General features: G+C 41.8%; 5 protein-coding genes and 1 long non-coding RNA gene across 15 annotated transcripts; 3 read left to right on the top strand and 3 right to left on the bottom strand.

Moving 5' to 3' along the window:
* Positions 1-49,776: 49,776 nt before the first annotated feature.
* Positions 49,777-146,353, bottom strand: RERG (RAS like estrogen regulated growth inhibitor). 4 transcript variants are annotated; one of them, XM_032106369.1, is made up of 5 exons: positions 146,272-146,353; positions 144,587-144,761; positions 67,245-67,301; positions 53,920-53,993; positions 49,777-52,842 (listed from the first exon to the last, which is right to left on the bottom strand). In XM_032106369.1, the coding sequence occupies exons 2-5, from the start codon at positions 144,645-144,647 to the stop codon at positions 52,435-52,437; spliced, it is 600 nt and encodes a 199-aa protein (XP_031962260.1). In that variant the 5' UTR covers positions 144,648-144,761; positions 146,272-146,353; the 3' UTR covers positions 49,777-52,434. The 4 variants fall into 4 exon arrangements, with proteins under 4 accessions (XP_031962260.1, XP_031962259.1, XP_031962258.1 ...); XM_032106368.1 differs by lacking the exon at positions 146,272-146,353 and adding an exon at positions 145,793-146,081; XM_032106367.1 differs by lacking the exon at positions 146,272-146,353 and adding an exon at positions 145,798-146,081.
* A 38,837-nt stretch (positions 146,354-185,190) lies between these two features.
* LOC116443606 lies at positions 185,191-191,168 on the bottom strand. Its single transcript, XR_004239999.1, has 2 exons — positions 191,061-191,168; positions 185,191-187,341 (listed from the first exon to the last, which is right to left on the bottom strand). It is a non-coding gene; the product is annotated as an uncharacterized LOC116443606 (long non-coding RNA).
* PTPRO (protein tyrosine phosphatase receptor type O) lies at positions 190,309-335,505 on the top strand. 3 transcript variants are annotated; one of them, XM_032107825.1, is made up of 27 exons: positions 190,309-190,784; positions 273,405-273,678; positions 282,396-282,554; positions 284,344-284,496; positions 286,120-286,566; positions 286,960-287,121; positions 289,778-289,977; positions 292,282-292,402; positions 294,305-294,498; positions 296,912-297,023; positions 302,134-302,285; positions 304,814-304,934; positions 308,354-308,493; positions 311,104-311,236; positions 312,205-312,325; positions 313,887-313,955; positions 317,415-317,498; positions 320,663-320,698; positions 321,965-322,046; positions 323,060-323,150; positions 323,705-323,781; positions 326,076-326,210; positions 327,637-327,759; positions 328,944-329,098; positions 330,562-330,697; positions 332,950-333,070; positions 334,090-335,505. In XM_032107825.1, the coding sequence occupies exons 1-26, from the start codon at positions 190,569-190,571 to the stop codon at positions 333,052-333,054; spliced, it is 3,798 nt and encodes a 1,265-aa protein (XP_031963716.1). In that variant the 5' UTR covers positions 190,309-190,568; the 3' UTR covers positions 333,055-333,070; positions 334,090-335,505. The 3 variants fall into 3 exon arrangements, with proteins under 3 accessions (XP_031963716.1, XP_031963717.1, XP_031963718.1); XM_032107827.1 differs by having other exon boundaries at positions 190,771-190,784; positions 273,405-273,476; XM_032107826.1 differs by lacking the exon at positions 317,415-317,498.
* Positions 335,506-340,075: 4,570 nt separating this feature from the next.
* On the bottom strand, positions 340,076-467,706 carry EPS8 (epidermal growth factor receptor pathway substrate 8). 4 transcript variants are annotated; one of them, XM_032107829.1, is made up of 22 exons: positions 467,470-467,706; positions 434,722-434,861; positions 391,737-391,827; positions 390,594-390,667; positions 381,164-381,231; positions 379,060-379,221; positions 378,709-378,858; positions 376,343-376,425; positions 374,176-374,312; positions 372,373-372,446; positions 371,187-371,313; positions 370,730-370,818; positions 368,407-368,481; positions 367,650-367,798; positions 365,457-365,640; positions 361,525-361,658; positions 358,106-358,217; positions 357,089-357,232; positions 348,993-349,230; positions 345,314-345,494; positions 344,754-344,883; positions 340,076-341,490 (listed from the first exon to the last, which is right to left on the bottom strand). In XM_032107829.1, exons 3-22 carry the CDS (start codon positions 391,796-391,798, stop codon positions 341,377-341,379), a joined length of 2,487 nt encoding a protein of 828 aa, XP_031963720.1. In that variant the 5' UTR covers positions 391,799-391,827; positions 434,722-434,861; positions 467,470-467,706; the 3' UTR covers positions 340,076-341,376. The 4 variants fall into 4 exon arrangements, with proteins under 4 accessions (XP_031963720.1, XP_031963719.1, XP_031963723.1 ...); XM_032107828.1 differs by lacking the exon at positions 467,470-467,706 and adding an exon at positions 466,966-467,043; XM_032107832.1 differs by lacking the exon at positions 467,470-467,706 and adding an exon at positions 466,966-467,043 and having other exon boundaries at positions 361,624-361,658.
* A 28,530-nt stretch (positions 467,707-496,236) lies between these two features.
* STRAP (serine/threonine kinase receptor associated protein) lies at positions 496,237-503,785 on the top strand. The gene is made up of 10 exons (XM_032107052.1): positions 496,237-496,437; positions 497,478-497,613; positions 498,359-498,440; positions 498,701-498,773; positions 499,425-499,521; positions 500,470-500,607; positions 500,974-501,110; positions 501,750-501,899; positions 502,438-502,503; positions 502,836-503,785. The coding sequence occupies exons 1-10, from the start codon at positions 496,326-496,328 to the stop codon at positions 502,901-502,903; spliced, it is 1,059 nt and encodes a 352-aa protein (XP_031962943.1). The 5' UTR covers positions 496,237-496,325; the 3' UTR covers positions 502,904-503,785.
* Positions 503,786-506,257: 2,472 nt separating this feature from the next.
* Positions 506,258-554,170, top strand: DERA (deoxyribose-phosphate aldolase). 2 transcript variants are annotated; one of them, XM_032107069.1, is made up of 9 exons: positions 506,258-506,344; positions 514,649-514,746; positions 517,285-517,432; positions 518,108-518,203; positions 520,183-520,317; positions 526,473-526,601; positions 546,177-546,289; positions 550,195-550,344; positions 551,760-554,170. In XM_032107069.1, exons 1-9 carry the CDS (start codon positions 506,314-506,316, stop codon positions 551,814-551,816), a joined length of 957 nt encoding a protein of 318 aa, XP_031962960.1. In that variant the 5' UTR covers positions 506,258-506,313; the 3' UTR covers positions 551,817-554,170. The 2 variants fall into 2 exon arrangements, with proteins under 2 accessions (XP_031962960.1, XP_031962961.1); XM_032107070.1 differs by lacking the exon at positions 550,195-550,344.
* Positions 554,171-576,716: the final 22,546 nt, after the last annotated feature.

Here is a 576,716-nt window from a genome sequence, read left to right as displayed (position 1 = left end):
GCTGACCTTGATTATACCTCCAGATCTTGCTGCTTATGTAGAGGAAAAAAAGAAAAAATTGCTTCTAAAAGGTATTTGGTCAGAGGCCAATTTCCAATAATCGAAGCAAACAGATCTAAATTCCAAATATTGAGGGTAAGAACGGCTTTTATAAAATGATGATGACCTGATTTATTGAACTCTATCTGGTAATACCCAGTTCCTCAGTCCAGTGTTCCCTTCTGCTCTCCTACTGAATTTGAGTTCACCTATATAAAACCCTCTTCATAGGTAACAAAGTTTAAAAGCACTGACAAGAAAAAGAATCTGCAAAACAGATGTTAAAAGAAAGCAGTCAAAAATCACTGCTCTTATCCTTTTATTTATTCCCTTGTTTTTCCACACTGCTTTGGATTAGCCTGCATCAGTGTCTGTAGCCATGCATGGTTATGCTTTAGGGGACAGAATGCTGGGAAGGAATAGCTAAGCTTTGCTCTTAGCAAGAAAACAAGATTTGTTGCCATACATTGTCTGTAAATTCCCTGGAGTGTCTCCCAGAGAATTGCTGGGGTTTATTGGGATCTGTTTTCCACGCTCAAGTTCACTTGTGTCTCAGCACTCATGGGGCAGTGGGGTGACCCAGCTCTGCCTCTGAGCACACCAGGTGGGGGGCTGGCCTGGCTGGGCCCCCTTTGCACACCCTTGGGAGCATCCTGTAGGAAATGGCTGTGGAAGCAGCTCACTGGCAGCCCCTGGCAGGGGTGCAAATCGTTCCTCAGCCCTGGTGGGAGGAAAAAAGTGGGGAAGTTTCTTGCCCTCACCCAAGGCCGTTGTGTGTGGTTGTGCGAGGAAATGCCCCTTCAGCGTAGGGGCAGGTGGGAAGGGGAGAGTGTTGAAAGTGCAGTGGAAGAAGGTGAAGTGAGTGAAAAGGGGAGGAACCTCTGGGGAGCTGTGATGATACAAATATCATCCGAGTGAGGCTGCCTCTGCAGGGAGGCACTGAAATGTGCTCGAGGGTATAATGCTCAGGCAGTCAGCTGGAGAGAGGGAGCCAGTTCTAGGCATTCAGTCTTTCTGTATAATCTCTGAGGGAGATAGAATTACTGAAGATGTCTCCATCCTTTGGCCATTTAATATTTCTTTCTTCCTCACTCCCCAGCACTGATGTATTGCAGACTTTTTTTAGCCAGGAAATGCTACCTGAATATCCCTCTCTATCTTCTCCTCTGTTCAGCATGTGGGTGTTTTGACAAATTACCACCTGATCATCAGCTGGAAAGATCAGTTCCTTCCACACAACTTTTCACTACAAATATTAGCAGCTGGTAAGCCAGGGATAAAATTGCTGAGGTAGATGGGAAGCAAAAATCCTTAATCTCGATAACATCTCCACCAAATGTGAGTAAACAAATTTCACTGTACATCCCGCATTTCTTTGAAACGACTTAAGTGTGATGGAAGTTCTAATGAGCAAGGACTAGGTAATGATTTGCTGTTCCAGTTGACCAGAGTGAGGGAGGAGTTCTTAGGAGGAAGAGGAGGTGAGAAGTGTTAGGAAGTTCTTCTCCAGAAAAAGCAGGCCAAATTAAATTACCTCTGCTTTCATTGGAGGAAAAGAAAGCCAAGCCAAAGAACTAGGAAAAGGTCATTCTTTTTCTTTATTGGTCTAGAAGTTCTTTAGTTCTCTGTCCTAGAACTTTCAGGATAGTGAGGAAGTGGTGGTAACTGGGATTATTAAGTCACTACCCAACCTAATTATTTTTGTCATCAAATCTTGAGGCTATTTCTGTGAGATAAATAATTCCTTTTGTCATCAGGTAAAAGTGAACTGTATGTGATCTCTCAGATCTGTGATCTGAGTTTCTCCAGATCTGAGAATTACTTCATTTAATTCTTGGCTGTATAGGAAGCATTTCCAAATATACAGATAACCAAAGGAATATATTTTGTATGCCCTAAAAGGCTATTTTTTTTTAATCTAGTGAAGTTTTTAATTAGAATAAAAGCTTTACTAGTTTTTCAGATATGTTTTTAGTCATACTGGTAGGATTCTCAGTGCATACACTGAGTGTTCTGCTTTCAAGCACTCTTTATTGTTGTTGTTATTATTCGTAGGGGTTTTTTGGGGATTTTTTGGTTTGGTTTGGTTTTTTTTGTAGGGATGGAAAGAAATAGAACAGGAGCAAAATCAGGAGAAGAAGTGAGGTCTGCATATGTTTGTGAGGCCTTAAGCAGATGACATTGTCAGGGGCTGAGCAGTTTGCTGCATTCCCTGTGGGAGGCAAAGGCTGAATGGCGCTTCCCAGACTAATCCATTAAGGGCCTCGTGTCCAAGAAAACAAAGGTTTAGAACATAATTATCCTTTGAACTGCACGTACAGGGTGGTTCAGAGATGTGGTTCAGAGCCCACTCTAGAGCTGCTCTGAAGGAAAGCTCCTGAGATGCACTAAGGGCACACGGATAGGTTTTGACAGTGGCTGCTTTGATCTCCTAATCCACTTCCAAAGCATTAACGTAAATGTAACCTAGGATCACTCCATGTAATTCAGCTCTACTCAACCTGAAACTCAGAGTTTTTTCTAAAGTTTGCTCTGGGGAAAAGGCACATTAGTATGTTTGGTTTAGCATTGAGGAGACAGATCCTGTTGACAAAGAGCATTGAAAGTAAATCTCTCTGTGGCACCCTCCTACACGAGAACCTCTCATCATCTGATCCGCTACGTTGTGGGAAAGGATGAATGACAAAGGAAACCCATTTAAAAGCATTTCATAGACACTATGATTTCTTTATCTAGTAATCTTTTGTTTTATTTGGAAGGTCACTTTGTCACTGTAAGTGACAATGCAAAGTGTAGATGTCGTTGATCAACTGAATTCTGTGGGTCTTAGAACTTCACCAAATCTCATCAAACCATTTTTAAAAGCTGACATGAGAATCATGATTTTTTCTAAAAATCATGATTTTTAGATTTATGGGCCATTTTTGTCCTTTGGCAATGGAGCACAACCATACTGGAAGCCACTGGATATTATATTTGCACAAGTGTAACTTCATCTCAGAATGTGAGCTGAGCAAAGCCCATCAGTGCTGGTACCTGTCGCTTAACTCCTCTCTCTTTCTTTCCAAACCTGTGAATGCAGTTTCCTATTTGAGGTAAAGCTGCTTCAGCAATATAATTATTATATTTCCTGACAGCATTTTTTTGGAAAATACAAAAGTGGCTCCACCTCCATGGATGTATAATCAGGTTTCTTCATCCTTCATCTGAGGACTCTTTGCAATTTGAAATCCATATTGCTTCATTAGAGATGCTTAAGCCTTCATTTATGCAAATGATTTCATCCAAAATTGTCCCGGAGTACTTGTCAAGCTGTTGGCTGAATCCAAAGCCTGTGGATGTAAACGGGAAGACTCCCTCTGACTTCACTGACCTTTGGATAAGCTCGTTAAATTGTAACAATGACAAAAAAATATTAAATGTAGATTGAAAGCATTATAAAAAAGTTATTGTTATGCTGACCTCTTTAAAATATTCTGACCTTAGCTAGCTGGACTCCCCGCATGTATGACTTTTACCTGACTTCTGTTGAATTGTTCTTTTCTTTTTAACTTGTTCCATAAAATATTTTAATTATACAAGAGTCAGAGATAAAATCAGCTGAGTAATCAGGACATTTCAAGTACACCAGTGACCAGCCCTGGAATCTGGGAAGGAGCACAGACATCGGTGAAGGTGCCCACCTGCAGTGTATCAGCTGTGATGGCCAGGCTGTGACATTCTCAGCTGGTGACAGAATTCAAACTGCAAATACCAGATAAATGCATGGTTGTCTGCAATTCCAGGCAGGGTACCAAGTATCCAAGTACCTGGGTCTTGAGATGGTATCTGCATAATGTTAACGGGTTTGTAGTCTGGAGATGGCTGATTAATTCTCCAGTGCAGGCCTGCTTTGAAAACATGCTTGGCTTTAAGCAGAATTTCAAGTAGCAAGACTTGTGCATTGAAATCCTAATGCAGGTCAAGCTAGAGTTTATGATTCAAGTACATGTTTGAAACAAAATTTACCCCTGGCTTGATTCTGGCTTGTCCTGGACTGGAATTATTCTGAACCTGGTTCTATTTCGTTGTTCTTTTTTTTTTTTTCTTTTACCAGTTGAAATAAAGCTGTCACTAATCTACAGACCAGGATTTTTTAATATCACACTGAAATAATGAAAACTGCTCTGTAGAAATATGCAGGACTGTTTTATGTGTCTAGTAAACATCTATCTAAACATTTGTAAGCATTCACAGCCCCTGCCACACCTATAGTTTTGAGTCCTTCTGGAAAGGCAACATATCTTGCATAAATGTCTCAATGTAGTAATTGATAAAACAAAATATGTGTATTTGTAAACCTGGCAACACTTACAGCTAGATTCTCTGACTTCCAGTCCCCTACCCTAATTATTGAGTCACAATATTGGTGAAGAAAGACCAACTTGAATTTGATCTTGCTTCATGTGGAACAAAACTATTACATTGCAAGGTCAATCAGCTACAAGCATTTTGTGACTGGAAAAAAAAGCAGATTTATATTTGAAGCTTTATCAAAATGTTGTTACCTGCAGCTATCATTTCAATTTCTGTTTTCCCTTTATAAAAGAGGGAGCCTTCCCATTTACTTTTATAAATTCATGCTGAACAACCAGCAATTTGGATTTCTTCTCCAAAGAACAACCTCATTAGTGTCACAAGCAGCTATAGCCTGAGAAATCTCCCTGAACAGGTGTCACTTAAAACTTCTGCCAGCCTTAGGCTGCCAAGCGGAATTATAGTTAGAAAATATCCCTGTGGAAATGGCTGTAGGAGGCTCTATTTGTTCTCCTTTACTTGTGTAAATCAGTCTCTTAACTTATTACCTCAGTCCTATGCCCTAGGGTATATCACCGTGTCCCACAGCCACAGGGAGGAGGAGAAGATCCAGCAGGCAGGAATGGTGCAGCAAGATTGATTTATTTAATTATTTTACAAACTCTTTTATAGACTTTTCTTCATAGTCTAATTGGACAAAGATCAGCCACCCCTTGGGGTGACTGGTTAAAATCCTAAAACATCCATTGTCAAAATATTTTCCTGCTGTACTACAAACAAGACTTTTCAAGGCTGCAGGTGTTTGGTTGTTTACATACTCTGCTACCTCTTCTGTGAGAGAGAAAATTCTCTCATGGGCTTAGAAAATAGCAAGAAAATCCTTGGTAGCAGTATTTTTGCATCTACATTAACTTGCAAGCAGGAATATGTAGCACACCACCTAGCAGCCCAAAACATCCGGTGTTTGAAATGCCAGAGGTGTTCCTTCTGCCTCTTGTGTCACTCTGCAATAGGAGTTATTCAGCCTGACTTTTGCTAACAGCCTTAATAATGATTCCCAGGGTCAGATACCTCTCCTGTTCTGGCCAAGGCCCAGCAGTGAATCAGAAATAAGTACTTGATTCACCCTGTGCAACTCAGAATTGACGCTTCCCCCCAGACCAGAAATTTCCACAGTGTCAGTCTTCTGACCATAACTGAACTTCTTAAAGTGGATATTCCCCTACTTGCTACTGGAAACATATTTCCAACAGGAAAAACCCCGAACAGTATAATAATTGCAAATCAATAACTGCATGTAAAGACCCAGTTCAAAAGGAAGCGTGGATTTTGGAGCCAATTTTCTTTAAGACACAAGAAGAACGGTTGTCTACCAAAGTCAAAGCCATAAACTGAAATGTAACAAATAGACTATTTCCATTGACTTCAGTGGGTTATCCAGTGATGACTTGATATAGGAGGGAGTTTAGGATAGTGTGGATTGATAACGGGGTCATTTCTAACCCAGAATACCCTCAGATGCTAAGATGAAAAATGAGTAAGGTGTCTCACGAGGCATTGCTTGTATCCTTACTGCATTTAACCCTGTGAGGGCTCTGCAGCCCTGGGTATACACACATGCATTGGAACATTTTAAAAGAAAAGTACCAATCATGCATTAAGACCAGCTGCAGATATCCTGAACTTCCAACTTCTTTTTTCTTGAGTTGCAGGGAAATTAAATTAATTTCACAAAATTCTGCACAGCAGACAAGAGCTTCTCTTGGCTGCCCAAAAGGATCATCGTAATTTTGTATTTAAAGTGCATATTGGATCCTGCTACTGGCAATGCTGATTGTTTTTACTCAGTGCTGTAGTGGCTGAAGTAAATTTCATACCCCAAACCACAAGCTTTGTACTTGATTTACTTCAGTTTGTGTGCACTTGGAAAATTTACTTTTTTTAAAAGGATGTAGCGGTTTGGTGGGTTGGATTAATTTCTTTTTTTGATTTCACTGTGGCTGTGCATTGGATTCTTTCTGTTTTCTATGACCTCTTCTCCTTTCTCTTTTCCAACTCCTGTAAAACTTCCCGACGTTCTCATTTCCTTTCCAGATCTCAAGGCGTGTTGCAAACAGGTTAAAGGATGAAACAACGTCTTTGCCCCAGCTGAGGCAGCAATGGGAGGACTGAGCTTCCTGGGAATCTGAAATCCAAGCAGAGCAGTGAGGGATGGCTTTTCTGCTGCTTGGTCCTGATGGGACACTAATGTTAAGCCTGCAGGAAATCTATCAGTAGAAAAATTACGCTCTTGAGCTGAAAATAAATTTGGGGAAAAGAAGGTTTGGAGGGTCTGGAGGGTTTTGGACAGGCTGCTGCTGAGGTCTGTAAGCTGTGCCCTGTGTGCAAGGGCTGGTGCAAGCCTCCTTGCCTTCATCTGCTGGTGTTTACTCTTCTGGGGAAAGTCCACACGTTGCTGTGGAACGGGAAGGATCAGGGTTCACGATGGCCATATGGGAGACTAGTGATGCCATATCCCTTTATTCTTGGTTGTGGCAGCCAGGAATTTTTTTGGATGTTTATTCGTTTGGGTTGGTTAGGGCATTTTTGTTGGTTTGGTTTTTTGGTTGTTTGGTTTTGTTTTGGCTTTGGTTTGTTTTCGTCTTTTTTAATACAGTGATTGTATTTTAACTTTTCTAGGTGGATGTGGCTGCTTGAAGTCACAAAGTGGTATGGAGGGCTTCTGCCCATCAAAGTAAATTGCATTTCCAACAGTAAATAAGAAAATAAGTACCAAACCTTAGTAGAGTAAATTTCCAGAAGCCCAAATAAGCTAAACAAGCCAAACAAAGTGAAAAGATGCTACTCTCTTTATCACCCCTGTCTTGTGTTATTCCTTGAACAGAAACAGGCTCTGTCTTTGGGTACAGTTTCTAAATTTCAGGTCTCTGAAGTTTCACCGCGGTTATCTTTGGGTTTAGGGGTTACACCCTCTTCCTTGGCTTGGAAGAAGATCCAAATGTAAGCAAATGAACATTTTTATTTATTTAATGCCTTATTTCCTTTTCATTCAAATTCCTGTAAAATTTGCCCCATCCCATTGTTTTTTAACACCGTGTTTATCCTATTGGAGATATATATGGAGTGGTAAGGTGACATTTTTTTCCTTACAGTCATAATTATTTATCAAGGATTATTTCTCAGGAAAGAATTGTTATGGTTAAATTTGGAATGATGTCTGCAACAGGGGGAACAAGACAGCTACTTGTCTGGACCATCCTGCTACTGTCTTTCCTTCAGTAAGAATGTCTTTGTTTTCTGGGAGAGCCTTACAAAATGCATATCATTTTTATATCCAGTGATAAATCCCAGAAGTTTGTGTTTAGAAATTTTTTTGGAATTGATTTTTTGGTATTCTAAGACTGAGGATAATGCCAGCTTTTCTGAGCTGAACTGTAAAAGGAAATAATTTTGAGAGAGGGTTTCTTCTCTTCCCAGAAGCTCTCGTGATCTGAAGAGCTGTGTGGTAAATCTCATGGCACACATTTCATATGCTGTTTAATGCCACAGTTAATAAGCTTAGCATTTGGAGCCAAAGTGATTCCTCGCTTGGCACTGTTTTCTGTAATTTGGAGAAGTGAGTTTTGGAATAGATTTGAAAGTTTCTGGCTCCTCATAGGAAACACATTATATGCTTGGCTGCTGTGTGCCTCTGAAGCCCCACCAGTATCAAGGCAAGGTGTGAATTTCATACAGTTTTCCTGACAAGGCAAATAACCCCCAGTCAGCTGTGTTGCTATTCTTTTAGAAGTCAGCATCTTCAGGACTTTGAGCATTTTGTTTATGTTATGTTTATGCACTTCCAGATCTTTTCCTAAAAGCTCTTAAAGCCCTGATGCAGGGAGCAGGGCAAACACTCCGAGCTCTTTCCTAATTGAGATCAGGAGAGAGAACTACAATGACTGTTTTGGGGCTTTTTGGCCAAATACATATTAAAGGAAACAAGACTGAGTTTCAATATCAGTTAGTTCATAGGGAAGGAGAGGGGAAACTGGGATTATTCTTTATCTTACGTTGAGTTCTGGCTTATTCCACTGTGAGGAGGTGGTAGTGTCCTACCTAGTGACTCATTCAGTTCTCTTTCAGTGGGCCTCTGATTACACCTGGACATAGGCTTAGTAGTTAGTAGATCTGAAATTCCTCCATGGATGATGATGGCATTTTTGTGTCTAAAAGGGACAGGGAACAAGGGAATTACCGTGGTACTCTGCTGAACTGGTGCTAGTCTGTCCTCCCTGATTTCACCAGTTAATGCAGAGATTTGGGGCACCAGGGAAAAATAGCTGAGAGCAGAGATGCAGGGGGGTTGAGGCTTTAAGAGCACAAGGACTTGGTACCCTGGAAAAAAGAGACTCAGCTTGAAGCTAGAGTAATACAGAATTACCATTTTCTCTGGAACTCACAGCTCCTGCATTTTACTTTCTTCTAACTCAGAGCAAGCTTGTATACTTTTAATTTCTCTGCAGAGGAGTTTCTACGTCTTATCCTTAACAGTTTTCATTTCAATAAACAAAATTTTTCCCAAGGTGTTTCTTAGATCTCCTACAGCTTGTTTTTCCACGGCAATTTTCAATTCCTTGGATTGTAGCAGGGTCTCAGTTTGCAGAGTCATTCCTATAGCTAATCCTCCCTCTCTTCCTTTTCTCCTCAGCTGATTGTTCATATCTTCACACTTCACAATCTCACCACCAAAACCTAGACATTCTTTGGAGCTTAACTTGAGAAAGAACACAGACCTCAAAAATGTCACTGAGCTCAGAAGTCTCAAAACAAAATCCTTTCTCTGCTTAAACAGGATGCTGTCAAGGGGTCTGGGCTAAAATTAAAAAGGAAACATACTAATTGTATAGGGCATTTAATGCTGTATTTTAAGTGATTATTTGGACCACTGGAAAAAAAGAAAGAGTAAATATAAGTCCTGCCTTTCTTGAAATCCATGAAACAAACCAACAACCACCTCCAAAGAATCGCCCTTTCTCCCACTTTTACCTCCTCCATTTCCATGGCTTCCCAGGTGTGTGCTGATGCCAGCACCCAGTGCGGTGTAGCAAGGCACTGTGTTTTCTGAAATGTCAAATTTGACTTGTAATCCATGGGCTAATGAAATTGTTCTCACTTTCTGTTCACTACCACCAACCAGTTTGCAGCTGTCTGTACCCCTCGTCTGGTGTTAACTTTGGCACTGCTTTACAGGGAGTGAGGGTCTGCACTCAGAAATGTCAACTGTGCTTCAAACAGACCTTCCTAAGGAAAAGTGTGCATTTTGAGTTGGGCCAGAAGCTTCTCTGGAAGCACCAAACTTTTGAAAAGGTGTTAGAGCAACATAAGGCTGCTCTTCAGTGAGAGGCCTTTAAATGAAAACCCATAGGGATTTGTTGGTATGGGGCTATTCCCTCTGGGAAAAGCAAGAGCAGTACTAGAGCTGTTCCCAGCATAGGCAGAAGGATAAATGAACAGGGAAAACACTGAGGTCTCACTTCGGGGAAAATGAGAGAAACAAAACATTATCCAATCCTGTGCCAGCAGGAACAAGCATGGCAGGGCTGGAGGCAGAGCCCAGCGGATTTTACACTTGTGGGAACAGGGAAAGCTGGGACACTGACATGGAAACCTGTGCCACCAGTAATGCTGTGTGCTTCCTCCGTGCTGTTATTGTGATCTTGGTCATTGGCAAAAGAGCATCTCCTGCCAGAGACAGCTGATCTCTTACAGCCCAGGCAGGAGAGCGCTGCTGGAAGTCTCCACCCCACAGAATTCTGACTGAAAATAAAAGTGATTGCACAGGAAGTACCTCTGCTGTTTCCCAGTCCGAGGTGAACCTTCCAGGTTTGCTGATCAGCCAGGGTTATTTTAGATGGAAATTATGATACTTTGCACATGGCTGTGCTTGGGAAGTCTTTTTTGTCATCATTATTATTTTGAAGAAAGGAAAGAATTAATGGATTTGTAAGAGTGGGAGATGGGAAAATACAAGATGAGTTTTAATGCCAGCTTTTGTGCAAAGGAATTGTACCTCTCCTGAGGCTGGTGTCATTCAACCAGCCAGGATCTGAATATCCTTGAATCCCTGCGGTTCCCTATTTTCAATCTTTAGGTAATATAGGCTTGCTACTATTCCCATTGTTTAGGTTTTCCTAATGGCCATAAAGTTCTTTCCTTCCTTTCTGTCTTCCCCAGTGTTTTTCCTCTTATTGTTGGTGGCTTTCAGATTTCTTGTGGCATAAGTAAATAGTTTGTGCAAATGTGCTTTCTGACCTTGCAAATGAAGTGGAAAACCTTATATGCAAAAGCCTAATGTTTAATAAAACATTAAAAATAATGTGTATCAAAACTGAGTCCAAGTGCATTGAAAGAATGCAAAACCTACAGAAGTAAGGCCTCCAAACAGACCTGCTACATTTACTTGGCTTCTGGTTTTGAAATGCACTGAAACCAGATATTGCAGAAAGAGAATGTGTTTTTAGAAAGATCTTTTCTGAAATCAGGGCATCAGGGCTTCTCTCTGGTAAGTGTGGGGGAAAACCTTTCTCTGCCATTTTCCTTGAAGGTATCTAGCAGAATGGGCCTACTTGAAGGTGCTAATAAATATATCTTGCTGTACTTCTGTTGCTCCCTACTAAATTTTTTTCAGAAGGCTTGGGGTTCAGCAACTTCATTGAGTTTGGCAATTTTAATCTTGGGCTGGAAGTCCCTTAGGTGCTTCCTGTGAGAGATTCCTAATTGTAAATCTTTGGATTTAGGTGTGGCTAAAACAATTATTGAAATTTAAACTTGGTGATATCTAATGAAAACATTTCTCATTTTTCCAATTCTCCTTTCTTTGTTAAAAAACAAAGATAGGAAAAGACTGCAAAGAGAATTCACATCTCTTTTGTTTGCTAAAATTATGACAAGATGACAATTTTCCACAGTATTTCATGGTTTTCTGGAAGTCTGGATTGTCAGTATGGGTGAGCAAGACTATTATCTCCTGAAAAGAAGGTAATTTTTTTTCCCAATTGCCTTTCATTTTTTCCTGTGAAATCTTCTCAGAAATAGTCTGAAATAAAAGTATTAAAAGAATCATTAATAGGATTGATGTAGACTGCCACTTCTTTTATATAGGATTAACTCTAAAATTTTCAGTAATAGCAAAGTGATAAGTTAACAGAATGCCTAGATGGTTATCTTTTCTTATCTTTGACCTTTTGTATTTTAATCCCTTTCACACTGGTTCTACAAAAAAACCCCTTGTGCAGGCACATTTAAATTCTCTGCTCCTTTCCACACATTTTGTGGAGCCTGTTATTTGATCCATCACTTCTTGCTGCCGTGCATGGGGAGGCACATTTATTCTGTTTAACTTCCTTATCAAGAACTCTCACTTAGCGTCAGGTCAGCAGGGCCCTCACCTTTGGCTGAGGATCTTTGTGCCAGGAAGGAGTTTCTCAGGACCAGTTCCTGTGAGAATTACTTTGCATGTTGAGTGTCAGCAGCTGGAGCTGTGTGATCAGCAGCCTGCACCTGTGCTGCCCCTCACCTAGGGAAACTGCTTTCGAGGGCTGTTTTGAAAGTGGGAGGAGAGAAAATTGGCTCAGTCTGAAGGTAAAAGGCACCGGAGGAACTTGATGCATACCTGAAAAGGTAAGATGCTCCTTTCTGTAGCCAAATGCTCCAAGTCAAGATAAAAATCAGGAATGAGGATCCTAAACTCAATGTTTATGATGTGGGTGAAGGTGCCCTCTACTCCTACTAGCTGGGATATGAGCTCTGTGAGCTCCCTCGTCAGCTAAGTCGGATCTCTGTGGTCTTGCTCTTGCTCCTAAGGAAGGAGCCTCTGGGATTTCGAGGTTCTTATTCCTCTAAAGACTTAGACCTTCATCATCCAGGTGTCTGGACTCTTTTGAAGGGGTTTTATGCTGTCCTCTGGGCAACATCCTCATGGCATTTGCTGACCCTCCAAGTACAGCACAGCACTCTTTCACAAGGTAATAAAGACCATTGCATGTTACCAGAAAGCCTGACCAAAGACCACAGACACTTTTTTTTTTTAAATCAACCCACTCAGCTAGTCCCTTCTAAAAATACTGCACTTTTGTGCCATCCAAAATTGTGTGTGATTTGCAAGCACTGTGCACCTGGCAGTGTATCTCTTTCAGTATCTCATTTCTTTGAAAAACCCATACACACTTTGATACACCAAGGAGAAAAATCTTCTGCACAGGGAATAATTATTGAGGCTAAATATTAGGTAACAAAAATAAAAACTAGGCACATAATGGGAAATTTCTCAAATGGAAAACACTAGGGAACACAGACAAAAGAACTGTTTCTAAAAGGGATTAGTTAACCAAGGAACATGGAAGTATGGTGCACATTGTAATAATTTCTTGTCTGAAATGAAAGGGTGGAAAAAGTCCTTTCACTTGGCCAAAACCAATAGGCAGATTATTTTTCTTCCTAAGAGTTTTGGAAGAGGATTTGACTGACTCTGAGTCTGATGGACATTGGCTTGGAAGGTTTTACCCAGTGAGTAAAATGTGCCTTAGCTGCAAGAAGGTCAGGTCCACATCCCACATTCTCTGGAGCTTAATGTTTGACACGAGCCCATCTGCGCCAGAGTTTTCTCCAAGGCATACTGATGTGAATGTCATAGCTGCAATTTTTTTAAAGAGCTGGAACTCAAGAATATCCAGAAGGCCTAAAAAATGACAGCAGTATTTGATTAAAAAGGAAAAAAAATACTAGTGCATCATAAATTACCTGCTTACTATTCAGACTTAAGTTGGGAGTTTTTTTTATTCCTGCATTATGTCATACATTAAGATTCCTCAGAAAAATATAAAAGTAGAAAGACCTGCTTTGAATTTCTAGAATAATTCCAGAATCATTGGAGAATACATTTTTCCCACAGATGATGGCACCATGATATGGCCTGACTTGTTTCTGCATTGCATTTTTAAAGTTTTGAAGGCAGTCTTCTGATGATGACAAACACCAGCAGAAAGAGAGGATGAATTAGGTCTTTCTGGTGTAATCTCATCAAGTGCTGAGAATAAATCTGAGTTGAAAACGCAACGTTGACTGTTGGAAAAGGAAACATCTGATCATAAAATTAACATCGAAGACAGAAGCTGAGCAAAAAGCCAAACTTAAAAGCCTTCTGTGGTGAAAACCATGCTTCCAAACCAAGCTGAGACAGTGAGGATGTCAAGGACAAGGGAAAGCCTTTAGAGAACTGCAACTATCCTTAAATTTTCCTGACTTTTCCTGGTTTTTTTAGACTGTCAAGAGATAGAAGCTTCTTTTTAAACCTCTGCAAAAGGTTGTTCGCAAAACCTTCCAGAAATGCATGCCATTTTCTAATTCAAATATTTTGTGTTTTATGGCAGAAGGAAGCGTTGGGAAACTTGCTAGGAGCCAACATGGACTCCTGAAGTGCATATTAAAAAAAAAAAAAAAAAAAAGGTAGTTTGTTGGCATTAGTTACAGCAGTTGGCAGAAGTTCTGTCAGAGATCTCTACAAATCTGTTTGAGATCTTTTGTCCATAATGGGGGACCCTGGTGAGCCTCCACAGGCTCAGATGAAGGATGGAATAGCTCTGTATTCCGGGGTAGGCACGTGGTCCCCTTTGGGGTTCAGCTGTAGGAATCTGGAATTTCTTCCAAGTCCACAGGTGAAGGGAATTTCCACAGAACTGAGCTGAAGCAGTGGAGGAGGGCTACAAGGTGCTGGAATCAGTTTTCTGGGCTGTTTGAGTCGAACTGAAGCTGGTTAATGGCTCTGTTTGTTTATACGTGCCTATAAAGTTCTGAGATCATCAACTTTGTCCAGAGTGTGAGCTGAGTTTTCTTTCACTATAAACCAATAAAAAGGCAGATAAATTTTGCAGAGCTTTGCCCACTTATTGTAAGCAAAGAATATTTAAAGGTTGTCTGTGTTGTACTGCTCAGCAAGCTGGTTTTGGCTGCCCTCAGTAGTTCTGACATACGTACAGTGAGCTCCACAAATCGTGGCTGCTTTATCCAGCTCCACTCTACTGTGAGGTTTTGCTTGCTTAAGACTATCACACTTACATGATGAGCTGAACTTAAGATGCCAGAAATGTCAGGACCTCCACAGGTGGACATAAATCTAGGGACTGAGTCATGGTTTATGTTCGAGGTAACTAAACATAAAACCTGCAAGGCAGGCCTCACAGCTTTCACATTTTCGCCTGCTAAAGATGAAATGTTTCTGCTAAGAGGAACTGTTCTAATTTAAATGAATTGCTGAATGGTATTCTCTTTTACATCCAAAATATCAAATGCTGAAATTTTTTTTTTTTTTTTGGTAATTCCCCTTGATGTTTTGTAGGTATAAAGGAAGGAGTGGTCTGGGTTTGTTTTTTTCCTGTCCAAAACCAGGTAGATGGCTACTTGGTTGTCAGGCTGGGCCAGAAATAATTTGCATTGATGAGTTGCAGTAAACAGCTTTGATGTGGTATAAGTTTTTCAGTAGAATTGGTGGTGGTGTCAGGCCTGCAGTTCTTCTTCTACTTATTTCAAGAGTGTTTTAATCACACTCATGAATCTCCCTCTCTCCTGAGTACAGATGGCTAACATTTATTCAAAGAATTATGACAAAGAAAGAAATAGATTAATTTTGTTCTTGCAAAGAGAAGCTATTAAACTATTTCAGTCTATTTACTCAATAATAGCTTTATTTCCTGGAACTACTGAAATCCTAATGAGGACATGAATATTTGTACTAAAATTTATTTAATATTCAATCTCATTGTGCAGCATGATTCTACCAAGAAAGGTCTTCCAAAGGCAAAACCTTAATTATTTTGCTGCTGTTTTATTCTAGATAAGTACTAAAGCATTTCTCTCATATACTTTTTTTCCCACCAAAGATCATTCCTAATAAAATCTGATTTACATTTTGTACATTGCAGAGTGACTTGCTTTTAAACAGTATCTTTCAATGAAGTCTGTTTGTTGCTAGAGAAAGAATGTGAGTTTCATTATACTCCTCTGTGGTTAGAAAATATTACTAGGTCGTCTCTATAGCTGGGGAACAAATATCACAAAAATGGTGAGGCGTTGTGATGGTCACTGCTTAATCATCTGGGCTGTCTAGCAGACTTTGGAGTCCAGAATTAGGTGTGCAGCTTCCCACAAATCAGAAGTAGACATTTTAGCTTCCTACAAAAATAGGAGTAAGTTTTAACAGTGGAACACCAGTTATTTAGCACAAGAAATTTGGTTGGGGTTGTTGTGTTAATGGATATTTGGGAAGATTAGGTGCTCTTTTCTTCCCCGGTTGAGAATTGGTTTGTTCTTTAGTTTTAGGCACTTTGATGGATTTGAATAGCTTCATTTAAAAGAATGAAGACAAATTGCTTCTACATGAGGGCTAGAGAAGTGAATTTCTCTTTTTTATCTTGAATTAGATCTGAGGAAAATGATTGAAATCCTGCCTTGTGTGGGTGGTTCCCTTAGACTTCTGCTGTCACTATTTTTGGGTTAATTATTTAGTGAAACTACATCACAACCCTCCTAAGCACCAAGTGAGTTCTCTAAACACTGGGTAAAAGTCAAGCTCATTCTCTCCTTTAGACCAGCAAATGACTAAGTTGAGCAGAGGAACAGAGTTTAACGAGAAGATCGGGAGAATTCACTGCTGGCATGGGGAAAGAGGGATAATATCTTCTGACTCAAAACTCTCCTGGAGCAAAGCTCACTGTGTTTTGTGTGCTCTGCAAAGACCAGCAGGGGACATGGGAAGAAGAAAACCTGTTTTCTACGTATTGATGTGTCTTGGACTCATGATGGATACAGAACTGGCAGCTGAAGTGCTTTTGGAAGAGCTCTGAGGCTGGAGGGCTTGGTTTCTACAGGACCAGGCAACAGCTGAGGAAAGCTTCTGAAGAGCTGTATACTGGAGTAGCTGCCTTTTGGGGAGACAGGCACAGTCAAATGTGACTTCCCCGAGGTGCATTTTTGCTAATCAATAATACCCGATAACCATGTGCAAACAGGAGCCAGGATAACTCTGAATGCCCTGAGATGATACTGCAATGAGAAATGGAACCTTTCCTTGCAGCGCTTTAAGGCCCATCTCTTCAAAATATGCAAAAAAAAAAAAAAAAAAAAAAAAAAAAGTTTTATCCTGAGTGTTCCCAGTGAATATCCCTCCACGGCTTTACACAGCCGCAGTTGTGCCTGACGTGAGCCCGAGAAGCCAGACTTGCCCGAGCAGCCCTTGTCTGTCACGAGGTGGCACTGCAGAGTGGGTTTGCAAGCCCAGCCCTTGGGAATCCTTCAAGGGCAAATATCTCCTAGAGAGGTCTGTGATTCCTGCATGACTTCGGTTTCTGGGTTTTCCTCTGAATCAGTCTGGAGAAGTAGACAGCTTGAAAACTGCCTGTAGTCACAGCGTGAAGTTACAATTTCTTGAAATTATTCTTATGCAGGTCTATTTGATTAAAATGACAATGGGTAGTATTTTACAGGTATGCTGAAGAAAGAAAAAAACCCCAAACTGGCAGAAACTCAGCAGTAATGGCAGTGAAAAATCTGTCCAATATCACAACAGGGTAAGCAATAAGTCACTGTATCAATTTACTTGATTAGGGCTGTCAACAGAATGCATCTTTATTGATTCATTTCTGTGGGGCTGATACATCATCTTGAACTGGCATTAACATGCTGGGATTTAACATCTGGGGGTTCAAGGGGCTTAAAACCAAGAGTTACAAAGAGCCAAGCTGGAGAAAAGATGTAGCTGAATTGCCCCAAGGGGACACAGATCAGATCATCTTTATAAGATGAGGAACTAGGATTGCTTCAATGAAGTGTGCAACAGAAAGAGCAGGTTTTACTTGCACAGTCTCTGATGGATTCCCATCTACAAGGCGTCAGAATCCTGTTAGCAAAGTCCTTTCTCTTTCTCAGGGGAGGGAAGAACTGACAGACAAAGTTTTTTTTCTTTGTTAGCAAACTTGCTCTGTCAAAACAACTCAGAACATTACCAAAGGATTCGTTCAAACCCACCAGAATTAAGATTGGTGGTCAGAGTTAGGGACCACTTTAGTGCTGGGCCATCTTACTGGCTGATTATGCTGAGCTAGAGGTGGCATCCTCTAACAACATACTCCTGTTCAAGTTCTGGCTCCCCTCACTGCGTGCTGTAGTTGGCAAGGCAACTTTCCAGCAGGGAATAATGAAGAAGAAATGAGTGTATGTGGAGTGCTGCAGGAATGGGGCCCCAGAGCGGCTGCTGTTCCTCTGGTGGGTCACACAACACCTGCTGCCTCTCCCCTCTCTTCCCCCAGTTTTGCCATGGGAGATGCACAGCAGAACTTGCTTGGTACCTGGAGAAATAGAGTTGTAGATCATTCTGCCTGTTTGCTAATTTGTGACATTTACAATGTTGAAGAGCTGTACTCTTGGGCACATATTGACATTTAATTAGGAAAATTACTCTGTGTTGGCTAGATTTAAATGTCAATTTATTAAGGCAATATATAGGTAATTTATCATGTAATGTATGTTCTGTACTAGATTAAAAAAGGATTGAAAATAATAGTAATTAAAAAATCCCGTTCCAAAAATGTGTGAGCTACCATATGGCTGGCTACTGTAGCATAACAGAATAACAAGAACAGATAATTAAGTCAAGCAAGAATGTGTTAGAGAATCCATTTAAATAATCATGGATCACATGGTACCCATCAGTATCTGTTCAGAGATATTTTGTATGGATTTCCTCTTTTCAGAGTTGATTTTGCACAGGATCCCAACGCCAAAGGCTTTAGACTGGCTCAGCTTTAACAAACTAAGCCTAAGGGTGTTAAATAAAGCCTGGCAAATGCCTGTGGCTATTTGCTATACACCCAGTTGAGCTCATCAGTTCATCATGTGTCCAAGATCTTTTCACTAAATAAGGGCAAAATTCTCCAGTGCATTTGGCACTGGGTTTACTGGGAGCCCTCTGTACGATGCAGCCACGGACTATGCAATCCACACTGAGCTCTCCGAACTGGACACATCCACCAAGGGGAAGTGTCTGGAGACAGCCTGTCATGCACACTCCAGCCAAGCTGCTCCAGCTGGCAGCAGGAAAAGGGACAGGAAAGTGGGAAGCTGTGGCAAAGCACAAGCTGGATGGCACAGGCTAAAATGCCTGCTGATGAGAAGCCTTTTTGTGATTGTTAATTAAAGAGCAGTCTCTCTCAATGGTGGGGCTACTTAAGCAAAACAAACTTACTTGAGTGCACCTCTCCAGGGGTCAGATCATTTAGAAAATAAGTGATGCTGGTGAGTTTTGAGGACATCGGTATGTTGAGTACTAACACCTCGTAAAACTGAGCTGAAAATACAGATTCCATTAATCCACAGCAACAACCTTATTCCATGCATGCTTTAAGTAGTGTTGCAGAGCGACCAAATATTTCCCACCAAGCAAGCACCCAGAAGTCTTGCTGATTATCTAAACTACAGCTGCATCTGCCAAACTGGGCTGGAAATCTCCAGAGGACATGCTTTTCATTAGATTTCTAATATTTCCCTTTTCTAGTCAGGCTGGAAAGATGAGAGCATCCTGCCCTTGCTCCTGGTCCCAGCCAGAGCCAAGAAACAGAGAAGCATGTGAAAATGAAAAGGCTGTGGGGAAGAACAACAAAGTCCCTCTTGCCAAGTCTTGGATTTCATGAAAGAGATGAGGAAAAGGATCGATCAGTCCTGAATTATCTGCTTAGCTTCAGGCATTCCTGGGACTTTGCTAACAACAACAGGTTCAGCACCAGAGAGATGTGCTTTTTTCTCATCAGTGACCTTGGGAAAAGTTAAACTTTTTAGACTCCCTGGCAGCAGATGGCTTCTCTCTCTAGTTGCTGTGTTGGCAACTGCATCAGTAAACAGAGATTATATACAGAGCCTTGGGGTTAGGCTGGTCTGAGTATATTAACACTATTTGGAAGGGGCAAGTAAACAAATTATCAACATATTCCATAGGGGCCATCCAGCCACCAGAGATCTGTAACCAACCAGAGGATCTGCAAGCAGAGACTTAATCTAATGTATGTACTTCAAATTAACTAGGAAACTTGAGATGAAACAGAGCTTAACCATTTCATGTTCTGGCACAGAACTAATCCTGTGTGTCCGAGCTGAGCAAACAAGCTCTGCTTGATGTAAAGGGGCAAAATTTGATCTGCTACTGCTAATCTGTAGACACCTTGAGGGTCTTCATATCCAAGCTATAATTTTTTCTTTCTTTTCATGTGACTAGCTAACACAAGGAATGGTTAGCAGTTCCCTTTTTAAATTTTATTTTCTCTCCTGCTGCCCACTTAATTTTTTCATTGGTCTTGGATACTCTATTGGGCATCGCTCTTTTTCTCCAAGAGAAAGAAAAGTTCCTTGGTCTCTCTCACTGTGATTCAAAGAAAAATGTCTTCACTGCCCTCCCTGAGACTGTGGGTTGATCATCTTCGGTTTGATCTGGCCCAGAGTTCAACAGCACCTTTGCGTGTAAAAGGCAATGTATACTCCATCAGTTTCCAATCAATTTTGTATGACTTGGGAAAGCCTGTTAACCTAGCATAGGAAACTGGGGGAAGAATGGCAAGAAGAGCTTTTTCTTTACAAAGAGCTGTAAGGGAAATCTATTCTCCCGACTGCATAAACCTTACAGCTTCTTTTTTTCCTCAGTGCCAAGGACCAAAGTGAGCTAAGAATTGTTTGTGTTTGTCAATCAAATGGTTGTGTTGGATCCAAAGGTGCTATGAAAAGTAACATTTCAACTCCTAGCCTTCCCTGCAATTCCTTCAGTCAGCACCCAGTTTAAGGAAGGAAATTCATCCTGTGGCATAAATGTTAGTAATAAATGTGCTCTTGTGGGGTGGTTTTGCTCATAAGATTTAGCAAAGGAAAAGTTAGCTGCAAAAATATAAAACATTTACTTTTGCCAAGAAGTGTTTTATTATGCACGTGGCAAGACAAATTAGAATAAATGGCCACCTCTGTCTTTATCCTCCGCTGTTATTAATCTTATGTCTCTGCAGCCACTGTGTGCTCACCAGAGATTTGTAACGAGAGTCTGCAGGAACTGAAATCATGAAGATTAACTGGGATATTAGTGTGAAATCAAACTGGCATTCATTAGTAACTGCAGCGTCTGGACTAAGTGAGGAGCTGGACTCAGAGAGAACTGGAGGTTTGTTTAGTCTTATTCCAGCACTGCAATTGCTTGCTGCATTTTTCAGTCTTATCAAGAGACAAATGCCTCAGTGAGATTTTGTCTTTAGGGAGCATTGGGCCAGAAAGTGGATTTTAATTGATTTCTGCCCAGTCCCAATCTGGGTATTGGAATCAAGAAATCAGGTTGCATTACACGAGGGCTAGATTTTGGCTTGGTCTGTAAAGCTTGGCCTGCTGCTTATGGCTGAGCTGCAACGTGCACACAGAGTGCATGAAGGCACAATATTCCATTTTAGTCCATAGGTAGCACAGCTTCTGCCAGAATGATGCTGCTGATGATAAATAATGCCAGGCAGAGCAAGTTTCTGAGTCTATGAGCAGACTTAATGAAACTAAACCAAGAAAATATGGTGAGGAGAGCAGCTGAAGGTAGCAGCCTTTTATGCATCATTTCTGGAGGGCTGTCAGGGAAGAGCTGCCCTTTCTCCCAACAAGTGTTCCCTTCCAAAGTTTAGCCTCCGTATTCTTGCACTCCTCCCAGAATACCTGGCTGTGTCACGACTGAGCTTAGCCTTGAAAGCAGCAGGCTTTCAAAGCAGACAAAGCCTCGTGGCTCCCTGGAGAAGGCAAGGTGGAGGTACAGCAGAAAATCCAGTCTGCAGCATCAAGTCCCTCACACTCTGAGCACCACATGCTGCACAGAGCTTCATGGAATAGTGAGAGCGACATTTGTGGGTCCAGATTTGTAAGCCAAAACCTTCGCTTCCCAGAAATACTCTGCAATCACTAGGGGATGAAACAAGTAAGATCACTTGACTGGCATGTGTTGCTGTAACCACAGCATATACTGCTAGGTTTTGTTCTGTAGAAAAGAATTTAGTCCTGAGGTCTTTGGAAGGGGAAAAGGTGAATTAAATGTTGTACATTGCGTTGTTTTGTATTATTTTTGTTTTAGGGCCAAAAGTGGCGATTATAATAATTTAATTAGATATTCTGCATAATCCAAGGCAAAGAATTCAGCCACTAATCGCTGCATCCAGCTTGTAGCTTCTGGTTGGGTTATGTTTTAGAAAGACATCCCAGAAAGAGTGGTATGTTTTTGGAAAAGGCTTACCATCTGAAAGCTGAGGGGACAGCACAGACAGCATATGTTAGGGGAGGACAGATTAAACTACTTGATTTTCAGCGAAATCTGAAATATACCAACATACAGATAGGAAATGTTGTTTTATTATAAACCGAGTACTGCATTTACAAATCAAGCAAGATTTCTGAGAGCCTGGATCTGGGTCAGTCTGTTTCCCAGAGAAGCCTTTCAGGGGGAGTGTGCCTGTGTGATGCTCTGATGTCTGATGGGAAATGAACACATCCTGTAAGGCCCAGCAGAAACTCTGCTTCTCTGCCTAGATTCCTAGCTATCTATCTGTCTACCTATTTATTTTAATACTTAAAGATATAAAACCTACGTACCTCCCACCTTGTTTTGCTCTCTCCCAAAAATTACTATATACCCTAAATATTTTGAGGGGAAGAAATGCTAAAGAAAAAGGTATTTTCATGCAACTGCTCTTGAATGCTGTCTCACACAAAATAGTGTGATAAACAGGAGCTGGTGCTGTAATAAACACTACAGACTTGCTAGGTTTAGCTGCAAGTATTCAGTGATCACCAGAATCTAGGTTAAAACTCAGGAATTTTTTTTAGTTTAGGAGAAGAATAAATTTTTCTGGATAATTATCAAGCTTACGTAGGCGACATGTTTTCTTATCTGTCCTAGAACAAGAGATGCTAAGTTAGTCTTACTTGGCTAAAAATGAAGAAAAATCAAAAGGTAAGATCTTAGCAGTTTTTAAGGAAATCATGAAAATAATGCATGAGGCAGCAACAGTCCAGTTTAGGACAAAAATTGAGAAAGAACTTGGGGCCCAACAAGTTTTACAGATAATTGCCTCCACAGCATCTATTTTCACCTTCAGGGAAAGACTAGATCTTTCATGTACTCAGAGAACAGAGGCATCAAAGAGCATTAGTGCCGCAGTTCAGGTAAATCAGCATCATTGTTACCTCTCGTTCAGAGGTTCTTCTTGCAAACAGAGCTCTCTACACCTGCCCAGCAGCTGAATCCCTTCCTTGTTTAATGGATTCTTGGTTGATTGCAGTTGGACATTTCCAAAGGTGCTTTAATTTATGATGGCATCGAAGGAACTGCATGTAGCCGGAATTTAGGATTTCTGTCACCTGTAATAAGTATCTTTCCAAGGGTTCAGTCATTCCCTGGAGAGTCAGTGGCATTCTTGCCACTGACTGTGTTGGAAGCTTGAGTGAGCCTTAATGTTTTGGGCTGTTGAGTTAAAGAAATCACTGAGGGAGAACTGGAAAACATCTCCTGCATCTGCAGATGGACAGAAGAATGCCATTATCACTCTGACGGTGCAAAGCTAACAGCTTTTAGGTGACTGCTTTGCAGAAAACATCCTTCCTTTCTTCCTCACCTCATGTAAGAGTACAAATAAGTGCATGGGCCATAAAATGGAATTATGCAAGGAGTTAGTAGTTTGCCTTGATTCAGTTATTGGAGAGAAAAAACTGGAATGAGCTTGCCTTTTTGTTGTTCTTTTGTTGTTCTTGTTGGGGTTTGGTTTTAAGTCTCTCATTAGAGGTTTTAAAATTTTCTTGTAAATGACTCAAATGCTGTCTTATGACATATAACTCACAGTATGAACGATGTTTAATCCAGCAGGATGGCTGCTGTGGCTGCTCTCTCCCTCCTTGCTATGGCAGAGGGCTTAAAGTCCTAGTGCCAATTCCTTTATTTGTAACAGTGGTCAAATTGCAGCTTGTCCCTTGAAGGCACTGTGCAAAAATTATCATTCTGTTAATACTTCAGCCTACATGATGTAAATGCCCTGGACAATGTAATATATTGATTCAGCATTCTGCTGAGAAGCAAATTTCTGTCTCCTAGAAATTTGTGGTAGTGTAACCTGGGCATATATTGAAAGAAATTGTTATTGCTGTTCACACTATTGCCAGCACAGGAATTGTCAGTGTGATGCCTTGAGAGGCCACCTAAAAACAGAGACTAGACAAGAATATGGGAATAAGGTAGGTATTTATTTGAAAGGCCTTCAAAGGTACACCCTGGGGAGCCAGAGGCCGCTGCTGAGATGGACCCCAAGGTGGACCCCAAGTCATGAGTTCTTCACTCTTTTATAGGTTTGGTTCATTTGCATAGCAGGGTTAATTCTCCAGTTAAAGCTTCAGTTAATGATGTAATTTCCTCAAGCTTGCCCCCCTTTCTGAAGCTTTTGGTTTACACATTTTGGGCCTAGGACAGTCTGGGTGTCCTTGGAGAGCAGGCCTGGAGAGGCTTTGTTGTGTCTGCCCAGCACAGAGAGCAGAAGTGAACAGGCTCCGAGGAACTCCAGAGTTACACACCAGGCAGTGCAGGATGTGAAAAATATGAAAGTTAAAACCTAAGGCATCAAGTGAAACAGAGACAAACAACCTCCTCACAGTGTTCTCTGCCTAAGCATCAGCATGAGAGTCCCAGGACATGGGGATGTGTACGCTGTTAAAGAAGAGAGAGAGAGTTCTTGCTGCAAACCTTTGATTTCCAACACTCCTTGTTTACTCCCTCTCTTTCTGACTCTGTTCTGGACCATTCCAGCTCTCTTGCAGACAACTCTGTGATGCAATGAGTTCATCCTGCACAGGGTGGGAGGAAATCAGAATCTTTGTCTTGACTTAATCCATGACTGTGCTCTATTTAGCAGTTTATTTATAGCTGATGTCCCAAGAATTGACTCTGGTTCTCCAAAATTGGCTCTAGGTAAGAATTTGGATGGATTTAAATTCCCTGCTGACTGTTACACCTTCCCTAGAGAAACAAGCATACAAAACAAGAGGAGATTTTTGTTTCCATTAAAGTAAAACTGCCTGCAAGCAGGTCAATTGGTGATGCCTCCTATAAAACTATGAACTTACTGATCTTGTGGCATCCACATCAAAAACACGTTCTGAATTATTAAGAAATTCAGACCATATTTCATTTTTCCTTTTTGACTGAGGACTTAAATAACTAGTTATGATACCTAAGGTCAGTTTATAAGCAGCCAGAGCTGTAGAACAGTGCTAAATTTAAAATCTAACCTTATTTCTCCAGAATGTTTTAAAAATAGCTTTTCACTGAAGAAAACCATAATGGATCTATAAAACTGTGTTTTGCCAGCTTAGTATGTTGCCTGTAATCCTAAGGCCCCACTAAATCATAATCTTTTAATATTCAAATGCTATTTTCTTTAAATAGGTGACCTTGCATTCATGAAGAAATATGCTTTGAAGTGAGTTTTGTACTGACCTGCTTCCCAGCAAGGTGCACCCTTCCTCATTATTCAACATTATTGTTCACTTAAGCAAAGAGAATATAGCGCATACGCGGGAGCTAAGCTTGTTTAGAATGTCAGATAATGTAATGCGCTTATATTTTGGGGATAAAGCTTTTATTTGTGTTGAAAAGCAAGCCTAGGGAGGCTCAGATGGAGGCCAAGTTGTGGCTCATGAGCCCCGAGTGCTGGCCAAACTGTGGAGTGCAAGCTGTGGCCAAGGGCTAACCAACAGTAGATGGGCACTGTGAACGGATGTTGAGATGCTGAGATTGGGAAGGGGGCAGTGATACTTTAATTCAGCAAACAGGATCTTCTCACTCATTGCCTAATGGAGTCCTTCAAGGTGTGAGCGATTTGGGAAGCTCCTTCCCTGGGAAATGGGGGATTCCACAAGCTCTTTGTGCTCCGTGCAGCCTGGCTTGTGCGTCCTAACCAGTAAACTGAGGCCCAGTCCTGCAGCCCTTCTCCTTGCAGGGTTTTCATGGAAGTCAGAAGGTTTTTCTCTTTGTAAGTTTGGTGTCTTGCAACATTACAGGACAAAAAGCAGTTTATGGATACCGTGTGAATTGTGTCATACCAGAGTGACCAGTAACCAGATGACTCACTGCAGATGCATTGGTAGTTTTGGTGTTTGTCTATTATCTTTTTTCCAGCTGAGCTGACAGAGGGCTTATTGTAGGAGTCTGAGAATTGCTCCCATCTGAGAGATTTTGGATCATGTCCACTCTTTCCAAGTATATGGCTTAGCACTGGAGCTGGAGATCAGGCATTCCAGCCCTGAGAGCTGTCCCCATTTCTGTTACTGTCCTCTCGGAGCTGTGACACACGCATCTGACATGTCACCTTTCCTCAGGATTATACTGACAATGGCCATTACAGGCTGCAGATTCACTGGGGAATGGGAGGGAAGGATAAAAAGGGGAGGCATTTTCTGTTTCAAGTTTCTCAGCCACACTGTTAGCAAAATAGACAATTCCACCCGGAGATCTGCTGTTTCCTGCTCCTCATCCCAGAGAAGAGGAGGTTATGCATACGATTTTGGTTTCTTACTCCATTGACGCTTCCCTTTGTAGGTTCACCTCTCCCCTCCTCATTTGCTGTCCTGGAAATCTCTAGGGGAGGGAGCAGTGATGTCAGCTCACCTCATAGCTGTGGTTTCATGCCCTGGTCAGTGCCACCTTCCTCTGGTTAGTGCCACTTCAGGAGGTGGCATGTCATGTGATCAGTTGAAATGGGAGGAAAGTTTTTTGAATACTGAGACTCCTGAAGAAAGACAAAGCAGCCTCAGGGAGGAAAAATTAGATTAAGTTCTCTCTAGCGCTGGGGGTGCTGATGATATCATGTCCAGCAGCCCTGTGGTATCACCTGTATGTCCGGTATGAGACAGACTTTTAAACAAGCCTTTACCCTCCTTGATTATCTCACTCATTCACATGCTCCCTGCATGAGAGTTACATTCACTGGATTTCAATTTCCCTTCCCCATGGGGGGGTTTTTGTAGATCAGGGAAGGCTGACAGAAACTCGTGGTGCTTCATGGTGTGGTGCAGCTTCCAGCTACCTGTACTTGGTGCTACTGGGCAACTTCCCTGGGCCTCCCCAGACACTCATCTCCACACAGCTCCTTGATCTCCTGGATCTGCCACCGCTTCTGGGATCTTCCTCCAGATGGCATCTTCACCTTCCTATTTCTGGGCCCTCTTCTCTCCAAGACCATGGTTTCTCTGCGGGAACTCTTCCTTTTGGACTCCTTTCTGAAACCATAAATGCCTGACTGTTCCAATCCAAAATACTGTGTGTGAAGAAGTACAGTGTGTTGTCAGCATCCTAATTGATGGCTCTGTCTCACATCCCTTTCTTTAAAAGGATTTGGGATGTGTCACTTTTGTTGAGTCTGGATAATCTACAACAGCCTGCACTTGTTGCAGCCAGGCTGAAGTATCAGGCTTCTGTCAGAGAGTTCAGAACTTCAGTTTTGGACATTCACCCACCCACACAAACTCAGCTATCTGCTGCTTGTTAGCATTTATAATTTAAGCTATTTTTTAACCAGTGGCAGTTATTCACTTAGTCTTGTATCCAACCTCACTGCCTTGCAGCCAAAGTAATTGTGGGTGAAAAAGTTAGTGAGATGAGTGTGGAGAAGGATGGACAGAGGAGATTCTTCATTCATGTCATCCAGTTTGACATATGGGGACTACAGCAAAAGGTGTAATGCCAGTAAAGAGCCTCAGAGACCTTCCTGCCCTTGCTCCAGACCAGGACTGATGTGTCCTAGCTTGCATCAGTACATTTTAAAGAGATACTAGTAAATGGGAGCAGCCACATAGATGGTGTTTTCATTAGTATCTACTAACCAGAGCCAGTTTTCTTTTTTTTCTTGGCTTTCCACCCTTTGGATTTCTCCAGTTTTCCCCTTGATTGCAGAAGCCTCATATACTAAAAACTGCTTTTCTCTGCCTCTCCCATCTGGCATCTGGGCCAGCCTGGCAGTACGTATTGTCAGACTGCTCAGGTGTTTTATTTCAGCCATGGAATAATGCATGGCTTGAGTTAGACTCTGAGCTGGACAATTAATTTATTTATTTCTTCTGTGTTCTCAGTGAGGTGGTGGTTGTTTGTTTGGGGTTTCTTTATTCTGTTGGTTACGGAAGTGGTGTTGCTGGCTGCAGGGTTTAGGCTGGGTCCTGGCAGCAGCTGCAGTGGAGGAAGCAATGTTTCTGAAGGAAAAGGAGGAACCCACAGAGTGAACCATATATAAAACCTTAGTTGCTACCGTTGTAAGCCACTGACGTATTTAGTTGCTGGATCTGAAATTAAATGTGAGTGGCATATCACATGAGGAGCAAAATACAGCATTATCTCTTAACCATAACAGAAATACAAACTATGGGCTTTCACGTGGTGGTGTGGTAAAGCACAGCTTCATTTTTGGATTAGTCTGGGGACAGCTGATGCTGACTTACATGTCACTGAGGTGGCTCTGCAAAGATTACGTTTTCTAAATGCCTATTAAATTTGTTAGGCCAGAGACTGTTTATTTTTCATGAAGGCCTATTTGACAGTTTTCCCACCTTTGATTATGTAATTGGTCAGTATGACAAACTCTGGCAGTGATCTTTCCATCTCTCATTAAAACCACTCCTCCTATTTCCTCCTTCCTCCACAACATTATTTCTTCCATTGCTCTCTGACCTTTTGCATTGCTTCGGTTAAACAAGCTATGAAAATATACACCTGAATTCTAAAACTTCTGCATCAAATTTATTAAAAATTCTTTCTGTGACTTCAGTGTCAGTGGTAGTAGTAAAGCTCCTACAGGGAAATTAATAGAAATGCTCCACTGTGCCCTGGGCAGATGGTGTGGGTGTATACAGGAAAAACAAATTCCTGTCCCTTCTTAGCAGCTGTTGTACCCAGAGGATAATAATTTCTTTGCAAGCAATTGGAAAGAATAACTTTCTCTCCTTATCGAAAAGCTTTTAAAGTTGTGTTTATCTCCTCAGAAACTCCCTTCAGAAAGTTGAAGAATAAATTAGAGTTGTGGTTTTGCAATATACTCCTTGAAGATGTTAGAATTAAGATGACACATGATGATTTGTGGTGATTAATGTATAGGTGAAGTCATAGGTATTCCACTGACCTTTAAAATGTGGTTCAAAGCAAACTTTGACATTTTTCAGTTCCATCAAAATCAGGACCAGCTACTGGAATTTCAGGATGTACTATTGTTAATGCAGATTAAGCAGTGGCTTGATCCTTAATGGCACCTTTTTTCTGAGAGTTCACCTTTCTAAAGCATTTTGAATACACGTGATCTGGAGCTGCTTAAGAAGTTAAGAAGAGCTGAAATTCGGAGCATGAGATTCCTCTGCCTTGAAAATCACCAGAGTGAATGCCCATGTTTGTCTGCTTTGGTTTCAGGGACCTTTTCCAGATTGCTCAGATTTCAGATATTAAGTCTACTTGGCAGCTTCACAAATCTTAGTCTGCCTAGGGGAGGCTCCTTCTGTGACAAACTTTAGGTAGAGATAGAAAATAATCAGAGATCCCCTGGTGCTAGCTCAGTATGTCAGAGCGCTCTTAACCTGAGGCTACAGAGGTGGTCAAACTGCAAATTTCTTGACTAGTTTTGAAGTCAAAGAACTTTTGTTTTGGGAGTTTTATTCCTGAGGTGCACTTAGTGCTAAATGTTTTGATCCTCACCTCTTCTTATCTAGAGGAGCTGGGGGAGGGCTGCCCTGAAGGCTGCAGTGACTGTACAATAGATATTATCTCTCTTTTATTTCTGATGGTACAGGCTGTTTTGGATAGACTGAAACAGTAGTCTTGGTTATGTTGTACATTTAATTTAATTAAAGGAACCAAGCCAAACATCTGGTTTGAAATTCTAAGGAAGAATGGTAGATCTCAGCCTTGTTTTCAAAAGGGTAGCAACATCTCTCATGCAAAGAAAAGCTGCCTGATCGTTATGCTGATAGTATTGAAAATTGTGGCAACTCTCTCAAACTCCTGGAAGTCCCTAGCCATAAGCATGCTTAGTTTTCTGCACAAGATCAAATATTTTAGCTCTTCAGCCTGGCATCACTAACAAATACTTTCGAGTGTGAGAAGCTTTGAGTTATGTTTTAGGCAGAAAATGAATAAAAAGTTAAATGATGTGGCAGTTCTGGCTGTAGTGGGTCTAGAAATGTGGAAATCAGAATTAAATGATAACAAGTGGATGGGGGTTTTGGTTTAGTATTCCACATTTATTGAAAAGTTTGGATAAGTGATCAGCCCTCAGCCAGGCACTGAACCTCTGCTGCCACAGCAGCCGTTGTGGTTGAATGGATTCCCAGTATCCACAGAGGGCAGCCTGGTTTTTGTCCAGTTTATGTGGGTTATCTCCTGATACAAGCCGATTTTATGGCTTTCAAACAGCATTTCCCAGCATGTCTTAGGCTGAAGAGCTGCTTATCTTCTGGGGAAAACTGGTGACACAGCTATGACACTGTGAAGCTGCTTTGGGCCTTTCTTACTCTCAGGTCAGAGCTCTTGGTGCAAAGTGACAGCAAAAGGCAGCAAAGAGGGCTTGAGAGGGTTTTGACTCTTTGAATACTTTGCTGATTCTGCAGCAGCAGAAGCTACCAAACACCACATTCTCTCGTGGCTTTTCAATTCACCCTTGGTTTTTGCACAAATCTTTGCATTAGAGGGCATCCTTCTTTCACTCCACTGCTCTGCTGTGGTCTCTTGAATCTGGAGTTTTAGTTCAAACTTGATATGAAACACGATCTAAACTCCCATCCATAATCTTTTCCCAAAAGGAGTGTTGCTGTGAGCCAGGAATAAAGATAATAATAAGCTCTCAAGCCTGTCATTGATAACACCGTCTGTGATAATTTGAAACAGTGCAGGATGAAGCATGATCCTGCTAAAACCAGTGCAAAGGACCCCATGTGCAGTCAGATCTCCTGAGTGGAGAGGTCCATCTTCACGTGAGCAATGAAAGCCTGGCACCAGTAATGAGATATGAAGCATTTACTCCACCAATGCTTGGCAACCAGGTTGGCATTTGGTTATTTCTTTGTGAAAATGCTGCTTGACCAGACAGCAATGAATTATGACCCATAATATGCATCTATTATTCTTATCATCTTTTCCAGGGCTGAGTTACATGTTCCTGCTGTCAAATCCTCAGATGTCTTCCTGACAGCTGAATGTCCCCAGTAACTCTTCAGATCCCCAGCCATTTTGTAGAAGAAATGTGATTTATTTTAATTTTGCACTGCTGTTGTTTTAAGTGAGGATGTAACTTAAACACACAAACACAGTGATTTTCTAGCCATGCCAGTTGTAAACACCAGACTGGTGGTAGGTTGATTTTGTGTTCTTGGTACTGGTGGCCAGCTCCAGTTTTTGAAACAGAGTTATATTAAGAACTGAAAAATTATTTCAGAACACATGGGAGGATGTAACATTTCAGAACTAATTATAAATTTAAAATATACTGTGAAAGCTGAAGAAGTGGGAGATGGGAAAGTTTCTAAACTAAAGAGAATATATGAAACATAGGAGTTCTCATAACTCAAGCAATAAGTATTTTTCCTCAATTATCAATTTGCTTTTATCTATCTCTTGTTATATCTTTAATCTTTGGACTTACTTTTGAGACCCTATTTCCAGTTTGAACTGCTTGAAATCTGTGCTCAAATCAAAGAGCAGCACAAAATGTGCTTTGCTTTGTGTACGAGCATTCTTCTCTTTGGTTAATCATTTCAGTGTGAGGGGAGAGGGGAGCGGATGGTTTGTTTTATTTTTATGAATGCAGTACCTGTGAAAACACAAGATTTAACTATTCAGGACTCTGGTTCCAGCGCAGTGGTAGAAGCACTTGGGCTTATGGCTCATTAAGGAATTAACATTCAGCTTCATGGATTGATCTTGCTCCTTCTGTGCCTCAGCTGCTCGCTTCCAGAAGAGAGCTGTCAGTAGGTTTCTGTCCCACAGGAAAACACCAAAGTGATGCACATAGTTTGGGGTAGCCAGGCAGCTGAAGCATGGGAGTGGTGAAAGCACCACGGACTCCAGGCTAGAGTTAGGGCTGAGGGTAGTCAGAGGCTGCTATTTCAGGGCTTTTTGGGCTCTGCCCCTTCTCTATCTTAGAATATATGACACTGCATACTGCCTAATCCTTTGCTGGGGCAAAAATAACTGTGAAGATGCTACAGGCCATGTCTGAACCATATGTAATTACACGCTGACTCAGAAAGAAAATATTGCATTTTTCCTTCCAGGGAGTCCTCAGTTGTAGGAGAAGAAAATGAAATCTGCTCATATTCAGGCTAAAATTATAGAGGACTTTTGTTAGGAAAGGAAACCTGCCTTCTCCACAGTGGTTGGGAAAGGGAGAGGGAGCTCTGTGTGATCAGGACTGTTCTCAGCCATCTGGCAGAAGTGGTGACTAAGACAAAAATATCTGAGAACAACAGTGAAGAGGAGACTGATGTGGTCTGAACACTGGGCCTTTGCAGGATGGGATGAAGAAGAGAAGGAAAATAGCGACTGAATGTCAAGAAAGAGATTCCAAATGAAAATTGTGGAAATGTTTCTTGCTTGATTTGATGACAGTGTTCTGCTGCCTTTATGTGGAGGCAGGAAGTTGGTGTGTGTCTATGCAGGCGAGTCAGGGATGGTTGATTTGCTCAACAATTCATTAGGGTGTACTTAAAAAGAAATAATTGTAGGTTTTATATAGCTTCAATCTCTTCCTTCTAAGGATGTTATTTCAGAAAAGCTCAGAGCCTAAGATGCATGGGGAATAAACATGACTTTAAATGTCTATGTCACGTTAAATTTTGTGTAAGTGTTTTGAAGGTCACAGAAGCCATACGGTACCAAAGGCAGTGTCCATCTCCCTACCCCCATATCCCTTGTCCTGCCTTCCATGAACAGTGGAGCGGATTGGAGGGGAGGAGTGGAGGATTCTGCTCTTTCAGGCCTAGGATGACTGCTGCCTGTGTGCAGAGTCCTCCTCCTCCTGCACAATGAGTTCTCTCTCACCCCTGCTCAGATGGACCCTTCAGCACTACCCTGGGGATGCTGCGAGGTGCACTTACCACACAGGCATAAAACAGCACAGGAATTTCCTCCTTTAGCTTGACTTGAGCTGTTGATGCAGGGGAGAATTGCTGGGGAACATTTGGCTCTCTGTTTTTCTCCTCGTGTTTCTTTAACAACGTGAGAACGACCCAGTGTCAGGACACAGAGGGACAGAAGTTATTCTATATCCTCCGGGCTGCAAGGGTAGTGCTGAATTAACAAAGTTTTGCTTTGTGGGTAGCTACACGTAGCAATAATGTGCTTCTAGCTCTGCATGGTTACTCCATCTATTTTAACAGCCACGGGTTAGAAATAAATAAATAAATAAATAAATAGGGTTTAAATTGAATCTTCTTTGATGCAGTTATAGACACAGCACTGGAGAGCTTGTAAAAACTGTTAGTTTTTTCCAAGGTTAGAAAATACCTGACTCCCCAGCAATCCTTTTTCTTCCAAAGCTATTCAAACATACTGCAAGCACAGTGGTACTTTAATCTTCATGAGTAGGACTCTCGTGAAAAATTTGCTGGAATTAGATTCACCTTTCTCTGGAGGCAGCAGGGGGGATGAGTAGGAGATTTTCCCAATATTCTTTTTCTAACCATTTAAATGTGTGTGTGTGTGCACATAAGTTCCTAATATGAATATTATATATTCATATATATTTATGTCTGAAAATTATATGTATTGCTAAATGCTGTGTAAAGCACTTGAACGTCACTATTGCTCAGCAACACTGTCTTATCTCTCTGTATTTCAGTTATTTAGCTCTTTACCTTTTTATCCCCACTCTCTTCCTTCGGAATGGGAATGCACTGTAATCCCCTAAATTGACTTGCCTGTAGTTATTCCTCCAGTGTTTAGTCCCCAAACAGTGTAGGAGTGCAATTGAATCGTAGAACTGCTGGTCATTCCTGTCCAGAAGCCAGGCTGCATTTCAGGGGAGTTCATCACAGCTGAAGGATAAAGGTGTGCTGGTTTGATCCTCAGCTGGATGCTAAAACCTCCAAGGAGCACCCAGGTGCTGAGGAAAGCGGTGCTGATGGTTTAACGTGTCTCTCTCTGCAGGGAGAGTTGTTGCAGCTGAATGTGCTAGAGATGCTGCTTCTTAGTAAATGTTAAACCTTAGCAAATGTTAAACTGAGGGGTTTTTTCTGACATCAACAGTTGACTATGTCCTTCCAGTCAAAACAAGTTTTGGTCAGCTGAAGGCAAGCCCCAGCCAAAGCAAAACAAGTGGGTGAAAACTTAATTGTGGCCTTCCAGTACATCAAGGGAGCCTACAAGAAAAATGGAGAGGAACTTTTTACACCAGCACGTAGTGGCAGGACAAGGAGGAATGGCTGACGAAGAGTAGGTTTAGATAAGATATTAGGACAAAAAATCTTTACTGTGAGGGTGGTGAGGCCCTGGAACAGGTCACCCAGAGAAGCTGTGGATGCTCCATCCCTGGAAGTGTTCAAGGTCAAGCTGGATGGTCTAGTGACAGGTGTCCCTACCCATGGCAAGGAGGTTGGAAAGGAAGATCTTTAGGTGTCTTCCAATCCAGGCCATTCTAAGATTTTATGATTCTATGAAATAGAAATATGTATTTTGTAAGGGGGTGTATCTATACTGACTACAGCACAGTAAGGTGTTCCTTGATATTAGGGAGGCAAAATGAGAAAAACAAAGCTACAGCAAAGTTACAGTTCTGTAACTTCTACTACGCCCGTGATATCGATCTCTCAGGGTAGTTACTGGCAGCTGTACTCCAGCCAAATGCCTATCAGATAGTTCCACGGGGTTTCTGTGAGCTATATATGTTTTGAAGAATCTGAATTCACCAGCTAGTCCCTGCTGTTATCCTTAAATTCTCTCTAGCATTTATCATACTTCACTGAAACAGCTTCAAAAAAGTATGCAAAGAGATTTGTATGTCTGAGAGAGTGTTTTGATAGTGAAAGATTGATGAGCCTGACTTCCTTTGTAGACGTGTGGCAACCCCTCATTTCCCTGCGTTTGTCACCATTTCCCAGCTCTCCAGAGAACTTTGCAGGCTGTCTCATTAGATCAGAAGAGTTCTCTGGGCGCTTTGTACCCTAGAAACCGCAGAGTAAAATGTCTTGGAAGAGTGAGATTGCAGATATGTGGCATGAATTGTGAATATGAAGAAGACGACCCTGTTAAGGCAGCTGCCCTTTTTGAAGCTGCCAGGAGAAAAAGGCAGGCTGCAGTTTGACCAGTCACCTACACCCCTAATGTCAATTAGCAGCTCTCTGCTTTTGGGATTGGACAAGGAAACAGCCTCTGCCACTCCCCTCACTGAGGTGAGTATTGCCTCAAATAGTAGAGCATCAGTGACACCGGTTTCTGTTATTCACACACATGACCCTTGGAAACTGGTGAGATGACAACCAGCAGCCTTTTGCTGCCATTCAATCCTTCCCATTCCTCCTTCAAAGTAAACGTGATGCAAAGCAAGTCTGTAGTGGGTACTTTTCTCCTTTTCTGCCTCTGTGTCCAGAGCAAGTGTTTCTTCTTTTGATGCCCAGCTCAGTTTTCAATGCAGAATTAAACCAGCTCAGTTGTGCAGAGATGTATTTTTTACCTTAATTTACTTTGTTTTATCTTCTGTTTGCACACTCCTCTTTTAAAAAGCAAGAGGTCATGACAAGCTTAGGTTATGGCCTACTGCTCTGTTGGAATTATCTCAGCTTATTTTTAATGCTGCCCTTACTTAACCTGATTTGTGGAGTTTGTTACAACTTGAGATAACTGGCTCTTTTTCCCAGCTGTGGAGCAAATTATCTTTGTGACCCTCATATCCTCTTGAATGCTCTCTGAAATGTGCGTAGGGGCTCTTATCTGTCTCATCATACAGAGACAGGCTCTGTGACATTTGCTGTATTCCTGGAAAAATGGGTGCCTTGCTCTAATTATTAACACGCATTGTGGTGCAGATTGCCAGCCTTCTATGAGCTGATTAAATCCAACCGAATAACTGTGTTAAACGAGTCCATGGTGCCTTTGAAAACAGCTCCTCTGGCCTGCCACGAGGCTCAGACTGATTATGTCATCTCACTGAAGATCTCTAGCTTGTGGAAATTCTCCACTGCTGGGGTACTGGGAAGCTGTGTGACAAACAAGAAAACCTATCCAAAGGAAGGGGCTTGCAGTCCTGAAGCTGGATCTTAGGAAAGGTAGTGGGAATGGCAACAAAAGGCTAATGGCATTAAATACTAGTCTGGGTTGTTCTACTCCACAAGTAAGCAGTCCTGGCAGTACATTATCCATTTCCTTTTTCAGCCACTGGTAGCACTCCTCAAGGTTTGTTTCCTTGCTCGTGCATCCAGGGTTAATTATGGTGTGGATCAGCAGGGTGCCCTTTATCTCTCATTTGTTTGCAGGTTGGGCTCCTTCCCTGCAGATCCATTTGTGGGACTTGGCCTGTGGATTGCCCCATCTAAATCCTTCCTGCTGAGGCCAAGTGCCTGTTTAGAAAGGAGTGCAGTTTTCAAGGAAAGTAACGGGGCTCTGAGCCTGTAATTCTCTTGGCAGGGTGATTCAGGGATCAATATCTGTTAAGGAACCCTTGGAGGCAGCTTTGTGTGCTTGTGCTTTGAAGAGCTGGTGGATCTCAGACAGGTACCTGTATTCAGCGTTTTCTCTGGGCTACCACACAACGATTTCCTCACTTGGCTAGAGGGCTTTTTGTTTTGAGTTGCAAAAAGCCTTGTTTCTGGCTCAGATTTTGTTCTCAAGCTTCTACCCCCCCAGCTTTAACAGAGTAGCGTTTTGGTGTTTAATGCATCCTTACAGGACCTTACCTGGTTTCCTTTTAAATCAATTGTTTCTTTTGCGTCTTGCCAATTTTATTTATTTGTTTATTTATTTATTGCCTGGGGTGGGGTGCAATTCCTTCATCCCACTTCCTCCCCTGCTTTATTTTCACACAGTCTGTGCTCTCCAACACTGAATACTTTGTGTGTAGAGGGCTGTGGTTCCCTACACAGGACGTAGAAAGGTTTCCTGCCCTGTTAGGGGACCACCTGCTGTATAGGTGCCATATATTACCATTTTGGACACTAACAAAAATATCACCTTCACTTCCTTCTGGGAAGATAACCACCTACCTTATTCCTGGAATGTGCTGGAAGGGGTAGCACTCTGGGCTTTGTCCACATGCAGACTGACAAATGGATGTCACTGGGCTCTGGACCAGCTCATAAGAGAGGGAACAGCTGCTGGACACCTCAGAGGGGCATCGGTGCTGTGTGCTCCGTAGGGTTTGGATGGTTGTGGTGCCACTAGATGGTAGTGCTGGTCAGACCCACCCGCTGATGGGGACAGTTGATGGCAAGAGCATCCCAGAACAGAAGTGGGAATTGAAAGTTCATGAACATTTCTCCACTGTGGTCTGGTCTGACAAAGTCAAGTAATGGAACTCGTCTTCTTGTTGGACTGTGGAAATGAGCCCAGGTAAAATCAGCTGTGACTGGGGGCCCTTAAACTTTGCAACACAGTGTTGTGTCACACCTTTTTCAAACTGAGTGTATTTTTTTTTAATATACCACCTATATGTTGTGCCTCAGGAAGATGTAGATATATTTTTTCACTTTACATTTTGAAAACCCTATTAAATTTGGAAGTGATATTCTGAATCTTCAAAATGCATTGACTAGTCAAATGTCAGTGAATATATCTGTAAGTTTGCTTTCTCAAGTAACATAATTTAAAAAAGCCAAATTACACAGAATATTATTTTGTCCCCTCAATTTTATTTTATGACTTGTTCTAAGTTAGTATACCCAGAAGTTAAACTGGCAAATATTCAAATATTTGTTCAGGGAATCTAAATGGACTATCTAAAGTGAAGGGTGATCTTTCCTCTCTTTTCATTTTCTCCAATAGGTTATTTCACATATTTCAGATTACATCAAATGGGAAAAGTCTCCTCTTTTGGGCTGCTTTATTAACTTCATTGAGAGCATACCAGAGATAGATTGTTCCAATGTATTCTTTGCTAAGAACTGGCTCTGAAAGCACTCAGCAAAAGGGCATGTGGGAATGTGAATGGGGTTTTCTGCATTTTTAAAAATTATTCTTGCAGGGGAAAAGACCACTCTACTTCATTTAACATTTCTTGGCAAAAAAACAAAGGCATCTTCAGTTCTGAGACTGTTTATCAAGAAGTGTCAGTTTCCTTTCCCCTTCTCTAGGCACTGCTATGAGCATTTGACTGTTCTCTTCTCCATCCCCTTTTCATCCAGTCCACCCATGTAGTGCTCCATTCTCTCTTTTTACTGATAATACATACAGTAAAACTTGTTTTCTTAATCTACTCTGATGTCCTGTTCTCTGAAAATACCAAGACTTGAATTCATGTGGTCTGCTGATCTCCACTGCGTTGTCTTCCTCTGCAAAGTTTGCAAGCAGGATGTTTAGGACCTTCTTCCTCCCTGTGGTTCATCCTCCCCTCTGGTTCCAGCTGTTGTTTTCCAGAAGGCAGCTCCGTGACCCAAACACACTGAGTCCTCTGGAGCAGTCAGCAATGTCACTGCAGCTGAGATCCCAAAGGGAAAGCCATTTTAGGTTGTTCCCACAATCCAGCTTCTTTCTTGACTGATTACTTTCTTCAGGGCTTGCCATTTCTGCTCTCCTTCTAAAGCCTTTTTCTTAAGATTGGGAACTGACCTGTTGACCCAAGTCCCAGCATCAAGTCCATTTCATCTCTGAGCTGTTTTGTGCTACTTCAGTGATGCAAAATAATCTTCAGGGCTGCTCAAACAGGGAAGGCTTGGTTAAGTGGGGAGTGTGGAAATTTTCTGACCTGGGCTTGGAACTCTGTTTAGCTTACATGTTTGCTGGTTTGTGAATCCAGATATCGGAATTGCTCAACCTGGAGCTCGATACAGAATTTAGATCTGGAAAGGATCCAGATTTGAGGGATATTCAGAGATACAGTGTTTCAGATCAGCTCATGGGAGGCACACATTCCAGCGGTAGAGTTTGAAACCTTGTTTATACTCCAATCACTTTCCACAGCTTTGAACCCCTCTCTGACAATAATAAAGTTCCAGCAAAGGGACGCTGGAAAAGAAACATCATGAGCTGTTTCTTTAGCCATCTTGGTGCCAGATAGGCATGAGTAGGCTTGGCATATAAACCTTGCATTGATAGACAGCTGAAACTCACACCAACCCACCAAAACATGCGTTGACCAATAACACATTTCTGGCCAAATTCTGTGTGTTCAGCACTCTGGGCCTCGCTGGAGTTATACCAAGGAGAATTCTGGCCCCAGGGTGTCTGTTCATTGTTGTTTTGAAATTCAAAAGAGAGAGAAAGCTGATTATGTCAGCATCTTCTTGAAGTCATAATTCTTCCTGCTGTTTCCTTTAGAAAATATTCAAGATAACAGGAATTCTTGTAAATTCTATTTCACCACACATCAAAGAATTGGCCATGATATTCTACTCTTTTAAAAAATGCAACCATAGTTGCATAGTTTTCTCTATGAGAAAAGTTTGGGGGAAAAAAGCTTCCAAGTTCATAAAGATCCTCGGGAGTGAGTATCTCAAGTTCAAAATTTTCTACTTTTTTTGTTGTTGTTATTGTGATGGTATTCTAAAACTAAAATTGTTATTGTCTGGAAATATATCTGGCAAACAAGACTTCTCACAGACAGTAGAAAAGCTTGAAATTCTAGATATTTGTCACTCTTCCAGTTATAATCCACCATTCCTCTTTGAAGTTCTTATCTTTGCTGAGTGGCTCTGATCAATACCTCTAACCTGTCATCAAGCACATTTCCCATATGTATTTTGAATAAGGGCATATGTCCTTTGCCCCATTTATAAATGAAAAACAGGCTCAGAGGGCTGAAGCAATTTTACCAAAATCACATAGAAAAATGAGGCCAGGGCTCCTGTGCTGTACACCACAATGTGTTGGGTCTTATTTTTTTTCCCAAAGGTTAGACACCCTTTATTAGCAATATAAACATCACTCTGTTTTCACACTTAGAGCAGATGAAATACATGGGAATGCTGGAAAAAACACCGTTTTCTGTGGGATTCAAGGGGTTATGAAACCAACAGCCGGCCTTGAAGAGGGAGAGGAGGGGACTGTTTAACATTCTTTCATTGCCTAGTAAAATGCTCAAGGCCTTGTGTACTGAAAGGAGCTGCCAGGGTAGCTACAACACAGACACATTTCCCATTTACCTTCACCTCTGGTGACCCGGCTCCATGGTTGGGAGCATGGCAGCAGACCATAAAGTCTCCTATTATGGTCTCCTCATCCCGATAGCCTGGCCCTATGCAAGCAGTCCCTGTTCAGCCCGTGATAACCGCGCAGCCTCAGCCTTCTAGGGTGAGGTTCCCTGGATTTTGCCGCAATGCAGCAAGTACATTTCCAATAAATAGTAGAAGATGTCAGAGGATGTGGCTGAGGTGTACTTGAACTGAGCAAGTCGGCCCCACTAATAAATGAAGGCTCAGGAATCCTGATGGGGTGGGTAAGGGTGGCTGTCTTTCCAAATGAGCAGTCAGAGCTTGGTGCCAACGTAGACAGAAGTTTTGTAGCGGAGCCCAAACCAGACTGCTGATCTCTCATTTCCTAGATACTTTTCTTAATGTTTCTCAGTGGGACTTGAAAAGAGAACAACTCCCTGCAGCTGAGGAACTGTCCCTGTAAACCATCAGTGCAGTACTTAATGTACTAGACTGTATCAGGTATGTAAATTAGAAAAAAAAATAAAAATCAGTCATTCCTTAGGGCAGAGGGAAGCAACCACTGTTCTCACTATTATGATGAACCTGTGCCTCTAATTTTGTATCATTTCCAGCACTGCCAACTAGGACAGAGAAATGACAGCAGCTCTTGGGGGTATTTTTTATTCTCTATTTGCAGCATTGTATCTGGGAGAAGATTTGTCTTGGGACAAACATCCACTGAGGACAGGAAAAGAATATGGGAGCAACTGTGATTGCAGTGAAAAAGCTACGAAGCTTAGATTCAATATCCTGTATTTGAAAATTTATTTGCCTTGCCCTCCTTGAGTATGTGATGCCTTTTCCTGGTCTTAAAATTAAGAGTCAAACACGGTTAGAAGGGGAAAAGGGATTTTACCTTGGTATTTATTTTAAGGATCCTTAGGTGCACACGGCCAGGTCATGTGCACCGAGATGTACCCCCCCGAGTCTATCCCCAAAGATCGGGTGTATCATTATAGGTGTTACTAATTAGCAGATCTCTCAAAGATTCCCCAATGAGAGGTTCAAGTGAGCCCCTCTCCCCAAGGAGCCTTCCCCTGGATGGTTCTATCTGAGTTTACAGAATGTGTTCTGGAGAGGACCTTGGGCTCTGGGGCACACTGATCCCTAGCTATGAAGCTTCTAAAATGTTTAATCTCTCAGCTTGACAAACAAGTCCAAGAACGTAGGCAAAAAGCACTGAGAATACAGGAGTTGTAAAAAAGTATAACAAGGGTATAAAAGAAAAGGCAAAAAGTCATCATGGCATCATTTGAAATCGTGCTAGGCCTTCGACAAGGTGATCTTTTCAGGATGGTGAACTGACTTCCTGTGGACAAGGAGCAACTGTTAGAGGAGAAGAAACAAAGCTAGGGATTGGAGATGAAAGGGTTTATGTGCTTTTGGCTTCCCTATTTACCAGAAGTAGCTGGCATTAGAAGTACGAATATAATTTGTTTTCTCTGTCTCGCCAATGCCTCTCTCGAAATGCTAATTATGCAGTTATCCTTTTCTGCAGCCCTTTCTAATACACCTTCTCATTATTGTGAGTGGGAATGAGGGACACCCTTTCTAATGCAGTGGTGTAAATGTGTGCACGCTGCCATCACAGGAAAATCATCAAATAAAAAGAGAAAGTAACAAACAACATTTCTTTTTTCTTTTAGACTTTTTCTTTTCTTTTAGACTCTCAGAGATATTCTTTTAGTCTTTTTTTCTGCGTCAAGGTCAACATTTGAGGTGTGCAAAGTGCTACTGCTGTGGTGATAGTTATTTGCTCAAAACTGGGTGGAATATATGGGGGAAAAAGTATATCTTTCATTGCAAAGAACCTGATTTAGGAACTCTTTTGGTAAGTTCTTGAAAAGTATGGTTTTTTACTTGGCAAGCAGGTGATTTTTTGACTGGAGGGAAATATATCTACACATAAGGGTAGAGAAAGAAAACACACAGACCTTGAAAGATGTTATTGGTTTATTTACAAGAGTGCGAGACAGGTTAATGGACCCAAGGTGGTGTGAGACTTTGGGGAAAAGCAGCTCAGTAAGAGTTGCCAAAGCCTTTGAAGCCAGCACTGGCAATTTTTGTTGTTATTTCTTTTGGAAAGATTATAAATCTCTAATATTTGTAAGGGATGTCATTGATCTGAAGGAATGACTGAGTGTGTAATTTTTGACTTCATGTTTAACTGAGTATGGAAGTAGGCAGAAAGAGAACAGCACTAGAGGGTTTATAGAGTGAAAAATGGAGATGACTGAAGGGGAGATCTGTCTTTAGATATTTGGATGAGGAGGAACAACTAGAAGATTTATAACAAAGAACTCTTTATGATAAAACCCCTCCCCAATATCTAACTGTAGTATTTTTAATGTTCATTACAATTTTTAATCATGAAAATTAGAGAAAAAACAGTAGTTGGTTTGAATAAAGATCTTGATGCAGTTTAATCATTCTGGTAGGAACACGATCCTCATTTCTCTCAATTTATTCCAGAGGAAGGGAACACCGGCTTTGGAGAGGAGCTTTTTCTTGACTTTTAATTACTTTTTTTAATTGCAGGTGTTATCAGAGGGTCATCCCTCTTTTCCATGGGAGAATCACTTGGTGAGCCCCTCAGAGGAGGGTGAGCTAACATCATGTCCCTCTCTTGTGCTGCAACAAGCCATGCTGTCTTTAAAGAATACCATATCCATAAAAGAAAGGGATTGGTTGAAAATGCTACCATGGAACTGATAGGAAGATGGTCTTACAATAGCTGTAGTTACAGCTTTTACAAATTACTCCCTATCCACTAATAGAACAGAATCAGTAATCCTTTTAAGGCAGTTGGACAATTAGCTAGGCTTGGTCATGTCCACTTTGCTGTGGTTTCACTGAGGCATTTTAAAGGGGCTGAGGGTCAATAAACTATTGTCCCTTGTATCTTGTTAAAGGAACAGAACTTAGAAGCGTAAGGGTAAAGGTTCAGATCCCAGAGTTCCTGAAAACATACTGGGAATTAATTTTATGAACTTCAGTAAACTAAGAAACAGGTCTAACTAATTCAGGACCAAAAGCGGGAAGTCTGAAACAGGCTGAAAATTGAATTTAGTCTTGATGCAGGCATTTAAGTAGTGAATTATTTTATATTCTAGTCCTGTCCTGCTATATATTTTTGCGCTGGAAAAAAGAAATATCAATTCAGCAACGTGCCTCTCAGCAGCCTTACTGAAACATTCACCAGTCTTTGGGAATTTCTGCAAACTTTCCCTGACTTCTACTGGAGTTTGCCATTGGTACACACTCACTTCATGTAATTAGAAGAAGTTTATTCCCTTCCTGGAACTTGACAGGCACAATAATTGCATGTTGGAAACACCATGCTTTCTGTGCTTTTCTGTGTTCGGAGTTCAGACTGTGTCACAGAAGCCACTGGATCAAATCCATGAAGAACCATGTGGGAAAAGTGCGAGGCCTTTCTGACTGAGTTGAAATGCATGCTGTGGTTGTAAATCAAACACAGCTGACACATTAAGGGACATCATCTGGAGCTGGACCTGCTGGCCAGCCAGGTGGTGTGGCCAAGGACATCGATGTGGTAATTACTGTCCCCTTTGCTCATCACTGAATAAAGGAAATTGATTAGACCCGTGGTTAGCAACCTCTCACCTACTGACATGAGCTGAGATCATGACATGGTCTGTGCAACTATCTTAATAAATGAACTTGTTTTGATAAAGGTTTATGGGAGTCCACAAGAATGTTTGAGAATAAGAGCCCTACTGACCAGAAGGTAACACTAGAAAACTACAGAGTACACTGAATTGCATGTGAGCTCACAAAAATGGGGGATTAGTTCCCCCAGAGAAAGTTTCTTTTTAAAATAGTTGTGAGAAATAACTGTCTTAAGCAGTTACTAAGCACTGAGCTCATCACAGTAATCTAAATTAAAGAGTGCTGGGATTTTTTTTTTTTTTTGGAAATGTTAATGACTTCAGATCCCTAACTCCTTGCATCAACAATTCTTAAGTTTTTCCTCAAGGAGGACAAAGGCATTAAACCAGACCAGAATCTGGTGGAGAAAACATAGGGCCAACACATGGTAGAGACATGGCAGATGCCATGTCTGTCATTTTATGGGTGCTTTCAGTAGCCTATGAATTTCTGTCTGCAGCCATTTCGAAAACCCCAGGAAATGTTCATGGGCTACACAGGTAAATTAAACACTGTGATCTTTCAGTCTCCACCTTTTTTTTTTTTTTTCTACTGACATCTGTTTGTGAAAATTGGAGTGGTGGTAGGTTTTGTTGGAGAAAACCGTCTGAAACCAGGATAGTAACTAACTCTGTGCTTCAGAATAACAACCCTAGCCTAAAGATCTGATGGCATGCTACCAAAGCATACCATGTCATCCATCTCTTCTCTGCTCCCTGCAGTAATAATAATTTTTTTTTTTTTTAAATCTGAGTTTAAACTCCAGGTAACAGCTCATCACTATATGTAAGTGTCAGGGTCCTTCACTGAGCTTTAATTGGGTTTTTGTCTAGGAAGTCTGAAGATATCACTCTTCCCTACTGTTATGGGTTAGCAAGCACAGTCCCAGAAGTGATGTTCTTGCAAAGGGGTGCTTACAGCTTCCTCTGGGACCTGACAGAACCTATCAGCTGGCCAGTTTGAATATGGACAGTTCTTTAAGCCACTTAAAATTGTGACCGCCTCTGTGATGCACACTTAAGAACAGACAAAGCCTGCCCACAGCTCTCTCTCATTTCTGTGCTGGGACAGGTGGCTGCGGGCCCCGTGTGGGGGTCAGTGGGCTCAGCCCAGGCCCTGCTCGGGCCAGGCCAGGCCGGGCCATGGCCACCCTGGAGCCGATGAGCCCTGTTCCACCTGCGGAACCCCCCCCACAGCCCTGCTGTGTGCAGACAGAGCGGCTCGGCTCCCCCTCTCCAGTGTGGCCAAGATTCAGCTGAAGCTGCCCAGCTGTCCGGCAAAGATCATGTGGCCAACAGCGATAAGTGAAATTCCAGCTGCAAGGTCTGGGTGAGATTAACCCTTTTAGTGCTGTGAAGAGCTGAAAACCTGAGGGAAGAGAAAGAGGAGATGCTTAAAGCTGAAATTCTGTTGTAAAGCTATGATGTATCAGAGTACCCACTGTAATTTCATGAAGGCATGGGCGATGGAGTGTTCAACTTGTACTTGTGAGCAAAAGCACCTGCGCTGAGATGGGCAGATGCTGAAGCAGCTGTAATTTCATGAGAAGTTTGGACAGGGAGAGATGGAAGTGATGAGGACTTTTGCTCCAAATGGAAAAGCAGAAAACCTCAGTTTCTAGAGATTCTCCCAGAGACAGTCCTAGAGATGAAGATGAGGAGGACCCTTTGCTCCCAGGGAAGGAGAAGGGCTTCTGTTCTTAGAGATGAAATGCTCCCAGAGATGGGTGAAGAAAACTTTTGTTTCTGAACGGCTCAACCTTAAAATTTTACCCCAGTAATTTCAAGAGTGGACCCTCAAAAGCAGTTGTGGGAAAAGCTGCAAGTCAGGGGAAGGGACTCACATGCGAGCAGAGAACCAACCTGGGCAGCTGTCTCGTTGTGATAATGTTTTCACAGCATGGGCAAGAGAGACTCCTCTTCCTAAATGGACTGAACACGGTTATTATGGAAGTGATAAACAGACTGAACATCTCAAGGGTTGTCTTTTTACATTGTCACTGGGAGAAGGGAGAAAGGTGGGGGGAGGAGAAGTGTTCTGAAGGTGTGGTATGATTTTTTTTCCCCCTCTTTTAGGTCAGTTAATAAACTTCTTTATATTCTTTCAAGTTTGGTGCCTGCTTTGCGTTACTCCTAATTCTTATCTCACAGAAGGTAAACGGTAATGAGTATTTTGGACCAAACCACTACACCTACCTTCCTGCCTCTCTAAAATAACTCTTTGTCATTCCTGCTGTATTTTCTATTGAGTTATAAACTTGAATGTTTTAACTCTATTGCAATGAAACACTCCTTCACAGAAAATTCTCTAAAGAAAGGCTCTAAAAAGGCTTTTTGCATTTATTATGGTTCTTTCAAATATTGAAAAAACAGAGAAAAAAAGCAACAGGCAACTTAGTGGTCTATTACTAGAGGTTTAATATTTACAGAACTATGTAATGTTCTTTTGTTTTTCTCAGTTCACGCAAACAAATCATATAAACAAAATTTTTGTTTATGGATTTCTGTTAGATACATAGTAAAACCACGCGCATTTTATATATTGTTAATAACACTCACTGCTTTAGAATTGAATTCTATTCTAAGGAGTGGAAATACACCCTGAATGCGAAAGGGAAATAATTTGGATTGAAGTAGATGTAAAATTCTATCCCAGTTTTGTACTGAATTGAGCGGAATGTTTACGTGAATGTGGTTGAGATTGTATCTGTCCTTAGGAGATACAAGATTTTTGGACACCAAGTGTCAGTACTCAGTGTTCCAGCATAGGCTTTGGTGAGAAACTGCAGAACTACAGAAAGCTCTGCACAGAGAAACCCTAAGAACAAAGAGAAAATTATTTGGACTTTTTTAAACTAGGTTTTTCTCCCTTTCTTCTATCTCTCTTTTTTTTTTCTTCTTCTTCTCTTCTTCCCCCTTTTTTTGTTTTCTTTTTCTTTCTCCTCTCCTTTTCTCTCCTCTGGCTATTTTGAAAGCTGGATATCAAAAACCTGGCATCATTTACAAATTCCAGACCTAATGTCTATTGCACAATAATAATTCAATTTCATTTCAGTTAGATTTGCAAAAAGAAATCCAAGTTAAAACCTCAAAATATTCCACTGTTTCTGATTACTTAGTTCGGTCAGATCACCTGTGCACCAGCACTGCTGCATGAAATCTTACAATTGCTTTTCAGGAAAATGGGAATTCGACTTTTATTTGGGTTATGTCCCTTTGGGGTTCTTTATTGGTTTTTTTTATTTGAATTTTTTTCATGTCAGAAGTTTTATCTGGGTCTCCTTGATATTCCTTGTAGTAATGACAGCTTTGACTAGGCTAGTGGAAATAGAGTGGAGAGTTAAATCATGTGTACTGACAGAGGAGTTTGATAAAAACTCTTATTTTTTACATTACTGATACATTCTCAGTCTCCAGAACTTGCTGGGTTTTGAAATGAGGTTCTGTAAATTCCTGATACTACATAAAATTTAAAAGGAAAGAATGTGTAGGTTTTTTCTGTGAGGTATAATTGGAAGTCTGCCTGTAAATTGTTTTCAATTATTTTTTTTATTATTCTGCGTGTTAATATTTCATGACAGGCCACGGCTGCTCCTCATGATGCAGAATATTTCAGTCTGGTTGAGGACTGGTACTTGACACAGATGTCTGTACTACAATGGCAAGACGTTCCCTTATTGAAAAAAATATATTTCCAACTCTTCAGAGCAGCTGTGTTCAGTGTTAATAATTTATACCCAGAGGCATTTGCAAATACTCCATCCTTGTGAGAGTGACCTCTGAGAAGTGATACAGCCTCTTTGCCCATAAAACACCCCTGGGTATCAGAGTCAGGTGACAAGTACCATTTTAAAAAAACCCCAACCAACCAACCAAAACTCAAAACAACTTAATATGATAGAAGCAGGAAAAGACAAATGCTGCTTTGGGGAGTCAAGCTGGAGATGGAAGAGATCATTCCAAAGAGGCAGAAGGCCAAACTCCCCTCAAATTTTTGGGTTTATGAAACAGCCAGTAGTGTGGACTTACCTCACAGTTTCCTGCCAGTCTACCTCATACTAAAAATGGAGAAGAATCCTTCAAGTGGATGAGAGAAATTGGCTATTGGAGTGTTTTCTCCACACGCTGGCTGCCAGGGCTGTGGAGCAGGGGCTTGACCCATCCCGTGCCAAACCCCGCCGGGGTCAGCGGAGTCGGGGCCCAGGTTCTTGGCACTCTCCTCCTGCTGCAAGCTGCATTAACAGCCTTCCTCGTGGGCAACTGTGCTCACAGAAACCAGGCTGGGCTGGCCTCATGCAAGCCATCATTATCACCTCCTAGAAACCTTGCACAGCACCGGACAAGCTGCTGCTTTATATTTTCATAGCCTGAGGTAATTAGTGCCTGGCATCTGTAGCGGAAATAAAATGCCTAACTCTGGACTTTCTAAAATGACACTGTTTTCATTACAGGTTTAGTTTTGCAAAGAACATAAAGGCAGATACATCAAAATGCCAAGAAGCCTCCTTTAATTAAAGCCTCTTTCTCCTTTTCTTCTTAAGAGATGCATATGTATTGAGCCATTAAAGAGAAAGATAAAAGGAACCCCGAACACTGTTTATACACAGCCTTTATGACTGCAGCTACTTACTTTGCAGGAGACATTATTTTGACTGGAGCAAGCTACGGTGTAGCTTGACAGAACTCCAGGCTGCTTTGTAGTGCTCCAGAGGCAGGCAGTGACTGGTGTTGTGGGGTTTCACTTCCCAGCATAGATTCTGCACCCAGATTTCGTGCAGTGCTCTGCCAGATGTGACATTCTTATACCCCCACTACTGCTCACCATGCTTTGGTTACTTGGTTGGCCTGGGTTTGGGGGAAAAAGAACAGATTCCAGCTCCCCTCTTCAGTGCTGAAGCTTCCTCTTAATACCCATGCTCTGTATGATTGTTTACCACTCATATAATTTTCCTTTCATAAAGTACATATTATGAACCTTCTCTTCAGATTAACAGTGCATTACCCTTGGAACATGTGCATAGTTGGCAGCAGGTGAAAAGTTGCCTCTGTCCAAAGCACCAGCATAAATCTCCCAGACTGCTTAGCCCAGGATTTCACCTCAGAAGCCTGGGATCAAGATCCATGTTATTTAGTTGGCAGGACAGCATTTGGTGGGTTTCACTGAGGTTAGTTAATAACCCTGTAACTTTTTCAGCAGCCCTGAAATAGTTAGCAAGGACATTTGGAGCTGTGCCTCACTGTAGATGCTGTCTGACTTCTCTATTCCACGACTAACAGCCAAATAAGTTCAAATTAAATGATCCAAATTTTACAGTGCTTATTCCGGTAAAATTCACTGTTTGTGTTCCTTAGATAAAGATCAGATAAAAACCAAATCAGTGCTTTTGGAACTGGCCCCTTAATAGCTGGAAGGAATGCTGAAGACATCTAATGGAAGATCAATACGTGACAGTTCAGTACAGAAAACACTATTTTTTCTTTTTCTTTTTTATTTTCTTTTCTTATATATTATCTACAAGCACAAGCTTTCATATTTTTAATGTAAAAATGCATACAGATCATTATATATATAAAAATCAACTAGCCTTGTAGCAAACTGCCAGATCCAACCACCCCCAGGTTGGGGACAACCTGTCTGGATCCATGTGCAAACCCAGTGGCTGATCCTCACTTCCATCTGTAGTTGCACCAAACCCCCAGATACAAAGATTCTCAAAGTTCTAGGGAAGTTTTGGGTCCTGATCCAGGTCTTGCAGCACGGGCATGACTAACTCTTCATCAATTGAAGATAAATATTTAAAAACTTCATAAATGACACTCAACTTGTTGCAGGTAACAAGTATCCCTTTCACCTTTCCTCCCCATTTTTGTTTATTGTCCTTCCCATCCTCTCTCTGCAGAAATGGTAGTGGGCAGAGGAGAGAAGTTTAATGTTAGTGTCACATACATACACTTAACCAGCAGCAGGAGAAACAGAACTTAACCTGTTGATGTCTGCTGCAGAAAGGCTGCTGAATGTGGGCTCATGCTGCACTTGGCCTTTTCAATGCTTGGGCAATTTTGGGCTCGATTTGCACATTGTGGAAATATGACAGATTTATAACATAGCCAGTAATACGTTGCAAAATTGTGAGCAACAGTAAATGAAGTTGCATTTAACACTATGTATGAACAGATTATAATATACCATAGTAGAACTGGCTTAGGGGAAAAAAAAATCAATGAGCAATTAAGTGAAGAACTTTGTGTTTGTTTTGGAGGAAAGGTCACAAAATAGCGGCCTCCTTTTTGCCCAAGTGTTTATCTTGTTTGGCAGTTTCCAAATTCAGTGTTTGCAAAGGAATGTTACTATTTTTATTGTAAGTTCTTTATGTAACAAGGGATGTTTGCACAGTGGAACATTTTATTTTCACCAGGATTTTATAATTTGTCTATACAGATGTTATAGAAGAAGATACAATTTGCTGGAAATCTTTTGGAAAGTATGAGGGTCATAACTTAGCCTCCCCTTCCTTTCAACTCTTCTAGCATGAATATGATTAATTATTTTCTCTTGTCATTCATTTATAACCTTTTTATATTTTAAATGCAGCTCCAACATGAACCCCAAGAAAGGTTTTTCAGATAAAGAACTGTTGAAGTTTTCTGAGAGGGATGAATCAATTGCTTAGCATACCAAAGTAAAGACTCAGCTGTGTTGCCATGGGGTTCCAGGTAAGGATTTTGTTTACTTCAGATATAGTGCACCAGCACTGATTTGAAAGATAACAGAACCTTAGTGCTTCAGCTTGCAAATGCTCACTCTGGCTCCTAATGTAACTACATTGCTTGCAAGTTCAGCCCCTCAGCTAAACAATTCTGGTTTGTGAACAGGCACTAGCTCGCTCTTTTACACTTGTATTGATTCTACATTACTAACAGGACTAAAAATGGCAAAAACTCCATTTTTTTCTGTTTTTTTTTTTTTTTTAAAAGTCAACAATATGATGAATAGTATGGGAACAAGTGTGTCACAGAGGCCTGTTGCAAGAACCCCCTGCTGAGAAGCACACGGTGAAGTTTCCATTGCAGTGTGTCCAGCTGATGTACAGCAACACACGTGAACATGAGGACCAAAATATAGACATTGATGCCAGGAGAGTGACATGAGTTTTTTACCATCTAGAATACAGAAGCAGAGAAAACAAACAACAGCACAAATAAAATATACATCTGAATGTGATGTTCTTTGCTGGTTGGCTAAAAGTGAAAGTTTAAAAAAATGTACTTTGGTAAAATATCTTTAAGTGAATACTTACACTAGAAGTCCTAATTTGAAAATTTTCTCTGTTCACAGGGATACACATACCTGCCTCTTCAGCCTGTTCCACCACCTATATGGCTACCTCTAACTGTACAAAGTGCTATCCAACTAGATTTACTCCCTTTCCTACATCCGTGGCAATTTGCATTTGATAGTCTTTTGGAGTTACTTCCTTGCAGAGGCAAATAACCACACGAAATACAAAGCAGTGGAGAATAAAGCTGTAAGTAGTTGCTACAAGGAGGCTGTTCCTCAAAGAAGAACACTGCTAATTTGTCATCCCGACCCTGTGGCTGGCTGTGGTTCTACATGTTGACAGTCTGAGCTGCCTAAAGGGACTCAACGCCACTGGAGGGAGACCAGCACAATCTGAATGAAAAACTTCCGATCTCGGTTCATGCATCTTTTAGCAGTTAACAAACCAACAAGACAGGAGGCAAAACTTGGCAACTGGCTTAAATGAGATGATCAGGGAGAAGGAAAAAACTGGACACCTTTTATCCCAGGCACCAAAATCTGATAAAATGCACTTTCATGTCAATGTGCGGGGTAACAGTCACAAAAAACCTGTGCTGCTTTAAGCCCCAGAGTGCTCCAAGCAGCATCTGGAAGTTTAAACAGCTGAAAATTATGGTCTTTTGATATGGTAGAGGCCATTCAGATCTGATTTACATTTGGGCTTAGACTTTAAATACTTGCCTTCCCAAGGATTCAGTTCTTCTTCACTATAAGATAGACTAAGAGGAACTACGTGAATTGAAAAAAAGACCAAAACAAAAAATTAACAAAAGCTAAAAACTACCCACAGCTAAATCAATAGTAATATGTTTTTTTGGGCTTTTTTTTTCAGTTTGATTTCCCAACGCGTATACTCCCATTTCCCCAAGCACAGTACTGCACTTTGAGGGGGAAACGCTGAAATGCCACTGGACTAGCTGATTATTTCTTGAGAATTCTGCCATTTCAGAGGAGCTGGAAGAGCAGCTGAACTTCAGCTCTCTTGAAATGTGTGTCTAGCTGGCTAAACACTCCAGGAAATAGACCTTTCCTATATTTTTTGCATACCTTGCTAAGAACATCAACACCCATGGACTTGACAAAAATAACAAGGAAGGACAGTTTGGAGCGAAAGCACACAATGAGCCAACTTAGAGCTGGTGAAGGTGTCAGGTGAACTTTCTGATACAACGCAGCAGCCTCTCCATGTATTCAGTCCCGGACAACACCGCTTGTGATGGTTGTTGGTGGACTGTTGATGATGGCTGTTGATTCAGAGGGCTGAATCTTACTCTCCAATGGCTACCGAGCAGCAATCTGGCTGGAAATGATGTTTAGGCACTACTGACTTGCAGGGGATTGGAGCTAGCCACACAGAAGCAGAAGATTCTCTCTTGGTTGCCAATCCCCACAATTGTCTAGTCCTTTGGAGTTCATTTGGTGTTTGGTTTTTTTTTCTTGGTGTTTTGGGGTTTTTTTATCCCACATTAGTCAGAAACAGTGTGGCTAAATGCATTTCAAAACAGGAAAATAGTACAACTCCGTGTTACTCAAAAAAGTGAAGGTGTTTGTCTTTTTTTGTTTTCATTGCAAAGCTTTGACCATTTTTCATTAAACGTGCTCTGCTTGCCCCATCCCTACTCTGAGCTAATCTGCTCTAAAATGCTTCTCTGGCTTAGGACAGCTCTTTTAGCTGCTGATTTTGGTAAGCATCTTATTAATGGCCTGCTTGACATGGGTGGTGGAGCTTCGTCTCCGAGTCTTGCCCTGGACCATCTTCCGGCGCCGCACCTCCCGACAGAGCTCATAGAAGGCCTCCATGATGTTGCCCTCTCCTGTGCAAGCAGAGCACTCGTAAAAAGCACAGGCAAGTTCTGTGGCCAGCTTTTCACCTTCCTCTGTGCTGACTTGCCTGGAGTGATCCAAGTCTGCTTTGTTGCCCACCAGGATCAGGGTGACATTTTTGGGCTTTTTAACTTCATCCAACAAGTTCTTAAGTGGCAGCATTTCCTCGAAGCTGCCTCTGTCCGTGATGTCGTAAACCAGCACGAAGCCCTCACCCCATCGCACGTGTCCTTCTTTCTGAATGGCATCCTCCTGTTGGAAAAGACAGACACCAGCCTTAGGAATTTGATTTACAAAGAAGATGGCAGGCCTTCAGGGAGGTGCTGGTCCTCCAAAGCCTCCAAAGCTGTGTACATCTGCTTTACTTTATACTTTGCACACATCACCTTTCTCATCACGTGGCACAGGAGATCTACTGCACCCACTGCCATGAGCTGCACAGGCCTGTGCAGGGCGAGCACCTGCCCTGTTTTAAAAGGAAGGGAGACCTGACTATGACAAATCTGCTCTTCACTTTAGTCAGAATCGTTGACTGAAGTTGTAAAGCCTCATCACTTGACTGTGTAGAAGTGGATTGTGACTTTGTGCCTAGTAATGCCGTGCTGCTGGGCCGGCCCTGAATCAAAGGCATGACAACAAAATAATTTTACCCCCAGTGATGCCTGAAGTGGCCGCCTAAAAAAACAGACTAGACAGGAATAAGGGAATAAAGGTAGGTATTTATTTGAAGGGCCTTCAAAAGTACCCCTGGGGAGCCAGAGGCTGCTGCCAAGATGGACCCCAAGATGGACCCTGAGTCACAAGTTCTTCACCCTTTGATAAGTTTGGTTCATTTGTATATCAGGGTTAACTCTCCAATTAAAGCTTCAGTTAATGATGTCATTTCCCCAAGCTTGCCCCCCTTTCTGAAGCTGTTGGTTTACACACTTTGGGCCTAGGACGGTCTGGGTGTCCTTGGAGAGCAGGCCTGGAGAGGCTTTGTTGTGTCTACCTGGCATGAGAGAGCAGAAGTGAACTCCAAAGAACTCCAGAGTTACACACCAGGCAGTGCATGATTTGAAAAATATGAAAGTTAAAACCTAAGGCATCACCAGAGTAAGCCCCTTGACTTGTTTGTTCTCCCAGTATTTGAAAACTCTAAGCAGCATCCCTTGCAGAAGGGCGTGGATCCAGCATGGGGGAACGATGGGGGGGTTCTGCCCAGAAGCAAATCTGTGTCCCCAGAGCAGAGCACACCTGGCCCCGGCGCACTGCTGCCACCACCACGCTCCCCTCCCCTGCTGCGTACCCGAGCCAAGGAACTGGGTAGCAGCACATGCACCCACACACCTGACCAGCTGTGTCTAGTATCTCCATGGAAACCACTTCATCATCAATGGTAGCTTGGTGACGGTATGTCGACTCTAAAATAAGAACACATATTGTGAAACGTACTAAAAGAACGCAATTTTCTCTCTCTTTTTTTCTTTTAATCTTCCTCACAGATCTCCCAGCACAAGAGCTGAGATGTGACACACAGTTTGACTAAATTTTCTTTGCTGGAGCTCTTCCAGCCATTCTGGAGCACACTCAAGTCCTCTTTTTTACAACAGCAACGCTTTTACCTCTCTCCACAGGGCACAACTTTTTCTTCCCCATGAGTTAGACCAGCAAAAGGCTGGTGGATGCTGCAATCTGCACCCAACAAAGGACAGTTTGCTGTGGCAGAGAGCTCTGCAGAGCTGTATCCCATTTTTCATGTTTCCTCCTAGGAAAGGCTGCTACCTATGGAAGACAATACCACAGCTCTCAAAGCATCCAGCTCAACAGGCTGTCACTGCATAGCTTGGTGATCAAAACCAGTATGGTTGCAGATCAAGGAACCTAACCACTAAGCTCAGGCCTTGTACTGTGAAAAAATTACAGACCAGTTAGGTATTTTAGGAATGTGTGTTTTAAACATGCTGAAATCATCACATTCCCCTCTTCTAGCAAGGGATCAAGCAGTGATTTCCCTGTTTATGATTTATAAGGATAACCAGTGGGCATTAAGCATTTACACTATGCCATAGGAAAAAATAAACCTATTTACAGTCCCAGGTTCTGGAACCAGGCAACTAATCAGAAAACTAATGACAAAGGAGCTTGTTTTATCTTAATAAGCTGATAAGCTAAATTTGATAGCATTTGACCTAAAACATGGACAACTATCTGTGCTAACATTCAGATTTATTACTGCTGCTAGCTCACAGATGTCCTATATCAAAAGGCAAATATGTGTGCTGTAAAAGTCTGGCCAGTGACTATGAATGCTTTGCATTGTCAGAGACACAAGCCTTTCATTTGGTACAAATCTCTTCAATAGGAAAGAAGGCTATCTTTTAGGAAACGCATTTCTTTGACTTGAACTTCTGGAAGGGCTCGTGTTTGGTGAATGCCTGTTTTCATGATGTACCTCTTCATCATCAGGAAGGTTTCAATGCTGTCAGCGCTGCAAACAGTCTCTTCCCAAACCAAAAATGTCCCACTCCCTCCCTGTGCCACCTTAATTGCTGTAATTGCCCAGCTGTCTCTAATAAGGACAAATGGTCAATTTACTTGGGCAGATGGCAAGCAATCTTGCTGTAGGGTTTCAGGCCATGAAGACTGGGTTTTCTGAAAGGCTGTAAATACCTCTTCTGGTTAGTATTTCCAGGCTGTGGAAGGAGTTGAAGTCTCCCTTTGTGATCTTGAGGCTACACCTACACAGCAAAGTAAGGTATAGCAAAGTCTCTTGGTGGTGAGTCTCATCTGTCCCTTCCACACACCCTCCTATGTGCAGCAATTCCCTCAGGGAATGCAGAAAAAGCAGGAAACACTCCTTCAGTGTGAGAGCTGCAGTGATGCACCTTCAGTGAGTTATTTCAGCGTTCAGTGCTAGGTTGGGATTCCCTGTGTAGTACTCCAAGCTCGAGGTTATTTAGGAACTTCTGCTTTGCTTCTTTGGGGGAGGGTGCTGTGGAGAAGAGACAGCTCTCTGAGTAAGCAATGTGATTTTAGCTCCTTACTTGCTAAGGCTTTGCAGTGCTTATATGCCTTCAACCATCTGGCCCTGCATGACAAGTGGCTGCTGAGAATTTTTCCACAGAAGCTGAGAAACGTGGCTCACCCAGCCACGACTGCAGGGTATGTGTGAAATGTCCTCCTTAGGAGGCAGGATGGGGTAGGCCATACAGATCTTCCCTATGAAATGGGAGAATAAATATTGAGGAATAGGCTTTTTCTCACTGTGCAAAAGCAGCATGAATCTTAACTGATACTTGACTTCTCAAAATAGGACTCTGGCGGCGCTTTATGTTGCAAGTTTAACTTGCTTTGGCTGCTCATGTTGGAAAGGAATCTGATCTTGGATGAGTAGCACCGATTTAGGTCGGATTTGTGTAAATAAATCTTAGTAAATGTGTGTCTGTTCCTGTGCTTTGGAATGTGTGGTAGCTGGGTGAATTTTAATGAGGAGTGTAAAACAGCTGGACGTTGAAAGCATTTTTGGTGTAATCACAGACATGGCTTCTCCTTCAAGGGAATGGAAACATCTGAAGAATCTGGTTGTCTTGTAAATTATGAGCCCTGAAGATGCGAGTTCCAGTCTGCTCACACTGATCCCATGGTACTTCACAAAAACACGGCCTTGCTTTGGGATTTATTGGTATCATTTTCCTTGTGGTACTGCCTTTTTTTTCTTTCTTTTTTTTTCCTTTTTCCTTTCTTCTTTTTTTAGACATGCAGCCAGAGAGTAATTACAGGGCTTGAGATAACTGCTGGACCCCTGACTGAAACCACTGACAACACAGGTGTCTGTGTCTCAGCTAAGTGCCCCTGACTCCTATTAGAGCTGAAGAAATAAAATAGGTGCTGGTGCAATATAGCTTACCTGAGCTCTCTCCTGGAACAAACTGCACCTTAAAAGTGCTTGGAAGTCTAAAATTGGTCACATGAATCCAGGCTGTGAAAGTCTTAAGCCTGTGTCATCACAGTTAAGTAGAAAAAGCAAGGTGTAACACTCTACCAGTGGCTCTCAGGATGATTTTGGGCAACTTCCTGCACTTCAGATCGTGATTTGCACCAGGTGCTGCCTATATATTCTCTCTATAGCTATGTGGCTAAACCCTCACAGGTGGAACAAACACCATGGAGCTGTGTTTTGCTCACCACAAACTTGGTGTCAAACCTGCCAGCTTCAAAGCAGAGTCAGGGAGCTGCTGTGCAGACTGAGCCGTGGCTTGTCTGAAGCTGGCAGTGCTGTGGAAATAGATTTATTTGCTCTGCTTCGATATAAATAAGTAAATCTGACCTGTTCTTGCTGGTCTGGGGGCGTGCTGTGCTTCCAGTCATATTCCCAGTAAGAGGCTCAAAGGTGCTGATGATGAGCGTGGCTGATGCCAGATTCCAGAGTGGCTCCTGGTCATAAAGCTGAAGTCCCCCAGCACTCCTGCTGTGCAAAGCACTCTTGGTCCTCATAGTTCCATTGTTTGAAAAATTAAAGTTTATGTCAAATATATTTAGAGTTGTCAAAAGGCCTGAGGATCGTGTTGGAGATGGTAGCAGCTGGTTTGGTTTTGAGCCACAATAATTCACTAATAGCAACTGAGTAAATCTTTCAAATGACCACAGCTGCTGAGAAATTATGGAAAAAATTATTTTGCAGGGGAAAAAAAAATAAACCAGCTTCCCTGGGGGCTCTTGGTGTTGATAAGCATATTATAGATATCCCTATTCTTCTGGAAGTATGATTAAAAAAAAAATACAGGAACAAAACCTACTTATGTAGGGAAAACTTTGAAGCCCGTGATCCAGAGGCTGTCCATGGATGAAATAATCAGTCACAGCTTGACCACATCACATCACATCACATCCTTGTACTATGCTTATTGTGGCATTTTTAACAGAGCTTTGGCCTGTAAGACTTGGCTGGTCATCTCTCAAACCTTTGTTTTGTCCAGGACTATCCTGTTTTTCTGAATATATTTGTTCCAGAACACTGTATTTTGTAGAGAAAAACTATTATCTGGCAATTAATTTCTAGCTTTTGGGTTATAGTTGCAGTGATGTAAAAAGCTGTTTTCAATACCTGTTTATTTTGAACTGGCAATATCTATTGGGATATGTCACAGCTCTAGCATGAAGTGTTTGCATGGAGGTGTTTCTTGAATTTAGGAGTAGGTAAATCAGCTGAGATGGAGCAACGACATTTTACAGCCAAATTTAAGGAACAGCCTGGTCTCTTGTTTGCTTTTAGGTACAGAGGGACACAAACTCTCTTTCTATACAGAATTTCAGTTGATTTTTTTTCATCAAGAAAGGTTAATAAAACAAGGACACATAAAAACACTCTAAGAAACTTTGGTCTCATGGTGGTTTTCAGCCAGATGGATCCAAGAAATGCAAGAGATCTGGAGAAAGACCTTTTGTGGAATGACTGCAGCAGAGTTTTCAGACCAAAAACTTCAGCTAATAGCCATGAACTTTTAAGTCATGGTTAAAGTCCTCTTGGATGGCAGTGGAGCAGTACATCTAAAGGACAAAAACTCCCCATAATTAGTTCTGTTAACAGAATAAAGGTTCCTGTTTTCTGTTTGGGGTGTTTTTGTTGTTACCTCACTACTCATTTAGACTCCTGCAATCTTTGGCACCCATCTGAGTGTACCTGGCTATCACATTTGAGAACAGTGACTTTGACAACCCACTGGAGGAAAAAAGACCCCTATTTCTATTACTAACCCTGGTGCTGTTCTCCTTCTGTGAAGTCTGTCCCCCTCTGCATTTCTTTGCTGCTTCAGGAACTTTTCACATTTTACAAAGCCTCTGTAAGCTGAATGGATCCTCCTGACTCAGAAAGTCTCTCCTGCCTTCTTCCTTCCTCAACCCCAGCTCTCCTCAAAGCACAGCGGAATTTATTTTTCTTGCTTGCATCTGGCTGTTACGTGTTCCCTCTGTTATTTACCTTGCAGGAGGGTTTTTATTTTGCCACCACCTGTGGTTTTATGGTAAGCACAGTACCACCTTTGTGTATTTAGAACATGTTTCTACTGCTAATGCAGCATAACCTCACGTGTCTCTCTTTTCATTAACACCACAGACCCCCAAATGAGCAAAGTTGGGTTATGTGTTGATAATACCATCAAACAACATGCCATGAATGGTCATTGCATCATGATTATCATGTGTAAAAGAAGAAAAAATAGTAAAAATGAAGTTTCTGAAAGGCAACTTTGTGACTCTGATAATTTGACTTGGACTCTTCAATGTTGTGTTGTACATGTGCAGCCCCAAGAGTCAGGAAATAGGGAAGGGAAAGTTCCAGGAGGTTGTACACTCATCACAGGTGTCATGTGCTCTTAATGGGCAAAGGCCATGCTACACAAACACTCAACATCAAGCTGCAGATTTCAACCCAAACATGTATGAAAGAAGAGTTGTTTGCAGAGATATTGAACCCAAGTCTAGAGTCTCCAGCCTGCTTCACATGCTGTGAATGCTGCTTTTGGAATTCACAAGGTGATGTGCAAACAGGTTTCTTTCCTAACTTCATTTTTGGCTGCCCTCTCCAAGGCTACGTTTGCTGCAATCAGAGTTGCTGCAGGTGTTCCCAAACCAGTCGGGTTAAAGCTGAGCACAAAAGGAGCCACATGGGAGGCACTGCAGGCAGTGAGTGTGCCTTGGCTTGCTGAGCTGCTTTTAGTTGTTTTTCAGTACAAGGTGAAGCTCTCAGAGGTCTCTGTTCTACATAAATTGAGGCTGGGTGAGGCATAGCAGCCCTATTCACACCCCTAAGAAGGCACAGGGTGGAGCAGCCCTTGGGCCATCAGCAGGCATGAACCTCTGCACAAGCCTGGGTGCACGGTTGTCCATGGAGATGGGCAGAGACCATTCGTAGGTGACCTTAGAAGCAGCTTCAGGTGCTGTGGGGACTCATGGGGGAAAAAAGGATGCTCTGTGGAGCACAAGGACACATGCAAAAAACCCAGCTAACTGCAGTGTGAAGTATGGAGAACAAATCCAGGAGAAAGGAGGCTTGATTAGGTTGTGGCTTAGTGAGCAGTTTGGTTTTTATCGTGTTTTCCTATTTCTAATAAAGTGGGAAGGTAACAGATGGCTAGTATTTGCATAGCCCCACGAGACTATAAAGTTCTCATCTTGGCATGAGAGGATCTGTTGCATCCTTAGAATTTCCTCTTATTAGGAAGAACACAAGAGTGATTAAAAACTAGTCTACAGAAAAACATTTTTTCTTCATGTGTTGATATTTTCAATAAACAACATTTTGGCCTCCAAACAGAAATTGTAGAATAGTTTTCTTGAAGAGGACTCTAAAAATAACACAAAATGTCTTTATTTGTTGCCTTCTGCTGCACGCAAACATGATTTTTCTGCTGCATGTGAAGAATGGGTTTCTTTTGAGAAGTGAAGTGGTGTGTTGCTTTTCCTTTCCTATAGGTTCTGTCTTCATTCAACTTTTACTGGGATAGGCAAAGAAAACGTGGGCAGGTACCTGGGAACTGAATTCACCAAAGCATGCTAAAACCAAACCAATAAAGCCAGAGCAGTGCTAACAAGTAGGGAGTAAGCTCAAAGGTTTAAACAGTTGTTGGTTATTTTGGTTTGCTGGTTTTTTTGGGGTTTTTTTGATTGTTTTTTTTTATTTAATTTTCTCCCCAACACTTGGAAGGGATGTTGGTTCTTGGTAGGAATTACGTCCCTGATAAATTTAAGTCTAAATAAATCGTATTTTGCTATGCCTTTTTGTCTGATTGCAGCAAGAAGTCTTTGTTGGTGAAGCTGAGTTTCACCTTATTTCTGACAATATAAATGAGAACTAACCAGTGAGACTTTTCTCACCCTAAAACAAGTAAAACAAAAGCCTTTTCTCCTGAAGGTGCAGAGGCAAGCACTGGAAAACTCTGCTCATCTGGAAAACATTTCAGAATATGATGAGCAACAAAAGTAGGGGCAAAATATTTTGCAGCTGTAGCTATAGCAAGAACAGCCACTGCCATTCCTGGGTTTTGCTGTCTGTTGAGCTACTGTAAAAAAAGCAGTGTTTTTATTACTGGGATCAGGAATATCTTCATCCCAAGACTCATATGAAAGAAAACAAACCACGTTTTCAGATAACTGCTTCCCATGTTATTGAAAGCATCTTCTGTTGCTGCTCTCAATTACAATTTCATCATTTCAAGCCTTTGTTGAGAATTTTAGAAGCCAGAGTTGGTGTTTTAAGGTGCTTAAGGCCATATGAGTCCATTTCCTTAGAAACACCTCAGAGAACTTGGGAATACTTTCATGGCTCATTGCTGTAATAGATTCAGTATAAATTCCTCCCACTGAAGAGCATGGTAAAAATGATGCAACATATTAAATGTATATCAAGTTAAATAATGTTTCTACTGTTTTGATGTAGGAGAAATATAAACATGGGATGAAGCATAGGAAGGCACAACCTAGACTGCTGAGGACTGAATCCCTTAAGCACCGAGGCAAAGGAATGAGTAATTTTGTCAATAAAAATTGAGGATATGAATAGCTGGAGTCTGGCTGGAGAATAAGGCTGCTTCCCAGTGATTTATGAAGTGTCTACACATTTGTCACGGTAGTCTCTGAAGCACAGGCTGGCAGCCATTCCTCCCAGCCCCAAAAGGTTGCTTACCATCACACCTCACTGTGGCTGAGGGCCCACTCAGGACCACATGTGTTATTCCCAGCCTGTGCTTGGATAAGCTGCAGTTGTCAACACGGCTGTTCAGACGAAATATGCAGGAGGCAAAGTTCTGCAAGATGATGGTAGAACCCTCTCCTCTTTTTCTGCTTATAGAAAATGGTTCTTTTTCATCATGAGCACTGTGCAGACTGCACTATCCTGTTGTGCAGCAGGAAGAGGAGAGGGCTGGGAGGGGAGGCTGCCTAGCTTCTAGTGCTGTCAACCTTTACACCCAAGGGCTGAAGAGGCCATCAGTTAATGATTTATAGACACTTATTTTACTATGGGCTGCTCTGTTAAAAGCTCTGTTTGCTGTCTGGGCAGTTTCTCTCTCAGCTGTGCTGCTGTAGGATTTTCGTGCTAGAGACAGGCAGTTAAACCTTCAGGAGTGTTAAGATAAACTTGCTGAGTAAGCCACAAGAAAACTGGAAATCCAACACACAAAGATGTGTTTCTTTAACTTGGGATCCGCAGCAGGGAAGGCAATCCCAGGGATCAGGAGTTTGTATTCAGATGGTATTCCAGCTGTCCAGACAATGTGTTAGCTGAATAAATCAGACAGCAAAGACAATCCTACAGAACTGTATTTGGACTGGAGCTCTTTATCATGGCTTCAATGGCACAAAGCTATCTCAAAAAGATGGTTCTTGCATCTTCTCTTGCTAGGATGAATTATATATAATAAATAATACTAAATGCTCCAAGTGAGGTCTTGATTCCCACAGCTAAGCTGTTTCTGGGTCTCAACCATTTTGATGAAAGCTGGTTTGGATATACTTCTGCTTTGCTCTGTTGTTAATGTTGTTCATACAGACCTGTATTTATCCAGTGCAGAAAACAAACTCAGGCCAGCATTACTTGCTAGTCCTGCCATATTATTTACATCATGTATGGGATCTGCAAACTCTCCTTGTGATTCCTGAATGATACTATTTTGCTAACAGAACCCCCCAGCTACAGATGTAAGCAAAACTACCCTTCTAAGGTAAAAATAATCATCCTTGCAAGACGTTTTCCAGTGGGAAAAGCCTTCTTGCCAGTGTAAATACCTTCACAAATTTGTTTCTGCTGTTCTTGCCACAGTGGTGAAATTTGCAAGTCTTGAGCTTGTCTGTAGGAGATTCAGTTTTCTTCTGTGGGAGAATTCAGGGCTCTAAGAGAGGTTTCTGTCTCCTTCCTTCAAGCAACTTGTATAATTTTATCTCATATCTTTCTTGCTTTCCTGACACCTACACATTTTACCCATGTTTGAGGGTCTCTTATGGCCTGCCTGTGTGTTGCATTGGATAGGACTTTATAGACACTGTTCAAGTTTTTAATTCTCCCAGGAGAAAAAAGAGTGAACAAAAACCTGTAAAGAAATTGGGATATAGTCGGAAGAAACACTCTTCAAAAATGTCACTACTAATCTAGTAGGCCTGGCAAAATTCTAATTTTTCTGAAGACCCCTATTTCTTACGGTTACCTCTACTCCTTTAAAGTAGTGAAAAGTCTTCTCTCTATCCTGTTTGAATTAAATAAACCCCTTGGCTCTCTGTCTCTCTCTGCCTTCACACACAGGCCAGCCTGTCATGCCCTGTTCTACTGATTACATGTTCAGAGAGAGTTTTCTTTTCAGAGGATCAGCAAAGTTGTATGAAGTGTGTGAACAGCCAGAGAAAGAATCTAGGGGCACTGTGAGAAATTATCTCCTTGTCTGCTGATAAGTTATAAGTAGATTTTTGTTTCAAATCCAGTCTTTGCTTGCTGTTTCTGTGTGCCTTTGATACATGTCTTAAATCTGACTATCAGATACTCAAAGGATTTACAGTCCTTCTGTAAGATGAAGGATTTTGTAGGTGAGACACAGAGGCAGAGAGATTGCAGGTAACAAACCAGGTACAGGAACAAGAAAAGAACAGAGGAGCCTATCTCCTGCATTCACCAGGAGTTTTAGTTGTTTGGGGCTTTTTCCGACATAGCAAAAACTGATGGTTTAGTCCTTGAGCCTCAAGAACCCCCTGATTCTCCCAACTATATATAAAAATGTTAATCCAGAACAAATGACAAAACAGAGTTCATAATACCCCCATTTTTTCTTGCAAATTGTTCCCGTTTTGGTGGAACAACAAATGTGTTCTCAGAGAAATGCTGTGAAATTACTTTTAAAAGCACTCAACCGTAGCAATGATGAATTTTCTTCTTTCATCATTTGATCCAGGAGATTCTCCCTGCATCTCATGGCTTATGGAGGTAGGAAATTTGCTGCTATGCTTGAAGTACTCTGCAGGCCCTCTGTCTGCCTACTGCTGTGATGGCTCTTCAAGCTTCCTCCTCTTTTTTTTTTGCCTTTTAGCAGTTCCCTTGATTACTCTGATTCAGCATCTCCAATTTTAAAATCAATTAAATATCACAGTGAACCACAACATCTCTCCAACTCTGAGCTGAGGTGAAGGCACCCTAAATTCTGGGCACTGCCAGTAGCTCCTAGTTGGAATTGCTGAGATGCAGACTCTTACTGCAGTTTGCTGGGACTGGGGAGAGCAGCTATTCCCAGCAGCCTTGAAAATTATAGTGTCAAGCCCTGGGGCCACTGAGGTCTGCAGGAGTCCCACATTCATGATAAGAGTGTGGCTTAAGTGGTGCCCTAACCAGGACAAACATTTTGAGGCCTTCTAACATCACATGGAGCTTGCTTAGATGTTTTTAAAGTTGTGTTCTATTTAAGAACATGTAAACATTAATGAATTTTGGTGGAATACATGTGGGAACCCAATCCCCTTTCTCAGTACATATTTAATGAGCTAAAGAAGACTAGTTTAATGCTGAATTCTTCATGTATTTGATATTTTAGAATACAACTGCTTGTATTTTTAAAAATGTGCAGTTCCAGCCCATTTCTACATAGAACTCTTCTGTCTAATTCTGTTGAAAATGTGAGATAGCTACAATTTACTGTAAATGAAGATGGATGTGGAAACCCATTCACCTTGATAATGCCAGGTAGGAATCTACCTTGAGGAATTCATCACCTTTTGGAAAAGCAATCAAAAACCCCATGCCAAGATGGTGACAATGACTTGCCAGTCAAACAGAAATACTGGACAAGTCAAGGCTGATGATTAACACTCCCCAGAAAATGACCTTTGCTGAGGTTGTTGCCCTTTGGCTGAGAACAGTTAAATAAAAAGCAGAGTGAGATGCATTTTTGTGAAGATGCAGCTGTCCTAGCAGTATTTGCACAGATCCAACATCGCTGCACTGAAGTGGCCGAGCTGCAAAGCCCTGACTTCAGCAGCAGCTCTGTTTTCCAAAGCTTGCAGGGTTCAGTGACGTTCCTCCTGCCAGAAAATGTTACTTTGTGGTTGGTAATTTGGCTCCTGGAGGTACAGCATTCTATCCAGGTGCTGCTAAAAATGTGGCCCTTCATTTTCTGCTGGCAGGTTAGAATAGTAAAGAATATTTATAAGGTGTGTTTTTTTCCCTTCCAGTTAAAATGTGCCACCCTTGAATAAAAAGAGGAATAGGGTTTGGGGTTTTTTTTTAATATGATGCTTAGTTTAGGTTAATGTTGAATTTCCATCAGGCCTTGAACAGCTTGGTGAAAGCTTTCCTAAAAATAGGAATTATCTGGGGATTGCTTGCATCAGAGGGCTAATGGGTGGTTGAAAACTTGACATAAGAAATAAACTATAAATTTGATGTTTTTGTCACAGCCCCAGTGATTTTTGGCAAAACCTCCCGTTGCTTAGTAGCTGGATGGTTTGCATCTGTTTTACTCCTGTCCTTTTAGAACAACTTGACAAAGCAGCTTATTTCTCCCTGTAGAGGAAATGATTCTCACTGACACAGCTTTAATTTTTTATATTGATTGAGCATGTAGATATCCCTCTTTCCACATAACTGCCAGTCCATGACTGCTAAGAAGAAATGAATCTATTCTGCTAAAACTTTCAGTGAATTCAGATGTTTACACATAATTGGACCCCAAATCACTGCAGGATGACCATGCTAAAGAGAGAAAACGCAGTTTTTCAGGCACTGTTTTCAAAGCTTTTCAAGGTACAGTTCCTTTCTGATTGATCTCTGAAGGCTTGGATAGTGGTTACGATTCCAAAATAATTTTTCACCTCTAACACTTCAGAACCTTCTTTGTGATCTGTAGTTTGACAAAATAATACCTTACAAAACAAACTCTGGTGAGCAGCTTCCACCAGAGATTGCTGTGATTAAGAAAGAATTTATTGCCAAGAGTTTATTAGTTTTTGAATTTCTCAAACCTTTTCCTCAGAGCAACCTGGAGTGCTGAGCATCACAGTGACTGCAATACACAATTTAAGCTATTATTCCCTAAACTGAATGGGGATGTAGAACTCAGTAAGTCAGAAGAGATTCAATTTTCAGTTTATTGAGATAAGACTGTTGCCTGCACGAGAGCTGCAAAGAGAAGACAATTAGATTCCTGTGGGGCACGGTAATTTGCAATTGCATTCATTTGTAAAACAGAAACAAATGTCAAGTCTTGTATAGCAAAAAGGGCATGGGGCCTTCATAATGGGGCAAAAAATAATAAACCTTGTAGCTTGTAACAACTTCATTTGTGTGCTTAAACAAGGCAAAAAGGATGCTTTTGCATGCAGTGTCCCTGGAAGAAATTGATGAACTTGGACTACACTGATAGAGAAGACTGTACACACTTCTTGTCACGTTCTTAAAATGATGTACTAGTGATAGAAACGTGAAGTACTAACACTAATAATACTAATACAACATTCTACTGAACATTCCACTCTGCAGCACAAGGCAGGTGACATATAATTCACTGAGGAATATACTGATAGTAGCAGATTAAAGAATGCAGTTGAGTTCAGGTTGTGCTGAGATTTATTTTCCCAAGGTGGGAGTTTTAAGCATCTGTCACTGCTGTACTTTGCGAAACAAAAATACCTAGTATGATCCTGGATACTCTGCTTTTTTCAAGGGGCTGTCTGGGGTCTGTAACAGAATACATCAAACTTCATTTCTGCTACGCAAGTTTATGGCATTTTCTATTTCCTTAACGAGATTTTTTTAAGGAAAGAACATTAATAAAGAAATTGATATTTAACTGTATGGTCTGGGTTGGAGCCTGCAAAGAAATATTAGGAAGGAGAGAGGAACACATTGTTGGAGAAGAGGGAACTTTCCAGCCCTTTGTGTGTGAATCACTTAGTCCTGAGGTTCTAAGAAGTGAATGCCCTGTCTTGGACTTCTTGGCCTGGATTTGCTCTGGTGCAGAGCATTTAAATAGATGCTATTTTAAGAAATACTAAGAAATGTGACCTTGGCAGAAATTTTAAGTGAAGCCTCTAATTCAGGGCAACTCTTTGACAGGTTTTTTGAGATATCTGAGCCAGCTCCTTGAAAGTGCCAGACCCAACAGAACTTAGTGGGAGCAGTGGAAGGGACATGTGGATGCCCTTTACATGATTGGTGCCCCTATCCGGTCACCCAAAAAATGAGGGACAATGTATGTTTGAAAGTGAGGACAAAAAAATTACCTAAATCTAGGTAGACTGACTGTAAAAACCTACCTTTTTTTGGCCATGAATTTTTAAGATCTGTACCCCAGTCACCTTACTCTCTAGCAGAAGATGTTTGGGTTATTCAAAAGCAGAAAACTGATCTCACACTAAACAATTTGAAGAGCGAAATATTAAAGCAATTGATTTCAATGGCAAAATTCCCATGGATTTCTGAGTGGGCAGAAATGTGCCTCATCCAATATCTCAGCTTTTGTCTGAGTGTTACTGCTTCTCTGTTCTGCCATCTTAGGTAACAACTTGTTCCAGCTTTAAATGACCATAGAGAAGCTTTTCACAGCAAATTTCAAGGCTGACTGAGGCTTGGAATTTTAACTCTGTGATTTCCATTGCTTCAGCTGTGCCATTCCACAACGAGCTTCCAGGACACAATAACCTACCTAGCGTCGGGTCGTACTCCCAGATGAACCTCTTGGTCAGGAAGCGCACGACAAGAGCTGGAGGGACAAAGAGATTTCGGGTGAGAAGGACAAGACATCAACTCAGCAGGTTTTTCAAAGCTTTCCCAGCAAAGTTTTCTATGTGAGTGGACATGTAGCAGCTCCCCTGAACTGCGAGCAGAAGTCAGTGTGTGTGGCCCACTTCACACTTTTGGAGGGGGGCAACAAAACAAAACAAAAACCAAACCAAAGCAGAACTTTTTGCAACATTAAAGCCGCTACTTTGGATGCTTCAGGTTTCCCATAACCAGTGGAAAAAGAGTTGGCAGTTTTGGAACCAGCTTTGACACTTCAAAATGAGGGTTGTTCAAAACAATTTTACACTTAAGGACTTGCTTTCGGATTGTAAACCTTGTAAGGCAGAAATAATTGGCTAAATAGATGCCTTCTCTATTTTGGCATGCCTTCCTCATAACAGTTTAACTTCCATGTTTTGCCTACTTGAAGCAAACAGATAAAATATTTTAAAGCAATGGTCCACACATGCTATTAATCAATCTGCAGAAATAGAAAAAAAAAGGTTAGATTTTGGAGCACTGGACAGGTAGTTCTTAGTTTCAGCTTATAGGTGAAGATCTTGCTATTCATGTTCTTGTATTTAATTTTTTTCTATCCCTCTAAACCCTTTAAAAACAACTTACACAGGCTTTGATTATTCTTGAATTTAAAACTGAGCAGCACTTTGAATTTCCAGTGATGTAAATGAATCATTTACCACTGCAAACCATCCAAAACCCTTTCTGCAAATGAAGCCAGAGATATCACTGCACTAGCTATGAGTGCAGCAACTACAGCTACAGGAAAAGTTTCCCTTGCCATCAGACCTATACAATTGTTCCATTCTTCTTTTGGTTGCAGGTAGACAGAAAAGGTGTTCTGATCCAAAACTGAAGCCAGGAGAATGTCCTACATCCCAGAATTCTATGCCCAACAGGAGGATTAGGCAACAGCCTGCAGAATAAATCCAACAAATTAAGATTTGCTTAATCAGACAATCAGAATATTAGTTTTAAGAAGATTAACTAGGCCTTATACTTGCAGGGGTAATAAGAAGCTGATCCTAAGGAAATGAGATCATCACACAAGAAGCAATTTGAAGTTGCTATTATTTTAAGTTTCTATTTTCCTTAGGAAATTCTACTTTCGATGTCTTTGCTTAGGATTTGCTGAAATGCTGTCCTTGTTCCTCCGAGTAGATGTGGCAGTTCTTAGTCAAAGTAACTCTTCAAGTCATGGCCCTTAACCTGAATGTCACACCAAAAGAAGATGACCTCTTTATAGCTTATTTTCCATCCACGGTGATGTTGCACCAGGACGTTTTTTTGCACCTTTTATCTTAGCTGGAATAGTTCAAGCATCTCATTGTTTTGAAAGTTTGGTCATGATTCTTCTCTAATTGCTCTTACCATCTTCTTAGTCAAGGACAGCTTTAAAAAATGCTTTCCTCTTTGACAGCCATACTGTGAAGGGGAAGCGGTGGTGGGCCACCTGTGTGGAAGTGCCTGAGCCTGTGCCTGGACCTGGAGAAGCTAATGAAGAGAGAGAAAAGGCAGAAGAACCTGTCCAACTATATATATACTTAAACATGGTCCACTTAGTTATGATAACCTTGTAGCTGTAGATGGAAATTGCTGGAGAGGAGAGTAGAAATAATGGAGGGGACTAGAAGTCTGTCAAGCATGTCTAAGACAGGTAATGGAGAGCAGCAGCTTTGAAGGAAAAGAGGGAGAAGAGCTGATTTTGGAGGTGCCCAAAGGTGACAAGCCACAAGAAGTAAAAGTAGAACTGGACTGGAGCTACTGAGATGAGCCTGGGAGGAGAAACCCACGGTTATGTACACAGGATAAAATGGTTCAGGTGTGCAGTGCTGCAGAGGGGAGGAATTAAGAGATCACAGGTGTAAGCTCTGGTGAGAAGGGGAAAGCTAGGCTGTATTTACCTCCAGCACATGCAGATCCATAAATAATTACATGTTTAGGAGGGAGCTGAGCTAAAGAAAGGAAGGGTGGGAGGTGGCTGCCATGCACAGAGTCAGATGGCAATTAGTCTCTCTGCTGGCAGATCTCAGTGGGGAGCACAGAAAGCACAGTGAGCCACTTGCTAGGCACTGCTGCCAATAAAGCATTTTTGTAAGTATTTTACTTTTCTTTGGACCCAGTGAAGGGAAGAAAATACCCCCTTAGCACAACCCCAGTGAGTGGGGAACTATCAGCTTCAGAGCCACGTGCTCTTAGGGCTGGGCAGAACTGCTGCTCCTCCAAGGCTGGCTCTGCTCAGCCACCCTGCTTCTGACCCAGCCAATTCCTCCAAAATACTTCTGCTCTCTTTCATGGCAGTGGTCACAGCCCATCCTAAAAGCTTTTCACTTCCACACATTTTTATGAGGCTCAAGATTAGCAGCTAGCTGCATTGCACAGATGGGGAATGTGAGATGCTCTTGATCCAGAGTCTGTTCTGTTTGTAAGTACTGCAGACTATGCTGGACGGGAAATGTCTTCACTTTTGCCTCATTAGGGGTGCTTAGCAGATGGGCCTCTGACATCCAGCTGAATATTAAAACAATGTATGTGACTTTGCTGCCTGATCTGACTGAAAATAGACGATGAGGGAAGAGCTGGGAAGGGCATCCAAGTGCTTGGGCTGTCAGTCTGGAGACCAACTTGCTGGCTTGTGCCTCCTGCCCCAGCAATGATCCCCCAGAGCAGGGGTATTACTGTGGAGCCACACTGTTTATGTTGAGCTCACTCACTGCCAGATGACATCACTTTTCTGTAAAATAACTCTGCCAGCAGAAGAATCAGGAGCGAGGACATCAGCAATTCACCACACTTAGAGCTGTAGCAGTCAGATTTCTGCTGCTGGCTTAAATGATGCTTTGGGCAAAGCAATTGAATTCCCCCACGGCCTTAGTAATGTTGCATAAAAGATGAGTTGAGATGGGCATTAATTCCCTCTCACCTGAGCAAAGCTGTGTGTACTGTTTGACCAGTCAGTTTTACTTAGACATGCTTAACTTAATGCTAATAATGAGCCAAAAATAGGCCAAGAGACTGAAAAAAAACCAATCCAAATGCTGGGTTTTGATTCAAAATGACATTGAGGCTGAGACTGTCTGAAACACATTATTTTCTGATTACAGTAAGTGACTAATTCCAATATTCATATTAAAATGGCCATTTCCAGTGCTCATCCTCAAATTCATTTTGAAGCAGCCAAGAGTCTGATACAGTAGTTAATAGGAGTGAATTTCATGGCCCTCCACTGAGACTAGTCCAGGCTCTTCCCTGGACACTTACTGCTTGTGAAATAATAGAAGAGCTTGCAGGCTTGGAAGGAAAGAATCTCCACCAAACTGCTCTGTGGATTCCCGCTGTGCTTTTCAGAGACATGACCATCCCTGAAGGGAACTGATGTAACGTCCCAGAGAAGCAAGAACAGACTCCTGTCTCCTTCTGCCTTTCCTGACACCCTCGCTTCCAAGTCAGCTGTTTTGTACAGGGTATAAATTAGGGTAGAACTTGGCACAAGACTTTCATTCACTCATGTTTAAAACTTCTGCCTTAGAAGTTATTCTTGGAGAAGAATCATGACTATCTGTCAACTACATTTGCAGTGCAACTCCACTGAAGACAATGAAGTTATATCAGGATTTAACTTGGCATATAAACCAAGATTATCAACCACATAATTAATCAATTTCTTTCGAACTTGTGTGGCTGAGTCCCTTGCTCAGCTTTAAAAATCCCAGTCCATATCTTTTGGAGATTTTTTTTTTATGTGTGTGATATTTTGCATCTTGCTTTAGATCTTTGTTTGGATTTAGTAACATATAAATGCTCTAGCTAAATTTACAATCTGTCTGAATACACATCTTTGTGGATTTGGTATCATTCCAGCTAATACAAGCTGAGTTTTTTGGGGAAGAAAGGAAGCCGGGTTTTATTTGAAAAACAACCCCCTTCCCAAAAAGTTACAGAGTTCAAAGTTATTCTAAGAAAAATAACAGTTTTCCACAGTGAAATAACTGTATGATGACTCTTTTATGCCATGAGAATTTTCAGCTATAAAAATGGTCTGAAAGTAGTCCCATTATTTAACTTATCAACAAGTCCATTCCTGGTGCCATGATGATGTGTCATCAGTAAACCACACTTGGCAGGAGACACTAGAGTGGTTAAAACCAAAGGTTATAATGATCAAAAGGCAGTTTCAGAAATGAAATATTTCACTTTTTCTTAAAAGCTATATTTTTGTTAGAGAGTTCATCCCCCATTCACCTTCTCAGAGGCCCTTTGTGTATTGGAATTTCAGTCCCCCAGGAAGATGTGGTGAGTTCCAGTCTGCAGGAGGGCAGTGCTGCTGCATTCTGGCAGGTGATGTTCTGCCTCCTCAAACAGCTCTATGTCCATCTTTGGGAAATAATGGTTTGTTTTAAAGGCAAAACCATGAGAATTTAATTTGCTTGTGAAAGTCTTGTGGGGGGGTCTATGTGTGGAGAAGGTGTGAACTTATAATGCAGAGTCCTTTTCTGATCCTGATCCATCAGGGATGTAAACGGGCACTCATTGCCCCTTGCTCTGCATCCATGAGCCCGGGTTTGACTCAGCTCTGACAGGATCTCTGGCAATTCAGTGGTGTGGGGATGTGAGGGCTGAGTGAGACATCCACAGGAGCAGCTCTCTGCCTTTGCCTCCTCTCTTGGTTTGCTCACTGTGGTCACTTCTGATGCTGGGACCTGATGCAGTAGACTAGATGTTTCCTACGGTAAATCTGATGGAGCACAGCAAGATCAGAGAGAAAAATAAGGGGGAACTCAATGAAGTATAAAAATGTTTTGTTTTACACTGCCTTGCTGTTTCAAACTATGCATGTTTTAGGCATATTTAAGTCACTGTCTTAAGCAGTGAGCTGTTCAGAAAAATTACTGTTTATGATTTTATAGTTTTTCTTTAACAGCACAGGGAGGTCCTCCACTGACTGCCAATATAAGTTTAAAAAGTATATGTACTTTTATATATGAAGATCAATTAAATATAAATACCAAATGTATATATTCTTATATACACCACAGAGCAATTTAAATATAACAGTGTGTGTATATATATAGGTGTATATATACTCTGCTACAGTAAATACAGACCAGGATTGAACAGCTGTGGGATGGAACGTGTTGCTTTTGCCTTTCAGGAAGTTTCACTGTGTAATGTAAGCCTTTTTCTTCAGTGGTAATGGTAAGGGCTTCGGTTCTGTGCATTCAAATGTGAGCACCAAAAATGTCTTTTTGTTCTGGTGGAACATAAAGGGACTGTAATACCTGTCTCAAATATCTGTCTCAATTCCCACAGCAGGATTATGGTGGAAACCAACATTCCACGTTCAAGTATTTCAAAACCACTAATCTATTTTCAGATGTACAATATTAAGTGCTGTATACTGGATTTATCTTTACAGTAAATAGTATTTTACATGCAGAATGTGAGTGCAGTAGGACTCCAAAGGCTATTTCAGGTAATAATTCAGTAGGTTGTTCAATTAGATATCAACAACTGACCTTCTTTCCACAAGTTGTTTGGAAAGATCAAGATCCTACTGTGGAAGAGACAGAGACCATAGTCCTGCTCAGCTGTGGTTTTTAGCAGCCTCCATCAGGTTATTCATACTCTGGCCTGACTAAATGTCAGGGTATTTCATGTCACTGTCACTTCTCAATTTCTACTACAAGGTTTTGGGGAGTATTTCTTTTGTTAGCAGCAATTTCAGTCCATCCCAGAGGTAATTGCATTTTGCTACTGTGGGAAATAGGTGATTTTAGGAACTTCTGAGTGGGAAGAGCCTGGGGAAAAGTAACCTGTTTCAAGGAGCTCATCTGAAATTCTGGCACGCTCCATGGCACGGTGTATTTACATATTTATCTTGACTGTCTTAACAGCAGGCTGGACTTCTTTGTATGCTCACCTGGATAGTTCACTCTCATTTTTTTATTGATTAGCAGTCATTCATCCCATCCCCACTGAGCTGGAGGATTTTTGTAGTAATGTTCTGCCCATTGCTTTCAGTGCTCAAGGCATGTTTTTACAATGGTTGCTGCACATGGAGCTTAAGCAGGAGGCTTAATTTACATTACGTTACCCCGTTCCATAACATGTAATTTCAGTATAAAGTTCTTTATTGCACAGGTCTCCTCTCATGTGAAAGATAAATTATCACACTGGTGTGTCTAATGGTTTTGATCATTTTAGGAACACACTTGCATCATTTCTCTCTCCTGACTTCATTGTATAACTTGTTCTGTCGCCCCTTTTGTGAAGCCTGAACTTTCTGGTGTGCTATTACTAACACATCTGGTTTTCCAAAACACAGTTAATGGTAACACCTCCAGATGTTTGTGTGTCTGAGACAGAGTATATTTGTGATGGCGTTGTAGGGGAAACCTCAGGGATGAAATCTCACGGGAACAACTGTGGCTTTTCCAGAAAACTGCCACAGGTAAGGTTTGGATTTCCATGCTCTTTTGAAAGACACTGGGCAGAGGAAAGTAGAAGAGGATTCTCAGTACAAAACTTGGACACAAACCCAACCCTCCATCTCAAGATGAAAGATAAAAAAGTTAGATTTATCTGAGAGGGGGGAAAAAAAAAGAAAGAAGGGGTGGAAAGCTTTTTTCTTTAAAAATCCAGCACTTCAATAAGACAGTGGCAAGATGTCAAAATTTTCAGTGGCTGTAACTTTTTTGTGTTCTCTTTTCCTTACATTTCTTCCAGTGTTGAATTTAGAAAACATCCCACTCTCTTTTTATGGTCAAATTAGTTTGTCATCTTTAAAAAGGAAAAAGAAAGAAAGGAGATACAGGAGGGAATTCTAGAATGGTTTCAATGGCAGGATGATCTGGTTATTGTGAAAGCATTTTTGCATGAATGAATTTTTGTTGGTAAATGTACTTTGAACAGAAAGGCCGTTTTTTGCAAGGAAGTTAGGGTTTTTGATTTTCAAAGGAAATGACTCAACACCTCACTGTTTGCCTTCAAAGAACTTGCAATTTAGGAATTGCATATTTAAAACAAACCAACCCAGCTTTACTAGCCTCTGCTCATTCTTTCATTCAGTGCTGTTTTGTATTACACTGGAGAAATCTGGGGGATTCATTGGATCCTTTTATCCAGGCGTCACGGCTACAGGGAGAAGGCAAAGGCACACTTTCTTTGCTGTAGCCTGCACCAACTCCTCATCTTCAGCTCATTCCTGTGGGCCAAAAGGGTTCAAACTTGATTTTACCCTGTCAGAGCTGAGCCTGAAACAAGGTGTAGGCAACACGAGACACTTGAGTGACACTCCTGAAGGAAAGGATCATCTGGGTATTTTGGAGATGCCTTGAATTGCTCCTTGGATGGTGTGGAGCTGCTGCCTCATCCCCTGCCAGTGCAAAGGGAGGACCATACGTGAGCACCAGAAGGAGTGGCCATACACACGTGGCCAGTGCTGAAGTTGGGATTTTTGTTTTATTGTTGATTTTTTGTTATTGGTGGTGATATTGCTGCTGGTTGTAATTTTTTTTTTTTTTTTTTTGTGAGAGAGTGGGGTTTTTGGGGGTTTTTTAAGGCTCTCCTCCAGCCTTTGGTCCGATCCCTGCTCTCTTCCCGCTCCCATGCTCAGAAGCCAAGAGATGAATAGAAAAAACTGGAAGAAAGGGGAGAGAAGTGAAGTTGCCTTATTAGAGAAGGTCCACATGTCCTGGGAGGCTTGGAGACCACTTTCCCAGGGAGTAGGAGATGGGGCACGGTCTCATGCTCGAAGGAAATGAAGAAGTTTTTCCAACATAGTTTAAAGAGAGTTCTGTGTGAGACCGTGGTCAGGGCAGGGACCGGTCTGCAGGGCCCAGCTGTTCTGTGAGAACATCCTGGCTGCCAGCAGCAACCTGGCCATAAACCCTGGCCCTGCCTGAGGGGGAGGCTGTTCCTAAGGAACTCAAGGAACCTGCCTGCTGTTGGGGTTAGTATTTGATAGTTCTGAGGGCTGGCTGGTGTTTCAACTTCCTCCTGACTTCTGTTCTGGCCAGGAGCAAAAGACATTTTGCTTCACATGGTACGTTCCAGTATGACAAAGGCACTCTGCAAAGGCACAACTTACTCTTTGCTACTAGGCTGAAGGCTTAGAGTAACTCTAAATGCTTAAAAATACAGTTTTATCAGGCTCTAGCGAGTCAGCCTGAATGAGAGGGCAGCCAGCACGCTGAGCATCAATGCTGAATCACTGCCTGTACTTGTAATCTTCACAACAGAAAAAGCACCTCTGTCAAAGTGCCTTGCTCTGCTACTGATTCACTAAGTCAAATGGCAACAAGAAATGGCATAAAGGGACACAGAGCTCCATGTTTCATGCTGGTAGACAGCACTGAGTGTTTCTGTGTGGTCAGAGTCTGAACAGACTAGCTGTCACTCTCTTCTCAACCTGACTATAAAAATTTTCTTATTGTAAGTTATGTATACTGTATCAAATGAGACTCCAGCTTGCATCAAATTAAAAACAAACCATTCCCTGGCCTTTTCTGTGATAAACTTCATTTCTTCTGCATGCACACCTTGGCTTTCTGGATTTGGCTCCATGGAAATCTCAGACAACCTGGAAAAGCTTTGCAGTGCGATTACAATCCAGCCAGAGTAGGATATTCAGGAAGATCTTGAAAGATCACATGTCCTCCTTTCTTTGGCAAAAGAGCTTAGGTGAACACTAGAAGTCTGTACCAGCCCTATTGATTGATGTGCCACAAATCAGTCAATAGATGCATGCCTGGAAGGTGCCTGTGTCACAGGAAGATGAGGAGTTAAGGCAACAGAATACACTGAAAACTGACTCATGGAATTTCAATGATCCTCTTTTCTTTATGAGCCTGGGGACATAAGCCTTGATAAATGTTACATCTTTTTAACACAGTGCACAACACAATATTTATGGGGACCCATCTTTTTCAAAATCAGCTACCTGGAATTTCAGGAAGAAGGTAAGGAATTGTTTTTTTTTTCTGAGGGGCCCATTGCCGAGTACCTGAACCAGACACCTGGAGACATTCCCAGAGGAATGAATGGAGAAATGCACGTGACAACAGAGGTATCAAACAGTGACATAAGCCATGACAGTCCTCAGGCTTGTGTGACTATTTACTAGCAGTACAATGTGTGATCTTCCAGCTGCCTCCAGCATCTCATGGACAGTGCTGGCAAGTGTCCTGATGGCTGTTCTCATCTTTTAGCTATGCTCTTTTTTTTTTAACCCTCCCTCCTTTTCTCTGTGCTGTAAAGACACCTGCTCCTGTTATTTGCTTGCCACCTGGAATCTCGAACTTTTGTTTGTACCAGCAATTTAATCTTCTTTTTTTAGAGCAAACAGCTTTGCCATTGCACTTGGAGGATTAAGAGACAGCAGGAGGAGCAGAGAAGCTCTTTAAGAGGTATTTCCACAGTAGAGTTTGCAATGCTGAAGGATGATAAAAGTGAATGATAGAAAACCTATGATCGACAACTGAAGTAAAATGGAAGGTAAACACTACGGACCACATCTTTTTCACAATAAAAAGAAATACGTTGCAAAGTGTAGAAATGATGAGCTGAAGACAAAAGCTCAGTCTGAATAAAGGTTTCCTAACAGGCTGTAGAGATGATCATTCCTAGAGGCAGAACAGTGACCTTAAGGGAGATGGAATTGGTAGCTACCTAATGGTATCTAAGAGTATCACCCCCAGCATCACTTCTTTTCTTCTGTGGAGCAGGATGGAAGAACAGGCGTGGGTGGAGAGCAACTCTTCATAAATCACCAGTGACCAAGGCCTGTTTACATCTGAAGCCTAACTGGTGATCTGCCTGGTCTCACATCACTGCTCATCCCATACAACCTCTGTCAGGAGGAAGATTAATTAATCCCAGACCCTGGAAGCAGTGATTTCCTATAAGACCATGTTATAATGGGCAAAGATAAATATGGTTAAGTGGTCCAGTCAGTACACTACAGAGTGCTGTGCTTGGTTCCCAGTGCTAGTGACAGCACTAAACGAATTTAAATTAATTCATTGTTTTGATAAACAACTATCTTCTCCTATCTCTGGCTGCAGCTGGAGTTTTATGAGCACCCATTTAGTGCCTATAATAATGCAGGGGTTATTATTAGCCTTCTGCTTGGAATCTGGACACACAATCCTGGGAACTGTTCAGAGTAAACTTTAAAATTATGTGTGTGTGTGTGGCAGGGGGGAAGCATGATCTAAATTTAAATGGTAAATTTCTGCTTTCATTTTCAATGCTTAAGGGCATTCAGCTAATAAACACTGCATGTCTTCAAACAAAGTAAAAGACACAGTAGTAGATAATGGATGTCGTAAAACTTCGGACTTATCTCAAGTCTGAAACTTGGAGCATTAACATAACTTAGTTTATGATGTTCATCACAGCTGCCAGGAGACCTGGCCCTGCCTCCCCAGAGTGCAAGAGCTACAGGGACTGCTCCTCTGGTCTCAGCTGAGTAATCAGCTGCACTTAGTTAAAAGTCTGCATTAAGAGGGAGCTTTCCTACATTTATCCATGCTGAATAATGAGTTATACCCCAAAAGTCTGAGGAGCTATCTGTGTGAGATTCTCTTGTCCATAGAAACTACACAGATAAGAAACATAACAAGTCATATATTCAGGGCTCTTTCAGTCATTATCTCATTCAGTGGTTTATCCAGTCTGAAGAGACCTTAGTGATGGGATTTTCTTCATTCCTTTTACATGAGGCTGAAAACACCAAGTTCCTGTTTGTTCTAGGGGGACTTTAAAGATCCCACAGCAGTTTTGCAAGGGGATTGTGTCATCTTTCCCTTCAAGAATCCTCCCCTCTGTCCTGAAGCTTGGTAGGTACATGCCACCACAGCGGGTAACAGTGTCAGGGGCTCAAAGATCCTTCAGCTCTTTGCAACTATGATGATATTTGCTTCTATTATTTTCTCAGGCCAGTGTGATAAACCTCTGATGGCAAAGTTTTATTTCTAATGCTTTAAGAACACTTCCTCAGCTTCACCCCATGCTCTTGTCAGAGTGAGCAGAGAGCATATAAACAATTCCACTTTCCTCTGGCAGCATTTGAACAGAACAGAATGCATTTATTTCTCCTGTTACTGCCCTGCAGAGTGCCATAGACTGAGTGCAGTGATCGGTGTTTGCTTGGCTGCTCACGATGACATCGTACAAGACATGAGGAAACAGAGCCCTGGGACCCTGCAATTTGACAAGGAAGAGAACCTCCAACTGCTCATAATGAAAGCTGATGCAGTGACTAGGGAACCAGTCCAAGAGGAAGTTTACATTCCTTGCTTCACCATGCTTTAGGTTTGGCTTTGCCCAGAATAATGGGTGATTACCTTTTCAGCACTATTGGTGTGCCTGGCAGAACAGAGAGGTAGCCAGCATGATGTCTAATAGTATTTAAACGGTGTTGGGCTGAAAGGATACCCTTTCCCAGTGTAATCCTGTTCATTCCTGCCCACCAAGTCTCTTGTCACTCCCCAGTCTGTGGCTCTCCAAGTACACCCACCCAGCTTCACTTGTGTGTGGGGATGGACTCTGCGTGGAATCGATGAAATCCTCCTGATTCAAAAGATGCTCTTTCCCCACAAATGGTTTGTTGTGGGTTTTTGTTTGATTGGTTCTTGTTTGTTTGTTTGTTTTTCATTGGTTTTGTTGTTATTTGGTTTGTTGTTGCTGCACCTGGTGGTTTCTCTCACACTAGAGCATTTCTAGAAATTTTTTTTGCAGCCTGTCATCCTCTTTCAGTCCCCAAGCAGCTGTTGAAAATTTTGGCCTTTAGTTTCCCTGCCCATTTTTTTAGTTTCATCTGGAACTTGTGTGTAATGCTATTGCTGCTGGGATAAATGGATTATCACTGCAGATAGACTGATGCTGACAAAGCAGAAGTGATTTAGAAATATAAATAGCACTTGGATGCCGAAACAATGCTTTCACAAATGTGCCTCCAGAAGCTGTTTACAGACTGCAAGCACAGTCTATAACTCCTGGTTCCTTACTGCTTTTAAAAGAGGAAGCAAATTTAGATGGCATTTTTAACTTTCTTGATGGATCCCAGCACAGCCTCCCCAGAAGATAAAGATGAGCCTTGTGGTCACAAATGACTCTGCTGTGGGGGGTGAACTCTTCAGCTCCAGCTGAGCTGAAAGCTTGGCTTACCTTTTTTACGGGAGCAAGGGTCATTTTTTAAAGTAGTCTTAAACCCCCTCTTTACTGTTTTGGTTTCATACAGAAGAAGAGATATGGTCTTTAAGCTCTACTTACAGGTAGGGTCCTGCCCTGGAGGCTTTTTGTTTAGATGGAAGAGCACCTGGGAGGGCTGAGGCACCTCCTGCTCATCCACCTAGGGCAGATATGATGAAGCCTCAGTACCTGGAGCCCTAGGGGGAACAATAAAACCCAGCAATCCTGTTCCTGTGCCCCTCAGCAGCATTGCTCTGTCGTGCTCCCCTCTATCTGCTCCACCTGTTGTCCTGGAGGATGAGCAGTCAAGGCAGCAACTCCTGCTCTCACCACTGTTATCGAGACCGAGATCGGAGCTCAAGAAGGAATTTTGTTATTCCACCCCATTCTCTGAACTCCCTTCCCTCCCATTCTTCAGGGTTTAGCCCAAGAGAAGCGGCAAGAAGAGCTGAATAATTCACTGCTCTAAAGGAATGAGCATGGTCTGGCCAGGAAAGCGATAAACAATGTACTCTCATTTTAATTAGATAAAGTACAACATATAAAGAGATGTCACTCATTGCTAGAGCAGATAAGACGGCCAGGACTGTGTGTTTAGGAAGGTAGAGAAGCAGCAGGCCCATTGCAAGCTATTATCAGATAAGCCACTGAGACAGAGAGCTGTTGGCTGGAAAAAAAGAAAAACATTCCTGGAAATCAAGCTGACAATGCAAGGGAAGAGAACTCACATGCCGCTGAAATTATTCCTAGAGAAACATGCATCAGGAGGCTATTTTGGATTGGGCTGTTAAATTGTTCAACAGCTGGGAAGTGCCCTGCCATTGCTCAATGCAGCTGGGTATATTTCTGGGATGACTTTCCCTCTGAATTCCTCTTTCCTTTAACGCAGCCTAAGGCACAACCAACTGGAGTCATCAAAGCTTGTCCTTTCTTTGTGTAGGTTGAAGCTCCTGCCCCAGGGAGTTGTTGAGGTACAATGAGAGAAGTGATGCTCTCAAACTGATACGGGCAGCAGAGCCAACCCTAAAAGAAAGAAGTTAAGACTGAAATCCCCGTGCCTGCAATAGCTAAAAACAAGGAGGCTTAGCTTAAGCTCCTGAAAACCGTAGAGTGGTCTCCCTAAAGAGAGAGCTTCTCATCTCTCCAATGTCTTCTTGCAAATATTTCACTAATTTTTCAAGTGCTTCCTATGCCATTCATGGCTTAGAAAAGCTTGCCTGTGCCTGGAAAATCATGTATGTAAATTAAAGTGCATGTAAATTAAAGTACAACTGCTATGTGTCCACAGCTCTTGTGTGCATAGGCTGCCTCCTGGTCTTTGAAACCTGGCTAAACTACAGCACTCCAAAAATCATTGGGAAAAGGACTTCTAGGCCAAATTTTGACTTTTTGCATAGAGAACTCCTCAAAAAGTGTCTGGCTACTTTTTCTCCCTAATCTTTAATTGCTCTCCTGCTTTGTCTGGGCCTTCCACAACTGTCTGGATGCTGGTGGGGAATATCCCAGCCACTCACCAGTAACTGCTGGAGGGCTCAGGCACTTGCTGCAGATTGTACTGGCAGATCCCTTGGAAGCAGATCCTTTACAAGTGTCCAGTTTTGGTCAGAGGCATCACTCCAGGTGCTTACCTGCCTCTCCATGCCTTCCTCACTAAGCCAAAGCCCCCATCTATTCATTCCAGCAGATCTTCAGGCTAATCACTAAAGCAAGCACATAGCTTACAGAGGAGTAAAACATCCCACAGACATCCATGGACACACAGCTAAGGAAACATGGACAATAGCTGCTGGCTAGGAGTAGATTCAGCTGGTTTTTGCCCTGCCAGACTGAAGCTCACTTGCCACAGGCTGTGGCCAGAGTGTCTGATGAATGGCAGATGGACGTGCTGTAAACCACAGCCGGCAATTAATGAATCCACAGTGGCGCCCAGGGCCCTGTGCCAAAGGGGTCACGGTAAAAACACTGGCATAGTGAAATCACAGCCTGGGGAGAAGGGGACAAGACAGGCTGCTCAAAGTTCTATGAGGGAAGCAGAAGAAGTATGTAAAGAAAAGTGACTTTTGTTACGGATTCTACTGCCCTTGCCAGTAGGGATTTGATTGGAACTTTTTCCATGAAAATGTTGCCATTTCAGGCTATTTCCCTCTCAGTGACCCCTCCCATTTTGTGAAAGAAAACCTGAAATACTTCAAATTTAGGTTAATTTTCATGGCAAGCTTCCCCTTTACTGTGCTTCATCTATATTTCTTCTGCCCTTTTAGGAAGGACCTTCTTTTTCCACCGTAAGGATCTTTAGACAAAAAAATATGGAAACTTTTCTGCTAAGGTTTGAGCCAATTCTTAGTAATGATGTTCTCATATCCTTTCTCTCCCCTTACTCATCCAAATAGTGTTGGCCATATTTCCCAGTGGTCTTTGGATTTCCGTATGTGAGTCTTGATTCTCCAATACAGGCAAGTCAGCTGTGATCTACCCACACAGAGAACAAGGCTATGACTGTAGATTAGTCAAATTAAATTTACTTTCATTCCATTTGAAAAGATTATGTAGCAGATAAACTTTCTTATGTTTCTCTCCAAGAGGACTTGAATTGATGCCTTTATGAGGGTTTTTTTCCCTCCTTTGGTCAGTAATCATAAAAAGAGGGTTGATATTGGTGCAGAGCTGCACAGACCATGGGCCTTTTCTACCTATTCCTGGCAAAATGATCTTTCCACTGCTCTGTACGATCATAAAGTATATTTGTCTCCAAAAGCCCAATCTGAGCAAACTCCTACAACACCTTTCGGTCTATAGTTGTCAAAATTTTGGATGACACCAAGTTAAAAGATTAGGAAATTATTAAAAGGCATTTGAAAGATTTCTCTATTGCTTCAGTGAGATCAGGTTTTTTTCAAAGACCCAATTCCAACATTAGCTTCAGTTGAAGATTCTCATAATAAACGTAAACATACTGAAGATTTTCAGATGCAGCTAGGGACTTAATCAGATTTTCCAGAAGCACCAATTTTCCTGGCACTTTTTTGCAGCTCTAGAGACATACATATAGTAAAAATGTTGGCCCTCAATCTCTGTTTACACCTTGAAGTTTCTGTCATTTTTATTATTTCCAAGAAGAGGTACACTCCCTACTAGCTTTGCAAGGTCGACTGCATCTATGCCAGTCTAGACTTTCATTGTAGATTTTATTGCAATACATGTAATCATGCCTGTAGCTTCCACTTAAAATAATTAGAAGTTTTGTGCACAAATATGGAACTGGATGAACAAGAGTATGTTATATAGGACAGAAAAGCAGATGTGAAAACCACAAATAAATCAGGAGCAAGTAGAAAAGTGTCTAGAGGTTTTTATTTCCTCAGAGGTAATCCTGCTAACAATGTTTTTCTGCAAGTGAAAAAGTATATTTTTCAGCTGCAAATTCTACTGGCAGTATCCAAATAAAGACAAGTAACAGACGCACTCTTAGGTGAGAAATCATTATGAAGTTTCAAAAGATTTTGAACAAGATTCTTCAACCTAAATAAATTTGTGCCCAAGCTTTGCAACCATCTTATTGAACAGACATGAAACATGTATTTGGCCACCTGCACAGTCAGCTAAATGCAAGAAAACTGGGAAGAAAACTTAGGCTAATATCTAAGATGGGTTAGGGATCTATTTGCTACAGGTGGTTTTAGCCTCACAAGGATAATTTCTCCATAATTTTTTTTGCCTTGTTGATAGATTAGGTTCCTGCAATGGATCATAACTTGGAGGACCCCATCTCTGTCCCTGGGGTAAAGAATTGCAAGGGGTTCATGCCCACATTTAAGAATATATTCAGCTTTCAATAATGTTAAGGATATTTGGGTTCCTTGAGAATGCATCCTGTAGGAAGGTTAAGGTGGTTCTTTCAAAGGCAACTGTTGAGAAAACTTCTCTGCTTCTCTGCGTAAGAGATGAGAGCAGTGAGGGGCCAAAACAATCAGCAACCACCAGCTTTGACTTGTGTTTGTGCTGCAGAGTGAATAGTTTACCAGCCTAAACAGAGGCCAAATTTAGGCCTGCCCTATTTGATGCAAGTAAGAAATAGTTAATTTTAAGTCTGAGCTTTCTCATTTGTTAACAGCAAAGGCCTGCATGGAACAAGAGGCAATTGACTGTGAGCAGGAGAAAGAAGCAAGAAATGTCAGTAGAACCCCAGTGGAAAGGACAGCAAACACTGACAAATGCAGTCCAAAATTCCAGCCATCTGACACGCCAGGAAAAGCAAAAAAAGTCCAAGAGAGTCACAAGGTTCACCTTTCTGCAGGATTCCTATTTTGCTGTTTAAGCCCATATCTAAAGTAGATGGGACAGGGAGAGAGAGAAGTGACCATTTAGCACTGGCCAGAGGCTCTTGACCTACAACAAGGAAACACTGAGTCAGACTTGAGTAAATGACTCCTCTGATCTTCAGGGGCTCTAACTGCACACAGGGCTATTTCTGACATGCAAAGGAAGGCAGAGCAGGGAGTCTCACACACATGGTGAAGGCAATCCCCTCGCCCACACCACCTTTTCTTCCATTCTGGGAGGGCTTTTATGCATTAGTTTTGATAAGGTGAGTTAGGACAGAGGCCTCCAGACCAGAGCATTGGCAGTGATGGACCCCCATTTCTTTGGATACCTTCCTTCCCTTTCTTTTGCCAGTTGTATGAGAGATTACTGCCAACAAATGCCACAGAAATGGCTGTGGCACAGAACTACACGAAGCCCAGGGATTCTGTCATGTCTTGCATGGCCTCTCTGCTTTGCACTCAATCATAACAGCCTGCTGAGCAGATCTGCTGCCGTTTAATTAGAGTGTCTGGGTCCACCTCCTGTCCTTCTGTAATGACATTAGTCAGAAGTGAACTGTCTGGTTCCTGCCTCTCCTAGGCCAGCTGAGCTGCTGGTGTAGAGCTGGCCAGATTGGTTAATTGCACCACTGACTTTTAAAGGTCAGCTCTTACAGAATCTAATAACCTTCGGAAGGTTTCCAGAATAAGGTAGATCGGAAAGAAGAGCCTGGATTCCTCCATGAGATGCTGCCTGCTGAGCCGTGGGACAAAGCAAGCACCCTGCAGCATCCCTCAGCTGGCCAGCCCAGCCACCAGGGCCACGGCCAGATGGTAAAGGGCATCTTCAGGGGCAGCAGCTTCCCCTTGGGATCGGAGCAGCTGGCATGGCACCAGCTTCTGGGGGTGTGCACCTCAGGAGAGAGGACAGAGTAAGGGGGACGTATCTGAAAGGAAGTGCTCAAAACAAATGACTCAGCTGCTTTGTCCAGATGTAAGGTACTGCATCATATCCTAGAAATTCTCCATCCTTGGAGTATCCTAGTGGGAAAGCTGAATGGTTGCTCAAGCAGTATCTGTTAGGTAGAAAAACTCAGATGCCTGAGGAGTGGCTCGGGAACAATACAAGTGTTTCAGTAAAGGATGGATGTCCTCGGTTTCACGCGTGCTCTAACTGCTGGGGATACCTGACTAAAATCCACAGCTAACATGGTTTATTCACCAAAGCTAATAACCTCTGTATTTGAGAAGCAGATCCTCCTCTGTTTTACCCTCCTTCACAGGAGTGAGCCCAGCAATGGGCACTGTAAGGACCTCTCTTGCTACAGGAGATGAGATAGCCGAGAGCAGTTGTTGCCCTTCTTGCCTCCCTGAGTTCCCTGGCAGGCAGGAAAGGAGACCCTCAGCTGGGATGCCCCTTCTTTCCTCAAACAGATCCTTTTCCCCCTCATGCAAACACCTGAATGAAACAGCTGCCAGCTCTAAAAATCTCCAGTCCACTCACTGTTCCAAATTCAGCCAGGTGGTCTTCACTGGAAGAGCAACAGAAACGGAGAAGTTTTGAGAGACATCAAAGAGGAGCTTTGGCTCTGCTGCTTCCAGAGGAAGAGCAGTCAATATATTTAATTACAGCTGGGACTTCCACTTCTCTTCTTGGCAGACAGCCTTGTTTAAAATCTTTCATTATCAATTCACAACTGAGTTTATACAAGATGAGTAGATTTTTTTTGTGTCTGTCTTTCTCTGGCTGACAGTTTTCTAACATTGTTTAGCAAGAAAAAGTTTGAACAATTGCTTTTATCTTTTCCTTGATTTTCTTCATCATTTTCCATCCCTTCTTATTGATTTTTTGAGGGCTTTTTCCTTTGAATTTTGGCCTGTTTTTGCATGTGTTTATTTTAAACTGATTTGCATGCCGATGATCAACTGGAGATGCAGTTTGGGTAAGATGTTTACAAACTGATATTAAATGACTCTGCTTGTTTGCACAAAACAGTAATTGAATAAACACTGGTTATTAGTTCACTTGCATATTTGCTTTGCATTCTTTCACTTGGTTTCCACAAACAACACAGGGATGTTTGTTCTATAGTTAATAGCATTTAGAACAGTCTAAAGTAAGTAAATAAATAAATAAAATTCTTGGTGTGTTCCCTTTATAAAAAGAGGTTTTTATGAGAGTAAGACTTAGAGAGTAGCTTTAATTTTTCTTAGTATTGCTGTTTTTCTGATTATTCATATCCTTTAATTTTTTTGGTTACATATTCACTCACTGAGCCCCTGTCTTTTTTTTGTTGTTTATTGTCCTGTTTCTCCCACTACATCCATTTTGCCTACAACAAGCCATGACATTAATAAAAGAAAGCCTGGCATAAATGCATTTATGCTTTAAGTACTGAAACAACATTTATGCTTCATATTTTTGTTACATTCTTTCTACATCAATGTAAACTTTCATTCACAAAAAAACCCAAATGCATGCTGCTGTGTTTTACAATCATATAATGTTACTGCTTTTGATTGGTTGATACTTCAGTGCAACTCCCAAATCCCTTTTGGCATTACTCTTTTCTTAGTTTCTTACCTAGGGTCTGTATTGCCCTCCTTCTGTTGTTACCTTGATTTTATATAAGCTAAATTTTGGGTTCCTAAATCCTGCAAGAGCTCTCAAAATATTATGCCAGTCCTGCCAGTTTATTGCTGATAAGCAGTTGATGTTTCCTGCTTTCCAGTTAATGTGTCACAATTAGAGACTTGCATGTAGCTCTTCTCCATGTGATGTTTTCAGCTCTATAAGCAAGTTGACATAAATACTTGGTATGAGCTGTTAGTTTTGTTTTCACTCACAGTTCTGCAAGATGACTTGTTCACTAGAAGAATAGATTTTACCATTTTATGATAAACACGAGGTATATGGACATGGCATAACCTGCTGAAAGCCACCCTGCAGAGTTGACATAAAAAGAAATCCCCAGTTCTGGACTCCATCAGGAAATGCTACTTTGTGACATTTTACTGCATAGGCTAAATATTTTAGTAATGTTATGATTTTTTTTCCTGCATTTTTTTTTCATAAAATATGAAGTATATTGCATTCACTAATTACAGTTCTATGAGGGAAAAGAGCATTCAGAGTTACTTTGAATGCCATCCTGATTTCATTCAAACTAATCTGTCTATTTGTCTCTGTTACTTCAAGCTTCTCTGTAAACTGAAATTGCTCAGCACTTCTTTTGAAGTTTGAAATAGTTCTGCTCGCTTACTTTGTCCTTTCACATGCTTCTGTTCTGGCTGGCTTTGAGGGAGATCAGGAGAAAAATACTGAACTTCCCTCACAGCAGGTTCTCTTAGGATTCTGGAATTAGTTATGCAAGCAGAGATAAGTTGCAAAAAAGCACCCAGATGTTTCTGCACACGCACCCACAGCCCTGAGCTCTCCTGGCACCTCCAAGCAGCCCTAAGTAAAGTACAATGTGCAGGCTCAGGAGTAGCAGCTGCACTGTGTAAACACTGTAATCTGACAAACCCTCCTAACAGTGCAGGAGTTCAAAGCAAGCATTGATTAGATTAAACGTTCCTTCAATTTGCCATCAAATCACTCCCTGTTATCAACAGCATTCACTTAAAGCAACGAGCAATGCAAGGTGCATGACAGCAAGGGCATGCCAAAAATCCAGAGGGCACGTGGGGTACAAATAGTAGGCTCATAATAGTGTGCCTGCAATGATCTGTCTAGATGTGGCAAGAATCTTTTTCTATAGCTGTACCTTACCTGAAAAATTACTTAGGTATTTCTGATACATGTTTGGCTATATATATCTATATCTATAGCAAAATTGGAGTCACGTGCATGGTTCATATCTGTGCATATGGATAACACAGAAAAAGGGACCACACACAATTAAGTGGTCACCAAGTCCCAAACTGACTCCTGGTTCTTTAAGCTACGAGTTGCAAAGGACACTGCTCTGGGATGCCAGAGAAAATACACATTTAATGGGATTGGTCTCAGTGATGAGTCCCAGAAGAGCAGTGCCAGAACTTGAGAGTGCTCTGGGTGCCGTTCTGTGCTCTCCAGTTGTCTCCACAGAGGTTACAAGGAGGGAGTGGCCATTCTGGCTGCTTCATGCCTGGGTTTTGAAAGCCCTGGGAAGAGCAGGTCAGAGATGTCACTGGCTCTAAGTAGAGGGGAAAATGGTCAGTGAACCCTGGCTGGCATGAACCATGTACTACCACCCATTATTAATCTTTCCAGCAAGTGATGTTCTCAGAGTGCAACTTCAGAGAAACATGTAGAAGCGACTAGATTTCACCCTTCCCTTCATAATCACATGTTCTCTTATTTCCCATCCATACTGAATATTTATCCCACGCTCTGGAGTCTGGTGTGAACTCTAATTTTCTGTAGTGCCCCACTCTGAATTTTTTAAAGCTCAATTTTGAGTTCAGTAGAAATTATGATGAGAATGAGTTATTGTGCAGTACAATTTTGTTATAGTAGTTTTTATGTTAGACCCTAAACCTGTTCAATGTACCCATTGAACAACATTTGCCCTGGAACAAAACCACTGTGGAATAAGTAGCTATTTCTCTCCCAGTGCAGGAAGGTTTGAGGAGGACGAACTCTTTGCCCATCGTGCTTGATGTTGCTTCTCCTGCTTTGGGCTCCAGGTCTCATTAAATTATATACTCTAGTTAGAAACTGAAGCTTGGAAAGTTGCTGCACTGCAGGAAATTTGTTACAGGGAGAAGCTGCTGTGCTGCTACTCAGGGGAGTGGAAGACTGGCAGCTCCCATAACAGAGAACCGTCCTGTCTTGAGCAGCAGAGCTTGAGGGCTTGCTGGAGAGCTACATCTACTGCACCCTCTGGATGTCACCAGGGATTGCACTAATAAAGTCTTTCAGGCTGAGAGCTTTTGCTTCTGAATACTGAGCCTAGGATCTGAACAGGGCGAGGAAAGAGCAAGGACTGGAGGGAGACATTCCTGTCAAAGCCGTAGCTGAGTGTGAGGCTGTTCTAGAAAACCAGTGCAACCGATGAAGCTTGGCATTTTAATTGTCTTGTTTGCAGCACTAAATTTGGTAAAGAAAAACACTGTTCAGTGGCTGTGATTAAAAGTTTGAAATGTGCCATGTATCCCCAGACACGTACTTGAGTGAGAGCACTCTCAAAGTGCTACGTTTGAAGTAGATGCTAGCAAAAAAGGGGCTGAGGAAACAAGTGAGCTTGTCAAAGCCAAATTAAAATGCTTTTCCTCCTCCAGACTGTCCCCTGAAGAGCTATTGTGTTAGAATTTGGTTTCCAAAGTTACCATTAATTTGCGAACTAGCAGGATTTTTATGCTGCAGTTGTCAATGTACCTGTAATGCTGGAGTCTCTAGTGGTACTTCTGTAGAGGTATCTCTAGGCTGTATTTGACTTGCATATTCACAGCAGTGCATCGTTTAGGTGGAAATTAAATGAGTGCAAAGAAGCATGTATGTGTTCTTGAGCTCTTTCTGCTCTGCTAGGGCTGAGATCACTGAATTTGATTTGCTAAGAAAAAAACTCCAGGATGATGCAGCCCTCCACCTGACAGATTCTTGGTATTTTCCTATTTAAATTCATTCTTCTCTGCCAGGAAAGAACATGTAACACCCAGGTAACCTTGAGCACAGATAAACAGACAAATGTTGCTGCAGCGCAAAAATCCCCCTTTGGTTTTACTGCCCCCATGGAACACAATTGCTGTAGAAGTGTATGTGGGAAACTGTGCTAAAACTGCCCCTTTGAATGAACTAATTAGAATCTGTCAAGGGTATTTTGACTGGAAACAGTTCAGGACACAATGAACATATTTTTGGCCTCAAAAGTATACTAAGACATGAACAACAACAAAGCTTATTTAACACCGGTTATGTATTTTTGTTATGGAAGTCAGGCAGCATAATTCTCATTGGGGACTACTCTTGAGCTACTGACCACACAGTCCACCTTGGAACATGAAATTCCACAGAACAGCAAAGCTTCTAATTCCTGGTTGCAGGCTGGGGTTGTTTCAGGCCTGAGTGTTTACTGTCCAGAGACTTGTGTTTGTCAGCTACCCATGAACATGGCCTTCTGCTGAGTGAATAAATGCCTGATATTTATGGTCCCACACTGCTGTAGGATGAATGAGTCACGTATTTACTTGGAAGATTAGACACCAGGGACCTGTTGCACAGCAAACAACCACTCCTGTAGGTTCTGAAGCACTTGGGGGCTGTAAAGCACTAGAATAATGATGCTGTTCCTCCTGAGTAATGTCAAAAATGTCTTTGCTATTCAAATACAGCTTCCAATGATATCTAAGAGAATATCTGAGGAAGATAAAGAGAACCAAGGGCAGGAATTGACAGGCAAGCAGGCTGGCTAGTTGTCACGGTTCAACATTTCAGGGTATCAAATTGTTTTCTAGACCTTGAGCTGGACTCACTCTCCCCACAAAGAACTTGAATATTTTCCTGGTTTTCCTGTGTCAGAGAAGGTTTAAGAGTTTAAGAAGACAGGAAAAGAGAAGGGCACAGAGATGCCCTGTTCCCACTCTAGGTCAAGTGCAGGGAGGAAATTATTTTCTGCCGGAGAAATTTCTGCCTTGGAAAACGCTTTGATTAAGAGAACCTGTGCTGTTGGCTCAGCTCTTTGGTATCCAGTGCCACTTGCTTCCTGGGCTGTGCTTGCTGCTTGTCTGACTGCACAAGGAGCAGTGGAGAGACTTGGTTCAGGTGGCTGAGTGCAGGTTTGAAGCGGTGCTAGAAATTCCCCATAGTGCCTTACGTGCCTCTGGCAGCCACTTAGAAAAGCATGGGTCTGTCTTTGACAGGTCCTATCTCACACCAGCCAGCCTCCTGTGGCTGTCTCAGGTGGCAGCAGGTGACCCTCTTTAAGCAACTTCACAGACCCCTGGCTGGACACGGAGACTGCAGACCCTTCATTCCCACGTGAACGTGAGCATGCGGGCGTGTTGGGCTTTGGTATTTGAAACAGAACCCTAGTCTTAAGTCTCCCTCAACATCTCCTCCACAGGAGACTTCTTATGGGACTTGACATCTCAATTTGCATTCACAGGGTGTCCCACAGCCTTGGAGTAACGATGGCCCCAAAATAAGGCTCAACTGATCCTGTGAGGGGGATGATGTAATCTCAAAACACTGGGATTTCTACTTTTCTCCTGCTTCTTGCAGATGAATATGAGTTGCTTCCTACTAATACCTTTGATTTGCATCTCTAAGGATTTTCCTCCTTACAGGAATGCAAATGGCAGATGAGTCAGAGCCCACTTAGGAGAATACCCACCTGTGGCAGTGGTGCAGATGCATGATCCTACTGGATGATGCAAATCTAAACCATTTCTGTGGATACTGCTACGGGAAAGTTCATAAACCACCAGAACATGGTTATCACGTCAGCTTGGGATGACCTTTGAGAGGCCAATACCCACAGTTTATCTCATCTTAAATTGCTCCCACAGGCAAAACATTAGTTTTGCTTTTTAAGCAACCAGTGGGAAAGCAACTCTGTTGTGAAAAATGAAGATGTGCTGTTTTGTCAAAGGCATTTGTTTTCTCAGACTGGGAGAGGAACGACATTTACACTCAGAACGAGATTACTCTGTCACAGAATTATTTGAGAATTAAGAAGGGAGAAGGTAAAAGTTTACTTAATAAATATTTTACAAGCACTGGATGGGAAAATTAGATGCCATTGCCCTCTGCTTTGGCAAGATACCTTTATTCCCCCAAAGGAAGCATAAAAAGCCAAACTCAAAATAGCCTCTGTCTTGCAGGAAATATAGGAATTGCTAAATCTTACTCTGCACACACAACTACCCCCTTCTCACTGCCCAGCTACAATCCTGCTTTGTGCAAACCAAATGAATCAAGTGACTGGAAAGGCCCTGATGAAAATAACACACATGTTCTTATACTGGCGAGATCAAACAGAAACCTTCACTGCAAGAGATCACTATCAGCATTTGTGACACTACATAAACCACGGCACAGAAAGACAAATCCCACCCCTTAAAGTAGACACTGACATAAAGCAGAGCAGGTCAGACAGGGAACAGGAAAAACTGTACAAATACTTTGGGGTTATCCCTACCATTAGTTGACTGTAGTACTACCCATTCATACTTGCTCACTAACATTAGTTGGGTGGAAGAGGGGGAAAAGTTACATGGTATAAGATCTTCAGTGTTTTGCAATTGATTTACAATTTAATTGCATTCTGGATTATGGACTGTGCAAGAAGGGGAGACCTTCACCTCTACTGCTGTCCAAATCAGGGAGTTAGACAGTTTTTGTGACCCCTAAAGTAGGACTTTGGAGTGTTCTTACTTATGCTACAGCTCTTTATCTTGGAAAAACAGACTTAAAAGTTCGCACTAATTCAGGACACGTTCTTTGTTTGTGTTTGGAATAAGAACAAAAAAAATTTTCTGGATTCTGGTAAATTCCTGCACACCATGGACAAATAAAACACTGTGATTTATTTCCATAATTCTCATAAATTTTCCTTCTCACCCTGTAGTGTAAGCTTGCTTTCATTGCCTAAGGTAGGAGTGATTGAGGAAGTCAAGTATTCAGTCATTTCATGCTTGATGCTATGAGATCGCATCTCTTTTGCCTTAATTTTCTTTGGAGTTCTTTTTTCTAAGGATGCTACTGTGCTCTGGATTGGGTAACACTTCATGCTTTTAGTCTCTACACAACTCACACTGCTAAGTGTGTGCTGCTTCGAAATGCAGTCTGTAATTACCTGAGCAGGTAATTACCTACTTTTTAGAACACCAGTGCTGCTGCTGTACTCAGACCTGCGTTTTACACACGCTGGTCTTTGGTCTGAGGCACCTTCCAACGCCCAGGTTCCCTCTTCTCTTGCAACTTTAGTCCTCACCTTCCCAGTGTGTACTCAGGCTTAGAGGCTGAAAGGGGAGGCTCTTTTTAACCTGGGCTCCCAAACACAGACCTTAAATTGCAGGAAGAGAGACCTTTGAAAAGGTTAGGAAAATGTTTGGTAAGTACAATTAACAGGACTGCAAAACGACGCTCCAAAGAAGTGAAATACTTTGTTTGTCTCCCTTGCAGTCACTCGTGACCTTTTTATTAATGAATGACGTTTTTGCAACCAGTCTATCAGTGACACTTGCCCCCCTTCCAGAAATATGTTGTGATCCTTATCATGTAGCTGCTGTTTGTGGTAGCAAAACGGCCTAGAGCAAATATCCAGCTCGTGTAATTTGGCATAACTCCATGGAAATCACTGAGGCTATGAATGCTTCTCCAGGGATAGGATCAAACTCAGAGTATTTGTATATCTGCTTTTTCAGGAGCAAAGTTTCATTTTTGAATACTTCAAACACACATTTGTGATTCAAAAATTATTTTGACTTCTCTTGTCTCCCCAAGAGCTTGAGGAGCACTTGCCATTTGGTTGGAAAAGAACTCCTGACCAATTTCAGGCTCAAAGATTATTTTATTTATTAGCCATGAAGAACCAAAAATAGCTGTGCAGGTAGAGGAGAATGGCCCTTTTATCCAGGCCCTGCATTGGATAGTTGTGATTTCATGAGCTGTGGCCAAAAGCAGGAAACGGGCAGATCAAATTTCTCATGCTGTTAGTGCAGTTATATTACCTTAGGGAAGTAATTACTGCCTCAGAGTTTGTTATAACACAGTGAACACAAACAATTTAAAATCACTGTGTACTGCATCTTCTTCTGACTCTCACAAACCAGCATGGGACCTTTCCCTGCTTGAAGGTGCTGGTAGATCTGTGTTCCCACGAACCTGGGATGCCAGTGCCACACACAACCCAACTTGCAGAGCCAGGGCCACAGTCTTATGTTCACAACAGACTTAAGCACCATCAGAGTGGTGGCCTGATCACCATCCACAGAAGCTTTTCAAGAACTCAAGTGAGGCTTCAGGCTGGAAAAAAATGGCTTGCTGCTGGGCTGATGATGGACCTAGGGGTGGAGCCAGGACACAGAGACAGCTCTGCTGGGCATGGTCTCAGTGATAATCCCATTGCTCTGTGTGGCTGCTCCTACTGGAGATACATTTGCTTAAACACCGCGCTGCATCAAGCAAACTGGAGAGAACATGTCACCGTATGCTCAAATCAGCAGCACAAATCCCAGTTAGATCCAGTTAGGAGGTGATGCAGGCAGCTACAAGCTGTAATGAGTCTCCAGTATCCTGGCTTATCTCCAGATGCATTTGGATAGGAAAAGGCTTTTGACCAACAGCCATGTAGGATAGATCTGAACCAGGGATGAAAAGTAGCAGAATCTTGTTGCTGCTTTCCCACATACATTTGTTAGCTCCCAGCATGAAATTTTCTGTGCACTTTTAGCTAAAAGCTAGTCATTGCCACTAGAAAATGCTGAGCCCAGGGGGTTAGAAATGCATTTAGTAGCTTCTCTTTACAAGCATTTTCTTGATTTCCCAACTAGTAGCAAAACACCCCAAAGATGAATTTCACTCTGTTCTGTGCAGACAATATACATAAGCACCTCCTAAGGGCATAATGAGATAGACAGTGGAGATGCATTTTTATGAAAAAGTATTTTCTATATTTTCAGGTTTCATGAAGCTGCTTTATCTTTAGCTTCCTTCAGTCCTACAATAGTGTATCCCAACTCTGAACTTTGTTTTATCCCTCATCCTGGTTCTCCCCTTAAAGTAATTTTATTCCTTTTTTTTTTTTTTTTACTCTAGTGCACTCTTTCTTACCTGCAATCCTACAAGCATGAAGATACATTTCACTTTTATTCTGCTTTGTTACCAAACCTTTATTATACAGAATGAGGAATTTGGCTTACGGTGTTCGCTAGTGTTCAGCAAACTTCCACCACAATTTTTAAAATTCATTTCAGCCAAGTCAATTCATTGTTCTGCTCGATTTTGTGTCAGATTATATCATTCGTGTCCGAGGAATGTTTTCCACACAGAGGAATTCCTCACAGTGTGGAAGTGAGCACTCAGGCAGCATGTACAAGTTAAAACTCACTCTAGCCTCAGCATGATACATGTCTTAGGTGGTTTCTCCATGCCAGGGTGATCATTACTCTTGAAGATGCCTCTGAAGTGCAAAAAAGTTTTGCCATTGCTAGTGTGTAGTGAAATACAAATGAAAAACATTTGTATTCGTGTTACTACAGCCTTCACTATCACCCACATTTGGAATGTGAAACGGATAAATATTTGCAAATAACAACAGCACAATCTAAAGACGGAACGAGTGGCCTCTGACGCGAAGCACATTTTATCTTTGCCTCTGAAGCAGTGTGGGAGGGGACCACAGTGTCTGTGCCTCCATTTCCTCACTTGCAAAATGCAAGTTGTTACAAGATCTTTATTATACTGTGGTAAAGCATTTGCAAAACTTCAGGCCTTGTGAGCTGCGTGCAGGGCTCCATATGGTCTTCGAACAGCTGCTGGAAATGTGTCAAGGACCAGAATTTGGCTTAATGAGGTTTCCCAGATGATGGAGTGGGAGTAGGTACTTCTGCCCCAGCTAAATGTCGTGGCAGGGGTGATATATCTAGAAACTTCTAAGATGTTCAGGGAAAAGCTGGCTCTCTGTCTTCTGCGATATTTATTATTAAATAATTACTCTTCCTTTCAGTCAGTGCCTCATCTGTCTTCCATGGTTTCATTTTTTTAGGACAACCTTCCAAACTCAGGGAAGATGGGCTTTGAGCCTTTTTTTTAAGCCATTACAGACTCTGGTCCATGGAATTGTTTTTTGCCCTATCTTTTAATGCCATATATTATTACAAGCCTTTCAATTAAGAAAAATAATGGACTTGGAAGTTGTGCAGAACCTTTACAAAAATGAAAGCTAGTCCAGAAAGAAATGAGAAATTCTGCTTTTACTACCAATATAGTGGAATAAGGGTGAGTTTCTGAGCCAGTCCAATGCTCTGTTTAAGCTGAGAAATGGTTTGTGTGTCAGGATGTGCCCAAGGAATGGTGACAGAGCACCAATCTTACAAGGAGCAGCTGAGGGAGCCGGAGTTGTTTAACCTGGAGAAAAGGAGGCTCAGGAATGACCTTTTCACTCTCTCCAACTCCCTGAAAGGAGGGCGTAGCCAGGTGGGGCTCAGTCTCTTCTCCTGAGTAACAAGTGACAGGAAAAGAGGAAATGGCTTCAAGTTGCACCACGGACCTTTAGATTGGATATAAGAAAAAATGTTTTCACAGAAAGGGTTGCTGATCCCTGGCAGCCCAGGGAAGTGGCTGAGTCACCATCCCTGGAGGTATTTAAAAGATACGTGGGTGTGGCACTTGGGGACCCGGTTTAGTGGTGGGCTTGGCTGTGTTGGGTTAATGGTTGAATTTAATGATCTTAAAGGTCTTTCCCAACTTCAATGACTGATGATTTTTGTCTGTTTCTGTACCAGCACAGAGGAAACATGCCGGCCTGTTGGTTTTCTGTTGCTCTTCTTTCACTGACAATTTTAACTGGCTTGCAGAATAGTCGAAACTTTTTCCTAACAGGAGCATATTCATTTTCCATTATAAAGTGAAATATTTTCACTTTCCATTACTAACCACCAAAAAATAATTCAAAAGCCAGCAAAAAGATAAAAAATACGAACAGTCATGTATTTTCTGAGATTTTTCCCAAGACCAAACTATTCTTTTCTTAAACACTCTCTATTAATAATACCCTCTAAGATCTCTTGAAATCTTCCCAGTTTCAACAGGATAAGCTACTGCTCTTGGCAATATTATTTACTATTTCTTTCACACAAGCACTCACATAAAGCATATCAGCCTGTCCTAAAATCTCACTGATTTATCCTTTCACGCTCAGCCAAATTAAGATAAAACTGCAGTTCGGAGTCTTGTCTTCCCCTGATGTGTAATCATTGTGCATTTTATTGCTGTTAATCAACAGTGACACTGCACATTAATTGTCATTACAGACTGTTTTGGTTTTGAGAGCCTTTTTTCTGTGCTGAGCCACAAGGTGCAGCTTTTCTCTTCAACATCTGTGCCACTGCTGGAGACAGAAGGCTTCTGAAATGACACCGAGTGACCTGTAAGCACTGAACCAATGCTTTATTGCTGTATGTGATAAGTGTGTATGTTCACACTTGGTCTCCCGAAATGTTATTGTATTACATTTGGCACAGTGACATGAAGAGAGACCAAAATGAACAGGCAGCAAAATGTAGTTAAGCCTGTTTAAAGAAAAACTGCACAAATTCATAGTACAGCCCCAGTTTAATTACTGATCAGGCTATATTTATGCATGATGAGAATTAGCTTATTAAAATAGCTAAATGTAATTATCTCACCTCTGCTCTAGACAGGTCTGACTGTCCTTGTACAAAAGCCAGTATGTCAGCTCGTCTTTGGTATCTGTAATCATAAGCTTTTTCCCGTCTGCCCAGCAAGCCTTTTAGCGTGTAGAAACCGAGCTTGCCTACTTCTTTCAGTTTATCAGCAGAAATAACTGATTTCATAAAATTCTGTTCCAACTTCCTTGCTTGAGCACTCAGACTGATACTTCCTGCCCTCCCCAGCCCACGGTATCAATCAGTCCCGTATAAAGAGTTGTTTGTTTTTCACACGAGTTTTACACAGCCCAGTTTGGGTGCCTCTCTCTGCAAAGCCGGGTACCACGTGCCCTACTCATGGCATTCCCTCGGGAACTGCCCAGACCAGTGTTTTAGGGTGGGTCACACTCCCACCATCCAGCCTTAACCCCTCTTAGAATCAACAAGCTGCCTTCAGAGCCCCCAGCCCTTGGTCCTGATCCCCTACAGACCCCATGGCTGCTTTGTTTCTCGCAGTTTTTCACACAGAGGTGCCTGTGATCTCGTGTAGACCGTGACAGCATGAAAGAGTGGTGTTTCTATAGCCCAGGAGCGTGGGTGGTCATTGCATGCCATGGGAGAGGAACAGGAGAGTGCTGAGGGGTCTTTGAGAGTGCAGGGCTGATGGGGAGGTGCTTTGCCTTCATCCCTCTGCTGTAGGAACAGTCCAGAGGAAACTACTCCCTGAATCCCACTCGGAGGGGAGGGGAAGAATACAGTTGTTTTATTCCATCCCATGCAGACAAGCAAAGGACCAGAGCTGGGAGCAAAGCGTGCAGAAAAGTTATTTGACAGGGTGGATATACTCTGAATACTTGGGGCTTTTTTGGACCTTATGTATACAAATATGATGTGAATTCTCATCTGGCTGACTCAGTCTCTTTTTCCATTTGTGCTAGGTAAATGCTTAATTTTATTTGTCCACAATTCAACAGTTTTGTAGCTTCAGAACCAAACACATTAAGAGAGATTTTTATTGACTTTTCCCTTACTTATCCCAACACTGGCTATTTATTTTACAGCTCCTAGGGTGCCCCTAATATCCAAATATTCAGTGTTGTCTTCACCACCTCTACCTCCTTAGTTGAAAGGTGACTCAGATATTATAGTGCAAGTTGTTACACGTTCCTTTCAGAGATACTTGGAGAGATGCTTCAGCTATAAAGATTGTAACCAGATCTCAGTCTGTCTGAAGGGCTGCTTATGTTTGGATCCAATTGTTCTGGTTTATATCCATCCCTCGGAATGTTTAGTTATCCTTTAATTGTAAATGAAGTTATTCATATGTGTATTTGCTGTAATTTCTTCTGCTGTAAGTGACATTTCAAGTTTTGCTCTCAGGGAATTAGGGTAGAAATCCCCAAAGCACTTAAATCACTTGAGTGTACTGGAACATTTCAGCTATTGCACGCAGTGAATGTTAGCCTTTGCCATCATGCTGACAATGTTACCTCGAAAAGCCTCGTGGCAAATACCTAAACCCACCACAACTTTAATAAAAACTCAAACCAGCATCACCTCCCCACTTCCAAAATTTCAGCAAACTACAAACTCTGACCACAGGGGCAGGAAATGTGAGTCCACCGGTTGTAACTTCCTCGGAAGAGGCTACTCTTAATTGTAGTATCTCCTCTTAAGAGTATTTCTGATCTGAATTCTGTTGTTCTCATTAAATGACAGCATGCCATCATCATTAAATGCTGTGAAGTACCCTGAACAGGAACCCTGGGAACGCAGTGGGAACCCTAAAGCAGGCACCCTGGCTGCACTGTGCCATCCCTGCCTGTGCTTTCTTCCTCCCTTCTTCTCCCTCCTACCCTCCAGCTGCTGTTTTAAGCTGGGGTAGGTGCAGTGCTACAGCTGCAGCTGCTCTGGGCAGTCCAACCCCTCTCAGGGCCAGGGTTCTGGTGATGCTCTCCAGCTCTGCTCCTTACACAAGCGGGTGCCTTCAAATGGCTTCAGGCATGTTGAAGGAAACTGTAAATGCAGAGATCCTGCCATATAAATGTGCTGCTCACCTGCTGTTCTAAGCTATTGTATCTATTTTGTCACGGTGCTGCTTCCATTCAAAGGGAGCCTAGAGCAGCTCCAGCAAAGGAACTGCTTCCCAAGGGAGAATCCAACACGACTTACAAAGGATCTGTTAGGCAGAACAGAAAAACTAAAAAATCAAGTGGAAAATATTTACACTTAACTATAACTGCTCTCTAAACTTACATTTATACCTTATCAGCTTCAGGTGGAATTATTGCTTAGGTTTGCTGATAACAGCATACATTAAAAAAATCTCTTGACAACAGCTTCAGGTGCATTGAAAATAATACTTCATTAAAACCACGTAAGTAAATGTCAGCAGTAGCCTCCAAAGCTTTGATATTACAAAAAAGACGCAGTTTAAAAAAAATCTCTACAGCTGCCTCTTCAGTGGAGAATGGTGAATTAATCTACTACTTTCTGAAAGGTTTAATGTAATAGTTTTACTATTCAGGAAAATGGGCAGGTTAAACCACTCCACATATTTGGGAAGAGATCAAATGTAGATGAAAGCTCCCACTTCAACCCTTATCGACGTTTAATGAGATAATTTTACAGAGCTGCTGCACCTTCTCTTATCAGCAGCCTCCTAAATCTCCTGGATTGTTAATGGCTTCTGTGAAGCAAATCAGATCAGCATCTGGTGTCTTGTAAAAACCAGTGCAGCAACATGTGCCGATGCCTGAGCAAAATCTGATTTTGAGGTCTGAATGACACAGAAATTCCCTATTCGAACAGCTGCAAATATTTTATTTCCCTTTTTATCTTTACTCCCCCCATCAGTTCAGTTGGAACCCAGAGATTCAGAAAACTGAGCTTTCTGATATGTTGCCCTCACTTTTTGCCTGAAGGAGCAGCCTAGAGTGAGGGATGTCCTGGGGTGTGGCTGCTGCCCTGGAGTTGCAGGGCTTTACCTTCAGCGTTCCCTCTGCCCAGCTCTCCTCATTCTGAGACATAAGCAGCCACGATGAGACCATGATGGATGTGTCCTCAGCACAGCCAGAAGTGTCTGGAGATGCACCCTAGCATTCCTCTCGAGTCATCTGACGAGCTGGCCCAGAGGAAGATGAGAAGTCAGTGTGCATCCTCAAGCTCTGTGTAGGCCTGCAGTCAAAAACCACTGTGTCCAGGCTATGTCTCCATTGGTCAGGACACAGAAAGCAGCTGTGTGTGTGTCCCCTGAGCATTGCAGATGTGAAGACAAGCTGGTGAGCTGCTGCCTGTGGTGCTGCACACCAGCCACATCTGCAATGTACTGGGAAGATCGTGTGTTGAGCCTCTTGCAGCCCTGCTGAAGGGAAGCAGTATCTAGCTGAGAGACAGTAGTGAGGGATATATTGCTGTGGCCATCCTGGGAACCCACCAGGGATCAGAAAAACCTCTCTTAATCAACAGGGAAATAAATACTCCTGCTTAGGATTTACAATACAAGTTGGAGGGGAAAGGACAGGAAGCCTCTTCTCACCTATGCTAGCAACTCAGCTGGGTTTTGCTCTGAGTGGACTGTGGGGACAAAGTGGAGCTGAGCAACTTCCCACAGCTGGATGGGGATGGACTGGATGAAGCAATTTGCTGCAGTTTCAGTCCAGGAACAGGAGAGAAGGTAGGAAATGAAGGAGGTTTGTAAATAAAATAATAATGAAAGGAAAATGCAGCTTTAGGGAGGCTGAAACCATTTGTCCAATCAGCAAGCAGTCTGCTCCGAAAGAAAGGAGAAATTTCTTTCAGAAAAACTATTTTTCAGAGAGAATTCCAGAGATTCTGGCAATTGTGAATCTCAGTTTTGCATAGAGAGTGTTTTGCAGCCATAACTAAATTGTGCCACCCAATTCTGGGCTGTGGGGCTGTGTAGGAACTGTGCAGAGCTGACAGCACGCACATGGAGCAGAGACCTAGGTGCATGGAGGACTGTGTGCATAATTCCGTGTCTGAGTAATTACCATGGTGCAGAATTAACCTCCAAAAGCGTGCTACAGAGCTATTTACTCTGCAGCTGCAAAAGCTACGGGACTATGGCAGCCCATGAGCAGAACTGTCTGCTTCCTCTGACAGCCTTAATTGTAGTTCATGTCATCCAGCACCCCCGTGAAATGGCAGGTTCATGACTTTGCCTCACAGGTCATCAGAAGAGCAGTTTAGGCAATCCAAAAATCAGGTGCATTGGTATCACTCTCCTGGTTTTCAGCTGACATTTCTGAAAAGAGAGCCATTTTCTTGAATTATAAATAGGAGAACTAATCAATTAGAGTAAATTGGGGTTAGAATGGGCATTTCAGTCATTCAGTTATGGATGAATGTCACAGCACACTTAGATTATCTGCTTGTGAGACTTGTGAGGATGAATGTGCTATGTCAACTCCCCTTTGTGAGTCCTTGACATGTGCATGATGGCCATATCCTCACATGCTTTCATCCATTCTTTTCCAGGCAAAGAAGCCCTTAAAATCCACAAGTACATTGCTGTCTACCCAGCAAGACTGAGACAAAGAGAGAATATTTGTCTGCAAAGTCAGCTTGATTCAGTGTTCATCAGACAACACACAGGTGTCCAAGGCATGACAATACTCCTAAAATACCTTATGCTTTATTTAATATACACTATTATACCTTAAAAATGCTATGACAAACACATGGGAAGAGTTGAGGCAATCTTCTTCTTCCTTTTTAACTTAAACCAGGGAATAATTCTGGATGGAAGAAGCAGCTTTGGCACTTCCTGATGTTTTTCATGTTCCTAATCTCTTTTATTTTCACTCTATCCAAGCAATCTGCTATTGATTTCTACAGTGCAATGTCTTCTTCAAAGACTGCACATATCTGTTAATCTAAAATAGAAAACAACTCATGGATGAGGCAATTTTTATTTTAATACACTATTCACAAAGAAGGCAAATACCTTATGGGGCAGTAATGACTTGAAGGATTAGGCTCAGTGACCAACCACAGCCTCTTCTAACTCTATGTGCCTGTATCTCCACTCAACCTTTTCCATACAAAAACTTGAAATATAAATTTTTACACGAAATATAAATTATGTTTAGGTGCATAAAATCAATGGGACAATCATTTTTTAACAATTTCGCCACAGGCACTCAATTTATTTTCTTTGTTACAAATATACTTACTAAATTTGTAAGAAAACAAGCTTTAAGTATTTAGCATTCAGGTTATCCATTAGACCTTAATTTAATTATTTTGAGTCTATTACACAATCTTTAGGGACATGATCATGTATTATTTCCCCAAGACCCCAGTACCTTTCTGTACTCTATGGAGGGTGGAGAGCAGATTCTTGATAATGAGTTAAGTTTATCAGAGATCAGTTTCATTGGTTGCAGAAGGTGGACACCATGCAATTTAGTTTTGGATCTGATTCTGTGAAGCTCCACCTGAGAAAAATGGCCTTAATACCTCTGTTGCTAGTGAATATGTTTAGGCAAAGAAAGGTTTTTACCTCCCACCCGAGAATTCCTTACTGTTACGGACTAGAGTTGGTTATAAATTTGTCATCAAAAGCAGTCTTTACCTGTAAATTGACTTTTGATTAGCCATATTTTGTATTAAATATTCCTCTGTACAACCAAGTTCATACAATGAGAGAAAATGATCTAGCAAAGCAGTCTTTCAGCAATGCTGTGCTTCACCGAAGAGAATGAGCTCTCAACTCTCACTGCAGTCATGACCAGGATATGAACTCAGGTATGAACATACTGCTTTTTAATTGTACTCTATTCCACTTAATCTAATGAGCTTCCAAATGAAGCACTTCAATGTTCAGATCCCACGTTTCTTTAAGAGAAACAAAATGAAACACAGCCCTCCAAAAAGAGAGTATAAAACTCATCCAAGTATCCTGCTACGTGCATATTTCTTGTTTATTAATACTATTATTAAGAAGGCCTTTGGCGACTTAATAACATAGCAACTCTATTGACCTGATTAATATTGGGATCTTTGCCTTCAAGCTGTACTGGATAAATTGTGCTAATAGATGCTTTACTCTGGGCATTTTTTTAAATGCAGGACCAAAGAATTATAATTCCCAGCATTACTGGAATAGCAAAATGTCTTTCAGTTTATCCCTTCAAAGTGGAAAACAAGACATTTTCAGAAGTCTTAGCAAGTCAGATAAAAACGCCCAACTAAGATTCTACTGAGTGCCTTTTTCAGCTTAAATAAATAATCCCTTTCCCAAAATGTTGTGATTTCTCTTCAAAAGATACTAAAGGCTAAATTTAGTTTCCAGAAAAGGGATGAACCCAAAGATGTTAGTATTTTCCTCCTAAGCTTTTGAAGGATGGGACTATGATTTCTTTCATATTTGTATACAATTCTGAGCCCTTTAGAGCATAAACAAAATAATGGTGACAATGCATAATGATTAGAAAGGGAGAAAGAATCATTCCAGATTTCATAGAATAAGACACACGAAATGCCCAAAGCAAACACAAAAAAGAATTTACATTAAAACCTTAAAAAAATTATTCCTGATGAACATAAGAAAACATTCCGTGGTTCTGTATAGGTGTCTTGGTTTGAAAGACAGGTGTCTGCTAAGGAAGGCAGAAGCCTCCCTTGGAATGGCAGATGCAACCCCCTTCACTCCGAGTTATTATAATTTTGAAATCGAAAAAACAGCTTCCCTCTCCGGCGTTCAGGACCAAACTGCCCACACACCCAGGTGAAACAAAAGAGTAGCCAGGTGCACCCCACCTTCAGTGGGTAGCTCTTTGTTTTCCTTAAGTACCCAGCGATTTCTCCTCCTAGCAACAGTATGGGGGGAAAATTCCTTTAACAGAAAAAAAACCTAGGAGAACTCCTAAAACCCCAACAATGGGAAAGGCAATAATAAATAATAAATAGTAGAAGAGATGCTGTTCTCCTCACTGACTGTGAAATTCCTTTCCACGCCTGTTTGTTTCTCTGCTGTGCTGGGAAGGCTCCAAGAGGTAAAATCTAATTTGAACTGATGATACATGTGCTTGGAGCTTGATATTTCCTGTTTTAAGTGTGCTCATTTAATAGTTAATGGATGAAATTCTGCTTTTGGTTACATAGAAAACTGCACATGAATTTTATTGATTTCTTTGAAACCACCTGGACCTTGTTTCAACTAGAGGCTGGCCTAATGTCATTGCTCTAACTAGATGAAAATGCGAAGAGATGATAAGAATGTACCATTTTTCTTTTAATTGGGCTGGTTTGTGGTGTGTTTCAGTTTTGATATCTGTGTATCCAGGATGGAATATACTCACAAGCTACAAACTAAAATGATTTCTTTTGTTAAAAAAATAGCAAATTATTGATATTTTTAAAGCAGATTGGGGGTTGTTTTGGGTTTTGTTGTTGTTTGTTTCTCTTGACATAGGCAGCACTGTATCTCTGATTTTTCTGCACAAAAACAGTTGTGTTCCTTCAGGCTACATAACCACTCTGAGTTTGATTTCGTCCCGGTGGAGTATTCCAGGATGAGGGAAAGGTACCATTTTTGTTGTGCAACACATTGTGCAATTAATGCCTAGGATGTAAATTAAAACCTGCCCAGCAGATAAATGTCTGTTATGACAAGGCTTCCCCAACCCAAAAGTGGAGGTCATGCTCAGACCCACCCCCTGACATTCATTTTTCAAAGGATGATTTAAATAACCCTATGTACATCAAAAGGATCTAGATTCTTAGCAAAAGGAATTCAGAGCAGGCAATGGTAATTTATTTTGAGCAATTAGTCACTGCCCCATCAATGCCAGCAGAGTTCAGCAGGAGTTTCATGGGTACAAAAACGGGCTTCGTCTGATTTAAGCACTCAGCATTGCTACGAGTAGTAAGAACTACAGCTCCACTGCAATACTTTAATTTCAAGTGTGCCCAGATTTTCTAAACCTAGACTTAGTCTCTGCTCCACTGCATCAGATTCACAGTGAGATAAGCTAGTAAAACCTAAGTTGGCACAAAAGTGCTGTGGCAGAGTAGAGGACTTGGTCAGAGACCACCTCTTTTCATCTCACTGTCATTTGCTACTTCACAGTAACATGAACAGCCAGCCTCCACGCACTAAAAGTGATGAAATTTCATGCAGGGAGGCCTGCAGGATGGTTTACCACTTTCAAGTTCTCCCAGCCACATATTTCACCAGGGTACGTCACAAACTCGGGGCTGACTCAAACCCAACTATTCCCAAAGTTGTCCCATACCATTCCAGATTTTTAAACTTTCTGCTGCAGTTGAGATATAAATCTCTGTATGCATTTCCTAGCATTCATTTTCCATGGAAGTCATTGAGACTGGAAAATAGGAAGGAGCAGACTTTCTCACGAGATTTCACATTCTCCTTGGTTCCTGCCAACTCCAAACTGACATGGGAGCAGTCTCTCCCGAGGAATTCTGCTGCCTCTGGTTCTGGTCGACATCAAGAAGTGTTGAGCTATGTGTAAAAAGTTAACATTTCCCCCCTCTGAATCTCAAATAGCACACAAAGTTCAAATGCAGTCACAACCAGACGTCAGTTTTAAGTTCTCCATGTCCTTGCTGCAGATATTTCATTTCTAAAAGCAGCCTGTTAATGTCAAACATTTCCATTCTAGCATTCAGAGATTATAAGTTTATTGCAGCAGCTGTAATCTTCCTGTATTTCAAGGGAAATATATTAGGAGACATTTTAAATGCATTTTCCTCTATTAACATAAATCTTGGCATCTTGTGTAATAAAGTCAAATAACAGGGCATAAATTACACCAAAAGTCCTGAAACAATAAAGAAGTCCTAAAGGAAAAATACAATTAAATTGAGATTTCAGGGAATGCAATTCCTCACACCAGGTAGTCCTTCTGTCATCAGCACACAAAAGCTGAGGTGCTACTAATGGGACACAAAACTTTTCACCAGAAAGCTTTAATCCCTGCAGCTCCACAGTGTGTGGAAAACATGAGTCTCCACTCTCTGGCTGCTTCTTGGTGGCTTCTGCAGGGCAAGTTCCATGGAGACATTAGAAACAGGCTGGAATCTCCATTTCAGGTTCATTCCCTTATGGATAGCTACAGTCTAGGTTGCTCAGGGCAAACTCAACTTAAACAGCATGTGTTCAAGTACCCTCAATATTGTTTCAACTCTGCAAGGATGTGCAGCACGAGACAACAGAGATGGTAATTGATTCTTCCATTAATTCAACTAAATATTTTGGGTGATCCCTTCAATTAAAGTCCCTGGATTTATACTCTGTATTTAGTTAGATTGTTGTCGTGCCCTAATAACAATTCAGGCTTGTTAGGGACTTATTTATGGAAACTTCCTTTCATTGCTGTGAGACTACAAATGATCTATTGTATGCTTGATTGTTTCAGATGCTCTCGTTTACACGACCTTTCTTCTAATAGCTAAACTGAACATAGAGAGAGAGAGCTGTGATTTAGGGGCTCTGCACTGGAAATGGGATTATTGCACATGGGGGACAAACCTGAGCACCCACAGTCTGAATACATAGAAAAAAAATCCCACAGGAAGGCAATGAAAACACAAGAGGCAGTACAGGCAACCAACCAATCTCTCTGCCCTGGGTTTTATAGTTCAAAGCAGAGAAAATGCTATGAAGATTATTTAAAACAGAAGAAATTTCTATGCAGCCTTAATCCTAGTCTTCCCTTTTTTTTAACCACTGCTTTGTTCACCACTTCTCTTCTTTGATTTGATGCCTATTTCTGTTTAGGAGCCTATCTAATGTTTTACTTATTGACCACCTAGTTTCCAAATGAAAATAAGAAAGGAGGGAATTCAGAAGAAAGACATTACTTTAGGAAACACTGCGTATGTGCCCAGGTCAGTGTAGTAAAGCTCTTGATACAGTCGCAAATCCAGTAACATTTTTTCTGCCAGGGAACAGGGCTTTGTGTGCATGTCAAAGCACTCACTCTCCCACTCTCCCAGAACTTTCTCACACTCTTAGAACGCTGAAAACCAAAATGAAGGTAGAGTTTCTGGGGTTGTACACACCTTGTGCCTGAAAATGCTCTATTTCTGACTCTCATTATCTCTTTCTTTCAGCTTGTTCAAGTGTATTTTTAGTGTTCCACGCGTAACATTAGATAAGGAGCCAAGTCAGAGCAAGGCCTGCAGTCTGTAAGGACTGAAGCTGTAGGAAACCATGTTGGCTTCTCTAATGGGACCCAGCAGGAAGTGAGGCAGGTGGGACATTGGACTTCTCTCACAGATGTTAAATAAGAATCCTGCTAGAAGGCCAAACACGAGCAAGGATTCCTGCAGCAGCCCTTTATACCATTCAGGGATAAATAAAGGGGAAGCATGCGGGAGCTTTTCTCTGGGCCAGGGAGATGCATCTTCGTGTGTGCTGTAAAACCCAAAGAAGTTGAGCTCTGAATACTTTTGTTCACAGGGACTTACATGGCCCAAGCTGCACCACCACCCGTGCTAGAAGCAAGTGGTGGGCAGTGATGCCACCCCTGCCTCTTTCCTGAGCATCCTGTGACGGCAAGAGGCTCTGAAGCCACAACTCATCACACAGGCTGAGTCAACAGCCTCGTCACACTTCTCCACTAAGCCCTTGTACTCTTTCTGTTGCAAGCTGCCATCTGCACTGAACAGCTGACATCGCCCTCAGAATCACGAAGCACCACAAGGGAGGCTCTTTGCCCAGAATGTTAAAGAAATGGTGACAGTATTGTATGGAGCTCTTCCTCTTTTATATAGGCTTTGCCAACAAATCATTGGAAATAAGGGCTTGGAGGCCACCCAATCTGCCCTGTGACAGCTCGGCGACACCTGTTCTTGACACATGTTCATCCTGTGGGTGTGAGCCTTCTGTGATACTTCCACCTTCCCACAGCAGTCTGTTCCAGGGGTCTGTCATCCTTGCTGCTGGATGTTTGACCTTAAGGTCCAACTGAATCCTCCGCACTGCAACTTTAAGATCATTGCTTTTTGTCGTAAGCACAACTACATTTTAAGTGTTGGAGAATGCTGCTTGTTGCTTTCTCAGTCTTAAGGAGCTCCAGGTAGAGTGGAGTGATTACTACAGATGATATCTGGTTTTAAAGACACTGGTATAATATTTTTCCTATTTGCCACAGGCTGAGTTGACTCTTGGTCACAGCTTCTGATTCATTATAACCCTCACGTTATAACCCTCAACCCTTCTCAGCCACACAATACCCAGGCTGTGTTCATGTCAGTAATGTCTTCTGCCTCATTGCCACAATTTCCACTTGTCCATGTTGTATCACAACATTTTTTCTAAATGGAAGTGGTCTTTTGCTTGAAAGAATAGTCATCTTACACCACTTATCACCAGGATCATTTTGAATTCTTACTCTGTTCTCTGAACACTTCTTGTCCATCCCAGCATAACGACATAAGTGTATTTTCCAATCCATTATGAAAATTATCAGTTAATTACCTGCCCCATGTCTGTCAGAGCTCAGGGGCTAACAAAGGGTATTTGTATATTGACCCATTGTCTCTCTGCCCCTGTCTCTCTGTTCAGTTCTTCTCCTGAATCATTCTCCAGGTAGATCCTCTTTGAGACTTTCCTGTGCATGCAGTTTGCTCATAAATAGCTCCTGACTGAACTGGGAAGACTCTTTACTATTCACTCAAGGCTGAGTGTTTCAATTCTCGAAAAACAATCCTCAATCTCTCTGCAAAGCACCAAAATACTAAAACTCACTTGCTTCAGAATAAACAGCAAAATTGTTGCAAATTTCCTTGGTACTTCAGTCTAAAATACTTCTGTGATTTGAGGTTTAAAGTTTAGGTAACTTCTGCTTTTTCATTCTTCTGAGCATTTTGGTGCACGATGCACTCAGTCGTGTCCAGCACCCAGTGTTAGCTCTATCTTATTTTTATTTGTCTGCTTCTTCTGACCACAAAAACAAGCCTGTCCGACAGAAAGGAAGCCTAGCAAAGGCTGGGTCAAGATGACTGTAATGAGCAAACCTAACAAAGTTAATGCAAATAAGATTTGCAGAGTCTCTTACACCAAGTACCTTAGTGAGTGATTCAAGGTGAGATGGAACTTTCTCGGAATGTGCACTGGGCTGAACCAGAACGGGTTACCCTTGGAATCCTCTTGAGCCTGAAAAGTTAATTTCTAACCCCTGCCATTTCTTCTATTCTAGTGAAAGCTTTTGCTTTGAAACTTGGAGTCACACTGCGGTCTCTGTTTTTATTACTAAGCAAGAAATTTATGACTCTTGGATATAAAGATGAGACGAAAATGTAACCAAATGCATTACAAAGACTCAAAAATATAAATATGAAATACAAGCAACGCTTTCTATTTTTTTTTTTTTTAAAGTTATAAGCCCAGTTCCATCAGCTTGTGAAGAAATCCCTTCATTTGAGGTGAAATATAGGCCATGATTTTTGAGTCCAAAAGTATCAAGCCCATGCTTGGCTTGCCAGCATGATTTTTGGCCTGTAGCTCAAAATGGAGCTGGCCATCTGCACTTTGGGAATCCATTACCTTTGTCAGAACCACACAGGGTATTATAGCAACTGCCCAAAGCAAAACAAAACCAAACCAAAATACTTCAAGATACTACAGTCTTTATATCCATCTGTCTGGCTATTTATAAACAGGTTTGCTGAGGTACTCCACACATTCTGGAGGCAATAATTTGCCATTCCTGTTTATTTTTGCAGGTGTCCTTGAACCACGCACAAAAAAGCAAAACAGCACAGGGTTGAGAATGGGAGAACTTGTTTGCTGCACTGAGTGAAACAGTAGGTCCTTTTCTCAGAGCCTGAAAAATGATACATCAACTGCAGTGAAGAATTTCTGGAGTTGGTTCAATTCATTTGATACTTTGGGGAATACTAATTGAGCATTCAATAGTTCAACACTGTGGGAGTGGGGTAAGCCAATCCAGGAAAACCATCAGCCGTGGGGAAACCAATTTCCTCTCTCAAACTTATTGTTCCTGCATGTCAAAGGTGATCCCAAGAGATTCTACTTGTTGCTGACGCATTCCAGAAATCATTTAATTTTCCCACCTTTTTTTTTTTAATTGGCAGAAGCAGGCAAGAGAGATGGCCAGATGTATCCCAAGGGCAAAAGAGAAAGCTTATAAAAGAAACGTTGAGAAGAGAGGCAAGATAGCTAACAAAGAGCAAAAATGCCAAACCTGCTTGTTTCCACTGCCCTTGGAATACTGTCCACGTAGATATCTGTGAACAAGTATCTAGTGCATCTGTAAAAAGATTATTTACTTGACTGCTCTCTGCTGATTTGAAATAGAGTAGCTCTGTTGAACTCATCAGAATTCTGCCTTTGTTAGACTGTGGCTGCTGAGCTCACTACAAAACTGAGATAGAAGGTCCTCGGAACATGAAGCTATGCAATAAATGTGGCTAACCTGCTGAATGAAGGTGTGGCTGCCCCACACAGTGGGGATGTGCCAGATGGAGCCTTGTTCTTCAGCTGTGTTTCAGAAGCTATCAGGAAATGAAAGAACTACAGTAGAAGTAAGACCCTTTCTCTTTCTCCTCCAAACCAGAGTTATCTGGCTGTCCCTGAGAGGAGCAGTGAAGTCCCTTGATAGTCACAAGCACTTGTGAGCAGGTATTACACCAGGGAACATGCAGAACAAACAGGCATCTCCTAGATGCATTTCTCTTCCTTTCATACAGTTAAAAAGGAAAATGCACAATTACCACATTTGCATAATTCCTTTACAAAACTAGTCTCTCAGCAGTTTCAAAGACATTGCTTCATCTCCTTCTCATTTCCTGCAGGGATATTACTGTCATCTGGAAAATTTAAGTCCACCTGACAACAAATTTTCTGGTTGAAACTAATAGCAACACAGCAACAGCTTCAAACATTCTTTGCACTGCTTGGTTAGGAAGTCAGGATTAAAGACATACTGTGTTTCTCTACTTCACTAAAATGAAGTTTTAATGTTTTAAAGCTTCTAAAGTTGTGTGCCAATAGTATCATATCTGTCACTGGCAACAGTATTTATTCTCACAGTGGCAGAATTTATCTATGGGGGAACTTACTGTGGTTTTCCTTATGTTGTGGCAGATCCACAGTAGGTCATAATTTCTCACCTACTAGGTATTTTCCCTGAAATTTCAACACATGCAACTCTTCCTCACTTCTTCACAAAGTTTAGCAGGCCTGTCAACACTGTTACCCCAGGATCTCACATTAATTAATTTGTCCTCACAGCGCTCCTTTGTTAGATGCCAGATTTTTCAGAGAGCTCAGACTCGAATATTTGAGTGCTCAACACCTAAATTGGAGCCAGATTTTCAGAACAACTGAGTTCTCTTTCAGTTTCTTAAAGAAGGTGCAAATTTTTCAAAGTTTCCAACAACCCTAGCAGCAGCGTCTGCTGCCCAGATTGTGTGAGAAGTTGAGGACTCAGTGTGCTGAGCTTCTTTTCTACCTATGAACATTACATTTTGGTGCCTAAAGCGGAGGTGACTCCCTTGTAAAGTCTGGCTGTCAGAGTGGGAGGCTGAGCTCTTTTGAAAATCTGGATTGCTATTGTAAGGTTATCACTGCTTTGCAGGAGACAAACTGACAGCTAGAGCGAGGGCCCAGAGCAGTGGAACATTTGTGTAACAGGTGGAAATGAGATCAGGATTCAGGCTGTCAAGCCACCCGTTTCTGTCCACGTCGTACTTGGAATGGGGCTGCAGTGTGGCTGGCTGGTATCAGTGTGTGTTCAGCTCTAGGGAGAGCTGCATGGCACAGGCTGTGACGTGGGCACAGGCTAAAACACGAGCTCAACAGCATCCTCATGATGACAGAGCTGCTGTATGAGGCACAGGGGATGAGGCAGAATGAAGCAAGTTCCTGGAAAGCTGCAATATAACACTCTGCCCTCCTCCTACTCAGTGGAACTGAGGAATGCAGATGTACTATCTGTGCTTACACCTCTGAATTAAAGCAATCCCACAAAGGAAAAAGGTGGTTTGTTGGGGTTTTTTCCTGCACTAATTACTATCTTTTACTGACTCTGGCTTACAGCTTGAATACAATGCCCCGTGATGTAGATTCATCCATTGCAACTCTGTGAGCCCATGAAGTGATTGCAAGGCACCAAGGGCTCCTGCTCAGGACAGCTCCAGAAAGAAAGAAGCCCACGGGTCAGGCTGAACTGGTAAGCACAAATACACAGCGCTGAATGACACAGGGGAAGAAAGCAAGAGTGGGAAATAGCCTCAGTCATTCACACTGTTCACTCACCAGGTTGCCCTGTCTTTGTTTTGGACTGTGCTAAGCAGCTACCTCTGAGACAAACTGGGCTCAAGTGGAGTTAGCTCTGAGGAGAACTCAGGGCTGAGAACCAGTCTCTGAAGTCTATTTTGTGCTGCAGCAGAGGCATAGCCCCGAAGCCTTGCCAACAGAAAACGTTAATTACTCTGAGCATGCACACATCTCAGCTGTTCCACTTCTCTTTCCTGAGTGACCATTTTCAGTGCTTGCTTGGTGAGACCTGAGCTTCCGGTTCCACATCTAAGGTTGAAAACCCACCACAGCCATGCCCAAAGCAGTGGTTTTGGTGGCACAGGAGTTTGGTTCAAAGGAGAGACTGTACAAAAAACTTACTGTTAAGATACACAATCCTCCCCCCTTTTGAAAACGTAGGCAGAGCTAATTTTCAAGTATCCCTATTTAAGCTCTGGCAATTGTTAGGCACCGTATTTTTTACTTCAAACAAAAGTGTCTCCGTTTTTAAGGGTCCGGAGCAAGATGGCAAGGGCCACAGTCACAGATGTGCTAATCACCAACAGTGCAGGTAGAGAATGGTGGTTGCTCATCCTCTATAAAAGCAGCTGAAGCAAGTTTCAAGGTGGGCCTAAATTCTCAAACCCAAGGTAGCAGTACTTCACAGTTTCCCATTATCTCTCCTTCTCCCAGTCACGTAGGCAGTTCCTTGTCCATTCCCTCCCTCCATCCAATATCTTAAATTTTAAAAGTATTTCCAGCCAGGCTGTGTTAATGTGACAGATGGGAATTCTCTGTCAGCTCCCTTCTATGAAACATTTGAATGTGAAACATTTATAAGGTGGTGTATGGCTTCAGAAGGCAACATATTAGAAAATTGGGATGTGGAGGGTGTAGAAGGAGAAGCTTTCCTATTTTAATTTTAAGCAGTAGGAGCCTGAGTAGAGTGAGTCATAGCTCTTCAAACATGAATCCCAAAGCAAATAACGAAATGGAAAGAGGAGAAATATAGATTAGGCAGACAGAGCAAACAATGCCGTTAATCCCTGCACGCCTAGATGATAATTTCTTTGCAAAATGCCCAGAGAATGGGTTGAGGTGCCACACATGGCTGTTTTAGGCACAGAGGAAGGTGAATCATTGCTTAACTTCATTAACGGGGCCTACTTCAGCAGGTGACTTGGGACATGAGTGGAGCTGTACTGATGGGCTGCAGAACAGCTAAGGGGCCACAGCTCGTGTTCCCCATCCTGCAGGGAGGCAGGGATGGAGGGCGTGCAGCCCCCGGGGAGAGCTGCCTTCTCCACAGCCGCCTGGGATGCTCACCTAGCCTGGAAAGAGGGAACAGCAATTACCACCTCACTGAATATGAAGGGTGGGTGGGGAAGATATTTCTGGTTTTGCCCACACCTCCTCCTGGCAGTATCAGCGCCGTGAGTACTCCCATAATGTACTGGTATCCCAGCAACGGGGCTGGAATAACACCGCACGGATAGCGCGGTACCTGCGCAGCACTCAAAGCCCTTCACAAAGGCGACAGCCATATTCATCCTAGGGGCTAATTTTGTAAATTAGGGAGGTGCTGCATTACCAGTGATGTTTCTGCCAATCAAAAGGAGGGAACTGAAGTCATTATTTATTTGTTTTGGCCAACAGCGGGTTCCAGTATGCTCTCCTGGATGGCTTCACCACAACATCAGCCTTGGTTACCTGCACAGCAAAACAGGGTTTAGCTCATAAAGAGGCTCTATCTTTATATGTTTTCTTACATGGTGTTATTTAGAGATCCAGAACTCTCTTGGTTGCTGTGGTCCAACACACCTTTAATCTAGTCTTTATTTTGTCACTGCCAGATTGCACAGTTAGACAGCAGGGCACGCTCTCCTGTTTGCTTAGCTGGAGCCATTGCACTTCAGTGTTTACTAGCATGGCTGAGAAAAATTCCAGGAGGATTGGGTTTGGTTTGGGGTTTTTTTTTACTCTTTTTTTTTTTTTTTTTCCATTAGCATTTGCTTATTTGTCAAAGTTGAGATGTTTTGAAGAGATGGTTTGGTTTTGACAGTTTTTCTTCACAACCCAGGAAGCTTTGGGATCAGTCAGCACAAAGGCTGGGTTTCTTAGGGCTCTTGGCATTGCGCTGCCTGTGGGGAAGAATGCCAAGATGTCTGCTTCAGAGCCCTAGTCCCATGGCTTTTTCGTTTTATAGAGTATTTTAAAATATGTCTCTTGTCAGAATACTACCAAAATTCAAACCATCTAAATTTTCTCTTAAGCAGAATCACCTTTCAATGCAGAACTGCAATATTTATGCACTTAACACCACTGCCAGAGGCACAAAAGTACAAAGCAGTCCTATTTGGAATATTATCCAGCACTTACTTGTATTACAAACAATAATGCAGTGTCTTGCTAGAGCTCATGTGAAATAGAAGTTCTCCTCTTGTTGATTCATTGCCACCCAGCTGACAAAGTCTAACTGGAAATGAATGCACCTTGTTGGATCTGGGATAGATTCCAGATGCTTCTCACTGGCTTTCCTGATCCAAATACTCTCCAAACTTTAGCAGCCATGATATTTTTAGACCTCTCTAGCATCTTCTGTCTTAGAGCTTTGTAGCAGGCCTTGGAGGTGGAGGGAACACTGCAAGCCCCCATTTCATAAATGAGAAGGCTGGAAGCAGAAGGTTGCCAAAGATCACAGTGCAGCTCCAAGGCAGAGTCGGGAGAGCAGGACAGATGGCCACCCTTGCAGGAGAGAGGAGCTGTGTTATTCCTGGCACCCTCAGGCACTTCCATTCTGCCAGCCTCCCCTCTAGAAGCTGGGATGGCAATAGGACTCCATCATTTTCTGTCCAGACAAGTCACAGCTACTTTGTGCTATGAAAAAGAATCCACGCTTTCCCCCTAAGTCGGATACATTTCAGGAGAAAGTGAAATAACTTGCTCCGAGTGGCAAATGTGCCAAATGCTAGGAGCCAGTGCAGAACCACACTGAGAGCAGAGCTCCACATCCCTTTGTGCTCCTGCTGTGCCCCACAGGGATTTAGGGACTAAATGTTTCATTTCTCCTGCAGAAAGGACTCTAGTCAGCAGCTTGATATTGTGCAATGGCGTTCACCTTACAGGGTACAGAACTTCAGCATTCTAGGCTGTTACCATTTACAGCATTTTGAGAATCCATGAAACACACTATCTGGACAGCATCTGTTACCATGGCCTGCAAGCACGCATTTCCAGAAAGAACAACAGCTGTAGGAGAGTAAAAGTTGTAGTAAATACACAGCAGATAGCTGCACACTACATGAGAACTGCTATGGAAAGCAAATCAACCACATCCATTTCTTCACACCCTCCTGCCACCTGTACCCTAAACTGTGGCCTAGTTTTGCTGGTGGCCTGGCAGAACTTATTTCTCTCAAATTGCTGAGGCTGCACCTGCTTTACTCAGTGCTGGTGAATTTTACTTACAAGCGTAAAATTACTCTTGCATCTCCAGGTCTGTTTTCATTGCAGTTCATGGGCTATGAATAATTAACTACAGTCATCTGCAACAGAGGCATCTGCCTTGGCATAGGAATTCAGGGTTTGAGCTGCAGCTGAATTCAGTACTTGAAAATAATTTAAAATCTAATTCTCTCTTCGGTTCACTTTGGGAATATGACAAGTGATGAAGAACTGCACCTAGATTCCTCCTTTAAGTGAAGTTCTTTGTCACTTCTTGCATTGCAAATATGAATCCACGTGGGAAGGGCAAGCAACACCAGTTTGTATGTCTGGATCTATTTTACTCTAGAGCTATTTTCTAGGCACTGCTCTGCCCTGTGAGACCTCTCATGATAATCTTTGCTCTTGGTCTGTGTTTGCATAGCACCTACACATCCTGGCCAGGTGTGCTGAGAACTGAACTGCTGCAACTATGGAAGAAACTCAGTCTGGGAGGAGCAACACTGATGGAGTCCAGGTTTTTTTTCAGATGTTGCTCCCAAGATTAGGCTCAGATGTCTAAAGAAGAGAGCTTACAATGAACAATTTCTTCAACTGGGGCTTTACATGCACTGTAAGGACACAATATGCCTCAGGTAACTACATTTATTTGTCAAATTTGGATGCAGTTTGGTCAGCAAATAATTAAAATAAGAGACAGATGGCTAAATAGAGCAAGACAGAACGATGGGATGGAAAATGAAGTTTCCCTAGGAAACCAGGATCACAAAGACAACAGTGAAACAGAACGTTTGGATTCACATATTTTCTCGTTCCACATTCTTTTGTGACATTTCACACTTTCCCAGAAGCACCTCTCCTTATTGCTTTTCCCTTACCAATTAGACTTGTGCTTCTTGTGTAATTAAGTCTGCGCCTCCTGATTTCTTAGAGACAGAATTACAGTGTAAAAAATAATGGACTACAGTAACTTAATGTGAGATTAGAAGAGTAAACACAAAGCACATTTGAGATACTTTCTCACTAATATATAACGTGACAATACAGATGAAACAAAACTATATTCCCATGTCAAATCAGACCTATTTCAATCTTAGCAAACTCTGCTTAAGCTTTGTTGTGAGTTTTTTTCCCTCCACACTCCAGTTTAAGCAGAAGCAAAGAGTCCCACAAATCTCATTATAAAATGTATTCTTGCAAGACTTCCAAACTATTTTAGAATGTTCTGAAACTTTTGAGAAATACAATCAAAATAGATTTTTTGTGTTCCTTCCTAACCAAGTTATGTGAAAGTATGAGATACCATTCTGACAGCAAAATCTCTTGCACAAGGGAACAGTTTTATAATAAGATTGTTGCAAAAGAGTTCCCTTTTATTTCTTTAGTTTTGCAGAAACAAGCTGAGATTTATAAGCCATCTCCTTCCTCAGCATTTCAAAAGGTGAAGTATGCTTGCATAGAGTGGAGCAGTACCGTGGCCTCAGTTCACCACAACTCTTGGTGTGATGATACAGGACAAAACCATTGCAGAGGACATTTGCTGACCCTTTGTACAAGGTTGTACACCGAGATACCAAATCTAATAAAACAGAAACAGCCAAAGTAGTGACGGGAAGACTACTTCATCTCCATCTGGGAAATGTTCCACCACTCCTGTCTGCACAAAGGAAAACCAGGAATGAAACCATGAAGATTTATGAAAACCTGAAGTTGAGTACTGGCAAGTTTTCAATACATCTGAAATCTGCAGCCCCTTGGGAATACTGCATAATAGGCTGATAGTGCCCGTGTCCTGATACAACTCCTGTAGTGTTATAAGGAAAGGATTCCTCTTAACTCTGATGAAATGCACCATTTGATAAACTCTCCCAATAAACTCTACCTCAGCTATTAAGAGCTGAAATATTGTGCTTTTGCTGCATAATTCATAAGTTACACAGGCACAAATGTCACATCATTAGCAAGGCCAGCATCAAATGTAGCTGTAAATCATGAAAATACAGCTTTTATTTATAGATTGTGGCTTGTAATTTTGAAAATTTATGTTTAGATACATAATTTTCCTCATTAGGAGTGGATAATTAAATCACAGCTTTAAAAACTGTATTTCAGTACCATAGTAACTTCAGGGCTTGCTGATTTTCTCGGGATAGAGGAATGTACCCTGGGCTCTGGCTGACCACTCAGGTATATTATTCTCAATTTCAGTAGCTGGCAACTACTGTTGCACATGTCAAAATTATTTGTACTGCTAACAGTCTCTCCCAAATTGTTCCATACTCAGTTTTGCTGGCGTTTTCTTCTTTACTCTTTTAATGGGCTTGGATTGTACAGCTTGATGCATGTTCATAGCATGGTGTCCTCTCTCTCCACCAGCTTCATTCCAGAGGAACCTGCCACGTAAAGAGAGCAGCCAAGGAGCTTGCAGAGCCCCTACTGAGAGCTCTGTCACCATCCCTGCCCTGTCACTTGCATCAGGTGGCCCCAGGGCAGCTGTTTCTCCATCACCCTCTCCACCAGCATGGTTGGGAGCAGCACAGGACAAAGCCCTGATGGGAAAAGCAGCCTGTGGCTGTGGGGGAATCGGGGGCCAGGTGATGGAGATCAGCTGATTGCAGCACTCCCTTTAAACTGCAAGCCCAAGGGATGATTAGGGCAGCCTAAGCTTGGGAAGGATGTCCTTTGGGGAGTGGGATGCAAGGCCAGAAAGCTGGGAAGGAGCCACATGACCAAGGTAAGAGTCCTGCACAGAAACCAGTAACTGTCTGGGGATGTTCCTGGAGCAAACGCTGGTTTTGTGCCTGGATACCAAGCAGGGATTTTCATGTCTACCCCTCGCTTACATCAGTTCCATTAATGCAACACATGTGTGGATTTATGATCGTGTAAAGCAACCCAAGAAGCAGTGAGAACCATTACACATTATACAGTCTTGGAGGGGGGGGTTCAGGGAAGGCTCTATCTTCTGGCCAGAGTTAAAGGAGCAAAGCAGAAGCCCTTGGGGAGCTCAAACTGGACTGGCTGGGGCATTTTTTCTGCTTTACATTGCTTGTGTAGAGAGCTATTTGAAAAATTTCCACTATTTTCTTTTATTTTTTTTTTTTCCTTCTGGAAAATGCCAATTCATGAAAATCAACAAGTCTCATGGGAATAAGCTGTTTTTTGAAATATTTTCACTGTGCAGAAAGAGCAAAAAGCGAATGGTGATGACAAGGTCAAGGAATGGTCTGATATTTCATTTCAAGCTTGTCAGCTTTAACATTTCATCTTGCATAAAATTTTAAACAGGCAAAAATGAACCATGACTTATATAAGTAAGAAAATCAGTTTATGGTTCACTTTTGTAGCTGTGTGGAGCTGGAAACAGGGTGTGCTGAAAATAACAGGCCTTTTGTGAAGCTCCAAAATCTACTGCTGTTGATCTCTGCTGGGGAGTTTAATCCTGGGTCAAGGAGCTTGAAAGGGGAGAGGGTAGAGCTGTGAATGCCCACTGGTTGATGCCCACTTGAGGAATCAAGATACTGCTGCTATTAATGAGTCTGAAAGAGGACATTGGATCATTGTGCATCCCTAGGCATGGAAGTGCAGCTTGTTGCTAATGCTTTTCATACAGCTGTGTCATACAAGCCCTGGGATTAGATGCTTTGTGTGGAAAATCTGCTCTAAAGCTTTAATTCACACCTGTCCCTTTCAAATACTAACACTGGCTTACTTGTGTGTCCCCTTTTATCTTGTGGGGGTGTGACTGTAATAAATCCTTCACCGTGGCCAGTGAGGCTCCCAGCCCACTTCTGTGAACAGAATGTATTCATCCATCCTTCTGATGGGATAAGATATAAAGTATCACCAATTTTGTCTCTAATTAGTGGTCTCTGCTCAAGAGCACCACTAAGCAAGCTCAGGTTGTTCTCTAACTGCTCCAGTGTTTCTCCTTTCATTAGGACAACAACTTTGTTTCTTGGAGGGCTTTGGGGTTTTTTTTTTCGGGACTGAGTGGTGTTACAGGGGTTGAGGGTTTGATTTTCAAACTCGCAGTAAGTGTTACAAGATATGCTTGTCCTGGAGAACAAAAATCCATGTGAACATTTAAAAACTGTAGAGAACAAAGTGCTTTTCTAAAATTCAGAGATTCATGGTCACCTTCTGGACTAAAAGTATTTCTTTTTCTGTATTTAGTCTAAACGAAGCGAAGGAGCCCATTTGAACTCAATTTAATGAAAACCTGCTCTTGAAATAAGGTTTTTATGCAGAGAGTGTCAATTTTTCAACACAGTTATACATTGACTGCTTCCTACATGCAAACTGTACCTATGTTGAGGCCAGAAGTGCTAAATTCAGCACATGCTTCTTGTCTGGAGATGGAAGAGCAGCTCTGAGCACCCTGTGAGGGCCATGTGTTGAGGCTGGCAGCCAGACCCCCTACTCATACCCCTTCTTTTACATGACAGCAGACAAGCCTGATGTCAATGCCTGTCTGAGCAGCATGGGAGCAGATCTTTGGAGGTTTTTTCCCCACTTCAAAGGCTCCTCTCACCATGTGAGTCAGGCCTTTTCTATAATTTATCTAGGTCTGCTCCTAACTTATTTTATTCATACTCAAGGCTCCAAAGAGTCTTTTATGATTTGTTTCACAATGCCTTTCCTACATGCTTTGGAGAATGAGCTGAGAATCCAATTTATGACAAGGTTCACTCTCACCACTCAATCACAGAATGTGCTCAGTTGGAAGGGACCAAGGATCATTGGTCCAACTCTGGGCACTGCAGAGGATGGGAAATACCTGATGTGGTCTAATTTATAGTCAGCTTCAGCCACATAACCTGGGTTATAGCAAATAGAAGCTGATCTCTGTATATTGTAGCCAAATAACCCTTGGGATGATCTAAATTCTCCTAATGCATTATGGAGTGTGTTTACGACCACATGGGCCTTCAGTGGCTTTTCTTTTTTTTTTTTTAAATTGCCTTGATTATTTTTTTTTTAACCTTAGTTTGGCTCAGCTGACGGAAAAGAAGCCATTTTATTTCCTACACTGGAGATCAGGTGTGCCTCCATGTGCTATGGATCCACTGCAGACTCCAAGTGCTTTGTGAGAATGTTTCCCCTACAGGGCTCCTTGCTTTGAGAAAGGACTTGTCCAGAAATCAAGAGCTGTGTTGTAAAACACACTTAAATATTCAGCTTCATCCTAGAAGCCACAATGCAGAGAATGAGATTTTTGGCCTACACTTCACCAGGCATCAGAGGTGCAGCACTGCTATACCAAGGCAACACTTTTTTTGTCCTCCTCTCTGGGGCTAACGAGGCTGTGCCATCTGTTCCTGCGTGCTGGACAGGGCCCAGGGAAGTGTCAAGCAGAGCAATGCAGCCTTAGAAAGTGAGAGGCGAGGGTGGATGACAAGGAGGTTCCAAGCAGAGGAAAGCGAGACCAGGAAATGATGAGCAGAAAGGGAAGTAAGCAGGAGTGGGAGAACAGCCGTGTCCTTGTGTAGTCTGTGCCTGGCTCGCTGCGACTTTCACCGCAGTGTCAGCGGTAACTGCACTAACAGGGGAGCTGGGGCAGAGCTGAGCTCAGGAACTGAAGAGCAGCAAGTGAAGGAATGCAAGAAGACTCCCAGGTGAAGAGATGCAGCCCTTACCAGAGATTGGCCTTGGCTTGTCCGACCTTAAAAACATGCACATCCTAGGAAATACTGTGTTTTAAAGGGATGTGAGTGACTTGATGTCAGGAAAACAAAGGTGGCGCCTGGCTGCAGTCAATGGAAAGCACTCAGAAACCTTCCTAGGTAGAAAATGTTCTGTACTGAAGGTTTAGCATTTGGGCCTGAAGTAGTCAGTGATTTTTTTTTTTTTTTGCTGTTTTCCTAGACTTTTGGCTTGACTCATTTGTGAGTGGCCCTTCTCCAAGAAAAATGTTACGCTGTTTCTATGGGATACACAACAAGTCAAAGTTTTTTCAGGATGTGATAATCCGACTTCCCTTGTATGCCAGTGTGTTGTACTATGTGATTTAGTAACTATCTGCTGGTACTATATTCTGATCCAGCAGTCACCAAATACCCTTGCACATAAACACCACATGCTGTCTAGAAAATATGGACAACCTTCAGAGTTTAGCAGCAAACGAATTCCCTAAAGACACAAAGCCTGTCCCAATGAGACACTTGGTGTGCTATATACAGCTTCAATACACATGGTAGAGAATGAAGACCTGAGGGACAGTACAAGATGCAAGCTGGTGTGAGAGGTCTGAAGGATCAATGTTCCTTTGCTTTGTTCCTGACACAGGACCATCTCCCACCAGGTTCAGGGAAGAAACTGCCTCTTTTGCTGAGTTCAGTCTCTACACATTTCAGTGTTGCTCATGAAAATCTTGGTGACGTTACCTGAAGCAATAATGAAGTGTGTAATTCTACAGTCCTGAGCTCTAGCTAGCAAAAGCTTTGTCTCTTTATCTTGACCCTGCAAATCTTGTTGCAGAACCTGAAAGAAAAACTGTTTAAGGCACTGAAGCCCCTTCAGATAGTGAATGGGATCGTGGTGGCTTATAAACCAGGATGTGAAATTTCAGTTTGACAGTTCCACAAGTCATTTGATACCACACAGGCAATATTGTAAGCTTGTGTTTTATTTCTGAATCCCTGATGTGGAAAATGAAAGATAGACAGTTTGAGCTCTTGGAGCTGCATTTTGAGCAAGGATAAATACCTGAAAAGGAATTCAACTAAATCATAAAACACTGGGCTTGAAATCAGGACAGCTATACAGAAAAGTATTCTAGAATAGTCACTATGCTTCAAATTAACCCTATCTCTTCTTATTTCAGAGCAACTTCCTTGTCTTCTGGGAATGTTCTTTGCAGGATGTCTTTGCAGGACAGTCCCTTGTAGGATGTGCTCACCTCAGAGCTGCCTGTCATTGCAAGGTGCTGAAGACTAATTAGGTTCAATGTACTTCTAAGGCTGTGCTTGCTCATCTTTGCCCATTAGCAGAACAAATTCTGCACCTCTTCTCTGACACACCTAGAGCTGCAAAGGCCCTTTGTATGCAGGCAGAAATGCTGCGGGAAGGCCCTTGGGCACAGGCAGAATATTTATATTTCTCATCTGGCTTAAGCTGTCCTAACTAAACTGTGTGGAGCAGGGTGTCTGTATTTGTTAACAGCAAATCTTCACACTTAAAGGAGAGGTAGGATGCTTTTTACTTAACTCCTTGCTTTGGAGTGACTTCTGATTAGGTGTCTGTCTTCAGTCCTGGTTTTTGGGAGGAAGCATCCTTAATTCTTACTGCACCCTGATGCTTGCAGGCAGGTTTAGTGTCTCAGCCCTCCTGGTTTCCATAGGAAAAGGGCAGCAGGTATACATTTTAGGGCTAATAAGTACCACTGGGATATTGCATGAAGATGTTCTCTCAACTATGTCGTTCTCTGGGACAGAAGTTTCTACAGGAGAGAGCTATTTCAGATGAGTGCTTCAGTGCCAATGGGAAAAACATAGGGATAGAGTTTAAAATGGACTGAGAGGAAAAACATTTTCTTTGAACCAACTTGCTGAGTCTCCTACATTCCATTAAGAAACATTTTATAACCTCTGGTCTTTTTAAAGCAAGAGTATGAGCCTGCCCCTCACCACATAAAGACCAGAACTTTCTTCTACTCCTATTGTAAGACAGTGTGCTTTGTGCTTTTTAGAAGGGTCCCGGTGTATTCCTGGGTCAGGAACCAAAAGTCTGGGGGGCTGGGGGTGGTGTTTAAACGCCTCAGCAGTGAGATGGGAGGAATGCAGGAGCACGGGGATATGCTCTGTAGGACAGAGTGAAGGCATCTAAGTAGCAAACTCTGGTTGATCCAAGTGAGAGCACCCAGAGTAGAAGGCCCCTTGAATGCTCATGACCTTGAGATTCCACATAGAGAACACGTTCTGTTGGATGCCTGGTGAATGGACAGGGCACTGGGCTTTGAAGATACTGCCAGAGATGTTTGGACAAGATGGGGGAGACACAGGTGAAGATACAACCTCCTCAGCTAAAAGTATTCTGACTGATGGCTTTCTCTCCCCTGGGAAACAGAGGCATTTCACATATTCACACCCCCAAATGTTTTTCTCAGACATGATCTTTATGGTCCCTTCCTTTTACAAGAAACTTATTTTGACATTAAAATAGACTGAAAGAAAACTAATCTGGAGGCCAAGCAGGTCGCAAAAGAAATCTCATCTACTCCCAACCACTTCTACACAATTACAACACAAGCTGACATGTTTATGTGTGGAGCCTCCCACTGATGTGGTATTCAACTATTTAAAGGTCTAAAAGCATTTATTGTCCCCAGGCTTTTTTGAAGTAAATTTCTAGTCTAATATTTACATTAGAATTGAAGTGACTGAACTAAGGTAATACAAGAAATCTCTGAAAGATACAAATTTGAATTCAAGTCGTTGGTTTTCAAAGACATCTACTCCTTAATGACAACTACATCGTAAGCCATAGGTACCCCAAGCTAATTCAGGTAGGCACTACACCATTTATTTTGTCCTAGCTGCTGTTTGACTAGTCTTTCCCAAATAAAGAAAGCAGTTTGCCTCCCCATTAGGGCTACTTTGCATCTTCAACAGTGTTTCTTGCAGATTAAAAAAGTGGGAGAACAAAACTGTTCTGGCTGAGCTGATACTAAAGCTTTTATTTGAAGCCAGCCCTGATGATCAGCAAACCTGTCCCCAAAATCATAACACTGGGACAAGCAAATGGATTCCTACTACAGCTAAAACACAGTCTGTAGAAGCACAGAAACTCTGCAAGTGGTTTCTAAGAAACATGGTAAAGAAAGCTCCTCACAGAAAGGGCATTCCAGGAAAGCTCTTTACATTTAAGGACAAACATTTCCCTGAGTCATAACTACATTTAACTTCCATATGTTAGAGAAGGAGGAGGTTGTGGAGTAAAGGAAATGGGAGGTTCCTCTAGTAAAAAACTTCAGATGAGCAGTTGCTTCTTCAGGCATCTGCCTGTAGGATTATGCCAGACGAGAACTTTGCATCCATATGGTGCGCTGCAAACAAGGCCCTCGCTGCTGTACAAACATCAGCTGATTTTTGCACATCTTTTGTTTGCCTTCTAGCAAGCAGTAGAGAGAACCCTCTAATCTCTGCTGGGGCTTGCTGGGTTCTGCCATAATTACAGAGGAAGCAGGAAATTAAAAGGTACTGTATTCTTCAGCGACAGGGAGAAGTTGAGGTAGCAAACAATTGTGACTGGCCAAGACCACACAAGAAGTGAGAGAACCCTCAGACTTCTGTCTCCTCATTTGCAGCCCCCATTGGGAGACACAGGACTTCTTGCATTAAAACCAGGATCGCTCTACATAAAGCATCATGAAACTTGGAAAGTGGATCACTGCACCCAGTGGATGTCTGGATAATCTCCTGGCTACCTGTGCCTCTTTGGCACACAGGGACACAGGCAAAGGATGTCTTACAGCTCAGCTCCTCAGAGTAAATCACCCTGGCCTTGAGCACAAGTGGCTGCACACCTTCTTCTTTAGTGACTTCATGACTCAACTGAGGGACTTAAAATTATCAACTCTGAGTCCTCACATTGGTAGAGCTCTTTTGAAGAACACTACCCCACAGGGGGTTTGGTAAGGATGTTTTAAAGCACAGTGGTGTAGCTGAAGTTTTTGTCTACAGTGAGACACATCTTTCTGCTGCTTGGTTACAGACATATAAGGTTTGTTTACGTAGGAATCTGGGTGACTGTTTAAAAAAAAAAAAGAGAAATAAACCACAAAAAAACGCAAAAAACCCCCCACAATGAACAAAAGACCCATCCCAAAACTAAAAACAAGAACACAAACCTGCAACACTTTGAATGGCTCTAGCTTGAAATGTTATTAGACTTCTGAAAAAGCATGTTTGTGTGTTATCTTCTTTTGTAAGAGCTGAATATCCTTAGTTCCAAGGGAAAAGAATGCCTTATGGATGGCCCAGCCAGCACAGAGCTGTGCCTTCCACATAAAGTGCCCTTGCAAAAGAAAGGAGATTTTGCTCTCCATTCCACTGGCGTTGGTTTGTGTAGTCAAGCTGTTGTAGAAGTTTCTAGATGACAGACTTTAAGACGCCATTCATCTGTTCAGCCTTAAGAAAAACTACCCCATAGTGCTATAACTGTGGTGAAAGGGGTCCTCTGTCAGGAAAACAGTATTTTTGTGCCAATTTTGTTCGCTTGTTTTTAATACCTGTGCTGAGACTTCAAGTGCCACTCAGTTGTTTCTCTTTGATGGAGACCTTTGAAATAGATTAACTCAAGAAGCTTTTTGATTTGTGGAGCTGAGCACATATAAAATCATCTAGATGGCTGAGAGCCAGATGCAGTCTCCTTCAGTCACAAAAGGATTGCCATCTCTCAAGACTTAACTGCAATGTTTTTTGACATTTGCTGCCTTTTCTGCAGCCCTGACTGATGGCAGCAGACGTGGTGAGAACCTCAGCTTTGTTTGAAAGCCCATGGAGATGTGTGTTCAGCCACCCTGATTACGCCGAGAAGTCTGAAAATGTTATTGCAGGTGTGTTCTGAAACCTCACACACAAACAGAAGACTCTTAATAGCTGAAATAGGAGTGCAGGAATTCCTTTCCACCTTCCCCTTCTTTTACTCTATTCCCAGGGGATTTTCTCTGTCATCCACACTTTGCACTTGTATAGCTGCCCCAAGACAATGACTTTAAGCATCTCTCTGAGCTTAACAAAACCTTCTCCTTGTATCTCAGCATAAGATGTGAAGTAACTCCAAACTGATGGGAGCTTTTCAAAGCAGGAGAATTAGGAGGAGATGCTGGAAAACTAGGACCAAAGTCCCTTGCTGTCAGCAACCAGAACATTGTAATGTTACCTCAGACCTTCACACCAGCCTGACTTCAAGGTTAAATATTGAAACGTATGTATTTTTTCTGGCTGCTAATTAACTGTTGGTGTAGACACACTTGGACTTCAGAACTGTCATTCATTTGCTCTGTGCACGTAAACACGATCCCTGCACTTGTATTCATATTAAAACTGTTCTCTTTAGCAGTTAAAATTCACTGGGAGTAGCTTGGAACATTCATGAGAATTGGTATGAATGACACCACAAGTCAGATTACAATCCCCCAGGAGATGCAAAGAGGCAGGGAGGTGCTGTCTTCCTGTATCATAGGAGGAAAATTACAAAACACTCTGTATTAAACTAGTAAAGCAATTAACTTTTTTCCTTTCTAAACAGATTTTAAGACCACTGCTCAAAAAGGCTCAAGCTCTTCTCAAATTCACCTGTATTTTTCTCATATACAGAAATATGGAAACATGTTGAGGGAAAGCTTCCAGAAAGAAATAGAAAAATAACGTGGCATTCTAGATCTGTGGACATCTCCTGTGTCTTTGCTAAAGATCAGGCTTTATCACTTGCTATAGGTGTAAAATTAATACGCCTCAGATTAATATAAGTCCTAATTTCATGCCTCTGCAAGCCACAGGGGAAATGATGAATCAATACAGCTTTTGCAAAGCTGTGAGCAAAGCAAAGGTTTGAGCAGGAAAAGTCTGACACAAAGGCATCCAGTGTGGAAGGACGTGTCCCCAGGAAAGGCAGCAGACCCCTTCCCACTATTCTTCAGCAAAGGGATATCTCGAAGGGAACAGGGGAGGCAGTAGCAATCCATCAAAAACCTCCTTTGTAACAGTGCACAGAAAGCCTTGGACAGACCCAGGGAATTTCAGACCCTTAAGCTCCTGTGCACAGGGACAAATGCTGAAGGGGGCTTTTGTTTCACCCAGCAGATGCACCAGGCAACAGTCAGAATGATTAACTTAACACTTGCACAGGCTGCTGATGCTGCCCCATAAATAGATCTTAGCTGAGTTCTCAGGTCCACAGACTAAGCAAGGAAGGTACAGTTCAATGGAGATATCACGACATACAGGATGAAGAACTACACACCAACCCATGCCTCTTCTTTTTCCTGGTTTTCACTTAGTAATGCACAAACCAAAGCCCAAATGTGGACATACTCCCAGGGTTTTAGGGTTCTGCAAAACTGAACTTGGCCTTATTCTCGCTGGGATAACAGATTTTTCCTCATGGCAATTTTGGACAAGGTGGAAAATGCCATTCAGACAGTTTGCTTCAGTATTGCAGCACTGAAGCAGAAAGCGGAGGGAACCGGAGGGAAGGACAGAGGAAGTTACTTTACAGAGAAAAATTGCATTAAACTCACTTTCCGAGTGAAGATGAAATTGAAGTTGCCCCTAAATGAATTATTTCCCCCACAGCTTGTTTCAGCAGCAGACAAACTCCAGAGCACTCATTTATTCACTTGTTGCATTGTGGGGAAAACACAGCGGAAAAGACGATTATCGAGTTGTGTATAAGGCTCTGACTTTGGCTAATACCAAATAAAAACTCACTTCAGTGTTGTGTTGTTCCCTGCATGCACATAATGCTCATCTATGCTGTGTCCCCACAGAGTAAATGCATTTTTTAACAGAAATTTCCGAGTTACAACTGCACTAATGGTGCTAAATGAGGCCTGGGGTGGTGGTAAATGCGCTGAGCTTCGACAGTGAGATACTTTTCACCCCTAATCTAAGGAAGGCGCCAGCAAATCCATCAGAGGAGATTTATTCAGAAGACTCATCACACTGCTGCCCTTGCTGCAATAAAACAGGCTATAAAGTTCCACCAAAGCTGAGCAGCAGTGTCCTGCTGAGCTGATGTAAACGCCAGTGCACGGAGTGCCCCACGCTCAGCGCTCGGGGCAGCCTGAACTGGAGTCTGGGGATAAACAAAGCCTTCCTCACTGCTCTGCAAGTGCTAAACCTTGGGAAGGCATTTGGGTCACTAATTCTTTTAAGGGTCTTACAGGCATTTAGCCAAGATAAACATCTAGAAGTAAGGTGGACACCCAGAATTAATTTAATGCACTGACAATGGTTTCTGGGGCTGCTGCTGCATGGTATATACTCAGGATATTAGAATTTCTTCCCAAGCTGCTCACTGTCCTCACTTGAACACGGTATTCCAGCCTGGCACTAAAAAGCCTAAAAAAAAAAGTAATCAAGAAGCTGCAAGCAACTGATCTTCAACTGAAGTGGGCGAAAAAATAACTCTTCTGGAATGGCTTCTGTGTAGGACAGTAGATAAAACAGAAAAATAAATGATACCCTGATGGAGGCAGGCTTTTTTTTCTTCAGCACTTTAGTTTCTTAAATTCATAAGTAGCCCATATATACCCCTTGTTCCACTTGAAAACTGGAGGTTTTTTTTGCAGGACTGCAGGCTCTGCTGAGGCTGCTCAAAAGACCGTGGATATATGAGGCCACAAACCCTAACTGCCACCAGGTAATTGGGGAGATTTGTATCTCTCCTACATATCTATATATATATATCTATATATGTATCTGTGTGTGTGCATGTATATCCATCTCCCTATGCGTTTGTACTTCCTGTATTAAAGTTAAATCTTCTCCTGGACCAGTGAGGTATAACCCAAAGCCCAGAGCTGAGGTCATTCTGTGCTGGTCTGACAGCCCTTGAGATAGGAGATCTCCACTTCTCCACAGTGTAACCACCCCACAGGCAGCTGCAGGAGGGAGAAATCCCTTTGCCAATGTCTTGTGATGCTGCTCAGCAGGGAAGTGCCTCTGACTGGGTGAGCTGGATTCATTCCTTATCTTTAGCTGGAGAAAAGATGCAGGGTGTAAAAAGCTCCATCAAAGCCCAAGCACGCAGGAGAGAAAGTTTCACAACAATGTGCAGAGATGAAGTAAAGCAACTGAGATTTTGCCACTCATCTCTGAGGCTGGGAGCTGCATATTTTAGCTTCCAGAACTGCTTCCCGAGACAAATCTGTTTCAGATAAGCTAATGGAAAGACAAACTTAATCCTAATTTGCTGTTTGCTCTTCATTTCTTGGGACTTTTGTCTCCCATGCACTTCATTACTTCTTCAGAGCGTCTGTGCCCAATTTTTTCTTCCCTACTTTCTTCCCCTTTCTTTCTTTTCTTCTTGAAAAGAAAGTGGCCTATATCTAGGGTGGAATGTCTTCCATAAGGATAAGCTTGTGAGGAAAATTTAACTTCTACCTCCAGCATGTGAAACACAGCTTGGAACTTCCAGAGGCATTGGTTTGCTGGCAAACACAGGTACACTTTCAGAGGCAAAGAAAAAGAATACCCTTGCTGACATGCTGACCCCACTCTTGTCATATTCTGTGTTCCTGCTTTGGGGACAGATAATACTCAAACTCTCGTAGCAGAGATGCTACAAGAATATTTTGTAATGCAGACACACAGCTATTTTTTGTTTTCCTAACCTTGTTCTCAGAAATGTCTGTACTGCTTCTGCAGACATCTTCCAGTAAAAAAAGCAGCCTGGAGCAGACACCCAGCATGGAAATGTCAAGTTTGAATAGTTAAACCTAAGAAATGTCCTAAGAAACTTAGAAGGGCCCTCGTAAAGAAGTTTTGCTTCCAGCTCCACCTGTCAGACTGAGGCTTATCCTGACAGATGACACTCATCCCTGTCAGAAAAAGAAATGCAGGAGCCCCACTGGCTTCACTCACACAGGTCAGCATTTAGAGGCAGCACAGCTGAATAGCTCCTGTTACTGAACCTATGATCCTGACATGTTGTGTGCTAGTCATTAGCACTGTCTCCTCATTATTTTAATTGCCAAAGCTCTTAGCAGACCACTTCTTTTCTCTTTTTGCTCCCCTGAGTAGTCCAAGCCAGGCTCATGTAGAAGAACCACACTGCTGTTGAACAGAAAATCTCTGTAACTGTGGGCATATTCTTGCTGTCCTGTGATAAGAAGCCTTCTACTAAGTGCTTGTATCTAGCAGATGAAGAGAGAAGGTTGTGGTAAATCTGTATTTATGTGACTGAAAAATATAACATGCTGATAGGGGCAGTTTGAATCATGCAGCTAGCAGGAAGAGTCCTTGGTACAAGGAGTCAGGGTCTAGATTGAGGTGGAATGGTCTGGGTTAGACTCCTGGCTGAGATCACCTTGGAATCAGTTCCTTGGTGGTTTCATCCAGTGTGTCCTCAGTGTGTGAAATCCATGCTATTGCAAGGGTATGTTAGTGCTGAGCTATATAAAGTCAGGTGTTGGAAGGCAGGGGTGGAAAAAATGTGTGAACTCTAACTTTTTCAGATGACACGTTTTTAGAGAATTTGTAGGAAGGGCTCCACATTCTGAGTGAAGAACAATGCAGCACCTCTGACTGAGGAAACAGCACACCATGCTTTTCCTGGATCTGTGGTTTTGCCCATACAGTGCTTGCTTTTGAACTGTGTTTTGTCTTTCAATTCCTTCTATTACTTTCTGAGAGTCTGCTGGCATTGGCTGTGGGGCCACCCCAGACATCCTCTTTCCTCCCCGGGAGGAGGCAGAGCAGGCACAGTCCATGGCACGACTGATCCTGCTCCTGATGGTCCTGTTCTGAAGCCCACAGAAATAAACACAGGCTTTTTCATTTATTTTCATGTATCAGCCTCCTTCTATCTGTGAGGGCCACAGCATTTGTTCAGGACACTGCACAAGGTTATTTTAGTCTAGCACTTTGTGGAGTCTTGAATTAATCTTTAATTTTCCATAACTAATGTTCTTTATAAGCTTTGCAAATAATCCTCTGAAATTTTCATCTAGTTTTGAAGAGTTGTAACTAAAGCTCACCTTCTGTGACTTTGCTTTTTCATCTTCCCAGAGTATTAACTTAAGGTTTGTCTTTCTAAAACTGACTGCTTCTAGATTTCCTCTTTGATCTGTACAGATCTCCTCTGTGCAAGCTCTTTATTTGCCAGTGTGCTTTCAAATCTTACACCTTGCTCAGAGGTAAAAATATTCATGTTAGCATGGGTCACTGGAAAGCTCTGTATTTTTGTTCTGATCTCCATATGAAAAAACTGGATCTGTATTCTGCTCTTCTTTGTGCTCCTGTTAATCCCTGTTCATGCAAATAAGCCACTTGCTGCACAAATTGTGCTGTTCATTTTAATGAGTTCAAATGCATAAAGTTTGGATGTTCTCATTAACAGCCCTGCAGTGCAGTCCAAACATTGACTCAGCGAATGCTTTCAACCTAGTGCCATAAAGTTATATGTTAAATAAAACAAATACAGAAAGTTATATAATTTTTTTCTTAGGTACTTAATGTTAAATCTTAAAAAAAGATTTCATAACAGTGCCTGAAACAAAGAGGGGGCTCTATGTGGTTAGTGTGTAGGAATAAGTAGATATATGGAATACAAACACTACTAAGAAAAAGGGAAATGGCCCAGAGGAGAGGAGAGGATCATGACTATAGCAGGGTTTTAGCTTAAGAGGAAGAAAACAAAATCCACCAAACACCACGGAAAGATTCTTAATTTAGTACATTCATGGTCAACAAGATCATATTTTTCAAGTCAGGAAGGGTTATTGCAGCCATCATCCCCTTGCAATGAAGGACATAAAATGTTTGTCACTGGGGCAATTATTCAACGAGGAATAAAATCCTCGAGTGCTCGTGAGGTACCTAGAATTGGCCAGGTTCTGCACTGCTGAGAGTAGCAGGGTAGGAAACCCTGCAGAGGCTGCAGAGTACAGCAGTACAGACAGTCCAGACCCCAGGCTGGTCTCATACTGAAGTGTGGTGCTAAGGGCACCACCTGTGTGACAATATTTAGGCGACAGGGTTTTCTTTCAAGTGCCCAGGCTAAGGCAGCTGCTGTGATTTAGCTTCTGGAGACACAGGTGGCCTAAGTCCTCCTACAGCAGCCAGGTGGTGGATAGCAAGTGTTTTAATGGTACGATTTTCCTTTTTTTAGAAGCAGTGGCTGTGATGATGTGCTGAGGGGTACAGGGATACACTGCAGGTGGAATCAGGCATTATACAAGAGACAGTCCCCACTCCCATATGATCTGGCACCTCCATGCGTCCATGCACTTCTCTAGGCTATTTTGTGGGTTTCACTGGGACACTTCTTGCTCCTCACTGCAATCCAGCTGGGAACTAGAGAATGCCACTCTGTGCTCCAAGCTTTGGGAAGATAAGTTTTTCTACAGGTCAATACTCATACTGGAAAAAACCCAAACAAAACCCACCACATTTATTTCGTTCTCCAAATTCACTTTGTGCTCCAACAGGAGCAATACCATTAAAAGCATCCTTTAGCCTCTTCAGAAACTGCAGAGATGCAACTGGATTAGCCCTTACAAAGTGACCCAGGTGCAGAACTACTCTCGCTGGTTTAGTACTCTGGGAGTCACCCTGAGCATCCTCTGTTCGTGACTGGCGTGCAAACTTTTTTCTGATCTCAGTCTGAGATCTGAGAGCACTTTGGCAATCAGCAGGTTCAAAGTGTATTGAATACACCTTTAGAATGTCACAGGACTGTAGAGCCCTGACTTCGTAAGAGTCACCTGCTGAAACAAACAGAGAGGTCCTGGAATTGCACAATGACTTAGTACTTTTAACATATGATGTCAGACCGCTCATGCTTGAAACCAAAGCCTTTTTTCAATCCTCTGTTGTGTTATCCATAACAAAAGCACTTTAACCTTCACCAAGAGCAACAGTATTAATGGGAATGAACAGAAAATAACAGTGCACAACCAAGCTTCGAGGTACTTTCATCACGAGCATGTTTCCCTATGCCCTGTTCCAACTCCTGCTGTTGGTCATTGTATTTTCCCTGCCTTTTTGAACAACGTGCCTGTCAGCCATCTCCTCTGCAGAAACTAGAGGTAGGATCTAAGGTGGTAATGCACTGTTTTAACTGAGCTGTGAAGGTCATTCTCTTATGTTGAGTCCCCTACTTCTATTTGCAGCCAGTCCCTGTCTGTGCTGTGGCACTGGGAACAGAAAGTAATACTTCCAGCACTCTGATGCGCACAAAAAGCTCCTCAGACTGGATGATATTAATATTTTCACAGCTTACTAGAAAGCACCATTTAGTAAATGTTTAGCAACTGAAGAAATGCTATAAAATGAGCCACACAAAATTACTTCAGGTAAATAAGAAGTCTTTTAGATACAGACCTAATGTGAGGTGAGATTTATGATACTGAACATGGAATTAGTCTTAGTAATATTGAAACTTTGTCCAGCTGGGTGTGAAGACCTGCAGGCAAATCATGATACTTTTCACACCTATAAAATGCTAGAATTTAAGAAACTGCTCAAAGGTTCTTCTGCATTTTCCATGGTCTGTCTCTTGCCTCATCTTTACAGGGATGCCAAACCATCCCGCTCCAGAGCTGATACTGATTTTATCTTTAACATCAGTGGCTGCATGTGATTTTACAGATAAATATACAGTGTAGCTGCTAGAGCTGCTTGGGAAAAAGGCAACTTTACTGAGGCTTCTTCATGAAAATAAAATAAAGGAAATCCTATATATTTTGGCGGTTTATTCTGTAGAGGGAGACTAGGAAAACAACAGGCAAAGCTCCTCTCTTAGTTGAGAATCCAATATATCTGCCTTTTCAAGCAGGAAAGAGTAGAAATAGAGTATGATCTCTTCTACGGAGTCCTAGAAGTTTGCAGAACTATACATATGACCTGTCCAAACTACAGAAGTATTTGTTACAGTACAGGCTCCCAAACTCCTGCCAATCTGCACTGAACACTATGTGAATTTCCACCACAGTGGTACTGAGTTAAATCTCAGGGGCCTCTTTCATGCTGGATTCTAAATAGCAAATTAATGAAGAAAACAGTCATACTGAGTATGTTTAAAATAGAGGTTGTTTGTTTTCATGAGAGAGGCTTGGTTATTTCACATGCCAGGTCAAAAACTGCAGACAAAATTTGCCAAGAAATTACCAAAGTGATACCGAGGATACATGGTGGTGGGTGGTGAGAACTAGACTGGTTTAATTACACTGAATACTGACAAGAGAGTATTCTTGCATGATGTGTAATTATTTGAGATCACCATGGGAGACTGAAGATTAGGATATCAATGTTTGATTATCCAGGACACAGCTTACTGTATTATCTTGAGACCTACCATGCTTCCCGTAGATAAAGGTCAAATTTTCTTAACTGGAGATAAATTTTTTTGAAACTTTGCCTGGAAGTAGATCTAACAGACCAAGTCATATTGTGGATCACTATTAAATTATTTCATGTTGGAAATCAGCCTGGAGGAGAACCAACTCCAGTGCACATAACCACAAGAATCCAGTTGGGTTAAGCAGCAGTGCTTGGCATCACAGACTCTGCCACTGAGGTTGGTTAACAAGGTGTTTGTTTTGGCACTCATATTCCCATGTCCAACAGAATGTGGGGTTTGGTGGGGATTTTTTGTTTGTGTGTTTTTTCTGCCACCCATGGGTCTAATACTGCATTCTTCTGTGGTGACTCCTCAATAATTTTCAATTTATTCTGCAGTGAAAAAATAAATAGCTCACTCTGATCTTTTCGCTTCTAATTCGTTCTTACACTTTCCTGCTTTGAATGACACTTTTGAAGTTCTCACTTGTAAAGCTCCTCTGGGTCAGTTGCTGGGTAGGTCAGAAAAAGATCATGGTTGACAACTCTGTCTAACTGGCTTCCACTGTTGTGGGGAGTGGGATTTTTGTTTCCCAGGGCAGGAGCAGAGATGAGCTGCTGACAAAAGCAGCTCTCTAGAGCAGGGTTGTGCAAATCTCTGACAGATTATATTATAGTTAGACTGAGAGCTGGATGGAAAGTATAGCCACATGAAGGGGAGAAAGGAAGTAAAGACAAGCTCCTTTTGTGCTTGTGGTCCTGTGGGTCAAAATGAAATTAAGCCCTACTAGTAGTGAAAGACGGGATTGCCAAATATGTTTTTAATGAAAATAAATGTTGCTCCTGTGCTTTATTTTGCTGTCAATAATTAATGTCAGTGCAAGAGCCGTAAAGGATCCCGCAGGGCTGACAGGGGTTGGGTCGCAGATGCTGCCAGCCTGGGAGCCGTCCATCAGGCTGGATCTCAGCAGCCCTGGCCCTGAAGAGAAGTCATGGAAAGGAGCTTTGGCAATGCCCAAGTCATAGTTCCCTCGGTGACTTGGGACGATCAGGCTTCCCCTTCCTTCACCTCAGTTCCCATACTGGCCACTTGAGGCCAGTCCCAGTGGCCTGCTTTGCAGGAGGGCCGTGGTGCTGGCCATTGTTCCCACAGCCCTTGGGAAAGCTACAGCGCTGTTCAAGCACCACAGAAATTCCCTCCCTGGGAGAGTGTATCCTGTGCACTGCCCAGTTGCATCCTTCCACCCTGAAAACTTTTCAAGCCACTTATCCAAACAGTTCCCCTGTGGTAACACCACTGCCCCAGGCCTGTGCTCTTGCTTGTCTGCAGCTTCTTTGCTGCTGGCCCCAGCGCAGCAGCAGCAGAACAACCCGGGAATGTCAGCAGCTCCGTGTGCTTTCAAACCCAGGCTGGATGTTTTCAACATATTCCCTCATTTTCCTGAGCGCAGACTACTGTCTAACATTTCTGGAAAGGCAGCTGGAGGCTCCAGCCAACTTCTAGGACATTTTAAAGCTGCACATATGTTTAATATATCTACTACTTCCTTCCCCAGGGCTTCATGCTTCTCTTGCCATTCATCTTTTCATGCTGCATGCACAGAATATGAGTTATCTACAGCATCACTGCCATAATAAATGGCACTTCCCAACACCTACATGGCAAATCCATTAGAAACTGTAACAGCTGCAGACTAACTCCAGCAGTGTGAATGCTCTACCTGGTGGGAAACAGCCATAAAAAGAACTTTTCCCATTCAGAATTATGAAAAGGCGATAGAAACAGATGCACCTCCCTCAGTTATTTTCCTGTCTCCAGGAAGAGGAGGTAGGAGTCAGGGAAAACAGAAGGGGCTGGTTTGATCTGAGGCAAATGGAAAGAAATGTGAGTTCAAACAGCAGGCCAGGTTGAGAGCTGGTGAGGTGGGAGTTCTGTAACTTTGGAGTGGCAATGGGGAGCACTCCATCAGCACCCCTCAAACTGCCTGTGGAGAGGGAAGGGAAGCTGAGGGGTGTCCTTGCCAAAGCTTTAATTGCCTCTGCAGCACGGGGTGTATAAAAGACTACCAATAATACTGAGCAAATGCAGGCTTGGAATAAAAGCAGGAAATGGATGAGGATGCCATGGTTCCCTCTCTCTCTTACAGCCATTCTTTGTCTCTCCTGCTCACCAGAGCGCTGGGAGTGCCCACCAGGCATGTGGTGAGAGGGTACAAACACCCTCAGTCACCAGCAGATAATCACAGCCCTGTAACCAGGGCTCAGCTAGAGCCTCATTGATCCTCCTTCTTTAAGGCAGTGTTAGTTTTTCATACGCCTAACGTATTTATTTGTGGGTGCTGTAAATGTACAAGGTTCAAGGATGGCACAAAAACAAATGCAGAAAGAGAGTTTGCTTGAGAAATACAGACATAACTTGTTTCTCCTGCTCTGCCACAAAGCCAAAATAGGTAAATTTACCCACTTCTACGACCAACACTAGCTATGTACAGATACACTCTGCTTCCCTTTTTAACCTGTGCAAAGCTGGCTCCATGCAACGACTGCCTGGAGCAGTCAAATCTTGGAACATCCTCAAAGTCCACACCAAGGAATGGATTCCAGGACAGAAGGAACCACTTCCTCTGAAGTGACTGTTCTTTGCTGCATCACACCACTGCTGCCAGGATTAGCTCATCTGGATCTCACGTCCTGAGCATTTGATGATGCACAATGCACTGACAGTGTGGGCAAAGAAGGAGCTGGGGATGAGAAACAGAGATGGGAGGAAGCCCAAAGTGAGGAGGGTGAGAAAGGAACTGTAAATACAAAGTTTTGTCCTGTGAAGTATGAAGCCATTTCACCATATGCAGTCCCTGGGGAACATGTACAGTTCTAGGGAACCGGCAGGGGGAGAGGGGAGGGTGACAGCTGAGAAGAAACATGGCAAGAAAAGTAGATGCAAGGCAAAGGGACCTCCGATATCAGGGAGGTAAACAACAAGTTTGTGGAAGAATAAAAATCTTGCTGTTTCTGAAAGGATCTCCCAGTGCCCTGGTGGGGAACAGCAGGCTGACCCAAACACTGCAGGCCTTTATCACACCCTGACAAACCCTTCCTGGGACTCCACCAGGGAGCTTTGCAGCTGCCTTTGGCAAAACTGCAGGAGACAAGTGGGCAGGGCAGCTATCTTATCAAAGCAAGAGCTGCAGGGGGTGGCTAGGCACAGGCCTAGGGAAGAATTTGTGCTGCACACATAAATCTTGAATCCTGGCATTCCTTCCCCAGTAATCATACAGCAGGCTATATTTAGCCCAACCTAAACAAAAAAGGAAAAAAAAAAAAAAGAACAGCAGGACTAGTTTTAGCTCTAACAGCTGCCACTAGCTGCTCAGAGGGGATACAGGTAGAGCTGATGTCAGATGTAGTTAAATGAGATGGAACAGGGGAGGCAGCCACGCTTGAATGAACAACGTTGGCATTTGGTTAGAGAAATCCCGCATTTTATTATTCCATGGTTAGCCAGAAGGAAGATCAAATGTCGTGCAGAGCATGAATGGTTTCTGCTACACCAAGGACAAGGCTATAGTGAACCATGGATAGGCAAACAAGCAGAGGAAAGGGAGGAGGTTACACACACAAGCAGAGCAAATGTTTGTATGTCTAGCCCAGGTTCCTGGTGTTCCTTCTCTTTAGTTCCAGCACGACAAGAATCAACAAAGGCAGTTTATGGAAAGACTGTTGACTAAAGAGCTTGTATCTGTGTGGTAAGGCCACAATGCAACTTCCTTCATCCATGGATGAACCTGGGGCTCACCCTCTAACTAGGCATCAACATCATCCACTGGACAGGAGCTTGGGAAGGTCATTGCAACACAACTGTTTCCTTGCAGTATCACTTGCTCCAAGGGGACACATTTGTATTCTTGCTGGGGAAGAAATAATCTTAAAATTAGTGACCTAGTTACTGCTACGACTTAGACACCTACATGCACAGTACCTTCAGAGAACCTGGAGCTGGTTGAAAAGTGTAAAACCAGAGAATGTAAAAAGTAGGAGTGTTTTATGAGTACTTTACCAGCAAAACAATACAAGATGATTAATAAACCTGTATTAAACCTGATCACTGAATAATCACTTAAGCATCTGGTTGTCGTTGCCATTCCTAAGAACAAAGGAAAAAAAGCCAACTGATCTGCTATGCTAGTGTAAGTAAAAAAACCAGGAAACAAAAACAAAACCCACGGCAGAAAATCCAGTGTCTTTCCATCCACATTTCTGGATTTCAGAGGCACCTTATCACAGTAATCCTCCCTCCAGACATCAGGTGGTGTAGCATGGACTTTGAAGATCTTGTGGCAGCTTTCCCTGCCTTACTAGAAGAGCTGTGAGCTTGATAACTAATCACTCCTTTATAACTCATGTTTCCTCTGCAAAAGTCCCTGAAATGCAACTAGTGGGGGAAAATATATGAGCAGGGATTTGTGAAGTAGAAAAATCACTTTGGGCTTCTTTCCCAGTAACCCACAGGGTTTTTTGAATGGGGGTGGGGTGACAATGAATGCAGTTTTATTTCCCATATGCCCAGACCTTGCAACTGGGAAGTGATCCCTGGTAGCGCGTTTCAGACATATCCTCAAATAATGAAAACAAACCACAGATTTGTTGAAGGACACTCTGGCTTGGCTGCTGCTTGAGTTTGTTCTGCAGGAACTTTCAAAACCAGGTATCTTTCTCCCAGGTATGTTCCCCCATCCTGGCTTAGACATGGGAAAAGAGCATAAGCCAACAGATACAAATACATGTCTGCTCAGGACTTTCCCAGCTGTGACTCTAAAATAACTGGAGTTGCTGAGATCTTCATTTCTGTGACGGCACAGGCTCTTTGCGAGGTGACACCTACCAAAACCACATTTCTGGTCACCCTTTTGCCCAAATGGAAGCATCCGAGCTGTTGCTGGATCGAAAAGTGACAACAGCCCCGTGCCTCACGTACCTGACAAGCAATGATTTGCTTAGAATCCGACACATTTATTGGGGGAAGCCTGTGGGAGCTTCAGGATCTTCCCTGTTGCTGAACCCTGACACCAAACCATGCCATAAATCAAGTCCCTCCTGATGGGAGAGAATTTCCTGAAAGTCCTTGCAAGGAGTTTCAAAGATAAACCGAGACTTTTCCTGGAGTTTCAATGCTGCTGGATAGTTGTTTATTAAGTCTTATCAGAGGAACAGAGCCACCAGCCTGACCCAGGTACAGCATAGAGCACAGAAAAGCAGGAGTGAGAGCTCTCTATCAAGATTTACACAGCCTTTTAAAGATCATTTAACCAATGCTTACTAAAAATGTGTATTATTTTCACTTTCTTACCAATTATTCAGTGACACAGCCAGGAACTGTGGAATTTTCTATCCAATCATTCCAAACTACTTTTACTGCAGAACATGGAGTAGTAGAAGAAGGAGAAGAAGGTTTAGAGAACAACAACAATCCTCCATTTTGATATTTTTTACTCTTATCTATTTACTACAAAGAGAAACCCAAAACCTCTGAATTTTTTACCCTGTGACAATCTTACATAGTAGTCTATCACCTAATTCCCACCACTGTATTTTCTAGTTGTTGTCTGACTGTTGGTAATTTTTTCCAAGGTTGGAGGCTAAACCAGTGTTGTTCAGGGGGGTAAGAACCCTTAAAAACAGGCAGAGAAATATTCTCAGCACTCCGGGTTCCTACAGAACCCATAGCAAAACCCACAAATTCCTTGTCCCATTCCTCGGCTGCAGCTGCATGGCCCATCCAGGCACATGAGAACTGCCTCTGCCAGGGGCTGGCCAAAGCACCCGTGCTAACACACAAACTTGGAGTGCTCAGCCTGGCATACACACAGCAAAAAGGCACGCTGGATAGCACACGCTGCAGCTGGACATTGTCTCTTTCTTGGCCAAAACAGAAAGGCTCCTAAGCAGAGGTATTTTGAGCATTCATAGTCAACTGAGTTATGAGTTGGAAAAGCATCAGCCATGCACTGTTAATCCAGCCCTGTTTTTCTCCTCTGGTTCATACATTTTCGCTCCTCTTTAGATTTCTGGGCACATACTGTGTCTTATGATGACATGGAAGAACATGGCCTTTAAGCCTTTATTAATTGCTACTACTGTAGTTTTAAAAGGAGCTATTTAGGAAATCCTCAGTTTTGTTACCATAGGAATGAAGCTGTAGGATTCAGTGAAAGAACAATTTAAACAGCAGTGTTTAAGTAATTCACTTCAACTTTCATTCTCTGCTCCATCCAAGCTCCTCTTGGCCGTAAAGAAAAAGGCTTTAAAAGCTCTCTCCCCTCCTCAGTGCTGCTTGACTCCAGCCCAAATTAGGAGGTACAGCCCTGTTATCTATAGCAGGTCTCAGCAATGTCCCTTCCCACCCACAGAGCACTTCCTCCTCTTCCCGAGTGAGGCAGCTGCAAAGTGCTCCTTGGCTCAGGCAGAGCTCCTCATCTGTTTTTTTTCAGCTGTTTTAAAACAGTGTTTATGCAGCTTTTATACAGTAAGAATGGGGTGAATGGAGGAGCATCTAGTCCACTGGACGAGAGCAGGCTGGGATGCTCGCACCTGATGAGTTTGCCCACTACTCAGTGTAACTCTGAGCTGGGAGAACTTCTGCGTGCCTCTTTCTGAGCTGGTTTGCTCTTCTTCTTCCATTTGAAAGGTTTAGGTTGCATTAAAAGGGCAAAACAGGACAGGTGAGTTGATTAGCCACTCTGCTGGTCTTCTCCAGCAGGCAGAGGGAGACAAGGCAAGGAAGAACACTGAAATGCTGACACATTAGCTATTACCTCTTGTTTGTTTTTTAAACCTTTGAACCGTGGAAACGTGATAAGCAGCAAGAAAAGTGGAGTAAAGTTTTGTTTTCCTTGGATTTAACTCTTTTGAGATGCTGTCACTATTCACACTTGTGAGCAGTGTTCTGGTTTCCCCACCTCACGTTTGGGAGAGTCTTGGAAGGGATTGCTTTGTAGAGCAGGGAGTCTTTCACCCTTTGAACGGATGTCTGGCATTAACGATGAGATGGGGATGTTCCTTAGCTCTCAGTAATGCTAACAGGTCTAATGACTGCCTGAGGGACAGCTTTAGCTCCCCACCCATCCTGAAGCACAGCACTCCTTTCTCCGTTGCTGCTTTGACTCACTGATCCTAAGTCTGGGTCAGGAAGTGGAAGAGGAGCCTGTCCAGGACATTACAAAGTGTGTCTGTAACTTCAGAGATGCTGTCAGGTGCTTCAGCCACTTACAGATTAAGAACCTAATGCCTGGCTCTTCCTCAGCAAACAAAGATGAGCCAGGAAAGCAAGCCAGTGGCCATATTTTGGCATGACTTTCTGGCAATTACAGTGACCCTATTTATCACCCAATGTCTCCTTTTCGTTGCATGTATGCTCCAGCATTCTGCCTTGTGCTCTTGCTTCTAGAGCCTGGCTTATCTTTCAGCTGTCTGGCCAAGTCTGCTCCAGTAAGCGATGACCCCAGGATCCTGTCTCCACAACACATGACAAACGGGTCACAGGGACAGGGAGTGACATGGTTACACTAAAAAAGACACCATCAGCACTGTTCTAGCAGGGTATTGCCCACCAGAGCCAGCTATCTGGAGACTGCTTTGTGTCCAGCCCTGTTTTTAGTAAAGGTGGAATGGCACTTTCACAGCTCCCACTGTTGTTACTGTTGGCTACAGGCAAATAGGTATTTTCAGACACCACCCCCCTCACACACACACACTTATTTCTCTGGAGTTGGCCAAGCTGTTGAAACTGGATCCTTTTATGGGAATGTACAAGAGGGGTTTTCACAAGCAAGCTGGAGATTCTGGGAGGCACAGTTGCTGCTCTGTTGAGGTAGCTGATAGCGCTCTGTGGTCCTTCCACTCCATTAAATTCACCTTGTTGTGCTGCCCACTTATTTGTGCTTTCATTTCCACACATATTCACATATGTATGGTCACAGTCAAAAGAGGGGACCTTATTCATATTTTATGTAATATTTCCTTGCATCTCAAAAGGGAATAAAAAGAGAGAGGAGGAAGACTTCGAAGGACTAGGATGTTTTTATTGGCTTTCCCTTTGTCTCCCACCCGGTTCCAGAACTACAGGAAAACATTTTTACTGTTTATGCTATCCTAGTATATATTGAAGTCTTCAAAAAGGATACAACAGGTAAAAAAGGCTCTTGTTGATCCTATGCTGGTGTAGCATTTTAACTGAGCACTTAAAAGGTAGTTTTGTATTTTTTAGATATAAGCTTTCAAACTACTAAGAAAGCCAGGGTGAGGGGACTCTTTCAGTGTTTCAGTTTTCCTGCAAATATTTCAATGTTCTCTTGCATTATTTTGAATCCAGCCAAAAGACTGGACAACCACAGAAACCATCAACTGAATATAAGATAAACCCAAAGGGGAACCACTGAAGTTGCAAAACTTGGGTCGGACAGTGAAACATGAATACAAAAGAGGGGATGGGGTGAGCACAGCAGGGAAGAAGGAAGAGTTTAAACTTATCCCAGTATATTATCAGCATTCCCTCAGGCATTCTATTCAAAAAGGTGGAATTTAATCTGCATTGCCTTTGAATAAGCAGTATAATCTCTAAGAAATTCTGCCTCACATATGCCTTTCTTCCTGATAGCTGACAGAGCTGCTTCGCTGACAGTGTTCTGGTGAAATACCCTCTGGGTAAATGTGCTTTTATAAACAACCCATTCCCAAGTTACTGAAACTGTAATACATTTATGGGACAGCACCTTGGCATGTGTAATATAAAAGTCACTTTGGGGAACTGGAGCTGGTTGATGGCAGCTGAGTCTAGCTTAATGCTCTTACCAGGACATCCTATCTCCTGCCTACTCTTGTGCAGATTTTTTCTAAAATAAACAGGATCTTGCAGTTCCCAAACTGCCACAGGAGCATGATTAGGCTCAGTCTCCTCATCTCCCCATCCCTGTGGTGCAAGGACTTGTTAGAGTGGTCATGGAGCTGTCATGTTAATGCAACACCCCTGAACTACCCAACTGCAACCCTCACACTCTGCTCCTCGTCTCACCGGAGGAAAGGCTGTCTGTAGAAATGGATTTTTAACATTTGTGCCTCCCCCTTGTGTCTCTACCACACCAACTCGCCAGACTATGTTTATTTCTCAAAAGATCTCTACAAATGCACACTTTACACATGGTGTTGCCATAATTTCCTGGTAAATATGTAAACCCAGGAGAGCACAGAGAACAAAACTTCTTTGAGTTGCTGAGTCTAAAATTTCCTGTGGAATTCAGCCAGAATTACAACTGTTACAGAAGTCACCTAATACTTAACAGAGGCTAGGGAGCATAATATTCCATGCCTTCATTGAGCACAAGCTATGAAGAGACAAATTGAACATTACTAACTCTGTTTCCCCAGGAAAAAATAATGTTGCCACTCACTTCATGAAAAATGGGTTTGATTTGGGCTGGGAAATTTGTTTTGCTGTTGTTTGCTGTTGGGCTTTTTTTTAAAAAGTGATAAAAGTACTTTCATTTGATAGAACCTAGAGAAAATAACATGAAAAGCCAAGGAAGAGAAAATTCCTGGCCTGATTCCAACCTCCCCGACAAGAAGGGGGTCAGAGATGCCCTTTTTTACCAGGAGTTTGTCTGCACAGAGGGAGCAAAAAGTTACCTGATGACAAGCAGAAGAAAAAATCAGAAGTCAAACATACCTGACTTGCCCACGCCAGCTCGACCAAAGATCGCCAACTTCACTTCTGCACTCTTGGCCATGCTGGAAGGAACACAGGGCTGGCAAACTCACTCAGTCACCAGAAGTGAAGCAGAAGAACAGTTCCCAGCTCCTGCCTTCAGCTTCACCGTGTCATTGTGACGTCAATGCAGAGCCTGGGGAAGAACACCACAAGGATGGAACTGCAAGGAGCCAGGCTCTCCCTTTCCCCTGCCCGCCCCCTCCTTTCTTCTTCTTTTTAAATAATCGTGATAACTGATGCTATGTTCCTGCTTTGAACACTGCAGTAACACCACTGACACATTTGGCACTGTTTGTGCAGAACCCACCTTCAGCTTTCTGGCTATTCCTCTTTGCTTCACACTGGCACTGTAAGATTGCAAAAGGTACTTAACAACCCCAAGCACCTGCCTTGCAAGGCTCCTAAGGATTTATTTCTTCCTTTCTCTTTCAGCTGAAATTGCATATATTTACTGTATTTGAATCACATGCAAGGAATTGTTTTTTGTAGAATATATTTAATAGCTGTGAGCACTCACTAGTAGTGCCTGCAGATAGCTAATCTTTCCTTGAGCCCTCCAGCTCCAAAAAGGTTTCAATTACTCAGCTGCAGTTGCCTAAAACCCTCCAAGCACTTGTACCTTGCTCACTGCCCTAAACAAGTCCATACCTAGAAAGTTCTCTAGCGCTCCTTTTTAAGCTGCCTGAGCTCATACACAAACATTCAGCAAAGCATGGGGTTAGCAAAAGGATGCCAGAGTTTCTGGTACGGCACTTCGAGCATGGGAATTATCTATATTCACAGTTTTGCTGCATGACCTTGATTTTGCTAACCTGGACAGTAAAATCTATAACCATACCTGTCATTGTAGAATGCTTTAAAATCTTCCGTGAAAACACGGCAATCGTGATGATGATGATCCTCAGCCCTGAATAAAACGTCAAACACTCGGTCTCCCCTTAAAGCGGGGTAGAACTTCACGTGTGAATGCAACCAGTTACGGGTTTGCTGTTGAGCTGAAGTACCCACTTTAGCCGTAAATTCTAACAGTGGCGTAGGATGCTTCCCATGTCAGCACTCCTCGCTCTACAGCAAAATGCATTTCTAACATATTTCTTGAAAAAAAAAAAACCCTAAGGCTTTTTCCTATAGGAAAACGCTTGTAAAAAGAAAAAGTAAAGACACCTTACATCGAGAACGGTCCCGATTCATCTCTGACGGCTAAATGCTCCCGATTCCTTTTGCCTAAGAGTAAGTATCAGACCACTCTCACTCTGGACGCACAGATAGAGGCACGAACTGTTTCGGGACGTGGCGGGATGGGACACTCAGGGACTGGGACACCGGCGTTTGCCTCCCGCGAAAGCTCCCGGCCGCCCGCAGCAGAACTGCCGCCCCGCTCCGGCCCCGCTCCGCAGCCCCGTTTCACATTTCCGTGCAGGTACTCATTCCTGGCCGCCGGCTCCGTCCCTGCGGGCGGGCTTTGCTCCCCACCGCTCCGGGCAGGTGCCGCTCTCCCTCCCGCCCGGCGCAGGGCGGCTCCCGCGGCTGCGGCCCCCGGCGCTGCCCGGCCCCGCACGCTGCGGGCACCGCGCCCCCCGCGCCGCATCCTCCCTTGTGCCCGCACCCGCCGGGAAGCCCCGCGCCGCCCGCCCGGCGCTCACCTCGGTGCGCGCTGCTCGGCGCGGCCCGGCCCGGCCCCGGGCGCTCCCGCCGGCGCAGCGGCGCGGCCGCACAATGCGGAGCGTCCGCACAATGCGGAGCGTCCGCACAATGCGGAGCGTCCGCCCGCCCCTCCGCCCCTCAGCCCGGCCGCGGCTCCGCAGCGCCCGCCGCGCCCGCGCGGACCTGCCGCGCCCCCTGCGGGCCGCCGGGAGCAGCGCGCACCGGGCGGGCGCGGAGCCGAGCGGGAGGGACGCGGAGCGGGAGGGATGCGGAGCCGAGCGGGAGGGACGAGGAGCGGGAGGGATGCGGAGCCGAGCGGGAGGGACGAGGAGCGGGAGGGATGCGGAGCCGAGCGGGAGGGACGCGGAGCGGGAAGGACGCGGAGCGGGAGGGACGCGGAGCCGAGCGGGAGGGACGCGGAGCGGGCGCCGGGCGGGACACAGAGGGCGGCCGAGGCTGCTCCGTCCCTCGCGGTAGCGTCCCGAGAGCGTAACCCGTGCCCAGCGCGGTGCCCGAGAGGAACGGACGCAGCCCTGTAATCGGCGCGTTCGGCGGTACCGCAGCCTTTAATTATGTGGGACAGCGGCTGCTGTTCACTTGCATGGATTCTGAGTAAGCGCTTGCCGGGCCAAGGATGCTCCGCAGCTTATTTTAACATCTCAAGTGCTCTCCTTCCCTCTCTCTCTCCTTCGGTGCTGCTCACCAGTACCAGGCTGTGCCACGCTGTGCAGAGCCAGTCTCTCCTGTCCCGACACATGTGACAGCAAAGTGACAGCAAAGTGACAGCAGGGCTGCTGCCCCATCAGACTGCTTTCCAGTAGCACCAACTTCTTACTCTGAGCGTTTCCTCCCGACTTCCCCGCTTGGCTTATGGCAAAAGAAAGTGTTGTTATTTCGATTTGCAAACGGGCAGAAGTAATCATGTAAATACCTCAGCCTCTGCAAGAGGTTCGTGTCAGAGCCGGGGATCAAGTTCTGAAATGGATAGGACCGAATTCACCGGACAGCTCTTACTTCCTTGTTTATTAAACTATCCAGTAATGTAAAGATACATTAGTAACAGATGTGAACCAGAGCTGGAAAGCACTTAGAGTTCAGTGGATGTTCCTGCTCTGTTTCTGTTCCAACTCAGATCTGAATGAGATATCAGATGAGTGAAAGAAAAAGCTCCCCCCTCACTGTCTTCCTTCATACAAAATTAAATAGAAGTTGGATTGGAAAAGATTTCCATAGTCCAAGTCTCTCTCTACAGGAGCAGGATAAGCGTTTAGGGAGCAGGGTGGCAGTCCTGAGAAGAAATGAGAACCTAATTCCCTCTCAGAAGTGCCAGTTGCAGGCACTCAGGAGCAGATCTTAAAATAGCTGCATTGCATATCACGGAAAAGAAAGAAAGAAAAAAAAAAATTAGAAGGCAGATGTGAAAGCAGTAGTGTGGTTTATGCTTTATTTCTTAAAAGTAAAGGCTTCTCTCACTGCTTGGTTTGCATAATTTAGAGGGATTAGCTTTTTCCATCCTCCTAAGAGAGCAACTAATGTGTATTTTGCATCTGGGGAAATGTGTGTTAGTCTCGAGGCCTGACATTTGTTTTATGTCTATGGAATTCACCCTGCATGGGGCTGTCAAATTAAATACGATAACTGGCTTTTCCAAAACAGCAGATAATTTATTGGTCATTAAAATCCCAGTGGCTGTGCAGTCAGCTTGTGCTGAAGTCTCTTATTGGTGCCAAGGCATAAGAATTCAGCCAACACTAATTGTGGGCACAGGCAAAGGTTTCAGAGGGTTGAGACCCAAGACTGGTCCAGGAGTGCTCCAGTTGCTATTTGTTTTCTGTGTACTCTCTGTGTTTCACAATGTTGGTGAGTTTTTGGGTGGTTTTTTCCTACCCAAAATGGATTTTGAAAGCCTTAGACTTTGGTCCTGTAGATCAAGGGCCACCTTGCTTTGTCATAAGCAGCAGTTTTTTGGTTGTTGTGGCTGACGTGGTATATTTTCTCAATTGTTCTGCCATTTGTGCTGATCAAAAAATGTGCTTGTGGGTGTTACCCTGGCATGGGTAGTGAGATCAATGAGTGAAGTCCATCACGTGGCTGACTGCCTGAAGGATGGGAGGTTCCTTTTCTGCCCTTCCATTTTATGAAAATTTGGGAGAGGGGAAGCAATGCTGGGGTCTGATCCCTGATGATCTGTGTGCTGTCAGTCTGAATTCAGCCTGACCCAGCTGAAAATCAGGAGAGCCCTCTTCCCCATCCATCAGAGCCAAGCATCTTAGATTTCCCCCTTTTGCCTCTTAATGAGTCATAGTGTTTCACAGCTTAATTAATTTTTGAAAATAGCACTTTGGTGTATTTAAAAATATTATTCTCATTTCACCAGGAGGAAGAGCAATCCCAGCACAAGAAGGTGGATATCTTATGGGAATTACTGGCTGAAATGAAGTTGAGGGAAACTCAGTGCTCTTGGCAGGATCCTTTTCTACAGCTGTCAAAGCACTGAAGTGTTTCTAGCCACAGTCATCAGTGAGTTTGTCCATGGCTTTGTGACTCCTGTGGGCAACACTGAGCCTTGTTACAGGGCAGAGCAGGAGACCTCCTCTCCCTTGGGGAGCCCAGGCACAGCAGATACGTCACTGCTGAAGAGCTGGTCCCATGCATGCTGTGAACATGGAAACTGTGGCCGCAGCTGCATGGTGTGGGATATATCTGGCTTAGCTCCCCTGATAACCTGGCTGCACCCCTTTTTAATTAGGAAGATGCCACCAGTGGTCCAAAACAAGGATTTTGGTTCATTTGTGGTCTAGTAAATGCCTGCAGTCTGAGCTTTAGACAACCCTTCTTCACCAGAAACCTCGATGGCTGAGGAGCGGATAACGAAATAGGAGTGTGAACAGCTTGAAATGCCAATGGAGCCAGATATTCTTAAGCCAAGGCAGAATTCTGTTTCAGGATTGATTAACAGAGGTCTATCCAAGCAGTTACAGTTGACAGAAGTATTTTAGAAACACTCACAATTTCAAGTACCACTAAATAATACTTTACAGGCTTAATAAGATGTATCCAGGTGCTGGCAAAGTCCAGAGGGTTCTTTCTGCCTGGTCTGAAGGTGCTACTTGTTTAACATCAAGTACTTCCACTGGCTTATTTTTTCATCCTGGACGCTTCTGGTGTGTTTTCTGAAGGTGGTTTTTTTTGTGTGAAAGCCAATGACATTCGATTCTTGAAAGGTGAGAGAGAGGACTGGTGTGACACTGCAGGCCTGACAGCTAATATGTGAAGAAGACATATGAGCAGGAAAGGAGCTGAAGGTGTGGGTTGTTTGGGTTTTTTTTTTTCATTTTGGAAATCCCATTGTAGACGGCAATTTTGTAGGTTTAAGCAACTTCCAAAATGAGATTTGGGCATGGGGTTTGTTGAGGCTCATGAGAGACGAAAAACAAGATGCAGATTTCAGGAGGTTATTTAGGAGTCTCTGAATCCTGTGGAACTGAGTGGCATTTCATCTTCTGAGCACCTTTGTGCAACTGAGTCCAAGTATGTACAAACTGTAGAGCAGATCATGCCACTGGTGGGATGGATGAGGGAACAGACTCCTCTGGTACCATTCCTGCAGTAAGGAAGGGGCTGTTGAACTCAGGACTATTGTCTTTGCTGCTGTTGTGGAGAACAGCCCAGACCTGCCACGAGGATTGGTCTAGAACAGGATATCCTGTCCTGTCCTGTCCTGAATATCTGGTCAGAGCTGGATCCTTGCATTAAAAGGCAGATCAGTGACTTGGTCTATTTTTCACCCTTCCTTCCAGCCCTTCTGCTGGGAGCTGAGATGATAGTTTGTAACTAGTAGAAAAACTACCCAATAATAGCATGTTAACACAATATTTGCAGCTGTTACTAAAGGTTCACAGGGAAAGATTCAGATTGTTTTCTTAATTTTCAGAGAATATCTTCCAAATGTTTTTGTGTTGGCTCTCAGCAATGTACATAAATCTGCTCAGTTACACTAATCTAGCACAGTGGAAAATGTTGCAACTTTGTCATTAAATTATGGATAAACTTTGCTGTTAGCTTGGCTTGTAGTCAGTATGAAATATTGCTGTTTTAAATTAATATGGCATTTTCTCCTACTTTCCCTGGTAGCTTATGAAATGCTGAGTTTGTAGTGATGGGTTTTCTTGTGTGTAAGCTAAGCATTTATAACTGCTTTTCCTCTCCACTTTTTCCTCAATGTATAGAAGAAAAATCAAATACCCAATGCAGGCTTTATTCCTTTGAAGTGTTTATTTCTAGTAGAACAAATAAGACCCCAATCCTGTGAGTATTTGTTTGTGTTTAGCCTTACACAGGCAGGCTTAATGGAGTGGCCAAAGGAGGTACAACTTCCCCATCAGTACCACGTGAAGGTGCTCTGTGCAGAACCCAGGCTTCAACATTTTGTCCCATTTGGCTCCATGAGGTGCCAAAACAGGGCACAGGAGGTGAACATGGGATGCTCTTCACAGCACGGTGTGGATCTCACACATGCAAATGCCTCTGCGCTATGTCCTAATGCAGACCTTCTGTCTCAGTAGGCATTTGGCACGTTTGTGCAGAGATGTAAATACACAGCTTGGGTTTCTTGCAGTAGCAAGATTTTTATCAGGTGTATTTAACAGTGATACATGAGCAAAGCTGAGAGGCACAGCTCAGCAGGAGCTATTGCCAAGCAGAGGAGCAAGGTACTAGCTCATGTTTTGTAACACATGGCCAACACATTCCCTTCATATTGCCCAAGTTAAAATTCTGCTAATCTTTGTTTTTTCAGCCATTCAATAGGTTGTGTCCTGAGAGTCTGTCCCTAAAAATGGGCAAGCTGAGAGTCCACACTCAGCTGTGACAGCTCTGACTCCATCACGACTTGGTATGTTATTATTTGGTTTGCTCTTTGCTGAGGTTTCGCTCTTCTGGTATTGTGTATCTCCCTCCACGCTTACTCAGATCACAGAGAAATTGTTTAATAGGTTTTTGTTAATGTAAATAGAATTGCTGTATCATCAAAAAGAAAGCAGGGTGACTGTCACTCTCTTGCACATATTTTTTAATGATTAAATATCTACTTACTGAAAACCCGAGCAAGTTCAGTTTCTGCACCAAAATAAGTTTAAACTAAAAATTAAATCACCTACAGAGTAGTCTGCACACAGGCTAGAACTCTTCTGCTAGAGAGATTTGTGTTATGGTTTTAATAAAGTACACTTACAGAATTAAAACCCACTGGTAACAAACGCAACAAATTTAGCAACAAATGTGCAATCCCAGACTTTATTAATGAATAAGTTACACTGGTGTGTCATCTTAATTTCTTACAGATGTATTCATGTTCTTTGAAAGGACCAGTGGAAATTGTCATAAATTCATTTGCCATTCACATTAATGAATGCTAGCCCTTTTTCTTCCTCTGTGGTATTATGGATGCAATCTGGATTGCTGTAGGGACCCCACTGTAATTCGTCATTGCCCCAGTGTTCAAATCCTCTGGTGGAACCCGATATTGGTGTCGACAACATCTGGAGTTTTATGTCTCTCATCTTTTTTCTGCCTCCTTCCTTCTGTTTAATCAAGAGAATGGGAAGGGGAAATTGCTGCCATTGTTAATATCTTCAAGACACTGAGTGATTGCCGGGTTTGGAGCATAGTCACACCTAGGAGGGAGGAGACACAGGTCTGTTCAAGAGGTGAGACTGAGGAGCAGCTGCTTTCAGCACACTGCAGTGCCAGTCATCACGGCACGCCTGGAGAGGCAGGAGGACACTCTTCCATCTTCTATTCTGAATCCAAGCAGTGGCTTTCCCCTTTCACAGAAGAGTGTCTTGGCAAGCATGTTCCCTGTTTCTTTCACTGGGGCCATTCCATGCTCTATAAAACAGTTCTGTACTTGTATCAAGGAGAGACATAGGCTGATGTAGATTTTAAGCAGGAATCTTTATCTGTGACTGATCAGACCCTGACTTCTTTCCTAACAAATCCTTCAGATGCAAGTCCATTCTCAGGGCCTGGATATAAATGAGCTCAGGAATGCACTGCAAGGTAAATCTTGAGTGTGGATTGTTCCTTAGCTTAGAGTGTGTCTGCCTGTCCTTACAGTGTGTGACAATACACTGCTTTGTGGGAATGCGACCTTGGCCCAAGAGACACATTAATGTTTATAAATTGTCCAGAAATGTGCTTTCCCCTGTCCTGTCTGCTGCACTTGGGAGGGGCTCACACAGAGATAATTCATCATCCTCCTTCAAGTCTAGCCTTTAAAAGTCCTCCTTGCTGTAATACCTAACATCAGTTTGATAAATGTTTGTCTGCAAATATGTTATGACCACTGCCTATCGTGCTAAGGAATATTTTCGGTCTTGGTCCTTCATCTATCCAAATCCACCAGTTGTCTTCCAGGGACAGTGAGTGCATCCAAGCACTCTGCAGCTGGAATGGCCTCTGTGCAATTCACATCCATGGGATGGTGACACATCTTGTAAACATCCTGAAGGAAAAGTAGTAAGTACACTTTTCAGTCAGGGACTGGATGATCTGCTGTCCACGAGTCTTGCAAACTCAAATCTGATTCACCTGCCCAGGGCTGTTGGGGGCTGAATGATTTCTTCTCTCCTCCCATGTGTGCTTGGACTATGTAATTTTGCCTTAAAGTGTATTCCTTCTCTTTGGTGCTGTTTTAGAGAATGATTCACTGGGATTTGTATTGCCACTTTTCTCCGCAATACTTGGGTGCAAGTTCTACAAGAAAAACCCCAACCAACTATTGAAATACTTGACATGTTAGGGTCATCTAAATACTTTTTTAGAACTGTCCCTGAATTCATTATGTATAAGGTGATCAAGGAATTTAGGAGCCTCAGGCTCCTCTCTGTTCAGGGCACAGCTGGTGAAGGTAATCAGCTCTTCCAGCAGTATAGGAGATATTTGTAGCTGGTAACAGATGCTGGGCATTTCTGTGCTGCTCTGTGACTGCAAGACACGAGGTGATGGCGCTGGTGGGGAATCCATCCTCATCTGGAAATCATTATTGCTAATCAGTCTGGCTTTTGTGTACTAATTACTGTTATCATATTACCTGTCAGAGTTTCTGGGACTGGTTTCTGAGACTTTGCGTGTGCACTGAAAGTTTCAGGCATCAACAAAGTCCTTTAGGCACCGTTTGTAAGTGAGTGATTAATAAACCGACATAAAAGTTTGCTAGAACAGAATGAGAGAAGCAGAGATACCCTCCAAGGAAACAACAGAAAATGTTAAAAAAAATTGGTGTTACAAGCCCAAATTTCCCAGCATGTTATCCTGTGAAGTGGAGAAACTCTGAAAAGACCTATTTTAAAAAGCAACAAGTAATGCCAAAATTTCAGGAATCTTTAAAGCACTTGTTAAATTCCTGTGGACTCCCTGCTCAACTGGTGGCACAGCTTGAAGGATTCAATAAAAAGCAGTAATTATAACAGCAGAAAAACCCCTCCTAAGATTAAGTCTCTAGTTCTTTACCCAGGGTTCCCATCTTCATATAAACACAAATCCCATGGAAAACAGTGTAACAGTGTAATTTTTATGGAGATTAACTAACTAAGCAGTCACTAGTTTATTTAAGCTGTTCATTATTTCAGTATCCACTGATGGTAAGATTGCAGGAACACAATGAAGTGTGCTCCTTAAGAAACACTATTCTCTAATGCCTGTACTATACCTTTAATGAGTATGGTATCATCCATAATAATGTATTTTAAAAATTCATTAGATGTTCTGGGATGTAATCAGAAAAAAGATTAAAAGAATAGATGTTTCATTTTGAAATACTTAGAGGTAATACTTTAAATCAGTTTAACTTATTTTTTGTTTCGGCTTCAGCTAGAAAAAAAAATTCTACAGGAAACTTATAATTTAGAACAATGAATAGAGCTGCAATATTCTTGCACGGTTAAAGAACATGCTGTCCAATGGTACATTGTTTTTTTTCATTTGTTACTTGAATGTTCTGTCTCAGGAATGAAATAGCACTTTTTCTCCAGTCACACAAGATTGCTGTTTAGCCTCTTAATGCATGCAGGTGCAGAGCAAATGGGCACTGAGAAAGAATGTATCAAATGAAATAGCTTAGTTATAAGAATTTTATAGTATTTTGGCTGGTGTGGATTAAATTTACTCTAAACTGTGAAATCTTAAACAAAAACCACCAGTACCTTTTCCACAGTCAAGATGATTTCTGTTTATATATTCTATTTCCATCTGGCAAAGGACAGAGTTAATCTGAACTCCTTGTAGCAAAGAATGAAGGACTAAGACTTTTCTGTCATGTTCCAGACTGAAACACCAAAACAACAGCTCACTGCTGTCCTTGAGACAAAACAAGGAGATGCCAACATGTTTGAAAGTGAATAGAAATGGTTTTAAGTATTACTAGTAACATAGAAGTTCATCACTTACTAAAACAAAAGCAAAACAAACTAAAAAATAAACTATGTATAAACTAAAAAATTTAAGTAACTAATATTGATTAATATTAATTATTAATTAATAGTTAATTAATAAATAAGAATTAATAAATAAAAATTAATAAATAATAATTAATATTTAAATAATAATTAACTAATAAAAATAAACTAAAAAATAAACTAAAACAAAAGCAAGATCAGTAACAGAAGAAAGCAGTAGTATCACCATCTTTTATCCATTAAACGAACTCCTGTCATTGCAATTCCAAGAGTTTGTGAAAGAGAAATCTTAGCCTAACAGGCTATTCCAGTTTACAGTGAAATTCTTAATGTCCCCTAATTATAGACCTTCTTCATGCAGTTATTATTCTGGAGCACAACTATGCTAAATGTTAAAAGGCATTGGCATTCCAAATTTTTTGATGTGTGTTTAGGAAGGCTTTAAGAGGCCATGATATTAATGAAGAATTCTTAAGCACGTTTTCTGAGTTCTCGGTTGCTTTTGAGAACGCCAACTCTTGCCTAAAATTACTGCTAATTGGATCAGTATTCATCTTTTGAGTGGTTTAATTAACGGCTGTGGAATCTGACATCTCTCAGACCGGGCTGATGCTCAGAGAGCGGCGATTCAGTATTTGGTAAATACTCGCTCCGTGTCAGATGGTTCCGAGCAGGCCGCCGAACTGAGGGGCCTCCTACCATCCATCCCGCCTTTGGGGTGCATGTGTGTCTGTGCACAGGCTGCTTTGTGGTGTTCCCTCTTGTGATTCAGCCAGAAAACAGGCTGAGAGAGCAGCCTGAGTACATGATCATATGTGGAGAGTGTTTGTAAGTGGTGTCCCTGATGCCATGAAGATTTTTTGCCTTTTCTTTTATACTCCTGTTATATCTTTTTGCAACTCCTGTATTCTCAGTGCTTTTTCCCTACATTCTTGGACTTGTTTGTCAAGCTGAGAGATTAAACATTTTAGAAGCTTCATAGCTAGGGATCAGTGTGCCCCAGAGCCCAAGGTCCTCTCCAGAACACATTCTGTAAACCAAGATAGAACCATCCAGGGGAAGGCTCCTTGGGGAGGGGGAATCACTTGAGCCTCTCATTGGGGAATCTTTGAGAGATCTGCTAATTAGTAACACCTATAATGATACACCCGATCTTTGGGGATAGACTCGGGGGGGTACATCTCGGTGCACATGACCTGGCCGTGTGCACCTAAGGATCCTTAAAATAAATACCAAGGTAAAATCCCTTTTCCCCTTCTAACCGTGTTTGACTCTTAATTTTAAGACCAGGAAAAGGCATCATCCCCATGCTGGGTGTGACTGCTCACGGTGTCCTGCTCAAAACAGCCAGGGGTGGCTGGGTTATTTCATTTACCTTTAGCCATTTAATACACACCTAGTCCAAGATACTGAGCTCATTTTCTGCAGTCCATGGAGTTACCTCTGACTTCATCTTCTCTGTCTCTGAAGGCATCATGGAGGCTCCAGTGCTTCAGTTAAACCTAACAATTTACTGCTGGTATTATCTACTTCCAACAACCCTTCTCACCTATCTGGAGACTGGTCACATGCATCCTACCTCTGCTTAGAGTCAGAGGCACCTATTTTGGTGAGATCCATTGAGTTTAGCACACTCCTTTTTTTTTGTTTGTTTGTTTTTGTTTTCCCATTGGCCGTGAAGTGATTTTAGTTAAGTAGCTTAGATGGAGCCATTTACTATTGGTCAAACAAATCCAATTTCCAACTGAAATGTAGAAGGTTTAGTTCTCAAGGTCCATCCCTATTTCCCAAGAAGTGACTGTCCTGCAGCTGGAGGTGCGGGACTCCTCTCCACGAGTTCAAAATTTGGCATTCCTATTCTCTGTAATGTAACCTACCAGGAAAGTTTGTGGCTTTTATTCTTGTTTTTACAGAAGATGAGAAATCTATTAGAATTATATATATTTATGTTACAATCTTGTATGCAGTTTTGCTCTATGGATAATTTTTTGCTTCCTAGACCACAACATAAGCATTCTGAAAAGCTTCATATGTGTCACTCCTAAGAGATTTTCACTGAAGAAACTTTGTCTCAACTCCTGCTTTTGTCTTCCTCCCACTTTTACAATCAAGACCTTTTACAGCCACTTTAATTGCGAACTACAGTCTGTCGGGCTTTATTATAAGATCTGAGGCAATCACCATCATCACCTGCAGCTAAATAAAGGGCTTGATTGCACTTTCTCTTGAGCCTGAATGGAGTAGACAGCTTGGCTTTAAGGAGGTCCACTGTTGTCCTCAGTGCTAAACTCCACTGTTATCCCCCTGACAACCACAACCCTTTCAGTAAAATGACCATCCCCAGGCTATTTAACATGGGGCTCAGGGTGGCACCTCTTAAAAGTCTGTGTTTAGAAATTTGAATTACCAGGCTGGCTTTCAAATGAAACAAAGATAAAAACCCTTTTAGGTTTTCTGGGGATGCCACGGTGAGAGGAATGTATTTTTTTGTCTGTTTTAAGGCAGGCAGCATGTGCATTCCATGGCCCTGTGCCATCTGCATCATTAAGCCACCTTCTTCCATGATTTATATAAATATTACAAGCACCAAAACTCTGCTAACTATCCAGCCAAACTAAAAATAACCTCTGAAAATGATCCAATGTAAAAATGTTTGCCTTCAAGAGAGAAAGCAATCTATTCTTTACAACACTTCTACTGTGTTAAAACACTGATTAAGTTACTGGTTACCAAGAAATTTAAAGCTACTAATTGCTTGCAAGCTGCTTCTGAATGATAATAAGAGAAACCTGGTGTAGGTGCTGCTTTGAGCTATTAAAATGCTGTTAGATTAATGCTATGGAAAGAAACATACTGAGCTCTCAATATTACACTGTTTATGCATCGAAATTTCCCTAATGGGGTGCAAGTTTCTCTTTCATTTGTACCAAGTGTTGAACACACATCCTGTATATTTTGAAGTATTTTCCTGATTTTGTTCATTTTTCACGTGATTGATTGGAAGGCTGTGTTAAGTGGTCAAAAATCTGCAGAGCTAAACTACCTCTAGCAGTGGGGCTGTTCATAAATCCTGATTTCCATGTATTGAAAAGAGACTTATAATTTTAACTACCCTATAAACAACCAAAAAAACTGGGGATGTGGTTTCATAATTTTTTGGAGGGCCTTTATTTTAGGCAGGGAGACTCATCTATTTGAGTGCTGCTCTGTTGTTAGTGGAGAAAAGGAAGGACTCCTCCAGGTAACTCAGGACACCTGCAGGGTCTGATTTCTGGTTTAGCAGCAGCAAATGCTGATCTCTGCTTCCAAAGGGAGCAAAGGTGTTTAGCCTCCCTATGTAACTTCTTGGAGTTAATACCTTTGCTTGTCAAGACTTGTAACTCCCTTAGGTGTCTTCCCACTCCTGTGCCAGGTAAGGAGCTGCTATGTAGGGATGCTGACTTGCAGAAACATTTATTAATAGCTACATCAACCACAAATTGTTGTTACATACGAGCTCTGAATTTATTAGGGAAGGTTCATTGCATGCTCTATGTGGTGTAAGGCTTTGAAACGTGATAGCCAGCCAGTTCCTGGCACAGGGAGGAAACTTCTAGAAAGGGACCTTACCAAAGCTCTTGGAATATTTTTATTTAATACATAGGAGAAGCAGAACAACCAAAAAAAACCCACCCAAAGATAGACCATTAGTGGCTTCTTTGCAATGCGCTGGGTTTCAAACTGCTGAAGCAGTAGAACATCTCTGTAGCCAAATTGTAATAAGAGATGTTTTATCTCTGTTGTTTAGGACAGTAACACTGTCTGAGTGAGCATTTCCAAAAAGAAGTGGGTGGAGAAGCTTCAGATCCTATGTCTGCCTGGTTTAATACTTTAATTCTGAAAAGCTCTGTCGATGAATTGGGAACATCTGAAAAAAGTGTTGGAAACGTTTGTTTACAATAGGCTTTCAGTGACTGGGTTTGAATTACACTTACTAAAGGCTTCTCTCTGATGCTCTTGTTCTCAGACAGCAACATTTACATTCAAGCACCACCTTTAAAACCAAGGTCCTACATCTCCTAACTTTTTTTTTTTCCCCCAATGACTGTATCAATCACTGAAATGCAGAAAAGAAGTTTTTATTTCTAGGCTCCCTAGACTGTTGTATTAGTGTATTAGCCTACACTCTCAATGTAGTAGAATAATGGTAATTTTCATCCACTGTATTTGTCAGGGACTAAATAAGGCACAGTATCTGTTAGCCCATGGTTGGGGGGGGCAGAGCAGAGATGGTGACTGTGTTGGTTGCAGCTCATTTTAGTTTACATATTCTGAATTTGGAAGAGTTGAGAGATTAGCACAGCCCAGTGCAAGGATGGCAACCTGATTTATGAGTTATTCCACATCATGTCATGTGTTCTCATGCCCCTGAGCACGCTGGAACTTGTCTCACCCTGAAGCTCAGCAGGGTTGGACCCCTAAAGTCAGTGCTTGGGTGCTGCAGGCTTCTGGCTTGACATAAAGGGGAAAAATACCACCCTGAGGACAATCAGACCTTGGAAAGGGCTACCCAGAGAGGCTGTGGGCTCTGCTCTTGCAAACTCTTAAAACCCAGCTGAGGAAGCTGTGGGCAGGCAGGTCTGCATTCAGTGCTGAGCCTGCTTCTAGCAGGAGGCTGAGCTAGAGGACCAGCTGAGGTGGCATCCAACCTGAATTATTCTAGGATTTGGTGCTCTGAGCTTGAATTTTATGTATTTCAATGTCTGTATGTAATTCTTTTTTATAAAGTTGCTTGCTTGCATGAGTTGACTGTAATGATAATGTCCAATAGTTATGATAATTGTATCATTAAAAAGAGGTCATGCTTTCTGGCAGTAATAGACAAAAATATTTTTTTATAGATTTCTAAAGATAGCACTTATTGCCATAAGGCCTACTTTGTTTATGCATAGGAAAATTTTCCACCAATTGCTAATGACAGGCTAAGATAATCGCCTATAAATGGGGTAAAAAATTAAATCATTAAAATAATTGCAGCATAGTTTCTTAGAATAAAAGCCTTTCTTTTTATTTTCCTCTTTAAGAAGTATCATTGTCCAAAACCAGGAGTATATTTGTGATAGAAGGAGAGTAGGCTGGAGTAGAAACTACACAAATCAGATATCACATGAAAGTTTTGCTTTCCAAGATTCACCTACTTGTTCAGTCATGTTCAGCTTAAAACTTCTTGTTTCTGTAACAATATTCTCATATTTCTTCAGATGGAAGAACAATTACTGGTATTTTGAAAGGACATGTTATTGGTTTTGGCCACTGATCCTTCAAAATAGGTAATTACTCAAATGTGTCCAAGTTGTCCATTTCTCTATTGTTGAAAAATAACTAATTCATTCTTCCTTTGGCTGTTCTGAAGACCTGCATGGCAGAGTTAAATGCTTTGAGAATGTGGAGAGTCCAATGTTTTTCAAATATTAGAAGAATATACTTTTTACATTGCAGAAAGGATTGACTGTTGCAGTTTTGAAATTCTTCGATAACGGCAATGATGGGGAGGCTCATTCAGTGACTGAATATAAAGTGAATATTTTTGAAGTTTTTGTAATACAATTGCAAAAATAGATTTTATGCACGTTGAAGGTTGAGATAATACATTTATTGAGATGACAGGTTGATCATGGCAAAGTGGGAAAAAATGGAAGGCGGTTTTATTCAGTGATAGAATTTCTCTCCCCAGTATTTATTGGTCTGGCTTTTACTATGTAGAATCTACATCAGTTACAAAAATTAACAAACTGGTTTTTCCTCTGTGAAATATCTCAACTTTTTAAGGAAATTTTTTAAGTCCTGAAAGGTTAAGGCTTGACTAAGGAAGAGCTGTCTGAGGAGTTCTGTGTTTCAAAGGGCCAACAGTGTGTGAGTGCTTCTTCCAGCAGGTTTGTAGCATGCCATGGGTGATGTCCCTTCTTCGTTGTTATCTCATGGTCACGTCTACCTAAATGAAACAGCAGAAAACTCTTTTCCTTGTGTAACCAGGCTCAGACAGACTGCAGAAATGTGCTGAAAATGGGTTCTCTGAAGACAAGTGTCAAAAGCCTGTGGTATTTTTAGTTGTATGACTTCATAACCCATGGGATTTATGGCTTTTCTTTACTTCATCTTGGTTAGCACAAGCACATGGCGTTTCCTCTCTATGGGATTCTTGCGTGGGCCTGGGAGTTCTTGTTGCAAGGAGATTTTTCCCTGCACAAGCTGCAAGTCTCGTGCAAACCAACGTGCTGGGGAAAGAGATTGTCTGTGCCCCTCACGATCTCTTGTGCAGCTCAGAAAAGAGGCAGAAATAAGGGAGAGGCTCCCACTGCGCCATCCCAGAGTATGTGGGAAAAGGGAGGGTGTGTGAGCACACACACACAGGCTGGGCTTGAAGTCAGAGGGGATGAATGTTGACCTGGATTCAGGAAAGGAAGAGGGTGTGAGCACACACACACAGGCTGGGCTTGAAGACAGACTGAATTTTGACCTGGATTCAGGTGTTTTACTGCTGTGCTGCTCCTTAGTGGAGCTTGTCAGCTAGAGCTCGCTTTGGCAAGGAATATGAAATGTAGTCCTGGAGCTGTGGTCTTTGCCAACAGGCAGGTTTTGGTGGTTGCTTAGAGCCTTAATTAGTCCTAATGGCTGTGGGAGCAAGTTGTTGGGAGGAACGTGCTCCCTGGGTGGATTATCAGCAACAATGTCCTTCAGGGTGAGGCTTGGTGGAAAAGGCTGAGTTCCAGGGGGAAAATAATCATTTGCATCATATAATTAAGAAATGTCTCACTGAGTATGCACCTAGTGAAGGTGAATTATGGAGGCTTTTGGCTAGATTAAGTCTGGAATTTCATATTGTGTGTGTTCTTCTTGCGGTTTTTTTTAAATGTAAGCTATTAAAACAGCTCACAAGATGGGTATTTGATCTGAAACTGTACAGAAAAGACTAATAATGCAATACCTTATAAACAGACAGACAATTCAAATCATTTTGGGAAGTGCAGCTGCTATGAAAGGCAGCAGCTTTCCTCGTAGGTGTTGCACGCAGCAAAGGTGCCACAACAATGTTCTGTGACATTCACCTATAGGAAGGGACATGAAGACAAATAGATTTTAATTACAGCTCTTAACAAGACATGAACAAAATTTCAGATTTCTAAATATTTTTTTGAAGCCATTCTTTACTTTCTGCCTTAATTAGGCTACACCCTGACTCCAGAACCTGGGAACAGTCTTTAGGTCCAGATGGATTTTGACACAAGTCAAGGCGAGACCCCAGCATGCAGCAGCAGTCAAAGTCTGCCTTGCTTTCCACCAAAAGGCATCTGGGAGCCATCTGGCAGCAACACCAAAGGTATCTTCTCATATCTCCAGGGAGCAGCATAAATGTAGGCAGCTTATCAGGGCCCTGGCTCTAAGCAGGGACTTGTGCTGCCAGTGGAACTGATCAAATTATTCGGGGTACCCCCGATCTGCAATGAGATGCTCTCAAGATGCACCTATTCTGTGACCAGCCCAGCTTGCTTTTCTTGCTCAAGGCTGCCTCGCTGCATGTCTTGGTTAAAACATACCCTGAAGGAACAGCTCACACAAGATTGTATTCATATTGACAGTAAAGAATTAACATGCATCCCATCATTGCCTTCTACCAAAGCAGATTTTGTTTGAGGGATCATGTGTAACAGTCCTTAATTGTATGAGCTTTAGTCAGAAGCATTCTTTCCTCACAGAAATATATCCCTAGATATACTTGCTCAATAGCCACCTGGGCTTTTGCTAGGATAGTCAAGTAATAATTCTTTGAAAAAGAGCAACTAAGAGCTCAAAATATTGAAGAAAATCAGGATTCATTAATTATTTACTACATTAGAAGCAGTTTGTATCTTTAATAAAAATAACAAATATTGAAAATTCTAGCACTTTTTTTGAGACGAAAGTAGGAACAATCTGCTTAGAATGATTTGCCTTAAAGTGAGCTTGAGTATTGTTGTTTACTAGATTAGACAGGATGCATTTCAGTCGATAAATAAAGAATGGAGCTTTTGCCAGATGACTCATTTCCCCTAAATCATGATTGACTTTGAAAGGATTTGCTTTGCTTCTTATGTAGTTTTTCTGTTACACAGCTTGCCTGAGATGAGCTTTGACCAACTCTGCAATGAGATGTGATTACTCTCTACTGCTCTATTTAACTGCAAAAATTGCTGTGAGCTGAAAATCCACTCACATGTTGAAGTTTAGACTGAGCTGTCATCAGAGCTATGGAGAGAAACTCCATGCAAGAGATTGCATCACTCATTCTGCATCCTTTTGAGAAGGCAGGGACAGAGCAGATTTTGCCCATCAATGTGCAATAAATGGTGTCAATTGCAGCACCCTGTGGAAATGATATTACTCAGAAAATTTTGGCAAATAATTTTAAACTGAAAAAACCACGGTGAAATTGCCTGGGAGGTGAAGTCAGGAGCAATGTGAAGGGCTGACTTTGATATGCTCTGAATTCAATTAGAACAAAGGAAACCCAAATTTTCCAACTCCTCACACGTAAATGAGGATTTATTCCCTAGCAGGCTGTGGAATTTCTGACTCAGAGATTTTTGCCAGAAATATTGTTAATTTGTTGTTTAAAGACCTGCTACATCTAAAAATTAAACATGCAGGCCTCTAAACCTTATTGGAATAATGGATTTTAATTCCCTTGCTCTCTTCCTTGTTTAAGCTCTCTTGGTTTATGCTTGTTATCAGGAAGAGCTTGTGATTATCTCGTTGGCAAAGCCCCTGTGCTTTTATCATTCTTATCATAAAGAGGAGAAAAAATATACTTTGGTACAGTTTTATGCAACTGTAGAGTAGGAAAGAGGTTTTTTCCTAGTGAGCAGTTTCCTGAAACCAGCAGTGCATAAACACATCCATTCACCCAGATAATCATTTTCCCAGATTTGATTTAAGACATTTCATTGAAGTTACTATGCTCATGTAAAAGAGCAACCATATATGAGTGAGCCAGGCCTTAGGCCTTGATTTTCCTCTGAAAGATGAAAGCAAATGAAGAAATTCAGAGAACAAAACAATGGGTAAAAAACTGGAACTGAACCATTTCTGGAGGGAGATTTAGGACTTAATCCTTCGAAGAAAAACCTGCTCTGGCCCTGATCCAAAACAGTACTCAAGCCTTAACTCCAACTCCATCAGCAGTTTCACTGAAGCCTAATGTATCTCCAAGTGCTTTGTAGACTGGGGCCAGAATATCAGTAATTTGCAAGACTAAGCCCTCAAAGAAATGATCTTGGTCAAGTGATAAGGACTGGTAATGAGCTGAATTTGTAAGAGATAGAAGGAGCTGGCTGTGGGCATATCAGTGGGTTGTAAAATGAGGGTTAGTAGGGAAGTTGGAGCAAAACCCACTAAAAGAAATAGCCCTACTACTATTTAAACTTGTACAACTTTATCTTTATTTTTTTTTCTCAATAAAATAATTTCTAAATAGGTTTTCAAACAATACAATGTTTCTGAGAACTGATAATTTTTGTTGTGGCAAAACTCTTTTGTTTTTGTCCTCCAACCTTCTATCCAAATTTATTAGGTCAGAATTTAGAATCAGAATTTAGGCATGTGTGAATGCCTCTGCCTTTGTTCTCTAGAGGTAGAACAAAGCTTGGCTTTCTTCTCCAATAAATACCTCTGCTGCTCATCTAGTTATTTGATGTCACTCTTCTTTTTGCACAGTTCAGTGGTACACGTGTATAAATGGTGTATGTAATATATTCCTATTATTTGCTATCAGCATACTAATGCAGCCTATACCATTACCCATCCCTTGCAGATTGCTGCTCCTTAAACCAAAATCTTTACTGAACCATTTAAAATAATGTTTGTTCCATGGTTCCCACTCCTTTCAGGTAGACAAGAGAGCAGTGTTTGGCTGTGGGCGAAAAAGGCAGCGCCTGAATGGTGAATTTCTTTTTGTAAGGCAACTATGCCTGTGGCAACATCAGTGGAGATGGAAATAGATTGTAGATAACTGCTTGGCACTGAATGTAGGTGAGGTGAGAGCACTGAATGCTAAGTGAGGTGGGAGAGCAGCCCAGAGCTGGCCAGCCTGCCTCCAGAGGTGACACCAAGGACTCTGCTTTGGGGGGTTTGCAGGTGGGTGGCCGAATCTGCCTGTGGTGTCGCCTCTCCAAGGCCAGGCTGTGTTCCAGCGAAGGCAGCAGGCTCAGTGTCCCCCCCAGCCCTGGACAGACGTGGTGGCAGAGGCTCCTGGGCTGGGAGAGTGACCCTGCTGCCTTCTGCCAGAGCTGGGCTCTCAGTGGGTTCAAGTCCTGCAGGGCCAGTTATGTCTGGAACTCACTGCAGGGCTGCTGTGGTTTGGGTTCTGCGTGTTCCTTTTCAAACTAAATGTGATAAAAAATTACTTTATGAGGAGTGATTTGTGCAAATAACCCAGGAATCCATAGCTCATATGTGGGTCAGAGTTCAGCTTCAATTTTGAGCTCACACTTGCTGGCTTACAGTGAGCTGGTTTAGAACTCCTCACGCTTCCCAAGATTTGCATTAGCATCCAGTGTTTGTTTGTTGTTTCTTTTATTCTTGGGTGTCTGGATGTGGGACTGTGGTTTGTGCCATTTGAGAGAGGACATTCAGATCCAGACATCGAGTTTAAATGTAGATTTAATCTGAGATGTCTGTAGTTATGAACACATGTAGAGGAAGAGAAATGGGGAATAAAGAAAGTGACTAAATTTCTTGGTCCTCCAAAAGTGTTTCACTTATATTTGGACAGAGGTTTGAAATCATTTTCAAATTATTTAAACAGACCGTCTCCTTATGTCTTAATCTAAACTGGACCTCTTTCTAAACAGATCTTTTCAGAAGTGCTGCTCTAAACCAATTATAAATTACTGACGTGATGCAGGAATTCCTAATTCAGAATCTATGGCTTATGGTATTTTGCCATTTCCACTGGGTGATATACTGGCTAATCATTAAGGTGGTTAAGAGGAAGACATGAACAAAAGTAACTGCAGATGGTCCCCAAGCAGCTGGAGTGCTACATCCAGATTTCAGAGAGACCTCCAGCTGTTGAGGTTCTCATTATGCAAAGCAAGGGTTGCCCCAGAATTAACTTTCACTGCAAGCCCCCCACCAAGGCTTGGACCACCCAAATGCCTACAAAGAAAATTTCTACAGCATACCACCTCATTTTCCTTTATGCCACGCTTCATTATATGTGCTAAATAAGGATCAGATAACAACCAGCCAACAAGTGTCCTTTTGCCTACCACCCCACATGGGAATCATCTAACCTTAGTATGGAAGATGTGCTTTTGGAGTTCAACCAAGCTGGTAGTAGTCCTTCTACATTAGCTTGTCCTTAAGAAAATGCAGTTCATGCCCTTTCCCACTGAGTAAATGGTTCTAATTATCTGGAACATTAATCACTGGCTTCCAAAAGGCCTGGACTTGGAACAGAGTCTTGAAACTCTGAATGACCACAACAGTTTAGCTCTTATCTGACTTAATCTTGCCCACCTCAGGGACAATTTACAGCTATTTGATCTGTTGAATAAGATACACCCAAGGTTATTGACCTCCAGTGCCACTTGCTCACACAAGATATTCCAGGGTTGCTTTAGCTCAATTGAGCAAGAATATTTTCTAAAAGTAGCCCCAGTGAAACTTGTAGGGCTGGCGACTTGTTTAGGAAAGTCATGTTTATGGTGTGAGAGTACCAAAGTTGAACTTGGGATAATGCTGCTTCCTTGATAAAGACACTTGCCGGGGAAATTCTACAGCTGGTAGAAAAATAAAATAAAACAATAAAAAACCCCACTAGAGCCCGTATCATTAACAGCATTCCTAAAAGAGGAAATCTACACTTACCTGAAAATCGATGGGTTTTTACAGGGCCTCAGAAGACTGAAGGATTCGTGTAGATCATCCTACAGCTTTTGCCTGTTGTTTAGGATGGGAGAGGATCCTCCAGCAAACACTTGGGCACAGCGTTTGCTGTGCTCCAGAAGTGGCTGTCTCCCAGTACTCTGATGGCTTCAGGCAAACTGGGGGTTAATCATACACTCTGCAGTAAGTGGAAAAGGGGTGGCCTCTTGGGTGTCTAGGTTTGACATGACTACTCACTCTGCACAAGACACAAAAAAGAAAGGTGTTATCTCAGGGAGCAATCTGTTTTTTTGGTTGGGCAGGGGGTTTTTTTGTTTCTCTCTGCTGTTAACTGAATGACTTAATATTTTGAGAAAGTTAATTCGGATGGACTTATGAAGATGAAAGTGTAATTAAGGGTTTAATCCATCTCCACATCTGAGAAACTGTGTAAAACCAGTGAGAAGGAGCTGTACAGCCACAGTCACATGTGCTCCTTAAGCCTGATGCTGATAGTGGCTCCTTGGCTGGGACCGTGTGTGACCTTTTAAAGGCTTGTAATGGAAAGAGGAAGAAATGTCTCCTGACTGTAAAAGTCTAGTTTACCCTTTCAGCCTGTGATAAATTAACTGCTTTGTTAAAGTGACAGTTTATCCTGTTTGCATGCCAACAAAGGCAAAAAATGCAAGCATGCCTGCCTGGCATGAAGCATGGAAGTAAACCACATGCCTCCATTCACCCCTGGCTCTCTAAATCCACAGAAACGAAGGATTTGGAATGTATGTAGGAATGCCTTGGATGCAGCATCAAAGCATTGTCCTGATCACCATCATCCATTCACAATCTTGCAGAGTGTAGTAATGCATATTTTCTTGCTTATTCTTAGATTTGTAGTTTGACCCATGAGAATTATTTTAACTCTTGCTGGGATCGGGGGAGCAGACAGGCTACAACTCCAGCTTTGATATATTAGCTGATTAGAGCTTCTGGCAGCCTCCAGGATGGAGTTTCTCAGCAGCAAGTTCTCCAGAGGATTTCTCAGGGTGGGATTTAAGTTTTTTTCCTTCATCACAGTCCTGCTGCTAGTGGAGTGTGTGAAACAAAAGTTCAAATGTTGGCATATTCTCCTGTGGGATAGCCATACTCACAGTAGATAATTTCCATATCTGAAATAAGCTACACAATGATATGTTTTTCAGCTGCTGCACCCAGCTGAAGCATAATCAGTGATTACTAGTCTAGTTATTAATGCTTCTGTACTACTTTTCCCATGCTCATGCAAATTAATGTGAAAAGAAAAAAAAATATCATAGAAGCTATGTGATGTTTTTTCTATAAAAACAGAGCATCAAGAATTGAGAAATCAGGAATTCCTGCTCCCTCAGATGCCTGAGTTAGAAGCAGAGTAATTTTTCAGCTCTGATGCAGTCTTTGTAGAAAGTTTGACAGCTGAATTTCCTCCAAAAATGCTGATTCTCTCCAACGACAAGAGAAGAATCTTCCTGTACCTAGGTTCTTAAATTCAACACTTAAATTTGGATGGGTTTAGTTATTCCCCTCACAACAGCTGGCACCTTTTGAGACTTGCTTCTGTTCCTCAAGAGCTTTGAAAACTGTGATAGAAATCTAACTGTAGTTTCTTTTTCTTTCTCACCCAGTTTGGAACTGGGCATGGACCTTACTGCAGTACACTGGTAAACTGGGAGACTATCAAGAAACAGTATGTTTCAGACAGTTTAAAATAGATTCGAAACAACCAAAATACAGGAGTTGCAGCCTTTTACCAGCCCCACAACACGTGCAGGATAACTGAGCAATATAAACTGATGATCTTCACTACACATGTAATATTACGTTTAGGGGAATTTTAAAAGGGTCTAAGAGATTTTAAAATAATCTTAAAATTTGCTCCCTGCAGTAGTTAATCACCAGCTGTGAGCACTGGTTTTTCTCCAGTGCTTCTACTGAAGAAGGTGGGAGTTTCTTTCTCTCATCTAGCTGAGTAAGAGAGCTGGGATCTGAGATGTGTATGATCCTTGTGGCTTCCAGAGGAGATGCTACAGCTGAGCAAAAGCTCCTTTCCACCTCCTGGCTGTATATTCCTCATTACAATACATTGCCAAAATCTATTCTGGAATTCCCACTGTTACCATCTTCCCTTGCTGCTGTTCCCAGAGTCCCACTGAGACTTTTAGAGGAAGAAGAGTTTCCTTTGCATGTTCTCCCATGCCCCTTCAGTGATCAGGTCCCAGCCATGGGCATGGCTGAGGTGCCTCTGGGTGCCCTCCCCCTGCACCAACCCACGCAGCTGTCACTGCATCACCCATCCCTGCCACACCAGAGCATCACACCACAGGAGGGGCTGCTGCCTCGCACTTCCAGCTACTCTTGAAACTGTGGGTTTTTGTGTGCTTTTGAAGGAGAAGCAGGAGTACCCCAGATAAGATGACCTCGGTGCTCCCTCTGCCTCAGTGTGTGGGGCCAAAAGGAGTCCCTGATCTCTGTGGGATCAGCAGATAAGGTGTGATGAAGTGTGCACACAGCCACGTTGCTGCATTTGTCATTTCATTTCTGCACCTCTGATTGGCATGGTGATACAGAAGGCTAAGCCCACGTGCAGCTCACACTACCTTATGGCTTGATAATGAGGTCTAGGGGGACTTAGCATCTGCTAGCTTCATGTCTGTGGAGAAAAAAGGAAAGGAAGAGAAATTATGGATACTCTCTCTCCCTTGTAGCAGTACTGAAAGTGTTGAGGCTCCTGGAATAAATCCTTGGCCCAAAGGAGTCTTAAATATATTGAGTGTGGAGTGGTAATTCACACCTGCTTTGAGCCTGTCAAGGTCGGCCAAGTAGAGGCTACAGAAAGCATCAAGTAGAGAATTTAATGAAATCTAATTCTTCCATACTCCCAGAACTTTATTGCTCCACAAAACCCGGCTAGGAAACCTGCAAATGATGGAAGATTAAGCACAAGTATCAACAAATTAGAAGTGAATTCAGCACTGGAACATATCTTACGGTGAGTGCCCAGTGTAGGATGAGAATAAACAAGAAGCGATCCATGAAATGGAAAATAGGAGCAATGAGAAGACAACTGCAATGCATCTTCAGGCCACTCTGTGCATCGCAATCCTGAAAAGCCGATCCAACATTGCCACCTGCGGGTGGCTTTGGCGAGGAGTGCAGGGGCCACGGCAGCGCTTCCCGGCGAGGGGGCACGGGCACGAACCCGAAGGAGGATGGGAATGTGGGAATGCAGCGGCAAACCTTTGGGAAGGGCAATGGCCAGCACATTCTGTTCTCCAAACGCAAAATGTGGTGCTGCCGTGAGACGCTGCTAAATGAAACACTCTTCCTGTTGTAAAACACCACTGTCGCTGACTGAAGAGAGGGAATCATTAATCACAGAGGCGTGGAATCATTGAATCAGTCAGGCTGGAAAAGGCCTTTAAGATCATTGAGTCCAACCATTAGCCCAGCACTGTCGGGCCCACCAGTACACCATGTCCCCAAGTGCCATATCTACGTGGCTTTTAAATCCCTCCAGGGATGGTGACTCCATCCCTTCCCTGGGCAGCCTGTTCCAGGGCTTGACAACCTTCTCCATGAAGGAATTTTTCCTAATACCCAACCTAAATCTCCCCTGGCACAACTTGAGGCTGTTTCCTCTTGTCTCCTGGACAAGAGGCTTGCTACCTGGGAGAAGAGACTGGCCCCCACCGGGCTACAACATCCTTTAGGGTGGTTTTGGAGAGCAGTAAGGTCTTCCCTGAGCCTCCTTTTCTCTTCAGTTCCCCCCTTAGGTCAGATAACAGCATTGGTGATCCAGCTAAGTTTCTCTTTGTGGTTTTAACTGAGGATTTGGAGCCACATCTCATTCTCTTTTGCAATGGAGGTTTCTCAGTAGCTCCCTTCACTTCCCTGGGTGGTACTTGCAGGGAATTTTGGCTTCAGGTGAGTTTTGAGAGAATTTGTCAGTTACTGGCAGGTCTCTGGTTGAGCGCAGTCACTGATCATTGTTAAAAATTATATTCAAGAAGAACCTTTATTTCAGCAAAGGGTGAATTTAGCAGATATACATTCCTGCAATAGTATTGTATTTAACTGCAGGTTTTAAATAAATATTGCAGTTTTTTCATAGTTTCATTCACTAATCATACATTCTGATTGCAGTACCTACATTAGTTTTTCTTAAAAATGAAATACAACAACAAACAGAATGCAATTGTTATAAACCAAAAGAACGTGCTTCACTTGTATTGACTATAAATATATATATATGTAAAAGATTTGCTATGTTCATGCCTACAAAGAAGCCAAAGTAAGAGGATAATGATGCACCTAACTTCTCCAAGGAATGGGCATCATTGAACTAGCTTGTGCAGTGGTCTGTTCATGCAGGTGCTGGGTTCATTTAGAGAAGCACTAGAAGATACCATGGGCAGTATCCCACTGCTTTCCAGAAGGTTCCCTTCCCTCCACAGGGAGTGCAGAGAAATGAATAAAGTGCTGATTTCCCTGGATTTGTGCCTTCTATGGAGACGGGCTGAGAGAGTTGGAGTTGTTCAGCCCTGAGAAGAGAAGGCTCTGGGGAGATCTTACAGGACCTTCCAATATACAAAAGACCTACAGGAAAGCTGGAGAGGGCATGCAGTGACAGGGCAAGAGGGAATGGCTTTGGACTGTGAGAGGGTAGCGTTAGATTACACACAAGGAAGAAATTCTTTGCTGTGAGGGGGGGTGAGGCACTGGAATAAGTTGCCCAGAGAAGTCTCCCCATCCCTGGAGCTGTTCAAGGCCAGGTCAGATGGGGCCCTGAGCAGCGTGGAAAGTGTAGAAAGTATCCCTGCCTATGGCAGGGGGTTTGGAACCAGGGGACCTTTGAGGTTCCTTCCAACCCAAACCATTCTACGAGTGCATGACTTTCAGGTGAAGGTCTGGAATCTGGCAGAAAAATCCATATTGCTTGGCAAGTATTGCTTGGCAAGTGTTTTACTGACCAGGTTTCTCTTCTGGAAGGACCGAATGAAGCAGGTGGCAATCTCACAGAGCGTGTTGCCTGGATGCAGGATGACAAGTGGTCAGCTGCAGCAGGAGAGCTGCTGGCGTGAGGAGAGCTGAGGTGGAAAGGTGATCTATGCCATCTCTGCCAGGGAGAACTATAAAAACAACCCCCAGGAGACCTTGGAGCATTACACACACACGGCTCTTCTGGGGAAAAATGAAAGCAGAACTTCTCATGTTCCGCCCTGTGGGTGGTACCATACTTGCTGTGTATTCCAAGGAGGGGTGGAACTCCTTCTGCTACACTTGTAGTTAAACCAGCCACATCTCACTTCTTTCTGAATTATCTGTCACTCCTGTAAAGGTTCTGCACAACTTGCAATCCATTATTTTTTCTTAGATGAAAGTATTATAATAATATATGGCATATACCTTATGTATTCAGGTGGACTCTTTTTTTTGCTATTATTTCAGATGCAGCTAGGAATGGGAAAGGAGGGTCTGCTGTGCAAGAAGAGAGTTATATTTCCAACACTATATTTTAATCCAAGTGTAATACTGGATTTCTCCACCTTCAGAAGCTTGAATGTTAGGGTTTTTTAACACATCATTGCTCACAGAACATAGAGTTTGTAGGTTATGCTAAATGAAATTACTCTTGTTTAAACTATCATTCCGTGTTGTGAAAAACACGTACTTCAAGTAATTGTTCTGGAATATAACTGTGTGGGACAAAAGGAGACTGAACTGAAAAACCTCCTTCTAAAATAATTGAGACCCTCAGAATTATTTAATGCTCCTCCTTCTATATTCTCTGGCTTGTTTCACAGTCATGACATTTGTAGTCTCTCTGGGACTTGATATATTTCTTGTCTAATTGCAGAGCAAAGACATCAGATTGACTTAGGCTGTATCATTTGAAGGTGTATGTTCGTATGTTCCTATCAGACTTTAGGTTTTTTTTAGAATTGGACTGAAACTTCTTGTCCCTCTTGACTTTTGTCTCTGTCTTCCCCCTTGGAAGGCCCTGGTTGTGTTCATAGCCTCGTTACCCCACCACAGGCCAGGGAGAAGCAAATGAGGCCAGGCTGTTGCTTCAGCCTCTGCTTTAGGGTTTTGCTTCTTCTGCGTCCTGTGCATTGTGATATGCAAACCTCTGTTGGCCAGAAATCCCCAGTCTGGTCAGAATGAATGCAGATCATAAAAGAGAAGGGAAGGGTAGCATGCATTTTAATGTTTTTAAGCTTTTCTGAGGACATCTGGCCTGTGGTGATTTGCTTAGAAGAGGATTAATTGTAATGCAAACTCAGGAAGAATGGGGATCCTTTAATGACAAGTGTCACGTATACAGGAAATATATTGTGCATAAGAGCCAGTGGAATCAAAACAGAATTATAAAACCTTTCTAGGCTCTCCCTGATGTTCCAAAATGCTTTAGAGAAATCCATTATATGTGGAGAATTTCCCCAGCAGGAATTCTTCGTGGCCTCAGTGTCTTCCATTTCAGTAAAGAACTTGTTTGAAATCCAAAGTTACAGCAAATGAGGTGAAGGCTACACTGTGTTTTCCTCATGCACAGAAGTGCTTTGCACAAATGCAAAATGCAGCAAATGGACTGGTTTGTGTCAAATCACAGTGTTTGTGCCATGTAATTAAATTCTGACTATGTGGATGCAGATAGACATCAATATGGACCCACAACCTGATTCCTGTGGGTGAGTATTTGCAGCCCTACAGCCTTACAACCTGAGGAAGGAGTCAGAAAGCCCAGGCATCTCCTGGGGAGCTGAAGGCTGGTACAGAGATATCCAAAGCACCAGAGCTTCCAGCCACTGGGAATTTCCAACGCAGGAACCAGGTTTTCCAACACGGCTCTGAATGCAGCCCGGCCTCTTTTTGTGAGCTATGGTGCTCAGGCTAACAAACCTGGCCCAGGAGAGTCTTTGGCTGTGGTCCTACAGATGCCCGTGGGGACAGATTAATAAATAAACCAGAGGTGTAATATGTTTCCTGAAGGGTGACACTGGACCAACTGGATTTTCTAATAGCAACAGCACTCGCTGGTTTTGAAAATGAGATACTGAGAATGGGAAATTGCTACTTTCAGAATAACATGGAGGCCAACTACTACAATGTCTGTAGGAAAGAAATATTGGATACCCATAAATAAGTCATGTTAGAAATGTTAGAAGGCTTTGGCTTTTTGTTCTGAGAACAAAAATGTAGAGCATCAGAGAGGAAGGCTGTGGTGTATGTTTTAAATGAAGGCTTTATTTTTTCCCATTCCCTCTAGAAGTTTTTTGAGAATCTGAGCTTAAATGCCAAGGCTGTCAGGAAAGTAGCTCTGTGGTCAGGAGTGCCAGGGAGAGAGAGCCCTGTCTGGCAACTGGAACTTAATTTTCTAAAAGTCTGTGTATGAAGGAGATTCAGAACAGCTGAGTTCCCTTTTTTTTTTTTTTTTCTTTTTTTCACTTGTGTAACTAACTGCTTGTGAGACCCAGAGCCACAAGCAAATAAAATTGTCATTTTCCTAAGACAAAATCCCCAAAAGGCAGGAGAGGGATAAAAATGTTTTTTTACTTGGTAGTGGTACTTGTTAGATTGCTTACTGCTTCAGATTGAGGCTTGCTTCCAAACAAAACATAAATTTAACATGACAAATGAAAACAAGATTGAAATAGTAAAACATTTTCAACAACTTGAGATTTTTTTCAGGTAATTTCATGAATTTACTACAAATTTGTGAATCAGCTGATAAAAATGTTCACCTTTGCCAAAATGTTTTACCTGACTCTACTGTGACCTTTCCCAGTCGCTTCTCCTTTTGTGTGTTCACAGAAGCAGCACAACCAGATCCAGGTAAAAAGAGGGACACCTACGGAATTAGTGTGTGGTAAAAGTATTTCATGCTTTGCTTGTTCTTCTGAACACTCAACTCAGCTTTTGTGAAAGTTTCTCTGCAGAAGGATGCTGTTCCCATCAAATAATCATTCAAAACAAGCTCATCCCACTCACCCTCCATTATGACTGTACTTTAGACTTGGTTCAGTGAAAAGACCTAAATCTCTCCTTTAAGGCACATTTTTCATCTTGCCTCTTTTAAAACTTCCCTTCGACTTCCCCAATCAGCTAATTACAGTTAAAAGTAATGGAGAGGGTCACTCTCAGCACTGGCTATATGCAGCTAATCCATTTTACAGCAGGGGAGGTAAAGAAGTATCTCATCCAACAGGAAAGAGCTTTGGAAGAGTTAGATCATATTGTCCAGACAAGAACTTGGCTATGATGGTGCATTTAGCACCTGTAATCCTAATGGATGAGCTGTAGAATCCTTAGGAATCACAGGAGTAGTTAGGAAATTGGTTTTATGCCTCATCCAAAAGAAGTTAAAAAGATAGAGGAAGGAAGCCGTGAGTACCTGCCAGTGTATGACTAAATCAGTGGTGTCCACTGCAAATTTTTTCACTTTCTTAGGAGCACCTGCTCAGGATCCTTTGCATGGTCACAATTTTTCTGCTGACCAGGCAACAGAATTGTTATCAGCATGCTTGCACGTGCCTCCTTGAAAGTGGAGCAGGTTCCAAGCAGGGCTCTAACTGGACACTTGGTACAGCACACCCTTTCTGTACATCACCTGTATTTGTTGCCTTGATTACAGCTGTGTTGAGACACCACTTCCAAACAAGAATTTTTCGCCGGATGCAGTGGGGATTTCTGGGTGCTGCTAGATTTCTGGGTGGCAGGGAAGCAAAAGGAAGCAATAAGCACCTGTCCTGCTGGGGGCAGCCCCTGCATAAACCATGGTGCACCTTAAGCTTCCACAGTTTGATTTCCAAAAACAACCTGCCTCTGGCTTCCTGCATTTGCTGCTGATTACAGGCACCAGGAGTTTTTCACTTTCCCCTAAGCTGCTTAATGTTAAACTGCATTTAGGGGTTTTTCTGAAGCATGGAAAAGCATAGCTGTTTTCTGGGAAGGGCTGAGGGAGGATCTCATCATCCTCACTGCTTGAAATCTCATGAGGTCCCTTTCATAGCTGTGGTTTCTGTTTTCTACCCTATAGAAAGCACTGCATTATGATAATATCAAGGCTGAGTGCTGATGCAGGCTGAAATCAGGAATCACTGAAGTTAAAGCTGTGTACACTGACATAGTGCTGCTTCTCACTGTTTTTTGAGACTTTTTTTTCCTATATCATAACTGGAGCTATTTCTTTTCCAGAAATCTTTCCCTTTTCAACATTATCTGCCATAAAGGTTAAAAACAGATTTTACAGCAATAGAAAACTGCTTAACTGTTCAGTGGAGAATTGAAAATCTTATACTTTGAATTGCCACAGCGTGGCAATGTTTCAGAGAATTTTGGTCGAGTCTGCTGACAATATTGGTGAACCCCAGCATTGGGCTGATGGTGGAGCATTTCCCTGTAACCCTCTCTGTACTCTGCATAATTCAGCGTGGCAGCGACAAGCTCCTGGGTAAAAGAGGGAGGAAGAATGCACTGAGATGCTGTGGTAGAGAATGAATTGCAGTGATTGGGGTGAGGATAGGGTACAGGGATTTAATTATATATTTTTAAAATTCTCATCATGTTTTTAATTTGGGTGGGAGACACTAGCATTGCTGTTCTCTGAGCTCTCCATGTTCTCTTCCTGGTATTTCCCCCCTGCTAGGTCCTACTCAATTAATTTATTTTTCTGTAGGAAAAATCAAAACTGTGATTTTTTTGAAACTAAGCAATGGGCAGAATGTCATACCTGCCTGTTTCTTACATGTTTGTATCCAAATATTCTGTAATGTGAAAATAGCATATTAAGATTCTGAATTGAAGTAAGGTTGTTTACAATCTTCCACATTATTGTTTTGTTTCATAAAGTAAAGTAACTATGGCAGTATCACACAGATGCTGTTTTAACCTCCCAATGCATTGACACTTGTGCCTCTTGGAAGCTTTACTCCAATAAAGGCCTGTGAAAGAGCAAATGTCAATATAATTTCTGAAATTAGCTGTATTTGACAAGGATCAGAGAGAGGACACAGCCCAAATCCTGGATCCAGCTAGCTTCAAGCTTAGCCAGAGTCTTGTAGCTGAGGCAGCTATCTCTATATTGCCCCTGTGTCCATATTTCCTTACAGAATTATTCACATTTAAATATTTGAATGGGGAAAAAATCAATTTGTTGGATTTTGGTTAATCCCTGGAATTATGTCTTGACATTATGCCCCGTAATCGTGTAAAATCAAAGATAGCTTTTCCTTTTCCCTGGATGTGATACCTTTTCCTTCCCCTTTTGCCTAATCTTGAGGTGGAGCCCCAGGGCTCTGCAAACACACCTGCTCTGTCCAGACTCCATCAGCTAAAAGCATCCAAACTTGTTTTCTGTGCTTTGGAAGGTTATGCTCAATGTTTAGCTTTATTTTCACCCACAAACAAGGTCCAGGGGGACATTATGGCTGCTGCTGGTGCGAGAAGAATTTCACTGTCAGTGTCAATTTGTACAGCACGTGGTGAATGGGTTGCACATCAATACCCTGGTGTGCCTGTGTTCCTTCTCTGTCAAGAATCTCTAATGCATCTCCTTGCCCCATCCCTCTCCTTTCAGAGGTGCATCTCTGAATGTCCCTCCGAGCACAGGGAGCACCCTGAGCACTAGGAATTAATAGCTCTGTCCCACCAATTCACGGATGCTCTTTTTGAATCTTACCAAGTTTGGCACAGGCCTACTTTAACACCTATTATTTCCCAATGACATTCATGTTCCTGAGGGGATCTTAAATTCATTGAAGGGTTTTCCTTGCTCACTGTAAGATATTAAGCAATAGAGTTATCGTTGATACCAATTTAATTAATTCTGCTGCAAGACACTAATGTATTCAGAAGGCTACCACGGATATTACACGCACACTGTATTGCTCATAGCTACTCTAATTTACTGTGCTGCACTGGTATTGATTTTTGCTGTGGCAAAATCGAGTCAGACAATAATGCATGGATTTGGAAAAGCTTTATGGTTCATAAACATTGGCACATTCATATTTGACTTTGTCAGCAAAGGAAAATTAGTTCAAACAAGGTGCAATGATGCATTCACTGCTCTGGGAGCCTCTAGTTCAGAGCTTGACACTGATAAACTATTATAATTAATTCTTTCCATTTAATGAGATGGCTTATACTATCAGCAAATGCGAGCTTTGATGTCAACATATTATATTGACCATCTTCCTATATTAATTAGAACACAACTTGATGAAGTCTTTTCTGATGGAAGACCAAAAGACAAATACAGTGAAATTTGTTTATGTGCCTAACTAACTACACATATTGAGGCAGCTCATGTGTGCTTACTCAGAGCCAGAGAATGGTTTTCAGCGATAAAGCAGAAGAAATTGGGAAAGTGAACTTCTTGGCTCTATTCCTGCATTTGTCAATGAGTCAGGCAAGTCATTAGACACAGTCTGAGTCCAGCTTACCTATCTGTTTAATGGAGATAATAAGACTTTCCTGTTAGGGAGAGGGATTTTAAGGCTTAATTAATTAATATTGTGGAGCTCTTTGCCACGTTAAAATGAAAGTCAAAATATTGCTTGCTGTAGGTTAAATTGTGTGAAAACAAAGTGTAATCTGATAGTGCTTTAATTTTACGCATTTTTACTGAAAATTACACTAACTTGATTACAGTGATGCTAACATTCAAATACTTCAGAGATATTGGAGAGCTTGTAGGAAAAATGAGTGCAATAATAGTTTACAGATCTGCATGCAAAGGGCTAAGAATAGCTGGTTACTGATCCTGTTCTCATTTGATGATTTTATTTCGCTTTATAAGTGCAGAGAACGTGCCAGAAAAATAAAAAGTTGCAGTATGTTTTGACATTAACAGACACGAATAAGTGGTACTCAGTGGAGCTGAAAAATAAAGTGATTAAGTAGGTCAGCTTACTTAAAGAATAGGGAATAAAAACAAGGCTAAAACAGAGGTGAAAATGGGTAGAAAGCATGAAATCCATAGAAGACAGCAAGATTTGTACAGGTGTGCCCAGGTAATGCATTGGTAGTGACAAAAGAGGCATTTTTAACGCAAAACATTCTGGCAAAACAGGGTATTTGAGATCCATGTGCTGGATTCCTACAGCACTGTGCATGGGAAGGAGGGGCAGAAGCAAGTGCTTGAGCAGCTGATGGTGACTGATGTCAGCCTCAAACTGCTCTGTGCCATGTCAGGCTACGGCAGCACCTGTGTCCTTTGAATTCTGGGGGTTTGAGTGCCTGGCCACAAGACAAGGGCTCTGCTTACTCCTCAGGCTCTCTGCCAGACCCCTGCTTGATCATGTTTTTTGGATGAGGGCTTGCTCAGAGTAAGCATCACCTTAAATATCCACCTCTATGTGTTCTTCATGGATGGTGATCTCAGCAGGAAGTTTTCAATTGACTCCCACCTTCGTTACTATCTCCTTTCTTACAAATATTTTCCAATGTTACTAGTTCCATCCCAGTGATAAGAACACTGCTATCTTGTGTCTCTTTGATGTCTACTCTGCTTGTGAGACTTTTGGAAGAAAACAGGTATTTTCAGGCTCAGTCAGGCCTTTGTCCAGCAATGTTTATTCCTGTCATTGCAACAATGAACTTGTTCCCAGCATAGTAACCAGCTTCACCTTTCTGATTACAGTCATGTTGACTGCTTGAATCAATATTGCACCTTAAAATGATAAAATACCTTGATTCAGGTTGGATGGATCAGCGCCTTGAGGATGATTGACAGAAATCTTGCAGATAAGACTCCGACACTTAGAATGCACTGAAAATTATCCTGAAAATCTGTGTTTTCATTGGGGTGTTGTCCGTCATTTTAGTTTCATCCTCTTTTCCACACTAATTTCAGCTGACCTCAATATGTTGTGTTGGTTTTTTTTTTCCTAGCACAGACTGATTTTTGTAATGAAGTGTGTTGTTATATATAACAGGATCCCATTTCTCATCTCTGTCAAATGTAATTACTTTGATGCCAATGCATTCAAATCCACCTTGATATTACAATCGTAGCTGGTTCACTCTGTGATGGGACAGAAACTGAAGACCGGTTTCTTTCCTTAACAAGGGCTTTTATGGTCAAACATTCACAACTTTAATTTGTGTTTTGGCAATCTGAACCCCAGCGTGTATCTGTGCCTTTCTGCTATTTAGGTGTGCTACTGGAGTAATGGAGCCCTCTTAATTTCAAGCTGTCCAAGGTCAGACATCTCCTTGAGTTAGAAGCAGACCTGAGTGAAATTCCTAGGAGAAAGTACCTAACAAGACTTGGACAGTGGCGGGGTGTTGTGCTGGCCACATCAGGATGGGTTGAAAATGGGTGTGAATCCTAAAGTTGAAGTATTCTTGAGATGTATGTGAATTATTTTCAGTCTCACCCCGTGAATTTCATGAACTGAGTTCTGAATTAAATTATGCTGAATAAAAGGTATTTTCTCCTATGAACTGATCCACTGACTTGAGTAGACATTTGTTACAGGAATGTGATGCTCTAACAGAGTAAGCCATTGTCAGGAAGCAGTCACAGCACTTCCCACATCTCTAATGGTGAATTCCACATTGTCACTTCCTTTGCCGAATAGAAATGCAAGGTGTATCAAATCTCACGGACATCACCCTTCGTTAGCTGCTTCTGCTCACACTCAAAGTTTGGGAGTTCATGTACCCGGGTGCCTTTGGTTTTGGTGTTTTCAGCCCTCTGCACCTATTTGGGTCACGTCAGCCAGCAGCCTACTTCAGAGGGGCTGTTGCCATGCACAGCCTGAGCACAGCTCCACGTTTAATTATTGCAGCTTGTCATAGGTTAGCAAGCATAGTCCCGGAAGGGACGTCCTTGCTAAGGGGTGCTTACAGTTTCCTCTGGGAACTGATTGAACCTATCAGCCGGCCAGTTTGAATATGGACAAGTCTCTAAGCCACTTAAAGTTGTGATCACCTCTGTGATCCACATTTAAGAATAGGCAAACTCCCCCTCCAAGCTCTCTCTCGTTTCCGGTGCTGGCACAGGTGGCTGCGGGCCCCGTGTGGGGGCCAGCGGGCCCGGCCAGGCCCTGCTTGGGCCAGGCCGGGCCAGGCCACGGCCATCCTGAAGCCATGGACCTGTTCCAGCCATGGAACCCCCCCCCACTGCCTTGCCGTGGGCAGCCGGAGCGGCTCGGCTCTCCCCCCTCTCCACTGCGATAAGAAAAATTCAACATTCCAGCTGCAAAGCTGCAAGGCCGAGGTGAGAGTAACCCTTTTATTGCTGTGAAGAGCTGAAAACCTGAGGGAAGAGAGAGAGGAGATGCTTAAAGCTGAAATTCTCTTGTGAAGCTATGATATATCAGAGTATCCTGTTGTAATTTCATGAAGATATGGGGGGTGGAGTGTTCAACTCGTAAGCAAAAGCACCTGCGCTGAGATAGGCAGATGCTGACTCAGCTGTAATTTCATGAGAAGTTTGAACAGGGAGAGATGGACCAGATGAGGACTTTTGCTCCAAATGGGAAAGGAGAAAACCTCAGTCCGTAGAGATGAACCAGATGAGGACTTTTGCTCCAAATGGGAAAGGAGAAAACCTCAGTTCCTAGAGATGCTCCCAGAGATAGTCCTAAAGATGAAGATGATGAAGACCCTTTGCTCCCAGGGAAGGAGAAGGGCCTCTGTTTTTGTTTCTGAACGGCTCGACCTTAAAATTGTACCCCAAAAAACTTCAAGAGTGGACCCTCGAAAGCAGTTGCGGGAAAAGCTGCAAGTCGGGGGAAAGGACTCACACGCAGGCAGAGAGACTCCTCTTCCTAAATGGACTGAACAATATTTGGAAGTGGGCGGCTGTCTCGTTGTGATAATGTTTTCATAGCATGAGCAAGAAGAGACTTCTCTTTCTAAATGGACTGAACAAGGTTGTTATGGAAGTGGTAAACAGACTGAACATCTTAAGGGTTGTCTTTGAACATTGTCAGTGGGAGAAGGGAGGAAGGTGGGGGGAGGAGGAGAGTTCTGAAGGTGGTATAATTTTTTTTTCCTCTTTTAGGTCTGTTAATAAACTTCTTTATATTCTTTCAAGTTTGGTGCCTGTTTTGCATTTCTCCTAATTCTTATCTCACAGCAGATAAACAGTAATGAGTAGTTTGGATCAAACCACTACACTAAATTGGTGTTTCCGCCCGGTTACAAACTGAACCCGCGACACAGCTGAAGCTATTAGGCTTGCAAACACATTACCTCTCTCGAAGTCCCCATAATGTCATTTTGATGTTTTCTACGCTATTGATCTACCTCCTGCTTTGTGCAGCTTTCCTAAGCTGACAGAGAATGTCAGAGCTGTCTTGTCCAAAAGCACTGGGCCACTCCAGCCATGCCGTAGCCGCCCCCGGTTTTACGAGGCGCTGGGCACGCGTTTGAACAGCTCTGTAGATGCCTGTTTGATGTGTGATGTGCAGCCTCCCAGGGCTCCAGAGTTTCACCCCAAGCTAATGCCAAGGTTCTACTCTGTGATATGGAAATGCCAAGGTAATTTCATGCTTTGTAAAGCTCTATGAATATTTTTAATTATGACAAAAATGCCATGGAAATGAAGATTGTTCTGGGTTTTATTGTTGCATGTAGTTTTGTATGACTCTAATTTCATAGCAATTTAGTTCATTTGGTACTTTGAGATTTGTGGGTTGTCTGGAAGCATAAGAAAGTGCACCCCATATTTGTCATGGGTTTGATAACCTTGGCTAAGCTAATGTAGGCACTCTTTTGCACACTGCTAGCAGTGATGGGTTTTTACTTTTTTGCCACTGATAGTCTCGAGGCTCTGACATGCCTCTGAAGTACAGTATTTCCCCACACTCCTTCAGCAGAATTCAATGCCACCCTGTAAGAACCATGTGGGTCAGGGCAGAAGACAATATGTTACTTAGTCTTTGTCAGCTCAAACTTTGGGTTCTCTTCAGAATCAGTGGGAGTTCTTCCTTGTAAAACCCTTTCTGCCTTGTCATGAACTCGGAGCATCAGATGGTTTCCTTTAGGACCCAGGAACTCCATGACTAAATAAAACCCCCTAGTTTACTAGGTTGATACCTGCACTCAGTTTGGGCCACGTGTGTCTTTTTATCTGTTATCCTACCTTGAGCTTGAGGTGGGCATAGCTTTTGCTGTGCTCCCGTTGGGACTGTGTAAGGACACTGGCAGGAGTGTCCTTCATGGGGAGAGGACAAGCACTTGGCTTCTCCCTCAGCTTGTCCCCATCTTACCCAGGTCAATGTCACTGCCAGGAGGTCTTGTCCTCTGTCCTCCTCCAGAATTAGGAAAACAGGCTGATTGCAAACACGTTTTGGTCACGGAGAAGTAACTGAGAGCCCAGGCAGAGTGAGCTGTCACCTGCTGGTGACCCTTGGTGACGCTCAATGGCTGGTGGTGGACACAAAGCTGCCTGGCATCCTCCTGGTGGGGCTGGGTGCAGAGTGGACACCTGTACCGGCAGGCATTGCTGGTCCAAGGGGCCAGAAGCTTGCAGATGTGCTCAGGGGACTCGTGCTCACCCCATCTGACATTTCAGCTTCTCCACTGGAAAAGGAGGCGCTGGTGTGTCTGCCCAGGGAGGTGGTGGAGTCACCGTCCCTGGACGTGGCACTCAATGCCATGGTTTAGTTGAAGAGGAGATGTTAGATTAGGCCATAGGTTGGACCTGATGATCTCAAAGGTCTTTTCCAACCTAGTTCATTCTGTGAGTCTGTGCTGGTTTCAGCTGAGGGCTCAGCTTTTGCTAACTCACCCTGACAGCACAGCCACCTGGCTGCCTTGCTCAGGTCTGCTGGCTTTCTTCTCATTTAAGGGCTCGTTCAAGATATCAGGGTAGGCACAGCAAACCACGGTCTTGGCATATTTTCACACCCAGCTCTTTCTCTATGGACTGTGAAGGATCATTCCTGGAGGTGAAAGCTGTGTTGGAAGACACAGTTGGCTGATGGATCCTATCAATCGCTGTTAGATTACTTTTCAAAAAAGAAGGCATCCTATGTCTGCTGGAGTACAAAAATGCAAATCCTATTAGTGTGAGAGTGTGTTAGCTCATAATTGATGTATTTGACATACTAGTGTGCTAATTTATGTAAACTGGGTAGACTGTGAAAGACGATCATGAAAAAGGAAAGCAGGCCATTTTTAATTAACATCTTCCAAATAGGTATGTAGCGGGTCTAAAAATGGAGGGGGAATTCTATTGAGATGTTCTAACACTTATGTTTCAAAAAGATTTTTTTTCCCTTCCTACTCTTGGAATGAGCCCACATATAATGTACAGGAAGGCAGAAATGAAAAAAAAATATCATGCATCATTCTGTTCTTTGTGTTTAACAGTCTTTTTGACCCTTGAGATTTTGAAAAGGTAAAGATTGAAATTAAATAACAAACATTTCTGCCTTAGCTGGTAAATCTACAGATTTTCGTGCTATTTCCATATAATAGGTAAAATTCTCTTAAATCCTTCCAACCCGCTTTCCTCGGTGATTAGAATACCTGACTGTGCCAATAATATATTTGCTGAATCTTCTCTTTTCTTGCTCTCCTTTGAATGAAATTCACCCCCTAGGAAGTAAATTGTTAGTGAATGAAATGGGATTTTTAGGAATACATTTATGATTTCAAGCGCTTTCCCCCATCCTCACGTAGCCGCAGGCCCACTTTCCACACGGGGTTGCTTTTGAAATTGTTTACTCTGAGTGCCCAGTAATTGGCACAATTAATCAAACGGTGTGACCGATTGCTTTAGTCAGGTGTTGTTGCCTGATTGATCAGCTGGGGTTTTCTGACACTACACAGCACGAGCTACACACTTCCCTCACCTGCACAGTCAGGGGGGCAGATACTCCTTTGAAAAATGCTTCAGTACCTGTGTTTGGGAAGTAACACGTCGAAGCAAATAATACCTTTGCATAGAAAAAGACTATTTCTAAAGTAAAAAAGGCTGCTCAGTGATGCCATTTGGGAAATGGGAGTGAAAAGGCACTGGTTTAAGGCATGCATATTTGTATCAGGATATGGTACCCCCATACCATGGGGAGAGAGGAAAAAAATTCAGCATCGATGCCAGGGAACAAAAGGATGTTATCTGTGCAAAATTTCAGCTCCTACTGTTAATTTCTGGGGAGAGAAATGTTTCCTGTAACTATGACTCAGATTTCTGTGAATCAATAGAGCCTCTGAGGGTCAGAGGAAGTCAGTATATTTCAGAGGTGAAAGGTGCTAAAGTCTGTGGCTGACTGGAGCCCAATTTTTCTTCTGGATATTTTTCCTTTTTTTTTTTTTCCTTCTTTTTTTGATAAAAAGCCCAGATGGTTCTGCAATGTAAAGTACAGTTGAATCACTGAGGATTACCTCCCAGAAAGATATACCCCTTTTTTCCCCCCTTTTTTTCAACTTATATGGCTGTAGAAGTTGCTAAAGACAGTCAGAAACTCCCACCCTCCCTCTTTCCCCAGTGCAAGTGTGCCTTCGGCCTGCTTAGATCATAGACAAAAATGAAGAAGCAAGTTGCATCTGGAAGGAAACACTGAGGGTGCAATACAAAATATGAACAGTTAGAAACTGCAGTGATTTATTTTCATTTTTATCAACCATGTCTGCTGAGACTTGAGGGAGAACTATGAGAGTAAAAGAGACAGTTCTTGATAACAGTCAGGCTGGCCAAATACCTAATAGCTCACTAGAAAGGTAAATATATGAATTTTTTTTAATATAGAACTCTGTTCACAGAACTTGAGCTGTTTCTCAGGCATCCTGTAGCATCCAGATACCATAGGACAGATAAATGAAAGTGGCATACACTGGTTAAATGTTAAATAATCTCACCAGCCTTATGGGTACGTTTACTGCTTCCCTTCTGGAAAAAAAACCCACACAAACCAACTCAGTGCCTCTCCATACCCGATTTCAGTGAACACTGCACAGTGCTGAAGGAACAAAATATCAGACAAAAATCTTTCCTATGCTTATTTATGAGGAAAAGATTCAATGTCAAAGGCAGGTTTCTGACTACTTTAAAAAGGGAAATGACCTTTTGCAGAATAGTTCACTGCTTCTCCTGCACTGAGAGACTAATAAGTGTCTGGAAGCTGATCAGGTTGCACATCTGAAGTGTGTCAATCATTCTTGTTATGAAAAGACAGATTTTGAAAAAACCTGACAACTTGTTTGTTAGGGGGGCTGTGGGACACACTTTTAAAAGTCACAGGGCCCGTACTTATCAAACTGAAATCGAAGATAAATTTGCACTTGAACACCTAAGTGCCAACCCTTGTACATTATTCTAGCCACCCTTTGCACTTGTTTTTGTTATTGTTTTATCCATTGCTGTCATTGAAATGAAAGGGCTTTAGGTGAGAATACATTTAAGAAGGAACCACACTTTATTTTCATCAGAGCATTTGTCACTGAAAAATAGCTTTGCTTCAAAAACTTCATGGACCAGGATGACTTCTTCTTAGGCTGGGCTTTTTTTATAAAACTCCTTTCATGCCATGTTTATCCAGACTTGCTGAGGCCTGTAAAGCTTCATATAAATCTGGGTTTATACTGCAAGTAGAAATAAATGCTAATTTATAGCTTTTTTCCCTCAGACAGGCAAAGTTGGTAGATCTGACAGAATGTTGCTTAGGGGTCTTCAGGGGTAAGGGAAGAATTTACCACAAACCTTAAATCAAGTCCACGTAAGCTACCAGCAGGAACACTTATAGTAACATTTGAAACCACAAAACATCTTGATTTCTATTTTTCTCTGATAATCAAGGGTGGTATATGGTAATTAATACTCATTTAGTTATGATGATACATTCATTAAATCGCTGATTAAAGCAACCACCAGTGTTTTAATTCATCAGGTCATTAAATAAAGGTAAAGCTCTAGCACTGTAACTAACACAAGCTTCAAGGGGTTGATGAGATACCTGAGAAGCTCTTGAAACTGTGTGTTTGATGTGGAGTCTTCCTTGTAGGTGGTGCTCTTAAAATGCAAGAGGATTTTCTTTAAACCATTTTTGTCTTCTAGGGCTGTGTCCTATAATGCCTTGAAATACTTTATCATGTTCCTGCATATTGTGCATCAGAAAATAATTCCTGCCCAGCTTTTACAGTAAATCTAGTGAGTAGAGACAGGACCCTGCATCATAAGACCATGTTATGCACCTCACTGTCAGGCCCCTCTGCTCTAAATTCTCTGCTTCACTGTGATTCTGCCAGGCTCATTCAGAAAAAACCAAAGTCCCTTAAGCCTGCTCTGACAGGTACTCACTGCAGCCCAGAGTTTGTCATAGATCAAGAAAAAATTAGGATGCCTTCCAAGTAGATGCTTAGGACAGATCCCAAAGGAAAAATGAGAGATATTTGTAATGCAATGTGGTCTTGTCATGTATTCATGCTGTAATGGAGGAGCTGGGCTTTGATGATCCTTGTGGGTCCTTTCCAACTCAGGATATTCTGTAATGCCATAAATGACCTTTGATGAATTCTGGGAAAAGGTGGCAGAGATCCACACGTGTCAGTTTGATGTGTGTGAAGGGAACTTGCTGGGGGAGTGAAGGACTCCCTGGTCAGACAGCTGCTCTGTGTCGCAGGAGCTCCACAAATGCAAAGGTCAGGGCTTTCACTTACTCCTTGCTATAGGGCTGTCCTGGTAACTGGGAAGATGTTTCCGCTTCTGCTGTGCCAAGAGGGTTTTTTTCCGGGTTTCTGGAATGCAGACAAGAGAGGGGAAAAAAAATTTAGTTCAAACCACCAAAATCACAGTATCTGATTCAGAAAAAGCTGTGTTTGACTCCAGAATGTGTTGCCCATTTGAGCACTTTTTTGCCAATTTTTACTTTTAAAATTTTTCACAAGTGCTTGTGTGTTTTTCATCCAAATAAATGAAACTCCAATTTGTGAGATATTCTGCTGAATACTTCCTTCCTTTCCCCCTGGGCTCATGGAGAGGGTTACAGAGCTCTGAGGAAGCCTTTTCACTGAGGGTGAACCTTTGAGCAGAGGATTGGGGCTTGAAGGATGTCTGGAGCTTCTGAAACACCCTTGCATCAGTATCTTTCTCTAACTGACCTCTTGCAAACACAAATTACCCTGTTTCTTTCTCCATGAGTACATAAAAGTTATCTCATTGTCTCTCCTTTCACAGCTTTGCTGGTTTATTAATAGACACGCTGCTTTTATTGTTTAGATTCTAGAAACAAATAAGGTTGCCTTTGTTTTCATAGATCCTCTTCTTTTTTTCCTCTGCTCTGTATTTTTTTTTCACTCCTATTCAGTAAAGAAAAAAATTTCTTTTGCTCGTCCTTCGTGTCCTACCTTCTTGTGTTCTTAAGAAATGCTTTTTATGATTGTCCAGGTTTCATCCATTGAAAAAGCCTGGAGCCAATCTTTGCTTGTTAGCTTTACTCAGGGCGTGCATTCTTTCCCTGTGTGGGTGTGGGCTTTCCTTGCAAGGTGCTATTCTACTGCCTGTCTCTAACACACTTCTCAACAGCTGCTAGAAAGCACCTTTTTAAAAATTTTTTTAAACAATAATAAGACCTAATTATCACTTTCTGGAGGATTAGTTTCTACTTAAAAACTGGAATCTTCCAAAGCATTGGTCCTTTGTTAAAAATGTTCAGTAATACTAGAGCCCCATAACTTAAAGAGGATGCAACCCTTGAATTCTCTTGGCTTGTATTTTCCTCTACTTCAACAGCCAGACCAGAATGCTTTAATATCTTGATGCTTTATTGAAGGTTTAATTCCAGAAATGTTTCTCGCTTCTTCCAGCTATTGTTCACTCTAACTCTTTGATTCTGATAGTGTTGTCCTGAGGCTAAAATGCTACCAGAATTTTATACCTTTTTTCCTTCATTTTAAATATCTTTAATCTTTAGCTTTGCTGATGCCATTCTCCTTTTAATGTCTAAATATTTGTAAATTAGTGGAATACTGGAGAAGAAAGATGCATAAAATACAGTCCTAAGGACAAAAATCATGGACTGTTTCAGTTCAATTTACCTGATAAACAAGAGGTTCCCAGCCTAAAGTTTGATCTACAGCGCTCAAATACCGGTGAAATTTTAATTTCCTGAAAAAATTCACATCTTTGTCTTTCAGATAACCTCTCTTCATCCTAAACCTGAGTACTGAAGGAAATTTAGCTATGCTTAACCCCTTGCATACCAATTTCAGACAATGCTCCAAACATTATCAGAGTGGGGAGTACCCAAGAGAGGTCTGTGTCCTTCACTGGTAGCATTGAGCAGGTCTCCAATGTCCCTAGCTTCTTATAAATGAACATATGAATAGCATTTGCCTTTTGGATTTCTAAATTTAGGCTTTTTGCCAGTATCTACACGGGACCTGAATTTCTCCTTCACTTTCTGAATTAATCCCCATCAAGTGTGGCAAATCTTTGCTCAAGGGCCCATTTCAGTACAAAATAAGCACATCCCTCTCTGGCTTTGGCCACTTTGAAATCAAGCTTTTGTTGACTGAATGTCCAAATTATAAGAAAATCAAAAATATGCCATGTATAAGCTGGGCAGGGCTTTGAAACACAGATTCATTATTGTCCAATTTAGCAGCGCTCTTAGAAAAGAGCTTTGTAATTGTTCGGTTTAAAGGACATTCCCACAAGACTGTGATAGAGTTCATCTTGCCTAAATGACTTAGAAAATCTGAAAACTATCCCAAGAATCTACTTTTAGCCTCTACTTTATCTCTTTAAGGAAGAGTGAGATGGTGGCCCATTACTCTAAGAAATGGCACGACACCTAGATCCAAAGTTGCTCTAAAGTTTAATGCCCCAGACTTATTTTTATTACACTTACAACCCTATTTTGTTTGAATTGATCTTTGTTACAGCTCTGGTTGTGGTACCAAGGATGCACCCTAATTTACACCGGTGTGAGTGAGAGTGTGGTGTGTGACAAACCAGATTCTGAGGCAGTCTCCTAATTTTGGAAAGACTGTTTTCATCGTGGTGGTCGAACGGAGAAGGCGTTTAAGTACTTTGGGGTTTTGTTTTGGTTCCTCAAAGTGTTTGGGGTTTGTTTTTTTTTTTTTTTTTCTGGGGACATCATCTTAAGCTAAGGTGAATAGCTTGTGTTTGCAGATGGCCCGGATTAACTTGCAGGGCTGCAGGGTGGGATGTGGGGGGAAGACACAACAGGGGAGGTGACCTCGGTTTTCTCAGTGTACCCCTCGCATCCCTGGGCCTGAGTATCTTGTGGGACAGGATGAGTTCTCCATCCCTTGCAGGTTCAGCCCTGCACCTTGAACATTTGAAGAGCTGACCACCCGCTTAACCTGTCTCCTGAGAACAGCCATAGGGACGTCTGCCTTGTGTCTGCTGCCAGTACCTGGCACGGGCTCCTGCTCCTGCAGCTGTAGCCCCAGCAGCGCCGCAGCCCCGCAGCCGCCTCCCAGGGCAGGGTCTGGCCGGTCCTTTCCCTGCCCCACCAGCCGGGCCCCGCGGATGCTGGCGGCATTTCTGTCCCCTGTTCGCGGCGGGGCAGGAAAAAAGACATCGGGGAGGGGTTGGTGCGCTCGATGGGGAGCGGCAGTGAGGATGCCTTTTTGCCCGCCGCCTTGTGTTCCTGCCCGCGGGGAGGAGATGCTGTGGGGAGGGGGGCCGGGGGTAGGGCGGTGCGGGGGCCGAGGGCGGCGGCTCCCATCTCCCGGCTCCCATCTCCCGGCTCCCATCCCTCGCCTTCCGCCGGGGGCTGCTGCCGCCCCCGCCCAGGAGCCGGCGCTCCCGGAGCCGGCGAGCGGCGCGATCGCCCAAACTCCTGGGAGGGGAGACACCACCCGCCGTCGCCTCCTCTTCCTTCTCCACCTCCTCCTCCTCCTCCTCCCCCCCTCCCCAAACCCCAAATAAAAGGGGCGGGGGGCGGCAGGATGCGCCGCTCGGAAGGGAGGTCGGCGCTGCCGCCGGCCGCCTGATGCTGCCGCAATTCGCCATTGCCGGGCACGGCTCGGAGCCGAGCGGAGGGAGGCGGGGGGCAGAGCCGGGGGTCCCGGGGGCAGAGGAGCAGCAGCCCCCCGTGCCCGGCCGCCCCCGCGGGCCGCGGCCGCCGTCCTCCCCAATGCCCGACCGCCGCCGGCGGGGGGCCCCGGGGGCCCGCTCCTGTCTCCTCTGGCTCTTTGTGTTGCTGAAGGTAAGTGCCGGGGAAGGGGAGGGGTGCGGGCCCCGAGCCCCCTCCGCGCCGCCTTTGTGTGCCTGCCCGGCGGGACCGCCGCGCCCGCGCACGGCCCGCTGCCCGCTCCGCCTCCCCGCGGCTGGCCCCGCTTTGTGCTGCGGGGGACGTGCGGGGGGCTCCGGGGCAGCGGCGGGCGGGGAGCAGCCCTGTGCGCCGTGCCCCGGGGCGAGGTGCGCTCCTTCTCTCTGCCACGTCCCCCCGAAAGTGCCGGCAGCCCGAGGGAGCGGCGCTTACCCCCATCCCCGGCCCCCTGCAAAGTTGCCCGGCTCGGGGTGCCGAGAGAGGGGCGAGCTGGCGTTTTGGGGAGCGCTGCCCGCGGGCCGGGGGCAGCGGGAGCGCCGCGCTGTCCTTCAGCACCGCCCGGCTGCGGGGCTGCCCCGCCCGCTCCCCTCAAACACCTCGTACCTTTCCCCTGCCAGACGGCCGCTAATGAAGATGCCGCTAACAAAGGGGCGGCTGGTGGATCGTGTTTGGTTTATTGTGGCGCAACTGAACAGTTCTTTTCTGATCGGCGCCGTGCTGTGTTCAACCTCAGCCTATCTTCTCGGCAGATTAATTTTTTCAAAGTTCTGCCTAATACCGCAAGCTTGGTTTCACATGACGTTTTTTGTCTTGACACTTTAGCTCATTTGATGGTTTCTTAAGTGTATTTAATATGCTTCGTGTAACTTCTAAAAGAAAATGTATGTCCTGCCCAGGTGAATACTGCTGGCTGCAAATGTCATTGCCCTAAAGAGCAGAGCTCGGCACTACTAAAAACTTTTCTTGTATATTTGTCAGTCACTGTTAAGGAGAGCTCCGCGACTAAGGACCTGACCTTTCAGAGCCTTATAAATGTAAATGTTCTGTGGAAATCATCCGGACTCCCTGTGTGAATAAGAGTTTGCAGGATCATGTCCTAGAACAGCAGTGGTGTCGCTTCTAAAATTGACACTGCATTGACAGAACTATTTCAAGGGAAGCTTTCACAGCATCTGTTCACATATAGTAGTCAACTGTCAGCTGTCTCATTTTCATAACTGCTGAAACATACATTTATGCAAGATAAAATGTTAATATACAGACAAAATTTTGTTCCGTGGAATGTGGTAGTTTAAAAAACAAAAAAAAATTTAAGACAGTAAGTCTGTGGATGTTATGGCCCAGTAGAAAGATGAAGTTTCTAGTTTGTTCACAAACACAGAGGTGCACACAGTTTTAAGTACCTGTTTTATCCCACAATCAGAGAATGTGCATTAGTTTATGTCTTGGTTTTTTTTTTTTTTTTAATGAAGATGTTTATGTGGTGTGTTCTTTTCTTTTACTAGCACTGCTGTGGTAAAGTAAGACAGAAGGTGGGTAGTTTAAATTTGTATTAAATGAATAATAATCTCAAGTAATTGGATAAGGTAAAAAAAACCCAAGGCCCAGGTTTTCATTCTGTTGGAAAATAACCATCACTTCTCAGCTGAATAAACCCAGGGCTGGAAGGACAAAGAAAGCTGATGAGTATTAGCAGAATTTTGTAGCGTAGGAGAAGGTAAAGCTGCAGCTTCAGATAGAGGTGCATCAGTATCACCCTGCGTGACTGGATTATGACTGGCTGGATAGCAAACCCACTGTAATTAGTTATCTTTGCGTTATTAGTGGACACTACAATAAAAGAACTGAGACTTCAGAAGATAGTCAAAGTACATGTGGTTACAGGAGAGAAGTTGGAGAAGCAAGAACAGTGCTTGTTTCACATCACCACAACAGGACCATTTTCCTGAGCCTCAAATTCACTGAGTATTCTTCAAGATCTGTGTAATTTTTTCAGTGACAGATAATTGAAAAGAACTCACTTCAAAACAAGGCATTTCTCCAGTTTTGTGCTGTTTTCTTCTGCCAGCTTGTTGAAGCAATACTAAGCTTAACCAACCTCAATTTATTAAATGGGTGCTTCACCTGGAAGTTAATCTCGTTGAGAAAGCAGTGGCATTGAACTGATGAATCTGAAGACAGGCAAAACTGATGTCTGTGTGCTTGCTGTTTCAGTGTTAGCAGCCCAAATGTCACTTGCTAAGCTGAATCTGCTTGATGTGGCCTTGATGCCCATCTGGCGATTTGTAAAATCATCAGCAGGTTTTGCAAAGTGATAAAGCTGCTCAAAGTACATTTTCTCTTCTCTTGTCTTCCAATTGTCATTATTTCATGGTGCAAATAGTGCCAACTTACTCCAACTCCTGGTGCTCTCTGAGGCTGCTGGTAGGGTCAGCGACAAGAGGAGGTCAAACAGGGGTATTGCCCACTGCGTTTCATGTGCCTGATATGGTTGCCCACGGGCTAGTAAGATTTACTTGCCCCTTTCAGAGTGTGATGTGAATGCTTTCTGTGCTCCAGGGTAGGAGCGTAGTACTATTTTTGGACATACAGCAATGTGATCTTGAACCTTTACCATTCTCCTTCTTTAGCAGTTTTCTTATGTGATGGCTGACTTAGAAATTAGCAGAAGGAAGGCATTGTGTGTGAGCTCAGACACCAGGATGGATTTGCAGTAGTTGTGAGAGGAGCAGGGCTGTGTATTTTGCTTCAGAGAACACTCCAACCAAGCTGCTGTAGGAATCTCTTAAAATATTGCCATTTTGTAGTGGGTCTGCGTTCTCTGTCAGTTTGTTTCAGTCAGGATGGCTGGAAGGCAGAGTCTTTAGCAGCTTGCTCTGTAATAATCTCATTTTGGTGTGGCAAAGGCAGGGCTGAACACAGCCCAAAGGAAAAGCTGTAGTTCAGCTAAATAAATAAGAATAAAAAGTGGACACATTCCCTCATTCCAGTGACTGATGTTATGTTTCCCATCTTTTCTATTTGCAACCCAACAACCTTCCCTTAGTCATGACTACACTGAGCTTGGCCAGCTGAAGCTCTGCTCTGGATGATGTCCCTGATCTGTCAGATGTCCCATGCTGTTGGTAGCTTGCACCTGGGATATTTAAGGTTGCTTTATTGTATTATTTCCGGGAGAGAAGGTAGAGCGTAATTAGAAGACAAAAGCATCTTGAACAAGCCAAAGCTGATGCTGAGACATTGTTAACCACGTGTGACACCTCCAAGGTGTTCTGAGCAAGGCTCTCAGTAGGAAAATAATGAGAAAACTGGTTGTCACAGTGGTCCCATGTCTGGGCTAAATAGGAGCAATGACACTCTTCAGAAAAATTTTCTGTAAGTGGAATAATGCATCTCTTATTTCCAGGAGACTGAGGTCTTTGTATATCAATCCTATATAAGCTCTTCGTTTAAATCAGCAGCACCCTCTTTCTTTCTCTTAGCAAGGACAACTTTTTGTGTCTCGCAAGGTAGAATTTTGTCCAATACTACAGCATTTTTTGTAGTTTGGCATCGTAGTGAAGTCTCAATTCAGGTTTACACAGACCAAGACATTCAAAGAGGTTGAGGTTCTGTAAGACTTTACTCAACCTTACCCAACAAAGGAAATATGTTTCTACAGGTGTAATTTTCAAGAATATCCACATCTTCAGTTAATAACCTGAAGCAAAAGCCTTACCACCAGGATACTGCCTTTTTCTGTGGGAAAAACCTTTTTAAGAGAGAGGCTGATTTCACAGCTGAGAGCCCCAGTGTGTCACTGCTATTTCCTCCTGCTGGGAAAAGCAATGAACGCATAATTTGAATTTTGTTATGGAGTCCTTTTGGCATCTCTTCTGTCTCCCAAGAGATGGTGGCTGAAACTCTTATTGAGACAATTCCTCATGATCATGTTCTACTAGTGTCAGAATAAAATAAAGAAAGCCCCAAACCTATCTTGCCAGCTCATTTTTGTTTGCAAAACAAATGTAAGGGCTCCCCATGATGGGATAGGCCCAGAGGTAAAAGTCTTTTCTTCCTACCACTGTCCAGCCTGTATGGGAGAGAAAATCATCCTCCCAGGAAAAGCAGAGACTTTTCTTTTTAAAAGACCTATGAATAGTCATCATTGGCCCAAAACTTCTATAGGTCATGTTCTCTCTCATTTCATCATTTTCATGGATTATATCTAGATCAGGGTGGTTCTGGAGGGCAGAGCTAAAGAAGAGGATGCTTGTGCCGAGTCATGTTTACGGAACTGCAGTAGGCACTTGCAAACCCCTCTCTGCCAGTGAAATAAGAGTCTTCTATTACCCTTTGGCAGATTTCATTGTGATGAAGTGACAGTGGACCATTGAGAAAAGATCTTTCATGCCTGCAGGAGTTACGAGCCCCAGACTCAAATTGCACGAGGTCAGTAAGGCAATTTCTAGGTTGTATCACCTCGGTCAGAAGCTGCACTCAGGAGTGATCCCTCATCCAGGTTGAGATGGGCTGTGCTGAATATAGGCTTACCTGTGGTGATCCCACGGCAATTCATTAAAGGGCTCTCGGGCAGCGCTGGCTGAACTTGAGAATCCCGCTAATCTCTGCATTTCTGCTGTCACCACACAGAGCAATCCAGGCAGATCATGAAATGACCTTACAGAGCTTCAGAATGAATGCTAAACTGAACAGTGTAAATCCATCTTGAGACTTACTTTGCCAGACAGTCTCAGCTCTGGGGAAGGGAGCTTTTTTTTTACTTAGGCATATGGGTCAGGACAATAAATGTCAAAAATAAACCTTTGAAAACAGGTCTGTTTGCTGAGGAACTTAAAAGACTCATAGCTAACTTTGATTCTAAGTGTTCTTTAAAATTACTTTCCTTTTTAGTTGGAGAAATATGCATTGTCATCCTGAGCACTCTTATCTTGTAATAAATTAGCAATTCCATTTTTTGTTACTCAATGTTTTAAAGATTCTGTTCTTGAGACAAAGCTGAATTGGTTGCAGTGTGAAGAAAAAAAGAAAACTCTAATAAATACTAAGAATATTTTGAAATTAAAATCTTCACACAGACTTGAGTACACCCACGAGTGCACTAATAAAAATTGAGAGACTGGTTTATTAAATTTCACATGAAAGTTGTAACTCTTTCTTTTTTTTCTTTTTCTTATTGAAGTTCTATCAATGTAGAGTTGAAAAGGGGAAAATCTTTGAGACAAACGTGGCAACATATGCTAGCTGCCACGTATGTAGTATAACAGATGAATAGAGAATGGGAAATACTTGAAACAGAAAGGTTACCTTGCTTTTCATAGCACTCTGTAATCTTGAATGAGTGGCAGCCAGTGAAGGGAGCAAATCCTAGGGAAGGAGTTTGCCATCTTTACGGCAAGCCAAACGTGATGCATTCCATTTCTGGAACTCCCTCATTCTTGTGCTGGGAAATTGCGGTGGCTTTTAGATGGAGTTCCAGAAATAAAATTATATGCATCATGTCTGGCTTGCCATAAAGATAGCACATTGTATCAGGGCTGTGCTGGAATGAGTGTGGCAAGCTCTGCAGCTTCCCTTCTTGTTCCCTGCATGTGTTAAGGGAAGAAATGCTTTATAGTAAGTGTTGGTGATGGGAAAGTTGGTGACACAGCTGACAGTAGCAGGGAAGAGAGTTAGCTGGAGGAGTTTTAAGGGAATTAGTGCAATCAGCTTTAAATATGCTGATCTTGAGGTGGTAGCATGGACATGAGAAGAGAATATGTGGGATAGGCAGTTTGAGCAGGAAACATAATACTGGGGATGGCAAAATGTGAGCATGGTACTTAAGCACAAGCCTTGAGCACTTCAGAGGAGCTGAATGGAGATAACAGAAGTAAACAACTCTGAGCTATTTATTCTATGTCAGCCAGAGATTTAACGTGAGGGAGCTATTTGGTGGATATGAACCTCTTGGGGGATAAAAATCCTAAATTCCTTTCTAAATTCTCTGGTAAAAACAGATAAGGTTGCCTGTCAATCTAACAGTTGTGATTTTGAAATGATTTGGCCTCAGCACTTTTCTAGGTTGTTGAGACAAGGGCCTTCTAGTCTTGTCAGAAGGCTTTGAAGAACTGTAGGTCCTTCATGTGCTATAAACCTGCAGGTCCTCAAATTAGTTTTGTTGGTTTCCAGCTATATCACATGGAGGCCAAGTCTTTGGGATAAGGGAGGTCCCAGTCACTAAGTTGTCATCCGATCAGCAACTCCTTCAATTTTAAAGGCTTTCAATAATTTCCTTGTCACATCCTCTAGAATCAGCCACGAAGGGGCTTTTCTTCCATGCTGAGAGGAGCCCCCAGAGCAGGCAGACAGTCCCAATTGTCTTGTTCCCTTTGTGTCATTTGCTTTTTGTCTGTGATCTGCACCACAGCTATTCTGGATCATTTCCTGTTTGTTCATATAGAAGTCATTTGAACATGGGAAATCTTCACTCCTCACTGATCTATTATGAGAAGGAATGGTTTCATTCTGCTTACAAACAGCAAAGAAACGTTACATTTGAGCAACGGAAAAAAAGCCAACAAAACACTGGAAAAAACCCCACACACCCAAAATCCCAACATCTATTAAATGTGGTGAAGAACATGTGGGGAGAGAAAAAAAACACATGGAAAGAATGCTAATTAGTGTTTTCCTAAAGTACTGCAAGGCAGATTGGGGAAAAAAATGAACATTTTCCAAGAGCAATGACATTAATTTATTTATTATTTGCTTAGCGCTGCTGTGCCTAGCTTTGTTCTGTATGCAAAAAACCTGCAGACTCTGCCTGGAGTCTGAAAGATAGACACATCAAAATAAGGATGCTCTCAATAACTTAGAAATGATTATCATATATGCCAGTTGTTGGTACTCTCTGAGGGCTGATATACCTTACAAACAGAGGTCACAATTGTTTCCCCCAGGAGCTGAGCAGAGGGGTTGTTGTTGTTTGTTACTTTTTCTTTTTTTTCTTAATTCAGTATTGATTTCTACAGGATGTTGCTCTTCAGAGCTTCTGGACATTTACATCAGCTTAAAACATCAAAAAATAATTAATAATCAATGTGACTAATCCCTTCAAAGAGAACCCATTAACCTACAAAAAATGCTCTAGCTCACAATAGTTTCATGAAAGTAACTGTAAGCAGGGCAAGAGGTGAAAGACAGAAACATCACTCAGATATTTTTCCTTTTCAAAGAGAACTTGTATTTGAAACAGAGAACGTAGCTATTATTTTATTGTAGTTGACTTACTGTAAATTAGGAGGTTTGGGGTTTTTAAAAATAATTTTCTTTAACTCGCCTGCCCCTGCATAATCTTGTACTGGTATTTTCTTGAGTCACCAGTGTCTGCTTCTGAGGAAAAGATGATGATGTCACAAAATCAATATCAGAGGATACTACACTGTAATCCCTTTTCAGGGAAGTCCATTAAATCAATGCCTCTCCTTCTGTGAGTAATGACTGTAGAATCAAGCCCTCTAATTTCACTGTGTGAAGGAATAAGCAGATGGGATGGGATTTTACAAATTAGCCAGCAGTTATTAAATAAAACAGGAAAAATTATGATGTTTTCTGAAAGAGAAACGAATACGTAGTGGATATTTAAGTGTATTTCAAAATTATCTCTGCTGTAAAATTACTTCTCAGTTGCATTGCAAAGTAACGTGTTAAACCAAAAATGCTTTTTTATTTTTAAACCTTTTTAAAACTTACTCAAGACTCCATAGACTTGGAAGCCCCACCAGGTTTCCTCAGCAGCACTGGGGGAAGCCATGAAAACTACAGAATGGCAGCACCATGTGATGTCGCCAGCACTGAACTGAAATTGAGGCACTCTGGGAATAGGGATAATAACTTTGCCATCTCACCTGTTGTTTATGTGCAGCATCAATGCCTGTTAGCTGGAACCAGAACTGACGGGTTTCCTCTAATTCTGAGGAGGCTGGGAGCTATCAGAGAGTCTACTGTGCTTCTGGGAACGGCTCCAAAGCCCCAGTGAAGTCAATGGATGTTTTTACGTTGCTTTAAATGGGCTTTGGAGCAAGCTGTAGTGGGCAGACCTGCAGTCTCAGGCGGCTGATGCTGAGAAGTCTGACATGCAGCACAGAGCCAACGGTGACGGGGTGGTGGCCTTGGGCTCGCTGCAGTGCCGGCAGTACAAGCTGGAGGCCACAGAATGGGTTTGATTTCCAGAATCTGAGAGTCTGATAGCTTAAAGAAACTCCCCATCAGATAAATATCTTGAGCAACTTTCATGTTTAGGGAGTAGCTGTATTGGCAAGAGTTGGTGTGTTGTAAGCCACGGCTGAAGCCAGTGTAGGAACTAACGTGAGTGCTGCTGCTCTGGGGTGCTTTTCTCCAGACAGAGCCATCCATCTCCTCTTTCTCTTCCTCTGTTTATTTCAGGGCTGCTCAAATAAGAGTTCAGATTTAAGCACATTTTAACCTTAAGCTCCTGTTGCTGGCATTGCAGCATTAACACAGATACATGGATGTATGGAAACCAGATTCTGCATCAGTACCAGATGCTTGTATCTGGATCTGAAAAATCCAGCTGGTCCCTGCTTCTTTAACCATGGTACCAAACCCCAGTGACCATCTGAGGCCTTTGAATTTCAGAACATAAACTCTCATCCTGCTCAGCTCAGGTGCAATCTGAACACAGCTGTTATTTCCTAGACCCCTCCCACTTAGGCCTTTGCAGCTAACTAGAGACCAGCAGACCGCCATAGCTGTGATAATACAGATGGAAACAACAGTTCAAAATATGCTTATCTGAAATGGAGGAGTGAACCAAAATTTGAGAAGTGACTTGAGATCGGTGTCTGGAATAATGCATCTCTAAAGGGCAAATGCACAGCCAGATTAACAACTGGCAATGATTCCGAGTTACATACTGGGTAGGAGAGCTGCTCGTGCTTGGAGGAGCTCATGGTGGAGTCAAGCCCTTTAAATTCTTTCCATGAAGAAAAGTGGATGTATTCTTAGATGTACATGCAGAGTAATGGTAGAGATTAACTAAGCACTGTCTGTTTCTGCATGGACATGTTTAATTAGTTAATTTAATTAATACAGAATTAAAGGGCTGCATAGTCAAAAGGAATTGACAGTATCAGTAAGTAATGAAAGAGTTCTGGCTGTTTGACTGTGGTGCTTCACAACAGCTTTAAATGGGATCTACATCACTATTTACTCCATTTTGTAAATATTCTTTAAAAATATGATATTTAGGTTTTGGTGGTTTTTAGAAAATGTTTTGTCATAAGTGAACTGAACTTTGCAGGATCCTTTTTGCAAAGTATTGTGGCAACCAAATACAATGCCAGTGTCACCCTGACTGGTGGGATGGGGAGGAAAATCAGGAAGAAAGAGTGGGTTGAGATAAGAAAAGTTAAAAATTGAAATTGAGTAGACTAGAGTAACAATAACAATAATGGCTGTCCTGGCCACACTCCCTCCCAGACTCCTGTGCACCTGCTCCATATCAGAGCATGAGACACTGGAAAGTCCTTGCTTTACTCTAAGCCCTACCTAGCAACAACTGAAATATCAATGTGTTATCAACATTACTGTCATACTAAACCCAAAACATAGCTCTGTGGCAGCTACTAGGGAGAAAATGAACTCCATTGCTCCTGAAATCAGGGCAGCAAAGCAACATGCCAGGGAGCAGCTGGCTGTAGCAGACCTCGTGGTTGATGCAAGGACACCAAACTCTATGCACTGAATTACAGCCTAACTATCAGACACCAGCTTTTCCTGGTAGGCATTACTGCACAAGGTGATGGACAGCCCAAGTCAGGATATCAGTAAGGGTCCAGGTGGAGGAAACAAATTCTGGAATGTCTGTTGTGTGATGCATGAGCGTTCAGCTTGGAGCAGAGCCACAATGCCTTCCCTATGGCCTCACGAGAAGGACTGGTGTGACCGGAATAGTTGCAGGTGACATTATTTCAAGCACAAATAAAACATGTTCGTGGACATTATGAGGTTAGGAGATAAAATGGAAAAGAAGCAGAAGCATTTTGGAACTTGCCAGAGCATATCTTGCCTGCTTTGTCTGTTCCAGTTACGTACAAGGTTATTTTTGCATCCTGCCTGCATTTGGTAGCTAATCTTTAATAAAGACGTGACCTGTTTGGAGATTGGCTTTTGGTAATGGTATCTTGTAATGATTGTATGGGATCAGCTGTTTGTTGTCAACATGTACTGTGAGCAAAAGTCACCTACTGATCAGAGCATTTTCAGTTTTATCTGAAAGATTTTTCTTTCTTTCTCCCCACCCTGGAGGGAGGGATTTACCCTTACAGGTGCTGGTTATGTGATTAAAGCACATGAGAGCTACTGGACTATCATAGGTGTCTACTTGTTTATCCTTCTAGCTGGCTTTAAGTTGACAGCAAGGCTGCTATTTCTCACTCCGTTGCATAGCTGGGTGTAGAGGGCAACTGGAGCACATGGGGAAAGGAGGAGGCAAGAGATTGCAGTGGGGGTGTTGAGGAAGCAGGCGCTTCAGGATTGTCCCCTGGTTGTCATCAGAAGGGCGAAGAATGTGCTGTGGAGGAGGGGCTCTGTGCATCTCAGAGGATCGGGGACACGTGTAACAGTTTAGAGTTGTGCAGTGATTTAGGCTGGAAGGGATGTCTGGAGACCATCTGGTCTGAGCCTCTGCTCAGGGTGAGGCCAAGTAGGTCAGGGGCTCAGGGCCGTGTCCGGATGGGTTTTGAGCATTTGTAAGGATGGAGATTCCACCGCCTCTCTGGACAGCTTCTTAGCACCCTGCAGGAGAGCAGTGACAGCCAATTAAATCCTTTTAAGGATCATGAATCGGGACACAAAAATGTATGAAATTTTTATTAACCTGACTGTTCTGTTGTTTTGCGAATTCATTTTAAAATAATTTGGGCTATCTTTCTTTCTTTGTAGAATTTCAAACTCTGCATTACAGTCATAAGCTTTATGCTGAACTCCGCTTGTTTTCTTGCATTTATCAGTGCCTTGAAGCTTGAGCTTTAAATATTATATCAAGGATAAAATTCTTAGGGCTGCCAGTGTTAGACTGTACCTTAATTATCACTTTAGCTTTCTGCAGAGTCAGGCAGGTATCTGCCATCGCTGCACATTCACTTCACACGTTCAGAATTCTCAAGGTTTTTGGATTTTTTTTTTTTCCCCTTAATTTTTTCCCTCCTCCTCTGAGTTACACTTCTGGGAGGAGAACTATGACTTCATATATTTTACAAGCTTAGGTCTTAGGCATGCAGGAAGCCATTAAAGCTTCACCGAGGGGATACTTGTGAGCAACATGAATTAAAGGCTCTTGGTGTAGGACGGGCCTCTGTCCTGGCAGGCTTAGGGCTGGAGCAGAGGAATCTGTCATCACTGCACCCTGTGACCAAAACTTGTATAAATCAAGGTGGAAAAATACATGTCTCAAGGAAATACGTGGAATCTTTTCTGGAAATTTCCCTTATACTTTTTGTATTGATAACCAAAGCACTGCTCCTAAAATCAATAGGAGATTGCAGGGACTCAATACATTTAATGAGCTCCAAAGGAATAGTTTGGGCTGTGATTACAGCTTCTGCTGCCTGAATCTGCATCGTACTTGGATTTTATTCCTAGTAACTTATAATGTTGGAGGGGAGGATGAATATGGGAATTCATTAGTTTTTTTTCACAGATTTTTGCCTTGAACTTATGTTAGCTCATACTTTTAGATGTTTACTTGTCCATGCTAAAATACAGGTTTCTGGTTTTTAACTACAGGATACAGAATGAAAAAACCAAACACCCCTCTTCCTCCTTCCCCACCTCAAAAAAAAAACCAAACCAAAAAAACCCCAACCCCCAACAAACCCCCCACAAAAACCCAAACACAAAACCCCCCCAAAGTTTAAAAAGTCCCCAAGATGGTGGTTGTCTTACGGCCTTTCTATCTTCCAGTTCTCTTCCCTGAATCTTGATTTCCAAGCAATATCCCCCTAAAAAAGCCTTATTCTTGTATCTTTATAAAGTCAGATCTTCCAGTGGATAACATAAAAGCCTATCTTACAGTTCAAAAAACTATTAAAAAAAAAATCTCATAATTTCATCTGTTAGAGAAACAAAGTGATGTGTTTCCCCTGGAGACCCTACAATGCCAATTCTAATTTATTTTGGAAAGAAACAGTATTCTGCAGAATGTGTTTACCATTTGTGAAGTAAAAGGTGTCAGCAGAGAGTGTGAAGATATCTTGGGGAACAGAGCTTACACAGAAGCAGATGAGTTTATAGAGAAAAATGAAAAACCTCTGGACTACTTTATATTTAACATAAAAGAAATGGGTAGATGGGATTTGGAGATGTCATGCACAGCCTAGGGCACATCACCTGTGCTCAGACTGTGGTTTCAGAAAGTTTCGTCCTCTAATCCCAACTCTTTCAAATCCAGGCTTAGCTGTGCCAAGCTCTGGCCTCCCCTTCACAGGGAGGGTGCTGTGGAGGAGGAGACCTCGAGGTTCCTTCACATCCTGCTGTGCCCAGCAGAGCTCAGAGCACGTGGGAAAGGGCTCCAGGCTGGAACAGCTCTGCTGCAGAGCCCCTTGCCTGCGGCACAATTTAAATGCATGATTTCAGTGAATATTAATAATTTGGGAGGCTTATAGATTATTAACACAGGAATTTCCTGACAGCTACTTGTCATGTGGATATGGGAGCGTCATACACCTTCTGCTTTTCCATAGCATGTTGGGGTTTTTTTCTGGTCTTTTACAAGTTTAAAGAACAAAGTCTAGAGGTGCCAGAGGATGCCTGAGGTTGTTCCTTTATGTTTTTGTCCAGAACACCCCACCTTTCAGTACTGTGTGAGGGATAGCTGGGAATTGCTGGATGGCCAGTGTGAATTTTTGCAATGATAACAGAAAGCCTTTTTGCATGAGGAGATGAGCCCTCAGCCTGAGTGTGAGAGGAAGCAGATGGACTGCAGAGATGTGCCTGCATCCTGCACCCAGGAATGCACGTGCTGTGTTAAGAAGGCTCATAGAGGGGAAGAGCAGTGTCCCGTTCTGCCCCCTGATAAATCCATCCCTGTGCTGTCAGAAATGGCTGCGAAATGGGAGCTCTGTGATTTTTCTCTGCAGAAATGGTCTAGTCACATTTATCTCTTCTCCTCTTTGCATATTGGCATATTCTTTCTGTGTGTGTATTTATCCAAAGTCTTTACTTGGAGTGTTGGACTAAAGGTCATATCATTTTTTTTCCCTCTTTCTCTCCTTTTTTTTTTCCCCTCTAGTCCCTCTGTTTCTAAAGATGTCAAGCTAAATAACTGATGATTTCTTCTGATGCCAGAAGGCCTTCATAATATGCATATTAGGGTTTAGTGTATTTTTCTTTCCTGCATCTCAGTGCTCTCAATTTGTATGCAGAGCCATCCTCTTACCATGAGCTCCTATGCCCAGAGCTGAGGATTATGTTCTTATCCAACATATGTACTCAGCCTGAAATGCTAAATCTCAGCTACTAGAGGAACAGAAAGATGTTATGGTTAAAGGAACTGTGTCAAAGCAGCCAGTCAGATCAATCTATAAATCATTTTGTTTCAGAGGCAAAATAAAGATACACTTTGAATGTCTGTGTCCCCTGACCAGTACTAATTCATAAATTTAAATATTGCCACTCTGACTGTGAGGAATTAAACAAATATTGGTTTTAATTTAAAATAATAAAAACCAGTTTTGTGACAGTGGTAGAGGAGTCTCTGTGGATGCTGTTTTATAGAGAAAGGGCCAGATTTTGGTAACCTGTAGCATGGGGACTGTGGAAACAGCATGGCAGTGGCATAGTGGGTTGTTCCCTCGCCCCTTCAGCCAGCCTTGCAGAGAGACCAGAAGCAGCTCCTGCACGACTCCACCTGCTGATGTCCCTGTTCCATCCTATCCCTACTGGAGCAGCTTGTGTAGGAGGAGAAGAGAGGGCAGAATAACTCATCTGGCTTTGCAGCTGCACCCATTTGTGCATCCATGTATAAACTGTAGGGTAATCTGGTTTCCAGTTCCTGAAACTGTACTTGAGGGAGAGAGGAGGAACACCTCTGAGGCAGCATCTTGTTGGAGGGTTGAAAGGAATTTCTAGGAAAGTGAAAAGATGAATCTTTTCTTCTTCTTTTCCCTCAGGAATTAAATACTAGATGATTTTTTTTTAATGGGCAGTGTGTGGATATTTTATTTATTAATGCTGTGTTAAAAAATACTGTAGAGGTTGGGTATTCAGAAGGTTTTAAAGGCAAAATAATAATTTGGATTATTGACAAACACTATTTTTATAGTTTTTGCTATGATAGAGAAGCCTAAGAAGCTTCCCGGGAAATATTTCTATTCTCCAGAAAGAGCACTTCAGTCCCAAGCTATCAGCCTTCTTTAAAGTAAAAAAGAGGCAGGGGCTGTCAGTCAAGGAAAATTCTACAACTAACAACCATTTGAAGTTATCTGCAAATAGTTGCAATTGTCTGAGAGCTGTATTTTTCCAAGAATAAAATACTATCCCATTTTTCACATTTATCCTCTCCAGTGTTTGTCCCCTTGCTATTGTTTCCTTGGCCTCTTTCCTCTCCAGCCCACTTCATCCCTTTCTGCTTCACTTGTCATCCCTGAATCTCCTCCATCTGCACTTAACCCTGCTCGAGTCCCTTTGGCTCACACCCAGCCTCTCACACACCCTCCTCACCTAGAGTGTGTAACCTCATTTCTCAAGTATTTTGCTTTTAGCTTCTGCGTGAAGTCGTATTTCTCCAGTAAACATTTTGGGATTGCGTTTTATAACAATCAGCGGAAAGGCTTCTCTGCACACACCATTTGCAGTCATTTAGCTCCATAGTTAACTTCCAGTGGAATGCTAAATAGTCACAAAAAGACTGTGATTGCATGAAAAGACTATTTTAGTGAAGATAACTGTTATTCAAATAGAGATCATATTTCTCAGGGAAAAAAGGGCCAATTACTGAGCTTTGTCACCTACACTGTGAATTCAAATGAGCTTCATCTGAAGCAGTGTTGTTACACTGATTTTTACCAAACCTAACTAAACCCAGAATCAGTCGCTGTGCCTTTCTGCTCAGCTGGCTGTAGCTATGCTGGGTTCCAGAACCTTGTCCTGGTTACAGTTCACAGAATCATGACATGGTTGGGGTTGGAAAGGACCTCTGGAGGTCCAACACCCTGGCTCAGGCAGGGTCACCAGAGCTGGATGCCCACGACTGTGTGCAGACAGCTTTTGAGTGTCCCTTAGCAGGGATCTCCATACCCTCTTTGGGCTGGCCTTACACCAGCACCAGCTGGCTCTGGGATAGCAGCACAGAATCAACACACATCTTGATATAGATACACTACTGTAAAATATTCATAGGTTTATTTATGAACTTTTCCCCCCAAACTAAAAATTATTACTTTCTTAGAAATATGTGGTTGATTGTCTTAAAAGTACTGTGCTATAATCTTAGAAGAATGGGGGCTCCAAGCCTTTGTGAAGACCTTAAAATTGATTTTTATTCTCCCCACCACTGCCTTCACCTTTTCATGTGAAACATTCAATGCAAGTTTGTTTGGGTTTTTTTGTCTGTCTGAATTATATATGTTTCTTCCATTTATCATACTCTAAGCTTTCTGGTAGATAAATTGGTCGTCCTCTACACCAGGACAAGTTGATGGCCCATAAAATAGATTTTCTAGGACTATAGCTATGGTTATGTGATTTATACCAAGGCCCTCCATAAGTTCTAAACCCACAGTTACTAACAATAGTGGGGCTCCCACACGACATAGAGGAATTTAATTGATCCCATTATTAGCAAACAGGGATGCTTTCCCTGGAAGGTAAATGACCTTGCTTGGGAATATCACTGTTTTAAGTTCTTACAGTTTTTGCTAGAAAACCAGTCACTCTGTCACTTTGTGAAACCAAATAAATAGTGGGCTAAAACCACAAAAGCACGTTTTGGGAAGGTTCTCTTCAGAGTTGCATCCACGGATGGAAAGCCGGTGGCTCGGTGCAGGCTCTGATATCCAAGGAATTGAGTGGCAACTGTAAGCTGCAGCTGGGGATGGTGTGAGACCCCTTCAAGAGGGGTGTCCTGCTGAGGGCACAATTCTGGTGGCTTCTGGAGTGTGGGGACCTCGAGCAGGTGGTGCAGCTGGACAGGCGGCTCTGGAGGTGTGCGGAGTGGCACGTGGATCACGGAGCAGCAGAGAGGGGCCAAGCTGTGGAGGTGAAGCAGGGACACGTGCTAGGGGCAAACAAGCAAGCCTCAGGTGGCTCTGCAGATGTTTCCTCTTCTTCCTTGCAGAAATTCTGTCAAGACACATTTCCATGACTTCAGAAGTCTTCCCTGATTTCTGGGTGTCTGATAGCCAGAGCAGGTTGGATACTGCTCCTAGGAGCTCCAAGGCTTTCCTAAGCAGCAGGTCCAACCTGCTGAGAGTGCTGAAAATGCTGTGCAGGTGCAGAATAACTTAGAGTTAAGAGAAAAAGTGTTGCCTTTATGCTTCTGAACGTGTTAGGAAGAACTGCAAATGACTTCAGAGACATCTGCCTGTGTGTTTCTACACAGACCCAGCAGTTTGGTTTCCTTAATGTCACACTAACATAATTAGAGGTGGAGCAGCAAGGCAGAAATTTGTGAAGGAAGGATGCTGGGACTGCTGCCTTTCATGTCCTGTAACACATTTCCTGGATTGTCTTTGCTAGTGAGACAGACAGTACAGAATGGCCAAAATTTTGATGAAGACCAGATCACTTTTAACTGTGGGAGTTCCATTGCCTTCTGGCCATCTCTAGAAATGATTTGTCATTAAGTAAGACTGTACATCTCAGCTGTCACTTGAAATAGGGTCTGGAATTGAAATACATTCAAAGTATTTCCCATTATTAAGCAAATGAAGTGACCTGAAATAGAAGCATTCACTTGGTCAAGCAAAGCAATTACTAATGTAAAACCTTGCTTGACTTCATTTTGGTAAACTGCAGTCCTGCACTGGAAGTGGTTATTTTTAGGTTTTTACTTCAGTAAAGACAGATAGGAATTTCTGCTGAGGTGGAAGCATCTCTGCAGATTAGCATGGGACAAAGGATAATTAAATCCTGGCACCTAAAGAAGCTGAGGGGTAGAGAGTATCCTCACTGGTGTTCAATACTTGCTCATGTCTGTCTCATTTCCGCAGGAAAATGAAAATTAACGATGCAGTATTTTATGTTTTGATGACTCCGTATCTGTGTTTAATTGCAGTTTGTAATCCTGCAGGTTGTAAACCTGTCATGATTATGCAATGAATATTCCGAGTTTATTTTCTGTTTTGTTTTTTTAATTATAGATGAACATGTCCTTTTCAGACAGCTTACAGCTGGGTATTCTGCCCATGACACACCTAATGCACTTGCAGAAAGGGGAATAAGATCCAGGAAAGCAAATTGCTGCCTGTTCTGATCACAGGAATGAGCAATTTACTGAAAACAGACTAAATTTCAGTCATAAGTAATGCATTAACATTGGTATTACACCATCAGCATTGCCCTTCTGCCCTTAGTAAAACTAAAGGAAGTTCACCTTTTAAATTGTATTCAGATTTATAATTGAGCACTTTGAGTGATGGGTTCATCTAATGCAAGCAAAAGGAAGTGATTTACAATGTCTGTCAGTAGAACATTGTTATGTGAGGAGAGATTAACAATCATAATTTCAGACTCAACAGTATTTAGAATTCTGAATTGTCTGTTTTAATGCAAATGCTCTGTCTTTAAATACTGTGCTCTGTCTTAATTAGGTAAAATAACCCTTCCGTGCTTGGGTAGTCCCCTAAATTAGTGACCACCTTCAGGATCATGCTTTTTCATTTTTCAATCTATTCTGATCACACAAAATGAAAGAAAAAAAGAAGAAACTGGTCCCTTACATACGGAGCACGAGAGGCAGGGCTTCAGATCTAAACTCCTTTGGATTCCTTTCCAGTCTTTCATTTTAAGAAGAAACTGATAGGCATCAGTGGGCTCAGGTCAGACTTTGCCCGACTGAGCAGCTTCCACACCTCACTCTTTGGGAATTTCTGCACCACAGAGGTGGTGTCAGTGGAGAGTAAACTGATGCCATGAAGATTTTTTGCCTTTTCTTTTATACCCCTGTTACACCTTTTTACAATTTCTATATTCCTAGTGGTTTTAGCTTACGTTCTTGGACTTGTTTGCCAAGCTGAGAGATTAAACATTTTAGAAGCTTCGTAGCTAGGGATCAGTGTGCCCCAGAGCCCAAGGTCCTCTCCAGAACACATTCTGTAAACTCAGATAGAACCATCCAGGGGAAGGCTCCTTGGGGAGAGGGGCTCACTTGAACCTCTCATTGGGGAATCTTTGAGAGATCTGCTAATTAGTAACACCTATAATGATACACCCGATCTTTGGGGATAGACTCGGGGGGGTACATCTCGGTGCACATGACCTGGCCGTGTGCACCTAAGGATCCTTAAAATAAATACCAAGGTAAAGTCCCTTTTTCCCTTCTAACCGTGTTTGACTCTTGATTTTAAGACCAGGAAAAGGCATCATAACCAAAGCAGCACCAGTGTGACCAGTGCACTGCTGACACAATGAACAGAGGACACTTGGGCAAGGGAGTGAGATCTGGGACTGGTCCCTGTGCTGACAGCAGTAACCCGCTGGCGCTCTGGCTGGATGGGCCTGCAGTGCGATTGGGATACATGATTACATCTCAGGTACTTGTGCATAAAATGCTTTTAATCTAATCAGGTCAGCTACCATCAGCAGCAGAGCTGTGGGGCTGCAGCTGCTGAGTGTGCAGCCAAGGTGCAGCCTGTGCCGATGTTTCCATGGCTCCACAGCGAGCGGGCACGGGGCCAAACTCCCTGCCACATGTGTAATCCTGTTAAACTGAGTGGGACCACTTCCATGAGGGCAGAGCAGCAGAATCAGACTGTGAAGCATAACCAGATTAAAATTGCTTGGCAGTGGAGTGCAGCTGCATTTGCAGGAGGAGCGCCTGGGAGCGATGGATAACCAGCCCACGCTGGCAGCGGCTCCTCCCGTCACAGGAGGACAGACTGCTTCCTGGGGCTTGGCCACTGCAGCTGAGGCCTGTGTCTGGGATGAGCTATATCTCACATTATCCATTAAACAGATGTGTGTAGCCTGGGCATGAGCTGTATTTTCTGCTGTATACTCAGTGGAAGGGAGTGGATTATACATCCCAGATGTTTCATATTGGTGCTTACCCTCCAGACCCAGTCATCTCTGTCCAGACAGCATGAATCCAACTTGCTCAGACCAAGTGCCCCAGTTTTGAAGAGTTTCAGCTCGGGATGAAGGAAGTCCAGTGAGGAAACTCCAGGTTTTCTGGCAGCAGCCAGCCTCCATGGCCAGGAGTCTCTTCCTTTGTGGCTTGGGTTGTTCCTGTGATGGTTTTTCTTGTCCATGTGACAACACACGTAGAGGGATTTGGAGACAACAGATACCAGATTAAAATGTAGCATTGAAAATTACCTGGCATCCTTGAATATTAAGATTCAAATGAAATTTCATTTAAAAGTTGTTTGTAGATTATATGGAAAAGTGAGTGGTACAGTCTTTCTAGCAGTGCATGGAAAGATGCTTTGTGGGGTTTTGTGCTTCAAAAAATTATGATTTTTTGAGAACTGACAGCTTTAAACTTTCACATATTACTGATATTACAAGCAGTATCTCTAATAATTATTAGACATCACAGTGAAACCTGCCTGGCCTCTGGTTCCACTATAATTTTGAAACTCCCATTAGACTCTTTGGATGCTATAACTGGAGTTCATATCTCTTAAATGCACCTTTTGGGCTGCATACGATTTTATGGTGCAAAAAGCACAGGAATTTCAGTATCTCTTGTTCATGAAAGCTCCTGGGTAATTTCAGCAGTTTTGAATGAAGTAATTTGGACTACAGTTTTCAAAGCTCTGAGAGAGATTTAGAAGACCATTAATGCGAGGTGAATATTAAAGCATCAAACCTGTGTTTTAAGTCCAGAATTGATTTCAGCTGCCATCTCAGAGTTAGGATTTCACCCTGAAGACTCAGTGATGAAACTAGCTTGAAAACTAGTCAGCTCTCTTTCCCTTTGTCATGGTGTAGGTCAAGCCAAGAAAGCATGTGTGAAATAAAGAAATATTTATGAGAGACCTTCCACTTGCTGTTTTGGAGATAGAGAAGAGTTTGTCTTTTAGGGTGCATTCAAAGCCATGTGATTATTCAGCTCTGACTACAGGAAGTATCACCTGTGTTGGATCCTCAGTGCCACAGACAAAGGTGTAAGACTTGGAGTATATATAGTACATCATTACCTTAGCAAATGAGGTAATTTATTCCATCAGCCTCCAGCTTTTGGATCTCCACAGGCTGCAGAGGTTTTCCAGGTTGTTTGTGTTGGTTATTGTATTCCTGTCTGTAGACTCCTACCTCTTGTATTAACCTCCATACAGGTAGCTGAGAAAATTTCACTAATTTTGGCAAGCACTTGGTTAGATTTCTTGGAAATCTTTTAATTCGTGTTACCCAATCCATGAGAAGTGCTGTGGGAAGTGGCACAGAGATCTCATGTTAAGCTGAAGGAGAAACAGTAGCATTGTTTCCTTTTACACTTAATCTGCTTATCAAAAATGACTTGAACTCAGACAAGATTCATTTGCAAAACATCCTCTCCACAAGTTGAAATATTAACACCAGAAGTAAAGTCAGCCTTAAAGTGCTTTCTTTTTCATTGATGTATCTACCTAGATGCTTCTTACAGTACACAGTGAACCCACATTGTTTCACTTCGTATACTTTGCTGGGTTCCATTTAGGAGTTTGGATTTTTTTACTTGATTCTCATGGTCTAACATGGTGTTATGGTTGTTCTTTTAAACAGAAGAAAAAGGTGGGGGCTTGGGGATTTCTTTGGTTATTTAATTTTAATTTTCTTTTTCTTTTTTGTCGTATTTCTTGTGCGTTCTTTAAATGTAATATTCCTAAAATATTTGTGTTCACATCAGGCTCCATAATATTTTTCCTATTCTCTTTGTTATTGTTACTAATGTTTTACAAAAAAACAAATTGGTATGCACCCTCTGAAAGGCTGAAATTTGTCTTTGAAGTGTAGTGTGATACAGACTTGACAGCTCTTTGAAACAAGCAAGGCTGGAGATGTGGTTTGCAGAAATCCTCCTGGATACAACCCATTTCTGGTGCCTGAGTTTCAGGGAAGTGGGTCAGCAGATTGTGCTAGTGGATAAAATATGTGGTTAGGATTGTTTGCTTGCTTTGGTTCTTGGAGATGGATCAGATTTGTGTTTCTTCTCTCTCTTGTTGTCACAGGCAACAAGATCTATAATCTAGATTTTTGGTTCAGGTGTCCTATTCCTTTTCAAATCAGGATAGTACATTGCTTATATTTCAAGTTGTTCTTACTCTATGTATTCCTATTATGTGTAAAGCATAAGCCTTACACATAAAATAGTATGAGTAGGGAAGACAAAAGCTCACACACTGCCTGATAATTAGGCATACATCAAGACCCATAAACTGTGGAATTTTTTAAAGTCATACCTGAATCCTATGGTAATATGATTTTAAACAAATATTTCTTGAACGAACTGGGTGGCTAGGAGTGGTTTTTCTCTTTCCAAAACTGAATAATACCAGCAGTACATGATAATAGTTAATACCCATGGGAATATTTCCATTTCAGCTGCCAATCTCCCCCTGCTTTACACAAAAGTGTAAGTAGCTTTTCTCGCCGGGTTTATAGGAGGGAGTTTGCTGTACCACACACACCTCACAGATGGTTATGATTTCTACAGCCGTCACTCAATTGGGCTTGATCGTAATTTAGCCCATGGGAATCCTTCTCACTTATGTTGCTCTTCCCTTTGTTAACATCAAAAAAAAAAAAAAAAAATCAGGAAGTGGATAACCAACACCAAAGCCTCTTTCCTATGGAAAGGTAGAATTTCCCTCCTGCAGCATGCCCCTGCCCTGGACCATCACCACACCTCCGTGCAGACACAGCTTTGTTTGGTTACTGGACCAGTGAAACCTGGACTTTTCCTTAGCAGGTGTGGGTGAAACACTTCCTCTGACCCTCTCACTGCGCCTCTGCTGGGGCTGCTGCTCCTGTTACAGCCCCCTGGTTTTTAGGGATGAGCCTCCCAGCCAGGCTTATCTACTGCCACAAGAAGGCAGCAACATTTGCTCTCTAATGCCCTTGGAGCTGGATTAAGTAGAAACCTACAAAAGAGGCCATATATCTCTTTCCAGTGCCGTGAAGCCATTTATTCCTATTAGCATAACTTTTTTGGCATCAACTTATTTTCACTCGCTAAGATCATTATCAAAATGCAGTGAAATTAATTCAGAAAAGAATATGCAAAGGAAATAAAAATATGCTAATCCCAGGGAATTACTTTTTCATGGCTCAAATAAAAGCAGCTTCCTTCTCTTTCTTTTTCTGCCTTTCTGCTTTTTATTTCACTTTTATGACTGCAATTTGAAATCTTAGGCCCTCGTTTTTACTGAGCGTAAGAACAGCTTACATGTTTCACTGGCACATGCAGAGGTCTTAATGTGACTGTATCTTCACCTTGTCAGAGGGGTATTAAGAGACTTGTGACAGATGTTCTGGTTCTACCAGAACGAAATTTTAAGCAGGGTGCAAGTGAATATGACATGGATATTGTAACTGGTTTATGCCTGGTTTATGCCCCTTCTTTTTCTCAATTTTTTCTTTTCTTCCCCTTAAACTTCTTTCCCCTCTTTCTTCAGAAATCAGAAAAGGTTTGTAATTAGCTGGGCAAGTTAGTGTTTAATCTCCTGATTTCCACCAGATGTAGGTGCTGGGGTTTGCAAATACAAGCGAAGCTTTGGACCAGTAACACTCTCTGAATTGAAAAAAATAAGAAAAATCAAGGAAATATCTCAGATTGTAATCTGAATAATGTATGGGAGTCCTATAAGACCTCAGAGTAGATAGTTGGAGTTCCATGACTTTTAAGACTGCTGGTATGTTTAGAACACTTTATTGCTCTGTGGAGCACTGACGAAATCTGATTTCAGCTTCAGGAGAGGGGCATCTGTGATTCCTGTTCTGCAAAACCCAAACCCTGTTACTGTGAGGGACCATATTGTAAGTCAGTGCCAAATTAATTTCATTCCCCTTGTGTTTACATGTTGAGTGAGTGAGAGCAAACATTTCAGCACCTTGGAATTCTTCTAGTTACTTGCCATGTAATGCTCTTATCAGACAAACTGTAAATAAGAGTGTAATTAATTATTCTCTACTTACATGACAAGTTGGATATAAATTCCATCCCCCTGGGAGTCTGTTATTTACCTGAAAACGAGGGCAAATTACTGCGGGGTTATCTGGAGACTACCTGGAAGATGAACATGGGTTTTGTGTTCAGTTGTTTGCACATCCTTCCCAACCTGAGAGCCAGATTTCTCCTAGGACTCCCACAAAGAAGGAAGGATTTAGGAGACACCAGCTCTTATAATTGCAGCTGGCTCGTTTTCACTTTGCTGAAAGAATCAACATACGGCAAATTCTTTATTCCCAAGTAAATTTTCTGCGCAAGAAAGCTGCCAAATTGTTAATTCTGGAGACAAAATCGCAGTGCTTATCCACACTAAAGATGCCACTGAAAGCAATGCCAGCTCCACATGTTGCAGTTCTTTCCCAGAGGCACTTCCTCGGGGTGAATCTGTACTTTGTGTCCATGGTAAGATGCTCTGCTTCCTTCTGCTGTAACCACTGGATATGGAGTGCTCTCCGGGCCAGGGACTGACTGCATTGTGTTCCTGGATGGCTCATTCGTGGTGTATGTAAGAAACATCAGGAAATCTGTTTTTCTTTTCCAACAGTAGGAGAACTGCAGTCTTGTGTTTTCTGTTCCCTTGTTCTGGCCCTCTCTCTTCTTTCTGATGTCTTAAAAGAAAAACATTAGGCAGAAAATTTGAGTATGGCTAAGTGTGAAAAGTTCTCCAAAATGTGAGACAGGAGAGGCGTGAAGACATTTGCAGAAGAAGAAAGGAGGGAAGGGTCTAATTAACCTTTTGCTTTGTCATTTTCATCCTTTTGCCTTGAAATTTTTATGCACCTTCCAAATTTCAAAGCAAAGATCTAATGTATGAACAGATACAAAAATACTTCTCCCCTCCCTGCCCCAGCTGCAATTTGTGGGGAGGGAAATCATAATTTTAAGTGAATTTCTCTTGCAGTACTGTAAACTAGAAGAGATTATATGGAGACCATAGAAACCTTAATTAGAAACCTCATTAATAACTACTGTAATGTTAACAAATGCTTTAGGATGATCCAAGTGTTAAATAAGTAAACCTTTGTACAGAACTTTCCCCAAGTGCAGTCGATGGCAGCATTAGCATTGACCTCGCAGGAGGTGAGACTGAACGCTGTAGCTTCTCAGTATGCAATCAGTGTAATTCAAGATTGTGTGACATAATGATTTTTCTTATCTTCCTCCAGCTATTCTGTCTGTTTTGTAATTACCTACTGCTTCTCCAGGCACTGGAAACAAGATCATACTTCTAATAGATATTGAGAGATTTGGGGCTTTTCTTAACAGAATATAGAAAGACACTTAGCATGTTAATAGCACACTGTGATCTGAAAACACTCTTTTTTTAGAAATCGAGTTCACAGTTAAATCTCTTGAAGTGTTTCCATTTTGTTCAGTTGGGCTTCATTTAAAAAAAAAAAATCTTGCAAGGAGTAAGATTAGCTCCTTAGTGGAATTATCATTTTGGATTTCATCTGTAAAGGAAGGAGATTCATTGACCACCTTACTGATATCAGATGTGCCCTGTTGGAGATGGTCTCTGAGACTGAAAGGCAGTTATTGTGCATCCCTCCAACTAGTTCTGTCGACTTCTGCTCTTCCTGATTATCCATAATTTACAGCAGAAGTATGGCTTGGTGGAGCAGGCTCTCTCAGGACCAACTGGTGTGGTAAAGACACCTCCTCCACTCCAACATTACCATTTTTTTAGCTCTTTCTCTTCATGTAAATTGGATATTCATGTGAGTCTTTTCTGTGGTCTTGTGTCTGGATAAATTTTTCCTGGCTGATTGTCTCAGCACTATTGCAAATATTAGCCCTACCAAAGAAGAAAAAAAAGGACAAAAAATGGCAAATACATAGATCTGAATGCTGCTTGAAAGGGAAGAGGTAAATGAAGTGGAAGAAAGGCTTTACAGATTAGAAATAGGCTAAAGAAAAGCAGCTTAATTCAGTAACCAATTGCCCAGAGCCAATTTTAACCATGAAGAGGTTTGTTGTTTCAGCTTAGAATAAAATTGGGGGAAAAGAAACCAAAAACAAACCCAAAAATGAAACAGTTTGCCTTTCAGGATGAGGAGAGAGCTGTGAGACAGTAGCAAACCAACACATTTGCACACAACCAGTAGCAGGAAGCAGCCAGAATAGCATTTCTCACTTACCTGCATGCCAGGGCATGATCCTGACTACAGCTTTCCAGGTTTATGGGAAATTGGTCCTCAAATGTCATTGCAATTCAATTGGAGATGGCTGTCTCATTTCCTCCTCTGCAAATCTCATTTTCTATGAAGGACACAGCCAGAGAGGGCCAAAAGCAACATCCCTCAGGTAACACCCCTGTGTTCAGCATGCTGAGCTCTGTACTCAAGAGTTTACCCTGACAGAAATTGTGGTTTAAACCAGCAGCACCAACAGGGACGTGACAATGGCCTTTAGTATCATTTAAGGATGTGATTTTAATCGTAATTCCGCAAAATGAAATTTTGGAAGAGAGAAAGGAATGTTTTACACAGGAAAGGGAAAGCTGCTGAATGGAAATGCTAAATTCCCATCAACCCTTTGGCGGGAAAAGGACATCTTAGAAGCTTCAAAGTTCTCTGTTATTGTGTAAGAATTTGCATAAACCTCTCATCCCAGAAATGAAAATACCAAATGCCTCAAGCCACAAAATACTCTGTGTATTCCTGATTCCACTGTCACAAAGAAGCGTTGGCAATCTCAAGGAGATGAGTGCTCTCCAGGGATGCCACTCTGATTTCCTTTAGAAATTGGCACAGCATAGGTGTAAAATGGCTTCAGATGAAATGATTCACGAAGTAATTAAAATAAAAAAACAAAACAAACCAGCCTGGTGAATGAGGTATCTTCAAACCATAGTCCTATGATGTAGATGAGAATTCCGTCAATATTCAGCAGTGAATTTTATGCCTTGCATTTTTCTGGGGTTAGCTCATGGACTCCTTGACCTTCACTCTCGTACTTCAGGGAATCAGTACTCCCTTTTTCTTTACACTGCAGTTGGCTCTTTGAGTTACACCAATTTGTCCTTTCTCAGTCTACTAAACAGCCTTCAGCTTCTTGTGAAAGTCAAGAATATGAAGACGATTGCAATAAAATAGCATTGTTCTGATGCCTTTTCCTGGTGTTAAAATCAAGAGTCAAACACGCTTAGAAGGGAAAAAGGGATTTTACCTTGGTATTTATTTTAAGGGTCCTTAGGTGGACATGTCGAGGTCAAATGCACCTCCATGCACACCACAATGCCCACCCCAAAAGATCGGGTATAACATTATAGGTGTTACTAATTAGCAGATCTATCAAAGATTCCCCAATGAGAGGCTCGAGTGAGCCCCCCTCCCCAAGGAACCTTCCCCTGGATGGTTCTATCTTAGTTTACAGAATGTGCTCTGGAGAGGACCTTGGGCTCTGGGGCACACAGATCCCTAACTACAAAGCTTCTAAAATGTTTAATCTCTCAGCTTGACAAACAAGTCCAAGAATGTAGGCAAAAAGCACTGAGAATACAGGAGTTGTAAAAAGGTATAACAGGGGTATAAAAGAAAAGGCAAAAAATCATCATGGCATCAGTTCCAAAATGTGCTTTTTTATTAGCATTAAATCTGGGAGCAGCTGCTAAGGGGAAAGGGTCATAAACATTATTGGGCACTTTTAATTACAGTAAAAGACAGTTCCAGATTGTGTTATCCTATCATCATTTGTATTCAGCTTCAGTCTTCTGATGGTAAAACTATAATACTGAGTTCTGTCAATATAGTATTCCCGAAATCATATGCCTATGGAAGCCAGATCCTGTTTGCTTTCAAAGCCAGGTAGACCTATCAACAGAAACATCAAGTTAGTTAAGTGAAAGAAATGTCACACTTGCTTTTTTTGGCATGAAGTGAACAATGCCAATGACTATTATTTACAGTCTATAAATATTCATGGGGTGAAGCTTAGTTTCTGTGACACACAGTGGAACTGGGTTGTTTTGTTGAATTTTTGCATCAAACTCTGGGGAAATTCAGATAAGGTGAGACTAAAAAAAGAGTAAATAAACTCAGCCAAAATGGGTTTGTCTGTGATTTCTCTCAGTATGGCATCTGTTCACATTCCTTGAGTCAGAGCCTGGGGTTTAAACACTAACTTGACTTGTGTTTAAACTGCTGAAGTGACAAGCCTGGACTCCAGTTCTACTGACCCAGTTCTCTCTTCAGAAGATCTCCTTTCTCTGCAGAGCAAGTGATGTGTTTGTGACAGGGCACGCCTGTGCTCCACTCCTTACGTGATCAGAATTAGCCAGTAAGTTTTGTATGTTTTCATTTTCAAGCCGCTTGCAAAGTGTTGTGGTAGGTTTTTTGGGTGTGGGGTTTTCTTTTTTTTTGTTCTTTGTTTTTTCTTTTCTGCTATGAACATTAATCTTAGGCTGACATATTTCTCAGCATTGCCAGTACTTATCTACCACTGCACTGACTGATTTTTTGTGCACAAAACAAAAAATAAGCTTGTTGGAGTTTCTAATGGAGTGAAATCCAGCAGCTGTAAATTAGCAGCTATATGGGATGTGAGATAGGTGAAGAGAATTGACTCCTGAGTTATTCCTAAGAAGGACTGGTCCAAAATAGTGTTGGTTGCTCTGCTCCCTTGGGCCCCGCTCACTTAATCTCTGCCCAGAGGTCAGCACTCTCTTCATACAGCAATCAGCCAACCTGTACAGCAGCAAACATAGGTCTGTGTGGGGTATTTATACCCCACTGCAGGGATTCTGCTACAGGGTTTTATTTTCTCTCTTGGGGGCAGACAACCTCAGATGCAGATACAACAACCTGGACACAAGTGACCACACTGCCTGCTTCCATGGCACACGTGGAGTGGGATCACATCTCACTGTCAGAAGGACCAAAGTGCAAATCCTGGTCCCTACCTTGGGTTCCTCTGATCAATCCTGCATTACAGGTTAATGACTTTTTCCAGGTAAGAAGTGTGATGGTTTTACTGAAGGATACTCATGGAAAAACTGGAGCTGAGTTGGTGACTTTGACTGTGTTGCATGTAATTCTGTTTTCCTTGTAGTTAGTACCTTCCCACTTTCAAAAAGGTGATGGAAAGGGGCCTCAGCAGTGTTTAATAACTTGCAAATTCATCTGTTTAAGCGAGTATTTTGGAAAAGATCTGGCTGCAACTTAGCAGAGCTTTTTCTATATCTTGATTAAAAGCATTTTCAGGGACAGCTACAGGGAAAGCAAAAACATTGGTTGCCTGGTACTGGTTTTAATTTATCAGATAAAAGAGGAAAAGTCCAGTAATTAGGAAGAGAAGCTCTTGTCTAATCATGCCCACCTCTGCAGACCACTGGCACTGCTGCTTATAAGAGATCCTCTTCTGACAGCCCCATGCTGCCAAACCTGTCTGCAAGCTTTTGGATCTTTTTTATCCAGATGCTGGATCATCTCAGGTATGCTCAATCCAGTTCCCAACTACCTGGTTGTTCTGCAGCCCTGCATATCCTGCAAACCAGGCCACATCCCTGCTGCCCAGCATTGGTGAGGTGGGAAAACTGTACTGTTTCAGTGGGAACCCAGAGTGAACTTCTCTCCTATAAATCACCAGTAATGTCACTGCTGGCTTGGTGTGGGTAGGATTTAAAGACACATTCTCAGTGTTTGTAGGGTGGTTTGTCAAAATCGCTTACTCTTTGTTAGATTCTGGCTTTCAGAAGGAACTTGTATGGAGTCTTGGAGTAGGGACAGCTGTAGGAACTGGTGATGTGGTTGACAATCATAACAAGATGATCTACAAATGATACACATTTTTTATTTCTTGACAATCATTACATCTTGATGAAACCAGCAAGAGGTTTAACTTAGAAGAGGGAATGACTGACAGAAAATTCCTCTTGGATACACCAGAAAATAGACCAGCATTATTTGTTGGTTTAATTCCTTTTTATTTCCCATGGGTCTGGTCATATCTGCCTCACCTGTTGAGCACAGGTGCATTTTTGTGTGAAAGTCCAGCTTTATTCACCCAGTTTATTTGCTTATGCAGAAGCACAAAGTTAGGAGAGGCCTGGGCTGAGCTCCTGTGCTCATGAAGGCAGAGAGCCAAACCCATCCCAGTGTACAGCTCGAGCCACCTCTGCCTTCTGCCTGTGGGCACAGTGGCCCGGGAGTGAAGGTGCAAGTGAGGACAAGCACTGCCTTGTGAGGGAGGCATTTTCTGAATGCCAGGCTCATCCTCTGGTCTTTCTGGAGGGGGACCTTCCTCTTCTTCTCCTCAGGTGGCCCTGATCATCCTCTGCCAGACAGGGGAAGTCGGAGGGCACTAGAGGTGAGGTGGGAGATGGTCATCAGAGCATGGTGGGATTTGGCAGACAGTTCTACTGCTTCAAACATAGGATTTTTAGGATATTAAATTTAGATGCTACCAGCTGTCTTCCATGCACTCCCAAATCAGTGTAACAAATTTAAGGACAGTCTTTTAGCTCTTGAGCCTCTTGGCTAGAATCAGCTGGGGAATTTCCCAGGGGGAGTGACGCAGAGAAGGTGAGCCAGGAGGGAAACTGGATCTTTGTGCTAATCCTAAGTTAAAATCTGCTGAAGTAAATAAAAGCTCTCTATGGACTTAAAAGTGTTCAGTCAGGAAGTGCAAGTGCATTTGTACATGCAGAAGCAAAAAAGAGGTGAACAATCTGCTTGTGTCAGCTCAGCTCATCCTGAAGATACATGCATGGCTTTGGCTTCTTCTTTTATTTTTTTTTTTTTCTTCCCTCTAACAAGAATGTATGTCCTGAGAGTGACTCAAAGAAAAGATTATTATTTTATCTAAAAATTTTTGTTCTGGGTTTGTTTTCCTGCTCCATAAAAATCCCATTGAAATGTAAGAAATTCATCCATCTCATTTCATTTCTCTATTAGCATCCAGACTCCACGCTGAGGTCATTAGTACCTCAGGTGTATTACCTCACCACAGTCTGTTGCTATGGAAATAGCTCCAAGCATTTTCAGTGTCTTGGCTGTACACTGCCCATGCATTTTGGCAAGAAAGGCTGCATGCAAGGGAGCAAAGAGTAGTTTTAAAACATGCTGTGCAAAATCTAAATATTTACAGCTATTTCAAAATCTTTACCTACCTGTAAATCTACCCATGCTTGCTGGGGATTTTATGCAGACATATTTCCTTCTTGCCTGCCTGATTTTTATCCCTCACTTTTGTGTGAAAGTGATTTCTGAAGAAAAGGAATGGCCTCTACAGAAAATAATAATCATATAAAGAAAAAGTTTTTTCCTCCCTTCTGCCTTTCAGTTTTCTCTTCCTGTGCACAGTTTCAAGCAATGTAACTATACAAGCACTGCATCTTATATGCTACTGAATTTAATAACAGGCCAAGCAGCAGATAGTGTCCTGTTCTCCCTGAACTTAATGTTTTGACTTATTCTCTTCATCCTATACTGGTAATTGTTGAATGGCTTAAACACAGCTTCACAGGCTGTTTTGCACCTTTCATTTAAGGATCTTCACTGGCTTTATACAAGTTAGGACTGAACTGAGCTGCTCTTACCTCTCTGAGCGAATATGGAAGAATTATCATGATGTTTTCTCTGTTCCAGCCTCAGGCTGTGGCTGCTGTCTCTGTGGTTTACAGCAATAACCCTTGGCTTAAAGGAGAGGGGACATTTTCTGTGTGTGGGCCATGTGCATGGTGCTGTGCCCCTGTGACAGCGAGGAAAGGTGACAGATCAGGGAGGCCGATGGTCCCTGGTACTGCCAGGATTCCCCTGGAGAACTATTTGCTGCTGCAGTCAAATTAAAGGCACTTGTGAAGGCTGATCTTAAATTTCTTGAAGACTGAAGTGCTCTCCTTTCCTCCCCAAGCTTCAAGGTTGGGAAAGCCTAAAGGTGAAATAAAGCAGAAAGAGGGAGATTTTTCTTCTTTTTTATTTTTCTTTTTTGTTGTTGTTGTTGTTGTTTTGTTTTCCCACCCAAGCTCCTTACTTTAACTACGAGGTAGCATACTTCTGATTAACCCAGTGGAGAAAGTTTTAGATGTTTTCAGTAGAGAAAATCAGCCAACCCTTGTACCTAGGAAGGAAGCTGCAGCATTAGCAGGAGCACCTCCTCTCTGGGAGACGCACAGTGAATGTCTCTTGCCTGTGTGCTGTCTTTGCCTTTCTGCTTCTCTGCTGTTCCCTGCTGCCACTAAAACTTGGAAGCCCTTTTTTTCTTTTTTTTCTTCTTTTTGTCCCTTTCTAGAATGCCTTTCAGAAAACCCCAGGCAGGGCAATGAGCAAGACTTATGTTTTTAATCTACCTGGTTTGAGACGCACAGTGAGCAGTCCTCCTGTCATTCCTGCTCACTTGATTGTGCTGTAAGCTTATAAACTTCTGTTTGGTAGAGTGCTCTGGAGGTTTGCTAGCAGCTAATAATTTCTATAATCCTATCTCCCAGACCCAGGAGTGTGGGCTATATTCTGTTTCCACCTTTTTCTCAGAGCATAATCACTTCCAGTGGTGTCAAACAGATGTAACGGGAAGAAAATTTATTCTATGCAGTTGCAGAGACCTCACGAGGTGTTCTGGTGTGAAACCTGTTTATCAGTGATTATCAGTGGGTTGAATTAGTATTACAGATGGTTTCCTAGTACTCCTTCCTGGCTGCTGGTGTAGGTAATTGGCCCATTTAGATCAGCAGGCTGGCTCAAGCAGCAGCCATGAAGCCTGAGGTGATGCAAAACCCCATAAAACCCCCTAGAGCACAGGTTTGTTTGAACCGTAGCAGGCAGAGTAGAAATGCTTGCAGGATTTCTTGCTAACCCTTGTTAGTGATAGACTCAGGCTTTGAAGCTGTGAGATTTGATTACCTTGTTTTCCCCCTCTGCACTTCATGCACCTAACACACACACACAAACACACACACACACACAATTTTCCTCAGCTCCTCTTCAGCATAACAGGCTTGGAGAGGGGCGGTAGGGACGAAGGGGCAGCAGTAGCACACAACACTTTTCCTTCTGAACATGCAATTCCCAGTCTTGCTGTTATCCAAGCATGTATTTTATGTTTCACTTGAAAGAGAAGACTTTTTCAAGCTTTAAAATTCCCTAGAGAAGATAATACTGGGGTTTTTATTGCCTGTTCTTTCATCTGTCATTTTTAAGATGTGCAGAAAGGGAGACATCCTTGCCTGATAGTGGCTGGTAGTACTCTTAACTATGAGGAATCTCTGCCAAGTTACGCCCAACATGATCAGGCTTATTTTGGAAGGTTCTGTGCCGGCAGATTATCATGGAGTGAGATGTCGGAGTTGTGACGATACAGAATGTTGCACCTAATATTTAGCAGTGGAATTTGGCTTGATTTGGAGTGTTCTCACTGACTATGACCTCTGCTATGACGGAAGCTTTCATAATGTTTGAGAAAAATATTATCAAATTAATTCTTAATGGCTGCTACCTTCAATTCCTGATTTGGTTGGTGGGGTGCAGAGTTTCTGCTGGGATTATAAATACAAGGCATTGCTGTCATGCTTTTTTGCATGATGAGCTGTATGTGGCCCCAAGGGTCACTTAACCTGTATCACCTCCCCAAAAGGAGTGGAGAGGTGGGAAGGGAGCACTGTTTGCTCCCAAGATGTTGACTGTAAGCATTTGTTAGAGACCAGAAGTATACATTAATAGGAATCCCTTCTCTGAAGAAGCATATCCATCCTGGGACAGGTCTTTTCCTGCCAGTATCTTGTAGGGAGGGAGAGGGACAGTGATGGAGAAGAGAGTTGCTGGCACTGAAGGAGAGCTTTTGTTTGTTGATGAAATGTTGCTTGTGAGGAGCTGAAGTGAGTGTCTGCCAGGGTGTCATGACTGCTTCTGCTAACTTCTGTGTTCATGTGTAAACATCAACTCCACCGAACAGAAACTTTTCTCTTTTGGAGGATTTGGAGAGGGGAAGTGCTGACTACTTCAGGTATCACTAATGCTGATTATTGGCAGTAATAGACACATGGAGCCCAAGCAAGAAAGACCAACATCTTCCTGTATCTTCATAATTGTTTGATGGAACTTTAGGTAATTATATTGCAGGAGATTGTCGTGCCAAGCTCCTGCTGATGCTGTTGTCAGTGAACCTATAGTACTGCAGGAAATAGTGGGCAGTCCTTTACAAAATAAAGCTTTGCACAGATACATGCTATTTGCAGACATCATTGAAAAAAAATGACATTTAGAACAGACCAGAATGAGAAAGGTACAGTTTGCTGGTAGGAATTAATGAAGTCCATATATTACTGGTTTTATTGACAAAGACATTAAGAAGTGACAGCTGACTTCAGGCAAAATAATTGTGGATCCTCAAACAGAGATGAGTTAAAAGCTAGTGACATGCAAGTATTAGGCACTGAACAACTTATGATGGTGTGGACATATATATTTTTCTGTTTATACTGCACACTTGCCACTTGCCAGTCATACAGGTCTGTGCCATGCAAACTCATATCTGAGAAAAACTATTGTAAGAGAAAAAAAAAAACCAGACCAACTGTGCTGTCTCTAATGTCAAATGCCTTGGAAAATGATCCCACCTGATTCTATTTTAATTTCCATGTCTAAAATGTGTCACATTTATTTATAGAACTATGCTGTATTTTCCTTTTTTTTGACACAGAAGAAAATCCAAGATCTAAGCAAGAGTTTAAAGGAGTGGGAAAAAACCCCAAAAGCCACTTCCCTTCTATACCAACACTGTAAATTTCAATACCAGAAATGTAGTCAGATCAAGTGCAGGGCCATGTATTTCCTTCAGCTGTCAGTTCTGCAGCTTTTTGTTTATTCTTGCTGGAGATGAAGAATGCATCCATTTTGAAAGAACTCTGTATTATAAACCACTAGTCTATCAGTTCTGATTCTGTGGGATTGTTTTTACATTAAAATTTGTACTAAAGGCATGAGGACAAAGAAGAACCCCGAATCAGGCCCATAGCCAGAAATATGTGAAAACTTAAAAGCCAAGCAGAATAATTGGATCTTCGCTAACAAACTGACAGAAACTGTCACAGATAATCAGATTAACATGGCAGAAAGCCCCGGAAACAGTGAGAGAGTAATGTTCATTTCTTACCCACAGGAAACTTCGAGTTTAACAAGCCAAAGAACAGGCTAGCTGTGCATAATGTCATTATCAAAGCCAGAGTGATGTTTGCTGTCACACCTGTATGTCTCTCTTAAACCTTTTGAAGAAAGGCAACACCTGCAGGTGCTTTCCAGAGGAAGCTGGTTATTTCTCTCTGTGCCCCCTGCCTTTCCCAGTGCCACCCTTCACAGCCACAGCTGCCTCCTCATTTTGCACTGTGACCACAGCCAGAGCTGGATCACCACAAGTGGCAGTGACCATCTGAACCTTCCCTCAGAGTGATGTATCCTGAAATAGCTGCAAAAACGGGAAAGTATTTTTAGCACAGCTGAGCATGTTGGAAAAGCATTCTCCCAGAGCTGTTGTCAGCTGATAAGATACGTATGCAAAAGACTTGCGTGACTTATTTGATTGGGCCTTTCAGAGGCAAAATTAAGATAGGCTAGGGTAGAAGAAAAGAGTGAAAAAAGCAGCAAAAAGACAAACATAAGCCTATTTCCAAATCCTTTCCCTTTATAATATCCAATATAGTGATAGCAAAATCCTAATTCTCCAGATGTGTATTTGGGGGTGCTTAATGTGTGAAGAGACTTCTTCTCTTTAAGCCTGGGCTTTGTGGAAACCTGCATTCAATTTCTTCAAACTGCATCTATTGTCTTAGGCAAATCACTTTAATCTTCCCCCGCTTCAAATCTCTGTAGTGTGTAGCACAGATAGATTAAGTTTACTGCAGATATCCAAATTATCAATGGCACAAACCCTCCAGGAGAAGATTCCTTTGATCTCACAGTAAGCAGAGCCCTAAGTGAAGCTGATGAGACTGAACACGCAGGATAAGTGCTGCTGTAGGTATAATAAAGCTACTGGTGAGCTGGGAAGGAGAGTAATTTTTCCTCTGCATCAAGATTGCATTTTGTTGGTGGAGGGACAGTGGAAATCCTAGTTGAGTCCATGTTTGTGTCTATGAAATGTCACTACATTTTTGTCAGGCTGCTTACGTATGCGTTCTGCTGTCCCCGCGTTCCTCATGAGTTTCTAATCCATCCTCCTCCAGTGACCCAGCAGTGATGAATTACCTCTCCTCCGCATCGTTTCATCACACTTGTGTTCTGCGTGGCACAGCTGTCTTGCACTTGCTCCTGCTGGAATAAAATGTGCTACTTCAGGCTTTCCCCTCCCAGGGGGCTGACCTGCCCGGTGTTGAGAGGTGCTCTGGGTGACACCTCCCAACTCAACTGCAGGTCATGGGGCTGGGGCCGAAAATTGGTGGGTTGAAACCTGTGGCCTGTGTTGTGAGGGGTGTTGGCTGAGGAGGTCAGAGTGCCTTGAAGATGTTCAGTCTGTGCAGTCCTGGCAGTGAGGTGTTCAGGATTGCCAAGACTGAAGCTGGAGCCCCTTCTAGCAAAGCTTGTTCCTGCAAAGTGGTACTTGAAGAGTGAAGAGCATCACAAAGTCGCAGGCTGTTATTTGATGTATTTATTTTGCTAACTCTGCTGTCACTCTGCCTACGTAATTTTGGTGGAGCTTTGTTAAGTGCTGCCTTTCTGTCCTTTGTCATGCTTTCTTTATATTCTGAGTGCTGTAGCAAAGACACAAAGTATTTGGCCATATCCTTTTGTGGTGGTTAGGCATGCTGTTCGAAGACTGTTCCTGAGACCAGAGATGATGGAAAATACATTTATTTTCTAGTTTTCTCTACACAGTTACTTTTATTCTTGATTGACAGGGAGATCCCTCATTATTCATCTTGTAACTCCACGTTACAGGACCACAGAATAATTAAAATAGGAAGGGATCTCTGGTGGTCATCGGGTGCAACCCTCTGTTTAAAGCTGTGAATCTATTTTGTGGAAATAATGAACTTTGGTTAAAAAACAGAAGGGGAATTTTGAAGATGTGCATTGACTTTTCTTCTCTTCCTTAGGTTTCTTTCAGCAATCTCTGTATTATTATTTCTAGTAAAAATCCTACAGGTATTTTATTGTTTAGGTCTTTTTATACTGTTCTTGCTGCTTAGCTCAGCTAATGCTTCCTTTTCCTGTGCTTTGTCTATTTTTTGGTGATAATCACACTCCTTTAGGGAAAGGACTAGTTGTTACTCCATACAACACCTGGTACAGATGCATTTTGATGGTGGTTAGATTATAGTAACAATACTCTTTAAAAAAGATGACACCACCACCTGCAGACAGGCTTTTCGTAGAGATGCTAGATACTAATTTTCTGTGAAAGGACTGTGGTACGGGATGTCCAACATCCATCATAAAATGTTCTTTCTTGAAGCAATGAATGTTGGTGATAAAGAGTCACCACTGTCTCTTGTGCATAAAAGAAAACGAATGTTAATCATGGTAGTGAGTAATGACCCCAGGATGCATCTTGTGGAAGCAAATGTATGTTATTTGATTTGCTTCGAAAATGGTCGTATTTGCCTCAATAACAGAATACAAAATGCTACAAAATAAGTCTGCTCTTAGAGGCTTTTCTGCTACCTGTCAGAGGTCCATTACTGTGTTGTGGTGGTGTTACGTGGAAAAAGAAGGTATACAGCATATTAGATCCCTGCCTATGTGGAACACTTAAATGAAAACTGTGTGCCAAGGCAACTACAGGCAGCTTGTCAGGCTGAGGCAAAGCTCAGTACAAGTTCAAACAAGTTCAAAACATGTACAAGTTCAAACAGGCTTTTTTAATATGCAAGTGCTTGTAATTGCAGTTTTCATCAGCTGCTGACCTGGTTCCTTTGCAAAGCAGGGACTCCTAAAAATTGTTCTGTGGACCAGAGGTCTCTTGGTTTAGGCTTCTCTTCCCTCCAGGAGAGGGAAAGACATGTCAAAGCCCCTAAGCACAGGAGGATTTGATGCTGCAGGTCTGCTGTGCTTCAGCAAGTGCATTCCAAACTTGGCAGAAGTTGAGGTATTAGGGCCCTGTTGGGTCACCCCCACATCCTGAAGTTCAACTGGGCTGTTTACTGGGTTGGTCTTTCCTGTACATTAAAGGTTTACAGAATAAATTGACAATGCCAAGGGGGTTGCAAATGACCTTTTAAGCAGTCCTAACCATCAGAGCAGGCTGAAAGCTTAGGGTCAAGGACTATGAACTATTTTGGTTGGTTTGTACTAGCATGGATCACTAATGTGAGCCTTTGTTTTGGTGTAGTTTCATTTCTGTTCTCTGAAATGACTTCTGCTTTGGACTGCTGTGTAGCACACAGGTTAATATGTGAACTAGCTAGGCTAAGATCTTTTAAGGCTCTGCCTACAGCAGCAAAAATAGGTTTTAACTTCCTAATTAAAAAAAAAAAACAACCACTTGGAATCTCTTTCAGTGTTTCATATTTTCAGACTTTGAGATGTTTTTACATGAGTGCAGTTTGGGTGCTGGGTGCTTCTCAAACACAAATAGGCAGGCAAGTTCCACACCAGACATCGACCTAGGAAAGACAAATCCAGGCAGCTTGATCAGCAATCTTGCAGCTGCAGGTGGTTGAAGATGGAGTGATGCTGTGATATGAGTTGACAGGGACTAAGCAGATGTGCAGTATGGCTTAATTGGATGCAGGGGGAGAACAGTACCTGCCACCAACATAAACATCACTTGCAGAAAAACTGACTGGCAGCAAGAAAGGCTAGCAAAAAATAAAATAAAATAAAATAAAATAAAATAAAATAAAATAAAATAAAATAAAATAAAATAAAGAAGCCAGAAATACAGAGCCACCACTGTGTGAGAGTGGGATTTGTTGGGTTTGTGTTTTGGTTCAGATTCAAAGACACAGCACAGATCTTCATCTTCCTACGCAAACAGCTGTGTGTGCCTCAAATCTAGCTTTATTTTAAGAATAATCTCTTGGGCTAGCTTTTTGCTGATCAGTCAGAACTTTACTTAGGCATATATCAATTTCAAGCAGACTTTCACTGAAAAAAGTTACTGGATGCAAAATGACCCAAAATTACTTCAGGTTTGAAGAAACACTGATTCTGCAAGAGGTGGTATTTCAAAGACCTGAGTGTCCACCTGAGGTGTGCAGCCCTTAGGTTTTCCACCTGTTTCAGCAGGCTGCCCCTTGAGAAGCAAATTCCCCCAATTATGGATGGTTGGGGCTCTCAGCCTTTCTGGTTGGAGCTGTTAATGTGCAGAGCTCCAACATAGGAGTGCCTGATGGAAATCAAGCCCTTTGTGTGGGATGCAGTGAGCAGAGGGGTCTGAACTCTAATTTTCTACTACTCATCCTTATTCTTTGGACTATAAGCTCAATTTCTTGTAGGCCCTGTTAACATGTGTACACACAGAAAGAGACGACTCCAGGAGATGAAACACACAAAACCTGCACCAAAATAATGAGTTCAGCTGCAGTTAAAGGCAGCAAAACTTTTCAAAGGGGCATGTCTTACCTGTCCATCTTCTTCCCTTTCTTTTACTCTGGCTTTTCCTACTCTCCCTGCTGCTCTCTTCCCTTTCTCCTACCTTGTGTTTCTTATTTTCCATGGAAAATTTTGCAAGCTTTGTTTCATCTTGGTGAAGAATAGGGAAAAAATAAATCTCAGTTTCTTTCTGCAAGGTGAAAGAACAATGCCCCACCACCTCAACTGATGTTCTAGTCAGGCAAAAACTAAAGAACCTGCATATTCAGAAAGCAAAACAGATTGTAATTAGTACTCCCACTAAATACAGTAATTTTTCACTGCTGCCAAGTAGATCTTATAAAGGTGAGAAATTACTTATTAACACTTGTGAATGACAAATGTAAGGAAATAAAATATTTCTTGGCGTGGTCCAGCAATTTTAATAAGAGGGGAGAGAAAACAGAGGATGAGGGAAGAAAAAGAGCACAGAAGAAAAATACTCTGTTAGGAGGGAAGATAGGATTATGCCTTTTAGCAGTGTCAGTGCTGACATAATTAAGCTGGTGTCGAGCCTGGTTTGTGAGCAGTTGCTACAGAAGCAGCAGTGTTTTCTTTGTATCAAGTCTTATTCCTTACCAGTGACTTACTATTGCTTCCACTCGCTTTGCAGAGGTGGAAGCAGCTGCACAAAGCCTCCACGGAAGAGCTGGGTGAAAAGCATGGAGAGGTGCTGGGGAGCAGTGAATAGAGCTGCAGAAAGAGTGAATTTTTAAGTCAGGAAATTTTTAACACCTTTTTTTAAATTGGCAGGCAGGATTTGGATTGTTCAGGGATGATTAATCTAACATACTCTGTCTGCAAAAGCAGGGGCTTTGACAGCTGTGTGCAGGCTTTGGGCTCTCCCCACTTCTCCTTTTTTCCCATTCCAGTGCCACAGTGAGACCTGACCCCGCTGTTAGCCAGTCTTTGCTTTGGACAGCATCCTGGTTATCCTTTCCTCCCCAGGCTTTCCTTCTTTTCCCCTGTGTTTTTTGCCTTTAACCCAGATCGGTTTAATGGCTGGGTTCAGCGCAGGGCCTCAGAGTGGTGTTCCTAGGCAGGAGTGTGGGATGGAGAGGTGGGCAGTGCTGGGAGGGAGGGCATTGGTGCTGCAGGACCACTTTCAGTCAGCACCATGGCCATGGAACTTCCCCACTGACTGCTTTATATCAGGTGGGAGTTTCACAGCTTTTCCTTTGGTGCTGGTTAGAGCCATGCCAGAAAAGGAGCCCCTTCTGCACCTGCTGTACCCTTCACCGGCTCACTCCTGTCGCTACCCTTAGGCCATCCTGTTCCTAGGCCAGCCTTCATTTGTGTGGCTACACAGAGAAGGAGACTGGAGGAGAGTTTTGACTTGGAAATAACCACTCTGAGTGAAACAATGCAATGTGTGAGTACTGTGCCTCCAAGCAATGGCACAGGCTCCTTGTTTATCATTGTTCCTGGTACAATTGTAATTTGTGCCACAAGAGAGAGTGTCTCATTGTTATCCAACCTCTGTCCTTCTCCAAGTGGCTGAGTAACACACCCCTAGAGCTACCACCTGGCTCAAACTTCACAGGGCTCCATAACAAGGTTTCTAACTGAGCATTTCCTCAGAGAAGAGTATTAGATTTGTTTCCAGGAGTGTCTGGCTTTATCTTATCCTGAAACGTCAGATATGTACAGTAACTGACTATTCAGAGATTAAACTCATCATCTTTCCCACTCCCATGCAGCTGAAAGTTTCTCCTCTCCAAGGAGATGCCTCAGTGCGGAAGGGAAGCCACATGGGAAGGGGGAAGACTGAATTCTTCTCTTGCTCTGAGGATGGTGAAAGCAGTGAGAGGGTTGGCAGAGGAGCAGCAGGATTCCTCAGGAGGTTCCATCTCTTGTAGATCAGTACAAATGAATAACAAAGAGGGTCCCTGAAACACTAAGAGACAGAGGGACTGTCTCCTCTCTCTCCCCAAGCCAAAATCCACAGCCCCTCCTTGCCTCAGCAGCAGCTTTAGGAGCCCCCTGTCCTTCCTCCTGCCTCACAGTGCTGCGATGCAGAGCCTGTGAGTGGCTGATGTTCTCTGCTTTCCAGAGGCATAAAATGCAGCAGCCCAGAATGCAGGCAATCAGGGCCGGGGCAGAAATGCCAAAATTAGTTTGCAAATGTGTCAATTCATGCATTTTTAAACAGGTGACAGAAAGGGTGGTTGTTGTTTCAAAAGGCGTTTAATTGGCATTCCAGTTTGCCTTGTTTTAATTGCACAAAAATGCAGTGAGAAGAAAACCTGTGAGTGGGAGGTTAAATAGGACAGTCTGTCTGCAGTAAAATGGAGTTTCCTTAATTAAATCTGCTTAGAAGTTGCTAAAATTTTGTCACTTGTTTTATTTCACCATTTAGTTTCTGGAAAGAGGGGAGCAAGTGGGCATTTTCACACAAAAATAATTTATTACTATAATTTGTGTAGGTGTCTAACAGGCTGATGTTGCAGGGTAGAGTTCCTGGCAGAGAAATGGTTGAGTCACAAAGGCTTTTAGTTTTTTTAGGACTTCTGCACAGAAAATTCAGGAATTCTTTGAATTCTCAGCATCTGCGTGTGTCATATCTGAATCCATGTATGGACTTGGGAAATGCACTCGCTGTTTAACAGTATGAAGCAAGACAGTAAAAACTAAAGAGCATGACCCTAATCCCTGGCTGTTATACTAATATATTCCCTACTTTTAGCAAGGGAATGCCATGAATCTGCCAAGTCCACCACTAAACCATGTCTGTAAGTGCCACATCTACTTATCTTTTTAAGTACTTCCAGGGATGATGGCTTAACCACTTCCTTGGGCAGCCTGTTTCAGTGCTTGACAAGCCTTTCTGCGAAGAAGTTTTTCAGAATATCCAGCCTAAGCCTCTCCTGGTGCAAATTGAGGTCATTACCTCTTGTCCTGTCGCTTGTTTCCCGTGAGAAGAGACTGAGCCCCACCTTTCTACAGCCTTCTCCTGGGTCAGCCTGTTGAGTGTTTGCCCTGGGGAGAGGGGTGGTTTTTTCCATTTTATCCAGGATGTGGTGTTCATGCTTCCATAGGAGGAAACCAACAAATGCAGGTGAAATTTCCATAGGCCTCACCTGGCAAGCGGCACATAATGAGTTGGGTTAATGATACCACTTCCCCAGGAGCTAACTGGGGACTTTTGCTGCTGCAGTTGGTAATTAGGGATTTCAGCTGTTCTGCACAGAATGAGGTTGAGCTGACAAAAAGGTAATTACGCTGCAGTGCATTAAAAAGCAGGTAATGCATGTACAATTACTCAGGAATTTGTGTGTGTGTTTTCTTAGCTTCATAGTCATCCCCTAACAACAGAACCAGGGACGGCTGGTGCAGGGTGCTTGCCAAGAAAAGCAAATTAGGAGGGTTATTACAAACCAATGTTTTCCTGTGTTCAAAGCCAAATTTAACAAATGCTCACTCCCTCTTGAGAGGGGGAGTAAGAAATGGAAAGAGAACCAGAGAGCTGAATTTCTGAAAGAAATTAAAACACTTTGTTTATGTCTGTATGGTTATCTTCTGCCTTTGCTTTACCACTTCTAATATAACAACACAGCAGAATGGCAGTACATGGAAGAGTCTCAGAAAGCCTTCAGAATTTATTTCCATGTGGGGTTTTCTGATGTGCAGTGGCCATCTCTGTGGAGCTGGGTGGGAGCAGCAGTAGCCTCTGCCTTAGTGTTTCAAACTGCAGCAGCCAAGGGATGGGTGTCCCTTGCCTGGGGACTCCGCTGCCTCTTTTTGCTGGTCCCTCTGCTGCAGGGCTCATCCTGTGAGGGAGACTGGGAAACACCAGCATTTCAGTGATGGATGTTGTTAGTTACCAGAAGCACTCTTGTGTCTCCTACGGCCTTTTGGTTCTGGCATTTCATCTGTTTTAAGTTTCAGCTGGATCTTACATTCTCATTTGGTAGATGCTGTGCGATGTCTTCATCTGTTAACATCCCCAGCCCTTCGCCCTTCACTTTATGGGGACAGCTCTGCTCCTGCTGCCAGGAGGGGTGATTCCCTTTTTCTCCTCCCCTCCTTTCCATCCCCATCCCTTGAAAGGGTCAGGAACATGACAGCAGCTCTGTTCACTTCCAAGATCATTCATACGCAGGGCATCTTTGCCCGTGCGGAGCTGCTGGCGCAGCTGAGAGGCGAGGCCATCTGTGTCAGCAGTGACAGTCACTGTCTGTGAAGATTAACTTGGAAGTTCCCATTGTCAGGACCTCCTAGCTGTGGTCCTGTGTGTTCCCCTGGGGTGTTTTGGTGGTGGTCTGGCAGGTCACCTCCTGGTGAGTGACTCAGGGCTCAGCTGGTGCAGTGACTCCAGGGCCAGGGCACTGGGCTACTGTGCCGTGCCATCGCCCCACTTCCCTCCAGCATGGCAGTTCGGGCACAGCCCATCCCTCTAGTGTTTAAGTTACTGGGATAGTCAAGACAGAGATTGGTTGGATGGAGAAACACATGGTGCTTGTGAGCATATTCAATGAATATTCCTTTTCCTGCAAAGCAAGGCAGTGTAGCCTCTCAGATCATGTGAAAAGGTGAGGAGCTCTGGGCTGGGTTTTCTCACCAGCTGTGATCACTGACCTGAAGCTACCTTCTTGACGTTTTGCATGAGAAATATATAAATTCAGCAAATTAAATGCAGTTAAAGGAGACCAACTACTTGTGAAAGGATCTTCAGCAAGGTCCCAGGCAGTGCTGTGTCTCCCCAGCCCAAAGAACAAATGGGGCTTTCCTGAGCAGGAAGGGAGGATGGAGAAACATCCCCTGCAGTTCCACAGGTTTTCAGTCTGCAAACAGAGGTGATCAGGAGTGACTGCATCTAAATTAAAAGGGAAAGTGATAATAATGTGCTGGTACCATGATGGGTGCTTCATCCCTACCTGGGTAGATCAAATTAGCCTTGCAAGGCATTACACAGCAAAACACTTCTGGGTACAGTACATAAAAAATGAATTTGTAGTTGCCTTTTGTAGATAAAATTGAGGGCTTCAGACCCTGGAGATCACAGCTTGTACGTTGTCCATCCTCTTTTTTTGCATAGAGGTGTAAAGGAAAAGGAGGGTTAGTCTTCAGAGACACCACATCTGACTGGGGACAAGTTCCTGGAGGAATTACACTTCTCCAGCCTGTGCTTAAGGTATGACCAAAGAATGGAGATGCCGACATTTTACTTCTGTATTCAAGAAGCTGCTAAAGATCTTTTCAGCAGGAATGCAGGGAGAACAGCAAATATGGCTGTGATGCCTTAGAAGGGCATTTTTTCCATCTGCAGGACACGTAAATGTAGAGAAAAGAATGGACTAGTGAAATGCTTGCTTGGTGGTATCTGTCAAGCTTCCCCAAAAAACCTAAAATCCAACACTAAAATTTTATAGGCTCAGGGAAAAGAATGCTGGTTGGCATGCTGCAACAAAAAAAAAAAATGCAGGACTTTTTCATGACATAGATACAAGTGTAAAATAAACTTCTTTTCTCTGTAGCCAAATAAATCAGAAAGAACGAAATATAATAATTTATTGTTGGTACATGAACTTTTCACAGAGAGTAATTTCCACCTAAGGCAAAGTGCTGCTTTATCATGAGCAAAACAAGAGTAACAGTGAATGCAAATAAGGTTATCTTTTTCCTGATGGTCCAAATTGTGAGTCTGCTGCTGTAGACATGGCAGAGATGAGCATCCTGCCTAAGTGAGGAGCCCCGGCTGCATTCTGAGAAGGTGGCACTGAGGATAAGGGAAGTCTGCTCATGCTTCACGTCTTAAATTATTAATCTAGTTCTGCCTGCCAACTTAAGTATTTCTGAGGTCTTCAGGCAGCCAGATTTGCTCTGCCACGTGAAAAACCTTAGTTTCTTTCATGTTCTTCCACTCAACCCCCCTCTAGAAAAAAAAGAACAAAATAACAAAAAAGCCTCACAAACAAACAAACAAACAAAAAAACGAACACCAAAAAATCCCGAAAAACCAACCAACCAAAAAAAAAATCTCAAAAAACCAAACCTATAGCTCAAAACCATGGAGGTTTTTATAACCAGCTCTAGTAAGCTGTTCTGTTGTGTTTTCTTGGTCACAAAGCAGTTGCATGGTACTCCCCTGGCTTTTTTGACATAGAAAATCTTTTCTCTACAAGTCTGCATTGTTTCCAGTGTTGAATCTAATTTGCATGTGCTCAGGTACAAAGTTGTCCAGAAGCAAAACTGCTGGAAATTGGATTCTTAAGAGAGCCAAACACTTGCAGCAGAATAACTACGATTATATCTGCAGTTATTGTGGTAGACTTTCCATCTTCATAATGGAAGAGTCTTTGCTGATAAAATAAGAATGAAGTTCTGCATTACATGGTGAAAGGCTCATGGAGATGCTGTTTACTTGAGTCTGGCACAGTTATCTGAAAGTTATTGAAAATTTTTAGTGCAGTATAACGTGATTCCTGTGGCATCCTGACAGCCCTGTTGTCATCCAGGGAGGATAGCAGTGGTGTGGGGGTAGGAAATGCTTTCATTAGACAGGAGGGAACAAGATGATGCTGATGAAATTCCTCCAGATCAATAGGTCCTGGGTTAAATATTGCCATGAGATTTGTCATTTCAGTGTCTCTGCAGATACAGCTTGTACTGCACAGATTTTTTTTTTTTCTAGACACATTCTCAACTATTTCCTGATCAGGAGAATTTATAAAATATTTTCTTTTTTTCTCTCTTCTTAGCAAAGGTTTAACTTTTAGTGCACTTATATAACAGTAGCCAACATCTTGATGTGTCCTGGCCTATAGCAGCTTGCCATAGTCCATCAGCAGGTTTAGTTTAGAGGTTACAGAGGGGAAAAAGCATTTTAAACAATAGCTATGAAAGGTCCCATTGGAATTCTTTCCCTCCCTTCCTTCCTCCCTTCCTTCCTCCCTTCCTTCCTCCCTTCCTTCCTTCCTTCCTTCCGAATTCCTTCCGAATTCCTTCCGAATTCCTTCCTTCCTTCCTTCCTTCCTTCCTTCCTTCCTTCCTTCCTTCCTTCCTTCCTTCCTTCCTTCCTTCCGAATTCCTTCCGAATTCCTTCCGAATTCCTTCCTTCCGAATTCCTTCCTTCCGAATTCCTTCCTTCCTTCCTTCCTTCCGAATTCCTTCCGAATTCCTTCCGAATTCCTTCCGAATTCCTTCCTTCCTTCCGAATTCCTTCCTTCCGAATTCCTTCCTTCCTTCCTTCCGAATTCCTTCCTTCCGAATTCCTTCCTTCCTTCCTTCCTTCCTTCCTTCCTTCCGAATTCCTTCCGAATTCCTTCCTTCCTTCCGAATTCCTTCCTTCCGAATTCCTTCCTTCCGAATTCCTTCCTTCCTTCCTTCCTTCCTTCCGAATTCCGAATTCCTTCCTTCCTTCCTTCCGAATTCCTTCCTTCCTTCCGAATTCCTTCCTTCCGAATTCCTTCCTTCCTTCCTTCCTTCCGAATTCCTTCCTTCCGAATTCCTTCCTTCCGAATTCCTTCCTTCCTTCCTTCCTTCCTTCCGAATTCCTTCCTTCGGAATTCCTTCCTTCCTTCCTTCCGAATTCCTTCCTTCCTTCCTTCCTTCCGAATTCCTTCCTTCCGAATTCCTTCCTTCCGAATTCCTTCCGAATTCCTTCCGAATTCCTTCCTTCCTTCCTTCCTTCCTTCCTTCCTTCCTTCCTTCCTTCCTTCCGAATTCCTTCCTTCCTTCCTTCCGAATTCCTTCCGAATTCCTTCCGAATTCCTTCCTTCCTTCCGAATTCCTTCCTTCCTTCCTTCCTTCCTTCCGAATTCCTTCCTTCCTTCCTTCCGAATTCCTTCCTTCCGAATTCCTTCCTTCCGAATTCCTTCCTTCCTTCCTTCCTTCCTTCCTTCCTTCCTTCCTTCCTTCCTTCCTTCCGAATTCCTTCCTTCCTTCCGAATTCCTTCCTTCCTTCCTTCCGAATTCCTTCCGAATTCCTTCCGAATTCCTTCCTTCCGAATTCCTTCCGAATTCCTTCCTTCCTTCCGAATTCCTTCCGAATTCCTTCCGAATTCCTTCCTTCCGAATTCCTTCCTTCCTTCCTTCCGAATTCCTTCCGAATTCCTTCCTTCCTTCCGAATTCCTTCCTTCCGAATTCCTTCCTTCCTTCCGAATTCCTTCCTTCCTTCCTTCCTTCCTTCCTTCCTTCCTTCCTTCCTTCCTTCCTTCCTTCCTTCCTTCCTTCCTTCCGAATTCCTTCCTTCCGAATTCCTTCCTTCCTTCCTTCCGAATTCCTTCCTTCCTTCCTTCCTTCCTTCCTTCCTTCCTTCCTTCCTTCCTTCCTTCCTTCCTTCCTTCCTTCCTTCCTTCCTTCCGAATTCCTTCCGAATTCCTTCCGAATTCCTTCCGAATTCCTTCCGAATTCCTTCCTTCCTTCCGAATTCCTTCCTTCCTTCCTTCCTTCCGAATTCCTTCCTTCCGAATTCCTTCCTTCCGAATTCCTTCCTTCCTTCCTTCCTTCCTTCCGAATTCCTTCCTTCCTTCCTTCCTTCCTTCCTTCCGAATTCCTTCCTTCCTTCCTTCCGAATTCCTTCCTTCCTTCCTTCCGAATTCCTTCCTTCCTTCCTTCCTTCCGAATTCCTTCCTTCCTTCCTTCCGAATTCCTTCCGAATTCCTTCCTTCCTTCCTTCCGAATTCCTTCCTTCCTTCCGAATTCCTTCCTTCCTTCCTTCCTTCCGAATTCCTTCCTTCCGAATTCCTTCCGAATTCCTTCCGAATTCCTTCCTTCCTTCCTTCCTTCCTTCCGAATTCCTTCCGAATTCCTTCCTTCCTTCCTTCCTTCCTTCCGAATTCCTTCCTTCCTTCCTTCCTTCCTTCCTTCCTTCCTTCCTTCCTTCCTTCCTTCCGAATTCCTTCCTTCCTTCCTTCCTTCCTTCCTTCCTTCCTTCCTTCCTTCCTTCCGAATTCCTTCCTTCCTTCCTTCCTTCCTTCCTTCCGAATTCCTTCCTTCCGAATTCCTTCCTTCCTTCCTTCCTTCCTTCCGAATTCCTTCCTTCCTTCCTTCCGAATTCCTTCCTTCCTTCCTTCCTTCCTTCCTTCCTTCCTTCCTTCCTTCCTTCCTTCCGAATTCCTTCCTTCCTTCCTTCCTTCCTTCCTTCCTTCCTTCCTTCCTTCCTTCCTTCCTTCCTTCCTTCCGAATTCCTTCCTTCCTTCCGAATTCCTTCCTTCCTTCCTTCCTTCCTTCCTTCCTTCCTTCCTTCCTTCCTTCCTTCCTTCCTTCCTTCCTTCCTTCCTTCCTTCCTTCCTTCCTTCCTTCCTTCCTTCCTTCCTTCCTTTTCTCTCTCTCTTTCTTTCTCTTTCTTCCTTCCTTTTCCTTTTCTTTCTCTTTCCTATCAAATTAGGTTTTCCTGCTCCTTATACTTCCAGCCAACCAGGCTTGAATCATTCATGTGAGCAAGACACATTTACATTTAACAGTTGTATAAAAGGATGAGGGTTCCTCACCAAAGGCAGTATAGAGAGAGGCAATTTTCCTTCCCCAGCAAGAGCTGGTAAGTGGTTTAAACAAAGCAGTTTTTGCTAATTCTGACTCTCTCTAGAGATGGACTTTCACCCTTCAGCAAAATGTGGAAGAAAGATAATATGATGCAAAATAAACTTTCTTTTCTTAATACCTCTATGTCTTCCTAGATCTCTTTCTGCTGCCTTTGGGTAGGCTAGGTTCATTTCAGTCACAGATCTCCATTACAGGTTATGAGGTTTCTTTATCACAAACATGCAATTTCACCAATAATTTTATTTCTGGACTAATAAGAACCAGCTTCTGCTGGATCTAGTAATGACATCCAACTGCCTGGTCTTATGACTCTGCAGGCTGCTTCTAAGCTGTATTTTTGATGTAACTTAAAACAGAATGCCACAAATTTGAAAAAGGCTTAGGGAAAAAGGTATGAGAGTGGTGCTTGGGAAACATAACTTAGAGTGGGAGATTAAAGAAGCTTGGTCTAGTTAGTTTATCCATGGGAAGGGAAGGAGTCACTTTGGTTATGGTCTAGAAGAACCAACATTGATAGGAGACTTTTGATACTCAATAGTGTTTTGATCTCTGTATTTCTTATTCTGTTAGATCTAAGGATTTGATGCTGAGTTTAATATGCAAAAAAATACATTATGGATAATTAATCTCTGTAGATACTTAGGGAAGTAATGGATTCTTCCTCACTTGTAAGTCTTTAGTTCAGTTTTTCTTTTATAAGGCAAAGGAAAGTTGATACAGATGATGCCAAGAATCTGTGTAAAACTTTTATGGCTCAAGCAGAGGTTTAGGCTTTAGGCTTAAGAGAAATTGGTCAGTGTTCTCTGCCCTGAGTTTTGTAAAAGATCATGACAGAGGACAGAATGCTGCCTTTTTTCCTTACAAAAATAAATCTGAGATACGATCAGTAAGTAAAGCGAGCTGTTACAAATCAAGGGGTACTACTTAGCAAAGAAATCTGTAGCAGCCACATACGTTGGGAGAGAAATGACCAAATTAGGATTTTCCTATCTTGTTTCCTTCTGTCTTAGCAAACCTTGTCAATTCCAATAACTGCTATTATTGAACCAGTAATGGCCAGTTGTGCTTTATTGTCTCTGTTAACATCCAACAGTTGTGCAGGAGTAAAGCTCCCAGGCTGCTGCTGGTTACCCTGTCAGGGAAAGGCCAGTTAGCCCAATGATTCTGCAGAGATTGATTAAGCAATGCAAAATAATCAGGCCTCTGGGAACTTTTAAGATTACCACCACAAGCCTTGGATTCCCCTGGGTGTATTTATCACACGGGGTCCTCTCCATAGAGTGGTTATTAATAGACAGCTGTTTGTGTTAGAAATGTTTTGCTGCTACTGGTGTGGTCCCTTGGAACATTCATCTGCCCTGTTTGACTCGCTATCAAAGGAGACAGCAAAGCCACACTGCTGACTTTCAAGCTCTGCTTCTTAAGCTTAATACTGCTTTTCATTGGCACCCAGGTACAAGGAGAGGTCCTCATGTTACCTATCTCATTGAATTTGCACTGGAAGTAAAAACACTGGCTCCAGCAGCAGGGCTGTCAGGGATCAGTGGGCCAGCACTGACAACCCATCTCTCCCTGTAAAGCAGTCAGCAGGTGAGAAGCTCTCCTATAAATGACCTAAATAAACTGAGATGCCCTGTCAGTGACAGCTTGTTTCCCATGCTCTGCCAGAGATGAGAGTTTTACGTGACTTTATGGTGCAAATCTCTCTCACAAACTCAGTCCATTTCTGGGATGGCAGAGAAGAAAGGAAAGAGCCTTCTGTGCAGGAGGCTTTCCAGCTGCATGCCACAGCTGTGGGCTGCACGTGCCAGAGTGGGGCAAAAAGGACTGCCTGCAGGTCTGTCATCCCTGCAGCAAGGTTGGCTCTTGTGCTTTCTTTACTCTTCACTTTCTACACATACTTCATGTGATCTGCCCTCTCCTCGTGTCTGATGGAAGGTGAAGCTCAAGTCAGCCACTGAAAAGTTCACGTGCTAGAATCCCGTTTCTCTGCTTTTTTTACACCTTTTTAGAGCAGAAGGAAATAGCAGAAGTGAAACCATCAGTCTTCATGTAGGCTGCTAACATGCCACATGAGGAAAGTCCTTGGCAGAGCTTGATTAGCTGAAGCATGGGGTCATGTCACTTGTGTCCCTGTGGCTCCTGGATGAAGCAAGGCTGCACAGGCAGCCTGAAGCCTGGGCAAACCATTTTCCCATCTGTCTGCAGAAAACCTCTGTGGACATAGCCTGAGTAACTCAAGCTCTTTCAATTAAAAAAAATAATTGGGATTAGCAATTAGCCCATTGTTTCAATGAGCTTTGGCTGGGGTTGAAGGCAAGTCCATATGCAGTACCTGGGAGATACCTGAAATAGATATAAATGAACTGCTGCTCAGCAGCACTGATGAGGCTCTGGAAAGGCTGCTCTGGCATGGCTGCACTGCTGTGTTTCCCTAGTGCCCTGCTTCCTTCTGTCTTGTGTGGATGCCTCTTGGAGCACAGTGCAGGAAGTAAAAGCCCTGCAGTCCCCATTCATGCAGATAATGCTGTTGTCACCACTAAAATGATTTGTGTGGTGTAAGGCTTGAAGTTTGATCAGTCTTTTCTCCTAATTTAGGTTTTTTGTTTAGCTCTTCTGGAAGAGTTTTCAGATTATGCATTAGGAGGAAAGAACAGGACGACAGACATCTGAATTTTCTAAAAGACAGCGTGAGCATCCTGGCTTAGTAACTGATTACTTTTGCATGTCAGCCTGTGAAATCTCCCTGGTTGGATCAGAAGATCCCTGTAGACTCAAACGACAAACTTTTGGCTTGTGTAGATACAGGATTTTGCACACAAAAAAAGATTTTGCAAAAGTCTTGAGAGTCTAATTTGAGAATTGTCCTCACTTAATATACAGGATTTTTGGGATGGTGGTGGGTGGTGTTTGTTTGTTTGTTCTTTTGAAAGGTCTACAGTAAAGAAACTGAGAGGAGAACTAAGAAAACAGATTGTAGAATACAGATATTATTGGGGCCAGCTTTGTAGCTTAATCAGATTCAATTAACAGACTTTAGCAGTGTTTTTCTCACTGTTGCATTGACTGGATTTAAGATAGTTTTACTGGAAGGGAGGGAATGTTAGAAGTGGATGATGTAATCTTAAACTGTTGACACCCCATAAATGAGAATTTGCCTTTGAAAGCCAAGTTAAAGTGTTATCTGTTGAATAATGATGCAGTGAGCAACTATTGCCTTCTTGCTCTTAGCACCTGTCAGGTTAAGTAACTTCTGCATCAGTCATTCTGCATCGTGCAAAGTGTCATTTTACTAGGGCAGTGACATGGGATCAATAATACCTTCTTTGAGAATTAATTGTATTAGTCTTGTGCTGCTTGCTGGATCTTCAGGAGATCACAAATAAAGCAGAAAGTATTCAGGGTAACACAGAAGTGAATAAAACTGGGTTTCGGTAGTAGTATTGAAATATCCAGCATTAGGGGGTTTGCTGTCCTGAGACAATGGCCTCATCTTCTGAGACAGCCTTAAGTCTACCTAAATTAATTATTTACATGTTTGCTGGACATGCATGCGTGGAGAAAACTGAGGAAAAGTTGCAGGCAGCTGTCCTGGCACAGGAACACACGGTGAATCTTATTTCAGTGGGAAGACACTCTCACATCATATGGGTGGAACAGGCCCAGTGAATCCATAAATCAACTGGTTCTTGCACACATGGTAAAAAGGTCTTTAGCCATCCACCACATTGGCACCATCACTGCCAAGAAAGGGACTTCTTACAGTCTCCTGTCTTTTCCTAATTGTGCTGCACAACTCAGGGGCTCACACAGCTGAGGGCAAAACTGCCAATAAGGTTAATATCTGGGTTGGATGACTTAATGAAAAAAATGTGGGGAAGGATAACTTAGACGATGCAGTGGATACAGCAATATGGTAATTAAAAGAACTTACACTTCCCCTAAATTGCTCCAAATTTATAGCTCTGCAAGTGGTAGGGAACTGGAAGCAGACATGAAGCTTGGTGAAAGGGAGCTTCAGGAAGCAGAGGAATAGCACAGGCTTGGAAAAAAGAACCTGCAGGGGAAAGAGCTGAATTGCTGTTATTAAAACATAATAATCCAATTTTCTATTCATTTTTTGCTGATTTTCACAATGTGTAAAATTGAGTTCATTTTTAGTCATCCAATGGTATAGCCTTAAATACCTAAATACGTTCTTATATCCGTACATTTCAATAATATTTCATCTTTTTATCTTTTTCTTACTGGTTATGAGCATTGATCAAGTTCAGATAGGACAGTGTATTTATTTTGACCCATGATAATATCTGTGGATGCTGCTTCATGCCATCTTCGTCATCAGATCCCATAACTTTTCCCATGAACAGAGTAAATTGGTCTATTTATTTGAGAAAAAAAGAAAAAAAAGAATAAAAAAAGGCATTGATGGTTTATGTCCTTAAAAAATGGACATGAAGTCTACAGTTCTTGAAAATTAGTGAATATTCCTGGCTGTAATAACAGACAGAAGCTCAGATGCAGATTTCCAGGTAGCCACATCAGGAACAGACGTATACATTCAAGCATGTGAAAAATGGTCCTAACTACTGAAAAATCAGGGGGTAACTTGTACTCAGACCTGGTCAGTCTGAAACACCTTTACCAGTCTGAGACTGCACACATGCCGTACACAGCTGTTGTATCCACGTGTCTATAGTGACAGCTGGGCAAGGGGTGGAAGGCACAGGCATTCCTCTGAGAGCAATGGACAGTAGGGGACCCTGAAGGGCTATATGTGAGTGAAAGCACTTTTGGATGCTGTTCTGTCTGTTTGAAAATAGATATTCTGGTGTTGCCTTTATCTTGGCACTGCATTCAAACCAGAAACCAGCACGCTGCTGGAGATTTTTCGAACTCGGTATCTGTCCTGAGAACCAGAATGGGAGATTTTAGTTGTTGGGGTCGCTTCTGCGTGGAATTTCTCACAGCTTTGCAGGACTGGAGGTAGAATTAATGTCTAAAAGCTACCTGAATGAGCAGAGTGAGGGTGTGCACTCAGCTTTCAGATTCAGCCTTGCTCTCCTCAGAAACTCAGTTCTAAATTGAGAACAGGATGCCTGAAAAGGCTTCTTACATTATTTCTGTGCTCATCATTGCTCTCAACATGTCAGCGTGATGAAAGCCACTATAGAAATGTAAGATCATTATGATCATTCTTGTTTTCCTCAGTATGGAATGAAAAAGAGGTCATGGAGAATGATGCTAACAAAAATGACTGGAGAAAGGCGAATGAAACACAGCTATTTGACTTCTAGTGAACATCTTGATGGATTAGATTGGAAACAGGACATTTCCTTGCTGTGACTGAAATCACTGCTGACCAGAACACCACAAATAGTAAGAGAAATGTCAATGCTGGATCCACATGCAGCATTGCTTTCCCTTATCTTCTCTGGAAACGTGATAATAAAACACGTTTAAAACAAGAATCAAGAGTAGACCCATCAGTGATTTCCCTCCATCCCGTCCCACTTTCACAGCTCTTACGTGGCAGTCAGTTCCCTGGAGTCACATCTGCTTCCTGCTGCTGCCAGTGCAGAGTCTGGTGAGGGGAGCTGGCAGAAGGGGCTGTTGGTTTGGGCTCTGTCCCCACCTCAGACCCTGGCTTGAGCCTTGACCTTGGAACAGCTGATCCTTCCCCTTTCCTGCTGTGAAAAACCTGTAGTGGAATAATTCTGAATTACCTTGCAAGGCTATTGGGGGGTCTTAATGAATATTTGCAGAGCACTTTGAGACCCTTAAATGAAAGAAGCTATAAAAATGCAAGATGTTATTATTTATTTATGAGGGTCCTTTGGGTTTTGGCCAACAGCATGAATTGTTGACATTTAATTATTGAAACAGTATGCCTATCAGACCCCTTATGGTAGGAAGAGATAAATAATGCAGAAGACTTCAGAAAACCTGGTCAATACCCTCTTGAGATCTGAAGCAAATATACCAGACACATAGCTCTAGCCTAAAAAGAACTGAATAATTAAACCAAGGAATGAGATCAGTTCTTTGGAATTCTTTTTATAATTTGTGCACAATGTTCTACAAATTATTTATTATTAGTCCATTACTTCCAAGCAGCCTTTTCTGAATAAATACCATCCAGCTTTGCCTATAAGAGTGTCTTCATTGGGTGATTGTATTAAGGACCACTGAGAATGAATGAACATTTTAAGTTATTTGAGCAATTACAATGTTTCTTCCTGATATCTTGAAGTGTTAAGGGTTTTTTAAAAAAACCTTATCATAGCACTAAATTAATACTTTTAAATATGCAATCAGTCATTTTCATATGAAAAGAAAAAAGGATTTAGATGCTTAGAATGCTTTTGAAGAAGTTGCTTAAAAAGGAGGAAGAGTCTGTGCAGTCACATTAATTATACAGTATACTTTAGATGATGTTTTTCATCCAAGCGTGGCAAAGTTTTTACAACTGTTGAGGCTTAGTGTCACTGCAAGGCAAAGTACATAATTTACAGTACTGATGGATAAAGTGAGACACTGCTGTCTTAAATAATTGCTCAAATAACTTAAAATGCTCAAATACTTTCACTGGTCCTTGATACGTTCACCCAATAAAGAGACCCTTAGAGGATCTCAGGTGCACAGCAAGGAATCAGCAAGAAAATTCTATTCTTCCTCTCCAGGGAATACTTCCTTCTCTCCAAACTGTAGAAAAGCAGTGGTATTAGCATTTACAGAGAGTTACTAGAAGGGAGAGAGACTTCAAGAAACCAGCAAACCAACACCTTTTGCCCCACCTTCTCATTCGCTTGCTCATTTTAGCACCTAAATTTTGGAGGCACGAAGATTTATAAATAGGTGCAGTTGACTGACTCCAGGACGTTCTGGTTTATCTGATGCTGTGCTGCAGGCTGAGTGGATTTGAGATGAGAGCTGCTCCATTCCGTGGCGATGCAGTGATGCGTGGACGCGATGTTGAATGAAACCTCTGACTGAGCAGTGGGATTGTAGCTGTGATTTGAATGGAGGGACTTCCCTGCCAACTTTCTTGCAAGACATTATTTCAGGAATTTATCCATTCCAATAGATCACAGTGACTTTGACTAACTTAGAGCTGTTCATTAAGTTATTATATTCTGACTGTCATTTCAAGTAGAAAGAGTACTTCTCTTTGTTTCCAGCTGTGTCAGTTCTATCACAGCTGGCTGTACTGAGGGAATAATGCCCTGTGCAGAATCATGCAAAGTGGAATCTGCTGTCCATCCATTAATCAGCATCATCTCCATAGCATCTTGCCTCTCTCTGGCTGTCTCTTTATTAAAGTACTGACTGTGTCTGACGCTGCCTCAGTTATCAGATATGACAAGCTCACAGCCCTAGGTAGTGTGACTCAGAAATAGTTGGGGAAAGGGAGAACAGCCAATTTCTGTGACAGCTGTAGAAGAGGATTAGTAAATTCCACAGATGTGAATGATTCCTTCCAGCAATGCAACTACTGAGCTAGAGAATACTGAAGGAAACTAATAATTCAGGCTGAAAATCCTCTGGCTGGGGCAAGTGGTGCTGCTGGATGTTGCTCCTTACCTGAGTGGGGGCTGAAAGAATAAAAAATCACGTTCACTCTCACTTTTCTCTTGTTCTTTCTTTGTGTTTCCCTGATCCTTAGATGCTGCAGTTCAGGGTAACCATTATACATTTGATACTTCCAATATATTTGTAAACTTTTGGAAACAGAACTGAAGATTAATATTTCATCTGACACGGAAAAATAGAAAGGGCAGATGATTTTCTTGGACTGTTAAAGGGGCTTCCTTTGCTTTATATTATACAAAAGGCTACAATGAGCAAATTACTTTTAAATTCTTATTGATGTGTTGTTCAGCTCAGTTTTTGCAGTCAAGCAGTTAAGCTTTCCAAACATTTGCTCTGATACTGAAACAATAGGAATTTCACATGCTGCAAGTATATGGCATTTTGGAAGAGTCTATTTTATAGCACTACGTGTGTGCCTTCCATTTGACTTTGTCACCAGTAAGCACTGTGCTTAGTATAAAGTCCAGAAATGAAATTGTCCATGCCATAAACCAGGATAGTGGAATATTGAAAACAGAAACCATATCCCAAAATACATCCCATGCTTAAAAATCCCGGGCGTTCTGGGATCACTGACAGAATGCAAAATGTTCCCGTGATCACCTTTCTCTAATGATTCTGCTTAATTGTCTTAAAGATTAAAGACAGTCTGAGGTGGGGAGAAACTGGTGGAAGGGGCAGGCTTAAAACATGAATGAGAACGTCTAGAATCAATCTGTGGCATTGACTTAGCTTAGTGATGCTAAATAAATCAGATTCTCTTCCTTTCCTTGCTGTATTCATTGAGAGGGAGGAATGAGAATGTCTGTACTTGTCTGGGACATCTGGAGCCTGTGGCTGTACAGTGCTCAGGACAGTGTTACCCCTAGCTTGAATAATGTGAATTTGACACAAACTTCAGGAGCGCTGTGGTACGGGGCGTGGCAGGGGAGGCACAAAGGGGTTGTGGATATTAAAACTACTGCAGGTTTTGAGAAGCAAGGTCTTGTATTAATTTCTTCCTGTCATTAACTTTCCCAGTCTCACCAACATTTTTTGTAGGAGGTGAAGTCATACCTGGTATTGATTGCTGTGTAGTCTGAAGCCCAGATCAGTGTCAGCTTGCATTAAGCCGTAGTTAGACCTCTCCCCTCCTCCTCAGCCCTCCCCCTTCCCCTCAGTGCTTTAATGCTGTAAGTAGGTCATTGCAGAACTGGAAGCTGTGTTTTTTCCTTCTCCCCCATGTGGTTGCTGGAATACATTTAATTGCAAAGCAGAGCATCAAAGCTGGAGTAGCCAAGCTCACCTCCAAAAGATAATTAGTGCATCTCTGTTAGTGCAGGGCGCTGCAGGGTGAGCTGCAGTTGGAGATGGATAAATAAGCTGGCATTTGGAATCCTCACGTTTTTAAAAACAATTTCTCTTTGAGACTTCAACTGATGTGTGTTTTCCTGGGCCAGAGCAATGCTTGGATTCCCAGTTTGAATGCTCTGATGAGTACATAGGGAAGTAACGGGGACTTGGATGTCTTCAGTGCTGTACTTTGGGGTCTCGGCTAAAACATAAACCAGAAGTAACAAACTGAGGCTGAGGAGAAGGAGAGAAATGAGATTTTACTCAGAACTGTTGTCAGGTAGAGTGCAAAGGGCCAGCTTCCAGCAGACCTGTGGTGAAGCTGTAATACAGCCAGTGATGCCTGGCATGCTTTTGGCACCAGCCCCGTCACTGTGAATATATGAGGACAGCAGTTTGAAAACACTTGATTTCTGGATGTGTTTAACACAAGGCCTGGTTAAGCTTTGGAAGGTTGAGATGGAGAATTGATCAGAGCAGGGTTTGGCTGTAAAAGTTTAGACAAACTGCTAGGTTTAAGTATAGGATAAGAAATTAGGATATCACGAGTGTCTTCACAACTCTGCTAGGAACTTCCTAAATTAACTCCCTGTATGAATTTTTACAGTAACCTAGTTCCCCAAATAAGGATTATGGTATTATTTTAAAGACTTTAGTAAATCATTCCACATTAGTGATTATGAGATAAACTGATAAGCATTGTCACAAAAATCTTTATTTACGACCCAAATATAGACTCTGATTTTGCCATTTTGAGCATCATACCAACATATTTTGGGGGGTTTGGTTGAGTATGGGTTTGGTTTGGGTTTTTTATGTGGGATAAACTTCCCCATCTTGGTCATATAGATTGTCTTAGTAATTGGACAGTTAAATGATAGAAATTTTATCCGGAATTTTCCTGCGGCCATAAATGCACATGTTGTCATTCGTCACTGGAAAGGGCTGTATCTGCAGGGACAACCTGTCACACATTAATACTGCTAATTAAGCTTCATTGGCAGCTCCAGCCAGAAGATTTTTAATCCAGATGGCTTCCTTTCAGGTCAGGAAAAAAATTATACGTAGTCCTGAAATTCCAGAAGTTAACTTTTAGCTCTGCATAGTATGTCGAGCCCTCACGTTACCATTAAAGGAGAGATTACTGATGGCTTTTCTGGAGGCAGCTGGGGAATTCTGAATGGGCTGTGACCTGTCTCAGGATGGGATGTCCAGAGGAGCTGAGGGCCCTGAGCAGAGCAGACCTGGGAAGGTGCAGCCCTGTGGGACTCCACAGCCCAGGGCTTTGCTCATGTTCTTCATCTCACCCCGGGGGACAAGAGTAGAGTTTGGCAGTGCCCGTCAGATTTGAGAGGGTGGGTCAAGTTCAGAGCTGAGGTGAATCTCCCTTGAACTTGTGCCAAGATGGAAGTGACCCTACATGCTGTAACTCTTTGGAGCAATTATGTTAAGGATCTTTATATGGATCTTTATGAAGCTTTGGAAAAATGTGCATGCTGGCTCTTGACTTGCTACACTTTACCCATTTTCTGAAATAGGGTAATAATTTCGTGTGCTGGGTTTTTTCTTGGCATGGTCGGCCTTGTCAAAAGCAAGGCTGGTTTATTCACTTGCGGCTAAATTCAGATTGAGAAAGGCAGGAAAGATTTTAGCCCAGAGTCAAAGGCACCCCTGCTCCATTGGAAAATGTTTAAAAATGTGAACTACTACCTCCTTTCACCCTCACACCAGCTTTGCTTTATTTGGACATAAGGCTCCTCAGTTCCTGAGTTTTCTGAGTCATTTTTCTGTAGCTTTCCAATCTGCCCTAAATCCTTGTGGGTATCTTTTTTTCTTGCCTTTTGAGACCCTGTCTCTGGATCTGCTACTATCTCTGTTGGCTACATGTTCCTTTCTGTGCCTTAATTTGTGGAACAGGGTAATGCTACTTTCTTCCTTTATAAACCCATTGAAGAGTTACAGCTGAAGAGTGAGCTTGCTATCATTTTTTTCCCTTGCTATGTGGGGAGCTCCTTTTCTGTGGCAGAAATTATAACATTCGTTCTTGGTTTATTGAAATTACAAATGGAATCTGTGGCTTCTGTGCAGAGACAGTGGCAGCACCGCAGCTCCGGGGTGCAGCACACAGAGTCAGGCCCTGGGCTGGTACAGCTCAGCATATTCCACTGGAGGGGGAATGAAGCTGGAATGTGAAATGGGATTTCCAGCAGATAAGCATTTACGGTATCTCTGAAAGCTCTCTCCACAATCTGTCACCTGCTATTGCGGGCTCAGCAGCAGGATGAGATAATAGGAAAGATAAGGAATGATGGGAAGTCTTGCTTTCTCCTAAAAGTGGCCAAAGAGCTTGGTCAGAAGAGCAAGACATAGGTTAGTCCATCTGTACTGCAAGGAGCACTGGCTCCAGCCGCTGTCCAGTACCTTTCATTCTGGGCCTCTTGTGGTTTTCCCAAACTTTAGGGTCACATTTCCAAGCCAACCCTCTAGGCACTGGTTAATGGCAAGACAGTGTGTGATGAAGCGCACTAAAACGAGCTCCCTGAGTCTGTGCAGCTGGATATCCTTACCTGTGGGCTAGGATAGCTCCAAGGTTTCCCAGGACAGCTCCTACCTTTTCCACCCACAGCATGCAAAGCCAACCACGGCGGGGAACAGCGCTGCCACGTCCCAGTCCCTGGCTCCATCCCTGGGCACGTGGGCAGCTGCAGGACGGGCAGAGGAAGCTGCCTGTGTTGGCTCTGAGCTAGAAAATCCTGCCATTTCCCTTGCTCTTTGCTGCTGGAGCAGCTCAAAAAGAGCAGATGGCTTGAAGTGATTTGGTCAATGCTGTTTTTACTGTTCATTCCGCTGTAGAGCTTGCACATGAAATCTGTGGTTAGAGCCTTGCTCTATAGATAGATTTTGAGAGGAGTTACATGCACATCGTTGCAAAAACAAACTATTGAAGGAACAAGGTTTTTGCATTCTTGGTTGTCGTGGAGTTGAGATGTGTCACCTGCCATACTTTTAACTGAAACTTTTAAACTACTTTTTGGTGCTAATTTTTGCATTTACTACAGATATTTTTGAGGAAGAAAGTTCAACAATCAATGGCTTTTTGGTTTTCAACAATCACTTTTGGTTCAATAGCCTTAGAAATATACAACTTCAGTTTATTTAAAGACGGGGGGTTTTTTTTAAGCATAAATTGTATGCTTTACCTTTAAATGCAAGATTTTTTTCTCTGAGGTGTGAAAGCCTGCTCTTCACTTTTCTTCAAAGACAGAAAATGTTGGATGACATTATTCAGCGACCATTTTTGAAGCTGTGTTTCTTTATTTTGTATTTCTGTTGAGTGCCATGGAAAGCTAATTATTATTTGGTTTTACTGGCTGAAATGCGTAAGGTCTCTGACAAGAAAGTGGTGTTCCCTTTTCAGTGGGCATCAAAGAGACACTTCATCAATCTAATCTAACACCTTATCTAACTAATTTCCTTCCAGAGATTTTATTTCTTTAATTCAAACTCCAAAAATACCACAGTTTTTCCATGTGCTTGTTCTTTCAGACATCTCTTACTCAGGTGACAGATCTCTCTTTCATAAAATTAGAGATCATTTAAAAAGCTGCAGATTTCAGATCTTTCTCTTCAGGGAACTGCCTTTTGGGCCATAAAGAAAAAACCTGAAAATTATGCTTTTCCTGTGAAGTATAATTAGACCACTTTAAAGAAATTCCATTATGAAATAAGATGCTGAGTTAGTGTACAAAAGCACATCAGGTGTTTCCTTGAATTTCCTTAGAGAGCAAAAAGAATTTATTGCTATTATTATTATTATTTTTATTTTTATTTTTACTTGGCAGCTGATGTTATAGCGTTGTTGTATCACTGCCTTTTTTCTGAGGCCCTATCATTAAGGCTGAGCTAAGCCTTTTCAAAAAAATTGAGATTTTTTTTTTGTCTTTAGTCCTGCAAATAATCCTTGCTGCATATTAAATCTGAACTTTTTCTAGCTGGTGAATTTTTTGGCAATCTTGTTTTCCATGCCTGATATCCATTCAGTACAGGAAGTGGAAGTACCAGAAATGCAGCAGGAAAATTGGATGAAAAACTGTAACAGCAGAAAAAGTATCTGAGATCACCAGCTGAAGATTCCTTATTTACCATATTAAGCTCAAAATGGCATAAATTTGAGCCTGACTTTTGATCCTCAGCCTACTCAGATGTACAGAAATCTGTTTGAATAGACAGAATATTTAAGTGCTTGTCATACATATCTGTGGCACATTTAAAGTAGATTGATACATTTCCTTGGCTCTAGGGGTGTTTTTTTGTGATCTCGACATAAAAAAAATAATTTTTTTAAATACTAAAATTTGCATTCCTGAGTAATCTTGAGCAGTGCATCTCAGACCTTGTTTTATGGATATTAAAAATGTTAACAAATTCACATTGTTCTTCTCCTCCCCAGAGTCTAAGGGACATAAGCCCCTCTGAAGTCAGCAGGAGAGCTACCAGCATATCACTGGCAACTTTCAGTGTCACCCCTGACCCTCTGAAACACACGGGGCCACGTGTACCAAAACTCACTAGAAAATTCTGTCCGATTTTTGTACATGGTCTGACTTTCCCTCCGAAATAAATGTGATCTGTTGAGGCTGTGTAGGTAAGGCTGACACAGAGACCTGGGTTTGGAGTAGAGAGTTTTATGATCATCTGGAGATTATTCTAAAGTTTTCTCCTTTTGGGACATAAACCACTTTAATGTTGCACTGATGCTACAAACTTGCTTTTGCTGTCTGTTGACTCTGCATCTTGATAGGGATGTGGAATGAATAAGAAATCTTCCCCAGCAGCATGAAATGTAAAGCATTTAAAATGGAAACCCACATTCTCATTCCTCCTGCTGGAGGACTGGTAAGATACTGAGGGAACAGGCAGTCTCTTGTTTGGTTTTGGGAGAGGTAACAGTTTCTCTGTGTCAATTTTCCTTCTTTGAAACTTTCTTTTGCAACTTAATTGACTTGCTGTGAGAAGGGAGCTGGGTTTTCAGGTTGCAGTTAATGCATGACTGACCCATGGGGGCACTACTGACCTTTGATTCACTTTGGTGTTGAGTGCTGAACCTTCCTATCAAACAAATTTTGGTTGTCTCCTTTTTTAAACCTGTAAAAAGAAAAATACTGGACAAAATTTGCTGCAACCTGGTTGCATCTTGTTCTCCAAACAGTTACAGAAATTTGGTATCAACAAGAAGAGGTGAAATTGGTGGGGAGGTGCTCTTTTAAATGCTCTGAGCAGTATGACAGGAATGCAGCAGTCCCTGGAAGTAGTGATTTATGCTAACCTCAACACAGTCAGTTAATTTAGAGCTTCCTGTTTACTCTCTGCCCAGAGTATAAAATGCTGTGAGCCTCTGCATAATGCACACTTGTTCAGGTTGCTTGCTTCATATTCTGTTTCATTGTTGGGTGCCCTCATGATCCTAAAGGGTTTGACTGGGTTAGGTCTGTGTTCTGGGGATTTATGATCCCTTCTGAATGCAGACTCCATTGCAGGGCATTTTCTTCTATAAATGCCTAATGAGAAATAGAGTATTCTAAAGCCTCGATGGGCAAAGCCCCTTATTTAGCTAACCAAAAGACAGGGCATCTGGAGACACACTGCTTTTTTTTTTTCTTTTTCTTTAAAGTTGTAACATGAGGATGTGTGAGGATCAGGAACAAAAAGTTTCAGGAGGGCTGAGAGCAGTCACCAAAGGATGGCAAAACCTGACCTAGATTGTCAGTTTATCCTTTTTAGTTTCAAAACGTACATTTTTAGCTGCTAAGACCTTCTTCTGTCAGATTTTTTGGGGCTTGGGGATTTGCATTTATTTTGAACTAGTCATCTGAATACTCTTTGTGGGTTTGTGGGCATAGGCACACACACACATATATAAGATGTTCTTGACAGATTTGCTGGGTTGTATCACATACACTGTTCCATGCTTTTCTTTCCCTTCTGTGGTACATGTTGTTTTGTGCTGTCTCACACAGGATAAATTGGAGGTGACAGTAAACAATGAGCCTGACTTAGTGCCTTGTACGTGATCTGAGGGCAATGTCGATTCCATCTCTCACGGATTTCCCTCAAGATCTGTACCTCAGCCTCAGATGTGCCAGGGCTAAAAAATGCTTCCTGTCAGAACTGAACCCCTTTGCACAATAAAACTTTCAGATAGGCTTGCAGCAAACTACATTAGAAATGAGTCAGTTTCCAGTGAAAGTAGAATAAATTTGACCAGTTTAGTGCAAAATTTGTTTCCAGTTGCAGAAGTGCCTCCTCCCACCCTCCCTGCAGAGGAGGGAATCTTTCCTTGCAGGTCTCAGTGTTACTACCCTGATTTACCTTTCACCCTGGAATTCACCCTGTGCAAAAGCTGTATCCATTCTGCTATGCCAACATACACCCCACCACGAGCCATGGTAGCACTTCAATCATTGAATCAGGAGCCATGTTTTTAGTTTTGTTGTAAAAACCTCACTGCTGTAGTTTCTTAAAAAGGTGCTCACCTTACTGGAAGTTGAATCCAGATTCAATCCAGTCCTACATATGCAACAGTGTGAATGAATATTAGACTGATGCATAATTATTTTGTGGAGTTGACAGATAATTTCCATGGAGGAGCAGGACTGTGTGCAATTAAATTGCTGAAGGAATTACATGGACAATTATCATATATTTTGGGTAATGAAGAAATGCCAGCTCACTAAATGGATGTCTTCTGAGTAAACAGTTATGTTCATTTCAAACCTCATTTGTATAATGAATGATAAGCAAACTGCATTTGGACCGTAGTAGATACAGCTCGGGTCACCAGCTAATTTAAAATACATATAAATAATACAACTCCCTTGCAGATATAATTAGTGGAAAGTACCAAATTTGGAGCCTCTGGTCTTGAAAATGGGAGCCTTAACTTCAAAAACTGGTAGATTTATTTGTCAAATTGCTGCACAGCTTCACCCAACCTTCTGTTGGTCAAAGGAATAAGTTACTCTTCCCACTGCATGAGGTTTCCACCTCCTTTCTCCACCTCCTTGACCCCAAACTGTCTTTGTCTTTCCCCCTGAAATACAGGAGGCTCCTAAGGTCATTTTTTCCCCTCCCCAAAGCTATTAACTCTTGTGAATAGGGGCCACTTCAATTTTAACTCCATCAGGTGTTTCACAAGAACACTGATTTTTCTGAATTTTACCCTACCAGAAATGGTGATGAATCCTTTCAGGAGCCTTTCAGGCTGTGGAAGCAGCTGTCTCCCAGACAGTCCATGACTGACTGATCCCAGTGCACAGCAGTTTCTCTCAGGTTCTCTCTTGGTGATTGCACATGTTTTGTCACCAATTTTTCTCTTAGTTTTTCATGTATTGGTCATCCTTAGCAAGCCAAAGGCCAGTAGGGTGAGGGCTGTGCTGTGTTGCTGCAACATGTTAGGAGATGCACTTGAATTTTCTCATGTTTCTCCCACTGTTTCAAATGAAATTCTTGGAGCAATGTATGAAATTCTTCAGAGCATTTTCTTACTGACAAAGAAACAGAGCCCATCCATGTACACTGTTTGCAGTACGGCAGACTAGGCTGAGATAGAAACCTTTCAAATGGCAAAGTTCTTAATTCAGTGTTTAATTACTACAGGAAAGGCTTAAGTACATCACTTAGATGGGTTTAAACTTCAGTGTACTTTTTGAATTGACAAAGGCAGAGAATTGAATTTATTCCATTTAAATCAAAATTTGCAGACTTGAATTCTTAGCAATTATAGCAATGACAGAATGAAACTTGTAGTGGTTATGAATGGCTTAGAGTTCAGAGGTACATTCTAGCTACAGAAGCTGCTCTGGGATTTGAATATGGGGAAGTTTGGAGTTATTTGGCTGCAGGATAAGGAGGAACCGTTAACAAAGACAAGAAGTGAGTATGGGTGTCAGTGTGGGAAGAGTGGGAGCTGAGACTCCTGGGTTTAGCTGACACCTAGGAAGCTGCTCTCTCTGGTCTTCCTTCCGCTTGGAGGACAGGGGGAAGCATCTTCCTCTCCACTTTCTCCTCCTTTTTTTGCTCTGAGAGGACAATGCAGCTACTGGGGGTTTCTCCTTTCCCTCCACCCTGTCTCAGTTCTCTCATGTCTGTGAATGCTGCCAGTGAAGTTTGCCTGCCTTGTTTGGGTTGAATTCCACCACGTCAATCATCCGGCGTGCAGGAAAGAAAGAAATCACTATGAAATGGGTGGTTTGATCCACCTTTCTTGATTCCACTGAGACTGGGCTAAAGATATCTAGCTATTGTGGTTTCAACTCTATTATTTACCCTCTGTGAGGCCTTGAACCATTTGTTTAACTTGTGGTAGTTCACAGACAGGCATTATTTTACCTTCCCGTCCTCTAAGCTAGCAGAGGAGGTTAACACTGGCTAGTGCTAACCCCATGCTAATATACTTGACCTCTCATCAAGCTGTATGAGCACAGAGTCCTATTTATCTCAATTAAAAAGCGTCTGTCTGGCTCACAGTTCCTGTAAAGCACCAAGCAAACAAATCCTTCACATGTCTTCATTGTTGCTCTGCCTCTTAATGGGGTAATTGCCACAGGAGTAGAGTGAACACTTCGAAATTACAAAGGGCTTTTCTGGAACTCAGTGTTAATAGTTAATTAAGCTAAGTAAAAATGCCATTCAGTTAAGGGCATAGGTAAGTTTAAGAGATTAAATATAGCTTTTTCCTCCTGCTTTTTAATTAAAATCAAGTCCCACTGAGGATCTGTGCCTTTTGGATCCATATCCATCCCCCAGCAAAGTTCCTGTTCTTCCTTGCACCCTGCTGTAGACCACTGGCATAGTATGGGATGTTTAACCTAGGAGCTGTTAATACATTGCTTTAGACTTTATTTTCTTATTAGAAGAATGCTCTAAATTTTTGCCAAGAGAACTGTACTGGGAGGGCTGTGGTGAGCAGGGAACATTTCTCTCAGCCTGAATCCTGCTAACTAGAGTCAGCCTTGAGGCAGATTGACCCCTGAAGACACAGGTACTGCTATTTTGGCTAAGTTCTCACAGAGGAATTTGCCTGAATGCTGCTCTGTCACTCTTGTTCAAGCAGCAGTGTAGGTGATGTAAAATTAATAAGCCACATGAGTCATATACGCATGATACTGTATTTATAGCAATCTTGTGAGGGCTCATTAACATGTACTTGTAGAAAAGTACTTTGATATTCTTCAGAGAAGGATACCATATCACAGAAATACAGAGCAGTTTCCAATCTGGATATCAGCATTAGTAAGTTCTTCAGTTTAAATTGTCTATATCTGAACTTCAGTTTAGGTTTCTCTCCTTCGAGGTGGCAGGAGGGTTATAAGACTGAAGAGCTCCAAAACTTCCTGGAAAACTGAATGAGGGCCCAACAAGTCTATGGCTTGAGCACTTCCCATGTTACATTTGTACCATAAACCACACAGATTTTCTCATCTTCCCCAGTCAGCTGCAATAGCAACAGTAGAGCCACATAATTAACCAAAAATATTCTTTCATTACTATTTGTTAACATAATAGTTGGGAATGTAGGCTCAGCTAGTGAACCAAAACATACTCCTTTGCTACAGAATTTGGAGTGGGAGGAAGCGTGCTGGGGAAGAGAACATGAGTACAAATTGCCTTTTCTCCTCCACTCTCATTTGTTTTCAGAACTGAGCTGCCTTCTGAAAGGGAGAGAGACAGAGTTAAGGGAGCAAATTGGGATTAGTCACTGCAGCAATCATGCACAGAGGAATACACGATTATTTCAGGCTGACTTTCCTTGGTCTCTTGTCAAAAAGCACTGTTTCTGTGCACAAAATCAGAGGAAACTTAGCAGAAGGATTTTCTGGGCTGCCACGACTGACTTTAGAAAATAGTTCACAACTGAAGGCTTTTCAAACAAAATTATTGGTGGGGTTGTCACGTTGCTTCAGGTCAGGCTCTTATGTGTTAAAGAGGATGACATCCTTTGCACTGCACAGAGGAGATGCAAAACCTTTATCCTTTTGGGGAGGAAGAAATTAAAATTAAGATAGACTTCTTATCCCATAGCTGTGCTGGATGGCTGCAATGCAGACTGAAGGAGCAGTGAGGGCTCCTGGCAGGGCTGGAAATCTATTGGGCTGGTTGCTGGGTGAGGTAACCAGCTTAGTCTCCACAGGAGCAGCATCGATCCACATCAGTCAGGAGCAAGAAAAAAAAAAAACAACCAGTACAGAAGAAGAGAGGGAGAGACTGCTGAGTGCAACACACGTGAATTGGTTGCAGACACAAAACACTTACGTTTCTGGTTTTTAAAAATCCATTTAAAAAGTGAGGAACATAAGAGCAAACCATATGCAAGTTTTATATGAAATATGCTTCCTATTGATATAATTTTTAAATGCATACATGAAGCTAATTGACAGAAGCTGTTGAGATTTATGACGAACCTCTATATAAAGAAGGCATTATTGATTAGTGATGGCAGGACAGTGTCATTTACAGGGAGCAGTAGGAAAAGAAGCAGAAATAGGTAGTTGTGGCTCCTGCTACTGGCAGAATAGGAGGCAGGTAATGGGAAAGCGTGGCATCAAATAATGGTAGTGGAAAAGGATAAAACCTTCATCTGTGCAGGATAACCAGTGAAGGGATTCAGTATGAAAGCTGACATCATGGAAACACACAGGAAATGTATTTTAAATATTAAGTGTTCAATTCAACTTTCAATTATCCAGGATAACAGGAGCTGGGATAAACCAAAGCCAGGAGGAATAAAACATTTATAAACAGGGCTCTAAGAACACGAGCAGTGCATCCACCTTGAAAAGTGACAAACAGGTACATGGTGTTGCAGTGGAGGCAGCAGAGGAGGGCAGAGCCCGAGTGGCTGGAGCTGTGTGTCTGTGCCTGTGGGCAGCCCTGGGCAGGCAGGGGAGCTGGGGGAGAGCAGAGCCAACGTGAGAGCTCCACACCTGCCCACACCAGTGCGGCTGTGCTGCGTGGGTGCAGCCTCCAGTTTGATCACCCAGGGGGTTGTTATTCTCAGCAAAAAATGCTGTGTCAAACCCCTTGTGTTCCTCCGGTTTCTAACATGACACACAGCCACCAGAGCAGGCCTTGCTGTTACCTACCTGGTGCTGCTCCCACTGCAGAACAAGCCCTCCCTCTGTTAATTGAGACACAGAGAAATGTATTTAGCTTCTCAAATTACTGAATCAATGTTTTTTTCCCCCTCCTCCCCCAACTTCCTTGGTTTCTCCTTCTGCCAGAGATCACTGTAGCAGGAAAGAAGTCTAACAGCACTTAATGCAGATTATTACTTCCTGGATGGTATTGTTTTTTCTTTTGGATATGATGCCTGACAGTTAAAATCTTAAGAAAAAAAACCCCAACAACTGAGGGGTATTTAATTAAATCCCTCTTAAAAAAGTAAATCTGTCTTACCAGGACAAAATCCTTCTTACCATTTTTTTTGTGTGTATGTAGAATCAAATCAATTAGTTCTCACAGTTGTAGCTTCTTCTTCTCTTTGAGGAGTTTTGTTTAAATTATAATCATTATTCTGTCTGTGCTCTTGGTCTTTCTCCCTAGCTCCTCATTCTTGAGCTGCTTTTGCTAAAGCATTCTGAAATGTCTAGGAATAGCTCACATGAAATACTTACAATGAAACAAACCAAAACCAGCCATATGTGATGGGGACATCAAATATATTCATAATAAGTTTTCAATATTTAAGTGTGAATAGAATAACATGCAAATTTTTCAGCTTCAGGTAAAATAGTTGAGGTCTCTTAACAAACATAAAGCAACATTAACATCAGTGAGTTAGCCTAGTTGTGCAGGAATTGTGCTTTGGCCCATGGTATGGAAGTCATAAAGGCCAGATTTGTAGGTCTGTGAAGATGCCAGTGCCAGTGGGATTTTTAAAAGCAAAACTTTTTATGCTGGATCTTTAAATACCTTAAAAAATTTGAAAGTGCTTTGCAGCTACTGCCAACACCTCTGCCACTACCTTGCCAAGCCACAAGGCCAGGCAAACTTTGGGGTGGTCACAGTGAGGCTTGGCACATTCCTGAGCCTGCGTGTTGAGGTCACAGCTGCCCTGGTGGGGCGTAAGGAAGGATGATCTTGCTGTTCACCTGGCGCACTGGAACCCGAGGAAAACTGACCCAATTCACAGTGGAATGGAAAAGGTGGCTTTGTTTCTGTCCTCACGTCTGCAGTGACCAAAATGTGCTGTATCAGGCGATGATGAGAACTGTAGGGATTTGATTTCAAGCTATATTCAGGCCAGACTGGGCAACTGTGTTTTTCTGACCTGCATCTGAAGGAGAGCTACTGGCTTTCCTAGGACATCATGGTCTTCACTTTCCAGCTTCTGTTTCACCACATGTGGATGCAGACTGCTTTTTTTCTGGCAGAGCCATCATTTTGTGTGTTTGGAATTAAATATTTCTAACGTGAATGTAGCAGATTTCAACCAAGAACGGTGCCTCAAAGTTTTTTTCTTTTTTTTCTTTTTTTTCCTTATTCACTTTGATGTGGAAGATGGAGTTGCTCTGTAAGCCTTTAAAATTTAGAGGTAGCACAATGGCTCGTGGGCTGAAGAGGCTCCAGTGCTCTATGCTGCACTGGGCACATTACTGGGCCTGTTTTTTTTTCATTAGCTCTGCAAGAGGAGAAAACATAGATTTGAGATCATACCTGTGTCACTTCATAATCATTCTTTAGATCTCAAAAATCTTCTGTTCCTCCACAAACTTCTTGTCAGGTTAGGGAATTAGTAATGAGCAGCGTCTGAGGTAACAGTACCTTGTATCTCGGAGCGGTGTGAAGAGGAAGATTTTGAGAAGTTCAAATATGAGGCACAGAGCCTCATCTGAGGGAATGAAACTGTTATGTGCTCATAAAGATCTCTCTGAATTGCAAAGCCATCCAGGGCTATAAAGATGTAGCTGTTTCATTCTATTTTTGCTCTGCGTGCCTCGCGAACAATTGGTGTGGTGTGACTTTTTGATTTCACACTTGCTAATTGCTATGGGTTCCAGGAGCATGTGCCAGTTTTGTTTCACAGCAAGAGCCCTAATCATGAATGACTCCTCGGTGCTGCTGTGCACTTTCAAATCTATTCTAGGTTAGTGGAAAAAGTCACACTTCATGGCAGTGTGAGGCACTCGGAAAGAGGCCTTTTTTATGACAGAGGTTACACCAAGACAGCGTATTGAGAGAATAATAGATCTCCCAAATTTGTATTCATCTGCACATGTTGTTTTGTACATAATGGGACTTTCATCTGGCTCAAGGAATACAGGACAAATTATTTCACAAGGATGATATGTCCTTGTACTCTTTCTCCAGTGAATTGGACACAAATAGGTTTTCCATTATCATCAGTCATGCATGTCTCTTTTTTCCCCTCTTTCAAGTAGAGACAAATGGGGAAAAAAATTCCAAGATTTCCCCAGCTTCTCTTTTTACCGTGGCCAATACTAAGACATTGCTGCTCTTTGGAGCATGGTCTCTACTCTTTGGGTCTAATTTTCTTATTAATGTAGACATTCTGCACTTGTGTGCAACTTCACGAGGATGTTGCTGTTTTTCTCTGTCTGCCTTTTTGGTATGCAAAGTGTGAGAAGTGAATGAAGAGCTTACAGGGCTAATAAGGCGAGAAAGAAGAATACTGTCAAACTGATTACAGTTTATTCATAAACATGCAAATACTTAGTGCAAGCATTAATGTTCACTTTCACATGTGTGCTCTAAGTGCTTGCAGCAGCAGAGACAAGGACAGCATGGCTAATTTTGTTGTCATAGGTAAATACATTTTTTGTTTATAGACTGAGCTACGCCAACTGATTGTGTTTATGGCCCTAATCTTTGTGGTAATTTAAGTCAGTCAGTTTTGCCTGGTGGTTGAACTCAGAGAGTGCAGAGTCTATTACTGCTGGTGTTTCATTAAGCTGTGGGGAAGCTGTTGCTTGCAAATGACTTTTGCTCCTTTGAATTGCAGGGAGCTCAGGGTGCTGTTGGGTGATGAGTTTCTCCTCTGAAGTGTGGGGGGCTGGACAGAAAACTCCATGAATCACTAAGTGTGGTGTACTCTCCCCAGTTCTTTCATCACTTGAGAAATCATCACAGAAACATGCCTGGAGTTAAAATACTTGGTGTAACCTATTGGCAGCCACAAAAAAGAGCCCCAAAAAACCACCAGCCTTCTTCCTTCTCTGCTGCTTTAAGTTTCTAAAGGCTGATGGGAAACAGCTTGGTCAGGAGCATGCTTCTGTCCTTTGGCTCTCCTGGCACCTGAGTTAGGTGGCAAAAATTGCATCAGGAGTAAACCTGAGCTGAGAAACAACATTGTAGACTGATACTGATGATAAAGAGCTTCCACTGCTCTTTATGAGTGTATGAGCACACTGGAGTGGGAGAGGAGGGAAAACTGGATGATGTCAGTAGGGACCTGGCAGAGAATAAGTAAATAAAGTGATTAAAATTTAAAAAGGCTATAAAAAACTAAGAGAAACCACTCATTTGGCTTGGAGATGAAGCTGCTGCTGTTACCACAGGGGCTCAGTGCTGCCAGTGTGCCTCTTCTTGCATCTTTCTGTTGCACATATACGTGAAGGACCGTCCTGTGAGAGGTTTAAAGGTGCACATCTAAGTTAAAGTAAAAAAATATCTTGGTGCCCAACTCTGTTTTTTTGAAGGATCTCATAGATACTTACCTGCGTTATAGGACACCGTATACATTTACAAAACTTCCCTGCTGACATTTTATGGTCACATTTAGGAAAAAGGAGCCGCGTCAGTTTTGTAATTCCGAAGTGCAGGCAGGTGTGCTCCCAAGAGGATCATGAAAAATATTTTGGTTTAGTCAAAGAGTTGGGTAAGAGCTTAGGCAGTGTATTTATTGCATGAATTTGAAGTGCAGGAGTTGATGAGATGAGAGAGATTTGTATACTTGCGCTGCAGTTACTGAGGAATTACCATACTAAGACCTGCAAATGGCAGTCAGACAAGCAGGCTGATGTATTTTTGCCTGGATTAGTATAATGCAAAATGACCAGTGCTTATGTATGGAAGTACCACTTGCTGTGAATTAAATAGAAGGCAAAAGAAAAAAAAAATCCATGTCGTCATCCTTCATTCTTATCCTTCCCTTTCACTGGCAACAAAAATTCTTCATAAAATGGAAGAAGAAAGTTATAGCATAAACAAATACATGGGGAAATAGTATCTAGAAGCTAACTAGGAAAGAAAATCATTATCACTTTTAAACTGTGCATATTCTTAAATGTCAGAATGATAGGATTACATATTGCATTGTCTAGCAGCCTGAAAGCTTTTTATATTAGCAATGAGTTAATGCCTATGAAATAAAGCTCAGTAAATATTTACTGTGGTGTATGTCTGGGAAAGGTCATGTTGACTCATTTAAGGTCATGCTGTTTATAAATTCATCCTTTTCAGAAGACACTGCAGAGGTTTAGCATCCTGAGTTAAAATGAGGAAACAGCGTTCTGAAAATTTCTATTTTTGTTTTACAGTCAATTCTGCTGTAGGGAACAGGCTTCCCATTGCTGATGTCCACACAGCCTTTTCTCAGCTGATCTCATCTCTCAGTTTATTAAGCCTTCTCTGGCCTGGCTAGCCATTGTCATGCCTGGGGAAAAGCTCTGTCAGGTATTAAAAGAGAAATATATATAAAAGAAAGCTAATGGCTAAAGTTTAATTCTTTTAATTCTGCACTCACAGGGTATGTAGCTGCCAAACCAGACAGAAACTTGATGTGTATGCTCTCCATACCATAACTGCTGAGCTACCTCAGCTGAAGATATTAGGCTGATGAATCTATTTGTAGTGGTTTGTCTGTGTCCCTCTTGGCCACTGGGTAACTGCCAAGTGTAAAAACCACATGACCACAGCAAGGAATAATAATTTCTGTGAAGAGAACACTAAACCTGCAGAACAGGGGTCTCAGCATCACATAAGAGACCAAGACTTTTATTATGCTTTGAGTGATTTTTTAGCAACCTCACTTCATCAAAGACTCAAAACAAATTAGAAGGAAGTTTCAGGGGGTTATTACTCTTTGGCAGATCCAGAAAAGAGACCTTGATCTCCTGATTGATTCTTTGTACTTAGGGCCTGCCTTTGTCACAGAGGCAAAGGATTTATGGACAAGCTTACATCTTTTGCTGAGTAGGACCTTCTGTGTGCGTAAAGTTATTTGCCTTGCTCAGTCCTGGCCATCATGCACTTTTATACTGCTGAAAAAGAGAATAGCTAAACAAAATTTAAACCTTATAATATCAATTTGGACAAAAAAAGACTAGGAGCCATACTACATAAAAATGGCTTTACAAATCTGAGTTGCAGCTGCCATCATACCATACACAGCTGTTTCTGGTCTCATCTGGCTCTTGATGTTTAAATGGAAGGTGCACAGGGAGAGACAAGCATCTGCAGAAGGCAGCTTGTTTGAGGGTAAGTGGATAAATCAAATTCTTCAGATCCATCTCTCCCTACAGAGTACAGAGGGAACCTAGATGATTAGATTTGACTACACGCCCAATTTGTATTATGATAAAATGAAGCCAGATTAATCCCCCCTAAGTACAGAAGTCTCATCACGAAAGTTCTGACCACTGTGTCTTTAAGGTGTCCTCAGTTTGAAGGCAGCAGCATATTCAACCTTTTAGTAGTACTCACAGAAGTGTGCAGAATATTTAAGCAAGTTCTTGTGACAGCACAGAAGTAGCTGAAACATAAATGTGGTGGCTGTTGAAGCAGAAGGAATTACTGCTTTCCTACTCTGGTTAAACACAGTTGCAGAAGATCTTGTTCTGTGAGTTGAAGTCACTAAGCTGGTAGGAGAGGACATCGTAGCAGAATTATGTGTTTCATGAAGGACACAGAACACTCAGTAACCTGGACTGACATCCCTCTGTCAGGCAACAGCTGTCATTGTCCCCTGGCCAGTCTTCCTCTGGGCAGGTGGGGTGGCACTGTTACATCTGAAGGGATTTTGCAGCAGCTGAGGAGCCCGACTCCGTTCCTGAGCTCTTTGTATTCACTCCTCTCTTTTGCTTCCTTCAAGTCAGCCTGTGGCAGTTGTGCTAAAAACTAAATGCTTGATACACTACGAGCAAATAAATCCTGCTGGAGCTATCCCTGCAGGGCAAGGTGGCAGTGACAAGTTATGAGCTTTTTCAGCATTAGAGTTTGGGAGTGTTTATGACTTCAGAGCAGCGCGTTGCCAGCGCCGGTGTGACAGAGCATTCGTCTGTGGGTATGAACTTATCAGATCAGTACAAATAGCTGAACTGAGCCTAAAGCCACACTAGAAATGAATTGAAAATCGGGCTGTAGCCACAATTGAAATGTTCTGTGTGGATTTGCAATTGACCCTGTGCTGTACAAAGAGTTACAGAGCTCATCTCTTGCTAGTAATCAGGGAAATGACACTGTCAGCTTGCTTCCCTTGGAGCACAGGTTAGAAAAAAGCAAAAAAACCCCTACCAAGCAAAACAATCTATCACACACACACACTCTACCACAGCAAATACTTTAGCAAGAAAAGAGACCATTCATCTGCAGAAACTATACATAAATAACAAGAGAAAATGTCAGCAGCTTTTCTGTTCATCTCTTGCCAGTTTAGAGAACACAGGAATGCCACAAGGTAATCAAAGTGCAGAACGTCAGGTTCTGCTTGGATCTGAGAACAAAATAAACCTGCACTTGAACCTGAGTGAGCAATCTTTCAGGGATAGCCATAGCCACATTACACTTATGGCTCAGGGAAGAAGGGTAGCAAGTATTTTCAGGCATAGAATATGAAAACTGGGGATCTGGATTTAGACCCAGGTTTTCCAGACCATGCCGTGACTCCTGTGACCACTGAAAAAGGGTGGTGGGGGTTTGCAGCTTTTTTCCTGGGGAGCTGAGGGACAGGGGGTGATAGAAGAATGACCAGCAGTAAGGCAGACCACTTGTTTAAGGAGAACACCAGACCAAAGTGATGTCAACAGACTTAGATGGGGACAAAGTGTACCCCACATCTGCCTCTGGATTCTTCATGTCACAAAACCAGATTAGGAACAGGATGATTTTTTTTTTTTTTTGGTGAATGCATCCCAATTTCAAATTTCCAAACCTCTCTAGTAGTTTCAGAATTTTGAAAATACTTAAGAGCACTTTGGTGCCTAATCCCCTTTAAAAACACTTGCAGATACAGAACAAAGGGTTAGGATTGTGGAATAGCCCCTGTCTACAAGTCAATTCATTGTGTTTAGTCTGTTCTCTTATAATAGAATAACATGGTGGAGGGACAGAAAGTCTTGTTCTCTTCCACCATTTTCCCTTACATTGCTTTGTGATTATAAATTAATTTGATAACCACTTTGGTCTCCAATTTCTCTGACAAGTGAGAACTCTTAATTTCCTCCCAGCTGTGCTCTTTATAGATAATGCAAGTAGCAAAGCTTTGTATTCTGCCTTTAAAAACTAACTCCCTTGTGCACGTATGAAGGGTATATATGCACCCTATCCATTCAAAATTGAGGCATTTCCACTCTTGTAGCACCCAGCAGGCTCAGTCTCTACCCCTCTGTCATACTCCCTGCCAAAGCATGTAATATGAAGTTCAGCTGACTCCGGTCCAGTCCAACTCCTCTCAGCTGCACCGCGGTGCTGGAATAGTTTTCTCATGATGCAACATCAGTCTTCCCGTTCTGTTGAACATCAGGAATTTTCTGTGTAACTTCCTAATGTCACCTTTCAGCATCAGCAGCTGTTCAGAAACTGTTTCAGCATCAGAAGCTTCTGTTGCAGACTTCCATTATCGGCAGAGGTGAATCCACAATTTTGGAGCTGAAGGACTGAGCAGCATGAATGAATTTGTCCTTCATCACCCAAACCCACTTCTCCAGTCAGTATTCCTTCTCATCTCCCACAGGGCACTTTGCAATGTAAGACACCTCAGAGATTATTTCACACCATGGAAGGAGAGATTCCTTTCAAATAAGTCAAATTCTTCAAAAATCTACCTTGATTTGTCACTCACTTGTTCTCTCTGCCTTCTTCAGCCTCGTCATGAGGTGATCTGTTCCTCCTTGCCTCTGTGGACTGTGAACTGTAGTTGCAGGTGTTTTGCCCTGTGGATGCTGTGCTGTGAGAGCACTTACTCTCAGTTGCTGGAGAGTGTGTATGTTCTTAGGATAACGTGTACACTCTTGGGAGAATGTGCACATGGGGTATATCTTTCTCTTCCCTTCCCCCTATTTGTTCTTTCTGGCATTTAGTGGGGGATCCACCTAACACCTCCCACCTGGCATATGTTCAACTCTGATCATATTACATTGGTTCAGGCAGAAATTTGGTCTCATTCTTGTCCCAGAGAACAAGCAGTGACTGGAGAAGGGCCATTTTGGTGGAATTACGGGAGTTGAGGCAATGTGGTGTGTTTGCTGTGTCCTTACTCATTTTCTGTTACTCACAGACAGGCTCAAGAGGATGTGTTTGAATTAAAGCACAACGTTCATCTAGCGTGTGTTTGGCTGCATCCATAAGGGATGGCTAAAGTTCAATTGCAGAGGCCCCATAAAGATCTGAGTTGGGGAAGGGAGCCAAAATCATATTTTCTTTTGGCAGAATTACGCTTTTGGACATAATTTTAGTACTAGGGAAAAGCTGAAAATCCAGAGTGGAGAGAAACCAAACTCTATCTGTCTGGATGTGAATTCCTGTTGTATTTGGGGTGTACATGTACAGTCAGGATCAAAAAGAGGCAGAAATGCCATCCTAGAAGTCGTAACTTCGTTTCAAACTTTGTTAACATCAAGGTCTCTGAATTTACTGTGCTTGGGTTTTGCCCTCTGCAGTTTGCACTAGAAAGATGGGCTAGAAGTATATATTTGGCAATAATTTATTAAGTATTGGACCTGTTAGCAGTGTGATACATAAGATATTAGCCTTACTGAAATTAGCATTCTGGCATCCTTAATGCTGTCGTAGTAGCAGTTGATTGTGTGAAGAAATATTTCCTTCCAGGTTATTAACTTCAGAATGGCAGCAAAACATGGTGGGCTGTACATACCATAATTGATGTTTGCTTAAAAAAACCTGCCCTCATGTTCTGCATTTGTGGGCAGAGATGGGAAAAAATACTTGTCCCTTTAAAAGCTGTCTCCCAGAGCAAAGAAATGTGGAAGCTCATTTATAAAATATGACCAGAGGATTGTTATTACTGGCTTTTTGAGACTCAGAATAGCAACAGGGCTGAGGACACTATTCATAGAGCAGAATGCCAGAAATGATGTGTTAACCTGAATCACAAACCATAAATTATTGAGAACTGCAGCTTCTGCTATCTTTTTACATGTTAAAATATTCCTTTTTGCATGGAAAATCTTAACTATACAGATTTGCATTTTTCCCATGGAGTATTTCTTCTGAAGAGTGTTTATTAAGGGATGATCTTTACACAACCTGTGGGAAAGTGTAGGGTAGAAACAAAAGCCCCAGAAATAAATAGGCTTTTTTTTTTTCCAAAAGTCTTTACATTGTTGCCGCAAGGCTGTAACATTTTTGTTCATGCTTTTGAAGATCACATCAATCCTTTCCTCTTGCTGTCAGCACTCAGGTCTATGCCTGCTCCAGAATTCACTGGAACACGTGGAAAGCTTAGGATGTTATTTCCCTAAGTTCTGTAAGGATGTCTTTACCTATTTTGTTCAGGAGCTAATAAGGATAGCTAGCAATTTCAGGGAAGCATGTTTTGCTATACTGTTTATTTCTTATGTGCTTTCTGTGGAGGTACCACTGCAAGACTGTAGCAGAGGCCAAAATCCTGAAACCTGCATCCCAGTCCTGTCTTTTTTGGACTCACTGCACCCAGTGACAGAGGGCTGCAGGAATATTGCCCAGCTGGGACCATCAGCCCTTAGGCTGTTTAGTGCATTTTCAAAAGTAATTCCAGCCTTAGATGAATCCACAGGTATTCTATCTGAAAAGGTCATGCTGGCTTAGTCGTTTCCATTTAAGTACCTAAGATTAAGTGAGATGAATCGTGGTGAGAATGAGTCATCGTATGATTTAGAATGAAATTAGCATTATTGGCCACCAGCATAAAATGTATCAGAGTGTAGTAGAATGACTCAGAAAATTGCCAGTATTTCATCCAAGAGGTCTGGATATAGTGTTCGGTATTGTCTTGTACTTGCATTGAGGTTATTTTTGTCCAGCATCATACAGTAGGTGATCATAATGGTAGCTAAGAAGTAGATCCTTGTAGCTTTAAAATTTGCTCCTGCTTTGGGATTTCAGATGTCCACTTTGAAAATTCTGTGATGCTGCACGATTTACTCAGTAAAAGCTGACAAAAGTCAGATTTGTTTGGGATTTTATTTCCACTTGTCTAGCATTAGATAATGAGATGTAGTTACCAGTACTTTGCTTTTACAGAGCTGATGAGTGTCCGCAGCTCCTCTTAAAGTCAGCAGAACTTGTAACTACTTGCACTTCTGGTAATTGGGTTCTGGCACGATGTGTTTCGGAATGAGGCATTCAAAAGCCAGAGTACTTAAGATTAGGAGTTGTTTTGCAGCTTTGATCTCTTCCTCATGTGTAAAACTCATTCCGTTGTATGGAAATAAACTGAGGATATAAACTTCTGAAAAAGAACTCTGAGCTCTGCTGCACACCATTTATTTTCCTATTACTCTTTGCATATTGTTTATTCGATATGTTGTATATCTCCTTGCCTCCCCTTGCTTTTTATTTTAATTGGGACCTGGTTATTGGCTGGAAATTCCACTAGCATGACTCATCCCTGCTCTGTAAATGACTGTGAACAGGCATCACAATTGTGGGATTTACTTTCCTCTTCTTTTTTTTTTTTTTTTTCCTAAGTGCTTTATCGTGGCACGAGCTTGTAATAATAAACTAGGAAGGAAGTTGGAGCTAATCATTGGGTTCTGAATGCACACGCCCTGCCAAATTTCCCCACAGGCATGAAACAGCCGCTCAAGCTGTGACACCAGCAAATTAAATCCTGGAGGTAGCTGACCAGAAGTAATGAAATGTGTATTTACCATACTGATGCTGTCAGTCTTAAGACACACTGCCTTTACAATCTAGTTAAGTGGGGCACGTTTGTCACTTCTGGTGGTGCTTAGAGAAAATACTCAGGTTTCTTCCTAGCCTTCTTTTCAAAATCACAAGCCCAGTGCTGGCTGGTAACCCTCACCTTGTTCAACATGAAGAAAGGATGACCAGAATGGTCTGTTCTTTTAAAACACTGCCTGAGTGAAATCCATATTCCAAAGGAGATAAATGATTTTGTCTTATGACATGTTAATTGCCAATTCTTTTTGTTGATCTCTTACCTGCCGCTCCAGTCTTAGAAGATGAAATTAAAGGATGAAAGTTATTTTAAGAGCCAGTGGATATGAAACAGCAGATGTCTCCCACAAGCCGTGTGTCCCATGCGTGCAGCAATTGAAAAGCCTGTGAGCACACAGGGGTGTGGAGGAGGGACACATAGCCACTGGAAGGGGACCACTCAAGAGAGGGATGCATTCTGCAGATGGGTAAAGGAAGGGGTTGGATGGGGCACATGGCTTCTAAAGAGAGGGCCCTCAAAAAAATGCATCATGGCAGCAGTGGTTCCAAAGCATCTGGACCACAGGTACATGGAGCAGGGAAGCTATCATTTCACAATCCCCACATGCTTAAGGTGATAGAGGACTCAGAAAAAGCTATTTACCCCAGATAGGTATTGTCATAGGTAACAACAGCATCCATCTGAGAGTTTTATTTAGCTAGCAGAGGCATTCCATGCTAATTGTGTGAGAGCTGTTGTAGAAGGCTCATGAATCATTTGCTGGATGGTGCTTGCTGTGGATTCACGAGAACATTAAGGGGAAAAAATAAAAGTACAGTCTTCATCATGGTTAATACAATACCCGTGGAAGAGTCAAAGAATAAAATCACAACCCATATGAGCATTCTCTGAAAGCATCTAATTATATCTTAGGAATGTCCATGACTCCGCAATTGTATGCTTAAATTCCAGCTGTACTTGGTTAGCATAGCAAATGATTTATAGCACAACCAGCTATAAGGAGCTTGCTTTGAACTGTTCGTTGGCACATATAAATTGGTTTGGCCCTGCTGGGTGGTTCTGCGTAGCAAGGTAGGGACGTGGAGTTGGTACTGTGGAATTCAGTGCCAAGGCCAAGGGAAGGCCAGAATAATTTGAGAGATAACACCATTCTTTTTCCTCTAGTGAAGCATTCAAATGCAAGTCTATGGAAGGTCAAAACCCACAGATACATGAACTTCAAGCTTATGTAGAAATAACCTTGGTGAGTCCTTGCTCGGTCTTGCAAGACAACCATGGCTTCTGTGATGAAATACTGCATGTGCTTTTGGAAAGCCATCTCATCTGTGCCTTCCTTCTCCTGTCTTCCCACAGCAGGAGGGTTGAAGTAGGATTAATTCCACATTTTCTTAGTGAGCGCAAAATAGGGAGGAAGAAGAATAAGAGAAACTCTACTTGGTTTTGACCAGATCTAAGCATAATGTCCAGTTAAAGGTTTGAATCTGTGTGAATCCAAATGCTAGACTGGGATTTAAGGCAAAATACAACCACTTGAAGTGTAGAGTTTTGATCTACTCAAGGGTAAGCCTTTTGAATTCAGCTGAGGCTGAGGAAAACGCATGGAAGCTTTTATGTAGTCGTAGTCTTATATTGTAAGCCATTTGGAACAGTTGCTTTGCCATCTGTGAAAAATTACCCAGACTTCTGCACCAAAATATTCTCCCATTGATAACATTGGCAGATACAACTTTAACAACTTAAAAGTAATTTTTTAAAAGACTAATTAAAGTGAACCTCAGATCAGCAGCTGAGGTTGCATTGCCTCTGTTTTTAATCTCAGGCTTGAAGGTGTCCAGACAGGTTATCCTATTTGGGTTGGACTGGTTATATGCTTTGTGCCTTGTTCTCATGCTGGATCAGATGAGTGGGTTTGCTTAGGGCCTTTGTCTCAAGCCTGTAGCTTGGCCTATAGGGTGGTGTAACATTAGGTACACTGTAGATGCCAAAGCCCAATGATAATACCATGAATTGTAAAGACAAACTGCTGCTGTTTTAAATCTTACACTCCTAGAACAAATTATTTTTTCTTGGTGGGTTTCTTGTTGTTGTTGTTAGGAGGTTTTTTTGCTGTTGTTTTTGTTGAGCTGTTTTTTTGAATTCTGGGAGCTGGCAACACCATGTGTGTGAATTTCAAATAGGGATCCTGCTTCTTGCAGCATAAATCCTAGAAATATTGTTTTCATGGAAAAATTCCCACTAAACAAAACCACAAGGAGATAGGAGGTAATCAGGCTGCTAGAATTAATCTCTGTAGGAGGTCTCTACCTCTCTGGTACAGGGGCAACTCGATCGAATAAATTGCAAACTAACCTTGATTTTGCACCTTTCCCTGAGAGCTCTCAGCCTGTGAAATACGAAGGAAAAAGAAATACTGTGGAGTTGGGAACTGAAAATACCAGCTATTACAGTTTTTAAGGGGGGTAAAAAATTATAAGCTGTGGTGTGGTCTAATAAACAAAAAAGCAACTCTTAATGTAAGCTTGAACTTTTCCTTCTCATTAATGATCATGAATCTGTTTTGAAATTCCTGTAGAGAACAAGTGCTTCTCCTGACAGCTGGTTTGAAATTAATAAAAAGGAAAATGTTTTCAGCCAGCAATGACTTAACATGCTCGTGATATATGAAAACAAGGTTAAATTGCTCCTTTCTCTCTGCTACTAATAAAAGAAATATTGAAAATTAAATGCTGTAGCTTAGGAAGTGAAAAGTGCCAGCCAAAACTGTGGACATAGCAGTGAGAGCTGCTTATCACTTGGTACTTGCTGGAACAGGCATATTTGGAAAAGCTTAGGCAGTGCCAAAAATTATTCTTCAGTTGTAGGTTTTCAGAATATATTGCATTGAGGAATATATGATCCTGTTTCTGCAAGATAAGAGTCTTGATTTAATCACCTCCTTTTTTGGGATTTAAATGACTTTGAGGCTTTATCGGAAATCCTCTTGCCCCTGATACCCTTTACAATCTCATCCTTCTTCTGCTCTACTTCACCTTTCCTCATGAAAGAATGACAGAGGCTTTATTCCTCAGGATGTAAGGAATGGAGTATCTGGAGTATCAGAAAACACACAGCAGGATCCAGCCTCTGCTGCAGAGACTGGCCTCTGATAATCAGATACCTGTGGGCTTTGGCTGACTGTGAATTGTAGCCTGAAATAATTGCTCCTGTTTGATGTTAACTCTCTTGTAGAATATAAGATGTAACTTTATTGCAAATATAACGTGAGTATCTTTTGACTATCGAGGGAAATAGGTGAAAGTAAAATACTAGATTTTACTTCAGCAAACTCTTTATTCTTGTCTTGTAGAATGCAGAACCTTTCCAAGTTGCTGTCCGAGAAGACAATTGTATCGTTGTCTCCCTGGAAGCATCAGATGTGGTGAGCTCATCCTCTGTATATGTTGTGAAGATAGCTGGAGAATCCAAGAACTACTTTTTCCAGTTCGACGAATTCAATAGCACTTTACCCGCCCCTGTGGTTTTTAATGCCAAATACCATGGCCTGTATTACATAGTAACTCTCTTGGTAGTGAACTCAAATATGGTTTCCAAGTCAGCGAGATCAATCACTGTGTTAACCAGTAAGTAACACCTTATTCTTCTTTTCTTCTGTTTCTTGTCTTTGTGTGTGGCTTTTTTCCCCAGAAGTTCTTCCTGTGAAGAAGGTTGGGTGGTTGTTGGGTTTTTTCAGTGGGTCCTGCTTGTGTGTAGGATGCACCCCTGTGTGAGAACAGTAGGGAAAAAGTCCTGACAATGTGTGAGTGAAAATTCACAAGTTGTGGGCAAAAAGAAAGGCAATGCTGTAGGTTTCCCCTGGCTGACCCTTCCTGAGCACTGAGGTGTGACATACTAAAATAGTGTGATGAACGAACCCCCCTTTTCAGATGTTTATCCTAAACCCTTTGAACCAGGAGTTCCAAAAATCTGGTAAAAGGGCATGACAGGTGTTGACTGACATTTCAGTGTAAGCACTCCTGTTGTATGGGGAGTTTTATCCTGTTTTAAATGCTGTAACATTGTTCTTTGGTTGCTAATATGTTGAGGCAGTGCTAAACTTGGAAAGCAGACACCAGTCACCAAAACCATGTGTTTGTGCCAGTACAGCTGAAGGTGTTTGTGATGGAGAACACATCTGTAGTAGCCTGTCTGTTACTATTTCCAGGTGCATTGATCCTGGGGGAGATGTGTGATTTTGTGTGCTCTGTCACCATACAAAGTACCACAGATTTCCAGCTGTGCTTCTGGCTCTGAGGTTGATCCAGGACGGGTTGCATGTGCCAACCTGAAAATAATTTGTAGAACATAAAATAATTTCTTCATCTGGAAGATGACAAAAATCTGTTTGGATGGAACAGGACTAATTTCCAGATATTATTTTTTTTTCCCCTAAATGGCACCTTGGAATGTATGGGTAGTTTCAGTTGTCTTACATCTGAGGAATTGTTACGATTTTTTGTACCTGTATTATTGTGTCAATGAGGAAACACCATCCACTCTAACAGCATTCAGAGCATGTTAAAGCAGGCTCATGTGTTATTGAGTGAGGTTCCTAAAATTTAGGAGTAAGAAGATTTTGCATCATCTGTATCATCAATTTGCATCATGTGTATCATCTTCAGCCTTCCCTTCTGTGCTCAAGTTGTGCCCTGGTGAGGAAAACCATGAAGGGCCCCATGGGAAGAAGTATCATGTTGTTGAGTAATGCAAGTACTGAACAATTTCAGGATTCACAGGCAGCCTGAATTTCCTTTCCTTTGACTACTTTAACCTTGTAAGCAAAGTAGTAATTTTAATCCAATTTTCTATTTTATGTTTGTTTTCTTCAAAGAAAATAATTGAAGCATGCATTGTCATATACAACTGAAAAAAAAATGCCTCACTATGCGTTTTTAGCTGGTTTTAGATGCTGCATTTGGAGTTGTGCAGCAGGGCTCATTGCTCTTTGATTTCCAGAGCCCACGAGGGTCTCTGGGAGCAGAGAAAGTGTGATCCAAGCTGGCAGATGGTGCACACGCTCCTGTGCAGGGAATCTCTGAAGGAAGAAGGGAGCCAGAGTCACTCAGCCCATCAAAGCCAGCCCCAGGCTTCCCATTTGTGACTCAGGGGGTTTCCACAAGGTGTTCCTGGAAAAGTCTGAGTCTGATGGCTCCAAGGGCATATCCTGGATCACTCTCCCTCCTCCAAGGCTTGATGGTTTCACCACCTGTCTTATGGGGGTGTGCTGGCAGCATCTTGGGGTTTCCTGCTGTGACCTCTTCTGCTCCCCCAGACCTTGGAAGGAGCAGTGATTGTGGCATGCAGCCAGTGCTGCCAGTGGAAAATGTGTAACAAAGAGAGAGCAGTGGATTTCTCTGGTTTTATCTCACCAGAGAGACAACCACGTTCATGGGAAAGAAAGGGCAATCTTGCAGGCAGCATTGAAGCATGTACTGAACCCTAAAAGTAGGTTGTAAATTGTGAGCTTTGGAAGGGAAAGGATCCAGTCTCCTCTGTGATATTTTCTGTCAGGCAGATGGATGAGTGCTGGCTCTCTTGTAGCAGCCTCTGCTCCTAGGTTCATCTTTTGGAGCACAAGGCTACAGAACTGAAAGGAAATTTGGAATGAAAAGACAGCATGGCAGCGTGGGCTTTTTAAGGTGTGTCGGTACCCTTCAGGTTTTGAGAAGAGATCTTAAAAACTCCTGTAGTGACCACTGGGTTGTACTTGGTTTGTTGTTGGGTTTTTTCCCCTCTTATTGGTATTGTCCACTGCCTGTTTTACATAATTTTATGATTATGAATTAACTTGATTTTTTTGGCAGACAATAATTAGGATAGATTTGTATTTTTCTTTTTGCCATATGCTGTCTGACTGTTTAATATTCTTGGCTTATTTAATCATGCAAAGACATGTAACTATCTAAGTTATTCCTTATTCCTTCTGTATCTTACACATGAAAGAATGGCACATTGCAATTAGCTTCCAGTACCAAATTAATTCCTGTTCTAACTTCATTGGTGTCAGGGGAGCTTTACCAGTGGCAGATTGACCCCATTCATTAGGCTGCCACAAAATAAATCAAGCAGGATAGCCAGTGATGCCAATGTGGTTATTCCCAAGACAGTACTCTCAAGAGGTTTCTGGGATCTCCTGGAGTTTGCAAAGGACACTGTGCACGGAGATGCAGCCTTTCAGCGTGGCCGTGTGCTGGAGATTTGAGTTTCACACAGGGTAACGAAATAGTGCTTGTCAGAACGAGACCAAGGTCCCTCAAAGGCATTGCCTACTTAGGAATTCAGGGAGAGTCCTGGAAGACCTCTGCTTTCCGATGGTGTATCCTGATGACATTTCCTTTCTCCTGTTCACGTCCCCCATCAATATGCTACATCTAAGGGAATTGGAAAGAAATGGCTATGTCTCTTCACAGGCTGAAACTTTTTAAGCAAGAGAAGAATCCATTTAAGAGAAGACTTTTGTTTTACCCCTTGAACGTTTCTGGCTGGAAAAGCATTGGAAAGCTAACAAAATATGTATTTTATACATTATAGATAGGCATATATATTATATATATATGTATGTGTGTGTATGTGTAACTCTTCACGTAAATGTATGGGCATAAATATGTACATATAAAAATACAAAATCATGTCACAGAAATACACATATAACATAGAATCATAGTATCATTTAGGTTGGAAAAGACCTCTGAGATCATCAAGTTCAACCCTTAACCCAACACTGTCAAGTTCACCGCCAGACCATGTCCCCAGGTGCCACCTCCATGCATTCTTTGAACACTTCCAGGGATGGCGACTCAACCACTTCCCTGGGCAAGCTATTCCAGTGCCTGACCACCCTTTCAGTGAAGAAGTTTTTCCTCCTATGCAGTGTAAACCTCCAGATTTGTCAGCACAGTTTGCCTCTGGTGAAGCCATGCCGGCTGTCTTGGATCACCTCCTTGTCTTGCACGTGCATGTAAGCACATCCACGCACGTATTCGTGCACATATGTTACCACTTGAGGTTCCATTGTTCATTTGGTCCTTTTCTACAAGTCTGCACAGTTCTGATCGGCTCTGATAGGAATAATTTCATTGGAATAATTTCTCATGTTAATCAAAACACCACAAACTGTAGAACTTCCTTGTTTAGGCGCCGTGGTCCAGATTGCTGTAATGAAAAGGATGAGCTATTTGAAAACTCTTAGATAGGAAACCTGTAACATGGAATTTGAGCACAAAATGGTGTTTTTTGCTCCTGATTCTGTAGCAAAGTTGTGTTCAGCCAAATTGGGCTCTCACTGAAGGAGAAGAGCTGAAACCCTGACCACTTTTTAAAGATCTCTGCAATGGTTTTGACAAGAATAGTTGTGAGACTCTCACCCTGCTGGCCAGATTCCTTTGAGTGCGATTATGCTCTGCCTGTCAAAGTGACCTTCCTTCCAGTCTTCAGTCTGGACAATGTTAGAAGTAGTTCTGGTATCTAACACAACTATTTCAGGCCTGCTTTCCTCTGCTCTTGGAGCTTTGGCTTTTCAGTGGGTAAGGAGTAACTCCAGAATTTATGTAATTAATCGAGTGCTTTGAAATATTTGAAATAAAGTTTCACCTTTTTACTAATTGATTTTAAAGTAGTTTATGAGATAAATAAAGAGTACATCTGTAATACCAGTGACTGATACTCTCACTCATTCATCCTACGTTTTCCCAGCTTGAAGCCTTACTTTATTCTTCCCAGGGTGAGTCATACCCATATAGCATCTTTTTCTTCTTTTTTTTTTTTTTTTTTTCAAATCCACTGTCAACTTTATACTGTGAAGGAAAAAAAAAAAAAATTGTACATTAGAAGGAATGGGGAAAGCAGTACATTGCAAAGCTATTGTGTCCTGCAGGAAAAATGTGTCTCTGCTGGGAATTGGAGAAATCCAGATCTGAGGAGCTCTGATGGTGATTAAGAGCAGCTCTGCCTGGCTTTTATTTTAGCTGGCGATTAGGAGTTTTGAGTGGTAAATGTCTCATTGTTTCAAGAGCTGATGATTCCTTACATACATGACTGTGAAATATATTCCCTTCAGGGAGAGTTGTGCCTCTGTCTCTCCTACAAAAAGTATTCTCCTCGAGAGACCAACAGGCTGCTGCCTGGGACTCTGATCTCCAGCTCTCAGAGAGTAATTGGCATTAGACCCGGTTAATGCTCCGTTGTCATTGTGCCAGATGCTGCAGGAAGTGATTCAGCAGGTCCAGTCCTTTCCTCTGCCTTGTTAATGGATCAGAGTTCTTTAACTCGGAGCTTCAGAGGGTTTTTTCCCCTAATGAAATGTGAAACTTCAGCCCTTCATGTTTTTCTTTCTTAAAGGATGATGTGAAACATCTTTAGAAGGGCTGGTTATCTGTGGCAGCCCTAACTTTGAAATGTAACTCAGAATAGCATCTAGGTCCATTAGTGCTCAGCTTTTCCCAGCAAATAAACCATGTTATCCTCTTTTTAGGGTGGAAAAAGCTCTCCATCAGAATCAAAGAAACAGAAAGAACTGCAACCATATGATTTCCTGCTGTAATTTCCATTGTAAGGAGGATCTAAACAATTGGCCTAAATCTGTTCAAGAACAATAGCTATGCCTTTGTTCGTGGAACAACATTATTTTTTAGGTTGTGTCATCTTTGTATTTATCATCCTATGGGGCCGTGTAGAAATGGCACTATGTATCATCATTTCTCAGGAACTATTTTCACTTATATTCCCCCTTTGTAAGCAGTAGCACAAGATCTCTATTACCTATCATAAACTTGAACATTATGTTCCCAAAGTATTAAACAACATCTTCTTTAATCTCAAAGATGGTTTCCTTTTAACAAGAGATAAAACATCCTAAAGTTTACAGCATAATGGAAGTTTTACCCTGGCTGTGCCTTACTCCTGGTAATCATACAGATGTATGAACAGTGTCATCCAGATAATTCACAACTTCTTCCTGTGAATAAAGGGAATTACCCATGGGGGTTAGGTCACTCCATTAATGGGGCATCTTTTTCATAAAAGTCACAATATGGAGGTAAATAATGATTAATCTGCGTTCCAGTGTGAGAAGCAAGGGAGTTGAGCTCAGTCCTACATGTAATGCTATGTCTAAGCTACCACAATAATCAATCTAATTCAATTTGTGGAGTGACCCAGTCTACAAATATTACAAACAAATTGATGTGGATTGAAATATGGTACCTATTTTCACAGTACTTTCCCCACCCCTCCTCCCCCCCCCCCCCCCAAATTGCAGATATTAATGTGTCTGACACAAAGTGAATGCATTAATGGAGGATTTAGCATTCAGAATTTCCCAGGACATTTGAGGAACATGTTAGGCACATTTATTGTGCTGTCTTGATGCTTGTGTAATGCAAGTTATATGCTAAATGCAAAGTGCTGGAAAGTCCAGGGTAAACAGAGAAGTTAAGTTTCCTGTTAACAGATAAGATGGGAAAGCAGTTGCTACAGAAGCAGTAGATTGTGAGACACAGAGAAAAATGGCAGATTTAGGACTTGGTCCTGCAATCTTGTCTCTCTGTGTGTAATATAATCTGCAAGTCTAAAAATAAAGAGATTGTAAGTGAAGAGGTGCCTTAAACTATTAGAGGGACATTGAAATGCACTAAGTCCCTTCTGAAATACGAATTCAATGTAGTACAGAGGTTTTATAAAGCTCTAAGTATTATATTTCTGTAATTCCACTTTATTTAAGCTATTTCTTGACAGCCCCTGAAATCTGTGACAAGGTGCATCCTAAACACTGAAAATGGTAAAATTAAAAAGACCAGACTGTTTATGCTCTGAATTATAAATCTAGGTAGTAAAGGGTGGCATTTTACGTATTCTTTAATTTTAATAACCCTAGGAGCAATTAGTAAGTGAAAGACAGAACACGATGGTTATCTGCTGAGTGTTCTTTTAATTTCACAGTGTGCAAATAGCTTTTGATGTGAAGATTTGGTGCCGAAGGAAGTAAGATAATGGAAGAATCTTTAAATTGCATTATATCACTCATGCAGCTCTGCTAACATCAGCCATGAGCAAGGAGAGGATAGCGAGCGGAAGATAGCAACACGAAAGAGAGTCTGCAGTGATTACCGCTTAATTCAATTGTTGGTTAATTAAATCAAAGCATCAGGAGGAAAAATCATTTGGATTAAAAATGAATATAACTTCCATCCTTTATTTGATTTGTTGTAGGAAGGAATAAATGGGGTAATTGAATCACTGGCATAAGAAAGTTTCAGTAATTCTTTCAGAAATGAGGAGACCTCAGATGTGAATGAGATAGCAGGAGAAAGCCCAGGGCACACCCGCTAACATGAGAGATGACTGCACATAAGCATTGTGCTATTTAGAGATTGTTATTGACATTTAAACTACTCTCATGTGCTGTGTGAGCTGTGATATGAACCCTCTGGTCATGTGGGCAGTCATCTCCACTGTTTATTTCGGAATAAGCGATGGGAGGAGTGTCGGCAGAAGGAAGAGGGTAGGCTTTGTTTCCTGTGATCTGCTTTACTCCTATTTGTTTCTAGGCTATCGTGAAATGTCAGCAGAATTTTCACAGATCCCATCACTGAAGTGCCTGTTGGTATCTGTGAGATGGGGAGTTTCTATTTGTATCTGGTTAATGTACAAATATATGGATATATATCTGACAAAGATAATTGGGTGCCTTTGCTGTAAGAAATAGTTTCATAATCCCACACCATTGCATTTGCATGCTCTGGCAAAGTTAGAAATGATGACACGTTGGTCTTGGTGAGAGATTCTGTTTGCATCTATGGTTTTGTTCCAAGTTGCTTTTTCTTCTGTGTTTCCCATCACATCTGGAAAGTTACAGCTGTAGTGAAAGTACTGTACTGGTCATTGGGATTTCCTTTTGTCTTTCACTCCAGTCTTGCTTTTCCACCTTTGATTAACCTACCCTACCTCCTGCAGGATAATTCCACTTTTGATACTGATACTAATCTTCCCTTTCATCTACTCTTTCTTTTGCCCATTGTGACTGTATGCTCTTTGGTGAAAAATATTTTATTAGTTTTTCTCCAGGGCCTGTGGCAGCAGAATTTTGAACTCAAACAGGTCCTCTAATGCCGTGCTAATCAACAGCCTAAATTTTGCACTCTGATCCCTGTAGTGTGCAAGAACTAAATCAACATGCTAATCTTTCTAAGGATGTAGGCCTAATTGCATTAACTATCTCTATTAAAATATGTTAGCAGGAAAAATTTCAGCTAACAGGATAACCTTGCTTTGAGTATCTGCTTGGACCTCTTAACCACAGGCTAGTTGGGTTGCTGTCAATTTTTTCTTGCTGAGGAGAGCATTGAAAAAAAAGGTGTTTTTTTCTTTTTAGTTTTTGTTGGGGTTTTTTTATGAATAGAGAAGGCTGAATAAAAATGTGGCTCTCTTATTGTCAGCAACAATCCAGCCTCCCAGCTGCAGTGAACTAGCATGGCTTTCCTGTGCTGATGGAGCTATACTGGTCTGGATTTCAGATGACAGGACACAGGATATTTTTCTTAGTTTTTGCAGCCTACCTGACTCTGAGTTCAGAGCATTAGATCAGCAGTTCCTGACTTAGCTCCTTCCTATGCACAGGCTTTCCCTGTGCCATCCAATAAACCACTCTATTTCTCTGTACCTCGGTTCTTCATCTGTAAAATAATGGTAATGGTACTGTTTAGTTTGTAGAACTTTGATGGGGATAAATATGTTAAAGGTGGTGGCCCTCTTACATGGTAGGAATGGGGGCTGTGTAACTACCCATGAAATAAAGAAATGTATAGATACCAAAATAGAAAATCTTCATTCATGTGGCTCCCTTTGGCCATTACACTGATAATCTTCTCAGCTCATTTTAAAAGCTCTACATTTATGCTGAAGTCACAGCAGTTTCAAGTGTTGCGATGTTTTTGTCTGGGCACTTTCACACGATTGACAAGTTTTAAAGATGAAAATCTTTCTGAGGTGATGACTGTGAGTGCTTAAATAATAACATATTTTGAATGTCAAATATGGAAATTTTTCCCTTACAGTGTAAGTGTTAGGAAGATCAATTCTTTGGAGGGAGGGGAATACTGAAATATTGGCTTTGTCAATGTCCCAGGTAGCTTTGCCCCACACCTCAGTGAAGCCCCAGATATCACCTGGTAGATTTAAGAGTGTCTGTGCCGTACCTACAAAACCATTTATTTTCATTGGTATTGTATATGTGTAAAGAACTCAGTTTGCCTATTAATCCGCTCCTTTCTTCCTTTTTTCCCCTTTTTGTTTGTACATCCTTTAGAACCACTTCCAGTGAGCAATGTTTCTATCTATGATTACAAACCATCTCCAGAAACAGGAGTGTTGTTTGAAATTCAGTACCCAGAGAAGTACAATGTTTTTACCAGGGTAAATATAAGCTATTGGGAAGGAAAAGACTACCGAACAATGCTGTACAAAGGTAGGAGGAAACTGTTTCACTAAAATTCAATACTAATTCTGCTCGAAACATTTTAAACCGTGGTCTTAGGTAGGGTTTTGACATGTATTTATATTTCTGGTAATGTCTTTATGTAACAGCTTTTATATCATGAAGTAAGGGATGGGTCTTTGAATGGAGCTGGTGGTTCACTTGGGATTTTTAAATTGCTAGAATACTAGTTCTAGTGATGCTCTCTTTCTTTTGGATTTTAGAGGAAGACTTGGTGGTCTGGATTTTTGTAATCAGGCTGAAATCAGCCTGGGAAGGCATCCCCAGGTGCTGGTGCTTGTGTGTCAGTCCAAAGCAATACAAAAGCTCCCAGGCTCTTCCCTCTGACGAAGGTCTTTGGTCTGTAGCCGATAGGAAAGCTCTGGGATATCCCAGAGGAGGGAAACCCATTCAATAAACCTGATTGTTGGCACGGGACCAAACCTGGAGCCAAATTCTGTATCAGCATACAGTGACACAGTGCTGACAGTGTATATAGTACATTACTGCAGCATTCAGTGTTGTCCCTAAGCTAATAAACCCTCCTGCATAATACAAATTTCAGTGTTCTTAGACTAATCTAATCAAGGGCAATCAATCTAACAGTCTAGACAGCCAGCCTAAACAAACAACCAACCTAACCATCTAAATGATCTAAAAAGAGCAAATTCTTTCTTTATCTGTTTGTAACTGAACCTTTTCATGTATTTGTTTACAACTTTCGCCCTGCAGTATAGCTTAAGCACAGTATCTGTCTCAGAGATATAAACGGGGCTGTCCTGTAGGAAGCACCCTAAAAGGTGAGGAAGGCACCCACATACTCTGTGGGCCCTGAAATCCCAATGATTTAACATTCCATAGTGCCAGTAAAATGCCTTTGGGCAATCCAGTAGGTGCCGAGTTGAATTTTACACACTGAAATAAGGATCCCAAAACAGAAAACTGGTCATTGTAAACTCACTTTAAAGTCAGCAGAGGGAGATACACACCTCCAGAAAGGAGGTCAGAAAATTGGGGAGTCTCCTTGCTACAATACAAAGTGGGGCTAGAAATCACATTTTCAATGCTGTAAAGTGCCAAAAGTTAGGAAGGGTAAAGTCTGGACTGTAGCAGAAAATACAGGTGACCTCTTTCCAGAGAGCAAAAGGGATGCCAGCAGTAATTTTTATCTTCTGCAGCTAATAGATGGTTCCAGGGGCTGTAACACTAAAGCTGCTGATAAATAAAAGAGTCAACCTAAATTAGGAGATTCCCTAATCAGCTTGCATGCTCCTTCCCACAGCCAGATAGCCCTGAGCAAAGTTCTCTTCAGCCCACACGTGTTGTGCTGGTGGCTCGTGCTCGATGGCAGGCGGGTGTTCCTTTGAACGTCCCCCCTGAACGCTGGGCCTCAGTCAGCAAAAGACCAAAGAGGCTTTTGCGTGCAGCAGTTAAAGGTCTGCAGGAACCGTCAGATGCTCTTTGAGATATTCAATGTCATGTGGAGCAGGTTGCCAGATTCAGTTCCCTTGCTGGTGAAAAGCAGCTCATGTTTCTTGTGCTGGGCCCTTTTTTTTTTTTTTCTTTTTTTATTTTCTGGTAGCAAAGTGGCTTTGACAGCCAGGAAAAGTGTTGGCAAACTGAATTATTACAATTTCATGTCTCAGAGCAGGTTGAAAAAATGTTTAAACATCTAAAACATTGCCCATTCACCATGTGCAGTCACATTATCAGAAAGTGAACATTTGATGCATTATCCTCTTTTTTTTCCTTTCTTCTTTTCACTTTAAACCTTCTGCAGATTTCTTTAAAGGTAAAACAGTTTTCAATCACTGGCTGCCAGGCATATGCTACAGTAACATCACATTTCAGTTGGTATCAGAAGCAACCTTCAACAAGAGCACGCTCGTGGAATACAGCGGGGTCCAGCATGAGCCCAAACAGCACAGAACAGGTGAAGAAAATTCTTACCAATTCTTACCAATACCACTTCTTCCAAGTCTGTATTGCTGCTTTTCTTGCTTCTCTGGGGAGGGGATTGATCCCACAGAGAGGAGGGTCTGTGTGGGGGCAGTCCTGGGAGCAAGGGAGGAGGATGTTGTGGCTATTCCATAGGCTTGTGTGTACAAGCCCTGCAGAGGGAAATTTGTGTGGGTGTTCCTGTCATAAAAGCTTGCTTCTTAGAAAATAACTTCTGCTTCACGTGAGATATCCTGGGCCTTCTGCTAGGAATTAATTTTTAAGCCACAGGAATAGCTGCACTGAGCAGACTATTGATCTATCTCTATTGGTCTCTCTCCTTGTGCGCTGAATCATAGCTAAACTGCTTGAGAAGGCTTTCCTCACTGTGCACTTTCCCAGCACGGAGAAGAATGTCATAGTTGCCCGACTTGGCCGCCAGTTTGTGCCCTGAAGCATGAACTTTTAATTTCCAAGACAGCAATGTTGCAGAGGCTGAAAATTGCATTTGTTCAGGGTCCAGAACTAATTTAATTTGGTCCTGGGACAGTGCCCAAAACTTTTTTGTTAATCTGTTGGACCGCAGACATTTATCAAGGTCCAAAGTGAAATGAACCAGTGATAAAAATCAAAAGGCCAAATCTTCAGATGAATACACTCATGTTGGTCCATTGCCTTGGACAGAACAAAGCCAACTGATGCCAGCTGAGTTCCATCCTGAAGATCCTAAATACAGTTCTTGAGATACTGAACCATAACCAACAGGATCACCTTTTTTTTTTTTCCTGCTGCCCTCCCATCGCTCATTTTTCACATGAACTGCAATGAGAATGTAGAGTTGGGTTTTCTCTTAGTGGCTGTGGCTGGGATGGGAGCTGAACAAATTAGTGTGCTGTAAAGTGCCAGCTTAAAAGGTGCCAGGCAAAATTATTTGCAGAGGCTACTCACAGTTAGAGTGTGTAAGGAAAGGCAGACAAGCAATTACAGTGAGACAGACAAAATGCTGTGTGTTCACGTCCTGGCATCAGCTGAAATAACTTCTTTGTGTGCCAGAATCTTGTCTTGTGGAGACCCAAATCTTAAGATCAAGCTTTCACAAATATTAAAATTTAAACTGATGTTTAATGCTTGTGAAAAGGTGGCTGCTAAAAGCATATGAAAAGCCCTACAGCAACGTGAAGGTTGTTTTTTTTTAATATGAGCTATGCCATATATGAGTTTTGCATATATGTTTCATTTCTACAGAGGTGGGGTTTTTTTCCATGATCAAGATCTTCCTGGAAGACACAATAAAATAGATGTAGATTCACTGTTAAAAATTCACACTAGAGGAGCCTTGCTGTTATAATAGCACTCAAGTTTGATTTACTGTGACTGCACATCTACTTTACTTCCTGGCATTCTTGACTTGTGATGATTCTGTGAATTTATACTCGTCTTCATCCCACTAGAATCACTTCTGGTATATGTATAAGAATATATAAGAGAAGGGAGAATCTTAGTAAGAACAAGTTATTTCAAACAATCCCTAGAAAATTGTTATTTGTCTGGGGAATTAATACATTTAAAGGTGTACAGAACATACCTATTAAAAGACTAACCCTTGCTTCTCTTTTAGTTCCTTACCCACCTCGAAACATTTCTGTTCAGATTGTACCAATCAACAGAAACAACTGGGAAGAGCACAGTGGGAATTTTGCGGAAGAATCCTTCATGGGACCACAAGAAATCATAAGGAAAGAGAAAGTTAGCCATCCTTCTGACAGCCCAGCTGAAATCCCAGCCTCAAACACATCTGCAGCCTGGCTGGATGACAGCTCCAATGGCACCGAGTACGAGGCCACCTCGCAGCCATCCTGGTGGTCTAACGAAGCCGAGTCATCCGAGGGGGAAGAGGAGTTTGTCAATGCAGTTTCCAGTGATTATGAAGCCAGTGAGGCCAACACATCTGGCAGACCCACAGCAGAGCCCCCTCCCTTCCTTCCTGTGCAGATGGTGCTGACCTGGTTACCCCCAAAGCCCCCTACTGCGTTTGATGGCTTCCATATCAATATTGAAAGGGAAGGTAAAGCAGAGCCTTGTGCCCTCCTCATGCTTCTTTTCTGTAACTCCACTGGTGGATTGTCTCCTCTACAAATTATTAATTATCTAGTACGGTGCTTCAGAGGGCTTTGTTAGAGCCCCTGTATTTCTTGAGGCGTTTCTTGCATTGAATAGCATCTACTTCTGGCTGGGCAACATAAAAGTGAGGGAGGAGGAGTAAATCGCAGTTTGCAGTTCTCTTTTGTTAAACAAGATTTATGCTGTTGTACACATTGCCACACTGTTTAAATGCAGTCCTTCTGGATGCCTTTTAATCCCACAGCTGAAACAAAATTTCTGATGTAAATAATTTTCTTGGTGGCTGGAACCTTTCAAGTTTCAATTAATCTGCACTCTTTTCCCCCCCCCGATTTAGAGAACGCAACTGAATTTTTGACAGTGAGTGAGGACACTCACAAATTTGTTGCTGAGCTGAAAGAACCAGGAAAATATAAGTTGTCTGTAACAACATTTAGCTCCTCTGGCTCTTGTGAAGTTCGGGGAAGTCAATCAGCAAAAACACTTAGCTTTTATATCAGTAAGTATCTCATCAAACCCATCTTTTTCTCCCTAAGCAACATAGCTGTAACGTGCAGAGTTTGACCACTGTGGCATCTCTGGCATCTGCTGATGGATCACAAGGGCCTGGTCTTCTGGAATTCTCTGTTGCAGGGAAGGAAATGCAGTGCAAATATGTTACATATTGCAACCTGCCTGGATGGGCCTTTGTTGTGCCATCTTGGCAGTCTTAAGAACTGAAAGCAGGTGATGTGATGGAGTCAGTGTTCAGAAGTGGCTCACTGAAACGAGTCACCCTTTTGCATCTCTCACAGTGAGGATTTAATTCCAAGAATTAATTTGGTGGTTATGGAGAGTCTTGGAAATATTTAACTTCCTTACTCCTGGAGTACATACTGGGTTAGGGATGAAGGGCAGCTCAGGCTGAGAGTATGGGAATTGCACAATTAAACACTGAACTCTGAAATGGCATGGTCTCTGAGCAAATTACAGTAGATGAAGTGGTTCAGCCTGCTAAATTCAAAGGAGAAAAAGTAATTTATTATTTCCCTTTAGAATCCCAGAGTTTCTTAACTGGAGATTAGTAAAAGACAAAGTAATCATACGCTGCTGTGTAAGCTAATACCATGACTGACAATTAGATCAGCAAGTGAGACAGGTGTTGGTGAATTCAGACCATTATCCTTCTAATGGCTGTGGTCACCTTTGTACCTTTTTCTGCAAAAGGAAATAGATATACCCCAGAGAATGCCCATGGAATGAGAAAGGGGAATGCTCTCAGCACTGCACAATTTTGCATGTGGGAAGATAATGCCTTCCCAAACCGTGAACGCTGCAACAAGACACAGTAGCTAAAGCTGGCAGAAAAATTCATATTAAAAGGAAATGTACTCTAGTACTTCAGTATATTATGAATAAAAATTGTGCCTTTAATAGCTCGTAACATCTACAAATTCTAAGTATTTAGACTTAATCATAATGCTGGACTGGATGTAGCAATTGCACTATTGCTCCCGTTCTTAACAGCTTTATAGTTAAGAAAACAAGAATGGGAAAACATCGAGAAAACAACACATGAGAGAGAGGATCTCTGCTCTTGTAATTTCACTGTCTTCTACTTTTCTTTAGGAATAGCTAGACAGCTTCATTATATGGAAAGCATCAAAGTAGATAAAGGTATATGTAACATTACTATTACTACCAAATGTTACTCCTTTTTGCAAGGTGTGACAGATTTTCATTAAGCAGTATTTAACAGTGTTCTCCATGAAGTGTGCTAACTGTGGACCTGAGAGAAATGAGGACATGTTAATCCAAAGTATAGGGGTATGGATGGCTGAATTAAGGATGAATTCGAATCTCATTGTGTATAAAGTATTAAACTGTTATAGGAATGTAATGATATTTTAATTTTACATGTAGCACATAAGAGCCTTTGGTTTTTTGAGTTTTGTCAGTTAGTTTTAGAGGCTTTAAAACAAAATGAGGGTTCTTGGCAGTTGTCTTATATATTCTGTCAAACACAAGGTCCTTAGTATTTTAGATATTTTTTATATGTATTTCTGGTAAAATGCTGGGTTGGAGATAGGCACAAATGCTCTCAGGTTGAAATTGCTTTTCCATTCCTCTTTATGACTCTGATCAAGTAGGCTTTGTGTGGGGACTACAACTCTGGGTCATGACATGAGGTATCTCTGCTCCCTTAATGCCAGTGCTGAAACAGTTTCTGAATAGTGAGAGCTACCTGTACATCCACTGTCTCCAGAGATTAATCTAATAATCAAATTCCTCTTTGTCACCTGCGTGGGTGTGGGTCTGCTGCTGTGAATAAATTTTGCCCACAGCATCAGTCTTACCTTTTCCTTGTAGCACTTGGTCAGTGAATCATCCTGTCAAATTACTGGCTTGTGTTACATATTTTTGTTACATCCAGATAGCAGTCAAATCTTATAGGCCGATCTTAAACCCCATTCTTGCTCTGGCATTTGTTTTATTTTATCAATAAATGTAAATTACCACTGGAGTTGCACGGAGGAAGAATGTCAAGGAGAGAGCTGTCACAAGTATCACTTAAAAGTGACAAGAAAAATGGGCTACTTTCATGAAATACTAAATTTTTACCAGGTCTGGCTGAAGTTATTTTCCAAGCTGTTCTTTTATCTATATTTAAAGCTGTGTTCTCTACCAAGTGCTCCAAAAAGTCTGGTGGAGAGTGAGATTCTTCACTGTGGTAACCTCTGTGAACTTGATTTTCATGCTTCAAGGCTGTGGTACGCTCAGAGGGTGTGTTAGTATGTGGAGAGGCGAAAAATTCTGTGTGCTTATCCTTTAATATTGGTCAATGATCTGTACATTATTGGCTGTCACTGCTTTTAAGCATTCCCTTGGAGCAAATCTGATACTGCTGGGTGGTTTCTGGTAAGCAACAGAGAATACTGCAATCTGAATTTTCACAGTCACGTTTGTCGTGTCATCAGCTCTGCTGCATGAGCAGCAACCTCAGGCTCTTTCCCAGGGCTGCCATCTCTACTGCCTGCGGGCTGTGGAGGTGGACAGCTGCCAGTCCAACCTCCCTCACCAGCAATAAATAATTCCCTGAAAGTGGGGTGTTTTATCACAAGTGCCTCAAGTGGATAGAGTGGCTTGCTGACCTGTGCTTTTGGAACATGTCCCAGGCCCCACAGGTGAGTGGATAGAGGAGCTCACTGAGAAGCCCCAGCATGTGACCGTGACGGTGCTGAGCTCCACGACTGCCCTGACATCCTGGACGGCGTCCCACGAGAGCAGTGGCAACAGCACCATCGTGTCTGTGCTCTCCCTCACCTGCCAGAAGCAAAAGGAAAGTCAGAGGCTTGAAAAACATTACTGCACTGAGGTAAGGGGCAGAAGACGGAGCATTTTCCAGTCCAGGAGAAAGTCGTCCTGCTGTTTAGAATCCTTGTGCCCCAGGGCTCTATCAGGCTGCAGAGGACAGTGGCAGCTGCTCCCTTCTGCAGTCCAAAGGGACATGGCTGGTGCAGAGTGGCGGGGAGAGCGCAGCAGTCGGGAATGAAAATGTGCAGGACACCACAGGATTCTTAAAACAGGATTTCTGCTGGACTTGCTGTGGCCAGTCCTTCACTCAGGCATATGCTGCAGTACATTTGTATTAGTGAGGTGCTCACATGCATCATTATTGTCAAAGTAGCATAAATTATTTCTTAGCTATCCCACATTTGAATACAGAACCTGACTGTAAATTTTCTGGAAGTTTTGGGATGATCAGAAGTCAGCTTTCCTTTTCATCCATAGAAAAAGGTGTCAGCACTGGGAAATAAATAGCAGTTCAGACCACCTGTGATTTGTGTGGACAACAGTTCTTCAGGGCTGCTGTATGGGTTGTGTTTATAATCATCAGGGGTCCTGAACCCCAAAACTTGACTGTTTTCTGTTACTTGAAACCCTTAGTGAGTGCAACCCCACATCAGACTCTGTGCCTATGATAGATCAGTGGCACGTGGCTTCAATTAGAAAGATGTTTTAGCCCACATGTCAGGGACCCCACCAAGATGCTGATACAGCCTTTTTCTGAGCAGGGCCATGACTTCTGTCTGGCTCCCTAAATGTGTGTGATGGAGGAGTCTGCAAGGGACTGCAGTGCTGCCCTGCTGCACCCTCAGCCCACCCCTGGGAATGGAAGGGGACTGCTGGCACTCCCTGTAAATCTTCCTCTCCTTCAGCTTTGTGATCAACCCTGCAAGTTAATTAATATGGAGAATTTTCAACCCTTAAAATGCCTTTTAAAATTAATCTCTGTAAAAATTCTGAGTTTTATTTCAGGAATAGCTGTGAATTTAAATGTTTGGGATTGTCTTTTCATGACCATTTGAGAATTGTTTTTCAGAATCAGCTTGTTATTGTTATTTATATTTCTAAAAAGTGCAGTCATTTAAATGGGAAGGAAATACAGTGAGTGATTATAAACACAGATCACAAATATATGCATTTATGATTTAGTAAATACTTCAGAACTCATCTACAAACTCAAAAACTGGTACCTAAAGTTAATCTGTGAATAAACAAGATATCTGTAAAAGCAAATGTGTATTTACTGCAAGTAGGTAGAAAGGTCTAAATACAGTTAATTGTTTCTTTCTGTCATTACATATATTTGTATCAAATTTTATCAACTTACTGTACCTGGAACTGTTAATAGCTGTTGGTTTGAATTCTCCTTGATGAGCTGAAAAGAGCAAATTTCAGTGCAGAGGTCTATAAATTTCTAACATGATTTAAAAGTGATTTAGCTTTCCAGAGCAGCTGGTAAAGACAAATTCTGTTCCTCACAAAATCTGTGCTGGCACTGATAGAATTCGTGTGCGTTGCAGTAAACCGCCAGTGCAGAGGTGGCTGTGATACAGACTTTGGAAAGGTTGTGAAGAAAATATTAGTAGGAAATACCAGCCTGCAGCTCTAGAAAGGATGTGTGAAGGCTTTTCCTCAAAGCTGCTCTGTGCATTTGCTGTTAGTGCAGTCTTCAGGCAATGAGCCTCTCCGTGTCGTATCAGACCAGGAATCCCTTGGTCAGGAATTCTTCCTCCAGCTCTGACTGAAACCTGGTGTGGCAGAGCAAAAATGTTAACGGTGATGTTTTCAAACTGACGAGAAGAATCCCGGTGCCCCTTAGTCACAGTTTGTAGTTCTGTGGGGGGGAGGTGACAGAGACTATTTCCTCTCCGATTTCACCATGGAGTCACTCAGTAGATGCACTCAGAAGACAGCTTCCCCAAAATGCTGCCTTCAGCTCACAGAGCTGCATCAGATGACGGGTGGAAAGCCTCAGGCTCTAATTAAAAACACATGGTCTAAATACTCCAGCCTGAATGATACCACCTGAAAATGAATAATGTAGCCTGAATATTTTAATAAACTTTGACAGTAGGAGAGAGTGGATCTGCAGTGAGATAGCTGACCTTATGCACCCGGGCAAGTGCAATTCTCTGAGTCAGATCATTTGTGAAGTCAGTCCTGACCGCTTCCACAGTTTTGCCATGTGGGGCTTAATGAATGGAGTTCTTGCTGTCGATGCCAATGTGTTTGGATTCATGCCTTTTGTAACTGGAGTCATTCAAGTACAGTCGCAATATTCTTTTATTAACCAAGTGAGTGCTTCATATCTGATGAGTTCCTCTCCTCCTAGGTGAATTCAAGCAGCAGCCTCATTGAAAATCTTGTTCCTGGTGCCCAGTACCAAGTTGTGGTTTACTTACGGAAGGGACCATTGGTTGGACCTCCTTCTGATCCTGTCACATTTTCCATTGGTAAACCCCTGAGCCTACTGAATGAAATGCGTTTATTTGCTTTTAGGGTGTTTTTTTTTTGAATACAGGTAGTATATTCATTAAGTCCTGTAGACCATGCCTTGATTTTCTTAACAGTGGATCTTGGTGTTGTTCTCTGCTTTGGGATTTGAAAATGAGAAGAACCCTCTGAGACTGACAGTAACATTTTCAAGAATGTAGTTTCATGTCCAACAGGCAGAGCCACTGCCTGTGATTTAGGATTCCACCAGGCTCCTATAAAGGGTCATTTAGGACAGAATTCAGTATCTTTTCGTTTCAGTGTAATTTATTTTGTTAAGATTACCACTTAAACAAAATGTATTAAGTAGAGAGAGGGCAAAGAGAAAGAGATTCAGTGTACAGAGTTACATTTGCAGAGAAATACTCAACCTGCCTCACCCAGCGTCTCCTTTTGACAAAAGGTCTGCTCAGTGGGAGAGCAGGTGGCTGAAAGTTACAGATCTTCAGTATTTTTAATGCTGCTTCCTCTCTGTGATTTAGGGAAGAAAGTGAAACAGAAAATAATGTTAACCTGTTAAGAATTTAATCCTTAAAAAAAAGCCAATATGTGGCCTAGTGATTATGGTGAGAGCCTTTTCTTTCCAGGCAATCTTCTTATATATTTTCACAAATTCGGTCTGAATAAAAATTTTATAAGTATGCTATATTCCAGTAAAGGAAAAATTAATAAGTAAATATTTATATATACTTTAATATTAAAGTTTCTATCATTGGGCAGTTTTTACAAAAGCTTTTGATCTTCTTTCTCACTCTAAATCAAAAACCTGAAAAGTTCTACTTTTATTTTGCAAAAGTAAAATCATGTATACCCAAAGTAAATAAGTTGCTTCATTTTTTCCACTTTTGTATGGCCTTACAACCGTGAAAGATTCTTAAAAAACTCAAAATGGCAATCAGTTTCTAAACAGAACATCTCATAGCTTTCTTATTTCAAAGGGACTGTTTTTATGCAGTAAAACAACAGTCGTGTGAGTTTTCATAACGGGTTATTGAATTTGATGCTAAAATAATAGAACTGAAAAACAAATTGTGGTGGCTAACAATGAAGGAAAGTCAAATAAAATAAAATGCACTTTAAAAAGTATTCAGTTCTCCCAATGTTTATCGTAAGGCTCATTTTCACAGGGTGAGTATTAGCAGTGTAGAGAAAGCAAAGGAAGGAGATGGTAAATGATTTATAAAGGTAAAGGCAATCGTGTGCTAACATGGGCTGAAATAATCTGGGTGCTGGTCTAGATTCTGACCCTGTGTGCAATAGCTGGGGCTCTGCAACCCTGGCAAATGTCAGCACTAAGTCCTTATTTAAGTGGCCTCAGTGAAGTCATGAAGGATAATTGCTTTCCAGACCATACAGGTTGCAGAAGTTGACCCTTATGTGACATTCTTCAAATCACTTGACTCCTCTTTCTCAGGGTCACTGTCTGTGAGGCAAGAATAGCAATACATGACAGAACCTTTAGGTTCCCCAGGGAAGGAGGGCTAGAGATGAAAACTTTCCTGTCTTGCAGTGCTCTGGCTTTTGATGCTTTTGTTTTTGAGCATCTTGAAATATCTCCTAAGCATCCTGATTCTCAGAGTAGAATGGAACCCTCCATTTATGAAAAAGCAAGCCGTGTACTTTATCTCAAGCTAAGCAGCCAACACCAAGTGGTCCGTAGCCAGTTCTGAAAAAGTGGTTTTAAGCTGGAGGACAAATGCTTAAAAAATGGTATTCAACCCCTTGTGACCAAGATGTTCTTGGGAATTAAAGTTGTGAAAAAAACAGAAATAAGTAGGACTTGATTAAGGAAAGATACCATTTTAAAATAAAGTGCAGCTGATAACACGTGCACATTACTAACCATAATTTCTGGTTTACAGTGCCCACTGGAATAAAGGATCTGACACTTTACCCTTTGGGACCTACTGCTGTGGTTCTGAGCTGGAACAGACCTTTCCTTGGGGTGTTCAGGAAATATGTTGTAGAAATGTTTTACTTCAACCCATCAACGATGACATCGGAGTGGACAACCTACTATGAAATAGCAGCAACCGTCTCCTTGACTGCCTCTGTGGTAAAGTCACCATTACCTACTTGCTTTCCCATGCCTCTGTGGCCCTGGCACCTTGTGACACTTCTTTCCCAGCCTTTTCCCCACGAATGTGTATATATGCCTTCAAGCCTGGCACTTTTTACCCCAGCAAAGCAGAGAAAATGGCCAGGGTGCTAGAGGCATTTTCCATTCTAAAGTAAGGCAATGCCAGCTGAACCATGCTGAATTTCAAGCAGAGCAGTGAGACAGGAGATGAGCCTCTTTTCCTGTTGTTGTTCAGCAAGTCCAGAGGCGGCTTCAGTTTGTGGGTCAGTTTGTCAGTCAAGGCTTTAAAAGTTCCATCATCTCCTCAGGGGATGCACTCTGAAGCCTTATCTACATAATTAATATTGATAGTATGGATTTGGGGCTTGCAGGCTGGTCTCTCAGTGTGCCATCTGGAAGCCTTAGCTGTGGAGAGGTTTTTGTGAAAACAGCCTTCATGTTTCTGAAGCTGCAAGATCTTAGGCCAGGGTTTTAACTAGGTGAACACTGGTCTCTATCAGAACACACTCACACGTATACTCACAGGCGTCTTTGCAGATATAAAGTGAATTTTTCCTTGTCTTTTCCATTATTTCCTGGGGAAGGTGAACAGATTTTATTCAGACTTCGCTGTAGTGCGAGACAGAAAGCAATTCCAGCTGAAATTAGTTGTTCAGAAAGTTATGAGTATGCAAAAAAGATAGCAATAACTTCTGCTGCTGGTGAGAGCCACAGTGATTTACTGTAATTGATTTGCATAATACCATTTGTGGAGTCATTTTGGCTACAACGGCTTTCCTGTAATTGGGTGTGTGAGTATAAATTTAGCGCATAAATCTCCAGGGAAATTAAAAACAAAAATAACTTACCAAACTAGTAATTACTATCTTGTAATCATGACTCAGCACAAATAGATTAATAGCTGAGTGATCTAAGTCATCCAAGAAATAAAGCTGTCATCCAGAGTTAATGTGGTTCATTAGAAAAGGAGATGATGTTGTCCCTTACTGTTGCAAATCCTGTTCAGGGAAGCCAAGTTGGAATTCCTTTGTCTGGATTTCAGTCTGAAATGCAGCAGTGCTGTATCACAGCTAAAGTGAGCATATCTTCACGGATAATTTTAAAGAGTAAGCGTGAATTAGGAAAAGAATGTTTCCCTGTTCTTCTGTTGTGGCATTTAATGTACAGGTAGGTACTGGTGAACTTTTGGTTGGCTTCTCTAGTGGTGCTCCAGAATCCCGCTGTGATCCCTATGATCTACTGACATCTCTGAGTGATGTGTTCTGAAGCAACAATGAGAAGAATCAAAAATCAATGTCTCCAACAGCATGAAATAATCAAGTATTATTTGCTGGAGGGTTGACATTTGACAAGAACCTTTGGATCTGAATTTTTCTTTTCACTCTGTTTAGTTGCTAAATTCATTTTGTGCTCTGCAACTTCTGTGAAAATTGTCAAAGCGATGTTGGTATTTTCAGTATTAGCCAGGGGCATGTCAGAAGAAGTCCAAGTATCTTCAAGGTTTTGGTGTCAATGTGGATAAAACTTCTTCCAAAAATCATGAAAAGAAGAGATCACACCCCCTATATTTGCATTGCCTTGTAGTATCTGGAAAAAGAGGCCACTGCAAACAACAGAGATCTGTAAAAATAGCAATTTCTACGTTGTTGAAGTTGTTCATTATTTTCAATTTGCTTTTATTTTGAATTTTAAAAATATCATGAGGCTTTTCATTTAAACATAAATATCTTAAATGTTCTGTGCTGTCAGTGGAAGAATTTGAATTTGAACTTCAGTATTACATGCAATATTATAATATAAAACATACTGCTTTTTATACTTCATTTATATCTCATTTATATTTACAGATATAATTTATGTCTCATAAGTCATTTATGTTTCATTCATATTCCATTTATAATAAATGATAATAGAAAGTGAAATGCACTTTGAAAATCGGAAAATAATACATCTTTTAAAGTGACAATATCTGAGACAAAAATGTTGCTTCTAATTTATCCTCAAACCCCATTTAATCAAACTAGAAACACCTACATTTTCCAGTTTAATATTTTGCCTTCATCACGCTGGAATTATGATGGAAGATTGCTCTGTGTGAGTGACTCTTACCACCCTGGAAATCCCTTAGAGATTCCCGTGGCGGGGAGAACCTGAGGCCAGGTGGATGTGGGTGAGCAGCAGAGCCATCACAACTGTGTTTGCTCACCCTGCACAGATCTCTTAGTAAATTGAAAGGCCAAATTTCAGAGATTTCCACTGAAGTAAGGAGTGGGAGCTCAGAAAAATGAGCGTGGGCACTAGATTGATAAATACTGCTGTATTTCAGAAGTCCTGCCTCATGCTGGTGAGTTCTCTCCTGAGCTGCTCTTTGTGTTTTGTCCCTTTACAGAGAATAGCCAACCTGCTGCCTGCTTGGTATTACAATTTCCGGGTCACCATGGTGACCTGGGGGGACCCAGAGCTGAGCTGCTGTGACAGCTCCACCATCAGCTTCATAACAGGTAACCAGCCAGCTGAAAACACTGTGGGAATGCTCCCGGGGGCAGAAGCACTGAGAAGGTCTGAGCTGGGTGTGTTGTTTCACCTACAGATAGTTGCAAGTTAGGATATTTATCAGCTAAGTGGGGTTTTTTTTTGGTTGGTTTGGTTTTGGTGTTTGGTTTTTTATTATTTTGTTTTTAAATCTCTGAGGACTGCTTTAAATAAACATGTATATAAAATTTTCTTATGCCAAGCACAGTGCTTGATTGCTCTGTTCCAGTCCTTCCTGAATGCATGGCTCCAGTGAGGGCCAGTGGTCCTGCTCAACTTTTACCACACCCCCTGTTTGGCACATGGAGAAGTTAATAGGTAAATAAGTAAACCTGAATTCTTAGGTTTCTTAATATTATGAAACACTTTTTCATTTAGCTGCAACATTTCCAAATGTTTTTTCCTCCTCTGTCCCCCTCCCAGTAATCCCCAGGTCAGAGCATGACTTATGCAGCACCGAGACAGGTGAGCTGATACAGCCACATGGATTTCCCTCCTCCGCTTGGGACCAGCCATGGATTTAACACACTCTGGCATCTCTTGGCAGGTTATCTTTGGATTTGAATCTCCAACATGTCCAACAGATCAGCCATAGAGGGACCAGCATGAAAGAGGCCCTGTTAGCCCCTTGCCATGTGTTCCCAGCATCCAGGCTGGTTAGGCCTGGAGTCAGAGTTCTCCATTGAATCATTTTGCTTTTAAGTGTCACTGTTTATTTCACCTTGCTGAAGTTTAGGTGCTTGAAAGCAGTAAATAATTCAGTTTTACTGTGAGAGGCAGTGAAGTATGCTTTGCTCTTCTTTTCCATCTGTAGGCATCAAATTAGAAGGAAAATCAGGCTATAATGTCCAAGACACTCACTCCAGAGCAGACGCTAGCTTAGTCCCAGATTTTTATTTGGTGAGAGTCTGAGAATGTACCTGAAAAAGCTACTGAGGAAGACCCATTTCTAATGATGATTTATACAGTGCCTGTGCCTGAGAGAGCCATGACAGAAAAGTCATCAGCAGGTTAAGTTCTAGCTCCACTGAAGTCAACAGAAGCCCTCCCATGCTGAGATACCTGATCCCAGACTGCACTGCTGACAAATTCTGGCACTTTTCCAGCATATCAGAAACTCGTGACACCCACCATAGCCTCGTGAAGGGTCTCCTGGGATATTCCTTGTCCTTTGGCATCCATCAGCTTTGCTTTAGCACTCTAAGGAAGCAATTTTCCAGCTGGTTGGTTGCTGTGTGAGGGAAGAAATGTCTTTTCCAACTGATTAGGGTACCAGGTTCAGCATTTTAAGAGTGGAAATGTTCCGGCGGGATACTCACTTCAGTGTTGTATCTCCAGAAACCTGCAGCAGAAATGAGGGAGATTAAGGGTCTTCTAAAATGTAATTTGTCATTAGTACCAATCTGGATATCTGTATGATGACAGGAAAGACTGCTACTGCTCTTAAATGAAAAACGGATCAACTTCTTAACTAGAAGATGCAGACAAAATCAGAAATGGATGAATCTCCCAATGTCATCCGTTTGTGATGGGCAAAACCTCTGTTAGAGAAGGTCATCTGGTCTTTAGTGAAAATACCCAACTGGAATGTTGTATCAGTGGTAATTTCTCTTACTATCAAAGCTTTACACCCTATGTTTCTGATCTGAATTTTTCTGGTTTTAATATCCAGTCCAAAATTCTTGTTGCACTTTTTGCTGATTGAAGAAACACAGAGCTTGCCCCCCCCCCCCATACAGAATTTAGTTTGTTTTTTCTGTTAATAAATTGCTTCCATTGAACTCTTCAGGTGCTTTCACTTTTAGGTGTTTTCTCATGTCAGTTTTTTTCCCCACTCTGCTTCTCTAATATAAAAACTGAAAGTGTAATACCAGCCTGCTGAACACTCTCTATAGAGGCACAATCAGCTCCCTATTCAGAGCTCTCCTGTGTGTGTGCATCTAGGTGATTGCATTTCCTGCATCATCACACTGGAGGTCTGTGTTGATTTACTTCTGTTTTATGGCTCCTGACGGAATTTATCATTTGGGAAGTGTTGTCTACGTGCCATTTTCCAGCAGACCCAACTTTGCACCTGGCACTTTGAAATGCACTTTGTTTGAGCAGGCCCAGCATCAGGGGCAATATTTCAAAGCTCAGCCCTGTCCAAGCCCTGCACTCCTCTGCCAGTAGCCACGTTGCTTGCGTGGTTCATCAGCGCTGCTTTTACTTTCAGAGTATTGATGAAAATGTTGAATAGCAATGAGCTATTAAAATCACACTGTGATTTTAAGAGAAGAGTCCTAACAAAGAAAGCTGATTTGGTCAAATTGCAAGCACTTATCAATAGATGGTCACCACTGAATGTGAGCATTACATGCCCTCCTGTCCCCTGATTGCCTTATTACTTGCAATCTCTTCAGCTTTGCCCGAGAACTGCAGGCAGGCTAGCTTGTGAGGAAGTGCCTTGCCAATTTGTCATGTCTGCAGGTTTGAAATGTTCATCCCCAGTAGTGCTGCCTTTTTTAAGTTACCAGGGGGCTGAGAGTTCTTTCTCACCCTCAGCCTCTTTCCTCCCAAAGAGGGAGCAGATGGTTTTGTGGAGCACTTGGGTCCCTTTCTGCATCATTTTGAACAATGCCACCTCCTCTGCGCAGGTTGCCAGGAATTAAAACAAACAAAAAAACTCCACCAAGAAGCCCTAAATTTTAAAAATACTGGAGTGGAGGTTTTGTAGTGTTGACAGTACCCCATCTGTCAGTTCTTCTGTGTATACTGGAGAGCCAACCTCTACACCTGGAGCATAAGCTTGAGTTTTAAAAACAGTAGAAGGATCGTCTGGGAGTTGGAGAATGCAGCTTGCAGAAAGCTCAGAGCAGACAAACCATTTCCCTAACACAGGATCCCACTGCTCGTGGGGAGCCTGTGGCGAGGCTGGGGCTTGACTGACTGCAGGACTTGGAATGATGAGATGTAGCTCTCTCCCACAGCAACTAGGGAGATGTCCCCAGGAGCATGGGGGAGATTTGGGGGATCCAAGAGGCGTATCAGAAGCAGGATTTGTTCTCTCAGCTCCTGCAGCAGCAGTTGCACGCTGTTGTTTTACTCAGGGAGAGATCGTGGCACTGCCAGTGTTGCTGTGGTGACTAATGAGTTTTTAATGCCACCTGCTGTAAACAGCTGGATTTAAAACAATCATAAGCAAAGGCTCTTTAGGCCACCAGCATTTGCTTTTTTTACCATGAGGATGCTTTTCTCTTTGGAGAAGCAAAAGGAGCGAGAAAGACAAACTCTTGGCTTGGTGACTACCACGACGTGTGCTCCCTTTTGGTCCTGTGGGTGCTTCCAGCTGTCGCTTTGGACCAGGTCAGCAGCAGACTGTGACTTGCCACAGCCTCTCTGTGCCACTCAGCTCCCTTGTGCTAGGGCAGTGGGTCACACAAGCCCTGGCCCTTTGATTCTCATTTGACATATCCTGGACTTTCACTGTCATGAAAGCATACGTCAGTAATGAGGCACAGGGGGAAATCATTATTCGTGTATGAGACTCATGTCAGTCATGGCCTTAAATTGCAAGGAATATGCAATCCATGCACAGGGATGGACTGGGAGCTCTAAAAATTAAAAGAAACACTGCTTTAAAGATTTTATACTAAATCAGGTTGCTTCTCCTCGACAGCATAAAAGGACATTTTCCTTTTATGGATTAACTTGGGAGAACAGTCTTCCTAAACGTTTCTCAATGGCTCTAAATTGTCTGTGCATTGCGTTTGCTGCCTTCCTCCGCGATTACTTCAGTAAATGTGTTCCCTAGCAAACGTCTCGATGCCCGAGTCGAAGGAGCCCTCGTGAAAGCAGCAGTGCCATCTCGTGGCCCCTTCGAGGAGACCCGATCCGAGGCCATCCTGCGTTCCCTGTCACCCACAGCTGTGCTGGCACACCGGGCTCTGCTCCTGGGCAGGGTCCCCTCGCCGGGCAGCTCACCTGACCTGCCTTGGCATGAGCACACGGGACACCCCAGGGCATGTGCAGGGGAAGACCAGCCAGTTCGCTCCGTTTTCCCTGCTGTGCTCCTCAAGAATCTGCCAGGCACAGAGGTTCATACCTTTCCCCGTTGTATCCAGGTTATCCCACTCATATCTCTTTGGGAGGGGGTTGAGATCTTCGCTGATCGCCGACTTTCACTTTTGGGTCTCCACTCGCCATTAACTCCTCTCTGGGGTCCTGCACCTTTGAATTTGGCAATGAAGGTGAGCTGGCCAGCTATGCTCCCTCTGCAGAGAATGGAGAGGCCTCTCCCAGAGGGAATCCTCCTCTTAAATACCAATTTTAGGAGGAGATGAGTTATTCTGGAAGTTGCCATCTTCCTGCAGGTCACAGCTGATGAGAGACCCGGCAAGGGAAGGTGGCTGAGTCACAGTCCCTGGGGGTATTTGAAAGACTTGTGGATGTGGTGCTGAGGGACATGGTTTGGTGGTGGGCATGGCAGTGATTGATCTCAGTCTTAAAGGTCTTTTCCAGCCTGAGTAACTCTATGTTGCCGGGGCTGCACAGAGAGCCAAGGACTTGCTGGCAGCTCCAGAACAAACAAAACCTTCTAATAGGCTGGAGGGGTTGTGATGGGGCCCTTTCTTCTTCCCTTCCACCCTGGGAACAAAGGTGGTCATAACTTCTCATGAAAAAGTTGTTCTTTGGAAAACTGCAGGTTTTGGACTTTTCCTTCTAGAAAGATGCAAGCTCAGGGAAAATATATTTTTTTCCTATGGAAAACCTATCAAAATTACTCAGTGTAACAATTGATTATTTCTTTTCAGTTCAGTAGCACAGTGAAGCAACATCTGAGGCTTTTAACTTGAATTTGAATTTCACTTACAAAAGATGGCAAAAAGAAGTGTAATTTTGTTCTGATTTTCTCCCAGGTGAAACGATGGTTTTCATATCTTTCAGCTAGTGCTCAAATGCAGTAGCTTTTACTGACACTTTCCTGCTAGCTTTGTGATATTCTCTTCATGACAGTAGCCCTTGGCAGAAGTTTATCACTGGATTTGCCAGTCAGCTGTGTTACATCCTGTCTGTAACACGCTTGCCTTTTTCCTTCAGCACCCGTGGCACCCAAAATTACCTCAGTAGAGTATTACAACCACCTTCTGTATGTCACCTGGACCTATGGAGGAGATGGTCCTGACCTTTCTCATTCCAGGATGCTGCATTGGATGGTCATTGCAGAAGGAAAGAAGAAAATCAAGAAGAGTGTAAGTATCAGTGTATAAGGTGGGTGGTGTTAATTTCTCTGGGATTTTTTTTTTTGGGCAGGTTTTTGGTTTTGCTCAGTTGATAACTTTGTATTACAAAGTTTTAGCAAGTTTAGTAGAAGCCTGATTAGTTAGAAGTTACTTCACTGCATGCGCTTCCAAAGAATTGAGCTCTCAAAAGAGCCAGTGGAAAAATTGTTTCTGTGGTGATCCAGTGCAAGTGTTGATAATTTAGATAATTTAAAAAGAGCTTAAAAACTTCTCAGCTTCAGACAATAGAATGTAAAGAGTATTCTTATATACAGATATGGTATTTTCCATTTTTATTTATTAATAAACAGAGTAAACTACTGGCTGAGTTTTTTTTAGTTTGTTCAAGTACTGTCTCTTCCCATTTTCTGACTTCATCCTCATGAATTCTATGTTCTTCATTTTATGTTTGAATACAAGTTCTACTAATTGTTGGGATGAGGATTTCCCCCAGAATGGTGCACTTAGAAAACTTGCTAGAGGCTAAGGTGCCCTCTTGGTACATACTCTTGAACATTTTGAAAAATGGCTTAGAAAAATAAATCTGAGGGCTGCAATCATGGGTTAAAGTCATTAAAGTCAGTCCCTGGACACAGAGTGAGAAGTGTTGGGAGTAGGGGTGGAGCAGTGCGGGGCAGGATGGTGTAGCCAGCAGTGGAGCTTCATAGAGCCTGTGGCCTGAGACTGACTTTACACCTCTGTTATCTTTCAATCATTGACAGGGAAAAGGTGCCTGGTCTTTTTCAAGGGAAGGTTTTCCCTTCCACTTAAGGCTTAGTAGAAGCTGAGTTGGAAGTGTATTTTCAGCAGAAGTGCAAATTCATCAGCAGTTTTCGTTTGGATTTATGTGGAGCGTCCTAGCTTTCATTGGATTCCTTGTGGCTGCAAGAGTGTGCCCATCTGGAGCTTGTTGCAGCATGAATCTAATTACTTGATTAGGAGAAGTGATGACCTTTCTGAGCAGCAGGAATTTTCAGGATTTGGATCCTTATTTCAAACACGGAAAAAAACTAGATTTTAATTTTTGTCCTACAAATAAAATATTCTATCAATTGAATTCGAAAAAAAATTCACAATGATGTCCCTCTTTTCTCTTCATGTTTTCTGTACTGTTATTATTCTTTCAGTAAAAATCTGATTTCTCTACCATCCAACTTCACTGAATATGAAAATTGTAGATTAAATAATTATAAAATAAATATTTAATATGAAAAATTAAATAAAAGCAAAATTGAATACATAACTTTAGATTAAATGAAATATTAAAAGTAGAGGGTATCTACAATATAGTATATCTACAAATAAAACTTTAAAGCTTTAGGGATGTCTTTACAAATGTTTGTCCTTATATTCCTTGTAAGACAAAGGAACCCAGAGGTTATTCTTTAGGAAAGTTCTGCAAAAAACGATTTATAGCTGACTTTTACAGTTCTGTTCATATGGATAAATATGGGTACACACTTGCAGGCATCAGGGCATACCTGTTCTCCTAAGCTCTGTTAGTAACCTTCAGAAACTGTTTCCTTTTAAAGTCATACTATATTGTAATCTCATAATATGGTTTATTATGATCGTTATTATGGTTGTTTTTCTTGTGGCATTACTGAAATAAATAGGTAACACTGTCAGACAATGTTAACATTTTCTTCCTGCTCCTTGTGTATTTCCCAAGACTCCACAGAAGCTGCTCAGTTCTTAGAGAAGTGAGGGAAATTTTGTGCAAAGCCCTATTAGTCTTTATTCAGAACTGTCAGTTTCTCTTGTATGTGAAAGCTTCAGCTTCAGAGAATTAAGTGACTATGAAAACCGACATGAGATTCCTGAATGTGGCCTTTATAGATAGACTCCAAGTGCTCTGAGAAAGGTGTGTTCTGAGTTCTGCATCCTTCTCTGTGACTGGAGAAATGGGGAGATTACTATAAAATAAAAGGGAGGAGTTGTTGTCAGTCTTTTGTAACTCAGTTTTGGATCTGATTTTGAACTTGCAGATTATTGAAGTCAGACCCTGAGATCTATTGTCAAGTCAGCAGGTCTCCAAGAGGTGTTAGACGTGCCCAAATGGATTTAATTTTTGGGTTTGTAGGATATATAAAGACTTGCCTACACATGGCTTGTGTGCTCTTCTTTGAGGTGTCTGACCTGTTTTAAATTCCTTTGAAATTGAAATGGACTCAAGTCCAGGGCTTGCTTGGCATTTTGCACAACTTGAAAAATCCAGATGCTCTCAGTGGTGTGAGGGAGATTTTCTTTTTTTCCTTAAATTTTCACTGGTCACATAGAAAGCGCAGCCTAAAATTGTCTTCTTTTTGCATTGTGGTCTTCTGCTTTCATGGTTGTTATCCACGGGAACTGGTTGATCTCACAAGTCTGGAGCATGGAGAAGACATGTGCTGTGATGCACAGGGCTTTCTGTGTGGTGTTTTGAGTGACCAGGTTAATTTTACGAGGCAGTTGTATGGTTTGTGTCATCTTTAAGCTGCTGTCTCTCGATTGTTCAGGTAACACGCAATGTGATGACTGCAGTGCTGAGCCTGCCTCCAGGGGACATTTACAACCTCTCAGTGACTGCTTGTACTGAAAGAGGCAGCAACACTTCCGTGCCCCAACTTGTGAAATTGGGTAAGAAATGCTTGTTTGTAAATTATTGACTCACTCCACTCGTTTGACTGTAAGGTAACGCTGTCAGCAGATGCAGCACCTTCCTTGTTTCAGAGTTATGTACCTGTACCCCATTTCTTTTGCAAAGCTGTAATTTTCACCTCACCTTGCTGTGAAGATTTTCTCATTCCTGGGTGTGAAGATACTCTCCTGAAATGGTTTTGCTCAAGAGGAGCAAGAGTGGCAAAATTGGACTGTAAGTGGAAGTAGGAGAATGGAAATCACTTAGTGCCTTGCTGAGAGAACAACTGAACTTCGTCATTGCTTCCCTGGGGTCTGGAACACATGTAGGTTTTGAGAATGGCAACTCAGGCTTCACAGATGACCTGTTCAATAAAAAGCAGAACCTTCCCTTCTTCCTTTCTGTTTCTGACAAGCCTATCTCTAGGTGTCTCTGTCACTTGGTCTGCTTTCCTGTCTCACTTCCTCTCTCCCTGGACATCTGCAAAGTCTTCCAACACCAAAAACTTACCCATAAATACGAATTAATGATAACACTCTTTATAGAAACAGTCAGATTCATGAATGTGGAACCCAGCTTCATTTTAAGAGAAATATGTGTAATATACTCATAGAAACAAAAGAAATCCTTAATGTAAGAGTTTCAAATATAACTTTCTACCTAATATCTTTCTTTACTTGGGAGGGAGACTGGACCACTGTACCATTATACCTTAAGAAATTTTAGTTCTCTTTTGAAAGTATGTGGAATTGTTGAGCCTTAGGTACCCAAAACTCTGAATTTCCAAGTGTACCAAACTGCTTTTACGGGCGTTAACTCCACTGAGAAGGTGGATAAGGAGGAGTTGGTAATTTCCAACTGGATTATCCTCTCTACATGAATAATAATCCTTTTGTGAGTCACCGTGAGAGAAGTGAATTTGAAAGACTCTATAATTTCTAATTGGATTAGAGGTCTTGAAACAACCATTGTTGATTTATGTTTCTCGGAACTCTTACTCACATCTCTTAAACAGTGCTGCTGCAAACCGTACAGATACAACAGTCTGAAGTTCTTGCAGGTCTTCTTACCAAAGGCAGTGTTTGAAAGATGCAGACAAATTCCATGAATTTGCTTTTCCCTGTGCAGATCATATCCACTGTTTTCCCCATGCCTCGTGTCTGTGCAGTATTTTTGTGTATTTGTTACCATGTCTGAGTGGGTGAATGTGTGAGGGTGAGTATAACCCCCTATTGTTACCATTGTCCAAATATTTTAGGGTGCTGTTTCAAAGTATCATCTAGCTTTATCTTCCAGACAGATCCACAAGCCTTATTCATGTTGCACACCCTGCAGCATGGTTGTATCTTCCTATTCTTTCCTTATGGACAGGCACTCTTATGCAACTTGGGTGGGTATTTTGCCTTTCAGTGACAACAAAGACAAGGTGGAATGAATTCCATTTTGATAAATCCCTTCTAGACTTCTGGGTGTGGGGTTTTTTGTTGGGTTGAGTTTGATTTTTTTTTTCCCTTATGGTATTTGAACTTTGAATAGACAAAAGTGGGGATATTTTGCCAGAGGTTTTCCTTCTCTCTGTTTCTGAGGGGAGCAATGGGAGTTGTAATTAGCAGTAGTGGAAACTAAGTGATAGACAACTCAGCACTTGGCAGTCACTTAAGCATTCCTGCCAAATGTTCTTCCCTCCTTGATGTTTGCTTCATCCTGGCAACTTTCCACCTGCAGAAAAATCAAGCCATTTGCTGGAGGCAAAAGGAGGATTTGCTTGGGATGCTGCCCAAATGCAAAACTCATATTTTAATTGAGGCAGTTTTTTTACCTGGAGTGGAGAGTGTTTCTGAGTCCAAGAGCAGATATATGGGTGTAATTATGGGAGAGGGACACTTTCCTATGTAGCACTGGGACAATATGCACACTGCAAGCCCCATGACACACGTGAATGTGCCTCAGTCCCTGCCCAGCTCTTTCCATAATTCAATATGCCTTGGGCAGACTCCAACCCCGGAACACAGATCTGATTGTTTCAGGATCAGATACATCTCCAAAATGTCTATAACTACTTGAGCAAGTCCCTTGTGCCAAGGTTCCTGTGACAGCATCTCACACAATGAGAATAACAAATTATTTGTGAAAGGAAAAAAAAATAAATCCAAAATGTTCTTGTGCATCTCCCATTGTATGCAGTCTGTCAGAATCCTGAAATCTGGTCATTGTTTGAGAATTACAGCTTTAATTAAACATCCACAGAACAGGAAATCTGAAAACTGTGCAGAACAGCTCAGAAATGTACAACCCAAACTTCACAGTCTCTGAAGGCAAAGCAGAAGAGCCCAGGAGGCCTGAGGTGTGGAAAGCTAGGGATTGCCAGTACCTGTCATGTGAAGTCATCAGGCTGAAAATCGAGTTCAAGCCTTGGTGTTTAAAAAATACTGAGGAGAAAATGTATCTCTCATCTTGACACTATGCCTAGGCTGTTTGCTCCTCTCCTGGTCCCCAAGGTTTCCCCTGCTGTTCTGTGCTTTCCATTCTCCAGGTTGGTTTGGGTGTGGTTACAGTGAGGGGTGACCTCCACAGGCACCCACAGGCAGGGAGATGGCCCTGGAGGCAGCAGCCAGGGCTCTGGACATGGGGCCAGGGGTGCTGGGTGCAGACCCACATCCATGTTTGACAGGACTCTGATGCCATCACTGCCAGGAGACCCTCCATCTATCCCTGTTGTTACAAGGTTGTTCCCTGCTCAACAGACTCCTGTATTTGTTTGCCCATTGTCAGTTCATCCAGCACAAAAGCAATGAAAATCAAAGTGATAAATTGAGGATCTCTGGAGATCTGGACCTCTGCATTCCTACAGCTCACAGAAGTGAGCACAGCTCCAGTGGCCCTTAAATGTCAGCCAGAGAGGAAGAAAAAAAGACTACAAGTTTTTTTTTTGTACTGGTAATTGGCTAAACATTTCCTCTGCTGCAATTAAATGAACCTAGGCAGCCTTTGCTTGTGGGAAGCTGCTTCTTTATAGTCTCCTGGGCAGGCCTTGTGAAGAAAAGCTTTCTCAGGCCAAATGCATTGCTAAGAAGTGGACAGTCATCTTCTCTGAAAGAGTTTCTGCTAGCATTGTTCTATTAATAGAATCCACTGATCATCCTCAAACAAGGGCTCTGCTGAAAAGGGAAGTGAAGTAATTATCCATCTGTCCAAATAGAGAAGGGTTTAAATAGAGAAGAAAAACCAACACACTTCAGCATCTTCCCATTTTACAGTGGTAGTTTGTCATCATGAGAGGATTTACATTGGTAGACTTTATCTGAAGGAAATGAAAGGTAGAAGGGCAGCAGGCATTGCTTTCAATTCTTTCGTTTTTCTCAGTTGTCTGGAAACTTAAAGATAAGCTTAATGAAAGGAGATTTTTCTCTTACATCAGAACCAGCCCCTCCAAAATCACTGTTTGCTGTCAACAAGACTCAGACCTCGGTGACTCTGCTGTGGGTGGAAGAAGGAGTAGCTGATTTCTTTGAAGTCTACTGCCAGCAGGCTGGATCTGGCCAGGAAACAAAAGTCCAGGTATGTGTCTCTTCTTTGGTGTCCACTCTTCATCTCTGAACCTGAGACTGGGCCTTGTACTGTTCTGGTTTGGTGTCTGCTCCTTGGCATGTGCACGTAAAGCGCAATGACATTTTATACCAAATGTGATCAGGTGGTTCAGAACTAAACTTCTAAAAGCTAAACTACTAAAGCTACACTTGAAATACTAAAATATTTCATTGTTTTGCAATATTAAGGTTGACTTTTGTCTTAATGATGAGATTATGTAACTGGCTGGAGAGAAACTGTGTGCATCCAACAGTGTCAGTGTTCGGCTACACGTGGAAATGGCTCTGATAACACTGTGCAAAACCTAACAGGGCACAAAACTAAGGGAATGGCAATGAGCAAGAAGGGAAAAACCATCAGGTAGATTCAAAAGGAATGGGAAAAACAGACATATTTAGATGCCATGAGATCTCTTATACAGTATTATTTCTGGAGTACTTTATTCTGTTAACTGAAGTTCAGTAGGAGCTTCCTTGCTGTTCAAAGAGTACCTTTATGCAAATGTGGCTGCTCCTCATGCATTTTATCTCGGGGTGTTTTCTTCAAGACCCACCTTCTGAGCCTCACAAATGAACTTCCTTTTCTCTCTGTCCAGTCAGGTACCCGTGCTCAGAGGCCACTTGAATATAGGAGTATTTAAATTGGTAATGCTGTTCAGTGAAAAACAGAGAGCAGTAGTAGTTTTAATTCCTTGACATTCAATGCTGTGCAACATGTGAGGTTTACTTTGTGCTTTAGCTGATGGTATTATGAATCACTCTGATTACATGCCACAAAACATTATTCTCTCATGTGGACTGTGACACATAATGGGGAATCATTCAGAAAGAAGTGAAAAATTACCTACTTAGAACCACTGATTACCACAAAAGACTTGCACACTCTTTAATCCTATGGAAGATCAGTCTGAATTATTTAATATTCTTTTTAAACTGAGACAGACAATGACGAAAGGAAAAAAGAAGTGTTTAAATGCACTTTAATCTCTTGTATAGTTTCGATTCCACATCTAGATCCCTGCTTTTTCACGCTGAATAGCAAAGGTCGTGAAGTCATTATCATCACTTACCAGAGATTCAGCATCGATGAGATTGGATGAGGAAAGTACCACAGGATTTGCAACTTCAGATCTGTTTTTAAGAACATCAGGAAAAGACTGCTTCATTTGGCAGATGCTTCAGTGGGTGTCTCATTTGTTGACGTGAACATCTGGCAGTGGATAATGCACAGAGGTTGTCAGCTCACTCCTCATTAGATTCATCACTCTCCTTTCTGTCTCCATAAAAAACTGGGAAGGGCTCCTTTCTGAACTGTAAAAAGGGATGCTTTCCAAGCAGACTGGTGAAAATTCTTTGTGATTTTCCATGCTAATTACATGAACATTTTTGTCCCTTTTCCTGCATCTTTAAATCAGTGAAATGAAAAGCAACAGCTTTCTGATTTTGAACATCTTGGATTTGAATTGACTAATTTAAATTTCCCAGAGGGGAAAATGGAAACATCCAACCAAGTCCAATTGCCAAAGTTCGGCTCCTCCTTTCAGCCCAGGCAGTAAAAGTCTCCTCCCTTACACTCATGTGCATGTGATTTCATCTGCATAATGTACCTCAGAATTGCTCTGCAGCAAGAGCCTAGAATTAGGCCATGACTGACAACAGGCTCCTGCAAATATCCAGTGCTTGGGACTTGTTACAGCATCTTGCATTCCCCATCTGGAATGAGTTCATTCATAAAACTTCTCCATCTTTCCCTTCTAAACCACTGGCTCAGTGTCTGTATTTTTCAACTGTAACCCACCCCTGGTTCTGCTGGACGGTCCAGAAAATCGAGGGCCTTAAAGATCTCTTTTTTTAAGTCAGTATTGTGACGTGTTGTTCTTGTTGTGTTTGTTTTCTCTTGCTCTATCAGCATTTAAAATCCACAAAAGCGTTCACAAGGGTCATAGTAATTAACACATTGTATAAATATGTTATATAGAGTTTCTGCCAGCTAGAAAAACTGAGGTGTAGGGTGTTTGATCATAATTATTCTCTAGCTTTGTTCTTCACCTTGGCTACTCAGAAGGGCTCAGAGGCCTTCGTATCCAGAGGAGCTGCCTCAGGGGCAGAGATGACATGCATTCAGATCAGCATTGTGGTTTCATTCATGGCAGAGATTGTGACTGCCTTGGCTGTTCTTTGAATAGAAATAACTTTGTTTTCCTCCTACCTCTGTGGCTTCGTAACCAGAGCTCACCAGCTGTGCCCACCCCTGGGGGTGTCCTGGAGGTCGCAGTGCTTCCCCCCACCAAGCATGTGCCTGACCAACCCACTATGGGGCACCTGTCCCTCCCTCCCCAAAAGGCTCTGGGGTCCCTGGAGTGCTCTGGGATGTTCCTGCTGCTGTATTCACCCCTGTTCCTCTCCCTTTTCTGCCAGACTATCTGCCTGTTGGGTAGGCCCTGGTTACCTTTCCTGTGTTTCCAAATGCTGATTTCTTTCACCAGATCTGATTTTATCTGTCAAATACATGGAACACTGATTTGTGCTCTTGCATTTATGGGAGAGACAAACTCCTGTGTGTTTTTCCCCATGTCTGCAGGAACCTGTCACCGTCTCTTCACATGTCGTGACCATTTCCAGCCTAACCCCTGCCACTTCCTACAACTGCAGTGTGACCACCTTCAGCCACAACAGCCCCAGTATCCCCACTTTCATTGCAGTTTCCACCATGGGTAAGCAACACTTCCCTGCTTTCTTCTTCCTCATCCAGCTGCATCTGGTTCCCCTTGCTTTCTGAAGCTGCACTTCATAATGCAGGCCCCAGGGGTTGTTTGTGTCATGAAAAGGCTGCCGGATGGGATGGGATGGGATGGGATGGGATGGGATGCGATGGGATGGGATGGGATGGGGGAGCAGCTTTGGAAGGTCCTTAGGAAAGTCCCCACTAGGGGGTTGACTTGGAAGAGTGGAAAAGAGGGCCTCAGTTCTGTGCTGGGTTTTAGAAATCAGGGACGTAGTTTGTGGTGTCAGTACTAAACATCAGGGTACTGCTTGATGATAATCATGGAGAAGGATGTTTTCTCCTCCAAGCCCAAACAAGAGGAAAATCACATTCATAAGCTGTTAAGGTTTTGTGCATTCAGCAAAGAAGTGAGAGAGGAGAGAGGCCTCTGCAGGATCTTCATCATCACAGCCAAAATGCTCCTGATGGAGGATCCCTGGGCATGTCATTTTCCAGAGTAATTAACCAATTTCAACCCAGAATATTACAGAGCCCCAACTTATTATTTTGCTTCTGGGTCAGAAAAAGTACTGATTATTGTTGAAGAACAACTTCAGAGCAGAAATGTGCTTTGGAGATGTAGATGATGAATATCTGTATTTTGTATTGCCTTCACCATTTGCTCTTGTGTTATAAATGTCAGCTAAAACGGAAAAAAATAATAAATCAGAACATGCCAAAGTTTAGCAAAAATTCCAGAGCAAAGTAATTTATTTCCCCAAAGAAGTTCTCTAAGAGCAATAGCTACTCAAACTCTGCCTTTATCTCCTGTGGTAGATTTTTCTCTCTCTAACACTCCAGGCTCTTTGAGATAAGTTTAAAAAAATAGCATTATCACAACTCGGGGGAAAACAAAACAGAACAAAACTGTCAGTACTCCTGAACTGAGTAACTGAGAGTCATTTTCTGTATGCACAGTCACTGAGATGAACCCCAATGTAGTGGTAATCTCCGTGTTGGCCATCCTGAGTATCCTCCTGATTGGGCTGCTGCTGGTGACTCTTGTTGTGCTCAGGAGAAAACACCTACAAATGGCCAGGTAAGTCCAGATTTATGGTAATTACAAAAAAAAATTCAGACACCAACAAACACATCCTGACCATAGTTTCAGCTGGGAGTGCTTTTGTGTGTGGGTGCTACTTGAGAGGCTTGTGAACAGGATGTCTTCAGAAGAGTTGTTTTGCTGCTTTTGAAGGGTAGCACATCTTCTATCTGCTTTCACTCTTGACCTGACTTACAAGCCTCAACCTTTGTCTCATTTTGAGCTCTGCAGCATTGAGTCCATAAGGAGTGCAATCACTTATTACAAAAGGGTTGTGTCGGGAACATAAATTACAGTTAGGATCTCAGGCACCTGGGCATGAGCAGGACATCAAGATGCTTTGCAAGTCTTTGATATGGTTTGGAACAGGAGATTTTTCCATATCAACAGATAACATTTTCTAGAGAGTCTCTCTCTCACCATTAGCCAGTCTGCACCAATCATTTGTAACTGAATACTGAAATGCAATTTCCTTTCCTAGGTGATCTTGCCTGCCACAGTTCACTTTAATGTGGGTTGCTATGGCCTGCGTGAGCTGTGGAAGTTTCCTCAAACCCTAGGTATTTGGTTTACCTGCTGGTTTTGAAGGTGTCACAGAGTCTTGGTCCTTTCATAATCTATGTAATATATTTTATATTAGTTTACTGTACTAAGTCAAGAAAGGAAATTATTTCATGTGAATAAAAAACTTCTGTAAAACATCATGCACTGAACAACCTAGCAGATGCTGCATTTTGTGTGCTGTGTCTTGGCTATGTATTCCATGCAACAGATGACCATATTACACACATTTCTCAGGTTATCTTTTCAAGAAAACATTACGTGGCTTGTTCCTTTCACATGTAACTGCCTCTGCGAAAATCCCAGCTAAATTAATTCTCTTTCCTGTTTAATTGCTGTGCAGGCAGCCCAAAGCTTTTTCTCTTCATCACTGCTTCTAGCCGCAGAAGATAAACAGCCCAGAAGGAAATTCAAAAAATAAATCCAGTAAGAAGCTGCAAGCAATTGTTTGCTTAAATCAAAGAAATAGTCAAGTCAGTTTATAATTCATAGCTGAAAATAATAGACTTGTCACTACTAGAATGTTATTCAGGATTTTTTTTTTCTTTTCCCTACAGTTATTTTCTTAACTCAAAATTACCTATAATCACCCTGTAAAAAGGACACAATTAAACAACTTCTCCTTAGAGTTGGAGCAGTGAATATTTAGTATAGAAAGGTAAATACTTAACATGTGTACTGAGGCCAGAAACCATTGCTAGAGCCAGGCTGTGGAAAGCACAAATCTGCACAGCAGCTAAGGTTTATTTGAGAATTTCATTCTTTTGAAGCATTTTTAGGTAGTTTGATCTCAGGTGGTGTTGAACGTTTATTGGTTTTGTACAATCATGGTGAGGGGTTTTAGTTATGTTTATTACAGATTATCTCAGACCTAGTCACAGATGTGAGTGTTCAGCACTTCCCTGCAACTCCAAGAGTTCTCTGTTAAATCAAGCTCTTTGCAAGTGTTGTGAATCCAAAAATAGTAACTTTTTACCTCATGGTCTTCCTGGAACAGGGAGTGCGGGGCTGGAACCTTTGTGAATTTTGCATCTTTAGAGAGAGATGGAAAGCTCCCCTATAACTGGTGAGTGTTTGAAGCAAAACTTATGTTTTTCCCCATCTCTGCTTCTTGGCAAATGTTATCTGTAATCTTAAAGTGCTTATTTTTTATGTCATTGCTGTCCCTCTTTAGGATAAAACTGCTATGCTTGTTAATTTAGTATTTTATCCCTTGAACGTGTTTTATTTCTTGAGTGATGACTGAAGAAATGCGTTCTGTCACCTGCTATTTTTAGTAGGAAATGATGTACATACATGTCAGCCAAGTTGCATAGATGTGTTTTGGGAGGATATTTTTCTTCCTTTCTCTTACAGACATATTTCCTAAAATAACACAATTGTAGAAAGTTGATCTATAAACCCATTAGCACTTCCATATATTTACATCCAGGAGTAAGCTTATTTGTAGATGACTAATTACCAGCTGTCTTCATGCAGTGCCATTAATTAATATTTCCTTGCATGACAAGACAAGGACAAGCCAACTCAAGTATATACTGTAACTTAATGTTCAGTGCTGTTGAAAAAACTAACAAAAAAAATCCCCTAAACATACCTTGCTAGTCTAGAAAATCACCTGCAAGAGTTGCAGGCACTGACTATGGACTCTAAATCATCACTGTCACCATCTGCTGAAGAGAAGTATTTGAGCAAAGAAAGTCTGTAGGGTTAGCTTTTATAGAAGTAAAAGGCTCTGAGAGCTACCTGACTGGCACCATTGTGGTCATTTCCATTCCTATTTTGAGAATCAGAGGAGTGGTAATGACAGACCCAAGGTTTGCTGCTCTGTTGTTAGCAATCTCTGCAAAAACTTCTTCCCTTTCAAGGCGAGTCCAAACACAGATACGTACAAGCATGACATCAGCCCCATTCCAGCAGGTCAGAAGAAGTGCCTTGGTTTTACACCCATGGTTGGCTTTGCTGACTGCTGAGAAGTTGGAAAGAAAAGTTGGTGCACAGGGAACTGCTTTCTGTGATCTCACAGGACACAGCCTGCCAACAAGGCTGGGATTAAATGGAATGACACTGCAGCACAACAAGCCTTTTGCTAATAAGCCTGCAAACTGAACTAACAAGCCCAGCAAATCTTGTCAATATCTCACTGTGCTGCTAATTAACTGGATATTAAACAGGATTCACTTGCTTGGTTTCGCTTTAATAGCAGCCAGCTGTATGCAGTACAAATGAAACTATCCCTCAGCTTCTCTTGCTTGGACTCTGTTAATGGGAAAAAAGGCAGAAGATCAAACACTCATGTTAATTAAATAGCCAAGCTTGAATGAAATTATTAAACTAGCAACAGATGTTATTAAAATCATAAAAGGTGCTTTTTTTTTAATGGGGAGGGAATGAATAGGTTTGGATGTGAAAGTAAAGGTTCTTGTTGCTTGATTTAGTATATATGTGTGTGTGTGTGTGTGTGTGTGTGTATGCATATATGTATACATATATAAATGAAGTTATAAAAATATGAACTGAGGACAGCATTCCTGCTTAATACCTCCACAAATTTTGTGTAAGTGAAGGCAGTGTGTGCTTATCTTATGGTCCTTACTTCTCTGATGGTTGTTCTGTGTGCCTCTGTTGTCTAATGTCAAGACCAGATTCACAGTCCATCAAGGCAGCCAGGTGGGAAATACGGCCCTGAAGACAGACAGGATTAAAAAACCCTTTTTGCTTGGACTCATTCCAGGGATCTAGTAAGGGAGCTATGGGTAGATCCACTCCTAAGGGAAGCTCAGCTCAGCAGAGTTTTCAGGACTTGAGCAATCTCTGTGTCTGTTTCTTTTAATTAAGTTCTTCAGTACACCTGAGCAGGATGTGAAAGACTGCATAATTGCAGAAAAACAGTACTGTATTTATTGGGCAGTTCCAAATTTTTCATATGTTGAATAAAATCAATTGGTTTAGCTGTCAGAGCTCCTAGTCTGTGAATATAAGTCAGGTTGCAAGTATGTTAGCCTGTGATTTGATAAAACGCGGAAAATTCTTGCGAGGATTGACAGTGAAAGAATCCCAGGCTTGAATAATTCCTTCTGCCTCTGTAGGCAAGAGGAAGTAAAAGCCTCACGTGGAGTTTCTCAAAGGGAAGAGAAGTATTCCAGCAACATCATCCCTTCTCTCTTCTGAGCCTAATGGAAACCTCTGTGGCACCAGAGATCTGTTCATGGAAACCCAAATTTCCTCCTCAGTCGAGTCCCATAGAAACTCAAACAACAGATGAGCCTTAAGGCTCAGATTGTGCAGCTGTTGTGGTGTATGATTAACCAGAAAGGGCTCTTGCTCCTGGCTGACCACACAGTCCCTGCCCATGCCTGGGGAAGGTGCCCTGCAGAAACTGCACTGCCCATTTCCTCTACAGCAGCAAAACTCACTAAAGCATGACTTGGAGTTTTCACTGCATGGGCAGAAGATTTCCTCACTGGTTGGAAAATTGAGATTAGACATGATTACGCTTGACATGACTTATTTATCAGGAAAAACACAGTATCTGCCAGCTTCATAAGAGCCAAGAGTACTGAACAAGTAAATTTAACTTTGTGGTTCCTCTTTAGAACAGCTGCAGAAGGATGGTATCACTTTTAAGGCAGAAGATTTTCTGATGGGGAAAAAGCACACTGAGGGTATATTTGGCTAAAAAAAATCCTTCTACTGGAGCCAAGTTTGTTTAAGTTTCGTGAGTTTTTCATATTTACAAAGTACCTGAAGCCCATTTCACCAAGAGGTAGAACAGGCCTGAGTGGATTTCCTCAATGAATGCACAGCAGAAACTGGTAAACAACTTGCAAATACAGAAGTTTAGAATAATTTTGTACTCATATTTCCTTTAGCCACAGTAAAATCTGCTGTGAGTAGTTATTCATACAAACCACAGTTAGAAGAACTGTTCAAGCAATGTTTAGAGGAAAACCTAGGAGAGCAATTAAAGCACTCTGCAAAATGTTACATGGATGTCTTGAGAAATCTGACTCAGTAGAGGATATTAAGAGATATTGGAAGCATCTGAATTTATCTCTGGTATAGATCTTCTGATATCCACAGGATCACTTGCAGGAACAAACGTGGGAGATTATTGTAGCTGTATGTGATAAAAACAAACCATGTCAGTACTGAATATCTCAGAACATCAGAGAACAGGCTTAATAGCACCTATGCAACGGCTGGAAATTTGTTGATGTTATTTTCCTACTCATTTTACTCTCTGAAGATTGAGAATAACAGGCCTGAATCAATATGATAAGACATACTTATTTTGACCATATAGAATTTTGTGTCGGATAGCTGAAAATCCTGCAGAGGGTGTCAGGTTGAGGAGTAAAAATTCTAGGGATGCTAATAATATTTTTAGGAAGTAAGTAAGAAGTAGGATTTATGGCTTTAGCTGATTTTTAAAATAGAATTTGCTGATCTCCTGATTTCTGTTTGTCTTACTAACTCTCCTCACTTTTTCATCTTTATGTATGTTATTTATTAATGCTCACAGGCGTAGAAGTGTATTTGCTTTCCTAACTCTGCTACCCTCATGCCTTTGGACTGATTATCTTTTGGCATTTTATATTAATCCTTGGTAAGTGATTTACTTGTTTTTCCATATGCAGTGTGTAAACAATGTGAATTTCTATTACATGAAAAATGTGTGATACCTTTGTTTTCAAACGGGTCAAAGCTTTTGAAGATTTAATTTTCTTGTACTAGAACATGGACTGGCGAGGATGTGGGTATCAAAGTATTTGCTACCCTGCTTCATCTGGTTTGTCTGTTTATGCTCCGACCCATTTTGGTATTAAAAAGCTAATCTTACAGTGGTCATCGTATCCATCTCATTGTTGTCTTTGCAAATTTTGCTGCTTCATTATAAGTCCTGGCTTCTTCTGTCCTGGTTATTTACATGTTCATTGCCTGGCACTGACTGCTGCTGCTGCTTGATCGTGCCCCACCTGTTTGGTGTGTGATGTCAAATACATTTGTTTTTTAAAGGTGCTCTTAGCTCTCGTGACATCAGTAAAAGTTCCGCTTTTGAAACAGCCAGTTCACTGACAGTCGATACAATTAGGAGTCCCAAAGAGTAAAAATAGGGTCACTGTGAGCACATCTCATTGTATATGTGTGTATATTTAATACTTCAGTCTTTAAATAATTTATAAGGACTTAATAAACAACTGATTGTTTTTTTTGAAAATACCTGACAAAGCCACTCATCTACTTAGAAGCAGAACTGTTTTACAAACCATTTAACAAATAATTATAATTAGGATCCAAAAATGCTTAATTCCTATAAAGAAACTGAAGTTCCTGATGGTCTTGAGTCCAAGTTAGAGGGTTTTACTAAAAAAGGTGGTAATGAGGTTAAGATTTTTTTTCCCAAAGATTCTCCCTTGTCTGACCATGTGGCACCAAAGCCCTGGCAGGCCCGCATCAACATCTTCAGCACAGGGATTTTTGAGACTGATTTTCCTTGAGTTACAGTGGGTCTGTAGAAAAACCCGTCTGAATTTTCAGTGGGCCTAGAAATGAGACTGTTTATGTAAGTAAAGAAAGGTCCATTTCTTCTCTCAGGAAAACAGCATGTTCACCACACATACCCCGCTGAAGGGTCCTCCCCACCTCTCCAAGGTTCATGTTATATTGACTTGGAACTTGTCTGGTGTAAACTCAGCTAACTCTGGAGCTGCACAGTGGTGGAGGGTCAGGCAAGCAGGTGATTGTTATTTTGGAGGTCACACTGATCTCTCTTAGCTCTCTAATGGTCAAGAAGCCCAGGGTGGCCACTGTGGATGGCACTGCTGCAAAGAGTTGTCATCTTCTTTTGCCCCTCTGCCTTTTTTCTTTTATTACATATTAACTCACCTTTCCAGATGCATATCTTTCTTCAGAGGTTTCCTCTTCTCCTTATTTTAGTCTAGATGGTTAAGTTTACAGGAGCTGAAGTGGAATGAGATGAGATTAATCCCCTCTCTTTGTCTTTTAATCTGTAGAGTAAATGGAATAACAGATGAAACACCAGCTAATGTTTCAAATGTCTTTGTTTTGCACACAAGTTGGTTTAAAATATTTATGAACATTCAGGAAACAATTGCAATGCTAAGAATTAACAAAGGCCTCTTGAGGCTATCAAAGCACACGAAATTCTTGCTGAGAAATGTATGTCAATCATTTGTTTTATTGCCTCTTGAAGTGTTCCTTGGAGAAGTGTTCTTAGAAGCATTCCCATCATAAAGAGCATTTAGGTATTTTTTTCCTTTTCAAATTAATTCTTATGTGCCCAGCATTAAAAGGTTTACCATAGTCACAGGGGGTAGACATGTGTTGAATAATTTAGTGGAATTAACTTTAAGATTTCATTGGAAAAAAATCTTTGAAGATGGAAAATAAATACTACTAGTTTATGTGTACAGTACATATGAATGTACAGATAACATGATAGGCTGAAGAGATTTATAATATTTAATCTCCACATTAATATAAAGCTGGTATTGCTGTAGCTCTTGTTAATTCTGCAGGCAAAGCTCCTCGTCTAAATGGAAATGTACCTTGATAAAATAAGAAAATTACTACAGGTTGTGGCTGCTCCAGAAACTGAATGTTTTGTAGAAATTAATTTTGGAAAGTAAACGGTTATTTTTTTTTAATATAATGTCTAAACAGGGTAGAAAAATAAAAATACTCCACTTTTTAATATTTCTTTCTGTATATTTTCATTATTTAGAATTTAGTCTTCTCCTTTAATTTACTAATTGAAGCTGTGAACCAAGTGATCTAGAAATAATTTTCATATCACCATAAAATTTAAAATAGCATCATTATAATGTGAAAAATGAACAGATACTGTTTAATGCCCAGGAATTAAAAATTGGTCCTACTAAACTTCCTTCTGAGTAAGCAAGAACCTGTTTGTCCTCTGTGGCTGATTGAAGAGAGGAGATCAGTAGTTTTAGACCTCTAGCAAGTTATTCCAGGGTGCTTGCTTCGTGTATTTAATCTTAATGTTTGCTTAACTGCTTGGTGGCAACAACAAAATGAACACACACCCCCCTCCAAAAAACCACGTGGTGGTAGTTGGTGTAGGGCAGTTCTTAAGTCTGATCCTTTGGGTTTTACTGCTTAACACACTCAAAAACCTGCTCACAGCTGTTACTAGTGAATTAGATCACTTATAAATCATTGTTTCATGTGACTGGCACAATTACCTCCAGCTGTTAAAGGCAATTAAATTATCTAAGGTTTAAGCTTGAGTCCTGTTGAGGTCAGTAGGATATTTGCCATTGTCTTCATTGATCATCATAAGCAGGTTATGAGACAGGCCCTTTCTTTTTTCCTTCACCTTTTCTTGAATTTGCAAGTGGTGGTCTTGTCCCTTTACCCGACAGAAGCTTCTCATTCCCAGTTGCTCTCTAGTGTTGACATCCATTTCCAGGCTCAGCTGGGCTCAGGCTCTGGGGACTCAGCCCCAGCCCACCCAAAGCCAGTGGGCCAGGATTTACAGGGGACCCATTGCTTTTGCTGGGCACAGATTTTCCTTTTCATCGGCAGGTCATTCTCAGGCACAGAATGGGATATTCATCCCATTGGAGTCGACAGAAATGCTGCTATCAGCTTAAAATTGTCCAAGTTATTACCACCAATCTCCTCTGGAGTATGATGAAAAAATACACATTCTTAAATCAGTACTGTCTTTGAATAAAAGTTGTACAATAGCTTAATGAATGAAAAACACTTCCTTTTATTTTACAGGAGTAAAAATGGATTAAAGAAGAGAAAGCTGACCAAGTATGTAACTTCTTTGATATTTAAAGGAATAAGTCTTAGACTAAATATGCATTATGGATTAGATGGCATAGTGGTATTGCAGTTACAGATATAGAAAACTTCTCCATAGACATATCCCAAGAGCAGTATCTGAAGGCAGAAAACAAACAATAATTGGACAAAAGCAATTCTGCTCAACAAATTGTAGTAAAACATATAAAATTAGTCATCAGGGAGAATTATCAATTATCCAACTTAGTGATTTCAACAGAGTTTATCCTCAGTTAAAAATTGTAAATGGTGAAAAAACTGGGATGCATTTGTTTGTAGTGATATTTCCCTCTTGACATGGGGCTCTCATTACAGTTGTTGCTAGAATATTAGATCATTAATGGTAGCTGGTAAGCAGGAGTAATTAAGTGGTTATAAGACAGGTTCCTTTGGGCATATTGCCTCAAAGTAAATGAGAAGATTGCTGTGTACATGCTTCAGTAGCTGGTAAATTAGAGTATGGTAATTAGGTGAGAGAAGCTGTTTACCTGTGTTTCATTACTCGGAGCGTCAGCCTAATTATTTCTGTGTTATGTTCAGGGGCTGTGCCTGACTAACAGATAGATCTCACCTGGCAAAAAAAGTGTGGAAAGGTGGGAGTCACTAAATCAAGGCTAATTCATACCTACTGAAGCTCTCCATGGTTTTGTATAGTTATGTACCACCTTCTTTAGCCACCATCTCTCTGGGAAGACAGTTTGACTTCTGACAGATGTGTGTAGCTCCCAAAGCCAGCAGAGAAAGCAGGCAGGGCAGTGACATCCAAAGTGCTGGTTTAGGGGATTTTTTTTTAGGTGGAACTTGTGAAAAAAACCCCAAAGCCTAAATATGAAATCCATTTTGCTGCATGAGCAAAGCCCTTGGGGACATACCCACCTGTAAAAGCAGTTCAGGGACCACTGATTGATCACAGGAAGGGTGTATGGGCCCCTCAGAACAGTGGTTGCCTGTGGGTAGAACAAGCCCAGCCTCCAAACCACAGTGCTTACTATCATCAGCACTGCCCCACTGAGGCACCCAGAGGGGTCAGCAGCCCCCAGCCTCTCTTTCTGGTGCCATTATGATACAACACCCACCATTTGATGGCCCTTAACCACGAGGTTCATCCTTACTTCTTTCTAGCATTAACAGTTCCAAACAGGTATTTATGACTTGCTAGTATTCTGGGGGAAAGAAATAAAAGGTAAGAAAAACCCTGGGTTTTTAACTTAATTTCTGTGTATTTTTCTTTCAAAGCCCTGTCCAGTTGGACGATTTCGATGGATACATCAAGGATATGGCCAAAGATTCAGATTATAAATTTTCTCTGCAGTTTGAGGTAAATAAATCTCTGAGGGTTCTGCCCTCTGCTACCTGCCATGCCCAGATTAGCTTTTTCAAGATGTTAAGTCTGCGTGGCGTGCTGCTGGGTGCTCTGTGTTGGTTGATGTGTGGTGTTCCTGGGCTTCTCTTCCTCTTCTGCAGAATTTAGAAGTCGAGTTTGGTGGTGGTGGTGGTGTTTGGTGTTAAAGCCTGCATTTAGTAAACTTGATTGGAGTGGCTCATCACATTCAATTTGAGTTAGTTGCCAGAAAAACTGACTTGCTTTAAGTTTAGGACATGCTGGCAACCTGAAGTAAATTTGGGATTTAAATGGCTCTATTTTATATATTTAATGCCCTTAATTTGAGAGGAAGTGTTGAAATGAGGAAGTAGCATCAGAAATCTCTGTAAGGGCAAGGAGATTTCTCTAAGACAAGTTCAGGTGCATTTTCTTAATTACCCAGAATTTAAAGTCAGCTTAGTAGTATAAAACTAAACCCCATCCCTGGCCTAGGGCTGTTTCCCAAAGATTTAAACGTGGAAAGGCAGCGGGGAGGACTCTCAGGGTGTTACCATGATCCCTCCCTGACAGCAAATTCCTCTGATGCACATATATTATATGTAACTACTGAAGATAATGACTAGAAAGATCTTCCAAGCTTTTCCCCCAAGACTGAAAGCCACTTGAGGACTTGAAGAAGCCCCTTTAAGTGATGACCACCACAGAAATAACTGGCATGGCAGTGTTTTGGCTGAGCGTGGGTAGGGAGGAGCAATTCTCTGTCACAGCAGGGATGGCAGCCATGTGTTGGAACATCAGCAGGGCAAACCTCAGCACTGCTCTCCAGCTGCTCAGAGCCCAACTCAGAGGCATCAAATAAGGAAAATCAGTGTAGCCCTGCTGTCAATTTATGAAGCGATTTATGAGCATTTTCTGTCTGGTACCTGCCACAAGTAATCACTTCACAAAAAATTATTCTCCGAGTGTTTTTGTGGCTGACCTTGGCATTTTCCTTGCTGTTATCTCAGGAGCTAAAACTGATTGGGCTTGACATACCCCACTTTGCTGCTGATCTCCCCATGAATCGCTGTAAAAATCGCTACACAAATATCCTGCCATGTAAGTACAACACACACTAAATCCTGCTAAAATCCCTAGAGAGGGCAAGAGGAGTTTTAATAAGAAAATTGGAGAATCGTGGGATTTTCTAAGACTGATAAAAGCCTGTTCAACAATCCTGCTCTTATAGAGAACCAGGCAAGAGATGTTTTTTGTTAGCTTTGAATAGATCTAGCTTCCTGGAAATGTTTATTGTGGCAAGAGTTTGGAGGTGAGAAACATAAGGTCTCTTATGCTACTGAGTAGTGTTACTGTATTTCTCTTATGATTTTAATGAAACCTAAGGGAGCCCAAAGGGACAGCACTTGGAGGGGGTGTTTGCAGAGCAGTAGTGATGGTGTGTCCATGTAGTGTTTGCTGAAGCAGACGTTGCTCTCTTGGTAAATACGAGAATTTTCTATTTTTTAATAGATTTTTTTTTAATTTATTAAGATTTTAATAGATTTTTTTTTTGCCATTCCTATAGGACTGATTTAAATTTTGCCTAGTTTTGCCTAGAGATGAGTGCCAGGTTTGAGAGGCAGTTTTTTTCTAATTTCTTTTTCCTTTTACAGATGATTTTAGTCGTGTCCGGTTAGTCTCAATGAATGAAGAAGAGGGATCTGACTACATTAATGCCAACTACATCCCTGTGAGTACAGAGGTCTGGTCAGTGTGGACTTCAGTGTCCTGCACACCAGTCAGAGCATGGCCTTTGAGAATAGCACAATATCTCCTGGAAGCTCAGTCATGTTCTCAGCATCTCCTTCAGCTTCCAGCTATTTTGCCCACAGGGAGCAGCCACCAAGAAAAAGAAAGGGAAGAAAAAGGGGTGAAGGGGGAAGATTTTTGGCAGAATTTTGCCACAGTAGCACTGGGTGAGCTGTGAATCTTTGCGAAATTTTGGTTGGACTGGTAGGGAAATGAGCAGGAAACTCATTAAATTTATCATTTAACTCACTAGGGCAGTTAAATGATTCGGTGGCCTTTTAAGATAGCGAGGTAAAACATAAACCTTTAAAAGAGAAATTTTTCTAGATTTCTACTGCACACGGAAAAGAGGGCTAAGCCAGACACTCCAAATGCACAAAATGCACACACAACCCAGATGGTGTGTGGAGAGAACTTCTGCTTTCTGCCTCGTCTCTGGTGCTTCCCCTGGGCCTCCCTCCACCTGGCAGGGAACAGCCACTTACGGGGGGTAGCACCCGCAGTTTCAGGATAATTAAAGTTCAGACAGAGCTGTAGCCAAATATTTTGACACTGGGGGTTGGCTGAAACCTCATCAGTTCTCTCCACTCTTCCCCTGAGCTCATGCAGTCACTTGGGCTTATCTCTGCCGCTGCCACAAAGGTTTGCCCCTCTGGTCGCCCCTGTGCTGTGAGCTGGAGAGCAACATTCACTGGGCTGCTCTGTGTGGAGAGGAGGCAGGGCACCACAGCAGCCCTTCAGGAAAAGGCCTTTCCCTTGGGGATCACAGACAAATTTTTGCAGTCCTGCTGTAGACAGAGCTGGCCCAGCCTGTGCTGGAGAGAGCTGAGCGAGCCTTACGGAGAAAGGAGGAGCCCCCGGATGAGTCAGTGGAGCAGCTTCTCTGTCACTGTGGCATTGCCCAAGTGTGCACTGTTGAGCCAAGTGTCTGTAGTTGGCTTCTCTGTGTCCAGAGCATGAACCTGAGCACTCACACTGCAAGTGCCTGAGCTCACAGAGAATCAGGAAAGAAAAACGTTCCAGGATTCAAAAGCACTGTGCACAGCTCAGGAAACTTCTGTGACGTGGGATTGTGGATAATAGGACCTTAAGTAGCAGTCCTTTTCAGAATTCATTTCTGCTTTGCATCTCTTTAGTTCTACTTATAGCACAGTGCTGACCATGGAAACCAGGATAAACATGTGATATTAAAGCTGGGCTTTTCCTGACGATCGCTTCTCCGCTCAGTCCCTGCCTCCAAACACAGAAACCAGCGCTGATCTGTGTCCCTGTGCTAACAGGGATTTGTCACTTAGGTCAGACACAGCCCACGCAGACAAACAGGCAGCAAATTCTGTGTAGTGTGAAAACTCAGATTGAGCTGATTTGTAGAGATGTCTGGAGGAAGCCATTTGTGGGAAGTGCTCCCAAATCACAAATAATTTTATGAGCCACGTACTGAGGTGGCACAGAAATTGCCCAATTTGCATGGGATCATGCTGTGTGTTGGATGGATTTTTTGCTCTTGCTAGGAATATAAAACAACTTTCCAAATGCAATTTTGATGATACAATCTCAGCAAATATGGTAATAGCAGATGCCAAAAGGGTCATTCTGTGGTCTTTTATTATAGTCTTAATAGCAGTCTTTTGGTTTTGGAGAGGAGAAAGGAGTCTTTCCAACTAAAATCATGTTCATGGGGATAGGAGAGGGAACACATGGATATGAAGCATCTGGGCAGCTGTTTAGAGCATTGACTCAGCATTTTCTCTATTATTTTAAGCAGAATTCTAATTAATGTTTTATTAATTTAAGTCCTTATGACATAAACACCTGCATATAATCCTGTTCCATTGACACCAGTGACTGAAAATCACCACAGTTACTGCTTGGGATAAGCAGATTGGGCATCTGTAACTAAACAAAATTACCAAAAATTACATAATCTGTAAGGAGCTAGAACTCCCTTTTAGGGTTCTTATTACTCACTTTTTGCCTTTTCTGCTCTCTGGGCAAATGATTTGTATGGTAACAGCTTCATCTTCTGTCCTTTAGATTGCATATACTTTGGGAGCATCAAAAGCTAGCAGAAGTTGTCATCACAAATAAATACAAAAAAGAATAGTAATTTCTTTATATTAGAAGTCACTTTTAGAGCTACAAATTGAACTTGAGCAAGCTAAAAAAAATCTGAAAAATACGTGTTCTGAAGCAGTAACCATGTTGGTAAGCAGGACCTATCTCTTTGTCTCTTAGGGTTATAATTCACCGCAGGAATACATTGCAACCCAAGGACCACTGCCAGAAACTAGGAATGATTTTTGGAAGATGGTTCTCCAGCAAAAATCACAAATTATTGTCATGCTCACTCAGTGCAATGAGAAAAGACGGGTATGTAGCAAAATCTTGTATGTGGTGTGAAAGAAACTACCCTGAAAACAGCTCTTTTGTGCTGAGTGAATGTCTTTGCGTTGTTTCTGATCATGAGGCAGCATCACCACCAGCCCTGGAATGGCATCTGCCTTCACATTTCAGGACCTTCTTCGACATTCCCTGATGTTCCCTGACCTCCTTTGACCTTCCTGGAGCTTCTTTATCCTTCCTTGACCTTCTTGGACCTTCCCTGACTTGCTGCACCTTCTTCGACTTTTCCTGACCTTCTTCAACTTTCTTTGAACTTTTTGACCTTTGATGACCTTCTTTGACCCCTTCTTACCTTTTTTGACCTTCTTTGACCCCTTCTTACCTTTTCTGACTTTCTTTGATTTTCTTTGACCTACTTTGACATTCCCTGAACTTCTTTCACATTCTTTGACTTTCCCTGACCTTCTTCAACCTTCCCTGATTTTCCTTGACCTCCTTTGACCTGCTTTGACCTGCTTTGATGTTCTTTGACTTTCCCTAACTTTCTTTAACCTTCCTCAACCCTCTTTGACAATCCCTGACCTTCTTTGACCTTTTCTGCCTTTTTACCTCCCCTGACTTTATTAGGGAGCCTCTCCTCTTACATGAGGAGAGACTGAGAGAGCTGGGACTCTTCATCCTGGAAAAGAGAAGGCTCCCGGGATCTTGTCACTGTGTACCTGATGGGGAGGGAACAGAGACAAGGGACCCCTTTAGTGGTGACTTGCCCAGTGACAGGTCAAGAAGTGATGTGCACAAATTAAAAAAAAACACATTAAATTCATTCTGAAGTCAGGAAACACTTATTTGCTGTGAGCAGGACTGAGCACTGGCACAGGCTGCCCAGAGCTTGTGGAGTCTCCATCCTTGGAGATATTCCAAAGTCACCTAGACATGGTCTAGAGCTGGCTCTAAGTGACACTGCTTGAGAGGGGAGGGGGTTGGACAGGATAACTTCCAGGGGTCCCTTCCAACCTCAGGAATTCTGTGATTCTGCACTCTTAAGTTTAAATAATTACAAAAGACAAGTTTTATGCTTTGTATTTTCCCTTGATATTGTAACAGAAATATTTGGAATATAATTTGGGGGGGCCTGTGTGGACACTGTCTTTCCCAGTGTTTTGCTCCATTTAGACCTATTATATCAGGAAAAGTAACAAAAGGCACTCTTCTTCTATTCTTCACTGTACTAAAGCTGCCCTTCTGAAAACTAATATACAGCTGATGGCCACAATTAAACAGGAATGGTCAGACTGGAGCTCACTGCAGGATAAATTACCTCTTATTGCAGCAGCATGTGAGCACCAGTGTAGGCATTGCTAAACGTGATGTTCTGTATCCCTTTGCTTGTGTTTCTTTCTATGTGTGTATCTTTATATAAATACAAATATGCCTGGATTTCCCTCCCCTTCAGGTGAAATGTGATCACTACTGGCCTTTTACAGAAGATCCTGTTGCCTATGGGGATATCACAGTGGAGATGCTGAGCGAGGAGGAGCACACGGACTGGGTGTACCGCGGTTTCCGAATTAGCTACGTGAGTGAGAGGCTTCGCGTGGCCCTGCCAGAGGAGTGGGAGTGATTTCAGTCCAGCCTTTTCTTTAACTTCTGCCTGTTTCTGGCATTCAGTGGAAAACACCTAAGAGAGATCTATGTCCTTACTCTCACTCCACACTTGCAAACGGCCAAATCACAAAACTTTCCCCTAAAATTGTTGTCTCTGAATTTCTCACCAAAGTGCAAGGCTGAAACAAAAGTAGTACCAGAGCTCTGGGCACTTCTGTGGTACCAGTAATTACTGACAACAAATGTGTGAATTTCTTCTTTTCTGTATCTCAGGCACACCTTCTTGCTATAAATTAGTCAAGACTTGAAAATACCAATGTAGGAATTGAAAATATTTTTCAAAAGGGCAATTCTGCAATAATCACATCTACCTATGAAGTATTGAAACACACACAAGAGCATGTGATTTCCAACTGAAAGCTCTTCATACTTTCAAGCATTTCTTTCCACCTTTGTTTCCTGCATCAGCTTGTTCCCAGCACCATCTCCTGAAGGAAAGTTGAGGGATAAGGAGGGGATGTGGAGAAACCTGTGCACTGGCAATGAGCCTTTGGCCCAGGACTTATGTGTTGTGTTGAGGATCTTACTTCATCTAAAGCCAGTAGAATTTTTAGCATTGTAAATGTTTTTTGTCATAATGAGTTTTTTCCTAAATGTTTCCCCTCGTAATGATTTTTCTTCCCTTTTGTTTTTTGTTTGTTTTTTTTTTTTTTCTTTAAAACTTAAGAAGAGAATCTCTCAAGAGTCCAGGCTTGACTGTTTGCCAGCAGTGTTGCTCTTTATCTGTGGCAAAATGAGAAGAGTAGAGGGAATGGAATAAAAAAATGAATAAAGCCCAAAGTTGAAAAATGCAACAGTTCTTGATTCAAAAGCAAAATAAAATGGAACTACCACAGGGACAAAAGCAAAAAGCAAATCCCAAACACAGAAACAGGAAGTTCATACCCATTTGATAACGAGGTCCTGATATCCTCCCCACTTTGTAATCAAATAGCCTGTTTGTTCTTCGCCCTTTTTTTGGCTGGCTTCACTTTTTTAGGCTGTATGTGGGGAAAAAATGAAAACCACAAAATGACAAAAAGCCCTCAGTGTGACTGAGTGTAATTACCCTGTTACAGCTCTGTGAAAACGCTGCTGTTCTGCTTCTCCCATCAGGCTGATGAGGTGCAAGATGTGATGCATTTTAACTACACTGCCTGGCCAGACCACGGTGTCCCCACGACCAATGCTGCCGAGAGCATCCTCCAGTTTGTACAGATGGTCAGGCAGAAATCAGCAAAGACTAAAGGCCCCATGGTCATACACTGCAGGTAAATGCTTCCAGGAAAAGGAGAAGTGCGAGTTGCGATGTTGAATAAGTTGGGAAGCCATGAGAAGGAGAGATTTTGAATGGGTTCTGCTCACCTGTTGGCTGAAGATGGTTCTCTCTGGTGTTACGGTGTTTTGCAGCTCTCCCCTGTAACCTCATGGAGAATTTCACAGAGGAATATTGTTCTCTGAGTCTTTGTATCAAAAAAAGTGCTCATAAGACAGGGGAGAGACTTACATATAACATCATGAAATCAAACCCTGTATTTAGTACTTAATTATTCTGGGAAAGAAAAACAGCAAGTACCAGAGAGCTGGGCAACAACTGTAGTTCTTTCTTTTTTTCAGTTAGGATGCTTCTAGCAGCAAAGAGGGATATTTTCAGATAGTATTTTTAGACTATACTGTGCATCTTAGACCACATAGATTAAAAGTAGCATTGCTGCAAAATTAGTGGGGGGGCAAAGAAAGAATGTATCGATCAACTCCTGCAGCAATTGTTCTCAAACCTTGAAGAAGGCACAGAATGAATGCATCAGTTAATCTGTCCAGTTAATACATCAGAAGTTCCATTGTATCGACCTTGTTTAAGAAATTAATGCAAAAAAAGCCAAAATAGAGACCTGTTTTATGACACGTTGAGCTGAGATGAGCTGTTCAACATTATTGCAAAAACTTCCAAGCCTTTTCAGGAAAAGCATGACAAAAGAGGAGAAGGAACTCTTGCTATAATACACACTTCCAGCCTAGGTAGGAGGGTGTTGGGCTGCTGTGTGATACTCTGTAAAACCTCTAATGCCACACTCAGTGAAAACAGACTTAAACATCGCATGTGAAATTACAATGCAAAGAATCGTACACACATGAGGATCTCTAACTGAAAGCAGTGTGTATTTTTTCTAGTTGCTAAGCTTCCCTTTGGGGAAAATGAAGATTTTTCAGCTGAGTGGGAGCTATTTCTGTCTCATGCTCCTAAGGCAGAAGTCCTGGAGCACAGACTCTTCTGGGTGGTTTGTCCTTTGAGGACAACCTGCAGTAGTGCAGCGCCTTTGCAAGCCAAGAGCTTTGCAGTGTGGAGAGCTGTGGAACTGAGCCCTGCAGGTGTGACCCCTCTGTCCCTGGGCATTCATTGCTCCTGAGCAGGTCTCTGTATCTCTGACTCCAGCCCCTGGAGTTAGAGGGGTCTCTTGAGGTTTGTGAGGGGAGCAGTGACAGCAGGAAGAGCAGGCAGCTAAGGGTGGATGAGGGTGTGCGTGCACGTTCTGTGTGTGAGCGCATCCACTGCCCAACCAACGGATGATGGGTTGTGTGCCAGTAAATCCCACAGATTAACCAGCCTGCCTGACCTCAGAGTAGTTCTGATTATTGCAACTGCAGGACTCCTGCTCTTTGCAGTGCCACTGATTTTGTTGTGTGTCCCCTGCAGAAGAGCCTGAAATGAGATGCATGTCTGTGTGTGTTGCAGTGCTGGCGTGGGACGGACGGGAACATTCATAGCCCTGGATCGGCTCTTGCAGCACATCCGTGACCATGAGTTCGTGGATATATTGGGCCTGGTGTCGGACATGAGGTCCTACAGAATGTCCATGGTGCAGACAGAGGTAGGATCTGCTCACTGCAGCACTGTGACAGTATTGTTATGCCCGTTTCATACCCCTCTTTAGCATGTCTGTGTCCAGTGACTGCTGTTCCCCCTGAACACTTGACAAAATCACTGTGAATTGATACAATCAGGTTTTCATCTTCGTTGTGATACTGTCACATTATTAATCCACTGCATAGGTGGGTTTGATAATATATCTGCAATCTCACTATCTTCCAGAGGAAATGAGTTATTCTCACCTTCTGTAAAATTAATATGCAAACAATGCATTAGAAGAGATTAACATATCGAATTTTCAAACCACACTGAAAAGAGTTGGGCTTGCTGAGGGGATTAATGGCTCATGAAATGATACCAGTATCAGGCAGCCTCGTTCAAGTATCATGTTGGTATCATCCAGCCAAGCATAGGAGCTCATGACACAATGGAATTTCAGATGAGCAAAACAGACAAAAGGATTGTGAGTCTGCCAGACATCCTCCTCACCCCTCTCCCTACCCAAATATCTACTGGGTAGTTCTTCTTCTGTTTTTAAGAAAAAATATATAGACAATATATACTGGGGGGAGGGGGAAATCATAAGCTCTTTCTTCAAAGCAGAAGCTTTTATGCATTTAAACCTTCCCTGTTTGCCTAGTCATGAGGGAAAGATTTCATATTTCGTGCCTGTTGTACTCTTCCTTGGTTAGACACAGCATAAACTGGCAATCTCCATGCAGTTGGAAGTGCCACCATCCCTGTTTTCAGGCTAGGTCTGGCAGATCGTTTGTTGCCAAGGGTTGTTGAATCCAAAGCAAAGCAAAAAAATTTGTAGCAGGAAGAGGAGAGGAGGAAGAAAACCTGCAGTCACAACAACTAGCATCTGGAAATGAAAAAAAGTCATTTTCACTCCATTCTGGATCATTGCTACCAACCTGCCTCTTTTCATCACAATTCACTGTATTAATCCAAAGGCAGATCCTTATGTAGACACCAGAGAAAAAAAATCCTGATGGTTGATTGATTTCAGCTGCAACTGTTACCACTCCAGAGGTGATGTGGGTTTTTGTAGGGTGGTGGTTGGTTTTTTAATTTTTATTTCATTTTTTTCATGTAGGACCTCATTGCCTGGCTGGGGCTGATGTCAAGGGCGGCTACTGAGCTCTTGCTGCCATGGGCCTCAGAGGTCACTAAGTGACACTGACACTCAGTCACAGAGGCCACCAAAATGTTTTTCCTTACAAAATCTGGAACCACTGACAGCTCACTTGAGTCCACGTTGCCTTGTATGCTGGAAACTTGGCAATGTCTCAAGGAGCAGTTTCAAAAAAACAAACGGCACAGGCCCAAAAAGGGGGTTAGCGTGGGAAATACCCTGAATTGAAACCAGTCTTTCCAAATCAGTGGGTGTGAGGAAATCCAGACATTTCCGTGGTGTGAATCATGACTCAAACTCATACTGGTATCTCCTGGCATCAGCAGGCCACTGGGGACAGGGGTGAAATGCAGACGTGGGTTTGGGGACAGTCGCTTTGGTTGAAATTCACTTGGCTCCTGTGCCTTGTGCACATAAAAGTTAGTGTCAGGATTCATCAGGGATTGCCTTCTCTCTCTTTGAAATTGAAAAGTCATCAACTAAGGTTATTCTAAATTGGATTACGGTGGTCAATCTGTATGATGATAATGCTCAGAAAAGTCAGTCCATAACCAAAGTGAAAGACAGCCACGGTCTCGTGGCAAAAAAGCCTGTCCAGAAATACAGAGATGCATGTGATTGACCCAGCTCACAGTGTCACTTGCACAGCGGTTGATAACTACTCTGTGAACAAAATCAGGGGTTTTCTTTTAATTGGTAAAGAGGTCAAACACTTAGGAACACGAACCTCATTAAAATATTTCAGGTGCATATGTGGCATGGGTGTAATTTGTTGCACATAAAGCATTCAGATATCTTTCCTGGAGTTCCTTCCTTTTTAGGCAATGTAAAGTAGATCCACTTTACCTCAGATTCAACTCTTCTGTCATCATTCAGGTTATTAATAAGTGATTATGGTGCCAGGTGGATTTCATGCTTCCTGAGCTGCTGTCTGTAACAACTGTGGACTATTCTATTGGGAGATAGTAACTCACTGTGCATTGCGAGGGGCTGAGGTGGGAGACATGGAGCTGTGCAGGCTGTTACTGTGAACCATCAAACTGTTTCACTGCTTGGGTTTTTGTTATGCTTTCTGAGGTGCAAAAAATGCCCACTTATTTGGTCTTTTCTCCTAGGAGCAGTACATTTTTATTCACCAGTGCGTGCAGCTCATGTGGCAAAAGAAGAAGCAGCAGTTCTGCATCAGTGATGTCATATATGAGAACGTCAGCAAGTCCTAGTTCAGAGTCACAGGTGGTAAGTCAGGCAAGCCTGGCCCTGTGCCATGTCCACAGCCTCACACCTCCATTCCAGGAGCTTTGCTGGCAGTCTGGGGCTTTCCTTACTCCTCTTTCATGTTCACATGGAGATTTAAGGGAAAATCCATCTAGCCTCTCATAGTAAATAATCCATTACTCTTTCCATGGCACTGTGAGATATATGGGCTCACTCATGTTTAAAGAAACAGAGACTCCAGAACTCTCATGAGCCATCTCACCATTCCCTGCCAGTTGTCCTAACATCCCTTGCAAAGCTGAAAGGGAGGGACAACTTCAGCATCTTCAGTCATTTTCAAAAAACAATTTTGCCTGGTTAGCAAGGCCAGCAGAGGCTTGGGGATGCTCTGCTGGAGGATGAGTTGGTAACCAAACAGGTCTGTCATAAAACAGTGGGAAATTCTTGCATAAATCTAAAATCATAGAACCAGGGAAGCAGCAGGCTCTCAAACTGGTACCACCAGTAGCATAAGTGAAAGGTCGGCCTTGCCTTCCCACTGAGGCCCCATGCCTGAGAAAAACAAGTGGCTGTGACCATGAGATTTGGTGGTGGGGACAAGCTGTGAGGACCTATGTCACTGCTCTTAAAGCTACTAAGCCTTGGTTCATTAGGTGGCAGCAATAACCCAGCCATAACCTTAATACTCGCTTTTGGGTGGAGCAGGAAGCTGCAGACTTCGACACAAACTGCTTCTCAGGCAGCTGCTGGAGAGCTGGGCTGAGGGCAGCACCTCCAGCCATGTCTGCTGTGTGTCTGTGGTGTTGCACGTGGGCCTTCATTAACCTCTGTGTGCATCATCCCCCTGCCTGTAAAGGAACCCCAGTTTGCCTCCCTGTCCCTAATGTTTGGGTAGTTCACTGTCTAATCTGAGTCCCAGCACCCAGCTGCTGGTACTGATGCAGTCCCAGCCTCTGTGGGGAGGGTCAGTAAAAGAAATGCTTAGAATTGTATTTATTTGCTTTTCTTCTTTCTGAAGCGTTCTGTTTGCTTGGTTGCAGGTGAGACCATGAAGCACACCCATCTTCCCTTGCTTCTGATTTTTTTTCTGTTGATGGTTTGAACGGGCAGGTGTTGTGCCACAAGAGACCACTGCTTTGCAGTAGATGGACAATGAGGGAAAGAAACTTTTACCTTTCTGAAGCACTGGGGAGACAAAGCCTTAACGAGCCTGCGGTGTCTTTTGAACTGTTTAATTTCTGGACATTTTTTTTAAATACTGGACCAAATTCAACTAAACAACATGAAGGAAAAGACACTATGTGTGCATAAGATAGATTGCTCCAGAGTGTTGGGGTTTTGTTTGGTACTTTTGGTTAATTTCTTTCATAATTTGTTTTCTTCTGTGCAGGTTGGGCTTAAGGTTAAAGTAAGTGCAATATTTTTTTAATGGTTGACTGAAGAGCTTTCTTCATGTGTCACTGGTCTGTGCTAACGTCCCTAGGAGAGCAGGCATTGTTAGTATCTAATAATACCTCATTAGTGAATAGCGAGGCATGAACATACATGAAGAAATCTGGAGATTGTGAACAGGGGCTGGGAGGGCGGGGGGGTTGCTGGGTACATGGATTTGACTGTTTCCTTACAGCACTGATGTACGTGGGGCCTGGGGGGAGCACAAGACCCGAGGAACGGACTGACGAGCAGAAATGCAAGCTGTGAAGCCCGAAGCTGGAGTAGGCAGCTGACACTGAGAGAAGGGGTGGGTTTGGTTCTTCACTGGGGCTGCCACTAATTAAGCAGAGGGATTGCTCTTCTTGCCAACCTTTTTCAGTAATGCCACTGATCAGGCTCTTGTTCTAGATGAATCTAATCACAGGGCAACTGAGTTTCAAGCTGGGATGTCTTAGCATACATACTATAGCATTTAACTCTCTGAGCAGTCTATGGTGCCTATACCCCTCACTCATTTATTATTTTTAGTAATTATTAACCCTGTGTAAAAACGTGAAGCTGGTTCAGGTTGGAGGGGTGGAAAGAAAAAAAAACAAAAAAAAACAAAAAGTGCTTTAATAGATGTAACTATTTTTCCTGAACCAGGAATTTACAATGTTATGATGCAAGGTTTTGGCATGTGAAGGGCTGGTTATCAGTTTGTTGCTACGAAGCTGCCAAAGTGTCAGTATGGATTCCTGCAGGGCCTTTGGGGGCAGGGCGGGGGGCTCCTTTCTTTTTTGCTGTCCGTTTCAGTTCTAGTCAAAATAATTAGCTATATATAAATTTTTTTTTTTTTTTTTTTGGTCTTTGTATAATTCCGGTACATCATTGTGTATTGTGACATGGATGCTGTCAGAATGGATGTTTGATGGCATTTTTGTAACCTGTTGCTTTGTGTCACCTCATTGGAAGTTAGCAGCAATGGTACTCAATGTAAGCAAAACAGACTTGAACTGAAAGTAAACACACTGGATTGCTTACCTGTGGAGAAGTCACTGTCAGCAAAACAGCAAAACACACCTGCATACGCTTTTTATTTCACTCACCCCGGGTCTGCTGTCACCTGGCAGGGTGCCAGGGTGTAGGTCAGTAGCTCAGCTGCTTCCAGGAGCCTGATAATCAATCTCCTTCAGCTGATAATTCCTTTTTCTTCTTCCTTCCAAAGTTATTCCATTGGCAAGTAAATAGGTGTATACTTATTGATTAATTACTTCATCATGGTATTGTTTACAGTGGAAAACTTCCTTCAGACTGTCCCATGTCTATTGTGCAAAACTGCATAGACTTAACATAATTCCCCAGTAAAACAGGTCCTTGTGAGGGCAGCTAAAGAAACAGGACCCCACCTCTGATCACTAAATGGGTATGATATGCATTTCCCCTCCCTTCTGTTTCCATGCATCTAATACTACTTCCACTGTTTCCACTACTCCCAGTCCTAGAGCAGGGATGCTGTTTCTCCAGGTACAAGATGGATGCAGAAGGGCAGAGCACCCTGTTTCAGGGAGCCAGCTGGTAACAAAAAAGGCTTCAGTGATGCACATTTCTCCCTCATTTCCCTGGTGTGCTTCAGCTGCAGGGCTTGCCATTCCAGTAGGAACAGCAAAGAGCTGTCTGGCCTAAACTCAACAGAAAATAGAATTATAAATGAGCACTCGACCATTTAGACCTTGCTGCCATGCTTTTTAAAAAAGCTGTGTTTTAGAGATTCATTACATGTTTACTCAGAAAATGGGTTCATTCCCCTCTATAGAGAACTGGTGGGGAAAAAAAAAAACAACCCACAAATGTTCTTTCTCATCTACTGTCTCCTCCCTCCTGCTGGCCATTGCCCATCGAGTCTACATTTATTCTGTATTACAGACCAGAGTAAGCAGGTTACTTCTACATCATTCATGTGTGCTCACAAAATGTCACAGTGTGAGCTGGCTGTAACAGAAGCTTGGCTGAACGTGCCAGGGTACAAGATTGCTGCAGAGATGCCAAAATCACATTGTTGCAAAGGATACTGCCTGAGCAGCATGAACGTACTGGACAGTTTTTGAATGCATGTCAAAAATGATTCCAGTTGCACAGTAGCAGGTGCGTGTTTTTCCTTTAACAGCTTCTTAATCACAAAGTCAATTACAATGAAAACTCCATCAGAATATAATACCTTTTCCTGCCCCACACAGTATGCAAAACTGTGTACGTGGGCACGTCGGGATGGCAGTGGAAACCACCTCACCCAGCATTCAAAACATGAGTAAAGCAGTAAGTGAGTCTGGAAGAGTCATGCAGAGCCTTTTAGCCTGAATTGACATGACGTACTTTTGGCCTCACCTTGTCATGCACCTTCAAAGTAAAGCCAAAACAACGTTTCTGGACTCATGCTTCATGTTAATATTGTTTCCAGCATCTGTCAAAATAAAACTCTCACGTCATCACAGCAGTAAAGCTGTCTGAAGCTTCAGGTTCAGTAATAGATTTTTTGAATTATGGGCTTCATGTCCATAGCTCTGCTGACACTACTGATGCTGTGTATTGATCTGCTGCTCTTCCCAGCATCTACTGACCCAGATGTCTGTGAAAGCAGCCCTGTGCAGTGAGTGACCATTAACTGAAACCAGCACAGGTTTTCTCCTTGTCTCATGCTGTGCATGCTGCCATGGAAGCAGAAAATAAGTAAACTGAAGTACTTAAGTTAGGAGGGTGAGAAATTGTTAGAGGCGTGTGTGAAAGTGTTGAATCTCAAGCATATCCTGTTGCAGTCAGCCCTGAGATCCTTGGGTCTTCAGAACTGTTTCCTTCAAACCTCACCGAAAGATTAAGAACAGGTCAGGAAGCCTTACCTGTGCTTTATTTCAGTTTAATATTTTTTTTTCCCCTATGCCTGAATAAGACAAATTTCCCCTGTCAAATAATCAACATCATCATCTTACGCTCTGACATGGCCCTTCCCTCCCCTCCACCACCTCCTCCCACTTCCAACTTTTTTAATGGCTTGTGTGAAAACTAATTTCATTGAGGCAGGCCAAAAGCTGTTATTTCAGCCACTTCTTGTGAGAGGATTGTCAATGCTCTTGACATGGATGGGAGCAGGTGGGTTGAGCTTTGCTGCTGCTGTGGTGGGCACCAGTGGGGGCTAGGAATCTTGTAGGAAGGCTCCCTATTTTTATTCATCTCCTCTTTTAATCTGCAAATATTACCAAGGAGTAGAAGCACAGTCTCATATCCTGAAACTCATTTTGGTCTGAATACTGAGGAAGTAGTTAGAGGCCAAAGTTGCAACCTAAGCAACTCAGAGAAACTGAAAAAAAAGATAAAGGCAAGCCAAAGGCACTTATTAGCAAAAAGTTGACATAGCTGCAGTAGAAATTAAAGTCTGAAATATTTAAACACAGAACCCAATACAGATTCCCTCTCATTTGCACTTCTTGTATATAATGTTGGTGCTTTTATGCAGAGGTGGGAGACTGAGCACGAAAGTATTCCCTCAAATACTCTTGATGCATCAGAACCAATCCTTAAACAGGGCTGGTTTAGACACCAGTCTCAACTTGACTATTGAAAAAAAACTGTGGGCTCCTATGAAAGGGTAGTTTGGCCAGAAAGTTGAGTTCCCATTCATAATCATGTTTCCTTTATGCTTGAAATGCAGCCCAGGAAAATCAGTGGTGATCCCTGCTTGAACAGGGTCTGGTATTCAAGCTGTAGCTTGCTTCTGTCTATGCCTGAAAAGTCAAAATTCCTTCATTCCCACATAAAAATTCTGTAACTTACAGGTTCCATAATTAGAAATAATTCCCATCTTACAGTTATTCATGGGTTCTTTTGTTTGTTTCCTTAAATTATCAAAATACTGATGCTGCTGCCCAGCAAAGCACTTCAAGAGAAGTTCACTAACACTGAGAGCTCTGCACATTTCAGACTATAATTATCATTTTGGATATATCTACTGCTTTATCAACCATTTATCTCTGCACACATCACTCATGGATACATGCACTTATTTCCCAACCCCACTCAAAACAGAAAAACAACAAACCACCACGTTTTATACAGTTCAATGCTTTGGAGCAATAAAAGTAGGTGTAAAATCTCACAGATCACAGTTTGAGCAAAGCCCTGTTTAACATTTGAATGGCTAGGTGGTAAGTAAACTGCTCCACCCATCGACATTGGTTAGAAGTGTTCCTCCTGAATTAAATGAGAGGTTTCACAGTGGTTTGCTCTCCCCATGGTGTCCCAAGGGAACAAGCAGCCTAAAGTGGGAAGAAGCACCTTGCTGATGTTAGGAGGTTTGTGCTTTGAAAGCATAGAACTGCTGAGTGAACACGGGCTGCTAAAACTCTCTTCCCACCACCCAGTTAAAAAGGCAGATTGATGGCAGCAAAATAGTAAATTACTCCCTCTGTTACCAAATACCTAATAAGGCACTGATTTTGGCATTTAAAAAACGGCTTTGTTTCCTTCTCAAAGACATATCACATCCTTCTAAAATATTAGTATTAAAAAAATAAGCCTCACTGCTCAAATCCTAGAGAAAACATTTTGAATGAAACACTGCATTTTACTACTGTTTTCGTTTAAACCACGGAATATTTTGAAGAAAACATTTTATTTTCATTTGAGGAACTCCAAACGAGATGTCCTTTTGATTTCTTACAACTGCCAACAAAATGAAAATTCAAAAACTGCACAGCATAGGGGTGAAGCTCCCTGCAGTGCTTTAAACCACCAAGGAAATTCCAGAAAAAAGGGAAATACTTGCCTCAACACCATTCAGATTTCACAGACTGTACCACAGAAATCATAATGGTTAGTTCAGCCAAGTTTAAAGGGTAAATACAACTCAAGGAGTGCTTGGTTGTTAAGTCATTAATAGTTAATTTAGAAACTGTGGGGGGGGGAGAAAAAAAAGACACCAACCACCCCCCAAGATGATTCTGCTCATCCCTTCAGTGTATGGAAGGGGTTTCCTCTTCTCCCCCTCCAAGTGGCTCCCAAGATGCCTCTGAGCACACTGATCACGTTCAGACTTGTCTGGCACTTTCTAAGCAACAGCTACATAGAATCCCAGCGTCAAAAAACCCCAGCAGCTGTGAAGCCCCCTCAGAGGTGAAGCACAGGTTCTCCCTCCAACACCTCCCAGTGCCAAACTTCTCTGGGAAGTCCCAGAGCTGTTGCCTCTTTCTGGGCAAAAGCAAACCAAATGCTGAATGCTGGAATAAGCCAGTGGAGAGGATGAATATTGGCTTCCTATTCTGGTAATTATCAGGGGACTAGAGGTGGCAGGTTACCACCACAGTGCTTTTTATGGAACCAGACATCTTTCCCATGAGAAAAGACAGTGACTCTTAAGTTTTGAATAGGAGTTTCAAAGACCTTTTAAAAAGTTTCCTCCTCCTGTGTGCTTACACGGAATGGGATTTCTCACTTCTTGACCCATTTCTGAATAAGGCCATGTTTATGCAGACAGGCATAAAGGATATATATGAAGTGTAAAAACATACATGGACACACAACCAGCCACACAGAAGTAATATTTGTGAGGACATTTACAATAAATGGCACTAACACCTTTATTAAGATTTTAGTTTTTCATTTGTGAAAAATGAATAGATTTTTTTTTCCCTTGTATGCAGAGGAAAAGCAAACTAATGGCAAAAATCAAGATTGCTTTCTTACTTCAATACTGTCTTCGTAGCCACAAAGATACAACAATTTAACAGACAAGAAATACTGTTTATTGCAGACTTTAAGCTGATTCATGTGAAAAAGGCACTATGAAACTTAATCAAACTAGATGATTAAATTTGTCTAAATTAAGTGATATTATATATTATATATAATACATATATTATATATAAAATCACATGACCATGTGAAACAACATTTTGTGACAAAAATCATTGCATCTTCAAAAATAACATTTTCTGGAAGGGGTGTTTCTCTTTTCTTTTTCCCCCTGTTCTGCCTCCACTTTTCCAAAAGATTACATTTATAAAGGAAATTACAAAGGCTTTTTACATAAGGAAAAACTGGTATCTGGGATCAACACACAGAGAAGTCTAGATTATACACTGTTCCTTTTCACGGGTTAAGTTACAGACAAAAAAATGCAATTTTATTAAAAAAAAATGTACTGTGAGTTGTTGCATGGCTACAGCAGATCTCATCACCTCTTTGAGCTGGGCTGTGTTACTATTTTCTAGTTACTCCTCCTTGTGCAATATGATAGTTCATCACAGGTGAAATATGGATAAAATCAATGTACAGAGTATTACTTTGCTATAAACAGCATCATTAGTAATAAAACATCTTGGGAGTGATGCAAGAAAGATTCAGTCTATGCTGGGCTGCTCTTCATTCCCTAAACATTTCCTCTACATTTCCTGGAGTCGACAACTTAAGTAAACATCCTGGAGCCAAATGCCTGACAAGAAAGACTGAGCCAAAAAGACATAAATGCACACTACAGCAAGAGATGGGATTCAGAATATTATTACTGAAGGGTTCAAATGCTTTTTTATTGCTGGCTCAGCTTCCCTCAGATGAATCACCAACAAAGATGTGCCCCAATTTATCTGTCATGCTAATTCCATAAAGCCAAGACTCATCTTTGGGTGTAAATGAATCATGGACCAGTATTTTCACCTGTCAGGAAGCTCCACCGTGTTTCTTACCTGTTCATTTTTCATGATGAGAAGCCAGCAGCAGGTACTTCTGTGGAGACTACTGTAAATTTTCTTTATGTTGGCTAGTTTACGTTTACAATACAATAAGACATTCCCCTTCACTGCTCCCTAAAGCAAAGCTGGATGGTTTAATGCTATGGACAGTGGGATTAAAGAAAAGGGGAAACACACTTAGTGGCTGCTTCCTTCATCAAAGGACTCCACACCTGAATCTGTGGCAGCTGCACTGATTTTTTCTTGCCGTCTTCTCATAATTTCTTGCAGTTCTGAACTACCGCTGTTCGCCTATAAACAAAAAAGAGGAGTTTACTTGTGGCTTTGACAGGTACTGAAACTCCTCTGCCAGGATTTTGTTAAGACAGTTGTTTGAACAAACAAACGCACCTTGAAGCTCCAGTAGGAAAGTATTTACACCATCCTTAAATACAGACCAGAAAAAACCTGCAGACTATTAAAAGCATGAGCTTGCCTTTCAGCACTGCTGAGCATCTTTAATTCTCACATGAGGCCCTGGAAGTGTTGGATATTAAGGGGGTGAAATATGGCTTCAGTAAAAGCAGGGTTAAAGCTCAGCGAGTTTGTTAGGATTCCACACTTAAAAATCAGGGCAATAATACTTAGAAATAAAAAACCTGAAAATAAATCCTTGGTGGTTTGAGATTTATGTAAACACAAAGCATGCACATGGGATTGCATAGGCAAGGCCTAAGTAAGGATTCTGTCTCAGGTTCTCACATCTACACAATTCACCATCAGGCATGTGCTGCTCAGAGACAGGTTTCAAACTCAGAGCACAGTAGTAGGAATTGAACCGTATTACAATATTAGCAACAAGGAAGTATTGTGAGGACAAGGCTTTATTTCACCTTTTGAGAGTGAAAACCAGGTCTGCTGACAACAGCAAACATTGCTTTGACAACATCAATAAAATTATTAGCAAGGCCAGGACACCTATCCACCAGAGCAGAACTTCCCAAAGTGTGCTTGACTTGTAAGTAAAACTAGGGGATTATAAACCAAGAACCATATCTGCTCCTGTACTATTTGACCATGACATGACCTTCAAAACTTCAAAATCAGCTTCCAAAATAGCCTCTGAATAAGGAAGGAGAAACTGGTTTTCAAATGTCTAAAACAAAATTCAGGACTGTTAAGGGGAAAATCCTGCAGTTGATTCTGGACTCTGAAAATGTGTCCTATCAATTTCAGAAAATTTAATATAGATTTATCCCATTATATCCATTACAATGCAGTACCGGATGCCACAAGGAGTGAGAAATTTTCTGAATTGACTATAGTGCTCCTCCTACTTAAAACACCATTGCTCTCTTCTCCCAGAGTGGAGGGGCAAAGCAGGGGGCCTAGAAGTGACTCTCTGAAAGTGAGGGGAACAGCTTTATTTGTCTTAATTCATCTTGTCCTTGCCCTCTTGGTTTCAGATACAGAACAAGTGCAGCACCTATTAGTGGAGTCAGGCATAAAAAACCATCGGCAGACACCCAACAACGTGCTTTATCAGAGGTCATGTAGAAATATTTGTCTGAGAATAACTGAGCAGCCCAAGCTGAAAGAATTTGCCTTCCTGATAACATCAGTGACAACATGACTGATGAGCTTGAAATGCTGCCCCACTAAACCAACTGCAGCACACATGTGGCACAGTGCACCAGGCACATCCTACTCAGAGGGGAGGGAGAGCAGAGTTCTTAGGAACATGATCCTTGGAACAGACCTTGGCCAGAGTGATTTACACAGCTTATTATGATGAGGCAACAGCAATTCCATCAGTCAATCCCACTTCTGTGCCTGGGTCTTTCCTTTCTCCAAGGTGTCAAAGAGAATAAGCTGTTCTTCCAGGCAACTTGATACATGTATTAGACAGAAACCATTTTCACTTTTAAAGCAATGTGTGCCTACTTCCTACTGATGGAGCAGAAAGAGGTTTAGAATGTGAGCCTCAAGTGGTCCCTTCTGGAGAAAGGTCTTCAGGATATTTTGTCTTATCTTCTGCAGAGCCTGAAGTGCTCAACAGCATTATATTATTATAGGGAGAGAAAGGACAATGCAACTTCCTTTGATGATATAAATCAGCAAACAACAGGCTAAAGCCATCAGGAATTGCATAAATTCTGAAGTTCAACCTCAAATAACCAAGGCAGAAATAAATATTTCAATTACCTTTTCCCCAACAAAAAACCCACGACCTTGTTAGACTCTAAGTGCTGTGTTAATTCACTCTGGTTAAGATTAAGCTGGGACTACAGTTTCCTGCAGAGCGAGACCTAACTGGGGCAAGCAGAGTAAGAGCACAGTAGGGAAAAGACCCCTCCCATCCAGTGCATCTCTGCTTTTCTAACCAACTCCCACTGCAAAGCTGCTTCCATCTCAGTACACTGAAATAAGATAGCTGACATGCAAAAAAGCTGAAGAATACAAATGTGTTTTCACTAGGAAATGATGGATTGCTCTGGACTGTAGTGACTTATATTCCTAAGAGTAAAGGGGAAATATTTCTCCCTTCCTCTAACAGGAAAATAGGGCTTGAAGAAGGGAATAAAGCGATTCTGACGGTGTTAGAAAATGATGCTCTTTGATCCACACTGATCAGGTAAAGTGTAAAATACACATCTTCATAAACCTGTCTTCAAAAATATGCCTGGTAGGTAATGCTTAAAATCATTTAAGTGAGAAAGTCTCAGCTTAACAAGAAGATAGAAAAGTATTTTAAACCTCTTCAAGATTTTCTTCTAAATAGGATGTGGAGAATATAACTTCTCAGTTGGGTTAATCTCACCTCTAGATCATTTCTCCACTTGCCGCAGCAAGTTAAAAAAAAAAAAAGTAGGTGCATCTCCAATTCTACTGGTTTAAGCTTGGCAAGAATTGTCCCTAGCACAGCTCTGGATACAAGCTTAAGGTGTTTAAGAAACAACACTTCTGTAATTAAAGCAAACTGCTGCAGAGCAATAAATACAGAGACAAGATACTTCATCCTTGGCTCAGAAACTCTGCTAGCACAGTGCCCAGTGTGTTTTCCCTTCAGAGCAGGTGCCCCAGTGTTTGACCTGAAAGGCCAACAGCAGTGGGCTCACCCTACCAATTTCTCATGCCTAAAAAATCAGATCTCCTCTACAAAGACACAGCAAAACTCACTTATCACCACCAAAATTATTGGGAGTACTTGTTTGTCCAAGTACCGGGCAAAGCATGAAGCAAGAAAAGGGGCATTTTTACTCCCTTATTGTTTTCCCCAAAGCTCTTTTTGGCTGATTTTGTTTTCTTGCAGTCTGATTACAGCACAAAATGTCTTAAACTTGAGTGCTATTTCTAATGCTTTTTGGGCCCCTTTAGAAGTGGGGAGAGATCTCACCTGGTGTTTTGATGAATGCTGTTCCAATGAATTAATACCAAATAACTCAGACACAAATAACGTTTATCAACGTGATGGGAACTGAGGGAAAACCACCTGCCTCACAGAAAGAGTTATCTAATTCCACAGGTTCAAAATTGGTGACCCAGACTGGGTGAGTAAGAAAAGTTGTCCATACCTCCAAGGCAGATTTCTGTACCGTAATTTGGCTGTAGACTCTCGAGCCTTCTGGGCAAACAGTCCTCAGTTCCTCTTTATTGAGGGAGAAAAGCTGAGCCCCCGTCAGCACACCAAGGCTGTTCACAGTCCTGGGGACACACCAAGGGAACAAACAGGAAATCAGCAAAACCACACTGGCCAAGGGAGAGAAATAGGTTGTCTTCATCCCACATTGCCTCAGGTAGGGCTACTAAATTAAGAACAAACTTTATGAAGCAGGACTGCTGAAGTCAACTGAGTATCTAAGCACCACGTTTTGGTAGACCCTAAAATACGTATATGCACGCACACTTCTGTACAGCTATAACCACACTGACATATATTTTTATATATGTATTGGGTACACTTATGCACATATCTATATGTGTATGTAAAAACAAATTGTTTTTTCCAAGAGTGCAGCTGACATCTCTTGATTTACAGGATGCTGCTTGATTTTAAAAAGCGGTCAGACCGCATCCTTCTTCCAGACAGGAAAACAATTTAAAGAAATTTTCCTACATTTTCCCTCAAACTTACACAGGGTTGAATCCTTTGGACTGCAACCAGGCTTTCACATCCTCAGGAGAGGAGTCGTAAGTGATGTTCACTACCGGGATGTTTGGCCGTGGCACGTGGAATTTCCTCTGGGCAGCGCTCCGGCCGATGGTGAGCCGGTGAACAAGTTCATCCTGCACCTCCTCCATCTGGGATTTCCTGCCTAGAGAGAGAGAGAGATCCCACAGGAGTCATTCTCAAGGTTGCTTTATCAAAGCCAAGTCATTCCTTACATGCTACTTTAAATCATAAACTTTTTTCTTTAAAGATTCACTCACTAGAGCTGATTGAATTATTGTTCTCCTTTTCCCCCAGGGAATATTTCAATATTCCCAATCCTCTCTTTGCAAAACAAAACAAAAATAAACTAACAAAAAAGCCCCAAACGAAATTCAACTAAGACCCAGAAAGGAGAGATGAGCTGGATGTCACAGACAGGCATAGATCAGTGTGACAGCACCCAAGCTGTAGAATAAAATGGGAGTGGAGGATTATTCAGTTATCATTGTCTGCCTTTTTTAAAATAGAATTGAGGGTTTAAAAAAGAGAACAAGAAAAATATGAGGAAGGTTTGCTCACACTGTGGGAAGGTAGTACTTTCCACAAACAGATTTTTAATTGAAAGTTCAACTTTTTAGTGCAAATCAATGTAGGCAAAAAAATTTCACAGCTGCTGACACATATCAACTTACATCTCATGAGCTATTGTAGCAATCGCATTTTTGACAGGATTTTGAGAAATTTGAATTCACTCCAAGCCTGGAGTGGCTGCTTAGCTGAAACATTGTCACACTTTGCATTAAAAAAGGAATAAAAAAAAAAAAAGGGTAGCTGCTCTCCTCAGGGACTACTCAAGAATTGGGCAAGACTTGTTTATTTATTTATTCATTTTAAACAAAAACTGTAAGAATTCATTATCCCCCAGAACCCATTTGTCTGAAACATTTAGTTCAGTTGCTGTTCATTAGCAGGCAACAAACTGAAATGCTTTTTGGTCATTTCAACAAGATCAATGGCAGTGAGAATTGTTTAAAATGACTATAAAAATTTCTATGGAGAACTTCACAAAAATAGGCAGAATTCAAAAGGGTGTAAGTAACCTTTTGGGCTCAGAGAAGATACTGATTTTGCACAGTTGAACTCTCTGTGCCGTAACATTGGAAAGAACAACTATAAAAATCCTCTGACAAACAACTCAAATTATCTCAAAAAATTCTCAGGATTTCCTTGCCAAGATATTTTTAGTGATCTTTATCCAACCTTCTCACTTTGATACCCAAAAAGTAACTACACCACCCTCTCAATGCACTCAGATAGCAAAACCTATTCCTTTTCTCCCATTACACTGATAGGAACAGACGAAAACAACTCCACTAAGAAAAAAACCTGTAAGATGGAAACATTTTTGCATTCTCCACTTTCCTTTTATATTCTCTCAAAACCTCTCCAGGGATCAATATCTCTGGCCAGTTAAACAAATAAAAACAAGCTTTACATAGGCCTCTAGGATTATTTCTTTAATCACCACGGCAAAAAGAAGAAAACACTTTGGTTTAACCATTTCCTTTTTTCTTTTACAAGATAGCCTCAGGTTGAAAGTGGAAAAAATACCTCTACTATAATATTTGAGGCATTCAGGCCCTATTGTGCAGGGTTTCCCCCTCTCCCCCCACCCTGAGTGTGAATCAGAAGCCCAGTGACACGAGCTCAGTGCTTTGTGCAAAGCTGACAGGGGTTATACGAGGAAAGCCTTCAGGCAATGTTATCAAAGCTTGCACCCGCTCTTCTCCCAAGCAGGAAGAGAGACGGAACATTGCTATCTTCCTTCTATTTACACAGATTTTGAAAGACTTATGCTTAATCTAGACCAAGACTGTATCAAGAGACAAATATTTAGCTGTTAGATAAGAGATTCTTCCTGCTGTTAGATGTGTTATCAGAAATAAACAGGATGCCCTGGGCATGGAGCAGGTTCTGCAGTGCTCTCTGCAGGGTTCAGGTGGGTACTTGGCCAGCAGGTTTCCCATCACCTTTGCAGAGGCAGCTATTCTGTGAGGGTTTTTGCCTGAAGCCCATTAACTGGGCTTGAGTGGGAGCTCCAGGAGGGAACAGGAGCTCCTGTGAGTGACCCAGGGCCTCAGTGTAGGCTGGGAGATGCCTTGTAACCACTCAGTCTACAGCAACTCTTCACACCTCACACTGGGTACCTAAAGCCAGGATGGTCTTCTCACTTTCCATCTAGAATGGATAGAAAAGGCCATTGTGGATTCAAGGACACAGCCAGGCTACAGCAAAGTCCTTACACAGAAATAAAATTATCATTTTGGTGCATGCGTGTGTGTGGGAAACTCACGCTCACTTTCCACATCCTTTGTAGCTGTTTATTTTTCTGATTTTATTTAGGTAACAAACTCTTTCTTTGGGAAGCAGCAGTCAAGCCTGTTCCTCCAACCAGGCTGTTCCCCATTTATAATTTCCAGCCAGAGAGTCCATTAGGTGAATTTACTGAGAAGTTCCCAGAGTCCTCCTGAGTTCAGAGCGTAGGCAAAAGCTTGTCCTCCACCAGGCAATGTCAACACAGACTCCACCCAACAGGATTATCCACACAGGCACACTTCCCGTCCTCTGGGGACAGGGCACAAAGAAGCCCTTCCCCAGAAAGGATTATGCTCAATGTCACCTTCTGACCTTAGGTGGAGGCAGGATTTTCTAGTAAGGCAGTGAGGCAGAGGATACGAAAAGCTGTCAACTCTTGAACTACAAAAAGCTCATTATTTTTACAGCTATTATTTTAAAAGCTATAGCAAATGCTTGCCTGTGTGTTTCAGTTATTTCTAAGCTGAGCAATCACATTGTTTAGAGTGCAGTTAGGACAGAAATTACTGACTAAACAAGCTCTTCTAACCCTGCCTGCTTTTCAGTCAATACAGAGCAGCAGCCTCAGCATGCCTCAACTGGCATATTTACAAGGTGGCCTTAATCAGAACTTCTCAAGACAGCCACACGCTGTTGGAAGCACATTACCAAGTTTTTCCAGCTATAGAGGCATGGAGTACATTCCTGTGTCCTGCTGGGACAAGGACACCAAAGCCTGCTCCATGGCCTGCCAGCTGCTGCTGCTTTGACCAAGCCAGGGGGCCCTGACTGTAAGGTAAGTCTCCAAAACTATTACAGCGTGGTTCCTGTGCATCAGCCAGATTTGTAAGTGTTCTTGTAGCCCTGAAAGCATGTTTCAGAATGGTGCAAATGACCTAGAAATACGGGTGATCATGAATTGAAGTGCAAAAGCAACGTAACTGATTTTAAAAGCAATTTGGGTTATAATGCGGCAGTCAGTTCAGGTGGAAAATGTGCATTCACCAGCATATCAGCATGGGCATTTCCAGTGCTGAAAACCACTGACTGGAGATCCCAGACATTCACAAAAGGACAGGATTTGGGCTGGGACAAGTGTGATGTGTTTTTCCCTAAGTAGCATTACGGTAATTACAGCGGGGGTCAGAACACGCATCCGTAGCAAACCTGTATTTTAAACGTAAGGTTAAAACTAAACTTTTCATGAAGATTTATCTGAAACGCAACTTCAAGGGACCTCAGAACGAAGCAAAACACAGAGGAAAGGCAGCAAAGCTTTGTGTCTTGCTTCTTAGGGCACACTTACGATCCACAGGAATTTGCTTCTGCCGTTGGGTGTCCCGGGCGACGCTGCCGCCGCTGTCGCTGGAGGTGCTGCTTTGGCGGCTGACAGCTGCTGGCGCCTTGGGCACAGGGACTGGGATGGGTGCTGGGGCACTGGGAGGCAGGGGGACAGCCACGGGGACAGGAGCGGGTGTGGGAGGCGGCGAGGGTGTAGCAGGAACCGGATCGGGCTGTTTCGGTCCATAGTCCGTCCTTTGTTTCTGAAAGGATGCAGAGAGGCTCAGTCAGACAGCAACATTTGGGCAAGACGTCAGGCAAACCCAGACTTTGCACCAAATGGTGTCACTTACTCCACAGAAGCATCTTACTTGCCAGATGTAGTTCCAAAGCTTGCCAAAACTTGATCTGGCATCAGTGTTTGGCATCTATTTCCTTCTCTGCCAGACACGAGACTCATCAGCAATGGAATCATCTGAAACCCATTTCTTTCTTTCAAGCAGATGAATTCCATAAATGAGATTGTTTTTAAAACCCAAACTTCTACTAACTGGCACTTTTGTAACAGCTTTTAAAATTTTTGACTTGTTGAACTTTATCAGTGTAAAAATGTGTATTTTAGAGATGTTATGGGAAAAAAAAAACCCTGTGAAAAATGAACATATCCAGCCACATCTAAACTCAGCTAATGTTTTAACTTATAAATGCCACTGAGGTTAGGATAATGCATTATTTCTTGAACTGCAGACAGCATTTAAGAGGTTCCTGCTCCTCCTTTCCATTCATCTGTGCCTTTTCATCTATTGACATGATCACTACAAGCCACCTCAAGGCAATAATCTGATTTAAAAACAAGCCCCAAATCTCACAATTCTTGGATGAGGGCTGTTATTTCTTTCTCCCCCACTTCATGCAATGTTCTAACAACGTGTAAGTTATCTTGCTGCTAATAACTATCTAGCAGGTGTCTCAAGAACAATTTTGGAAAGTAATTTCCTTGTCTTTAGAATGGCACCAGGTACAGGAAGAACACCTGTATTTTGCCAAGCAATCATAAAGACAGACAAATCCACAAGCAACCTGTGCTACCCCTTTCTTTCAAGCAGTTCAAACTCTGTATCTCACTGTTTAACAATGTTCCCTCTCCACAGTTTTGGACCAACACAGCTTGAATGTTCAATATTAAAGTTTGTTTGCTCAATAGGGATGCCTCATTTCGTAGTTATGAGAAGTCTGCTTACTTTGGGATGAAGAGAGATGAACACATTCCCCAGATTCATTGCTCCTTCCTGCAATACCTTTCCCTATTTCCTTGGAGGCAGAGGGTTTACAGAGGATCAAGTAGGGAAATATTTGTAAGAGCCACATGTTAGAATTTCAGCAGCAGATCACTGCCCTGGCAACAATCAAACCTTCATTAAATGTCAGCAACTGCCCTTGCACAGGAATCCCCAGCTCAGTGAAGTCCAGCCAATGGACAAGGAATTTAGTAGTGGGTGTAAACTGTTACAGCAATGCTGATTTACACCAGCAGAATATTTATCCCATCGGCTTCTCCAGCCAAACAATTAAGCCTGAGAAATGAGCCTTACTTCCCTTGGATGATTTTTCACTTAAACCATAATAGTCAGTTACTAAATCAAACGCACATCCCTGCAGAACATTTCCCATTAAACGGTTTTGTTTGTTCATTTTTCTTTTATCTCAGCATTTAGTTGCTCAAAGGCATCCATCTCAACTGCTTTGTGCAATGTGGGGAGATTAAAAAAAATAACCATGGTTGACTTTTCTGTATTTTACTGCTTCAGTGTTAAGACAATAAATGCTTTTTTAACTGTCATATGACAAGAAAAGTGAAATGCATAACATAAAAGTGAACAAGCAGAATAAATATATTTGTGAAATTTGCCCTTTGGGGGAAAGAGAGTGCCCTACTAGGTGTATTGCAAACATACCATAATTTATTATATATAGATGTACTATGATAGACTCAAAATCTTGTCAGTGAATTAAAAAATTTCACAGCTACTAAAACATTCCAATGATATTCACATCTTCTTGTCTTGTTCACAGATTTCGATTACTAGACTGTCATCCCCACAACATACCTTCTTCATGTGTGTTTTGACCTTCTTAAAAAAAACCACAAGGAAAAAGTAGCACTTTTTTATGACAGAGAGGATCCATTACAAACCAAGGCATCCACTGCACGTTGCCACAATCATAATCCAGAAAAAGTCATAGCTAAAAACTATGTGTAACTCTCCATGGATGTTACTGGAGGAGCTGCAAAAACATGTTGTACTGCAATCATAAGCCTCATCAAAACAACCTGCTGCAGTGAAAACAAAAATTAATCTGGAAGCATCACTCAAATTCTAAATTTACAAATGCAACCACATTAAAATACACTTTGCATATTGCTGAACAGTGCCCAAAAGCCAATTATATATTTGAATCCCATTTAACATTTCTTTTTTTAACACTTCTTTTTTAATTCCAGATCTTCTGAGGACATGCCCACTTTCATCCCATCACTTCTATTCATTGCTACAAAAAGAACCAAGCATGCACTATGGAATTTGGTGACTACATAGCCCAAAAGAGGGATTTTTGAGATTCAATATCAGAAGAGTAATTCAGTTACCTCTGAAAGCTCTCCCAGTAATTGCTGTGAGGAAAATGGAGCAAATCACATCGAATAGTATTGTTAGAAAGGTAAAAAGTAACTGTCTCACACATCACTCCTGAAATTTCATACACATTAGCAATTTAAACTAAAGGAACATTCAGTCTTAGTAATTACCTCTTCTTACTCACTAGGAAACTAACAGTGAGTTATTCTGATATTCTTATTTTGAATAGGGAACAGTGCTGGCTAAAAAACATACTCATGTGATACCATATAAGCAACCAGCTCTTTCCAAAGCACCTACCCAGACAGGAACTTAAGTAATAGTTTTAATAGAAATCAAAACCCAAGGAAAAGACTGCCAATGGATTGAAGATCATCAGGTGAATGTATAGAACACTTGCAACTGTAGAACAGTAAGAGTCAAGTCACAGCAGGCATTTAAAAAGTGTTTGTTTGTTCTAGCTCAAGAAATGCTGGCTAGCTCAGCAAATGAGATAAAGGTAGCTGCTCTCAGACATGTACTCGTAGGATGGTTTGGGTTGGGAGGCACCTCAAGGTTCCATCTAATTCCAACACCCCTGACATGAGCAGGGACACCTTCCACCAGACCAGGTTGCTCAAACACCCATCCAATCTGTCCTTGAACACTTCCAGGGATGGGGCATCCAAAGGTTCTCTGGGCAACCTGTGCCAGGGCCTCACCACCCTCATGGTGAAGAATTTTTTCCTAATATCCTATCTAAACCTGTCCTTTTGAAGATTAAAGCCATCACCCCCTGTTGTATCACTCCATGCCCTTGTAAAAGTCCCTCTCCAGATCTCTTGCTGGCCCCATTTACTGACAGGCCTTTGGAAAGTCTCCCCAGAGTTTTCTCCAGGCTGAATAATCCCAGCTCTCAGCCTTTCCTCACGGGAGAGATGTTTCATCCCTCCAATCATCCTGGTGCCTCCTCTGGGCTCTCTCCAGCAGCTCTGTGTCCTTCCTGCTCTGGGGCCCAGAGCTGGAGGCAGCTCTGCAGGTGGGGCACAATCCCCTCCCTGGACAATCTGACTAGCTACTCACTGATTTCTTCACAGCAAGAACAACAGTGAACAACCCTGGGGTTTATTTTTCCTTCTTCCTCATATTTTTATTTCTTTTAAGAATGAACTTGCACTCCTCAATTCACGTAAATTGGAACAAATGCTCTAAATTATTTGGAATGGTGATGATACACACATTAGAAATCTGGATATATCACAAAAGCTTACTGGGACTAAATTTTGTTTTCTTATTTCTTGCCAGAAGATCTTTGTTTGTACAGGAAAAAAATTAAATCCCAAAGCTGTTTTCAACACACTACAGGCTGCATCTGGTTAAAAAAACATGATTCAGTATGATTCAATCTATTTTTAATGGAAGCAAAATAATAAGTTTGAGTAAAAATGCTCATGGTATCAACCCTCATTCTTGATCAGGGTAAAAGAGTGGGAACAATATATTTTCAAATCTATTTTAGCATTAAAAAAAGGGAATATACATATTCAAACTATGGGGAAAACAGACAACATTAAAGAGGCATTGGAAGCAACCAAAACCAATGTCAGTGCTGGGAAATGCTCTCATTAAGTTAACACAGACACAGAGCTTTCCATTTACCCTCCTTCTGAACGTTTCAGTGCCACACTCCTGTTTGCACAGTGACACGAGTCCACCAAGAGGGCTGCAGAGCATTCAGCCTCCGTTTTGTCAACAGCACTGTGGTCTGGATCTTCTCCTGAGACTCATTTCAAGGGACAAGAGAGAACCAACCACTTGTCTTCAAACAAAAGGGCCAGTGAGGAACCCAAGACTGGAAGAGAAAATTTCTTTCAAAAGGGTCTTTTGCCAGAGTTTACTTTGGTGGGCTCAGCTATTATGCAAACAGCTGGCTATTAAAATCCCATTAAAAACCACCTAAACAGTTCTTTGTGGGGAATACATTTGTGGTTTTACTGAATTTACAGGAAACTTAGGCAGAATTTACTTATTCAAATTGTTATTAGCTAGGATTAGTCCCCATTAAAAAAAAAAAAAAAAAAGAAAGAAAAAAAGAAAATATGGTCAGACTGGGGACTTTTAAGCCCTATCACTAATCAAATCCTTTTTCAACTACTTGGTACATTTTTGTGTAATAAGTGGCATCCCATAATTTGAGATTGGATCAATGCTGAACTGGACAGGAAACAACTTTTTGGATTTTTTTAAGCCCTCAAAAAATCTTGGTCATGTGAAAATTTGATGTGAAATAAGATAAGAGAGATGCTGGCCCTTGGTCAAAAATGATGACATCTCTTTGGCTATGGCCACATGAACACCTGGCATCTGCATCTCTTCATTATCCAACACTTCATGATCTGCAGGAAGGGCACCAGCAGGCAAAAGCTGAGTGTGACACCACGACACTGGTTTGGAGCACAGAAGCTGTGCTTGAGGGGAAACAACTGCCCACAGAGGTGTTTGGAGAGAGCTGATAAACAGAGAGACTGGAAAGAAAGGTTCTGACAGCATATCACCAAGACAGGCAAAGGACACTCATCCCAGTTGAGGCACAGACTTTTTGTCTTGGTGTTTCTCTGCCACAGACTTGCTTTGTACACACACTCTCACACTCCTGTGGACAGTCATGTTTTTTAAAAATGAGACTGCAGGACTGGATCTTATTAAACATTTACTCCCTGCCTAAGGATTTCATACACATCACTGATAATATAACTGTCTCACTTCACAAAGGGTGTCAGCAGATTAATTAACATGCCCACCAAGATACACGATTCCATCCTAATTATGTTTTTCAAATTTCACTTTCAAGAGCATTAATAAAAAGTTGATAAAATGCACATAAAATAGGAAATACTACGATGAATTGTTTTATAGGTTCACCAGCAATACTTTTACAAATTAAGAAATCAGAGTGCTTGGGAAACTCTTTGTGTTCATATATAATAGGATGGTTAAATACCAATGCTGGCTCACAATAAAAAAACAGATTAAATGACCAACACCCCAGAAGACTCTGATATAGTAGAAAATAGAAGAATTCAGCAAAATGCTCTCCTAAAAATACGAAAGTACCAAAACAAGCAAAAATACTGTTTCCTGGAACTAATTCAACTGACCAGAACTCAAACAATGTTACAGCCTCTGACTCACAAAGATAATTAAAAAACTGGGGTATTGCTGGCAATGTTCTGCAAGTATCACCTCAGTGCTTTCAAGTGAGTATCTGGGACCTGGATCCTGAAAGCAACTGAGCGAAAAATCAGGATTTAAAGTAATGTGTGGCCTTAGAGGTCACTAGGCAGGGGAACAGAGTGAGAGCAAAATAAACTTTGCAGCTCTAAGAATAATTGTGATAATGAGGTATCCATCTCTCAGAGAAGGGGTGTCTGTAGCATAATCAAGTGAAAAAAATCCTCTCTTTCAATGGAAATCTTGATCCTTCCAAATAATCTATAAACACCCTTTGGTGAGCAGTGCACTGGAGGTTATTAGTCTGTGAAAGAAGCCACTACCCTTGCACATAACACTTATCTGCAGGTGGCCACAGCAGACAGGCCACTTTGAAACACACTAAGGCAACTTAGGAGAGCAGCAAAAGCTGCACAGCACCAAGCACTGAGCCTGCTCCTGTTCAGGGTCTGGCAAAGGCACTGATAGGAACCACTCCGATTTCCTGCTCTACCCACAAGTTCTCCTGTCTGACTTTGGGCACGGCTTTCATCCCTTCAAGGCCTCCTTTCTCTCTGAAATGGCAGCAAAGTCTCATAGGGCCGTTGTGAAAACAAATGGAGCTATGCAAACACTTCCCAGATGAACCATGTGTCCATCACAGGAAAACAGACAAACGAGCATGTTCAGAAGTGCTAAAATTATGAAAATCACCACGAAGTTAAGAGCAGCCTTACTGAACTGTCTTGGTAAAGACTTAATTTATCCTGTGCAATTCATTACATTCATAAATAATTTCACAATATTTCAAGCTCAGATTTCAGTATGATCAAGCTGTAGAATAACCTGCCAGAGGGCAAAGTAACAAACTTATCTTAAATGTTGTTCCCTGACCCCTAATTTTCACAGGTCCATGGAGAATGCTTTGTGGAAATTATTATTTTATTCAATGCCATGTCCTGTCATTATTTCAAACAGAGAATTTCAAACCCTGCAATGTGTTATAAAAGAAGAGTGTGAGAACCTCTGCTCAAAACTCTACTCAGCCTGCTCAGGACATGGTGGCAAATTCCAAACACACAAAATGACATGCACAGGAAGGAAAAAAACAAGCCAGATCTTTAAATCAGGAAAAGCACTCGAGATGCATGCTTCACTTCACAGACAGGCAAACCCACAATCAGTGCACAATGAGCCAGTATGTTACAGGCAAACAATTTGGGACAGGAAAGCTCAGAAATGGTCTGCTGCAAGCCCACCAAGACCAAGTCAGGTCTACTGCATTATTTTGCAAAACATTGTGGCATTTCTTGGTTTTCAGTCATCAGCTGGAAGGTGCAGACACAAAGAATTAATATTAGACTAGATTAAATTATTAAACTTCAAGTTTCACCAGAAGTTTGGTTTAAAAGTCTCATTCAGAGGCGGGCGTGGAATTTCTGCTTAATCCAAACTTGTTTGCCTAAGCTTTCAAGATCATTAGAAAAAAAAAGGAAAGAAAGAGGTCTTAGGAAATATAATTTCTTCTTTTAGCAGCCTCTGACCCCCTTAAATTTTGTCTAAAAATACACACTACAACTTTATCCTGTATATCCTTACTTGGGTGGATAACTGCGCTGATGTAAGAATGTTTTTAAAGTAATTTACCCTCTAATTCTGTTCAACATATAAAAGAAATAACAACAACAAAAAATATATTAATTCCACACCACTACATGAAAGAAAGAAAATTAAAATTAGGTCAGGATAATAGAGTGCTATTGATGCACAGACACAGTAATTGAAAAATACCTGCTTTGTGAATTCAAAAGCAAATATACCTCCTTTTTATGACTCTAAAATTACAATAATTAAATAAATTCAAGACTGGGAGAGAGACACACAAAGACAGAAAATAAAAAGAAAAGCTGGAGTTCACTCTTCTAGGAAAAACAAAGATGACCCTACCTTAAATAATTCAAACTCCTTCTTTGGCATCAACAGCTATCAATTCACAAAGGATATTTGCAATTAAAATAAATGCATACACATCCATTAGGACTGAAATTACCACCTCTAAGCAAATAAGCAGGTAAAAAAACCTGAGGTAAAACATTTTGCTGTATCTCTCAACTATGTTCTGAAGTTAGACTCTGTGAAATACAGACATCACCTTCAGCCTCTACAAGAAATGTAAATTAATTGTGACATATCAGTGGAGCACGCAGCTATTTGAGCCTTGCTGTGACTCTCCTCCTCCTCCACATGCACACACTGACACTTCCAAGGGAGGTTTTGCTCCCAGGATGGGCAGTACCTGGATGGTGCGGGTATAGGCAGGCTCCGGCCATCCCTGACCGCCTTCTGCATTCCTCAGAGGGTCCAAAATGTTGTTTGGCACAAAGCCTGTGCTGCCACTTTTGTTCTGAACCTTCCACCACTGCTTTCTGTCATCGAGAATCTGAAATAATTTGGTAAATTAATTACATTTTTTTTCTGACTTTCCTCCTGCCAGTACTCAGGCTGTGCATCATTTCAAAACAAAACCACGACTTTGCCAGGTTCTGCGTCTGCCAACAGATCTCGCACAGAGAAAGAAAGTGTCCCTGAGAAACCCCTGTACCTCCCCTGATTCTCACCATCATTAATTCTACATGGTTCTACCACACTTTTCAAAATGGGGCTCTCAAGGAAAAATATGTGTCTAATGAACTGCAGTCAACTCAGGCACGTGCTGGATGAAAACCAAGTGGAGCGAAAATCAAGTACTTGCCGCCATCTCTACAACCCATATGCTGTTGGCAAAAGGAAGAAATTATTACTAATAAGCCAAGTAAAGGCATTGCTCTGGGAGAGCACAAATTTGGAGACATGGCACTTCTTAGTAAACAGGGAACAGGAGCAGGATGGCCGGGAGCAGTCAGAAGTCCGACTACCTGCCCCACAATCTCATACTCTGCATTTTCTCTCTTTGTTGCTCCCTCCCTTCCAAATGCATCTCACTTTTATGATGCCAAATCCTCTTGGAAAGAACAGGCCTCCACTATACCCTGTGTGTACACAGATAGTTATTTAAACACCTCTTAATGTTTAAAAGCAACACTAGAGAAGATGGAAGGAGCACAGAAATGTATTTTTAGCACGGATCTCTACAGCACCCTTCCTAAGTCAGCAAAACTGATGCAAAACAAATTAACTGAACTTTCCATACTAAGGCAGACAAGTCAAACACATCGAAGCAAACATTAAGGGACGCCACACCGTCCACAGGAAAGGTACCCTCAGCTTTGAGCAGCACCAGAAATTTTTGTGTTGTCTTTGCAAACAAAATTACCTCTACAATCTCTTCTTTCATGACAGAAAGCTCACTGTTGTTTCTTGCCACGAATTCATACTTGCATTTGGCGTACTTCTTGCTCTGTGCTTTATTGTGTGCTTCATAGTTTCTGCAAAGCAAAGATCAGACTATTGTTCAGAGAGACAGGCAAGCAAATAAAACCACAAAATGCCCTCTTCGAACAGCCCACAAAACATTTTTTAAACAAAAAACCTCTCAACCACAATATGATGCTGCCATAGATGACTTGTTCATAATACACTGGTTTAAGTGCCAATAAAAGAATTAAAAACAAAATAAAGTGGTGGCTGAAATACACAGGCCTCAAGAACTGCTAAGCTTTATCAGCTCACTGCTTGCACGATGTATGATAACAGCCTAGATTAGCAGGTGCTATTGTTTTAAAATAAACATGTACTCTGTATTTAGTTTGTTTTCCTACAGAAGGTTAAACAGTCATTTGCCATATAAACAAATGACTATACTTAGGATATAATTGATAGCTTGTGCTTTGTATGAAATTGTATTTCCAGCGTTCATCACAGATTGTTTCAAATACATAATAGGTGAATAAATTTTTGCCATCAACACTAATGGAGTTAAACTCTAAAAAATGTTCTCCTATTGTAGATCAGTTTTCTTAATCGACCATAAGATGCCATCAACTTTAACAGCTTCAAGATACTTTATCAATTAAAAATGAGAAATAACTTCTTGCCAGTTACACACAGGATTCATTGTAGAGCAAGGCATATCACAGTAAGCTCTGTATCCTTCTGTTTCCATGAGGAAAGACCTGTCCAGAGCTCCTACTTTCTTTGACACAACACTTTTTTTAATTGAGATGTCCCCAGCCAACTCCAAACAGGTCCACAAAACCCCCCAGTAACTTTATTCACTTGTTGCAAATTACACCCAACGACATAAACACATACCGGGCAGTAAAGCAAGCAAGCAAACAAACAAACCCCACATGAATAAGTAAGTAAATAAATAAATACATAAATAAATAAATCCAAACAGCTAATGAAAACATGAAGCAATCCATGGCTTGAAACGCTGGGTTCAAGGTCACGGCCTGGGGGTATGAACACAAGATGTTGCTGCTGCTGCTGCTGGTGCTCTGTAACTGTGGGTTCCAGGTGTGCCTGAGCAATCCAGCAGCTACCTGGCTACTGCAGGGCTGTGGAGAACTGTCTCACTTGACTTGAAGAGCAGAACCAAGGAAAATCATACTTGGATTGAAAGATCATTTTGAAAGAAAGACAAAACACTAACAGTATTTAAGGAGAGAGTGAAAAGCAGGGGATGACCCCCAGCCTGCAGAAGAGCTGTTACAAGGCTGAACAACGTGTAATACCAATTTTTCCTGTCACCCACTTAAAATTCATGTAATTTTGAATTTCGTTCTTCCTGTCTCAGAGATACAACTAATGTAGCTCTGACAGTACTTTTACTTACAGACTGCCTTTCCAAAATCGTTTCAATAACTGTGTCTTCCTATTTTGTCCACACCTAGCTATCCTGATTCCTTCAAACATGGAACTCAGCAAGAATTTTTAAAAATTTCTACGTTTTAGTTTTACTCCACTCAGCAACATGCACATGACCAGCCCATGGCTGCATGCCTCTGAAGAGACCCTAATTCTTCAAGCCCAGGCTCATCAGACAGTTTACTCTGGGCACAAATATTCTGAATGCTTCCCTCCACCCATCCTCCACTGTGTTTCTTACTGCCTATCAGATATACCATAATTTCAGGCCTCAGCTCTTCACTGCACACTGCTTGAGAGCCTAGAAGCTTGCACAGACTTTCAGAGAGCTTTTCTTCAAATTACAGTGAAAATCAAACTACACAGCAAAAAACGCTACTTTGAAACACCACAAAACTTGCTGAAAATTATTCAGCACTCTTGTGGCATCAGAGTTCCTGAAATACCTAATACCCACTGAAAGTCTAAGATTCTGACACTTCATTTGCATCACCCAAGGGAAGAATGTCTTGCATCAGTGGTGAGAAACAGGCACCACTACAGCAGGTCTCATTCCACAGCTTTCGAAAGACTAATTTCAACTTTCATGAACTGTTTCTTAGAAACAGCCATTTCTCAACCACAAAGGAGGCTTGGATAACTCTTCCAGTTCCAGACAGATGCCCTGGTATCATCAACAGTTCAATGCAGTGAGACTCACTCTCTAAAACTGGAGGCAAAAACACTTGCATGGAATATTCTTACTCTGAAAGGACAAAACAGGTCTTACATGACAGATAAGGTCCACATTACAGGTGAGGGGAAGGAATTTAGAGTACAGATCATCCAGATTTCAAGCTGACTGGTCCTGAGACAAGAATGCAACAGGCAATCAAGTTTAAGAAAACAATTAAGAGATGACTACTCTGCTGTTGTTGCTATGAAGAATAAATTCAAAGTTCAGGGAAATAATTGAGTCTTCAACCTGCACACCACATGGGAATTTGCTTGCAAGCAGATTAACAACAGGATCTTTTAGCACACGTCTCAAAACTAGGAATTCTGAAAGGGTTTTCACCAAAAGAGTTTTATCAATGATGCTTTAACCAGCGATTTGATCTCCAAAACTTAGCTTAAACATCTTCCATGGCTCATAGGACAGAATACTTTTCATATAGTGTATATCGAATATGGTTTGGCACAGGAGAGCAGTTCCAATGCTTCTTTACTGATCTGCTTCCACAGCCTGTGCTGCTATAAATTCTCCCCAGACGCAAGGCCAAGGATCACTGCATTTCATCTTGTCAAGTTATTCAGTTTTAGGATAAAATGAAGGGGGTGAGAGAGGATGTGCAAAAAGACACCGTTTGCTATGCAAACATTTCAGAGCATTTTCTGTAACATTTGAAAGAGGATGGAAGAGACAGGGTGTCACTGTTCTGAAAGTGGGTATTTATACACCAGCCCAGAAAACAAAGAGCAGGAGATGATGGAGCACTAAGTGAGCAGCTAAGAAAAATCAAACAATCAATCAAAACAACTACAGGTGAATCTCAGAGCAGACTTGTCATTCTTTGTAATTCTGAAAAGAGCAAAGAGTGTAGTTAAAACCATGAAACAAATCAGAACGAAAATCTGAACCCAAGTGGGAGGATTCTGTGCTTGCCATTGGGTTGGAATTCCACCGTATCATTTTTGACAAAAGCAGCAATTTAACATCATCGATAAACAGGGTATTTCACAGAAATGATATGGAAAGATCTTAAGGACACAGCTTAGAGAAGCAAAAGCAGAATACCCACTGCTAAACAGAATCACTTCCCCCAGTACAGAGAACGACCCTCTCCAGACACAAGCAGAGGCAACCACAGACCCCGCCACCCCAAGAGCAGTAAGTGGGGACAGTTTTCCACAGCACCACGGCCGCTGCCGAGTCAGGGTTACCTATCTACATGCCGGCTAACAGTTTGCTTAAAGGCAGCCACAGCTGCCCCCTGGTCCAGCAGAGGCCCTCTCTTGTACACTGTGTTACTGAATGCGTACCCATCCGCCGGGGGGTAGTCGGGAACGCCGGGAGGCTGCAAGACAAAAAGGGAACAAAGCCGCAAACTGGATTAGTGCCATCCGCCCCTGCGCTTCATCCCGCACCCCCAGGGGCCCTGCCAGCATTCCCCCATCCTCAGGTGCCCATGGGTCTGCCATGAAAAGTTAATAACTTCTGCGTTTCAAGTAAGTAAACGCGGAGATCAAAAGGATAAGAATAAAAGAATTTCTATCCTGAGTCATCCCACTGCATTAATATTGCAGCGGATGTTCTTTAGGAAAACAGTTCTCTGGGGCAAGGGCCGTGTCATCTCTCAGATATCACCACAGCAACACAACTTATAAACAGTGGCTGAGCTGCTTGAAAAGGAACTGCATGGTAAAACTGCTCTGAGCTTCTGTTATGGATGCACACCTCAAGCCACAAACCTCTAGCCAGCCAACAGTAAGTCTGTGTAAGAAAGAAAATAAAATTATCACTCTGTTGCAGGAATATAATATTAAAGAGCTCGTTCATGTCACACTCTCACTGAATATGGCTATAGTCCATGAAGAAATGCAAAAAGGAGTGTGATAGTTGGTATAATTATGGGTTTTAATTAAGGAAAATAATCATACTTTATCACAAGCACATATGTAAGAACATTCAGAGCTTTACGAAATTCCTTTTTTTTTTTTAACAAAAAAAAAGAACCACCTTAAATTCAGCATTGACACTCCCTTTCTAGGCAAGAATGATTTTAATCACCATTTCCAAAAACAAGACCAAGCTCAACAGTTCATTTGTGGATATTATGATACTGAAATAGCTCATTTTATATCCTTTCCTTGTACCATCCAGCTGCACGAGTTACACTGGCTGAGATTCACCAGAATCTGCCAAATCTTTATGCCTGGTGTGTTGGGTTTTTTTTTTTTTGTTTTCTCCTGTGTTGTTTTTGCTTTTGGCTTATTTTTTTTTCTTATCTCTGTTAATGTGGCTACAGAAAAGTTACTCGCCCAATCTCTACCTCCAGGTGTCTGACTTGGCACCAGAGCCACTCGCTTAGGGGACTGAGGGTTTATGAAAAGCAATTAAAACCACACACAGAACTCCCCATACAAATAGAATATTCTTTAAAACTGTATTATTAAGACCTCTTTGGAAAAAAATCTCCAGTGTGACCTGGCTTATGCCTTACACCAAAAGACACCCAGGAAGCAGGAATTCATTTTACTTCACACATAAATTATTTGCATTGCGTTAGCCTCACTGGACACTCTCTGGTGGTTGTTCCACCACCATTTGAAGTCCTTGTTGCTGAACTGCCTCCACCTTAAAACCCCTCTGCTGGGAGCTGCATGTGTGGCTGGATCTTAAGGTTCAGGAATTCGGGAATGGAAAGAAAAAAAAGAGGTTTTCAGGGGTGGGAACCTCCAATGCACTTTTCCTGGCGCTAGAGCCCAGCCCAGCAGGGAGAACAGGGCCATGCACCCCTCTCCACTCCCAGCACAGATCTCCCCAGGCAGCCTTGCTTCTGGGGAGATGAATTCCACACCGACACACACGAGGCCAATCAGCGGCAAGAGACCAACACTTCCACTCTCATCTTGTTTTTCCAGCACTCCTCATCAAACAAACTGTTACAGCAGACTTAGGAAAGAATAATTATCTTTGCATCACCCACTCCAGGGCAGCTTTTGCTCCAGACAAACAGCATTTTGCACTCAGGCAGCTCTTTCCAGCTGAGCACCTGCAGCATTTCACAGCTATTAAGCAGCTCAGTGCCTTTTCCCCCAGGGATGTGCTAGGGATGCATGGGCACAGGGAGCCAAGGTACCAAGGTTAAACCACTTGCCCAGAACCTTGTGGGAATCAGTGACAGTCATGAAACCAATGCCTGACATCCCAGGAACCAGACACACAAACTACTTCAGTGAACTGGGATATATATATATATATATATATATATATATATAATAAACAACTACCAGTGCATGAAAAAGACTGAACTGGGATATATATATATATATATATATATATATATATAATAAACAACTACCAGTGCATGAAAAAGACTGAAGTGAAATCAACTCCCTGAAACACAAGCAACTGAAACACCTCAATATAGTCTCCCCCTTCAGACTGGTTTTAGGTTGTTATATATATAAATAAGATGAAATTCTTAAAATCATCAGAGGAGAAAAATTAATGACCTTTTTTCAACACTATCGAAAAAAGTTTCAATCTTGTTGTCTGATGTTGTTGTAGCTACTGTTATTATTATTATTATTATTTAGAAGGAACACAATATAAACAAAACCCCACATGGAAATGTAGACCCTTAATGAAAAATGGGACAATAGTTGATGTTTTTTGGGAGGTCACTAGGGAAGGGGGGGTGACAGCAACAGCAAAAGCTACATTTCACATTACTGTGCCTGTTAACTTTATTAAATGCTTTTATTCTCAAAAGGAATCACTAGCAATAACTTAGTTTTTGTCACATTTATTCTTGTATATCTTGTTAGGCATGAGGCCAAGCAGTGCTTTAAGTAATCAAATGTGTATTATGTAATCCCCCCTTTGCTTGGCAGGCTTTTTACCAATTTTATTTGTCTCTATAGCTGAGTAGACTTTTTTTTGACTAACAGAGGTTCTCATGAAAGTAAAGTTTTAATGTGACTGGGAAGTTTTGTCAAGTTTTTGCTGGGGAGGCTTTGCTATCTCCAATTAGAGAATTGATCTGCAAGAAAACAACATCCCATAACAACCAATAAAAATTCCCCAAGATGGAAAAGACTCTTAAAATTCTTAGGTGCATTTCCATCTCACAGCTGCTAACAGGGTACCTTGGATTAGCTAACACTTGATTTAAACTAAAACCAGAATAGAAAAATAAATAAAAAATGTAAATTAAATCCTGTGTCCTCCCAACAAAAGACAAAACCTTCCAAAAGGAAAACTTTTGTATGTTTAAAAAGGATATAGCCTTTTTTTTCCTGTTAATTAAAGAGCAACAAAATCCACATGTATTCTTAAAATTTTTCACAAAAATCAAAGTTCATTTTCTGGTAAGTTCTATTGAAAATAGGATAGAATAGAATCTTGAGAAACAAGGGGCTGGCTATAAAGTTGGTCAGAAAATGCAACCTGGTTTCTCTAAAGGCTTTAGATGGGGATGCATATTTCCATTCTTTAAAGAGAATAACCTAACTTTTGCTAAATTCATGACGTTCCTTTGAAGAAAATTTTGGGAAAATGTTTTTGACAATAATTTTCCTGTCAGCAGGGTTTTTTTAGAAGTAGACCTAATCTACCTGATATGGTATTGCCCTGAGAGCACCTCTGAATACTTACAAGCAATACAGTGAAAGTATCAATATGTTAGTGAAAGGAATATTAAATTCCACATTTATGAAGAAGCAGTTTAAGTCCAAAATTCTACCAAAAATGGGGGGGTTCTTTCATTTAGACTGTGTGCCTGTGATTGAAAGCACTTTGGTTCAAACATTGCCCAAAGTATCTACGATCAAAATCAATGCGATCTGATAGCAGAGCTCAATCAAACTGAACCTAAGGGCTTGGACTGTCCTCCCAGCTGAGGCAGGGAAGTGCACAAGTTCAAGGAGAGCAGCAGGCAAAAAAAACTTGTATTTTCCTAACTGCATTTTTGGTGGCTGAACAGGTATATGGTTTCCTGTGACTTCAACGTTAAGTGTAAAGAGCTTGCACTGACAGAGCAGGTGCCAGAGCAGGGTTTCTCCAGGCCTGTCCCAGAATATTGTCCTTAGGGAGGCAGTGGCTGGTGCTGCCCTCAGCTAATTAACAGAACACTTTTGAAGGACCTTACCTCACTTGACAGTCTTTTCATCTCTTGCTTCCGCTGTTGCTCTGCAACGTTTGCCACAGACTCAGCCAAGTGGTTGAGCTCTTGCTCCTTTGGAGCTCCCATGAAGTTCAGCAAAGGAGGCTCCCAACCATTTCGGAAACGGGGGACATAAGGGGGAATAAAATGGTCCTTTGGCCATTCAGCTCTGTGTGAAAAGCAAATTAGAAATCTGTGTCAAGGGCCACACTGGTTTAATAGGGATCCTATAAATTGAAATGCTTTAGAATTTTTATCAGTATAGAGGAGAGGCTGGGATTACAGTACAGGCAGAATCATGCTAGGAAAGAGAAAATCAGCAGAACACATTTATCACAACTATCCTCCCTGCAGCGCCCTGCAGAAAAGAATTTGCTCCTTCTATAAGGACATGTCCATGCTAAAGCACAACAAACAGAAGTTTTTAGCAAAGGATGGGTAATAGAAGAATCAATCAAAACAAATCTAGGACTTGTTTTAACAGTGAGACATGGGCAAAAATATTGCAATGCTCTATTTGTGTGAAAGCACCGACAAAAGACTGAAAGAAAGCACCAGCTTTGTAAGAACACCTGAAAGCAGGCATGAAGCATGGAAGCTACACCTAAACCAAAAAATAAACAAATGCTTTCACAGACGTAAACCCCACCCAACTCTACATGCTCCAAGACACAAGAACTATCATCACATTTGCTGTTTCATAGTCCAGATTGATCTTTATAAAAGACTGTACTACTTTCCAGAGTTCCCCTAGCATTCTCTATTGTAATACCAAACACCTAAATGAATGCTTTCCTGCTCTGCCTTTGCACTACCCATAACACTCTGTCCCACAGCATAAATTACTGTGTCCTCACAGTGGAAGCAGAAACAGGAGTGTACCTTACAGTCTTTTAACAGGCTCGTTGCTGACACTGTTCAAAATCAAGGGACAAACGCTGCCAGCCAGGAGCAGTCAGCAATTCCCAGCTTATTAGCAGGCCTGGGATTGGTCAATAATCCCTGATTTTATCATCCCCCTCTCCTGCTACACCCCACCCCAGGGTACCTCTGGATACTGAGATCAATCACACCATCAATTCTAATCTGCATGGGTCAGCCAACTACATTTTAAGTGCTTCATTCTTCACCACCAAACACAAGCTATTTCTCTTTCCATTACCCTTTTTTCAGGATGGACTGAACAAATGGAGTAGTTCCCAAGACAGGGACCCCATTATTTTGCCCAGTGATCCATTCTCCCTGCAAGGGGCTCCAACACTATGAGGCCATTTCCACTCCATCCATGCAGCCTTCCTTACACTCTACAGCTTTCAAATAACCAAATCATTAATAAAACCAAAAATCCATCTGGTAGACATTTGTGTTCCAATCTGAGATCTGAGAGCAGGGATAAATAAACACAAAAACCGTGCTGCATTTCCAGCCCAAGCAATTGCGTACTTCATCATCATCAAATGTACTTATCTACCACAGATTACAGAGTCCAAATGCACTTTGCTAATTTAAGATTTTTCTTTTGCATGCTCAGTTCACCTAATTTCAAGCTACAGAATTACCTCGAACCCAAGAAATGCATAAAGAAGTCAACTTCCAGCTAAGCTAAATCGTAACAGTGAATCCATTCAATGCAATGTTTAAGGTATGCACACGTGGCACAGTTCAGTCAATTAACTTTTTTTTATAATTATAAACATTTTTATAGCATTATGATGCTTGTAAAGAAGTAAGTACATTGTAAATTTTTAACTTTTAATAATCATTGGAAATTGAAAACAGACATTTGTAGCTATTATTTAATAGTTTGTCACTTTTTATTGCATCTTCAAATTGTTTTTTTAATGAAGTCCAGATAGATGGGCTGGAAAAAAAATGGTGAAGAACAACTGGAAACATGCAAGGGACAGTTCAGAAAAACGTATTCCAGAAGATTATGTCAAGAGGTTCTGGATATCACTGACAAAAAAAAAAATTCTCTCTGCATTTTCTCTCCTTGAGATCCCAAATCCAAGTGAAGCTAAAGAGTTCCTTTCCAAAACCTTCAAAGAACAGTTCCAAAGAGTCCAAATCCTAACAAAGTAATATTGAATTTATTGGGGGCTGGATAACCTGGTTAAGATCGTGTCAATAAACTTGATTTTTAGAGATGTCCTCTCAAATCTGAAGACTTTTGCTCACCTGGCTTTGGTCCATGAATCACCCAGGGACATCCACAGCTGTCCCTCCTCGCTGGTGACCGTGTATCGCAGGAAGTCTATGGTGTCTTTTGTCAGGAGGGGGCTGAGCACTGTGCCAGCAAGCTCTGGACCTCCTGTTGTCTGCACCACCTAAACCCAAGGATTAAAATAATGTCAAGAACACACACGCTATCAGCAAGGAAGTGGCTGTGAATTTATGTTATCTGCAGTGCTGCTAGGAAACAGTCATTACTCATAAAAAAACCACTCCCCCCAGAAGTAAAAACCCCCCTGAGAATCTAACAGTGTGTCTTGATGTCCTAAAAACTAACTAAACTATTTATTGCTGAAGAACTGTTGTTCTGGTCACCAACCATTTTTTATTTAGACCCACCCTGGGCAGTGTTATTTTTGCTTTACTGATCAAAGCCACACATACTTCCATTAACTATGCTTTCAACTCTCCTCCTGCACTATGTAGAGAATCTCAATTTTTTTATTGCTAGTTAAAAATTATAATGGCAAAGTGTAACACAAGGCTAAAGATGATTTAAATAAACACATTTAATAGATGGGAAAATATGCAAAAAAGGATATAAATAATTTTCTAAAGAAAACCTCATCCTGAGATACAAACATTTCTCCTTAGTTATGGTCCAGGGACACAACATTTCAATCTTGCTATCACTGAAAAGGTTACAGAGTTTTTAAATACAAGAGTTCTGAAGGTAAACACTCAGAAAACTGTAAAACCTTACCATGTGTAGTGGGGTAAAGAGAAAATGAACCAGATCAGCTGCACTAGGATTTTGGATATGAAACTTCAACTTGGCCTGAAGGAATAAAACAAATGATATGTTTTAAGAAACATTTAACTATTAAGGGAATAAATACTTCACATAAGAATGGCCATCCCCTGCTCAGGTCCACCTAAGCCCAGGGCTTTGCCTGTGACACCCAGTAAGTGCAAGTGCTCATCCATCCCATTGCTCTTGAATCCATGCATATTTTAGCACCTCTTGTGCAAAACAAGATGTTCCACAACTAAATTATATTATGAAGCAGCATCTCCTTTGGGAATTTGACTCCGCTTTCTTTCATTAGTATTTTGTTCTCCAAATAAAATTCAGTTATCCTTCTCAACTCACTTTTCTAGCAATGCTCATAACCATTTACAGACTTATTAGATTATTCCTGAGTCTGGCCTTTTCCAAGTTGAAGTAATTCCTTTGAGCATTCTTGTCCACCCTGCACCTTCTTCAATTTTGCTACGCTGGAAAAAAATCAGGCCAGGTAACATAATGGCATATTGATGCTCTTTGTTAATGTTCTGTTGTCTTTTTTTCCCTGATGGCTTTTACCACTTGCTTGGTTGATCACACTGAGCACAGATGTCTTTCTCCCAGGAACCTCTACATCAACATTTTGTTCTGATTTGTTTTATGTATGAGATTTTTCTTCACCAGTCCATGACCATCATATCTATCAACCCTGAATGTCATGTATCAGTTTATCTGTTATAATAAGATATTTCTACAAAGGACCTCTGAGATCATCAAGTCCAACCTACGACCAAACACCACCATAAAAAAAAATATTCTAAAAACCCCAAACCATTAAAATTCACTGATACAGCTTCTCAGAGGATTTCTTTTGTCTCCTGATCACCCATTGGCTTTGCAGGCTCCAGAAATAAGAAGCCCAAATGTGCTTTAAAGAGTTATAGTAGTTTCTATTGCATCTTGCCATCTGTTCCTCAAATTGCTTTTGGCTACCCTTGTTCTGCTCTCACATCCAACTGTCCCTCCAAATGAAGAAAGGAGGAGGATTTTGCTTCTAATAACTTCCTATACATTGTTCTTCAGTCATAACAACCCAGCCTCAGTCTATCTGAAGTTTTTTGACAGATGGTAGACATTTCTAGAAGCTTCCACCATGTGGTTTTAAAATGATTTCCATTCTACTCGAAGATTTTATTCTTCTAGCTTCTCCTTTTATTTTTAAACCAGATTCTTCATTTAACACAGTTCTCCTTGCCTGACATAAAGCACAAACTTCAGGTTTTTGTTGCTCCTGCAAAGCTGCTGAAGTAAAGCATTGTTACAGCACAACCCCTCAAAAGCAACACTAGAACCAGGTCCCAGGGGCTGCTGAGCATCAAAACAAGAGCTGTGACTTCTCCTGCACAGAAGATAAAGATTCAAAGAAGCACAGGTTGTTCTTGGGGAAAAAACTAATTTAAATGCAGAATGTAGTAAAAAGAATGGCAAAAGCCCTGGACATTATGCCTTTTACTGAGAAGGATAAGCATGTTCCAAGACATTCATCCTCCCTCAAAACAGCAATCCCTTAAGGTCAGAATCACAACACTTGATGTAGCTTTTTTGGTTTTTTGGTTTTTTTTGGTTTTTTTAAAGATATTTTTAACATGTCTAAATATTTCCTACAGCCCTGCAATCAGAATCCATTCCCCATGAGGAAGAAAGAAGCTGATTTGACTCAGTGAATTCAAGAACAGTTTTCCCCATGGGCATAGCCTCCCCAGCAACTGGAAGGGACACTCAGTGTCTGACAGCAAATGCTTTGAAGGTGTCCCACTTGCTGCCTCCCTCGAAGAGGACACTCCCACTTGCAAAAGAGGAGATGCCAGGAGAAGGCTCTTGAATTATCATCTCTGCTTATTGAGAACCTATAAAGAGACAGCAATTTGTTGGATGGAGCGTTCTGAGGCCAGAAGGTCCTGGGTAATGATGGCAACAAGCACAGCGAGTCTGATGGGCATGGCTGAATAAAACTAAATCAAGGCCACAGCTGGTGATGCTGGCAAACACACAACAGAGCTGTGATCCCCACAGACCTTCCTAGGAATCCTCTTATGACTCAAAATCAAATTTCCCAAGTAAAAGGCTTTAAAGAACCAGGAAAGGAAGAAACACAGTGATGCTGAAAACCAAATATGCTCATCTAGTCATTGCATAGAGAACCTGAGGAGCAGCATCCCAAAGCTCAGAGGCCAACTTAGGCCAGAGGTAGCCAGCCCTAGTCTGGTCTCACATCTCATATCCACTAGTAGTCACTTACCAGAAGGTTGAAGCCATGCTTGAATTTTTGGAAGCAGTCAACAAATTCATCTGGAGGTGGTGGCTTTGCACGGAGAGTAAGAACACCCTCTGGTGAACAAAATGAGGCTTTTATATATCCATTCATATGTATATAACTGCCATAAATATTCCAGATAGAGTAAACATGTAAATGCATAATAAATTTACCATCTTACAGAATTTTGTAAATAAAGAACCAAGGCAGGAGCATATTCTGTGGTCACATCTCTAATAAATCACTCCCCACTGACTTCAAGCAAATGCTTTTGATAGGTTTCCCTCTGAGAATATGATGCACAGGAACTTTCGTGCTCAAATTGAGAGAAAATTACTACACTGATTAAAAAAAAAAACCAACCAAGCAACACAAAAAGACATTTCTTGGCTCCTTCAATTATCCTTAGAGAAACAGAACTGTGTGCAGAAAGAACTCCTACCTCCAGGTCCTTTCTTTTTACTTTTCTTAGTTTTCTTCCTCTTTGAAAGTTCAGCAAATGCTTCAGCAGCTTTTTGCAGTTTGGTAACAAAATACTCTATGTCATCCAAAATATGGTTCAGAATTTGCTATGGGAGAAAAGACAAGTAAGTGTTTCTCTACAGAATCTATAGCAGAAATACTCCAGAAATTGAAATGCCCAGACTCTCAGACACCAACAGCTTCCTTGGAACAAATTCCATGCTGGAACATTCTGTATTTAGATGCCTTGTGTTTTTAAATTTACATACCTGTAAAGTATTTTAAATTTTGTTTTTTTAAAAACGTAGGGCTGCTGGAAATTTTCAAAGTATGTGTAACAAGGTTGTTAAACTCAGATTGTAATTCCACAATTTGCTTCCACATTACATTTTTGCCGAAAGCACATGAAAAAATTCGAATTATTTGAATGGACAGCATTTTCATAAAGAGTATAACTTCATAATCTCCTTATGAAATGCTAAGTATTCAGCTATTTGGTGAAGCTCTCTACAAATTAAGCTGTTTGTAGAGAAGTGCTCTTTGAAGAATTGATTTCAAAGAGTAACTGGAGAAGAATGAACGAACCCTGGGGGAAAACACAAATACACCAATCCAACAGGTCCCAACATGCTCTCCTCAAGACCCTCTGATGTTGCTGAGGGCAACAGCAGAGTGGAGAAGTAGAAAGTTACAAATGACACATGGGGCAACATTTCATCTTGTAAATGCCATAGAACATGCCCAATGTTGGTGCTTGTAGGCAAGAAGGCTTTAAATTATAAATAAACATGGGTCCACCTGTCTTCAGAAATGATCATGTTTATTTTCCAGGTATTACACATATCCAAGCCCTGCTAAATTGATGGAATTTTTGATCCTTACATAGTTTGCTGAAATCAGTCTACTGAAAAAAATTACAATTTATATTTCTAGCTCTCCACAGCAGAAAACCTGCCATCAACATTCAGTGTGTTTTTCTTTCTTTTTAAAAAAGAAAATTAAGAAAAGAAACTACCACCTGTTCATTTTTAGATCTACCGCACAAGCAGAGGCTGCTTGGAAAGCTTTTCTCCAGAGCTGAATTTCCCACGTGGAGAAAGTCTCCCCACAAAGGAGAGTTGTAAAATTTCACAGACATGAAGCAACATTTGTAGCTTCTCACTTACAACATCTCTGTCAATCCTGGCTGCTATCATCTCTGCAGTTTCTTCCTGCTCATGGTATTGTCTGTGCTTTTCATCTGCAAAGAGGGAAGAAGAGAATAAGACATGCATATATGTGGAATTAGTATACTAGTATGTAGCAATTTCTATACAGTTTATGTTTTAAAGTAAGAAAAGGATGCTCAAAACTCTACCATTCCCTTTTCAAGGACTCCCAACAAGCTGAAAATCTTGCACCTTAATGCCTGATCCTGTCAAGTCTCAAGGAAAAAGCTTCTGTACATGCTTTCAGTCAACTTAACTGAAATGATAACTAATGAAGTTAACTGCAGAAGTGTGGTACCAGGCTTTAAATAAAAATAAAATCCAGCACAAAGTGGCAGATTATAAATACAATGTAATTGACAATCATCCCATTTTGCAAAACATGCTGAAAGCTACTCCAGTAGAAGCAAACAAGAAAGAGTGCAGCCACGGCTTTGAAGACAATTCTGATGCAAAAAGTTATTAGCAAAAAGGGGTGCCAAATCTGGAAACACAGAAAGAAGAGAGAATGATGTGACAGAACTGACACTTACAAATAACAACGGCCAGAGTCAGTGACTTGTTTGAAAAGAAGGGTGAATTTTTTGAGGAATTATAAGTTTTGCATTTTTAACCCACATTAACTACTGCACTGCATTTGTGAACAGGTGGGATTTCAGTGAATACATTTTAGAAAAGATCCACGTGAGTGGAGTAAAAGAAACTACAGGGAATCAGATCCACAACTGGTCTGACAAGACACTAAACTAATGAAACTTTTCTGATGTGAGAACTCAAGCAGAAGAACAAGATAGCCTTTACTCATAACAGATTTAATACTGTAGGTAGAGAGATTAAATAGTTCTTAACATTTCAGATTTCCCTTAACATTTGTAGCTGTTTTCTTTGCATAGTTGTGTATTGTGTTAAGTGATATAGATATAATTTAATAAAACAAAAATTATAAGGAATCCAAGGTTTTTTAATGGTACAGTCTTAATATCGTCTATTAAAAGAACCCAAGCAAACGAACTAAAAAAGGCCTCATCTTATCCTTTTTAGTCTGTTTTACAGGAGGAGCTTTATTCTTTCTACAGAACTTTTCTTTTTAAAGAAATCTGATCAAAATGTATTTCCCTAAGGGATGCAAAAAAACCCACAAAAAACCACTAAACAGAAAAATCCAAACCCGTTAGCAATGTTACAGTTACAGCATTTCCTATTTAATGCTTTAAAAAAGACAAACCTAATTAGCCATACCAGCCATTATAAAGATAAATAAAATATAAATAAATAACACTGATCTCAAAGCACCTTTTAATCCATGACTGCATTTTTTTAATTGTCCAAAATACCTGGCCCTACTCCTGAGGAGAGCATCATTAGATAACATTACTGTGTTACTGCTACCACCCTGACAAAAAAAGCCCAGATCAAAACCTGTAACCCACACCCCCACCCAGCCAGGCACAAGTGAAAGCAGCTCCCAACAGGAATCCAGAAAATGGGTAAATGCAAGTAGATGACAAGTCAGATTATGACAGGCAGATCTCACTCCCCAGATCAGGCAACAGTGGCTTGGGGCATCCCAAGCTAGGCTGGGAGAATCATGGCATCAGCTGCCAGCAAGGGCAGAGGGCTGACCTTGTGCAACCATTTCTGCATCCTCTTACTGTCATCATGAAAGTGGTATTTCCAAATTATTTCTCTTGCTACCAAGCATCATAAAAAGCCACTCTTTGGCACCCCAGTGTGTGGCAGCAGGCCCCCAGCAATACTCACAGTCCCCCTGCTCCGAGGCCCACGCCGACCACGCTGCCACGCGGCTCCGCACGTCCACCTGGGTGATGGTCCCGGGGGGCACGGGGGCAGGGGCCCGTGGGGGCGGTGGGATGGCACTGTCAGCTTTGGATATCATTCTAGAGGAAGAGGAGAAAGCCCACAAATGACACTCGAAGGAAAAAAACGTTCTGTTCTCTAGTGCTTAATCAGAGAAGACAAGGAGGCTTCACAAGGACCTCTTCGACTGCAGACCGCACTATGGGCTTGCCAAGTAAGCAGCACTCAAGAGCAGGATGTGTAAATATGTTAAACACAGCAGGAAACTCACTCCATGAGGGAGTTAGCAAACCTTTGTCACCTGGGAAATCCCCAAGCAGTGCCAAAGAACACGACGAGACCTGCCAGTTTGCAACAATAAATTCAGTGCCTTGGATTTAGCAGGTGATGTTTTTACTACCACAGGCAGTTGTAAGGGCAGGACTTGCCTTTATTATGAGAGCAAATTAGATTTGAAGCTCCCTTTCAGCCATCACAAACTAAGTATCTAGTCCCCTAAGTCTGGCCAGTTTTCAGACACGTTTTTCTTAAAACCCTACCAACAAAAGCAAGTTCACTGACAGATTTGTTTTGTAACAGGGGCCACCTGTTCATCCTGTCTGGATACAAATATATAGATGTTCCCACCTGCAATTTTCCAGTTCTTAGTGTAGTTTTAAATACTGTAAAGAAAGAGGTCTTTGAATTCATTCTGCAGCTTGATACCAACAGACAAAAAAAAAAAATCACAGTAGCTCCTGTCATACATATCCCCCATTCCTTCCCCAGAACTCTTATTTAAAAACTAGATCTTCCCCTTAAATTCATCTTTTTTAAACCCATCTCATTCACGGCATTCAACAACAAGACCACAAAATATCAAATGTTGTCTGGTCTTTGAACAGTGAATAACAACGAAAAAAAATTTCCTTTGCCTTTCCTTCCTCCAGTCCCCTTTCAGTCATCAATAACCTTGCAGCACCTCAGAACCTCAGTGAGGCAGGAGGGTCTCTCCATGTGACCCAGTGCCAGCAGGCACATGATCCAACAGGGAGTAACCAGCACTCAGCTGCCACCCATGTTTGACCTCTGGGCCCCACAGCCCTCGGAGACTGATATCTCGGATTATTTGTCCCAACAGATGTATTGACCTACATTCTTTTCCCAATTAAATCTCATTAGTTTCCCAGCACATCCAGTGTGTTCAAGTCCCTCTGGATTGCCTCTTTGTGCTTATACCTGGTTTCAACAGTCCCACAAATGGTGAAGTCTGTTTATTTAATTTTAAACCTGCAGATAAAGTTAGACACAGCTCAGGTTCTGTTTTGTTTTTCTAGGAGTGCCCCTGAATCTAGAAAATCTTCGTAAATTGCACATCAGATTTTAACAGGTATCCAGAACTATTATAAATTCATTCTGAGTTTTATCCAGCAGAGACTTCTCTATCTGAGAACAGTTATTACTAAGAGATACTAACAGCGTGTAGCTACATAGTGAACTTCTAACAAGTTACTCCCATCACCATTCAGTATCTAACATATTTGTGCCCTTGCTTCTAAGCCTCTGTTTCCTACCTCTCATTTCTGTATTAATCTTCTCTGAACCCAACAGATTCTTTCCCCCACATTTTCCAGCTGGCAGAGAAGCTTTTGCTACCAGGGAAACAAGAAGTCTTCAGCATCATTAAACAGGCAGGCAGGAAGATTATTCAATCTTCAGTTGCTGTTTTATTTAACATCTTCAGATCCCAAAGCCTTTTAGCATAATCTTATTCACTTGGAATTATGGGGAATTTGTGTTTTCAATTTAAATTCTGAACTACTTGACCCATATGCAGAACTGAGACATGCAATGCCATTCTCTGGCAAGTGGAATTGATCTCAGCTGTTCCCATCGCTAAGGTGGACTTGGGAAAGGTAAGACTGACACCATAAACTGACAGAACGTGAGAAAATTATTAAAGCAAGATAAGGCTTTAATACAGATGGCTTTGGAAGTACATTATTAGCTAGAAGGAAAAAAGCTCAAGCCCCCCAAAAAACCCAAAGGACAGCAGGCAGACCTGGAGAGCTTCTGAAGGCTGTCACACTATTTGATGATCCCACACACTGCCAAGAAGTTGGATTTTTACCTCAGTGTTTCAAGCCTCTTCTTTTGTTTCCCACTTTTGCTGTCACTGATTGCACTTTCAATATCTTCATGAATAAAGGTAGCCTAAGGAGACAGGAGCAGAAAATATCAGGTACCAGCTACTGTGTCCAGATATATGAAACAAATATCTCACCTTTAGATAGAGAATACCTTACCAAATCCCATTTATTTAAAAGCACTGGGACAAATTATGCTACACATAAACAGAACAAAGAACAGAACAAAATCTGGGAGTTGGTATTTTTGTCACTACTCCAATCTCAAGCATTATCATCGCACAAGTACGTAATCTAGATACCAAATTTGTCTGAACAGCTGTAATTACCTCAAGTCAACTGCTATTGCATAAGCTACTTTTTCCCTCTGCATACGTAATTTCTGGTTGTCTCAAGTATTTTGTTTGTCTCATAGTATAAAAAGAAAACCTGTTATACACAGAAGCAGCCAAACCACTATAGACGGCAGCAGCATAAGCATTAAGAAAGTAACTCGTAATGAAACAATTTCCTTTCAGAAATAATGACAGCCTCCAATTTCTCTCTGATGTAAAAGAAGATGAATTTTTCAGAAGATTCCCTAATCTGTATGTTCCTGCCACTCCACAACTGCAGCCTGCCTCCACCAGTGGCCCCACAAGTGAAATTTTGATGCACATCTAAAGCATTACTTTAATAGATCTTGCATTAAATAGGTCATGGCTTCTCGTAGGATTTAGAATGCTCTGTTACATGTCTTCAGCTGACAAATTAATTTCCTGCAAAGGCTGTCAAAGCCCAGATCTGTCAGTGTCTGGCTCACTCTGCAAGGACCACTTCTTTCCTAGTACCCTCATAATGCAGAAGGTACATACCTTTTTGGGAGGAGCATGTAACTTCTGCTAGGACCAGAAGACATTGTTGAATTTAGGATTCAAGGGGATTACAGAACTTTTCAGGCTATAATGGATTGCGCTACAGAATAGTTATGAGGGATACCATAAGTTTACAGAATTAATAGAAAAAAACTTTAGGGGATCAGAGGAACTTAAACCCAGAAGATTTCCACTAATCCAACACTCTTGGTATTTACTATTTAAATTTTTTCTTGTTTATGAAATGTTAGAATGCCCCAAATGGTATTGATTCTTAACTATTTTTTATTGCAGAGGCTCCTGGGGTTGCTTGTAACTTCTAACAAAAGCAGGGAAAAGCCAACAAGGACCTGAACTTTCAAAACCAGAAAAAGTTTCACAGGTAAGGAAAAAACCCCAGGGTATGGCCACAGAATCAAACAATACCTCAGAACAAAGGGAGATCCTGGACTACCAAGTCATGCTTACATACTCTACATTTTTGTGGGTACACAGAGGAACAACCTCAAAAATGAAATGAAAAGAGACCAACTCCACATGTTGAGAAGCTGGGTCCAAACACTCTTCAAAAGGGATCCCCACATTATTTAACATAATAATCCCTGAACTTCTGATAGGATCTCACTTTCCTTTCAAACAGCAAGTTCTGTGCAACAAATCACAGAATAACTAATCATCCTCACACCACTCTCACCACACTCATTCCAAAACTGTTGCACAGTGTGATTAACAATCTGTTGTTTCAAGACAATGATACAAACTACTACAAAGGAATTAAGAAATCCCCATGAAATTATCAGTTGGAATTACAGAGAATAACTGACAAAATTAAAATTTATAACCTCAGAAATAAAGAAGAATTACAGAATACATTAAGAAAATAATTTACACTTGAAGGTAATATTTTAATCAGAGACTAGCAACCTCTTTCCTTGTTTCGCCCCTCCTGCAAGGAATATTTTCCCTTTCAAGATCTCTCCAGCAGAGCAGAGATGCAGAGAGGTGAGATGTAGAGAATGTTTAATTGTTCAGTGACAAGGAGAGCAGAAAGAGTAGGTAAGACTCAGGGCTCAGATGAGCTCTTTGCAGGTTATAAAACAAATTTGAGACAACGCAAATTCCTTTACACCACTTTTTTCAGAAGTGTGAAGGCAAACCAGAGATATTTTTCCAGAGCTTTATACATTTGCCAACCTAAATTAGCAGCTACAGAGCCCAGGAACCAATATTTAGAGTAAGGACATATTTGAATGTGCATGAGGGATTCAGCTTAAATACTGGATTACTCCTTTGCAATACAAACTACACTACATTTACTAACATGCTGTCAGTAGTGCTGATATCATAAGTGCATTATCTTTTAGCATATTTATGAGAATAGAAGTACAGAATTATTTTCTATGAATCAGTTCATTTGTCTTTATCCACTGTACTGGTCAATTCATACAATCTCCCCTATGCAAATAAGTCACAGCAGACCTCCATTATTATCTTACCTTAATTTCATCACACTGGAAAAGATGCAAATCAGGCTTGTTTTGGGTTGGTTCTTTACATATTAATGCAAGAATTGAATTGTAGTTGCATGCATTCATCACAGCTTGGCAATGCTGAATTGTGCTTAAAGGAAAATTCTCCAGTTCATTCTGTCAGAAGAGAGGGGAAAAAAAAAGGAAACACAAAATACCACCTTACTATACAGTGTACTGATCTCAGAAAAACTGCATGAGCTAAAAAGGGAAAGTGATAATAAGCTAATTAAAATCCTCAGTCTCACATACATCGTTTTTCTGCTTGCTCCCTTTTTCTCTCTCTCTGAAAATGAGACTGTCACTCACAGATCTTACCTTTGATTCCAAGTCCACCAAACTGACAGCTTTGTCATCCACTTGAAGAATCATGTCTTGAGTCCACACTTTGCCTTTGGCATCCAACAATTTCAGCTTCCTTATTCCATCATCTACTGTAATCATTGCCTCTTTTCGGTCCAGAACAAAGGTGGTCAAGTGCTGGTGAATAAGACACACATTTAAAAGATATTATGATTGCAATTTTCCCTATTGTTCAGAAGTGTCAGTATTTAAATTGTCAGGAAGTAGCAATGCAAATTATTCATGAGTAAAAGTGCCTTTGTGTATGACAGAGCCCACCTCTAATACATGAGAAAGGCTGTTTAGTCCATAATGTCATTTTAAGTCAACTTATTTTTGTATCTTGCTTTTCGACAGCCACTGTCATTTCCTCACTGCTCTAAGCAGTTAGACTTGAAGGCACATTCTGACATCCTTCAAGTACCAAAGCTAGAACTAAACCATGAGTTTTAATTAGCTTTCTTGAGGAGTGAAAACCTCTCTCTCTCCTGGAAAGCTCAGTTCAGGAGGTGCCAGCAGAAGCCTCCCAGAAGCTCACTGCCAATGCAGCTCCACCACCACCCGGACCCAGAGTGTCCTCATCTCTTCCAGAGCTGCCAGGTAGCCTGCTGGTGGCAACCAGGATGGGCTTGCATCTAACTGGGACACCTTATGGACAGGCTGGTCACTTTTATGTGCAACACGGTAGAAAATAGTAACTACTTTTGCTCACCATCAGCTTGGAATATTCTCCAGATTCAATTAATGGCCTGGAAAATAAATAGTACCTCACAAACATCACCTCAGCTAGCTTCCCTGTCATTATGGTTGTGGCAATTTCTCCTTCAGCATGCCAACTGTGCAAGAAAACCCACAAAATTGTTTCATTTTGTTCAGGCATAAATCCACCTTCACATCCTTATTGAAGATCTGGTAACGCTCATTCAAGCTGAACCACATTTAATATATGCCTGCATATTTTTCTTCTACATAACTTTAAAAAATAATAAAAAAGAATTAACTGTGCTTTCTTCTATTACAGGATAACAGCACTTGGCAATTACAGAGAAGAAAGTAGGTGTAAGCTGCATATAATCAAAGCATTTAAAAGAAGTAAAGGGAAACAAACTCTGTACTGGCTGCTTACCCAGGAATGCCTAGATTCCAAATGCAAGTACTAATTGTAATGTCAGTACAGGACCTAAACCGTTATGAAGAAACCACACAAAAATAGACAGGCAATCAGAACCAACACATGTATTTATTGATGAGCTGATCATAGTACTGAAGCACTTGAAATTAGAAGTCTTCTGCATATGATCTCACAATCCACAGATGATTTAAAACCCAGCAAAAAGAAGCTGAGAATCCGTGGTACTTGCAAGACTTGGCTTAACCCATGGCACTGGTCTGATGGCAGGAGGAGAAAGTTTGAGCCAAAGTAAGGCTACAAAAGGAGGCACTACATTTAAAAGTGCTTAACAGGTTACATACAGGCACTCAGGCTGACCCTGCTGAGTATTTTAAATATGAGAGCAGCATGCAGTAATTCTGCAAAGCAGCTGAAGACAGCAAGTCACACACTTTGCTCTTCACACTGGGGAAGAATCTGTGCAGGCAGAACGTATTTAACTGCTACATATTCGACTCACTGGGGCTTTGAGGGGTTAATGCTCAGCACTTTATGAATATTCTAACACCTCTGCTGATTATAGCTGATCAGAGTATTAGTTTTAAATATCATCCAGTATGCCTTGCCAGCAGCACAGCGTTATTCAGCTCTGCCTCATCTTTGCAAGGAGCCAGGTTCGGAGACAGGGCAGCACAAGGTGTTGTCTTGATGCCCCGTTGAGAAGTCCTGGCTGTTTGCCAAGCTACACACAACTTTGCTTACATTTTTCTACATCCAAATTCGAGTTCATTACAGCAAAGCTATAGAATTTGAGACATTTCAGTGTAATCTGTTCTGAAGTGACCCCAGGCTGGCAGGATATTTTGGAAGATGCATGTGCCTTCAAGCTTGTATATCCTCAGAAAACATGTAGGCAAAAATAACTGCATGCAACTGAAATCTGTAATTGGTGTCCCACTCTCATCTCACCTCTACATGATACTGTGACGTTTCAGATATGCTGCTGACACTGTCTCGTGCATAGTTCTTCCTTTGTTCTAGAGATGGGAGGAAAAGAAAGAATAATTATTCATTCAATGTCTCATCCTGGTGTCTTGAGTGTTTCTCAGAGATACTTTGGACAAGTTGTAGGTAAGAGAAGAGGAGATAAGCTGTGGTTAATATCTGTATTTCAGCAGAAAATACCAACACCCCACAGGGTCCATTCTTACGTCAGCAATGTTAACAGAGAGCTGGTGGGTGCACACAAAAGCACTTATCTCATCCAGTGAGTCAGGACACCGGAGGGGAGCAGTGCTCTGACTGGAAACACTTCCTTGGGAAGCCTGATTATTAAAATCTTTGGCTTGCCACTTTAGTAGCAGTGTGATAAACTAGCATTGGGCTCGCTGTGTTTATATGAACGCCCTTGAAAGCAAAAGTATTTTCTGATATATCCAAACACTTCTCAGGTTAAATCTGCAAGATGGCAAAGCCACACACAAAAAAAGACCTGACTCATCCTTTATTTCTTCATAAAGTATTCAATTCATTGAATTGCTAATGTAGAAATAGGCGTGGAAATATACATATATACACCAAAATATCTCTAAACAGGAATGCTTTTCAGCTAACAGAACACAATGCTGCAAAAACAGAAACATCACGTGTCTTTTACTCTGTACAATAGATGCACGTTAAAACAGGAGAGGAAGGATGGGGAAAAGCAAGATGAAGACACAACACACACCCACACCTCAAAATAATGAATTTAGATGAATACTGAAGAACACTTTTCAACTCTAGTGGAAAAGAATTGAATGCAACATATGGAAATGTTGGGGTTTTTTCACTACAATCACTTAAGTGCCTGATCTGGAACATCAGGAGCTTTGTTGTGAAAAAGTCACTAAGGGAGTGGCTGAGAGGGGTCTAAGGAAACTCTGGAAGTAGGTCATTTTTTTTTCTATATTTCATTTAAAATCTCAGTTTCTGAGATTTTCTTCAAGTAAAATAGGTGGTTTGATTTTTTTTCATATGATGAAAATTCAAAATACATCAATTTCATCACACCTGGAGTAGCTGGAAGTAAAAGAGAAGTGATTTTGTTGACAGGAAGGTTAGGTTACTTTTTGCAAAATAAAAAAATCCAAATACTACCAAGCATATGATCTGTGACATACAGAGATCTGCAGTGAGGACATCATAAAAGCCCCCCTGCAAAGGTCTCTTCTGTGACCAGGGCTCCTTCACACAGGAATTCCAGGTGCAAAAACAGCAGTGCCCTCATTTTCAGATGTCACTTGTGGAAGCATTTGTCACATTTTATAAACACACCATTATCTCTTCCCTTTGCAGTGTTTTTCATGAAAAACAAGTTTCTGAAATACATCACTGGCTTGAAGCCCCCCTCCCACGGTGACAAATGCCACTCACAGAAGAGAGCCATCCTAATCCTGTACAGCAGCTGCTCAGTTTGCTTCAGCAAGAGAAGTGTGCAAACAGCCAAATTTAAGAACACCACAGATTATCAGAATTTTTAGCCAGGTGTGTGAACATTTAAAAATAGATATCTTACTTTCATTATGCATCATTCTGAAATCCCAGGGCAGAGGATCAACACTCATTATTCCATCTGTATCTACTATTTCTGCTTTTGCAGCATGTCACTTAAATTATTTTTTCAGTTGATTGTCTTTGTAACCACAACACACACACATGCACACCCCAAAAACGCAGTCAGTAAAGCAGTACTGCCTGATTTGCTACCTTTCTTTTTTTGTTTGGATGATGATCTGAAGAAGTAAAGTCCATCTGTTCCTAAAGAACAAGGGGATTAAAAAGCAGTATCTAGTTTATTCCCATAGAATTATTCACATCTCCAAGGGGATCAGTTAGCAGTCTTCTGCTGTGGACTGTAAATGATACTTAAATACTGTTCAGTAAGAAAGAATATATGCTTTGAAATAAAAAAGAAAAAATTACTTGTTTCAATTAACAATGCACCAAATACTCAGTTTTGAGTGTTATCTTCTTTTAGGTAAACAAAAATGTAAGTTTTATGCTATTAAATTAAACAAGCATGAGAAAGTTTACAACCACTGTAAAATTTATCAATGCTGCAAACAGTAACAGTTGGAGTTGCTTTAAATAAACAAAGAAAGTCTGGCATATGTAGAGGCTCCAAAGGAATTAAAAAGAAGAGAGTAAATTTTGCAGGAGGCTCCTTATTCTGCCTCACCTAAGTTTTGTCCTGTGTTAAGACAGGAATTCCAAAACCATTTGTAGCACTGATTAACTCATCCACTCCCAAAGAGCAGCACAACACTCCCAGTCAGACATGATGGAAAGAAAGGTGTCAACACACACCGCCATGGTGAGAACAAGAGTGTTTGTAGAAGAGACAGGGAATTCCAAGTGGGAATCAAATCTGTGGCTGCCTACACTTGAGAGCTGAGGACAGCCCCTCAAGTTCTGCGTTGTTAATGACAACATAATAGTAACAAGAACTTTAATAAAATTTACATTTAACAAAAGTCAATCAGTGTTTGTGTTAATAAACAAAAAGTACAGACACAACACTTGAGAGTCCACACTGAGAGCAGTTCATATTTACCAATTTGTCTCTTTAATGCAGGTAGAATGAAAATTAGAACCTGCTAGAGACCCAAGTTACCATTTAGAGTAGAACAGAGCATTTCAGCTGAAACTGAAACACTGCTATAGAGGATCTGGCGGGGGATACTACAGCTGCACCCTGAAATTATTCACCCTTCAAAATACATCTTCTAATAGGCATCCTGGCATCAGGCAAAATTCTTCCATTGTGGAAGGCCTTGTCTTCAGCCTTTGTTTTTCAAACCTTTTACAATCCAGTGGTTTGTAAGTGGGTCTCCTTTTCCTTACAGCTGCTCACCACCCAGGCTCCCTGAGACATGGTTTTCTTGGCTGCCTGGCATGAATCACACTGAAGGAAGAATAGCCCCCCATGACAATATGAACATGGCACAGAGAAAGAAGAAGAAAAAAAATTTAAAAACAAAAAGGAAAGGAAATAAAAGAAAAAGAATGGCAGCTAGAATGCATGCCTTGTCCCATGGTTTTTGCCAGTAGCTCAAAATGAAGTTTCAGCCTCTGCTTTCTCCTAGTGTTTGGCTCCTGTCCCAGATTCTACCTACAACTCTCCAAAAGTTCTCACCTTGCCATCAGAAAGGCCACAAACCGTTTTGCACTCCTCCTGCTGAACCCTCCAGCTCCACTGCCTTGAGCAGCTACAAAACCTGATATGAGCCTGCAAACCTGTTCTCTGTCCTCTATCCAGATGACACAAGAGACTGCTGCTCCCTCCTACAGCACTTCTGTGTTTCCACTTCCAAGTCAGAGAGATCTCAGCACGGGACTCCCACAGGTTTCTACATCTGTCTACAACTTCTTTGTCTTTTCCTACAGAGTTGCTTATTGCCATTCTTCTGGAAATGCAGCTTCCATGTCTCAACTCTTTCACGTATCAAAGTGACGGATTATTACCTATGAATATTCATCTGTCTGCTTTTAGAGAAACTTTAAAACATCTCTTGATTTATTACACGAACTGTTCTTGAAAATGGGCAACACAATTTGCTGATGTGCTGAATGTAGCGGGTCTGGCTAAGATGGAGATGATTTTGGATCTGATAACACAGGGATATTTTAGCTGCTGCTGAATGGTGTCAAAGCCTTCTCCATTTCTTATTCTGCTGCCCCAGTGAGTGGGCTGGGGCTGCACAAGAGGTTGAGAGGGAACACAGCTGGGACAGCTGACCCCAACTGACCAAAAGGATATTCCATACTGTTTAATATCCTGCTCAGCAAAAAAAAATTGGCAGGTAGTCTTTCCAAAGCTTCCTTGCCCAGATAGTCCGGGCATTGCTCTGCTTATGGAAGGTTGTGAGTAAATGCCTTTGTGTTACTCAGGTGTTTTTCCTCCCTGCTCTTTCCTTCACCTATTAAGCCATCTTTATCTTGATCCATCAGGTTTTTTTCTTGCTTTTGCTCTTCCAATTCTCCCCCCTATTCTGCTGCAGAGAGGAGACAGAGGGAATGAGCAAGCAAATGGGGAGGTCCTCAGTTGCTGGCTGGGGTCAACCCCTGACACTGAAAACAGAATAATGTTTTGTATGCTCTGTTTCACTCTCCTAATCCTCCCAATCAATCTCAGCCTCTCACAGGTCCCTTCATGCATGAAGAGGCTATTGAAGCTGAAGTGAAATACTACAACAGAGACCTCCAGATACGGTGCATAAAATTACCAAAAAATGAATTAAGCTGTCAAAATTATTGAGTTTTTTTCCTACATACTCTACTCATTGCAGCTCCTCCATCCAGCATTTAAAGTACAGTGCAGTCTTAATACCAGGTTAGCTCAAACTCTGCCGATATGCTGCACACCATTTACATAAAGGATTTCCTCTCTGGTGAAATAAAAAAAAATAAAAGAGGATCATGGCAGAAGACATTCAAGTTAAATTCTTAACCACAATCTTTAGCAAATGCAACCCAGAAGAATTTGATTAAAATAAAATCTCTCACGACACAAAGGCAATAAGGTGAAAAGCAGCACAGCATTTCACTTACAGGTCCTGAATGTAAGATCTACTAGCTACTAAAGCTTCCAGAGGAACAGGAACATTGATCCACAGAAACTAGTACTCTTCCTGATGTCTGATGTGGATGGATGTTACTGCTATTCATGTTTTGTGAAATTATTGAATTCACCCATCACCAGGAACAGACCATGTTTTTGTTTCCAAACAGATGTTGAAAACTACTGATTTTATTTTCATTTTTGAAAGCATCCAAAACAGCAGAAAACAAAAAGAAACCCCTTAACCAAAGACTTTTGGCCAAGTCAAAAACACTACCAGACAGTGTAGAGACGACACCGATAAACAGGACTGTAGATTGCTCTGAAATTTGATGGCAATCCACACAGACATGGATTGAGAGTCTGCCCCACAATCTGTCCTAAGAATCCTGAAGTGACAGTGTAAAATATTTCCACACATCATCAAGCAGAAAAGCCCAATACTTAGTTTACTACCATTTATCTGCATTGGACTGACTGCTGATAACATGAATTGCTGAAGAAATTGCAGCCCAGCCAGAAAAAAATTGCTTGAGGCCGAGCAAAGTGCAGGAGACGTGACCTAAACATCCGGGGACAAAGGTCAAAACTCAAGTTCAAACCAAATCCCCTTTTCAGACGTGCAAACACTATCACTTTCAGAGATTTATGCCACAAGCTTGGCTGTGTGGAACTAGCTGTCAAAGGAAGTGTGTCGTTTAGAAGTCAATTGTCAACTTAATTTGAGAATCAAAATGCTACAAGCATGTTACGTGGATGGCTTCTTTCAATGGACTCATTTACCTGCCTGGGAGCTGCTTGAGAATTCCTTGAATTTGTTACACTGCAGTTCTTGCTCTGAATGAGGCATGTGAGCAAAGCAGAAATACACAGGCAGTTCCACTTCCAGCTCCAAATCACAGCTGTGAGAGTATAAACTCGGTGTACACAACACCCAGTCCTTTCTAATGTGCTGTGCAAAGACAATTTTAGCAACACCTTTCAGTTCCATGCTGCACAATAATCTGACAATCTGGATTGAGCTCCTGGTTCATTCGTCCTGAGGAATGAGGCTGCTCCACACCGTGCCACTGGCTGGCAAAGCCCCAGCACAGCCCTGAGACTGCTGCACGTCTCCCCACAGGCAGAACTGCTCAAGACAGATGGAGAAGCCAGTGCTAGAACAACAGATGACAGCAGGAGCCAAAACCCATTTCAGATGGAAAGATCAGGAAGCAAATGATGAAATAAAGCCCATAAAAATGTGCAGAGGGCACTTTCCCTGGCGGTTCAGAGAGAGATTTGTCATGCAAATAGAAAGCAGTTCATTTCAGGCAGGAAATGAGTGAAAACAAAGGGATTATTTGACACAGGAAAAAAGGCAATTGCAGGGAAGTTTTCACTATCAGACAGGCACAGTAGAGATAGCAATGGCTCCAGTCTGGTTTTTAGCTGAACTGCTGGTAACACCAATAATATTCCAGCCTCCTTTCCCACTGCACTGTGGCCAACCTTCTGTCTGATGGCTGAAGGGCTGAACAGTCATGAATCACCTCAGCAATGGGATCTAAGGCATAAACTTCATGCCAGGACACAAACATGCCTGTGTATATACATAAACATACACACTTATACCAATAAGCAATAATAAGTAGTAAAAATAATAATGGTGATAATTATAACAATAATTGTATTGGTAATAATAACAATTATAATGGTAATAATAATCATGTTTATTTTAGTTTAGTCTTTACAGTGCTTGGAAGAAATTGAGTTCAAGATCAAGTGGTCACTTAGGAGCCCAGGTACTGTTTTTACTCGTTGATAGTCATGAATATGTGGCTTGGTCCAAACGACCCTCAGGTTTTCCAAGAAAAGGAACATTTTGATGGGGAAAGTTTGCTGCTTATGTCACATTGTCACATTTTAGTAAAGCAAAAAAAAAACCACAGTCCATTTTACTTTTACAGTAAAATTATTTTTTTTTCCAGTATAAGTGACTCTATTAAACACGTGAGCTTTCTGAATTAACCTAAATAATATAAAACATACATTTAAAATATATGTACACATCAACATAGAAAAAGAAAGCTAAGACAGCTTCCTCCTGCTTCATAGGATCTCAGTCTCATGAATCGCAAATAAAATACTTCAGTTAGTTGTTAATTATCAATTAAACACTTTGTAATGAGTGTTTTCAACACATTTCAACAATTCCAATGTCACTCAGCTGCTTCCCACCCTGTTTGGGACAGTATGCACAGAAAATTTAACATCACAAAGAAAGAAGAGGCACGTGTGGGATGCAGAAGAATAGCAACTTGGTTGCTAAAAATTAGAAGAAATGCCCTGAATTTGAGAAGGATTTTAGGTGTTTTCCTTGTTTTCTCCAGCTCATGCATGTGATGGTAGCGACAGCCTAGTTCTCTATGTGTATAAAACAGTGCAAAAGTAGTAAAATGTGCAAACTCCACTCTAAAAGCTGTGCCAATACATAGCTACTTGGAGCTCCAGAATAACTGATCCTTCTGTTTCATTCAGCTCCTGGCAACTGCAACTACAGTTTTGTGATATATCTACCAGCTACAGAAGTGAACCAAGGACAAGGATTCATTTTACAGGAGCCACCACCCAGCAGTTCCATGGCAAGCATTTTCAACTAGTACCTGAATTCAGTTAAGTACTTTGGAAGTAAAAAAATACCATTGTATACATCACATTTACTCACTTGTCCCTATCTTCTCCTGACACATGACCATCCCATCATGTTTGATATGAAAAAGCTCAGAGAGAGATTTTAAAAGCCCACAAAGATTAAAGGACATAGTTAAGACACTGATACTGCCACACTGTTCAAACCCTGTACTCCTGAAAAATTATGATGATGACATAAAATGAAAAAGGGATCACAACACTCTTATTGTATCTCATAAAGAAATAATCTGCTAAGGTTTTTTTGCAATGTCTCTTGCTGGTTTCTGTTACCAGCTGCTATTTCTGTCAACACTTGCAATCAGTTTGTTGAGTGAACCCATACAGGATGCAGAAATCACTCTTTAAGTTGATCAGCTCAGAAATTTCCTCAGTTGCAGTTCCTGCCTTCAGCACTACATCAGGTAACTGACTCTAGTAGCATAGCACTAAAACATAATAAACTTGAACTTAGAATGGTTCACATGCAGCACCATGTTTAAGCTGAATATTAGGAAAAATGTTTTCACCAAAAGGGTTGTCAAGCACTGGAACAGGCTGCCCAGGGAAGTGGTTGGATCACGATCCCTGGAGGTATTTAGATGATGTGTACATGAAGCACCTGGGGACATGGTTCAGCGGTGGGCTTGGCAGTGCTGGGTTAATGGCTGGACTTGATCTTAAAGGTCTTTTGCAACCTAAAATGATTCTAAGGTTCTAAAGCATGCTGCCATCACTCCCCTAACCTCTGAGGAGTTAGGGAGCTAACCTCTGAGCTCACTCCCAGCCACCACTCCAGCCAAAACAGGAGGGAGAAAAGATTACTACTTGGGATGTTGCAGTTATTAGCCACTGCTCTTCGAGCTTTCCAGCTGGTTAACCTGCAGAAGAGTGGCAGATGCCCAGAGGGAGAGCTGGCTGATGTCTGAGGGGTCCAGCACAGGACCAGGTTCTCAGGGGAAGCCTTGTCCTCCCAGTCTCATCAGTCATATTGACTTTCAAAAGAACATTTAGCAACAGGCACAGATTTACAAAGCAGAACTTCTCACAGCCTCACTGCTCCTTCTACTTCCATTACCAGCACAGCTATCAGTGGGATGTATTCACAGTGGAGGAGGATGACCTGAAAATGGTGCAATTTGGCTGGCAAGGAACATGACTGCATTTCTCCTCCACAGTGATTTGGCATTAGGCTGGAGAGTAGTGTGTACAGCCAAGACAAATACTAGCAGTTGTAGCTGGTGAGTGTGGATACAAAAATACAGCTAGCAAGAATTTCTCTTGCTTCTTTCCAGTGCCATGAGATACTTTTCTCTCTCACAAAGAGAGTAGCAGAGGTCTATAAGCTATGAACACCTGCGACCGTGCAGAGCTTTCTTTATGGTACAGTAGAAAAATATTTTGACAATGGATGTTTTAGGATTTTTGCCAATCACCCCAAAGGGTGGCTGATCCTTTGTCCAATTAGACTATGAAGAAAAAAGTCTATAAAAGAGTTTGTAAAATAACCAATCAATCAATCTTGCTGCACAATTCCTGCTTGTTGGATCTCTCCTCTCCTCCCTACGGCTGGGGGATACCGTAATAGGTGAGTGCAACCACCTTTAGGCATTTGTAAGTGACATCACATCTGACAGTCACAGAGCCTGCTGAAAACAGCATGCCAAATAGGACTCCAAATCTGCTATACCAACTCTGATTTCCATTAAATCCTTGTGCCAAAGAAGAATAATATTTTAAGTGCCTTTTGTGCTTAGAGAGGATGAAGCTGGGGGGGCAGAAGGTGGTACAGGTCAAATCAAACCCACAGCCCAGCTAAACCCCTGGATGCCTTCTCCCTGGTGCATACCTTAGCTATAGGATCACTGAGTTTTGTGATGAATGCTTTGCACATTGCTGCCTGAAAAATGAGCAGGTGGGAGCTCTCTACTTAGTGCACTGAGCATTTTCTAGTTAGCTTTAGTAGGAACGAAGCCACTTTGTTTTTTAAGTTAGTTGACAGACACACCCATGTGTATGTACACACACTTTCAGATTAATCTGTGTAAAATATTTCTACCACGACATCACAATCAGTATTTAAACAGCAATTTCGCAAAGAGGTTTAGAGACTTTGTGCTGCCTTACCATAGAGAGCTTTTGCACTTGTTCTTGAATTCTGCTCCCTCTCCGCCTGAGCAAACGTTGGAGAGCCATAGCCACTGGAAGAAAACATTTCTGATTATCTTCTGTATGGATGTATTTGGCAGGCACTGAGAAAACCCCTCCCCTTATATAGGACTACACATACCGACAGCATTAGTAACAGAGGGAATGATACTGGATATTTGTTCCACACCATAAATATGAGGAAGAATGTTCCACTTGGGTTGCAGACCTTTCTGGGTTCTCTTTTGTTGCATTAATACATCATGCACAAGCGGGATGTGGTATACAAACAAACACCACTTTAATTCAAGTAACAAAATTCACTGCGAAATTATAATAGTGATAATAACAACAACAATAATAATGACTATGCCAAAGACTTGGGTAGGATTTGGGGTATTTTTTCTTGTGTCCACAAGTGTTGATAGCTTCTAAGAATTTTAACTGCTTTTAACGTAACACTTAAAATGACTGTCACTGTCTTATGCAAATGAAAAGGCAATATGACCACAAGTGCTTCAAGAATGCATCACACACGAGTTCACCTTAAAGGGACAACAATATGAGAAGCAAGAGACAGCACAGATATCCTGCTCCATATAGGAATACATGTTCCTTGGTGTCAGATAGGTAAATTCTCATCCGTGTTGTCAGTAAGTCTGATACAGGGATCATCCTCTTATCTTAGGCAAGCTAACACTTCCAGGTAGCACCTGCTCAGTTCTGTTTACTGGGAAACAGTCTGTTCTCACAGATGGGAGAGGGAGCCTCATCTTTTATGCATAAAAATGCATTCACTCAGAGCTAACCTTAACCATCTCAGGCACACAAAGACCTCTCTGAGTAACATAACAAGGATGTCATGGCTACAGCAATTTATCTTCCTGTTCCAGGTGAGTCCGTGCAGCAACACAGCTTTCCCTTACACTAATACAGAAATCAGTCAGACAGTATCTGTCACTTTGGCTCCACAATTTGCAAACCCCTCACTCTTTTAAAGAAAATGCCTTCGTGTAATTCCAATGAGATCTACTAATCATAGCTCTAGCTGCAATGAAAACCTAAAGAAGGAAGTACAACACTATTTTGTCCATAAAAGGAAAGTCAAAGGCATAGCCTTACTTCATTTGAGGAAAGTAACTTCCATATCCACCGGGAGGGGTGTTTGATATATGTCCATTCATTCTTACTGCCCCTCACTGGGAGAAACGACCTAGGAAAAGAAACAACAGCACATGAATTGAGTGTCTTAAAAGACAAAGGTTTAATGCAGATGTAATACAAACCTAATGAGAAAATGATGGTTGAAATGGGAACGAAATTGCATCAACAAGCTCAATTGTTATTAACTGCATCCCGGTGATGCCTCCAAGACTTGCCATGGAACTTCTCCCAGTAGCAATTTGATAGTTATTGCTTCAAATAATTTATAATTTAGTGAACAAAGCTATTATTTTTGACACAATGGTCTTTAGGAATAGCTGTAGAAATAAAAGGCTCACTAAACAAAGAACAACATCTACTGCAAAAGTGAACAAGATGTTCCGAATGGCAACTTTATTAGTCAAGCGTGCTTGATTTCAATTCATTTCTTTCAAATGAAACTTCTGAAATGACCTTTTGATACATATTCTATGAAACATATCAGCTGAGTTGTTAGATGCAGTATCAAAATAAAACAATTGTTAGCACAAAAGGAAACTTGGTTAGCTATTTTGGTACTTAAGAAAACTTTTTTTTTTTTTTTTTTTTTTTTTTTTTTTTTTTTTTTTTGTTAAGCAGCACTTAACATCCTGAAAGTTTGGCATGCCAAATGAAACCTTTCATATAAAGGCACTGCTGTAAAGGCCATGATAAGACAGTTTAAAAAATGCCTTCTCCCTTTAATAATCTGTCCATTGAAGTTAAAACTGATTCTGGAAAGTGACTTTCATAACCCTTTCATATTCAAATTTACCATGGGCAAATATTCCTTCATTTACATATATACATGAATAACATACATTTGAATATTTCTCTACATTTCAGTCACACTGGGGAATAGTTAAAAGTATATCAGATAAAAATTTTACCTACAAAAGCTCCATTTCCAAAGCAAGCACAACCTGCTCTGTTTGCACCAGAGGTGCCTTACAGCCAGCTGATCTCCTGAGCCCCTAAGGCAGCTCACTGCCCCACATTAACTGCTCTCTTCCCATTTTACAAAGAAGCAGCAGCTCTTTGACCTGCCAGTACCTACTGAGTGCCCACATCCATTCTGCTACTTCCTTCTTCCACGCAGAAAGCCAATCAAAATCTGTGCTAAGCTCTAAATTCTGCCAGTTCAAGAGACATATAAGCTGCAGGTCTTCTGTGCTGAGGACATAGGTTTTATACCTTTCTCAGGAACACTTGGCATCTCCTGCCTCAGCTGCAGTTAGCAAAACTACCCAGAACAGAGGTGTATTTGACATGCCAAGTGAAATCACGTGGAAGGGTGGTGTTGCTTTTAATGGCTTCACACATGCTATAATTTGGCTTAGTATATCTTTTTTTTTTTAGTTTATTAATTTTCTTTGAAATCTTTGCTTGCTCCTTACAAAACCTCTTTAGTGGCACAAGCACATTTTGCTTTCATTCCCCCATAAACAAATCACATATCCAACCTGGTAGCCTGTTTGGCTGCTCTAAGACTCTTTTTATGGAGTGCAGTCCTCAGCAGCTGCCTCCAATAAATTACTACCCGTGCTGAGTGCTGCTCAATTCATTAGCAATTACAACTTTTGGGAAGCATCCTGAAATCGTCCCATGACTCGAAAGGATACAACTACTCATTTTCCCAGCAGAATTTGCCAGCTCACTGTGCACTCCCTGTTCCGTTCCAGCGACTGCCCGGACCAGAGCTGCTCGGAGTGCTCCTCTCCAGCAGCTCAGGCTGCCACTGAGCTCTTCAACACTTTCTATATCAGCTATTAATTCTTATCATCTGCAACCACGCTCAATTTGCTGCCCTGCTTAACAGTTTACCCTGTGATTGGCTTCCAAAGAGTGACCAGATCCAAAACACACAAATTATCCCCACTGCTGTTTGGTATCCCCACTTTACATCTCACCCACACATTGTTTAAGATAGCACTTGTTTAATACTTTGGTTTGTTATAATCTTTTATGGTTTGTAGTCTTTTTCATAGCCCTATTTATAACAAATTTTGCAACTATCTGCCTTAAAGTGAGATCTGGAGGGGGAAAAAAGCCCCTTGGTTTAAAAATCTCTCAGAATAATTCCACTGCTCTGACATCTTAATCTGACAAATACTTGGTTTGTATTTGTATTCACTCAATTTTATGGAGGTGGTGAAAGAGATATTTTAAGTAGAAGGAATGTAATATATTAGAATTTCAAGCTTCAGCCTTTGAAGTCAGCGTGACACGCTGAGTTTTAAAGCGGCAAGGAAGCTGAGCAGCAGATTTTCACATTGGGCAAAGAAAACATCTCTCATGACCAAATACTTGCCCACTGTAAGGCATAACACCACTGAAATACAAGAAGCTTCAAAATATTTTGAATGAAGAGATACTGAAAATCTGAAGCCAAAAATTTTGACTATTTAAAAAAGAAAACAAAGCAGCAAGCAGCTTGTTCTGCCAAGCAAACACAAAAGTTTTAGTCAGCTTTAGCTGATATGCAAACAAAACACCACTTGCTATTAGATAGCTGAGTAAAGCCAACAATATTTCCTGTCCCTCACGAAATTTTCCAGTGCTTTTGAAATGCCAGGACAGCTACCTTGACATGACAATTTCAGTGCTATTGCAATTTCATGCAATGCTTCTGTCACTTGGATCAAGAAAACTCCTGGATGTGAATACAAACAAACCCTTCACCATAATTATTTATAATTAGTTCAAATATTTATAACAGCATCAAAAAGCTGCTTGTGATTCCCCAAAATTATCAGGCAATTTGATCACATTCAACTTAAATGTTTCAGAAAAAAAACATTTTAGGAAAACTCTTTAGTTGGTTTTTTTTTTTTTTTTTTTAAATTAAGCACATGATGAAGAAAAGTGAAAAACCACAAAAGGGTAACAGTATGTGCAGGGCTTTATTATTCACCTGTGAAGCTTTCTCTGCTGTGTTTCTCATCTCAAATGCTCTTTCATCTCTTATAACCAGTCAGTCCTGTAGCAAAAGTCAACCACCCCTGCACACTGCAAAGCCATTGTCAACCAGGAGTCTATTAATAAACTCCACTTCCTCTTTAATCTTCCCTTTCACCTCAGCCCAGCAATTCACAGCAGCCCATGGTGGCATCCTAGACTTAAAAATAAACATCCTCCACAATTAACTGTACCGTCCCTCTTTAATTAGGCCTGAAGTATCAACAGTTTACTTGTGAATATGACCAAAAATGGTCATGTCTCAGGATCCTGAAAATATTAAATCATGCCTGCTCTGAAAAAGAAGTATTTTAAACCAGGAAAGCTAAGTAAGGTTTCAAGAAGAAAAGAATAATAAGCAAATAGATACAATAATAGTTAATAATAAGACAAGTACCAAGGTATTTATCTTTAAGTTTGTTAAAATAATATATAATTAAAACCAGTAAAAAATAGTTATAAATATTATATTTTCAAAGACAATAAAAATCCACTAAATTGTCCCAACAACAAAAGAAATCCACTTGGGGACTTCCCTGCTGCCATCAGCTTCATTTTTGAAGGGATATTGATAGTGAGCAGCTCTATAAATGACAAGGGTCCAGCCTTTATAACAGACAAACCACTTCTGAGACAGATGTACATTGGTCCTTCAGTGGTCAGCAGTTACAGGTGCTAATCCCAAGCATGGGGGGAATCATGCCAGTACACAATATGATTATATCACTCATAAATACTCTTTTTTAAAAATGTCAAAATGCAAAAATATTCTTTGTCTTCCCCATCTTGCAGCATGGCAGCCGTGGGAAAACAATGCAATTTATGCGGTACATCACCAACTCACACATCCTGCCATTTCATTTCCTAACAGGAGTTTGAAAGCAACAAAATCCCCCAGCTTATTTAAAAAAATACCCCAAACACCTTTTCTAGAAAGGCAGAGCTGTATCATTAAAGAAAATCAGATATTCTAGAGCCTGGTGCTCTTTTCCACTCACCCTGAAGCGATCAGTCCCATCCAGTGGCAGATCACAATGTCATATGGAAACCAAAAGAGAAACAACTTAATGATGTGGATATTTCAGAAATTATGGAGGAGGAAAGGCTATGGAGACAAGGACGCACAGGAAGGAACAGGAAAGCCAATAATGGCTGGAATGATAACTGTCTACTGGTTAAGAAATGTCATTGTTATCACATACCCACAAAACCCCCCAAAATTCTCCCCCAGCCAAGGCACAGGCTGTAACTCCAGCCTAAACAAAAAGCACTGGACTATTACCAAGTAACACTATTCCCCAGTGGATTTGGGAATGTAGCAATGTCAGATAAGGACACTCTCTCTCCACCCTTCCCCTTTTCAAAGTGTTACGGAAGAACAAAACAACAGCAAAAAAAAAAATATCCACGTACTCATAGCTCACTGTGCATTCAATAAAAATGTCTCTTCTGCTGTCCCACAGCTTTCAGCACTGCTGACCTACAGAATGTACAAAAACTGTTTAATTGCCATTTTTCATCTGTTTCTTTTCCAACCTCGTCCCGTTCACCCCCACACACTTTCCCTACTAATTTTTGAACAGTATCTCCTCGTGTCTACCTTGTTGTTCTGACCCATCACTCTCCTATTTGTATCTTCACTCCAGCCACAAATCTTACAAATGGGAAACTCCTGACAGAAGTACATCCTGAGGAGCCAGATGAAGTGTTGCTGCTGCCCTCTGCTTCGGGATTTGCTTCAGAGCACAACCAAGAGCAAACACGAGTTCAGCTGGTTGTAAGACATCTTGCCTTGAGATAAACACCATAATGCACATGAATGCATAAGTAAGTAATACTTCTGGAATGATCCCTGGGGATTTTCCATCCGCGGTGCACTGATACCAGAATTTCTCTGAGAAAAACTGCTATCCTTTGAGCTGGCAGCAGCTTTGCTCTGTAATGTTTTCAGTTTCCTATTAAGCAGATTTGGAGCATCCAAAAGCTGGTAGAAAAGATGAAGGCAAAAATCAATGCAGAAAATTGGAAGCCAGGCCCTACAAATGCTGCAGTTTCAGCACGAAATAGATGAACTTGATTCACCACCACTGTGACTGTTGTCCCCTTGGCCTCTCTCAAGCCACTCTACATTCATGAGGGGGGTTTTGAAACTTTCTGAGCTGTATAGACTCCAGTATTCACTCCTGTGTCCAAGCACCAGGAAACACGTTAATACAATAGCCACAATAAAATAATTTTGAAAATGCTGGTTTTTTTTCAGGTCCTCTCCATATTCAGAGCAGTTGTCCAGCATGGCCATTAGCACTAATTACATTGCATTTTAGTTTATGCAAATCTGCACTGAGTTGCGTCCTATTTTTAGGTTTTAGTGCTGGATGCAGTGTTAGCCAACTGGGGTTCCTGATAAAGAAACCTGGGGGTGGGAGGAAAGGACTGGGTGTGTCTCCCTCTCCTCCATGGATTCTACTCCTTAAAGAAAGCTGAACTTAACCCCACAATATTATCTGCCTGTTTGGGTAAGGGGTCACAGGGGTAGAAGCATTTCAAGCAACTAAAGACAGCGACAGACAAAAAATACAACTCTGGCCAGGCAGGGGACAATGACAAGGCAGAGAGTGCCCCGGAGGGATTTGTAAGTGTATTCACAACCTTCTCCACAGTGCAGGGCAGCAGACAAGCTCGATCAATGCTGGTTTTGCCAGTTTCAGAAAGTGTTTTGATTTTCACTGATGCCTTCTGAAATCTAATACTCCTCCCTCAGTCCTTCACTAAGGAGGAGGATGCTAAGTTCATTAGCAGCATTCCTTTCATCAGGAGGGATAGGATGAATTTATTAAGAAAATTTGTTGTCATAATTATCGACCAAAGTAGAAGACTTAATATCAGAACAGTAATTGTTAGCTAAAAGAGAAGGTTTCCATTAGGAAAAACTAACAAGATGAAAAATGCTCTGGAAGTCTTCTTTTTCCGACTATGATATTTTCCAGTGATTCATTGTTAAAGTAATATTCTAACAATACAATTAAGATAGCTATCTTTTATTTTGACAAAGGGGAGAATTATGAAGAGCAACAGGAAGAACTAAATGAGTAAACTTCAGACAGATCATGTTCATAGACTTAGTCCTCATTACTGCCACACTACTAAAGACCCTGCTTGAAAACAAGTTCTTATTCTGGCACGGCAACCTACTTCCATCCCTTTCACTCAGGTCTGGGCCATGCTTTATAATTAACCATATTGAAAGAAAATAAAACAGCTTTACAGATAGAAAAGATTCAAAGACTTAAAAATCCCCATTGCAACAAAGGAACGTTAATAAATATGCCAAGCACTGAAGCCACCACTCACTGCTATTTTTAATTAGAGAATTAACCAACTCATCTAAAGCAACATGAGTATTAATTACCAAGATCAAGATCATTATGCAGTCCTTGCAGAATGTATCACCACAGCTGGAATACCTTGTGTAAAAGAAGAAGGATAAAAAAACCAACCCAAAACCCAAACAAAAAACCTTCCACACACAGAGAGCAGTCTAAAGAAGAAGGTGTCTATGCCATATGAAGGAATTTGCAGAGGAAAACAGAAAAAATGGATCATAATGTACCACATACATCAGTATTTTTGGTGAGTCTACCTCAAGTAGAGCACTGAGCTGGCAAAAGATACTATTTTTACTCATAAACCCCAATTCCGACATGGCTGCAACAACACGCTCAGTATCTCCACTTGAAGAGAGATGTACAAAAACTTGTCCTGGTTTGGGTTTTTGGTGGGTTTGTTGCTTGTCTTTTTTTTAAATTTGAATTTTTTTTAATAAAACCAAAACCAGACAAACCAAAACTGCCTTGGTATCACTGACTGGTGAATTCTGCTGACCCAGTACAGAAACCACTGCTGTATTTCCCTTCTTCTTACCCTCTGATACTTTTTTCCTTTATTTCCTTTTATTCTTTGATACATCATAGTTCAAATAAGATCATCAGATTTCAAAAGAGGGCACTCCAGACACTAATTTGAAATTCAGTTTGCAGTGTACAGCCAACAAGCCATCACTTTAGAAATGCAAACTTCTAAAAACTTCCAAAGTATATAAAGATTAGTAAAACAATGTCTTTAGGTGTTGTCTGTTGTTTTAGATAAAGTTTTCCTCTCATTTGGTCAAAAAATGAAAGAACTTCCAACAGAGTTAAAATACTGCTGTGAGTTGCCCAAATGAAACTGGTTTAACCACCTCCCCACATTTATTTGCAAGTTAATAACCGTGTCATGACACAGGGACAATATTAAAGCTGGCGTGGTACAGATCACAACAAAAGCTGAACTGAAACCATATAATGACATACTCCAACCAGATCATAAAAACTAACATGAAGGAGGAGGAGGGGGAGGAGGAGGAGGAAAAAACGACAGGAACACTCATCAATACCTCTCTAACTTAGTTTAATAGAAATGTGGCAAGATTTAATTCTTGTTTTCACAGATTTGCTTTCTTCAGTTTTGGTGAAGTTATTGAAGTCCCTCAGCTGCTCACATAGAGAACCAATTCCTATGCAAGTAGTAGGTTATAAGCTTGAATTAAACAAGACAAAGTTGAGCAGGAGCAACATCCACTGGCTTCCTGATCATCTTAAACACCCAGGCTCCAAACCATTGTGGACCACCCACTGATGGCATTCCTTGATGGTTTAGCTGTTTATTGAATCTTCAGCTCTTCCACCAGTAAAGTGCTCTGAATGCAAAGTCACGTGTATCTGAAAGGCCTCAAACCTTACTATGGCAAGGGTTCATATTCCCTGTCTGGCTGAAAGAAGGGTTCCAAAAGAGTAAATCAAAAAGGCAGTTTCCATGCAATTCAGTGAAAACAGAAAAGGCCCTGTTTAATAAAGATGAACAAATACGTACGATTGAGGAGTTATTGATCAGACCACAACAAATCAGCAATGCTGAGCAGAAGGGTAAACTCATACTGGGGCTCAATAGTAAATCTAAATGTTTAATTTTAGAACTTAATAAATGAGCACATACTATTCTAATAATGCTGAGGAACTCTTCAAACTTCCCTAACTCAAATAATATGCAAACAAGGCTTCACAAGACTGATACGCAAAACCTCATGACTTCACGTAACACAGTCTAAACCAACACAGGTTTTGGGGATTGAACAAGTTTTTAATGCCAGAAATGTTAGCAGAGTATTCATATTCTCAGAAGTAATTTAAAATATTCCCCTAATATTGTCAATGTACTTGCAACATCATGCGTATATGAAAGTAAATTAACACATGATTCCTGGGAAGGATTTGAATTAATTCCAAATCTAGTCAGCAAGCCTCCTAAAAGGGACCAGGTTTTCACTTGTCATACACACATAAGCCACATAAGAAGTAGAATTTGTCCTCAAAGACATGTGGTTATGAAGCTGCAGTGAACGGCAGCAACAATGGCAATACCTGTGAGTCAAACCTGTGCCCTACTTCAGCACAGAGGTTTGACTCTGAAGCTGGTTCACAGACACTCTCAGCAGAGAACTGTATGTTTCCTTTAAAACTTACCCTGTGTTACAGGAATCTTATTTCTTTCAAACTCTGGGCCCTACAAAAAGTACTTTGTCTTGAATCTATGGGGGAAACTGTTGCTCCTGACTTCCCATCCAGAGCACTACCTCTTGTATTTCCTTCCTAGTAGGAGACATCATGAGAAGGGGCCTAGATACACAGTGTCCACATGGCAAGGTAACAACAAACCTGTAGAGACTCTGAAGATGAGGTAGAAGAGAGAAAAGGCAGGGAAAGCAATTTAATTTTTAAATAAAATTGGAGGATAAGTTGCACTATAAGCTATTTTAAATCCTAGCAGCAGCAGTCACTGACTTTTACAAACAACAAATTTGTTCAATTTTCCCATCTATGAAAAAAAAGAACCCGTAACACCATCACTGACCCAACTGAGATATTCAATTTAATACTGTCCAAAAATACAATTATTTTGTTGTCACTGAAAAACATGCACTGGAAAAAATATTTTTCAAGGGAACATGACTTTTTATTTTTCTCCCTTCTGCTTTAAATACCTCCTTGGCACCAACCAGGAAACCCAAAATCGTTTCCTACTCCACTGCAGAATGGAGTAAAGTAGAGACACGAGAAGAGCTGTGTGACTTTGCTTGCACAGAAGAGTGAAGTCAAACAGTCTTCTCTATCATATAGCATTTCCCTGATGGTTTTTCCTTCTGAAGCATGAATCTGAAACAATAAACTTCAAGGACAACTCCCGCTCACCTCAGGGTAAAAACAGGCATGTGACTGCAGTAGGATGCGTGACCTTGACCGTGGTCCACGCAGCTCTCAGCACTTTCAGACACGTAATAACTCACCTGCATCCCAGCAGCAGCTGGAGATGTTTGCTGGGGTCACCAAAAAACTTGAGCATCAGTTTTTGTTGGCATTAATGCGCACATCACCCAAGAAGAATGTATTGAAATTCAGCAAGTAAACAAAAGGCGCTATCTTAAACATCGGAGCTGAAGTGATCAGCCCACATCGGGGCCACAGTTATTCAGCACAAAGTGAGTCAAGTGTAAAAGAACTCACTGAACTGAGGTCACAGCTGACTGAAGTCACACCCTGCCACAGTATTTACAGTGCACTTATGTAACTCAGCAATTGTTTCCTGGAAGCAAATAGGCTGAACAATAGCAGATCCCACAATCTGCGGGAAGAAAATAGATTTAAACTTTCGGTGTTTCACCTCTCTGGTTTTCCAGTTGCAATCATTTATGTTTTGCTGTACAGATACAATTTTCTCATCCATTAATCTGGGCCAAGCCCCTCCTTTATGTGTGTTTCCATCCAAGGAACATATATTCAGCAAATGTCATATTTTTGAGGGGTTTTTTTTGTTTTAAATCACCTAAATCAAAAGCATAACTGTGATTCTTTTCCAAATCAATTCACAGATTCAAATTTTCAGAAGCAGGCTCTGCTGTGAATGCCCAGGTTTGGCAAGTTTACAGGCTTGACTTTCAGAAGTAAAAGTATATATACTTTATAAACTGTTAATGCTTTTACAATCACATATCAGGTTTCCAGCTAACATCCAGTGATTAAGGACGACAAAATTAGAAGCCTTTATAAAAGATAATCACTGCAAAATGTTTTTGCCTGCAATTAACTCAAATTATGGAGTTTGATTCTTCATATTATCACAAGAAAATTTTTCCCAGGAATTTATCACTGATGGTTACCAAGCCAAATTTACCAAACTGTTACTAGAAAGGGATTCTGAAATGCTACAACAGGTATTTTATTGCAATTTGCTCATTCATTCAATTGAAAATGTTTGCTGAGGCATTTTTAATATCAAATTTTTTTAAAACTAATGCCAGATAGTCTGGGAGAGAAGCCCTAGATACCCTGCCCCCAGGAAACCTCAGAGGAGCTACACTTTTTGGAAAGCTCCCACGTTTTGAAGGAAGATAGTTTTCAAAAATCTTTCCGAATATGAATTTATTCTTCTTCAACTGGTGCTTTCATTAGAAATAAATGTGTGTGAAATAGGTGTGGGCAGGAAGGTGGAAAGGAGAAAGGGAAGGAGCTAAAAAGCCATATGAGGTAACGCTTTTTGATCCTTTCCTGGCTGAAGGAGTGACAGGTGAGGCTGGGGAAATTTGACTGCGCCATTCACTTCCAACCTCTACAAGAACTGCTCTAGACGTGATTGTTGTGACTTAACGCTACTTAAGAAGCACTCATCTCAAATCTTCCTTCAGGTTGCCCTCCTACAGACCTCAGAAAGATTAAATAATTAGGTTTTTAAGTTTCAAGTCGAGTCACCAATTTATGGGGATCTTGCACAAATGGCCCTCACTGGAGACCCTGCTGCTACAGGATACTGCCAAACTTCAGGGGCTGCCTGACTTTGAATGGCAATGACACGACGCCAAATGTGCTCCAGCTTCAGCTGGAATTAGAAGAATTACCCGTGGAGACGGTCCTTGGAGCCATGAATGTTATCTTAAAAACTATTTTCCATAACGCCCTTATCCTCCTGGCTACACCCATGTGGCTAGAAAAAGTTAGAGCCCTGTGAAAGATGCTAGAGGGAAGGAATCCATAGAAAATTTTTGAGGGACAGCTACAAACAACATAAACACAGAGCTTCCTCCCACATTCTAGGCAACTAAGAAATGATGCTGTTTATTATAAAATTATGCCAGCTCCTCCAATGATTAAATTTTGTTTCTAGAGCTCTGAGCTGCCTAAACTGGAATACATTTTCTATTCTGTGAGATTGAGAAGTGTATTTTTCCCTTTTCCAGAAGGCACACTAGATAAACTTTAAACTTGTACCCAGTTTCAAAGGAAAAATATTTGTCCTACACAAAGCCTCTATTCAGCGACCCTGTTTTTACTACAGTAAGAAAAATAGCTGTGCCCTGGGTAATTTGTTCATGTATGCCAATAAAAGCACATTGAACTAGAGCCAGCACTTCTAGCAAGCTCCCGAAGACTTCTGAAGAGCTATGAAAAGCAGAACTTTTTTTCCCTACTTATGCTTTTTCTATTTGCCATTCCCAGAACTTAGTACTTGTTTCCATTACATTTGCCTTTATGTTGCTGTGAGAAGCGACTGAAAGAAAAACATAAGACCAAAGAATAAACCCAAAGCTTTTAAAGAAGCCCTTTTATGAAAAAGAGCTTTCAGATATCTTCATACAATGTTTCAAATGTTAAGCATGTACTGTTTTGAACTCCACGCTATTTAAAAATTATAAAAGAGGTTGAAGTATATTCACATTTTAGACATGAAACATACAAAGAATTAAGGAATATACTGACATAAATACTTGTATTTCTATGCTTTCATGAAGGAATCTGATCAAGAAACTTGCTGCTGAACTAGGGCATGTCTGTGACGGACCCAGAGTAAAAAAGAGCTCGGATGAAATTATTAGGAAGTTATTCAGAACAAAGCAATTGCCTGTTCGATATGGGCTTCCCAAAACTCAATGTTTTTTGAAATGGTTTCCCAAACAATCACAGAAATGGGGCTGAAAAGAAAGGAAGGCATCTCACATCCTTAAGGCAGGAGCAACTGTGCCAAGGTAATTCCCAAAAAGCAGTACTTCCCAACCTCTTCCGTGGGCCTCTAATGAGGGCCTGGGGAAATCCACGGTCTCATTAGCCATATGCTGGAAAAGTTTTTCTCAAAAAATAATCTAAATCTGTGTTACAATTTAAACTCACTTGATACTGCTTCCATCCACAACACACCCAAAAAATACATTAGATCCTTAATTTTAGGAAAAGAAAAAAGGAAACAGCACGCATCAAATCAGTGTTAAACTGGGCTTACAAAAATATCCTATTCCTCTGTCTTGTTTGATCAAGAATAACTGGCTTGCTGCTACCTCCTCTCTCTTCTATAACTTATCACTCCTATCAACACTGCAATAGGCCCACAAGGATGTTGTCTCATGCGTATCATCTCATATGTTTTTCCAGCTAGGCAATCCAAAGTAAGCAGATGTCAACTTCTATTTTCCCTCAGGAGCCCACAAGGCAAGTTTCAGGGGGAACAATATTGCAGTTACTTCATCTATATATTATCTTTCATTATCTCAGTGTTTTTCTAAACCATATCCCTTTGCTTCCTGAACTTTGCATAACCTCTACTCTTTCCTCATATTGTTTAACACAGCCTTATGCTTTTCTCCTCCTTTTCCTTTTTTCATGCACATCTACAGCAGACTTTCTGGGGGAAAAAAAAAAAAAGTTATTCAAGGAAAAATAATTCAAGTGTAGACTCAAAAATAGTTCCTGACATTGTTCAAAGTCTTTAAGATGGGGACTCAGCTTGCCATCTCTGACTGTCCTTCATCTGTTTGATTGGGTTGGATGATCACTGAGAAAATTAACACTGACAATTGTAAATATTGCCTTTCCCAACAGAGACACCAAAAGAACTAGAGGTAGATTTTTTTTTTTTTTGTGGTAATTTATGTTTCCCAGCTATTGCATTAAGCTTTCTTAAAACTCATTCACAGACAGGTTTAGGTGAAATGGCAGAAGCAATTACTGCTCTAATTGGCTGTGCCCTCTTTCTGCCTTTCCAAGGATGCAAAAACGTGACGGAGAACTCTCGACTTCTTTGTAGGTGCCAGTTTGAAATCCAGGGAAGAGGAGCAAGCTGCTACTTGCAGCAGTTGAGGGTATGGCCCAAACAAGATTTAGCACAAAGATAAGGTATTTTAGTAGGACAGCAGGAAGGTTGTCCCCTTTGTCCACCCATGAAGAGCTGAAACAGCCCCCATGTGTGGGCCTGGTCTGGGTCACACTGAGCCACCTCCTCCAGGAATGACCTTGTGGGCCAACCATGTCACCCACTGCAGGCATCCTCATCAGCCACACAGGAGGGCTGGTGGGAGCACAGCCACAAATTGGGCCGTGGCACGGTGTGGTGGGAACAGAATGCTCACCAAATCATTCCCTGCCCGTGCACAAGGTCAATACTCCTTGCCAAAGGCATCGGCACAATTAATATCTAGTCAGGCTGGCCAAGCCACCTTCATGCCCTTTGTTGAAGGGAAAACAGCACAGCTGCAGTCCAGAGCACTGAAGGTGACATTTAGGCAAACTACAAAAGAGTTTGCTTCCTTTGCCAATATTGAGCTTTGTGACTCAGCTCTTTAAAGCACGTGAACATCTCAGCCAGTGCCGGGCTTTCAGGTGGTGTTGTTAATGGGAGATATTCCTATCCATTTTCTCTGAACAAAGGTAGAAATATGAAATAAGATCACAGCTCTAATCACACTGGTGGGTCAAGGATTACAGAAATTAGAAAGAGAGGAAGCCATTGGATTCAGCCCTTCTACAAGACCATCCTCCTCGACACAAGCTTTCCAGTTTTACTGCTGGAGCAGCACCTCTTGAAAATCTTAGAGCCAAACAAAAAAAAATGCAGGTGAGACACAGGATTTCTTGTGCTGGCAGAAATGTAGTGCTGAGGGCACAACCACACTGCAGTTCCCCTCCTGTCACACCTGCACAGCAATCCTGTCAGCCAGGAGTTTCTCTGGAACTTTAGGAGGGGCCCTCACAACTGGATTCTCACACCCAGCTAAACGAAAGAGAGGTTTCAGCTGACAGTTTTGAGACTTGCCAAAACCCACACTTATTTGGAATATACTGAGAGCTTATTATCTCTGGATGGGGAGAAAGCTCACAGAGCTTTAGGTTCCAAAAAGGGCACTTGTGGTCAATAGTCTCAAAACCCCTTTTTGTTTCTGAAAGGTCAAGCCTTGTTGCCCTCATCCTCCTCATTGACTCTTTCCCCAGTGAAGGGCATGTACAGCTCTTTTTCTAAAAGTTCCCAGATTATTTGAGTGCTTCTGCTTGGAACATATTAGAAAACCAAAGATTTTTGTAAGGGGGGGGGGATCCATTACTCTACAAGCAGGGAAATCCCAACAGATGCCCTAACATTCTTTCCTGCTGCCCAGATCGATTGGCGAGGACCAGGGGCTCCTGTGTAGTTCACTCCTGCCAAATTTTAGCATTACTTAGCAGATGGCTACTTCTCAGTGTGCTCAGGGCTTTCCCCTCCCTGGCACTGGATGGTTTCACATCAGAAACACAGGAGCTGTTTTCACCACCAGCTCCCTTCACTCCTGCACCAGCAGCAGCGTGGCCTCCCTCTCTTGCTCAGGCTAGGTGCAGTCTGGAAGCTCAAGAGATGCTAAACATCCCCTTTTTCCTTTGAATCATGAGCAGAAGAGGCAGTGCAGCCCTAACACAATGATCAGACAGCTCTGGCAGGTGACAAGAAGGATGAGGTGCTCAGGTAACACAAAACCAGCAGCAGCTCCTTCAAAATTTGGAGCATATGTTGTACAGCACCCTCATTCCCAGTAACGAAGTGTAACACAAAGAACTGCAGCAGGTGGCACTTGCTTTCAGTGGTTAACAAACAAGTCTTTAACCACTGCAAATTGTCCTCAGCACATAAATTAGTAAAACATCTCTAATGATGGAGGAGATGATACTCTCTTGGATTGCTCCTGAAATGGAAATATGTAAACCGTGATGTCATGTCATTTGCATTTCCCTAACAGTAGGTTGCTCTTATCTAGTGTTCCTCTCCTTCTCATGTTCTAGTGTACTCCAGGGCGATATTATCCAAGAGGATAATTCAAAAGATGCAGAAAACTAGCCACATGCAGTATAAAAACTGATGCCAAACTGACCACAAATGCTTTTCCAGAGATTTCCAAACCTGCCTGAGGGGAGGCAAGAAGTGGAAGAACTCTCTCACTCCTGACTCACGCTGTTGGCCTGAAGACAAGAGAGTTTGTTACTCAGAAATGGAATTTGGACACGCCCCTCCCCAGGAGTAAAGTACAGCAGAGGAGGGAGGAAGCATCCACAGCTCCAGATTTATGGAAGAAAAAAAGATTGCACAAAACTTGAGGAATCTGGGATACGTTTCAAGCCACAGGAGTAACAAAGGAAACTGTAAGCAGCATAATGATTTTTTTGGTGTATTTTTGAATTATCCAGAGGGAACTATATCTCCACAATATATTTTGCCTACTGTCCACATCCCACAGAGTTCGAATCAGCCGTGTTGTTTCTCTCACAAACACACGAATAAGGACGGGAAGAAAACCTTGCTTCCACTTTATTCTTCATTCTTGCTTGTTTTTTTTTTTAATCCCTGTTGAATTTTAATCCCCATCTTGTTGCACACAGAAAACAGACACTTGAAAAGCGATTGCCAACACAAGAAGTGTTTGGATCAACAGGTCTATATTTAAAATCAAATTATGAAAGCAGAAAAAGAGGTCCATAGGACTTGCAGGAGTAACAGAACCCTGTCAGAAGGTGGAAACAACTTTTAAGAACTATTTGGAAGAACGGTGGGAGGGATAAAGTCACAACAGTGTACTGAGTATGAACTGCCTGGACACTGAAATCGTTACTCAGCACAGATAATTATTACAAGTCAACCATGAGATAAGCTAACAGACAGCACGGATTAGAAGGAAAAGACACCTCTAAAAGAGCATCATGAGATGCAACCAGTCTTTCTCCAAATGAAAGCTGCAGTTTTCCATTTTTTTTTACCTCTGTTCCAGAGGCTTTCAGGGAAAGGGGTTCAAGGAACCACAGAGCAGTCATTTGCCCAGCTTCCATTACTCTCTTCTAAGCACTGATTTTGAAAAATCCTATGTCCTGAAAATCAAGGTTCTCTCATGCACCTAGATGATTCTCAGAAGAAAAAGTAACATTTGGGAGTGCAGTAGTGCAATCAGCTGGATATTTTTGTCATCTTTAACACTCACTTCCAAATGCCCCATTCAGTAATTTATTTCACCAGAATATGCTCGCAGGACTAAATCTCACACTGTAATTTGAGCATTGCTGTACATAGATCAGCCTACTCAGAATGCCCAAAATATTAATTAACCTTGCCTGACTGAAAACCTAAACCATCAGAGCCAACTGGCACTTTTTGAACTGCCCAAATGTAAAAAAAAAAAAAAAAAAAAAAAAATTAGAAAATATATTTAATCTTTCCAGAAATTTACAATCCTCCACTTCATCAGGTAATATTGAAAAATTGCATCCCTCCCTGTTTCCTTCGCACTCCCTTTTATTTGGATATGAAGTAAAAAAAAAAATCTCAATTGCCAATATCAGGTTAGTCAAGAACAAAACTCAGATGCCCAAAGGTCATAGTTCGATAGACTTGAAAAATAAACAGGGAATCAATGATCTTGAGAGCCTGCTCCTGTTTGGAATTGCTAGGCCAAGCTGGAACTAACACATGGCTGCTCTGCAGTTACATCAGTTGGTGGGTTTTTGACTGCACAGCGTTTATTATCTCATGCAGATAAAAAAGGTGTGCATAGCTTTTAATTTTGGGTGGGTTTATTTTTTTGACTATGCTACATGACCACAGGGTCTGGGAAAGAAATTAAAAGTTAACTGTTATAAAATTACAGCTAAAACCAGCCTGGGTTGAGTGAGGGTTCCACAGAGGTTAAGCTTAATTATTTACAGTTTAGGCCCTAAGAGACCAGGTCCCAAGGTCATTTATTACCAAGAACGAACATAAATCACTGGTTTCTATTTCTGCAGTGCAATCACCAGCACTCAGTAAGAGCTATAAGGTGAGAGGAGATATTCACCCTTAAATAACCATACGGGACAGACTTTATGAGTGAAAAATATGACACAGAGTAAGTATATCTCCTTAAGAATTAGAACAGGAAGAGCACACACCCCGTGAACCAAGCAAATACAAGGGTTTCAGATACAATACACCTGGGAGCAGGCACAGCAATATGGGCTGGCTGCAGCTTTTAGACCAACAAAACAATCTCCAGAACTGGGAGGGACCTTGGCCACAGCTGGAGAGTGTACCCAGTGGTGCAGAAGGAACCCCAAAATGATGGTTTTATGCTACAGCTTGGATTAGATGCCATCCCAGGTACCTCCACACCTGCATCTTTATTGCAGCAACCATCGTGGCCCTAAAGGTAACTCTCGCTGCCCATAGGAGGCATGGCATGGGGCCAGCACTGTCACAAACTCCCAAGGCTGATGGTGGCTGGAATAACTTGCAAAGAGGATCCTGAAAAGAAACCCAGGTGGTTTGGGAGGCTGTAACTTTGCAGTACAGTTATTAATCATACAAGCCAAAAGAGCATGATTTTCAGTACCTGCGCCTTCTGAAAATAAAGGCAGCTTCAAGTAACTAAGATTGAAGATCACAAGATATAAAACATGCATTAATTCCTGTGTTGATCTGACTTCCAAGCAGGTATTGGTACCATTTAAGACCCATTTATTGTTCCAAAAGCGTATGATTCCTCTTCTACTTCAAGGAAAAAAATGCTACACTATGCACTAGGAGTTAAAGTACATTGGAGCACAAATCACCAGCTGTAGAATAAACACTTTAAGAGGGCACATATCATTATAGCCCAGCAATGGTGTTTATACTTGTGTGAATGCTTGCGGCAGCAAATCAAATGCTTAGTTATATGAGGAATGAAAGTTCAATGATTCAGTAATGGAACAAGTCATCCGCAAAATTAATATATACAAATGCACCGCTAACAAAAGCTATTGTTGTAGAAAGGTTTATTTTGGTGAACAACTGGGATCGCCCTGCTGTTACTGAGCTACTTTCAGATGGGTATAAATGAATAAAAGTGTGTTAATGGCCTATCAGAGGTGAAAAAATCTACAAGTTAAGCCTTCTTTTATAAGCTGTTTCCCCTGCCGCACACATGCTACTTGTGTAGCCTTAGTAGTAAACATTTCGTGTCTAGCTCTCTTTTAAGGAGAGTTAAGACTAAGAATTTTAAACAACATTCATAACAAACATATGCCAGACCTTTAGTTCTGTGACCTATCAATTAGATAGTGGATTATCAAGAGCAGCCAATATTTGAATACCAGCCCATGGAAATGTATCGAGTTGCAAAAGAGAGATACATGCTTGACTCTTCTTTATCTTTTAGCCCATGAATCACCTTTTGTTTCCGAATTCTGTGCTATGCTCACCAGTTCTTTTACTGCACCTGTCTGCTCCTTATCTGCACTATGTTTAAGTAACAGTATAAATTGCAGAATAATTTAGGTTGGGAGTGAACTCTGGAGGTCATCTGATCAAAACAAGACTAACTTGGAAGTTAGACCGAGATAGAATCTATAATCCTGTACAATAAACATGACAGCTTCTCAAGCCACCAGAAATACAGCAAGCAGTCCACAAACAGCTCCTGACCACAGGTAAAATAAATTGTCCCATTTTGGTCCCATTTTGAGCACTGCTGCCAACCTGTAACTCAAATGCAGTTCAGCAGCATTTTAAGAAACCTGGTGTTGAGACAACCAGGCTAAGGAGGAGACAGCATGTCAAGGACAGAAAGCTGCCAGAACCCAGAGGAGCAAGGTGGACAGCCAAGGCTGGGGGAAGGACTGTGGGTGGAAAGCAGCAGAGCATTCCTCTGGAGGAAAGAAGCACAGCTCAGCTGGCTAACCCATGGAGAGGGACCCTGAAACCCATTTATGTATGGCTTACGTGGTGCCTGGTGGTGTGGTTCCACTCCAGGCAACAACTAAGTACCACAGAGCTACTCACTCCCTCCCTCCCTCCCTCCCTGCCTGTGGTGGGATGGGGAGGACAAGAAAAAGGGTGAAACACATAGACTGAGGTAAGAACAGTTTAATAACTGAAACAAAGTATAATAGTAGTAGTAGTAGTAGTAATAATAATAATAATAATAGTAATAATGCTATTTTTGTAATGAAAAGTTAAGAGACAAAGAAATAAAGCTCAAGAAAGACAAGCGATGCACAATGCAATTGCTCACCCACTGCTGACAGATGCTCAGCCTGTCCCCCAGCAGCCATGGGCACCTCCCAGCTGGCTCCCCCCAGTTTATATACTGGGCATGACGTTCTATGGTATGGAATATCCCTTTGGCCGGTTCTTGTCAGCTGCCCTGGCCACGGTCCCTCCCAGTTTCTGGTGCCTCTCCTCGCTGGCAGAGCATGGGACACTGCAAAGTCCTTGACTCAGGGTAAGCACTACTTAGCAACAGCCAAAACATCAGTGTGTTATCAACATTATTCTCAGCCCAAGTCCAAAACACTGCTCTGTACTGGCTACTAGGAGGAAAATGAGCCCTGTCCCAGCCAAAACCAGGACACCTGGTGACCCAGAGATCTCACTGCAGGAAGACACATCTGTATTCAGAGCAGCCTTGCTGCAGCTGTTTATACATTCCCCCTAACCGAGGCCTCACTATGGGGCCACGGGGAGAAGAGTGATTGAGTTACAAGAGCAGAGAATTAACATTTCCTATCCGGCACAATCTGTCAAGCTGTGAATTGATACAATTGCTTGGCATTAGCATAAGACACACACACATATGTACAGATACAGATTTAAATAGGAACTCTAGCACCTCGGTATGCCCCAATGAGTCTGGCTTTGTCTCGTTGGATTTGACATACACATCCAGGCTCAAATAAGGAGCTACGCCAAGTGCAGCAGGCTGTACATTATTTAATGGCTTGACCATCCTACGCTACAGCTTGTCATGGTTCCCACATGCAGAAACAGGCCCTCTTAAGCTAACAAGCTTGAAAATGGTCACTCTGGATAGTGCTGAAAGCAGTCTGCACTTCCAGGTGTGCCCAAAAGAGAGGAACAAATTTTGCTGTTCACACTTCGATCATACTGGAAAATTGAACAACTGCTTCTCTACCAGCAACAGCAACAACAAGAACGTTCTGAACAAATTCCAGGTACTTTAACAAATCACAGTTCTTAAAATGACCCACGGCTCAAAATCCCTTGAGGTTGTAATGGTTCCTGGCAAACTGAAAACATTTTTCCTTCCACACTTCCTCTCTGCAGTACAGCTGAGTGACCTCGGTGGTGGGAGAAGGTCAGAGTAGATGAGAAAAGAGTCTTTAAAAACACTATTTGATTTTAAGTACTAAATTCACATTTTGAAGACAAAGTCAACTTAATTAAAAACATTTAAGTCTTGCAACTTAAAAAGAGTTGCAATGGTTCCAAGAACAACTATTTGAGATTCCCTTGCCCCCCAACAATCCCTTCCTGCAAGTCAAGGAAGCAACAGCATGAACAACCTCAAAAACATCAAACTACTGGAACAAAAAACAAACAAACCAACCAACCAAAGGAAAGGGGAAAGGAATGGGATGAGGAGGGTGCTTCTAAATTCACATACCCCTCACTTTGTCCCATTTATCGCAAACTGACATAAATCACTTCAAACTTTTGCAGATCACGCTTAGGATTTGCTTTATTTGTATTTTTGCTCTTTCCCAGTCTCTTTTTGTCTCCTGTCCTCCATGAAGAAGCAAAAACTGTCAATAGTATGGAAGTGAGTTCAGACAGCTTCTCCATGCCCTGGAGAGGTGAGTTACAAACTTCTCCACAGTCAGGTCCCAGCATTCTTTTGTTTTTTTACAGACAAACATCCTTACCTTCACACAGACCACTTTAACCACTAAGAGAAACAATCTCAAATTAATTTTAAGCAAAAGTTTACCGTAGGCCACATGTACCATCTAGACTGAGGGTGTCCCAAATTTCAAATGAGGAGCTGGGCCAGAAGCCACAGAATACACATTAAATAACATAAAGGAATAGTTGCCCCAGACACTGCAATCCCAGTACTCAGTGTGGCTGCAGCAGCCTTGCAGGAACTTCTGCAACAACCCATGCCCACCTCAGCTCCCCTCACTACTCTTCAACCTGTTTCTCCCTCCCTCTGCCCCCACAGCTATCCTCGTGTTAAAACGTATATTTAGAAACTGGCAGCAATTATTCTTTCCAACGATTAACCTCAAATCCCGGACACAATATTACTCTAATGGCATTAATTCCCTCTATTTCCTCTTTCTGTCATAACTCACTGCCTGTTTACAGCCAAGTTGCATCTTCTCATGTGCTTGCCAAAAGTACAGTAACAGCCTTGTTGTACCTCTGGCCACCGGCTAAATGATAAAAATAAAGTCAAGAAAATTAGCATGTACAAAAAATAGCAAAGCTGGGGATAAATGAAGTATTTGAAAACCCTCTGCTGGTCTTGTGCTACACTCCGGCTCACTTCACTTCAATGCAGGCTGATGGGGATTATACCACAGGTGCTTTATCAACAGCTCTAGGGTGGCATAAAGGTGACTTAAAGAGAAAGTTTCTTTGAAGATGTTTGATAAATATTGAAATAATGGAGGAAATAAAGGAAGTAACTTCTAAAAGCAGACTTGGAGCACTTTTCCCAGATGCTGATTCTCCTCAAATAGGTTTATACTTTTCTCCTGGAAGAGTACCAGTCTCCAAAATAAATAAAGTAAATGCTTTGAGAGTAAAGTCAGTAGTTCTGGTCTGATAAATAGCAATATAAAAATGGCACTTTTGCACTCAGCAGATCTGCCTCTGGTGTGCAGTCAGGAGTGATTGCTGCTGACTGGTGAGATAAACAAGGCTCTACTGCTTTCATGCTTGTTTGAGACAGGATATCAGTGCTATTGTTGTGCTGCAAACTGAATGTTAGTGCCTTCCATAAAAAGCTACGTTCCTCATTAATTTTCAGTTACATATCTGGACACTTCTTGCTGCACCACTCAAGAACAGGTAATGGGATGCAGGGACAATATCAGAGCACGCTTCACTCTGCACAAACTTTATGATGCGAAAATGCTCAGGAAGGGAGATGGGTCTGTGAGATTGGGAAATGCTTCACTCAGAGCCAAACAGAAATTCCTGCCTTGTAAAGCTACTTTTAAACAAGCACTTTCCAGATTCAAGAGCTTCAGTTTTTCTTTGTAGAATGCTACGATGAAATCAAACAAAAAAAGCAGTGAGTTGGTGTAAAAGATCTATCAAGCAATTTTCACTGCCAAAGTTCAATGTCACGTGTGTAGGCTGCAGGTATAGTACATAAAATAAACAAAATTTGTACGTATGCATAAATATCAGCTCATCATTTCAAGGAAGAACATAGGCCAGAAAAACCTATTTGAATTTCTGATACTACCAGAATATGACTAAATTTTAATTTGCAGGAGTGGTTGGTAAGTGATAGAAAAGAAGCAAATTCTCAGCATTCAAACTTGCAAACTACCACTTTTTAGAAACTACTAGGAAACACATGCTTGAAAGTGAGGATCTAAAATACTTTGGAGTATATTTTGACAATACTTGAATAGTGCTTGCTCTTTAGAACTTCAAAGTCACAGAGATAAGGATGCTTCTGAATGAAGAAACAGATAGGAAAACAAGACCTGCTCCCAGAGCCACCCAGAACTCAGAGAAAAATACATCACCAACAATTTTTTTTACCATTATCTGACTTGAAGCTCCTGAAAACTAACTACTTCTCTTAAATCAAGTACAGCATACATCATATTTCCATCTGGAAGTGCTTGGATCTTTCTCAGCATCTCAGCAAGCATGATGTAAGATGCTATTTCATCTCACACTAGCCTTTTTTTCCATGAAGTCCTCACAAAAGTCATTATACCAAGCCTGAAAATTCTTATAAAGAAGACAAGCAGTATTTTTCTCTTTTAGCTAAGAAGTTCTGCCTCAATGAAGTAGTAAAGGCTTTAATAAACTGCTCATCCTTAATGAACAGATAGAGACTGAATTAGTAGGCAATATCTCTTCTAAAAAAAGCATTACTAAAACCACTCCATTTGTGCCAGCAACTCTGTACGTGCTGTTGGTATACCAGAGACATTTCATTTCATGACACGAAAGAACAAGTCAAGAACTCAGGTCAGGGAAGAGAAACAAATGCACTAAAAGTTTAATGCTTTTACTGATAATCAGAGCTTTTCATTCCTTGCATATTTCAGATTTAAGAGGATGGTAGACATCAACAAAATATTTTCCTTACATTGAAAGAGTCTGAAAATGGAGCCAAAGAAGATCTGAGGAACTTTCTATTTTGTTGCATCTTGAGGTCAGACACTTTAAATAGAGGTTTTGGCACACAATAAAATAAACTAAATCAACTTCTCTCAAGTTCCTGGCTGTTTATAACTCAAGCTGCCAAGCCTTTTAGTTATGCCAAGCTTCTGCAAGAATTAAACACTGCTCAAGTTAACCCAGCATAGAAGGCTGAGTCGTTATCAGGTGAACATCAGCAGAGCTGTCAGCTCAGGAGCTCCACAGCCTGAGGCTCACAGGAGCTGTCTCTGGGCCAGGACTGAATCCTGCCAGTGCTCACCTGCAAGCCAAGGTAGCTCTGGGGAGCAGAGGGAGGGCTTCTCCCACTAGTTCCTGCACTTACTCACCAGTAGTGCTACGTTCTTCTTTACCCTGACAACACCCTGAGCTGTCTGAGCTGCTTAGAGATGAGCAGTGTGAGGCTGTGCAGGGCAGGGGGTACGACTGCAGGCTTGCAGAGCATCTTGATCCCATCACAGGCCTGGGATGAACCATGCTGGTACGGGAGAAATCCTGGGGTTTTGTGGAATATTTGCTTACATATATTCCAAACATTCGCACACCAGAAACAGTTATAGCAACTTATTTCCATGCACTTCATATGGTGATGCTTGGTTTAAAAATAAATGCGCATTTTGGTGCGAAACTGACGGGGAACCAAAATGTATCATTCCAGGATTTCAAAGGTGAGAAAACTAATTCCAGCTATCCCTCCCAAGGCAGGCTTGGGGCTATCCCTGATCCTCACACCAGCTGCAGCTTTGTTAGTCCAGGCTGCCACATCCTACCCTTCTGAAACATTTCACATGTGGCTTCTTTTACAGCTCCTCAATCTGTGCAGCACATCTTTCACCACAGGAGATAGGCTATTTCTCTCCGTGCTTTACTTTCTCTCACACAAGACTTTGCAAGCACGGGCTCTCTGCCAGCAGGCAAGCACCAGGCTGGTATCAGGAAAAGGTCCCTTTGTATCCCTGACAATCCAGGAGTAGCATGCTGTGCTCTCTTGTTTCACAAGGAATCACCAAGGTGTATTTTTTGTGCCAGTTCTTATGACTCAAGGGGGAAGACAGGCGCAAACTTGCAGAGTTTATCAGCAGATGTTCCCTCAAATTTATGAGCTATTTCCCTGTTTGGGCTTGAGGAGCAAAAGCTGATAAATGCTGGTGTTCTTCTACCTGCTCAACCAACCTACTGTACAATTAGCTCTTGTGTTTGTGCATGGCCTTCATCTGGATCACAGGCACATGATATAACAAAGAAATACATCGGAAATCTCTCACATGAGCCTGTCCACCCACACAGCAGCACAGCAAGATTTTTTTGGTCCACTCCTAAAAGCAGCAATGCCTGGGCACTGCTGTATTGCTGCTGGGGCTGGCAAGAGCTCTTACCCTGTGGCTAAACACACAAATGGGAAATGCAACAGAGAAACCCCTTGGAAAGGGACCTGCCTTCAGCTCTGCAAATACCACACACTGCAGGAGCAGACAGATTCTCACTGGACAGGTGCTTACCAGAGGGCAATGGTGTCAAACCCTTTGTTACAGAAGAGATTACTTAGAAATCACAGATCAAGAAATCAAATCATCAGAGAAACCTAGCACACAGCTGATCCAGCTTGTTAAAAAACACTAAGGACAGCAGCACTTCTGTTTCCATACTCCCCTCCACCTCCTAGCCAGCATCTTCTGTACCACTCTCCTAAGCAGCTTCCTCTGTCATCACCTTTTTCTGCACTTGCCACAGGAAATCAGGTGATGAAGCAAGGCACATGTAGTAAGTATCCCTTCAATGCCACCTCTCTGGACTTTAAAAGTCTTTCTGTCACCTGCATTTCCAATCCTCAGCCGATTTTTGCTTTCTGAAATGACTTCACAAAGCTCTACAGGGCTCTGTGTTTGTCAAAACACTTCAAAAGCTTTGCCCTTTGCTACTCTACACAATCCTTTAGAAAGAATCTGGGTACTGTTTTGGAGAAGTGATTGCTGAATATATACAGGCCCCTTCAGCCCACATCACTGCAAACAGATTCTCAAGGAGCTTTGGCTCTGGATAGGCAGCTTCTCCATTTATCACATCCACTGATATGCTACAATGTTCTCATTTTGTATTTCTGTTTAAAAAGTTTAAAAACTGTGTGTTCTAATTCATAAGCAGTGTGATAGCTTTGGATTTTTCGAGCATTTTTTACTACAAACAGAATTAAACCATCTAAGCTCAGCTGTAAACAGAGATTTTAGTAGACCCTAACAACTCAGGTAGCAAAATAAATAGCAATATTTTTTCTAGGCTAACCCTGATGTTTGGACAGTTGTCTGGGATTTATATGACATAATGGTTACTGAAGTATTCACATCTGTGCATTTAAACTGTCACCAAGCTACAATGCTTTTCCCTCCCTCCTGATTTGGATGAAACCAAAAACAAAACAGTGCCTTGCAGTCCTCAGAGTTATCTCCTTGGCTGATCACAAAAGTGAACAACCAGACTGATTTTCTATTTCCAGCTGAAACTGTGTAAGTGATTAACAGCCCCCTGCACTTTGATACAGTGCTGAAAGGTCTTCTGAAGCGAAGACAGATCTTCTGTTTCTTTTTACAAGCAAAGGAAAAAAAAAAAAAAAAAAAAAACCAAGGAAAAAGAGAGGGGAGGAGAAAGGGTGCTTTCAGTTTTGTTTCTGCATGCCTCTTTCATCACAACTCAAATTTGTATACCCATCTTTTCCTGAGAAGAGAAGGGGTGGCTGGAAAACCACTACCCAGTTTTATATTAAAAAAAAAAGGTCAAAAACTTTTTCATAGACTGTTTACCCAATCCTACTCCTCCAGAGGCTGCTACAAGTCAGACTTCCTCAGAGCTCTTCTTCATGGCTGTAGTCCTGCACTTGCATTCACGTGGCTTCCAGTCACATCAGACTCCTTCAATTTTGAGTAAAACTGAAAAACTGCAGGACAAGAGAGGAGGGCTTATGAACACCAAAGGAAAGAGTGCAGCCTGGCCCCAGCTGGGAGTGCTGGCTCCTGGGGAAGAGGCAGAGACTCATTTAATTGCTTTGCGTCCCTTGGGATTGAAAAAGAAAAGTAAAACTCAAAGAGATGAAATTTTTAAATCTAGCCTCTGCTGTTTCGCTCTCTTTAATTATGTATTGAAAGGAATTCAGACTGGATGAGTTTGATGCAAGTGCCAAGTATCAGTGTAAATCCAAGCATACAAAGCATGGTAACAAGAAGGAAAAAAGAATTAACTTTCAGAAGGGGAGGTGGGGGGGGGAAGAAAAACAAAAAAGAGAAAAGAGTGCAGTTATCCCACATGTTGAGCTCCTCAATTATTATTCAGCTACTTGAAAGCATCCACTTAGCTTGTGTTCAGAACTTTTCTTTGGAAGCTCAGCAAGAGCTTCAGCAGCGCACAATAAATAAACATGCAAACGAAAGTAAATGGAAGTTCTCTTTCTAAAGCAAAATAATTACAAACAAAAAAAAAGTCTGATGAACTCTTAAGTATCATTATTCCTTTATACTAAAGGAATATATACAATTTTTTTTTTAAATATAGAGGAGTTGACATTGTCTTTTTCAGGACAGGAGGAGAGGGAGGCTGGGTGCTACGGAGAAGGCAATTGAGGGGTAGAATGAACCCAAAAGTAGGACAGCCATCAGTGCTGCATCTGAAGTAGTCATCACTGCTCACCAGGCTGCTGGAGCCCGTGCACCACTCGTAACTGAAATCATATTAAAAGGCACTCAGAGCCAGGGAAGCTGCACCAGGGAATCCTTTAACATGACTCAACAGGCACAGCACAAAGCTCTCCCAGATTCAGGGTGTTTTAAAAATACATGGAAAATTTCTAAAAATCCTCTCATGCACATCAAGTAGGGTTGTTTGCAATTTCATAGTTTTGCTGGTGACAAAATATTATTTAATATTTAGCACAAACAGTGTAAAATAAAGTATTAAAGTATCAATGTTAAGCATATTGAACTGTGAAAAATAAATCAAAAGTAACAATGTCAAGGTAAGGTGACTAAGAACAGTTTTCTCTCCAAAATTTGGGAGGACATTCAGGCCAACTTACAAATTTTAAGAAAAACTTCAGTTTAAATCTTACTATAACTTATTGTACCCTTAAGTGGAAAGCAAAATTTGTAATTTAAAAACATTTCCTACCGCTATCAACTCCACCTCTTCTATCAAAACCCCAAATTCAGCATCATTGGTTTTTTAATTCAGGATTCCAACTTCAATAATATTGTCCAAATGCCAATACGGGGTCGCCTGAAGAACTCATTCTATAGCAATATTTTTTGAAATACCACATCCATATTAAAAAAACGACAGATCATGGAAAGTAGACTGTGAAATAAATGGGAGGAGGCATTTCAAGTGTAGCTTGAACCACGGTGCAGGTATACGGAGTTTGAGCAAAAAGCCACTTATGCTGAATCCCACTGCTCATTCCTGGGGCTGCCTGAAGATGGGAGAGGGAAAAACTTGCAGTTGCTTCTGCAAGCACTGGGATTTCAAGAGGTCCATATTTAGCATCATTAGTAGTCACAGTAATTTCTTAGCAATTCGGTCAAACACAGGTACATGGGTCAGCCCACTCCATAATTAGATGACTAATTCTGAAGGTCAAACATAAAAGAACAGGATACTGACATCCAAAGGATGCTTCTAGCAAACGAACTGAGAAGCCAACCTGGTCAAAGGGCAGGACCTTGTCCCTGGGAAAAAAAGTATTTCCAAAAAAAAACCCCCAGTGCAATTAAAAGTGCTAATGCCAGAGCAGTGGAGTAATACTGCAGCTCAGTTCAGTGTGGCTCCACTAATTTCCAGTGAGCTGATTCCAGATGGTGGGAAGTTCCCTCTTTGCCACCTTCTCTCCTAGGAAAAGGTGAGCGGATACTCGGGAGCATCCCTCTGTCCCACCTCCCTACAGCCCCCTTTTCCAAGCAAGCAGCCTGGCACTCGGATCCAGCTTGCACCTCTCTTCATTCCCAGCAGGACCAAAGTGACAGGTGACAATATAGGTGTGGCCTGACATTTCCATCCTTGAGTCACCACCCTGTGACAGTAACCACAGAGCACAAAGGGACCCTCAAAGCCATAATCTCTGGACTGCCCAAGCAGTTACTGAACCCAACCCCTTCTTGCTCAAAACTCGAGTATGATTTTCTCCCATTCTGTGGCACCCTTTTTTTGCTGTCCTCTCAGGCAATTTAGTTGTGCAAGGAAAGAAGCAATGGTGAGTAGCTTTATCAAATTAACCCCAAATTAATTCCTCCACTGCAAATAGTAAAGGATATACTGCATGAGACAATCCTCAAAGTTCAGTTCTGTAAGAACTTTAAAAATCAGAACAAAACCAAAACAATTACAGTTTTCAACTCTTTCATTACGAAAATGACAGAGCCAAACACAGCATGGGTACAGACAGGTGAAGTAACCTTGTCTCTGCCATTCACAAGATCAGAGTTCAAAGCGTTCCATACATTCCGGAAAGAGTTTGTGTTATTGGAATACATCAAGATACAGGAGGAACAAGGTGTCATAAGTTACCTTGGACTCAGGCCATTCACATTGCTCAATAAAGTACGGATAAGCACTTTAATCCAACCATTTCCAGTTAGAGAAGAAAAAAAACAAAAAGGCAAAGATTACGGTAGAAACGTAAGATTTCTTAGTGAGAATCAATGTGGTTTGAAAAGATCAAATAATATCTACATATGTCAAATACATGTTCTAATAACAGAGATAATGAATAAAATTTAAAGGGGTCATTTTTAGGAACCTAGGATCCACTAGGAGACAGACCTCTTCAGAAGTGCTTGAGAAAATATAATCAGAAGCATTTGCTCTATTTTTGAAAAGCATCCATATCAAAGACGTAAAAAATTAGAATGGGATCTTATGCAATACTTCAATTTTCTGATCTTTGTTTTGTTAGACCTTGATTAGTAAATGGCATGGAAATATGTTAATATTGGAATAATTGGCACAGCATAACCATGACCGTGAGTAACATGGCAGCTACAAATGTTCAGAGGGCAGGGCTGGGGTTTTTCCTCTCGTCCTGTGACGGCTTGAGCGGCCAACAACCCACTCCCAGTACAGAATGGACCCTACAGAATAATGGAAAGAACCAGCTTGAACCAGTTTGTACTCATTGGATACAGTTTGAACTGGCATGAATTGGTCACAACAAGCCAGAACTGGTTGGAACTAGTCAAAACCAGCCAGAATGAGTCGGAACCGGTTTGAACTAGCTTGAATGGGACGGAACCAGTCTAATCCATTTGGAACTAGTTTGAACCATTCAAAATGGGCTAGAACCAGCTGGAAGCAGTCAGAACTGGCCAGAACTAGTCAAAACTGGTTTGAACCTGTCAGAACTAGGTTGAACTGGTTGGAACAGGTTTGAACCAGTTGGAAGCAGTTTTAACTGGTCAGAAATGGTTTGAACCAGCCAGAAATAGCCAGAACTGGTTCAAACCTGTTCCAACCAGCAGTTCTGACACCTTCAAACCAGTTTTGAACTGGTTTGAAGGTGTCAGAACTGCTCTGGACTGGTTTGAAGCAGTCAGACCCAGTCAGTGGTTGGAACTGGTCAGAACTGTTCTGCACTGGATTGAACTGTTCAGAACCAGTTTGAACACCAGTCAGAACCAGCCAGGAGCAGCTGGAACAATTTAGGCCGTGTTGTAACAATTTTGGACTGGTTAGAACCAGTTAGATCCAGTTTCAAGCTGATGGATCCAGTTTTTATACTTTCTTTTTCTGCAAGAGAAGTCCTCCCTCCCGCTTTCCTTCCCAGCCCCCTGTGCAGGATGTGCATCCTGCTGGGAGTGCAGGAACCCCCAGCCATTGTGGAGAGCCTGGAAAGGACAGCTGTGCACAGGGAGCCATTGCACCTGGTACAGAGCCTGACCCAGCCCCACGCTCATCCAGAGTCATGGTGTGCTCCTCTCCAAAGGACATGGCCCTCCCTCCCCTCCTTCCTAATCCCCCCTGGGCCATGGCTCCACACCACCTCCTCAGAGCTCCTCTTCCCTCCTCCTGACCTCATGGCTGTCCTACTTAAAGGCTCCAGCTGAAACCAGGGACTACGCTACACCATCAGGAGAACACTGGAATCATCTTTCAGGCTAACGAAATACCCTCAGAGCACAGGCCCTGCATGTTCCTGTGGAAGTTCCACTGAGACTGGATTTGCTCCAAGCTGAAACAGAGGCTGCTCCTACAACCACAGCGTCTCACGTGCCGTGGGCAGAGCTCAACAAAAGTGCATGCAGAATGTCAGAACTTTTAAACCAGTCACCTTGGAGATGTCCCAGATCCACTTGCACACATCACCCCTAAAACAGATTATCTTCCGTAAACAAAATAATCTCCCAAGAGATACACGTCTCATTCTCCCCCTTAACCAGATTCACCATGGATTCTCACTAATTCACATCTCAATAACTACTTTTCCCAACCTCTAAAACTAGGAACAGGCTTGTCTGCTCTCATCACATCCTCTCTCAATGGTTAGGACAATTCAGAGTAAAATTAGCACAGAAACATTATTTTATTTTAGAACAGCACTCAAAACAAGTGATTCTTCACTATTTGAAAACAGTTTCAAATAGTGAAGTTTGATTACAAATTATATATCCACCAGCAAAAAAAAAAAAAACCTAGATCACATTTAAGCCAAGTTTTTTACTTAAATACCAAATTTAGTTGTTCTAATGCAGCATCTGCTTCCAAGTCTACACTGTCCCTAAGCCTTAACCATATGCTGAAGGGAGTTAGAATTAACACCCTTCATAACTTCTGGCACAAAATCCTAACTCTTAGAAAGGAAATCCTTGGGATTAAGATTGTGTTGTCACAGCTAAGATCAACCTGAGCTGGACTCTATTAACAACTTGAAACAGAAGTGTGTAAACTTTATAGTTCAGTGTCAGGAAAATAACTTCAAATGAAGCCCAGGACTGTTGTGATAATCATACTTTTATCATCCCAGAGCTATCAGATTCCAGTCTACCCTGCACTAACTTCGTGACCTACTTTGACAAATGACAATTAAAATAATTAAAATTCTCAAACAGCAAACAACACATTCTTTCATAGTTAACAAGACATTCCTTCAAACCTCCACCTCAAAAAAAAAACCCCAAAAGGTTTAAGACACAGTCAGGCAATACTGACACTGGAGATGTTGCTTTACCTCTTCCCTAAATGACAAATGACTTTGCATATCAGCAAAGAGATGTCATCTTCTTTGTGAGTAAAGTATTGTCTGACATTCCTTGCTGAGTTTTCCAAGGGCGTTATTCAAGATTTCTTTGCTTTATGAAGTCAGTGCTTACCTTGTTTCTGTGCAACACCTATCCATTGCACAAGCACTTTATAGGGGTGGATACCATCATAAAATGGAAGAGGAGAATCAATGCCCAGCTACTCAGAGTGGTTTAACTGAAGGCATCATGAATTCACTATCAACAAAGCACTAAATTACTGTATATGTCAAAGCAGAAAAGGCACTTTTACAAGGTAAACATCTACAATTTTACCTTGCAGTCTTTTCAAAGCCCCCAGGACCAAGGTCAATTTTATTGTGCTATCCTACCACAGGAGATAAGGACTTTTCAAAGGCATAGTTGTCTACTTATTGTAATTTTTAAAGGATGTAACGTGAAAGAAAAATAATTTCCTAAATTTACAAAGCCGCACAGAAACAGTGAGAATTTCTAGCAACACAAATGCTGCTTGCAGCGTTATGCTTTCCAATCCAAACCTCACTGAACATATTTTGAAACACCATTTATAACGAAAACCAAGCACATAAAATCACTAAATATGTCCCATTTGCCAGAACCCTGTAACATTTCAACCACACCCATTCAATGCCTACCAAACTTGTCGAAAGGGATGGAATCTGCAGCGATCTACAGGAGCAGTGTACAGTGTCACGCTCTGTTATTTCAACAGCAAATGTAGCACCTTACAACTGAGCATGGGGCAATTCAGAACACCAGGTGACAGGCTGGGTGTATTCTGGATGCAGGACAACATCAGACAGGACACATTCCCCCGAAGCTTTGCTTTGCCAGGTCACCCAGGTCTTGGGTACCAAAGCAGGAGACTAAAGGGCTGGTTAAAATCACCTGGAAATTGAGCTCACATGCGTAACTTTGAGGAAAATCCCAGCTGCTCAAACGAAAGCTGGAATAGCAACAGGTTTCAGCAACTCCTCCCACTTACAATCACCTAATCTCTACAGTAAATGGTAAATAGCACCTGAAAGGTTTTGCTGTTTCAATAGCAAGGGTTTGTTTGCGAGTAAGGAATGGACATAAGCCCAGTGAAAAGAGAGCAGAGAAAGCAATTCCCACTCACACGTGCACAAGGAAGTACAGAAAGTAGGAACTGTCTGGGGAAAGAGAGTAGGGGAAAACAGGCTGTGGCTTACAGCTGCTTGATTAATTGTATTTTTCATATTGATAATGAATTTTAAAAGCATGTGTTGGAACCCAAAGTGCAGGGAATGTTTCTCTGCCTGTCCTGAGGGACCCATCCCCCAGGAAAACACTGCTTTTAACCTTCGTCCATGGAGAAAGCTGCCAAAGCTTTGGGATGAATTGGAATCTACAAGGGTGTGAGTTAGATGATAGTATAATATATAGCTTGTTACAGGGTGAAAAATTTAGAATTTTAGGTGTAGATGAAGGCAAGATGGAGGAACCCTGTGGTTTTTCAGGTCTCTTCCTTCTTCTTCACCTACTCCATTTTCTGCAGTGTTGGTAGCACAGAATGATTGGTTAGGAAATGCTGCAGTACTGGGCTATGTGAATGGATAGTTCATTAGGCACTGGTAGAAAAGTAATAATAATGTACATTCCTAATTATAATTGGGTAGTTTACCTTTAAAAGGGCCTTGAGATTCCTGCATTTTGTCTTTTGGTACTTGCTCTGCTTCATGCTATGTCAGCAGCATGTAAATTGCTGATAAGATATAATAAACAACCTGAAGACCGAGAAGATCCAAACATCCTGTTCATCTCTTATTCCTGGCAAGGACTTTCACCCCCATCCGGGGAGGACATGTGGGGGTTGAGAACCCGCACAGCATGCTTAACTCTAAATATTTAAGTGGGACACCGCTTTTCTAAATGGTCACATGGTAGAAAGATTCATAGCTCTGTTTTTTTGTTTGGGTTATTTTTTTTTAAGATAAGTAATGATAATAAAGACGTGGAATGAATTCTGGTCTGAATTCACTCCTCCAAACAAGAGAAAGAAGCATGAGAAACAATCTAGAACATGTAGAAGAAATATTCTACTTCTTTTTCTTAGGAATCCTGAAAAGATTTGTAAGAACTGTAAGAATAATTCATTTACATGAGAAGGAAATGCCAACAGTTTTTTGAATGGGAAAAATTATGGGAAACAAGGAAAAAATGAGTCCATCTTTGCAATACACAACCATAAGTGACACGTTTTATCCATTTACTTTATTATTTTGTGTATGTTAATAGCCAATTCTCCATGGTCAACCACAACATAAAGCAGATGGTCTTTGTGATCTTCACTGAGAGTTTTAGACAGATAAAGTCCGTTCCTCTTGCTGAAGAGGGACCAGCATGAAAACCAAAGTAATACCTTCCTCTTTAAAATACCTTGCTCTTTAAAAATGGGGTATAATAATAATAAGAACAACAATAATAAACATAATAATGGGGTTAAAATACCATTTGTCTTTGAAACCTTGAACCGGTGCTTGCAGCGGAAGGTTATAAAACTGTATAGGTGTATCAATGCCTTGCCAGTATCCTGAACTTTACTCTTCCTTTTCACAAAAGGAATGTGCATTTCCTTCTTTGCTGTACAGCATGTGTTTCTGCACTTTACCTCTGTTACAGGAATTATTAGCTGCAACCAGCCGCACCTTCCTCCAAACAGGCACGTGCCAAAGATCCTGGTTTCCTGAAGCTCTTTGGGGAGCACACCACCCTACCCAACACAAGTTCATAGGAACATGTCGGTACTGTGTAAGCTGAATCAGATCCCTGTTTATCAGCAATTAAATCTACCAAGAAATGAGCACAGCAGCCTCCTCTTCGCCCAAAAAAATCAGCTTCTCTGCTTACAGCACACAATGGTGCCCAAACACCTCATTTTTTACAACCAGTTGTGAAAGCCAAAGGAAGAGAACTTGGATTTAAAAACTCACAATTTCATCCTTAATGATCAGTACCGTCTAGACTGTCAGAATAGCAACCTAGGGATCTAGCAGGGATGAGAACCAGGCAGTTTTCAGAGGTCTGAGCATTCCCAGAGAGGATGGACATGTTTGTCCCCAGGTTAGCAGAACACGGTAGTTCCACACACGTCGCTGGCGCACAGCTTTTACTGCTTGTTGGGTTAAATGATGAAGGACTGAACACTTAACTCTGCATCTGCAGCTCATTTACAGATTCTGCATGTTTATAACCCAAAGTCCCAAGTGGGCGCTCAAATGAGTGCCAGACCTTAATAACTGTATTTTAACACTCTTTAGTATTTTAAAGGAAAATAACAAGATACTGTCGGCTATTAAGCCATGGCATCCCCCCACTAAGTTCCCTCATTAAACACATGCAGGAAAAACAGTGTACTCTACAGGAAAAAAAAGTAAAAAGAGCATGTATTGACTCCTTCTGTTAGCCATATTTTCTTAATACAAGCCAACATCAATCAATCAATCTCTTCACTCAAAGTGCAATTCTCACCTCTCCATGTGGAACACGTTAATTAGTTTCCATTAAAAAAAAAACAAAACATCATCTACATTTACCAGGTACACAGAAATAACAGGCTCCAGTGTTGCTTTCTCTGTGTCAAAGAAAAGCTAAGGGTTCTTCTCTTACCATAGGATACCAGACACCATTTTGACTGACACAAAATACAAGCTCACAAAGCCAGCGTGGGTGCTGTGTTTTGGTGTATTACTTTTTTTTTTTACCCTCTCTGTGCTTCTGCCAGCACTGAATTTAGTGTTAATTAAAAAGTGCTGGCTCGGCCCTGCACCAGGAATGCAGCTGCAGTGCAGCTACACTGTTGAGCTGCAGTAGCAAAAGTGAGATGGAGAAACTTCTTGCAGGGCGTTGTGGTTAGATGCAGCTAAGCGTCAAGCACACGAAATCTGTTATTTTTCATAAGGGAAAAATAAGAAAATATCGAGGAAAACTAGAGAGCTGCGGGGTAAAACAGGCTCAAACTTAAACAATTCCTGTACAAAGAAAAAAAACCGTTTATTACTAGCATAATTAAAAGTAAAAGGAAATAAGAAATTAAAGCAAACCTCCCCTCTCTTCCAGCATCCCCCTCTTTGTACTCAACTCGCACAAAGGATAACAGAACACGGGGTTTTAGCCAGTGTTGTAGTTCTTGAAAAGTCTCTTTCTTATGCTTAAGGAAAAAAAAAAAAAAGGTTTCTTCTGCTGCTGCAGGTGATGAGAGATCTCACCACCAGCAAAGGGTGGTCTCTGCAGCTCTGGAGACCATGAGGGAGTCTAGGAATAAAATATGGCCCTCCTGCTACTTAAAAAAAGTTTTACAGTGGCTAAGGAGGCTCTGCTCCTCCAAGAAAAGTTGCCTTTCCTGGAGTGAAATGATATAATGAAGATTACAAACTTGGGTGAATAAGCTTCTGGTAACAAGGAATGCTTTTCCCTAGAGCTATACACACAACCCAGCATGAACACAGTCCTCACCACAGAAATCCTGGTGAGGAGCAAACTGGGAAAAGAAAACCAAGAGAAGTGGCCCCTGGATAAGATCAACATATTTCAGGCCATGAATCAGCTGGCTTCCATATCCAGTATGTCATTTACAGAGAATATTATGGACTAAAGATTTCACTTATAATTACGAGAACAATAATTGCAATCAGGAAACAACCATTTGTTGTGCTGAAATGCTGCCTTAAATGCAGTTTGCAAAACAGCTTCAGGAGATACATTTCACCTTCCTCTGCTTGCAAACAAATATAAAAAGTGATGCATGCATTTTGGGGGGGGGAGTGGAACAAACAAAAAGGCTGTGTTGTCTCCTTTTGCTCGTTTGAATAAAACATGTCTTCTCTTCAGCTCATCCTCTCAAGAAAAACTCTACAACCAAAAGACGTAAAGAACTGGTGATGAGGTCAAAGGGTCAGGATTTAAAACCAAGCAGCAACCACCACACAGGAGTTCTACAAAGCTTAGTGCAAGTCATCTCCTCATTTCAGCCTACATCTGAACAACTCTCTGCATGCCAGTGCACAAGTGCTGCTTGTAACCACTTTGCTCTCACCTCAGCAGGCGAAATCACAGCTCTGCAGATGAGGCTGCAGGGGCATCCCAGAGCTCATCCAAGCACACTTCGTTCAGGTTTGTTCTTTTCTTTTTGGCAAACAGCACCCAGATACTGCTCTGGTGTAATCAGGTCTCCTGACAATGTGAAACTCACACTTTAAAGAGCCCACTGACAGATGGATTCAATTTAATGCATGACTATGAACAGCTGCTCCTGATCACCGGCTTGTACAGCGCACTCATTCATCACAAAATATTTCAAAAGGCTGAGCTGAAATGGAACAAATGAATTTGAAGGAGTATGGGAGGTACCATGCTAGCCTTGGAGAATGTGTCAGATGTAAAAAGCACAGCTATGGGACTGCCATTAATTTATTCCTGTAAATGCTGCCTCCACTCTATTAGCAGCATTCTCCAGATTCTCAAAAATCCAGGAGGGCAGCCTGAATAAGGTATTAGAAGGTGTAATTAAATACTCCTTACTGAAGGTGATTTTAACCAAGTCACTAAAAGGAGCTGACAGCATGTTTAAATTGTGATGGGGAAAACTTCAAGATGACAAGCCTCAAAGAAACTGCTGAAGGAGGTTATTTCCCCAAGTGCTCTAACTCAGAAAGAAGATCCATCAGCCATGCAATGAAGGGCCACAGACCTGCCTTTGCCACCTTCATTGTAAATACTGGGAGAGGCCTTACTGCTTTTAAAGTTTTCATCTTCCTCTTTGGTCCCTCAGTGCGGCTGCAGCCAAGAACAAGTCGCAGCCTCACAAATGAAACCACCCATTTTGATGGTCTGTGAAGAGATGGAGAGCTGACATAGAGCTGAGTAATTCACATTCTTTTCTTTTTTTCTTTTTTTTTTTTTTTTTAATTTCAGGAATTATGCAGCAAAAATAGACACTTTAAACATCACAGTGTTTGTCATGGCCAATAGATCATCTCTGAGTGACTCAATTTTTCACAGAGCACTTCCTACCAGTTGTGCACAGGGCAGCTTCAGAGAGGTTGGGAAGGAGTGTAAAATGCAGGAAGGAAAATTCTCCACGAGTTGCCTCAGGTGGCAATTCATTCTTGCCAACCCCTAGGTTGCTAGGGTTTTCTAGGAGAGGGGAAACAAGTTTCCAAGACCTTTTTGAAGGCAATTCTTATCTAGAAGTGATATTTATAGCATCTTCAGACACTTGTATCATCAAAGTATAGCCATACTTGTGTGAATTCATGAGGAAAGCACGTAATGCTTGTGCAGAATTCTAAATTTCACACACTTTTGTATCACTACACAGTTGTTAGATCAGATCTTTGTATCTTAGTATGAAAAACATACTTATCTATTTTGAGCTGCAGTAAATCTAACAATAATTTGTTGTAACACTTATTGATAGACAGGGAGTAAAAGCGAAAAAGAAAATTTCCTCGGTATAGAAAATGTAATCTTTGCAATGGTAGGGGGGTAAAAAAATGGGTAATATTTCACCCTTTCCTTCTACAGATCACCTTTGCCAGTCTCGTGCTCTACCTACTCTCCTTCCTCAAGGCCAGGTAACATTGCAAAGCTCAGGTGTCATAAGCTTGCACAAATAAGGCCCTACAGCTTCCCTTCCACGCAATGGAAAAAAGCCACTGCTTGCCATCACCCAGCCCCCTGCAGCATGCCTGCTAGGAAAGCAATGAGGGGAACTGACAAGTAGATCTCTACCATGTCAATAACTAGCTCTGAGACAACAGTTTCAACTTATTTTGGGAACCCAATCCGCTGCCAGGGTACACGCTCCGACGCGGGGGTGAGAAGCCGTGGGCTCAGCAGCATTGTTTTATCTGCCAGAGCCAAGGCAGGAGCACACACTCTCTGCAAAGGTTATTCATCACCACAGCAACCTCCAAACAAAGGTGGGAGCCAAGGCAAACAGCCCTGTCCCTCTGATGACAGAGGGTGAAGGTGCTCTCCCCTTGCACCCTACAGGGGACTTAATTGCTTGGGTTGGTTTTTATGTCACTGGATCTCACAATTGCACTTCCAGCATCCTAGCACGCATGCCCACAGCAGAGAATGGCCACACTGATGTATTAAGCAATCAAATTCTTCTATAGCCCCAGGTGAGAGAGAAGAACTGGCTGATACACAATTCCTTCTTGCCACACGGCGAGCAAGTGCCATATTCTGTTACACGCCACTGCCACCCCGCCTTCTCTGCGTGCTCCCCTAGGTACCAGGAATAGCTGCTGTAAAATAAACACCCCACCTAAAACCAAGAAAACCCCAATCTGTTCAACTACCATTCTGTCCTTCCTCTCCCTTCACCACTTCTTTTCTTCACATCCTTTTTCACTCCATGGGAGATTAACGATTTTGGATATGTTACGAAAATCCAACCGAGACGATAGAACAATTGTAAACTCAGCACAAGTGAAAAGCAGAGTGTCTTTTTCCCCCCAAACCTGGAAAGAACAAACTCCAATGCTTCCCAAGTCACTCGAGGAAAGAGATTATGATCATTTCTGAACCTTTTCAACTACAAGCCAGGAGGAAAAAACACTGTTTGTAATGACAAGCTGTCAACACTCGGCGAGCAGCATGGCTCTCATTTGTGACACTGAGCTTTTGCCTGCAGAGCTGAGCATGTGGGCACCAGCAGCCAACACCACATGCAGTGACAACACTGAAAATGCCCAGATTTCTCTACTTCTCCTACAGCACATCCCCCACCTGAGCAGCCAGGCCTCAGGATTTAAAAGGCCGGGTAACCATTTGTTTTCAATCATGGGATTAAAAAAGAATCAAAAAAACCCAATGGTTCCTAGGAATTTTATTTTTTAAAATCAAAGCCACAGGTGACTGGAGCAGATAACAAAATCTCATTATCTCTCATTTACTCCTGTCAAGAACTAGAAAGAAGTTAAATTTTGCTGTAGTAAAATGATCAGAAATACCCATCTAGCTTCAGTGCTTCTTGGATCTAAGCAAAATGTATGTTAACAAAAGGGTGGTTTGATTTATACCAATAGCTCATTTTTCTTGAGTTTCCAACCATTAACCATTAATCTTTTGCAGGCTTATGATGGTTCACAATTTCTGTCAGTGTGTTTCAGCACCCAACCACCTGAGGCAGGAGGTTCATTTACCTGATTCTGCAATATTTGTATTAGCCAATCACTTCAGTGATTTGGTACTTCAAGGGAGCCTATGGGAAAGATGAGGACAGACCTTTTGTCAGGGCCCACAGCAACAGGACAAGGAATCGTGTTTTAAAGTAAAAGAAGGTTGAATTAGAATGGATATAAGGAAGTTTTGTACAATGAAGGTGGTCAACTGGTTGCCCAGAGGGGTGGTGGATGCCCCATCCCTGGAAACATTCATGGCCAGGTTGGATGGGGCTCTGAGAAACCTGGTCTAGTTGAACATGTCCCTTCCCATTGCAGGGGTGCTGTGCTCAATGGTCTTTAAAGATTCCCCCAATGCAAAAGATTTTATGATTCTATAATACTGCTCTGACACTATAATTAAGAACTACAAACCGAAAAATAATTTTTTTTTTTAAAAAGTGTAAGAAAATTCAGCTTCCAGATGAAGGCTCAAACTGCAGTTTCCAAAGTTCGCATTGTACTTGCAGGTAGCAAGCAGCAATTGAGCAGAATTGCAAGCAAAGTGCAAAACACCACTCAACCCCAAGGGCAGGACATGCTCCAGGTACCCTGCACTTCAAGTTCTATCCTCTATAGTGCTCCCAGAAATAGAAAAAAAACCACAAAAACCCAAAAAACAAACAAAAAGCCCCAAACAACAACAACAAAACAACCCAAAAAAAAGCCAAAAACCCCCAAAATCCCAACAACCAGAAACCTGTGTGCGAGCTCACACACATTTCTTAAGCACAGCCATAGGGAAACTCACGAAACTGGATGTACTCAGAGCACATAGTGATTTACGTCACAGCATAATCACCACCTGACGTGATAAGCAGGCGCTGGCTTGACTCAGTCTTTATTTGTGCACACCTTCCTGATGATCTGGAGTTTCAAAAGAAACCTCTCCACATGCAGATGGTTTCCCAGCCATGCTACACAGGAGGAAAGGTTTTTGCCTTCTCCCCCACGCTGGCATTCTGTCTTGTGAGGCAGACCAAGACCTCAGACACAACACACAGACATTTGTGCTAAACTGGTGTCCTCCCTGACCAAGACACAGATGTGCTTCCACTGAAATTACTGGGCTTCTCGAAAAATCTGTGGCCTCCAACTTTTAATAATTGAAAATATTTACGAGCAGAAAATAAAGTGCACTTACCCAAGTGATAACGATTTTAAATAAAAGAAAGACTGCTTCAATTACTACCTTGTTTCCTCAATTTCTACACACACTTTTAAAATTGCAACAATTTTAAAACCTTTCTCCTCCAAAGCTGCTGCCTTTAGCACTCAAGTTGCTGTATTATTTAAGTGCTGGGGTTCAGAGTTGTCCAGCAGTAGAAAGGAACTGCATCTACCTTCAGTGGTTCCCAAGATAGCAGCTGTTACGCTTGAACTGAAGCAGGAAGAGCAGCAGCAATAAAAAGGAAAGGAACTTAAGGACAGGTATGTTCCACCTTGCAAATATACAATGGTTACGTGACAATAGCACCACATTTCTTTTCCTAAACTTTCCATTAATTAAAGCCTACTTGTTTTAGTCTGGCTTAATAGGCTACTGGACCTTGAAATAATGTACTTGTATTCCTTGCTCTGCTTTTGCCTCCTCCAGCATAAAGCAGAATTACCCTCGTAATTTTTCAGGCCAGAGTAATTTTCCAACTCTGCTGCTGATCTAAGTACCATGTACAGCTCAGGACAGCGCTGACCTTCAGGTTTTTGTCCAAATATTCCAACAAGCCCTTTTAATAATATGGCAAGAGCCTGCAAGAGTCAGACAAGTGCCCTGGATGCATATTGCCCTTCCTGCACACATCCTTACAGAGGGCTCCTCCCACCTGCTCCAGAAGAGCCTTTCAGGGATTTCTGCCTAAAGCACAAATCATCTACCCTGATATTCACAGGACAATTCAGCACCTGATGCTGAGCTGTGTCATGCTGATGCTTTAATGGGACTCTATCCATGTACTACCTCCCTCAAATTCCACAGAGATTTTTAAATGATTAGCTATAGCTAAGGCCACATACGTTGTTTTTAATAGCAAACGTGTGTTTTACAGACCAGGCTGCATCTCATCAATAATTCCTTGGTGCCACACTCCCAGAAAGACAGCAGTCAGCCCAGCATGACAGAGTCTTAAATAAAGCAGGGTGTTACAAGGTGTAAGGCAGCAATCCACACATTTGCTGTCAAAGAATCACAGCATTTTAGCTTCTGGAAGAAGCAGATTGACATTGTTTTATCAAGGAAAATCACAAGACTGGAAAAACTGACTAGAAACCACCTTGCCCTAAAAAAAATTAATTGTTAGCTGTTGTCTTTTGTAGAGAGGTTATGTCTAGGATTGAAATGGAAACAGGATCATGCCTCAGAGGTCAGAACAAGCTCACATTTTTTTTACACAGCATCTAGTAAAAGGAAGCTGGGGATGAACTTTGTCTGCACACAGCCACACAGAGATTTAAACAGGAAAAAAAACCTCAAATCCATGCACTTATATAAAAGGCTTTGGGTAGTTTCATTTTCTATTCAGCTGGAAAGGGAGTGAACCAGCATGCACACACACATTTTTAATCACCCTCGTGCTGACAGCAGCCAGTCACTACTTCTGTTATCAGAACCCCACAGCTTGCACTTCCAGGCTGTGAAGAGCTAAGGAAGAGGGTATAAAATCTCCTCTGATTAAAAAAACACAATGATATCATCTAGTATAACACACAAATGCTACGGATTTGAAGTTTGGCCTCACCAGGACGTTACTCATTCAGTGGAGAGCGAGGGGAAAATAATCCATAAACATACAAACAAATAGTAAGGATTTCCTAAGATTAGCGGGTAACCTCGATCACTCTTATTTTCTCTAAGCCCATCAGTCACCCTCTGGGAAAAACAAGCATGGCAGGCCAGTCTGTGCATGCAGAAACTTACAGTTTGCAACAGATGCCAGTTGTTAAAGAGACAGAGAGGAAAGAGAGAAGCTGTGCTTATGCTCAACTCACCAGTGATCACTTGTGCAAATGCCACGTGCCTGGGCTTAAAACTTCAGCTTGGGTAGATGCTGTTCCTGCCACTGCTTAATTCAGCTGGCTGGCATCTCTCCAGAGGTGCTCAGAAGGCAGCTGCCCAACAGGACAAATCACTGAAAACCAGAAAAGAAATAGGTTCAGCTTTGCAATTCCACTGCACTTTATGCAATGAATTCAACTTGCTAATTCCCAACTTCTTAAAATATGATTTCCCTCAGTGCATGACAGGGAGAAATACAGTTCTGGTTAGAGTTCATCCACTACTGTCAGCGTGAATTTCCTAAATACCAGTAATACCAAAAAGAATTCCTATGTACAGCTAACAGGACTCACGGTCAGGAAAACTGGAGAGCAGCCACCACCCTAAAACCCTTCAAATTTTGTCACCCCTCAATTTTGAATCTGACATTCAAGAGTTAGTCCTTTTCTATTTCATTTCTTTATTCATATCCGAGACATTATTCTTACTTAGTTGTAATACAAGTCACTTCCAGCTTCATAGCTGCACTATTCCAGGTACTGAGCAGTGTGGACACAATATTGCTGCTAGCAAGAATTTCTCTTGCTTCTTTCTAAGCCCGTGGGATACTTTCCTCTCTCACGAAGAGATTAGCAAAAGTTCTGTAAACTATGAACACCTGCAACCTTGCAGAGCTTTGTTTATAGTACAGTAGAAAAATATTTTGATAATAGATGTTTTAGGATTTTAGCCAATCACCCCAAGGGGTGGCTGATCCTTTGACCAATTAGACTATGAAGAAAATAGTCTATAAAAGAGTTTGTAAAATAATTAAATAAATCAATCTTGCTGCACAATTCCTGCCTGCTGGATCTTCTCTCCTCCCTATGGCTGCAGGATACAGTAATAGAGCAGTTCTTCAAATTTTAGCAAACCTGACCAATTTACAGTGGAATTTTCTTATGAGTTACCCTCTTTAAGCCTTCATTTTGACATTATCCCAATTCTGTGACTTCTGTGAGAGGTTCCATTTCCTCTCCCTTACAGGGCCAGCCCCCCAAGTGATGTTTTCCACTTTATCCACTAAATCCAATTAAAAATAATTTAGAAGTACAGATCAATTTGATATAGCAACAGAACTAGAAAGAAGCAGTAACAAGTCAACTCAGTAACAGCACAAGTGACAATAGGTCAATTCAGCCAATCTGAATTGATCCTGTAGTTCAACATTAATATAGAAAGGAAATAGTATACTGAGCTAGTTTTTGTACTAAGCCTTATCAAGCTGCTGACTAGTATGACCAGATTCTAGTGGTGGTTTATCTATTAATCACCTAATTCTGTCAAAAATGTAACATTTTAATATCTGAAGGGGAGATAGACAATTAATGTTTTTTTCTGACCAGGAAACCCTCACAGAAGAAAGGACAACACACGGGCACAACACTTTAGGGCAGGTTGCCATTCATGACCCTCAGCCTTGCCCAGCTCAGTGACCTTGGGTAAGACTCTCTACCCTTCCATGCCCATTTCATTCCCTTCAAAACAAGGATGAAGGTCAAGAAAGATAAGGAGCTACTGGAGAGGGTCCAGCAGAGGGACATAAAGATGATGAGGGGTCTGGAGTGTCTCTCTCAAGAGGAGACTAGGGGAGCTGGGCCTGGTTAGTCCAGGGAAGATAAGACTGAGGGGGGATCTCATTAATGCATATAAATATCTCAAAGTGGTGCCAAGAGGATGGTGCCAGGCTCTTTTCAGTGGTGCCCAGTGACAGGACAAGGAGCAGTGGCCATAAACTAAAAGACAGAAGTTCCACCTTAGCATAAGGAAGAACTTCTTTACACCGAGGGTGGCAGAGCACTGGAACAGCTGCCCAGGGAGGTTGTGGACATACAACCCAACTGTTCTTGTGTAACCCGCTCTAGGTGACCCTGCCTTATGTGTGATTCGGTAAGAAAGGGGAAAAAAAAGGACAGGCTACTCCTCTTTTCTTTTCCAGTAGTAACTTAGGATCTCAGTAGCTTCTTACACAGAAATTAGTTCTTCTCACCAGAATGGAAGACTAAAGAATTCTGCTAAGAAAAGGAAGTAGCAAACACTAGCATACTCATTGTTTCCAAGCTCCTTATCTCTGAAACTTGTTACAGGTTTTGGGATTCTCATCTGAAAGCCAGTGTAAAACAGAAAAGGACAAAACAGATTTCACTGGTGAGTTTCTGAGCTCCTCCTTGCTAATGGGATTGCTCTGTTTGCTGCCCTGGACATGAACACAGTTAATGAATAATGACTGTGCAAACAAAAAATCAGACAATGATGGGAGGGGGAGGGAAGGGTGAAATGATTGTGTGGGAGGCTTGGATTGGATTCGGCAACAATTAGAAATATTGATGCCCTTTTAAATATAGGAAAAGGCTTTTCTGGTAAGATAAGATGGACATGACATTTAAATCCAAGAGTAAAGTATTTTGAATGTATGGAAATAGAAAGTTCAAAAGGTTGGGGTTCTTCATTGTGTTTTCCTTTTATGTTAAAAAACGTAGCTCTCAAAACTTACATCCAAATGTGTGTGTAAACCTTCAGCTCCCTTCAAGGCTGTTACAGGACAGATTTGTTTTGTTTTTCTCACTCTCTGGAAGTATTACTTACTACATGTAGCACTGCCTCCTACAAGGTACAAGACATCTTTGATTTCCCTCCTAGTAAGAGCCCAAGACAGTAGAAGTTACAGTCACTTGAACAATCAGTCCAATAACCTACTAACATCACTTAAGATCTTCCCCTAACTGGTTCCACCGAGTATATTATCAAAAGAGGGCACCAGAGATTGCTCCCTGTTTGATTAAGGTTGCACAGTGCACATTTCCTTCTCTGCTGTTATTTACAATTCCGGCAGTTCCTGCCAGATTCTCACATGTGAGAAATGCCTGCTACAAGCACATGAAATGCATTATCCCAGTACTCCTTTTGTAGCACAGAGTAGCTTAATAACGTCCTTTAAAAACTTAAAAGGGAGAAGGACATTCCTCTACAAGACTCACACACAATTCCTCAATTACAAAATAAATAAAAACCTCTTGCAGTTTTACTCTGTGCCTCTACAGCTCTTTTTCCTTAACATCATATTTACATGATCATTTCTACAATGAGATACAGCCACTTCTTAATAAGTGCTATTTCATAATCCACATTTACTACCCTAAAATTGCTAATCACCTTTTCTGTTATTCAGTACCTTTCATCAGCAGACCTCAAATAGTGTTTAGAAGATTTAATTGTGTTGAACTACCAACTACCACTGCAGATGTGACTTACAAAGTGAAAGCACAATTATACAAGGCAGGATTTATCCAGGAAATATGGACTGTGATAGTTATTCTTGCAAAATAACAGAGAGATAATTTAAAGTAAGGTATCTACAAAGAATAGTGTCTGTGCCAAGAGACTGTTTGTATTGGTTTTGCAAAGAGCGGACAGAATGTTCTTTTCCAAAGAACCACAAAACAAACTTCCTGAACCAATGTGAGTTTTCTTTTCGCTTGCATTTAATCCAAGTAAATGTGGCCCAGCCAAACTTACTTAATAAGAAGGGAAAAAAAGAATCAATTAATTTGGCACAACCTTGCCTTGAAAAAGTACAGTCACACGCTTCAAAGTGAGTGGAAGTGGTCACCTGAACAGATCTAGAAACACTGCTACTATGTGAAATTGGTAATAATAGTAGGGAAGGGGCTTTTGGACTATTTTTTTAAACCATTTTTTCCACAGCATTATAAGCAGCTTTAATTAACTTTCTTCCTTTTTGTTTTTTTCTGGTTTTAATGCTAGCCTCTTGATGCACATCAGCAAGGTTTGAGGATGTGGAGAAAAGAGAGGCAGTGTGTGGAGATGGTAACGCAGCACACAGGGAAAAGAACTTGAAATTATCACACACCAGTCTATTTAACCTAATATTTTGTTCCTAAATCAGTCATTTATGTAATCAAAAAAAAAAAAAAAAACCAGAAACAACTAAAGATATCCAAAACCCACAAAAAACCCCCTCCAAGTTCTGCTCAGCTTTTACCTCCTTTGGCCTTTCAGGAGCTGATGGGTAAGTCCACAGGGAAAAGCCTCTTTGCAAGGCAAAGATAAAAGCATTACTGATAAAGTCAAGAGAAACAACATATCCTTTAGTGTGATGCATTTGTAATCCCTGTTTTAGAAGTAGTGATGAATTTAAAATTGAAAGACATAATACACATCCTCCACCCTACAGGGAGATACTGAGACCCCCAAAAAGCGCATCCGTGTCTAACTCTGCAGCAGGTCCATTTACACACACATTTGTGAAAGTTTCTTGGCTAACAAAAATGCTCATTTCACAAGATACACAACGCAAGACTGCTTCCAGCATCTCTACAAGTACAGTTATTCCCTGCACCACGGACAGATTTGTCACGTTTGCCACACAAATGCCCATCTCTTCTCTCTCATGGGCTAAGGTGCTGCATCATTTCATCAGAATGCCAGAAGGAAAGGAAGCCTCCACACAACTCATGTACAAGTAGGACACTTAAAAGATTATATTCAACAATATAATTTCAAATTCTGCATGGTAATTCCACTATAGTTATCCTAAAGAGATGAATAAAATACCACCCAAGAGTGGGATGGATATAAAGAGAGACAGAAATCTGATGGGAAGACAATAGAACTGCAAAATGAGTTTCACCTTACTTACACTGATGCAAAGTTTTGAAAATCCAATTTGATGTCTAAAAGTTTTCCATCTTCATTCCCACAGGAGTTCAAAATTCTTGTAGATATTTATTATTATTATTATTATTGCCACCTTTTGAGTGTTTATACTTTTCCTTGATTCCGTACATCAATGCCAGACTTGGTTTATTACAGCCAGATACCAGATTTCAGTGCCTATTGTCACAAGCTGTTTCCTTGTTTACTTCTGCATCTTTTCCAGCTTCAGCTTCTTACAGGGTAGACAGTGAAACCTGCTTTTACTTTTAGATTCCTCCTGCCACAATGTTTGGTTTTCAAACTCTGCAAGGATCAGGTTTAATAAATTGAAAATCAATCAGTACTATTTTTATTTTGAAATCAGAGAGAAACTATATTAGTCTCAGGTGTTGTAAAAGTTCCTTTCATATATTCAGCTTGGATCCACTTCTGAACCTGAGTGCATTAAAGTTACACTGTCAAATATACTCATATGTAAACCCTTATTCTACCTGCCAGAGGCATATCTTGGTAGAATTCCTACAGTTGTTATTTTTTCAACTGAAGCAAAGAGAGATTATTAATAAAAAAAAGAAAAAACAAAAAAAACTCCAGAGGTTAAGTTCTGCCTTCCTGAAGTCAACACACAGTTGGTCTTGCATTTCAATAGACCTGGGATTCCTTGCTAGCGCTACAAAAGACTAACCTGTCTCTTCAGATACTTGCATGGGGTAAGCAAACAAAACTGAGAACAGGGTATTATTTAGGAAGATTAGATTATTGTCTTCAAATACCACTACAGACTCTGAAAGGATGAGCATAGAGAGCATTGCAATGGGGAACAGACACGGGGTGTTCCTGGCTCCAGATTAAATTCACCACCCACTCCCACAAAGGGACATTGCAAGATTGGGAGGGCTCTTAAAAACGACATCAACTCCCAGACCTTTGACAAGGACTGATGGAGCTTAAAAGACATGTGGGAAACATCACATGTGGTTACAGAAAAAGCAGTAAGAAAAGTAATTTGGGGTTTGGAAAGGAGCAGGAGAGTGCAAGAAGGGGTTGGTTTCTTACTAGTCACTCCGGAAGGTGAGAAGAAATGCTCAGCCTTTGATTCTCAGGCTTAGCACTTTTGATGGGACTTGAAGAACATTCTAAACACCAATTTCCAGATACTGCCTTGTGGCAAAAACACCCATCATATCCCTGCTCACCCTTTGCATTCCCTCTGCACCACCCAAAGACACTGCTTTTATTTCAGGGGCTTTTTCCATCCTACCACTGGCTTAGAAGGGGAGGTTGTTTGCCACAGGTGCTCAGAGCTGTAGAAAATAAGCTGTGAAAACTTACTGTAATAGGTCTTCTAGTTGACCTTTTTTGTTCAATTTGCCTGTTCAGCAAAGGGGAAAAAAACCCAAAAAAACCACATGAGATTCCACAGAAACAGGGAAACAGAGAACACGGATTAGTGTAAAACAACATCCACTCTGCATATCTCAGCACTAGAGATTACAAAAATGTCCACTGCGCTCAGTAGCAAAGTAACTTAACTTCCCAGCTGCCTGCTATCAAGCCCTTCCTTTGCTGGCCCTCTTGTAAAATGAGAGCTGAAATAATCCAGGCAACTCTCCTGCTGTAGCCTGAAAAGTCAGGCTCTCTTACTTTTTCAGAAAGGCAAAGCACACTATTAAAAATGCCCAGTATTCACGTGAAAATTTAACAAATAAAGAAGCTAGTTTAAAAAAATTGCAAATTTTGCCTTGTGTAAATTTATAATAGCTCATTAGTTGTGTGAGACTTCTAAAGATGTGGAAGAAGGAAGTCAGAAAACAGGGATCTCTTCAAAAAGAAGGATGGGGGAGCAGCACGAAGGAACAGCCAGTAACTCCAGAGTTAAAACTCAGGGCCAAAAGGAGAATGACAGAACATTTGGTTCAGGCTGGTATAAATTTAATACTGTGCACTTATTAGCACACAGATTAGGAACCTGGCCCTCCCTAACACTGGAAAACTCTATCATCAGGAAGATCCTGAATCTTTTCTGTCTATTAAGGAAAGCACGAACTGAAGTAGCCCTTTGAAATCACTTCCTCAAAGGAAAGCACAGGGGTTTTCACATCAATACACCTACAGACGTTCACCACATTATGGCCACTGTGGTCATAAAAGTTATTTTAAGCATGGCCTGTAGTAATAAATTAGTTTTAGTGCCAATAATTTTCTCTTTGTAGCTGGGGAGCATGAGGAGTTTCCCCATCATGATGTAATCAGAAGTTACTTTGAAGCTGTATCGAAACTTGGATTTATTAAATTTTTATCCCAAGAGTAGACAGAGCACACCATAGACACGGCCTCTGAAACACCTAAAACTTGTATCAGTCTCTTAATTTTTTCCCCATACTCATTCACCTCAAATCCCACTGTTTATAGCCAATTATAAAACCAGACAGTCTTCAGCAGTACATGCTGTGCTTTCCCTGGGAATCACAAAGGAGCCATAGTATCGAGACATATGGATGCCAGAATCTTCAGTCCATCTCCCCATCTTCTCAAATGTCATTTCTTACCTATGCCTTTACACTTATCCCCAGTTAGAATCACTGACTAGCTCATCTAGAACCCTGGCATCAGAGCACTGCACTGTTGGTGATGTTTTCCAGTCTCTTCTGATATCGCCCATCAAGGTCAGAAACCTTCTGCTCTAATTCAAAGCAACCTGTTACACAATTCAGAAACTCTGACCTTTTTTCTTCTACTCCATCATTGGTACTGACCACAGTCCTGGGACCTCTCATTATTGACCTCTACTTCATGAATTAATGGTTTATGATAACACAATGAAGCACAATAAAAGCCAAGTTAAATCTACCTAAAAAAAAAAATCATTGCAACTAGGAAAAGCAAGGTTGGTAATAGGCTTTATTAGTTAGTAGTGCATGTATGGAAAAAAGGAAAAAAAAAAAAAAAGACAGCAAACATGTTTTCAGGCCAACTATCAGGTCTAACAAAAAAATTGACATGTTACTTTGAAAAGAAGAATCAAGCACCTAATAGCCTGCCTAGTCTGCAGCAAGGACAAGGCGGCAGCTTCCTCAGGGCCACTCTGTTCCTTCAAAAGAATCTGCAACACTCCCAACAGAGTATAACTACTAATTCCTATTTAAATATACAAACAAACAAGAAAACAACCAAAACAACCTCCCCCCACGAAAACCAGATTCAAACAATAAAACACATTTTTACAATACTGGTCACTACCACCTTACTACCACTTTTAATGTGATTTATTCCCATTGCATCCATGCACATCACCATGGGCAATCCAGTCTGGAGCAGTACTCTGGCCAGGACAGAGCTCAGGACAATCTGAAAGGCAAGGATTTCTGGAGGCCTTGGCCTAGATATTCTCCTCAGATCCTACACGAGAATAACAAAACATGACAGTTCCTTTGCTGTAGGGCAAGGTCCCTCCCTCAGTTTCCTGTAGGTAGTAAAAGGTGCCAATGATGGCCAAGTACTCATCAGGAGCCCTACAAAGGTCAACTAGAAAATAATACTCCTTTAATCAATTTCTACCCAGCTACTCCCAAGCCTGAGCTAGGAATCAACTTTCTAAAAGGTTCCACTTCTTTAAAAAACCCAGAAGAACAACAGAAACCACCACTTACATCTATAAAGGTCTTCTAGCTAATGTTTCTTTTATTGAAGTCTATTAAAAAGTAATGCTTTCAGTAGTGCCTCACAGTAATGCCCTTCTGAAGGTTAAGGGTGTACAAAAAGGAAATCCTCATGCTTAAATACCTTCCAACTTTGCTAATTATCTCTCTTCCTCTGTTTTATAATTTTGGAGCAAGGGCGTTCGCCCTTGATCTGATCCCAGATTCTCTTTGACTTCCTTGTATCATCTCATCTGTGCTTTTGACTTACTAATAAGGAGCTGATTCTGCAACATGGCACATGTAAGTACAGAAGTTAATTAATATTCATTGTAGGCCAAGAGCAGGATTTACACCACAAACAAAAGAGCCTAATCCTGGGCTAACAAATCATACAGAAGAACAAACACTAAACACTCAACCCCCCTGCAAACTGGAAAAAAACCCAAAAAATCCCCAAAAAACCCCCCACCATGGTTACATGGATACTTTTCCTTGGCTCTGTATTAACCAGTCTCCATATCTCTCATGTTTCCACACTATTTTTGCCTGGCAAAAATGATCAAACCAGAGTAACTTAAATCAATATTGTTAGACAGCAAAGTGAGAACATTAAAAATTTTCATGACCAAAAGGGACTTTCGTGCATCCCATCCAGAGGAAAAAAAAAAAAAAGTAAAAGCCTTTAAGTTTCCCAAGAATGCCTTAAATTTTGTCTTGCTACTAGCAACAAAACGTTTCAATTGTGTTTGGTTTTGTTCACTGCACAGAGTCATTACCAATGCTGAACACACTCAAAATCCCTCTGAACAAACAATTCCTATCCCAATGTTTCATCATTTTAATCACACCACCAGAATTTTTCTGGGAAAAATAAATAAAATCAGAAATCTGCTCCAACCATTTAAAACAACATTCATTATGTCGTTATTTTATGCATTCAAAGCTACTTTCAGGCTTGCAATTGTAGCCATAAAATACCAATTCATGGTGATGAATGAAAAGATAAAACCTCAAATTGGTAAACAATTACAAGAAAAATGTGAATAAAACACTGATCATTGTAGGCTGAAAGAGGCTATTCCACATCTTTGCATGGGGGAATAAACCTGGGGCCAAATCACAAAACTTAAGATGTGAGGCTATGGAAAACCAAAACACATCTTACACACCAGGCTTAGGGGAAAAAATGGAGAAAGCTCTTGCTGTGTTCAAAGCAGGTTTAATGCAAACCCATGAAGCTCTTAAAAACACTTCTCCTTTCTTCTCTTCCTCACCATCTCTCTCCTTTCACAAAGCAGAAATCTGGCATTATCCCCCACAGAGTAAGACAATTCTGCAGCCTCAGGATCCTGCAGAGGACAACAAATGTATCCTAAACTGAAGCTGCCTGTTTGGCAGGAAGGAAACCAAATTTTTCTGCTACTGGAAACTAGAACACAGCTCAGCTGAAGTGGGTGAAGCTGTGACCAAGCCAGCAGGCGCCCAGTCTTAAGCTCTCACTAAACACACAGACTTGTGAACACACAATGTCCATGCATGTTATGATTTTAGCTAAAAGCTTTAACATTTGTATCACTGCAATTTATTTGACAATCTATTAAACCACAGCCTAAGAAACTGGGGACAACCTCTGTAAGCCTTTTGAAGAAAGCAACAGTTAGCAGCCTAACTGGAAGTTGACCTTTTCCAACTGTTTGCGGGAGATGTGATGAGGTGAGAAACTCTAGAAGTGCCTCCAGTCTGCCAGGTAACCCACTGCATTATTTACATTGCCCAAGCAGTGTCATTTGTCTTGGACTTCAAAACAATTTGTGCACCCTTATTAGAGTTGAATAATAAATCCACAGTTTCCCCTCTGTTTGCTTGGATGAAATAAAGACTGCTAAAATAAAGAAAGGATGTACACGGCATAGGAAAAAGAAGAGAGAGAAAACTTTCAATGCATCAAAATCACACTCCAGAGGAAATATTTTCACTTCCCAGGAGGCTCAAAACACTGCTGTCAGTGTCCTGCCATGCCAAAAACACCCCCAAACATTAACCAGCTACTTCAGGTTGCCCACCTAGGACACAAACTTACAAAATATATCAATTATGTCAGTGGATTACACCAAGCACATCCTGTGCAAAGCTTCCTGCAAGCTTCTAGGAATTGTTTCAGAACAAGGTGGATGAAAAAACGGGCCAAAGGAAGTAGTAAATGACAGCTCTTTACAAGAATGTTTCTAGAAGACCAAAGCTAATACTGTCTTTCACAGCCCTAAAACACTGAAAACTAATATAAAGCAAAAACCCCCAAAATATGCTGGTGATGTCTATTTGTACAAAAATTTTCTTATGAGATAAGAAGAGATAAAGAAGAACATTAAATACACTCTTCAGAGTAAGAAACGGAGAGATGTTTTGTTGCTTTACAAGACGGTAATATTAGCCTGATGAAGACAAGAGTTTAAAAAACCCCCTTCTGTTGGATTTAAATCAAAAGAAAAAATTTTCCTCAGAAACAAGAAATAGACCTCAAGATGCAAAACTGGCATCTGTTTTATTAAAATGCAGACATCCTCAGGAGATTAAGTAATTCTGCATGGTCTCACACATCTAAGGATTCCTAGAGCAGGATTTGAATGGAAGATTTAAGTCAACTCCAGAACACAAATGTAAGTGGCTTCCATCTTCATCACTTTTAGCTTTTTCTCTTTTGAGTATATGGAAACATCCACCATAGAAATTTTATTTCTAGTACTAACATTACTACTAGAGTTGCAAATTTCATCAAAATAATTTACAGGCTTAGCATGACAGGATGGGCTTTATCAAAAGATCTTTCAAGCTATTGGTCTGAAAAACAATCTTCCCATGAAGACAAAAGCACAGCAGTCACCATATTACTGAAGGTCTAACTCCAGCCTAAAAATGAGTAAGTTAAAATGTACTTAGAGAAATCTAAATTTAAAATGTATTTACATTTTAACCAGAAAAAGTAACAGTCTGCTTGTCTAATGACCCTTTCAAGCTTTAAACTCCACAATATTATCTTTTTCTTTTTTTTTCTCCCCTGCTATCACAGGCTTAAATTTAATTAAGATTAATTTGATTTACTGATCCTTTAGGAATTGGACAAACATAATTAATACATTAGGCTGAAAATTCAAACTTTTATTAATGGGCTCAGGCAACTCCACAGGGACCCTCAAGTCTTTCAAAAAGTTAATCCTCATGTAAGTGTTGTGGCTTCAAACACTGGGCTTTTCAGTGAGAACATGCAAAACTCTCTCCCCACCCAAAGGAAAACAAAGATATGGTAATTCTCACAAAGAATTAACAGAATAATAGCTGGACATATAGTGAAAAGGTTCTTTGTCTTGAATGGCATAAATGCATCTCCCTGCATAAGAGATGACTGTGTTAACTGGAGCACTGCTTATTCTGTTACACTAAACATTGCCTCAGGACCTCAACGAACCATGACACGGCAAGGCTATGTGCCAATTTATGAGGTTACTTCAGAAGAATGACACTTCAGGCCAGCATCTCGAAGCTCTAAATCTTTCCTCGTAGGAAACGAATGTAGATGCAGGATGACTTCGAGTACAGCAGCAGAACCAAGGTAAAGCATTCAGTTTATGCTTGTCACCTTCTGCTCCAGGCTAAGGCAGCCCCTCCCTGAGAGAGGACACATCCCACCTACAATGCAAAAACTTGTCTGTAGCAGCTGTAAGTTTTATCATCTACAGCATCCATAAATTAAGTCAGTAAAAATTTTGCTTAGTAGTGATGCTGGGCCAGTGGCTTCACAAGATCCCCCTGATACACCCTTGTGAAAGTAGGGAGATTAACACACTCCCTAGCCTCTAGAACAAACAACATTGCAACAAATTCCCTCGGGAAAATCAGGCAGGAAGATGCTGTATTTATAAAAAGGGGAGTTAAAGTCACTTGGCTCCTTTTTTTTTAACCACTCATTATTTATACTGATACTGGCAATCATGGGATGGCTGCAGAAGGGACCAAGAAGGAAAGTTGTCACCACAGTGCTGTCAACATGAAACTGGGAATTTAAATACCACCTCCTGCAGTGAGTTGCAATCCGTGGCAAAGCTTTGTCCCCAGAATGCTACAGATTTTCATGAAACTGCCAGAAATGAAGACTGCATACAGTGGGCAAAATCAAACACAGTGGGCACAGATGGATTGGAAATAGAAATATCTATTACCAACTGCAAAAATGCTGCAGTCACAGGAAAATGAGAACATTATGTTTAACGTTCCTGAGAGAAGTAAAAATGTTTTGCATACAAGGCTTCCTCGGAGACATAACAATTCACAGAATTAAAAACATGACATATTTTTCAGCCTAATTCTTTTCTAGATACTTGAAGTGCAGTTTTCTTTGCACTGCAACCACTCAGTGCTGATACAACAAAGAGCCTGTCAGTCCTGTAAATCATACCTTGAAGTTCCAGTGAGACATGATTATGTGTTTTTCAGGTTACATGTGCACTCTTCTTGACAATATGAAAGCTGGCGGTCCTCTAGCCCGGCAAGAAAATAATTATTTCCCCATATATCAATGCTTAGACAGTTCCTAAAACCCTAACTTCAGCTTGGCATATTGGTTTTTTTTTTCGAAAATCTGCAAATCCTTTGTGATTTGACAGCTTCCAGTACTATTTTCACAGTGAATTTCCTTGCAAAACCAGTGCTGAAAATTACATTCCTCTGTCACAACCTAAAGGAGAACTTTTTGCCCCAGCTGAGCACTTCCCAGGGCAAGCACTGGGACACAGCAGCAGACACAGGAGCGCTCTGATCAGCTTGTGCCCAACAAGAAAGAAAATATTGATATTAAAGTGCCTGTACTTGTTCTTTTTCCTCTTGGAAAGCTGCTACAAGCCCCACATTTCACTGCATTATGTTCCAGCTTAAACAAAACAGCAGGACAAGGAGGGAGTTTGGGCAAATGTTTCCCACTGTATTTGCATGAGGGAAGGCAAATATCTGTGGCCCTGCACAGTTATCCTCAGCCGGTGTCCTGGGGGTATAAACTATACCTGTTCTACCAAACTGCATGGTTATTTGCATTCCAGTCAGGACTGAGATGCAAAGCATCAACAACAGATTTCTAATTATAATTACGTAAAATACCACCCCGCTCCCAAGTATCAAACATCACAAAAGAGAAGAAAGAAAGAACTGTGGTTGTGCACAATAGCTCTCTCCTCCACCTCCAGGAAAGGCAGAAAGTTGACTACAAGCTTTGTTTTTTTAAATACTTTACACTTGCCTCCTCTCCAGGGAGATTTACAGAAAAAAAAATTACCTACGGCTTGCAAGCTGGTAACAGAGCTGGTCTGCAAAAATGTCTCAGCATAAAGGCTCAGGTCACCACCCTAAATTTCTTTGTATCTCTCGCCTTCAGCAAGTTCAACTTGTTTACCAAAACTGGCTCAAAGAACCCCCACCAAGCCCACAACAACAACAACAACAACAAAAAGTAACCCCCAAAATCTATAGAGGAATATTCTCCAAGGGCAAAGAAGAATTGGCAGGATTAGTTGAGAACTAGATTCTCCCCTGTGCTTCTTGGGGAGGGAGGGTAGAGGGTAAGGGGGAAGAATCCCCACCTCACAATATCCTGGCAAATGGAAGATACGGAGTTTTCTACCTCCTGAATCAGGAAATATGGCCTTTTACTCATCAAAAAGTCAAGGAAACCACGAGCAGGCCCCAAAGAAAGATCCACCTGGTCTTTATTTTTTACCCCAAAGGCGCCAGAGCCATCACTCAATGCCACAAACCAACTGATGATGAGAAGTAGGCAATAGGAAGCCAATGGCTGGAACTGAATAAATAGCAAAAAAAATTTACCAAAAAGCCTACAAAAGTTGAATGCAGCAAGCTAGAAGGATTTGGCCATGGTGAGAAAAGACCCTTTGAAGATTTTTTGGCAGTCAGTCCAGGCACATCTCAACCACACACGCACATGAAGTACACCAACAACGGGGGTTGCCATCCCCCCCAGCCCCTCTCCAGAATGTGAGCCCTGCTGCTGTCTACAAACAGCTCACAGATGGTGTTAAAGCCCTCAGCCAGACTGAAAAGAAACTCAAACATAATTCAATCCAGCTGCAGGCTCAGGGAGGCACTCAATGTGCTCTGCTCCATTGAGCACTTGGGGGCACCAACAGGGTTGGCTCAATGTCCTGCCACGGAATGAGTGGTAAAAACATCACCCGAAATAAGAGAGAATCTCTTACACAGAAGGAGGAAGAGAGGAGCCATCACATTCCTGCATGCAGGAGATGATGGCTTCTTAAGAAATCTCTTTGGATTAGAGTTTGGCAAAACAAAAAAGCATAAAAATCAAAGAGGAGGGTATTATTCTCACTATATAATGTAAAAATATTTACACAATGGTTCCTTACACTTCATCCCCACAAAGATTTTCTGCTTTCCTTTAAGTCCATATGCAGCCCCTTCTACTCCTGTCATGTTCTTAGGAAGGAGGCAATCAAAAAAGGAGATGTTTGAACTGCCCTGGACAAGGCCCAGCCTGCAGAACACCACCTCTGAAGGTGAGCTCTTACCTGTGGTGCTTCAGAAGGAAACAATGCCCAGCAGGGCACAGGATGCCAGCTGCTTTATGGGCAAGAGAAAGTGATTTCCAGGAGCCCAAACCCAGCAGTGCAGAGAGCACCAGCACCTGCAGTGACACAGCTGGGTGTCCACGTGTCATGCTCACCTCCTGAAGTGTCCACAGCCTTCCCACAGCCAGGGCGGTGACGCCATGAACATTTTCTGCCTTTTCTTTTATACCCCTGTTATACCTTTGTACAACTTCTGTATTCTCAGTGCTTTTTGCCTACATTCTTGGACTTGTTTGTCAAGCTCAGAAACTAAACATTTTAGAAGCTTCGTAGTTAGGGATGAGTGTGCCCCAGACCCCAAGGTCCTCTCCAGAACACATTCTGTAAACCAAGATAGAACCATCCAGGGGAAGGCTCCTTGGGGAGGGGGGCTCACTCAAGCCTCTCATTGGGGAATCTTTGATAGATCTGCTAATTAGTAACACCTATAATGCTGTACCAGATCTTTTGGGGTGGGCATTGTGGTGTGCATGAAGGTGCATTCCACCTAGCCGTGTGCACCTAAGGATCCTTAAAATAAATACCAAGGTAAAATCCCTTTTCCCCTTCTAACCGTGTTTGACGCTGGATTTTAAGACCAGGAAAAGGCATCAATGGAGACTAACAGCTTGGACCAGGCCCTCCATCAGTGACCATCAGCACATGAGAAGCTCTGGAGCAGCATCTTCTTATGCTCACTCAACACAGAAGGAAATCACAGACAGGCTACAGCAAAGGGAGGCAGAGACAAAAGGAGGGATTCCTTTTCCTCAGTACACCAGAGACAATGTTTTAATGGAGTTCACAGACCCAACACATTTGCGGAGAACTACTAGGAAGTTAAATGAAGTGTGCACACCTAACTCAAGTCCCCAGTGGGATGTACAGTTACCATAGCAACTTTCAAGGTCCAGGACAAACCAGATTTCTGATGCTGCACACCACAACAACTGTGGGAACAACATGGACGAAGAGAACTATTGATACACTGCTATTTTAAGTACCTGAAAAAAACCCCAAAAAACTAAGTAAAAATATTTCACTTAGGATCACAAACCCAATATTTTTTTCTAGGAGGTCAAGAGAAAACCTTGTACACAACAGACATTCAGAAGCAAGAACACAATGAGATGTGAAGGGAAAAAAAGGCCGTCATGGAGAACAAGCCCCCATGAGCTTAAAACTGGACGTTCAGCACACCTCCATTATGTGAAAGCACATCCTTCAGAAATGTTATTTAGCATGAGAGTTGTAAAACTGTAATGCCTAGTGCAGTACCTCAAAAGCTGATCGGATAAGAGCTTTCTTTGAAATTAGGTCATTAGTTCATACAGGAAATGTGACTTTATTTGGAAGAGATCCTTCACTCACTAATTAGCATTAGTACTGTAGTAAGAGAACATTTCAGTTTTAGTCTGAGCCAGTCTCACCACTGTGCTATAGAAATCAGTTTTGTTAATTGAAGCAGCATTCTCTTGCACAAACACTAAGCTGCAGCCTAATTGCTACAACGGGAATGGCTTTCCTTTATAAGCATTTCTGCAAATGTCCAACTTCGTTATTTATACCTTTTCTTTTAGAAATTTCTCATACTTTTATTCAGCTGGTTCCTCGTTTCCATTTATTCAATGTTCAAACCTGATGTGAAGAGTTTCTATTAATTATTCAGAAGCATCCTCGTTTTACTGATGGATGAACTTGGATACTATTTCTTTAAATATGATTGCAGTACTGAAGTGTAACACCAGCAAAAAAGCTGGCAAAATCTGCCTTCCTTTGGGATAAATGGAAAAAATTATGTCTTGTTACCATCACAGAAAACTGATGTTCCTGTAAATTATGAATCATTGAATATTTTGTTGTGCTTTTAATTTTTTTTTTTCAAGGAATCGTAATGGCACTTTTTTCTTCAGGAAGTTTAAGGGTTGCAAAACTTCCTTTTCCTTGCACTATCATTATTTGTCAAGGAAAAGCCTCCAAGCTGTTGCATGGGAGGTTGAGAGAACTGTAAGCTTGCTTTAAAAAGGCTGGTCTTTAGGCAGAGAGCAACAAGTCTTAGTTTGTTTCAGAGAAATAAATGGGTTATTCAGAGGCAGCATTGAAGTCACAAATCCATTTGTAAAATCTGGTCTGTCCTAACCATTCCCATCACCTTGAAAGTCACCTTTGCACTCTCTATTGGGTTCAGACTGGTGAATTTCTGCTGCAAACTGAACTCTATTAAAGAAAAAAGAAAAAAGCTTAATTGAGATTAATTCATAACTAGGCTGTTTCAATTCTATTTATGAGTTTCAGGGTGTATCAATTTCAGTACTCTATAGTTCTCTACAGGTTGCAGAAATGTTAACCTGTGACACAACTATGTGACAGATCAGAATCAAGACACATCTACAACTTGCTGAGAGAAGGGGAGAGCTTAAAAAAAAAAAATTGAAAATCACCCTTTGTCAGGTCAGTTTTACAGTTTCTGAAATGCCAGTTGTACATTTTAGCACACCACTGGTCTCAAATGGTGAAGGCACTGTCAATCAAAGACTCCCATCACAAGCAAGCTCTGGGCTTGTGTTGAAGCATGGAAGGGGGAGAAGAAGTAGGGGAAGATAATCTCTGCACTGGGAATACACTCAGATATAATGAAGTGGAAAAACAATGAAGAAATTACAACATACAGGATCACCCACTACAGCCTTGTAAAACAAGCAGCATCAGTGCTGTGTTGAGGGCCAGTTACAGCTCGAGGCACCCAGGGACTCAGTTTGTCTTTCTGCTCTTTTGGCCCTTTCAGATGAGAAAAGTGGCAATGTGTCAGCAGTGCTCACGTGTCCTGAAGGCTTCAGGTCCTTTAAAGATAGATGGAGGGTCACAGCCTTCATTCCCCAGGTCTGTATTTTTAAGAATCATTTTGCATACCTTCGGTGTACGTGTGGACTCTCAAGAGCCATTGCAGAAGCTTGGCTTTGAGGCAAGCTTTGCAACTGCTCTCTTAAAAGTCTTAATTTCTCAAGAGCTCATTCCCCCTCCCCAAAAGGAGGATTCCCAACTTTGGTTCTTCTTGAGAGAAAAATTTAGCGTCTTCTGCAGGATAATCTTCAGCTAAAGCATCGGATCCTCCCATTAAACTTTGATCTTAAAGCGCACTATTTTCCTGAATCACCAAAAAATGCCACAACCTGCTTGTAGCAACCTGTAGGCAAAGCTCCCAAAGTCTCTTTGAGCTGCAAGGCAGCTCTCACCCCTCACTGTCCAAGCTCTCCTCACTACAGTCACCTCCTCCTTTCCTCATGGGAACAACATTTAAATTCGAATGCTGGTGCCTCATGTTTCATCCCCGGCAGATGAACCAGCATATCCATTTCCAGCACTAATAAGTTTAAATGAGTAGTGACAGTTTCCAGTCATGCAGAAACATAGGCAGACTCAGATGTCATTCTCAAAATGGTAACTGATTTGAGAGGGAGCATCGCAGTCAAATTGCCAGAATAGACCTCTGCTTTTAAATGACTCATTAAAATCCAGGGCAAATCAAAGGTCCTGATAGCACAAGGATTATTAGAAATAAAAGCAACCCACCATTATTTAATGTGTTAGTCAAGATGTTAGAGTCCTCAAGAAGATAAAGCAATTTTTGTTTCAAATGAAAGTACTTATCTTTGTGAGAAAAGACAACTTATTATTAATTCAAGACAAACTCACAGTACTGGAGGTGAGCCAGTTTATTGTTTTCACAAGACTTAGCAGACTGAACCAAGATAAAAGAAGAATCCCAGGGCTTTGCAAAAGAGGGATAAAAGTTACAAGCTCTGATTTCCTAAGTGGCAGCACTGATATTCCCCACTCCAGACCTCTGTTTGGTACCACTGTCTTAGGCTCACCAGGTATCATCACCGGGGATTGAATTATCAGGGGTTGTTGGGGTAGTAGTTTTGGCTTTTGCTGTGTAGTAGCTGGCAGTGAGGTATGCAGCCAGCACAAAAGATCTGGAGACTGTAAAAATATATGGAAACAAACCCTCCATCCATGCAGTGGATGCTACGAAAAACACAGAGGTCACCAGGAAGAAAATTAGAGATGTTAATTAAATTTCCCATTTAGCTGTTAGCCTTTGCTGGGGTAAGTCTAGCTGAAGAACTGAGTGCAAACAAACTGAAGAGCCTCATGGCTGGACACCCTGGAAGCTGTCCTCTCGATCTGAAACTTCGATCCTGAAGTTTTTAGTAGAGATGAAGTGAGCCTCCACATCCCCATTCTGCTCATTTCCCAGTCTGCAGCTCCCACTTCTTCATCTCCACTTCATTTAGCACTGCTAACACATCCACCTCTACAATGCCAGTACTCAGTTGTATGACAGCTCCTTCGACAGCCTTGCAAGTGACAGGAAATTGGGACAGATTTCAGTAGAGAGGAGCTCAGACAAGTTTACAGTAAGCTTGCTTAGCTTTGTTTGAGGCAATACCGAGTAGTAAAATTGAGGATGAGCTGTCAAATTTAATTAATTAGAAATCCCAAACAGCCAACTTTGCACACAAGAGATCTCAGCTTTATGTAAGATGAACAGCCCCAAAAGAAAGGTGTAAGTCCCCAGGTTTACTTCACTGGGGTGCAGGAAGCATCCAAAAGATCAAAAGACGCTATCCATCATTAATCTGAATTTCCACCTGTCATCTGAAACCCACGGCTGAACAGAATAAAATCAGAATCAGCCCAGATCAAACAGGACTTCCTGTCTCTCTTCACTGTACAGTCCAAAGACAGTAGCATTTTGAGATTTCTTTGTAGTGCTACCCCAGTGACATACCAATGAGATAATGTAATTCCTGAGGACTGCAGAAGAACATTAAGGAACATAAAGAGAGACAAAAGAGACCATTAAGTTGGTTTAGATCCTCTCTCTCTCCTTTTCTTAAAAAAGTCCTCTCATCTCAGATAAACAGAGGATTTTTCTTGGTTTATTTGCTTTTATGTCTGGAGTTAGGCATTGCCCAGCAGAGTTTTCATGAAAACATAATGCTTGTTTAAAATAGTACATACTTCAAACAAAAGATGTGTCTCACAGCAAGATGAGGACAGAAAAAAAATAACAAGAATGGTGACAAATTCTTTTAAATTGTTTCCAAATGATCTAAGTTCCTATTAAGAAAACAAGAACACAAATTATCTTGAGGTTTGCTTTTTTTTTCTTGTCGTGGGTTGTTGTTTTTTTAATTTGAGATTTTTGAGCCTCAACCTCAAAATCATTGAAGTTAGGCAGGCAGGCAGACAATTTGTTCTGTTAATATCAGTGGAACAAACAAGTACATAGAGATCAAGGTTCTGATGCTGTAGAAACCCTCTCACCCACCGCTGAACAACTCATGAACATCACTACCAATCTTTATCCCTGGACTGAAAAATACCTTCAAAGTCATAAAGGTAAGTTTTAGGCAATTATTGGTTAGTCTTCCTGCTTTTTTCTTTCTGTCAGAGCAACAACTCAGTGCATTTCTAGGAGCTCTAGGAGGAATGTGCGTCCAGAGTGGAGAGTGCACACTTGGAACAGAATACTGATCACATATGGTTTCTAATCAGTGAGTGCAGTATCACCATCCCAATGCCCATTAAAAAAAAAAAAAATTCCGTACAGCAAAAATGACCCCACGCTCCAGATATGCATCATTTTTAAGGTCAGTTGCTCCCTGAAGGCACATGTCTATTACAGGGTAAGAACACAAGAATAACTGGAAGTCTCTGTTACACACTGCCCCAGAACATTTCCTCATTACTGGAAGCAAGAGTCCCACGCAGTGAGAGCATAAAGAACAAGGCCATCTGTAAAATTACCACGTATTTTTCTTTACAACCTAAAGAAGTCACTGCACTAAAGCCCTGTGAGGAAGGTTTTAAGACCAAGGAGGACTTGGGCTGCTTGTGACACATTCCCACAGAAATCCAATTTTTGGAGTCAATTTACTAAATTGCCTGAAGTGACATCTGTAAATCTCGTTTGATAGAAGCCATGAGCAAGACATGACAATACTGAAAAAAACATTATTGCTGGCATTACTGGAAATGCCAGCACAGCATACATCTGGACATCCCAGAGTCTGTACAACACCAGTTCCACGCTCTAGGAGGCAGGAAGGCCACAAAACTCTCAAAAGTCAAAGTGAACCTATACAAGGACCTCCCCAACACTTCCATGGATTCCCCACACAGGGTAATACGGCCTTTAACTCTTGGAAACTGCTGTGCAAACAAGTGCCTCAGTCTGCCACATGAGCAAAAAATGATTACACAGACAAGTACACAGTGGTTCAGAAAGCGATGTGAGTTTACACAATTTATCCAGTGAAGCATGAAGGATGGAAGCAGAGACTCCAGGATCAGCTGCTTTTAGCCTGTGAAGCTTTTGGGGAAAAGGTGTGTGTCTAGAGGATGAAACCTGGATTGCATCTGCTGTGTGCCCATATATATATATATATATATCTATATCTATATCTATCTCTAACATTATATATATATATATGTACATACAAACAACAGCATCTGGAGGGTTGCACCACGTTCTGGCATTCACGTGATTCACACACAGAACCACTAAAAATTCACTTGTGCACTTAGTGAAAAATGCCAGTGTTTGCCAGGGGCAGGTAGTTTAAATTACTGTGTCTGTCTTCCTCCAAGAGGAAAACCAAGGAAACTTGATTAATATTTTTCTACTAGAAATAGAAGGGCAGAAACTCTCCTCCCTCATACACTCTGGAGGTCAAACTAGATGATGTAATGATCTCTTGTGGCTTTAAACAGGTTTTATGGATTATCTGACTTAAAAATAGACACAATGTTTAAATAATAACATTCTCCTGAAATTGAGTGCCTGGTACAACAAGCCTCCAGTCGCTGACTAAGATCTGGAGGGACTACGACCATACAGAGATTTGTAACAAACCAAAGGGAAAATCTTGGGTAGATATTCCAAAACTGAATACTTGACTCTCTCCAGCTGAAAAGCAAATGATCTGTGACACATAATTCTGATATATGATATATATCTTCTGTGTAGCCTGCTTCAGCTAGGTGCAGATATCCATAAAATCATGTGGATGGAGGATGTGCCTACAGTGCAGAACCATTCCCAGGTTTGGGTACCACCACAGCAGCAAGGACCTCCATCCTCAGCCAAGAGGCACAGAAGCCACCGTGTCCCATGAAATTGGAGCCTGTTTCTGGTACTGGGACAGTGCAATTAAAATCAGCTTCTATGTGCCTGCACTGTCCTGACACCTCTGCTGTAGGCACTCCCCTGAGGATTTAATTCAAAGCCTGTTACCATACCAGGACTGCCAGAGGTCACACCATCGTGGCTCAGACGAGGACCCCAATCCATTAAGTGAACCAATGTGAGTGTTGCCTTTTTGCTCCTTTTTGAAACACAAGGCCACAGGAGGAAGTGCAGGAGAGACATGTTGCCATCTCCTCAATGGAAGTGTTCCTTGTCACACCACTGTTTAACTTGTCACAAGCAAAACAACAACACAGCAAACCTCACCAACGTGCATGAACTGCCTGGGAAGTCCACTGGGTATCACTTAATTCCATGAGCCACTGAGTGCACGAACAATGGGAATCAGATTACTTTGCTCATATGTTTTGACAACAGCAATTTCATTTTATTTATTATGGTAATTCATAAAGCACCACCAAACGCAGTGCAGAATCTCTTATGAAAATAATTACAGTCTCGTCATGCAGGATCTCATTGAAGCACACCATTAATTCCTTGACAGTTAGGGAACAAGCCAAAGACTTTGTGCAAATGAAGGATTAGCGAGGTCTCAACACACACATTTCCTTGCACTTAAAATGTGCAAGGAGCAGACCTTATTAAATCAACATTTCATATGATGCTTTAAAATGATAGCCCCTGAGGCAGATTCTTTTGTACTTCAAAAGATAGTTGTTATCACACTACTTATATGTTACAGTCTAGGATAACAGAAAAATAAATTCCTATCTAATTGTTCCACCACTGTATACAGGGAGCATAAAATAGTGGCTCTTTCCCACAGCTGTCAAAAATCCCCAGACTTTTATTCACAATGAGATGTCACCAGTCTCACACAAGGAAGAGAGAACAGCTCTAATACAATGCTATGAATTGTCTTCCACTTGGCTACTGAAAATATTTTGAGCAGTAACCTTTTCTGAACCTACCATTCAATATTTGGACTGTCTCCATATGTGCCTCAGGGTTATCCTGCCTGCCTCTGTGTGTTTAAAGTGCTTCTATTTCTACGCAGAACAACTTTGTGGTTGTGCATTTTATGGTTGTTTTTAAAGTAAGATTTGCCTAAAACTATTTAAAAAAAAAAAAAAAAAAAGGGCTGGGGCCTTTTTTCTTCTCGATGTTTAATAATGTTCAAAGTTGTCTGAAAATTTGCTTATACACAATCATAAAGGACTGAGTAAGTTCCCTGCTTTGCATCCTCTCTGTTTTCAAAGTCCCTGCAGTACAGCCGCTATGAAATCATGACACCCATGATCCAGATTTGTGTGATCTCTCTAACACTTTAACTAACTCAGGTCTTCATAAGTGGAAGTGGTCCAGAAGCTGTTAGGAAACATCCCTTGAAACTAAAACCTTCATTTTACTAAATACTAAAATATGATTAGAGACACATCACTTGCTATAGGTAGTTTGACAGCCAACTTAATAAATTAGAACCCCCTAAAACCCACCAGAAATATCTGCCAATGTTAAAACCAAGATCTCTTAACAATTAAGAATGCTGAAAGAACTCGCAGAAGATGTTGCATTCTTCCAAACCTCTCCATCTTATCTCAAATATTTACAGTAAAAAGAACAGAGATGTTTTCTTCAAACCACAGTTTTTATCAATCCTCTCCAACATCCAAGCAGCACAATATTCTTCTTTTAATGTGACCAAGTAACCCCCTCTGATCCTCAGGAGATGTTTGCAAAATAATTGTTCCCCCTCACTGCTCCTTTGTTATTACTTTATTTTTTCCACACTCTTATTACTTCAGGCAGAACTAAATTAGAGATATTATCATCAATTTACCAAAACAGAATTCCCCTGAATTTATTTTCTTTCAAGTTAGACTTTTACAATTAAATTGTACATTAGAGCTAAATCTAATGGTTTTCAACCTGGCTGAAGCTGATTGGCTCACTAAGTCTACAGCTGAATCCTTCCCCCTCTCTCATTTTGCTAACTAGAAGAGAAATGAATCTACCTTCAAGCCTGCTGGAATCAATCTTCTTTTCTCTTTCTCACAATTTATAAGCCAGAGGCTTAAAAAGTGTTCGTTTCCGCTTTTAACAAGCTGGTTATGTGAGATAAGCACAAGAACATTCATAAAAATAGCTCAGCTTTAAGTCATGAATGTTTTACAAAAGCAGACCTTAAAATAAAAATCATAAAGGCTAATTGTGATTTATACCATGTTACTTTTCCTATTCTACCAATTATCAATCATCCCTACAAGATCCCTTCTTTTATATGCCAGTGTCATGAACGCAGATGCTGCCAGCTCATTCCTAATCAGGGAGACACTGCACAGCACAGACAGCCCCCAGTGAGTGCTGGGACCTCTAAACACTGGCACACTGCAGAAGAGGGTTTATTCTTTTCCAGTTAGGGACTTCCACTTTATTATTATTGTTTAATTTTTTTTCAAGTCCTTCACAAAGATCTCATAGCTGTCCCACACATTGTATTTCAGTATGGTCTACACCATCACTTTGCCACCACCCTCAATGTCTCCTGAGTTCACAAAATCTTTATTTAGGCAGCGGCAATACAACCACTGGCACTGAAACTTTTATTACTTCAATAACAACAAAGCAGCTGGTGGTAATAATAACACTACTTAGCATTTATATGCTGCTTTATATCTACAAAAGCCTGTATAAATATTTGTTAATTAAGCCTCACAAAACTCCTGAGAGTCAGATATGTTTTTTGTTTATAAATAGGAAAACTGAGACAGAGACAAAACAGCTGTTTCCAAAATCGAGATTTTTAGATTATTTTTAAAAAAGGGAATGGAGATGTCTGGACAGTAACTTTCAGAGTTATAAAAGGACAGCTTAAAATACTCAAAGAGCCCAGTGGGACATAAACTCTCATGCTCTAAGCATCCACCTCCTCCAAAAACATCAGTGCTGTCCCTGGGAAGACACAGCTCCCCGCTGCCAGCTGCCCTAAGCCACTCGCCACTGGGGAGCACAAAACCCTGGACTGCACAGGCCAGTGGGCCATTCCATCTGCCAAACCCTCTGCCTGGAGCGCCGAGTCCCTCTGGAGAAGTCAAACCTTTGATAAGCTGCACCTAACTGTGATTTCAACTGCTCACCACCAAAACTTGGCCTCAACAGCAACTTGCTTCTCCCCCAGGGCAGGATTCTGCTCTGTCACTCTTTAAGGAACATAGGCACTCTTCTTTTTCTTGCATGTCAACATTTAGCTTTCATATAAAAAGTGAGAAAAAACGGTAAAACCTAAGTAGAAAAGAACTAACTCCACCACGTACCAAAGGCACTTCTGAGAATATCTTACATTCATATTCAGTAAGACTATTTATTGAACAGACTTTCTTTATGTGTATCAGACACCTCACTCACATAGGGAAAACAAATGCCTACTCACACTCCAACACCTCCCAGTCAGGTCTTGAGCTCTAGAACTGCACGAAGAGAGCTTAAAATTATTGCCTTGACAAAGTACACAGCATTGTAGGGAAGACATGACTTAGCCCACAGAGACTTGACTACCCATATAATTTCACGTACAACTTTTGTCACTGAGAGCAGTGGATCTGAAATGCTTTAGAGAAGACGTTGGAATAAAGACTAGTGACATAAAAAGAGAAAAAGAATTGGGTTTTGAGTATGCAAAAGCTTTACTGCAGGAAGTTTCATGAAGCTGAACATGGAGCACTATGTGCAACTAAAGAGTGATGTAAAACAAAAAGGGAAAGGAAAACTTAGGGGTTAATAAAGAAACAGAAGGAAAAAAAAAAAAAACAAACACAAAACCAACAGGAGACTAAAGTTATATCAAGACTCAAGAGTAGGATGGACCAGAATATGGAAGATGGTGAAGAAACATGGCTCAGGCAAACAGAGAAGGAAGGAAAACATGAAGAGCTCAGCCAGGGGCCAGGCTGAGCAGGGAGAGGTGAGACCAAAGCTGAGGGCAAGGCCCACAAGGCAGCAGTACTTTAGCACAGAAGCAACCACAAGAAGGGACACTGTGACTGCAGTGGAGAAGCTGTGTCTGTTTCTTGGCAGAGGCAGGACATTCCTCACCCAGGAGTGACTTACCTAAGAGACACGAAGGTACGAAGTGCAGATTCCTCACGCTGTCCTGCCCTCTCCATGTGAGATAGCACCAAGAGGCTAATTACCAGTTAGCCCGGATTTATTAGCCTTAACAAAGTTTGCTGCTAAACCAGAAACAGATCCCATTCTCTACCTCCCAGCCCTCTGCCCTGGACAAGTCTTTATCCTTGAATACAGGAAGAGAAGGAAACAGAAAGATGAAACATTACACTAAGGGTTGCGAGAGCACAGGAAGAATTGCAAAGCAATAAATAATGCTGGGAGTGGAGCAGAGAATAAGTAATTCCACTTTGGGAAAAGTGAGTCTGAGATGACATTGAAGGGAAAGAAGAAAACACATGTATTTAATGCACAGCCTGCCACCCAATTCTGAATGTGAAACACAGATGTATATTTTTGTCTCCAGCTGAAGGCAGTACAATGCACTCACTGGCTTCTCAAGACACGTTGTGCAAAGCTGAAAATTACTTTAGAGGCACAAGTATAAATGGTTGACTTTTCCATACCATTTTTAAAATGGCACTGAAGATCATCAAGCTAAATTTTATTACCACGTGTGATATCACAAACTCCTCATGATGTAAGTCAATTTCCTTGCACTATCCTTGCTAGATCATGGAGTTCGCCATGTATCTGAGTGCCTAAGACAATGTACAAGAGGAATGTCTCGCTCTTTGTACAAAGGTCTCACATTCTCATGCTCTGAGTAATAGAGCTGTGCACTCAAAAATATTTTTATGATGTACATTGGGATTCTCACAGGCACTGAACTCTCAGCGAATCCCTGAATTAACCAAACGCCCAGAAACACCAAGGGTCTTTCTAATCCCTTATAGAGTAGGATAAAAAAAAAAAAAAAGCTTTCTCCAGGCTAATTACTTCAAATTATATTTTACACTGGAAACAAAGAGATCTTTGTCTCAGGAAATAGAGAAGACTACACCTCAGACACACTGTGGAAACATAAAAAGATCAGTGGCATCGGTAGAAGGAAGAGTACATTAGAAGGAAGAGCAAAGTCCTCAGTTTTCATGAAAGGAGCATTCAGAGGGATGAATCAAGCCCTCTCAACCACCCCAGAATGAAAAGAACATGCTCATTAACCAAAGTTCACATTTCAGGTGAAAGACAATTCACCAGGACCTTTAATGGAACAAACCACAGCAACATCAAAGTCTACCTGAAGTCAAAACACTGATAAAATTGGGATAATCTTGTATCTCACCAGGTACCTGCAAGTATTGAGGAGCAAATACGTGTGCTCACAAAAGTTCACTTTGCATGTTTTTTAGAACAAGTTTGATGCAGCTGTTTTGGGAAGAGGTTGTTAAATCCCATTCCCTAATGGGTGTGGGCCTATCTAATGAACACCAAGCAGGTACTGCTAACATCTCACCCCCAGCTTCTCTTTGCACTCAAGACAATTTCTGGAAGGTGAGGGGGAGGAGAAGGCAGTACTGATGGGAGAAGCAGCAAGCCTCACGCCTGATTTTCTACTTTAAAAATGCTTTTATGTGCAGGAGCAGAAATCAAAGTAATAAATACAAATTCCCCAGGAGTCACCTCTTTATTTTCCAGTTACAAACATTCCTGAGCTACGGACAATAAGAGAAACTCTTGTAGTAGATTTAGGCTGAAGCATCCAGCAGCTACAGCAAACTCCAGCCCCAAGAACCAGCTCTGGCAGCTGCACAATTAAGTCAGCTGAACACAGCTCCCCCTGCACTCATGGAAAGCTTGAAAGAAATCAGGTGTTCCCTTACCTGCAGGGGTAATCTATAAAATCCAGAAAATCCACAAACTGTAACATTTTGGATTATTCAAAGCCAAATCCTCTATCTCATGTAAAACCATTGCATTCTTGAAAAGAAAAAGAAAAACAAAAAAACCAAACCAAAAGAAAATCAATAACGAAACAAAACAACAAAGAGACCAAAAAACTCCAAACAATCACATTATCTGTATGAAACCTTTTCTAAGTTACTGGATATTCATAACACCTACCTTCACTCAACAGATACCATTCTTAAAATTATTAATTTTTACTAAATATTCTCTTGAAATACTCAAGAGTTTTCACAGCATTCCAGAAGCAAGGGCTCATCATTTTTATGTTTATACTGGGCTTTTTTGTTGGGTTGGTTTTTTTTTTCCTCTGTAGCTCTATAGAGAGCCTAGCAATTTCCATGCTTGGTCAAAATGACAACATGAGTGAGGCTTTAAGAACAAAGGCAAGTACAATCCCCCGTCACACCACCACGGTAATGAAGACGCCTGTCATGCATCAGAAAACTACACAACAGAGAATCCCACAGAAACGGGTAACTTCCTGGAAAATACTAACTCTGCACCTTTGAGGCTAGAGACATCTGCTAGCTCTGTCTATTCAGGATGCACAAGGTTGCTGGAGTCTATTCATAAAAAAACAAAGGTAATAAATGCAAAGAAAGTAATTTGTAATTTGCTATTTCCATGTCAGATCTTAACCCTGTGGAGATTCACAGCATGCCTAACTTTAATTACCGAGACAGTGGCACAGAGAGGGAAGGGAAGAAAGGACTGGAAACGTTCAGCTAGTAGCAATTCAAGGCCCTGAGCTGGCTAATATTTAAAAATGTTCCTAAAACTGACATTACAATCAAAGGTACATGTTAGTGATTGGAGGCTCATGGCCACAGCTCAAAATGAAACATATCTTAAAAGGCTAATGCTAACAACATTTCCATTTGTGATTCATTTTTTATCCCTCAGTGTCAATGACACAAAATTAGAAGGAAAAAAAGAAAGGAGTCCCTCCTCACAAAACAGATGTGGAGGTTGCTTCTTCCCACATCATCAAGGTCCTTCCAAGACGGCTGTGACTAACCTTGCCAGGGAACAAGCAGAATTGCACAGGATCTCCGAGTATCAATAGCTATAAAAGACACCTTGTCTCAACATTCCCTTTCAGTGACTGCAGAGCCATGTTTTATAAACAGCTTTGCACATGTTTTCTCCACACACCCAAAACAGTCTCACTGACTTAGACAAAACTTTCAATGACTTTATACCTAAGTTCCTCTATGGGTGCAACAGGGAGAAATGCCGTGGTCGCTCAGGACTGCACTAACAGCTGAAGTTCATGGCAAAACAAAGTTCAGATGACAGCCATCATCTAACTCGGAATTCAGGGTGGAAAACTGAAATTCCTAGGTATCAGAGTTAAATCAAAAGATGTACAAAACAGAATGTCATTGTTTTGGATGAATAAATTGGTGGACGAATCAGAGTCCAACTCTGGAGTTAAGATAAAATGGCACCAGTTACAGCCTCCCCCCAAAAGCAGGAATTCTAGTTTCTGGCAATGTGAAGCATTTAATAGCGGGAAAACTAGAGAACTAGCACTGAAAACAAGAAATGAGCCTCTTATATATTGAATTTTCACATTGAAAAATACACTTTGAATGGAGATACAAGGATCTGGCCATGCATGCTGCACCATAAACGACACAGCTCCAAGGTCTTAAATATCTTTTCCTTCTGGCCACCAGTCCCAGAGCTGAGAGAGGAGTCTGGAGGGGTCACAGACCAAAGGGCCTCCTTTTTCTGTCTGGCATAGCCAAAAGCTGTGTCTTTGAAAAAATGTCGTGCCATTGAGCAGTCATTCACTGTATGAGAGGAGATGTAGGAATTGTAACCAGGAGCATAAGAGCAACAAGTGGTAGACACTGAAACGAAAGTTAGCAAGCGCTTTATTAGCACAGTCTTTGTCATGTGGACTTCAAGTCTTCTCTTATCTCCCCACAGTAACTGAAGTGTTCTTATATATTTCATCTATTTTGACCCTTGGGGCTTCAATTATTTGACCTCAGATGTTACATTTTAATAAACTGTCACCCACAAGGGAAAAAAATGCAGTAGTTAATGTGACTGATTTTCCATCTACAGCTTGATTATGGACAGAAAAAAAATCAACCATATTTCAAGAATTTAGTTGTCACCAAGTGGAAAACTTCAGTACTTTTTTCCATCTGTGCATTTCACAGCAGAAGTAAGTAACTTCAGATTAATCTTGCCCTGTCTATTACTGCTGTATATAACTAGCACCTAATCATTACTGGGTGTTGTCGCTCATGGGGTGTTACCTCCCTCCAAATAAATCTAATGGGATGCTTTGTCTGCTTTCAGAATTACAGAATCACTCAGAAGCATGCAGTCGGAGCTATGAGGAGGCATAACTCAACGCTGCAGCCTCTCTGAGTGTGTGACAGCACAAGCCAGCTGGACAACTCAAGTCCAAAGCCACTTCCATTTCCATGGCCTTCCCAGTAAAAGCAAGCAGCAGCCACAAGCTGCTCCCTTGGAGCCTGGAGCACAGTATCTCGTTACCTGACCATACCTGTATGCTAATGGTGCTACACTCCCCGTGAACTGTGAGTCAAGAGGAGATGCGGGGCGTCTCCCTTACGCCTTGGAAACTCTGTAAGCTCTTTGCAGTCTGCTTGCTCGCTGAGAGGAAACCACCAACTCACTGCAAGCCTGGCCTTGGGGAGGTTTCTTCTCCTCAGAGGGCAGGGGTTGCAGCATTTCTATGGGTATTCCAAGGAATGGAGACTGGCCACACAATGCTGATTAAGTATTTCCAGTTGCTAACAACAAAAAAGGTCATTTTTATGTTCTCCCATGTAAGCAAATTTGTAGCTGACATATAGACATTGCACAATCACAAACGAGAAGAAAGATGGTCAATAGGAAGGGAGGAGGATCACATTTTTGATGATGAAGGAGAGGCGTAATTAAAATATGATCTATGCTGCAAAGGCACACGAGATCCATCGTTTGGTTAATGTTTCAGCAGCCACAATGCAGAGGAGCAATACTTTTACCTTCAGTACTTCACCTCAAGTAAACAAAGCGGACTCCACCAAAGGTCACACCACTCTGAAGGGTACAAGATTCACGAGCCAAGGCAAAGCACAGTTTCTGAGTGGGAGGATTTGTTCCCAAACAACATCCTTAAGAAAAACCTGTTCCACCTTTCTTCTATTGCCTGCTACTCACTGGCTTGAAACTATGGTTTAGTGGAAGCTGCAACATCTCGCTTTTCGTGGATACAGTGCAGCCCTACTGAGGTTACAGGGGGGCAGGAACACCTTAGATTATTCCTCAAAATGCCACGAACCTGTTTTCCAAGGCGTGCCCAGGTCACTTGCACACTGGCAAGGGTGTGTATGTCATGGAGATGAGAGGGGCAGAAGGAGTAAAAACGCCAGGGAAAGTTACCAGCGAGAATGAACGGGCTGAACAGCGGGGGAGATGAAAGCCAGCAGGGGAGAGCACCAAACAAACGCGGGCACGCAACAGGATTATCCCACCCGAAAGCGGTCCTTTGCCCGCTACCAGCGAAAGAGATGGAAAAGCCAGCTGAACCAGCGGGGAAAAAAAATACCACAGTAAGAGCTGAAAGGCGAGTCACCTGGCAGACGGTGAGACAGGAGAAGGAGGGCAGCCGCACGGATGGTGCCCTCCGCGGGCAGCGGCGGGGATGCCCAGCCCGCGGCGGGCAAGGTGCGAGCAGGTGTGGCGGTACCGCAGCGGGAGGAGGAGAGCACACGCACACCTACACAGACACACACACACGTACACACACGGAGGGCTCCGTGGGTGTGAAGCCAGGCGGGGGAACGGCTGCAGCAGCGAGCGCTGTCCCCGGCGGCCGAGCCGCGCTCAGCCCGGGGGGCCCCGGAGGGACTTCTCAGCCCCCCTGTCCGAGCGCAGGGCGGCGGCAGCGCCCACGGGACCGGGGACAAGCCCGGGGCAGCGCCCCGTAATCCGCCGTGTGGCGGCTGCCCGGGCGGCTTTTGAGGTCGCGGAACAACCCGGGGGCTCGACGCCCGGGGGAAATCCCATCCCGCCCCGCCAGCTCCTTACCTTCCCCCGAGTCCTCCTGCCGGCCCGGGGGCGGCGGTGGCCGCGGGGCTCCGGGCAGGGGCGGGCGCGGGGGCTCCGCTCCGCGCCGCCAACAAAGTGCGGGAGCGGGGCGGGCGCCGGTCAGCGGAGCAGCCGCGGCGAGCGGAGCGGAGCGGAGCCGAGCTCCCTCTGCCGGGCGCCCGCCCCGCCCCAGCCCCAGCCCCAGCCCCAGCCCGCGGCCGGGGCGGGCCCGCGGAGGGGCAGCGCGGAGCTCCCGCGCTGGCGGAGCGGCTGCCCGGCGCCCTGCGGGCTCTGCGCGCTGCGGAGCCGCCTCCCTCCTCCCGCTCCCGGCGCGGCTCAGCGGGCGCTCACACCATGCAAAGGTGCTGAGAGCAGCGCCCCGGAGCCGGGCTGAAACGTGGGAGTTTAAAGTCATCGTCAGCGTTTACCAAAAAAAAAAAAAAAAAAAAAAAAAAAAAAAAAAAAAAAAAAAAAATTAAATAAAAGGCCACACACGAAACCTACCACGACTCCAAAGCAACATCCTTCCCCGAAGAAGTAGGTGTAGCTAAACCACCTTTGGAACGACTGGGCTACGAGAACAAAAGTCTCCCGTCTTCGCTTGAAATCCCGGATGAAATCTCCCAGCTGTTTATGTTGTTTCCATCTGGCACCACATTCCTCCCCACTCTGACAACTTACACGTGGCTTTCACTCAGCGCAGGGGAATGGACCCTATCGGCACACTTGCAGGTAGCCGAAGTCCTCACGCTACACTGTTAGCACCGTCGGGATTGCTATAATGAGCCACTTCCCCTCCTAAAACCGGGCTGTTCCACGAGAATCTGTTTTCACCGATTTCTCTTTCAGATAAGTTTTTGCCTTATGTGACTCCAGAGAAAAGCTAGAAAGCATAAATCTTTTGACAGCCTCAGACATATGAAAAGAGCCTCTATTCAGGTAGCGTATAGGAGAGCTGATCTGATTTTTGAGGTTCTGCTCCTGATTTTTGATAGGATTCAATTGCCAATCCAGAAAGATTTACACACCTGCTAAATACCTTCCCGAGCCTCCTTCCAGGCTTCACCAAGATCCCTTAAGAAGATCAGAATCATATCTGGACCAAACAGCTGTTCCCACTGAGCCACGGTTGTCCAAGCGGAGCAACAGGTCCTTTATGCTACAGAGTTTCTGTGACTCCAGGCCCTCTCCAAGAAACCTGCAGAGGAAAAGTATAAACTAAGGAAAGAGCAGCTGCTTGCTGAAATTTCCACTCAGTTCCAAGAAATGAGACTTGGCAGGTCCTTGCTTTTTATAACACTCCGTGACTCATTTGCAGAAGCAGGTGAAGTCAGAGCCATCACTGCCAGAGTCCTGCCCCTGACGGCTACTCCAGGGAGGACGCGGATTTTACCAATTTTGAAAAAAAACAAAGAGGAAAGGACGGTATTGTTCAGCTACTGTTTGCAGCACTTTGGTTGCTGAATCTCTTCTCAAGTGGTGCTATTCCATCCTTGACCTGGTGTTTGCCAGCAAATCTTCCTGAAATAAGGTCTGAACTCTACAAATGGTGTTATTTTGCCAGGCTTCAGCAGGTTCGTGCTGAAGACCAGGGCAGCAGGCAGGAATTAAGCTCACTGTGGGCTCCTGTGAACCAGACAGAAGAGAGTAACCCGAGCCTGCAGATCAGGCTGGGAGAGGTGGGGCCTCACTCCACAATGGCTTAGGAGTTCACCTTAACCCTGCTTAAAAGAGAAAAGAGAGAGAGAGACAGAGAAAGAAAAGCAGTTCAGCCAACTTGCCCTTCCTGGCTCGGAGCTGGCAGAGCCCCTTGTCGTGCTGCATCTTCTACCAGTTCTGTCTTTGTTATTTTTTCTGGTCCAGAAAGTCCTCCACAAAACAGGAAAGCGCAAAAAAATGTGACATAAATCCACTTCTATGTACCCAAAAAAGCACTGAAATGTGGATACACCATACATTTCCCTAGTTTTTTTCCAACAAACCTTCAAATCTAAAAGAATCAGATTATAGAGAGGCTACCTAGGTAATTACTGTGAATGAAACTTACAGAAACACTGACATTTCCAAACTGTCCATGCCAGATGCCATACACACACTCCCTAGGTAAATAATAACAGTAATTGGTACTTAGAAGTGCTCACGCCATGAGAAGTAGAAGGAAATACGAGAGATTCTCTTAAAGAAAAGGTTGGGGACTGCTTCAGTCCTTGGCAGTGATAAACAGTGCCTCTCTTCCCCCTTTTTTCCTGGATAGCAGCCCAAGCCCACCCCTTGCTCCAATTCCCCTTAACAAAGGACAGAACACAAATGCAGAAGACCACTGTAGGCTGACAATTTTGTTTGGTTTCACTTGGAAAGAAAACATTTTAAAGGAACAGAGACAATTAAGAGGAAAGAAAATGGGATGTGAGAATTAGAGAAGGGAAACCAGAAGGATAAATGGGAGAAAGAAAGATTTGGGGAAGAATAAATTCTATTTCTGTTCTCTATGACTTGTCTTTGAGATGTGTACAGCAGGTATGGACATTTATAAAATTATTTTATGAGTATGAAGTTAATATTGCTGCAGAAAGGAAGCCAGAACATTGTAACACAGGGGATGAAGAAGGCATTCCATCAATGTTTGTCTGTTTGGGGAAAAGACAAAATACGCCGAAGAATTTCCTTCAGTTGGAGATCAGCCTAAAGATACTTTCTGGGCTGGGAGCCTGCAGGATGGTTTACACACCACAGACGACTTGCACAAGGGTCTGGCAGGTCCATCAGAGCCTGTTTGCCGACAACCCCCTTCTTTCCTGCCTGGAATGCAGCCAGGCTCCGCGGCCCCAGCCAGGCGCAATCTCCTCTGCAGGTGCACACGCGATGGAAGGCGCCGAGTGGGGAACAAACCTGCAGCTTCCTGGGGAGCACCTTTGACCAGCCTGTATTGAAAATAGACAGACAAGAGTTCAATTGGTACAGTATTACCTGCAGCGAGCCCAGGGATTTGAGACTAGCTGCTGATACTGGAATTTCCACTCTCACTGAAAGCAGACACCGCTGTATCCATAGAGTTTTCAGAAGAAAAATATACAGAGCAAGCCTGATTCTTCTATTGATTTTAAGGCACTTGCAGCTCAGTGAGAAACGGCAGAATTGTTCCTGATTTAGGTCATAAAAATGCAAGATAAACCCAGAGGAATCCACAGCAAATGAGAGAAACAAAAGAGACTGGCTTTTGGTCCATGCTACTCCATTCTTTATGCTATGGAAAACAAAAAAAACATTGCAAATACAGAAAATACTTATTTTCTCCTTAAGTAAAATTATAGAATACATTTTGCATCATGGCTAAACATGGTGCTATCTATCAAACTATGCAGGTAAGAGGATTTGAAGAATAACCATAGAGATAGAGTCCATAGAGTCCCAAAGTAATTTGTAGCTTGATTGGGAGTTTCTTTTGGGTGGGTCTGGTTTTAAAATATTCTGCTTAAATATGCCATCCTTTGTGTCACAAATATATATGTATATATATTTTGACCATTTTTAGAAGACACTAGGTGAATGTGATTAATTGTTCTAAATTCAGATTTACTATTTGAGCAGCAAATCTGTGAATAACATAATGACCTCAAAATTTGTGAGGTCTAAACATATTCAGGACATTCTATAAACTTCTACATTAATTAAGAAGCTGGGGTCTGCTAAAAATTACCTTTGGGCAAACCTTCTAATGTGTTTGGGTTTGATTCCCCTGCCCAGAAGAAAAAAAAAAAGGAATATAAAAAGATTATTAAAAGACCTCCTCTCTCCTCATTAGTTGATTCCTTTATTGAAAAGCTCGTGCTTAGTTGATTAGTAGGATATTACAGAAGCTACTTGCAGTTTCTCGAATCACCTTTCTAAGGCAGGTTGGTTCAGGCAAACAAAGTAAAGCAGACCAGAGTGCTACCCCCAATCTAAATGTGAACAAGAAGGAGGAACTCAGTGTGTCTGTAATCCTCTCCTCGCAGAAACTGAACTCCAGACTCAGTTCTGAACCAGAGGGAAAATGTCTGGACTGCTGCTGGCTGACTCATATACTCTATCCCAAGTATGGAGCCAAAGCAGCACAAAGAATTCCCAGAAGTCTCATTTCCATGCGAGAAATGACTCTTCAGAAGAGCTTGAGGATATGGCAGAGAATATATCAGGTGAGAGTGAGGTGTCTGTCAGAGTGCAGCCATGGCATGGAACTCCACGGAGGCTCCCAGTGACTGTGACAGATAAAATTGCCTCAAAGAGCTGTCGTGAGTCACTTTGCCCAAGTTATAATGAGGGACCACTCAGTACAGCAGAAAAGTTTGGTGCTGTTAAAGAAAGGAAACACTCAACTGTTTGCTCATGGGCCCTGTGGTGCCCGCATTCCCAAGTCAGAGAACATGGAGTTACATCTCCTGGGTGCTCTGGTCTCTGTTTTACGTCATTTGGAGTTTGCATCAGTAAATGTACACCTTCGATATTTGTCCCTTAGTCTAGCTGCAAGGGGTTTACAGAATTTTATTCCTTGTTCCTAATTATTGTTACAGCCGTGAGGGAGATTATTCGACTGAGCTGACTGAGATAAATGAACCAACTCTTCATCCTGGGCACAAAACTCTTCAGCCTGAAGCTGCCTCCACTGATGAGTTAAAAACTTGCCATCCAGCTGTTCCAACTACTAATGCATCAATTACAAACTATGTAATTTATGACTAGGGCTGAAGCTGAATGTGTGATGATAAAAAGCCTTGCAGTAAGACAAGGGCTCCGTGACATTATGAATTATCTGGCAGTTCTTTCTGCACGATCCTATGTGGATTGCAATCAGCCAGTGAAGCAATGGATAGGACCTTTCTGCCTCTGGAGCCATGGGAAGTGTTGCCATTTATTTCAGAAGGAGTAGAATCAGACCCAAACCCTTAACTTGTGCATTACTTAATCTCTGTACTGAGAGCTGGTTGGCTGACACCTGGATTTGGAAGTCAAAGACTCTCTCCTGAAAGAAACCTGAGGTGCAAAAAACCTTTGCATAATTTGGGCAAAGCTCAGCACGTTTGTGATTGCTAGAGTTTGATCTGTCACCCCTCAAGAGCTACACTGTGTTTGATGAATGAGACTCTAATTGAATTTAAGCAAATAAATTGCAGGTTACAGAGCAAACTGAAGTGTTTTTATGCATTTTGATGCTTCCATGTTCCTATCTCACAGAGACAAAAAAGAAACAAGACACAGACAATCAGTCATTTTATATCCGCGCTCTGCTTTTTATAGGGAAGCATGCCAGGTGTGTTTTATTACATTTTTATGTTTATTGATATAGAGATAGAGCATTAAACCTCAGATATTTCTTTTTCCTTATATCTCATATTCATAAGAAAAGAAGGAGGGCGGGCACAAAAAAAAAATATGTAACTACTAGGAAAAAAAATCATTTGTTTTGCCAGAATTTATAGAAATTTCTGGTTTTTCATTACTCTTCTAGGATTTTGAGCTATACTTCTCTGTTGGGAGGAGGAACAGTCTTAACCATATGACTCACCTTAAAGCCTTCAGAGTTCTCGAGTCAAGCATCTAAGATCAATACATTTCTTTAGTAATCACGAGGTGTTGATAAAAAAGACGCTGACATTTTTATTTGGATTTGGGGTTCATAGATTTCATGTTTCTTAGCAGAAATGTCAGAGGGAGAGGCTTTCTTCTTTTAACAAATGACAAGGATTTGAGGCATTCACAAGATGGAGTTAAGCTTCTGAGAAACATATCAAATATCAATACCACAATAAAAAAATCATTAGATTGAACAGAATTACTTTGTAAACTGTTTTTTTTATTGTTAATTGTGCTGAACTTTATTTTTGAAAACAGTTGTCCTGGTTTCTGTTTTTAAAGAAAGAAGGGCCTTGTTCAACTGTCCAAGCTGATTAGAGAATGTGTTGGTCACCTGAAATCCTGCATTTCAATATATTTGCTTATTTCTGATTCAATAATTATTTCATTAGCTGAGGGAACTAATTAATAATGCTGATATCAATTTTTTGGTTACACAGTTCTTACCACAGACCTCAGAATTGCCTAGCAGCATTAATGAATCTGAAGAGACAGCCATTGTACAGAGGGGACAGCCAAAGCTCAGCTAATGCTGAAGAGCCTCACAGTTATACCCTGAAACTTGGATTATGTTGTGTTTTTATTACAGCCTAAAATTACAGAATTTGAATGATTCTGAGAGATCAGAAATGAAAATAACAGTAAATGCATATAAAATAACTCTGTGTGTGTGCATATGTATAGTTTTAGGCACATTTTGCATGAATCTCATGAGTTTTGGGTGGAAGAACATGAACCATTAGTTCTGATCACAGCACACTGGCAAAGCTGAAGTGACTCCATTATGCTGGGAAGTTGCACCCAATGACCATGGAAGTGGAGCTCTAGTAGGACCCAGCTTGGTGCTCTGATCATTACAGTGCCTCGCACAAAAATGGGACAATGTCTCTGAGTTTGATTTCATACAGAGTCAAGTCACAGGTGTGGTCCTGGGAATTGTGACTGAGAAGGTTGAGGCTGGGGGTATAATCACAGACTCAATCAGACTCAACAAGCTTTTCTTTCCTACAGAAGGTGCCCATGAGAGAGGTTAATTTCCATACAGTTTTCAGATAAACATATGTAATGTCCAAGTTCATAATGGCTTCAGCCTGCAACGGATGTGGCAGGTCTGCAGCTGCATTACTTGATTTTGCCTTAAGGCACCCCAGTCCCCATGGCAGTATCAGCATTTGAAACACACATACTGCCAAATCAAAGAGGGCCTTCCCCGAGCTTGTTACAAGTAAGAAACAGCTGACAATAATTAAAAGGGAGACTAAACCCTATGGTTATTATGATCATTAGTTGGCCAGTGGTGGATTTCATACTGAGGTGGTAACAAGTATTTGCTCAGGGAATTTGCTTCTGGGGAAAAGAAGAAGTCACTTACCACAGCACACCTTCTGCTTTCTTCACCAGAAATGGCTGGGACATGGAAAAAGTACTGAGGAAAATTCCTCTTTGGAGGTCACTTCCTTTTTCCAGAGCTGGATGATTGAGAGGTTTTTGAGAGCACCGTGCCTTCAGGGCTATCCTACCATCAGCTTGTTTAGCTGAACTTAATTTTCCCTCAGTTCTAGAGCTGAGCAAAATCACATGGCAGAATCATATGTTACAGCCATATGGCATAGTAATTTTTATACAGATAGCAGCAACAAGCTGATACTCTGTATTCTGACATATTTATAGCCCTGGTGTAATGATGCAGGAGGAGTGCAGTAGCCTCCAGAGCGGGGACATGAGATGCAGTCCAGTGAAGTACAGGCACAAGATGATACTAAAGATCTCAGGGTGATAAACCATTCACCCCAGTGAATGAGCCAGGCAGAGCTTATTTTATATTAATTAGATAATTTGGAGTGTGAATATTTGTGTATTGTCACTGGAGTACAACTAATTTACTGTGTGTTGTGTGTTAGTTAACATGTTAAGATTTTAATTAGACTAAAAAAAATCCTTGGCTTGTGTGTTCCTCCTTTGCCAATACCAAGATTTGACACAGAAAACTCTCTCCATCAGTCCTCCATGTTCTTACTTTCCTTTATATTGTGATGCCCCAAAACTTTTCCTACTCCTTTGTAATTAAGTGCACTCACTGACACAGTGATGGGCCCAAATAATTTTTGTCCTTTCTAGGGGCAGTAAGAGGCCAGCCCTTTGACCCCTCTGTGCCAGAGGCCCAAAAATCAGAGGTGTGTTCATCAAGACAGACAGCCCCTGCCCTTGATGTGCCCATCACTGGCACCCTGTGCATGTGAGATTTGCAGAGCTCAGCTCCCCTCCATTCCCCTACAAATCCAGGGAGCACTAGGACTTACCCTTCCCTCCACAACCTTACACACAAGGGGGTGATGAGGGGAAGGGTTACCAGGTGGGGAAAAGCCACCATGCCACAGGGCAGGTGACAGGCATATCAGCAGAAAAGGTCCCATGCAGCATGTCCTGCATCCTGCTCCACCCCTGCCTCTGCACCCAACCATCACGGAAAACTGGAGAAACCTGAGCTGCCCTCCCCTCCTGACCCCTGCCAGGGGTGCTTTTCAATGAGCTGAAGGAAGAAATTGAGCTTAAGCACAATGATAGCCACCCTGTTTGTTTACAGAAACATTTTCCCACATCTTCTGTGGTTTCAGTTTTTAAAAGGGTGAGATTTTCAAGGCTGGGACTTGTCCTCAGACATATATAGGTATCCAGTGCCTAGTACAGCCAGGGCTCTGTGCTGACAGAAGTCTCTGTATCCCACCAAATCAAGCAAAACTGTGACAAAAATAATGTCAGTCCTTCCTCTTTACATGGGCCTATGTTAAAAGAATAAGCAAGTACTTGGCCAAGAGAAGAATTTCTTCTTCCTCTGGAGTGGTGTCAGCCAGCAGAATTCACCACTCCAAAGAGCACCCGGACTGCTGTTGAATTTAAAAAAGGGGGGTTGAATGGTCTTAATCAGGCGATGCTTGTGGCTGGTGCAGCTGTATGGAGACAAAAGGAAAAACTGAGAAGGACTGAAACTCTTATAGAATGACACGGATGATTTAACCCCTAGAATGAACAAGCTAAGGACTGGGAACACACTCGTGATGCAGATATTTCTGGGCTATAAGAAAAGTAGGAAGAGAAGGAATTGAGTTAATCCCCAAGTCAAATAAACAATCTAAAAGTTACTGGAAATAACAGAATAGATAATCTGGGAAATTCCCTGGGAGGACCGAAGAGCTTCCAGATTCCCAACTGTAAGACAGCAATACAGGCCAGGAGAGTACACAGCAGGCATTGATAGCCTACCTGATCTAACAGGAGTGTATTTCAAGGATTTGTAGATCCACAGTACTTGTAGATTTTTGTGATTTGAAGAAAATGTTGCAGGTTTGCGACTGTTTTTTCCTTGCATTTAAAACTCAGAGGGGTGCATTTCTTTTGTTTTGACAGAGATGAGAAAAGTGAACATCAGATGTCTGAAACACCCCTGCTCCTCAGTCTGAAAACAAAAGCAAAGCAAACACAAATGAGATTTAGCACATGCAGCCACTAGAGAGGAGTATGGCCAGTGTTGCATTCCTCTCTTCTCTGCCTCCAAAGTCTACCCTCCCCTCTGGAGAAGTGAATTGTTACTTGCAGGAGAATGAGACATGGTGGAGACTTATTTAGGTATAATTACAAAACACTCTGAGATCCCAAGATGAGAAGTGTGATAAAACTGAATCCAAAGTCCTCTAAAGCCCTAAAGGCTATCTTTAATTTATGGGACAATGGAGCAGGCCCATATATACTGCAAAATTACTTCTGAACTTTACAGAGTAAATGGCTGTGGCAAAGGATAAGTCAGGGTGTGCACAGCACTATGAAACCAGAATTAATTCTCCTTTCACGTGCCTTTGCATTGTATTATTTCAAAGATATATTCTTGTTATCCTCATCTAAGTTATAGGCTGTTCAATTAGCAGCATGAAGACTGCAACAACTGAAAACAAGCCAGGAACAATGGTCTGAGCTTCCCTGTCCGTGAGAACAGGGCAAATGGCAAAGGCTGTTTTTCAGCACTGAGTTGAACATAACATATATAACATGTGACAGCAGCCCCAATCAAATCACTATAGCACAGAGAGGCAACACTCCCCGTTGTCGGGCTCTCTGTGCTGAAAGCAATTTTCAATTAATTTTCCTCATTTACGAGGTTGACGCTAGAGCAGTTGTGAAGCAGTCCGAAAGCTTAGTGGTAAATGAAAAATTCTCTGGTATGCTTCACTCAACGTGCTTCTCCCAAGAAGCACAGGCAGAGACAGTTTGAGAGCTTGTTTCTTTAGGGGAAAGACAGACACACACGTTCTGTTCCTCATTGTTGTCAGCATTCTCCATTTACTCGCAATTGAACACACACAATAGATCAGGTTGTCCTAACAGGGACACAGAAATTTTCATGCAGCTCCGTGTGCAGCTCCCTCGAGGAGCTACTGGCCAGGAAAGTGGAAAGTTTTAAAGAAAATGTTGTGGTTGTGAGTGAATTTTCTCCGTATGGGGTTAACTCCCATTGGCCACTGATGTGGCAACCACTGGCACACCCTCTGTACATGAGCTGAGTGAGCTTTCCTGTTTTGAGCAGATAGGAACTTCTGCAGCTCAGACCGTGGGCTCTTTCCTCCAGACAGCAGCTTGCCCAGGGCAATGACTCCAGCTGATGGCCACTCATGGCCAAAGCTCAAGTTTGATGGACCTGGTTCTTGTTTACTCTGCTATAGCAGTGTATTTAACCATTGCATTTACTCGTATGGGTAATTTGTTTATTTGTTTACACGTACCTGAAAGCCCTGAAAAACTGCAAGAATTGGGGTAAAAGAGATTGTACCATAAATGAGAACTAGCAAACTTAAGTTAGCTCAGGTTGCTAAATGACTCCTCCAGGTGAGTTTTGAGTATCTCCAAGAAATGAAAACTCCACAGTCCATCTGTGTCCCTGTCCCTGTGATGACTAACTTCATGGTAATTTTATTTTTCCTTTTATTCCCTTGGAATTTCCCATGTTCCAACCTGGGTGCCCATCACTTCCCATCCTTTCCTTGTGCACCTCTGAGCTATGCCTGACTCTGTCTCCTCCACACACTTTTCTTAGGTAGCTTCAGACAGCAATAAGGTCTCCCCCAGACTTTGTCTTCTTAAGGCTGAAGAAACCCAGCTTTGTCAGACTCTCTTTGTTCATCATGGCACCCAAATAAATCATCCTAATGACCTTTCACTAGATTCACTCCAGTTTGGCCATACTGCTCTGGTATTCAGGGGCCCAAAACCAGACACCCTGCTCCAGACACAGCTTCACAAGCACTGCTGGAGAAATGGAATCACTCCTAGTGATCAGCAGGTACCTCCTCCCAGTCAGCCCCCAGTCCTATATCCCTACAGCTATTTCATGTTGAGTTTAGTGTTTTCCAAACATTTGTACATTAAGTTCAGCTGCTGTTTTGCATTTTGCATTTGATTTCAAGGAACCTGGAGTCTGGTCAATATGTGCCCATTGCCACAGTCTGGCTGCTGCAGAACCTTGGTCTGAGGTTCCACCAAAGAATAATATGGTAATGTCTACAAAATCTGAGAGTGAGTAAAAGAAAAATAATGAGAAAAAGACAATACATGACATATTCTTCTTAATAACATGTTGTAATAATACATCTTAATAAAATGATTATTGATTATACAGTGTATTATTATTATAGTAGCCCTAAAATCCTAATAAAGAGCCCAGCAGTGTAAGAAGTCAGGTCACAGAAATGTGGGGGAAATGAAAGGATTCATATCAATGTAAGCTGTTTTGGACTTGGGTTTCACTGACTGTTGCATCCATTTAACTGCAACCACTCCAGCTCTTCTATCTGTGGGAGTGTCACTGTCTTCTTGGGGAAAATGAAGGATTAATTGCATAGTTTAGAATGATTCTCTGGGTATGAATAAAATTCCTTTGCTGCCCAACACAGAAATATTGTTCAAAGTGTGTTTATTCTAGTCAAAAAAGTACTCAAATTTCTGATTAACAGCTATAACAGAATGATAGTCTCCTTTAGCAGGAGACCTGTTCTTCAACAGGAAGGCTTTCCTCTTATCAACATCTTTATCATAAAGTTCTATTTTCATATTAGGAAGATTTCATTGCTGCAATTAAACAAGACTTTATGGGCAAAGGGTTGGAGTAATGTAAGACAGAACTTGACTAACTGATGGCAAGATTGAAGTTTTTGATGTGGATTTCACAATGCATTGGAAATATGTATTTCCCCTATCATCCTTTTTCAGCAAGTGATTTCTTATATTTTACATCCTCATTGATGTATTTCATTGAGTTTACAATGTTATATTGACCTTATCCTGGTTCTAGTCATCAATTTCTATCTTTAGGATATTTAAGGATAATAAATCTTTAAAGTTATTGCAGTAGACCTTTCTCTTCAGAGGATTTATTATTTCCTGCTAGAGGAATGAGATTTTTAATGACCCACATTTTAAATTATTTCTCACTTATAGGCAGTTTTGACCATATAGGAATAAAAATGAAGTACAGGTCTCCTCCTGGGTCCTGCCAGGAGAGCAATAACACCTAACTCCTTGTAGCATTACTGTTTTAATTAACTTAAACCGTGTGAATATGCCAAAGAAATTGCAGTTGTAAGTTGCACAAATTTTAGCATGCTTTATTTCACCTTACTGGGACTCATTCTCAGGTTTGGTTTTGGTTTGTTTTATTTGCAGCTCTGTACTGATATTTGGGAATAGAAAAAGTTGGCTGTCAGATATGTTTTTATAGGTCACAACAGGAGGTAATTTAGAATTACCTTTTTTACCAATGAGATATCTTTTGGGCTCATCTGAAGAGCTGCAGATACCTTCTTATTTTTACCAACATTCAACACTTCATTAGCTCAAGAGTCGCTCTTGGATTCTGTGGATTCTAGGCCTGTGTTGTCATGGCTGCACTTATTACAAAAGGAAGTTTGTCATTAAATTAGAGATATAAAACAGAAAAGGATTTATACAGAGTTATAAAGCCAGAGTTTATACAGAGTTACAAAGCCAGAAAGTATCAGGCTTCTAAACTGAAATATCATCTGTACTTTTAGGGCTCTATAAGCACAGAGCAGTGAAGTGTTGAGGCATTTGGACATTGAACAGTCCAGAGGATGCTCTCACAGGAGCTCAGCTGTTTTGTACTTTTCAAAGCTACCCTTTTCACTTCCAATTCTATATAGATAATGTATAGTTGCTTTTATGGCCGCTACAGTGAGGCTTCTGAGGCTGTCTGTCCTATCTATCTACATCAGCTTTACAGCCCTTGGACAGGGGATTTCTCTTCCAATCTCTTTAAGTGCTTTTTGGGCATCTTTCAGGAAGGGGTTTAGGAGGAGAGCAGCACCTCTGCAGTAGAGTCCTGTCAGTGTCAGAAAGCTTTTCTGACTGCTGACACACTTCCCTGTGCAGCAGCAGGGAGTCCTGAAAATACAATACAGAAGCAAAAAACACAGGCACTAGTCTTATGCACTCACAAGTCAAGATTTATTTTTTCATTTTAAAAATGATGGCAAATTTTACTCATAGTGCTTTTTCCAGTTGGTTCTTTATGGAACTTTATAAGCATAGGAGGGATGTGTATTAGCTCTCAGTGGATGTAAGTCAGGATATAGATACCGCTCACTGGATCAGTTTCTTAAAGATGTGAGCATTTAAACTCAAGCTCACTCAAGACCAAAACCCAAACTTTAACTCCCACAGCACTCAGGGTGCAGTAGCCAAAATATGAAAACTTAACCAGTGAGTTCAGAACATTTGTGTTTTGCAATTGAGTGGTACAATGCAATTTCCCAGTTAACTTTGAAAACCTACTAACACACGTTTAATATTTGGATCCTACACCTGAGACAGGGGAAAAACCAAATGACTGTAGCCACAAAAGGACAGACAAGCCACGGTAAGTCCCACCACTCTCCTACGACTGTTACCACCATCTTCTACGCAGTTCGGGAACCCCAACTGTTCAGAGGAACAAATCCTTATGCATCCCTGACCTCACTCATGGCCACTTTGGGATCTGTAAGAGTTCCTCCTTATCACCTTCCTACAGCCTAATCCCTGTGTCCCTGGCAGACCTTCAGCTCCTGCTGAGGGCAGCAGTCGGGCAGGTGGAGAACAGGCAGCTGAGGATGGGATGGGGTGAGAGGGCGGGGGCACCTTCCTAGGGCTTAAACAGATGTGAGGGTTAAAAAGGAGACGCAGAAATAAACCAAAGACACGAACATTTGATGTTGAAGAGGAGCCTACTTGTTTTTAATACACCAGAAAAATAGCTGAAGCACGGAACAGCCGTGTGTAAAATATGAAGTTTGCTTGCAGAGCTGACCTTGGCAGCAAAGCAACAGACGCCTGAGAGACGATAGCAGTTCTGCATCCAACTGCTGTGAGACTGAAAACAAAAGCAAAACAATGTTACAAGAATGCTGTCCTCCTTCTCTTCACTCACAAGGATTTGAAACAGCCCTCCTTTGAAATCGGTCTGCAAACATATATTCTTACCCATATCAGAAACATCACACATTTTCGCAAACAGGATTTATCATCTTGGACCACGTTGAGTGTGAACCAGAACAGTCTCCAAAATAAAATTACAAATTCAATCTAGAGATACTTTAGACCATATTATTTAAATTGTTCCATCTAAAAAATTTCTGGAAAAATAAGGATCCCATCAAGAATATTAAACTTCATTTGGCCACATATTGAAACAATAAAAAAATGTTTCAAAACAACCAAAATAGTCTGGATAGGCAAGGTATGGCTCTGTTCTCTTGACCAGAGAAAAATCAAACGTATTTGCAACAAATGTAGATTAAAAAAAACCCAATGCTATATTGCTCTCATATAATATACCTTGCAGTGTCTTATAAATATCATTTAATTACATTCAAAACTATATTAATTGTAGGAAATAGAGAGACAGATAACACACTTCCCTAAGATACTTATTCCTGCTATAAAAATTCCAAAATTCCTGTCTGGTCTGGTGTCTACATTTCAGGTAGTTGCTACGACAGATTTTGGGGTTAAATTCCTCTATTAATTTTATAACCTCCTTTGCCAAAACACAGCATGAACATCAATATATATTGCCATTTTTCCTCATTAATCCTTCAACACAAGCAAGCCATTGATGAGACACAGTGAGAACTTAACCCAACGCAGCACAAGCTGGTAGTTCCCAAGCACAGTATGTGATCTCTCTGGAACAGGCAAGGCCATTTGATACCAAATTCCAGGGAGATAACACTGACCCAGAAGCCTGAACACAAGAGCAGCATTTTCAGTTGCAGACCAAGAAGCTGGAGGTTCAGAGTGACCTTGCATCACTCTGTGATGCCGTGGCACGGGTGGCAGAACATCTTCTTCCAGAACATCTTCACCAGAACATCTTCTTCCAGCAGCTGGACCAAGCACGCCGAGCCCAGGGGGGAGGAGGTACAGGAGGACAGACAATTACCCAATGTTCAGGCACACGGGTACTGCCTTTGCTGTTCTTTTGAAATGTTATTTATTTTTCTGTATCAGTTTAGTATGAGATGTTCCAAGAAATTGATGTCCTTAATTTAACCACAAACCAGAAACAGACTGGACACAGAGTCTGTCAGAAGTGAGGAAAATGTGCTGGAGGGATAGGGATTTCTCTTTCTGTATGCATTGAGTAGCTGAGAAAGCACCAGCTAGTGTGCTAATCAAACTGTCCTGCAGTATCTAGAATTTGCACACTGGATAAGCCTCCACATCATTTGAAAGTTTTATCACTTTATTAATAACTTTATTCATTATATGCAGATAAACAACTACTTCTACAGGCTTCAAAATCAGGCTCCCCTTGTGATAAACACTCAATATTCATTCTCACTCCTATTATTTTCCTTTGTGAAGTGCTCTGCTACAAGGGCAGAGATGACAGAATTTGTCCCAGTGTAACAATCTGTTAGATAGAAAGAAATCGAAAGGATCCCATTTTACAGATACTATATGAAGCACAGAGAGTATGTCATCTGACAAATTATACAGAAAGCACAAGAAAAAGGTGAAAATAAATGGCACTTCTGCTGACATCTGGTTGAGTCTATGCAGCCTTCTCCAGCTGATAACAGCCGGGTTTGTACTGGTAGTTGGAAACAAAACCTCCTGCCCACTAAGAAATGATCAGGAGTCATGAGCTGATTTCTTATCATAAATTCAAAATGGATAAACCATTTGTTATTGTTAATGTTATTTGTGTCATCATGGCTCCCAGAGAACAAAAATCCCATGACACTGAGATCATGGGAAAGGTTGAAAATAACTCCCTTCACAAGTGAATCACAAAGCTGGAATCTGCAAAATGTCTTTGAGGGGAGATCATTTCAAATTGAAATTATAAAAAGTTCACTCAGAAAAATTTGGTATCTAGAATACAATCATTGGCAAAATTGTTTGCTGTAAATATCACAAATTATGCAACCTAGCTGGGAATAATAAATGAAGACATTTTTAGTTTCTCTGTAACTTTGAGCCCTTAAGGTGCACTTGGGTTCATCTTTCAGTTTTTTTATCAGTGAAACCTAATAACTTTGCAAAAGCAAAGACTGAGATTCTTCAGGGTCTGAAGTATCAAACAAAACCATGAAATCCTGGAAGTTTGAAAATGGAGCTGCAGCAATCAGTAGTGTTATTTCAATATTTCTGGCCAAACAGAACTGTGGCTATGAAAGCAAGCACCATTGGGGGAAAGACAGTCTGCTTTCTCTCCTAAACAATCTTAGAAATATCAACAGGCAAAGTTCTCCTGTTGGCCTACTACATGGCAGAAAAATAACTGCAAAACAAATGCAACAATACTTGTGGGGTCAGTATTTGGTTGATTTTGCTTAACATTTCCCCTTTATTTCCTCCTCCCCATTAAAAAAATGGAGCAAATTGTAGGCTGCTGTATGGATCAGGTGATCTTCAAGCTGGTACCTGACTCCCAGCATTGCCCCACTGCTTGGAACACTACTGATTGCTTATAAAGGAAAAGTAAATCTATTTTTCTGCAAGAGTCCCTTCACACAATGTAGGCACTCTACTGCAAATGTAAATCTTGCATCAAACCCTTGCTTGAGCAATCTCAGCATGAATCACCAGCTGCAGGGGATTATCTCCATCAGAATATGTGGAAAGGAAGAAGAGGCCATTTCTTAAGGGAGCTGAATATGTAGCATAAATCTTTGTCTGTAATGAAAGCTTTACTTTATAATTCAAATCAACTCAGTTCTACTGGAAAAGAAGCTTTTCACAAGAAAGGTCTGCAGGTGTATCAAAAATCACTTAAATCTGGGAACTTTTAATAACAGCATTTATTTCCATCATGTCTGTCCAAAGTATCTCAAAATAAGCAACAGACTTTTTTTAAATTATTGTGCAAATACTTTCCAATGACAGCAGGTTTGCTCATTCTAGATTGTAAATAAATCTCTGTAATCTTAGCTCACAGTTCTAAGTTTCTGATACAAAAAAAAAAAAAAAAAAGTAGCAGAAAAATGAGGGGAACATTCCACAGGGAAAACAGGTAACTTTGGAAAGGATACAAGGTTTTATGGTTCAGGACTGCCGAGTGTGTGATCTCCTTGAGGAGATTACCCAGTAGTGAAGCCCCTCTGCCAAAACCATCTGTCTTCAGCCTTAGTGTACTTTGTCCTGGACACTCTGAGCTGCTTTTCTGAGAGGATGCAGCTCTTTAGCTACAGTGCAGATAGCAAAGCTCTGCCAATATGAAGAGATTAAAACTTGCTGATGGCTTTGAAGATTAGGATCTGATGCTCAAACTGAGAGACAGAGTAGACCTGAAGCTAAAAAGATCAGACACAAAATATTTGCAGCTCTTAAACCCCTTGAAAATAAGACATTGCATTCTTCAGCAGTAAGCCCTGGTGTTGTGTTTACCTTTGGACAACCGCGGTAACTGATGGGCTACTGTAGTCAGGATCTCTTCTGGCAGGATACAGGGAAATGGGATCGAGATTAAGGATGAGCTTTTACCATGCTGCTTCTGAACTTAATAAATTGGCTGATATTTCTGATCACATTAACATCTGGATGGAAGGAAGAAAATATATTCTAACTGCACAGATAGCTCTGGGAGGCAGCTACTGTTATTTCGGCACAGCACACCATTAATCTGAATAACTGGTTCTTCATTCAAGCATTAAATACTGTGGAATTTTTGATGCTGAATCCTTCTGTGGAAAATTACATATCCAAACAATTATACTTGATGTATAGTTGGTATCACTCCATTTTCCCCAAGTGGTATCATGTAACTACTGAAGCAGGATTTCTGTCCAGGGCAACTTGGCAGAAAAGGAATCCTTGCTCCTTACTGATCTCACAATGCTTTAGATAGAGCATGCTGGTTTTGGCTGGGGTAGAGTTAATTTTCTCCACAGTAGCTGGTATGGGGCTGTGTTTTAGATTTGTGCTGGAAACAGAGTTGATAATGTAGAGATGTTTTTGTTATTGCTGAGCAGGGCTAGCACAGAGCCAAGGACAAGTGAGCGGCTGTGAGGTGCTTGGTGCCTGCCTGGGTTTAAACAACAGAGGGAATGACTGACTCCCATGTAGCACTGAGTGGCCAAATTGTTCATCAGCCTGTTCCACTTTGTGATATAAACAGGTTTTCTGCATCAGTGGTTAGAAATTCCATCAAAATGCCATCAAATTTTTGAATACTCACACACAGTTTCTATCCTGTGGCACAGGAAAGTCTTGCCCTTTCTTTGCATCATTGTTCTCTGTATCTTGCTGATATCCAGTTAATCCAGCAGCAGAAATATTTGCAAGCCTTACTATTTCCTGAGAATGATTTTTGCCTAAAAACAGGAGGATGGAAGTGTGATAAATGGGGAGGCTTCCAGTGTACATTGTTATCTTTAGGCTCCTATTGCTTCCATGAAATTCATGGTGGACTTTATTTCTCTGAAGGGAGCTTGTAATTTCCATTAATAAATATATGCTTCTCTGGCAGTCAGAAGCCATGCCAGAATAGTTTTGCAGATTGTCATGTTCTGGAGCCCAAATGTGACAGGTTTGTTGTATGTGTAAAAGTAATTCAGAGAGGTGGGAATCCCCTCTCCCTGGGAGTGGCATTCCTACTTGGTGGACATTGTCTGCAAAACAGACAACCCAGATATCACTGCTGGGGTTGGATTACAGCAGGTTTGGTTTCTACTTTTATTGCACCATCTTTTCTTCAATTAACTAAGTTTTAGGTAGTGTTTAGATCTACCTAGTAAAGACTGTGGAAATAGAAGCAAGTGCCCAATCTACTTTCACTAAAATATCACTTTGCAAATGCCCAGTGGGTCAACTGGAAACAAGTGGGGACACATTTCAGTTACCACTAGAAACAGGCTTGATTTTTGTAGTCACTGCTCAATAATCATATCCGAGCTTATTGGAAAGGACTCATATTTCTTTTACAAGTTGTTTAAAAATCTGGAATACCATGCATTTTCCAAATTATTTTGTATTACTTTAATTCAGGGCCTAGAAAGCACTTAACTATCAGGGCCAGCTACATGTCTTTTGGGAAGCAGCTAATGCACATGGAATTTCTGTAGAAGGGATAATAGTATAGAAACTTTCTTCAATCCTGGATGGAGTATAATACAATAAAGTTTTTTGGTGGAGTAATGCATTTGTGATGAAATTACAAACATTACTGTCAAGTCTCTGCTCAGAGGAGGTATGAGAGCAGCAAGAACAGGACTGCAGGACCCCACATTCCCCACAGTGCCCCAGCAATGACTTTGGTCCTGTTTCTTTGCCTTTCTGTCTTAGCTCTCAGCTGAGATTGCCCACAAAACACCTAGATAAAAGTTCTTTTTTTCATAAGCAGACACCTGAGGGAGGTGAACAAAAAAAAGGCTCGCTGACTCACTGAATAAATGCTACCCAATCAAAGTGGTCATGTTGGGTCACTGCTAATGGCCCGTTCTTCTCAGTCCATTCGCTTCCTACTTGAAGTTGACGGAAGATGCTTCTGGCAGGTTTTTGGAGGGTGCTTCAGAACCCTGAGCTTACAGATGCCTTTGGTTGTTTCCAACAGTCTACTGCAAGATAAGTGGCACCATGAGAAATGCAAAACCAACAGAAGAGAAGAAAGGACCTGAAGGAAGACAAAAATTGCATCCTGACTTTTCCCGGTCTCTGCTCTTTGGGAGTGTGTCTGTGTTGGTACTTCAGGTAAAGCTGTTTAGTGAGAGAGTAAGCAGGTCACAAACACAGTACTGGGAAAGCCACTGAATGACTGGAATTAAATTTTTTGTATGATAATGCTGAAAGTAGGCAAATGACATTTGAGATGACCCTGCATATGAAAATATCAAAGGAACATCAGAAATATCCGTGAAGACACACCATTACATTGCATAACTTGTGACACAGAAGCTGACCTCACCTTTTAGAGAAAATGACTTTTATTGCCTCCTTCTACTGACTATACTAACACTTGGATACCTGGTGGTGGTACAAATCACTCCAGGTCTGACCTCGGTCAGGGGGTACGGCAAAAACCAGGAAAAAATAGCATTCCATCTTAACTCCGAAGTTGTTCTTCCTGCAGAGTACTAAAAAAAGGATCTGCAAACTTTTCTTCATCAGTCTTAACAGTGGCTGCTAATGGCAGTGCCAGATCTCATTTCATTTTGCATTTCTGTGCCACAAATATATGTCCTACACTTTGAGAACTTTCACACTACACTTGCAAAACATGGGCTGAAAAATCACTTTCCCTGTCCTGCCCCATAATAGTTAGAAAAATCTGCTGTTTAACCACAGAAAAATTTCCACTGCTGATTGATTCCTAGGTCTGTTTGGCTGATTATAATTCCCCAACCTACCCTTATGTGATTCACACCCATACATCTGCTCTAGCTTCAGCATATAATTGTTATTCCATACAGACAGCCCAGTATTTATTCAAACAAGGGTGCTCTTGTGCATTTCTCCGTTTTTAGCTTCTCTAAAAAGAGTAAATCGGTCACGATACATTACATTGTATGTGTGTGTTTGTGTGTGGGAACAAAAACTAATTTTATCATCCTCTCAAAGGCAGCAGTTGATTACCAAGGCAGAATAAACAAAAGAAGTATGTTAAATGGAGTACTGTACATTTACACTAGACACAGGGCATTCCAGCCTTCCCTAAAATACTGTGGCTAGTTAAAAGAAGATGACAGTTTCTGTTTTTTTCCAACATTGTTTTCTATATTATAAAACAAGTATCTGCTCTCTTGCAGATCTGTTGCTACAGTACAAAAAATCTAGGCCATGGCTCTGTGACACTGCAAGTCTTTGACTCCGGTGTTATCATTTTGTCCTGGGAGAAGCAAAGAAGATGCTTCTGGAAAAAGCAAGTTGGTACTGCTTGGATTATCTTCATAAAAGAAGCTGAAATGAGTTTAAAAACATTTGTGCTCTGCCAGAATCAGCTGATTTGGCTCTCAGGAGTTTGTATGAATTGTTGGTTCATGGGTTTTTTGGCTTGTGCCTGTGTTAGGACTTGGGGGAGTTCAATGAACCCAGATCTCAAAGCAAAAATATTTAACCTTCATTTTCTAGTGGAAAGTGGGTTTAAAAGCTAATTTTAGTTTTCTGGAAAATATTTTTGAACTAATCTTAGACTCATTTAACTTGCTTTGTGAAAACAATCCAAATATAGACTTGAAGACTTGGAAGTTCTGCTTTGGTTCAATGCATTATACAAGCGGGGATCGACTTGTGAAACATGTTGCAACTACAAGCTTAATGCCAATCATGTGGTATCTGCATATGGAATCTGAGCTACTTTCAGTAACATCCATTAAGATAAAAACACAGCACTGTTTTTTTGTAGAAGTATGAAGATTCTCAGCGAAGGAATTAATAGAGGTTTCATCTTGAAACCTTTGTGCTTCCTATCACTGTTTTCCACAGCGCTTGCAGTCAGATCAAGAGCCTATCAAAGCATTATATTTGTTTTTATCTACTCAATCTCATTATAGCTCTGAACAAACATCCAATAACTCCATTCACCTCAAACTCAGTTCCCTTTCAGTACTCCGAGTTTCTCAAATGGAATCAAACCAGCAGCTGGCACTCCTGAGACCAAGAGACTCGTAGGCAGTGAACTGAAAGCTTGCACAGAAAGCCAAAAAACAGCTTTCATCTGAGTCTTCTGCATTGTCATCATTTTCTGTGGTAGAAAAGAAGTGAAGGGAACACATGAATTTAGTTAGCAAAGCATTTGCAAAGCAATAAGGATAATGTCCAGCAAACCAGCTGTAGCTTTCGTGGAGGGGCTGATAAGAGGCAGGAAAGACAGGTAACAGGAACAGCTAAGAGAGGTATCAAAGCAGTTACTACAGCGACCAAAATATTTCACTTCCAGCAGCCCATTCGCACTCAGCTGCAGTCAGCAGTGGCTGCAAGTGCTGGTGATCTGACAGATAAGACGGTGATCTGACAGATGTTTAATGGAATATGTAGAATAAATCCATTTGTTTCAGTAGAATGAAATGAATGTACAAATACATAACTTCGAAACTTTCTGCCAACGTATTTTAACTCTCACAAGAAGAAGGAAGGTTGTTCAGAGGATGGGATTCAATGCGTTTGGCCTCTCCTGTGATGCTGTCAATAGGAGGGCTTTCTGATACTTCTGAATTTTTTGTTCTTTTAAGATGACAAAGTAACTGATAGCAGGTTTTGGTCTTTCAAGCTGGCATGTATTTGACTAACAATGTACAGATGGAAATCTCTGTTGCTCTTGACAGCTGTAGTAACAGCCCATTCCCAGGTGCTGGGCAGATTTTTAATGGATATTTTCTTTTCTTGGCTGTTACACTACGATGTAACATGCAGTTAAATTACTCATACCGTTTCCGTGGGTTACCAGCCCTTACTTTCCAAACTCTGCTCCCATTTCCCATTTCACATATGATTGTTCGTTCAGTGCCACGAATAAGTCAGATACAAGAAGCATATTATTGATTATAGTGCTATATTCACATTAATTATTTTTAGGGCTATTATTAATATAAAAACACCAGCTGAAAATCCAAGATATGCTACTGTGATACAGAGCTTTGCCTCTAATCTGTTTGCAGCTGTCAACTCTTAGGTGGTCACAATGTTCAAGGGATTTGCAGGAGCTGTAGAGTGTTACTGGCTCTGTAAAATGACTTTTTTCTCTGCCAGAAAAATTCCTTCCCAAAAGCCTGCACTCGATAGAATTTCCACACAGGTCCTCTGTACTTTTGTAAATCGAGTGCCCCAACTATCTCGGGGAATGTCTCTGAGATGCCTGAATACACTGCTTCCTTTGGGTTTACTGTCCCCACAAAGATGTAAATCACAAGGACAAAAATTGAGGTAAAGGATTAGTTATGAAACCGGGGTGGGGAGATGGGGGGAGAGAGATGAGAAGACGACAAGCAGAACTAGAGAATGTTATCCTAGCTGACACATAACTGGATATCTCTGCTCCAATACTCTTACAATGAATTCCTGTGATACACTCCGGTGTTCAGAGCCAAGTACTCAGTTTCCATAGAAATGGAGTACTTTGAGATAAGGCCTAAGATTAACTGCTTAATGACTTTTCCTTACATGGCCCAATACTTATGCCCTTAGAGTAAGGCTTTGTTGTTAAACTTCAAAGGCTCTTGATGGGTGTGAAGCTGTTGGGAACTTGTTGATTTCTCCCTGCTTCGTGCTCATCCAGCTGATGCACCTCTAACTATAAGCAGCGATGGTATTTGCACCTGGAATCAAGCAGTAGGGGTGTCCAAAGACTATTTCTTCTTCTATTTTCACCCGGTCTGAGATCCAGCCACTTCTAGCCCAAACCTGAACTGCTCTGTCATACGAAGCTATTTATACATCTATATTAAATGCTATATAAAACCTGGGTCACACCGGCATTCACATGCAAATAAGATTCTTGTTTTTAGCATCCGAAATGCAGGTGACCCATTACTAGTATAGGCTGGGTCGACCCGACAGTGAGGTGAAGGACACGGCTGTGAGATGAACTAAAGCCTCCCTCCACCTTGTCAAGCTGTTCCTGTGTCACCATCAAGAAACAAAAAGAAAGAAACACGACATACACTTTTGGGAATCCTAGTCTGCAATTTAAATGTCACAACGACATGGGTGTGCAGCACCAAATGTGAAAGTCTCACAGAAATCCAACCGGCAAATAACTTCATCACGCTAATGAATTTTCCAAATATTTGCACCAACCTCGTGAGCAAAGTTCTACTCAAAAGTAATGAGGGTACTTCCTATCTTTTCGACTCACTCCACCATTAAATATTTTCAGTTCCTTGCAGTTATATAATTGTTATGCATCTTGGGACAATAATCTTTGTTCCCCAGAATCTCAATAATTAAAAAAACCCTTTGCAAACCTCTGTTTTCTGTCTCCTATGTGTAAAAGCACGGCCATCATCTTCTACCATCAGTGCAGTGCTATTCATTTCTTTCAAAGTCTGATCACGGCAAAAGACCAAAAGCCCACAACTGTAGTTACTCCAAGCATAATACCATGAGCCAAATTAATCCATGATCTAATAGTGATGACATTGGTGGATCCAGTCCAGAGACAAATGTAGCTAAAGTTGTTTTGAAATGGAACATATTCTCAAATCTCAGAAGAGCAACAATATTTCTTTAAAAGCTGAGATTTTTATGGCCAGAGGATGGAGAGAATAATATGAATTGCTGTCTATGCAAAGAAATTTTATATAATCTAGTATTTTTTCTAAATAACACAAATATATGTCACATATGAGTAGTCTTTCTTACCTGTTTCTTGCTATCCTCTATTTTCAAGCTCACCTATTTTTCTGGTGTGTCCTAAAAGGGACAGAGAGTCTAGTTCATAGTAATTCCCATTAGAAAAAAAAGTTTCAACTTTTTCAAAACTAAATTATTGTGCACGTTGTAGCAGAACAACATTGCTGTGCTCCTGCTCTCTCCAGAGCACAACTTGCTCTCATAAACCAGCAAATACCATGTTGCCTGGTGAAGAGAGGCTCACAGTCATGTTACAAACTAAGTCTTATTTATCAGAAACCAGAGTATTTTACACCACTAATATTAATAGTACAAAACCTGCACTTGCAAGTGGCTGCTAAAAAACAGAATCTGAAGAAAATTTGCAGGATTGTTCAAAAAGTGATTAGAAAAGGCTTATCAACAAGCCTAACTGATGTTACCTGGATTAGCTTCTGTCTTTTCAGCAAAGCTTTTACCCCTGGAAACAAGGAAAAAACCCAGCGTCCTTTCTATGTCAGATCAGTTCAAGTGTTCCTAGGATGGCAGGACTAAGACTGTCTGCTATGGCTGATTTTCAGAGGCTGATGTTTGAATTAGTCTTTCAGAACAGTGAGTATAAACATCTTGCATTGTGAAAAATATCTTCCAAGCAAAAACATCAAAGCAGTCTACAATTATGAACCAGCTCAGCTAAAGCTTGTTCCTGGAAATTTGTCTTGCTGTTTCTCACAGTACAGTAAGCTCACAGAGAGGTATTACAGTTGTCATGATCCTTAGAGAATAAGAATTTTCCTAAGCTGTTTCCTGGAAAGCAAGTAAACTGATAGGCAATTTTAATTCTCCTTTAGCAGAGCTTTACCATTGGATTCGGTTTTATTATGAATTGACATTCTTTTTGCAGAGGTAAATATTTATTTAGCTAGAATTATCAAGAGGGTCCAATATGAGCCTTGAAAAGAAGCAGCAAAATAATGTTACATATATTTTTACTTTACATTCCTTTATTTCCTGAGGGTTAGCTTTAGCAACACTATATTCTGAAGACATTTGGATAGAAACTGGGGAATCATTTCCTCTTCTCTCTATTTGGCCAAAACTACCAACTTTTACCTCTCAGAAGACAGAAAGGGACCTGAAGACTGAGGAACAGAGACGCTATTATGGCAGAGATAAAACAATTTCAATATTCCTTATTGGTTTTATCGTTCTGTGGTTGGTGCGTGCTCTGCATGTGCCAGATCCCTGCCTCCCAGACAGATGGAAAGGCTCCTGACAATGTTAGGAACAATATTCTTCTCATAAGAGCAAATCCTTTTGAGAGCCTGGCACTAACATGGTTGTTAAAGAAGCAATCTTATATGTGACCTCACCAGAAGAGACAGGAAAAAAGGTACAAATGCAGCTGTGAGGGACACAATTGATAAGCCTCCCACTTCCTCTCCTATCCAGCTTCCAGGTGTTACATTTCTCCTGCTAAACCACTTCTCTTCCTTGCTGCTGTCTCAAACTCTTCTTCACGCTCTTCCCTACTCCTCTACATCCCATTTCCCTGCCTAATCCCCTTGGCCTCTATTCACACACATAAACTGAACTACCAAACTCACACTATCCAAGAAAGGGAAATGGATCCCCAGTTTCTGCCCAAATGTTCTCAGAACACACTGCAGTAGACTGTCCTGCCACGGACACCCACCAGAACAGTGTCTGTGGCCCAGCGCTCACATTCCCTAGATGAACATTAAAAGAAGCTGAAGGAAACTAGAAAAAATATGATCACTTGCTTTGAAAGGCTGATGTAGAAAGGACTCCTTGACTAGAGGCACACCGATGTATTATTTTCAAAATATGATTACATCTGCCTTTTATCTTTCATCTTGTTACTCACTGATAATTGACTGCTTAAGGCTGGCACTCATTTTTAATTATTCCCCCAGTGGAAACTCAGCAACACGCTCTACAATTGCTCTCACATATCTGCATGCAGCATCTGTAACACATCATCCTTCAGCAAACAGCTAGTCCTTTTCTTTCTCTTTCTTTCTTTTTATTCCCCCTAAAGTAGCTGTACAAATTAGTGCAGGCCACTTCCCAGGAAAAAAAAAATTAACAGAGGTAGAGAACATCAATATGCCCACAGATTACACTGAATATTTCACCATTCATTAAAATAACTCATATTTGAGGTCTACTATCAAAGGGTCTGCTGCTGTGTCTTGGAGATTTCCATTTACCTATTTAGCTAGTTAATTGTAGAGAATTAAACATTTAGTAACTTCTTGAGTGCTGTGTCCACACAGCTGCCAGGCACAAGCTGAAATAACCATCACTAGGTCACCTCACAGTAGAAACTCTGTTAGATCTTTAGTGTCCTAAAAAAATACGTAAGGAGCTCCACTCAGTGGTGAGCCAATGCATTTCCAACTGTGAGATCTATGAAAGGAGTCTTTGGAAATGTAAATACGTATAATAAACACCTCTACTTAATTGAGTCTCTGCATTATTCATTGTAATCATAGCACTAGAATCATAATGTTTCACTAGGATAGCTTTATTTATTGTCAGCAACATTTCTGAGAGAATTCAATCACTGTCTGTAGAAAGATATTGGTTAATCGAGCAGACACTGAATTACAAATGTTGAGTAAAAGAGAGTCTTGCCCGGTGCTTTATCACCTACGATTGGCACACTTGTTATTCCATGCAGTAACGGGGTGAATTGCTCTGCGTCATTACAAGGCCCTGATTACTTCCTGACAAGTTGGGGTTGATGGATATTTAACATTACAAGACAGTTATTTTCACAATAAACAAAACTTTGAATAAAAGGTTTCTAATGACATTTCTTTTATTCATAATATTATTGGAACGTGATACATAATCACCCAGTTTGAAACAATAAAACTCAGTATTACCTCATTTTTTTATTATTTTACGCTTGCTAAACTTTCATTTGTAAATAATAACTTTTTTGTCATCTTTCCTTCTTTTTCTTGAACTAGACTTTCTAGACTTTCTTGAAAAACTGAAGCCTATTTCACAGTTCCTACCTTCTCTAAAAAATTCTGTATTAAGTAAAGCAGCTGTGGAGGGCTGTGCCCTCTGAGGGCACAGGATTAGTGTATTTTTAAAGCAAACATTTTCAGACTGTGAGGAATAAACTATTTCAATGGAGGTACTACCAGGGAGAAAGTCTGAGACTGCTGCTAAAGAAACAGTCTGACTGAATTATGTGGGACGTATCCCAACTTAGGCCTAGCACCAACTTTGGAGACTTTAAGAGAAAATGTAGATAAGTTTATTTTCAGTATTAATTCCATATGTCCTCAGTCGTATTTTCCAACACCCTGTAGTTCTGCTCGGTCTAGTGGGATGTCTAGATTTTATGGGCTTCACATCTCCATCATTTTTCTCCTTCTCTGATTTTCAGCTACTTACTGGCAAATTTGAAATATTTCTGCCTTTCTCTGCCCGTTATGGATTTTGTGTCTTCCTAAGTAGATGTCATAAGCTTTGTGCAGGTGGAAAATCATGCTCCATTTAACAGAAGACAAAATCAATCAAAGCTATGAAATCATTAAAAGTAAACTTCCCCAAACACAATCTTCTTTCTGTTTCTCAACCTTGAGTTCTAAGCAGGTAATTTAAACGTAATAGTTTCTTTGTACTGACCCTTAGGATCCCTTTTTTTTTTTTTTCACTGAAAGTTGACAACATCAGTTAGCAGAATAGTTTTTTATAATGTAAACCCAAACAGCATTTCTAGCAAGGAGCCATAGCCCTATGCTTAGATAATATTTTGAAAAAGGTAAATGTAGAAGTAATTAATTTTTGTTTGGAAAAAATCCAGAAAATCTTAAAGACACTGGAAATGTGTAGTTGGCAACCTGTGGCTCTGAATGGAAAAACTGTTGATATAGTGTCAGTATGCCTGAAAATGAGTCATTCAGTTACAAAATCTTTAGGAGTTACTTCTGAGAACTCTGGGGTGAGAAATGAAATACTAGAAGACAGTGAAACATGGTGCCTATCTTTTAAATAGAAAAGCCGTGGAAGTCCGCAGTTAGCTTCAACTTCAATTATCTGTTAATGATTTAAATAGTTTTCCTAGTTGTAAGGCTTGAGAGAAAAAGGAGATGATTAACTGTCAATCATTCCGATTCTTAGTTGAAAGAAACACCACTCCCCTCATCTTTGAGTAAGGGTGGTGGTGACACATTTTCAAGTGCGATCCTTAGACGCTTTTGAGGGCAAGTCCAGACACCACCAGCAGCTTGTCTTTGGCTTAAAAATGCCCAAACAGGCGGGAGCTGCTCTGTATCCCTGAAATCGCCACATGCTCCAGGGCTTTCCCACCGCCTTCTCGGCTCCCCAGGCCCCACAGTGAGCCGTGAGGGGAGCTGGCCCTGCAGAAAAAAGGGGTCTGCCTTTTGTCAGGAGTCACTGCTGGTTTAGGAGCGAGCAGGGCACTGAGGAACCTCGGCCGCAGCCCCGGGGCCGGCTGTGGATGGATGGGACGGTGATGAGCTCGCTGTTCCCTCGGGGAGCGGGATGAGGGGATGAACCGGACGGCGATGAGCTCGCTGTTCCCTAAGGGAGCGGGATGAGGGGATGAACCGGACGGCGATGAGCTCGCTGTTGCCTCGGGGAGCGGGATGAGGGGATGAACGGGACAGCGATGAGCTCGCTGTTCCCTCAGGGAGCGGGATGAGGGGATGAACGGCACGACAAGAACCCGCAGCCCCCTCAGGGAGCGGGATGAGGGCGGGCAGCGCGCACCCGTCCCACCGGCGGGGCGGTGCCGTGGCGGCCGCGCCCCCGCGCGTGACGCGCGTCCGCCGGGAAGCGCTTCCTGCCCGTCACTTCCCCCGCTGCCGCCGCCGCTCCCGCCGGGCCGCCGGACTCGTGCCCCTGCCCAGGCCCCTGCTCCCGCCGCCATGGCCATGAGGCAGACCCCGCTCACTTGCTCCGGCCACACGCGGCCCGTGGTGGACCTGGCCTTCAGCGGCGTCACCCCATACGGATATTTCCTCATCAGCGCCTGCAAGGGTGAGCGGGACGGGCCGCTTTGTTCGGGATCCCCCGCCCCGGGGGTGGGCGTGCGGGAGCCCCGCCGCTCGTAGGCCGCGCATCGCCGTCCCGAGGGGTGTCGGTGGGGTGGGAGGGGTCCCGGGGGGCTGTCCCGGCCACGCAGGGCGGTGACAGCGGTGTTGTGGAATGACGAAGGGAGCGGACAGCCGGTTTTCTTTCCTGGGGCTTCGTTGCCGGGTTAGCCGGGGGGTATCGGAGCCCGCATGCGCCCCGTGGGATCCAGGCTGTTGAGGGGGTGGGAGGCCTCCGAAATGGTTTGTTTGTAAAACTTCCCGTTTCCACCGCCTGTGCACATGGGCTGTAGATTTAAAGCGAGCTCCGGCTTGATCAGGGCAGCTGCCTTGCCTTGCTGGACGCAGCATGATGAGAACTCTTTGCTCAGTGTGGGAATAGCATTTCCTCTTCATACATGTACATGTTAATCTTTTGCATGCATAAGTTTTAAAGGGCATTCCTGCCTTGAAGTGTTTCCAGTTCAGCTCTAAATCTTGTGTGAGCAACTCTTTGATAGCCTTCTAGAAAAAACTAATGCTAGGAAAGGCTTTCTGTTACTGCTTCATTTTTATATTGCTGTATTTTTTAATCATATCTCATTACAAACATGAGACTTGTTTGTATATACTGATGGCCTCATAATATTGTTCCAAAGTAAAAACAAAAAGCAAACCAAATCTGTCCTGCTTGAAGAAAACTGTAATGAAAATAACACTTAAATGAAATGTTCCTTTCTACCTTCCTTCTATCTTAACACAAAGCTAAAGACTTTTGCCAGAAAAAAATTATCTCATTTGCAGTAGTATTTGAATATCAGTATCGTGTAGATGCATGCAGGAAGTATAGCTGCACATCTAAGCTCTCCAGTTAAACCCTTCTGCACAGAATGGCTTTGTAAAGTATGGGGCGTCTCCACATGCTGGTGCAAGAGAATATTTTTTCTTTTAAAAAACTGCTTCCTTCTTTTATCACGTTATGTGAATATTGGTTTTGTTTCTGTGAAGATGGCAAGCCTATGCTGCGCCAGGGAGACACGGGAGACTGGATTGGCACATTTCTGGGTCATAAAGGTGCTGTTTGGGGTGCCACCCTTAACACGGATGCCACTAAAGCAGCTACAGCAGCAGCAGATTTTACAGCGTAAGTGATGAAACTGTCTTCATGGTCTGTATTTTGATTTTAGTCTGTGGTGCTCTCTGGTGACAACATAGCTGTACTAAATTACTGATTCAGTTTTTTTCTCTTTAGTAATTGCTAGCTTATTTTTGGCTAGCCAAATTAAAACCTAGACTTTTACCTTCTTGGAAGCAGCTACAGTTGATTCCATCATGATGAACAACTGTGATTGCTTCCTGATGTGCCTAATTACCATATTGGTTTGCTGGAATAACTTTCCTATGCAGCTCTAATCTCTGGCACTGTAATTACAGCAGAGTTGAAAGAGTGATTTTTATTTTTCTTCCAGTAGTTAGCCTCTTTTTATTATGAGAAACTTCTAGTGAATTAGTTCTTTGATGTTTTTTGTTGTTTGCTTTTGCTGTTTGCAGTATGAATGAATATTTTGCAAGCTGAATCTTGTTAGTAGAGGGCAAATTCTATTAATGAAGTTGCAGAAAAGAGCCACCTTTGTCTTAAAATTGTTAACTAGTTTGCGTGGTCCTGAAGAAGAGCATGAAGGAAAGAGGTGGAATAGTCAAAAAAAAGCTCTAGTAAAAACATATAAAGTATTCTTATTTACTAACTGGGTTACAACTTATAAGAATTGTAGCACTTATGATAAAATGTTGTGATGGCATCAGGAAAGACTGCTTACAAATTCATCTGACTGTCCAGGTTGATTTGTCCTGGTGCCTCTAAAATATGAATGTTTCCTCTTGCTGTTTAGCAAAGTGTGGGATGCTGTGTCAGGCGATGAACTGATCACATTGGCTCACAAACACATTGTCAAAAGTGTGGATTTTACACAGGTATGAGAAACCTTTATACCTTATTCACCAGGGAAATAAGCTCTTGAGTAAGTTTTGCTATTAGTTACTTTTTTGCTTTTTTATGTGTATATCTAATAAGGCAAATAATCTAAAATACCACTGCTCGGTTTTAAGATTGTAGGGTAAATGTAGCAAGTGTGTTAGAGGCTGTCTGAGAGAAAAAGCTGTGATTTTTAACTCTCAGACAAAGGCTGTATTTTTGATCCAAAATAGAGTTGACTCTCTAACTTCTGTTTCAGGATAGCAATTATCTGTTAACAGGTGGACAAGATAAGCTCTTGCGTATCTATGACTTGAGCAAGCCAGAAGCAGGTGAGTCTGCTTTTAAAACTGATTCTTGGGGATTTTTTTTAAGTTAAACAGAAATTCTGAAATTAAGGGGCTACTTTCTGTTATGAATCACAAAAAACAAAGTTGAGGATTCTTTTACAAATGCAGTGTCTATAACCTTTTGGTATATAAGGGTCGCAGAATTGCTTGGGTTGGAGAGGCCCTTAAAGATCATCTGTGGACTGCTAGACCAGGCTGATTAAAGCCCCATCCAGCCTGGTCTTGAACACTTCCAGGAATGGGACATTGGAGAAAGCAGAGCATGTTTCAGTTCAGTGCAGACTCACTAGAAATTGGTCTAATTAATTAAAATTTAGTCATCTGAAAGAAAAAAAGACTCCACATATTTAAGTGTGTTTAAATTCATGGTTGAATTATACTGGTGGTTGACAGGAAGCTAGAGAACATCATTGATGTTCACCTAGTGAAGTTGCTAAAAGCTAGGCAATCAGATACCCAGTTTACATTTATCCTGTTCCTGGAATAAGATCTACAAATAAAGTCATAAGTGCTTGAAGTAATTCTACAGTCTCTAGTAGATGGAAATCCATGTAGCTTAAGGAAGCCCCCAAACTACTGCATGACATTGTTTCATTGTATGCCATGTATTAAAATATTTGGCTTTATTTTAAGAACCTGACGTTGTCAGTGGACATACTTCTGGCATTAAAAAGGCCTTATGGAGCAGTGATGACAAACAGATTCTTTCAGCTGATGATAAAACTGTCCGGTAAGAAAAAGTAACTTTCAGCTTGCTTTATTGTCATCCCCTTGTGTGAGGATACAGTTATGTTATTTTGGTAAAGAATATAAGTAACACAAGTTATCTGATCCTAGATTATGTAGCTGCATGCCTGATACAGCTCTGTTCTGCTGTCAGAGATCATTTTGCTAACAGTCCTAATTTACCCCATAAACACATGCTCCTCATAGATGTGTTCTCCCTGATAAGAACAGGTGGTCTTTGAGAACTGCATAGAATAAATTCATGCCTTTTGTAATCCTAAAGAAGATGGATTTATAGATGAGGTCTCTTGCATACACACTGTCCTGAGCTCTATTGCTGCTTTGTCTTCTTCAGTTTCCTAGTGTTCAAGCTAGGCAGGAGCCTAGTCCTGTTTGTTTTCCTCCAAATTGTAGGAATAGAGATGCAGCAGTCAGCTAATGAATAAAGAATCCTACTTGTCATAGCAGAACAATTTAATTTCTGTTAATTAATTAATTTCTGTTAATTTCTTGCATTGCTAGATAGAAAACTGTATTATCTTCAAGGAACTGTAAAGTGGGATTAGTACGTCTTTGTCTTTTGAGGCAAAAAGGAAGAGTGGACTCTTCAAGCCTTGCTTCTAGAAAGATCTATTGCTTAGGAGACTTAAACCAAGATTTTTAATCTCCCAAGAGAATCACTGAGTAGTTAAATGGTGTGTATATACCATTTAATATTGTGGCATTAAGCTGCAAAGGTAGAAGTATTTTAAAAAAAGGAATGTCTTAAGCTTGGCCTAGGTGAGAATGCAGATAAAGCCACTGAATATCTGAAGTACCTGTAGAATCAAACGATGATCCTTGATGGGTGCCTTTTTTGATCCAGGTCTTGCCATGGATGTGAGGTGGAAATTGTTTGATTTGCAGAAGTAGTCTGAGAGGGTTTTTTTTTCCCTTTTTGTTTCCTTTTAAGCCTCTGGGACCGGAGTACCATGACTGAAGTGAAGTCACTAAATGTGGCAATGTCAGTGAGCAGCATGGAGTATGTTCCAGAAGGACAGATACTGGTGATAACCTATGGGAAGACTATTGCTTTTCATAGTGCAGAAACGTGAGTCCACAACTTGAACTTTCATAGGTTGAGTCACGGGCTTCTTGTGGGTGAAAACTGGCTGTACAAGGCCAGAATCCCCAAGCTGTCAAAACCAGCATCTCTGTGATGTCTTAAGAAAGCAAGTTACACGCTTAAACATATTCCAGAAAGGAGTTCTGTATGTTTGAACTTCTGTTTTGCTTACTCTAAACTCATTTCTAACTTGACAAGCATGATTTGCAAGTATTAAAACTTGCTTCAGAAACTCTGTGGGGTTGTATTCTATTTCTGTTAAAAACAGTCCAGATTAGTAGAATCACAGTTTCTTTGCTCTCAGGATTTTTTTTTTAATATGAACTTTATTAACAAACTTTTCTCTCTCAGTCTAGAACAGATTAAATCATTTGAAGCACCTGCTACAATCAATTCTGCATCACTTCACCCTGCGAAAGAATGTTTGGTTGCAGGTGGTGAAGATTTTAAACTCTATAAATATGACTATAATTCAGGAGAAGAATTAGGTATGTTTGTCTCCTATAATCATAAGGGAGTTCTGAAATAGGTATTAATAACCAATAAATGAAACTGTTGTACTCAAATAGGGTTTTAGCATAGCGTGCTGTGCAAGAGGATGATGAAAAGGTATATTATCAGTTAAACATTTTTTGGTCTCTCAGCATACCTAATATTATTCTAGAACTAATTAAAATGTCCAACAGTTCTGCACCTATTCAAAAAAAATTCTCATTCAGTATTGCTGTAATAGCTGTATGTTAACTTAAGTGTCATACTATTCATTAGATATGTCAGTTACAAGATTTTATGAAAAATGTGTTGGCCAAATTCATTTCAAAAAAGGCATATTTCTAAGTTTTTCTTACTGATCCAGTCCTCCTTTAAAATGGTTTGTTTGTGGAAGGAGTGGTTGAAGGAACAGAGTGATGTAGTCCGTGCTGCTGGCTTGCTTTGTAGTTTTGTCTAGAATAACTAAGCACTCTTTTTCTTGCAGTTCCTGGAACATTAGTATCTTGCCTAAAGTAGACATTGCTGACATACCAATTAATGGAACTCTGTTTTGTATCAGAAACTGATTGGTTTGTACTTAAATTTCAGTTGTTGGCTGAAATTTGAAATTGACGGTCTTGCCATGTTCCCTTCAGAATCTTACAAAGGGCACTTTGGTCCCATTCACTGCGTGAGATTTAGCCCTGATGGAGAGTTATATGCAAGTGGCTCTGAGGATGGTACACTAAGGCTGTGGCAGACAACAGTAGGGAAAACCTATGGCCTTTGGAAGTGTGTAGTTCCTGGTAAGTGTGTGCTTGGTCCTGGTGAAAGTTGGCTACTCCATGTGCACTTTTGAAGTAATATCTATCATTAGTGGTAAACATTGAGTTTCATACAGTAACTCCTGTCTTCTGAGGGTTTCTGATCTACTTGTATCTGTTAGATTTAAGGATGTATTTTTGTAGCTGTCACGTAAGCAATTAACATCATACCCATAAGCTTTTTGAATAGTGACACTTGGTGAATATTTAAGCCAAGAGTCTGATGTACTTTTACGTTGAAGAGTGAGAAATATGCAATACCACTTTTATAATTCTGAAAGAGAGAATCTCTAGGAAGAAGTGTGGATGGTAGTTTTATTTTCTGTTGTACTTTGGCTGTTTCAGCTTGGGGAGAGGGAAGCAGTAACAGGGTCGATGTTGATTAATAGAATTGCTTGCTCAGGTGTTTCTCCTCAACACTGAATTACGTGGAAATTCCTTTTTTTTTTTTTTTTTTAACTAAGGTGGGTGGATGGAACTGAAGGTATTGACTGTTTGTTTTTCTCCTCTTTCTCTACAGAAGAGGAGAATGCAGAAGCAGCAAAAGCAAGGACTACCCTTCCAGGAACTGCAGAGGAGGAAATAGGTAATGAACTGAACTGTCAGCTTCAACTGCCTAAGTGTTAAAACATCAGTCAAGATGACAGTATTCCTTAGCATGGAAGAAGTAGTTTCCCTCAAGTGCTTTCTGGTATTTTTCACTCTTTTCAAAAGATCATTGAATGCATTTGCCTGACATCGATCATGTGGTAAGTGTCAGGCTGGTGACTGGAGCTGTGCAGGCAGAACAGATGGGGTAGAGTAGCTGGATCAGGTTGAATGGGAAAACAAACGGAACTGGTCTCTTTAAGCAATCCCTGCAACATCTGTTTGGTTTATAGATCTAAAGTGAAGTTAAATAACATCCTTTTTATTTAGTTGCAGAAGAGATTGCCTCTGAAAACTCAGATACAGTGTACAGCTCAACTCCTGAAGTGAAAGCCTGATTACTGCAGCTGTTACGTGACACATGGACATGCGAGACTAAATCAAGTGAGCAGTGACAGACAGCAGCCTTCCAGAGTGCGCTCTCTCCGTGGGGCAAAGATGGGCAGTAATTGATGAGAATGCAGTGGAACTGGTTAGGTGTTGTCTGTAAGAGAACTGAGCATCCAAATAAAAACCCAAAAGACAAGTAGTAGAGTTTTGCTGGCTTTTTGGCATAACTGCCTACTGTCTTTTCAAAGAAGTGTGCAAGCCAAGATCCAGTCTCTCCAATCTCAATTAGACTCATTGTAGTGTGTTTTCATTATTACGAAGAAGAGATGATACAATGGCTTTTACCATTTTTTTTTTTCTTGAAAGTTGGAAAAATTGGCTCTAGTTGAAAAGAAGGGATTATGTACTTAAAAGTATTTGGTTCGGGTTTTGTTTCATTGTATGCTGCTTCTGAATGTTTAACTGTTTTCAGTTGTCTAAATAAAATGCCTCTCCAAACTCGTACATTACTTTTGAGCATTGGGTTCATGAAATGGAAAAACAACCACATTAATCACGTAATCCTTGGCATCTTGGGTTTGTACTATACAGAGAGAAAGCAAAAGAATGTTTTAGTGTTGGTACAGAGGGTGGCAAGTTCTTTGATCTGTAAGCTTTGTATCTTTTTTATTCTTTAAAGTTTGAATGTAAACATGAGTCCCTAAAAAGAAAAACAGTGACAATTCCTAAATTAAATGTGCTGCCTGAAGTATTTGGTTGTACATGAAAATATCAGAGGCTGGCTGCAAATCTGTGTAAAGCTTGGGTTTAGTCCTCCAGACTGGATAAAAAAGTTACTCTTTCAAAGTTACAAATCATATTTTCTTCATTAAAGAAAATAATTGCCATTCTTCCACTTGTCATTTCCTTTAATGTTATGCTGAAAGCTTTACATAATGCATTCTGTGTGGAAAGAAGTTAGGTATATTTATTCACACACCTTTTTCTTTTTTCATATTCATACTTGTCCTTGCTGTCCTGTTTTCACAGACTATACCTGCTTGCAATTACCAATGTGAATTTTATTCTTAAAAACAAGCAGCTCTCATTTACAGCTAAATGGTTCAGTCTTGCTAATTCCACTAAGGCTTATGAGGGTTCCATATCTAGTACTTCAGCATAAAAGCTTAATTTTACAAATTGAAGGATGCATTTAAGGCTAGGAACTTGGAACACCTTGCTCCATGGTGAAACTTCTTGCATGCTGTGGGTTTTAGTCTATATTTGCAGTAGGCTCTATAGCATTTCATACAGAGGTCTGGAATAGAATCTCAGAAATCATTTAGCTGCGGAAAAAACCCTTTAACATCAAGTTCAGCTGTTCAACTGTTAACCCAGTGTTCCCAAGTTCACCAGAAAACCATGTCCCACATTCTGCATTTACAGCTTGCTCCAGCATGCATAAAAATGAAACAGAGCTAACAGTCATAAAAACCCATTACTTAGTAACAGCTACTAAAGTACTGGAAGAAATGAAAAAAAACCCAACAAAACTAAAGTACTGCTATGAAATGTTTGAAAAATCACCAGCACACGTATCAGCAAAAGCCAGATTTAATATTAAGCAACAGGACACCAAAGTTCATTGGCAAGATTCGCTCTACTCCTTAGAGGGCAGTTAAGGCACACCAAGGAAAAACAAGCAACAACACAACCGAACAAAATCCAGGCAATCAAACCAGAAATGAACTGAGAACTGTCTAGAGGGATGTGCGTGTGTGTTTAGGTGTGTGTGACAAAAGGATAGCGAGGGCAAAGATGAAAAGGAGTAAGGCCTAAAAGCTTAACAGCGCTCAAACTTAATAGTAATGTTAACTTCTACCTTAAACCTTTAACAGGAACAACACTTACACCTAACTTAACTTGTAACTTTACTGTAACAATTTAGCAGAGGAATAACACTTAACAGCATTTAACCTAACCTATGACTTAACTTTACTTACAAGCCTAACTTATTTCGATATGGAAGGTACTTAAACATCTAAGAAAGCAGTATTTCTCCCAGATTTGCTATAGCATATCTGCACATGCAAACACACACACATAAACAGGCTGTGTAAGTTACCTGTGAAAAATTCCCCTCGGAGGTCGGGGAAATACTGCCTCTGCAGGCCTTTGCATCTCCCCAATGGGCAAAGTTGAGGGTATTGACCAAGCACTTGTTGTTCCTCCAACCAAACATGAGAGCTCTCTGGCTCTGAGAGGCGCCACTCGCAGGAAGGTTGCTGGTCACAGCCAGTGGGCTGGTCCAGGAGAGCTCAAAGGGTCTAGTTTTGGACTGCTGTTTTTAGGATTGCAGGAGAGTGGGTTTTGGTCAAAACTGTTTCATTCCAGACACAGTTTGGGTCGGCACTTTGTTTGAAAATGTGGGAACAGGGATGTTACGCCATTCAGGCAAGAAAAATAATTTCCAAGGCTAAATTTCCTAAAGAAAACAGGAGCTTGCTGGACAGCAGTGGTTCCTAGGAGTGGACAGTGATTCTGATGAGCTCAAGAGGAGCTGATCCCAGGTGCTCTTTGTCAAGGCAGAGGCATCACAAGAATTTCTTAGATGACAGTGTGGCCTGGAAAAGGGGGAGGATGCACCACCACAAGTACACGAAAGCTTGTAATTTTTGGACTGCTTTGGCGTGTCCTAAAGTACACAGTGCAAATGGTATACACTTCTAGAGTGACTGCTGTCTTTCAAACCACTGCTTGTCAAAGCACACATGCAGTTTTGGTATGGGAAAAGCAAAAAGAGAAGTGTCCCTAGGTTTCAGAGCTATGACCCCTTCCCGCTTTACCCGATGCTGTTGTGAGTTTGGGGTTTCTTTGTTAGCCCTGAGCAAATAGGACTAAAGTTGGAAAATATTTTTTTAATCTAAACATGAATATTAAGAATGTACAAAGTATTTTTCACGAGACTTTGTGGGTTTTTTTTCCAGATCTGGAAAAAAAGTAAAGGCCATGAAGTTTTCGGTGGCTTTGTTACCAGAATTTAACTTTGCAGGTATCACTAGAAGTTTTACAGGCTGGTCGGTTTATTGACCCCGTGTGTACGTGTGGCACTAGTTCCTCCTTGAAGAGTCAACACGAAGACACTGGACAGTGCCTTGACTCATCACCACCCGAACGGCAGGCTCAGCGTTACGCATCGCCAAAGGAACCCAATATCCATGTACCTCCAAAGGAAAAGTAAGGAAAGCTGCGGCGGGAGACCGAGCTCTCGCCCTGGGGAGGCCGAGGGGCGGCTGCGAGCCTTGCCCGGCTCGGTCCCCACGTGGCGGCGGAGCTCCGCGCCCGGGGCGGCCCCGCCGCTTCCTGCCGTGCGGGGCGGGGCCGGCGGGGCCGAAGTCTGCCCGCCCCGGCCGGGCCAGGGGGGCGGAGAGCGCGGGCCATGGCGGGGCGGAACCCGGGCACCGAGCTGGGTAAGCGGCGGTGGGGCCGGAGCTGGACCCGGCCGTGGGTCCCCGGTGGGCGCTGCGGGGCCGCGGCGGGCGGGGGTTCCGGAGCGGGGCAGGCGCCCGCCCCCCGCTCCCTGCGCCCGGCTGAGCCTCCTCCGGGGGGCTGTGGAACCGTGCTCCTCTGAAAGGCCGAACTAGGGATAGCCGTACGGTTCTTGTGGGCGTTCTAACATATTCCCGTGACGTGTAAGCGGGAGGCCGGCAGGAGGCTTTGGTAGTGCAGGGTAAACGCAAGTTCCCGTGTCACACGTGGCTGTGGCCTGAGGGGCTCCGAGCAGCGTGGGACCTTGGAGGGCAGTGGGGGCTGCAGGGCTCCGCAGCCCTGCTCTGTCAGAGCCGGTTCTCTCCTTCACGCCGTTCTGGTTCTCACGGGATAATCTTTCCTCCCCTCTTCCTCGCCAAGAGATTCAAAACACTCATTTGGGCTTTGATTTGCAAACTCAGGGCTCCACCTCTTCTGATCGTTCTCCTTGTTGCTTGCTCTCTGAGGAGCTCTCTGAGGAGTGGTAGGGATTTTCCAGGTGTTTGCAGGTGGTCTCCGGGCCCGAAAAGTGGCTGTGCCTCAGATAAGGCAGAGAGCAGCCAAGAAAGGGTTTCGCTGCCTTTCCCTGGCTAGAGCTCCTCTTCTGCTCATTGCTGGGGAAGGGGAAAGTGCTACAGCTTCCTCAGCAAAACCCAGCTGCAGCTGTGGAATGAAATAAAGCGATGAGCCCTCCTAGAGTCTGCTTCTAAGGTGTGGCAATTTGGTCATCATTAGTAGGTGGACAGTGAAGTGGAGGAGACACGGGGTGGCCTCATGGAAGAGGGCAAGCAAAGGACGGCTGGTGTGTGGAGCAGGTGGGTGTCAAAGTTGGCAGGAGCAGAGGTCAGGAGGTTGTGCCGCACGTGGCTTCACATGCCTGTCATGGGAGCAAGCACAGGCACTTTTTACACAGCCAAGATGCAGTTTGAGTGATTAGCCTGTGGATGGACAAGTGAGAGCTGTGTTTTCGTTCACTAAAATTGTGGACATGTTGCAGCTTTCAAAAGTGAATTGTCTAATTGCTCTCTGACGTCCTGGTTCACGGGCTGCTTGTAGGGACAGGTGAGTTTCAGCTGCAGCCATATGATGAGCTGAAACAAGCATTACTAGTACCGTGACAACACTTCACTGTGTGTTAGGAAAAAAAGCTAGCAGAGAAGTTTGCAAATGCACTGCAGTTCCTTTAAACTAGGCGTGTGTCATGATTTTTCTTAGTAAATTCAATCTTAAAATTAGTTGATGTGTGGGGAATCCAGTGATGCCTTTTCCTGGTCTTAAAATCAAGAGGCATACACGGTTAGAAGGGGAAAAGGGATTTTACCTTGGTATTTATTTTTAAGGATCCTTAGGTGCACACGTCCAGGTCATATGCATCGAGATGCGCCCCCCCGAGTCTTTCCCTGTGTCTCTGTGTCTCTCCTCCTCCTTCCCCCCCAACATTGGGTATAACATTATAGGTTTTACTAATGAGCATATCTATCAAAGATTCCCCAATGAGAGGCTCAAGTGAGCCCCCCTCCCCAGGGAGCCTTCCCCTGGATGGTTCTATCTTGGTTTACAGAATGTGTTCTGGAGAGGACCTTGGGCTCTGGGGCACACTGATCCCTAGCTACGAAGCTTCTGAGATGTTCAGTCTCCTAGCTTGACAAACAAGTCCAAGAATGTAGGCAAAAAGCACTGAGAATACAGGAGTTGTAAAAAGGTATAACAGGGGTATAAAAGAAAAGGCAAAAATCTTCATGGCATCACCAGAAGCTTGGAGGTGAAGTCGGCTCAGTTCTGATGCTTGTTGCCATCCCTTCCCAGTGATATTTGTTTAAACCAGTTGTGGTCAAAGTGAGCTGGGTTAGATGTTCAGGACAGGTGTAGAAGGGGAATGGTATGGTTGTGACCATGTTTAAGTGGCAGCTTCCAGCATCTGCCTTATGCTGGCTGCTTTAAAGAGAGAACTGCACCTCCCTGCCACTTGCTCTCCCACTAAATACGTATCTGAAATACAGCAGTGTACTTAATACAGCACTTAACATATCTTAGTGGTACCTTAGCTGGTAGCAGTACTCAAAAAGAACAGGGTAAACCCTTACCTTTATCTTTTATGGTTGCTAACAGTCCTCCCCGCTTCTGTGACTTAGGCACTTGAGCTTTTGAAGCTTTTACAAGCCTGTGCCAGCAGCTTTAACACAAATTTGGGTGATTTGTCCTGTTTCCCACACAGCTTTGTGTAGAATTATAGTTTTCTAACAGGGACATCTAGTGGTAAAATATTTTTTACTTAAAAATACGTTGTTTGAGTCCTTTTCTGTGTCTGCTGTTTCCGTGCTTGCTACATAGTGGCATTATTGAAGCAGTAGATTTCTGATGTTGCCATTAGAGAAGATCTATTTGTTTATCACTGACAAGCCAAACTCTTCACAAATCATGGAGTGTAGTGCTTTCCTGAGTGATTTTTTTTAAATAAACACATTTTTAAAAATTCCTTGATCCTTCCCTCCTTATCTTCTTCCCTCGTACCCATCACTGTGCCTTAGTAGAAGGTGTTTCCCTGGAATAAAGAGGAAGGTGCATGTTACACAGATGAAAAGACACTGATGTGCACAGTCAGAGGCTCACTACACTGGTACATTTGCCATCCAAGAGTCATGCAAAGAAGCTGGATAAAGAGTTTTACAAGCTTTTCATTCCACAAGGACTGTTTGCAGAGCTTGTGTGCTCGGGTTCACCACGATGCCTGCAGGGAGGGAAAGGAGTCTGCCTCTCTTGCTCTGCTCTCCAGACCACTGCATTATAATAGCCCAGATATTTAATGTTTTGTCATGCTTCAGAAAAGAATCAGATGCAACTTTTAATCTCACTTCACAATGACATGGTGGAACATGTCAATGAGTATCTGTTTTGGAAGTGTAAGCTAGGAGCACGCTGTTTTGGTTTAACTGTGGGGATGCAGACGCAGGGGGACACAGGGACCATCCCCTCTGCCCAGCACTTGTTGGAGTGTACATGGAAGATTGGGTCCAGTTTCTCTTTCCAGTAGGAAAGAGAGATTGATAAAATTGTCACAGTTTCAGCAGAGGGACAGCACAATGGGGCTGGAGCACTTGCCCTGTGAGGAAAGACTGGAAGAGTTGGGCTGGTTTAGCCCAGGGAAGTGGGCTTTAGGGGTCCTGAGGCGGAAAAGTTCACACTGGATATAAGGGAAAACGTGGTGCAGAACAATCAGGTGCTAGGACAGGTTGGACCCAGAGAGGCTGTGCAGTCTCCATCCTTGGGGACTCTCAAAACCCACCTGAATAAAGCTCCCAGCAGCTTGGTCTGACCTCAGAGCTGATGCTGCATTGCACAGCGGGTTGCACAAATGATCTTCAGAGATCTTCCAACCCAAACTATTCTATGATTATATGTTTTATTACTTCTGTGTGTCTATGTATGTCAGAATATATATACACACACACATATGTATATTCTGAGTAATGAGTAATTAATGAGTAATTAATTGCAGTTGTTTTGCAATGTTCTTGGATTCTAAAAAAAAAAACCCCATTATCTGTGTGTTGCTCAGACCCTCTAGTTGAAGGGCCAAAAATACATTCATTATGTTTCAATTGATATTTGTAATTATAGTTGGTATTTCTGGGCCATCTACATGTGAGAGCTAGTTTCTTGGTAAGTGGCATTTAGATAATGAAGTGTTACATCCCTTTTCAAGACAGCATAATTCTGTTCTAATATATTAATAGCTGGTTTTAGCTTCTACTGTGGCTCTGGTTCTTCATTGTTCTAACACCTTTTGAATCTGCTGGGTACTTTTAATCAAATTTGAAGGACAGGTAGATGCCTTGGAAATAAGTAAGGCACTGGGTAGAGTGACCAAATCAGTTCTTTTGGTGAGGGAAAGGCAGGTACAGATCAGCAATTACATGAATTTTCATTGTAACTGTTTTGTTTTGGCCTTTATGCAAGTAACAGAGTCCTGTTTTACTCGTGGTTGTAAGTACCGTATCAGGACAGCTGGGTTTTTGGGATGAGGACATGTCTCAAGCCAAGGAAGAAGAGAGGGAACAACAGGGGACTTGGACCTGCAGGAAGCCAGGTCCTGATGTTCTGCATCTTATATTCTGAGGAAGGGCTTATCAGTGGTTTCCAAAGTGCTTTGGAGGAGGATCCCGTGAGCCATTTTGTGTCATCCGTGGAAAACACTGTGTAATTTCACTGATGTCACAGGACAGCAGAGCTGGTTTCTAGTTCAGGGCTCATGCTTTGATGTCCTGCTTTGAGTGTCTGAATGCTGCTGACTTGGAGGCTGAACTTCTGTCGTATAAAAGAAGACCCACATGAAAATATGGATCTATTGGTCCGTATCAAGTGTCACTATGGAAAAATAACTACAGCTTCTGTCTTGACAAAACTGAATAAACCCCGTAGTAAAACAGCTGTAACAAGAGCTGATCCCAAAGCCTTTTCTCTCCCTTCGGTGGCTTTGCTCAGCTCTGCATGGCCAGCTGGGGTCAGCCTGTGTCCAGCTGAACTCCTCATTTCTCCACGGAAGGCTCAGGACGCAGTTTCAGTCTCTTCTCCCGAAATAACAGCTTTCATCACTTCCCTTCCCCGTTTTATCATGTGCTCATGGTAAGAGCAGGAGCACACATGCTGTCTCTGGCACACAAAATGAAATAACCAGTTGAGGGGGGCAGCTTCTTTTGGGAACGGTGCTGCCTTAAAATGCTTGTGAAACTACCGCCTCAGGCATTCTTGAGCTTTCTGTTTCACCATCTGAAGGGATGCCATCAACACGTTTTTTTAAATCTTCTGTAAAGCTTAGTCTGTTTTATGAGGAATGTGTTAGGAACCATAGATATTTATGTAATTATCCTAATGAAGTGGTTTTATTTATTGTTTTCTGAGGAAATGCTCGGTATTTTTGGATTCATGCTCTTCAAAGAGAGGAGATGAATTTCCTGTTAAGAAATGGAATATGAATTTTTCAAATGTCTTCAGAGAAAAAAGTAAACTAGAAGAGTGGTTACAGAATATTGGCTAATTAGCTGTAGTGTAACTGCTTTAATTACTTTTATCCCTGAAGCCACATGACTGTGCAGATGACTAGCAGATGACTTATTTAAAAAAAAAAGAAAAGACGTGTTCACACTGCAAGGTTAATGAGCCTAATTAAATATAGTTTTCCTTAGCCAGATACTAAATCATAAAGCTTGGGGGAGCGAGGGAGGGGGAGAATCCAAAGGCAGTCAGTTCTATTTCAAAAAATAGGTTTATTCTGATTTTTAACGAAAGAAAAAGAGAAAAGCCGGAGTTGTGAGTGATTTTTCTGAATAAAGGCACTTAGATCTAAAGATTTGGTGAGACTTCACATGGCAAACTTTGAAAGTCTATTTAGAGACGATTATGCTGAGACATATTTGTTTTCACTTACCCATTGCTTTAATTAATGTAGGAATGGGCTTGAATAAAAGGTCTGTGTTATATGGAAGTCTCCATCTGCTGCTGCATGTTACCAGAACCTTTGTCCTTCCTTGCCGTGCCACTTTTATTGCACCATTTTATTTCCTGTAATAAGCTACATCATGTCTCACATTAGGTTGTACAGAAAGGATGGAGTTCTGATTTTTTATTAAATTATTTCCTTGTTTTTTTAAATTCCCTGCCTGTGCCGTGCACTGTGGTTTGAGTTCCCACACTCAAAAAAATACTTGGAGATCCAAATTCTGTGGTCTTTCAGGGGATCTTGCATCCCATGCACAAAAATTAGGTATTAGACATTAGTGATTGCCATGTGTCAGCTACCTTTGTGACTAGTGTTGAGTTACTGAAAACAGAGGGTAAAACGTGTTTGTGAAAAGGCTTAAATCAATGGATTTTGTCATATTTGCAAAGAACATGCAGTCAGCTATTGCTGATCAGTTGATGTTTGGTGACTTTCACAGAGGACTTCAGGCAGTGCAAAAGTAGTAGCTCATTTCCACTTCCTCTCTCTTTTCACACCTTTTGTCCCATTATGAATTTTCTTTTTCCTTTTTTTTTTCCCTTTCTCCAGATGACTTTATAGTTGACTATTTCCTTTAAGCTGATCTAGTGTGCAGGGCTCTACATCCTAAAAAGATTGCATAGACCTGAGTCAGGATGCTTAAGAGTCAGCTGGGATAGATAAAACGGATGTATCAGATTGAATCCTCTACAAACAATGGGTAATAAAGAATTAACCTACTCATGGGTGAAATTTATGTCCTTTCATTTAAATTTTCATCCAACTTGAATTTTCCCTCTCTAACAAGCTGGATGCTGTCTTCATATTCTCCCAAAGACTTGTTTTTATAAATCAATTGTTAGTTGGTTTTCTTGGTTGTCTTCAAACACGTAGAAGGAATGGGTTAGAGCAGACCAACTGAAAGGATCCTTATTAGAGAGGGAGAAGCTGGGTTCCTCATCTAAACTGCTTCCTTTGGTTTTATCACATTTTCCAGAGGGGCTGAAAGGTCACCGTGCACCCAGTAGGGTTCAAAAGTTATTAGAATAAATGGGATTATGGTTAAATGGTGCTACCTCAGCACTTGGCACGGAGTAGAAGAATCATAATGCAGGGTTTGTGTGTCCTTCCTCCATTTATTTATTTATGTGTGTTTTCCTCCTCTGTGGACTTTGTTAAATATATCCTATGTGCCTGCTGATAGGCAAAAAAGGAGGAAGGTTCTAGCCACAGTTTTAGTAGCAATAGCTTTTCTCACCTGCTCTCTACAAGTCAGCTGAGCTTCCTGCTTTGGGGGCAGAATGGATAAACCTGTGGCTTTGAAAGTGGAAAGAAGTAACGAGGGTTTGTTGTTTGACTGGTCTGCAACTTTGTGGGCTCCCCCTTCTTGTTGCCATACAGTGAGTCTGATGCTAAACTCTTAAAGAAATCCATACATTCCTTAGGATCCCTTTGAAATTCCTTCACTGGTTTGTTTTTCCTGCTTTTAGCCAACACTTGGACCTCGTGGGTACCGCTCACTAATAGCTTGTATGTGGTGGTAGGACAGTGGTAGCACAGTAGCTTACTATGCTCAGAACAAGGTTTTGTTCAGCTGTTTCATGTTGTCCTGCATTTCCACCGAGTCATCTTTACCCTAAATTGGTTTCTCTGCAGCTTTTTGTAAGTCTAGGAAAACAAGCTTTTATTTGCACATGCTTTGGCTAGTGTATTATATATATATTCTCTACATTTTTTTTTTTTTTGGCTATTAAAGCTATCCAGTAGGAAGAAAAAAAAATTAAGTGTAAGATTTCTGTACAAAATTAGTGATTTTGTCTACCAGCTTTTTTTTAAGTTTTAAACGTTTTTTTTTTTTTAATCAATATACTTGAGGGAAATGCAATTTAACAGCATAGTAAAGAAGATTCATAGAGTGACATGCTCTTAATAAATTCAGTCACCCAGAATTATTATCTCCTAGTATCTGTCTATGCCCGTGTCCATATTCTGACCTTAACTGATGATGATATTTGATGATTGATGGTGGTGATTTGCTGATGATTGGTGGTTAATGATTGTTGATGTTATTTTCAGACTGTTTTCATGGAATGCTTGTATGATTGGTATTTAGAAGAATTATTTATGTTTTGGGATGTGAGAGATTTTAAAGACATTCCGATTTCTTTTTCCTGTGTACTCTCATGAGCAGTCTGTGTATGTTAATATTAAAAATTACACTCTGGATTTTTCATACCAAGCAGAAATGTAAGGATTCAGGAGCCTGAAGCCTCAGTTCTCCTTTACCAGTCAGCCTTTGTTAAGCAGTGGCCAGTATTTGGTTCTTCTGGCTCTAGGCAGTTTCATTATTGTAGTACATGTTGAGCATCTTCTACTCTTTGGGAATTCTGGAATCTACAAGTAAGTGATCAAGCAATGGCAGAAGGCTGTTTTGGGGGTTTTTCGGTTTTTTTCATGCTACCTGTATAATAAACTTCTCAGTCCAGGGCTGGCAACACGGTGTCTCTCTCTCTCATCAGCACTTAGTTAATTCACTTGTAATGGCACACAAAACATGCTGTGTGAAGTACCTGGTTCACAGATCATCCCCTAACAGAAGTTAAGGCTATTTTGGGCTGGTGATTAGTACCCAAGACCTTAGAAGGACGTGAAAGCACAACGTGCTCTTCAGAGGTTCCAAACTTTCTACAACGTTCTTCTGAGGTACCACACTGTATATTAAAACACAGAAATACTTGAGACAGACTTTTTTCTTTGTTTCTGCCCCCAGAACTTGGCTGGATCTCAAAAGTGCATGTGAATCGACCTGCAGTGGTGAGGCATGCAGAACAAATTAAAAAATGGAAAACTGTGAAAGGTAATTGGCAAGTAAGTGCTCTTCTTATGCATTCTGGTCCTGCATTTTTAAAGCAGTCACTCTCCCTCTGCAGGCTGTAATATTGAATTTTTTTCAAGATACATGTAAACTTAAAAGATGTGCTTGTCCATGTCTTATTTTAGTAATTTGTATTTGATGATAATGGGATGGAATAAAGTGACGCATTTATCCAAACAAGTTAAAAACCTTATAACTCATGACTGGCAAAACCGCAAATGGATTTAAGTCATCTTTATTCATGAGTGGATTAAATTGTATATTACTATCCCTCCACATTTATTCTGTTTCCCAGACAGACTTCTCTGCATGCTGCCTTCTTATTTTTTAATTTTAAAGCTGTAAGATATGATCATGGTCCCTGTCAAGTTTGACCTACCTGGATGATTTTTCTTTGCTTAAACATTCTCAACGTGTGCAATTTCATTGCTTAACTAGTTTTTACCTAAAATTCAAAAATCCTGACTGGCTATGGCATTTGGTGGGGAGAAGGATCCCACTAATGTTAGGAGGACTGACTTTTCAGCTGCTGAGATAAGGTAAATGGTTGGTTATTGTCCATCTCACTATAAAAAGACAAACTGTTTCTTCCTTCACCAAGCAGCTGTTCTGCAAGCAGTGCTTGGGATGCCTCCCCTCTGCACGCTGAACAAGTTGTTTGTGTGCAGCAGTAGCTGAAAACCTGGAAGCAGGAGGAAGGAGATGATGAAGGATCAATCTTAAGAGTAACAGAGTGTAACAGAACAAAGCAAGAATCGTTTAATTACACGTAATCCTTAAAAACGTTGTTCAAAATAGTTGACATCTGGAGTGGCTGAAGCTGTGTTCATAATGAGCACCGATCTTGGGATTACAGTTTGAGGATAATTTGATGTAGGTGGAAGATCCTACTGGAAGGTGATAGAAAAAAGTTTCCTGCCTGTTTTCCCTTCCTGAGAATTTGTGCTTTGTGTGTTATGATTAAATTTAAAAAATGGAGATAAACAGAGGAAATTTAGACACCAGCTCAGCGTTTTTTTTAGAGTTCCTTATGCATAAAAAGTTACTTGATACCAAGTTTATCAGTCCAGTGGCTCTGAGCTGGGAAATAGCATCAGTGAGAAGGTCCAGATGGTGTTCCATAACCTTGGCTATCCTCAGATACTGCAGGTGCAGTAATGTAAAAAGTAACTCTTCTGTTTTGACTGAGGTTACCATATAAATAACAGAGACAGAGAGAGCCACAGGCTTTGATTACAGAGAATCATTGGAAAGAGAGGGATTTGGTGTCACTCCCACAACGCAGCTGGAGGACAGATGTTTATTCCTAACACTTCTCCCCTCTTCTGTGTAGAAACACCAGTACTCGAGTGAGGTTTTACTTTGAAAGGTGTCAGAAGCATCTCTCCTGTGTTTGAGCACTGTCACTGCAGGGCAGTCATGTGCTGTTTACTTAACAGAGATGATGTTGAACCTGTACGTGTTTGAATGTAAGGAGCATCACAGATTCAAGTTCTGCAGCCTGTTTCCCAAAATACACATTAGAAAAACCTTCTCTAAAAACCTGACGTTTATACCAGTTCTTGAAACCCCCTGACTACATCTGTCTTGATGACTTTATGATTCATGTCATAAGACAGGAGACAAAAACTCCCTCGAACAGAGGATAAAAAAAATCCAAATAAAAGTAACAAAAACCATTTCAAGGGAAAAACCTTTTCAAAGTATTATAGGATGAAAGGAGAAACCAGAAACAATCAGTCAGGCTTAGACTAACAGAGGCCAGTGATAGTTCATTACCCCATTCAGTCGCCCCCAAACAGGTTTCCATGTAACATTTACTGCAGGTTCCAGAAGGAGACTCCCATCAGCGAAGTGTGAAAGCTGTGTAAGCTGGCTGGCTGTGGAAGATGTGCAGAGTTAATACCTCCATGTGGAAACAAGCTCTGCTGCCTGTGCTGACAAACCCTGTCAGAGAGGGGCTTTATGGACTCAGCTGGACTTTGCCATTGCAAACTCTCGCCCTGTACAAGTGCCCTGTAAGAGAAGTCAGCTTTGAGTGAAGCCATCACTGTAAATGAACATTTTCTGGAAGACCTTCAACAGATATTTCAAAATAATGTCTTAGGCTCAATTTTTGTTCAGCAAAAAAAGCTCATAAAATTTTTAGTTACACTTCTGCTCCATTCTTTGATTAATAAGTCTTTTAAAATTCTGTAGCATTTCCATCTCAAGAGCGCTTTAACCTTGTCGCTTACCTCTTGCCTTTGGGGGTTTTTTTTTGCACCAGAATTACAGATGTTTTTTGTTCCTGGTTCACACAAAAGAAAGTGGATCCTTTCTGTATCATTAGATACTGCTGAAGACATGAACAAATATCTGCGAACCCTGTCTATCCTAAGCCATTGTTTGCTTATCCTCCGTGTTACATCCTGTCCATGTCCTCATTGTCAGAGTGAGAGCCAGGCTTCTGATTCCTGCATCTTCTATGGCAGTTTGGCTTTGGATGTGCAAACAGAACTGCTCCATTCCTTGCTTTGTTCCCTTTGCAGGCGGCTTGGCTGCTGAAAGCTGTCACCTGCATAGACCTCACCACTCTCTCAGGCGATGATACTCCTTCAAATGTTCAAAGGCTGTGCTTTAAAGCAAAGCGCCCTATCAGAGAGGATCTGCTCAAAGCCTTGGACATGCACGATAAAGGTATGGTAGGTTTTGGCGTGTGTATTTCGTAGAGAAAATGTCTGCATTTCCTCACTATTTTCTCGCTTTTTGGAGAGGGCATTGGTCCACTGATTGAAGTCATGTGGACCGAAGGGGAATCAGGCCTCTGATTGAAGCCATATACGTGAAGTATCAAAGATCAGCCTTTTTTTAAAACTTGGATTTATGAACTCTTCAGACAGTTGAAGTATAAAATACGAGGTCAATTATCTGAGAGTTTGAGAGAAGAGTGTTTTAGCTAGAAATGCAGTAGGGCTCTATTAACATAAAGACTGCTCAGTTGCTGCTGGGCTCAGTCTGGCTCCACAAGTAAGAACAGAGCTTGGCAGTGCAGTTTCTCTTGCAGCAATTCGCTGATCAAGCATGTCTTAGCTGTGTGTGTTGGCACTAAACTGCGAGTCTGTCGATAAAAATCTTGGAGTTTTAACTCCTGCTAATGCAGGCTTGCTCCCACGGTCAGGTGAAGGAACATGAGGGAGGAAATAGTATGAGAATTACCTGAACCATTTGAGCAGTGTAACAGACATCCCTGGTGTGGTGCTTAAGGTCCTTGTGAGAACACAGGCGTGGGAGGTGAGGACAGTGCTCATGGTATGGATTGCACTGGAGAAGGTTGAAGTCTCTGTTTGAAAAAGGGAACTGTGTCTTTTGCAGGTATCACTGTTGCAGCAGTTTGTGTGTATCCTGCAAGAGTCTCCGATGCTGTGAACACCCTAAAGGCTGCTGGCTGTAACATACCAGTAGCTTCAGGTAAGCTTTATTTGAAAACATCCCGTTAAATAATTTGATGTTATAAAATACGTAGAAAAGTCCAGAAGTCTGGAGTTGCTTTTGTGTTGGGGAATAAGGTGAAAAGGGAGTAAGGTGCAAAGGTAACACGTGGAAGGAAGGGAATGGAAGGAGGATTTTCTTCTGGTACAATCTTTAGTTGTCTTTCAACTTCAAGCTTATCAGGAATGCCACGTCTGTTTTGCTGGAAGCTCTTCAAAGAGCTTAAAAATATATCCGTGTTTTTCTCCCCTGGACAGAAGAAATTGAGATAGAGTGCTGGACATGTATCAGTATACACTAAGCACATGATGATGATGGTAGGAGTTCTAACAAAGGTTTATTTTCCCTATCATGTTTGGCTTTTAAGTGTAATCCTGTGTCAAGGTTTAGCCCAGGCCAGCAACTATGTACCACATGGCCACTGGCTCATACACCCACTTCCAGGATGGGGGGCAAAAGAGAATTGGAAGAGTAAAAGTGAGAAAATTTCTGATAAGAGCTGCTTTTTTGTGCACTCCCAGCCCACTTGCCAAGAAAAGGCCTTGACTCTGTGCTGGCACTACTCTGCAGTTACCAAAACATCCCTGTGGAACCAACACTGTTTCCTGCACAAATCCAAAACACAGCCCCACACCAGCTCCTGTGAGGACAACTCTGTCCCAGCCAAAACCAGCACATCCCACAGGCTGACTTCAGGGAAGCTGTGTGCAGAGCCCGGGGTTGTTGCCTGCGGAGCATCCCACAGGTTCAGGACTTCCACTTCCAAATCCAGCAGTGCCAGCTCTTCTCCCGTCACCACACACGACAGACAAGTCCTGAATCTACAGTAAGCAAGAAGTAGAATCAAAGAATTACTCAGCTGGGAAGGGAGCCCTGGATGTCATCTGGTCCAACCTCCTGCTCAAAGCAGGGGCAGACTTTGAAGTTAGATCAGGTGTTTAATGCTAATGTGAGTTTTTTTGTTCGTTTCGTTGTGTAGGGTAAAAATACATACTAAATGCATTTCTATGTCAGAGAGAAAGACAGTCTCTGACAAAGCCATTATTTTTCCCATTTCCAAAGTTACCTCTGGGTTTTGTACTCAAACATAATAAACATAATCTTAAACAGAACTCATTGAAAGCAATTTTTGCTATACTGTGATTTAACCGTTAAACAATATTATTATGATTTAACTCGAGATGCTACTTAAAGGAATTGGAGAGAAGTTTAAAATGTATGTATTGCTTCATGTCTGAATTCACTCCTTGTTTGCTCAATTCTTCTGGAAGCAATAGATACTGTGCTTTTATGGAGGCTGTTCTGGAAAATACTAAGGCATGTGAAAGATCTTTTCGCAAGGTGCACTTACCTTGCTGGATGTTGGATTTTGAGGGTAGAGCTAATGCTTCTTGTGGATGAAGAGGGGGTAGGATGAGGTGCCTTTAGATTGTTTGAATCATGGCAGGGATTAAAAAAAAGAGTAACATTCAAACTTTTTGGTGTATTAGAGGTATTTTTAATTTTATGGTCTATTACCGCAGGCTTGGGCCCTAGGGTATATCACTGTGTCCTGCAGCCATAGGGAGGAAGAGGAGAGAAGATCCAGCAGGCAGGAATTGTGCAGCAAGATTGATTTATTTAATTATTTTACAAACTCTTTTATAGACTTTTTTCTTCATAGTCTAATTGGACAAAGGATCAGCCGCCCCTTGGGGTGATTGGCTAAAATCCTAAAACATCCATTGTCAAAGCATTTTTCTACTGTACCATAAACAAGACTTTTCAAGGTTGCAGGTGTTTGGTTGTTTACATAACTCTGCTACCTCTTCTGTGAGAGCGAAAAGTCTCTCATGGACTTAGAAAATAGCAAGAAAATCCTTGCTAGCAGCAGTTTTGTATCTACAATAGTCAATTTATAAAACTTCAACACATTCGTAAAACATTTCTTCCTTCTACCTGTACCCATTTCATTCTAGTGGCTGCTGGGTTTCCATCTGGACAAACTCCTCTAGAGACCAAACTGACTGAAATAAAGCTGGCAGTGGAATATGGTGCCCGAGAGATTGACATTGTCATTAGCAGGAGTCTGGTGCTGACTGGCCAGTGGGAAGGTAAGTAGAAAGTTCCTTTGGCAAGGACCCTAAACCTTTCTATGTGCATGTGCAGGGTCTGTCTTTGTCTCTTCCCCAAATCTCTCCATCAGTCCTTGAAGAATTTGGTTCCTCCCCTGAGAGTAACTGATAATCTGGGGCTCTGAGCTAAATAAAAACTGTTTAATTAATTTATGACAAAGGGTTGTGTTTTCTGAGAGGAATGCTGTTGGAAGTTGTCTCAGGCTGGGCAGGCAGAATGACTTTGTGGTTTGAAAATTAAGGTCTATTCCCTTCGTGCCTTTAGAGGATTTTGTGTACAGCATTAAAAAAACCCCCAGCAAGTAAAAGCCTAATTATTTGAACAGTTTTGTTAGAAAGCCCAAGGGGCTGCTAATGTAGATGATACCTTGTTAAATATACATGTTTCAATTCTTGATGAAAATAGGTGTTTTAGCTGTTTTCTTTTTCCTGAAAATTGAGGATACAAATTGACTATTCGTATCATTATTGATGTTCTGGTGTCTGTAGACTACTACTAATTAGTAAGAACAATAATGCTGAAGATGGTTTTTGCTCTAATTGCCTCCTTAATGTACTGTGAATGGTTTGCCTTAAGTGCTGACAGTGCTCCTATAACTAATCTCCATGTGAAGGTAGAGACATCATTGTCTTGGAATGAATTTTCCATTTAGCTGTGTAATGCAGTGCCATAATATCCTATTTGCTTGGAAGACTTTTTAATGGACCCCTGGTACCTGGCTTTATTTGAGGAAATAAGAGTCATCATGGTAATAGATCATGTTTTCTGATTTTGGTCTTCTTTCAATTCACAGTTAGAATTGAACCAGAAAACCCACATATTTCTGCATCTGTGTCTTCAGGACTGGTTTCCTTGCTGTAATATCTTGACCTCTTTTGTAGCATTTGCAATCTCCATACTTTTGGTCTTAGTTATATTGCTTGAAGGATTATCTGAAGGAGAACTCAGAGGAGAAATACAGGGCTTGGATCCAGAGAGAGAGTTAGTATGGTGACTGAAATGAACTGGACATACATTGTTAGCTTTCTCTGCATGGGAGATGAATGACTTTTTGTGGTCACAAATTACAAGGGAGGAGTACACAGACATAGCAGTGATGGATGTGATATAAAGGTGTCTGTTTACTAAATAAGTAAATTAGGGATGGCTTTTAATTTGGTGTGCATATTCTTTTATCCAGAGCTGGTGTCATGACAAGGTTGAAAGCCGTCCTTATTTTGGCATGGCTTAGATTTTTTTTTTTTTCACTGATGGCAGAATTCAAATTATTTCCAAATGATTTCTCTATGTTTATTCATTAATGTGAATCTGTTTGTGACACATGTTGACATGATCTTCAAAAAAAGCTCCTTCAGGAACAGAATTTACTTGCCACAGAGATCGCGATGCCACAGGGTGAAAAATTGCAATATTTAACTTTTCTATTAAAAACAAAAAACTATTTCATTAGGTGATCTGAAGACTTTGGTGAAAATCTAGTGTTCTGTCTTCCTGTTTAGCTATAGATATGTTACCTGTGTGATTAGGGATAATACAGAATAATCTATAAAGTACTTTTAAGGAATCTAGAAGAAGGGATGGAGAAGTTTTTTTTAGGCGAAATCCCTATATTACATAAAATTAAGAAGTCTAGTGCAGTACCTGTGCCTGTGTTCAAGGTGCTTCATCAGCTAAAGCTGCCTTGCAGTTCTGTTATAACTTATGCTAACAGTAGTAGTAATAATAATAGTAGTAATAATAATATACTCTTATGCTGACAGTCTTCACAACTTAAGAAGTTACTGAAAAAAAACCCTCTATGTGGTAGAGTGCTTTATCTTACTGTTCATTTTTAGCTTCTCTTGCAGCCTGTGCAATAATTGGGGTCACCACAATAGAATAGTGTTGCTTTGTGATTTGCTTCAAAGGCTTGTTTGGTTATTAAATATTTTAGTGTATGTGCAATTATGTCAAGTTATTTTAAAGCAGTTCTTGAATATTGCTGGAGCTCTCTATGACACTCAGAATGTATTTTCCAAATCTTTGTGAAGTAATTGTTAAGACCTTTTAAATAATGCTGAATATGAAAGCAGCTTTATTGGACAGCTAAATTACATCAGAAAATAACATTAAATGAGATGTAAGTTTATGAATTTACATACCTTTTATAACCTTTTAGCTTTTAAAGCAATACTACTTCAAAGTCATTTAACTCAGCTATTGTCTTGTATTACTTGACAAAGTATGGGTTAAGCTTAAAATTATCAATTTGGATACTTCCTTTAGACACAGAATGTGGAGTCTTTATGTGAGGAGTGATCAAGTTAAGCAACAAATTGTTGAAAGAAACTGGATCTGTTTATGATTCTTTTATTCCCCCCTGTTGTCAGTATTTGCTGTACCTCCTGAAGTTGTGTGGGGTACAGTAATGTTGGTGCTAATTTCACAGCTTTTAGCAAACACCTGGGCATGCTACACTGTCAGTGGCTTCAGGAGCATTCTTATTCCATCATTTGCTCCATGGCAATTGAATTTTCCTTGTAAGAAAAGGGAAAACGTTATATTTTAAGAAATTTGAGCATGGCTGCATCCATGATATACATTAGGTATAACCTCACTATGAAAACTGCTTTTCACTTCTGCTGATCTTTCAGATGTGAGTTTAGAGGCTTTGATCAGGGATTGGGACCCTATTTTGTGCTACATACTTCATAAACAGCGTGGGCAAAACACACCCCCCGCTCCAGAGGCTTGGAGAAGACTCCACGTGTTGTTCAGGGACGCTGTAGTTGGATTTACCATTCCTGGATGTGCAGACTGCCTTGGGATCTCAAAGCCTGGCTGCACAATTTCTGTCTCGTGTTGTCAGCGGCACCTCAGGCTCCTGAAGCCAGGCTCTGTTTCCAGCTCCGTGCGAGTCACTGGAGCCTGGAGTTGCACATATGTGGCTGAGAGCAGAACTGGGGGAGCAGTGTTGTGCTGATAGCCTTGTGCTTGTCATTTTGTTAACAAACCTGCCATTAACATGCCAGACAGAAGGGGCTCCAGCTCATTCTCCAGTTTCCCATCACAATTACCTTGATCTTTCGGGCTAACAGAAACCCAAACATCTTCTCATCTCAACTCCTACCCCTAACATCAGTCACTGTGACTGACTAGATAAAAACACCAAAGAATTGAGGTTTTTTTAAAAAAAGTGATTTTATCACCACATTTATGAAGAAGAGCTATTTCATAAAAAACTAAGCAGTGTGGTTTTTTCCTCCTTTAATATTTTCATTTCCTTTGTAGGAGATACAGATTATCCGCTTTATTTTGTGATTTTTAGGACTAATGTATTACACCAAAGTAACAGACCATCTAGACAATCTAGTCCAGATTATGGCCAGCAGAAATTTTCAGGGATGTTTGCTTGGGAAATGGATATGAGAAGGAGCCTTTTCTTTGATGTATTTAATAGCTGCTAAAATTCAATATAATGTACTAAATATTTACAGTGTTAGGAAAGCTACAAAAAAAACTTCCAACTCTTGTGTTCTATAACAGTGAAATTAAAACCACAGCTATCAAAGCATTTTTTTTCCCCTAAAAAATCTGAATTCTTCTGACTTCTGTAAATGCATGCAGTAAAAGCAGATCTAAAGTTCATTAAAGCTGTCAGGTATCTCAAGTGGTGCAAAGTAGAGGAGTTCTTATGTCACATCCATTTTAACAGCTAAATCAGTAGAGCTATTGCACACTATATTAGTGAGCACCAAGTATACCAAGTATATTCTGTGTAGGTTGGCTTGCTTTGGGGTTTTTTTTGTGAGTTTAGTGGTTTGGGTTTTTTTTTCTTTTTGGTTTTTTTCCCCTGGCTTAAGATTTAGACTGCTTTTAGAAGGGATAATATTGGTGCTTTGTTCGAGATGCTGCAGAGTACTGGCCATTTGCTTTGAGAGCTTTTGCTTTTTTTTTTCTTTGTTTTATGAGTCAAAAAGAAAATCTCTTGCAACCTCTTCATGGTGTTCTTAGCTCCCAGTTGAAAATACGCCTGCAGGGTTTCCTGTGATAGAGTTTTTTGACCAAAATCTTTGTGCCAGTGCTGCTAACCAGAGAAGCTGTGTCTGCTGTGGCAGTTGCTGGTGTTCTGCCCAGCTCACAGATAGTCCTGGATTTGTAGCATCCAGCTTTGATCCTATTGCTATTCAGCTTGAGGGAACTGAGTCGTTAAGTGTTGGACTTTCTGGCAGCACAGACTGTCCCACAGGAAGCCCAGGACTCCTTGAAACACCGAGTACATTTTCGACTGAGATTAACTCCACCCATACTACAGACATTTGCCCAAGAGTTTCAGGATAATCCCATTATTTGTGCCTTGATTTAAATCTGACTGAGGACTGAAACTTCTCTTTTTATTTTTGAAAGGAGTAGGAGTTTTTACACTTGTTCTGTATCAAAGCAGTTCCAGCTTGCATGGGGAATGAGATGCTTTGCTTAATTTGCTGTCCCAGATGTAGTTGCATTTCTATCTGTACTTTTACTGTGGGGTTGAAAAGGCCCTATGAATGTCAGCTATTGTCTGCAATAATTGGTCTCTGAATAAAGAACAGCATTTCTTACCTACACACCTGCCCCATTAAAGTGTGCCCACTTCTCCTCCACCTCAGCTAACCTGATAGACACGGATGATTGAGGATCCTGAGTTGTTCCTGTCCGTGGGATGATGTGTGCTGGCAGGTAGTGAGCCTGTTCAAACCAGCTTGATGCTAATTGCATGTGAAAGTACCTTCCAACTACAGGCGGGGTGCTGAAGCTGCAGTGCCAGGGAACAACAGCTGTGAGGATGTAATTTCTTTTCATGGAATCCAACCTAAATGTACATTTTGTTGATTTTATTTTGACACATTTGGTGGTGTATCTCAAAGGTAGGGAAAACTTTCTCCTCTTGTTACTGAAACTAGAAAAACAAGAAAGCTGCTTTCTCTGGGTTTTCAAAAGCTTCAGGAAAGAGTCGCTCCACAAAAAGAGATTCCGTTTGGATCTAACATGAGAAGGGTTATTAAATGCACAAAAAGATAGCACAGGTCCTTTGTGTTTCCTTTTTGAGCCTTGACTTGATGTAGGTTTCTGGAGCATCATCAATTGATCAATAAAACATGTTAGACTGCATGCTAGTACTGATTAATTCACACCTTTGGTACACAGCAAGAAACAAGGTGAAGCCTGGTGCCTATAAAGGGACTTGCTAAGTGCATTAGCCAGTTGTCTGCTAATGTGTGCAGCATGTCTCAGAAGGCCACACCAGCAATTCCAGCCCTGGACACCCTGGTGTGCTGATGGCATCAGTCAGACACAGGCCCTACCACAGCTGGCAAACCCTGCTCGACGCTTCCAGGTCTCACTTAAGGGCAGAGAGGAAAAGAAGTCTCATATTGCTGAAAGAAACGAGTCTTTATAGTCTGGACTGTTTAGCAGGACCTATTTAAAGCTGTATTCTAGCCCTCTTCTCTGTCAAAGAACTTTTTGATTATGTGTTTGTGAAAAGGACCCTCTTGCAGAGCATCCTGTTTGTTTCTTCTGCAACTTTGTTTTTTGAATTCAGAATCCAGAAATGGTGACTGTGCACTGTAAGAGCTGCTTTTCTCCTCACACTGGAGCAGTCTTAAACATCCCCAAGCAGCCAACTTCTGACAGCAGTGCTTCATTAATTTCTAGCTCTTTTAGCCTCCCTGTGTTTAAACTTTTGTGGGAGCGCTGCTGAATTTTACCAGGAAGGATGGGAGGTTTTTGCTGACCAGGTGCACGGGAAAACATAACTATCTATGAGTACTGATTCAATGTACTACCATATTTACTGCTGGAAAAGCTGGTTTAAGACCAATCTTTACTATCATAGCATTTTTTACTCCTGATGTATTCATGGGTATTTGCTTCACTGCTCACATTTGTAGTTTTGAGAGAACAGACATTAATAGCTATTAGGTAAAGTCTGAAACTGCACGGCATTGCTAATTACCTCCAGTCATGTAATTTATTGAACTTACAAAACTTAAGTTCTTGAGTGCTATGACTAATTATAAGATTGGAAATTAATCCAGAAGTGGAAATTACAGCCATACTTGAAAATATCTCTCAGGCAACTTTGATCATTTCCACATGCTTTTATCCCCAGGTCTCTACGAGGAGATCCGTCTGTGCCGTGCGGCCTGTGGAGAAGCTCACATGAAAACCATCTTGGCTACGGGTGAACTGGGGTCCCTTGCTAATGTCTACAAAGCCAGTATGATAGCTATGATGGCAGGTAAATGCACCTGGTTTTCCTTTTAAGCTAAGAATGCCTTTGCTCTATTATTTATGAGGCTTAAAAGTTCCTAGTCGTGGAAGTTTGGTTTTGTCGATAGTAGAAAAAACTTGCGTAGCAATTACTGAAGTTGCAGGTGGAGTAATGAAGTGTCAGTCGTTTTGCATAACCTACAAAAGCTGCATGAAATGTTAAGTGACAAACTGCTGAATGGCAAGGGTTGTAGGAACAAGTAAAATTCGTTGTCAAACATCTGATTTGATCAGAATATTTTACAGAGACGTTTGGGGCAGACGCACTTATGGAAGCAATTGTGGTGCCCTCCAGAAATGTTGTAGGTAGATGGCTCACAAGCTTGTTTTAAATGCAAGGGACACTTCCCTGTGAAGATTCATGCCAACAGCTCTCATTTTTGGTTTGTGATCACTTCTTCTAACCACCTCAGAGAATGCAGCTCAGGGAACCAACCTTCCAGTGAACAGGACAGAGTTTCCGGGGGCTCTGTGTGCTTTGTAGGTGTGACTTTTTTGCACAGCTCAGCACCCGTTTGAGCCCAGATTTTCAGCAGTATATTCTCTCTCTGCAGCTTTGGGGCTGTGCTGGTACAATTTTTCCTAGTTTAACCAGGATTTTAGTTCTGTGTTTTAGTGCTATGTTGGAGATGCAAAACTTGGAATTGGCTTCCAGGCACTTGCTTTTCCCACTGTGCTTGAAAGAGGGTTCCTCAGGTTTATTTCTAGAAGTGTAAAGATATACTAAGAACCACTTGGGTTAGTCTGTTTTCTAAACTTCCCCTCACTTTTTGGGTTGATTTTTTTTTCCCCGACTTTTTTTTTCTTCAGACTTGAAATTCTTATGTTAAAGCAAGAAAAACGTCATCAAGTGTCTTTATATTTAAAGTATTTAAATAAATATTCAGCTTGCTGCTGACCTCACTGTCTCTGTACACAATTCTGTGCTTATCTGATTCAAGTGGAACGGAGAGCATTCCAGGCTTGTAACAAGCCCACCTACAATGTCAATTAGTATCATTAGACACAGAGAATCAGTATTATGCCACTAAATATTGCTTTTAATTAGAAGAGGTGTAAGAAATACACATTTCCTGTTATTTAAACATATGCACTAATCATTATGATCACTTTTTGTACCACTGAGTAGTGAAAAATTCAGCTTGTAAAAGCATTTTACCATTTTCAGAATTTTGCTGGTGTAGTTTTTTTGAAATACAGCAGATGGCTCTATTGTTAATGATTTTCCTTGCCTAGTTATTCATTTTACAAGATACTTATCCATCTGAATATATCCAGTAATTTCCTTATTTCAGTCTTTTGCTTTTTCTTTGTGGTTAGGCATAAAAATAAGAATTTATTTGTGCTCTACATACATGCAGTGAGGGCCAGGTTTTCAGACTCCAACTCGTCAGAACTGCTGAGAGCCTCCAATTCCAGCTGAATTTTTGTTTTGTTTGTATATTTGTATCATTTGGTGGAGAAAGTCAATCCATAGTATAGTGGATTCAATGCAACACTGGCTTTAGAAGTTTTTGCTGCCTCTGACCAGTTGCTCCTGTCCTTTACAGCAACATACAGCTCCTTCAGCTGTGCTGTTAGAAGTGCTTCCCATACTTCATTGTAAGCTGAGGTTTCAAAGAGTTACAGTTGAAAATTACTCCAAAAAAAGGGTTAACTAGTTTGCTGTGTGGTTTTTGATTGGTTGGCAGTGTTTTAGGGGTTTTTTTTTAATGGTCACAACCTCAATAACCTGGTTTCCAGCCTTGCTTTGCATGCAGTTTTATCAGTGCAACTGAGGATGTGGTGTGCAGTCCTTAAACTGCTCTCACTTCACTATCCATGATGTCAGCCATGTGGGGAGCACAGAATCCTGGGGTTACAGATGTTTGCATTGCCTTGCTGAGCATGCACACATTCACCAAGGTCCTGGAGCACAAAGCCACCAGAGGTGTTGCAGCCAGTATATTGTATATATAATTTGCCTCTGTTTGAGTTGGTGGCTCCTGACTGTTGTTGTCTCTGAAATAATTCTCCATGGCTACTTTTTCTTCCTTCTCTAGTGAAGTCCATAAGGACGACAACATCAGACTGGGAGGAGGTACACAGTTACCTTAAATTCTTTTAACCATGCCTTTACCAACTGACTGACATGCCATAAATTCTTATGGAATGTTTAAGAAGCTATTTCTGAGTGAAAGAGGCTGACATCCCTCTAAGGACAGTGACTCACCTGGCAAGAATAACCTCTGCAGTGCTGAGGAGGACATACTGGCAGGGAGCATTGCACAGCAGTGGCTCTGTGCCACTGCCAAAGGAGCAGTTTTTGGAAAGCTGACCAGGACAAATGCCTAGCACTGAATCAGGGGAATTTGGGTCATTGGTTTAGATCATCCACTGCCATTTCTTGTGCTTCTTCCAAGTCCTCATGCAGGTTTGAGTGCATGAGCTTCTCAAGAAAACTGACTGCATTTTTGACTCTGCTTTGGGACAGAGAGTACAGTGATTAGTGGTGTTCAGTATCTGGTATATCCTTGTGTGAGTCACATCCGTTTCTACAGGAGACACTCAAGTCTGTGCCTAAGTAGTCTCTTGGAATAAACAGTCCTAAGGAACAGAGATGGGTGCCTGACTCCCCCATGCTAGTTGTAACTATTGTGGATTTCTTCATCATGGTGTCTTTAAAGAGTTCTTGTCCATAGGGTGAAAGGTGGCCATTTTTTAACTTCTGTTTCTTGACAAAGACATCAGAAACAGCCAAGGAAGGCAGACCAGGAAGGGAAAGATGAACTTGCCGTGGGAAAGGAATACTTCAGTAAAGCTGTTGATGACTTAATTGCATATTTCGCTCAGATAGAAGATTTTTATTGTGGAAAACCGTATTACCTTATTACAAAGTCTTTACTGTGTAACAATTCATAATCATTAAGATATGCAGACTAGGAAAGAGGTGGAGGAAGTGATTAAGTAAAAGTACTTTAAAAGTGAAAACTTGATCTATGTCATTTTGACTGTGAAAACTGCTCCTTTTATGCCACACTTTGGGAAGCTAAGGGAGCACAGCAGTGACATGTGAAAGATACTTGTTGTCTTTATATATATCTAAACAAGGACCTGTGTAAAGAACAGGAAAAAGTGATGTATGTTCTTCTGCAGCTCTCCTAATGTATGGGTTTCGAAAAATTTTTTCATAGGTCATTAAACAATTAGTGAAATAAATTGTATGTCGAGATACTGACAAATGTAAACATTGAATTTAAAGGGAATGAGTTAGTGCTAAAACAAACCAACTTCTAAAGTCTCTAGCACAAAAAATCCTGCAAGAAGTAGCAGAAGACTGTGGAAGCAATAAGGTCTCTGATGAGCAGGGGAAAATTAAAACACATTAAGTAAGTGAGAAGAAATGGTTTTAGATCCTTTGATGCTGTTGATCCCAAAGTGAACAGAAGTAACATAGCCAAACAGCGAGGAAAAGCTTTGTGTTGCAGCTCACAGGAGAGAAAGAGGGTTTGGAACGTCGCAAAATAATGCTGGTCTACACAAAGCTTTTACCTCAGCTCTAAATAAAGTTTTTATACGGGTTAATGTAAGGGAAGGCAAACTCTAAGATGCCAATAGCTGTTGTTGTTCTGAGCACTTTCTTGCAAAGATTTGTTCTGAGCAAGGTTATGTGGTGTGGCTGTAAACATGCTAGCAGTCATCTGAGTGCAAGGGCTGACTTCCTCCTTCCTCCATGAACCAAAACTTCTCCCAAGTGACTGTTCCATGGAAAATGAGAGACCAAAGAAAACAAACTAGCAAAATTGACTGAAAAGCAAGGCATGCTTTGCTCACATGCAGCTAACGTAGGAAACAAGACTACTGAATAAATAATAATACTTGGCACTTAGTACTTTGTCTTTAAAGCACATACTGACCTTAGCAGAGTAAATCTTACAATTACCTTGTGAACTATGAGACGAAGATAGTAACAGACAAAAGTCAAACTGAGATCAGTTGTGAGTTTCTGGCTTTGAGTCTTGTGCTCAGCCCAAAAGTCAGGGCTTCCTCCTCAGCAGCATGTGAGTTGTATTGTGTGTTGGTTTAATTATGTGTCTGCAAGTTCAGCTGTAGTTTGATACTGTCAGTCAGTTATTAGAGCCCAGAGCATTTCCAAATGAAAGGCAAGCCAAGGGAGGAGGCTTGGTAACACAGAAAAAACAAAATTTCAATTTGTCTCTTGTTTTACTTGCCTGAAATACAACCAACTGTATTGAGTTGACAGTGTTTCTGTAAAGGGTACACTCTACCTGTAAAACATCCATCAGAAATCAGGGGCAATATGTGTCTGTCTTCTTCTGGAAGCAGCTCCTGTCTGTGGATGTGAGCTGTCTCTGAATGCTCTCCAGGGTGACAGACCATGTTAAGCTCTAGTCTGCAGGTCCAGTATGGGGCTGGGGGCAAGTCAGTGAGTCCTTACTCTTAGGAATGTGTGGGGAGAGTACTTAGCACTGACTGGTGACTGAGGCTTTCTTGGTCACTGTCTTGAATGCAGAAGTGGTTGCAGTTGGCTGCTTAAGGGGCTTATCAGGACAGTGACTGTTGCTGTGGAATTATGTTGGGAGTTGATCACTTCCCTGTCTGCTGCAGCAGATGTCCTGCATTCTGCATAGTCTGTGGTTGTTCTGCATCTTCAAAGCTCTAGTTAACATCACTGAAAGTTTAGTGCAAAGAACAAGCTCAAAACACACTGCAGAAAACCGAGGTGCAGTGTGACAGTCTGTCTCAAAGGTTTGAATGGTATCATGGACTAAGAAAGTTTTTGAATTAGGAGTAAGATCAAAAGATGGAGTATCTTTAAATACAATCAGCCTAAAAGAAGTTGGTACAGAACCAAGTGACTTCATTTGTTCAGGTACAGAATGGGGAGAAATGAAAAAGCTGGCAGTATGAAAATGCAGATAACAGCATGTTCAGTAAGGCACTACAAGGATGCTCCCTTAAATGAGGTAATTGCCTACAAGCTTAGCAGTGATACTGCAGCTAATCACTGGAAATAATGTAGGCGTGATAGATAAGCTTGGAGTTGAAAAGTTCCAACAATGCAATCACAATATCCTCAGGTTTGAATTACTGATGAGAGGCCGTACAAAGACTAGTAGCAAAAAAAAAAAAAAAAGAAAGTGGGGCTTGAGTAAAGCAGACCTTGAAGGAATGTGAAATGAGACTTAAAAATCTGTCTGGAACTCGGTAATATATGTGTAGGGAATCAGAAGTGAAGGAATGGAAACTGATTGAGACAGGCTAGGGCAGGCTCTCATGAAAAGTCTTTCCAGTTGAGTCAACAGAACCCTGCATGGGTAAGTAGAGGGCAGAAGTAATACTTAAGAGAAACAAAGATGTTGGGGGAAAAATAAAGATACAAAGAGTCTGTGAAGTGAGAAGAGAGTTAGAGTGCATACAGTGAAGCCTCATTTGTTTGCAGTTTGTTAAAAACCCAGACGTGCATGCAATGGTGCATTTTGTTATGCATTTATTTATGTGCTTACTGAGCTGTGCCTGCCTACACAGCCATATCTGAGGGGAGATCTTTATCGGGGACCATTCCTATTTGTCAGAGCAGGATGCCTGGCAACTCTGCTAATTTTCTGCAAGGTCTGTTCTATTAATGGTATTCTCCTGTAATCAGAAAATAAGAATATACACCCTCCAACGAAGTCAAAGAGGAAATACCAGTGTAAAACAGATGACTTGTCAGCTCTGTACCTGTTTGTTTGATTTTTGTGTTACCCACACCACCACTGGACTTTCTCTCTCAACCATTCCCACTTACAAATAGAAACTCTGCTATTTCCAAGCACTTCTCACCAGAAGAACACCAAATCAGGAAGCCAGAAGATGGGTTTGAGGTTGCAGAATGACTTCCAGCATGTCATCACTTTTGACAGCTCTCCTTGCCTCTCTGATTTTCTGTGTGTCAAATTAACATTTGCACGTTTTGTAGAGCCTCTGTGAGGCTTAGTAAATTAAGATATAAACAGAAATATGTTCCTCTCAATAGAAGGTAGAAATTTTTTTGTGCTTGTGCATGAAGATGAAATACCCTTGGTCACGATTCAAATTGGGAAATGGAGCAAGAGAAGGTCTGGAAATTTTCTGGCAGGAGCTGCTGGCTGTGATTTCCTGTACAGCCAACCCTGGGAATGGCAGTGGTGGTGGAAGCCGGCAGAGCTCCAGGCTGATGCTTTGTGTACTGCAGGGGACAGGAGCAGCAGGGAGGTCCCCTTCCTTCAGCCATTCTCGTGGCACTCTTCCCAAAATGTTCTTCCAAATGGGAGAGTTTTGCCATGTTTCCCGTACGCCTGTTCTGTCGTGCTTTGGTGTTCTCTCTGCACTGAGCAAAGTGGAGCTGTGGAGGGGCAGGAGTGTGACAGCTCCTTGGAAATCCCAGGCTTGTCCTTTGCTGTGAGGAGAAGGGTTTGAACACTGATTTCTGCTCCTTGACCTTTAAGAAAGTGGCTATTCTTTATGCTTCAACCTCTGGAACTGGTTGTGGAATAGCAGGTTGCAGTGAGTGGGCAGGTACTGACAGAGTAGCACACTGCTGAGAGGGGTCAACCTTCTATTAGCAAATTATCCTCAGTGCCTGAATAGCACTTTATTTTTGCTGATATTCGAGATCTTTCCAAAACATGTTAATTATGGAATATCTAAATGGTATACTTTCAATTTATAACAAGTGATGCAGAGAGGTGAGAAAGCACCCCTGTTGGGTTAATTTTCCCCATGAATGAAACCTTGTTTCTATGTTAAATAACTTGTTAGAATTTGCGTTAAAACTTCTCAAGTTTCATATCACCTCAGACTCAGAAATTGTTGCACAGTGAATAGTTCTACTCAAACATGCCAGCAAAATAACAGGGCTTCCTGGCAAAAAACTTTGCATCTGGGAAGCTCTGGTATTGAAGGTAATGGCTTGAGAGAATGCAATTTTGAAACATGGAAATATTATGTAAAATCAATAGATGTACTGGGTACTATTTATTTCTCTGATATTTCGGGTTGGGTTTTTTTATTCTGTCAGCAGCAGGTGTTAAATTCTACTAAACCAGTGAAAAATAGAAATAAATATTTAATTTACTGTATCTATCAATTATATTATATTGGCTTATGAAATATTGAAGTATCTTTTAAGAGATTGCAAGTAGGAGCACTAGTTAGAAAATCCAGTCCCTTAACAGAAACTTAATATAGATGTGGAAATAAACTAAGCATGATTTTAAGGTTGCAGGTCCTGGATATTTTTTTGTTGCTTTTTAAGGTATCAAGGCTTAGTGGTTGTGCCTGTCTAATTTGAAGATACTTGCTCATGGCAGCAGCAATGTGGATTTAGACTTCTAAAGAGAAATGTGTTAAGTGGAAAAATACAACAGGAATATGTGATCTTGAACATCATTAGGTTATTTTAAAAGCTCTGGATACTCACTTGAATCTACCCATTTAATCACAAGGACACAGTGAAAACAAAGAGGCATAACAAGAGATGAGTACAAATATAAGAGGAATACCTGTTGAGCCATTAAAGTGGGGCAGAAACTAGTCACTATGAAACAAGAAGTTTCCTGTGAGGAGGGCATGGATTGTTTCCTTACCTGAATGTTAATAAAGCTGTATGTTAAAATACACTGATACCAATATAAAGACATTCATGAGCTTTTAACAAATCATGTCCTAATGGTGCTGATGCTGCATTTTGAAGTGTTACCTGATGAAGTGCAGAGAAACAGACTGAATACCCCAGCTGACTGCTGGGCTGCATGAACTCATTCCTCACTGAGCTACACGAGACTGGTCAAATGCAAATGCATTTATCACAGAATCAGAATATACTGAGTTGGAAGGGACCCATCAGCATCACTGAGTGCAGCTCCTGGCCCTGCACAGGACACCCCAAGAGTCACACCAGGTGTCTGAGAGCAATGTCCAAATGCTTCCTGAACTCTGTCAGGCTTGGTGCTGTGACCACCCCGGTGGGGAGCCTGTTTCAGTGCCCAGACACCCTCTGGGTGAAAAACCTTTTCCTCATATCCAGCCTAAACCTCCCCTGACTCAGCTTCACGCAGTTCCCTCAAGTCTTGTCACTGGTCGTGAGAGTGAAGAGATCAGTGCCTGCCCCTGCTCTGCCCCTCACAAGGAAGCTGTAACTGCACTGAGGTGTCCCCTCAGTCTCCTCCGGGCTGAGCAAACCAAGTGCCCTCAGCTGCTCCTCACACAGCTTCCCCTCAAGGCCCCTAGCCATCCTCATGGCCTCCTTTGGATGCTCTCTAATAGTTTAATGTCTTTTTTATACTGTGGCACCCCAAGCTGCCCCCAGGACTTGAGGTGAGGCCACCCCAGTGCAGAGCAGAGCAGGACAATCCCCTCCCTTGCCTGGCTGGTGATGCTGTGCCTGATGCCCCCCAGGACATGGTTGGTCCTCCTGGCTGCTTGTGTTTGACATTGTTCCTTCCTTATAAATGTCAAGTTTTCACCAGAATTCCAAAGGCCTGCCTAACAGACTTTGTCAGTCTATTTGAGTCATGTTCTCAAAGGAAAAGATTGCTGTCAGAACATGAACATAGGACATAGCAATACTCAGAAATATGCTCATTACAATGGTGTTTGGAAAGAGACTCTTCCAGCTTGCCTCTGTGGTTGCTTGCAGTGTTTTTGATGAGTTATACAAGGAACTTGAATTTCCTTGGCAGGTACTTGGGTTACTTGGGGTCTGTCTCCCAGCCATTCTGTGTTCCTCTTGATTCTTGTGGCTCAAATTGTGTTGGGGGGATTTTGGAAAGAACGGAAGATATTCCCTTCTTTGACACTATACTTTGGAATTTCATCCTCTGGGAAATGTTTCTGATTTGATTTTGTTGTTTGGTTGTTTTTTTGGTTTGTTTTTTTTTTATTCCTTTTCAGAAATTGTAGTTTTAGAATTCAGCATCTCTCGGGTAAGACAAATGAAGATTTCTGCCTGTGCTTACTTTACAGTTACTAGAGACAATAGCTTTACCAGAGGTTTCTGTAGTAGTCCTCATTCTGAGGGAATTTTTCAAAGACAAAATTGACAGCAAAGGCCATAGTCTTCATGGCAAATCAACAGGGATCTGACAGCTGATTGTCTTTTGTACCTTTGATGTTTCTTTCCTGCTAGCATTCAGGCTACAAAGTGATTTCCCTGCAGTGTACAACTGCAGCTGATTTCTAAAGTTGAGTTCTCCCTAAATCTGAGATGTAGAAAAGATTCCTCCTCGGTGATACCAGGACCTCTTCTTGAGTAGAACATCTTCTTTCCATCACCTTTGTAGTCATGTTGCAAATCCAATGTCCAATTTACCAGCCTATCCCAAACATCAGAGGAGTGAAGGAGTGAAGTCTTGCAGTTTGTCATGAAGATCTGTTAATTCACCTCTAACAGACCAAAAAGGAAACAAGGGATGATGTTCCATGTTCCATGCGTCACGTTGCACTTAAATTATGGAATACAAAATTGTTCGTCGTGTATCTTCAAAAGCCTCCTTCCCACTAGTCCTGGAAAGTGAACCTGTGGAGAACTCAAAGGAAGCACAAAGCCTTACTCATAAATGGAGCTTTGGAACAAAGCTGACCCCCAGGATGAGGAAGCAGCTTGGTGGGGTATGATGGAAAGGGATGCTGTGTTTCTCGGGTCTCCTAGTCCCCAGGAAGAGGAGGGCTGGCATGTCTCAGCTGGTTCTCTGCTACCATGATACCATAAATACTGTTGATAGCTAACTAGTTAGGTTTATGTTGTAATCAGGCACTGTGTTTGCAGCTGCTCTGGATCTCAGCAAATTCAGCTTCTCAGCAGCTTGCTTGGTTGCCAGTTGCAGCATGGTTGTGGCTTCAAGGCAGACTCCTCAGGAACTTCAGCTGGATGGACCCTGTGCTATTGTAACAATGCCATTTCCAGTGCCTGGGTTAGAATTACAGCTCAGCTTTAAATTAACTGCCTCCAGAGAGCACTGCAGAAATGCTTGGTTTTTCCCTTGAAGTAAAACAAAAATATCCTAGTAAAATAAACAGAGCTACTCCATGCCCTTGAACAACTTCTTGGTGAGTTCATTTGCAGGGACTTGTTTGTATTATGAAGTAAGCACTGAAGCTGGGAGAGGAACTCAGAAGGAAAGTAAAATATTTTTCTTCTAAAATGTTGATGAGATTAAGTAAAAAAAAAGTTATTCAGAGGTAAAGAGAAGCTTTTAGGTTTGAAGTATTCCTGTGCCTTTTTTTACTGTCATAAGAACACAGTTTTGGAGTGAAACACAGGAACACGCAGAGCACTTTGTCACCTATGTATAAAAGTGCTGCAGATGAGAACAAATAATTACTGATTAGTAACACCTCTGTATTTTGTTGCTCCTTCCTGTCTAATGAATGTCTTGCTCCTGAAAGACAGAAGCAGGAGAGATCTGAGGTTATTTGAGGGGGAATTTTTATGCAGCGGAAGGCAAAGGAAAGGTAAGAACGGAATCAGTTAAAGTCAGAAGGAGGCAACTAATGTGGCTTTTGAGGTACCAGTGGTGCATTTTGTATTTTCATGGCTGTGCCTCCTGTATGGCTTGTGAGTTGTCTACGTTTTCATTTGCTAAATTAGGCGGGACATCACATAAAGAGTAAAATAGTCAGTGAAATGTAGAAAGATTGAGATCATCGTGATCATGCAAAGCTTGCAGATGCCTTTCCACAAAATGTGGTTAGCTACAGCACTGATTTTTATGTTAATTTACTAGTGAATAATTTAAAAAGACCTGTTTACTTTTTAATAAAAAGGAAAGATATAAACTGGCTGAGTGTTCCTAATGTTACTTACAGCTGCCATTGAGCAGATGTTAGGGATTCTTAGTGGTAGGCTAGACCAAAATAAGTTTTATGAATAAACAAACAATTTCTTTCTACTACCAACTCTTTCAGGCTGATTCTCTCCCAAATTCACTATGAATGGCTTTTTAAAGTCTCCTCATAAATAATTACCTTTCTTGTGGCACTTTTTTCTAGGCACTTGGATTTTAATTACAATGATGAACTGTTTTAATAAGTTGTTAAATAATTTTATCTTTTTAGGATTGAATCCATTTTCTATTTCTCTTTGACTTCATTGGTTCCTGGGATTTTAATCCTTTTAATTTGTGCTAATACACTTTATAAATTCATACTGGAGAAGTAAACAGCATGCAGCAGCATCATTTTCTTTTGAACTCTGTGCACGTACGCCCACCTCGGCTTGCTGGTTATCAATGGTCTCCTGTTACTAGTAACCATTTTGTTTAACTCAGTCATTTGGATCACAGTCAGTATGAAAAGATAGGTAATTAAATGGAGACAATGTGGTTTTGCCTTGGGCTAATGTCTGGGGGCCTTAAAGCCCTCCACGGATGTGAATACAGTGCTTAGTTGATAGATAAGGGATATGTAACACTGCTGTACTTCACCCCAGAACCACATTTTCCAACATAAATACTTACCAGGTACCTTTGCACGGGATTTGATGTTGCTGAACACAGAATTCCTCGCCGCTTTTGTGCTGTTTATGCCAGAAGGAAAGGTACAGACAGGGTGGTCGCACCTCCTGGTGCGACGCTGACACCGTCGCTGCCTCTGAACTTTGGCACGCGACAGCTCAGGAGAACACAGGGGATGTTCTGCTTGACCACCTCTATTTCTGAACGTGTGAGGGAAGAAGTCATTGAGACCAGAGTGAGGCTCTGAAATATTGCTGCAAATTTTACATAGATGGGGTTTTTTTTTCTGTAAGGAAGACATAAAATGTACTGTCTCAATGAATAGTGACATTTAATAACTTGCCACTAAATACCTATGAGGATATATATACACATCTAACACAAAGAGAGTTTGATATTCAATTTCTTTGATTCACAGTATTTCAGTAAAAAGAATGGAATGCCAAAGTTCAAAATGATAATATATATTTCGTGTAAATTTTTAAAAATGTAAAACCTTTATATAAAATGTGGATTTGAAGACTGGAATATCATCTTTGTTTTGCCAGTGGTCTGGTGAGATCAGCATTTCTCTATCAGTTTCAATTATTTTTTTAACCAAACCCATGCAGTTAATCAGATTGTTGGTGCTTTTGGTTTGAGATGCTCACCATAATTGCAGTCTGTGGTAAGATCAGCACATGGGCTGTTGACAAAGGGAGGTGAAGAAACAATGCCCTGGCATATTAAATACCTTTTTATGAGTTGCTGCCTGTTTTTGATGGTGCTTACTGGTCTTTTTTAATTTCCTTCATTCAAGTAGTGCTCAGTAGATACTATGCCAGAAAACTCAGACTGGATTGATCAGCAGCACACCTTCATAAGGCATCCCTTTGAAACAAAATTGTTAGTTTTGCCATGTAAGCATTGTTAATAATGCAATGGGAGGAAAAAAGGATTTCTTAAAAAACCAGAAGTGTCTTTCCTTGACCGCCAGCAGAGAGGTGCCTCCTGCTTGGAGTGTGGCTGCACAGTCAGGGGTTTTGGTTGTTTTTTTCTTTGAAGGGAGCTGGCAGGTTTTTGGTATTCAGGCTGCCTGAAGAGTTAGAAACATTGCAAAACAACCCCACTGACAGTGGTGAAAACATCTGCCTGTACCTCGAAGTTCTCACCTACACTGCAGCCTACACACGTGGGCTTTTGCAGTTTTGCCAGATGCCAAATTATCAAGGTGGAGAAAAAAAAGGCAACACTCTGAGGGGCAAAATCTTCTGGAGAGCAGGAGTTTTAAGTAAGACTGATGCCCTTTAAAAACAAGCATTGTGATGCCTTATGTATAGGTAAGGCCATCCAGGGTGTTACCCTTTGGATATTTGTTGCATCAGGGGAATCCAGGAAGTCCATGATAAAATCTATGTGTTTGCAGCTTGTTGGTGTTGAAGACGTTAGAGTGTCATAAAAAATAAGCTAAAAGCGCTTCACATTTTCCTAGTAATCACATGATCACCGAAGTGGAATATTCATCCCTCTATGCAAGCCCCCAAGACATCTGTTCTACCTAATTTGTAAAAGCCATGTGGAAACAAACAGATCACAGATGAGTCTGGTGAGATCTGGCACCTTATATTTTTTGATTTTCAGGCAAAGCCAAAAGGCCAAACATTGACCATTCCAATTGCTCAAGGAGAATACCTTTGATCCTGGAAATCCCCCTGGTACTGAAGCCTTCACCTGTGCCAGCTGCCTTTAATTGTAGGGAACAGTGTGGAAGAGGGGCTGATGCTGCTGTTTGTCCTCTGCATGACAAAGAGGCTGCATGCTGGACAGGTTCTGACTGTGGCATTAAGACATAGACTTTTAAAGCTCAAAAATCAATCCTACCTTTCTCTGGGTAAGAGTAGGAACAGAATCTTAAACTGCTTTTTACATCAAGTGTTGAAAAACACTCAGAATGACATTGAAGTGCCATGATTTTGGCTGTATTATGTATGGTGGATTTTTTTCAATCTTTAAAATTCATAGCACCTACTTGATAAAGTAGACTGATTTTCTACTTGCTTTATTCAGCGTGGAGTATTTCCAAATTGATTTTAAACAGCTATTTCTTCAATTTGAGTAATTTTGTTACGAGCTAATAGACAATACGTAAGTGTACCTGAGATTTAACGTTAACATATTTGTTTCAAAGTTGTTACCAACGTTAAAAAGCACAAAGCCAAATGTGGTTGCTAAAACATGGAATGCAATATGCCATGTTGTGCTGTGATTCTAAGCCATAATGCATATTTATTATTTTCTTCCAAATTGCAGTGCTATTACTGGTAGATATATCAGGGTTTCAGCCTCAGTCTGTAATATGTCATGTGCTGGACAACATTTTGAGAGGCTGAGATGTATTGATCCAAAACCAAGAATGCCAAGAGGGTAAAAGCCTGACCTAGACCAGTGCTGTTTTAATTATATCACAGTTTAAGATAGTTTATCATTGCTTAGGTTAATTTAAGTATGAACAAGAAAAGTGATGCAATGTGTTTCAGCGTTTGCAAAGGAAGCTCAAAGGGGGAGATTTTCAAATCAAGTCCGGTTTCTCCCACAGCACTTTGCTTTTTCCACCCATCCTAGCCAGAGCACGTGGCTCAGTGCTGAGAACCAGAGCGCTTGTGCTCAGTCTGAAAGGAGAGGCCAATCTTTCTGTTGCTTCATCAGTAAGTGCTGGAGGGGGCCATGGGTTTGGGAATCTGGGGCCAGAGCTGTGCCACCAGCACTGCCTCCTGCCCTGGGTGCAGCGTGCTGCGCTCTCAAGCTGAGCTAGGGAGGAGATTTCTCCTGATGTCTCTTTTGTTTTGAATCTTGCTGGAAATCAGGAGTGTGGCAAAAAATAGCCCACAGAATGGCTTGTAGAGGAAACAGCATTGCAAGTGGGTAAGCTGAGAGAAAGGTCTGGTTTTTCCCAGTGATAGTAAGGTTAGGATTAGGTGTTGGGATGTCTTGATTTATTTCTTCTTTCTGCCTTTGGCTGGCCATGTGTCATTCGGCAAACTGCTTCAGTGGTTCCAGTAATGCCATCTGCAAACAGAAACAAGGTTAACGTAGGTCATACACTGTAACACCCCTGGGTGTAGTATGTGGTACACCCTTTTGAAGAAGAAAAACGAGATCATGGCAAAGAGACATGAAATTTTACAAGCGGATAACAATACAGGAATTCGTTAAACTTCTTTGTTGTCCCACGTCTCACTCCTGGGAGGATATACTGCTGCTTCCTCTTTGGAGAGGAAGAGGAGGGGCTGTTCCAGCAGCACGTAATTGCCTGAACTCCTGCACCTTGGCATCTCCCAGCACCGCTTCTGCATGGCAATGTGGGGAGGTGACTGGGAGCATGTTTCCTTCTGTGCTTCAGGGTGGCTCCAAGCCAGGTGCCACCAGTGACAGCGATTCCAGCTGTGGTCTTTGCACCCGGAGCACGTGTCAATTACTTATCTTCTCTTTCTCCGTGCCACACAGGGATTGGATTGGAAGGAATGCTCTAAAAATAGCAAGTGCCTGTGCTATGTAGCCGAGCAACAGAAGGTGGTATGGCTCTTCCTGCTGAACCTTCTGAAGAAGCATTTTAAATGAATACACAAGAAACTAATACTAATTAAGTAATAGTATTCTGTGGAGACCTGTGGTAGACACTGTAACAGTGCATTAGCAAGCTGTGCATAATTCAGCAATGCTGAATTCTTTCAGACTTCATCTACAGGGAATTTTGCATAAGTATGGACTTAATAATTTGTCCCTTTGTGTGCATGTGTAAGTGTTCCTGAGGGCATCGTTTGGCCTGCAGAACCCCTGCTCCTGGAGGTGCTGTACAAGAAAGGCAGCATCCATTCTGAGTCTTGGAAACCAAGCTGGGATGATAGGATGGGTTTTCAAAAGGTTGTCTTACTTGTAAACAGACATTAAATGTGGAGCCCTGTGATGGGATTTTTTTTCCCCTCTGTGCAGGTACTTTTCTGAAAGGAGTTGCAAAAAATGGGCAGGTCTCAACAGACCAAGTTATAAACCAGCATTTTTCAATGGTAGCTGAGACACAGGCGTGTGAAAACATAAAAGCATATGCACCTAACCAAGTGGTCTGGCAGTGTAGCCGTGTGTCATGGAGCTAAAGCTGCCTGGTGAGCCACTGGTAAAGTGAGTTACCACAGCTTCGTGTTCTGTTCTCCTGGATGGCAAAGTTAAGCTAACAGGGAATGTATTTTATCTTGCTGCTGGGGCAGGATAAGGACATGTAAGTGGGACAATTAGGATAACTCAGCTGACAAGAATTAGCTGCTACATTAGCCTTTTATATCTTGCCCTGCCTCTTATTTTCAGAGGGTTGTTAACCTGGTCACCCTTAGTAAGGCTAATTGTGTATGAATCTGAAGACCCTTAGTTTAGGTGCTCATAAAATAGAAAGATGACTTGCTAATGGGACTTCGTGCACATTTGATACGGTACTGTTTTGTCATTGCTACCTTGTCAGCAGAAACAGCAGGTGGTTTTGCAGGTCCTCTGAGCGGAGTGCCACTTTTTGCCACCAGTCCTGGAAGTCTTGGTAGGATATGTGTTCTCTCAGTTGCAGCAATGAAGATATATTTGTGCTCGTTGCAAGTACTTACAAAGTAGCACGGTGTAATTGTCCCTCTGCAAGCATCTCTCTCTAAACTATTGTTTAAAACTGCCAGCCACATCTTTGTTCTTTATTGAGACTAAGGCAGCAACACAGAGTCTGTAGTTATTAGGAGATAATCATTCCCCAAGGGCATTTGAAGCACTTCACAACCAAAAGGTTGTGATTACTCCACGATTGCTATGCCGCTTATTATTCCTTATTGCTTAATTATGGAATCAGAGTGTGCTTCCTGGATGCTGTCATCTAAATAAGATTCTCCACTTCTCATGCTCTGCTTCAATGTTACGTGGACTGGAAAGCTTTGTAGAGTTTCCAGTTGATGTACAGGATAGCAATAGGGCAGGCCAGTTCTGGGAGCTCTTCTGACCTTCTGGGAGACCAGAGCATTCAATCCATGCCCTGCCAAATGCTTGCTGAGAAACCTTGGGCAAGTCCCTCAGCTTCTGGATACCTCAGCTCTGCAACTTTGTTCAGGTGCCACCATAAACGAGGCTGTGTATCTAGAACAGAAATAATGTAATGGACTTCCTCTGAGGTAAATGGCCTGTTTGTGTTGAACCCACAGCCTTGGTGTTACTGGCACCACGTTCTAAGCAGAGCTCGTCCTATCTCCCTGGTTCAGTGAGTCTTACATGACTTGCTGCCTTGAAAGGAAATGTACTGGTGTGGCTTCACATTGGAAAATAGAAGTAGGGAGTGTGGTCTTTTCCAGGCTCACTAGGCCTAGAAATCTACCCTGAATAACTAATTTTGTGAAATGTTGGAGTTAATGCTTCATTGAATCGTGTAATCTACTCTAAGGAAGGGGAAAGCCATCCAGCATGTATTTTAACCTTAGCCTTGATTTTTTGAGTGTATACGTTCACAGGAACATGAGAAGATGGGTGATAAAACTCAGGTTTCTAAATCATCACCTAAATTTCCAGGTGAAGCTCCTTCTGAACTTAATTCCTTAGACTTGTCTTTGAAAACTTAAATAAGAAATAGACTGGGTGAAACTCCCTTATTATTACAGGGTTGGCACGAGGTCTGCTAAATGAGGTGCCTTTTATGGCAGGGCTTGATTTTTAAATCCCCCTTTTCATTGCTGAAATCCGAAAGTTAATAGCACCTTCCATTGTGGCTCTCTGTGCTGGTGTGGGTCCTCTGTCTTCTGCAAGGGGCTGCCTGCAGTCCTGCTAGCAAGCTCTTGTGTCATAAAAAGAATTTGTTCGGGAAAGAAAAATGTATTGTTTTCATTGTTAGAGGATGCTACTAAATTGGCTGTATGTTTGTCTAATAATCACATCTAAAGCTGATTATTCTGGTAATAGCCTTAAGATATTATTTAAAAATAAATATATAAATGCACAACTTTTGTACTAATACTAGTTTTTAATCTCTTCTTGTTTCTATGAAGTCTGAATGAGATTTTCAAAATTGAATAATAATTTGATCCGTTAATCTTTTGAAGCTAGTAATTTTATTTTCCCCTCTTTGCAGTCTCTGAGGCTCGCAAATGAATAGAGCTTCATTACTGGAGTCTGCATTTAATAACCATTATCCATTATCTTGTAATTAAGACTCCCCGTAACGAATCATGAGGACAATGCAAAAATACATAGTACATTTCTTTAATGAACTGGAAAATGTTCATCTTGTTCTATTTAGTAATGAGTTGCTGAATAGTCGTTAAATCCACTGGAGAATAGAACTAGATGGATTTTGAAGACTATCTTGAGTTTGTGGTTAATCTATTAGAATTAAAATTTCATCTTCTATTTTTATCAACAGCTGATTAGAAGTCATTCTGTTTGACCAAATTGATTAGAAGACCATATACAAGGGCAGCTGTTGTTTAATGAAAGTTTTTAATGAAACTGTACCATAGAGACTTGTAATTATAAGACTTATAAAAGCTTTGACTTACCTTATAGTAGAAAAAAAATGAAGTATTGCACTGAAGGACTTTAAGTGCTACATTTCGAAAGGGAAATTAAAAATATAATTTGGTGATGTTGAAGTTTCACTTCCACTGCTCCTTGTTTTAATGTGACTATCAGATGTTCGTAGTGTCTCTCTGGAAGGGGGCAGCTCTGAAATGTGCAACTCAATTGTCTCTCCTGTGTGCTCCGTTCTTTGCAAAGCTCTATCAACTATTAACTGCCTCTTTTGCACATTGCACTTTCCCTGGAGTTGGAATCCTTCTTGCAAATAGCTGTTTCTCTCCAGAGTGGAAATTGTCACAGGAGGGTGCAATTGAATCACCACTGGGCTGAGATGCTGCCTAGTCTGGAAGCCTACAGCGAAAACGGTGGTCTAAGAAACCCCAAAGTTTGTGATACCATTTGATTGTGTTTAAATCAGCCACAGGAGCATGCCTGGCTTTGTGTTGCCTTGCCATCAGGCTGAGACCCAGCTGTGTGCCAGTCAGCTGTGCCATCAGGAGACACTCTCTGGAGTGTGCTGCAGCACACAGAATGTAGCCAAGGCAACTCCTTAGCTGGAGCCGGTGCTGAAACTCCCTGTCCCTACTCTAGGGGATGTTGTAGAGGCATCATCATTCACATAAGAGACAAAATGGACCCTAAGCCAAATTTGAAGTGGAAGCAGATGCAGTTCCAATTGACTTAAGTGGATGATGCACTACTACATGATGTTTGAATTATCCCTCTTCTTCTCCCAATTACTTTTGATAATTAATGATCCCACAGTACACCTTTTCTAAGAAGCAGGTTCATAGGGATGAAGTGCGTCCTAATGAAATTAAAGAAGTTTTGTCATTGTATTCTGTCAATGCTGGATCATGCACTGCAAGGCTCATTATTTTTTGTTAGTTTCTTAGCTTTTTCTTACACTGTACTTCAGGATTTCTTTCAAGCCAAGGCAGAACAGCAAGAATACCCAAGAACGTTACACAAGTATTAAGACAGGCAGTAAAGAATGTTATTCACAAGTGAGAAAGCAGAAAAAAATAAGCCAAGGCTAACTCTTGTTCTTTTAATAATGCAGATGTTTTGACCTTGTAACTGCATTAAATCAGAGCGTGGCTTTCAGTGTAGTAACTTGCAATGTTACGATTGCAAAATGCATAAAAGGGGAGTTTTCCCTTGGTTTACAGTATTACACAGCTGGTTTAGTAAACACATCTGAGATATCTTTCCCTTCTCTTAAAAACAGCTGCAGGAGATACAATACCAGACTGGCAAATGTGGGACTAAGTAGATGCAAAGTTAAATTAAAAAAAAACCTGATTAAAATAGTTTCTATCTCAAAGATCCTTGTGGAAATACTAAAATGTTGATTTATATACACCATGGGGACATATGTGTAGAGGAATGCTTCAGAATTGCTGTGAAGCAGGAGGGCATCACAGGAGGCTGTGAACTTGTATGTGCAGAGGGGCTCTTGTTCTAAAACTGCTATAAAACATTTTACTTCCTTTCAGGTTCCGATTTTATAAAGACATCTACAGGAAAGGAGGTGGAAAATGCGACCTTTCCCGTTGGCATAGTCATGATGCGAGCCATTAAGGAATACTACTGGCAAACTGGCTACAAGGTAGTTCTCATTTCCTTTGTACAAATTAACCAAACAGGCTTATTCAGAAAGAAATAAGAATGTAATAGGATTGATTTGCTAATATTCCTTTTATTTTTTTTTTTTTCTGCTTTTGTCTTTTCTCCCTTGAAGAGCTGTTACTTCATTCCATAAAAGCTCATGCAATCAAAGCGTTCCCTGCTGCATTTGGATTTGAATTTTGCTTCACCATTTAAGTGGGGATGTCCACTAATAACAGAGCGAATCTCAGGCTGGCAGTGGCTGACGTGCTCCCATAAACCTCAGCAGAGCTGTACAAATTCAGAGCCATCACGTCTCTCCAGTGTACACAACTGGATTTCCTGACTTTGTTCTGGCAGCCCAAGGGATGCATTTTGCTCTTTCTTCCCTTGCCAGAGATGCTTTCCAAGGGGACAAGGAGGCAGATCCAGTTGTATCCCGTTGCCTGGGATGGAAGGAAGGAGAGAGGGGACAGGGTTTGGAAGAACATTATGTCCTGGTACTTAATGTTTATTGATCAGGTCGCTGTAGAGTGAGGTCAGTGGAGAAAAGGGGAATGTACAGCAATGAACTGTCTGTGCATTCATCCTTGTGCTGAAATATTGAGAAGGGAGGAGATTCCCAGGAGGGCTTTAGCCACCTCTCACTTCATTTATCCGTGGGCAAGTGGGGGCTGCCAGTTAGATCTGGTGCTGGTGGTCAGCAGTGGGCTTGGTCCTCACCTTCAGCACCAGGAGAAGAAGCCACATCTCTAGCTAAGAGCCTCTCCCCATTTCTGGCCACTCTTCCCTCCTTCTCTAGCTTATCCTTCTGTCCCTTCCACAGGTGGCCTTGCAAGGTACAATGTCAGGACGTGGGATGAGCAGTGGGATGGGGGCTGAGATGGCTCTAGGGTCTGTTGGGCCTTGAGCAACGTGTGACACCAGGTTAGAGGTGTGTCCATCTACTCTCTGTAGCCATCTAGATGAGGCCAGCATGGATCCCTGGGTTATCCCCACTCCTCCTTTCCCCAGCCTGCCTCTCTCTGCCACACAACAGCTGGAGCAGCTCCAATAGTCTTGTTTCTGTGGGAGCACCATCACTGCCCAGCATGAGGCAGCTCCCCCGGGCACCAGTGCCGCTTGCATGAGCTGTGTGCCACAAGTTGGTCTCTGCTGCATTAACACAGCTTTGTCCCCATAATTGGATATAAATGTTGAATTCACCTTTTGCTTTCAAAGGACGCATTCATGGTATGAAATGTGTTGTTAAGAATAAGTGCTTGTGTCCGTGTGCATGTGTGTGTCAGTGAATTAGATGTAAACTGACTTTATGTACTTTTATTAACTGAAGACAATATTATCAGTGGCAAGAAATTTCTAAATGGTTTCTTTAACAAACTAATTTTGCTGCTGTAGGGATGCTTTCTAGCAAGGCGTTGCCTGGGAAAAACAGGTTAATACAGAAATTAAACTTCTTCAAGGAAAGGAACAAGTTGCAGAGTAACATTTATTGACTGATAAGCTGTGGTGGTGATATGAAAAGTGTGCAATATAATGGGAAATAATCTTTTCCTGTCATTATTGAAGGACATACATAAATTGGTTTTTCTGTTGGGAAAACCCCCAATCCAGAAAAACTTATTACTTTTAATAATGTAAGGTGAAGAGAAAATTCTTGAGGAGATGAACTTATTAAGCAAAATAATGAAATGCTGTGAAACAGCAGGAAAGTGGTAGCTGGACTTTGTACTGCTCTTGAATTAAATTCCAACCCCCCTTCCTTTTTACGTTTTTATGGCAGTCAGATGTGCTGTTTGGAAAGCTGGTAAATGGAGGAGAGGACAGGCTTGTCTTTGTCAGCTTTTTTTGCAAAGAAAAGAGCTTTCAGAATCTGCTAAAAGGGGAACGAATTCTGAATGATGGTTTTAATTCTCTTATTAACTCTGTTTTACTTGTTTTTGCCACAGACTATCTCAAAGAGATGTAGCATTTCTAGGAAGAAGTCTAAATTCAAATTTCATTAGAATTCCTCTTCCTGAGGGAAAGAAAACACATTCCAACTTTTTTTGCTTATTGTCTAGAAGATGCTTTTCCAGTTGCTGTGCTTTAAATTCTTCTTGAAAATCTAATGTTAACAGATGTTTGCATACACTCACACATCTATTTGTCCATCCACAAAAACACAGTCTTTGTGGTTTGGATTTATCAAGCTTTTCCTGCTTTTGTTCCTTTTAATCTTATTGGAAATATGCCATTATCACAAAGCTCCAGCATGAGAGAAGGATTTATTCTGTGTTTGTTGGTCCTGAAATCACTATATTAAAAAGATTACCAAACACATTTAAAAACAGATACTTTCTGATTCCACTATTATATCCATAAGGCACAAAGAAATCCTCGATGCAGTGAGGTTTCAGGAGCTTACATAAAAAACCAAAATGATAATTCTTGCCGAATGTGAAGGATAATGGCAGGAGAAAACATAGGGAGAATCACTGTGTGCTACATGTTGTTCAGATTTACTTTTTTTTTTAATGCAGAAAGAATTTTTCCTGATTCTCCTTGTTTTTCAAGAGTTTAGGTAGCTGCTCCAGGCCAACATTTTGGCATTTTTGATGAGGGATTTGATAGCTGTGTGTCACACGCTCTCTCTCGGGATGAGACGTGTTTAAATGGCACATAACCAAAGGACTGGCACTAGGGGTGTATGCCAAGTGCACAGCAGGTCCATCCCAGGATTCAAGACATGCTTTACCTCAAAGATAAGTTTTCCTTGGTGTTTATGCCTTTACAGACATGGCAGTTCACCTTCAGATATGACACACATCTCGCACCGAATGACTGAAAGCATATCCAGCCTGTGGTGGGGGGACAGAAGTTTTGCAGTTCCTGTGAAGCACAAAGCTTTCAATTTTTGATAAAGACAGGCCTAATTTAATTCCTGTTTGGAAAATTTTAGTGAAAATAAAACCTCTGGTACATTTGAATGTACAGTCAAATCATGTGTAACTCTGCTGCACGGGCTTTTTATAAAATACAACCAGCTCTCACTGCTGTCCAAAGTCAGCTGCCTCAAAAGCAGCATCTTTGGTGTTATTGTTGTGTATTTGTTGTTCTATATTTGGAATTAGATTGGCAGTAGGTGATTATGACATGGGCACTGTGTGATTATGCAGCTATCCCAGTCCTGCTGATGTTTTTTCCTGGTGTTAAAATCAAGAGTCAAACATGGTTAGAAGGGAAAAAGGGATTTTACCTTGGTATTTATTTTAAGGATCCTTAGGTGCACACGGCCAGGTCGAATGCACTGAAATGCACCCCGCAAAATGCCCACCCCAAAAGATCGGGTATAACATTATAGGTCTTACTAATGAGCATATCTATCAAAGATTCCCCAATGAGAGGCTTGAATGAGCCCCCCTCCCCAAGGAGCCTTCTCCTGGATGGTTCTATCTTGGTTTACAGAATGTGTTCTGGAGAGGACCTTGGGCTCTGGGGCACTCTGATCCCTAACTACAAAGCTTCTAAAATGTTTAGTGTCCTGGCTGAACAAACAAGTCCAAGAATGTAGGCAAAAAGCACTGAGAATACAGAAGTTGTAAAAAAGTATAACAGGGGTATAAAAGAAAAGGCAAAAAATCATCATGGCGTCACTGCCTAAATCCCTTGTACTATAGGCAAAGTACTCCCATAAGACCTCAAGCCCAGCTCCTGAGAAGGTGCACAGGGGTGGAAAGTATTGCTCCCTCAGCAATGTTATCTTTGGCAGTGATGGCTGAGGCTTGATAGCTCCCAGTGCTAGTCCAGATCTTGTCCCGTTTGCAGTCAGGCCCTTGCCAGGCAGAGCTGTTACATCACAGGCACTTTGAGGCTGCAGGTGTACAAACATTGACTGCTATTCTATTTTGTTTTTTCTCTCTAAAGGTTGGATTTAAACCTGCTGGGGGCATTAGGACAGCCAAAGAAGCTATTACTTGGCTAATGCTGGTGAAGGAGGAGCTGGGAATGGAGTGGCTGACACCAGAGCTCTTCCGCCTGGGTGCCAGTAGTTTGCTGGGAGACATTGAGCAACAGGTTGGTTGTTGGCAGCTTACAACTTGAGGAGAACAAAAGTAATCTTTCTAAATGTACTGGCTTACTGCTTTTGCAGAAGTGGAACATCCATCTAATTCATTATTAATGACAGGTTCACTTCCAGCTCAGTATTTCTTTAGGTTTGAGCTGTCATTACGGGCATCTGGGACACTGATGTTGGAGCAGCTGACCATGGTCTAGGCCATGTTTGCAGTGTAAAATTTTACAAAATTTGGGCAAAAAGGGCTCAGTTTGTGCATGTACAGAGTCTTTTGCAAATGCATGGCGGTGCTGTCCCCTTCACTCCTGGCTGTGACTGAGCCTCACAGGACCTCACAGACCCTTTGTGTCACTGTGCCACAACTGCTCACGGTGTATTTCCATCCCTGTGGAGACACTCACCTCTCATTCTATGTATGGTGCTGCTGATAGAGCATTTTTTACATGTTAGTTGTTCCCTGGGGAAGAAACTTGCACAGGGTACCCACCCAAAGGATGTGGTATGATTGGGAACAGTGTAGTGTCATAGGAACTGCCAAAACGTGGGGGCTTCTGGACTTGGCTCCCATGTTCATTAATCCCAGGAGAAGAGGTGATATTACCTTTAACCAAGAAAAATATCCGAGAGTCATTATCCTGTTGCTGCTGCTGGGAAAACATGAGGTATGGGGGATTTGAGGGAGGACAAAAGCACCAGTCTTTTCCCTTTCCTTACCTTTCCTAGCAACTGAAATACTGACATGTTTTAAGAAATATAGAACAGCTGAGAGGTGTCAGGTTAATATTCATGACTGCTGAAAACCCCTGGCTCGCTCCTGCAATGAGAATAATACTGTCTTTCTCCCTCTGCCTCACTCTTGACCTAAAATTATGTCCCTGGTTATGACAGAGCAGCATGAGCTTTCTCCTTGCCACTGCCATCACTGCTGGGTGTTAGAACACAGCCAGTGATTGTGTTGCACCATTTGTCCTGATTTCTTAAGGGTTGTATCTTTTATCTGCCAGGGATTGCACAAATGCCCCAGCCATGACCAAAGCTCTTCTGTACTATGCTGCCTAGAAACATGGAAGATAAAATGTCCCAGGCATTATGTTCAATAAAGCAAACATACTGAAGTAGTCTAAACCAGATGACAGAGGAAAGCATTGACTTCTACCTGGCTCTTTTTGAAATCTTAGTTGAGAGCAACAAGAGTCTTTGCTTTTTACTTTTTCTTTCCAAACACAGCAGCAAGAGCCCTTAGTTCATATCCTACAAACAAATATATTAAGGGATATTACATCATATTTTATGTACACACACAAACAAATATCTATCATCTTCATCTAGCATGCCTTTAATTTGTTGCTTCCTTGACACTTGCAGCTTTATAGTCATATATAATTCCATCATAAATTCTCTTTTTTTCTTGCAGATTTTCTGTCATGTGACTGGCTCTTATGCACTTCAGCATGAACTGGCAATGGCTTAGACACAAAACCAACTCAGGATCACTTTTACAGAAGAGGTCTTTAGGCAAACAGCATTCGGAAGTCTTCTGACAACCAAGTGCATATGACAGAATTAAAGGCCTAATTCTCCCTTCTTCACAGTTTATGGTATTTAAAAATATGCTCAAGTCTGCTGGTTGTACTTGATCCAAAAGCAGAAGAAAATGGCATTTCTGAAATAGTTAAATAGTTAATACTTACAGATTTGCAAAGTTAATCTTGCAAAGTTCCTCAGACCAGCCTGAAAAGCTTATTAATGGCAACACTGAAATACTATGAAAAAGATTTAGGTGGCCTGGTAACACTTTGCAGTCGGAGAATATGAAATATCTATGGAATGTTTCAGATTGCTAATTAAGAGCTACTGATCTTGGAATAGATTTCCATTCACCTCAGACAAAATCTTCTGGCACAGATGTGTTGCACTATTAATTGTTCTGTTGATTCAGTTTCAAGCATTGTAAGGGGAAAGGAGAATGAAACTTGGCTATTACTTCTCTTTTATAAAATGTCTTCTGTAGCAAAAAAAAAAAAGCAAAAAAACCCCAGACTTCTTTTTTATTTTTTGTATTTTTCCCCCCAAACTTGGGCGCAGACATCCATATTTAGACCCTTGAATAAAAGTGGCTTGATTTCTAGAAGAGCTGAGTATCCACAGTTGCTCCTGACGTTAATGGGAGCTCTGGGTGATCAGAACAACTGAAAATCAAGCAGTCTCTATATAGGTGCCTAACTATGCATTCAGGGGCCTATTTTTAGGCATTTCACTCTTAAAATTTTAGTCTAACTTGCTTAGAAGCTCCAATTCCTGTCTCCTGTCATTTTAAAACACATTCATGCAAATCTTTCCATTTTGGTGTAGGGGGGTTTGGCTGTCAGTTTGCAGGTGTCACTGCTAGGCTGGCTGAACTTCAACTTTGCCATTCCAAAAGAAACACTTTAATTTAAAAGATGATCTGAATTGCGTCCTATATGGGGTTTAATGCTTTAATGTAAAAAATGTGCTTTTTTTCAGAGCACATTAAGAATAATACCCAAATCACCAACACCTTTTGAATATCAGACTGGAGCTAGTAGATGCATTATATCAGAACTGCATTCTGCTCACTAACCAGAGTTGTACTAAAAACTTAATTATCTTGTCATCATGACTAGTCTCACTGACTTAAGTAGGTCTCATCATGGAAGTATGAGGAGGAGGAGGATTTTGCTGTAAATCAAGCTACAAGGTGCATTTATTACAAAGAGATTTATTATAAAGATAATAACTCAGTTATTTATCTGGCTCTACCGCCTGAATCACTAGTGTGCTACAAAACACCTTGGACAGATAGGAGAGCTGATTAGGGGGAAAGAAGTCAAGAAAAACAACATACACAGAAAGCAAAATCCTCTATGTAGTGCTCAGGATTAAAAATGGGCCTTAATTTCTCAGGAAGTAGTTCATCCAAAGCTTTCAGTCTGTTTCTGCTTTAGGTCTCAACGCAGAAGGTGAGGCTGAGCTGTGACTCTATTTTCACGTTTGTTTTCCTGAAAAGTGGCCCTTTTTACCGCGAGTTTTCCTTCTGATTTCATTGCCAGTTCCATCAAGGAAAAAACCAAGTGCCTGTTTGCATATTGAGAGGAAAATTCTGCTGCTGAGCTTTCAGAAATACAGAGCCTCTTATGTGAAGTCAGCTCCCACCAGGTGCTTGCCAGGCTGACCCTCTGCCATGCCCTCCCAGCCACCACACACTGGATTTTGCTGCTGTTTAGCTCTGTAAATGTTATTAAATGTTATAAATGTCCATACTTCCATAGAGGGAAGTAACACCACTTGCAAACCACATTTTTCTTGTTGTTGATTGTCTTTTGGACAATTAGGCTGACGATAGAAACTATTTTTTGGAGATGCTTTAGTTACTAGGTGGAGGACTCTGTGTAGTTCCTTAAAATTAATGGAGGTCCAACTTTGCCACCTCACTGTGTAAGGTGAGAACAACCTCAGTGTGTCTCCATGGGAACTGTGTTGAGGAAAGAAGTTGCCAGGAGGAATTCTGTCAACAGTTTTGATGTGCACATGGGCTGCTGCTGGTTACTTCAGGGGTGACAGGCTCCCTTTGCAGAGGGGGAGGTTCCTGAAAAGTCAAGGATAGCCACTTCCCTTTTCCATGAACATTAAAAACAGACCTATGTGAAATACTGTGCAACTCCGAGCCAACCAGTGTTTTCAGAGAAGATGGATTGGAAAGTAGTTTATACATTTTTTTCTGTTGAAACCTTTATATTTTTGTCAAAAAAGAAAAAAAGTAACAGAGTCTGTAAACACATCCAAATAAAGATGATTCTGGTTTGAGGGTTGTTCTTTTTCGAGGAATGAGCAGAAGGCTCAGTGTTTCAGAGCAACTGGTTGTCTTTAACTCCATGGTGTTTCAAGTTACATCCACATTGTCTCTGTCTGTGGGCCACCAGTGTGCCCCAGAGCCTCGTCTTCCAGCCCTCCTGCAGAAGCTGCTGGTACCAGCCAACAATTCCTCTGCTGACAGCCGTGAGGGATGTGAGGGGTTAAACCTGGGCCAGGGATCCCATCAGGAGCAGCAAAGGACTGGGCTGGAGGCAGGGAACAAGGCTTATCCAAGGGGCCTGTACCACCTTAGCAGGTATGGGATCCATCACGGGATGAGGCAGAGGCAGGGCTGGAGGGCAGCTGAGCTGAGTGGGGCTCCTGGGCCCCTGCTGTGGTTGGGAGAAGGCTGGGCAGGGCTAGAAGCATTCCTGGGCTTGTGCCAGCACTGAGCCTGTGAGAGAGCCAGACCCAGAGATCCAGGGACTACCATAATTCTGAGCTGAGGTCGGAGGCTGGCGTGGCAGGATCTACATCCCCACCCACGGGGCGCTGGGAGTGCTCACAGCGTGGGCTCCTGGGCTTGCTGCCCTTCACCCTAACCAGCACTTCCACTGCCCTTTTTTTCCACCTTTCCCATCTTTTTCCTGCTGGCCATTTGCTGCTCTTCAGTTGCCATGGTCAGCTGAGGTTTATGGAAGCTGTGGGCAGCACGTGAGAGGCAGAGGACCTGAGCTGCTGGGAAGTGTGGAGGGGGCGGCGCTGCGTTGCCGCACAGACTGTGGGAAAAGTTCAGATTTAGTTCTGTGCTTCAGGCCATTAGGAAAGGAACAGGCAATTATGCACTCATGTCTAAATATATTTCAGAGTGTAACATATGTTTTGTGCAAGTCAGTCTTGTATACCAATTTATTATTTTTATAACACTTATTCATTTAGGATTTTAAATAGCTTCGTTTTGTAGACCACATTACTTTGCAAAGAAGAGAATAAATTCAAGAAGAAAGTCAAGTAGAAACTGCAAATCTGGAATATTCTGCATCAGCTTATTTACTAGAAGAGGGAATTGGGAGAGAGGGTAAGCTTTTTTCCTGGTTTGTAGGAAACAAAGATATTAAATAGTAATTATATGTGAAGTGCACACATCAGCTGGGGCAAGTAATACTTTGATATCTTTATTTCATCAGTCATATAATTTCATTCTTTCATTTCCTTTGTGAAGCAGGGAACATACATTATATACCATAGCACGTGCCACTGAGACAGAAAAAACTGATCTACTTTTAATTTTATTTTGCTCAGTTGGAACTTTGGCTCCTTGTCTCTCTTGGGGAGAAAAAAGCCCCACGAACAACAACAGCAAGTTTTATCCAAATCTTGGTGAGCTTTTGCTGAAATCACAGCTGGATGAAATGTATTGTGTGGAGTAGGAGTAAAAGGAGGGAACTGCTTTTATTTAGATGTAACCTGCCCAGGAGAGAAAATTGTCCTTCTGGTCAGTCCTTACATAACAGGGCAACCAGAGAGAAGAGTATTCTTATTATGTAAAGACACCATTGGTAAAATTACTGATATCCTGTTTTTATTAGTCCCAGAAAGTCAGAACTGTGCTAAATTAAGAGGTGATAAGACTTAGAAAGAAGCACCAAGAAAGTTTGCAGCCATTGCACTCCCTAAAAGCAGGAGTGAGTGGGTGATGGGTGCAGAAAAATACTGCAAAGCTTTCTTCAGGCATAAAAGTTTCAGATCTCTGAGATCACAGGCAGTGTTTGAAAACACTGAATTGTGAAAGCATAAATTTAAAATTGCTTCTTTAGCTGAGATGAAAACAAAGGGCTTTTTAAACAATGTTAACAAACTGAGGAAGCCATACTGGAATTGACTACACTTGTTTTTTCAAGCCTTTCTTTCTGGATGGAAGAAGTAGAGGAATCACAGAATCACAGAATGGGTCAGGTTGGAAGGGACCACAGCTGGTCCCACCTTCCTGCTCCAGCACGGCCATCCCAGAGTGCATGGCACAGGATTGTGTCCAGGTGTTCTGGAATATCTCCAGTGAGGGGGGGCTCCACAGCCTCTCTGGACAATCTGTTCAGTGCTCAGTCACTGCACAGGAAAGAAATTCTTCCTCGTGTTTATGTAGAACTTCCAGAGCATCAGTTTCTGCCTGTTGCCTCTTGTCCCATTGCTGGGCACCACTGAGCAGAGCCTGGCCCATCCTCTTGACACCCTCCCTTCAGGCACTGGTAGACATTGACAAGGTCTCCTCTCAGTCCCCTCTTCCTGAGGCTGAGCAGGCCCTTTGCAGGCTCAGCTGGTGCACACCACCGTGTCCTTGTGTAACCAAACCCTAAGATGGGTGATGATTTGCCCAGAAAGATGAGGGAAAGCTTCATAGCCTGATTTTTCCATTTCAATAATAGCATGAGCTCTGCTTTTATTCGAAGACTTAAATGAGTTCTCACCTATTTACTGGTTAAGAACACGAGCAAATGAGCAAAGCAGCCAACCAGTTCCCTTCCTATGTCTGGGCCAAGGCAGTGACAAGGCTGATTTGGTAATGCCATGGGTTAGGGGTCCCTGCCACTGTCACAACCTCAGGAAGAGCTGGACAAGCTTCACCACTGAGCCTGCGAGCTGCACCAACCAGCCCATGCTCTCTCTCACTGCCTGAGAGGCTGCCCAGGGGCAGGAAAGTGCTAAAACTGTCTGTAGTGATTACTGGTTCATTGAGAGCTCTTTTTTTCCCCACCCTAACCCTCAGACCTGAGCAGCCAGCTTCTTAGGGGAAGCTGGAGAATGCGTACGCTCCATGATTTAATTTAATTACACGTAAGATGATTAAGGATGTTATCTTCATTTCCAGGGGAAATGAAACATTCAGCCAGCATCATGTCAGAAGTCTGCTGAAGGCTGGCACGTCTCAGTGCTGGCTGCTTTCTGCTGCCTTCAGCAGAGTCTGGGGCTTTCTTCAAAGCACAGGCACCAGCTGACCCAGAGCGTGATTTCTTGGTGGAACTTTTTTAAAGGCATGAATTGAAACCGAGCAAAGAGTGACTATTGGGGCTCTGAACAAGAAGGGCTTTGTGCTCTAGCTAGCACATATCTGTCCAGTTCCAAAAAGAACCCCATGAATGCCTCCACCCCGTGTGATAGCAGCTGTAATGAGGCCTCTGGGATGCCGGTGATGGGAAGATGTAAATAAAGGGAAAACAGAGGGGTAAAAAGAAAAGTAGTGAGAAGTAAGAGAGATCATTGCCACCGCTCTTATTGCTTCACTGAAGTGTAATCTTTTGTGATCTCTTTGGAGCAGGAGGTAAATAATAAAACACAAGGGAGGGAAAAAAATTAAAATAAATGTGGTGTGTGAATGCATGTTAAAACAGATGTCAGATTAAAAATAACTGAAAAAGAAATTCTACTGTAGGGGGAAAACTGCTTTTTCCTTCAACATTTTATATTCCACCTTCATTAGGGAAAAAGTGAAAGAGCTGTGAAGGAAAAGGGGAACTTTTGTTGTTTCCCTCTGAATGTTAAGAAAAGCCTAATGTGGGCACAGAGGGGATGCTCTGTGGCTCATGGTGCTGGAGCAATTCTCAGGCTGAAGCCCAGAAGTTGCAAGGATGCTAAAGAGATGCTGTGTGTGCCGAGCTCTGGGACTTGGAGCTTTAAACCTGCAGTGCTGCACATCCAGGTGGTTTCATCCTCTCCATCCTCCCTCCCTTAGTCCCTTCAGGGTTGATGAGTCCTCTAATGTTGGAAAGAAAATAAACCCTGCAATCTGGTAGAATCACATCATCCAGTAATGCCCCTCTAACTGTAGATCCAGGCACCAGGGACTGACTTCCAGTTTCTTCAGCACTTTTAAATGGGTTATTTCGGTGTTTGATGACAGCAGAGTGGGGAACATCTAAACAAACACTTCCCCATGTGGCAGCCAGACTGCACCCATCCTTGGAGATAGCAAGTACTCACAAAGTGCCTGTGCTGGTCTGTAAAACAGTGTCATCCCAGGTCTCTGCTGCTAAATGTGCTTCAGAATGGCCCCTAAAAATCTGAAAAGTGATTTGCCCTGCACCTGTTTAAAGCTCAAGGAGCTTTAAATAAATACCTGAAGATGTACTGAGGCCGGACAGGGAGCCACTACATTTCTTGGAGAGCTGGCATGGGTTGCTTGGCTTGTTCAGGTCAGCTAATGAAATGGGAATAATCTTTACATGGTTTCCTTCTTTATTTCTGAGTGTGGAATGCAGGTTTAAATGAAAAAGGCACAGCTCTGTGACTGATGCCTCAGCTTACAGGAAGAGTCAGAAATGACAGATATCTTTGGCTGCTGTTATAGTGTGGCTGTCCAACACATTCAAACTACTTGATGGGATCCAGAGTGAGTACATTCCTACGGTGATTGAGAAAAATATCTTTACTTTTCTCTACCATTACCCTGAACAAATTCCCACAACTTCTATTTCTTTAAGACACTTAAGATGAGGAGGTGAGGAGGAGGCAGCTGAGACAAGAGAAAGGTATCCCCAGCGGACTGAAGGCAAAGCTGTTTCATAATTCCTGAAACGTTTCTTAAGCTTGTCCTGACAATTCCAGGTAAGATCCCAATGTGAGATCCCTAATAAGAGCTGCTGATGAGCAGGAGCATCTTGACATTATTCTGGCTTAGGATTTGCCAGAGAGGAAGGGGCAGACATGGCCCAAAGCAGCTCCACACAGCCAGTCAGGGTGAAAGGGGTTTGTTAGCAGCACGGGAGGGTACAGAGCTGCTTAAATGTGTTGTGTTAGACTGCAGGCAAATTAGACATAGCATTTTCAGAGAGGATGGACAGGTATTCATGGCCACTCACTGGACCACCTCTGCCCACAGACTGTCCTTGGAGACACAGCAGGGACATTGCTCCCAGTAGCAATGACCTCCCCATCAAAGTTGTGCAGAGGTTTCCAGGAGGTCTCACCTGTACTCTTCCCTCTGGTCTCATTTCATTCACTCCCCACCCCTGCTTCTCTAAAAAAAAAAACAAACCCTCTTGACCTTCTGCTCTGAATAAACAAATAAATACATAAATTAAAGTCACTTCATCTGCAGAGAAGTATCTATCCACTCCTCACCGAGTATGTGTTCCCTGAGCTGCCTCCTCCAGTGGAAATTTCTTTGTTTAGTGTTAATTCCATTTCATTTTGCTGATCGTGGCTGCCATTGTCTCCATTAGAGGGCCTCAGAGCAGTGTGTTAACTTGTTTTAGGATCAGATTTAAACCTCTATATGTACTTTGGGCCTAATTTCCTGCTGTATAGCTCTCCTGAACTCAATGGGGTGTAAAACTGGTGCAACGCATGGAGAGAGCAAAAAAAAAGTGCTGCACCAAAGAATACATCAGTGCTTTGGGTTTTGCTGACGAGATTAAGAAAGGCTGAGATGCTAAGAGAGAATTTTAAATACACATGTGACAGGTGAGGCAGATGAGTACGTTAATTGCTGCTCATGTGTTTGAACACAGCGTAATTGGTCAATAGGGTATGTTTCCAGAGAACAGTGGTGAAGTGCATGAGCAAAGCACAAAGAGAGCTTTAAATCCTTCCTTAGAAATTACACTTATTCCAGGCAGAAGTTGGAGCCTCAAACACTTCTAAGAATCATAAACGTTTTGTTCTCCATTATGCTCCAATTGTGGCACTGGCGAGCTAATTGCTTGGACAGATAAAGCTGAATAAAAATAAGGAGTGGGCTGGGAGTTTTCAGCCCACACCTAGAAACTGGGGCAGTTGAGATCTATGAAATTCCAAAATTCGGGAGCATCAACCTGTGGCAGGGGGGAAAATGGTCCTGATCCTTGGGACCTGCCTTTGTGGTGTTAGTGTGGCACATGGTGCCAGCCAGAGTGTAATTCCGTCAGGAGGCAAGAGCTAGACTGCAGGGGGAGAAAGGCGCTGGCACAGGTTAGAGGAATAAAGGAAACAGGGAGTGCCAGAGGGAGCAGGGAAAGGCATGAGGGGGAAGTGACTCAGAAGCCCAGATGCAGAGCAAGAGTGAGGTGATCCAGGCAAGAAGAGTGGAAGTGAACCTGCCAGGAACATGGTTCCTCATCTGCAGGGGAGGAATACTAGGACCAAAAGAAAATGGTTCATAGATGCAAGTTTAATTTTGGGAATGGCTGGGAGACAGACAGATGGACCAGGAAACAGCATTGTCACCAAAAGTGGCATTTGCAAAGGTCGGGAGATGATTGCATGGGCAACTTAGTCTTTTGTAAGTTTGAGATGCTTTGCCCTCCAGACCCCAGGGTTTATTCCTTGTTTCCTGTCATGTGCTGTAAATCTAATTCATCTGAGCAATTAACTCATTGAGGCAGCGATTGATTGTTGGTCCTGTTTTCACACAGCCCTTGCTGGGATGTGTTGTGGTTCTTGGCTGGTGCCTTTGCACGTCACAGATGCAAAAGTGTGGATGGAGATAAATGTGGATTCCAGCAATGGAGGGGAATGGTTTGATATGAAATGCTGGGTTTATATCAGGGGCACCAGGCAAAAATAACAAGGGGGAGTTTAGGATGAGTGCCAACAAGTTTTTCTGTAAGTCATTATCTAAGATTGCTTGGCAGCCCAGCGGGGAGGCAGCAGGAGCCCCTCAGCTGCAACCCAACCCAATACAAGAGGGCCACACAAGCCTGCACAGGGAGGCAGATGGGTCTTGTGGGTCCACTCCACCTTTGACTTCTCAGATCCTGCACAGCCTTCCCAAAAGCCAGCACAATGGAGTGTCAAAAGGCAGAATACATATTCATGGCCATTCCTGGAGCTGCAAACTATGAAAAGAAATCAAGTCGTTCTGATCCATGGACTGAAATTGAGAGTACACTCTAATCCAAAAGGATCCCAGCTCACAGAGTGGTGAATGAAAATCTTATAAAGCACTGCAACACTCCATAAATAATTTTCAAACAAGAAGCTTTTTGTTTCAGTGATGGCAATACTAAAAAGGGAGAATGGCAAATAGCCGTCAAGAAGAGGCTGAAACACTGAAGCACTCTGTGCTGATGTTAACTTTAATCACTGCAAGAGTTACACCCAGAGTTATCAGTCATTTATTAGAAGCTGCAGATGATCACTGCAGAGGTTTAGATTAACACGGACTGGAGCCTGGTGCTGTGCCAGTGGGGTGCCACGTGACGGGCAGCCTGTGGAATAAACATTCTGGCACATCAGAGTGCTATAAATCCTCCAAATGAAAGAAATTAAAAAGCCAGGAGCAATTTTGAAAATGATTTATGATTGGAGGTGCACTTAGGAATGCTTTTATTGTCACGGGAACATCTCCTTTCACATCCTTAAGGTGACAGATCCGCTCTGCTTCCGTCTGGATTTCTTGGGCTACCCTGTGGGTGCGACACCATGGAAGCGTGCTGGGGGCTGGGGGGCATATGGGCACTTCAGCAGCATCCCCCGTGTTGAGAGGGCTGGCTCTGCACAGCCCGAGGGTGAGAGAACTGCAAATCCGTTCTGACATTTTAAGTATGGGAGAAGGCACCAGTTGTGGGGTGGTTTTTTTTTTTTTCCTTTTACATCTATACCATAACCATGTTCCTAAGTGCATGTATAAACATTTTATAACAGGGATTTGGAATAACACTTGAAAAATAAACTTAAGAATAGTTCCTAAGCAGAAGGTATTCTTATCAAAATAGCAGTCTGTTGCAAGTCAGCCCTTTGCTCCATACGTAGAAGATGCAGCGCTATCTGTTAGTGTTCTGCGGGTGTAAATATTGCTGCATGTTTCGCTAAAATACAATTCTAGTGCTGATATGGATATGTTTTCTTAAACAAAAAGTGCTTTCTCTACAAACTGAAAGGCAAAACATTGTGGTTTGCAGGCAGAGTGCTCTCTTGTTTATCCAAGGAAGAGCAGTGGTGATGGGAGTGAAAGCTGGGATACCTGGTATATCCAAGATCCAGCCATGTTGGGTAATCCTGCCCCAAGCCAGGGATACCCTGGGCTGTGGACACAAACCTCCCTGCAGCTTTGCTGCCTTCCTGGCTTCTGCTCTGGGCATGGCTTCCCCACTTGGCCTCATGCCTCTTGTTCTTCTGGGGTGTCCCAGCGGGGTGCCATGCACAGGTACCCAGTGTTGGAACACATTTGGATTAGCAAACCCATGTGGTCATTACTGTCCCCAGATGGATCAAAACTTTTAAAAAGTCAGAATGGGTGTTGGTTTCAGGTAAAGGCTTGCACATCTCCTGGTGTTGTCTGTCTTCTTTAATGATTGTGGATACCTGTATTGATCTACAAACGTTTCCTCCACATGCTCTCACAGCTGACTCCTTAGAAAGGGTTAATTTTGCATCTATCTCCTGATCTTTTTGATGTTCCTGTCCTGGGGCAGTGCAGCAAAACAACTTTTATAACTTGGTTGGAGGTCGGCTCTTCAAAGCCCAGCAGCTCAGGAGCTGCCTTGTAAAACTCTGCGTGTGTTTGCTGAACGTGACTTTTCCTGTGCTGGGCATTCAGCTCCTGCAAGGTTCTCTCACCCTTCTGGGGGAGCCCCTTACATCCCCAGCCCAGCAAGGCAAGGAATGCCCCCTCCCTGTGGACACCCTGAGTGGACTGACAGTCCAGGGAACCTGCACTGCCTCTGCAGCCTTGTAGGGTCCCTCTTCACCCTCATGTAGGGCAAATGTGTTGGGAGCCTTTTGGGGATTACGTGTGGAAGGCTATTTCTGAATCTTCCAGCATTTATTTACATTTTGAAAGCACCTCGTGTTGTGGTTTACCTGTTGCGGTGCTGATATTGACCCTGGATTTATAGTTCACTGATTGCTAGTTAATTACCTGCCATTAATAAATCAATAACTTGCTTTGATCCCGATTTGCTCTAAAACATACGAAGTGAGCAGCTTTCCCCTGCAACAACACAAATCTTTCTCTGTCCATTTCTGAGAAATAAACCAATGAAATTGCAAAGCAGCTCCCCTCTGCCATCCACCAAATCCAGGTATTGCTTTGCACCTATCAGGCCTCATCCACCACAATGAACAAAAGGGGCTGAACGGGAAAAAAAGGAGCTGGACACTAAGGGAGAAGCTCCCCATGGAAATGAAGGGTACAGCTGAGTGTTTCTCAGGGCAGCAATAACTCTGGGTGAGGGAAAAGACCAGCAAGTTCTTGGAACACAGGGAGAGTCCTGTGAGTTGTACAAATTGTGCCAAGGGAAACTGGAGGGAGTGCAGTTGCCTCAAACCGAGCAAGCACAAAGAGGGCTTTAAGCCACTCAGGATTGCTCTGTGCAAAGCCTGAGCTGAGGCACTGCACACTCGTGGCTTCCCTGGCTCTGTACAGACCAGGTGTTTGCTCTGTGCATCCAGTCCAGTCTTGATCTCTCTTCCCACTTCACTGACAAGGCTGCTGAGCAGTGGCTGCTATGTTGGTAGTAGATCCCTATTTAAGGATAAATAGCCTGGGAGAAATTCTCTGTCTGCATAGTAGGTTAATATTTCTCCTTTTTTTGGTAATTTGGATTTGATTTAAAAATGCTAAGCCATAATTTTAGCAAGGCAGATGCTGCCAGAAATGCAAGGTGCAACTAAAATTGAATTAATCCTTGTGTTGCATTTAAAGCAGCAATATGAGTAGATCCAGTGAAGGACATTTTAGCATGGATCAGCTCCGCAAGAAATTCTCCATTCCAAGTGGAAGAGCATGTCTGAGCCCTGGCCTGGGAGCCAGAGGGGCTGTGATCCCACCCTGCACACCCCCAGCTTGTGTTTCAGCGCTGGGATCAGCGCTGCTGGTGTGGGAAGTGCCTGTGGGTTTGTCAGAGGGTCTGCCTGCCCCTGCCCCCTGGAATCTGCACCCAACCTCCCCGTGGAGGGGTGGACAGGTCTTCATCCTCGGAAGCAGACCTGTGGGGACGTCTGCCTTGTGTTGCAGGGCCCTTCCCTCCCTGCCTCTCTGCCCAGCCCATCAACACTCCAGCAGGAGCAGGGGATGCCATCAGGCACAGTTACTAATGCACAATGCAAGTGCCATGTGTGATTGTCTGTGAGTGCTCCAGTGCTTTATGGAACGCAGATTTAGAGATTTCATTGTAAAGTCATTTTAAACTCTGAACTAATGGGTAGTTTGGCAACAGCTTCTACGTATGAAATCATTATTAATTCCTTTAGTACCATAATAACATTGATTTAGATGAACTCTTATAACATAGAAATTGTATAGTATTTAGCTGTAATTAACGTCCCCTAATTAGGAAGTGTTGCCAAGTAGTTTTCTCTGCTGGCTCTGTTGTACTTAAGTGCAGCTGGATGAAAATTAACCACAAAGGGAACAGCTTGTGTTTTATGTGAAGTTTGCCTTTGATTGATTAAAAAACTATTCCTTAGTACTTTATTTTATTATCAAAGAGGGTGCACTGGATTATCAGTGTTACAAAGAGCCACAAAGTCCACATGCCGTAAACTACACACACATTTGAGTAGCATTTAAGCCCAGTGACTTATCTGCACATTCAGAAAATCCCCAGATTTATTTTGTCTCAATACCACAAGTTACTGTAATAAAAGCAAATTGATTTTAATGTGTCTGTCATTAATAAAGCCTGTAGAAATTCAAGCAGAATTAGCACAATTTAATGTCCACTCAGAGGAAAGAGCCATGCACTGCAAGCTGAGAGGCATTTGTTGATGTGAAAAATGCTGACATTTTTGGAAATTCAAATTATAAATGAAATACTGCTGTCAGTTTACTGTGCAACTTTGGAGCATATGGTGCTTCTGCTGGTGGGTGTTATTTCAAAGTTTGCAAATCACACTATGAGAGTGTCCCTCTGGTGAGCTTTTGCAATGCTTAGCAACTGTGAATCAAAAGTGACAGTACAGAGGAAGAGGAACTAAAAAAAAAAATTCTCTCTCTCTAAGTCAGTAGAACAAAGTACACAATAAGTTAATACATTTTTACAGGGGGGAAAAAAAGGAGGCCAGCATGCCAAAGCTAAAGGAGACCAGTGCCTCCATTCCTGCAGAATAATGCACAAAGTCTTCTGAATTGTTAAAATAAAAATATGGTTTGTGTCTCCCAGCCTCTCTGACTTTGCTATGACAAGAGAATTAAAGCAACTGGCAGGTACAACATATAATGATTCACTCTTAGAATTAGGAGAGTTGCTGCAAGACATAATGCAATCCCCTCAGATGGTCCAGATGTTTCTTTTATCCATCTCTGAAAAAAGTTCCTACGACCACATAATAGCATTTGCCATTTGAAAACCATTGTCCACCCAAGGCTGGCAACGCAGAGGAAAAAAGCCAGAAAAAAATTAGGTTCTGTAGTAGCCCATCAGTGTGGATTCCAACTAGGCTGATAAAAGGCATTCACAGGCAAGGTAAATTTAAATCACTGAAGTATGAGGACATCCTTCAGCATGGTTTTCAAGAATCTGCTGCCCAGTGACCCCTTTAATGTGCATTTCCTCTGTCAAGGAGTGAACATAAAACTTGGATTCACTGTGGTTTGATCTGACCGTAGTTGCTCCTTGTTCTGCTCCAGGTAGTGACTTTTGGCACCACGCCAACTGTGGCTGTGTGGCACAGACCTCATCAATTTGCCAATCAAGCTGGCTGAGAATAGAAAGTGGTGGGGTTGTCAGTAGCAGTTCAAGCATAAGCAATTCTAAACTAAGCAATTTGGAAATTTAAATAGTTATAATGACCAAGATTCTCTGCGTTGGCCCTTAATTACTGCAATGTCAATTCTGCTGAAAATTGCCTTTCCCAGGTAATGATAATTCTTAGAAAATCTTTGCTTATACACCCACCCATAGCACTCATTAAGTCAAGCTTCTTCCTTTTGTCTGAAGAGCTGTCAATTTTATGTGACATCACCAATCATCTGCCGTCTAAAACATCTCCAGGCTGTCTAGCTGAAGGCAGGTTCATTCTGCCTCAGCTGCAGTGCTCTGCATGGCAGCCCAGCCTGCTGTTACAAGCAGTGTTGCACCAAATGAGTGTGATGAGCTGCTCCACTAAACAAAGACTGACTCAAATTTGGTTGTTGGCATCTGGGGTCCATGAGGTAGCAGCATGTGTTTTACATGGGAAGGGACCCCTCTCTGTTCCTCACACCGTATTTCTTATCTTTCTTTTGCAGCAATCTGCAATTTCCCATTCAGCATTATCATATTACAGCTGTCTGTGTTCATCTACCCTGGTGGACATCACTACTGGATTTATTTTTGCGAGAAAAAACATGAAAAAGAAGCAAAACCATCTCCATCACCCGAATGTGTCATCAATGGTCCACTGTTATTGTAACCCATGTTAGAAATTTTTTTATTTCCCAGAGAAGGCCAGCAGCACCTGGCAGTTGTGGGTGCAGAACAGCAATGCTTCGTTTCCCTCTTCCAGTCAAACTGGAGCAGGCTCTGCCTTCTGCCTTCATATGAGTGATAGGGAATTCCAGGGACACCAGGAAAAAGTACAAGCAGCTCCAGCTCATAGTGCAGTTCTTGGCGTGTCCTGTGCAGGGCCAGGAGCTGGACTCGGTGATCTGATGGGTCCCTTTCAACTCAGCATATTCTATTCTATTCTATTCTATTCTATTCTATTCTATTCTATTCTATTCTATTCCATTCCATTCCATTCCATTCCATTCCATTCCGTTCTAAAGATGAAATGGACTCCACTTTTGATTTGAAAAGGGAAGAGGGTTTCTTACATGCTGCTTTCTTGACCACCGCTCCTTTCACCAGCCCTGCATGCTGAACGTGCCATTCTGCCACACCTGTAACAGCTGTGTTAAGGGTTGCAATCAAATTCTTGCAGTCAGAAGAGTTTCTTACTAGTTTTGATGCAACTTGCTCACTTTTTCACCCCTCTCCTGATCCTTGGCTTGCGCACAATGAAATAGGAGGGTCCTTAGGCACTTAGAAGAAAAAAAAACCAGCCCTCCATAAATCCCCTTAAGGGCCCATTTTAATTCTGCTTATGCTCTTGATGTGCAAGTTCTTACCCTGCTATTCCCCTAGAAGCAGTTTATTTCTGTCTGCCAGCACTGCCAAAGTGACAAAATCCCCTTTCCCACCCACCACGTAATTGCTCTGTTGATGCCCTTCCCACACATGCCTGTAGAAAGAAAGCTCTTGCTTTATTTTCACTGCTGAAGTGAATAGCATCTCTTTCCTCTCTCCCTCCATGTGGCTTTCAAGTAGTCACACTATCATTAGTTATTTCTATTCTGGAGCAGCACCCCATCTGAGAAGGGAGCATATTCCAAGGGAAGGAAAGCAAAGGCCTGATCTGCCAGCTCTCATGTGCCCACAGTTCCTGGAGCTGAGAAATTTGGGGGTTGTAAGAAAGGCAGAAGCAAGCATTACAAATAAGGGACATTCAGAGAAAGGGAGTAAAGTAAGAAAATCAAAGGCTGCATTTTAAAATTGCTTTTTTCTTACTGCAGTGGCTATGGGATAAAGTAGCTCCCTCTGTTCTGTGCTTGCACGGTGCCATGTTGTTAATTTAGGTTATGACAGGAAAGCTATCCATTGGAATTGAGTTATTTTAACCTTTCCAGTGCCTCTCACTCTCACTCTTCTTCATGTAAACTTGCATTGTATGCAGAAAACAAAAGTAGTTCTAGAAAGTTATGTTTTTCTTTTTATTACTTTTGGGTTTATTTATCCACCTACTTTAAAGGTGCACCGCAGATTGATTTCCCCACCTCATTCCAGGTGCCTGGTGTATGATTACAGAAGACCACACCACCACTGCTAACTAAATCACCAGAATTAATTTCTTCAGCTTGCCTAAGGAAACTGACTCCAAACTCTTGTTAGAAGTTCAAAATTTACTGAAGCATGGTTACGTGGAAACAAGAAATAGAGTTTCAGAACCACTCACCTCTAAGGCAAACAACGCTCAATAAATTTATTTCTTAATAAAATTTTAAAATACAATAACATAGCCTGAGATAGAACAAATTTTTGCTTTAGCCGTGCTAAGTTTTTCACGTAGTTTTGTTCCTCTGTGGTTTGCCAATCTAAGATTGGTAAATAACCATAGTTATATTGTTAAATAACAGGAGAGCATGGCTGTAACATATTTTGCAGTCAGCATCCTATTATATGCAGCTTTACAATTTTGCAATGTGACAACTCTCTTTGGGGGAAAAAGTCCTTTACAATGGCCTAAATCACACATTTGTTCTTCCTCTGAGCACTGGTGGTTGTCAAAACCTGTTGCACTCTAGCAGGGGAGCCTTTTAGACATATTCCAGGGCTGGCTTCATGCAGATAAAATGCATTAAAGGCCACTCAAATGCCACATCTGAAGAATCACAGAAACCTGCTCATGCCCATGCCGTCCCAAGCAGCCCTGTGTGCCACACGCTGTGGTCAGCTCTCCTCCTCCTCTGCCAGGCTCAGCAAGCACCAGGGCCTGGCAGCAATCAGTCTGTATTACTTTCCTAAATGTGTTTAGGATATCAAAGAAGGTGTTATCAAAAATAATGCAAATACTGAAGTTAGGGAAGAATGGGAAGAGTCATTTTAGTAAGAGCATGATGGACTCAAGCCTTAAACCTGTCCCTCTCTGGGTGTCCAGGCTTTTCTCTGTGCTGCTTTACCATCTTCCTCCACTCTAGCTGCTTCCTCTTAAGGCAGACTATTTTTATTTGAACTTCTGTTTATTTAGTTAATTTTTGAAGCAGCCAAAATGTATCTGTGAAGGAGCTGTATTGATTCCCATTCTCTCCCTGGGCTAACTCGTGGAAACCTGTTCTGGGGGAGAGCCTTATCACGTGGCTCATAATGCTCTGCTGATGGTGCTGCCCTGCTAGACAGTGGCTGTGCACTTTTAGGCTTGACCTCCAGACCTTCACTCTGCTTTTTTATCCCCAACAGGACCTTCTGTCTCCAGTTCAGGTATTATCATATCTCCATAGCCGCGTCTGATTACAACATTTTATAATCAGCTCTAAATTTTTCCATTTAAACCACAGCAGCATGGATTTGTTAATGGCAGCCTGGAAATAACAGCCTTCATCATAAAGCCCTACATTAAAATTTTATCTTTATGGAAATATTTATATTTGGGGTTGGATAAACAGAAACCAGTTCTGCTGTGAGTACAAATCAGTGCTCCTGCTGTGCAAATTGAGGGGATGAAAAACATGAGTGAAGATGAAGCTCTGCAGCATGCTCCCCAATGATCTGCAGAATGCCCCCAAAGCCTCTTATTTATTCCTAGACAGTGATTCCAAAGCTGAAATAAAAACATGTTCCTCGGAGTGGTTTTCAGTTGGTTCAAAGGTGATATTTCCATCAGCAGTGATTTACTTTCTCAGCAGTCCCGCTGATCCAGCCCTTCAGAGAAACTCAGGAAAATTGGGTTCACCCTCACTTGCCGCCACCATCCACAGGGTTTTGGAGTGTTACAGCCCTTAATGAGGCTCAGCACGTCCAGACATGTCTTTTTTCACCGTGAGAGGACTCAGATCTGCGTGTCCTTCCCCCAGCACCAAGGGGCAGCCCAGTAGCGACACGGTGCCCCTACAGGTGTGAGCCTGCACTCCTGTGTGCCATAGCACAGCTGTGAGTGCAGGCAAGAGCTCTTCTGAAAAGCCAAGGAGCTTCTGTGTGAATTGAGCTGCGAAGAGACGAGGAAGAGGGTGCATAAGCAAGAAATACATAATCCAAGCAAGAAATACATAATCCAGGCAAGATTATTTGTGCATGCTCCTTGGAAGTGATCTATTTTACATTGCATGGCTCTCACACAGATGAAAAACAGAAAGAGCTGGGACTGGAACTCAGTGTCTTTTAAGCAAAATGCCACAAGCACACGGCTGGCTGTGGTCTTCCTCCCTCCTTCCCTCCCTCTCACCCATTAAGTCTCTCCTGTGCCATGGTACAGCTTCCCAAAGGGAGGTTGGAAAATGCAGCCCCATCCTGGCAGGCCAGGCACACACCTAGAGAGAAGAAGGGAGGAAACAGGTCCAGGGCTCCTCCTCTCTAGCCAAATGTCCTAACACCAAGCTACTCACAGGACCAGAAAATCTCCAGTTTAAAAAAGAACTTAAATGAAAGCGAAGACTTCCACCATATTTTATCCAAATTGGTCAGCATTCCCAAAATTTTTAGACTCCTCTGGGGGAAGCAAATGTATTGTTTGGAGATCTTGATCAGGCTTAGGTGTAAAGATAGGTAAAGAGCTGTTCAGCCATTTCAAGGCTAGGAAGCTGCTCTCTGTGCATTAAAATCAATCATGAGGTTTTTGGGAAGCACAGAAGGGGAAGGCTGCCCGTAAAAGATTACGAGTCACAGGCTGGGGGTCCAAATAAATGGCACTTAGTAAGACTGCAGTTTAGGATATACTTGACATTTAATGGAAATAACACTTAGGCATCCCAGTTCTTTTTCTGTCTTCCCCTTTGGAGGCTGATACACGTCCCTGAGAGGTCCTGGAACCTCGTTCAACTGACAAGGTCACAGAGTTTCAGCACCGGATCCACGCCGGCTTTGATTCCCTCCTGTTTGAAGCACCCGTACGTGGAATGAAAGACAAGCACACATTTCTCAGGCAGAGGCATTTCACTTTTGGCTGTGTGACACAGGATGAGAGACGTACCCAACCTCCCAACTTCTCGCCTGAACTCACGCTTCCTTCACGGCTGACATTTCTCCCTCTGCCAAGGCAAATCAAACCCCTCTCTCACTCACAGCCATCCCTGAAAACTGCATTTACAACCAGTCCAAGGCTCCCGAGCCCGTGCCAGCTCTTCGCACGTGTCAGAGTGTTTGGTGGGGAGGAGAAGGGCCTTATGAAACACACCTGCTTTGCTTTGTTGGGCAAGAGCCTATTCTCATTTACGAGCCAGGCATAACGCTTGGGAAGGCACAGGAATTATTCTAATGCTAAGCACAAGAGCAAAATGCATCCCCCTCTACTCGTGCAAAATGTAACCCCTTTCTTTTGCCTTGAGGATATTCTACTGTTGGCTCCAAACTTGCTCTGTTGTGATTTAAATCACAGTTCTGTAGGGTAAAATTTGGCTCATGATGCCCTGTGCTAATTTAGGAGGTAAAGAGGGGCCTCGCTCATGAAATATTTCAGGTATAATCAGGAAATTGTGGTTACAGATGCAATCCAGGAGTGTTTTGGGTTGGTAACCAAGGCAACACTTCTTGCTTCAAGACACACTTTTCTGTTGATAATCTATTGTAATGCCAGTAATTGCAGCTGACAAGGCTCTGTTTGTTGTGAGAGATAATTAGCACTTGAAATAAAGTAACAGATTTAAATAAATTGGGGGGAACTGAGTGGTGTGACCTGATCACTTTAGAAACAAACAAGAGCTTTGGGGACCTACACACTGTGTAATGTTAGTGGTGGCCTCCACGGCGACTGAACAATACCAACATTTATTAGGAGTTGTTTAATTGGGAATTACAGTCGCTTTCATACGAAAACAATTTTTCTCTTTCTCATCCAGGTTGTCTTTACATTATAGAACACGTTCTAAAAAAAACGCACACAAACACCTCTACCTGCATCACCAAATGAAACTACTCATGTTCTTGTATGCTTGTTATTTTGCCTAGAATTTGGTTTAAAGCCAAAGTTTTAAAATGAGTAGGTGGGTTTTTTGACAATTGCAGAGTTTAAAGATGCTGTGGTGACTCTGCCCAAGGGTAGTGGAGGGAGTGTTGTTCATTCAGCGTGTCCCAGGTATGTCCCTTGGGTCAGCTTCAGCTCGCTGCCAGTCTATTCCAGCTCTGTGTTCATGGCTGGGATTGTTAACATGGCCCCTGCTGTTGTCTGTCTGGGTGTTTGGTGGTGTATCCAGAGCTGGACAGGCAAAATAGAACTACTGCCTGATGCCACGTGGGATCCCAGTGTCCTGCAGAGGATGTGTTACGTGGGGGGCAGCAGCCACAGCAATTCCCTTAGGCTGCACTAGGAAGGCCAGCCTAATACCTATAGGTATTATATTTTTCTTTCTGTAATTGTGAGATGCAACTGCTTGGCTCAGTGATAGCAAGAAGAGGGTTACAGTGCTAGTAAACTTTGCTGCCATGGGGAATGGAAGTGTTTTACATAAACTTGTAGCTGTTGAAATGATGATGCTTCTGTGATGGAGTGACACAACGTGTGGCTGCGTGCAGCCAAAGCTAACCTGGTTGTGTGATCCCCTTTTCCACAGTGCCTGAGCATCATTTCTACAGACAAAGAGAAAATGAGATTTCCTAACAATATGAAATCAGCTTGTTTACAAGATGGGAATGAAGGCTCAGGTTACACAGCCTTATCTGGGCTCTCAGGCAGACACAAGGTGGGTTTACTGCGAGGGTGGTGAGGCACTGGCACAGGTTGCCCAGAGAAGCTGTGAATGTCCCATCCCTGGAAGTGTCCAAGGCCAGTTTGGATGGGGCTTTTGAGCAACCTGATCTAGTGAAAGGTGTCCATGCCCATGGCAGGGGGGTTGGGACTGGATAAACTTTAAGGTCCCTTCCAAACCAAACCATTCTATGATTCTATGATCAGTGATCTGGGCCCACGTCCCACAAGGTCAACAGGAGCAGCTGCACCTGGAGGCCACATTTGTCTTCTGAAAGCCAGGCTAGTTCTGGGCTGGTAAGATTCAGCTCCTTCACAGAATCTCACCAAATCTGTGAAACCTTCTGGCCAGGACATGATATCATATCTAGTGTCAAAACAGAGACTGTCGTACAAATGCATTCATCTCAGGGCTGGCCAGAAGGCAAAGTCAGTCCTCTCTTGAGATTTAGACATGTGAGATAATAAATGCCTAACTCTGGCTAGTAGTATCATTTCTTTCTCTAATACTTCATGAAAAAGACAACATCTCTGTTATCCTCAAGACAACAGCTGCATTATTCCTGCAGCAAACACTAATTAACAATTCACATCAGAATCACACGTCTATTGTACATTACTATTCACAGCCCACGTCAGGCAGGATAGTGATATCCTCAGGAGTCCAAAACTGCATTATTACCTCCTTTCTACAAGCGATGTCTGTGGTTAAAGATACCTGAACTGAGTTTTGTGCTGTTTGCTAACCTCTGCTGCAGTTACAAACATGGCTAGCAGAGGAGATCACACTGAAGCCCAAGGCACTTCATGCTTCCAGGGTGGTAGGGCTCTCCCACAGCAGCTCCCCCACTCCCTGTTTTCCTTACAAGTTCTCCAGAAGCAGAAAAAGGTGCTGTGGTAAAACTCCAAGCTCAGCCCATGGATTGCAGTCGTCTTCTTTTCTTTAGTAATCAGGAATTTAGTTCCACCAGGCAATGATTTTGCCTTGTAAATGCTCTGAAACACGCAAAAATGTTGCATTTATAAGTTATTTAAAAACCCACAAGAAATAATGATCTGCAGCAGTTCCCCAGGAACTCAGAATTGCTTACAATCTGTAGTGTGTGCAGGACCTTACCACAAATCCCACCCCAGCCCCGGTTCTAAGTAGCTCATAAAAACGGCCTGTTTATTTTCTAAAACGATCTGCATAAAAAGATTAAGCTTATTTATTGTGAAAATTAACATCTTGCTGAAGCAGTAATGACTATATCATGGAGGAATGCTCTTCCCCTGGATGCCTCCCTCGGCAGTGCTGTGCAAGGAGACCTGCATTTACGGTCTCCTGGAATAAAGTTAATGCTCATAAGACTCCGCTCTTGTACGCCCACAGCTAAGTCGTGGGATCTAGCAGATGGTGTGTGTGTGTTTCCTAATGCAGTGCCTTGTATGTGTGTAGTTGTCATAATTAAATAATAACTCCCAACACCAGCTCATGTAACGGGAGAGCCACAGCCATATTTCCCCTCAGAGGGAAGCTGTCAAACCCAGCCTGTGGGTAGATGAAGGAGGCTGGAAGGAAATAATACACACAGCACCCCATCCCCTCCATTCCCCTCCATTCCCCTCCATTTTCCTCCATTCAGGGAGAAAACAAGTTCTGCTGCATGTGGCCAGCCCTTTTTTAAAAGGTAAATAAAAGCCTCTCTGCCCCAAAACTGGTGGATAATAGGGTCCCAACACATGTCTGAGGTTAAGTAATCTATTATTGTGGGAGAGGAGTCCGACCTTATGTATTTGGGATTTTCCCTGCTTTTCCTGGTCATCCTCTTATGGACATCTGCAGGAGAAGTGCCTGTGAGACAAGGCAATTTACAGCTATCGTCTTCTTAAGCTAAATGCAACAGCTGCTTGTTATATTCCTTTATGGATGGAAGACAGAATGATAGGTCTCTGCAGATATTCATTCTTTCCTTGGCTTAGGGAGAGAATTAAGTTGTTGATTACGCCCAGCAAGAAACATCACTGTTCAAACTGAGGACAAATGTGACTTATTTTAGGGGTACGAGTTTAACAATTCCACTATTATCCTTCACTTTGCTGTAAAAAAATCCTTTTGCTAAGGATACTATAAATGACTTGAACAGATGAAAGGCATTTAGCCTTTATTTCAGAATAAGAATTAGAATGTGAAATCCAGAGAAGCATCTTTGAAATTTGAGTGCGCAAGTTAAACAGGAGGAAGTTGGAGCTATTTGCCTCTTTTGTGTGAAAAAATACAAGGACTCTTTGGCTCCTGTTCCCTGTGGCCAGGCAGTGCTCTGTCCCCAGATCAGCCTCCTCCTCTTCCTGCCTCAGCAAGTCTCACTTCTCATTAAATAGGCTATATCTTGCGAGTGGAGGAGCCGTGTACAACGCCTCCCTGCATCTTCCTCTTCTGTAAGACAGGACAGTTATAGCTGAGCATCTTTTCATTCACTTCTCTTTCAGCTTCAGAGAACTGAGAATTAAAAACAGGAGTCAGTTTCAACTTTGCAAAGGGCCTCCACCTCCTGACAAACAAATCACTCCTCCTCTAGCTTCAGGATGCTAATATCCTTTTTTTGGCTTGAAAAATGGAAGACATAATTTTCTAGAACACATGGATGACTCACCCAGTATTTTATTTCATACTATGATCATTTTGCTTTACATATGAGAGAAAAAAAGAAAAATTCCACCTTTAAATTTCACATCATATCCTCTAATTAAAAGGCAAGGTGAGCAATTGCCACAGGAAGCTCATAAAGACAACAAACTCACTTTTAATTTTTTTTTCCCAAAGTTTACATTATCATAAATATTCATGCCATACTCCCTTCACAGTGTAACTGCTAGAGAACACACTGTAATCTGTTTAAGAAGAACATGAATCAGACTGATAAAAATAATTGGTTGGATTTTTCTTTTAATTTTTTTTAATGTTTTAAATAAAGCTGTCAAAGGTTCCTGTGGTAATGAAGAGCTTTGTTGTTATGACAACTGCTTATTCCTTTTCCTTTGAAGAAGTCTGCAATTTGATAGGTAAAAACATCAGGAATAATTAAAAAAAAAAAGATAAGCAAAGAAAAACATCTGTTAGGACAAATCCCCACCCAAAATCTTAGCAATCATCTCATTAGTGAAGTGACAATCTTCAGGTGGAGTGTCTTCACATCAGCAAGCACAGGGGTGTTCAGCAGCTGCTGGGGTTTGGGTAACCCCCTGTCAGAAAGCTCCTGTCTTTGTCAGGGGCACACATGTTATTCATGTGACTCTTTCTCTTCCTCTCCAAAGTCTATTGTTATCAAAAAGGACCCTTTCAGAAGTTAATTCTGCTTCTTCTAATAATTTATTCTGCTGATCCATTTCAAAAGCAGCCCTCGTTCGAAACCCTGTTGTTTGGGCAAACCATGCTGGTGCCTCCTGCAACACATCCCCCTCTCCCTATAACTGGTGGGATTTAGCAGGGCAGGAAGCAGGGCTTCCCTTTGGGGAGGAAGGTGGATGTCAGTAAGAGCCCTCTAGAGAAGCTGGAGCAGTGCTCAGAGCAGTGGCTGTGGCTGGAGTGAGGGTCCCTATGGCTGTGCTGACCCTTCGTGTGGGCAGCTGGGGCTCTCCCACACCAGGGAGTGAGAGCAGGCAGCCACACACTCACAGTGCTGGTGCTGACAGCCACACACACGCAGTGGTCCTTGAGACACATCCATCAAAAGTGTTTCTGCTGCCTGGGATTTCTGTGAGACACCAGGGGAAAGAACACCATCAGAACTACTGAAAACTTGGGAAAGTTTTCCCAGAAGTGATTTTTTTTTCCCCCCTCGTTGATATCTCCTGGGTTGTCCTTCCCAGGAGACATGTGACTGTCAGATTTGAGTCATTTCTTATGGATGATAATTAGTCTGCTCCACTTTGCAAACTGTGAGGCTTAACCCCGTGGATGCAATATGACAGAAGGGATGCAAACGCACGCTCCTGGCTCCGTAGTGCTAATAAACCAAGAGTCTGGCAATAAGTTATGATGATACATGCTGCTTGGAGGCTGGAATTGGGAGTGCCAACATTCCTGCTGTGCTTCTGACTTCATGAGAAATAGGACACTTTGCAGTAATTTCAGTTTCTTTGCATGCCAGCTCGGATTGCCAGGCACACCATGGTCTCATTTTGCCGTTCTTTGAGGCACACTCTGCTCTCCATTTCTCCATCCTCTTGGAAATAATCCAGTGCTTTTAAG

This window comes from Corvus moneduloides, chromosome 4, assembly GCF_009650955.1.
Source record: "Corvus moneduloides isolate bCorMon1 chromosome 4, bCorMon1.pri, whole genome shotgun sequence".
NCBI lineage: Eukaryota > Metazoa > Chordata > Aves > Passeriformes > Corvidae > Corvus > Corvus moneduloides.
Note: the sequence above shows the minus strand (reverse complement) of the source record. Positions and strands in the feature narration are given on the sequence as shown.

What these genes read in the sequence shown, in the direction of transcription:
- RERG (XM_032106369.1), bottom strand. Translation starts at nt 144,647, where the DNA reads ATGGCCAAGAGTGCAGAAGTGAAGTTGGCGATCTTTGGTCGAGCTGGC. An exon ending in AGCTGGCGTGGGCAAGTCAG is followed by an intron (nt 67,302 to 144,586) that starts GTATGTTTGACT and finishes TTGTCCCTCCAG; the next exon opens with CTCTTGTCGTGCGCTTCCTG. An exon ending in TACTAGACACAGCTGGTCAG is followed by an intron (nt 52,843 to 53,919) that starts GTGTGTGGGTGC and finishes CTTTTCCAACAG; the next exon opens with GAGGATGCCATTCAGAAAGA.
- PTPRO (XM_032107825.1), top strand. Translation starts at nt 190,569, where the DNA reads ATGCTGCCGCAATTCGCCATTGCCGGGCACGGCTCGGAGCCGAGCGGA. An exon ending in TATCAATATTGAAAGGGAAG is followed by an intron (nt 286,567 to 286,959) that starts GTAAAGCAGAGC and finishes CCCCCGATTTAG; the next exon opens with AGAACGCAACTGAATTTTTG. An exon ending in AACACTTAGCTTTTATATCA is followed by an intron (nt 287,122 to 289,777) that starts GTAAGTATCTCA and finishes AACATGTCCCAG; the next exon opens with GCCCCACAGGTGAGTGGATA.
- EPS8 (XM_032107829.1), bottom strand. Translation starts at nt 391,798, where the DNA reads ATGAATGGACATATATCAAACACCCCTCCCGGTGGATATGGAAGTTAC. An exon ending in AGTTACTTTCCTCAAATGAA is followed by an intron (nt 390,668 to 391,736) that starts GTAAGGCTATGC and finishes GTTTTCTTCCAG; the next exon opens with TGGCTATGGCTCTCCAACGT. An exon ending in GATTCATGGACCAAAGCCAG is followed by an intron (nt 365,641 to 367,649) that starts GTGAGCAAAAGT and finishes CTTTTCACACAG; the next exon opens with AGCTGAATGGCCAAAGGACC.
- STRAP (XM_032107052.1), top strand. Translation starts at nt 496,326, where the DNA reads ATGGCCATGAGGCAGACCCCGCTCACTTGCTCCGGCCACACGCGGCCC. An exon ending in GCAGCAGCAGATTTTACAGC is followed by an intron (nt 497,614 to 498,358) that starts GTAAGTGATGAA and finishes CTTGCTGTTTAG; the next exon opens with CAAAGTGTGGGATGCTGTGT. An exon ending in TTGGAAGTGTGTAGTTCCTG is followed by an intron (nt 501,900 to 502,437) that starts GTAAGTGTGTGC and finishes CTTTCTCTACAG; the next exon opens with AAGAGGAGAATGCAGAAGCA.
- DERA (XM_032107069.1), top strand. Translation starts at nt 506,314, where the DNA reads ATGGCGGGGCGGAACCCGGGCACCGAGCTGG. An exon ending in GAACCCGGGCACCGAGCTGG is followed by an intron (nt 506,345 to 514,648) that starts GTAAGCGGCGGT and finishes TTCTGCCCCCAG; the next exon opens with AACTTGGCTGGATCTCAAAA. An exon ending in CTTGGACATGCACGATAAAG is followed by an intron (nt 517,433 to 518,107) that starts GTATGGTAGGTT and finishes TGTCTTTTGCAG; the next exon opens with GTATCACTGTTGCAGCAGTT.